Below are 576,716 nucleotides of genomic sequence, written 5' to 3'. Positions count from 1 at the left end.
CGTGTGGCAGATTGCGTGGCAGATGGTACTGTTCTGTGTTGATGGCTGCTTGTAGCGCCTTTGTGGACACTTGTCTTTCATTAAGTTATTTTTCTGTTTCGAATTTCTGTGTTTGGATGTTAGGCAGTATAGATGCGATGGTTGTTCTTTTTGCCTACCTGTGCGGGATGTGCCAGGTTATCAGTACAGTGTTGCTTTTGGTTGTGTCGTCTGTATGGACTATTTTTCGCTTCAGTTTTGGGCTCTCGGTTGGATGTGTTCATGGGCCTCATTCGTATGTATGCGGCTTATGCACATATCTTTAGGGGTTTCCTTCTATGTATTGATTTTCTTTATTTTAATTTTGGCAGCCCGCTTTGATTCCTTTTAGGTGGCGGTTTTTTCTTGTTCTCCTTTCGTTTGTATAGTTGTCTGTTAGGTCCTGGGGTATGCCCCTTGTAGTTGTGTAGTTCTCTGTCTTTTTTATTTTATGTCTTATTCACCCAAAAAAAAAAAAAAAAATTCTTAGGTCCAAATTGATGAATTTGAATTCTATTTGATTTTCTTCCTGTTTCACTTTCTTCAGTCTCTCCAAGCCTTTCTTTGTCCTTCTTTATTTTGTTCTAGGAACTAATAATTGTTTCATTTGCTTCTGTGGCTAAGTTTAACCCAAACTAACATTGCTTAGCCTCTAGGAAAGAGTATTTTCTACGTAATTGTAGCTTCACGATAATAGTTTTAACTTCTGCCCCTCGTTTAAGGTTTCCTAAAGCTCCCGAGTGTTCAATTCTCAAGTCCAAAAGGGTGAATTTGAATTCCCTTTGATTTTCTTGCTGTTTCGCATTCTTTTCTCTAGCTTTCTCTTCTACCTCCCAAGAAGAAAGTTTCTCTCTAACTTTCTCCGTCCTTCTCTATTTTGTTCTAGGAACTAATTAGCTTAGGCCACAAATTGCTTTTATTAGTTCAAGCGGCCAAGTTCGACACAAACTAACCTTGCTTTGCCTCTAAGAAAGAGAATTTTCTGAGTAAATGTAGCTTAATGATTTTCGTTTAGCTTAAGCACCTCATTTAAGGTTTTATAAATCACCTAGGTGTTCAATTCTCAACTCCAAAAGGACGAATTTGAATTCCTTTTGATTTTCTTGCTGTTTCGCTTTCTTTTCTCTAACTTTCTCTTCTACCTCCCAAGAAGAAAGTTTCTCTCTAACTTTCTCCGTCCTTCTCTATTTTGTTCTAGGAACTAATTAGCTTAGGCCACAAATTGCTTTTATTAGTTCAAGCGGCCAAGTTCGACACAAACTAACCTTGCTTTGCCTCTAAGAAAGAGAATTTTCTGAGTAAATGTAGCTTAATGATTTTCGTTTAGCTTAAGCACCTCATTTAAGGTTTTATAAATCACCTAGGTGTTCAATTCTCAACTCCAAAAGGACGAATTTGAATTCCTTTTGATTTTCTTCCTATTTCTTTTTCTCTTCCCTAACTTTCTCTTCTAGCTCTCAAGAAGAAAGTTTCTCTCTAAGTTTCTCCTTCCTTCTCCGTCCTTCTCTATTTTGTTGTTCTTGGAACTACTTAGCTTACGCAACTAATTGTTTCATTCTCTTAAGTGGCCAAGTTTTACTCAAACAAACCATGCTTAGCCTCTAATAAAACGAATTTTCTGTGTAATTATAGTAGCTTAACGATTTTCGTTTAACTTAAGCACCTCATTTACAGTTCTGTAAATCGGCTAAGTGTTCAACTCTCATGTTCAAAAGGATGAATGTGAATTTCCTTTCATTTTCTTCCTATTTCCCTTTCTTTCACTAACTTTCTATTTTAGCTCTCAAGAAAAAAGTTTATCTCTAACTATCTCCGTCCTTCTCCATCCTCTCTACTTTGTTCACGGAACTAATTAGCTTACGCCACTAATTATTTCATTAACTTAAGTGGCCAAGTTTAGCCCAACCTAACCTTGCTTCGCCTCTAAGAAAGAGAATTTTCTGAGTAATTGTAGCTTAACGAAATCCGTTTAACCTAAGCACCTCATTTATGGTTTTCTAAATCACCTATGTGTTCAATTCTCATGCATGAATTTGAATTCCATTTGATTGTCTCCCTATTTCACTTTCTTTTCTCTAACTTTCTCTTCTAACCCTCAAGAAGAATGTTTGTCTCTATCTTTCTCCATCCTTCTCTATTTCGTTCTAGGAACCAATTAGCTTAGGCCACAAATTGTTTCATTTGCTTCAACGGCCAAGTTTAACTCAAACTAACCTTGCTTAGCCTCTAAGAAATAGAATTTTTTGAATAATTGTAGCTTAACGATAATAGTTTTACTTAAGCACCTCATTTAAGGCTTTCTAAATTACCTACGTGTTCAATTCTCAAGTCCAAAAGGACGAATTAGAATTCCCTTTGATTTTCTTGCTATTTCTCTTTCTTTTCTCTGACTTTCTCTTCTACCTCTCAAGAAGAAAGTTTCTCTCTAACTTTCTCCGTCCTTCTCCGTATCCTTCTCTATTTTGTTCTACGAACTAATTAGCTTAGGCCACTTTTTGTTTCATTAGCTCAAGTGGCCAAGTTTAACTCAAAACTAACCTTGCTTAGCCTCTAGGAAAACAGAATTTTCTCAGTAGTTGTAGCTCAACGATATTAGTTTATATTAAGCACCTCATTTAAGGTTTTCTAAATCACCTAAGTGTTCAATTCTCCAGTCCAAAAGGATGAATCTGAATTACCTTTAATTTTCTTCCTATTTCACTTTCTTTCCCGAACTTTCTATTTTAGCTCTCAACATGAAAGTTTAACTCTAACTTCCTTCGTCCTTCTCCATCTCTCTGTACTTTGTTCTAGGAACTAATTAGCTTAGGCCACTAATTGTTTCATTAGCTCAAGTGGCCAAGTTTAGCTCGCACTAACCTTGCTTAGCCTCTTAGAAAGTGAATTTTCTTAGTAATTGTAGCTTAACGATATTAGTTTAACTTAAGCACCTCATTTATGGTTTTCTAAATCACCTAAGTCGTCAATTCTCCAGTCCAAAAGATGGAAATTGAATTTCCTTTGATTGTCTTCCTATTTCTCTAACTTTCTCTTCCCGCTCTCAAGAATGAAGTTTCTTTCTAACTTTCTCCGTCCTTTGCCATCCTTCTCGATTTTGCTACAGGAACTAATTAGCTGAGGCCACTAATTGTTGCATTAGCTTATGCGGCCCAGTTTATCTCAAAATAACCCGGCCTAGCGTCAAAGAGAGAGAATTTTCTGAGACTTGTAGCTTAACGATATTAAGCACCTTATTTATGGTTTTCTAAATCACCTATGTGTTTAATTCTCAAATCCAAAAGGATGAATTTTACTTCCCTTTGATTTTCTTCCTAAATCTCTTTCTTTTGCTAACTTTCTCTTCTAGCTCTGTAGAAGAAAGTTTTTCCCTAACATTGACCGTCCTTCTCCATCCTTCCCTAATTATTATTTCTTACGCCACTAATTATTTCGTTAGCTTAAGAGGCCAAGTTTAACTCAAACAAGCCTTGCATAGCCTCTAAGAAAGAGTATTTTCTAAGTAACCGTGGCTTGATGATTTTAGTTTAACTTAAGCTTGTCATTTAAGGTTTTCTAAATCACCTACGTATTCAATTCTCAAGTCCAAATGGATGAATATGAATTCCCCTTGATTTTCTTCCTATTTATCTTTGTTTTCTTTGACTTTCTCTGCTAGCTCTCTAGAAGAAAGTTTTTATCTAACTTTGTCTGTCCGTCTCCATCCTTCTCTATTTTGTTCTAGGAACAAATTAGCTTAGGTCACTAATTGTTTCATTAGCTTAAGTGGCCAAGTTTAACTCAAACGAACCTTGCTTAGCCTCCTAGAAAGAGAATGTTCAGAGTAATTGTGGCTCAATGACATTAGTTTAACTTAAACACCTCATTTATGGTTTTCTAAATCACCTATGTGTTCAATTCTCTCAAGTTCAAATGGATGAATTTGAATTCGGTTTGATTTTCTTCCAATTTCTTTTTGTTTTCTCTAACTTTCTCTTCTAGCTCTCTAGATTAAAGTTTTTCTCTAACTTTGTCCGTCCTTCTCCATCCTTCTCCCTATTGTTCTAGGAACTAATCAGCTTAGGCCGCTAATTGTTTCATTAGCTCAGGTGGCCAAGTTTAACTCAAACTAACCTTGCTTTTTTTTTTTTGGGGGTGAATGAACTAACCTTGCTTAGCCTCCTAGAAAGAGAATTTTCATCGTAATTGTAGCTTAATGACATTAGTTTAAATTGAACACCTCATTTATGGTTTTCTAAATCACCTTTGTGTTCAATTCTTAAGTCCAAATAGATGAATTTGAATTCCGTTTGATTTTCTTCCTATTTTCCTTTGTTTTCTCTAACTTTCTCTTCTAGCTCTCTAGAATAAAGTTTGTCTCCAACTTTATCCGTCCTTCTCCATTTTGTTCGAGGAACTAATTAGCTTAGGACACTAATTGTTTCATTAGCCTAGGTGGCCAAGTTAAACACAAACTAACCTTGCTTGGCCTCTAAGAAGGAGAATTTTCTGCGTACTTGTAGCTGAACAATATTAGTTTAACTTAAACATTTCATTAATGGTTTTCTAAATCACCTATGTGGTCAATTCTCAAGTCCAAATGGGTGAATTTGAATTACCTTTGATTTTCTTCCCATTTCTCTTTGTTTTCTCTAACTTTCTCTTTTAGCTCTCTAGAATAAAGTTTTTCCCTAACTTTGTCCGTCCTTCTCGATTTTTTTCTAGAAACTAATTAGCTTAGGCCACTAATTGTTTCATTAGCTCAAGCGGCCAAGTTTAACTCAAACTAACCACGCTTAGCCTATAAGAAAGAGAATTTTCTGTGTAAAGCCACTAATTGTTTCATTAGCTCAAGCGGCCAAGTTTAACTCAGACTAACCATGCTTAGCCTATAAGAAAGAGAATTTTCTGCGTAATTGTAGCCCAATGATTTCCGTTTAACTTAAGCACCTCATTTAAGTTTTTCGAAATCACATAAGTGTTCAGTTCTCATGTCCAAAAGGATGAATTTTAATTCCCTTTGATTTTCTTGCTATTTCTCCCTCCTTTCTCTAACTTTCTCTTAACCTCCCAAGAAGAAAGTTTCTCTCTAACTTTCTCCGTCGTTCTCCATCCTTCTCTATTTGGTTCTAGAAACTAATTAGCTTATGCCACTAGTTGTTTCATTAGCTTAGCTATCCAAGTTTAGCTCAAACTAACCTTGCTTTGCATCGAAGAAAGAGAATTTCCTTAGTAATTGTCGCTTAACGATATTAGTTTTACTTAAGCCCCTCGTTATGGTTTTCAGAATCACCTTTGTGTTTAATTCATTGTCTGGGTTGCTATCCATAACAGGTTATACACTGGTGATAGGCTAATGCTGTTTGGTTTATCTCCTCATTCTCAGTGCCCTTTTTGCCTTGACCCTGGAGAAAGTCATTCTCATCTCTTCTTCAAGTGTAGTTTTACCAATAGAGTTTGGGGTGCTATTGAAGGCAAATGCAACATGAAGTGGCCTGTTTTGGATTGGCCTGATATTGTTACATATGCTACAAAAGAGACCAAGGGTAACTCTCTTAGGGCTAATATTCTTAGCAATGCTTTCTTGTGCTCTATTTACCACATCTGGATTGAGAGAAATAATCGTGTTTTTAACAAAGAATGCAAGCCTGAAGAGGTGGTTATTAAATCTGTAATCCAGATGGTGAGAAGTAGAATGCTGTCCATTAAGAATCTGCCTAGCTCTGCTAGTGACGGCTGGTTTCTTGCCCAATGGAACCTGCCAACAACGATATTGAAGCCCCATATTATCAGATATGGGAGGGCTGCTGAGTGATGTGAGTTCCATATATGTGGGTTGAGTGTAGGTGAGCAACACTGTGTGTTTTGCGTAATGGTTTGGTTTTGTGCAGGTCTGTTCAGAGTTCACTGTGGATGCATGCATATCTTTGAGGGTTGAGTGATGAGAGCAGTTAATTTTTCACTTCACATGAGGGTCGAGTGTATTTAGCCACCACATTTGTTTATGTTAATATATATTATATTTCTTTATTTGCAGGGTAAGGAAGCTCAAGTCGAGTGGTGTGAGCCCATAAAGTGTGGGTCGAGTGGTGTGAGATCCTATATTGAGGGCACTGTTACTGACTTAATTCATAGTAGATTGTATCTTATCTGCTGGAGGTACTTACTTATGGCTGTTCTTACAGGGTCTACTACAATGTATGAGCAGGTCCTGGATTGTATGGGTTGGCAGCGGTGTCCAGATTTTGGGGACTGCAGACCTGTTGTTTCAAAAGATCTTGGCTTTTCAGATTTTGGGTTCGCTACAATGATGAAGTTCTGTTGGAGTTGCTGGTTTGTTGACAATCAGACGTGTGGCAGATTGCGTGGCAGATGGTACTGTTCTGTGTTGATGGCTGCTTGTAGCGCCTTTGTGGACACTTGTCTTTCATTAAGTTATTTTTCTGTTTCGAATTTCTGTGTTTGGATGTTAGGCGGTATAGATGCGATGGTTGTTCTTTTTGCCTACCTGTGCGGGATGTGCCAGGTTATCAGTACAGTGTTGCTTTTGGTTGTGTCGTCTGTATGGACTATTTTTCGCTTCAGTTTTGGGCTCTCGGTTGGACGTGTTCATGGGCCTCATTCGTATGTATGCGGCTTATGCACATATCTTTAGGGGTTTCCTTCTATGTATTGATTTTCTTTATTTTAATTTTGGCAGCCCGCTTTGATTCCTTTTAGGTGGCGGTTTTTTCTTGTTCTCCTTTCGTTTGTATAGTTGTCTGTTAGGTCCTGGGGTATGCCCCTTGTAGCTGTGTAGTTCTCTGTCTTTTTTATTTTATGTCTTATTCACCCAAAAAAAAAAAAAAAATTCTTAGGTCCAAATTGATGAATTTGAATTCTATTTGATTTTCTTCCTGTTTCACTTTCTTCAGTCTCTCCAAGCCTTTCTTTGTCCTTCTTTATTTTGTTCTAGGAACTAATTTGCTTAGGCCAATAATTGTTTCATTTGCTTCTGTGGCTAAGTTTAACCCAAACTAACATTGCTTAGCCTCTAGGAAAGAGTATTTTCTACGTAATTGTAGCTTCACGATAATAGTTTTAACTTCTGCCCCTCGTTTAAGGTTTCCTAAAGCTCCCGAGTGTTCAATTCTCAAGTCCAAAAGGGTGAATTTGAATTCCCTTTGATTTTCTTGCTGTTTCGCATTCTTTTCTCTAACTTTCTCTTCTACCTCCCAAGAAGAAAGTTTCTCTCTAACTTTCTCCGTCCTTCTCTATTTTGTTCTAGGAACTAATTAGCTTAGGCCACAAATTGCTTTTATTAGTTCAAGCGGCCAAGTTCGACACAAACTAACCTTGCTTTGCCTCTAAGAAAGAGAATTTTCTGAGTAAATGTAGCTTAATGATTTTCGTTTAGCTTAAGCACCTCATTTAAGGTTTTATAAATCACCTAGGTGTTCAATTCTCAACTCCAAAAGGACGAATTTGAATTCCTTTTGATTTTCTTGCTGTTTCGCTTTCTTTTCTCTAACTTTCTCTTCTACCTCCCAAGAAGAAAGTTTCTCTCTAACTTTCTCCGTCCTTCTCTATTTTGTTCTAGGAACTAATTAGCTTAGGCCACAAATTGCTTTTATTAGTTCAAGCGGCCAAGTTCGACACAAACTAACCTTGCTTTGCCTCTAAGAAAGAGAATTTTCTGAGTAAATGTAGCTTAATGATTTTCGTTTAGCTTAAGCACCTCATTTAAGGTTTTATAAATCACCTAGGTGTTCAATTCTCAACTCCAAAAGGACGAATTTGAATTCCTTTTGATTTTCTTCCTATTTCTTTTTCTCTTCCCTAACTTTCTCTTCTAGCTCTCAAGAAGAAAGTTTCTCTCTAAGTTTCTCCTTCCTTCTCCGTCCTTCTCTATTTTGTTGTTCTTGGAACTACTTAGCTTACGCAACTAATTGTTTCATTCTCTTAAGTGGCCAAGTTTTACTCAAACAAACCATGCTTAGCCTCTAATAAAACGAATTTTCTGTGTAATTATAGTAGCTTAACGATTTTCGTTTAACTTAAGCACCTCATTTACAGTTCTGTAAATCGGCTAAGTGTTCAACTCTCATGTTCAAAAGGATGAATGTGAATTTCCTTTCATTTTCTTCCTATTTCCCTTTCTTTCACTAACTTTCTATTTTAGCTCTCAAGAAGAAAGTTTATCTCTAACTATCTCCGTCCTTCTCCATCCTCTCTACTTTGTTCACGGAACTAATTAGCTTACGCCACTAATTATTTCATTAGCTTAAGTGGCCAAGTTTAGCTCAACCTAACCTTGCTTCGCCTCTAAGAAAGAGAATTTTCTGAGTAATTGTAGCTTAACGAAATCCGTTTAACCTAAGCACCTCATTTATGGTTTTCTAAATCACCTATATGTTCAATTCTCATGCATGAATTTGAATTCCATTTGATTGTCTCCCTATTTCACTTTCTTTTCTCTAACTTTCTCTTCTAACCCTCAAGAAGAATGTTTGTCTCTATCTTTCTCCATCCTTCTCTATTTCGTTCTAGGAACCAATTAGCTTAGGCCACAAATTGTTTCATTTGCTTCAACGGCCAAGTTTAACTCAAACTAACCTTGCTTAGCCTCTAAGAAATAGAATTTTTTGAATAATTGTAGCTTAACGATAATAGTTTTACTTAAGCACCTCATTTAAGGCTTTCTAAATTACCTACGTGTTCAATTCTCAAGTCCAAAAGGACGAATTAGAATTCCCTTTGATTTTCTTGCTATTTCTCTTTCTTTTCTCTGACTTTCTCTTCTACCTCTCAAGAAGAAAGTTTCTCTCTAACTTTCTCCGTCCTTCTCCGTATCCTTCTCTATTTTGTTCTACGAACTAATTAGCTTAGGCCACTTTTTGTTTCATTAGCTCAAGTGGCCAAGTTTAACTCAAAACTAACCTTGCTTAGCCTCTAGGAAAACAGAATTTTCTCAGTAGTTGTAGCTCAACGATATTAGTTTATATTAAGCACCTCATTTAAGGTTTTCTAAATCACCTAAGTGTTCAATTCTCCAGTCCAAAAGGATGAATCTGAATTACCTTTAATTTTCTTCCTATTTCACTTTCTTTCCCGAACTTTCTATTTTAGCTCTCAACATGAAAGTTTAACTCTAACTTCCTTCGTCCTTCTCCATCTCTCTGTACTTTGTTCTAGGAACTAATTAGCTTAGGCCACTAATTGTTTCGTTAGCTCAAGTGGCCAAGTTTAGCTCGCACTAACCTTGCTTATCCTCTTAGAAAGTGAATTTTCTTAGTAATTGTAGCTTAACGATATTAGTTTAACTTAAGCACCTCATTTATGGTTTTCTAAATCACCTAAGTCGTCAATTCTCCAGTCCAAAAGATGGAAATTGAATTTCCTTTGATTGTCTTCCTATTTCTCTAACTTTCTCTTCCCGCTCTCAAGAAGGAAGTTTCTTTCTAACTTTCTCCGTCCTTTGCCATCCTTCTCGATTTTGCTACAGGAACTAATTAGCTGAGGCCACTAATTGTTGCATTAGCTTATGCGGCCCAGTTTATCTCAAAATAACCCGGCCTAGCGTCAAAGAGAGAGAATTTTCTGAGACTTGTAGCTTAACGATATTAAGCACCTTATTTATGGTTTTCTAAATCACCTATGTGTTTAATTCTCAAATCCAAAAGGATGAATTTTACTTCCCTTTGATTTTCTTCCTAAATCTCTTTCTTTTGCTAACTTTCTCTTCTAGCTCTGTAGAAGAAAGTTTTTCCCTAACATTGACCGTCCTTCTCCATCCTTCCCTAATTATTATTTCTTACGCCACTAATTATTTCGTTAGCTTAAGAGGCCAAGTTTAACTCAAACAAGCCTTGCATAGCCTCTAAGAAAGAGTATTTTCTAAGTAACCGTGGCTTGATGATTTTAGTTTAACTTAAGCTTGTCATTTAAGGTTTTCTAAATCACCTACGTATTCAATTCTCAAGTCCAAATGGATGAATATGAATTCCCCTTGATTTTCTTCCTATTTATCTTTGTTTTCTTTGACTTTCTCTGCTAGCTCTCTAGAAGAAAGTTTTTATCTAACTTTGTCTGTCCGTCTCCATCCTTCTCTATTTTGTTCTAGGAACAAATTAGCTTAGGTCACTAATTGTTTCATTAGCTTAAGTGGCCAAGTTTAACTCAAACGAACCTTGCTTAGCCTCCTAGAAAGAGAATGTTCAGAGTAATTGTGGCTCAATGACATTAGTTTAACTTAAACACCTCATTTATGGTTTTCTAAATCACCTATGTGTTCAATTCTCTCAAGTTCAAATGGATGAATTTGAATTATGTTTGATTTTCTTCCAATTTCTTTTTGTTTTCTCTAACTTTCTCTTCTAGCTCTCTAGATTAAAGTTTTTCTCTAACTTTGTCCGTCCTTCTCCATCCTTCTCCCTATTGTTCTAGGAACTAATCAGCTTAGGCCGCTAATTGTTTCATTAGCTCAGGTGGCCAAGTTTAACTCAAACTAACCTTGCTTTTTTTTTTTTGGGGGTGAATGAACTAACCTTGCTTAGCCTCCTAGAAAGAGAATCTTCATCGTAATTGTAGCTTAATGACATTAGTTTAAATTGAACACCTCATTTATGGTTTTCTAAATCACCTTTGTGTTCAATTCTTAAGTCCAAATAGATGAATTTGAATTCCGTTTGATTTTCTTCCTATTTTCCTTTGTTTTCTCTAACTTTCTCTTCTAGCTCTCTAGAATAAAGTTTGTCTCCAACTTTATCCGTCCTTCTCCATTTTGTTCGAGGAACTAATTAGCTTAGGACACTAATTGTTTCATTAGCCTAGGTGGCCAAGTTAAACACAAACTAACCTTGCTTGGCCTCTAAGAAGGAGAATTTTCTGCGTACTTGTAGCTGAACAATATTAGTTTAACTTAAACATTTCATTAATGGTTTTCTAAATCACCTATGTGGTCAATTCTCAAGTCCAAATGGGTGAATTTGAATTACCTTTGATTTTCTTCCCATTTCTCTTTGTTTTCTCTAACTTTCTCTTTTAGCTCTCTAGAATAAAGTTTTTCCCTAACTTTGTCCGTCCTTCTCGATTTTTTTCTAGAAACTAATTAGCTTAGGCCACTAATTGTTTCATTAGCTCAAGCGGCCAAGTTTAACTCAAACTAACCACGCTTAGCCTATAAGAAAGAGAATTTTCTGTGTAAAGCCACTAATTGTTTCATTAGCTCAAGCGGCCAAGTTTAACTCAGACTAACCATGCTTAGCCTATAAGAAAGAGAATTTTCTGCGTAATTGTAGCCCAATGATTTCCGTTTAACTTAAGCACCTCATTTAAGTTTTTCGAAATCACATAAGTGTTCAGTTCTCATGTCCAAAAGGATGAATTTTAATTCCCTTTGATTTTCTTGCTATTTCTCCCTCCTTTCTCTAACTTTCTCTTAACCTCCCAAGAAGAAAGTTTCTCTCTAACTTTCTCCGTCGTTCTCCATCCTTCTCTATTTGGTTCTAGAAACTAATTAGCTTATGCCACTAGTTGTTTCATTAGCTTAGCTATCCAAGTTTAGCTCAAACTAACCTTGCTTTGCATCGAAGAAAGAGAATTTCCTTAGTAATTGTCGCTTAACGATATTAGTTTTACTTAAGCCCCTCGTTATGGTTTTCAGAATCACCTTTGTGTTTAATTCATTGTCTGGGTTGCTATCCATAACAGGTTATACACTGGTGATAGGCTAATGCTGTTTGGTTTATCTCCTCATTCTCAGTGCCCTTTTTGCCTTGACCCTGGAGAAAGTCATTCTCATCTCTTCTTCAAGTGTAGTTTTACCAATAGAGTTTGGGGTGCTATTGAAGGCAAATGCAACATGAAGTGGCCTGTTTTGGATTGGCCTGATATTGTTACATATGCTACAAAAGAGACCAAGGGTAACTCTCTTAGGGCTAATATTCTTAGCAATGCTTTCTTGTGCTCTATTTACCACATCTGGATTGAGAGAAATAATCGTGTTTTTAACAAAGAATGCAAGCCTGAAGAGGTGGTTATTAAATCTGTAATCCAGATGGTGAGAAGTAGAATGCTGTCCATTAAGAATCTGCCTAGCTCTGCTAGTGACGGCTGGTTTCTTGCCCAATGGAACCTGCCAACAACGATATTGAAGCCCCATATTATCAGATATGGGAGGGCTGCTGAGTGATGTGAGTTCCATATATGTGGGTTGAGTGTAGGTGAGCAACACTGTGTGTTTTGCGTAATGGTTTGGTTTTGTGCAGGTCTGTTCAGAGTTCACTGTGGATGCATGCATATCTTTGAGGGTTGAGTGATGAGAGCAGTTAATTTTTCACTTCACATGAGGGTCGAGTGTATTCAGCCACCACATTTGTTTATGTTAATATATATTATATTTCTTTATTTGCAGGGTAAGGAAGCTCAAGTCGAGTGGTGTGAGCCCATAAAGTGTGGGTCGAGTGGTGTGAGATCCTATATTGAGGGCACTGTTACTGACTTAATTCATAGTAGATTGTATCTTATCTGCTGGAGGTACTTACTTATGGTTGTTCTTACAGGGTCTACTACAATGTATGAGCAGGTCCTGGATTGTATGGGTTGGCAGCGGTGTCCATATTTTGGGGACTGCAGACCTGTTGTTTCAAAAGATCTTGGCTTTTCAGATTTTGGGTTCGCTACAATGATGAAGTTCTGTTGGAGTTGCTGGTTTGTTAACAATCAGACGTGTGGCAGATTGCGTGGCAGATGGTACTGTTCTGTGTTGATGGCTGCTTGTAGCGCCTTTGTGGACACTTGTCTTTCATTAAGTTATTTTTCTGTTTCGAATTTCTGTGTTTGGATGTTAGGCAGTATAGATGCGATGGTTGTTCTTTTTGCCTACCTGTGCGGGATGTGCCAGGTTATCAGTACAGTGTTGCTTTTGGTTGTGTCGTCTGTATGGACTATTTTTCGCTTCAGTTTTGGGCTCTCGGTTGGATGTGTTCATGGGCCTCATTCGTATGTATGCGGCTTATGCACATATCTTTAGGGGTTTCCTTCTATGTATTGATTTTCTTTATTTTAATTTTGGCAGCCCGCTTTGATTCCTTTTAGGTGGCGGTTTTTTCTTGTTCTCCTTTCGTTTGTATAGTTGTCTGTTAGGTCCTGGGGTATGCCCCTTGTAGTTGTGTAGTTCTCTGTCTTTTTTATTTTATGTCTTATTCACCCAAAAAAAAAAAAAAAATTCTTAGGTCCAAATTGATGAATTTGAATTCTATTTGATTTTCTTCCTGTTTCACTTTCTTCAGTCTCTCCAAGCCTTTCTTTGTCCTTCTTTATTTTGTTCTAGGAACTAATTTGCTTAGGCCAATAATTGTTTCATTTGCTTCTGTGGCTAAGTTTAACCCAAACTAACATTGCTTAGCCTCTAGGAAAGAGTATTTTCTACGTAATTGTAGCTTCACGATAATAGTTTTAACTTCTGCCCCTCGTTTAAGGTTTCCTAAAGCTCCCGAGTGTTCAATTCTCAAGTCCAAAAGGGTGAATTTGAATTCCCTTTGATTTTCTTGCTGTTTCGCATTCTTTTCTCTAGCTTTCTCTTCTACCTCCCAAGAAGAAAGTTTCTCTCTAACTTTCTCCGTCCTTCTCTATTTTGTTCTAGGAACTAATTAGCTTAGGCCACAAATTGCTTTTATTAGTTCAAGCGGCCAAGTTCGACACAAACTAACCTTGCTTTGCCTCTAAGAAAGAGAATTTTCTGAGTAAATGTAGCTTAATGATTTTCGTTTAGCTTAAGCACCTCATTTAAGGTTTTATAAATCACCTAGGTGTTCAATTCTCAACTCCAAAAGGACGAATTTGAATTCCTTTTGATTTTCTTGCTGTTTCGCTTTCTTTTCTCTAACTTTCTCTTCTACCTCCCAAGAAGAAAGTTTCTCTCTAACTTTCTCCGTCCTTCTCTATTTTGTTCTAGGAACTAATTAGCTTAGGCCACAAATTGCTTTTATTAGTTCAAGCGGCCAAGTTCGACACAAACTAACCTTGCTTTGCCTCTAAGAAAGAGAATTTTCTGAGTAAATGTAGCTTAATGATTTTCGTTTAGCTTAAGCACCTCATTTAAGGTTTTATAAATCACCTAGGTGTTCAATTCTCAACTCCAAAAGGACGAATTTGAATTCCTTTTGATTTTCTTCCTATTTCTTTTTCTCTTCCCTAACTTTCTCTTCTAGCTCTCAAGAAGAAAGTTTCTCTCTAAGTTTCTCCTTCCTTCTCCGTCCTTCTCTATTTTGTTGTTCTTGGAACTACTTAGCTTACGCAACTAATTGTTTCATTCTCTTAAGTGGCCAAGTTTTACTCAAACAAACCATGCTTAGCCTCTAATAAAACGAATTTTCTGTGTAATTATAGTAGCTTAACGATTTTCGTTTAACTTAAGCACCTCATTTACAGTTCTGTAAATCGGCTAAGTGTTCAACTCTCATGTTCAAAAGGATGAATGTGAATTTCCTTTCATTTTCTTCCTATTTCCCTTTCTTTCACTAACTTTCTATTTTAGCTCTCAAGAAGAAAGTTTATCTCTAACTATCTCCGTCCTTCTCCATCCTCTCTACTTTGTTCACGGAACTAATTAGCTTACGCCACTAATTATTTCATTAGCTTAAGTGGCCAAGTTTAGCCCAACCTAACCTTGCTTCGCCTCTAAGAAAGAGAATTTTCTGAGTAATTGTAGCTTAACGAAATCCGTTTAACCTAAGCACCTCATTTATGGTTTTCTAAATCACCTATGTGTTCAATTCTCATGCATGAATTTGAATTCCATTTGATTGTCTCCCTATTTCACTTTCTTTTCTCTAACTTTCTCTTCTAACCCTCAAGAAGAATGTTTGTCTCTATCTTTCTCCATCCTTCTCTATTTCGTTCTAGGAACCAATTAGCTTAGGCCACAAATTGTTTCATTTGCTTCAACGGCCAAGTTTAACTCAAACTAACCTTGCTTAGCCTCTAAGAAATAGAATTTTTTGAATAATTGTAGCTTAACGATAATAGTTTTACTTAAGCACCTCATTTAAGGCTTTCTAAATTACCTACGTGTTCAATTCTCAAGTCCAAAAGGACGAATTAGAATTCCCTTTGATTTTCTTGCTATTTCTCTTTCTTTTCTCTGACTTTCTCTTCTACCTCTCAAGAAGAAAGTTTCTCTCTAACTTTCTCCGTCCTTCTCCGTATCCTTCTCTATTTTGTTCTACGAACTAATTAGCTTAGGCCACTTTTTGTTTCATTAGCTCAAGTGGCCAAGTTTAACTCAAAACTAACCTTGCTTAAGAATTTTTGGAGAATTTACCGATAGTTAACTGAGTAATTTACAGAGAATTTATTGGGAATTTACCGGGTAATTTACTGGGAATTTACTTAGTAATTTACAGATAAATTTGGTGAGTAATTCACCGAATAATTTACTAGGAATTTACTTAGTAATTTATTGAGAATTTGCTCAGTAAATTACTAAGAGTTTATTGAGAATTTACCGAGAATCTGTTGAGTACTTTTCTAGGAACTTACCAATCATTTACGGAGCAATTTACTGAGAATTTACCGAGTTATTTACCACGAATGTACTATGATTTTACTGATAATTTGCTGAGCAATTTTGTCGTGTAATTTATTGAGAATTTACTGTTAATTTAATGAGTCATTTACTCAAAATTTATTGAGAATTTTCTGAGAATTTACAGACTAATTTACTCATAATTTACTGGGTAATTCACAAAAAAAATTTCTAATGATTTTCTAAGAATTTACACATAATTTTCTAATAATTTACTGAATAATTTTCTGTGAATTTTGCATGTAAATTATTGAGAATTTTACTGAGTAATTTAGTGAGAATTTACTGATAATTTACTAAGAATCTAACAGAGTAATTTACAGAGAATTTACTGAGTAATTTATTGAGAATTTACTGCGAATTGACTAACAAATCTTCTGATAAATTACTAAGCTCTTCACGAGGCAATTTAGTTGGAAATTGCTAACTCATTTATTGAGAATTTACTAAGTTACTAACAATCTATTGGTAATTTACTTAGACTTTACGAATTAATTTATTGAGAATTTACTAAGTATTTTACTCAGAATTTAGTGAATAATTTACTAAGAATTTACAGATAATTTACTGGGAATTTAGGAAGTAATTTACTGAGAATTTATACGAAATTTACTAATTAATGTTCGAATAATTTATTCAGTAATTTATTGAAAATTTACAAAGCAATTTACGAATTTTGTTTTTTTTTGATAATTTTATGAGTAATTTACCAAGAATTTATACAGAATTTACTGAGTTATTTACTCAGAACTTACTGAGTAATTTACTCATAATTTATTGAAAATTTTCTGGGTAATTTATTTAGAATTTATTAAATAATTTACTGAGAATTTACAGATAATTTACAAAGTAATTTATGGAGAATTTACTGAAAATTTAACGAGTAATTTATTGAGAATTTACTACGAATTTATTGAAAATTTATGGAGTAATTTGCTGAATAATTTACTAAGAAATTACTTTGAATTTACCAAGAATTTATATAGAATTTTCTGAGAATTTATTGAGTAATTTACTCATAATTTATTGATTAATTCACAAAAAAATTTCTTGTAATTTTTTGAGAATTTACTCAGAACTTTCTGATAAATTACTAAGAATTTGCTGAATAATTTACAGAGAATTTTACGTGTAATTTACTGAGAAATTTCCTGAGTAATTTAGTGAGAATTTACTAAGTAATTTACTGAGAATTTATTGAGTAATTTACAGAGAATTTACCAGTAATTTACTGAGTAATTTACAGAGAATTTATCGAGTAATTTACAGACATTTTACTGAGAATTTACTAAGTAATTTACTGATAAATCACCGAGTAATTCACTCGTTAATCTACTTGTAATTTACTGAGAATTTGTCGAGTAATTTGCTTAGAATTTATTAAATAATTTACTAAGAATTTGCAGATAATTTACTGTGTTATTTTCTTGGAATTTACAGAGAATTTTTCTAATAATTTACTGAGAATTGACCAAGAATTTTTGGAGAATTTACCGATAGTTAACTGAGTAATTTACAGAGAATTTATTGGGAATTTACCGGGTAATTTACTGGGAATTTACTTAGTAATTTACAGATAAATTTGGTGAGTAATTCACCGAATAATTTACTAGGAATTTACTTAGTAATTTATTGAGAATTTGCTCAGTAAATTACTAAGAGTTTATTGAGAATTTACCGAGAATCTGTTGAGTACTTTTCTAGGAACTTACCAATCATTTACGGAGCAATTTACTGAGAATTTACCGAGTTATTTACCACGAATGTACTATGATTTTACTGATAATTTGCTGAGCAATTTTGTCGTGTAATTTATTGAGAATTTACTGTTAATTTAATGAGTCATTTACTCAAAATTTATTGAGAATTTTCTGAGAATTTACAGACTAATTTACTCATAATTTACTGGGTAATTCACAAAAAAAATTTCTAATGATTTTCTAAGAATTTACACATAATTTTCTAATAATTTACTGAATAATTTTCTGTGAATTTTGCATGTAAATTATTGAGAATTTTACTGAGTAATTTAGTGAGAATTTACTGATAATTTACTAAGAATCTAACAGAGTAATTTACAGAGAATTTACTGAGTAATTTATTGAGAATTTACTGCGAATTGACTAACAAATCTTCTGATAAATTACTAAGCTCTTCACGAGGCAATTTAGTTGGAAATTGCTAACTCATTTATTGAGAATTTACTAAGTTACTAACAATCTATTGGTAATTTACTTAGACTTTACGAATTAATTTATTGAGAATTTACTAAGTATTTTACTCAGAATTTAGTGAATAATTTACTAAGAATTTACAGATAATTTACTGGGAATTTAGGAAGTAATTTACTGAGAATTTATACGAAATTTACTAATTAATGTTCGAATAATTTATTCAGTAATTTATTGAAAATTTACAAAGCAATTTACGAATTTTGTTTTTTTTTGATAATTTTATGAGTAATTTACCAAGAATTTATACAGAATTTACTGAGTTATTTACTCAGAACTTACTGAGTAATTTACTCATAATTTATTGAAAATTTTCTGGGTAATTTATTTAGAATTTATTAAATAATTTACTGAGAATTTACAGATAATTTACAAAGTAATTTATGGAGAATTTACTGAAAATTTAACGAGTAATTTATTGAGAATTTACTACGAATTTATTGAAAATTTATGGAGTAATTTGCTGAATAATTTACTAAGAAATTACTTTGAATTTACCAAGAATTTATATAGAATTTTCTGAGAATTTATTGAGTAATTTACTCATAATTTATTGATTAATTCACAAAAAAATTTCTTGTAATTTTTTGAGAATTTACTCAGAACTTTCTGATAAATTACTAAGAATTTGCTGAATAATTTACAGAGAATTTTACGTGTAATTTACTGAGAAATTTCCTGAGTAATTTAGTGAGAATTTACTAAGTAATTTACTGAGAATTTATTGAGTAATTTACAGAGAATTTACCAGTAATTTACTGAGTAATTTACAGAGAATTTATCGAGTAATTTACAGACATTTTACTGAGAATTTACTAAGTAATTTACTGATAAATCACCGAGTAATTCACTCGTTAATCTACTTGTAATTTACTGAGAATTTGTCGAGTAATTTGCTTAGAATTTATTAAATAATTTACTAAGAATTTGCAGATAATTTACTGTGTTATTTTCTTGGAATTTACAGAGAATTTTTCTAATAATTTACTGAGAATTGACCAAGAATTTTTGGAGAATTTACCGATAGTTAACTGAGTAATTTACAGAGAATTTATTGGGAATTTACCGGGTAATTTACTGGGAATTTACTTAGTAATTTACAGATAAATTTGGTGAGTAATTCACCGAATAATTTACTAGGAATTTACTTAGTAATTTATTGAGAATTTGCTCAGTAAATTACTAAGAGTTTATTGAGAATTTACCGAGAATCTGTTGAGTACTTTTCTAGGAACTTACCAATCATTTACGGAGCAATTTACTGAGAATTTACCGAGTTATTTACCACGAATGTACTATGATTTTACTGATAATTTGCTGAGCAATTTTGTCGTGTAATTTATTGAGAATTTACTGTTAATTTAATGAGTCATTTACTCAAAATTTATTGAGAATTTTCTGAGAATTTACAGACTAATTTACTCATAATTTATTGGGTAATTCACAAAAAAAATTTCTAATGATTTTCTAAGAATTTACACATAATTTTCTAATAATTTACTGAATAATTTTCTGTGAATTTTGCGTGTAAATTATTGAGAATTTTACTGAGTAATTTAGTGAGAATTTACTGATAATTTACTAAGAATCTAACAGAGTAATTTACAGAGAATTTACTGAGTAATTTATTGAGAATTTACTGCGAATTGACTAACAAATCTTCTGATAAATTACTAAGCTCTTCACGAGGCAATTTAGTTGGAAATTGCTAACTCATTTATTGAGAATTTACTAAGTTACTAACAATCTATTGGTAATTTACTTAGACTTTACGAATTAATTTATTGAGAATTTACTAAGTATTTTACTCAGAATTTAGTGAATAATTTACTAAGAATTTACAGATAATTTACTGGGAATTTAGGAAGTAATTTACTGAGAATTTATACGAAATTTACTAATTAATGTTCGAATAATTTATTCAGTAATTTATTGAAAATTTACAAAGCAATTTACGAATTTTGTTTTTTTTTGATAATTTTATGAGTAATTTACCAAGAATTTATACAGAATTTACTGAGTTATTTACTCAGAACTTACTGAGTAATTTACTCATAATTTATTGAAAATTTTCTGGGTAATTTATTTAGAATTTATTAAATAATTTACTGAGAATTTACAGATAATTTACAAAGTAATTTATGGAGAATTTACTGAAAATTTAACGAGTAATTTATTGAGAATTTACTACGAATTTATTGAAAATTTATGGAGTAATTTGCTGAATAATTTACTAAGAAATTACTTTGAATTTACCAAGAATTTATATAGAATTTTCTGAGAATTTATTGAGTAATTTACTCATAATTTATTGATTAATTCACAAAAAAATTTCTTGTAATTTTTTGAGAATTTACTCAGAACTTTCTGATAAATTACTAAGAATTTGCTGAATAATTTACAGAGAATTTTACGTGTAATTTACTGAGAAATTTCCTGAGTAATTTAGTGAGAATTTACTAAGTAATTTACTGAGAATTTATTGAGTAATTTACAGAGAATTTACCAGTAATTTACTGAGTAATTTACAGAGAATTTATCGAGTAATTTACAGACATTTTACTGAGAATTTACTAAGTAATTTACTGATAAATCACCGAGTAATTCACTCGTTAATCTACTTGTAATTTACTGAGAATTTGTCGAGTAATTTGCTTAGAATTTATTAAATAATTTACTAAGAATTTGCAGATAATTTACTGTGTTATTTTCTTGGAATTTACAGAGAATTTTTCTAATAATTTACTGAGAATTGACCAAGAATTTTTGGAGAATTTACCGATAGTTAACTGAGTAATTTACAGAGAATTTATTGGGAATTTACCGGGTAATTTACTGGGAATTTACTTAGTAATTTACAGATAAATTTGGTGAGTAATTCACCGAATAATTTACTAGGAATTTACTTAGTAATTTATTGAGAATTTGCTCAGTAAATTACTAAGAGTTTATTGAGAATTTACCGAGAATCTGTTGAGTACTTTTCTAGGAACTTACCAATCATTTACGGAGCAATTTACTGAGAATTTACCGAGTTATTTACCACGAATGTACTATGATTTTACTGATAATTTGCTGAGCAATTTTGTCGTGTAATTTATTGAGAATTTACTGTTAATTTAATGAGTCATTTACTCAAAATTTATTGAGAATTTTCTGAGAATTTACAGACTAATTTACTCATAATTTACTGGGTAATTCACAAAAAAAATTTCTAATGATTTTCTAAGAATTTACACATAATTTTCTAATAATTTAGTGAATAATTTTCTGTGAATTTTGCGTGTAAATTATTGAGAATTTTACTGAGTAATTTAGTGAGAATTTACTGATAATTTACTAAGAATCTAACAGAGTAATTTACAGAGAATTTACTGAGTAATTTATTGAGAATTTACTGCGAATTGACTAACAAATCTTCTGATAAATTACTAAGCTCTTCACGAGGCAATTTAGTTGGAAATTGCTAACTCATTTATTGAGAATTTACTAAGTTACTAACAATCTATTGGTAATTTACTTAGACTTTACGAATTAATTTATTGAGAATTTACTAAGTATTTTACTCAGAATTTAGTGAATAATTTACTAAGAATTTACAGATAATTTACTGGGAATTTAGGAAGTAATTTACTGAGAATTTATACGAAATTTACTAATTAATGTTCGAATAATTTATTCAGTAATTTATTGAAAATTTACAAAGCAATTTACGAATTTTGTTTTTTTTTGATAATTTTATGAGTAATTTACCAAGAATTTATACAGAATTTACTGAGTTATTTACTCAGAACTTACTGAGTAATTTACTCATAATTTATTGAAAATTTTCTGGGTAATTTATTTAGAATTTATTAAATAATTTACTGAGAATTTACAGATAATTTACAAAGTAATTTATGGAGAATTTACTGAAAATTTAACGAGTAATTTATTGAGAATTTACTACGAATTTATTGAAAATTTATGGAGTAATTTGCTGAATAATTTACTAAGAAATTACTTTGAATTTACCAAGAATTTATATAGAATTTTCTGAGAATTTATTGAGTAATTTACTCATAATTTATTGATTAATTCACAAAAAAATTTCTTGTAATTTTTTGAGAATTTACTCAGAACTTTCTGATAAATTACTAAGAATTTGCTGAATAATTTACAGAGAATTTTACGTGTAATTTACTGAGAAATTTCCTGAGTAATTTAGTGAGAATTTACTAAGTAATTTACTGAGAATTTATTGAGTAATTTACAGAGAATTTACCAGTAATTTACTGAGTAATTTACAGAGAATTTATCGAGTAATTTACAGACATTTTACTGAGAATTTACTAAGTAATTTACTGATAAATCACCGAGTAATTCACTCGTTAATCTACTTGTAATTTACTGAGAATTTGTCGAGTAATTTGCTTAGAATTTATTAAATAATTTACTAAGAATTTGCAGATAATTTACTGTGTTATTTTCTTGGAATTTACAGAGAATTTTTCTAATAATTTACTGAGAATTGACCAAGAATTTTTGGAGAATTTACCGATAGTTAACTGAGTAATTTACAGAGAATTTATTGGGAATTTACCGGGTAATTTACTGGGAATTTACTTAGTAATTTACAGATAAATTTGGTGAGTAATTCACCGAATAATTTACTAGGAATTTACTTAGTAATTTATTGAGAATTTGCTCAGTAAATTACTAAGAGTTTATTGAGAATTTACCGAGAATCTGTTGAGTACTTTTCTAGGAACTTACCAATCATTTACGGAGCAATTTACTGAGAATTTACCGAGTTATTTACCACGAATGTACTATGATTTTACTGATAATTTGCTGAGCAATTTTGTCGTGTAATTTATTGAGAATTTACTGTTAATTTAATGAGTCATTTACTCAAAATTTATTGAGAATTTTCTGAGAATTTACAGACTAATTTACTCATAATTTACTGGGTAATTCACAAAAAAAATTTCTAATGATTTTCTAAGAATTTACACATAATTTTCTAATAATTTAGTGAATAATTTTCTGTGAATTTTGCGTGTAAATTATTGAGAATTTTACTGAGTAATTTAGTGAGAATTTACTGATAATTTACTAAGAATCTAACAGAGTAATTTACAGAGAATTTACTGAGTAATTTATTGAGAATTTACTGCGAATTGACTAACAAATCTTCTGATAAATTACTAAGCTCTTCACGAGGCAATTTAGTTGGAAATTGCTAACTCATTTATTGAGAATTTACTAAGTTACTAACAATCTATTGGTAATTTACTTAGACTTTACGAATTAATTTATTGAGAATTTACTAAGTATTTTACTCAGAATTTAGTGAATAATTTACTAAGAATTTACAGATAATTTACTGGGAATTTAGGAAGTAATTTACTGAGAATTTATACGAAATTTACTAATTAATGTTCGAATAATTTATTCAGTAATTTATTGAAAATTTACAAAGCAATTTACGAATTTTGTTTTTTTTTGATAATTTTATGAGTAATTTACCAAGAATTTATACAGAATTTACTGAGTTATTTACTCAGAACTTACTGAGTAATTTACTCATAATTTATTGAAAATTTTCTGGGTAATTTATTTAGAATTTATTAAATAATTTACTGAGAATTTACAGATAATTTACAAAGTAATTTATGGAGAATTTACTGAAAATTTAACGAGTAATTTATTGAGAATTTACTACGAATTTATTGAAAATTTATGGAGTAATTTGCTGAATAATTTACTAAGAAATTACTTTGAATTTACCAAGAATTTATATAGAATTTTCTGAGAATTTATTGAGTAATTTACTCATAATTTATTGATTAATTCACAAAAAAATTTCTTGTAATTTTTTGAGAATTTACTCAGAACTTTCTGATAAATTACTAAGAATTTGCTGAATAATTTACAGAGAATTTTACGTGTAATTTACTGAGAAATTTCCTGAGTAATTTAGTGAGAATTTACTAAGTAATTTACTGAGAATTTATTGAGTAATTTACAGAGAATTTACCAGTAATTTACTGAGTAATTTACAGAGAATTTATCGAGTAATTTACAGACATTTTACTGAGAATTTACTAAGTAATTTACTGATAAATCACCGAGTAATTCACTCGTTAATCTACTTGTAATTTACTGAGAATTTGTCGAGTAATTTGCTTAGAATTTATTAAATAATTTACTAAGAATTTGCAGATAATTTACTGTGTTATTTTCTTGGAATTTACAGAGAATTTTTCTAATAATTTACTGAGAATTGACCAAGAATTTTTGGAGAATTTACCGATAGTTAACTGAGTAATTTACAGAGAATTTATTGGGAATTTACCGGGTAATTTACTGGGAATTTACTTAGTAATTTACAGATAAATTTGGTGAGTAATTCACCGAATAATTTACTAGGAATTTACTTAGTAATTTATTGAGAATTTGCTCAGTAAATTACTAAGAGTTTATTGAGAATTTACCGAGAATCTGTTGAGTACTTTTCTAGGAACTTACCAATCATTTACGGAGCAATTTACTGAGAATTTACCGAGTTATTTACCACGAATGTACTATGATTTTACTGATAATTTGCTGAGCAATTTTGTCGTGTAATTTATTGAGAATTTACTGTTAATTTAATGAGTCATTTACTCAAAATTTATTGAGAATTTTCTGAGAATTTACAGACTAATTTACTCATAATTTACTGGGTAATTCACAAAAAAAATTTCTAATGATTTTCTAAGAATTTACACATAATTTTCTAATAATTTAGTGAATAATTTTCTGTGAATTTTGCGTGTAAATTATTGAGAATTTTACTGAGTAATTTAGTGAGAATTTACTGATAATTTACTAAGAATCTAACAGAGTAATTTACAGAGAATTTACTGAGTAATTTATTGAGAATTTACTGCGAATTGACTAACAAATCTTCTGATAAATTACTAAGCTCTTCACGAGGCAATTTAGTTGGAAATTGCTAACTCATTTATTGAGAATTTACTAAGTTACTAACAATCTATTGGTAATTTACTTAGACTTTACGAATTAATTTATTGAGAATTTACTAAGTATTTTACTCAGAATTTAGTGAATAATTTACTAAGAATTTACAGATAATTTACTGGGAATTTAGGAAGTAATTTACTGAGAATTTATACGAAATTTACTAATTAATGTTCGAATAATTTATTCAGTAATTTATTGAAAATTTACAAAGCAATTTACGAATTTTGTTTTTTTTTGATAATTTTATGAGTAATTTACCAAGAATTTATACAGAATTTACTGAGTTATTTACTCAGAACTTACTGAGTAATTTACTCATAATTTATTGAAAATTTTCTGGGTAATTTATTTAGAATTTATTAAATAATTTACTGAGAATTTACAGATAATTTACAAAGTAATTTATGGAGAATTTACTGAAAATTTAACGAGTAATTTATTGAGAATTTATTACGAATTTATTGAAAATTTATGGAGTAATTTGCTGAATAATTTACTAAGAAATTACTTTGAATTTACCAAGAATTTATATAGAATTTTCTGAGAATTTATTGAGTAATTTACTCATAATTTATTGATTAATTCACAAAAAAATTTCTTGTAATTTTTTGAGAATTTACTCAGAACTTTCTGATAAATTACTAAGAATTTGCTGAATAATTTACAGAGAATTTTACGTGTAATTTACTGAGAAATTTCCTGAGTAATTTAGTGAGAATTTACTAAGTAATTTACTGAGAATTTATTGAGTAATTTACAGAGAATTTACCAGTAATTTACTGAGTAATTTACAGAGAATTTATCGAGTAATTTACAGACATTTTACTGAGAATTTACTAAGTAATTTACTGATAAATCACCGAGTAATTCACTCGTTAATCTACTTGTAATTTACTGAGAATTTGTCGAGTAATTTGCTTAGAATTTATTAAATAATTTACTAAGAATTTGCAGATAATTTACTGTGTTATTTTCTTGGAATTTACAGAGAATTTTTCTAATAATTTACTGAGAATTGACCAAGAATTTTTGGAGAATTTACCGATAGTTAACTGAGTAATTTACAGAGAATTTATTGGGAATTTACCGGGTAATTTACTGGGAATTTACTTAGTAATTTACAGATAAATTTGGTGAGTAATTCACCGAATAATTTACTAGGAATTTACTTAGTAATTTATTGAGAATTTGCTCAGTAAATTACTAAGAGTTTATTGAGAATTTACCGAGAATCTGTTGAGTACTTTTCTAGGAACTTACCAATCATTTACGGAGCAATTTACTGAGAATTTACCGAGTTATTTACCACGAATGCACTATGATTTTACTGATAATTTGCTGAGCAATTTTGTCGTGTAATTTATTGAGAATTTACTGTTAATTTAATGAGTCATTTACTCAAAATTTATTGAGAATTTTCTGAGAATTTACAGACTAATTTACTCATAATTTACTGGGTAATTCACAAAAAAAATTTCTAATGATTTTCTAAGAATTTACACATAATTTTCTAATAATTTAGTGAATAATTTTCTGTGAATTTTGCGTGTAAATTATTGAGAATTTTACTGAGTAATTTAGTGAGAATTTACTGATAATTTACTAAGAATCTAACAGAGTAATTTACAGAGAATTTACTGAGTAATTTATTGAGAATTTACTGCGAATTGACTAACAAATCTTCTGATAAATTACTAAGCTCTTCACGAGGCAATTTAGTTGGAAATTGCTAACTCATTTATTGAGAATTTACTAAGTTACTAACAATCTATTGGTAATTTACTTAGACTTTACGAATTAATTTATTGAGAATTTACTAAGTATTTTACTCAGAATTTAGTGAATAATTTACTAAGAATTTACAGATAATTTACTGGGAATTTAGGAAGTAATTTACTGAGAATTTATACGAAATTTACTAATTAATGTTCGAATAATTTATTCAGTAATTTATTGAAAATTTACAAAGCAATTTACGAATTTTGTTTTTTTTTGATAATTTTATGAGTAATTTACCAAGAATTTATACAGAATTTACTGAGTTATTTACTCAGAACTTACTGAGTAATTTACTCATAATTTATTGAAAATTTTCTGGGTAATTTATTTAGAATTTATTAAATAATTTACTGAGAATTTACAGATAATTTACAAAGTAATTTATGGAGAATTTACTGAAAATTTAACGAGTAATTTATTGAGAATTTACTACGAATTTATTGAAAATTTATGGAGTAATTTGCTGAATAATTTACTAAGAAATTACTTTGAATTTACCAAGAATTTATATAGAATTTTCTGAGAATTTATTGAGTAATTTACTCATAATTTATTGATTAATTCACAAAAAAATTTCTTGTAATTTTTTGAGAATTTACTCAGAACTTTCTGATAAATTACTAAGAATTTGCTGAATAATTTACAGAGAATTTTACGTGTAATTTACTGAGAAATTTCCTGAGTAATTTAGTGAGAATTTACTAAGTAATTTACTGAGAATTTATTGAGTAATTTACAGAGAATTTACCAGTAATTTACTGAGTAATTTACAGAGAATTTATCGAGTAATTTACAGACATTTTACTGAGAATTTACTAAGTAATTTACTGATAAATCACCGAGTAATTCACTCGTTAATCTACTTGTAATTTACTGAGAATTTGTCGAGTAATTTGCTTAGAATTTATTAAATAATTTACTAAGAATTTGCAGATAATTTACTGTGTTATTTTCTTGGAATTTACAGAGAATTTTTCTAATAATTTACTGAGAATTGACCAAGAATTTTTGGAGAATTTACCGATAGTTAACTGAGTAATTTACAGAGAATTTATTGGGAATTTACCGGGTAATTTACTGGGAATTTACTTAGTAATTTACAGATAAATTTGGTGAGTAATTCACCGAATAATTTACTAGGAATTTACTTAGTAATTTATTGAGAATTTGCTCAGTAAATTACTAAGAGTTTATTGAGAATTTACCGAGAATCTGTTGAGTACTTTTCTAGGAACTTACCAATCATTTACGGAGCAATTTACTGAGAATTTACCGAGTTATTTACCACGAATGTACTATGATTTTACTGATAATTTGCTGAGCAATTTTGTCGTGTAATTTATTGAGAATTTACTGTTAATTTAATGAGTCATTTACTCAAAATTTATTGAGAATTTTCTGAGAATTTACAGACTAATTTACTCATAATTTACTGGGTAATTCACAAAAAAAATTTCTAATGATTTTCTAAGAATTTACACATAATTTTCTAATAATTTACTGAATAATTTTCTGTGAATTTTGCGTGTAAATTATTGAGAATTTTACTGAGTAATTTAGTGAGAATTTACTGATAATTTACTAAGAATCTAACAGAGTAATTTACAGAGAATTTACTGAGTAATTTATTGAGAATTTACTGCGAATTGACTAACAAATCTTCTGATAAATTACTAAGCTCTTCACGAGGCAATTTAGTTGGAAATTGCTAACTCATTTATTGAGAATTTACTAAGTTACTAACAATCTATTGGTAATTTACTTAGACTTTACGAATTAATTTATTGAGAATTTACTAAGTATTTTACTCAGAATTTAGTGAATAATTTACTAAGAATTTACAGATAATTTACTGGGAATTTAGGAAGTAATTTACTGAGAATTTATACGAAATTTACTAATTAATGTTCGAATAATTTATTCAGTAATTTATTGAAAATTTACAAAGCAATTTACGAATTTTGTTTTTTTTTGATAATTTTATGAGTAATTTACCAAGAATTTATACAGAATTTACTGAGTTATTTACTCAGAACTTACTGAGTAATTTACTCATAATTTATTGAAAATTTTCTGGGTAATTTATTTAGAATTTATTAAATAATTTACTGAGAATTTACAGATAATTTACAAAGTAATTTATGGAGAATTTACTGAAAATTTAACGAGTAATTTATTGAGAATTTACTACGAATTTATTGAAAATTTATGGAGTAATTTGCTGAATAATTTACTAAGAAATTACTTTGAATTTACCAAGAATTTATATAGAATTTTCTGAGAATTTATTGAGTAATTTACTCATAATTTATTGATTAATTCACAAAAAAATTTCTTGTAATTTTTTGAGAATTTACTCAGAACTTTCTAATAAATTACTAAGAATTTGCTGAATAATTTACAGAGAATTTTACGTGTAATTTACTGAGAAATTTCCTGAGTAATTTAGTGAGAATTTACTAAGTAATTTACTGAGAATTTATTGAGTAATTTACAGAGAATTTACCAGTAATTTACTGAGTAATTTACAGAGAATTTATCGAGTAATTTACAGACATTTTACTGAGAATTTACTAAGTAATTTACTGATAAATCACCGAGTAATTCACTCGTTAATCTACTTGTAATTTACTGAGAATTTGTCGAGTAATTTGCTTAGAATTTATTAAATAATTTACTAAGAATTTGCAGATAATTTACTGTGTTATTTTCTTGGAATTTACAGAGAATTTTTCTAATAATTTACTGAGAATTGACCAAGAATTTTTGGAGAATTTACCGATAGTTAACTGAGTAATTTACAGAGAATTTATTGGGAATTTACCGGGTAATTTACTGGGAATTTACTTAGTAATTTACAGATAAATTTGGTGAGTAATTCACCGAATAATTTACTAGGAATTTACTTAGTAATTTATTGAGAATTTGCTCAGTAAATTACTAAGAGTTTATTGAGAATTTACCGAGAATCTGTTGAGTACTTTTCTAGGAACTTACCAATCATTTACGGAGCAATTTACTGAGAATTTACCGAGTTATTTACCACGAATGTACTATGATTTTACTGATAATTTGCTGAGCAATTTTGTCGTGTAATTTATTGAGAATTTACTGTTAATTTAATGAGTCATTTACTCAAAATTTATTGAGAATTTTCTGAGAATTTACAGACTAATTTACTCATAATTTACTGGGTAATTCACAAAAAAAATTTCTAATGATTTTCTAAGAATTTACACATAATTTTCTAATAATTTAGTGAATAATTTTCTGTGAATTTTGCGTGTAAATTATTGAGAATTTTACTGAGTAATTTAGTGAGAATTTACTGATAATTTACTAAGAATCTAACAGAGTAATTTACAGAGAATTTACTGAGTAATTTATTGAGAATTTACTGCGAATTGACTAACAAATCTTCTGATAAATTACTAAGCTCTTCACGAGGCAATTTAGTTGGAAATTGCTAACTCATTTATTGAGAATTTACTAAGTTACTAACAATCTATTGGTAATTTACTTAGACTTTACGAATTAATTTATTGAGAATTTACTAAGTATTTTACTCAGAATTTAGTGAATAATTTACTAAGAATTTACAGATAATTTACTGGGAATTTAGGAAGTAATTTACTGAGAATTTATACGAAATTTACTAATTAATGTTCGAATAATTTATTCAGTAATTTATTGAAAATTTACAAAGCAATTTACGAATTTTGTTTTTTTTTGATAATTTTATGAGTAATTTACCAAGAATTTATACAGAATTTACTGAGTTATTTACTCAGAACTTACTGAGTAATTTACTCATAATTTATTGAAAATTTTCTGGGTAATTTATTTAGAATTTATTAAATAATTTACTGAGAATTTACAGATAATTTACAAAGTAATTTATGGAGAATTTACTGAAAATTTAACGAGTAATTTATTGAGAATTTACTACGAATTTATTGAAAATTTATGGAGTAATTTGCTGAATAATTTACTAAGAAATTACTTTGAATTTACCAAGAATTTATATAGAATTTTCTGAGAATTTATTGAGTAATTTACTCATAATTTATTGATTAATTCACAAAAAAATTTCTTGTAATTTTTTGAGAATTTACTCAGAACTTTCTAATAAATTACTAAGAATTTGCTGAATAATTTACAGAGAATTTTACGTGTAATTTACTGAGAAATTTCCTGAGTAATTTAGTGAGAATTTACTAAGTAATTTACTGAGAATTTATTGAGTAATTTACAGAGAATTTACCAGTAATTTACTGAGTAATTTACAGAGAATTTATCGAGTAATTTACAGACATTTTACTGAGAATTTACTAAGTAATTTACTGATAAATCACCGAGTAATTCACTCGTTAATCTACTTGTAATTTACTGAGAATTTGTCGAGTAATTTGCTTAGAATTTATTAAATAATTTACTAAGAATTTGCAGATAATTTACTGTGTTATTTTCTTGGAATTTACAGAGAATTTTTCTAATAATTTACTGAGAATTGACCAAGAATTTTTGGAGAATTTACCGATAGTTAACTGAGTAATTTACAGAGAATTTATTGGGAATTTACCGGGTAATTTACTGGGAATTTACTTAGTAATTTACAGATAAATTTGGTGAGTAATTCACCGAATAATTTACTAGGAATTTACTTAGTAATTTATTGAGAATTTGCTCAGTAAATTACTAAGAGTTTATTGAGAATTTACCGAGAATCTGTTGAGTACTTTTCTAGGAACTTACCAATCATTTACGGAGCAATTTACTGAGAATTTACCGAGTTATTTACCACGAATGTACTATGATTTTACTGATAATTTGCTGAGCAATTTTGTCGTGTAATTTATTGAGAATTTACTGTTAATTTAATGAGTCATTTACTCAAAATTTATTGAGAATTTTCTGAGAATTTACAGACTAATTTACTCATAATTTACTGGGTAATTCACAAAAAAAATTTCTAATGATTTTCTAAGAATTTACACATAATTTTCTAATAATTTACTGAATAATTTTCTGTGAATTTTGCGTGTAAATTATTGAGAATTTTACTGAGTAATTTAGTGAGAATTTACTGATAATTTACTAAGAATCTAACAGAGTAATTTACAGAGAATTTACTGAGTAATTTATTGAGAATTTACTGCGAATTGACTAACAAATCTTCTGATAAATTACTAAGCTCTTCACGAGGCAATTTAGTTGGAAATTGCTAACTCATTTATTGAGAATTTACTAAGTTACTAACAATCTATTGGTAATTTACTTAGACTTTACGAATTAATTTATTGAGAATTTACTAAGTATTTTACTCAGAATTTAGTGAATAATTTACTAAGAATTTACAGATAATTTACTGGGAATTTAGGAAGTAATTTACTGAGAATTTATACGAAATTTACTAATTAATGTTCGAATAATTTATTCAGTAATTTATTGAAAATTTACAAAGCAATTTACGAATTTTGTTTTTTTTTGATAATTTTATGAGTAATTTACCAAGAATTTATACAGAATTTACTGAGTTATTTACTCAGAACTTACTGAGTAATTTACTCATAATTTATTGAAAATTTTCTGGGTAATTTATTTAGAATTTATTAAATAATTTACTGAGAATTTACAGATAATTTACAAAGTAATTTATGGAGAATTTACTGAAAATTTAACGAGTAATTTATTGAGAATTTACTACGAATTTATTGAAAATTTATGGAGTAATTTGCTGAATAATTTACTAAGAAATTACTTTGAATTTACCAAGAATTTATATAGAATTTTCTGAGAATTTATTGAGTAATTTACTCATAATTTATTGATTAATTCACAAAAAAATTTCTTGTAATTTTTTGAGAATTTACTCAGAACTTTCTAATAAATTACTAAGAATTTGCTGAATAATTTACAGAGAATTTTACGTGTAATTTACTGAGAAATTTCCTGAGTAATTTAGTGAGAATTTACTAAGTAATTTACTGAGAATTTATTGAGTAATTTACAGAGAATTTACCAGTAATTTACTGAGTAATTTACAGAGAATTTATCGAGTAATTTACAGACATTTTACTGAGAATTTACTAAGTAATTTACTGATAAATCACCGAGTAATTCACTCGTTAATCTACTTGTAATTTACTGAGAATTTGTCGAGTAATTTGCTTAGAATTTATTAAATAATTTACTAAGAATTTGCAGATAATTTACTGTGTTATTTTCTTGGAATTTACAGAGAATTTTTCTAATAATTTACTGAGAATTGACCAAGAATTTTTGGAGAATTTACCGATAGTTAACTGAGTAATTTACAGAGAATTTATTGGGAATTTACCGGGTAATTTACTGGGAATTTACTTAGTAATTTACAGATAAATTTGGTGAGTAATTCACCGAATAATTTACTAGGAATTTACTTAGTAATTTATTGAGAATTTGCTCAGTAAATTACTAAGAGTTTATTGAGAATTTACCGAGAATCTGTTGAGTACTTTTCTAGGAACTTACCAATCATTTACGGAGCAATTTACTGAGAATTTACCGAGTTATTTACCACGAATGTACTATGATTTTACTGATAATTTGCTGAGCAATTTTGTCGTGTAATTTATTGAGAATTTACTGTTAATTTAATGAGTCATTTACTCAAAATTTATTGAGAATTTTCTGAGAATTTACAGACTAATTTACTCATAATTTACTGGGTAATTCACAAAAAAAATTTCTAATGATTTTCTAAGAATTTACACATAATTTTCTAATAATTTACTGAATAATTTTCTGTGAATTTTGCGTGTAAATTATTGAGAATTTTACTGAGTAATTTAGTGAGAATTTACTGATAATTTACTAAGAATCTAACAGAGTAATTTACAGAGAATTTACTGAGTAATTTATTGAGAATTTACTGCGAATTGACTAACAAATCTTCTGATAAATTACTAAGCTCTTCACGAGGCAATTTAGTTGGAAATTGCTAACTCATTTATTGAGAATTTACTAAGTTACTAACAATCTATTGGTAATTTACTTAGACTTTACGAATTAATTTATTGAGAATTTACTAAGTATTTTACTCAGAATTTAGTGAATAATTTACTAAGAATTTACAGATAATTTACTGGGAATTTAGGAAGTAATTTACTGAGAATTTATACGAAATTTACTAATTAATGTTCGAATAATTTATTCAGTAATTTATTGAAAATTTACAAAGCAATTTACGAATTTTGTTTTTTTTTGATAATTTTATGAGTAATTTACCAAGAATTTATACAGAATTTACTGAGTTATTTACTCAGAACTTACTGAGTAATTTACTCATAATTTATTGAAAATTTTCTGGGTAATTTATTTAGAATTTATTAAATAATTTACTGAGAATTTACAGATAATTTACAAAGTAATTTATGGAGAATTTACTGAAAATTTAACGAGTAATTTATTGAGAATTTACTACGAATTTATTGAAAATTTATGGAGTAATTTGCTGAATAATTTACTAAGAAATTACTTTGAATTTACCAAGAATTTATATAGAATTTTCTGAGAATTTATTGAGTAATTTACTCATAATTTATTGATTAATTCACAAAAAAATTTCTTGTAATTTTTTGAGAATTTACTCAGAACTTTCTGATAAATTACTAAGAATTTGCTGAATAATTTACAGAGAATTTTACGTGTAATTTACTGAGAAATTTCCTGAGTAATTTAGTGAGAATTTACTAAGTAATTTACTGAGAATTTATTGAGTAATTTACAGAGAATTTACCAGTAATTTACTGAGTAATTTACAGAGAATTTATCGAGTAATTTACAGACATTTTACTGAGAATTTACTAAGTAATTTACTGATAAATCACCGAGTAATTCACTCGTTAATCTACTTGTAATTTACTGAGAATTTGTCGAGTAATTTGCTTAGAATTTATTAAATAATTTACTAAGAATTTGCAGATAATTTACTGTGTTATTTTCTTGGAATTTACAGAGAATTTTTCTAATAATTTACTGAGAATTGACCAAGAATTTTTGGAGAATTTACCGATAGTTAACTGAGTAATTTACAGAGAATTTATTGGGAATTTACCGGGTAATTTACTGGGAATTTACTTAGTAATTTACAGATAAATTTGGTGAGTAATTCACCGAATAATTTACTAGGAATTTACTTAGTAATTTATTGAGAATTTGCTCAGTAAATTACTAAGAGTTTATTGAGAATTTACCGAGAATCTGTTGAGTACTTTTCTAGGAACTTACCAATCATTTACGGAGCAATTTACTGAGAATTTACCGAGTTATTTACCACGAATGTACTATGATTTTACTGATAATTTGCTGAGCAATTTTGTCGTGTAATTTATTGAGAATTTACTGTTAATTTAATGAGTCATTTACTCAAAATTTATTGAGAATTTTCTGAGAATTTACAGACTAATTTACTCATAATTTACTGGGTAATTCACAAAAAAAATTTCTAATGATTTTCTAAGAATTTACACATAATTTTCTAATAATTTACTGAATAATTTTCTGTGAATTTTGCGTGTAAATTATTGAGAATTTTACTGAGTAATTTAGTGAGAATTTACTGATAATTTACTAAGAATCTAACAGAGTAATTTACAGAGAATTTACTGAGTAATTTATTGAGAATTTACTGCGAATTGACTAACAAATCTTCTGATAAATTACTAAGCTCTTCACGAGGCAATTTAGTTGGAAATTGCTAACTCATTTATTGAGAATTTACTAAGTTACTAACAATCTATTGGTAATTTACTTAGACTTTACGAATTAATTTATTGAGAATTTACTAAGTATTTTACTCAGAATTTAGTGAATAATTTACTAAGAATTTACAGATAATTTACTGGGAATTTAGGAAGTAATTTACTGAGAATTTATACGAAATTTACTAATTAATGTTCGAATAATTTATTCAGTAATTTATTGAAAATTTACAAAGCAATTTACGAATTTTGTTTTTTTTTGATAATTTTATGAGTAATTTACCAAGAATTTATACAGAATTTACTGAGTTATTTACTCAGAACTTACTGAGTAATTTACTCATAATTTATTGAAAATTTTCTGGGTAATTTATTTAGAATTTATTAAATAATTTACTGAGAATTTACAGATAATTTACAAAGTAATTTATGGAGAATTTACTGAAAATTTAACGAGTAATTTATTGAGAATTTACTACGAATTTATTGAAAATTTATGGAGTAATTTGCTGAATAATTTACTAAGAAATTACTTTGAATTTACCAAGAATTTATATAGAATTTTCTGAGAATTTATTGAGTAATTTACTCATAATTTATTGATTAATTCACAAAAAAATTTCTTGTAATTTTTTGAGAATTTACTCAGAACTTTCTGATAAATTACTAAGAATTTGCTGAATAATTTACAGAGAATTTTACGTGTAATTTACTGAGAAATTTCCTGAGTAATTTAGTGAGAATTTACTAAGTAATTTACTGAGAATTTATTGAGTAATTTACAGAGAATTTACCAGTAATTTACTGAGTAATTTACAGAGAATTTATCGAGTAATTTACAGACATTTTACTGAGAATTTACTAAGTAATTTACTGATAAATCACCGAGTAATTCACTCGTTAATCTACTTGTAATTTACTGAGAATTTGTCGAGTAATTTGCTTAGAATTTATTAAATAATTTACTAAGAATTTGCAGATAATTTACTGTGTTATTTTCTTGGAATTTACAGAGAATTTTTCTAATAATTTACTGAGAATTGACCAAGAATTTTTGGAGAATTTACCGATAGTTAACTGAGTAATTTACAGAGAATTTATTGGGAATTTACCGGGTAATTTACTGGGAATTTACTTAGTAATTTACAGATAAATTTGGTGAGTAATTCACCGAATAATTTACTAGGAATTTACTTAGTAATTTATTGAGAATTTGCTCAGTAAATTACTAAGAGTTTATTGAGAATTTACCGAGAATCTGTTGAGTACTTTTCTAGGAACTTACCAATCATTTACGGAGCAATTTACTGAGAATTTACCGAGTTATTTACCACGAATGTACTATGATTTTACTGATAATTTGCTGAGCAATTTTGTCGTGTAATTTATTGAGAATTTACTGTTAATTTAATGAGTCATTTACTCAAAATTTATTGAGAATTTTCTGAGAATTTACAGACTAATTTACTCATAATTTACTGGGTAATTCACAAAAAAAATTTCTAATGATTTTCTAAGAATTTACACATAATTTTCTAATAATTTACTGAATAATTTTCTGTGAATTTTGCGTGTAAATTATTGAGAATTTTACTGAGTAATTTAGTGAGAATTTACTGATAATTTACTAAGAATCTAACAGAGTAATTTACAGAGAATTTACTGAGTAATTTATTGAGAATTTACTGCGAATTGACTAACAAATCTTCTGATAAATTACTAAGCTCTTCACGAGGCAATTTAGTTGGAAATTGCTAACTCATTTATTGAGAATTTACTAAGTTACTAACAATCTATTGGTAATTTACTTAGACTTTACGAATTAATTTATTGAGAATTTACTAAGTATTTTACTCAGAATTTAGTGAATAATTTACTAAGAATTTACAGATAATTTACTGGGAATTTAGGAAGTAATTTACTGAGAATTTATACGAAATTTACTAATTAATGTTCGAATAATTTATTCAGTAATTTATTGAAAATTTACAAAGCAATTTACGAATTTTGTTTTTTTTTGATAATTTTATGAGTAATTTACCAAGAATTTATACAGAATTTACTGAGTTATTTACTCAGAACTTACTGAGTAATTTACTCATAATTTATTGAAAATTTTCTGGGTAATTTATTTAGAATTTATTAAATAATTTACTGAGAATTTACAGATAATTTACAAAGTAATTTATGGAGAATTTACTGAAAATTTAACGAGTAATTTATTGAGAATTTACTACGAATTTATTGAAAATTTATGGAGTAATTTGCTGAATAATTTACTAAGAAATTACTTTGAATTTACCAAGAATTTATATAGAATTTTCTGAGAATTTATTGAGTAATTTACTCATAATTTATTGATTAATTCACAAAAAAATTTCTTGTAATTTTTTGAGAATTTACTCAGAACTTTCTGATAAATTACTAAGAATTTGCTGAATAATTTACAGAGGATTTTACGTGTAATTTACTGAGAAATTTCCTGAGTAATTTAGTGAGAATTTACTAAGTAATTTACTGAGAATTTATTGAGTAATTTACAGAGAATTTACCAGTAATTTACTGAGTAATTTACAGAGAATTTATCGAGTAATTTACAGACATTTTACTGAGAATTTACTAAGTAATTTACTGATAAATCACCGAGTAATTCACTCGTTAATCTACTTGTAATTTACTGAGAATTTGTCGAGTAATTTGCTTAGAATTTATTAAATAATTTACTAAGAATTTGCAGATAATTTACTGTGTTATTTTCTTGGAATTTACAGAGAATTTTTCTAATAATTTACTGAGAATTGACCAAGAATTTTTGGAGAATTTACCGATAGTTAACTGAGTAATTTACAGAGAATTTATTGGGAATTTACCGGGTAATTTACTGGGAATTTACTTAGTAATTTACAGATAAATTTGGTGAGTAATTCACCGAATAATTTACTAGGAATTTACTTAGTAATTTATTGAGAATTTGCTCAGTAAATTACTAAGAGTTTATTGAGAATTTACCGAGAATCTGTTGAGTACTTTTCTAGGAACTTACCAATCATTTACGGAGCAATTTACTGAGAATTTACCGAGTTATTTACCACGAATGTACTATGATTTTACTGATAATTTGCTGAGCAATTTTGTCGTGTAATTTATTGAGAATTTACTGTTAATTTAATGAGTCATTTACTCAAAATTTATTGAGAATTTTCTGAGAATTTACAGACTAATTTACTCATAATTTACTGGGTAATTCACAAAAAAAATTTCTAATGATTTTCTAAGAATTTACACATAATTTTCTAATAATTTACTGAATAATTTTCTGTGAATTTTGCGTGTAAATTATTGAGAATTTTACTGAGTAATTTAGTGAGAATTTACTGATAATTTACTAAGAATCTAACAGAGTAATTTACAGAGAATTTACTGAGTAATTTATTGAGAATTTACTGCGAATTGACTAACAAATCTTCTGATAAATTACTAAGCTCTTCACGAGGCAATTTAGTTGGAAATTGCTAACTCATTTATTGAGAATTTACTAAGTTACTAACAATCTATTGGTAATTTACTTAGACTTTACGAATTAATTTATTGAGAATTTACTAAGTATTTTACTCAGAATTTAGTGAATAATTTACTAAGAATTTACAGATAATTTACTGGGAATTTAGGAAGTAATTTACTGAGAATTTATACGAAATTTACTAATTAATGTTCGAATAATTTATTCAGTAATTTATTGAAAATTTACAAAGCAATTTACGAATTTTGTTTTTTTTTGATAATTTTATGAGTAATTTACCAAGAATTTATACAGAATTTACTGAGTTATTTACTCAGAACTTACTGAGTAATTTACTCATAATTTATTGAAAATTTTCTGGGTAATTTATTTAGAATTTATTAAATAATTTACTGAGAATTTACAGATAATTTACAAAGTAATTTATGGAGAATTTACTGAAAATTTAACGAGTAATTTATTGAGAATTTACTACGAATTTATTGAAAATTTATGGAGTAATTTGCTGAATAATTTACTAAGAAATTACTTTGAATTTACCAAGAATTTATATAGAATTTTCTGAGAATTTATTGAGTAATTTACTCATAATTTATTGATTAATTCACAAAAAAATTTCTTGTAATTTTTTGAGAATTTACTCAGAACTTTCTGATAAATTACTAAGAATTTGCTGAATAATTTACAGAGAATTTTACGTGTAATTTACTGAGAAATTTCCTGAGTAATTTAGTGAGAATTTACTAAGTAATTTACTGAGAATTTATTGAGTAATTTACAGAGAATTTACCAGTAATTTACTGAGTAATTTACAGAGAATTTATCGAGTAATTTACAGACATTTTACTGAGAATTTACTAAGTAATTTACTGATAAATCACCGAGTAATTCACTCGTTAATCTACTTGTAATTTACTGAGAATTTGTCGAGTAATTTGCTTAGAATTTATTAAATAATTTACTAAGAATTTGCAGATAATTTACTGTGTTATTTTCTTGGAATTTACAGAGAATTTTTCTAATAATTTACTGAGAATTGACCAAGAATTTTTGGAGAATTTACCGATAGTTAACTGAGTAATTTACAGAGAATTTATTGGGAATTTACCGGGTAATTTACTGGGAATTTACTTAGTAATTTACAGATAAATTTGGTGAGTAATTCACCGAATAATTTACTAGGAATTTACTTAGTAATTTATTGAGAATTTGCTCAGTAAATTACTAAGAGTTTATTGAGAATTTACCGAGAATCTGTTGAGTACTTTTCTAGGAACTTACCAATCATTTACGGAGCAATTTACTGAGAATTTACCGAGTTATTTACCACGAATGTACTATGATTTTACTGATAATTTGCTGAGCAATTTTGTCGTGTAATTTATTGAGAATTTACTGTTAATTTAATGAGTCATTTACTCAAAATTTATTGAGAATTTTCTGAGAATTTACAGACTAATTTACTCATAATTTACTGGGTAATTCACAAAAAAAATTTCTAATGATTTTCTAAGAATTTACACATAATTTTCTAATAATTTACTGAATAATTTTCTGTGAATTTTGCGTGTAAATTATTGAGAATTTTACTGAGTAATTTAGTGAGAATTTACTGATAATTTACTAAGAATCTAACAGAGTAATTTACAGAGAATTTACTGAGTAATTTATTGAGAATTTACTGCGAATTGACTAACAAATCTTCTGATAAATTACTAAGCTCTTCACGAGGCAATTTAGTTGGAAATTGCTAACTCATTTATTGAGAATTTACTAAGTTACTAACAATCTATTAGTAATTTACTTAGACTTTACGAATTAATTTATTGAGAATTTACTAAGTATTTTACTCAGAATTTAGTGAATAATTTACTAAGAATTTACAGATAATTTACTGGGAATTTAGGAAGTAATTTACTGAGAATTTATACGAAATTTACTAATTAATGTTCGAATAATTTATTCAGTAATTTATTGAAAATTTACAAAGCAATTTACGAATTTTGTTTTTTTTTGATAATTTTATGAGTAATTTACCAAGAATTTATACAGAATTTACTGAGTTATTTACTCAGAACTTACTGAGTAATTTACTCATAATTTATTGAAAATTTTCTGGGTAATTTATTTAGAATTTATTAAATAATTTACTGAGAATTTACAGATAATTTACAAAGTAATTTATGGAGAATTTACTGAAAATTTAACGAGTAATTTATTGAGAATTTACTACGAATTTATTGAAAATTTATGGAGTAATTTGCTGAATAATTTACTAAGAAATTACTTTGAATTTACCAAGAATTTATATAGAATTTTCTGAGAATTTATTGAGTAATTTACTCATAATTTATTGATTAATTCACAAAAAAATTTCTTGTAATTTTTTGAGAATTTACTCAGAACTTTCTGATAAATTACTAAGAATTTGCTGAATAATTTACAGAGAATTTTACGTGTAATTTACTGAGAAATTTCCTGAGTAATTTAGTGAGAATTTACTAAGTAATTTACTGAGAATTTATTGAGTAATTTACAGAGAATTTACCAGTAATTTACTGAGTAATTTACAGAGAATTTATCGAGTAATTTACAGACATTTTACTGAGAATTTACTAAGTAATTTACTGATAAATCACCGAGTAATTCACTCGTTAATCTACTTGTAATTTACTGAGAATTTGTCGAGTAATTTGCTTAGAATTTATTAAATAATTTACTAAGAATTTGCAGATAATTTACTGTGTTATTTTCTTGGAATTTACAGAGAATTTTTCTAATAATTTACTGAGAATTGACCAAGAATTTTTGGAGAATTTACCGATAGTTAACTGAGTAATTTACAGAGAATTTATTGGGAATTTACCGGGTAATTTACTGGGAATTTACTTAGTAATTTACAGATAAATTTGGTGAGTAATTCACCGAATAATTTACTAGGAATTTACTTAGTAATTTATTGAGAATTTGCTCAGTAAATTACTAAGAGTTTATTGAGAATTTACCGAGAATCTGTTGAGTACTTTTCTAGGAACTTACCAATCATTTACGGAGCAATTTACTGAGAATTTACCGAGTTATTTACCACGAATGTACTATGATTTTACTGATAATTTGCTGAGCAATTTTGTCGTGTAATTTATTGAGAATTTACTGTTAATTTAATGAGTCATTTACTCAAAATTTATTGAGAATTTTCTGAGAATTTACAGACTAATTTACTCATAATTTACTGGGTAATTCACAAAAAAAATTTCTAATGATTTTCTAAGAATTTACACATAATTTTCTAATAATTTACTGAATAATTTTCTGTGAATTTTGCGTGTAAATTATTGAGAATTTTACTGAGTAATTTAGTGAGAATTTACTGATAATTTACTAAGAATCTAACAGAGTAATTTACAGAGAATTTACTGAGTAATTTATTGAGAATTTACTGCGAATTGACTAACAAATCTTCTGATAAATTACTAAGCTCTTCACGAGGCAATTTAGTTGGAAATTGCTAACTCATTTATTGAGAATTTACTAAGTTACTAACAATCTATTGGTAATTTACTTAGACTTTACGAATTAATTTATTGAGAATTTACTAAGTATTTTACTCAGAATTTAGTGAATAATTTACTAAGAATTTACAGATAATTTACTGGGAATTTAGGAAGTAATTTACTGAGAATTTATACGAAATTTACTAATTAATGTTCGAATAATTTATTCAGTAATTTATTGAAAATTTACAAAGCAATTTACGAATTTTGTTTTTTTTTGATAATTTTATGAGTAATTTACCAAGAATTTATACAGAATTTACTGAGTTATTTACTCAGAACTTACTGAGTAATTTACTCATAATTTATTGAAAATTTTCTGGGTAATTTATTTAGAATTTATTAAATAATTTACTGAGAATTTACAGATAATTTACAAAGTAATTTATGGAGAATTTACTGAAAATTTAACGAGTAATTTATTGAGAATTTACTACGAATTTATTGAAAATTTATGGAGTAATTTGCTGAATAATTTACTAAGAAATTACTTTGAATTTACCAAGAATTTATATAGAATTTTCTGAGAATTTATTGAGTAATTTACTCATAATTTATTGATTAATTCACAAAAAAATTTCTTGTAATTTTTTGAGAATTTACTCAGAACTTTCTGATAAATTACTAAGAATTTGCTGAATAATTTACAGAGGATTTTACGTGTAATTTACTGAGAAATTTCCTGAGTAATTTAGTGAGAATTTACTAAGTAATTTACTGAGAATTTATTGAGTAATTTACAGAGAATTTACCAGTAATTTACTGAGTAATTTACAGAGAATTTATCGAGTAATTTACAGACATTTTACTGAGAATTTACTAAGTAATTTACTGATAAATCACCGAGTAATTCACTCGTTAATCTACTTGTAATTTACTGAGAATTTGTCGAGTAATTTGCTTAGAATTTATTAAATAATTTACTAAGAATTTGCAGATAATTTACTGTGTTATTTTCTTGGAATTTACAGAGAATTTTTCTAATAATTTACTGAGAATTGACCAAGAATTTTTGGAGAATTTACCGATAGTTAACTGAGTAATTTACAGAGAATTTATTGGGAATTTACCGGGTAATTTACTGGGAATTTACTTAGTAATTTACAGATAAATTTGGTGAGTAATTCACCGAATAATTTACTAGGAATTTACTTAGTAATTTATTGAGAATTTGCTCAGTAAATTACTAAGAGTTTATTGAGAATTTACCGAGAATCTGTTGAGTACTTTTCTAGGAACTTACCAATCATTTACGGAGCAATTTACTGAGAATTTACCGAGTTATTTACCACGAATGTACTATGATTTTACTGATAATTTGCTGAGCAATTTTGTCGTGTAATTTATTGAGAATTTACTGTTAATTTAATGAGTCATTTACTCAAAATTTATTGAGAATTTTCTGAGAATTTACAGACTAATTTACTCATAATTTACTGGGTAATTCACAAAAAAAATTTCTAATGATTTTCTAAGAATTTACACATAATTTTCTAATAATTTACTGAATAATTTTCTGTGAATTTTGCGTGTAAATTATTGAGAATTTTACTGAGTAATTTAGTGAGAATTTACTGATAATTTACTAAGAATCTAACAGAGTAATTTACAGAGAATTTACTGAGTAATTTATTGAGAATTTACTGCGAATTGACTAACAAATCTTCTGATAAATTACTAAGCTCTTCACGAGGCAATTTAGTTGGAAATTGCTAACTCATTTATTGAGAATTTACTAAGTTACTAACAATCTATTGGTAATTTACTTAGACTTTACGAATTAATTTATTGAGAATTTACTAAGTATTTTACTCAGAATTTAGTGAATAATTTACTAAGAATTTACAGATAATTTACTGGGAATTTAGGAAGTAATTTACTGAGAATTTATACGAAATTTACTAATTAATGTTCGAATAATTTATTCAGTAATTTATTGAAAATTTACAAAGCAATTTACGAATTTTGTTTTTTTTTGATAATTTTATGAGTAATTTACCAAGAATTTATACAGAATTTACTGAGTTATTTACTCAGAACTTACTGAGTAATTTACTCATAATTTATTGAAAATTTTCTGGGTAATTTATTTAGAATTTATTAAATAATTTACTGAGAATTTACAGATAATTTACAAAGTAATTTATGGAGAATTTACTGAAAATTTAACGAGTAATTTATTGAGAATTTACTACGAATTTATTGAAAATTTATGGAGTAATTTGCTGAATAATTTACTAAGAAATTACTTTGAATTTACCAAGAATTTATATAGAATTTTCTGAGAATTTATTGAGTAATTTACTCATAATTTATTGATTAATTCACAAAAAAATTTCTTGTAATTTTTTGAGAATTTACTCAGAACTTTCTGATAAATTACTAAGAATTTGCTGAATAATTTACAGAGGATTTTACGTGTAATTTACTGAGAAATTTCCTGAGTAATTTAGTGAGAATTTACCAAGTAATTTACTGAGAATTTATTGAGTAATTTACAGAGAATTTACCAGTAATTTACTGAGTAATTTACAGAGAATTTATCGAGTAATTTACAGACATTTTACTGAGAATTTACTAAGTAATTTACTGATAAATCACCGAGTAATTCACTCGTTAATCTACTTGTAATTTACTGAGAATTTGTCGAGTAATTTGCTTAGAATTTATTAAATAATTTACTAAGAATTTGCAGATAATTTACTGTGTTATTTTCTTGGAATTTACAGAGAATTTTTCTAATAATTTACTGAGAATTGACCAAGAATTTTTGGAGAATTTACCGATAGTTAACTGAGTAATTTACAGAGAATTTATTGGGAATTTACCGGGTAATTTACTGGGAATTTACTTAGTAATTTACAGATAAATTTGGTGAGTAATTCACCGAATAATTTACTAGGAATTTACTTAGTAATTTATTGAGAATTTGCTCAGTAAATTACTAAGAGTTTATTGAGAATTTACCGAGAATCTGTTGAGTACTTTTCTAGGAACTTACCAATCATTTACGGAGCAATTTACTGAGAATTTACCGAGTTATTTACCACGAATGTACTATGATTTTACTGATAATTTGCTGAGCAATTTTGTCGTGTAATTTATTGAGAATTTACTGTTAATTTAATGAGTCATTTACTCAAAATTTATTGAGAATTTTCTGAGAATTTACAGACTAATTTACTCATAATTTACTGGGTAATTCACAAAAAAAATTTCTAATGATTTTCTAAGAATTTACACATAATTTTCTAATAATTTACTGAATAATTTTCTGTGAATTTTGCGTGTAAATTATTGAGAATTTTACTGAGTAATTTAGTGAGAATTTACTGATAATTTACTAAGAATCTAACAGAGTAATTTACAGAGAATTTACTGAGTAATTTATTGAGAATTTACTGCGAATTGACTAACAAATCTTCTGATAAATTACTAAGCTCTTCACGAGGCAATTTAGTTGGAAATTGCTAACTCATTTATTGAGAATTTACTAAGTTACTAACAATCTATTGGTAATTTACTTAGACTTTACGAATTAATTTATTGAGAATTTACTAAGTATTTTACTCAGAATTTAGTGAATAATTTACTAAGAATTTACAGATAATTTACTGGGAATTTAGGAAGTAATTTACTGAGAATTTATACGAAATTTACTAATTAATGTTCGAATAATTTATTCAGTAATTTATTGAAAATTTACAAAGCAATTTACGAATTTTGTTTTTTTTTGATAATTTTATGAGTAATTTACCAAGAATTTATACAGAATTTACTGAGTTATTTACTCAGAACTTACTGAGTAATTTACTCATAATTTATTGAAAATTTTCTGGGTAATTTATTTAGAATTTATTAAATAATTTACTGAGAATTTACAGATAATTTACAAAGTAATTTATGGAGAATTTACTGAAAATTTAACGAGTAATTTATTGAGAATTTACTACGAATTTATTGAAAATTTATGGAGTAATTTGCTGAATAATTTACTAAGAAATTACTTTGAATTTACCAAGAATTTATATAGAATTTTCTGAGAATTTATTGAGTAATTTACTCATAATTTATTGATTAATTCACAAAAAAATTTCTTGTAATTTTTTGAGAATTTACTCAGAACTTTCTGATAAATTACTAAGAATTTGCTGAATAATTTACAGAGGATTTTACGTGTAATTTACTGAGAAATTTCCTGAGTAATTTAGTGAGAATTTACCAAGTAATTTACTGAGAATTTATTGAGTAATTTACAGAGAATTTACCAGTAATTTACTGAGTAATTTACAGAGAATTTATCGAGTAATTTACAGACATTTTACTGAGAATTTACTAAGTAATTTACTGATAAATCACCGAGTAATTCACTCGTTAATCTACTTGTAATTTACTGAGAATTTGTCGAGTAATTTGCTTAGAATTTATTAAATAATTTACTAAGAATTTGCAGATAATTTACTGTGTTATTTTCTTGGAATTTACAGAGAATTTTTCTAATAATTTACTGAGAATTGACCAAGAATTTTTGGAGAATTTACCGATAGTTAACTGAGTAATTTACAGAGAATTTATTGGGAATTTACCGGGTAATTTACTGGGAATTTACTTAGTAATTTACAGATAAATTTGGTGAGTAATTCACCGAATAATTTACTAGGAATTTACTTAGTAATTTATTGAGAATTTGCTCAGTAAATTACTAAGAGTTTATTGAGAATTTACCGAGAATCTGTTGAGTACTTTTCTAGGAACTTACCAATCATTTACGGAGCAATTTACTGAGAATTTACCGAGTTATTTACCACGAATGTACTATGATTTTACTAATAATTTGCTGAGCAATTTTGTCGTGTAATTTATTGAGAATTTACTGTTAATTTAATGAGTCATTTACTCAAAATTTATTGAGAATTTTCTGAGAATTTACAGACTAATTTACTCATAATTTACTGGGTAATTCACAAAAAAAATTTCTAATGATTTTCTAAGAATTTACACATAATTTTCTAATAATTTACTGAATAATTTTCTGTGAATTTTGCGTGTAAATTATTGAGAATTTTACTGAGTAATTTAGTGACAATTTACTGATAATTTACTAAGAATCTAACAGAGTAATTTACAGAGAATTTACTGAGTAATTTATTGAGAATTTACTGCGAATTGACTAACAAATCTTCTGATAAATTACTAAGCTCTTCACGAGGCAATTTAGTTGGAAATTGCTAACTCATTTATTGAGAATTTACTAAGTTACTAACAATCTATTGGTAATTTACTTAGACTTTACGAATTAATTTATTGAGAATTTACAAAGTATTTTACTCAGAATTTAGTGAATAATTTACTAAGAATTTACAGATAATTTACTGGGAATTTAGGAAGTAATTTACTGAGAATTTATACGAAATTTACTAATTAATGTTCGAATAATTTATTCAGTAATTTATTGAAAATTTACAAAGCAATTTACGAATTTTGTTTTTTTTTGATAATTTTATGAGTAATTTACCAAGAATTTATACAAAATTTACTGAGTTATTTACTCAGAACTTACTGAGTAATTTACTCATAATTTATTGAAAATTTTCTGGGTAATTTATTTAGAATTTATTAAATAATTTACTGAGAATTTACAGATAATTTACAAAGTAATTTATGGAGAATTTTCTGAAAATTTAACGAGTAATTTATTGAGAATTTACTACGAATTTATTGAAAATTTATGGAGTAATTTGCTGAATAATTTACTAAGAAATTACTTTGAATTTACCAAGAATTTATATAGAATTTTCTGAGAATTTATTGAGTAATTTACTCATAATTTATTGATTAATTCACAAAAAAATTTCTTGTAATTTTTTGAGAATTTACTCAGAACTTTCTGATAAATTACTAAGAATTTGCTGAATAATTTACAGAGAATTTTACGTGTAATTTACTGAGAAATTTCCTGAGTAATTTAGTGAGAATTTACTAAGTAATTTACTGAGAATTTATTGAGTAATTTACAGAGAATTTACCAGTAATTTACTGAGTAATTTACAGAGAATTTATCGAGTAATTTACTGACATTTTACTGAGAATTTACTAAGTAATTTACTGATAAATCACCGAGTAATTCACTCGTTAATCTACTTGTAATTTACTGAGAATTTGTCGAGTAATTTGCTTAGAATTTATTAAATAATTTACTAAGAATTTGCAGATAATTTACTGTGTTATTTTCTTGGAATTTACAGAGAATTTTTCTAATAATTTACTGAGAATTGACCAAGAATTTTTGGAGAATTTACCGATAGTTAACTGAGTATTTTACAGAGAATTTATTGGGAATTTACCGGGTAATTTGCTGGGAATTTACTTAGTAATTTACAGATAAATTTGGTGAGTAATTCACCGAATAATTTACTAGGAATTTACTTAGTAATTTATTGAGAATTTACTCAGTAAATTACTAAGAGTTTATTGAGAATTTACCGAGAATCTGTTGAGTACTTTTCTAGGAACTTACCAATCATTTACGGAGCAATTTATTGAGAATTTACCGAGTTATTTACCACGAATGTACTATGATTTTACTGATAATTTGCTGAGCAATTTGTCGTGTAATTTATTGAGAATTTACTGTTAATTTAATGAGTCATTTACTCAAAATTTATTGAGAATTTTCTGAGAATTTACAGACTAATTTACTCATAATTTACTGGGTAATTCACAAAAAAAATTTCTAATGATTTTCTAAGAATTTACACATAATTTTCTAATAATTTACTGAATAATTTTCTGTGAATTTTGCGTGTAAATTATTGAGAATTTTACTGAGTAATTTAGTGAGAATTTACTGATAATTTACTAAGAATCTAACAGAGTAATTTACAGAGAATTTACTGAGTAATTTATTGAGAATTTACTGCGAATTGACTAACAAATCTTCTGATAAATTACTAAGCTCTTCACGAGGCAATTTAGTTGGAAATTGCTAACTCATTTATTGAGAATTTACTAAGTTACTAACAATCTATTGGTAATTTACTTAGACTTTACGAATTAATTTATTGAGAATTTACTAAGTATTTTACTCAGAATTTAGTGAATAATTTACTAAGAATTTACAGATAATTTACTGGGAATTTAGGAAGTAATTTACTGAGAATTTATACGAAATTTACTAATTAATGTTCGAATAATTTATTCAGTAATTTATTGAAAATTTACAAAGCAATTTACGAATTTTGTTTTTTTTTGATAATTTTATGAGTAATTTACCAAGAATTTATACAGAATTTACTGAGTTATTTACTCAGAACTTACTGAGTAATTTACTCATAATTTATTGAAAATTTTCTGGGTAATTTATTTAGAATTTATTAAATAATTTACTGAGAATTTACAGATAATTTACAAAGTAATTTATGGAGAATTTACTGAAAATTTAACGAGTAATTTATTGAGAATTTACTACGAATTTATTGAAAATTTATGGAGTAATTTGCTGAATAATTTACTAAGAAATTACTTTGAATTTACCAAGAATTTATATAGAATTTTCTGAGAATTTATTGAGTAATTTACTCATAATTTATTGATTAATTCACAAAAGAATTTCTTGTAATTTTTTGAGAATTTACTCAGAACTTTCTGATAAATTACTAAGAATTTGATGAATAATTTATAGAGAATTTTACGTGTAATTTACTGAGAAATTTCCTGAGTAATTTAGTGAGAATTTACTAAGTAATTTACTGAGAATTTATTGAGTAATTTACAGAGAATTTACCAATAATTTACTGAGTAATTTACAGAGAATTTATCGAGTAATTTACAGACGTTTTACTGAGAATTTACTAAGTAATTTATTGATAAATCACCGAGTAATTCACTCATTAATCTACTTGTAATTTACTGAGAATTTGTCGAGTAATTTGCTTAGAATTTATTAAATAATTTACTAAGAATTTGCAGATAATTTACTGTGTTATTTTCTTGGAATTTACAGAGAATTTTTCTAATAATTTACTGAGAATTGACCAAGAATTTTTGGAGAATTTACCGATAATTAACTGAGTAATTTACAGAGAATTTATTGGGAATTTACCGGGTAATTTACTGGGAATTTACTTAGTAATTTACAGATAAATTTGGTGAGTAATTCACCGAATAATTTACTAGGAATTTACTTAGTAATTTATTGAGAATTTACTCAGTAAATTACTAAGAGTTTATTGAGAATTTACCGAGAATCTGTTGAGTACTTTTCTAGGAACTTACCAATCATTTACGGAGCAATTTACTGAGAATTTACCGAGTTATTTACCACGAATGTACTATGATTTTACTGATAATTTGCTGAGCAATTTGTCGTGTAATTTATTGAGAATTTACTGTTAATTTAATGAGTCATTTACTCATAATTTATTGAGAATTTTCTGAGAATTTACAGACTAATTTACTCATAATTTACTGGGTAATTCACAAAAAAAATTTCTAATGATTTTCTAAGAATTTACACATAATTTTCTAATAATTTACTGACTAATTTTCTATGAATTTTGCGTGTAAATTATTGAGAATTTTTCTGAGTAATTTAGTTCGAATTTACTGATAATTTACTGAGTAATTTACTAAGAATCTAACAAAGTAATTTACAGAGAATTTACTGATTAATTTATTGAGAATTTACTGCGAATGGACTAACAAATTTTCTGATAAATTACTAAGTTCTTCACTGGGCAATTTAGTTGGAAATTGCTAAGTCATTTATTGAGAATTTACTAAGTTACTAAGAATTTATTGGTAATTTACTTAGACTTTACGGATTAATTTATTGAGTATTTACTAAGTATTTTACTCAGAATTTAGTGAATAATTTACTAAGAATTTACAGATAATTTACTGGGAATTAATGAAGAAATTTACTGAGAATTTATACGAAATTTACTAATTAATGTTCGAATAATTTATTCAGTAATTTATTGAAAATTTACAAAGCAATTTACGAATTTTGTTTTTTTTTGATAATTTTATGAGTAATTTACCAAGAATTTATACAGAATTTACTGAGTTATTTACTCAGAACTTACTGAGTAATTTACTCATAATTTATTGAAAATTTTCTGGGTAATTTATTTAGAATTTATTAAATAATTTACTGAGAATTTACAGATAATTTACAAAGTAATTTATGGAGAATTTACTGAAAATTTAACGAGTAATTTATTGAGAATTTACTACGAATTTATTGAAAATTTATGGAGTAATTTGCTGAATAATTTACTAAGAAATTACTTTGAATTTACCAAGAATTTATATAGAATTTTCTGAGAATTTATTGAGTAATTTACTCATAATTTATTGATTAATTCACAAAAAAATTTCTTGTAATTTTTTGGGAATTTACTCAGAACTTTCTGATAAATTACTAAGAATTTGCTGAATAATTTACAGAGAATTTTACGTGTAATTTACTGAGAAATTTCTTGAGTAATTTAGTGAGAATTTACTAAGTAATTTACTGAGAATTTATTGAGTAATTTACAGAGAATTTACCAGTAATTTACTGAGTAATTTACAGAGAATTTATCGAGTAATTTACAGACATTTTACTGAGAATTTACTAAGTAATTTACTGATAAATCACCGAGTAATTCACTCGTTAATCTACTTGTAATTTACTGAGAATTTGTCGAGTAATTTGCTTAGAATTTATTAAATAATTTACTAAGAATTTGCAGATAATTTACTGTGTTATTTTCTTGGAATTTACAGAGAATTTTTCTAATAATTTACTGAGAATTGACCAAGAATTTTTGGAGAATTTACCGATAGTTAACTGAGTAATTTACAGAGAATTTATTGGGAATTTACCGGGTAATTTACTGGGAATTTACTTAGTAATTTACAGATAAATTTGGTGAGTAATTCACCGAATAATTTACTAGGAATTTACTTAGTAATTTATTGAGAATTTACTCAGTAAATTACTAAGAGTTTATTGAGAATTTACCGAGAATCTGTTGAGTACTTTTCTAGGAACTTACCAATCATTTACGGAGCAATTTACTGAGAATTTACCGAGTTATTTACCACGAATGTACTATGATTTTACTGATAATTTGCTGAGCAATTTTGTCGTGTAATTTATTGAGAATTTACTGTTAATTTAATGAGTCATTTACTCAAAATTTTATGAGAATTTTCTGAGAATTTACAGACTAATTTACTCATAATTTACTGGGTAATTCACAAAAAAAATTTCTAATGATTTTCTAAGAATTTACAGATAATTTACTGGGAATTAATGAGTTATTAAGAATTTACTAAGTTACTAAGAACTCTTAGTAATTTATTGGAAATTGCTAAGTCATTTATTGAGAATTTACTAAGTTACTAAGAATTTATTGGTAATTTACTTAGACTTTACGGATTAATTTATTGAGTATTTACTAAGTATTTTACTCAGAATTTAGTGAATAATTTACTAAGAATTTACAGATAATTTACTGGGAATTAATGAAGAAATTTACTGAGAATTTATACGAAATTTACTAATTAATGTTCGAATAATTTATTCAGTAATTTACTGAAAATTTACAAAGCAATTTACGAATTTTTTTTTGATAATTTTATGAGTAATTTACCTAGAATTTATACAGAATTTACTGAGTAATTTACTCAGAATTTATTGAAAATTTTCTGGATAATTTATTTAGAATTTATTAAATAATTTACTGAGAATTTACAGATAATTTACAAAGTAATTTATGGAGAATTTACTGAAAATTTAACGAGTAATTTATTGAGAATTTACTACGAATTTATTGAGAATTTATGGAGTAATTTGCTGAATAATTTACTAAGAAATTACTTTGAATTTACCAAGAATTTGTATAGAATTTTCTGAGAATTTATTAAGTAATTTACTCATAATTTATTGATTAATTCACAAAAAAATTTCTTGTAATTTTTTGGGAATTTACTCAGAACTTTTTGATAAATTACTAAGAATTTGCTGAATAATTTACTGAGAATTTTACATGTAATTTACTAAGAAATTTCCTGAGTAATTTAGTGAGAATTTACTAAGTAATTCACTGAGAATTTATTGAGTAATTAACTAAGAATTTACCAATAATTTACTGAGTAATTTACAGAGAATTTATCGAGTAATTTACTGACATTTTACTGAGAATTTACTAAGTAATTTACTGATAAATCACCGAATAATTCGCTCATTAATCTACTTGTAATTTACTGAGAATTTAACTAGTAATTTGCTTAGAATTTATTAAATAATTTTCTAAGAATTTGCAGATAATTTACTGTGTTATTTTCTTGGAATTTACAGAGTAATTTTCTAATAATTAACTGAGAATTGACCAAGAATTTTTTGAGAATTTACCAATAATTAACTGAGTAATTTACAGTGAATTTATTGGGAATTTACCGGGTAATTTATTAGGATTTTACTTAATAATTTACAGATAAATTTTGTGAGTAATTCACCGAATAATTCACTAGGAATTTACTTAGTAATTTATTGAGAATTTACTCAGTAAATTACTAAGTGTTTATTGAGAATTTACCGAGAATCTGTTGAGTACTTTTCTAGGAACTTACCAATCATTTACGGAGCAATTTACTGAGAATTTACCGAGTTATTTACCACGAATGTACTATGATTTTACTGATAATTTACTGAGCAATTTGTCATGTAATTTATTGAGAATTTACTGTTAATTTAATGAGTCATTTACTCATAATTTATGAAGAATTTTTTGAGAATTTACAAACTAATTTACTCATAATTTACTGGGTAATTCACAAAAAAAATTTCTAATGATTTTCTAAGAATTTACACATAATTTTCTAATAATTTACTAAATAATTTTCTGCGAATTTTGCATGTAAATTATTGAGAATTTTATTGAGTAATTTAGTGAGAATTTACTGATAATTTATTGAGTAATTTCTTAAGAATCTAACAGAGTAATTTACAGAGAATTTATTGAGTAATTTATTGAGAATTTATTGCGAATTGACTAACAAATTTTCTGATAAATTACTAAGTTCTTCACTAGGCAATTTAGTTGGAAATTGCTAAGTCATTTATTGAGAATTTACTAAGTTACTAAAAATTTATTGGTAATTTACTTAGACTTTACGGATTAATTTGTGGACAATTTACTAAGTAATTTACTCAGAATTTAGTGAATAATTTACTAAGAATTTACAGATAATTTACTTGGAATTTATGAAGTAATTTACTGAGAATCTATACGAAATTTACTAATTAATGTTCGAATAATTTATTGAGTAATTTACTGAAAATTTACAAAGCAATTTACGAAATTTTTTTTATAATTTTACGAGTAATTTACCTAGAATTTATATAGAATTTACTGAGTAATCTACTCAGAATTTATTGAAAATTTTCTGGGTAATTTATTTAGAATTTATTAAATAATTTACTGAGAATTTACAGATAATTTACAAAGTAATTTATGGAGAATTTACTGAAAATTTAACGAGTAATTTATTGAGAATTTACTACGAATTTATTGAAAATTTATGGAGTAATTTGCTGAATAATTTACTAAGAAATTACTTTGAATTTACCAAGAATTTATATAGAATTTTCTGAGAATTTATTGAGTAATTTACTCATAATTTATTGATTAATTCACAAAAAAATTTCTTGTAATTTTTTGAGAATTTACTCAGAACTTTCTGATAAATTACTAAGAATTTGCTGAATAATTTACAGAGGATTTTACGTGTAATTTACTGAGAAATTTCCTGAGTAATTTAGTGAGAATTTACTAAGTAATTTACTGAGAATTTATTGAGTAATTAACTAAGAATTTACCAATAATTTACTGAGTAATTTACAAAGAATTTATCGAGTAATTTACTGACATTTTACTGAGAATTTACTAAGTAATTTACTGATAAATCACCGAATAATTCACTCATTAATCTACTTGTAATTTAATAAGAATTTAACGAGTAATTTGCTTAGAATTTATTAAATAATTTACTAAGAATTTGCAGATAAGTTACTGTGTTATTTTCTTGGAATTTACAGAGTAATTTTCTAATAATTTACTGAGAATTTACCGATAATTAACTGAGTAATTTACAGAGAATTTATTGGGAATTTACCGGGTAATTTACAGATAAATTTAGTGAGTAATTCACCGAATAATTTACTAGGAATTTACTTAGTAATTTATTGAGAATTTACTCAGTAAATTACTAAGAGTTTATTGAGAATTTACCGAGAATCTGTTGAGTACTTTTCTAGGAACTTACCAATCATTTACGGAGCAATTTACTGAGAATTTACTGAGTTATTTACCACGAATGTACTATGATTTTACTGATAATTTATTGAGCAATTTGTCGTGAAATTTATTGAGAATTTACTGTTAATTTAATGAGTCATTTACTCATAATTTATTAGAATTTTCTTAGAATTTATTGAAAGTTTTCAGAGTAATTTACTTTGAATTTATTGGGTGATTTACCGAGAATTTGCCGGTAATTAACTGAGTAATTTACAGAGAATTTATTGAAAATTTAACGAATAATTTATTGAGAATTTGCAACCAATTTGCTCAGAATTTACGGAGTAACTTGCTGAGTAATTTATTAAAAATTTTCTGTGAATTTACGGAGTAATTTACCTAGAATTTATACAAAATTTTTTGAGAATTTACAAACTAATTTACTCATAATTTACTGGGTAATTCACAAAAAAAATTTCTAATGATTTTCTAAGAATTTACACAGAATTTTCTAATAATTTACTGAATAATTTTATGCGAATTTTGCGTGTAAATTATTGATAATTTTACTGAGTAATTTACTAAGAATCTAACAGAGTAATTTACAGAGAATTTGCTGAGTAATTTATTGAGAATTTACTGCGAATTGACTAACAAATTTTCTTATAAATTACTAAGTTCTTCACTGGGCAATTTAGTTGGAAATTGCTAAGTCATTTATTGAGAATTTACTAAGTTATTAAGAATTTATTGGTAATTTACTTAGACTTTACGAATTAATTTATTGAGAATTTACTAAGTAATTTACTTAGAATTTAGTGAATAATTTACTAAGAATTTAGAGATAATTTACTGGGAATTTATGAAGTAATTTACTGAGAATTTATACGAAATTTACTAATTAATGTTCGAATAATTTATTGAGTAATTTACTGAAAATTTACAAAGCAATTTACGAATTTTTTTTTGATAATTTTATGAGTAATTTACCTAGAATTTATATGGAATTTACTGAGTAATTTACTCAGAATTTATTGAAAATTTTCTGGGTAATTTATTTAGAATTTATTAAATAATTTATTGAGAATTTACAGATAATTTACAAAGTAATTTATAGAGAATTTACTGAAAATTTAACGAGTAATTTATTGAGAATTTACTACAAATTTAGTGAGAATTTATGGAGTAATTTGCTGAATAATTTACTAAGAAATTACTTTGAATTTACCAAGAATTTATATAGAATTTTTTGAGAATTTATTGAGTAATTTACTCATAATTTATTGATTAATTCACAAAAAAATTTCTTGTAATTTTTTGAGAATTTACTCAGAACTTTCTGATAAATTACTAAGAATTTGCTGAATAATTTACAGAGAATTTTATGTGTAATTTACTGAGAAATTTTCTGAGTAATTTAGTGAGAATTTACTAAGTAATTCATTGAGAATTTATTGAGTAATTAACTAAGAATTTACCAATAATTTACAGAGAATTTATCGAGTAATTTACTGACATTTTACTGAGAATTTACTAAGTAATTTACTGATAAATCACCGAATAATTCACTCATTAATCTACTTGTAATTTACTGAGAATTTGTCGAGTAATTTGCTTAGAATTTATTAAATAATTTACTAAGAATTTGTAGATAATTTACTGTGTTATTTTCTTGGAATTTACAGAGTAATTTTCTAATAATTTACTGAGAATTGACCAAGAATTTTTTGAAAATTTATCGATAATTAACTGAGTAATTTACAGAGAATTTATTGGGAATTTACCGGGTAATTTATAGATAAATTTAGTGAGTAATTCACTGAATAATTTACTAGGAATTTACTTAGTAATTTATTGAGAATTTACTCAGTAAATTACTAAGAGTTTATTGAGAATTTACCGAGAATCTGTTGAGTACTTTTCTAGGAACTTACCAATCATTTACGGAGCAATTTACTGAGAATTTACCGAGTTATTTACCACGAATGTACTATGATTTTTCTGATAATTTACTGAGCAATTTGTCGTGTAATTTATTGAGAATTTACTGTTAATTTAATGAGTCATTTACTCATAATTTATTGAGAATTTTCTTAGAATTTATTGAAAGTTTTCAGAGTAATTTACTTTGAATTTATTGGGTGATTCACCGAGAATTTGCCAATAATTAACTGAGTAATTTACATAGAATTTATTGAAAATTTAACGAATAATTTATTGAGAATTTGCAACCAATTTACTGAGAATTTATGGAGTAACTTGCTGAGTAATTTATTAAAAATTTTCTGTGAATTTACTGAGTAATTTACCCAGAATTTATATAAAATTTTCTAAGAATTTACAGACTAATTTACTCATAATTTACTGGGTAATTCACAAAAAAAATTTCTAATGATTTTCTAAGAATTTACACAGAATTTTCTAATAATTTACTGAATAATTTTATGCGAATTTTGCGTGTAAATTATTGAGAATTTTACTTAGTAATTTAGTGAGAATTTTCTGATAATTTACTGAGTAATTTACTAAGAATCTAACAGAGTAATTTACAGAGAATTTACTGAGTAATTTATTGAGAATTTACTGCGAATTGGCTAACAAATTTTCTGATAAATTACTAAGTTCTTCACTGGGCAATTTAGTTGGAAATTGCTAAGTTATTTATTGAGAATTTACTAAGTTACTAAGAATTTATTGGTAATTTACTTAGACTTTATGGATTAATTTATTGAGAATTTACTAAGTATTTTACTCAGAATTTAGTGAATAATTTACTAAGAATTTATGGATGACTTGCCGGGACTTTATGAAGTAATTTACTGAGAATTTATCGAAAATTTACTAATTAATGTTCGAATAATTTACTGAGTAATTTTCTGAAAATTTACAAAGTAATTTATGAAATTTTTTTTGATAATTTTATGAGTAATTTACAAAGAATTTATACAGAATTTACTGAGTCATTTACTGAGTTATTTACTCAGAATTTACTGAGTAATTTACTCGGAATTTATTAAATAATTTATAGAGAATTTACTGAAAATTTAACGAGTAATTTATTGAGAATTTACTACGAATTTATTGAGAATTTGTGGAGTAATTTGCTGAATAATTTACTAAGAAATTACTTTGAATTTACCAAGAATTTATATAGAATTTTCTGAGAATTTATTGAGTAATTTACTCATAATTTACTGATTAATTCTCAAAAAAATTTCTATGACCTTACCCCCTTGCATTAAATCATGGGTGGGATAGTTCTTTTCATGTGGCTTCAATTGACGAGAGGCATATTCTATGACCTTACCCCCTTGCATTAATACACAACCCAAACCCTTATGCGAAGCATCACTATAAACATGAAACTCGTCATTACCTGACGGCAGTACAAGAACCAGTGCTGCGACTAACCTCGTCTTCAACTCCTGGAAGGCTGCTTCCCTATCTTCAGTCCATTCGTAAGCCGCTCCCTTCTTGGTCAGTTGTGTCAACGGAATTGCAATCTTTGAAAAATCCTTCACGAACTTCCTGTAATAACCCGCCAATCCCAGAAAGCTACGAACCTCGGACACATTAGTCGGCCTCTGCCAATTCACAACGGCCTCGATTTTACTAGGATCGACTGAAATACCATCTTCATTAATCACATGACCCAAAAATGAAATAGTAGAAAGCCAAAACTCGCACTTGTTAAACTTAGCATACAATTTCTGATCCCTCAACGTCCGTAAGGTAAGTCGCAAATGATCCTCGTGCTCAGTTTTACTCTTAGAGTAGATCAATACATCATCGATGAAAACAACCACAAACTCATCTAGATATGGCTTAAAGACTCTATTCATCAAATCCATAAATGCCGCAGGGGCGTTGGTCACTCCAAAAGGCATTACTAAAACTTGTAGTGGCCATACCTCGTCCGAAAAGCGGTCTTCTCAACATCCTCGGCTTTAACCTTAAGCTGATGATAACCCGACCTAAGGTTAATTTTGGAAAAGACTCGTGCTCCTTGCAACTGATCAAACAAATCATCTATCCTCGGTAACGAGTACTTATTCTTGATGGTTACCTTATTCAGTTCCCGATAATCAATACAAAGACGAAGTGTACCATCCTTCTTCTTAACAAACAAGACTGGTGCTCCCCAAGGTGAAGTGCTCGGCCTAATAAAACCCTTATCTAGCAACTCTTGTAGTTGAAGTTTCAATTCCTTAAGCTCGGCGGGGGCCATCCTATAGGGTGTTTTAGAGATGGGCTGGGTTCCTGATATAATGTCAACAGTAAACTCTACCTCTCTATCAACTAAGTGACTGTCACGCCCCACTTTTTATTACTCGAAGTATTACCAATTTCATTTACTTAATTCCATTTCAGAGATAACATGCAGAAATAAACTCATATATTCAACTTGTAGAAGTGAATAACATTGCTCTCATTCGTATGCAAGTAAATACAACATGAGAACACTAAATAAATTGCCCTTGGGCTTACATCATTAAAAGTCAAGAAGAAGGGTATAACCCTTTTATATAAATGGCATTCCGCCAACACAAAAGAGGCCCCGTGGCCAACAAATAAGAAGATCCAAAACCTTGTAGCACATCCTGGCTATCACCTGAAAAAGATTCAACAACGTGGGATGAACATATACTCCAGTAGAGATCTCAACATGATCCTCAACAATAACAACTTACAGATAGCTATGATCATGAATGTTCAATCTCATACTAGAATAGTAATGTGGTAGTTTATACAAAATATACATAAGTATGAACTTTTCTCGAAAACAGCCATTTCATTCAACGCTATAAGCGGTTCACCTTCTTTCCTTTTAATTACCCATTTTTCCAAACTTTCATGACTATAACAGTTTTTTTTTAAAAAAAACAATTTCACCAAGCCCATTACTCTTCCCCCATTTTCTGTACTTACAACAAAATGACCTTTTTGAAAACATGTTCACAAATACCCCACTTTCCTTCACACTTTCCAAAATCTCAAAATGGCATTTTGGTTTGTTCCTAATACATTCATATCAATACATGCATGCCTTAAATAAAAGGGAAATAACAAATCATCAACATGTATATAATCCACAAATGAGGCAGCTCAGCCTTTCAAAACTGTAACCATCGCAACCCATAACATACTCAGATACACTGACGATAACAATTAAAACTCTGCTCTACCGGCTATATGCACAGTAGCTAAGGATATGCCAAAGCGATAAGCGAGATAATAACTCATTTTAAACATTTTATACCTCATAATAGATACACATTTTAGTCCTATATCAATCTCAGACAAAAACACTTCCATACTTCACAAATGATACACATTTTGGTGTTGTATCAATATCAAACAAAAACACTTCTATACTTCACAAATGATACACATTGTAGTGCTGTATCAATGTCAAACAGTTTCCGGTTTAGAGGTCCATCCCCTATCTTCCCCTAAGCCGTGGAGTACATCCCCTATCTCCTCCCACACAACACAATGTATATAAACAATTATCATATACAAATTCCTCAATACAACAAAGCATCAATAACAAGTGTAATACATACACATAAACTATTCAATAATGTTTAACCAACACAAGTGTAACGCATACATCACAATTCAACACACCAATGTCATACTCCACCGATGACCAAGGACAAAACCTCTAGATGCATGTATTCAGTACACCTAATAAAAGAGACTCAACTCTCAAGCAAACCTTAAACCCAACAACGACACTAGTACGATAGGTAAGGATAAAACCCCCAAATATGTGTATTCGACACTCATGATACAATAGTTTAATTCTCAAATTTATTTTCCGAGACTCACATAGAGTTAACATTTCATTTACCATTTTCAAGATCAACTTCATAATTTTCTTAAGTCAACATGTTCCATCACTTATTCCAAAAACACTTTTCCCTTTTCACAAAACCAATTACATTCTCTTCATTTTACAAAATCAATTCCATGGATAATAAGCCATAACCCAACTTGATTCAATACATTCATTTCAAAATAACCCCAATACCATAATTAATCCCTTAACTGTTAACACCTTCTACACAACTCATATTAACAATAGAAATTTACCAACATTGTTCAACCGTAAATCCTTTTTATTTTACCAAATCAAAATATAATTTAGGGCTTTCTCTTCTTTCAACAATAACATGCTAATTTTACTCTCTAATTAGTCCAAACCACAGTCAGTGATAACAAAACCATTCTCAAACAACCAACCCTAGGTTCCCCTCATGATTTTCAAACAAATCCAACACGGATATGATTTTCATGCAATACACAACTACCACATGTCTATCTATAGACGGAGTATTGAAAAGGAACAAAGAAATCCCTACCTCAAATGGAGAGACCAAATGGAGAAGATGAAGGCCAAAAACCAAAGTGCTCCAAATCGCCAAACTTTCAGATTAAAAATGAAGCCCTCAACCCACTCTACCTTTCTTACAAAGGACTTAGTATAGATTTACACTAGAGGGAGATGAAAACCTAGAGAGAAGGTGTGTAGGGAGAGAGAGAAGATGGTTCTAGGGTTTTGAAATCAAAAGGGAGATGAACAAGTGATATTGAAAGGTTGTTATTAAAGCCCATTAATTGGAAAATGAAAGGACAAGTTAGAATTAAATGAACACTAACTAGCATTAAATGAACACTAACTAGAATTAAATGAACACTAGTTAGAAATATGAATGGACAAGTTTGTCATAAAATCCCACTAATGGAATATGAATGGATCACTAATTCGAATTGAATGAACCATTATGAAAATTTAATAGACACTAGTTGGAATTAAATGGACATCAACCCTTGGTTTCCAAACACAACTAACCTGTTTTAAACCTACCCAACACGACCAAAGACTCATATACAAAGAGTAAAGGATGGAAACAGGAAAAAGACAACAATATATCCACGGAACCGAGTCTGAAATACAATTAAACAATGAAAGGAAAACCGGGATCGCTATAGTGACCAGGCAAATCATTTGGAAAGACGTCGGGGAATTCATTAACAACTGGGACGTCAGCTAACTCAACACTTCCATTCAAATTACTTAGTACACTACACAAATAACCTTGACACCCTTTTTGGATCAACCTACAGGCTTTCATGGATGAAATTAAGTAAGGTGGGGATACTACTTCTTTACCCTGAAACGTGACCTCGGCTAGGTTTGGGGGTTTCAATGTGACACTTTTAGAAACACAATTTATGAATGCGTGATTTGCCACTAACCAATCCATCCCCAATATAACATCAAAATGAGTTATGTCCAATGGCATTAAATCAGCTAACAATTCAACTTTCCCAATCACAACAACACATGCTCGATAGATGGATGCAACATTCATAGATCTCCCAGATGGAATAGATATAGATAACACATAATCAAGGGGTTCTAGTGTCCTATTAATCTTGTAACGCCCTCAAAAAACAACATTAAACCCATCAAATAAGACATGCATTGATATGTAAAAGTTCCATATTCTTCCATATAACAGAGTTTTATTACAAAAAGTATTACATGTTAACAACAAAAGCAAATGCCCTATGGGCTTACAGCTTTCCAAGTTAACACTTGGTTACAACAAAAGAGTACTAACTCATACACGTTAAGCCCTTGGCTTGAATTTACATGTAATACATCAAAAGTAAAGCGACAACAGTATGTCCGCCTCTAGCCTCCCAAGCTATGTCCTTGGAGGTGGCATGCTACCTGTACCTGAAAATGATATTCCCATATAGGGTGAGCCACAGCCCAGTAGAAATACACTAAACCAACCATGAACAATGACTAAAAGATTAGCAATTGATAGATGGCTAACACTGATACATTCACATAAATCACATATTTATGCCATACGACTCATGAGTCCAGGTTAACTTTCATTTTCCCTCTTTCAACAGATAAGTATAAAAACTATATCCCACATTCTCAGATAAGCATAAAAAAGCTATATCCACATTCTCAACAGATATGTATAACAACAATATCCACATTCACAGATAAGCATATAAGCTATATCCACAGTTCACAAAGATAAGCATATAAGCTCTATCTTCACTTTTCTAGACAAGCATATGAGCTGTATCTACGGAGTTCATCCCCTATCTTCTCCCAACACTATCCGGTTTAGAGGTACATCCCCTATCTTCCCCTAAACCGCGGAGTACATCCCCCATCTCCTCCTCTACACATAACGTATACAAACACATTGGTTCTATATACAATCACTCAATACATACAGTTAATGTATTCTATCAACCGTCAAATTCCATGACATATTCCATTGATTAGTTTCCGTTTGCCTAATCATCATGCATTGTCTACAACAATCACGACTATCCTCCACCGATAGCCCAAAGCAGTTATTTCTAAACAGAAAATAAATGCACAAATGGATATTCAATCAACATTTCATTCCTGTGAGTGATAACTAATTCAACTACACCCTTTAACCTTTTGCATTCCCAATCTCAACAATCTCATTTCCTTTCCTCATTTCTCACAATTAATTATCCCAATTAATTAAACAATGTAATTAGGTCATTTTCCATAATTAACATTTCAACCCTTAGGTCCCATTTTCATCAATGATTCAACATTTATTTCATTTCTCTATGCCAAACATGCATCTAGGTTTATTATGAATAAAACCCCAACTTTTGTAAAATTACACAAAAGCCCCAAACTTTCACCAAATTACCAAACCAACCCCAACATCTCAAAATACCAAAATTTAAAGACAAAATCCATAGAGAGGAGTAGGATATCCCTACCTCGAAGTTTGAGCCAAAAAGGAGATGAAGACTCGAAGATCAACATGCTCCAAATCCAAACTTTTTCAGATTAAAACGAAGCTCTCAACGCCCTCTATCTTTTTAACAAAGGCCCTAGGCTAGATTCACACTCTAGGGAGATCAAATCTTAGAGAGAATGTAAGTGTAGAGAGAGAGAGAGTCTCGGATCAAGGGTTTTAAAGAAAAAGGAAGTGAAAAAGTGATGTTCAAAAACGCTACTGTCCGCTGATATAAAACACGCTCACTCGAGCGAAGCCTTTGTCGCTCGAGTGACCAGACACAGAAAACTCTCGCTCGAGCCAAGAAGTTCTCGCTCGAGCCAAAAACTCAAAAGTGCGCTCGAGCGAAAGAATGCTCGCTTGAGACAACAACTCAAACCCTCAGGTCTGCAACCCGAAGCACGCTCGAGCGACAGACTGCTCGCTCGAGCGAAGAACAAACCAGACCGCTCGAGCGAAGAAAATCTCGCTCGAGCCAAGAAATGCAACTCTCAGGTCCAGAACCAGACGCAATCATTCGCTCGAGCGAAGCCACTCTGGCTCGATCCAACAGGCACGAACTCAACTCTCGCTCGAGCGACCAACTCCTCGCTCGAGCGAAGGTCCAAAAATCTGGGCAGCAACACTAGGTTCCCAAACACAACCAGCCTGCCAACACATCCTATAACTCAATATACAAAGTAGAAAGGATGTAAACAAGATAATAAACAACTACCAACATCCACGGACACATGTCCGGATCACTGTTCAACAAGGGTAAACCTGGGATCGCTATAACCTCCCCCCCTTAAAGAATTTCGTTCTCGAAATTAAGCACAAGTTTTCAAAAATAAGTTTTCCTCCATTTTAAACAATGTTACACTTGAACATTCAACAATTCGACCCATTACCGGTCACTCCCTCCCTTTAACAAGAGGCATTTCACAATATGTATACAACATACGTACTTTCAACATGCATCAACATTACGCATTTCTTTCCAATTTCAACAATATATTCAACATATATAATGTTATATTCAACTTCCATATGAGGCAAGTTCCAAAACAGACTTCCAATAAACCAAAACATTTTCAATGTTTCACAACTTAAGACATATATAAAAGCTCTTAAGTTCCACAATAGTTCAAAATTTAAATACAAGATTACATATCAACAAACAAGTCCGGATATTTCTCGCGGACTTCCAACTCACGTTCCCAAGTGGCTTCCTCCACTCCGTGATGTTTCCACAAGACTTTCACCAAAGGAATGGTCTTGCCACGCAGGACCTGATCCCGCCTATCCAAGACCCGAACCGGTCTCTCCTCATACGAGGCATCCTCATCTACCTCTAAATCGGTCCAATCCAACACATGTGATGGATCTGGCTCATACTTCCGAAGCATACTCACATGAAACACGTCATACACTCCGGACAACTGCGGCGGTAAGGCTAACCGATAAGCAACCTCGCCAATCCTCTCAAGGATCTCAAAAGGACCAATAAACCGAGGGGATAACTTCCCACTCTTCCCAAACCTCATCAAACCTCGCCTAGGTGATATCTTCAGAAAGACATGATCACCTACCTCAAACGCCAAAGGTCTCCTCCTACGGTCGGCATAACTCTTTTGTCGACTCTGGGCTGTAACAAGCCTCCTACGGATAAGCTCAACTTTCTCCGTCGTCTCCCTAACCAACTCTGGACCCAACAAAGGTGTATCACCCACCTCGGCCCAACAAGCTGGAGACCTACACGGTCGGCCATACAAGGCCTCAAACGGTGCCATACCGATGCTAGACTGAAAACTGTTGTTGTAGGCAAACTCTACCAAGGGTAAGTGCCTCTCCCAGGTCCCGCTAAAATCAAGGACACAACCCCGAAGCATATCCTCGAGGATCTGAATAGTACGCTCGGACTGCCCGTCAGTCTGAGGATGATAAGCCGTACTAAAGGTCAACTTAGTGCCCAAGGCACTCTGCAAACTCTGCCACAACCTAGCAGTAAAACGAGGATCTCTATCTGAGACGATCGTCACTGGGACCCCGTGCAACCTCACTATGTCCCGAATATACAAGTCGGCAAGATGATCTACCGAATATCTCACGCGCATAGGAATGAAATGCGCCGACTTAGTCAACCGGTCTACAACCACCCAAATAGCATCACTACCCCGTTGAGTCCTCGGAAGACCTACAACGAAGTCCATAGTGACATGCTCCCACTTCCACTCGGCAATAGGCAAGGGTTGCAACAAACCCGCTGGCCTCTAATGCTCGGCCTTCACTTGCTGGCAAGTAAGGCACTTCGATACGAAAACAGCCACATCTCTCTTCATACCCCGCCACCAAAACTGGCGACCCAAATCCTGATACATCTTAGTACCTCCCGGATGCACCGCAAGGCGCGAATGGTGAAACTCTCGGAGTACCTCCTCTCGGCAAGACTCCGGTACAAGCAAACGGTCTCGGTATCTCACACTCTGGTCGGGATACACCGTCAAACCCTTCTCAACTTTCCCACTGGAGATCTTCTCTCGGAGGGATTCTACCTCAAGGTCACCTCTCTGTACCTCTAACACTCTCGTCACAAGTGTAGGCTGCGCAACAACAGAAAACAAGGCCGCAGCCTCAACAGATTCGCCCAGTAGCAAATCAAACTCGCCAAGTGCCCCCAACATCCCATTCCCGGATGGCTATACTAGCTACATCACTAATGGATTTCCTACTAAGGGCATCGGCCACAACATTGGCCTTTCCCGGGTGATAATGCAACTCAAAGTCATAATCCTCGATGAACTCCATCCATCTCCTCTGCCTCAAATTCAAGTCTCGCTATGTAAACAGATACTTCAAACTCTTGTGGTCCGAGAACACCTCAAACTTCTCACCATAAAGGTAGTGCCTCCAGATTTTCAAGGCAAAGATCACAGCCGCTAACTCTAGGTCGTGTGTGGGGTAATTCTTCTCGTGTATTTTCAACTGACGTGAGCCATAAGCTACCACTTTTCCCTCTTGCATCAACACACAACCCAAACCCTCTCGTGAGGCATCACAATAAACCGCATAACCCAACCCTCTCTCCGGAATAATCAACACCGGAGCGGTGGTCAATCTAACTTTCAGCTCTTGGAACGATTTTTCACAAGTCTCACTCCACACAAACTTGACTCCCTTCCGAGTCAGTCTAGTCAACGGTGACGCTAACCTGGAGAAATCTCTCACAAACCGACGGTAATACCCAGCCAATCCCAGAAAACTGCGGATCTCAAACACACTCTTAGGCTGTGCCCAATCTTGCACTGCCTCAACCTTGGATGTATCAACAGACACCCCTTCCCCAGATACCACGTGGCCTAAGAATTTGACTTCCCTCAGCCAGAACTCACACTTCCCAAACTTGGCATATAGCCTATGGGCTCTAAGTAACTCAAGCACCACTCTCAAGTGTGCCTCGTGCTCCTCTTCAGAAGGCGAATAGATAAGGATGTCGTCCACAAAAACGACTACAAACCGATCCAAGAATTCCGGGAAGATCCGGTTCATCAAGTCCATAAAGACTGCCGGTGCATTGGTAAGCCCGAATGGCATCACCAAAAACTCGTAATGGCCATACCGCGTACGGAATGCCGTCTTAGGAACATCCTCCTCCCTGACCCTCAACTGGTGGTAACCCGATCTCAAGTCTATCTTAGAGAAACAACGGGAACCCTTCAACTGGTCAAACAAATCATCTATACGGGGCATAGGGTACTTATTCTTAACCGTAGCCCGATTCAACTTCCTGTAGTTAATACACAATCTCAAGGCACCATCTTTCTTTTTAACAAAGAGGGCCGGCGCTCCCCACGGTGAAACACTAAGGCGAACAAAACCCTTATCTAGCAATTCCTGGAGCTGAACTTTCAACTCAACTAACTCTGCTGGAGCAAAACGGTAAGGTGCCATAGAAATCGGCGCCGTGCCGGGTACCAAATCAATAGAGAACTCTATCTCTCGGTGAGGTGGCAAACTAACAAGATCTTCGGGAAAGACATCCGAATACTCACAAACCACCCTTGGCAATACTAGCTGGGTCTCACCACTCTCACCACTCTCAAAGCTGGCAAGTAGACTACTAAGCTCACTTCGCCCTCGCGAATCATACCCCGGTGGCAAAACACTACCAACCCGGTCTCCCAAGAAATGGAACCACTCCCCGCTCAAGGTACATAGCGTGACCCTCTGGCGGTAGCAATCGATAACAGCCCGGTATGACGATAACCAGTCCATACCCAAAATAACATCAAAACCCTTCATGGGCATGACAACAAACGGAAAAGGAAGCCTATAGTCGGCAACCTCTATATCACATCCTCTAACACCCTGTTTCAGGATCAACTCACCACCCAAAGGCGATACCACACAAATAAGAGATGCTAACTGTGCTAACTCCAATTCCAAAATAGATGTAAATGCAGCAGATACAAAAGAATGAGATGCACCCGTGTCAATCAACACGCTAGCAACCGAGTTGCAAAACAGAAAAGTACCTCTCACTACTGATGGAGCCGGTACTAAATCCTGCGCGGTAACAGCATACACGCGCCCCGTAGGCCCCTGGCCTGCCTGCTCACCCCTCGGAGCAAAAGACTGCTGCACAGACTGGGATGACGAAGCTCCCGGATTGGCCCTCGAGGCCTGCACAGACTGAGCTGGCTGAAAACCATGCGTCTGCCTAGAACCAGACGCTCCCGAAGTGGCACTCAACTGCGGGCAAAACCTCTTCAGGTGCCCAGGCTGTCCACACTGATAACAAGACAAGGGCTGCCCCCTGCCCAAACTCTGACTCTGCGGTCTAGCTGAAGAAGAAGCAGCTCTCTGACCCCCACCCTTTTGCGGGCAAACTGAAACCTTATGACCCGGCTGGCCACACTTGTAACAAGCAAACTCCCCCTGATTGCCTCTCCCCGAGCCTGCACTCGGCACTGGAAAGGTCGATCTAGAAACTGCTCCCTGAGACTGCTGAGGGTTATAACCCCTCTGCCTCCTGCCATCATTCTGACCATCTTGGCTCCTCTTGGAGCCCTTCTGTTCTTCCTCCTCTTCCTGCATCATAATTTCCATATGAGCAGTAGCATCTACCAGGTGCCTATACTCTCGGATATAAGACCCACCAACTCTCAACTTGAGGCCCCACCTCAACTTCCGCTCAAACTCATGGCAACGACGTTCCTCAGACGCCACTAGTTCCGGTGCAAACCTGGACAGACTAGTAAAAGTAGCCTCAAACTCGGCCACAGACAAGCCCTGCTGTTTAAGCCGGCTAAACTGGTCCCTCAGCTTCTCCCTAGCTGCTGCAGACAAAAACCTCTCCTGAAAAGCATTCACAAACGCCTCCCAAGTACCACCAACACGAGCCTTCTCGTACTTCCACCATTGACCCGCATCTCCCTTCAGTTGGAAGGATGCCAAGGTCACTTTCAGTGCTCCGTCCTCAATGCCAAGCATCTCGAACGTCTTACTCATTTGCTCTAGCCACTCATCAGCCTTCAGTGGCTCCTTCGGATCCCCGATAAACTCATCCGGATTAGACCGGAAAAACTCCCTCTTCAAGAAAGAAGGCCCTGCCTTAGCTGCCTGATTCCCAGCTCTAAGAATACCCAAAGCTCCTGCTATCTCTCTGGCCAAGGCACCCATGGCCTGCTGACCCACTGGCTCGGCCACATTGGCCTGACCAACTCCCTCCTGCACTGCCGGAACCTCCTCCGGTAACGGTACCTCCTGCCTTGCAGGTCTACCACGCCTAGCACCTCTTCCTCGTCCTGACATCCTAATAAAGGTAACACAGAACATTAGCACATTCATAAATGTGCCGAAACTAAACACTCACGTCCTAATGCATGGACAACTGTAATTCACTCCACGTAAGCACATAAACACATAAGCACTTACGAATTTCATTTCCGGATAATGATAGTCCCGAGGCGTTACTGGAGTTCCGGTTAGAAACAGCATTGATCAAGTGCCTTTCCAACAAGACTCCCAGAAACCCAAGGATCCAATCAACATCCTAGAAATTAAATCCCATACCCAAATAGTCACATAAGCATGTTATCAATTAAGCATATAGCATATAACACTACATCTAAGTCTCTATCAAGCGAGACAAACCCATTGTGATACTAATCACTTCCCACGTACCCAAAGTATTCGAACCCGGTACGCTCTGATACCAAGTTGTAACGCCCTCAAAAAACAACATTAAACCCATCAAATAAGACATGCATTGATATGTAAAAGTTCCATATTCTTCCATATAACAGAGTTTTATTACAAAAAGTGTTACATGTTAACAACAAAAGCAAATGCCCTATGGGCTTACAGCTTTCCAAGTTAACACTTGGTTACAACAAAAGAGTACTAACTCATACACGTTAAGCCCTTGGCTTGAATTTACATGTAATACATCAAAAGTAAAGCGACAAAAGTATGTCCGCCTCTAGCCTCCCAAGCTATGTCCTTGGAGGTGGCATGCTACCTGTACCTGAAAATGATATTCCCATATAGGGTGAGCCACAGCCCAGTAGAAATACACTAAACCAACCATGAACAATGACTAAAAGATTAGCAATTGATAGATGGCTAACACTGATACATTCACATAAATCACATATTTATGCCATACGACTCATGAGTCCAGGTTAACTTTCATTTTCCCTCTTTCAACAGATAAGTATAAAAACTATATCCCACATTCTCAGATAAGCATAAAAAAGCTATATCCACATTCTCAACAGATATGTATAACAACAATATCCACATTCACAGATAAGCATATAAGCTCTATCTTCACTTTTCTAGACAAGCATATGAGCTGTATCTACGGAGTTCATCCCCTATCTTCTCCCAACACTATCCGGTTTAGAGGTACATCCCCTATCTTCCCCTAAACCGCGGAGTACATCCCCCATCTCCTCCTCTACACATAACGTATACAAACACATTGGTTCTATATACAATCACTCAATACATACAGTTAATGTATTCTATCAACCGTCAAATTCCATGACACATTCCATTGATTAGTTTCCGTTTGCCTAATCATCATGCATTGTGTCACGACCCGAACCCGCCCCCATGGGTTAAGGACGTAACCGGCCAGTAATCCTAAGATTACCTACGGCCTCAAACCAAAACAGACTTAACACATCAGAGTAAAGGGGCCAAAAGGGAAGCAAAATTTAAAACTTTGTCCATAGAGCTGTGCTTACATGGCACATCAAAACAAACCATACATATGTACGTTAATAACTCACAACAGAAACATAGCGACATAGGTTTTGTACAGACAGGATCATCCAAAACTAAGTCAACCCATAAAAACTATAAGCAGACGTATACAAAACTTCGCCAACCTGACAAAATGTAAATACATAACGAAAGGGCGAAGACGGGTCTCGTGCGTGAGACACAAGGGCTGACTCTCTCAAAACCTTAGTTGTTCCATACAGACTTCACTGAGACTGGGTCTGGACTTCTCTTGGCTCACCTACAAACACATGAATGAGCGTGAGCGATAGCCCAGTGAATAATATCAGATATGACAGTTACATAACAATATGTAGAACAACATGCTCCAAACGGCCTTGGGCCCAATTCATACTTCTATATAACAAATATATATATAACTATACGAAATGCAATCAAGTAACTGTAGTTCCAAACATTCTGGCCTTTGGCCTATTCGGGTTTCCATTCATGGCAAAACGGCCTTCGGCCCATTCACTTATGTTGAAACGGCCTTTGGCCCATTCATTTATGTCAAAACGGCCTTCGGCCCATTCATTTCTGTCAAAATGGCCTTCGGCCCATTCTTTCATGTCAAAACGGCCTTCGGCCCACTCATTCATGTCAAAACGGCCTTCGGCCCACTCTTTCATGTCAAAACGGCCTTCGGCCCACTCATTCATGTCAAAACGGCCTTCGGCCCACTCATTCATGTCAAAACGGCCTTCGGCCCACTCATTCATTTATTCCTGTCAGACTTTTGTCCACAATCCCAATTAACAACTCATAAAGTTTATAAGGGAATAACAATTGGACATTGACAAGCTTTCAAATATTGATATTACTCACAGTGAACGGCTTGTGGATTTGCCCTGGAACTTGACCCTACACATTTCATGAGCACAAAAGGATCACTAATAGTTCAATCCGTTCTTTAATTCACATATTCCTCTTTAGGCTTTATTATTATCTCATTAACTCATTTACAATGCTTAACATATGCCTAAGAGTGCTTGCAAGTGAAAGAGAACGGAAAACAGAACACAAAATGCAAAAACAGGATTTCAGAAAATAGGGTCCCCGCTCGAGCGTGGACTTCCCCGCTCGAGCGGACCCTTGAGGCCTGCAAAAGTACTGGTTGCCTTCAATTCCAGCTCGAGCGTGAACTCGGCCGCTCGAGCGGACTGCATGTCTACATAGCTCCCCGCTCGAGCGTAAACTTCCCCGCTCGAGCGGGAACCATGTCTGCAGAAAGTGCTGGAAGCTCGATTTCTCCGCTCGAGCGGCACTTCACCTGCTCGAGCGTACATCGAAAATCTGGGTTTTCCAGATTGAGTTCTTGAGCTTCATCTCGACATTCAAAGGCTCTAAATGCATGATTTCGGCCCAAACTTCACATAATCATATACTAACATGGTACAAACATAGAATTACAACATATTGAAGCTCAATTTCATAATTTATTTACATGCATGGCTCATTTTCCACCAACTCATTACCAATGTAACCATTTCATGCATTCAAAGCTCATATCTTCTCAATTTGTACATGCATGTGATGGATTAGCCACATTCTCAACTTAGATAACACAAATGGTGATCAAGACATGAGTTTCCTTTAATATTTCACATGGGTTATACACATTTGTGCTCAAACATGCAAATTTCAAAGTATTTCTTACATGCATGCACATATTAAGCTTCAATTCAACAAACACAACTCAACTTCATTACAATCTTGTTCTTGATCACCAAGATAGCTTGGACATGCACAAAATTACAATTATAATCCAAGAATCACTCACCTAGGAGCTTGATCCTCACAATCTATGATCAAATCTTTGAATTAGACTTCCAATCTCCAAGTTTCAAGACCAAAGTTGCATAATCCCTCTTTCTCCCTCCCTATAGTCGGCTCTCCCTCTCAAATTGAGTTCAAGAATCAGCCAAAATAAGCTAAGGGAGAGAAATAAGGTGTAGTGCTCAAATATATTAAGTCCCACTAAGTCAATATAATAATATAAAATAATGGGGTACTTAATTTATCATTTCAATCAGTTTAAATTGACCAGAATCAATTTTCAATTAAATTTCACCGTAGGCTCTAAAAATTATGCCAACTACAATGGCGTAATCGATTTCGGGTTCTGTGGCCGATAAGGCCCTCAATTAAATTTCCAAAGCTGATTATTCAAACAGATATTCCTACGGTGAACAGATAGAACTTCAAACCACATATTTTCACATAGTGGAACACAAAATCATATCAAAATACATAATCACATCATGTTAAGGACCAATTAACATATTACGGAACAGGGGTATTACATTATGAGTAAATTACTCAGTAAGTTCTGAGTAAATAACTGAGTAAATTCTCATTAATGGCAAACATCTTCACATGGGTTACAACTTAGTACAAATGAAATAAAGTACTCATTACATCTTGATCAAAAGGCTTCTCAAGCCGACGTGTGCAAAATACAAATATTACAAGTCGAGAAGCATGATTTTCAAGACTGCCAACATAAATACAAGTCAAGCCGACATGACAAAAATCCAAAACAAGCTCGCGAATCACATCTAGGCGTCACCGCCTTCTTGCTCATCACCTATATATATATAAAAAGGGTGAGCTTGGATACTCAGTGAATGATATAAATAATAAAGGGTTTGCATGAATAATAGCCGAAGTCTTTTTAAAACAATACATGTCAAACTTATATAACAAGGGATGGACCTCATCCATCTAGCAAATCTTTAAAGCTTCAAGGGATGCTTACTAGCATCAACATACTACAAATGATGACATTCTGAACAACCCATACGGTAAATCGTCAGTGGCAAAACAAAACAAAGCAAGGGAGATATCTCAACAAGGGTGCTACAAAAGTTTAGAGTCCTCTAGCACAAAGAACCTATGTTACAAAGGCCAGTAGCCCCCTAACACGAGAGTACTGCGAAAGTTTAGAGTTCTCTAGCACAAGGGACTTTCAAAACAAGATGTGCAGTTGCATTATAGTCCCCTGACACTAAGGACTTTCCGAGAAGGTCATCAAAACAAGATAATGCTTGATATACAAAATAGGGACAATCATTCATGCTTAACAAATACTTTTCAAAACAAAGCAAAGCAAAACTCATCAAAACGTTGATAACATAACTTTATTAAAAATACCACTCACATAGTTCTTCAAACGTCGGGGTCGAGGCAAGTCCAAGTCCTACAAACACATGGCAAAATCTATTGAATGCACTTCTCAAAACAAGTCTGGCATGCATGCGAATGACCTCGGCATTCTTCAAAAACTAAGTCAAATCAAAACAAAACATAGTTTCTTATCTCTGGAAAACATGCTGGGCAACTACCAGGTCTAGGCCGAGGTCCCACACCTCCTTGCCGAGGTGTGGCCTCGATGGCCACATTCAAGGAAGTGAAGTCAGGAAAATCTGGGTTTCCCTCTCTTGAAGAACATGACGATCATGAAGAACATGAACATGAGGAAGATGAATGCAAAGGTTATGACTTGCTATTACAAAAATCTGAGATTTTATGCTAAGAATTCTAAAACGTGGACCTGGGTATCCATACTCAAAGATCTTATGAAAACAAACACATAAACATAAACCTTAATGCAACTTTCGGATCAATCAAGGCTTTTCTTCAAGAACACATGAAAACCATTTTCTCTTTCTAAAACCAACTTTAAATCAATGCATGACGTGCAGAACGGGTTTGATCGTGCAATACAGCTAGATGATCAATAAGAACAACAAGAGTAGGTTAAGATTCTAACCTCAAAACTCGAATCTAACGGTTCAAACTCCAACGATCAAGCTTGGAAGTTCTCTCTCTCTCTCTCTCTCTCTCTCTCTCTCTCACTCAAACTTCTCCTTCTCATTCCTAGAGCCTCTCTCTCTAAAACACAAGATTTGATACAAAATGATTTGTTTTTCTCTCGACAGCCACTGACTTAACCCTCTGCTGGGACACGTGGCATCGGCTGATTGGCTCTACTTAAAAAGGTGACTGACTGACAAGACAAGACCATGACAAAGTGTGTTCAACAAGCTAGACGGCAAGAGCACTCCGACAGGTGATGATCTCGGCTAAGGACAAAGCTTCAGCAAGTAGGGTAACAATGACATCGGCTTGGAAGGACAACACTTGACTAAGCTGTGCCACACCTTGGCCTAGATGTGCCACACCTCGGTCTAGGTCATGCCAACCCAGGAACAAAATCACTTAGGTGCAAGGACAACATCTCGGCCTAGATAATACACATCTTGGCCTTGGTGCTGTACACCTCGGCCTAGATAGTGACATCTCGGCCAATATGCCAGGGCGAAGATGGAGGTCAATCGAAGTGATTCCAAGATAATTCTAAGTGTGGAAAGGTTCCAAGGTGTCTAGGCTTAAGATGACCTCGTCATAAGATGACCTCGGCAACACACCAGGCAAGAACAAGCATGCAAACAACACTTAATCAAAACAAGACAAGATTTGCAAATGCACATAACAAAACAAGATCATACATAAATGTATGCAAGTATGACTAAGTTGAAGTGAGGGTTGTTACAGATAATTTATAGAGAATTTACTGAGTAATTTATTGAGAATTTACAGACTAATTTACTCATAATTTACTGAGTAATTCACAAAAAAAATTTCAAATGATTTTCTAAGAACTTACACAGAATTTTCTAATAATTTACTAAGAATTTACTGAATAATTTTCTTCGAATTTTGCATGTAATTTATTGAGAATTTTACTGAGTAATTTAGTGAGAATTTATTGATAATTTACTGAGTAATTTACTAAGAGTCTAATGATAATTTACAGAGTAATTTACAGAGAATTTATTGAAAATTTAACGAATAATTTATTGAGAATTTGCAACCAATTTGCTGAGAATTTACGGAGTAACTTGCTGAGTAATTTATTAAAAAATTTCTGTGAATTTACTGAGTAATTTACCCAGAATTTGTGCAAAATTTTCTGAGAATTTACAAACTAATTTACTCATAATTTACTGAGTAATTCACAAAAAAAAAAATTCAAATGATTTTCTAAGAACTTACACAAAATTTTCTAATAATTTGCTAAGAATTTACTGAATAATTTTTTTCAAATTTTGCGTGTAATTTATTGAGAATTTTACTGAGTAATTTAGTGAGAATTTACTGATAATTTACTGAGTAATTTACTAAGAATCTAATGATAATTTACAGAGTAATTTACAGAGAATTTACTGAGTAATTTATTGAGAATTCACAGACTAATTTACTCATAATTTACTGAGTAATTCACAAAAAAAAAATTCAAATGATTTTCTAAGAACTTACACAGAATTTTCTAATAATTTACTAAGAATTTACTGAATAATTTTCTTCGAATTTTGCTTGTAATTTATTGAGAATTTTACTGAGTAATTTAGTGAGAATCTACTGATAATTTACTGAGTAATTTACTAAGAATATAATGATAATTTACAGAGTAATTTACAGAGAATTTACCGAGTAATTTATTGAGAATTTACTGCGAATTGACTAACAAATTTACTGATAAATTACTAAGTTCTTCACTGGGCAATTTAGTTGGAAATTGCTAAGCCATTTATTGAGAATTTACTAAGTTACTAAGAATTTATTGGTAATTTACTTAGACTTTACGGATTAATTTATTGAGAATTTACTAAGTAATTTACTCAGAATTTAGTGAATAATTTACTAAGAATTTACGGATGACTTGCCGGGACTTTATGAAGTAATTTACTGAGAATTTATAGAAAATTTACTAATTAATGTTCGAATAATTTACTGAGTAATTTTCTGAAAATTTACAAAGTAATTTATGAAATTTTTTTTGATAATTTTATGAGTAATTTACAAAGAATTTATACAGAATTTACTGAGTCTTTACTGAGTTATTTACTCAGAATTTACTAAGTAATTTACTCGGAATTTATTAAATAATTTATAGAGAATTTACTGAAAATTTAACGAGTAATTTATTGAGAATTTACTACGAATTTATTGAGAATTTGTGGAGTAATTTGCTGAATAATTTACTAAGAAATTACTTTGAATTTACCAAGAATTTATATAGAATTTTCTGAGAATTTATTGAGTAATTTACTCATAATTTACTGATTAATTCTCAAAAAAATTTCTTATAATTTTTGAGAATTTACTCAGAATTTTCTGATAAATTACTAAGAATTTGCTGAATAATTTACAGAGAATTTTACGTGTAATTCACTGAGAAATTTCCTGAGTAATTTTGTGAGAATTTATTGGGTAATTAACTAAGAATTTACCAATAATTTACTGCGTAATTTATAGAGAATTTATCGAGTAATTTACTGACATTTTACTGAGAATTTACTAAGTAATTTACTGATGAATCACCGAATAATTCACTCATTAATCTACTTGTAATTTACTGAGAATTTAAGGAGTAATTTGTTGAGAATTTACTCAGTAATTTGCTTAGAATTTATTAAATAATTTACTATGTTATTTTTTTAGAATTTACAGAGTAATTTTCTAATAATTTACTGAGAATTGACTAAGAATTTTTTGAGAATTTACCGATAAATAGCTGAGTAATTTACAGAGAATTTATTGAGAATTTACCGAGTAATTTATTGGGAATTTACTTAGTAATTTACAGATAAATTTAGTGAGTAATTCACCGAATAATTTACTTGAAATTTACTTAGTAATTTATTGAGAATTTACTCAGTAAATTACTAAGAGTTTATTGAGAATTTACTGAGAATCTGTTGAGTACTTTTCTAGGAACATACCAATCATTTACGGAGTAATTTACTGAGAATTTACTGAGTTATTTACCACGAATGTACTATGATTTTACTGATAATTTACTGAGCAATTTGTTGAGTAATTTATTGAGAATTTAATGAGTAATTTACTCATAATTTATTGAGAATTTTCTTAGAATTTATTGAAAGTTTTCAGAGTAATTTACTTTGAATTTATTGAGTGATTCATCGAGAATTTGCCGATAATTAACTGAGTAATTTACAGAGAATTTATTGAAAATTTAACGAATAATTTATTGAGAATTTGCAACCAATTTACTGAGAATTTACGGAGTAACTTGCTGAGTAATTTATTAAAATTTTTTTGTGAATTTACTGAGTAATTTACCCAGAATTTCTACAAAATTTTCTGAGAATTTACAAACTAATTTACTGAGTAATTCACAAAAAAAAATTTCTAATGATTTTCTAAGAACTTACACAGAATTTTCTAATAATTTACTAAGAATTTACAGAATAATTTTATTCGAATTTTCCGTGTAATTTATTGAGAATTTTACTGAGTAATTTAGTGAGAATTTACTGATAATTTACTGAGTAATTTACTAAGAATCTAACGATAATTTACAGAGTAATTTACAGAGAATTTACTGAGTAATTTATTGAGAATTTACTGCAAATTGACTAACAAATTTACTGATAAATTACTAAGTTCTTCACTGGGCAATTTAGTTGGAAATTGCTAAGTCATTTATTGAGAATTTACTAAGTTACTAAGAATTTATTAGTAATTTACTTAGACTTTACGGATTAATTTATTGAGAATTTACTAAGTAATTTACTCAGAATTTAGTGAATAATTTACTAAGAATTTACAGATAATTTACCCGAAATTTATGAAGTAATTTACTGAGAATTTATAGAAAATTTACGAATTAATGTTCGAATAATTTATTGAGTAATTTACTGAAAATTTACAAAGTAATTTACGAATTTTTTTTTTGATAATTTTATGAGTAATTTACAAAGAATTTATACAAAATTTACTGAGTTATTTACTCAGAGTTTACTGAGTAATTTACTCAGAATTTATTGAAAATTTTCTGAGTAATTTATTTAGAATTTATTAAATAATTTACAAAGTAATTTATAGAGAATTTACTAAAAATTTAACGAGTAATTTATTGAGAATTTATGGAGCAATTTGCTGAATAATTTACTAAGAAATTACTTTGAATTTACCAAGAATTTATATAGAACTTTGGCAGAAATTATTGAGTAATTTGCTCATAATTTACTGATTAATTCACAAAAAAAATTTCTTGTAATTTTTTGAGAATTTACTCAGAACTTTCTGATAAATTACTAAGAATTTGTTGAATAATTTACAGAGAATTCTACGTGTAATTTACTGAGAAATTTCTTGAGTTATTTAGTGAGAATTTACTAAGTAATTTAGTGAGAATTTATTGGGTAATTAACTAAGAATTTACCAATAATTTACAGAGTAATTTACAGAGAATTTATCGAGTAATTTACTGATAAATCACCGAATAATTCACTCATTAATCTACTTGTAATTTACTGAGAATTTAAGAAGTAATTTGTTGAGAATTTACTCAGTAATTTGCTTGGAATTTATTAAATAATTTACTGTGTTATTTTCTTAGAATTTACAGAGTAATTTTCTAATAATTTACTGAGAATTGACCAAGAATTTTTTGAGAATTTACCGATAATTAACTGAATAATTTACAGAGAATTTATTGAGAATTTATCGAGTAATTTACTGGGAATTTACTTAGTAATTTACAGATAAATTTAGTGAGTAATTCACCGAATAATTTACTAGGAATTTATTTAGTAATTCATTGAGAATTTACTCTGTAAATTACTAAGAGTTTAGTGAGAATTTACAGAAAATCTATTGAGTACTTTTCTAGGAACTTACCAATTATTTACGGAGCAATTTACTGAGAATTTACCGTGTTATTTACCACGAATGTACTATGATTTTACTGATAATTTACTGAGCAATTTGTTGAGTAATTTATTGAGAATTTACTGTGAATTTTCTTAGAATTTATTAAAAGTTTTCAGAGTAATTTACTTTGAATTTATTGAGTGATTCACCAAGAATTTGTCGATAATTAACTGAGTAATTTACAGAGAATTCATTGAAAATTAACGAATAATTTATTGAGAATTTGCAACCAATTTACTGAGAATTTACGGAGTAACTTGCTTAGTAATTTATTAAAAATTTTATGTGAATTTACTGAGTAATTTACCTAGAATTTATACAAAATTTTTTGAGAATTTACAGACTAATTTACTCATAATTTACTGAGTAATTCCCCAAAAAAATTTCTAATGATTTTCTAAAAATTTACACTGAATTTTTGAATAATTTACTAAGAATTTACTGAATAATTTTCTGTGAATTTTGCGTGTAATTTATTGAGAATTTTACTGAGTAATTTAGTGAGAATTTACTGATAATTTACTGAGTAATTTACTAAGAATCTAATGATAATTTACAGAGAATTTACTGAGTAATTTATTGAGAATTTATTGCGAATTGACTAACAAATTTATTGATAAATTACTAAGTTCTTCACTGGGCAACTTAGTTGGAAATTGGTAAGTCATTTATTGAGAATTTACTAAGTTACTAAGAATTTAATGGTAATTTACTTAGACTTTACGGATTAGTTTATTGAGAATTTACTAGATAATTTACTCAGAATTTAGTGAATAATTTACTAAGAATTTACAGATAATTTACTAGGAATTTATGAATTTTTTACTGCGAATTTATACGAAATTTACTAATTAATGTTCGCATAATATACTGAGTAATTTACTGAAAATTTACGATTTTTTTTTTTTCATAATTTTATGAGTAATTCACCAAAAATTTATACAAAATTTACTGAGTTGTTTACTGAGTTATTTACTCAGAATTTACTGAGTAATTTACTCAGAATTTATTAAAAAAATTTTGAGTAATTTATTTAGAATTTATTAAATAATTTTCTGAGAATTTACAATGTAATTCATAGGGAATTTACTGAAAATTTAACGAGTAATTTATTGAGAATTTATTACGAATTTATTGAGAATTTATGGAGTAATTTGCTGAATAATTTACTAAGAAATTACTTTGAATTTACCTAGAATTTATATAGAATTTTCTAAGAATTTATTGAGTAATTTACTCATAATTTACTGATTAATTCACAAAAAAAATTCTTGTAATTTTTTGAGAATTTGCTCAAAACTTTCTGTTAAATTACTAAGAATTTGCTGAATAATTCACAGAGAATTTTACATGTAATTTACTGAGAAATTTCCTGAGTAATTTAGTGAGAATTTACTATGTAATTTAGTGAGAATTTATTGAGTAATTAACTAAGAATTTACAATAATTTATTGAGTAATTTACAGAGAATTTACTAAGTAATATACTGATAAATTATCGAATAATTCACTCATTAATCTACTTGTAATTTACTGAGAATTTAAGGAGTAATTCGTTGAGAATTTACTCAGTAATTTGCTTAGAATTTATTAAATAATTTACTAAGAATTTGCAGATAATTTACTGTGTTATTTTCTTGGAATTTACAGAGAAATTTTCTAATAATTTACTTAGAATTGACCAAGAATTTTTTGAGAATTTATCGATAATTAACTGAGTAATTTAGAGAGAATTTATTGAGAATTTACCGAGTAATTTATTGGGAATTTACTTAGTAATTTACAGATAAATTTAGTGAGTAATTCACCGAATAATTTACTAGGAATTTACTTAGTAATTTATTGAGAATTTACTCAGTAAATTACTAAGAGTTTATTGAGAATTTACTGAGAATCTGTTGAGTACTTTTCTAGGAACTTACCGATCATTTACGGAGCAATTTAATGAGAATTTACCTAGTCATTTACCACGAATGTACTATGATTTTACTGAGCAATTTGTTGAGTAATTTATTGAGAATTTACTGTGACTTTAATGAGTAATATACTCATAATTTATTGAGAATTTTCTTAGAATTTATTGAAAGTTTTCAGAGTAATTTACTTTGAATTTATTGAGTGATTCACCGAGAATTTGTCGATAATTAACTGAGTAATTTACAGAGAATTCATTGAAAATTTAACGAATAATTTTATTGAGAATTTGCAACCAATTTACTGAGAATTTACGGAGTAACTTGCTGAGTAATTTATTAAAAATTTTCTGTGAATTTACTGAGCAATTTACGCAGAATTTATACAAAATTTTTTGAGAATTTACAGACTAATTTACTCATAATTTACTGAGTAATTCCCCAAATTTTTTTTTAATGATTTTCTAAAAATTTACACTGAATTTTTGAATAATTTACTAAGAATTTACTGAATAATTTTCTGCGAATTTTGCGTGTAATTTATTTAGAATTTTTCTGAGTAATTTAGTGAGAATTTACTGATAGTTTACTAAGTAATTTACTAAGAATCTAACGATAATTCACAGAGTAATTTACAGAGAATTTATTGAGTAATTTATTGAGAATTTACTGCGAATTAACTAACAAATTTACTGATAAATTACTAAGTTCTTCACTAGGCAATTTTGTTGGAAATTGCTAAGTCATTTATTGAGAATTTACTAAGTTACTAGCAATTTATTGGTAATTTACTTAGACTTTACGGATTAATTTATTGAGAATTTACAAAGTAATTTACTCAGAACTTAGTGAATAATTTACTAAGAATTTACCGATAATTTACTGAGAATTTATAGGAAATTTACTAATTAATGTTCGAATAATTTACTGAATATTTTACTAAAAATTTACAAAGTAATTTTCGAATTTTTTTTGATAATTTTATGAGTAATTTACCAAGAATTTATATAGAATTTACTGAGTTATTTACTTAGAATTTACCGAGTAATTTACTCAGAATTTATTGAAAATTTTATGAGTAATTTATTTAAAATTTATTAAATAATTTACTTAGAATTTACAGATAATTTGGAAAGTAATTTATAGAGAATTTACCGAAAATTTAACGAGTAATTTATTGAGAATTTACTACGAATTTATTGAGAATTTATGAAGTAATTTGCTGAATAATTTACTAAGAAATTACTTTGAATTTACCAAGAATTTATATAGAATTTTCTGAGAATTTACATAGTAATTTACTCATAATTTACTGATTAAAAAAATTTCTTGTAATTTTTTGAGAATTTACTCAGAACTTTCTGATAAATTACTAAGAATTTGTTGAATAATTTACAGAGAATTTTACGTGTAATTTACTGAGAAATTTCCAGAGTAATTTAGTGAGAATTTACTATGTAATTTACTGAGAATTTATTGAGTAATTAACTAAGAATTTACCAATAATTTACTGAGTAATTTACAGAGAATTTATCGAGTAATTTACTGATATTTTACTCAGAATTTACTGAGAATTTAAGGAGTAATTTGTTGAGAATTTACTCAGTAATTTGATTAGAATTTATTAAAATTTACTCATAATTTACTGATTAATTCATAAAAAAATTTCTTGTAATGTTTTGAGAATTTACTCAGAACTTTCTGATAAATTAGTAAGAATTTACTGAATAATTTACAGAGACACTACAACAAGTTGGGTCTTGGATGACGAATTTTTTTTGTCTCCAAGTAGCTAATTTCGTCACTATAGATATTTTGTGAGGAAATATTTTCGTCACCGGGTTCGTCATTGAATGTTTGTCACTAAAAAGCATCGTGACGAAAAATAATTTTGTCACCAATGAAATTACTTCAGTGACGAAACTTCTTGTCACCAATAAAACAACATTTTGTCACTAAAAATCCTCATTTTTGTCACCAAATAGTTATTCAGTACCACATTTATAACTTTAGTTGACGAATAAATTTGTCACGCATGTTGATCATTGATGAGGAAATAATTTCGTCACAGTAAGATGTAAAGTTGACGAAATTTTTCGTCTTCAAAAGTCAAACATGGGTGACGAAATGTTTAGTCACCAAACAACAAAATCAATGAAAATTTTCATATATAAGCTGCAATAAATTGTCATAAAAAATATTTATTAGCGATGAATAACCACTTTGTCATAATAACAAATACAAATGACAAAAAAATTCATCACTAAACTTGTCCTATATATTATATTTCAATTTAAATTATTATTTCACAAATATCCCTGCTCATATCCTAGTAAATGTACTAAGAAATCCACTAGTTGTTATACACCAATCCACACAAAAAATTCAATAAAATGAACAAGGAAGACATTAATATATTAGCAATTACATCTAAACTCATATTTAAATAATTTATTTTATAAACCAATTTAGTAGAAATGCATATAACAATCCGAAACTTCAAAGAGTTGAAGTGATCCTTGATGATATGCAACATGGATAACAAATTTGATAACAAAAGATTGCAAGAATAAAAACAAACTTCATGTTAGGAACAAGGGACAAGAAAGCAATTACTAACAATTAACAATAGACAACTTAAATTAGTACTGAAAAAATCACTGTAAATAAATTAATCCTTCAGGGCAAGAGCTGTGTAGGTGTTATATGAGAGGAGGGAGAGGAATGATATAGGACAGGCCATGGGACAAGAAAGGGAAGAAGAAAGGGAAAAAAAACGAAAAGAAAAAGAAAAAGAAAAAGAAAAAAAAAACTAGAGAGACAAAGTTGGTAGTGATGTAATAGACAAGGAAGTTTGACAAAAAATTAAGGGTAATATTGATTTGGTGGTTTGATTATGTGACTTTGATTTCCCTTGACATGCACTCAATTAATTTCCCATGGTTGTTTGTGTAAGTTACTATATGTCAACTATTGCTTCTCTTTTCTCAGGTTACATATATTCCAACAGTAGCAGATTGGCACAAAGGCTCATATTTGGCAATATGAAAGAAAATACTTGTGTGGATTTAATGAGTAATTTATTCATAATTTGTTGAGAATTTTCTTAGAATTTATTGATAGTTTTCAGAGTAATTTACATTGAATTTATTGGGTGATTCACTGAGAATTTGCCGATAATTAACTGAGTAATTTACAGAGAATTTATTGAAAATTTAACAAATAATTTATTGAGAATTTGCAACCAATTTATTGAGAATTTACGGAGTAACTTGCTGAGTAATTTATTAAAAAATTTCTGTGAATTTAATGAGTAATTTACCCAGAATTTATACAAATTTTTCTGAGAATTTCCAGACTAATTTACTCATAATTTTCTGAGTAATTCACAAAAAAAATTTCTAATGATTTTCTAAGAATTTACACAGAATTTTCTATTAATTTACTAAGAATTTACTGAATAATTTTCGGTGAATTGTGCGTGTAATTTATTGAGAATTTTACTGAGTAATTTAGTGAGAATTTACTGCGAATTAACTAACAAATTTACTGATAAATTACTAAGTTCTTGTCACGCCCCCAAACCGCCCCTAGTAGTTTGGTGCCGTGATGGCCAGTAACCCGAGGTTACCGAAGGCCGTCTTACAAAAATCACACACAATCAGAGTATGAAATATGGGGCTTACAAGAGCGGAAGCAAAATATACATATAAACCGAGTTGTCCATGAGAGCCGTGCATAAGTCCAATGGAATGCCATACATCAAACATCTTTACAAGTCTTACAATTTTAGATACAACAAAATGGAACACAAAATACATCCTGACCAAAAGGCTTCTCAAGCCGACATATGCCAAAACAAACAAAGAAAACATAAGCCGAGAAGCATAATCTTCAAGACGATGCAAAACGCAAATCCAAAACATGTCGGCAAAGCACCCAAAACACATCGGCAATCACGTCTAGGCCTCAATGCCTTCTTGTTCATCACCTACATATATATGGAGAGGGTGAGCTTGGATACTCAGTGAATGATACTAGAAATAAAGGTTTTGCATGATTGATATCCAAGATTTCTTTCAAAACTATACATAGCGTACTTTTCGATCAAGAGGGAAATCAAGTTCATTTGCCGGCTTTCATGTTCCTTGGATGTTAATAACATCTACTTATTTCAAGGGGTGATGACATATCAAGACAAGAGTTTCAAGACAAGCTGTGCTGCGAAAGTTTAGAGTCCTCTAGCACTAAGGACTGTCAAGACAAGCTGTGCTGCGAAAGTTTAGAGTCCTCTAGCACTAAGGACTGTCAAGACAAGCTGTGCTGCGAAAGTTTAGAGTCCTCTAGCACTAAGGACTGTCAAGACAAGCTGTGCTGCGAAAGTTTAGAGTCCTCTAGCACTAAGGACTGTCAAGACAAGCTGTGCTGCGAAAGTTTAGAGTCCTCTAGCACTAAGGACTGTCAAGACAAGTCATCAAAACAAGATAGCATTTGATATACAAAATAGGGATAGTCATTCATGCTAGATCAAGTACTTTTCAAAACAAGGCAAGACGAGATTTATGAAAGCAAGTGTAACATAGCTTTATTAAAAATACCACTCACATCGTTTCTTCACACGTCGGGGTCGAGACAAGCCCAAGTCCTACAACACATGGCAAAGCCTATTGAATGCGCTTTCAAACGAGTCTCTCATATACACAAATGTTTTCGGAAAACATGCTGGGCACCAACCAGGTCTAGGCCGAGGTTCCACACCTCCTTGCCGAGGTGTGTTCCCGAGGGCCACATGCAAGGAAAGAGGTCGGGAAACTCTGGGTTTCCCTCTGTTGATGAACATGAAGAACATGAGTGTGAAAACATGGAAAATACGAATGCTGATCATAATCTGCCATCACAAATCTGGGATTTTCGTGCTATGAGTTTGAAAACATGGACCTGGGTACCCGTGCTTGAAATCCTTGCGGAACAAACACAAAATCATGATTCTTTATGCAAGCTTTCGGATCAAACAAGACTTTTCTTGAAGAACACATGAATGTCATTTTCTCTTTCTAAAATCGAGCTTCAAAACGATGCATGGCTTACAAATCATTTTCAATCATGCAATGCAATAACATAAACATAAAGAACATTACGAGTAGATCAAGAATCTAACCTTAGAATGCGGATCTAACGGTTGGATCTCTAGAAATCAAGCTTGAAGATCTACTTCTCTCTCAAGAACTCTTCTCCCTCTTCTAGAGCTTCTCTCTCTCTACAAGGCAAGTTTATGATACTAAATGATAGTTTTCTATACCCGGTTCTGGGGTCAACCCTCTGCTGAGACACGTGACGGCGATTGGTTGGGTTCATCCTGAAAAGGTGGCTGACAGGCCAGACAAAGCATGGTGGAAGGGTGTTCAACAAGCAAAACGGTATGGGCTCTCTGACAGGCCATGACATCGGCTAACAACGAGGCATACTAAGATGACAATGACCTCGGCTAGGAGGGACAACACTTGACTAAGCTGTGCCACATCTTGGCCTAGATGCGCCACACCTCGGCCTAGGTCATACCGCTCCAGGACGAGATCACTTGGGTGCAAGGTATCATCTCGGCTAATGTGGTCAAGGCAAGGACTGAGGTCAACAAGGGGTTTCAAGATACTAATACTAGACTAAGGATGACCTCGGCATTGGAATAACATCGGCTAGTATAACTCAAGCAAGGCGTAACCTAGGTTTCGCATTAAGGGAGAAACAAGACAAGCACACTACACTTAGACAAATCACAAGGCTTCAAATCAAGACATGGATCGCATTAGCTCAAGCGAAACAAATCACAACATACACATGCAAGCTAAACAAGTCATAATCTTACCGATGCTCATGAACATGATGAGGACATAAAGTGTGGGTTCCTACAGTTCTTCACTGGGCAACTTAGTTAGAAATTACTAAGTCATTTATTGAGAATTTACTAAGTTACTAAGAATTTATTGGTAATTTACTTAGACTTTACGGATTAATTTATCGAGAATTTACTAAGTAATTTACTCAAAATGTAGTGAATAATTTACTAAGAATTTACAGATAATTTACTAGGAATTTATGAAATAATTTACTGAGAATTTATGCAAAATTTACTAATTAATGTTCGAATAATTTACTGAGTAATTTACTGAAAATTTACAAAGTAATTTACAAATTTTTTTTGATAATTTTATGAGTAATTTTCCAAGAATTTATACCAAATTTACTGACTTATTTACTCAGAATTAACTGAGTAATTTACTCAGAATTTATTGAAAATTTTCTAAGTAATTTATTTAGAATTTATTAAATAATTTATAGATAATTTACAAAGTAATTTATAGAGAATTTACTACGAATTTATAGAGAATTTATGGTGTAATTTGCTGAATAATTTACTAAGAAATTACTTTGAATTTACCAAGAATTTATATAGAATTTTCTGAGAATTTATTGAGTAATTTACTTAGTAATTTACACATAATTTACTGATTAATTCACAAAAAAATTTCTTATAATTTTTTGAGAATTTACTCAGAACTTTTTGATAAATTACAAAGAATTTGACGAATAATTTACAGAGAAATTTACATGTAATTTACTGAGAAATTTCCTGAGTAATTTAGTGAGAATTTACTTTACTAGCAATTTATTGAGTAATTAACTAAGAATTTATCAATAATTTACTGAGTAATTTATAGAGAATTTATCGAGTAATTTGATGAGATTTTACTGAGAATTTACTATGTAATTTACTGATAAATCACTGAATAATTCACTCATTAATCTACTTGTAATTTACTGAGAATTTAAGGAGTAATTTGTTGAGAATTTACTCAGTAATTTACTTAGAATTTATTAAATAATTTACTAAGAAGTTGCAGATAATTTACTGTGTTATTTTCTTGGAATTTACAAAGTAATTTTCTAATAATTTACTGAGAATTGACCAAGAATTTTTTGATAATTTATCGATAATTAACTGAGTAATTTACAGAGAATTTATTGAGAATTTACCGAGTAATTTACTGGGAATTTACTTAGTAATTTACAGATAAATTTAGTGAGTAATTCACTGAATAATTTACTAGGAATTTACTTAGTAATTTATTGAGAATTTACTCAGTAAATTACTAAGAGTTTATTGAGAATTTACTGAGAATCTGTTGAGTACTTTTCTAGGAACTTACCAATCATTTACGGAGCAATTTACTGAGAATTTGCCGAGTTATTTACCAGGAATGTACTATGATTTTACTGATAATTCACAGAGCAATTTGTTGAGTAATTTATATAGAATTTAATGAGTAATTTACTCATAATTTATTGAGAATTTTCTTAGAATTTATTGAAAGTTTTCAGAGTAATTTACTTTGATTTTATTGGGTGATTCACCGAGAATTTGCCGATAATTAACTGAATAATTTACAGAGAATTTATTGAAAATTTAACGAATAATTTATTGAGAATTTGCAACCAATTTACTGAGAATTTACGGAGTAACTTGCTGAGTAATTTATTAAAACATTTATGTGAATTTACTGAGTAATTTACCCAGAATTTATACAAATTTTTCTGAGAATTTACAGACTAATTTACTCATAATTGTAGACGTCCCCGAACGCCCCGGGAGGGTTAAGTCCCGTTCTGTTCATTTGGGGTCACTACAGCTCGGACTCTTAAATGTCACGGTTCCTAATCTGAACCAAAGAGTCCAAATTCGGCAAATCGTTTTGAGAAAAAAACTGATTTTTGAAAGAAGTGCCAAACATGGACTGCTTTGCCAGATACAGAGTCGCCACCTAAATATTTTATTTTGGGAAATTTAGGAAACCCTGACTCGGTGCCAAAAGGCCACGTGTCCGTCATCACCAAAGTTGCCTCGGCTCGGGAACTTGGGTACGATTGGGGAAGGTCACTTCGTGAGCACCCCCGCTCGCCCGGTCATAGACCGGCCTCTACTAACCATGATATCAATTTTTGAAAACATTGTGAGTTCTTATTCCGGTTTATTAGCCTAGGTTACTATGTGATGCGCATAGCATACAAGTATAGATCGGGTCGCCTGAATTGGAACGAAAACATTTCATGTTTGTTTTTGAAAATGGTTTGCTACCCGCAGGTAGGCTCGAAACATTTGATGATTTATTCCAATTTAAGTAACCCAACCTTCACCCACAGGCATTCAGGCAGTTATATCACATAAGCACATAGCCTCATGGTAAGCATGCTATTCATGGCATTCACTCACACGCATGCAAGGATGCTAAAGCATAAAACTCACCGAGTACTCCAAGCCAAAACAGAAACTCATTAGAAATCATGCATGAATCCTAAGTATACAGAAATGCCTGATGCAACACATACAAAATGCAACTATAGCAGGCTCGGCTATTCTAAGATGGCATATGAAATGCTACAGCTAACATGTATTCAATTTGGAATTGAAAGTACAATGCAGTTAGTATGATGCGCCGAGCCCGGTGCATGCAATACAGATGAATGATGCAAACATGCTGTCATACTGTATGCTAATTTAAACATGCCCTAATCTAACCATCAAAAGCGGATAAATAAAAGGGAGAAAGATGTGGGGTTGGAAGACATACATCACACTCACCCACACTTATTACAGTTGTGCCCTCATTCAGAGGGTCCAAATAAATATACAGTCCGAATATTACAGTCCCGAATGAAAGAATATTACAGTCCAAAATATTACAAAATCCTAATTAATTAATGAATTAACTAAGAAAACAAGTAAAACTGGCGTGCAAGCCAGGGACTGCCTTGCTTCTGATGGATGATGCATGCCCGGGTTGTCTTGCGCGGAAATCCACCGGAATGCCCCAATTAGCCTCTGTTTACACCTGTTCTTGAAATGCGTGCCAAGCCCCAAAAGGTTGCTGATTCTTCGTTTTGCTGCAACAGAGAGCAGGAAAGGGGCATAGCAATGTATTTGCACAGATATATGCATGTCTCGATCCTCGTGCCACCAATCACGCATACCGAGGCATGATGGCCGAGGAGTCGAAATGCACAGCTCAATATAAAATGAATGCACATGAAACTACAGCTAAAACCTAACTCCATCATGGATAATCCGGAGTGTCGGTGACTGGGGAATTGAGACACATTCCGTCACTCGGAGTACGAAATGTACCTCGTTTCCCGTGCCCGGGCTAACTCCTATCCCGAACATGATGTAATATGCATGATATGCATGAAATGCAACTAAGATACAGCCTAGCATGCACAATGTTATGAAAATGAGATGCCTCGAAGTGCGTGCACACGGGCACGCAAACCGAGAAAATGTACAAATGCGATCTAAGATACAACCTAGTATGCACAATGCTGTAAAAATGAGATGCCTCGAAGTGCGTGCACACGGGCACGCAAATCGAGGCGATGGCAGAATGCAATGCAATATGGCTAAAATGGCATGGAAAATGTAACATGGACTTATACCAACATGAGTGAGCCTCAGCCACACTCACATAAGAAGCCGGTTGATGAAAATGAAACGCCTCGAAATGTGTGCACACGGGCACGCAAACCGAGGCAATGGCAGAATGCAATGTAATGACATGAAAATGTGATATGGGCTTATACCAACATGAGTGAGCCTCAGCCACACTCACATGGGATGCCGGCGGATAAAAATGGAGTGCCTCGAAGTGCGTGCACACGGGCACGCAAACCGAGGCAATGGCATACGCAATGCAATGGCATGAAAACATGATATGGACTTATACCAACATGAGTGAGCCTCAGCCACACTCACACGGGATGCTGGCGGATAAAAAAGATGTGCCTCAAAATGCGTGCACGCGGGCACGCAAACCGAGGCGATGACAGAATGTAATGTAATAACATGGAAATGTGATATGGGCTTATACCAACATGAGTGAGCCTCAGCCACACTCACATCGGATGCTGGCGGATAAAAAAAGAGTGCCTCGAAATGCGTGCACGCGGGCACGCAAACCGAGGCGATGATAAAATGTGATGAAATGACATGGAAATGACAAATGGGCTTATACCAACATGAGTGAGCCTCAGCCACACTCACATCGGATGCCGGCGGATAAAAATAGAGTGCCTCGAAGTGCGTGCACATGGGCACGCAAACCGAGGCGATGACAGAATGTAATGTAATGACATGAAAATGTGATATGGGCTTATACCAACATGAGTGAGCCTCAGCCACACTCACACGGGATGCCGGTGGATGAAAAATGAGGTGCCTCGAAGTGCGTGCACACGGGCACGCAAACCGAGGCGATGACAGAATGTAATGTAATGACATGGAAATGTGATATGGGCTTATACCAACATGAGTGAGCCTCAGCCACACTCACACGGGATGTCGGTGGATGAAAAATGAGGTGCCTCGAAGTGCGTGCACACGGGCACGCAAACCGAGGCAATGGCATACGCAATGCAAATGACATGAAAATGATATGCAATCATTCTAATGGAATTTCAGCACTAAAATATGGGGGAAAACAGTCCCGAAATGAGGCGAAATGCAAGGAATTGTCCCGAAATGCGAATTTAGGCACCCGAAATGGCCTATAGCTATGCTAAACATGCACAAAATGGACATGCAATGCAAAGACAGAAGCTAGACAGTCCCAAAAAAGGCACTTTCACAGTTATAAACAAGGCCAAACAGCAAGCATAGGTAAGGGAAAAATAGCATGCAAGAATAAGGGCCAAGAGATGGATAATGAAGCAAGTGATATAAGCAAAATCCAAACTGAAAAATTTCCTTCTACAACATTGAAGAGGAACCAAAAATATGAATATTTGCAGAACTGTAAAATGGCCAAAACAGTATACAAGCATGGTAGAAATGTGATGCAAAATAGGGCTCAAAAGTGGCTATAACATGAGGTATGCAAAATAATCACCAAACAGCCAAAGACCCTTAATAAAACATGAAGTATAGGCCAAAATAAGACTATCTCTAGGCCTGTAAAATGACCAAAAACAAAATCATGGTAGGCTAACAAAACATGCAAGAATGGGGAATAAAGGAGAGATATAACATGAAGTGACATATGGAGGTCCCAAACCATGAAGGGACCTAAATGAAATATGAATAATGGACCAAAATAAGCACTTTTTCAGAACTGTAAAATGGCCGAAAACAAAAGTATGGTAGGCTGCCATTGCATGCAAGAATGGGGAAGAAAAGAGGAGTATAAAGGTAGGTATAACATGGAAATCCCAAATGGTGTTGAGCCCTGCTTCAATGTTGAAGAGGGGCTCAAAATGAGCCTAATATCAGTTTACAACATGCTCAAAAACAGATTACTCATGGGCTAAAAATAGCATGCAAAATCATGACACATAAGAGGATCAATGAAGCAAGTGTATCATGGAGGGCTCAAACAGGGTTGAGCCCTTAATGAAAAGTGAAAATGAGCTCAAAAGAGGGCCCTTTTCAGTTAGGGCCGGAGCTTGAAACAAAAAGCAAGTGAGGCTTACAAATAGATCAAGAAAAGGGGTCAAAGGAGAGAAAGGTTACTCACCCTTGAAGACCTAGACTTTTGTTGCTTCTTGGATCAATTTGCAGCTTCTTTGGCCTTTGAGAAACCTTCCTTGTTGCTGGAAATGAGGTGGTGGTGGTAGAGCTTGGTGTTGTAGTGTAAATGGTGATGTAGGACTTGGAGCTTTTTAGGAAAATGAGAGAGATGGAGATGGAGCTGTATATGGAAGCTTGAAGATGAAGTTTTCTAATCCCAACAAAGGACAAATCTTGCTTGCTATATAGGCCAAAGAAGGGGTGTAAAGGTGGGGGAAAAGGAGAGAAACTTTCCCCCACAAAATATCCCCCGGATAAATATCTTTTCTGGGGGATATTGCCCCACAGCTGTAAAGTGGACAGTGCAAGGAACACGGCCGGCCTATTACTTTTGCTGTAGGTGGCCGGCCGGCCACACCCCCTAGCCGGCCGGCTAGGGGTCAAAAGGTTCAATAAGATTTTCTGGCCGACCACCAACTGGTGGTGTTCTCCTATGTGTGTACAACACAACCATGTGGTTAAAAGTCCAAGAAAGTGGGTCCAAGGGGTTCAACATTAGCTCGGAAAGAGGGGGTCAAAAGGGTCAAGTTGAATTAATGGCCGGCCATGAACTTTTAGGGTCCTCTCATGTGTGTACATCACAAATATGTGGTTCAAAGTTCAAGAAGAAGGGTCTAAGGGGTTCAACATTAGCCCGGAAGGAGGGGGTCAAAAGGGTCAAGTTGAATTAATGGCCGGCCATGAACTTTTAGGGTCCTCTCATGTGTGTACATCACAAATATGTGGTTCAAAGTTCAAGAATGTGGGCCCAAGGTGTTCAACATTAGCCCGGAAGTGCGAAAAAACGGGCGCCGGAGGGCGTCGGAGGATGTATAACTGGTTGCTGCGACAATTGCTGGCCTCCCACCCTTCAGTGACCTCCCCGGTGATAAAACAAAGGTACCTGCCAAAAATGAATGAAAACCGTTGCAAAACGAATGCTCGGGGACCAAAACACGCAGTTCGGGGTCCCGAAAATGGGCTGTTAAGCACCGAAAGTGGCGTTCGGCCACGAAGTGGGTTTCTCAGCCCCCAATGTCCCTCAAAAGGGAGTAAATAGGAAGTATGCCAAAAACCGGAGCAATAGGAGATGGTTAAGCGGTCCCGAACAGAGGCACACGGCCTGACGGCTCCGAAAACCGGAAACCGGACTCCGAAATGGGAAAAATGGCCTACGGCCACCAACTGTAGCCTACGGACATTGAGAGATGGTCTACGGGACCTCTCCCTCCCTTCAGGAAAAGAAACAGAGAAAACCGAGTCTGGTTCGCAAACCGAGACAAGGCACAGAAGAGGGTTCGGAAGTCCGGAGGCAGGGCTCACGGCCGTGACTCTGAAGCTTCTGAACAAGCACATTATGCAACATCACCAAGCGCTCAATCGGTGACGTCTGAGTCTTAAGGTCGGTCAAAAATGGGGTGTCTACAATAATTTACTGAGTAATTCACAAAAAAAATTTCTAATGATTTTCTAAGAATTTACACAGAATTTTCTAATAATTTACTAAGAATTTACTGAATAATTTTCTGCGAATTTTGCGTGTAATTTATTGAGGATTTTACTGAGTAATTTAGTGAGAATTTTATGATAATTTACTGAGTAATTTACTAAGAATCTAACGATAATTTACAGAGTAATTTACAAAGAATTTACTGAGTAATTTATTGAGAATTTACTGCGAATTGACTAACAAATTTACTGATAAATTACTAAGTTATTCACTGGGCAATTTAGTTGGAAATTGCTAAGTCATTTATTGAGAATTTACTAAGTTACTAAGAATTTATTGGTAATTTACTTAGACTTTACGGATTAATTTATTGAGAATTTACTAAGTAATTTACTTAGAATTTAGTGAATAATTTACTAAGAATTTACAGATAATTTACTGGGAATTTATGAAGTAATTTACTGAGAATTTATACGAAATTTACTAATTAATGTTCGAATAATTTACTGAGTAATTTACTGAAAATTTACAAAGTAATTTATGATTTTTTTTTTGATAATTTTATGAGTAATTTACCAAGAATTTATATAGGATTTACTGAGTTATTTACTGACTTATTTACTCAGAATTAACTGAGTAATTTACTCAGAATTTATTGAAAATTTTCTGAGTAATTTATTTAGAATTTATTAAATAATTTACAGATAATTTGCAAAGTAATTTATAGAGAATTTACAGAAAATTTAAGTCGTAATTTATTGAGAATTTCCTACGAATTTATTGAGAATTTATGGAGTAATTTGCTGAATAATTTACTAAGAAATTACTTTGAATTTACCTAGAATTTTCTAAGAATTTATTGAGTAATTTACTTAGTAATTTACTCATAATTTACTGATTAATTCAAAAAAAAATTTCTTGTAATTTTTTGAGAATTTACACAAAACTTTCTGATAAATTACTAAGAATTTGCTGAATAATTTATAGAGAATTTTACGTGTAATTTACTGAGAAATTTCCTGAGTAATTTAGTGAGAATTTACTAAGTAATTTACTGAGAATTTATTGGGTAATTAACTAAGAATTTACCAATAATTTACTGAGTAATTTACAGAGAATTTATCGACTAATTTACTGACATTTTACTGAGAATTTACTAAGTAATTTACTGATAAATCACTGAATAATTCACTCATTAATCTACTTGTATTTTATTGAGAATTTAAGGAGTAATTTGCTTAGAATTTATTAAATAATTTACTAAGAATTTGCAGATAATTTACTGTGTTATTTTCTTGGAATTTACAGAGTAATTTTCTATTAATTTACTGAGAATTGACCAAGAATTTTTTGAGAATTTACCGATAATTAACTGAGTAATTTATTGAGAATTTACCGAGTAATTTACTGGGAATTTACTTAGTAATTTACTGACTAATTTAGTGGGTAATTCACCGAATAATTTTCTTGGAATTTACTTAGTAATTTATTGAGAATTTACTCAGTAAATTACTAAGAGTTTATTGAGGATTTACCGAGAATCTGTTGAGTACTTTTCTAGGAACTTACCAATCATTTACGGAGCAATTTACTGAGAATTTACCGAGTTATTTATCACGAATACAATGATTTTACTGATAATTTACTGAGCAATTTGTTGAGTAATTTATTGAGAACTTAATGAGTAATTTACTCATAATTTATGGAGAATTTTCTTAGAATTTATTGAAAGTTTTCAGAGTAATTTATTTTGAATTTATTGAGTGATTCACCGAGAATTTGTCTATAATTAACTGAGTAATTTACAGAGAATTTATTGAAAATGTAACAAATAATTTATTGAGAATTTGCAACCAATTTACTGAGAATTTACGGAGTCACTTGCTGAGTAATTTATTAAAAATTTTATGTGAATTTACTGAGTAATTTACCCAAAATTTATACAAAATTTTATGAGAATTTACAGACTAATTTACTCATAATTTACTGAGTAATTCACAAAAAAAAATTCTAATGATTTTCTAAAAATTTACTGAATAATTTTCTGTGAATTTTGCGTGCAATTTATTGAAAATTTTACTGATAATTTAATGAGAATTTACTAAGAATCTAACGATAATTTATAGAGTAATTTACAGAGAATTTACTGTGTAATTTATTTAGAATTTACTGCGAATTGACTAACAAATTTACTGATAAATTACTAAGTTCTTCATTGGGCAATTTAGTTGGAAATTGCTAAGTCATTTATTGAGAATTTACTAAGTTACTAAGAATTTATTGGTTATTTACTTAGATTTTACGGATTAATTTATTGAGAATTTACTAAGTAATTTTACTCAGAATTTAGTGAATAATTTAATAAGAATTTACAGATAATTTACTGGGAATTTATGAAGTAATTTACTTAGAATTTATACGAAATTTACTAATTAATGTTCGAATAATTTACTGAAAATTTACAAAGTAAATTACGATTTTTTTTTGGATAATTTTATGAATAATTTACCAAGAATTTATACAGAATTTACTGAGTTATTTACTGACTTATTTACTCAGAATTAACTGAGTAATTTACTCATAATTTATTGAAAATTTTCGGAGTAATTTATTTAATAATTTACAAAGTAATTTGTAAAGAATTTACTGAAAATTTAACGAGTAATTTATTGAAAATTTACTACGAATTTGTTGAGAATTTATGGAGTAATTTGGTGAATAATTTACTAAGAAATTACTTTGAATTTACCAAGAATTTTCTAAGAATTTATTGAGTAATTTACTTAGTAATTTACTCATAATTTACTGATTAATTCACAAAAAAATTTCGTGTAATTTTTTGAGAATTTACTCAGAACTTTCTGATAAATTACTAAGAATTTGCTGAATAATTTATAGAGAATTTTAGGTGTAATTTACTGAGAAATTTACTAAGTAATTTACTGAAAATTTATTGGGTAATTAACTAAGAATTTACCAATAATTTACTAAGTAATTTACAGAGAATTTATCGAGTAATTTACTGACATTTTACTGAGAATTTACTAAGTAATTTACTGATAAATCACTGAATAATTCACTTATTAATCTAAATGTAATTTACTGAGAATTTAAGGAGTAATTTGTTGAGAATTTACTCAGTAATTTGCTTAGAATTTATTAAATAATTTACGAAGAATTTGCAGATAATTTACTGTGTTATTTTCATGGAATTTATAGAGTAATTTTCTAATAATTTACTGAGAATTGACCAAGAATTTTTTAAGAATTTACCGATAATTAACTGAGTAATTTACAGAGAATTTATTGAGAATTTACCGAGTAATTTACTTGGAATTTACTTAGTAATTTACAGAAAAATTTAGTGAGTAATTCACCAAATAATTTACTAGGAATTTACATAGTAATTTATTGAGAATTTACTCAGTAAATTACTAAGAGTTTATTGGGATTTTACTGAGAATCAGTTGAGTACTTTTCTAGGAACTTACCAATCATTTACGGAGCAATTTACTGAGAATTTACCGAATTATTTACCAGGAATGTACTATGATTTTATTGATAATTTACTGAGCAATTTGTTGAGTGATTTATTGAGAATTTAATGAGTAATTTACTCATAACTTGTTGAGAATTTTCTTAGAATTTATTGATAGTTTTCAGAGTAATTTACTTTGAATTTATTAGGTGATTCACCGAGAATTTGCCGATAATTAACTGAGTAATTTACAGAGAATTTATTGAAAATTTAACGAATAATTTATTGAGAATTTATGGAGTAACTTGCTGAGTAATTTATTAAAAAATTTCTATGAATTTAATGAGTAATTTACCCAGAATTTATACAAATTTTTTCTGAGAATTTACAGACTAATTTACTCATAATTTTCTGAGTAATTCACAAAAAAAATTTCTAATGATTTTCTAAGAATTTACACAGAATTTTCTATTAATTTACTAAGAATTTACTGAATAATTTTCGGCGAATTGTGCATGTAATTTATTGAGAATTTTACTGAGTAATTTAGTGAGAATTTACTGATAATTTACTGAGTAATTTACTAAGAATCTAACGATAATTTACAAAGTAATTTACAGAGAATTTATTGAGTAATTTATTGAGAATTTACTGCGAATTGACTAACAAATTTACTAATAAATTACTAAGTTCTTCATTGGGCAATTTAGATGGAAATTGCTAAGTCATTTATTGAGAATTTACTACGTTACTAAGAATTTATTGGTAATTTACTTAGACTTTACGGATTAATTTATTGAGAATTTACTACATAATTTACTCAAAATGTAGTGAGTAATTCACTAAGAATTTACAGATAATTTACTGGGAATTTATGAAGTAATTTACTGAGAATTTATACAAAATTTACTAGTTAATGTTCGAATAATTTACTGAGTAATTTACTGAAAATTTACAAAGTAATTTACAATTTTTTTTGATAATTTTATGAGTCATTTTCCAAGAATTTATACCGAATTTACTACCTTATTTACTCAGAATTTATTGAAAATTTTCTGAGTAATTTATTTAGAATTTATTAAATAATTTATAGATAATTTACAAAGTAATTTATAGAGAATTTACTACGAATTTATTGAGAGTTTATGGTGTAATTTGCGGAATAATTTACCAAGAAATTACTTTGAATTTACCAAGAATTTATATAGAATTTTCTGAGAATTTATTGAGCAATTTACTTGGTAATTTACACATAATTTACTGATTAATTCACAAAAAAATTTCTCGTAATTTTTTGAGAATTTACTCAGAACTTTCTGATAAATTTCTAAGAATTTGCTGAATAATTTACAGGGAATTTTACGTGTAATTTACTGAGAAATTTCCTGAGTAATTTAGTGAGAATTTAGTTTACTGACAATTTATTGAATAATTAACTAAGAATTTACCAATAATTTACTGAGTAATTTATAGAGAATTTATCGAGTAATTTACTGGCATTTTACTGAGAATTTATTATGTAATTTACTGATAAATCACTGAATAATTCACTCAATAATCTACTTGTAATTTACTGAGAATTTAAGGAGTAATTTGTTGAGAATTTACTTAGTAATTTGCTTAGAATTTATTAAATAATTTACTTAGAATTTGCAGATAATTTACTGTGTTATTTTCTTGGAATTTACAGAGTAATTTTCTAATAATTTACTGAGAATTGACCAAGAATTTTTTGAGAATTTACAGATAATTAACTGAGTAATTTACAGAGAATTTATTGAGAATTTACCGAGTAATTTACTGGGAATTTACTTAGTAATTTATTGAGAATTTACCGAGAATCTGTTGAGTACTTTTCTAGGAACTTACCAATCATTTACAGAGCAATTGACTGAGAATTTACCGAGTTATTTACCACGAATGTACATGATTTTACTGATAATTTACTGAGTAAATTGTTGAGTAATTTACTGTGAATTTAATGAGTAATTTACTCATAATTTATTGAGAATTTTCTTAGAATTTATTGAAATTTTTCAGAGTAATTTACTTTGAATTTATTGAGTGATTCACCGAGAATTTGCCGATAATTAATTGAGTACTTTACAGAGAATTTATTAAAAATTTAAAGAATAATTTATTGGGAATTTGCAACCAATTTACTGAGAATTTACGGAGTAACTTGCTGAGTAATTTATTAAAAATTTTCTGTGAATTTACTGAGTAATTTACCCAAAATTTATACAAATTTTTCTGAGAATTTACAGACTAATCTACTCATAATTTACTGAATAATTCACAAATAAAATTTCTAATGATTTTCTAAGAATTTAAACAGAATTTTTTAATAATTTACTAAGAATTTACTGAATAATTTTTTGTGAATTTTGCATGTAATTTATTGAGAATTTTACTAAGTAATTTAGTGTGAATTTACTGATAATTTACTGAGTAATTTACTTAGAATCGAACGATAATTTACAAAGAATTTACTGAGTAATTTATTGAGAATTTACTGCGAATTGACTAACAAATTTACTGATAAATTACTAAGTTCTTCACTGGGCAATTTAGTTGGAAATTGCTAAGTCATTTATTGAGAATTTACTAAGTTACTAAGAATTTATTGGTAATTTACGTAGACTTTACGGATTAATTTATTGAGAATTTACTAAGTAATTTGCTCAGAATTTAGTGAATAATTTACTAAGAATTTACAGATAATTTACTGAGAATTTATACGAAATTTACTAATTAATGTTCGAATAATTTGCTGAGTAATTTACTGAAAATTTACAAAGTAATTTATGAATTATTTTTTTGATAATTTTATGAGTAATTTACTAAGAATTTATACAGAATTTACTGAGATATTTACTAACATATTTTCTCAGAATTTACTGAGTAATTTACTCAGAATTCTCTGAAAATTTTCTGAGTAATTTATTTAGAATTTATTAAATAATTTACTGAGAATTTACAGATAATTTAAAAAGTAATTTATAGAGAATTTACTGAAAATTTAACAAGCAATTTATTGAGAATTTACTACAAATTTATTGAGAATTTATGGAGTAATTTGCTGAATAATTTACTAAGAAATTACTGTGAATTTTCCAAGAATTTATATAGAATTTTCTGAGAACTTATTGAGTAATTTACTTAGTAATTTGCTCATAATTTACTGATTAATTCACAAAAAAAATTTCTTGTAATTTGTTGTGTAATTTACTGTGAATTTAATGAGTAATTTACTCGTAATTTATTGAGAATTTTCTTAGAATTTATTGAAAGTTTTCAGAGTAATTTGCTTTGAATTTATTGAGTGATTCACCGAGAATTTGCCGATAATTAACCGAGTAATTTACAGAGAATTTATTGAAAATTTAACGAATAATTTATTGAGAATTTGCAACCAATTTACTGAGAATTTACGGAGTAACTTGCAGAGTAATTTACTAAAAATTTTCTGTGAATTTATTGAGTAATTTGCCCAGAATTTATACGAAATTTTCTTAGAATTTACAGACTAATTGCTCATAATGTACTGAGTAATTCACAAAAAAAAATTCTAATGATTTTCTAAGAATTTACACAGAATTTTCTAATAATTTACTGAATAATTTTCTACGAATTTTGCGTGTAATTTATTGTGAATTTTACTGAGTAATTTAGTGAGAATTTACTGATAATTTACTGAGTAATTTGCTAAGAATCTAACGATAATTTACAAAGTAATTTACTGAGTAATTCATTGAGAATTTACTGCCAATTGACTAACAAATTTACTGATAAATTACTAAGTTCTTCAGTAGGCAATTTAGTTGGAAATTGCTAAGTCATTTATTGAGAATTTACAAAGTTACTAAGAATTTATCGGTAATTTACTTAGACTTGATGGATTAATTTATTGAGAATTTACTAAGTAATTTACTCAGAATTTAGTGAATAATTTACTAATAATTTACAGATAATTTACTGGGAATTTATGAAGTAATTTACTTAGAATTTATACGAAATTTACTAATTAATGTTCGAAAAATTTGTTGAGTAATTTACTGAAAATTTACAAAGTAATTTACGAATTTTTTTTTGATAATTTTATGAGTAATTTACCAAGAATTTATACAGAATTTACTGAGTTATTTACTGACTTATTTACTCAGAATTTACTGAGTAATTTACTCAGAATTTATTTTTGAGTAATTTATTTAGAATTTATTAAATAATTTACAGATGATTTACAAAGTAATAGATAGAGAATTTACTAAAAATTTAACGAGTAATTTATTGAGAATTTACTACGAATTTATTTAGAATTTATGGAGTAATTTGCTGAATAATTTAGTAAGAAATTACTTTGAATTTACCACGAATTTATATAGAATTTTCTGAGAATTTATTGGGTAATTTACTTAGTAATTTACTCATAATTTACTAATTAATTCACAAAAAAATTTCTTGTAATTTTTTGAGAATTTACTCAGAACTTACTGATAAATTACTAAGAATTTGCTGAATAATTTACTGAGAAATTTCTTGAGTAATTTAGTGAGAATTTACTAAGTAACTTATTGAGAATTTATTGAGTAATTAACTATGAATTTTTCAATAATTTACTGGGTAATTTACAGAGAATTTATTAAGTAATTTACTGACATTTTACTGAGAATTTACTAAGTAATTTACTGATAAATCACTGAATAATTCTTTCATTAATCTACTTGTAATTTACTGAGAATTTAAGGAGTAATTTACTGAGAATTTAAGGAGTAATTTGTTGAGAATTTACTCAGTAATTTGCTTAGAATTTATTAAAATATATACTAAAAATTTGCCGATAATTTACAGTGTTATTTTCTTGGAATTTACAGAGTAATTTTCTAATAATTTACTGAGAATTGACCAAGAATTTTTTCAGAATTTACCGTTAATTAACTGAGTCATTTATAGAGAATTTACCGAGTAATTTACTAGGAATTTACTTAGTAATTTACAGATAAATTTAGTGAGTAATTCACCGAGTTATTCACCACGAATGTACTATGATTTTACTGATAATTTATTGAGAATTTACTAAGTAATTTATTGAGAATTTACTGTGAATTTCATGAGTAATTTACTCATAATTTATTGAGAATTTTCTTAGAATTTATTGAAAGTTTTCAGAGTAATTTACTTTGAATTTATTGAGTAATTCACCGAGAATTTGCCGATAATTAATTGAGTAATTTACAGAGAATTTATTGAAAATTCAACGAATAATTTATTGAGAATTTGCAACCAATTTACTGAGAATTTACGGAGTAACTTGCTGAGTAATTTATTAAAAACTTTTCGTGAATTTACTGAGTAATTTACCCGGAATTTATACAAAATTTTCTTAGAATTTATAGACTAATTTACTCATAATTTACTGAGTAATTTAGGAAAAAAAATTTCTAATGATTTTCTAAGAATTTACACAGAATTTTCTAATAAATTACTAAGAATTTACTGAATAATTTTTTGCAAATTTTACGTGTAATTTATTAAGAATTTTACTGAGTAATTTAGTGTGAATTTATTGATAATTTACTGAGTAATTTACTAAGAATCAAACGATAATTTACAGAGAATTTATTGAGTAATTTATTGAGAATTTACTGCGAATTGACTAACAAATTTACTGATAAATTACTAAGTTCTTCATTGGGCAATTTAGTTGGAAATTGCTAAGTCATTTATTGAGAATTTACTAAGTTACTAAGAATTTATTGGTAATTTACTTAGATTAGGGATTAATTTATTGAGAATTAGTAAGTAATTTACTAAGAATTTAGTGAATAATTTACCAAGAATTTACAAATAATTTACTGGGAATTTATAAAGTAATTTACTGAGAATTTATACGAAATTTACTAATTAATGTTCGAATAATTTACTGAGTAATTTACTGAAAATTTGCAAAGTAATTTACGAATTTTTTTTGATAATTTTATGAGTCATTTACCAAGAATTTATAGAGAATTTACGGAGTTATTTACTTACTTATTTACTCCGAATTTACTGAGTAATCTACTCAGAATTTATTGAAAATTTTCTGAGTAATTTATTTAGAATTTATTAAATAATTTACTGAGAATTTACAGATAATTTACAAAGTAATTTATAGGGAATTTACTGAAAATTTAACGAGTAATTTACTAAAAATTTACTACGAATTTATTGAGAATTTATCGAGAAATATGCTGAATAATTTTCTAGGAAATTACTTTTAATTTACCACAAATTTATATAGAATTTTCTGAGAATTTATTGAGTAATTTACTCATAATTTACTGATTAATTCACAAAAAAAAAAAATTCTTGTAATCTTTTGAGAATTTACTCAGAACTTTCTGATAAATTACTAAGAATTTGCTGATTAATTTACAGAGAATTTTACGTGTAATTTTCTATAGCGATCCCGGGTTTACCCTTGTTGTACAGTGATCCGGACATGTGTCCGTAGATGTTGGTAGTTGTTTATTATCTTGTTTACATCCTTTCTACTTTGTATATTGAGTTATAGGATGTGTTGGCAGGTTGGTTGTGTTTGGGAGCCTAGTGTTGCTGCCCAGATTTTTGGACCTTCGCTCGAGCGAGGAGTTGGTCGCTCGAGCGAGAGTTGAGTTCGTGTCTAGTGGATCGAGCCAGGGTGGCTTCGCTCGAGCGAGCGATTGCGTCTGGTTCTGGACCTGAGAGTTGCATTTCTTGGCTCAAGCGAGTTTTTCTTCGCTCGAGCGGTCTGGTTTGTTCTTCGCTCGAGCGAGAAGTCTGTCGCTCGAGCGTGCTTCGGGTTACAGACCTGAGGGTTTGAGTTGTTGGCTCGAGCGAGCATTCTTTCGCTCGAGCGCACTTTTGAGTTTTTGGCTCGAGCGAGAACTTCTTGGCTCAAGCGAGAGTTTTCTGTGTCTGGTCGCTCGAGCGACAAAGGCTTCGCTCGAGCGAGCGTGTTTTATATCAGCGGACAGTAGCGTTTTTGAACATCACTTTTTCACTTTCTTTTTCTTTCAAACCCTAGATCCGAGACTCTCTCTCTCTAAACTTACATTCTCTCTAAGATTTGATCTCCCTAGAGTGTGAATCTAGCCTAGGGCCTTTGTTAAAAAGATAGAGGGCGTTGAGAGCTTCGTTTTAATCTGAAAAAGTTTGGATTTGGAACACGTTGATCTTCGAGTCTTCATCTCCTTTTTGGCTCAAACTTCGAGGTAGGGATATCCTACTCCTCTCTATGGATTTTGTCTTTAAATTTTGGTATTTTGAGATGTTGGGGTTGGTTTGGTAATTTGGTGAAAGTTTGGGGCTTTTGTGTTATTTTACAAAAGTTGGGGTTTTATTCATAATAAACCTAGATGCATGTTTGGCATAGAGAAATGGAATAAATGTTGAATCATTGATGAAAATGGGACCTAAGGGTTGAAATGTTAATTATGGAAAATGACCTAATTACATTGTTTAATTAATTGGGATAATTAATTGTGAGAAATGAGGAAATGAAATGAGATTGTTGAGATTGGGAATGCAAAGGGTTAAAGGGTGTAGTTGAATTAGTTATCACTCACCGGAATGAAATGTTGATTGAATATCCATTTGTGCATTTATTTTCTGTTTAGAAATAATTGTTTTGGGCTATCGGTGGAGGATAGTCGTGATTGTTGTAGACAATGCATGATGATTAGGCAAACGGAAACTAATCAATGGAATGTGTCATGGAATTTGACGGTTGATTGAATACATTAACTGTATGTATTGAGTGATTGTATATAGAACCAATGTGTTTGTATACGTTATGTGTAGAGGAGGAGATGGGGGATGTACTCCGCGGTTTAGGGGAAGATAGGGGATGTACCTCTAAACCGGATAGTGTTGGGAGAAGAAAGGGGATGAACTCCGTAGATACAGCTCATATGCTTGTCTAGAAAAGTGAAGATAGAGCTTATAGGCTTATCTTTGTGAAGTGTGGATATAGCTTATATGCTTATCTGTGAATGTGGGATATTGTTGTTATACACATCTGTTGGGAATGTGGATATAGCTCATATGCATATCTGTGAATGTGGGATATAGTTTTTATACATATCTGTTGAAATAATGATAGAGCTAACATGCTTATCTGTTGAAAACAGGAAAATGAAAGGTAACTTGGACTCATAAGTCGTATGACATAAATATGTGATTTATGTGAATGTATCAGTGTTGGCCATCTATCAATTGCTAATATTTTAGTCATTGTTCATGGTTGGTTTAGTGTATCTCTACTGGGCTGTGGCTCACCCTATATGGGAATATCATTTTCAGGTACAGGTAGCATGCCACCTCCAAGGACATAGCTTGGGAGGCTAGAGGCGGACATACTTTTGTCGCTTTACTTTTTGATGTATTACATGTAAATTCAAGCCAAGGGCTTAATGTGTAAACGAGTTAGTACTCTTTTGTGTAACCAAGTGTTAACTTGGAAAGCTGTAAGCCTGTAAGGCATTTTGCTTTTGTTGTTAACATGTAATACTTTTTGTAATGAAACTCTGATAAATGGAAGGATGTGGAACTTTTACGTATCAATGCATGTTTTATTTGATGGGTTTTATGTTATTTTGTTGAGGGCGTTACAACTTGGTATCAGAGCGTACTGGGTTCGAATACTTTGGGTACGTGGGAAGTGATTAGTATCACAATGGGTTTGTCTCGCTTGATAGAGACTTAGATGTAGTGTTATATGCTACGTGCTTAATTGATAACATGCTTATGTGACTATGTGGGTATGGGATTTAGTTTCTAGGATGTTGATTGGATCCTTGGGTTTCTGGGAGTCTTGTTGGAAAAGCACTTGATCAATGCTATTTCTAACCGGAACTCTAGTAACGCCTCGGGACTATCATTATCCGGAAATGAAATTCGTAAGTGCTTATGTGTTTATGTGCTTACGTGGAGTGAATTACAGTTGTCCATGCATTAGGACGTGAGTGTTTAGTTTCGGCACATTTATGAATGTGCTAATGTTCTGTGTTACCTTTATTAGGATGTCAGGACGAGGAAGAGGTGCTAGGCGTGGTAGACCTGCGAGGCAGGAGGTACCGTTACCGGAGGAGGTTCTGGCAGTGCAGGAGGGAGTTGGCCAGGCCAATGTGGCCGAGCCAACAGGTCAGCAGGCCATGGGTGCCTTGGCCAGAGAGATAGCAGGAGCTTTGGGTATTCTTAGAGTTGGGAATTAGGCAGCTGAGGCAGGGCCTTCTTTCTTGAAGAGGGAGTTTTTCCGGTCTAATCCGGATGAGTTTGTCGGGGATCCGAAGGAGCCACTGAAGGCTGATGAGTGGCTAGAGCAAATGAGTAAGACGTTCAAGATGCTTGGCATCGAGGACGGAGCACTGAAAGTGACCTTGGCATCCTTCCAGCTGAAGGGAGATGCGGGTCAATGGTGGAAGTACGAGAAGGCTCGTGTTGGTGGTACTTGGGAGGTGTTTGTGAATGCTTTTCAGGAGAGGTTTTTGTCTGTAGCAGCTAGGGAGAAGCTGAGGGATCAGTTTAGCCGGCTTAAACAGCAGGGCTTGTCTGTGGCCGAGTTTGAGGCTACTTTTACTAGTCTGTCCAGGTTTGCACCGGAACTAGTGGCGTCTGAGGAACGCCGTTGCTATGAGTTTGAGCGGAAGTTGAGGCGGGGCCTCAAGTTGAGAGTTGGTGGGTCTTATATCCGAGAGTATAGGCACCTGGTAGATGCTACTGCTCATATGGAAATTATGATGTAGGAAGAGGAGAAAGAACAAAAGGGCTCCAAGAGGAGCCAGGATGGTCAGGGTGATAGCAGGAAGCAGAGGGGTTATAACCCTCAGCAGTCTTAGGGAGCAGTTTCTAGATCGACCTTTCCAGTGCCGAGTGCAGGCTCGGGGAGAGGCAATCAGGGGGAGTTTGCTTGTTACAAGTGTGGCCAGCTGGGTCACAAGGTTTCTGTTTGCCCGCAGAAGGGTGGGGGTCAGAGAGCTGCTTCTTCTTCAGCTAGACCGCAGAGTCAGAGTTTGGGCAGGGGGCAGCCCTTGTCTTGTTATCAGTATGGACAGCCTGGGCACCTGAAGAGGTTTTGCCCGCAGTTGAGTGCTACTTCGGGAGCGTCTGGTTCTAAGCAGACGCAGGGTTTTCAGCCAGCTCAGTCTGTGCAGGCCTCGAGGGCCAATCCGGGAGCTTTGTCATCCCAGTCTGTGCAGCAGTCTTTTGCTCCTAGAGGTGAGCAGGTAGGCCAGGGGCCTACGGGGCGCGTGTATGCTGTTATCGCGCAGGATTTAGTACCAGCTCCATCGGTAGTGAGAGGTACTTTTCTGTTTTGCAACTCGGTTGCTAATGTGTTGATAGACACGAGTGCATCTCATTCTTTTGTATCTGCTGCATTTGCATCTGTTTTGGAATTGGAGTTAGCACAGTTAGCATCTCCTATTTGTGTGGTATCGCCTTTGGGTGGTGAGTTGATCCTGAAATAGGGTGTTAGAGGCTGTGATATAGAGGTCGCCGACTATAGGCTTCCTTTTCCGTTTGTTGTCATGCCCATGAAGGGTTTTGATGTTATTTTGGGTATGGACTGGCTATCGTCATACCGGGCTGTTATCGATTGCTACCGCCAGAGGGTCACGCTATGTACCTTGAGCGGGGAGTGGTTTCATTTCTTGGGAGACCGGGTTGGTAGTGTTTTGCCACCGGGGTATGATTCGCGAGGGCGAAGTGAGCTTAGTAGTCTACTTGCTAGCTTTGAGAGTGGTGAGAGTGGTGAGACCCAGCTTGTGTTGCCGAGGGTGGTTTGTGAGTATTCGGATGTCTTTCCCGAAGATCTTGTTAGTTTGCCACCTCACCGAGAGATAGAGTTCTCTATTGATTTAGTGCCCGGCACGGTGCCGATTTCTATGGCACCTTACCGTTTTGCTCTAGCAGAGTTGGTTGAGTTGAAAGTTCAGCTCCAGGAATTGCTAGATAAGGGTTTTGTTCGCCCTAGTGTTTCACCGTGAGGAGCGCCGGCCCTCTTTGTTAAAAAGAAAGATGGTGCCTTGAGATTGTGTATTGACTACCGGAAGTTAAATCGGGCTACGGTTAAGAATAAGTATCCTAGGCCCCGTATAGATGATTTGTTTGACCAGTTGAAGGGTTTCCGTTGTTTCTCTAAGATAGACTTGAGATCGGGTTACCACCAGTTGAGGGTCAGGGAGGAGGATGTTCCTAAGACGGCATTCCGTACGCGGTATGGCCATTACGAGTTTCTGGTGATGCCATTCGGGCTTACCAATGCACCGGCAGTCTTTATGGACTTGATGAACCGGATTTTCCGGGAGTTCTTAGATCGATTTGTGGTTGTCTTCATGGACGACATTCTTATTTATTCGCCTTCTGAGGAGGAGCACGAGGAACACTTGAGAGTGGTGCTTGAGTTGCTTAGAGCCCATAGGCTGTATGCCAAGTTTGGGAAGTGTGAGTTCTGGTTGAGGGAAGTCAAATTCTTAGGCCACGTAGTATCCGGGGAAGGGGTGTCTGTTGATACATCCAAGGTTGAGGCAGTGCAAGATTGGGCACAGCCTAAGAGTGTGTTTGAGACCCGCAGTTTTCTGGGATTGGCTGGGTATTATCGTCGGTTTGTGAGAGATTTCTCCAGGTTAGCGTCACCGTTGACAAGACTGACTCGGAAGGGAGTCAAGTTTGTGTGGAGTGAGACTTGTGAAAAGTCGTTCCAAGAGCTGAAAGTTAGATTGACCACCGCTCCGGTGCTGATTATTCCGGAGAGAGGGTTGGGTTATGCGGTTTATTGTGATGCTTCACGAGAGGGTTTGGGTTGTGTGTTGATGCAAGAGAGAAAAGTGGTAGCTTATGGCTCACGTCAGTTGAAAATACACGAGAAGAATTACCCCACACACGACCTAGAGTTAGCAGCAGTGATCTTTGCCTTGAAAATTTGGAGGCACTACCTTTATGGTGAGAAGTTCGAGGTGTTCTCGGACCACAAGAGTTTGAAGTATCTGTTTACACAGAGAGACTTGAATCTGAGGCAGAGGAGATGGATGGAGTTCATCGAGGATTATGACTTTGAGTTGCATTATCACCCGGGAAAGGCCAATGTTGTGGCCGATGCCCTTAGTAGGAAATCCATTAGTGATGTAGCTAGTATAGCCATCCGGGAATGGGAGATGTTGGGAGCACTTGGCGAGTTTGATTTGCTACTGGGCGAATCTGTTGAGGCTGCGGCCTTGTTTTCTGTTGTTGCGCAGCCTACACTTGTGACTAGAGTGTTAGAGGTACAGAGAGGTGACCTTGAGGTAGAATCCCTCCGAGAGAAGATCTCCAGTGGGAAAGTGGAGAAGGGTTTGACGGTGTATCCCGACCTGAGTGTGAGATACCGAGACCGTTTGTTTGTGCCGGAGTCTTGCCGAGAGGAAGTACTCCGAGAGTTTCACCATTCGCGCCTTGCGGTGCATCCGGGAGGTACTAAGATGTATCAGGATTTAGGTCGCCAGTTTTGGTGGCGGGGTATGAAGAGAGATGTGGCTGTTTTCGTATCGAAGTGCCTTACTTGCCAGCAAGTGAAGGCCGAACATCAGAGGCCAGCGGGTTTGTTACAACCCTTGCCTATTGCCGAGTGGAAGTTGGAGCATATCACTATGGACTTCGTTGTAGGTCTTCCGAGGACTCAGCGGGGTAGTGATGCTATTTGGGTGGTTGTAGACCGGTTGACTAAGTCGGCGCACTTTATTCCTATGCGCGTGAGAGATTCGGTAGATCATCTTGCCGACTTGTATATTCGGGACATAGTGAGGTTGCACGGGGTCCCAGTGACGATCGTCTCAGATAGAGATCCTCGTTTTACTGCTAGATTGTGGCAGAGTTTGCAGAGTGCCTTGGGCACTAAGTTGACCTTTAGTACGACTTATCATCCTCAGACTGATGGGCAGTCTGAGCGTACTATTCAGATCCTCGAGGATATGCTTCGGGGTTGTGTCCTGGACTTCAGTGGGACGTGGAAGAGGCACTTGCCCTTGGTAGAGTTTGCCTACAACAACAGTTTTCAGTCTAGCATCGGTATGGCACCGTTTGAGGCCTTGTATGGCCGACCGTGTAGGTCTCCAGTTTGTTGGGCCGAGGTGGGTGATGCACCTTTGTTGGGTCCGGAGTTGGTTAGGGAGACGACAGAGAAAGTTGAGCTTATCCGTAGGAGGCTTGTTACAGCCCAGAGTCGACAAAAGAGTTATGCCGACCGTAGGAGGAGGCCTTTGGCATTTGAGGTAGGTGATCATGTCTTTCTGAAGATATCACCTAGGCGAGGTTTGATGAGGTTTGGGAAGAGTGGGAAGTTATCCCCTCTGTTTATTGGTCCTTTTGAGATCCTTGAGAGGATTGGCGAAGTTGCTTATCGGCTAGCCTTACCGCCGCAGTTGTCCGGAGTGCATGACGTGTTTCATGTGAGTATGCTTCGGAAGTACGAGCCAGATCCATCACATGTGTTGGATTGGACCGATTTAGAGGTAGATGGGGATGCCTCGTATGAGGAGAGACCGGTTCGGGTCTTGGATAGGTGGGATCAGGTCCTGCGTGGCAAGACCATTCCTTTGGTGAAAGTCTTGTGGAAACATCACGGAGTGGAGGAAGCCACTTGGGAACGTGAGTTGGAAGTCCGCGAGAAATATCCGGACTTGTTTGTTGATATGTAATCTTGTATTTAGATTTTGAACTATTATTGAACTTAAGAGTTTTTATATATGTCTTAAGTTGTGAAACATTGAAAATGTTTTGGTTTATTGGAAGTATGTTTTGGAACTTGCCTCATATGGAAGTTGAATATAACATTATATATGTTGAATATATTGTTGAAATTGGAAAGATAATGCGTAATGTTGATGCATGTTGAAAGTACATATGTTGTTTACATATTGTGAAATGCCCCTTGTTAAAGGGATGGGATGACCGGTAATGGGTTGAATTGTTGAATGTTAAAATGTAATATTGTTTAAAATGGAGGAAAACCTGTTTTTTGAAAACTTGTGCTTAATTTCGGGGACGAAATTCTTTAAGGGGGAGAGGTTATAGCGATCCCGGGTTTACCCTTGTTGTACAGTGATCCGGACATGTGTCCGTAGATGTTGGTAGTTGTTTATTATCTTGTTTACATCCTTTTTACTTTGTATATTGAGTTATAGGATGTGTTGGCAGGTTGGTTGTGTTTGGGAGCCTAGTGTTGCTGCCCAGATTTTTGGACCTTCGCTCGAGCGAGGAGTTGGTCGCTCGAGCGAGAGTTGAGTTCGTGTCTGGTGGATCGAGCCAGGGTGGCTTCGCTCGAGCGAGCGATTGCGTCTGGTTCTGGACCTGAGAGTTGCATTTCTTGGCTCGAGCGAGTTTTTCTTCGCTCGAGCGGTCTGGTTTGTTCTTCGCTTGAGCGAGAAGTATGTCGCTCGAGCGTGCTTCGGGTTGCAGACCTGAGGGTTTGAGTTGTTGGCTCGAGCGAGCATTCTTTCGCTCGAGCGCACTTTTGAGTTTTTGGCTCGAGCGAGAACTTCTTGGCTCGAGCGAGAGTTTTCTGTGTCTGGTCGCTCGAGCGACAAAGGCTTCGCTCGAGCGAGCGTGTTTTATATCAGCGGACAGTAGCGTTTTTGAACATCACTTTTTCACTTTCTTTTTCTTTCAAACCCTAGATCCGAGACTCTCTCTCTCTAAACTTACATTCTCTCTACGATTTGATCTCCCTAGAGTGTGAATCTAGCCTAGGGCCTTTGTTAAAAAGATAGAGGGCGTTGAGAGCTTCGTTTTAATCTGAAAAAGTTTGGATTTGGAACACGTTGATCTTCGAGTCTTCATCTCCTTTTTGGCTCAAACTTCGAGGTAGGGATATCCTACTCCTCTCTATGGATTTTGTCTTTAAATTTTGGTATTTTGAGATGTTGGGGTTGGTTTGGTAATTTGGTGAAAGTTTGGGGCTTTTGTGTTATTTTACAAAAGTTGGGGTTTTATTCATAATAAACCTAGATGCATGTTTGGCATAGAGAAATGGAATAAATGTTGAATCATTGATGAAAGTGGGACCTAAGGGTTGAAATGTTAATTATGGAAAATGACCTAATTACATTGTTTAATTAATTGGGATAATTAATTGTGAGAAATGAGGAAATGAAATGAGATTGTTGAGATTGGGAATGCAAAAGGTTAAAGGGTGTAGTTGAATTAGTTATCACTCACCGGAATGAAATGTTGATTGAATATCCATTTGTGCATTTATTTTCTGTTTAGAAATAATTGTTTTGGGCTATCGGTGGAGGATAGTCGTGATTGTTGTAGACAATGCATGATGATTAGGCAAACGGAAACTAATCAATGGAATGTGTCATGGAATTTGACGGTTGATTGAATACATTAACTGTATGTATTGAGTGATTGTATATAGAACCAATGTGTTTGTATACGTTATGTGTAGAGGAGGAGATGGGGGATGTACTCCGCGGTTTAGGGGAAGATAGGGGATGTACCTCTAAACCGGATAGTGTTGGGAGAAGAAAGGGGATGAACTCCGTAGATACAGCTCATATGCTTGTCTAGAAAGTGAAGATAGAGCTTATAGGCTTATCTTTGTGAAGTGTGGATATAGCTTATATGCTTATCTGTGAATGTGGGATATTGTTGTTATACATATCTGTTGGGAATGTGGATATAGCTCATATGCATATCTGTGAATGTGGGATATAGTTTTTATACATATCTGTTGAAATAATGATAGAGCTAACATGCTTATCTGTTGAAAACGGGAAAATGAAAGGTAACTTGGACTCGTAAGTCGTATGACATAAATATGTGATTTATGTGAATGTATCAGTGTTGGCCATCTATCAATTGCTAATATTTTAGTCATTGTTCATGGTTGGTTTAGTGTATCTCTACTGGGCTGTGGCTCACCCTATATGGGAATATCATTTTCAGGTACAGGTAGCATGCCACCTCCAAGGACATAGCTTGGGAGGCTAGAGGCGGACATACTTTTGTCGCTTTACTTTTTGATGTATTACATGTAAATTCAAGCCAAGGGCTTAATGTGTAAACGAGTTAGTACTCTTTTGTGTAACCAAGTGTTAACTTGGAAAGCTGTAAGCCTGTAAGGCATTTTGCTTTTGTTGTTAACATGTAATACTTTTTGTAATGAAACTCTGATAAATGGAAGGATGTGGAACTTTTACGTATCAATGCATGTTTTATTTGATGGGTTTTATGTTATTTTGTTGAGGGCGTTACATTTTCTGAGAAATTTCCTGAGAAATTTAGTGAGAATTTACCAAGTAATTTACAGAGAATTTATTGAGTAATTAACTAAGAATTTACCAATAATTTACGATGTAATGTACAGAGAATTTATCGAGTAATTTACTGACATTTTACTGAGAATTTACTAAGTAATTTACTGATAAATCACTGAATAATTCACTCATTAATCTACTTGTATTTTATTGAGAATTTAAGGAGTAATTTGTTGAGAATTTACTCAGCAATTTGCTTAGAATTTATTAAATAATTTACTAAGAATTTGAAGATAATTTACTGCGCTATTTTCTTGGAATTTACAGAGTAATTTTCTATTAATTTACTGAGAATTGACCAAGAATTTTTTGAGAATTGACCGATAATTAACTGAGTAATTTACAGAGAATTTATTGAGAATTTATCGAGTAATTTACTGGGAATTTACTTAGTAATTTACAGATAAATTTAGTGGGTAATTCACCGAATAATTTTCTAGTAATTTACTTAGTAATTTATTGAGAATTTACTCAGTAAATTAGTAGGAGTTTATTGAGAATTTACTGAGAATCTGTTGAGTACTTTTCTAGGAACTTACCAATCATTTATGGAGCAATTTACTGAGAATTTACCGAGTTATTTACCACGAATGTACTATGATTTTACTGATAATTTACTGAGCAATTTGTTGTGTAATTTACTGTGAATTTAATGAGTAATTTACTCATAATTTATTGAGAATTTTCTTAGAATTTATTGAAAGTTTTCAGAGTAATTTACTTTGAATTTATTGAGTGATTCACCGAGAATTTGCCGATAATTAACTGAGTAATTTACAGAGAATTTATTGAAAATTTAACGAATAATTTATTGAGAATTTGCAACCAATTTACTAAGAATTTACGAAGTAACTTGCTGAGTAATTTATAAAAAAATTTTTGAGTAATTTACCCAGAATTTATACAAAATTTTCTGAGAATTTACAAACTAATTACTCATAATTTACTGAGTAATTCACAAAAAAAATTTCTAATGATTTTCTAAGAATTTACACAGAATTTTCTAATAATTTACTAAGAATTTACTGAATAATTTTTTGCGAATTTTGCGTGTAATTTGTTAAGAATTTTACTGAGTAATTTAGTGAGAATTTACTGATAATTTACTAAGAATCTAACGATAATTTACTAAGCAATTTACAGAGAATTTACTGAGTAATTTATTTAGAATTTACTGCGAATTGACTGACAAATTTCCTGATAAATTACTAAGTTCTTCACTGGGCAATTTAGTTGGAAATTGCTAAGTCATTTATTGGGAATTTACTAAGTTACTAAGAATTTAATGGTAATTTACTTAGACTTTACGGATTAATTTATTGAGAATTTACTAAATAATTTACTCAGAATTTAGTGAATAATTTACTAAGAATTTACAAATAATTTACTGGGAATTTATAAAGTAATTTACTGAGAATTTATATGAAATTTACTAATTAATGTTCGAATAATTTACTGAAAATTTTCAAAGTAATTTACGATTTTTTTTTTTGATAATTTTATGAGTAATTTACCAAGAATTTATACAGAATTTACTGAGTTATTTACTTACTTATTTACTCCGAATTTACTGAGTAATCTACTCAGAATTTATTGAAAATTTTCTGAGTAATTTATTTAGAATTTATTAAATAATTTACTGAGAATTTACAGCTAATTTACAAAGTAATTTATAGGGAATTTACTGAAAATTTAACGAGTAATTTACTGAAAATTTACTACTAATTTATTGAGAATTTATCGAGTAATATGCTGAATAATTTTCTAGGAAATTACTTTTAATTTACCACGAATTTATATAGAATTTTCTGAGAATTTATTGAGTAATTTACTCATAATTTACTGATTAATTCACAAAAAATCTTGCAATTTTTTGAGAATTTACTCAGAACTTTCTGATAAATTACTAAGAATTTGCTGATTAATTTACAGAGAATTTTACGTGTAATTTTCTGAGAAATTTCCTGAGTAATTTAGTGAGAATTTACTAAGTAATTTACAGAGAATTTATTGAGTAATTAACTAAGAATTTACCAATAATTTACGGTGTAATGTACAGAGAATTTATCGAGTAATTTACTGACATTTTGCTGAGAATTTACTAAGTAATTTACGGATAAATCACTGAATAATTCACTCATTAATCTACTTGTAATTTACTGAGAATTTAAGGAGTAATTTGTTGAGAATTTACTCAGTAATTTGCTTAGAATTTATTAAATAATTTGCTAAGAATTTGCAGATAATTTACTGTGTTATTTTCTTGGAATTTACAGAGTAATTTTCTAATAATTTAATGGGAATTGACCAAGAATTTTTTGAGAATTTACCGATAATTAACTGAGTAATTTACAGAGAATTTATTGAGAATTTACCGAGTAATTTACTTGGAATTTACTTAGTAATTTACAGATAAATTTAGTGGGTAATTCACCGAATAATTTTCTAGTAATTTACTTAGTAATTTATTGAGAATTTACTCAGTAAATTAGTAGGAGTTTATTGAGAATTTACTGAGAATCTGTTGAGTACTTTTCTAGGAACTTACCAATCATTTATGGAGCAATTTACTGAGAATTTACCGAGTTATTTACCACAAATGTACTATGACTTTACTAATAATTTACTGAGTAATTTGTTGAGTAATTTACTGTGAATTTAATGAGTAATTTACTCATAATTTATTGAGAATTTTCTTAGAATTTATTGAAAGTTTTCAGAGTAATTTACTTTGAATTTATTGAGTGATTCACCGAGAATTTGCCGATAATTAACTGAGTAATTTACAGAGAATTTATTGAAAATTTAATAAATAATTTATTGAGAATTTGCAACCAATTTACTGAGAATTTACGGAGTAACTTGCTGAGTAATTTATACAAAATTTTTTGAGTAATTTACCCAGAATTTATACAAAATTTTCTGAGAATTTACAAACTAATTACTCATAATTTACTGAGTAATTCACAAAAAACATTTCTAATGATTTTCTAAGAATTTACACAGAATTTTCTAATAATTTACAAAGAATTTACTGAATAATTTTCTGCGAATTTTGCGTGCAATTTATTGAGAATTTTACTGAGTAATTTAGTGAGAATTTACTGATAATTTACTATGAATCTAACGATAATTTACAAAGTAATTTACAGAGAATTTACTGAGTAATTTATTTAGAATCTACTGCGAATTGACTGACAAATTTACTGATAAATTACTAAGTTCTTCCCTAGGCAATTTAGTTGGAAATTGCTAAGTCATTTATTGAGAATTTACTAAGTTACTAAGAATTTAATGGTAATTTACTTAGACTTTACGGATTAATTTATTGAGAATTTACTAAATAATTTACTCAGAATTTAGTGAATAATTTACTAAGAATTTAAAGATAATTTACTGGGAATTTATGAAATAATTTACTGAGAATTTATACGAAATTTACTAATTAATGTTCGAATAGTTTGCTGAAAATTTACAAAGTAATTTATGATTTTTTTTTGATAATTTTATGAGTAATTTACCAAAAATTTATACAGAATTTATTGAGTTATTTACTGACTTATTTACTCAGAATTTACTGAGTAATTTACTCAGAATTTATTGAAATTTCTGAGTAATTTATTTAGAATTTATTAAATAATTTACTGAGAATTTAAAGATAATTTACAAAGTAATTTATAGAGAATTAACTGAAAATTTAATAGTAATTTACTGAAAATTTATTACTAATTTATTGAGAATTTATGGAGTAATATGCTAAATAATTTTCTAGGAAATTACTTTAAATTTACCTAGAATTTATATAGAATTTTCAGAGAATTTATTGAGTAATTTACTTAGTAATTTACTCATAATTTACTAATTAATTCACAAAAAAATTTCTTGTAATTTTTTGAGAATTTACTCAAAACTTTCTGATAAATTACTAAGAATTTGCTGAATAATTTACTGAGAAATTTCCTGGGTAATTTAGTGAGAATTTACTAAGTAATTTACTGAGAATTTATTGAGTAATTAACTAAGAATTTACCAATAATATACTGAGTAATTTACAGAGAATTTATCGAGTAATTTACTGACATTTTACTGAGAATTTACTAAGTAATTTACTGATAAATCACTGAATAATTCACTCATTAATCTACTTGTAATTTACTGAGAATTTAAGAAGTAATTTGTTGAGAATTTACTCAGTAATTTGCAGATAATTTACTGTGTTATTTTCTCGAAATTTACAGAGTAATTTTCTAATAACTTACTGAGAATTGACCAAGAATTTTTTGAGAATTTACCGATAATTAACTGAGTAATTTACAGAGAATTTATTGAGAATTTACCGAGTAATTTACTAGGAATTTAGTTAGTAATTTACAGATAAATTTAGTGGGCAATTCACCGAATAATTTTCTAGTAATTTACTTTGTAATTTATTGAGAATTTACTCAGTAAATTACTAAGAGTTTATTGAGAATTTACTGAGAATCTGTTGAGTACTTTTCTAGGAACTTACCAATCATTTACGGTGCAATTTACTGAGAATTTACCGAGTTATTTACCACGAATGTACTATGATTTTACTGATAATTTACTGAGCAATTTGTTGAGTAATTTATTGTGAATTTAATGAGTAATTTACTCATAATTTATTGAGAATTTTCTTAGAATTTATTGAAAATTTTCAGAGTAATTTACTTTGTATTTATTAAGTGATTCACTGAGAATTTGCCAATAATTAACTGAGTAATTTGCAGAGAATTTATTGAAAATTTAACGAATAATTTATTGAGAATTTGCAAACAATTTACTGAGAATTTAAGGAGTAACTTGCTGAGTAATTTATCCAGAATTTATACAAATTTTTATGAGAATTTACAGACTAATTACTCATAATTTACTGAGTAATTCACAAAAAAAAATTTCTAATGATTTTCTATGAATTTAAACAGAATTTTCTAATAATTTACTAAGAATTTCCTGAATAATTTTCTACGAATTTTGTGTGTAATTTATTGAGAATTTTACTGAGTAATTTAGTGAGAATTTACTGATAATTTACTAAGAATCTAACGATAATTTACAAAGTAATTTACAGGGAATTTACTGAGTAATTTATTTAGAATTTACTACGAATTGACTAACATATTTACTGATTAATTACTAAGTTCTTCACTGGGCAATTTAGTTGGAAATTGCTAAGTCATTTATTGAGAATTTACTAAGTTACTAAGAATTTATTGGTAATTTACTTAGACTTTACGGATTAATTTATTGAGAATTTACTAAGTAATTTACTCAGAATCTAGTGAATAATTTACTAAGAATTTACAGATAATTTACTGGGAATTTATGAAGTAATTTACTGAGAATTTATATGAAATTTACAAAGTAATTTATGATTTTTTTTTGATAATTTTACAAGTAATTTACCAAAAATTTATACAGAATTTACTGAGAATTTACAGATAATTTACAATGTAATTTATAGAGAATTTACTGAAAATTTAACGAGTAATTTATTGAGAATTTACTACGAATTTATTTAGAATTTATGGAGTAATTTGCTGAATAATTTACTAAGAAATTACTTTGAATTTACCAAGAATTTATAATTTACTTAGTAATTTAGTCATAAATTACTGATTAATTCACAAAAAAATTTCTTGTAATTTTTTCAGAATTTACTCAAAACTTTCTGATAAATTACTAAGAATTTACTGAATAATTTATTGAGAAATTTCCTGAGTAATTTAGTGAGAATTTACTAAGTAATTTACTGAGAATTTATTGAGTAATTAACTAAGAATTTACCAATAATTTACTGAGTAATTTACAGAGAATTTATCGAGTAATTTACTGACATTTTACTGAGAATTTACTAAGTAATTTACTGATAAATCACTGAATAATTCACTCATTAATCTACTTGTAATTTACTGAGAATTTAAGAAGTAATTTGTTGATAATTTACTCTGTAATTTGCTTAGAATTGATTAAATAATTTGCTAAGAATTTGCAGATAATTTACTGTGTTATTTTCTTGGAATTTACAGAGTAATTTTCTAATAATTTACTAAGAATTGACCAAGAATTTTTTGAGAATTTACCGATAATTAACTGAGTAATTTACAGAGAATTTACCGAGTAATTTACTGGGAATTTACTTAGTAATTCACCGAATAATTTTCTAGGAATTTACTTAGTAATTTATTGAGAATTTACTTAGTAAATTACTAAGAGTTTATTGAGAATTTACTGAGAATCTGTTGAGTACTTTTCTAGGAACTTATCAATCATTTACGGAGCAATTTACTGAGAATTTACCGAGTTATTTACCACGAATGTACAATGATTTTACTGATAATTTTCTGAGCAATTTGTTGAGTAATTTATTGAGAATTTAATGAGTAATTTACTCATAATTTATTGAGAATTTTCTTAGAATTTATTGAAAGTTTTCAGAGTAATTTACTTTGAATTCATTGAGTGATTCACCGAGAATTTGCCGATAATTAACTGAGTAATTTACAGAGGATTTATTGAAAATTTAACGAATAATTTATTGAGAATTTGCAACCAATTTAGTGAAAATCTACGAAGTAACTTGCTGAGTAATTTATTAAAAATTTTATGTGAATTTACTGAGTAATTTACCCAGAATTTATACAAAATTTTATGGGAATTTACAAACTAATTTACTCATAATTTACTGAGTAATTCACAAAAAAAATTTCCAATGATTTTCTAAGAATTTACACAGAATTTTCTATTAATTTACTAAGAATTTACTGAATAATTTTCTGTAAATTTTGCGTGTAATTTATTGAGAATTTTACTGATAATTTAAAGAGAATTTACTAAGAATCTAACGATAATTTACAGAGTAATTTACAGAAAATTTACTGAGTAATTTATTGAGAATTTATTGCGAATTGACTAACAAATTTACTGATAAATTACTAAGTTCTTCACTGGGCAATTTAGTTGGAAATTGCTAAGTCATTTATTGAGAATTTACTAAGTTACTAAGAATTTATTGGTAATTTACTTAGACTTTACGGATTAATTTATTGAGAATTTACTAAGTAATTTACTCAGAATTTAGTGAATAATTTACTAAGAATTTACAGATAATTTACTAGGAATTTATGAAGTAATTTGCTGAGAATTTATACGAAATTTACTAATTAATGTTCGAATAATTTACTGAAATTTTACAAAGTAATTTATGATTTTTTTTTTTGGATAATTTTATGAATAATTTACCAAGAATTTATACAGAATTTGCTGAGTTATTTACTGACTTATTTACTCAGAATTAACTGAGTAATTTACTCAGAATTTATTGAAAATTTTCTGAGTAATTTATTTAGAATTTATTAAATAATTTATAGATAATTTACAAAGTAATTTGTAAAGAATTTACTGAAAATTTAACGAGTAATTTATTTAAAATTTACTACGAATTTATTGAGAATTTATGGAGTAATTTGCTAAATAATTAACTAAGAAATTACTTTGAATTTACCAAGAATTTTCTAAGAATTTATTGAGTAATTTACTTAGTAATTTACTCATAATTTACTGATTAATTCACAAAAAAATTTCGTGTAATTTTTTGAGAATTTACTCAGAACTTTCTGATAAATTACTAAGAATTTGCTGAATAATTTACAGAGAATTTTACGTGTAATTTACTGAGAAATTTCCTGAGTAATTTACTGAGAATTTACTAGGTAATTTACTAAGAATTTGTTGAGTAATTAACTAAGAATTTACCAATAATCTACTAAGTAATTTACAGAGAATTTATCGAGTAATTTACTGACATTTTACTGAGAATTTACTAAGTAATTTACTGATAAATCACTGAATAATTCACTCATTAATTTACTTGTAATTTACTGAGAATTTAAGGAGTAATTTGTTGAGAATTTACTCAGTAATTTGCTTAGAATTTATTAAATAATTTACTACGAATTTGTAGATAATTTACTGTGTTATTTTCTTGGAATTTACAGAGTAATTTTCTAGTAATTTACTGAGAATTTACCATTAATTTTTTGAGAATTTACCGATAATTAACCGAGTAATTTACAGAGAATTTATTGAGAATTTACCGAGTAATTTACTGGGAATTTACTTAGTAATTTACAGATAAATTTAATGAGTAATTCACCGAATAATTTACTAGGAATTTACTTAGTAATTTATTGAGAATTTACTGAGAATCTGTTGAGTATTTTTCTAGGAACTTACCAATCATTTACGTAGCAATTTACTGAGAATTTACCGAGTTATTTACCATGAATGTACTATGATTTTGCTGATAATTTACTGAGCAATTTGTTGAGTAATTTATTGAGAATTTACTTTGAATTTAATGAGTAATTTACTCATAATTTATTGAGAATTTTCTTTGAATTTATTGAAAGTTTTCAGAGTAATTTATTTTGAATTTATTGAGTGATTCACTGAGAATTTGTCGATAATTAACTGAGTAATTTACAGAGAATTTATTAAAAAATTAATGAATAATTTTTTGAGAATTTGCAACCAATTTACTAAGAATTTACAGAGTAACATGCTGAGTAATTTACCCAGAACTTATACAAAATTTTCTGAGAATTTACAGACTAATTTACTCATAATTTACTGAGTAATTCACAAAAAAATTTCTAATAATTTTCTAAGAATTTACACAAAATTTTCTAATAATTTACTAAGAATTTACTGAATAATTTTTTGCGAATTTTGCGTGTAATTTATTGAGAATTATACTCAGTAATTTAGTGAGAATTTACTGATAATTTACAGAGTAATTTACTAAGAATCTAACGATAATTTACAGAGTGATTTACAGAGAATTTACTGAATAATTTATTGGGAATTTACTGCGAATTGGCTTACAAATTTACTGATAAATTACGAAGTTCTTCGCGGGGCAATTTAGTTGGAAATTGCTAAGCCATTTATTGAGAATTTTGCTAAGTTACTAAGAATTTATTGGTAATTTACTTAGACTTTAAAGATTAATTTATTGAGAATTTACTATGCAATTTACTCAAAATTTAGTCAATAATTTACAAAGAATTTACAGATAATTTACGGGGAATTTATGAAGTAATTTACTGAGAATTTATACGAAATTTACTAATTAATATTCGAATAATTTACTGAGTAATTTACTAAAAATTTACAAAGTAATTTACGATTTTTTTTTGATAATTTTATGAGTAATTTACCAAGAATTTATATAGAATTTACTGAGTTATTTACTGAGTTACTCAGAATTTATGGAAAATTTTTTGAGTAATTTATTTAGAATTTATCAAATAATTTACTGAGAATTTACAGATAATTTACAAAGTAATTTATAGAGAATTTACTGAAAATTTAACGTGTACTTTATTGAGAATTTACTACGAATTTGTTTAGAATTTATGGAGTACTTTGCTGAATAATTTACTAAGAAATTACATTGAATTTTTCAAGAATTTATATAGAATTTATTGAGTAATTTACTCATAATTTACTAATTAATTCACAAATTTTTTTTTTGTAATTTTTTGAGAATTTAGTCAAAACTTTTTGATAAATTACTAAGAATTTGCTGAATAATTTACAGAGAATTTTGCGTGTAATTTATTGAGAAATTTCCAGAGTAATTTAGTGAGAATTTACTAAGTAATTTACTGAGAGTTTATTGAGTAATTAACTAAGAATTTACCAGTAATTTACTGACATTTTACTGAGAATTTACTAAGTAATTTACTGATGAATCACTGAATAATTCACTCATTAATCTACTTGTAATTTACTGAGAATTTAAGGAGTAATTTGTTGAGAATTTATTAAATAATTTACTAAGAATTTGCAGATAATTTACTGTGTTATTTTCTTGGAATTTACAGTGTAATTTTCTAATAATTTACTGAGAATTGACCAAGAATTTTTTGAGAATTTACCGATAATTAACTGAGTAATTTACATAGAATTTACCGGGAATTTACTTAGTAATTTACAGAAAAATTTAGTGAGTAATTTACCGAATAATTTACTAGGAATTTACTTAATAATTTATTGAGAATTTACTCAGTAAATTACCAAGAGTTTATTGAGAATTTCTTGAGAATCTGTTGAGTACTTTTCTAGGAACTTATCAATCATTTACGGAGCAATTTACCGAATTATTTACCACGAATGTACTATAATTTCACTGATAATTTACTGAACAATTTGTTATGTAATTTATTGAGAATTTACTATGAATTTAATGAGTAATTTACTCATAATTTATTGAGAATTTTCTTAGAATTTATTGAAAGTTTTCAGAGTAATTTACTTTGAATTTATTGAGTGATTCACCGAGAATTTGCCGATAATTAACTGAGTAATTTAAAGAGAATTTATTGAAAATTTAACGAATAATTTATTGAGAATTTGCAATCAATTTACTAAGAATTTACGGAGTAACTTGCTGAGTAATTTATTAAAAATTTTCTGTGAATTTACTGAGTAATTTACCCTGAATTTATACAAAATTTTCTGACAATTTATAGACTAATTTACTCATAATTTACTGAGTAATTCGCAAAAAAAATTTCTAATGATTTTCTAAGAATTTACACAGAATTTTCTAATAATTTACAAAGAATTTACTGAATAATTTTCTGTGAATTTTGCGTGTAATTTATTGATAATTTTACTGAGTAATTGGTGAGAATTTCCTGATAATTTACAGAGAATTTTATTGAGAATTTACTGTGAATTAACTAACAAATTTACTGATAAATAACTTAGTTCTTCACTGGGCAATTTAGTTGGAAATTGCTTAGTCATTTATTGAGAATTTACTAAGTTACTAATAATTTATTAGTAATTTACTTAGACTTTACGGATTAATTTATTGATAATTTACTTAGTAATTTACTCAAAATTTAGTGAATAATTTACTAAGAATTTACAGATAATTTACTGGGAGTTTATGAAGTAATTTACTGAGAAGTTATAGGAAATTTACTAATTAATGTTCACATAATTTACTGAGTAATTTACTGAAAATTTACAAAGTAATTTACGAATTTTTTTGTGATAATTTTATGAGTAATTTACCAAGAATTTATACAGAATTTACTGAGTAATTCACTAAAAATTTACAAAGTAATTTATGATTTTTTTTTTTTGATAATTTTGTGAGTAATTTACTATGAATTTACTGAGTAATTTAACAAAAATTTATACAAAATTTACTGAGTTATTTACTAAGAATTTATTGAAATTTTTTAAAGTAATTTATTTAGAATTTATTAAATAATTTACTGAGAATTTACAAAGTAATATATAGTGAATTTACTGAATATTTAACGAGTAATTTGCTGAGAATTTACTACTAATTTATTGAGAATTTATGGAGTAATATGCTGAATAATTTTCTAAGAAATTACTTTAAATTTACCAAGAATTTATACAAAATTTTCTGAGATTTTATTGAGTAATTTACTTAGTAATTTACTCATATTTTACTGATTAATTCACAAAAAAAATTTCTTGTAATTTTTTGAGAATTTACTCAGAACTTTCTGATAAATTACTAAGAATTTGCTGAATAATTTACAGAGAATTTTACGTGTAATTTACTGAGAAATTTCCTGAGTAATTTAGTTAGAATTTACTAAGTAATTTACTGGGAATTTATTGGGCAATTAACTAAGAATTTACCAATAATATACTGAGTAATTTACAGAGAATTTATCGAGTAATTTACTGACATTTTACTGAGAATTTACTAAGTAATTTACTGATAAAACACTGACTAATTCACTCATTAGTCGACTTGTAATTTACTGAGAATTTAAGGAGTAATTTGTTGAGAATTTACTCAGTAATTTGCTTAGAATTTATTAAATAATTTACTAAGAATTTGCAGATAATTTACTGTGTTATTTTCTTGGAATTTACAGAGTAATTTTCTAATAATTTATTGAGAATTGACAAAGAATTTTTTGAGAATTTACCGATAATTAACTGAGTAATTTACAAAGAATTTATTGAGAATTTACCGAGTAATTTACTGGAAATTTACTTAGTAATTTATAGATAAATTTAGTGAGTAATTCACTGAATAATTTACTAGGAATTTACTCAGTAAATTATTAAGAGTTTATTGAGAATTTACTGAGAATCTGTTGAGTACTTTTCTAGGAACTTACCAATCATTTATGGAGCAATTTACTGAGAATTTACCGAGTTATTTACCACGAATGTACTATGATTTTACTGATAATTTTCTGAGCTATTTGTTGAGCAATTTATTGAGAATTTACTGTGAATTTAATGAGTAATTTACTCATAATTTATTGAGAATTTTCTTAGAATTTATAGAAAGTTTTCAGAGTAATTTACTTTGAATTTATTGAGTGATTCACCGAGACTTTGCCGATAATTAACTGAGTAATTTACAGAGAATTTATTGAAAATTTAATGAATAATTTATTAAGAATTTGCAGTCAATTTACTGAGAATTTACGGAGTAACTTGCTGAGTAATTTATTAAAAATTTTATGTGAATTTACAGAGTAATTTACCCAGAATTTTTACAAAATTTTCTGAGAATTTACAGACTAATTTACTCATAATTTACTGATCAATTCACAAAAAAAAAAAATTCTAATGATTTTCTAAGAATTTACACAGAATTTTCAAATAATTTACTGAGAATTTACTGAATAATTTTCTGCGACTTTTGCATCTAATTTATTGAGAATTTTACTGAGTAATTTAGTGAGAATTTACTGAGTAATTTACTAAAAATCTAACCATAATTTACAAAGAATTTACTGAGTAATTTATTGAGAATTTACTGCGAATTGACTAACAAATTTACTTATAAATTACTAAGTTCTTCACTGGGCAATTTAGTTAGAAATTGCTAAGTCATTTATTGAGAATTTACTAAGTTACTACGAATTTATTGGTAATTTACCTAGACGTTACGGATTAATTTATTGCGAATTTACTAAGTAATTTACTCAGAATTTAGTGAATAATTTACTAAGAATTTACAGATAATTTACGGGAAATTTATAGGAAATTTACTAATTAATGTTTGAATAATTTACTGAGTAATTTACTGAAAATTTACAAAGTAATTTACGAAATTTTTTTCCATAATTTTATGAGTAATTTACTATGAATTTACTGAGTAATTTACCAAGAATTTATACAGAATTTACTGTGTTATTTACTCAGAATTTATTGAAAATTTTCTGAGTAATTTATTTAGAATTTATTAAATAATTTACTAAGAATTTACAGAAAATTTAACGGGTAATTTATTGAGAAATTACTACGAATTGATTGAGAATTTATGGAGTAATTTGCTAAATAATTTACTACGAAATTACTTTGAATTTACCAAGAATTCATATAGAATTTTCTGAGAATTTATTGAGTAATTTAATCATAATTTACTGATTAATTCACAAAAAAATTTCTTGTAATTTTTTGAGAATTTACTCAGAACTTTCTGATAAATTGCTAAGAATTTGCTGAATAATTTATTATGAAATTTCCTGAGTAATTTAGTAAGAATTTATTAAGTAATTAACTAAGAATTTTTTAATAATTTACTGAGTTATTTACAGAGAATTTATCGAGTAATTTACTGACATTTTACTGAGAATTTACTAAGTAATTTACTGATAAATCACTGAATAATTCACTCATTAATCTACTTGTAATTTACTGAGAATTTAAGGAGTAATTTGTTAAGAATTTACTCAGCAATTTGCTTAGAATTTATTAAACAATTTACTGAAAATTTGCAGATAATTTACTGTGTTATTTTCTTGGAATTTACAATGTAATTTTCTAATAATTTACTGAGAAATGACCAAGAACTTTTTGAGAATTTACCGATAATTAACTGAGTAATTTACAGAGAATTTATTGAGAATTTACCGAGTAATTTATTGGGAATTTACTTAGTAATTTACAGATAAATTTAGTGAGTAATTCACCGAATAATTTACTAGGAATTTACTTAGTAATTTATTGAGAATTTACTCAGTAAATTACTAAGAGTTTATTGAGAATTTACTGAGAATCTGTTGAGTACTTTTCTAGGAACTTACCAATCATTTACGGAGCAATTTACTGAGAATTTACCGAGTAATTTACTGGGAATTTACTTAGTAATTTACAGATAAATTTAGCGAGTGATTCACTGAATAATTTACCAGGAATTTACTCAGTAATTTATTGAGAATTTACTCAGTAAATTACTAAGAGTTTATTGAGAATTTACTGAGAATCTGTTGAGTACTTTTCTATGAACTTTCCAATCATTTACGGAGCAATTTACTGAGAATTTACAGAGTTATTTACCACGAATGTACTATGATTTTACTGATAATTTACTGAGCAATTTGTTGTGTAATTTATTGAGAATTTACTGTGAATTTAATGAGTAATTTACTCATAATTTATTGAGAATTTACTGAGAATCTGTTGAGTACATTTCTAGGAACTTACCAATCATTTACGGAGCAATTTACTGAGAATTTACAGAGTTATTTACCACGAATGTACTATGAATTTACTGATAATTTTCTGAGCAATTTGTTGAGTAATTTATTGAGAATTTACTGTGAATTTAACGAGTAATTTACTCATAATTTATTGAGAATTTTCTTAGAATTTATTGAAAGTTTTCAGAGAAATTTCCTTTGAATTTATTGGGTAATTCACCGAGAATTTGCCGATAATTAACTGACTAATTTACAGAGAATTTATTGAAAATTTAACGAATAATTTATTGGGAATTTACAAGCAATTTACTGAGAATTTACAGAGTAATTTGCTGAGTAATTTATAAAAAATTTTCTGTGAATTTACTGTGTAATTTACCCAGAATTTATAAAAAAAATTCTGAGAATTTATAGACTAATTTACTCATAATTTACTGAGTAATTCACAAAAAAAAATTTCTAATGATTTTCTAAGAATTTACACAGAATTTTCTAATAATTTACTAAGAATTTACTGAATAATTTTCTGCGAAGTTTGCATCTAATTTGTTGAGAATTTTACTGAGTAATTTAGTGAGAATTTACTGATAATTTACTGACTAATTTACTAAGAATCTAACGATAATTTACAGAGAATTTACTGAATAATTTGTTGAGAATTTACTGTGAATTGACTAACAAATTTACTGATAAATTACTAAGTTCTTCACTGGGCAATTTAGTTGGAAATTGCTAAGTCATTTACTGAGAATTTGCGAAGTTACTAAGAATTTATTGGTAATTTACTTAGACTTTAGAGATTAATTTATTGCGAATTTACTAAGTAATATACTCAAAATTTAGTGAATAATTTACTAAGAATTTACAGATAATTTACGAGAAATTTATGAAGTAATTCACTGAGAATTTATAAGAAATTTACTAATTAATGTTCGAATAATTTACTGAAAATTTACAAAGTAATTTACAATTTTTTTTTTGTGATAATTTTACGAGTAATTTAATATGAATTTACTGAGTAATTAACCAAGAATTTATACAGAATTTACTGAGTTATTTACTCAGAATTTATTGAAATTTTTTTAAGTAATTTATTAAAGAATTTACATATAATTTACAAAGTAATTTATAGAGAATTTACAGAAAATTTAACGAGTAATTTATTGAGAATTTAATATGAATTGATTGGGAATTTATGGAGTAATTTGCTGAAAAATTTACTAAGAAATTACTTTGAATTTACCAAGAATTTATATATAATTTTCTGAGAATTTATTGAGTAATTTACGTAGTAATTTACTAATTAATTCACAAAAAAATTTGTTGTAATTTTTTGAGAATTTACTCAGAACTTTCTAATAAATTACAAAGAATATGCTCAATAATTTACAGAGAATTTTACACGTAATTTACTGAGAAATTTCCTAAGTAATTTACTGAGAATTTATTGAGTAATTTATAGCGATCCCGGATTTACCCTTGTTGTACAGTGATCCGGACATGTGTCCGTGGATGTTGGTAGTTGATTATTATCTTGTTTACATCCTTTTTACTTCGTATTTGAGTTGTAGGATGTGTTGGGCAGGTTTGTTACAGGTTGGTTGAGTTTAGAAACCAAAACTAGTTGCCCAGATTTTGACCTGTCCGCTCGAGCGGGGATTTTGGCGCTCGAGCGGGAATTGCACCCATCCAGTATTTCCTGTGCAGTGTTGGACGCTCGAGCGTGGAGTTGGCTGCTCGAGCGGGGTTGTGTGAGTGTCGCTCGAGCGGGGAGTTGGAAGCTCGAGCGGAGACCTGGTTCTGTAAAAGTTCTGGGAGTGTGTATCCACCGCTCGAACGGGATTGTTGATGCTCGAGCGGGAGTCTGTGACTGACGCTCGAGCGGGGTGTTTGACGCTCGAGCGAGTCGACTGGGTTTAAGTTCCGTGTTTTGACTTTTCAAATCACTTTTTCACTTTCTCTTCTCTCTCCTACTTTTCCAAAAACACCATTGTTGAGCCTCTCACTCTAGAACTCTACCTTCTCTCTAGGTTTTGATCTAGTATGAGTGATTTGCTCATCTTTGGCCTTTACAAAAAAGTTGTTGATCGTCGAGGGCTACATTTTAATCTGAAAATTCGGGATTTGGAGCACGTTGGGTTTTGTCATCTTCTCCCTTGGAGCTCCGAATTTGAGGTTGGGATATCCTACTCCTCTCTATGGATTTTGTCTTTAAATTTTGGTATTTTGAGATGTTGGGGTTGGTTTGGTAATTTTGTGAAAGTTTGGGGCTTTTGTGTTATTTTACAAAAGTTGGGGTTTTATTTATAATAAACCTAGATGCATGTTTGGTATAGAGAAATGGAATTAATGTTGAATCATTGATGAAAATGGGACCTAAGGGTTGAGATGGTAACTATGGAAAATGACCTAATTACATTATTTGATTAATTGGGATAATTAATTGTGAGAAATGAGGAAATGAAATGGAATTGTCGAGATTGGGAATGTATGGGGTTAAAGGGTGTAGTTGAATTATTTATCACTCACCGAATTGAAATGTTGATTGAATATCCATTTGTGCATTTATTTTCTGTTTAGAAATAACTTCTTTGGGCTATCGGTGGAGGATAGTCGTGATTGTTGTAGACAATGCATGATGATTAGGCAAACGAAAACTAATAAATGGAATGTGTCATGGAATTTGACGGTTGATAGAATACATTAATTGTATGTATTGAGTGATTGTATATAGAACCAATGTGTTTGTATACGTTACGTGTAGAGGAGGAGATGGGGGATGTACTCCGCGGTTTAGGGGAAGATGGGGGATGTACCTCTAAACCGGATAGTGTTGGGAGAAGATAGGGGATGAACTCCGTAGATACAGCTCATATTCTTGTCTAGAGAAGTGAAGATAGAGCTCATATGCTTATCTTTGTGAAGTGAGGATACAGCTTATATGCTTATCTGTGAATGTGGGATATTGTTATTATACATATCTGTTGGAAATGTGGATATAGCTTATATGCTTATCTGTGAATGTGGGATATAATTTTTATACATATCTGTTGAGATGATGATAGAGCTAACATGCTTATCTGTTGAAAAAGGGAAAATGAAAAGTAACTTGGACTCATGAGTCGTATGACATAAATATGTGATTTATGTGAATGTATCAGTGTTGGCCATCTATCAATTGCTAATCTTTTAGTCATTGTTCATAGTTGGTTTAGTATATTTCTACTGGGCTGTGGCTCACCCTATATGGGAATATCATTTTCAGGTGCAGGTAGCATGCCACCTCCAAGGACATAGCTTGGGAGGCTAGAGGCGGACATACTTTTGTCATTTTGTTTTTGATGTATTACATGTAAATTCAAGCCAAGGGCTTAATGTGTAAATGAGTTAGTACTCTTTTGTTGTAACCAAGTGTTAACTTGGAAAGCTGTAAGCCCGTAGGGCATTTTGCTTTTGTTGTTAACATGTAATACTTATGTAATGAAACTCTGATGAATAGAAGAATGTGGTTATTTCATATGTCAATGAATGCCTTACTTGATGGGTTTAATGTTATTATTTTGAGGGCGTTACAACTTGGTATCAGAGCGTACCAGGTTCGAATACTTTGGGTACGTGGGAAGTGATTAGGATCACAATGGGTTTGTCTCGCTTGATAGAGACTTAGACGTAGTGTCATATGCTATGTGCTTAATTGATAACATGCTTATGTGACTATGTGGGTATGGGATTTAATTTCTAGGATGTTGATTGGATCCTTGGGTTTCTGGGAGTCTTGTTGGAAAGGCACCTGATCAATGCTGTTTCTAACCGGAACTCTAGTAATGCCTCGGGACTGTCATTATCCGGAAATGAAATTCGTAAGTGCTTATGTGTTTATGTGCTTACGTGGAGTGAATTATAGTTGTCCATGCATTAGGACGTGAGTGTTTAGTTTCGGCACATTTATGAATGTGCTAATGTTCTGTATCACCTTTATTAGGATGTCAGGACGAGGAAGAGGTGCTAGACGTGGTAGACCTGCGAGGCAGGAAATACCGTTACCGGAGGAGGTTCCGGCAGTACAGGAGGGAGTTGGTCAGGCCAATGTGGCCGAGCCAGTGGGTCAACAGGCCATGGGTGCCTTGGCCAGAGAGATAGCAGGAGCTTTGGGTATTCTTAGAGCTGGGAATCAGGCAGCTGAGGCAGGGCCTTCTTTCTTGAAGAGGGAGTTTTTTTGGTCTAATCCGGATGAATTTATCGGGGATCCGAAGGAGCCACTGAAGGCTGATGAGTGGCTAGAGCAAATGAGTAAGACGTTCGAGATGCTTGGCATCGAAGACGGAGCACTGAAAGTGACCTTGGCATCCTTCCAGCTGAAGGGAGATGCGGGTCAATGGTGGAAATACGAGAAGGCTCGTGTTGGTGGTACATGGGAGGCGTTTGTGAATGCTTTTCAGGAGAGGTTTTTGTCTGCAGCAGCTAGGAAGAAGCTGAGGGATCAGTTTAGCCGGCTTAAACAGCAGGGCTTGTCAGTGGCCGAGTTTGAGGCTACTTTTACCAGTCTGTCCAGGTTTGCACCTGAAGTGGTGGCGTCTGAGGAACGCCGTTGCTATGAGTTTGAGCGGAAGTTGAGGCGGGGCCTCAAGTTGAGAGTTGGTGGGTCTTACATCCGAGAGTATAGACACCTGGTAGATGCTGCTGCTCATATGGAAATTATGATACAGGAAGAGGAGGAAGAGCAGAGGGGCTCCAAGAGGGGCCAAGATGGCCAAGGTGATGGCAGGAGGCAGAGGGGTTATAACCCTCAGCAGTCTCAGGGAGTAGTTTCTAGATCGACCTTTCCAGTGCCGAGTGCAGGCTCAGGGAGAGGCAATCAGGGGGAGTTTGCTTGTTACAAGTGTGGCCAGCTGGGTCACAAGGTTTCAGTTTGCCCGCAGAAGGGTGGGGGTCAGAGAGCTGCTTCTTTTTCAGCTAGACCGCAGAGTCAGAGTTTGGGCAGGGGGCAGCCCTTGTCTTGTTATCAGTGTGGACAGCCTGGGCACCTGAAGAGGTTTTGCCCGCAGTTGAGTGCCGCGTCGGGAGCGTCTGGTTCCAGGCAGACGTAGAGTTTTCAGCCAACTCAGTCTGTGCAGGCCTCGAGGGCCAATCCGGGGGCTTCGTCGTCCCAGTCCGTGCAACAGTCGTATGCTCCTAGAGGTGAGCAGGTAGACCAGGGGCCTACGGGGCGCGTGTATGCTGTTACCGCGCAGGATTTAGTACCAGCTCCATCGGTAGTGAGAGGTACTTTTCTGTTTTGCAACTCGGTTGCTAATGTGTTGATAGACATGGGTGCATCTCATTCTTTTGTATCTGCTGCATTTGCATCTGTTTTGGAATTGGAGTTAGCACAGTTAGCATCTCCTATTTGTGTAGTGTCACCTCTTGGTGGTGAGTTGATCTTGAAACAGGGTGTTAGAGGTTGTGATATAGAGGTCGCCGACCATAGGCTTCCTTTTCCGTTTGTTGTCATGCTCATGAAGGGTTTTGATGTTATTTTGGGTATGGACTGGCTATCGTCATACCGGGCTGTTATCGATTGCTACCGCCAGAGGGTCACGTTATGTACCTTGAGCGGGGAGTGGTTCCATTTCTTGGGAGACCGGGTTGGTAGTGTTTTGCCACCGGGGTATGATTCGCGAGGGCGAAATGAGCTTAGTGGTCTACTTGCTAGCTTTGAGAGTGGTGAGTGTGATGAGACCCAGATTGTATTGCCGAGGGTGGTTTGTGAGTATTCGGATGTCTTTCCCGAAGATCTTGTTAGTTTGCCACCTCACCGAGAGATAGAGTTCTCTATTGATCTAGTGCCCGGCACGGCGCCGATATCTATGGCACCCTACCATTTTGCTCCAGCAGAGTTGGTTGAGTTGAAAGTTCAGCTCCAGGAATTGCTAGATAAGGGTTTTGTTCGCCCTAGTGTCTCACCGTGGGGAGCACCGGCCCTCTTTGCTAAAAAAAAAGATGGTGCCTTGAGATTGTGTATAGACTACCGGAAGTTGAATCGGGCTACGGTCAAGAATAAGTACCCTATGCCCCGTATAGATGATTTTTTTGACCAGTTGAAGGGTTCCTGTTGTTTCTCTAAGATAGACTTGAGATCGGGTTACCACCAGTTGAGGGTCAGGGAGGAAGATGTTCCTAAGACGGCATTCCGTACGCGGTATGGACATTATGAGTTTCTGGTGATGCCATTTGGGCTTACCAATGCACCGGCAGTCTTTATGGACTTGATGAACCGGATCTTCCGGGAATTCTTGGATCGATTTGTAGTCGTTTTCGTGGACGACATTCTTGTTTATTCGCCTTCTGAGGAGGAGCACGAGGAACACTTGAGAGTGGTGCTTGAGTTGCTTAGAGCCCATAGGCTGTATGCCAAGTTTGAAAAGTGTGAGTTCTGGCTGAGGGAAGTCAAATTCTTAGGCCACGTAGTATCCGGGGAAGGGGTGTCTGTTGATGCATCCAAGGCAGAGGCAGTGCAAGATTGGGCACAGCCTAAGAGTGTGTTTGAGATCCGCAGTTTTCTGGGATTAGCTGGGTATTACCGCCGGTTTGTGAAAGATTTCTCCAGGTTAGCGTCACCGTTGACTAGACTGACTCGGAAGGGAGTCAAGTTTGTGTGGAGTGAGACTTGTGAAAAGTCGTTCCAAGAGTTGAAAGTTAGATTGACCACCGCTCTGGTGTTGATTATTCCGGAGAGAGGGTTGGGTTATGCGGTTTATTGTGATGCCTCACGAGAAGGTTTGGGTTGTGTGTTGATGCAAGAGGGGAAAGTGGTAGCTTATGGCTCACGTCAGTTGAAAATACACGAGAAGAATTACCCTACACACGACCTAGAGTTAGCGGCTGTGATCTTTGCCTTGAAAATCTGGAGGCACTACCTTTATGGTGAGAAGTTCGAGGTGTTTTCGGACCACAAGAGTTTGAAGTATCTGTTTACACAGAGAGACTTGAATCTGAGGCAGAGGAGATGGATGAAGTTCATCGAGGATTATGATTTTGAGTTGCATTATCACCCGGGAAAGGCCAATGTTGTGGTCGATGCCCTTAGTAGGAAATCCATTAGTGATGTAGCTAGTATAGCCATCCGAGAATGGGAGATGTTGGGAGCACTTGGCGAGTTTGATTTGCTACTGGGCGAATCCGTTGAGGCTGCAGCCTTGTTTTCTGTTGTTGCGCAGTCTACACTTGTGACACGAGTGTTAGAGGCACAGAGAGGTGACCTTGAAGTAGAATCCCTCCGAGAGAGGATCTCCAGTGGGAAGGTTGAGAAGGGTTTGACGGTGTATCCCGACCAGAGTGTGAGATACCGAGACCGTTTGTTTGTGCCGGAGTCTTGCCGAGAGGAAGTACTCCGAGAGTTTCACCATTCGCGCCTTGCGGTGCATCCGGGAGGTACTAAGATGTATCGAGATTTGGGTCGCCAGTTTTGGTGGCAGGGTATGAAGAGAGATGTGGTTGTTTTCGTATCGAAGTGCCTTACTTGCCAGCAAGTGAAGGCCGAGCATCAGAGGCCGGCGGGTTTGTTGCAACCCTTGCCTATTGCCGAGTGGAAGTGGGAGCATGTCACTATGGACTTCGTTGTAGGTCTTCCGAGGACTCAGCGGGGTAGTGATGCTATTTGGGTGGTTGTAGATCGGTTGACTAAGTCGGCGCACTTCATTCCTATGCGCGTGAGAGATTCGGTAGATCATCTTGCCGACTTGTATATTCGGGACATAGTGAGATTGCACGGGGTCCCAGTGGCGATCGTCTCAGATAGAGATCCTCGTTTACTGCTAGGTTGTGGCAGAGTTTGCAGAGTGCCTTGGGCACTAAGTTGACCTTTAGTACGGCTTACCATCCTCAGACTGACGGGCAGTCCGAGCGTATTATTCAGATCCTCGAGGATATGCTTCGGGGTTGTGTCCTGGACTTCAGTGGGACGTGGGAGAGGCACTTACCCTTGGTAGAGTTTGCCTACAACAACAGTTTTCAGTCTAGCATCGGTATGGCACCGTTTGAGGCGTTGTATGGCCGACCGTGTAGGTCTCCAGGGTGTTGGGCCGAGGTGGGTGATGCACCTTTGTTGGGTCCGGAGTTGGTTAGGGAGACGACGGAGAAAGTTGAGCTTATCCGTAGGAGGCTTGTTACAGCCCAGAGTCGTCAGAAATCTTATGCTGACCGTAGGAGGAGGCCTTTGGCGTTTGAGGTAGATGATCATGTCTTTCTGAAGACATCACCTAGGCGAGGCTTGATGAGGTTTGGGAAGAGTGGGAAGTTATCCCCTCGGTTTATTGGTCCTTTTGAGATTCTTGAGAGGATTGGCGAGGTTGCTTATCGGTTAGCCTTACCGCCGCAGTTGTCCAGAGTGCATGACGTGTTTCATGTGAGTATGCTTCGGAAGTATGAGCCGGATCTATCGCATGTGTTGGATTGGACCGATTTAGAGGTAGATGAGGATGCCTCGTATGAGGAGGGACCGGTTCGGGTCTTGGATAGGCGGGATCAGGTCCTGCGTGGCAAGACCATTCCTTTGGTGAAAGTCTTGTGGAAACATCACGGAGTGGAGGAAGCCACTTGGGAACGTGAGTTGGAAGTCCGCGAGAAATATCCGGACTTGTTTGTTGATATGTAATCTTGTATTTAGATTTTGAACTATTGTTGAACTTAAGGGCTTTTATATATGTCTTAAGTTGTGAAACATTGAAAATGTTTGGTTTATTGGAAGTATGTTTTGGAACTTGCCTCATATGGAAGTTGAATGTAACATTATATGTAACGCCCTCAAAATAATAACATTAAACCCATCAGATAAGATATTCGTTGACATATGAAATAACCACATTCTTTTATACATCAGTGTTTCATTACAAAAGGTATTACATGTTATCAACAAAAGCGAATGCCCTACAGGCTTACAGCTTTCCAAGTTAACACTTGGTTACAACAAAAGAGTACTAACTCGTTTACACATTAAGCCCTTGGCTTGAAATTACATGTAATACATCAAAAAGTAAAGCGACAAAAGTATGTCCGCCTCTAGCCTCCCAAGCTATGTCCTTGGAGGTGGCATGCTACCTGTACCTGAAAATGATATTCCCATATAGGGTGAGCCACAGCCCAGTAGAAATATACTAAACCAACCATGAACAATGACTAAAAGATTAGCAATTGATAGATGGCTAACACTGATACATTCACATAAATCACACATTTATGTCATACGACTTAAGAGTCCAAGTTACTTTCCATTTTCCCTTTTTCAACAGATAAGCATATTAGCTCTATCATTATTTCAACAGATATGTATAGAAACTATATCCCACATTCACAGATAAGCATATGAGCTATATCCACATTCCCAACAGATATGTATAACAACAATATCCCACATTCACCGATAAGCATATAAGCTATATCCACACTTCACAACAGATATGTATAACAACAATATCCCACATTCACAGATAAGCATATGAGCTCTATCTTCACTTCTCTAGACAAGCATATGAGCTGTATCTACGGAGTTCATCCCCTATCTTCTCCCAACACTATCCGGTTTAGAGATACATCCCCTATCTCCCCCTAAACCGCGGAGTACATCCCCCATCTCCTCCTCTACACATAACGTATACAAACACATTGGTTCTATATACAATCACTCAATACATACAGTTAATGTATGCTATCAACCGTCAAATTCCATGACACATTCCATTGATTAGTTTCCGTTTGCCTAATCATCATGCATTGTCTACAACAATCACGACTATCCTCCACCGATAGCCCAAAGCAGTTATTTCTAAACAGAAAATAAATGCACAATAGATATTCAATCAACATTTCATTTCGGTGAGTGATAAATAGTTTAACTACACCCTTTAACCCTTCGCATTCCCAATCTCAACAATCTCATTTCATTTCTTCATTTCTCACAATTAATTATCCCAATTAATCAAATAATGTAATTAGGTCATTTTCCATAATTACCATTTCAACCCTTAGGTCCCATTTTCAGCAATGATTCAACATTAATTCCATTTCTCTATACCAAACATGCATCTAGGTTTATTATGAATAAAACCCCAACTTTTGTAAAATAACACAAAAGCCCCAAACTTTCACAAAATTACCAAACCAACCCCAACATCTCAAAATACTAAAATTTAAAGACAAAATCCATAGAGAGGAGTAGGATATCCCTACCTCAAATTCGAAGCTCCAAGGGAGAAGAAGACAAAACCCAACGTGCTCCAAATCTCGAAATTTTCAGATTAAAAAGTAGCCCTCGACGATCAACAACCTTTTTGTAAAGGCCAAAGATGAGCAAATCACTCCTACTAGATCAAAACCTAGAGAGAAGGTAGAGTTCTAGAGTGAGAGGCTCAACAATGGTGTTTTTGGAAAAGTAGGAGAGAGAAGAGAAAGTGAAAAAGTGATTTGAAAAGTCAAAACACGGAACTTAAACCCAGTCTCCCCGCTCGAGCGTCAAACACCCCGCTCGAGCGTCACTCACAGACTCCCACTTGAGCGTCAACAAACCCGCTCGAGCGGCGAATACACACTCCCAGAACTGTTACAGAACCAGGCCATCGCTCGAGCTTCCAACTTCCCGCTCGAGCGGCACTTACACAACCCCGCTCGAGCGGCCAATACCACGCTCGAGCGTCCAACATTGCACAGAAAATACTGGATGGGTACAATTCCCGCTCGAGCGCCAAAACCCCCGCTCGAGCGGACAGGTCAAAATCTGGGCAACTAGTTTTGGTTTCTAAACTCAACCAACCTGTAACAAACCTGCCCAACACATCCTACAACTCAAATACGAAGTAAAAAGGATGTAACCAAGATAATAATCAACTACCAACAATCCACGGACACATGTCCGGATCACTGTACAACAAGGGTAAACCCGGGATCACTATAACCTCCCCTCCTTAAAGAATTTCGTCCCCGAAATTAAGCATAAGTTTTCAAAAACAAGTTTTCCTCCATTTTAAACAATGTTACATTTTAACATTCAACAATTCGACCCATTACCGGTCATCCCATCCTTTTAACAAGAGACATTTCACAATATGTAAACAACATATGTACTTTCAACATGCATCAACATTATGCATTATCTTTCCAATTTCAGCAATATATTCAACATATATAATGTTACATTCAACTTCCATATGAGGCAAGTTCCAAAACATACTTCTAACAACCAAAACATTTTCAATGTTTCACAACTTAAGACATATATAAAAGCTCTTAAGTTCAACAATAGTTCAAAATCTAAATACAAGATTACATATCAACAAACAAGTCCGGATATTTCTCGCGGACTTCCAACTCACGTTCCCAAGTGGCTTCCTCCACTCCGTGATGTTTCCACAAGACTTTCACCAAAGGAATGGTCTTGCCACGCAGGACCTGATCCCACCTATCCAAGACCCGAACCGGTCTCTCCTCATACGAGGCATCCTCATCTACCTCTAAATCGGTCCAATCCAACACATGTGATGGATCTGGCTCATACTTCCGAAGCATACTCACATGAAACACGTCATGCACTCCGGACAACTGCGGCGGTAAAGCTAACCGATAAGCCACCTCGCCAATCCTCTCAAGGATCTCAAAAGGACCAATAAACCGAGGGGATAACTTCCCACTCTTCCCAAACCTCATCAAACCTCGCCTAGGTGATATCTTCAGAAAGACATGATCACCTACCTCAAACGCCAAAGGCCTCCTCCTACGGTCGGCATAACTCTTTTGTCGACTCTGGGCTGTAACAAGCCTCCTACGGATAAGCTCGACTTTCTCCGTCGTCTCCCTAACCAACTCCGGACCCAACAAAGGTGCGTCACCCACCTCGGCCCAACAAACTGGAGACCTACACGGTCGGCCATGCAAGGCCTCAAATGGTGCCATACCAATACTAGACTGAAAACTGTTGTTGTAGGCAAACTCTACCAATGGCAAGTGCCTCTCCCACGTCCCGCTAAAGTCAAGGACACAACCCCGAAGCATATCCTCAAGGATCTGAATAGTACGCTCGGACTGCCCGTCAGTCTGAGGATGATAAGCCGTACTAAAGGTCAACTTAGTGCCCAAGGCACTCTGCAAACTCTGCCACAACCTAGCAGTAAAACGAGGATCTCTATCTGAGACAATCGTCACTGGGACCCCGTGCAACCTCACTATGTCCCGAATATACAAGTCGGCAAGATGATCTACCGAATCTCTCACGCGCATAGGAATAAAGTGCGCCGACTTAGTCAACCGGTCTACAACCACCCAAATAGCATCACTACCCCGCTGAGTCCTCGGAAGACCTACAATGAAGTCCATAGTGACATGCTCCCACTTCCACTCGGCAATAGGCAAGGGTTGCAACAAACCCGCTGGCCTCTGATGTTCGGCCTTCACTTGCTGGCAAGTAAGGCACTTCGATACGAAAACAGCCACATCTCTCTTCATACCCCGCCACCAAAACTGGCGACCTAAATCCTGATACATCTTGGTACCCCCCAGATGCACCGCAAGGCGCGAATGGTGAAACTCTCGGAGTACTTCCTCTCGGCAAGACTCCGGCACAAACAAACGGTCTCGGTATCTCACACTCAGGTCGGGATACACCGTCAAACCCTTCTCAACTTTCCCACTGGAGATCTTCTCTCGGAGGGATTCTACCTTAAGGTCACCTCTCTGTGCCTCTAACACTCTGGTCACAAGTATAGGCTGTGCAACAACAGAAAACAAGGCCGCAGCCTCAACAGATTCGCCCAGTAGCAAATCAAACTCACCAAGTGCTCCTAACATCTCCCATTCCCGGATGGCTATACTAGCTACATCACTAATGGATTTCCTACTAAGGGCATCGGCTATAACATTGGCCTTTCCCGGGTGATAATGCAACTCAAAGTCATAATCCTCGATGAACTCCATCCATCTCCTCTACCTCAGATTCAAGTCTCTCTGTGTAAACAGATACTTCAAATTCTTGTGGTCCGAGAACACCTCGAACTTCTCACCATAAAGGTAGTGCCTCCAGATTTTCAAGGTAAAGATCACAGCCGCTAACTCTAGGTCGTGTGTGGGGTAATTCTTCTCATGTATTTTCAACTGACGTGAGCCATAAGCTACCACTTTCCCCCTTTGCATCAACACACAACCCAAACCCTCTCGTGAGGCATCACAGTAAACCGCGTAACCCAACCCTCTCTCCGGAATAATCAACACCGGAGCGGTGGTCAATCTAACTTTCAGCTCTTGGAACGACTTTTCACAAGTCTCACTCCACACAAACTTGACTCCCTTCTGAGTCAGTCTAGTCAACGGTGACGCTAACCTGGAGAAATCTCTCACAAACCGACGGTAATACCCAGCCAATCCCAGAAAACTGCGGATCTCAAACACACTCTTAGGCTGTGCCCAATCTTGCACTGCCTCTACCTTGGATGTATCAACAGACACCCCTTCCTCGGATACCACGTGGCCTAAGAATTTGACTTCCCTCAGCCAGAACTCACACTTCCCAAACTTGGCATACAGCCCATGGGCTCTAAGTAACTCAAGCACTACTCTCAAGTGTTCCTCGTGCTCCTCCTCAGAAGGCGAATAGATAAGAATGTCGTCCACAAAGACAACCACAAATCGATCTAAGAACTCCCGAAAAATCCGGTTCATCAAGTCCATAAAGACTGCCGGTGCATTGGTAAGCCCGAATGGCATCACCAAAAACTCGTAATGGCCATACCGCGTACGGAATGCCGTCTTAGGAACATCCTCCTCCCTGACCCTCAACTGGTGGTAACCCGATCTCAAGTCTATTTTAGAGAAACAACGGGAACCCTTCAACTGGTCAAACAAATCATCTATACGGGGCATAGGATACTTATTCTTAACCGTAGCCCGATTCAACTTCCGGTAGTCAATACACAATCTCAAGGCACCATCTTTCTTTTTAACAAAGAGGGCTGGCGCTCCCCACGGTGAAACACTAGGGCGAACAAAACCCTTATCTAGCAATTCCTGGAGCTGAACTTTCAACTCAACCAACTCTGCTGGAGCAAAACGGTAAGGTGCCATAGAAATCGACGCCGTGCCGGGCACCAAATCAATAGAGAACTTTATCTCTCGATGAGGTGGCAAGCTAACAAGATCTTCGGGAAAGACATCCGAATACTCACAAACCACCCTCGGCAATACAAGCTGGGTCTCACCACACTCACCACTCTTAAAGCTAGCAAGTAGACTACTAAGCTCACTTCGCCTTCGCGAATCATACCCTGGTGGCAAAACACTACCAACCCGGTCTCCCAAGAAATGGAACCACTCCCCGCTCAAGGTACATAGCGTGACCCTCTGGCGGTAGCAATCGATAACAGCCCGGTATGACGATAGCCAGTCCATACCCAAAATAACATCAAAACCCTTCATGGACATGACAACAAACGGAAAAGGAAGCCTATAATCGGCGACCTCTATATCACATCCTCTAACACCCTGTTTCAGGATCAACTCACCACCCAAAGGCGATACCACACAAATAGGAGATGCTAACTGTGCTAACTCCAATTCCAAAACAGATGCAAATGCAGCAGATACAAAAGAATGAGATGCACCCGTGTCTATCAACACATTAGCAACCGAGTTGCAAAACAGAAAAGTACCTCTCACTACCGATGGAGCCGGTACCAAATCCTGCGCGGTAACAGCATACACGCGCCCCGTAGGCCCCTGGCCTACCTGCTCACCTCTAGGAGCAAAAGACTGCTGCACAGACTGGGATGATGAAGCTCCCGGATTGGCCCTCGAGGCCTGCACAGACTGAGCTGGCTGAAAACCCTGGGTCTGCCTAGAACCAGACGCTCCCGACGTGGCACTCAACTGCGGGCAAAACCTCTTCAGGTGCCCAGGCTGTCCACACTGATAACAAGACAAGGGCTGCCCCCTGCCCAAACTCTGACTCTGCGGTCTAGCTGAAGAAGAAGCAGCTCTCTGACCCCCACCCTTCTGCGGGCAAACAGAAACCTTGTGACCCAGCTGGCCACACTTGTAACAAGCAAACTCCCCCTGATTGCCTCTCCCCGAGCCTGCACTCGGCACTGGAAAGGTCGATCTAGAAACTGCTCCCTGAAACTGCTGAGGGTTATAACCCCTCTGCTTCCTGCCATCACCCTGACCATCTTGGCTCCTCTTGGAGCCCTTCTGTTCTTCCTCCTCTTCCTGCATCATAATTTCCATATGAGCAGTAGCATCTACCAAGTGCCTATACTCTCGGATATAAGACCCACCAACTCTCAACTTGAGGCCTCGCCTCAACTTCCGCTCAAACTCATAGCAACGGTGTTCCTCAGACGCCACTAGTTCCGGTGCAAACCTAGACAGACTAGTAAAAGTAGCCTCAAACTCGGCCACTGACAAGCCCTGCTGTTTAAGCCGGCTAAACTGGTCCCTCAGCTTCTCCCTAGCTGCTGCAGACAAAAACCTCTCCTGAAAAGCATTCACAAACGCCTCCCAAGTACCACCAACACGAGCCTTCTCGTACTTCCACCATTGACCCGCATCTCCCTTCAGTTGGAAGGATGCCAAGGTCACTTTCAGTGCTCCATCTTCGATGCCAAGCATCTCGAACGTCTTACTCATTTGCTCTAGCCATTCATCAGCCTTCAGTGGCTCCTTCGGATCCCCGACAAACTCATCCGGATTAGACCGGAAAAACTCCCTCTTCAAGAAAGAAGGCCCTGCCTCAGCTGCCTGATTCCCAACTCTAAGAATACCTAAAGCTCCTGCTATCTCTCTGGCCAAGGCACCCATGGCCTGCTGACCCACTGGCTCGGCCACATTGGCCTGACTAACTCCCTCCTGCACTGCTGGAACCTCCTCCGGTAACGGTACTTCCTGCCTCGCAGGTCTACCACGCCTAGCACCTCTTCCTCGTCCTGACATCCTAATAAAGGTAACACAGAACGTTAGCACATTCACAAATGTGCCAAAACTAAACACTCACGTCCTAATGCATGGACAACTGTAATTCACTCCACGTAAGCACATAAACACATAAGCACTTACGAATTTCATTTCCGGATAATGATAGTCCCGAGGCGTTACTAGAGTTCCGGTTAGAAATAGCATTGATCAAGTGCTTTTCCAACAAGACTCCCAGAAACCCAAGGATCCAATCAACATCCTAGAAACTAAATCCCATACCCACATAGTCACACAAGCATGTTATCAATTAAGCACGTAGCATATAACACTACATCTAAGTCTCTTATCAAGCGAGACAAACCCATTGTGATACTAATCACTTCCCACGTACCCAAAGTATTCGAACCCGGTACGCTCTGATACCAAGTTGTAACACCCTCAAAATAATAACATTAAACCCATCAAATAAGACATTCGTTGACATATGAAATAACCACATTCTTTTATACATCAGTGTTTCATTACAAAAGGTATTACATGTTATCAACAAAAGCGAATGCCCTACAGGCTTACAGCTTTCCAAGTTAACACTTGGTTACAACAAAAGAGTACTAACTCGTTTACACATTAAGCCCTTGGCTTGAAATTACATGTAATACATCAAAAAGTAAAGCGACAAAAGTATGTCCGCCTCTAGCCTCCCAAGCTATGTCCTTGGAGGTGGCATGCTACCTGTACCTGAAAATGATATTCCCATATAGGGTGAGCCACAGCCCAGTAGAAATATACTAAACCAACCATGAACAATGACTAAAAGATTAGCAATTGATAGATGGCTAACACTGATACATTCACATAAATCACACATTTATGTCATACGACTTAAGAGTCCAAGTTACTTTCCATTTTTCCTTTTTCAACAGATAAGCATATTAGCTCTATTATTATTTCAACAGATATGTATAGAAACTATATCCCACATTCACAGATAAGCATATGAGCTATATCCACATTCCCAACAGATATGTATAACAACAATATCCCACATTCACCGATAAGCATATAAGCTATATCCACACTTCACAACAGATATGTATAACAACAATATCCCACATTCACAGATAAGCATATGAGCTCTATCTTCACTTCTCTAGACAAGCATATGAGCTGTATCTACAGAGTTCATCCCCTATCTTCTCCCAACACTATCCGGTTTAGAGATACATCCCCTATCTCCCCCTAAACCGCGGAGTACATCCCCCATCTCCTCCTCTACACATAACGTATACAAACACATTGGTTCTATATACAATCACTCAATACATACAGTTAATGTATGCTATCAACCGTCAAATTCCATGACACATTCCATTGATTAGTTTCCGTTTGCCTAATCATCATGCATTGTCTACAACAATCACGACTATCCTCCACCGATAGCCCAAAGCAGTTATTTCTAAACAGAAAATAAATGCACAATGGATATTCAATCAACATTTCATTTCGGTGAGTGATAAATAGTTCAACTACACCCTTTAACCCTTTGCATTCCCAATCTCAACAATCTCATTTCATTTCCTCATTTCTCACAATTAATTATCCCAATTAATCAAATAATGTAATTAGGTCATTTTCCATAATTACCATTTCAACCCTTAGGTCCCATTTTCAGCAATGATTCAACATTAATTCCATTTCTCTATACCAAACATGTATCTAGGTTTATTATGAATAAAACCTCAACTTTTGTAAAATAACACAAAAGCCCCAAACTTTCACAAAATTACCAAATCAACCCCAACATCTCAAAATACTAAAATTTAAAGACAAAATCCATAGAGAGGAGTAGGATATCCCTACCTCAAATTCGGAGCTCCAAGGGAGAAGAAGACAAAACCCAACGTGCTCCAAATCTCAAAATTTTCAGATTAAAAAGTAGCCCTCGACGATCAACAACCTTTTTGTAAAGGCCAAAGATGAGCAAATCACTCCTACTAGATCAAAACCTAGAGAGAAGGTAGAGTTCTAGAGTGAGAGGCTCAACAATGGTGTTTTTGGAAAAGTAGGAGAAAGAAGAGAAAGTGAAAAAGTGATTTGAAAAGTCAAAACACGGAACTTAAACCCAGTCTCCCCGCTCGAGCGTCAAACACCCCGCTCGAGCGTCACTCACAGACTCCCGCTCGAGCGTCAACAAACCCGCTCGAGCGGCGAATACACACTCCCAGAACTTTTACAGAACCAGGCCATCGCTCGAGCTTCCAACTTCCCGCTCGAGCGGCACTTACATAACCCCGCTCGAGCGGCCAATACCACGCTCGAGCGTCCAACACTGTACAGAAAATACTGCATGGGTACAATTCCCGCTCGAGCGCCAAAACCCCCGCTCGAGCGGACAGGTCAAAATCTGGGCAACTAGTTTTGGTTTCTAAACTCAACCAACCTGTAACAAACCTGCCCAACACATCCTACAACTCAAATACGAAGTAAAAAGGATGTAACCAAGATAATAATCAACTACCAACAATCCACGGACACATGTCCGGATCACTGTACAACAAGGGTAAACCCGGGATCACTATAACCTCCCCCCCTTAAAGAATTTCGTCCCCGAAATTAAGCATAAGTTTTCAAAAACAAGTCTAATTTATTGAGAATTTTACTGAGTAATTTAGTGAGAATTTACTGATAATTTACTGAGTAATTTAGTAAGAATCTAACGTTAATTTACAAAGAATTTACTGAGTAATTTATTGAGAATTTACTGCGAATTGACTAAGAAATTTACTAATAAATTACTAAGTTTTTCACTGGCAATTTAGTTGGAAATTGCTAAGTCATTTATTGAGAATTTATAAGTTACTAAGAATTTATTGGTAATTTACTTAGACTTTACGGATTAATTTATTGCGAATTTACTAAGTAATTTACTCAGAATTTAGTGAATAATTTACTAAGAATTTACAAATAATTTATGGGGAATTTATGAAGTAATTTACTACTAATTAATGTTCAAATAATTTACTGAGTAATTTACTGAAAATTTACAAAGTAATTTACAAATTTTTTTTGATAATTTTATGAGTAATTTAGTATGAATTTACTGAGTAATTTACCAAGAATTTATACAGAATTTACTGAGTTATTTACTCAGAATTTATCGAAAGTTTTCTGAGTAATTTATTTAGAATTTATTAAATAATTTACTAAAAATTTACAGATAATTTACAAAGTAATTTATAGAGAATTTACTGAAATTTAACCAGTAATTTATTGAGAATTTACTACGAATTGATTGAGAATTTATGGAGTAATTTGCTGAATAATTTACTAAGAAATTACTTTGAATTTACCAAGAATTTATATAGAATTTTCTGAGAATTTATTGAGTAATTTACTTAGTAATTTACTCATAATTTACTGATTAATTCACAAAAAAATTTCTTGTAATTTTTTGAGAATTTACTCAGAACTTTCTGATATATTACTAAGAATTTGCTGAATAATTTACAGAGAATTTTACGTGTAATTTAGTGAGAATTTACTAAGTAATTTACTGAGAATTTATTGAGTAATTAACTAAGAATTTACCAATAATTTACTGAGTCATTTACAGAGAATTTATCGAGTAATTTACTGACATTTTACTAAGAATTTACTAAGTAATTTACTGATAAATCACTGAATAATTCACTCATTAATCTACTTGTAATTTACTGAGAATTTAAGGAGTAATTTGTTGAGAATTTACTCAGTAATTTGCTTAGAATTTATTAAATAATTTACTAAGAATTGGCAGATAATTTACTGTGTTATTTTCTTGGAATTTACAGAGTAATTTTCTAATAATTTACTGAGAATTGACCAAGAATTTTTTGAGAATTTACTCAAAATTTAACAAATAATTTATTGAGAATTTGCAACCAATTTACTAAGAATTTAAAGATAATTTACAAAGTAATTTATAGAGAATTTACTGAAAATTTAACAAGTAATTTATTGAGAATTTATGGAGTAATTTGCTGAATAATTTACTAAGAAATTACTTTGAATTTACAAAGAATTTATATAGAATTTTCTTAGAATTTATTGAGTAATTTACTTAGTAATTTACTCATAATTTACTGATTAATTCACAAAAAAAGTTCTTGTAATTTTTTGAGAATTTACTCAGAACTTTCTAATAAATTACTAAGAATTTGCTGAATAATTTACAGAGAATTTTACGTGTAATTTACTGAGAAATTTCCTGAGTAATTTAGTGAGAATTTACTAAGTAATTTACTAAGAATTCGTTGAGTAATTAGCTAAGAATTTACCAATAATTTACTGAGTAATTTATAGAGAATTTATCGAGTAATTTACTGACATTTTACTGAGAATTTACTAAGTAATTTACTGATAAATCACTAAATAATTCACTCATTAATCTACTTGTAATTTACTTAGAATTTAAGGAGTAATTTGTTGAGAATTTACTCAGTAATTTGCTTAGAATTTATTATATAATTTACTAAGAATTTGCAGATAATTTACTGTGTTATTTTCTTGGAATTTACAGAGTAGTTTTCTAATAATTTACTGAGAATTGACTAAGAATTTTTTGAGAATTTACCGATAATTAACTGAGTAATTTACAGAGAATTTATTGAGAATTTATTGGAAATTTACTTAGTAATTTACAGATAAATTTAGTTAGTAATTCATCGAATAATTTACTAGGAATTTACTTAGTAATTTATTGAGAATTTACTCAGTAAATTACCAAGAGTTTATTGAGAATTTACTAAGAATCTGTTGAGTACTTTTCTCGGAACTTACCAATCATTTACGGGGCAATTTACTGAGAATTTACCGAGTTATTTACCATGAATGTACCATGATTTTATTGATAATTTACTGAGCAATTTGTTGAGTAATTTATTGAGAATTTACTGTGAATTTAATGAGTAATTTACTCATAATTTATTTAGAATTTTCTTAGAATTTATTGAAAGTTTTCAGAGTAATTTACTTTGAATTTATTAAGTAATTTATCGAGAATTTGCCGATAATTAACTGAGTAATTTACAAAGAATTTTTTGAAAATTTAACGAATAATTTGTTGTGAATTTACAGCCAATTTACTGAGAATTTACGGAATAATTTGCTGAGTAATTTATTAAAATTTTTTTATGAATTTACTGTGTAATTTACTCAGAATTTATGCAAAAATTTTTGAGAATTTACAGACTAATTTACTCATAATTTACTGAGTAATCCACACAAAAAAATTCTAATGATTTTCTAAGAATTTACAAAGAATTTTCTAATAATTTACTAAGAATTTACTGAATAATTTTCTGCGAATTTTGCGTGTAATTTATTGAGAATTTGACTGAGTAATTTACTGATAATTTACTGAGTAATTTACTAAGAATCTAACGATAATTTACAGAGTAATTGTAATACCCCTGTTCTGTATTATGTTAATTGGTCCTTTATATGAGTAGGATTATGTGTTTAATATGATTTTGTGTGCCATTATGTGAAAATACGTGGTTTTGAATTTCTATCTGTTCACCGCAGGAATATCTGTTCGATTATCTGCTTTGGAAATTAAATTAAAGGCCTTATCGGCCACAGAACCTGAAATTGACTACGCCATTGTGATTAGCGCAATTTTTAGAGCTTACGGTGAAGCTTAATTGAAAATTGATTCAGATCAGATTAAATTGATTTAATTAGTAGTGTTATGCTCAATTTATTTAATATTAAAAATTGAGACTGGTGGAGACTTATGTAGAAAGGGCACTATGCACTTAATCCTTATGCTTGAGTCCAAAAATCTGATATTGTGCTCTAAAGAGAGGGGGGAGCCAAACCTAGAGAGGGAAGGAGCTCAAATTAGAGATTTTGCTAGGAAACTTGGTGATCTTGGAGCTACACTCAAGAATCAACCATAATTTGTGAGAAGTAAGGCTCCTAGGTGAGTAACTGTCATGACCCGAACCCGCTCCTATGGGTTCAGGCCATAACCAGCCAGTAATCACGAGATTACCTGCGGTCTCAAACCAAATAAGACAAAACTTATCAGAGTAAAGGGACAAAACGGAAGCAAATTTAAGACTTTGTCCATAGAGCCGTGCTTATATGCACATCATAACATTCCATACGTACATATGTTAATAACTCACAACAGAAGGTATAGTAACATAAAGTTCTATACAGACAGGATCATTCAAATGTAAGTCAGCCAAAACAAAGCTATATATAGACGTACACCACAGTCCTCGCCAACATGACAAAATAACATAGAATGGCAGAAGGGCGAAGACGTGTCTCGTGCGTGAGACGCAAGGGCTAACTCTTCAAAACCTTAGTTGTTCTGTCACGACTCCAACCCGCTCCTAGTAGGATGGTGCTGTGATGGCCAGTAATCCGAGATTACCGAAGGCCAACTTTCAAAGTTCGCACACAATCAGAGTATTACATATGGGGCTAACAAGTGCGGAAGCAATAATTTACAATACAAGTAGTCCATAAGAGTAGTGCATAAGTCGAATGGAATAGCATACATCTTTACATAGCTTTACAACTTGAATACAATTAAAGTAAGGTACAAAAATACATATTACATTTTAACAAAAGGGCTTCACAAGCCGACATAACCAAAATGCATGAACTACAGGTCAAGGAACATAGTCTTCCAGATTGCCGACATCCTTACTGCCGACATAACATACATACAAAACACACATCTCGGCGTGGCCGACTTCTTGCTTATCACCTACATATATACATAGGGAGGGTGAGCTTGGATACTCAGTGAATGGTATAAGTAATAAAGGTTTTTAAATGAATAATACCTAAGATCTTTTCAAACAATACGTAGTATATCCTTGTCAAAACCATACATAACATAGCTTAGCTTGGCTTGAAATAAAACATCAATCGAACCTTGGTCTTTCAAAACTTACTTACTTACTTAACATACGTCAACAAAAGCATAACCTCGGCATCGAGCACACCCGTTCATAGTCCGTCGCTGGCCGATATCTTAACAATGGTGCTACTTAGGCTTAACGTCCCCTAGCACGAAAGGACGGTGCTACATAGGCTTAAAGTCCCCTAGCATGGAAGGACTATGTTACATAGGCTTAACGTCCCCTAACACGAAAGGACGGTGTTACTTAGGCTTAACGTCCCCTAACACGAAAGGACGGTTCCAAGAACGTCATCCAAAACAAGGGAGATATCTCAACAAGGGTACTACAAAAGTTTAGAGTCCTCTAGCACAAAAGACCTATGTTACGAAGGCTCGTAGCCCCCTAACACGAGAGTACTGCGAAAGTTTAGAGTCCTCCAGCACAAGGGACCTATGTTACGACGGCCCGTAGCCCCCAAACACGAGAGTACTGCGAAAGTTTAGAGTCCTCCAGCACAAGGGACTTTCAAAACAAGATGTGTAGTTACATTATAGTCCCCTGACACTAAGGACTTTCCGAGACTGTCATCAAAACAAAACTTACTTGATACATAAAAATAGGGGTAATCATTCATACTTAACAAATACTTTCAAAACAAAGCAAAGCAAAGCCTTTATCAAAACGTATAACATAGCTTTATTAAAAATACCACTCACATAGTTCTTGGGACGTCGGGATCAAGGCAAAGGCCCAAGTCCTACAAACACATGGCAAAGTATACTGACCGTACTTCTCAAAACAAGTCTTACATGCATGCAAGTGATCTCGGGAAAACATGCTGGAAGTCAAAACACTGTTTTACATGTCAAGAAGACATGCTGGGTACCAGCCAGGTCTTTGCCGAGGTGTGGCTACCTAGGCTTCGGTGTGCGGCTGCATGCCGAGGTGCGCACAAGACAACAAAAGGTGTAAGTGATCATGCAAGGTAAGCCAAGGTGAGATACGATGCTTGGCCTAAGTGTGTGATCAAGGCAAGAGTGATCTCGGCGACTACACTTAGGGAAGTGAGGTCTGGAGATCTGGGTTTCCACCCGTGAAGAACATGAACATGAGGACCATGAAGAATATGAATGCTAAAATCATAACTTCTTTATTACAAAAATCGGGAGTTTCATGCTATGAGTTCGAAAACATGGACCTGGGTACCCATACTTGAAGATCATAAGAAAACAAACACAAAAACATAGATCTTGGCATGAACTTTCGGATCAAAACATGACTTTTCTTGAAGAACACATGAATGCTATTTTCTCTTTCTAAAACCGAACTTCAAAGCAATGCATGGCTTACAAATCATATTCAATCATGCAATGCAATAACATGAACATAAAGAACAACATGAGCAGATCAAGAATCTAACCTTAAAACACGGATCTAACGATTCGATCTCTAGGGATCAAGCTTGGAAATCTACCTCCTCTCAAGAACTCCTCTCCCTCTTCTAGAGCTTCTCTCTCCTCTTCAAACAAAGATATAGAAATGATAGGTTTCTCCCTCTGCCGGCTGACTTAACACTCAGCACGGACACGTGGCAACGACTGGTTGGTTCTCCTCAAAAAGGTGATAGATTAACAAGACAAGACTATGACAAAGTGTATCTAACAAGCTACCCGGTAAGGCACTTTGGCAAGTGATGACATCGGCTAAGGACAAAGCTTCGGCAACTAAGGTGACAATGACCTCGGCTAGGAAGGACAACACTTGACTAAGCTGTGCCACACCTTGGCCTAGATGTGCCACACCTCGGTCTAGGTCATACCACTCCAGGACAAGGTCACTTAGGTGCAAAGGTAACATCTCGGCCTAGATAGTACACATCTCGGCCTTGGTGATGAACACCTCGGCCTAGATAATGACATCTCGGCCAATAAGTCAAGGTGAAGGTGGAGGTCAAACAAAGTGGTTCCAAGATAAATCAAGACTGAAGATGACCTCGGCTTGGAATGATCTAGGCATAACATGACCTAGGCTTGACATAACTTAGGCTTGAGACACCAAGGAAGGAACAAAGCATGTACACAACACTTAGGTAAATCACGTAAACACAAAACAAGGCATAGACCTTACTTAGGCAAAACAAGTCATAAACATACAAATGCAAGCTCAACGAGTCATAATCATACAAATGCTCATGAACATGACTAAGACATAAATACGAGTTGTTACAACAACTTAACATGGCAAAACATATAAATGCATGCAAACATGACTAGGACACGAATGTGGGTTGTTACATCCTTCCCCCCTTAAAGAAGTTTGGTCCCCAAACTTCGCTTACCTTGTTCCCAAAACGACTCCGGATGTCGAGTTCTCATCTCTTCTTACCATGCTTAGCTTTTACCTTGGGACAATTCATAATACAATGACCTCTCTCACCGCATCCGAAACATGTTCCAGTTGCCCGAAGACAAACTCCAAAATGTAACTTCCCGCAACTTGCTCATGTCGGCCAAGTGCCACCTTCCAGATTCGCGTTGTCGGGACTGTCCACCTCTGTCTCCTCCTCGGCGTCACTCGGGTCTGCCTCTTCTTCTGATTCTTTCCCGAACTTTGACTTCTGTTCAGGTTGGCTTCTGCAAGGATGGCTTTATCTAACACTCCAGCATACGTCGGCATGTTGAGCAAATTAACCTGATCTTGTATTGGCTCTCGAAGTCCACTCTCAAACTTCCTAGCTTTTCTGTATTCGTTGTCGACCATGTGAGGTGCATACCTTGCCAACTCGGTGAAAGCACGATCATACTCTGCCACTGTTTTGCTACCCTGTGCCAACATCTGAAATTCTGTGGTCTTGCAATCTCGGACACTGAGGGGAAAGTGTTTGTCATAGAACAGCTCCAAAAATCTGGCCCAAGTCAAATCTGGGTTACCTTCTCGAATCATCATCCACCATCTGCGAGCGTCATCATCCAGTGTAAACGTTGCCAGTGACACCTTCTGGGCGTCGGTGCTAGGAAAAACCTCGAACAACTTCTCCATCTCAAGAACCCATGCTTCTACCTTCATCGGTTCTATACCTCCATGGAACTTCGGCGGTTTCATCTTCTTGAATTCTCTGATTAGGGTCAATGTGTCGTCTCCATACAAAGCTGGTTGCGGAGGCACTTGTGGTATTGGCGGTGGTGGAACTGCGTGTCGGCCATCTGTCTACTCGACCTGGGTGGAGGTGGTACCGGTGTTCTGCTGCCTTGCTTGCCTTAACTCATCGGCCAAACTTTCAACAATCCTTTCTAATTTGTACAACTTGTCTTCGGACTGATCTCGGCCAACTGGGGGTCTACCTCTTCTCATGATGCTAGGAGTATGTAGGGTGTGACTCTTAGAACAAAATGAACAAATGAACATGTATGCAAGTGAACATGATCATGCGGATGTAACAAATGCTCATGCCGAGATGATGCACACCTTGTCAAGCAGCAAGCAATATGATGCAATCCTAAGATCATTCTAAGGGACATCCTATGCTCTTTAGGACTCAAAGTGTGTGAATAACGTACTATAAGGAACTTGTGCTTTGATACCATTCTGTTACGACCCCAACCCGCCCCTCGTAGGATGCTGCCGTGATGGCCAGTAATCCGAGATTATCGAAGGCCAACTTTCAAAGTTCACACACAATCAGAGTATTACATATGGGGCTAACAAGTGCGGAAGCAATAATTTACAATACAAGTAGTCCATAAAAGCAGTGCATAAGTCGAATGGAATGGCATACATCTTTACATAGCTTTACAACTTGAATACAATTAAAGTAAGGTACAAAAATACATATTACATTTTAACAAAAGGGCTTCATAAGCTGACATAACCAAAATGCATGAACTACAGATCAAGGAACATAGTCTTCCAGATTGCCGACATCCTCACTGCCGACATAACATACATACAAAACACACATCTCAGCGTGGCCGACTTCTTGCTTATCACCTATGTAACGCCCTCAAATTAAACCCATAATATACATAATATTAACATGCATTAATAAAAGAAAACGAATCATTTGAATTATTCATCAGAGTACTTTTATTGAAAGACATCACATGTAACATCAAAATAAATGCCCTAAGGGCTTACATCTTTCCAAGCTAACACTTGGTCACAAAAAAATGAGTACTAACTCATTTACAAGTTAAGCCCTTGGCTTGAATGTTTACATGTAATCTCAAATAAAAACAAATAACTAAAGACAAGTCTTCAAAATCCAAAAAAAAAAAAGATCGAATTCTTCCAAGCTAAGTCCTTAGAGGTAGCTTATCACCTGAACCTGAAAATGATGTTCCCATAAAGGGTGAGCCACAGCCCAGTAGAAAAGTACTAAACCAAATATAAGCATTGAATAAAGCTATAGCATTCAATAGATGGTTAACCAAGATAATCAATTATAACTTGTTACTATTTCATAACACTAATGTCTATGACAAGTTTCAATTCCCATGATTATCAATATGGCTCATAACCTGGCCAAACTTACAACAATGAACTATATAGCACACTCACATTACTTCCAATATCAACAACACAGATGAGACTCAGGCTCATATCAAAACACTTCATACTTCTCATTTGATACACATTTTAGTGCTGTATCAATAACATGTAAAACACTTCAATCTAATAAGCACACATAAAAGTGATGCTAATGGAGTCCATCCCCTATCTCCTCCCAAACAATAAATCCGGTTTAGAGGTCCATCCCCTATCTTCCCCTAAACCGTGGAGTACATCCCCTATCTCCTCCCACACAATATGCAAATGCAATGCTCAATCAATACACGTATTTTCTGTATTAATTTAATAGTCAAAAGTAATGGCTTAACCAATGTGATTAGTTTCAGTTATCCCTAATCCACATGCAATGTCTACAACAATCACGACTATCCTTCACGGATAGTGTGATACCCCTGTTCTGTATTATGATAAATCGGTCCCTAATTTGTTTATGGTTATGTGTTGAGAATGATTTTGTGTGCCATTATGTGATTTTGAAGTTTTATCTGTTCACCGTAGGAATATCTGTTCGAATAATTAGCTTTGGAAATTTAATTGAGGGCCTTATCGGCCACAGAACCTGAAATTGATTACGCCATAGTGATTGGCATAATTTTTAGAACCTACGGTGAAATTTAATTGAAAAATTGATTTGGACCAGATTAAGTTGATTAAGTTGGTAAAATGAGTACCCAATTACTCTATATCATTATATTGACTTAGTGAGGCTCTATACACTCAAATACCCTCTTTATTATTCTCCTTGGCTGAATTAAACGTGAGAAAGAGAGAGGGGAGTCGGCTAGAGAGAGGGAAAAGAGGAGAGTTGGGTGTTTGGCTCAAAATTGTGAAGAATTGGAAGATTAAACTCAAGAAATTGCTATAGTTTGGAAGATTGAGCCCCTAGGTAAGCTTTTGGTCTTGAATTCATAAGTTTGAAACTGTGATCTTGTAAGTTCAAGGGTTGTTTGTGATCAAGAGCATGTAATAAGTTGATTTTTGTTGAGTTTGAAGTCTTGGAACTCATGCATGTAAGAAATTACTTTGAAATTGCATGTTTGAGCTTGAAACACATGATTCATGTAGAGTTTTGGTTAAAGCTCATGTTGTAATCACCATTTGTACCATCTAAGTTGAGAATGATGAGCATCTCCCACATGCATGTACAAATCATGGGAGTATAAGTCTTGAATGTTTGAATTTGAGCATGTTGATGATGGGTTTGAGATATTTTGGGACATGCATGTAGATAAATCATGAAATTGAGCTTCCTAATGTTGTAATCTAGTATTAGTAGCATGTTAGCATGTGTAAATGTGTAATTTGAGCCATTGCATGCAAGAAATGTAGATGGAAAACTGGTTTGGAGCTCAAGAACACGATCTGGGAAACCCAGATTTTTGAGGTCCGCTCGAGCGAGGTAATGGCCGCTCGAGCGGGAAAATCGTGCTCCCAGCATTTTTGCAGAATTGGATGTTCGCTCGAGCGGTACACCTCACGCTCGAGCGTGGAGTTTTGTAGACAGGCCTTCAGCTCGAGCGCTCTATCCCATGCTCGAGCGCATCTTTCGTGCAACCAGTACTTTTGCAGGCCTTAAGGGTCCGCTCGAGCGGATAAGTTTACGCTCGAGCGGGGACCCTGTTTCCTGGAATTTTGTTCATGCGTTCTGTGTTTCGTTTTCCGTTCTCTTTCACTCGTAAGCACTCTTAGGCATATGTTAGACATTGTAAACGAGTTAATGAAATAGAAATAAAGCCTAAAGAGGAATATGTGAATTAAAGAACGGATTGAACTGTTAATGACCCTTTTGTATTCATGAAATGTGTAGGGTCAAGCTCCAGGGCGCATCCACAAACCGATCACTGTGAGTAATATCAATATTTGAAAGCTTGTCAATGTCCAATTTTTATTCCCTTACAAACTTTATGAGTTGTTAATTGGGATTGTGGACAAAAGTCTGACAGGAATAAATGAATGGACCAAAGGCCGTTTTGACATGAATGAGTGGGCCGAAGGCCGTTTTGACATGAATGAGTGGGCCGAAGGCCGTTTTGACATGAAAGAGTGGGCCGAAGGCCGTTTCGACATAAGTGAATGGGCCGAAGGCCGTTTTGCCATGAATGGAAACCCGAATGGGCCAAAGGCCAGAATGTTTAGAACTGCTTGATTTGAATTTTGTGTAGTTATATATATATTCGTTAAATAGAAGTACGAATTGGGCCCAAGGCCGTTTGGTGCATGCTGTTCTACATATTGTTATGCAACTGTCATATTTGATATTATTCACTGGGCTATTGCTCACGCTCATTCATGTTTTTGTAGGTGAGCCAAGGGAAGCCCAAACCCAGCCCCAGTGAAGTCTGCTAGGAAATTCGAGTTTTTGAGGAAGTTAGCCTTGCGTCTCACTCTTGAGACCTATCCTCGCCTTTGCTATGTAATTACATTTTGTCTTGCCGGCGGGGACTTTATGTATCTATGTAAATAGTTGTCATAGGTTGACTTGTTTTGGATGATCCTGTCTGTAATGTGAAAACTGTGCTCCTAACCTGTGGGTTATTAACGTAACTGAATATGGTTTGTTGATGTGCATATAAGCACGGCTCTATGGACAAAGTTTTTATTTGTTGCTTCCGTTTGGCCCCTTTACTCTGACAATTATGTCTGTTCCGGTCTGAGGCCGTAGGTAATCTCAGGATTACTGGCCGGTTATGTCCTTAACCCATAGGGGCGGGTTCGGGTCATGACAGATAGCCCAAAACAGTTACTTCTAGACTGGCAAATAAATATATCAATTATTCAATAGGCGAGTGGTTTAAATTATCCAACTACACCAATTAATTAATGAATTCCTCAATTTCATAAATTTAACCAAATTCCCCAATTTCCTTAAATTAATTATACAAATTAATTTATCAATACAACTAGGGTTTTTCCCAAAATTACCAAAGTGCTCCCAACATATCAAAATACCAAACTTAGAACAAAACTTATAAGATGGAGTAGGAAATCCCTACCTCGAAGCGAAGAACTCGAATGGAGAAGATGACGAAAAACCAAAGTGCTCCAAACCCAAGATTGTTCAGATTAAACGGAAGCCCTCGACCCACTCTATCTTTTTAACAAAGAACTTAGGGTAGAAATACACTCTAAGTAGATCAAACCTAAGAGAGAAGGCGTGTAGGGAGAGGGAGAAGACGGTTCTAGGGTTTTAAAATCAAAAAGGAGATGAAAAATGATCCAGAAAGTCGGATCTCGGATTTTTATACCAGTCGCCCCGCTCGAGCGTGGAAACCCCCGCTCGAGCGCCACTCACAGACTCCCGCTCGAGCGGCGAATGCACACTCCCAGAAGTTTTTGCAGACAGGTCCTCGCTTGAGCTCCCAACTCCCCGCTCGAGCGTCACTCACGACTTCCCGCTCGAGCGTCCAATCCCCCGCTCGAGCGGCCAACACTACACAGGACATACTGGATGGGTGTATTCCCCGCTCGAGCGTCCAAACCCCCGCTCGAGCGGACAAGCCAAAATCTGGGCAACTAGACTTGGTTCCTAAGCTCAACCAACCTGCTCCAAATCTTCCCAACACAACCCAAGACTCAAAATAAGGATTAAAGGGTGCAAACAACATACTCTCAACAACCAGCTCCACGGAACCTAAGTCTGTATATAACAAGTAAAGAAAAGGGAAACCGGGATCGCTATAACCTCCCCCCCTTAAAGAATTTCGTCCCCGAAATTAGCATAAGTTTTCAAACAAAACAGGTTTTCCTTAATCTCCAACAATATGACATTACGATGTTTAAACAATCTGACCCAATACCGGTCATTCCATCTCTTATCAAAAGGCATCACGCAATATATAAAACCACATATATTTCAATTTGTATTATCAATATGCATTCCCTTTCAATTCAACAATATTTTCTACATACACGACATTCCATTAAACTTCCATTATAAGGCAAGTTTCAAAATGCTTCCAGCAATCAAAAACATAAACCATGTTTCACAACCTAAGTTATATTCAATACACTTAAGGTCTAATATTACAAATAAACAACATATGCTCAAGCATCTATAAACAGATCCTGATATTTCTCGCGGACTTCCAACTCACGTTCCCAAGTGGCTTCCTCCACTCCGTGATGCTTCCACAAAACTTTGACCAAAGGGATGGTTTTGCCTCGCAAAACTTGATCCCGCCTATCCAAGACTCGAATCGGTCTCTCCTCATACGAGACATCCTCATCAACCATTAAATCGGTCCAATCCAACACATGTGATGGATCCGGCTCATACTTCCGAAGCATACTCACATGAAACACGTCATGTACTCCGGACAACTGCGGTGGCAAGGCTAAACGATAGGCAGCCTCGCCAATCCTCTCAAGGATCTCAAAAGGACCAATGAACCGAGGGGACAATTTCCCGCTCTTCCCAAACCTCATCAATCCCCGTCTAGGTGATATCTTCAGAAAGACATGATCACCCATGTCAAACACCAAAGGTCTCCTCCTACGGTCGGCATAAGATTTCTGACGATTCTGTGCTGTAACAAGCCTCTTACGGATAAGCTCAACTTTTTCCGTTGTTTCCCTCACCAACTCAGGGCCCAACAGAGGTGCATCACCCACCTCGGCCCAACAAACAGGAGATCTACACGGTCGGCCATACAAGGCCTCAAACGGTGCCATTCCGATGCTAGACTGAAAACTATTGTTGTAGGCAAACTCTACCAAGGGTAAGTGCCTCTCCCACGTCCCACTGAAGTCCAGGACACAACCCCGAAGCATATCCTCGAGGATCTGAATAGTACGCTCGGACTGCCCGTCAGTCTGAGGATGATAAGCCGAACTAAAGGTCAACTTAGTGCCCAAGGCACTCTGCAAACTCTGCCACAACCTGGCGGTAAAACGAGGATCTCTATCTGAGACGATCGTCACTGGGACCCCGTGCAATCTCACTATGTCCCGAATATACAAGTCGGCAAGATGATCTACCGAATCTCTCACGCGCATAGGAATAAAGTGCGCCGACTTAGTCAACCGGTCTACAACCACCCAAATAGCATCACTACCCCGCTGAGTCCTCGGAAGACCTACAACGAAGTCCATAGTGACATGCTCCCACTTCCACTCGGCAATAGGCAAGGGTTGCAACAAACCCGCTGGCCTTTGATGCTCGGCCTTCACTTGCTGGCAAGTAAGGCACTTAGATACGAAAGCTGCCACATCTCTCTTCATACCCCGCCACCAAAACTGGCGACCCACATCCCGCCTCCCGGATGCACCGCAAGGCGTGAATGATGAAACTCTCGGAGTACCTCCTCTCGGCAAGACTCCGGCACAAACAGACGGTGTCGGTATCTCACACTCAGGTCGGAATACACCGTCAAACCCTTCTCAACCTTCCCACCGAAAATCTTCTCACGGAGAGATTCTACCTCAAGGTCACCTCTCTGAGCCTCTAACACTCGAGTCACAAGTGTAGGCTGTGCAACAACAGAAAACAAGGCCGCAGCCTCAACGGATTCACCCAGAAGTAAATCAAACTCCCCAAGTGCACCCAACATCTCCCATTCTCGGATGGCTATACTAGCTATGTCACCAACAGGTTTCCTGCTAAGGGCATCGGCCACCACATTGGCCTTTCCCGGATGATAATGCAACTCAAAGTCATAATCCTCTATAAATTCCATCCACCTCCTCTACCTCAAGTTCAAGTCTTTCTGTGTAAACAAATATTTCAAACTCTTATGATCCGAGAATACCTCAAATTTCTCACCATAAAGATAATGCCTCCAAATCTTCAAGGCAAATATCACAGCTGCTAACTCTAGATCATGTGTAGGGTAATTTTGCTCGTGAATTTTCAACTGACGTGAGCCATAGGCAACTACTTTCCCTTCTTGCATTAACACATAACCCAGACCCTCTCGTGAGGCATCACAATAAACCGCGTAACCCAACCCTCTCTCCAGAATAATCAACACCGGAGCGGTGGTCAATCTAACTTTCAGCTCTTGGAACGACTTTTCACAAGTCTCACTCCACACAAACTTGACTCCTTTCCGAGTCAGTCTAGTCAACGGTGATGCTAACCTGGAGAAATCTTTCACAAACCGACGGTAATACCCAGCTAATCCCAGAAAACTGCGGATCTCAAATACACTCTTAGGCTGTGCCCAATCCTGCACTGCCTCTACCTTGGATGTATCAACAGACACTCCTTCCCCGGATACCACGTGGCCTAAGAATTTGACTTCCCTCAGCCAGAACTCACACTTCCCAAACTTGGCATACAGCCTATGGGCTCTAAGTAACTCAAGCACCACCCTCAAATGTGCCTCGTGCTCCTCCTCAGAAGGCGAATAGATAAGAATGTCGTCCACAAAAACGACTACAAACCGATCCAAGAATTCCCGGAATATCCGGTTCATCAAGTCCATAAAGACTGCCGGTGCATTGGTGAGCCCGAATGGCATCACCAGAAACTCATAATGGCCATACCGCGTACGGAATGCCGTCTTCGGAATATCCTCTTCCCTGACCCTCAACTGGTGGTAACCCGATCTCAAGTCTATCTTAGAGAAACAACGGGAACCCTTCAACTGGTCAAACAGGTCATCTATACGGGGCATAGGGTACTTATTCTTGACCGTAGCCCGATTCAACTTCCGGTAATCTATACAAAGTCTCCAAGCACCACCTTTCTTTTTAACAAAGAGGGCCGGTGCTCCCCACGACGAAACACTAGGACGTATAAAACCCTTGTCTAGTAACTCCTGGAGCTGAATCTTCAACTCAACTAATTCGGCTGGGGCAAAACGATAAGGTGCCATGGAAATCGGTGCCGTGCCGGGCACTAGGTCAATAGAGAACTCAATCTCCCGATGCGGTGGCAAACCAACAAGATCCTTAGGAAAGACGTCCGAGTACTCACAAACCACCCTTGGCAACACAATCTGTGTCTCCTCATCCTCATTAATCGAAAGGTTAGCAAGTAGACCACTAAGCTCACTCCGTCCTCGTGGAACATACCCCGGTGGCAACACATCACCAACCCGGTCCCCCAGAAAATGAAAATACTCTCCGCTCACGGTACAACAAGTGACCCTCTGACGGTAGCAATCAATAACTGCCCGATATGACGATAACCAGTCCATACCCAAAATAACATCGAAACCCCTCATAGGCATAACTACAAAGGAAAATGGGATTCTATGATAATCAACCTCTATATCACAACCCCTAACGCCTTGTTTCAAAATCAATTCACCCCCAAAAGGTGACACTACACAAATAGGAGATGCTAACTGTGCTAACCGCAACTCCAAACAGATGCAAATGCAGCAGACACAAAGGAATGAGATGCACCCGTATCAATCAAAACATTAGCAACAGAGTTGCAAAACAAGAAGGTACCTCTCACAACTGATGGTGCCGGTACAAGATCCTGCGCGGTAACAGCATACACGCGCCCAGACGACCTCTGATCAACCTGCTCACCCCTAGGAGCATAAGATTGCTGCACTGACTGGGACGATGAAGCCCCCTGATTGGCCCTCGAGGCCTGACCCGACTGAGCTGGCTGCTGACCCTGAATCTGCCTCAAACCAGATGCTCCAGGTGTGCCACCCAACTGCGGGCAATACCTCTTCATATGCCCTGGCTGACCACACTGATAACACGAGAGTGGCTGACCTCTACCTTGACTCTGGCTCTGAGATCGAGCCGAAGATGATGCTGCTCTCTGCACTCCTCCCCTCTGAGGACAAACTAGAGACTTGTGACCCAGCTGGCCACACTTGAAACAGGTAATGTCTCCCTGACTGCCTTTTCCCGAACTAGCACTCGGTACAGGAAAAGTCGATCTAGAAAAGCTACCCTGAGACTGCTGGGGATTAAAACCCTTCTGTCTCCTACCATCACTCTGACCATCCTGACTCCTCTTGGAGCCCTTCTGTCCTTCCTCCTCCTCCTGCATCATGATTTCCATATGGGCTGCAGCATCAACCATACGCCCATAATCCCGAATCATAGTTCCCCCAACTCGCAGCTTGAGGCCACGCCTCAACTTCTTCTCAAACTCGATACAACGGCGTTCCTCAGACGCCACCAACTCAGGTGCAAACCTGGACAAGCTAGTAAATGCAGCCTCAAACTCGGCCACTGAAGAACTCGACTGCTTAAGCTGGCAGAACTGGTCTCTCAGCTTCTCCCTGACTGCTGGAGATAAGAACTTCTCCTGGAAAGCATTCACAAAAGCCTCCCATGTACCTCCTATACGACCCTTAGTAAACTTCCACCACTGACCCGCATCCCCCTTCAACTGAAAGATGCCAAGGTCACTTTCAACCCTTCGTCTTCGATGCCAAGCATCTCAAATGTCTTCGTTGTCTGTTCGAGCCATTCATCTGCCTTAAGCGGCTCTTTAGGATCACCCACAAATTCCTCCGGATTAGACCGGAAGAACTCCCTCTTCAGAAAGGAAGGTCCTGCATCCGCAACAACAACTTGAGCTTGATTCTCAGCTCTGAGAATGCCTACTGACTCCCTGAATGCCCCTGCTATCTCTCGGGCTAAAGCACCCATAGCCTGCTGGCCTACTGGCTCGGCCACATTGGCCTGGCCAATTCCCTCCTGAACTGCCGGAATTTCCTCTGGCACTGGCACCTCCTGCCTACCCGGCCTACCACGCCTACCGCGTCCTCGTCCTCGTCCTGACATCCTAATAAAGGAAACAAAGACGTTAGCACATTAATAAATGTGCCGAAGCTAAACACTCGCGTCCTAATGCATTGGACAGTAATAATTCATTCCACGTAAGCACATAATCACATAAGCACCTACAAATTTCATTCCTAAATGGTGATAGTCCCGAAGCGTTACTATAGTTCCGGTTCGAAGCAGCATTGATCAAGTGCCTTTCCAACAAGACTACTAGAAACTCAAGGGTCCAATCAACATCCAAGGAACTACATTCCATACCCACATAATCACATAAACATGTTATCATATAAGCATATAACATTACACTAAGTCTCTATCAAACGAGACGAACCCATTGTGATACTAATCACTTCCCACGTACCCAAAGTATTCAAACCCGGTACGCTCTGATACCAAGTTGTAACGCCCTCAAATTAAACCCATAATATACATAATATTAACATGCATTAATAAAAGAAAACGAATCATTTGAATTATTCATCAGAGTACTTTTATTGAAAGACATCACATGTAACATCAAAATAAATGCCCTAAGGGCTTACATCTTTCCAAGCTAACACTTGGTCACAAAAAAATGAGTACTAACTCATTTACAAGTTAAGCCCTTGGCTTGAATGTTTACATGTAATCTCAAATAAAAACAAATAACTAAAGACAAGTCTTCAAAATCCAAAAAAAAAAAAGATCGAATTCTTCCAAGCTAAGTCCTTGGAGGTAGCTTATCACCTGAACCTGAAAATGATGTTCCCATAAAGGGTGAGCCACAGCCCAGTAGAAAAGTACTAAACCAAATATAAGTATTGAATAAAGCTATAGCATTCAATAGATGGTTAACCAAGATAATCAATTATAACTTGTTACTATTTCATAACACTAATGTCTATGACAAGTTTCAATTCCCATGATTATCAATATGGCTCAGAACCTGGCCAAACTTACAACAGTGAACTATATATCACACTCACATTACTTCCAATATCAACAACACAGATGAGACTCAGGCTCATATCGAAACACTTCATACTTCTCATTTGATACACATTTTAGTGCTGTATCAATAACATGTAAAACACTTCAATATAATAAGCACACATAAAAGTGATGCTAATGGAGTCCATCCCCTATCTCCTCCCAAACAATAAATCCGGTTTAGAGGTCCATCCCCTATCTTCCCCTAAACCGTGGAGTACATCCCCTATCTCCTCCCACACAATATGCAAATGCAATGCTCAATCAATACACGTATTTTCTGTATTAATTTAATAGTCAAAATTAATGGCTTAACCAATGTGATTAGTTTCAGTTATCCCTAATCCACATGCAATGTCTACAACAATCACGACTATCCTTCACCGATAGCCCAAAACAGTTATTTCTAGACTGGCAAATAAATATATCAATTATTCAATAGGCGAGTGGTTTAAATTATCCAACTACACCAATTAATCAATGAATTCCTCAATTTCATAAATTTAACCAAATTCCCCAATTTCCTTAAATTAATTATGCAAATTAATTTATCAATACAACTAGGGTTTTTCCCAAAATTACCAAAGTGCTCCCAACATATCAAAATACCAAACTTAGAACAAAACTTATAAGATGGAGTAGGAAATCCCTACCTCGAAGCGAAGAACTTGAATGGAGAAGATGACGAGAAACCAAAGTGCTCCAAACCCAAGATTGTTCAGATTAAACGGAAGCCCTCGACCCACTCTATCTTTTTAACAAAGAACTTAGGGTAGAAATACACTGTAAGTAGATCAAACCTAAGAGAGAAGGTGTGTAGGGAGAGGGAGAAGACGGTTCTAGGGTTTTAAAATAAAAAAGGAGATGAAAAATGATCCAGAAAGTCGGATCTCGGATTTTTATACCAGTCGCCCCGCTCAAGCGTGGAAACCCCCGCTCGAGCGCCACTCACAGACTCCCGCTCGAGCGGCCAAACTCCCGCTCGAGCGGCGAATGCACACTCCCAGAAGTTTTTGCAGACAGGTCCCCGCTCGAGCTCCCAACTCCCCGCTTGAGCGTCACTCACGACTTCCCGCTTGAGCGTCCAATCCCCCGCTCGAGCGGCCAACACTACACAGGACATACTGGATGGGTGTATTCCCCGCTCGAGCGTCCAAACCCCCGCTCGAGCGGACAAGCCAAAATCTGGGCAACTAGACTTGGTTCCTAAGCTCAACCAACCTGCTCCAAATCTTCCCAACATAACCCAAGACTCAAAATAAGGATTAAAAGGTGCAAACAACATACTCTCAACAACCAGCTCCACGGAACCTAAGTCTGTATATAACAAGTAAAGAAAAGGGAAACCGGGATCGCTATAACCTACATATATACATAGGGAGGGTGAGCTTGGATACTCAGTGAATGGTATAAGTAATAAAGGTTTTTAAATGAATGATACCCGAGATCTTTTCAAACAATACATAGTATATCCTTGTCAAAACCATACATAACATAGCTTAGCTTGGCTTGAAATAAAACATCAATCGAACCTTGGTCTTTCAAAACTTACTTACTTACTTAACATACGTCAACAAAAGCATAACCTCGGCATCAAGCACACCCGTTCATAGTCCGTCGGTGGCCAATATCTTAACAAGGGTGCTACTTAGGCTTAACATCCCCTAGCACGAAAGGACGGTGCTACATAGGCTTAAAGTCCCCCAGCACGGAAGGACTATGTTACATAGGCTTAACGTCCCCTAACACGAAAGGACGGTGTTACTTAGGCTTAACGTCCCCTAACACGAAAGGACGGTTCCAAGAACGTCATCCAAAACAAGGGAGATATCTCAACAAGGGTGCTACAAAAGTTTAGAGTCCTCTAGCACAAAGGACCTATGTTAGGAAGGCCCGTAGCCCCCTAACACGAGATTACTGCGAAAGTTTAGAGTCCTCCAGCACAAGGGACCTATGTTACGACGGCCCGTAGCCCCCTAACACGAGAGTACTGCGAAAGTTTAGAGTCCTCCAGCACAAGGGACTTTCAAAACAAGATGTGTAGTTGCATTATAGTCCCCTGACACTAAGGACTTTCCGAGACTGTCATCAAAACAAAACTTACTTGATACATAAAAATAGGGGTAATCATTCATGCTTAACAAATACTTTCAAAACAAAGCAAAGCAAAGCCTTTATCAAAACGTATAACATAGCTTTATTAAAAATACCACTCACATAGTTCTTGGGACGTCGGGATCAAGGTAAAGGTCCAAGTCCTACAAACACATGGCAAAGTATACTGACCGTACTTCTCAAAACAAGTCTTACATGCATGCAAGTGATCTCGGAAAAATATGTTGGAAGTCAAAACACTGTTTTACATGTCAAGAAGACATGCTGGGTACCAACCAGGTCTTTGCCGAGGTCCCACACCTCCTGGCCGAGGTGTGGCTACCTAGGCTTCGGCGTGCGACTACATGCCGAGGTGCGCACAAGACAACTAAAGGTGTAAGCGATCATGCAAGGTAGGCCAAGGTGAGATACGATGCTTGGCCTAAGTGTGTGATCAAGGCAAGAGTGATCTCGGCGACTACACTTAAGGAAGTGAGGTCCGGAGATCTGGGTTTCCACCCGTGAAGAACATGAACATGAGGACCATGAAGAATATGAATGCTAAAATCATAACTTCTTTATTATAAAAATCTAGAGTTTCATGCTATGAGTTTGAAAACATGGACCTGGGTACCCATACTTGAAGATCATAAGAAAACAAACACAAAAACATGGATCTTGGCATGAACTTTCGGATCAAAACATGACTTTTCTTGAAGAACACATGAATGCTATTTTCTCTTTCTAAAATCGAACTTCAAAGCAATGCATGGCTTACAAATCATATTCAATCATGCAATGCAATAACATGAACATAAAGAACAACATGAGCAGATCAAGAATCTAACCTTAAAACACGGATCTAACGGTTCGATCTCTAGGGATCAAGCTTGGAAATCTACCTCCTCTCAAGAACTCCTCTCCCTCTTCTAGAGCTTCTCTCTCCTCTTCAAAACAAAGATATAGAAATGATAGGTTTCTCCCTCTGTCGGCTGACTTAACACTCAGCTCGGACACGTGGCAACGGCTGGTTGGTTCTCCTCAAAAAGGTGATAGATTGACAAGACAAGACTATGACAAAGTGTATCTAACAAGCTACCCGGTAAGGCACTTCGGCAAGTGATGACATCGGCTAAGGACAAAGCTTCGGCAACTAAGGTGACAATGACCTCGGCTAGGAAGGACAACACTTGACTAAGCTGTGCCACACCTTGGCCTAGATGTGCCACACCTTGGCCTAGATGTGCCACACCTCGGTCTAGGTCATACCACTCCAGGACAAGGTCACTTAGGTGCAAAGGTAACATCTCGGCCTAGATAGTACACATCTCGGCCTTGGTGATGAACACCTCGGCCTAGATAATGACATCTCGGCCAATATGTCAGGGCGAAGGTGGAGGTCAAACAAAGTGGTTCCAAGATAAATCAAGACTGAAGATGACCTCGGCTTGGAATGATCTAGGCGTAACATGACCTAGGCTTGACATAACTTAGGCTTGAGACACCAATGAAGGAACAAAGCATGTACACAACACTTAGGTAAATCACGTAAACACAAAACAAGGCATAGACCTTACTTAGGCAAAACAAGTCATAAACATACAAATGCAAGCTCAACGAGTCATAATCATACAAATGCTCATGAACATGACTAAGACATAAATACGAGTTGTTACAGCAACTTAACATGGCAAAACATATAAATGCATGCAAACATGACTAGGACACGAATGTGGGTTGTTACATGTTCCATACAGACTTCATTGGGGCTGGGTTTGGACTTCTCTTGGCTCACCTACAAACACATGAATGAGCATGAGCGAAAGCCCAGTGAATAATATCAAAAAAGAATATACTTTGGAACAATATGCATCAAACGGCCTTGGGCCCAATTTATATTTCTACTAATACATACATACATTGACATATGTAAGTTAAGTAACTGCAGTTCCAAACACATCATACGGCCTCGGGCCCAATTCATTAGTATCATTCAGGTCAAACTGGTCTTTGGCCCATTTGTACTTTTGTTCTTGTCGAACTGGCCTTTGGCCCATTCAAATGACAAACTGGCCTTCGGCCCATCCTTTCTTTCATATCAAACTGGCCTCTGGCCCATTCAAATGACAAACTATTATTCGTGTCAAACTGGCCTTTGGCCCATTCATTTTTGTCAAAACGGCCTCTGGCCCATTCATTCATTCTTGTCAGAACGGCCTCTGGCCCATTCGTTCATTCTTGTCAAAACGGCCTCTGGCCCATTCATTTATGTCAAAACGGCCTCTGGCCCATTCATCCATGTCAAAACGGCCTTTGGCCCATTCATTCATGTCAAAACTACCTCTGGCCCATTCATCCATGTCAAAACTACCTGCGGCCCATTCATTCATGTCAAAATGGCCTTCGGCCCATCCATTCACGTCAATCGGTGGTCCATAATTCAAACTAGCAAACTTGTAAAGAAATAAGCAATTGGACAATTGACAAACTTCAAAATGTCGATATTACTCACAGTGATCGGCTAGTGGATTTGCCCTGGAGCTTGACCCTACACATCATATAACACATATGGGTCACAAACGATTCAATCTGTTCTTTAATTCACATATTCCTCTTTAGGCTTCATTCTTATCTCTTTAACTCAATTACAATGCTTAATGCATGCCTAAGAGTACTTGCAAGTGAAAGAGAACGGAAAACGAAACACAGAACGATCACACAAAATTTTCAAAAACAGGGTCCCCGCTCGAGCGTGGACTTCCCCGCTCGAGCGGACCCATGAGGTCTGCAAAAGTATTGGTTATGTCATTTTTACGCTCGAGCGTGGAACTTGGACGCTCGAGCGGAAGTCCATCCCACATAGCTCCCCACTCGAGCGTGGACTTCCCCGCTCGAGCGAACATCATGGTCTGCAGAAAATACTGGGAGCACGAAATTCACGCTCGAGCGGCGGTTTCCCCGCTCGAGCGGACATCAAATTTCTGGGTTTTCCAGAATGTGTTCTTGAGCTCAAATTCGACATTTCAACCACATTTATTGCATATGATGGCTCAAATCTCACATATGCTTGTACTAACATGGTACCAACACCAAATTACAACACAATAGAGTTCAATTTCACGAATTGATCACATGCATGCCCCAAATTAACTCAAACTCATGCATTCAAGGTTCCCATTTTTAATAAACAACATGCATGCCGATTTTGACTTTCATTTTCACTTCAAATGATACAATTAGTGCTCATTCCCATGAAACTCAACAAAAACATGCTTGCATGGGGGATTACACTTCCAATCTTTCATAATTTACAATTTACATGCTAGATTTTGTGATTCCATAGGTATTCTTTACATGTATGCACATATCAAGCTTTCATTCCAACAAAACCAACTCAACTCATGCTCTTGGTTACAAACAAACCTTGAACACACAAGATTACACATTAAACTCATGAATTCAAGAATCAATTGCTTACCTAGAAGCCCAATCTATGGTTAATTCTTGAACTTGACTTCAAATATCCAAGCTTGAGTCAAGATTGCACAAGTCTCTCCCTTCTATCTCTATGGCCGGTGTAAGAACCCACATTTTTCATCTTAATCATGTTCATGAGCATTTGTATGATTATGACTTGTTAAGCTTGCATGTGTATGTTGTGACTTGATTTGAAGCCTTGTGATTTGTCTAAGTATAGTGTACCTGTCTTGTTCCTTCCTTGATGTAAAAACTTAGGTCACGCCTTGCCTCTAGCCGATGTTATTCCAAGCCGAGGTCACCCTTAGTCTAGTAGTAGTATCTTGGAACCCCTTGTTGATCTCCGTCCTTGCCTCGACCACGTTAGCCGAGATGTTACCTTGCACCCCAGTGATCTCGTCCTGGAGCGGTATGACCTAGGCCGAGGTGTGGCGCATCTAGGCCAAGATGTGGCACAGCTTAGTCAAGTGTTGTCCTTCCTAGCCGAGGTCATTGTCACCTTAGTTGCCGAAGTCTTTGTTAGCCGATGTCACCCCTTGCCGGAGTGTCATTCTGTGTAGCGTGTTAGATACGCCTTGTTGTTAGCCGATGTCATTGCCCCGTCAGAAAGCCCATACCGTTTTGCTTGTTGAACACCCTTCCACCATGCTTTGTCTGGCCTGTCAGCCACCTTTTCAGGATGAACCCAACCAGTCGCCGCCACGTGTCTCAGCAGAGGGTTAACCCCAGAACCGGGTATAGAAAACTATCATTTGGTGTCATAACCTTGTCTTGTAGAGAGAGAAGCTCTAGGAGGAAGAAAGAGTTTTAGAGTGAGGAAGTAGATCTTCAAGCTTGATTTCTAGAGATCCAACCGTTAGATCCGTGTTCTAAGGTTAGATTCTTGATCTGCTCATGATGTTCTTTATGTTTATGTTATTGCATTGCATGATTGAAAATGATTTGTAAGCCATGCATCGTTTTGAAGCTCGATTTTAGAAAGAGAAAATGACATTCATGTGTTCTTCAAGAAAGTCTTGTTTTGATCCGAAAGCTTTTCGCCTAGACTCATGTTTTGTGTTTGTTCTTGCATGATTTTCAACTACGGGTACCCAGGTCCATGTTTTCAAACTCATAGCACGAAAATCCCAGATTTGTGATGGCGGATTATGATCAAGCATTCGTATTTTCATGTTTTCGCACTCATGTTCTTCATGTTCATCAACAGAGGGAAACCCAGAGTTTCCCGACCTCTTTCCTTGCATGTGGCCCTCGGGAACACACCTCGGCAAGGAGGTGTGGAACCTCGGCCTAGACCTGGTTGGTGCCCAGCATGTTTTCCGAAAACATTTGTGTATATGAGAGACTTGTTTGAAAGCGCATTCAATAGGCTTTGCCATGTGTTGTAGGACTTGGGCTTGTCTCGACCCCGACGTGTGAAGAAACGATGTGAGTGGTATTTTTAATAAAGCTATGTTACACTTGCTTTCATAAATCTCGTCTTGCCTTGTTTTGAAAAGTACTTGATCTAGCATGAATGACTATCCCTATTTTGTATATCAAATGCTACCTTGTTTTGATGACTTGTCTTGACAGTCCTTAGTGCTAGAGGACTATAAACTTTCGCAGCACAGCTTGTCTTGACAGTCCTTAGTGCTAGAGGACTATAAACTTTCGCAGCACAGCTTGTCTTGACAGTCCTTAGTGCTAGAGGACTATAAACTTTCGCAGCACAGCTTGTCTTGACAGTCCTTAGTGCTAGAGGACTATAAACTTTCGCAGCACAGCTTGTCTTGACAGTCCTTAGTGCTAGAGGACTCTAAACTTTCGCAGCACAGCTTGTCTTGAAACTCTTGTCTTGATATGTCATCACCCCTTGAAATAAGTAGATGTTATTAACATCCAAGGAACATGAAAGCCGGCAAATGAACTTGATTTCCCTCTTGATCGAAAAGTATGCTATGTATAGTTTTGAAAGAAATCTTGGATATCAATCATGCAAAACCTTTATTTCTAGTATCATTCACTGAGTATCCAAGCTCACCCTCTCTATATATATGTAGGTGATGAACAAGAAGGCATTGAGGCCTAGACGTGATTGCCGATGTGTTTTGGGTGCTTGCCGACATGTTTTGGATTTGCGTTTTGCATCGTCTTGAAGATTATGCTTCTCGGCTTATGTTTTCTTTGTTTGTTTTGGCATATGTCGGCTTGAGAAGCCTTTTGGTCAGGATGTATTTTGTGTTCCATTTTGTTGTATCTAAAATTGTAAGACTTGTAAAGATGTTTGATGTATGGCATTCCATTGGACTTATGCACGGCTCTCATGGACAACTCGGTTTATATGTATATTTTGCTTCCGCTCTTGTAAGCCCCATATTCCATACTCTGATTGTGTGTGATTTTTTTTTGTAAGACGGCCTTCGGTAACCTCGGGTTACTGGCCATCACGGCACCAAACTACTAGGGGCGGTTTGGGGGCGTGACAGAATGGTATCAGAGCACAAGATCCTTATAGTACGTTATTCACACACCTTGGGTCCTAGAGAGCCTAGGATTTCCCTTAGAAGAATGTTAAGATTGCATCATATTGCTTGCTACTTGACTATGTGTGCATCGTTTTAGCCTAGACGCTCGTTACTTGCATATGTGTTATCTGTTTAGTTGTTTTAAAGTCTCATCTTGCATTCCCCCTAGCATCATGAGGAGAGGTAGACCCCCGGTTGGCCGAGATCGATCAGAAGACAGGTTGGAAAGATTGGAAAGGTTAGTCGAAGGCTTGGTTCGGGAGCAGAGACAACCTAGGCCGCAGGATACTGGTACCACTTCCATGCATGCCGAACAGACGAATGGCCGATATGCAGCTCCACCCCCTCCAGTGCCACAAGTGCCTCCGCAGCAAGCTTTGTATGGGAACGACACGATAACTCTAATCAGAGAGTTCAAGAAGATGAAACCGCCGAGATTTCAGGGAGGCATAGAACCAATGAAAGCCGAGGCATGGGTTTTAGAGATGGAGAAGTTGTTTGAAGTTTTCCCCAGTACAGACGCTCAGAAGGTATCTCTGGCAGCATTCACGTTAGACGACGATGCTCGTAGGTGGTGGATGATGGTCCGAGAAAGCAATCCGGGTTTGACTTGGGCAAAATTTTTGGAGTTGTTCTACAACAAGCATTTCCCCCTCAGCGTCCGAGACCGAAAGACCACGGAATTTCAGAATCTGGTCCAAGGGAACAAGACGGTCGCAGAATACGATCGTGCTTTTACTGAACTGGCGAGATATGCGCCTCATATGGTTGATGACGAGTATCGAAAGGCGAGGAAGTTCGAAAGTGGGTTGCGTGGGCCGATACAAGATCGGGTCAATATGCTCAATATGCCGACGTACGCCGGAGTACTGGACAAGGCCATCCTGGCTGAAGCTAATTTAAACCGATACCAGAGTTCAAGTGAGGGTCAGAGGAAGAGACAGAATTATGATAGTCGCCGAGTTCCGTTCAATGCCAAGAAGAGAATGAGCACAGACAGTTCCAGCAACTCAAATCAGGAAGGTAACGCCAAGCCGATGTGCGCGAGTTGTGGAAAGCAACATTTCGGGGTTTGTCGCTGGGCAACGGGAGCTTGTTATGAGTGTGGCGAGATAGGCCATCGCGTGAAGGACTGCCCGAAAGCAAGGACCGCTGATGGGAAGAGGAATGGAAGCACCTCGGGCTCTACACAGAAGAATAACATCGGGGGAATACAGGCGAGGCAGGGCAGAGTTTTTGCATTAGTACCAGGAGACGCCCAGAATGCCGAGGCGGTAGTGTCAGGTACCCTCTCAATTTGTTCTCAAGATGCATACGTACTGATTGATTCGGGTTCTACGCATTCATTTGTGTCCACTATATTCGCCGAGAAGTTGGATAGAGAATTAGAACCCCTTGATTATGTATTATCTGTGTCTACCCCCTCTGGGAGAAATATGATTGTTACATCCATTTATAGGGCGTGTATTGCTATGATTGAAAGTGTAGAATTGTTAGTTGATTTGATGCCATTAAACATGACTCACTTCGATGTTATATTGGGAATGGACTGGTTAGCGGCGAATCATGCATCCATTAATTGTGTTACTAAGAACGTCACATTGAAGACCCCAAGTCAAGCCGAGGTCATTTTCCAGGGTAAAGGAGTTGTACCCCCACCTTACTTAATCTCATCCATGAAGGCCTACAAGTTGATCCAAAAAGGATGTAAGGGTTACTTATGCAGTATACTAAGTGATCTGAATGGAAATGTTGAGTTAGCCGACATACCCGTTGTGGAGGAATTCTCCGACGTCTTTCCGACTGAGTTGCCTGGCCACCTTGTCGATAGAGAAATAGAGTTTGCTGTGGACGTCTTGCCAGGAACACAACCTATCTCCAAAACACCCTACAGAATGGCTCCAGCTGAACTTAGAGAACTGAAATCGCAATTACAAGAATTGTTGGATAAGGGATTCGTCAGGCCGAGCACTTCACCGTGGGGAGCACCCGTTTTATTTGTTAAGAAAAAGGACGGCACCCTTCGTCTTTGCATTGACTACAGAGAACTTAATAAGGTGACCATTAAGAACAAATACCCATTGCCAAGAATCGATGATTTGCTTGATCAGCTACGAGGAGCACGAGTCTTTTCCAAGATTGACCTTAGGTCGGGCTACCACCAGTTGAAGGTTAAAGCCGAGGATATCGAGAAGACTGCTTTTCGGACAAGATATGGCCACTACGAATTTTTGGTGATGCCCTTCGGAGTAACCAATGCCCCAGCAGCATTCATGGACCTGATGAACAGAGTCTTTAAGCCGTACCTAGATGAATTTGTCATTATTTTTATCGACGACATATTGATCTATTCTGGGAGTGCGAGCGAGCACGAGAATCATCTGAGACTTGCCCTGCAGACCTTGAGAGATGAGAAGTTGTACGCCAAGTTAAGTAAATGCGAGTTTTGGCTTTCCAGCATTTCGTTTCTAGGGCATGTGATTAATGAAGACGGTATATCAGTTGACCCCAGTAAGATTGAAGCCATTGTGAATTGGCCGACGCCGACCAACGTGTCCGAGATTCGTAGTTTTCTGGGTTTGGCAGGTTATTACAGAAAGTTTGTGAAGGATTTCTCGAGGATTGCAGTGCCACTGACACAACTAACTAAGAAGGGAGTAGCTTATGAATGGACCCATGAAAGAGAATCAGCCTTCCAGGAGCTGAAGACGAGGCTAGTTACAGCACCAGTTCTTATACTACCATCGGCTAATGAGGAATTTCAGATTTTCAGTGATGCTTCACATAAGGGTTTGGGTTGCGTATTAATGCAAGAAGGTAAAGTCATAGCGTACGCGTCTCGTCAGTTGAAGCCCAATGAAAAGAATTATCCTACCCATGACCTGGAGTTAGCTGCCGTGGTTTTTGCTCTGAAGATCTGGCGTCATTACCTGTACGGAACATCTTGCCAAGTTTTCACCGACCACAAGAGTCTGAAATACTTGTTCACCCAGAAAGAGTTAAATATGAGGCAGAGAAGATGGCTCGAGCTGTTGAAGGATTACGACATGCAGATTCAGTATCACCCAGGTAAGGCAAACTCCGTAGCCGACGCATTAAGCAGGAAGCTAGTCGGAAGTTTGGCATGTCTGGCAACAGTCTCAGCGGAACCGACCATCGTTGAGGAAGTAAAGACCAGGCAGGTGGAAGATAAGTTCCTAAAAAGGGTAATCGATGAATTTGTCTCCAAGCCGAGGCCAGGGTACACAGTGGAAAATCAGGTGCTTAGGTTCGAAGGAAGATTGTGTGTAGCCGACGTACCAGAGTTGAAAAGGAAGATTTTGCAAGAGGCCCATAACTCCAAGTTTGCCATTCATCCAGGGAGCACCAAGATGTATCAGGACGTAAAGCGGACCTTTTGGTGGCCAAACATGAAGAGAGAAATAGCTGAGTTTGTGTTTCAGTGTCTGAGTTGTCAGCAAGTGAAGGCAGAACACCAGAGACCGGCAGGACTTCTCCAACCCTTGTCGATTCCTGAGTGGAAATGGGAGCACATCTCCATGGATTTCGTAGTGGGTTTGCCGAGGACGCAAAGAGGTATGGATTCCATTTGGGTTATAGTTGACAGGTTTACTAAGTCAGCTCACTTTTTGCCTGTCAAGACTACATTCAATGCCGACCGGCTTGCCGAATTGTACGTAAACGAGATCGTTAGGCTTCATGGTGTGCCGATGTCCATTGTGTCAGACCGAGACCCGAAGTTCATTTCTAGATTTTGGCAGAGTCTACAAGGAGCCTTGGGAACAGAGTTGAGATTTGGCACAGCCTTTCACCCCCAGACCGACGGGCAGACAGAAAGAATGATTCAGACGCTCGAAGACATGCTCAGGTTGTGCGTGCTGGATTTTCAGGGGAGTTGGGAATCGCATTTGCCATTGATAGAGTTCGCGTACAACAACAGTTATCAAGCCAGCATAGGCATGGCGCCGTATGAAGCTCTGTATGGAAGAGAGTGCAGATCGCCGATATGTTGGACTGAAGTAGGAGACAAAGCTCTAATTGGCCCCGAGTTGGTTCAGATGACAACTGAGAAGATCAAACTCATTCAGCAGAGGATTAAAACCGCACAGAGTCGACAGAAGAGTTATGCCGACCAAAGAAGGAGGGAGTTAGAATTTGAAATTGGGGATCACGTGTTTTTGAAAGTTTCGCCGATGACAGGAGTTTCGAGATTTGGGAAGAAGGGTAAACTTGCACCCCGATATATTGGGCCATTTGAAGTTCTTGAGAGGATCAACACCGTTGCTTACAGACTTGCTTTGCCACCAGATTTGAGTCGAGTCCACAATGTGTTCCATGTTTCGATGTTGAGGAAATATATCCGAGACCCACTGCATGTAATAGATTATTCCGGAGTTGTGGTTAATGAAGACTTGGGCTACGAAGAGAAGCCGATGAGAATTATCGACAGACAAGTGAGACAGTTGAGAAACAAGTCGATATCAATGGTGAAAATCGAATGGGAGAAGCATTATGGCGGGGAGGCCACATGGGAAAAGGAAGAGGAGATGAAAATCTGTCACCCGGAATTATTCATAGGTCAAGGTAACTTAAGTTTGGGGACCAAACTTCCTTAAGGAGGGTAGACTGTAAGAACCCACATTTTTCATCTTAATCATGTTCATGAGCATTTGTATGATTATGACTTGTTAAGCTTGCATGTGTATGTTGTGACTTGATTTGAAGCCTTGTGATTTGTCTAAGTATAGTGTACCTGTCTTGTTCCTTCCTTGATGTAAAAACTTAGGTCACGCCTTGCCTCTAGCCGATGTTATTCCAAGCCGAGGTCACCCTTAGTCTAGTAGTAGTATCTTGGAACCCCTTGTTGATCTCCGTCCTTGCCTCGACCACGTTAGCCGAGATGTTACCTTGCACCCCAGTGATCTCGTCCTGGAGCGGTATGACCTAGGCCGAGGTGTGGCGCATCTAGGCCAAGATGTGGCACAGCTTAGTCAAGTGTTGTCCTTCCTAGCCGAGGTCATTGTCACCTTAGTTGCCGAAGTCTTTGTTAGCCGATGTCACCCCTTGCCGGAGTGTCATTCTGTGTAGCGTGTTAGATACGCCTTGTTGTTAGCCGATGTCATTGCCCCGTCAGAAAGCCCATACCGTTTTGCTTGTTGAACACCCTTCCACCATGCTTTGTCTGGCCTGTCAGCCACCTTTTCAGGATGAACCCAACCAGTCGCCGCCACGTGTCTCAGCAGAGGGTTAACCCCAGAACCGGGTATAGAAAACTATCATTTGGTGTCATAACCTTGTCTTGTAGAGAGAGAAGCTCTAGGAGGAAGAAAGAGTTTTAGAGTGAGGAAGTAGATCTTCAAGCTTGATTTCTAGAGATCCAACCGTTAGATCCGTGTTCTAAGGTTAGATTCTTGATCTGCTCATGATGTTCTTTATGTTTATGTTATTGCATTGCATGATTGAAAATGATTTGTAAGCCATGCATCGTTTTGAAGCTCGATTTTAGAAAGAGAAAATGACATTCATGTGTTCTTCAAGAAAGTCTTGTTTTGATCCGAAAGCTTTTCGCCTAGACTCATGTTTTGTGTTTGTTCTTGCATGATTTTCAACTACGGGTACCCAGGTCCATGTTTTCAAACTCATAGCACGAAAATCCCAGATTTGTGATGGCGGATTATGATCAAGCATTCGTATTTTCATGTTTTCGCACTCATGTTCTTCATGTTCATCAACAGAGGGAAACCCAGAGTTTCCCGACCTCTTTCCTTGCATGTGGCCCTCGGGAACACACCTCGGCAAGGAGGTGTGGAACCTCGGCCTAGACCTGGTTGGTGCCCAGCATGTTTTCCGAAAACATTTGTGTATATGAGAGACTTGTTTGAAAGCGCATTCAATAGGCTTTGCCATGTGTTGTAGGACTTGGGCTTGTCTCGACCCCGACGTGTGAAGAAACGATGTGAGTGGTATTTTTAATAAAGCTATGTTACACTTGCTTTCATAAATCTCGTCTTGCCTTGTTTTGAAAAGTACTTGATCTAGCATGAATGACTATCCCTATTTTGTATATCAAATGCTACCTTGTTTTGATGACTTGTCTTGACAGTCCTTAGTGCTAGAGGACTATAAACTTTCGCAGCACAGCTTGTCTTGACAGTCCTTAGTGCTAGAGGACTATAAACTTTCGCAGCACAGCTTGTCTTGACAGTCCTTAGTGCTAGAGGACTATAAACTTTCGCAGCACAGCTTGTCTTGACAGTCCTTAGTGCTAGAGGACTATAAACTTTCGCAGCACAGCTTGTCTTGACAGTCCTTAGTGCTAGAGGACTCTAAACTTTCGCAGCACAGCTTGTCTTGAAACTCTTGTCTTGATATGTCATCACCCCTTGAAATAAGTAGATGTTATTAACATCCAAGGAACATGAAAGCCGGCAAATGAACTTGATTTCCCTCTTGATCGAAAAGTATGCTATGTATAGTTTTGAAAGAAATCTTGGATATCAATCATGCAAAACCTTTATTTCTAGTATCATTCACTGAGTATCCAAGCTCACCCTCTCTATATATATGTAGGTGATGAACAAGAAGGCATTGAGGCCTAGACGTGATTGCCGATGTGTTTTGGGTGCTTGCCGACATGTTTTGGATTTGCGTTTTGCATCGTCTTGAAGATTATGCTTCTCGGCTTATGTTTTCTTTGTTTGTTTTGGCATATGTCGGCTTGAGAAGCCTTTTGGTCAGGATGTATTTTGTGTTCCATTTTGTTGTATCTAAAATTGTAAGACTTGTAAAGATGTTTGATGTATGGCATTCCATTGGACTTATGCACGGCTCTCATGGACAACTCGGTTTATATGTATATTTTGCTTCCGCTCTTGTAAGCCCCATATTCCATACTCTGATTGTGTGTGATTTTTTTTTGTAAGACGGCCTTCGGTAACCTCGGGTTACTGGCCATCACGGCACCAAACTACTAGGGGCGGTTTGGGGGCGTGACAGCCGGCTCCCTCTCACTCTCAAGGCACCAAAATTAGATTTTTTTGAGTTCAAAAGAGGCAAAGGAGAGTGTATTAAGGCCCTCACTCAACACAATATAATAATAATAAATAATTGAGCACTAATTCACCAATTAAATCAGTTTAATCTGATCCGAATCAATTTTCAATTAAATTTCACCGTAGGCTCTAAAAATTATGCCTATCACAATGGCGTAATCAATTTTGAGTTTTGTGGCCGATAAGACCTTCAATTTAATTTCCAAAGTAGATAATCAAACAGATATTCCTACGGTGGACAGATAAAAATTCAAAACCACATATTTTCACATAATGGCACACAAAACCATACTAGACACATAATCAAACTCATAATAAGGACCAATTAGCTAATTACGAAATAGGATTATCACAGTCTTCCCCCTTTTAGGAGGTTTGGTCCTCCAAACTTATTTCACCTTTAGTCGAAAACAATTCGGAACATTTTTCATTCAACGGTTCCAATCCTTTTTTATAGTCATTTACTGCTTAGTCTCAAAATCAATCAACACTCTGTTCTTCATCAGTCAGAGACTTACCTTTCCCGCCATACAAGGCTTGTATGGTGCCATGCCGAAACTAGAGTGTGAGCCATTGTCGTAAGCAAAGTCTGCCAACGATGGATAGATTTTTCCAATTCCCCGAAAATCTAAAGTACACATTTGGAGCATTCCTCCAAGAATTTAGATAGTTCTTTCTAATTATACATCAATTAGCGGATGGAAGGTAGCGCTGACTCACAATCTAGTTTTCCATACCAAAAAACTTCTAATGATTTTCTAAGAATTTACACAGAATTTTCTAATAATTTACTAAGAATTTACTGAATAATTTTTTGCAAATTTTGCGTCTAATTTATTGAGAATTTTACTGAGTATTTAGTGAGAATTTACTGATAATTTACTGAGTAATTTAGTAAGAATCTAACGTTAATTTACAAAGAATTTACTGACTAATTTATTGAGAATTTACTGCGAATTGACTAAGAAATTTACAGATAAATTACTAAATTCTTCACTGGCAATTTAGTTGGAAATTGCTAAGTCATTTATTGAGAATTTACTAAGTTACTAAGAATTTATTGGTAATTTACTTAGACTTTACGGATTAATTTATTGCGAATTTACTAAGTAATTTACTCAGAATGTAGTGAAAAATTTACTAAGAATTTACAGATAATTTACGGGGAATTTATGAAGTAATTTACTGAGAATTTATAGGAAATTTACTAATTAATGTTCGAATAATTTACTGAGTAATTTACTGAAAATTTACAAAGTAATTTAGGAAATTTTTTTTGATAATTTTATGAGTAATTTACAATGAATTTACTGAGTAATTTACCAAGAATTTATATAGAATTTACTGAGTTATTTATTCAGAATTTACTGAAAATTTTCTGAGTAATTTATTTAGAATTTATAAAATAATTTACTGAGAATTTAAAGATAGTTTACAAAGTAATATATAGAGAATTTACTGAAAATTTAACGAGTAATTTATTGAGAATTTATGGAGTAATTTGCTGAATAATTTACTAAGAAATTACTTTGAATTTACTAAGAATTTATATAGAATTTTCTGAGAATTTATTGAGTAATTTACTTAGTAATTTACTCATAATTTATTGATTAATTCACAAAAAAATTTCATGTAATTTTTTGAGAATTTACTCAGAACTTTCTGATAAATTACTAAGAATCTGCTGAATAATTTTACAGAGAATTTTACGTGTAATTTACTGAGAAATTTCTTGAGTAATTTAGTGAGAATTTACTAAGTAATTTACTGAGAATTTATTGAGTAATTAACTAAGAATTTACCAATAATTTACTGAGTAATTTACAGAGAATTTATCGAGTAATTTACTGACATTTTACTGAGAATTTACTAAGTAATTTACTGATAAATCACTGAATAATTCACTCATTAATCTACTTGTAATTTACGTAGAATTTAAGGAGTAATTTGTTAAGAATTTACCGAGTAATTTACTGGGAATTTACTTAGTAATTTACAGATAAATTTAGCGAGTAATTCACCAAATAATTTATCAGGAATTTACTCAGTAATTTATTGAGAATTTACTCAGTAAATTACTAAGAGTTTATTGAGAATTTACTGAGAATCTATTGAGTACTTTTCTAGGAACTTACCAATCATTTACGGAGCAATTTACTGAGAGGTTACCGAGTTGTTTACCATGAATGTACTATGATTTTACTGATAATTTACTGAGCAATTTGTTGAGTAATTTATTGAGAATTTCCTGTGAATTTAATGAGTAATTTACTCATAATTTATTGAGAATTTTCTTAGAATTTATTGAAAGTTTTCAGAGTAATTTACTTTGAATTTATTGAGTAATTCATCGAGAATTTGTCGATAATTAACTGAGTAATTTACAGAGAATTTATTGAAAATTTAACGAATAATTTATTAAGAATTTACAACCAATTTACTTAGAATTTACGGAGTAATTTGCTGAGTAATTTATTAAAAAATTTCTGTGAATTTACTGAGTAATTTACCCAGAATTTATACAAAATTTTCTTAGAATTTACAAACTAATTTACTCATAATTTACTGAGTAATTCACAAAAAAAATTTCTAATGATTTCCTAATAATTTACTGAATAATTTTGCGTGTAATTTATTGAGAATTCTACTGAGTAATTTAGTGAGAATTTAATGATAATTTACTAAGAATCTAACGATAATTTACAGAGAATTTATTGAGAATTTACTACAAATTGACTAAGAAATTTACTGATAAATTACTAAGTTCTTCACTGGGCAATTTAGTTGGAAATTGCTAAGTCATTTATTGAGAATTTACTAAGTTACTAAGAATTTATTGGTAATTTACTTAGACTTTACGGATTAATTTATTGTGAATTTACTAAGTAATTTACTCAAAATTTAGTGAATAATTTACTAAGAATTTATAGATAATTTGCTGGGAATTTATGAAGTAATTTACTGAGAATTTATAGGTAATTTACTAAAAATTTACAAAGTAATTTAGGAAATTTTTTTTGATAATTTTATGAGTAATTTACAATGAATTTACTGAGTAATTTACCAAGAATTTATACAGAATTTACTAAGTTATTTACTCAGAATTTACTGAAAATTTTCTGAGTAATTTATTTAGAATTTATAAAATAATTTACTGAGAATTTAAAGATAGTTTACAAAGTAATATATAAAGAATTTACTGAAAATTTAACGAGTAATTTATTGAAAATTTACTACTAATTTATTGAGAATTTATGGAGTAATTTGCTGAATAATTTGCTAAGAAATTGATTTGAATTTACCAAGAATTTATATAGAATTTTCTGAGAATTTATTGAGTAATTTACTTAGTAATTTACTCATAATTTATTGATTAATTCACAAAAAAATTTCTTGTAATTTTTTGAGAATTTACTCAGAACTTTCTGATAAATTACTAAGAATCTGCTGAATAATTTACAGAGAATTTTATGTGTAATTTACTGAGAAATTTCCTGAGTAATTTAGTGAGAATTTACTAAGTAATTTACTAAGAATTTATTGGATAATTAACTAAGAATTTACCAATAATTTACTGAAGAATTTACAGAGAATTTATCGAGTAATTTACTGACATTTTACTGAGAATTTACTAAGTAATTTACTGATAAATCACTGAATAATTCACTCATTAATCTACTTGTAATTTACGTAGAATTTAAGGAGTAATTTGTTGAGAATTTACCAAGTAATTTACTGGGAATTTACTTAGTAATTTAAAGATAAATTTAGTGAGTAATTCACTGAATAATTTACCAGGAATTTACTCAGTAATTTATTGAGAATTTACTCAGTAAATTTCTAAGAGTTTATTGAGAATTTACTGAGAATCTGTTGAGTACTTTTCTAGGAACTTACCAATCATTTACGGAGCAATTTACTGAGAATTTACCAAATTGTTTACCATGAATGTACTATGATTTTACTGATAATTTACTGACCAATTTGTTGAGTAATTTATTGAGAATTTTCTGTGAATTTAATGAGTAATTTACTCATAATTTATTGAGAATTTTCGTAGAATTTATTGAAAGTTTTCAGAGTAATTTATTTTGAATTTATTGAGTAATTCATCGAGAATTTGCCGATAATTAACTGAGTAATTTACAGAGAATTTATTGAAAATTTAACGAATAATTTATTGAGAATTTACAACCAATTCACTTAGAATTTACGGAGTAATTTGCTGAGTAATTCATTAAAAATTTTCTGTGAATTTACTGAGTAATTTACCCAGAATTTATACAAAATTTTCTTAGAATTTACAGACTAATTTACTCATAATTTACTGAGTAATTCACAAAAAAAAATTCTAATGATTTTCTAAGAATTTACACAGAATTTTCTAATAATTTACTGAATAATTTTGCGTGTAATTTATTGAGAATTCTACTGAGTAATTTAGTGAGAATTTAATGATAATTTACTAAGAATCTAATGATAATTTACAGAGACTTTACTGACTAATTTATTGAGAATTTACTGCGAATTGACTAAGAAATTTACTGATAAATTACTAAGTTCTTCACTGGGCAATTTAGTTGGAAATTTCTAAGTCATTTATTGAGAATTTACTAAGTAACTAAGAATTTATTGTTTTACGGATTAATTTATGCAAATTTACTAAGTAATTTGCTCAAAATTTAGTGAATAATTTACAAACAATTTATAGATAATTTACTGGGAATTTATGAAGTAATTTACTGAGAATTTATAGGAAATTTACTAATTAATGTTCGAATAATTTACTGAGTAATTTACTGAAAATTTACAAAGTAATTTAGGAATTTTTTTTTTGATAATTTTATGAGTAATTTCTAATGAATTTATTGAGTAATTTACCAAGAATTTATACAGAATTTACTGAGTTATTTACTGAGTTATTTACTCAGAATTTACTGAAAATTTTTTGAGTAATTTATTTAGAATTTATTAAATAATTTACTGAGAATTTAAAGATAGTTTACAAAGTAATATATAGAGAATTTACTAAAAATTTAACGAGTAATTTATTGAGAATTTACTACTAATTTATTGAGAATTTATGAAGTAATTTGCTGAATTATTTCCTAAGAAATTGTTTTGAATTTACCAAGAATTTATATAGAATTTTCTGAGATTTTATTGAGTAATTTACTTAGTAATTTACACATAATTTATTGATTAATTCACAAAAAATTTTTTTGTAATTTTTTGAGAATTTACTCAGAACTTTCTGATAAATTACTAAGAATCTGCTGAATAATTTACAAAGAATTTTACGTGTAATTTACTGAGAAATTTTCTGAGTAATTTAGTGAGAATTTACTAAGTAATTTACTAAGAATTTATTAAGTAATTACCTAAGAATTTACCAATAATTTACAGAAAATTTATCGAGTAATTTACTGACATTTTACTGAGAATTTACTAAGTAATTTACTGATAAATCACTGAATAATTCACTCATTAATCTACTTGTAATTTACGTAGAATTTAAGGAGTAATTTGTTGAGAATTTACCGAGTAATTTACTGGGAATTTACTTAGTAATTTACAGATAAATTTAGCGAGTAATTCACCGAATAATTTACCAGGAATTTACTCAGTAATTTGTTGAGAATTTACTCAGTAAATTACTAAGAGTTTATTGAGAATTTACTGAGAATCTGTTAAGTACTTTTCTAGGAACTTACCAATCATTTACGGAGCAATTTACTGAGAATTTATCGAGTTGTTTACCATGAATGTACTATGATTTTACTGATAATTTACTGAGCAATTTGTTTAGTAATTTATTGAGAATTTACTGTGAATTTAATGAGTAATTTACTCATAATTTATTGAAAGTTTTCAGAGTAATTTACTTTGTATTTATTGAGTAATTCATCGAGAATTTGCCGATAATTAACTGAGTAATTTACAGAGAATTTATTGAAAATTTAACGAATAATTTATTGAGAATTTACAACCAATTTACTTAGAATTTACGGAGTAATTTGCTGAGTAATTTATTAAAAATTTTCCGTGAATTTACTGAGTAATTTACCCAGAATTTATACAAAATTTTCTTAGAATTTACAGACTAATTTACTCATAATTTACTGAGTAATTGACAAAAAAAATTTCCAATGATTTTCTAAGAATTTACACAGAATTTTCTAATAATTTACTGAATAATTTTGCGTGTAATTTATTGAGAATTCTATTGAGTAATTTAGTGAGAATTTACTGATAATTTACTAAGAATCTAACGATACTTTACAGAGAATTTACTGACTAATTTATTGAGAATTTACTGCGAATTGACTAAGAAATTTACTGATAAATTACTAAGTTCTTCACTGGACAATTTAGTTGCAAATTGCTAAGTCATTTATTGAGAATTTACTAAGTTACTAAGAATTTATTGGTAATTTACTTAGACTTTACGGATTAATCTATTGTGAATTTACTAAGTAATTTACTCAAAATTTAGTGAATAATTTACTAAGAACTTACAGATAAATTACTGGGAATTTATGAAGTAATTTACTGAGAATTTATAGGAAATTTACTAATTAATGTTTGAATAATTTACTGAGTAATTTACTGAAAATTTACAAAGTAATTTAGGAATTTTTTTTTGATAATTTTATGAGTAATTTACAATGAATTTGCTGAGTTATTTACCAGGAATTTATAAAGAATTTACTGAGTTATTTACTCAGAATTTACTAAAAATTTTCTGAGTAATCTATTTAGAATTTATTAACTAATTTACTGAGAATTTAAAGATAGTTTACAAAGTAATATATAGAGAATTTACTGAAAATTTAACGAGTAATTTATTGGGAATTTATTACTAATTTATTGAGAATTTATGGAGTAATTTGCTGAATACTTTGCTAAGAAATTGCTTTGAATTTACCAAGAATTTATATAGAATTTATTGAGTAATTTACTTAGTAATTTACTCATAATTTATTGATTAATTCCCAAAAAAATTTCTTGTTATTTTTTGAGAATTTACTCAGAACTTTCTGATAAATTACTAAGAATCTGCTGAATAATTTTACAGAGAATTTTACGTGTAATTTACTGAGAAATTTCCTGAGTAATTTAGTGAGAATTTACTAAGTAATTTACTAAGAATTTATTGAGTAATTAACTAAGAATTTACCAATAATTTACTGAGTAATTTACAGAGAATTTATCGAGTAATTTACTGACATTTTACTGAGAATTTACTAAGTAATTTACTGATAAATCACTGAATAATTCACTCATTAATCTACTTGTAATTTACGTAGAATTTAAGGAGTAATTTGTTGAGAATTTACCGAGTAATTTACTGGGAATTTACTTAGTACTTTAAAGATAAATTTAGCGAGTAATTCACCGAATAATTTACCAGGAATTTACTCAGTAATTTATTGAGAATTTACTCAGTAAATTACTAAGCGTTTATTGAGAATTTACTGAGAATCTGTTAAGTACTTTTCTAGGAACTTATCAATCATTTACGGAGCAATTTACTGAGAATTTACCGAGTTGTTTACCATGAATGTACTATGATTTTACTGATAATTTACTGAGCAATTTGTTGAGTAATTTATTGAGAATTTACTGTGAATTTAATGAGTAATTTACTCATAATTTATTGAGAATTTTCTTAGAATTTATTGAAAGTTTTCAAAGTAATTCACTTTGAATTTATTGAGTAATTCATCAAGAATTTGCCGATAATTAACTGAGTAATTTACAGAGAATTTATTGAAAATTTAACGAATAATTTATTAAGAATTTACAACCAATTTACTTAGAATTTACGGAGTAATTTGCTGAGTAATTTATTAAAAAATTTCTGTGAATTTACTGAGTAATTTACCTAGAATTTATACAAAATTTTCTTAGAATTTAAAGACTAATTTACTCATAATTTATTGAGTAATTCACAAAAAAAAATTCTAATGATTTTCTAAGAATTTACACAGAATTTTCTAATAACTTACTGAATAATTTTGCGTGTAATTTATTGAGAATTCTACTGAGTAATTTAGTGAGAATTTACTGATAATTTACTAAGAATCTAACGATAATTTACAGAGAATTTATTGACTAATTTATTGAGAATTTATTACGAATTGACTAAGAAATTTACTGATAAATTACTAAGTTCTTCACTGGGAAATGTAATTGGAAATTGCTAAGTCATTTATTGAGAATTTACTAAGTTACTAAGAATTTATTGGTAATTTACTTAGACTTTACGGATTAATTTATTGCGAATTTACTAAGTAATTTACTCAGAATTTAGTGAATAATTTACTAAGAATTTACAGATAATTTGCTGGGAATTTATGATGTGACGCCCTCAAATTAAACCCATAATATACATAACATTAACATGCATTATTAAAAGAAAACGAATCTTTTGAATTATTCATCAGAGTACTTTTATTAAAAGTCATTACATGGAACATCAAAATAAATGCCCTAAGGGCTTACATCTTTCCAAGCTAACACTTGGACACAAAAGAATGAGTATTAACCCATTTACAAGTTAAGCCCTTGGCTTGAATGTTTACATGTAATCTTATTTAAAATAAATATCTAAAGACAAGTCTTCAAAATCCGCATCCTTCCAAGCTAAGTCCTGGGAGGTAGCTTATCACCTGGACCTGAAAATGATGTTCCCATAAAGGGTGAGCCACAGCCCAGTAGAAATATACTAAACCACATATAAGCAATGAATAAAGCAATGGCATTCAACAGATGGTTAACCAAGATAGTCCATTACTTCATTTTACAGTCTCATGACACTATTGTCTACGACTCGTTTTACTTTCCAATCTTATCAACATGGCTCAGAACCTGGCCAAACTTACAACAGTGAATTACATATATCATATTCACATCCTTCCAATATCAACAAACAAATGAGACTCAAGCTCAAATCAAAACACTTCATACTTCCAGATTGATACACATTTTAGTGCTGTATCAATAAAACACTTCTATATAGATAAGCACACATAAAAGTGATGCTAATGGAGTCCATCCCCTATCTCCTCCCAAACAAAATCCGGTTTAGAGGTCCATCCCCTATCTTCCCCTAAACCGTGGAGTACATCCCCTATCTCCTCCCACACAAAAACAATGTATGCAAATGCAATGCTCAATCAATACACGTATTTTCTGAATCAATGCAACAGTCAAATTCAATGACTTAACCAATGTGATTAGTTTCAGTTATTCCTAATCCACATGCAATGTCTACAACAATCACGACTATCCTCCACCGATAGCCCAAAACAGTTATTTCTAAACTGAAAATAACCATGCCAACAATTCAATAGACAAATGATTCAAATTATCCAACTATGCCATTTAATCAATGAATTCCTCAATTCCATGAATTTAACCATCCTTTCCCAATTCCATGTATTAATTATACAAATTAATTTAATAATACAACTAGGGTTTTTTTCCAAAATTTACCAAAGTATCCCCAACATATTAAAATACCAAAACCTAGAACAAAACCTATACAATGGAGTAGGAAATCCCTACCTCAGAGAAAACAACCCAAATGGTGAAGACAAAGATGAGTGCCCAAATACCAAAATGCTCCAAATCGCCCAATGTCCAGATTAAATGAAAGCCTTCGACTCCCTCTATCCTTTTAATAAAGCAACTAGGGTTGGAATACACTCTAAACAGATCAAACCTAAGAGAGAAGGTGAGTAGGGAGAGAGAAAAGTCGAACCTAGGGTTTGAAATCAAAAGAATATGAAAAAGACTGATCAAATCCCGCTGCTGTGTATATAAACTGGACAGGCTCGCTCGAGCGAAGACTTGGTCGCTCGAGCGACCAGACACAAAGAAACTACGCTCGAGCCAAGGAAGCCTTGCTCGAGCCAACAACCCAAAAGCTCGCTCGAGCGAAAGAAAACTCGATCGAGCGAAGAACTCAAACCCTCAGGCCTGAAACCAGACTCACGCTCGAGCGAAGGAACTATTGCTCGAGCGAAGAACGAACTAACTCGCTCGAGCGAAGAAAAGCTCGCTCGAGCCAATAATGCAAAGCTACAGGTCCAACCCAGACGCAAACTCTCGCTCGAGCTACCAAACCCCGGCTCGAGCGAAGAACCAAAACAACATCTCGCTCGAGCGACAAACTCCTCGCTCGAGCGAAGATCCAAAATTCTGGACAGCAACACTTGGTTTCTAAACCCAACCAACCTGAAACAAACCTGCCCAACACTTCCTATAATTCCAAAAGAGAAAATAAAGGACCACAACAACAACAATTATACGATGACAAAATCTACGGAACATTCCAGATACAATAATCAAATGGGAAAAGACCGGGGTCGCTATAACCTCCCCCCCTTAAAAGAATTTCGTCCCCGAAATTAGGCACAAATTTTGAAAACAGGTTTTTCTTAATTCCCAAAGATAGTATATAACAATAATAAACAACTTGACCCAATACTGGTCACTTCATCTCTTTATCAAGAGGCATCTCACATTATATAAATAAAACAACATATATTCAACCTGTATCATTATTATACATTATTCCTTTCAATGTTAACAATTCCTATATCATATTCAATCGCATGATATATACAACCCATTCAGCAATGTACTCAACAAATGCAATGTTACACTAAACTTCTATAATGAAGCAAGTTTCAAGATACATCCCTTTACCAGTACAAACTTAATGTTTTACAACTTAAGATATATGTTAAGCTCTTAAGTTCAACAATGAAACAAAATCTAATTACAAGATTACAAATCGATAAACATGTCCGGGTATTTTTCGCGGACTTCTAATTCACGTTCCCAAGTGGCTTCCTCCACTCCGTGATGTTTCCACAAAACTTTTACCAAAGGGATGGTCTTGCCTCGCAAAACCTGATCCCGCCTATCCAATACCCGAATCGGTCTCTCCTCATATGAGACATCATCATCAACCACTAAATCGGTCCAATCCAACACATGTGATGGATCCGGCTCATACTTCCGAAGCATACTCACATGAAACACGTCATGTACTCCGGACAACTGCGGCGGCAAGGCTAAACGATAAGCAGCCTCGCCAATCCTCTCAAGGATCTCAAACGGACCACTAAACCGAGGGGACAACTTCCCACTCTTCCCAAACCTCATTAAACCCCGTCTAGGTGATATCTTTAGAAAGACATGATCACCCACCTCAAACACCAAAGCTCTCCTCCTATGGTCGGCATACGATTTCTGACGACTCTGTGCTGTAACAAGCCTCTTACGGATAAGCTCAACTTTTTCCGTCGTTTCCCTCACCAACTCTGGACCCAACAGAGGTGCATCACCCACCTCGGCCCAACACACAGGAGATCTACACGGTCGGCCATACAAGGCCTCAAATGGTGCCATACCGATACTAGACTGGAAACTGTTGTTGTAGGCAAACTCCACCAACGGCAAGTGCCTCCCACGACCCACTAAAGTCTAGAACACAACCCCGAAGCATATCCTCAAGGATCTGAATAGTACGCTCGGACTGTCCGTCAGTCTGAGGATGATAAGCCGTGCTAAAGGTCAACTTAGTGCCTAAGGCACTCTGCAAACTCTGCCACAACCTGGCAGTAAAACGAGGATCTCTATCTGAGACGATCGTCACTGGAACCCCGTGTAACCTCACTATGTCCCGAATGTACAAGTCGGCAAGATGATCTACCGAATCTCTCACGCGCATAGGAATGAAGTGCGCCGACTTAGTCAACCGGTCTACAACCACCCAAATAGCATCACTACCCCGCTGAGTCCTCGGAAGACCCACAACAAAGTCCATAGTGACGTGTTCCCACTTCCACTCGGCAATAGGCAAGGGTTGCAACAAACCCGCTGGCCTCTGATGCTCGGCCTTCACTTGCTGGCAAGTAAGGCACTTAGATACAAAAGCTGCCACATCTCTCTTCATACCCCGCCACCAAAACTGGCGACCCAAATCCCGATACATCTTAGTGCCTCCCGGATGCACCGCAAGGCGTGAATGATGAAACTCCCGGAGTACCTCCTCTCGGCAAGACTCCGGCACAAACAGACGGTCTCGGTATCTCACACTCAGGTCGGAATACACCGTCAAACCCTTCTCAACCTTCCCACCGGAAATCTTCTCACGGAGAGATTCTACCTCAAGGTCATCTCTCTGAGCCTCTAATACTCGAGTCACAAGTGTAGGCTGTGCAACAACAGAAAACAAGGCCGTAGTCTCAACGGACTCGCCCAGAAGTAAATTAAACTCCCCAAGTGCACCCAACATCTCCCATTCTCGGATGGCTATACTAGCTATGTCACCAATAGGTTTCCTGCTAAGGGCATCGGCCACCACATTGGCCTTTCCCGGGTGATAATGCAACTCAAAGTCATAATCCTCTATAAATTCCATCCACCTCCTCTGCCTCAAGTTCAAGTCTTTCTGTGTAAACACATATTTCAGACTCTTATGATCCGAAAATACCTCAAATTTCTCACCATAAAGATAATGCCTCCAAATCTTCAAGGCAAAAATCACAGCTGCTAACTCTAGATCATGCGTAGGGTAATTCTGCTCGTGAATTTTCAACTGACGTGAGCCATAGGCAACTACTTTCCCCTCTTGCATCAACACACAACCCAGACCCTCTCGTGAGGCATCACAATAGACTGCATAACCCAACCCTCTCTCTGGAATAATCAATACTGGAGCGGTGGTCAGTCTAACTTTTAACTCCTGAAACGACTTTTCACAAGTCTCACTCCATACCAATTTGACTCCCTTCCGAGTCAGTCTAGTCAACGGTAACGCTAACCTGGAGAAATCTTTCACAAACCGACGGTAATACCCAGCCAATCCCAGAAAACTGCGGATCTCAAACACACTCTTAGGCTCAACCTTGGATGTATCAACAGACACACCTTCCCCGGATACCACATGTCCTAAAAATTTGACTTCCCTCAGCCAGAACTCACACTTCCCAAACTTGGCATACAGCCTATGGGCTCTAAGTAACTCAAGCACCACCCTCAAGTGTGCCTCGTGCTCCTCCTCTGAAGGCGAATAGATAAGGATGTCGTCCACAAAAACGACTAAAAACCGATCCAAAAATTCCCGGAAGATCCGGTTCATCAAGTCCATAAAGACTGCCGGTGCATTGGTGAGCCCAAATGGCATCACCAGAAACTCATAGTGGCCATACCGTGTACGGAATGCCGTCTTCGGAATATCCTCCTCCCTGACCCTCAACTGGTGGTAACCCGATCTCAAGTCTATCTTAGAGAAACAACGGGAACCCTTCAACTGGTCAAACAAATCATCTATACGAGGCATAGGGTACTTATTCTTAACCGTAGCCCGATTCAATTTTCGGTAATCTATACAAAGTCTCAAAGCACCACCTTTCTTTTTAACAAAGAGGGCCGGTGCTCCCCACGGCGAAACACTAGGACGTATAAAGCCCTTATCTAGCAACTCCTGGAGCTGAATCTTCAACTCAACTAACTCGGCTGGGGCAAAACGATAAGGTGCCATAGAGATCGGCGCCGTGCCGGGCACTAGATCAATAGAGAATTCAATCTCCCGATGTGGTGGCAAACCAACCAGATCCTCGGGAAAGACGTCCGAGTACTCACAAACCACCCTTGGCAACACAATCTGAGTCTCATCATCCTCACTAATCAAAAGGTTAGCAAGTAGACTACTAAGCTCACTCCGTCCTCGCAGAACGTACCCCGGTGGCAACACATCACCAACCCGGTCCCCCAGAAAATGAAAATACTCTCCACTCACAGTACAACAAGTGACCCTCTGGCGGTAGCAATCAATAACTGCCCGGTATGACGATAACCAGTCCATACCCAAAATAACATCGAAACCCCTCATAGGCATAACTACAAAGGAAAATGGGATTCTATGATAATCAACCTCTATATCACAACCCCTAACACCTTGTTTCAAAATCAATTCACCCCCAAGGGGTGACACTACACAAATAGGAGATGCTAACTGTGCTAACTCCAACTCCAAAACAAATGCAAATGCAGCAGACACAAAGGAATGAGATGCACCCGTATCAATCAAAATATTAGCAACCGAGTTGCAAAACAAGAAGGTACCTCTCACAACTGATGGTGCTGGCACAAGATCCTGCGCGGTAACAGCATACACTCGCCCAGACGACCTCTGATCAACCTGCTCAACCCTAGGAGCATAAGATTGCTGCACTGACTGGGACGATGAAGCCCCCTGATTGGCCCTCGAGGCCTGACCTGACTGAGCTGGCTGCTGACCCTGAATCGGCCTCAAACCAGATGCACCAGGTGTGCCACCCAACTGCGGGCAATACCTCTTCATATGCCCTGGCTGACCACACTGATAACACGAGAGTGGCTGGCCTCTACCCTGACCCTGGCTCTGAGATCGAGCCGAAGAAGATGTTGCTCTCTGAACTCCTCCCCTCTGAGGACAAACTGGAGACTTGTGGCCCAGCTGGCCACACTTGAAGCAGGTAATGTCTCCCTGACTGCCTTTTCCCGAACTAGCACTCGGCACAGGAAAAGTCGATCTAGAAAAGCTACCCTGAGACTGCTGAGGATTAAAACCCTTCTGTCTCCTGCCATCACTCTAACCATCCTGACTCCTCTTGGAGCCCTTCTGTCCTTCCTCCTCCTCCTGCATCATGATCTCCATATGGGTTGCAGCATCAACCAGACGCCCATAATCCCGAATCATAGTTCCCCCAACTCTCAGCTTGAGGCCACGCCTCAACTTCTTCTCAAACTCAATACAACGGCGTTCCTCAGACGCCACCAACTCAGGTGCAAACCTGGACAAGCTAGTGAATGCAGCCTCAAACTCGGCCACTGAAGAACCCGCCTGCTTAAGCTGGCAGAACTGATCTCTCAACTTCTCCCTAACTGCTGGAGATAAAAACTTTTCCTGGAAAGCATTCACAAAAGCCTCCCATGTACCTCCTATACGACCCTTAGTAAATTTCCACCACTGACCCGCATCCCCCTTCAACTGGAAAGATGCCAAGGTCACCTTCAACCCTTCGTCTTCGATGCCAAGCATCTCAAACGTCTTCGTTGTCTGTTCGAGCCATTCATCTGCCTTAAGTGGCTCTTTAGGATCACCCACAAATTCATCCGGATTAGACCGGAAGAACTCCCTCTTAAGAAAGGAAGGTCCTGCATCTGCAGCAATAACCTGAGCTTGATTCTCAGCTCTGAGAATGCCTACTGACTCCCTAAATGCCCCTGCTATCTCTCGGGCTAGAGCGCCCATAGCCTGCTGGCCTACTGGCTCGGCCACATTGGCCTGGCCAACTCCCTCCTGAACTGCCGAAATCTCCTCTGGCACAGGCACCTCCTGCCTACCCGGCCTACCACGCCTACCGCGTCCTCGTCCTCGTCCTGACATCCTAATAAAGGAAACAAAGACATTAGCACATTAATAAATGTGCCGAAACTAAACACTCGCGTCCTAATGCATTGGACAACAATAATTCATTCCACGTAAGCACATAATCACATAAGCACCTACGAATTTCATTCCTGGGATAATGACAGTCCCAATGCGTTACTATAGTTCCGGTTGGAAGCAGCAGTGATCAAGTGCCTTTCCAACAAGACTACTAGAAACTCAAAAGTCCAATCAGCATCCAAGAAACTACATTCCATACCCACATAATCACATAAACATGTTATCACATAAGCATATAACATTACACTAAGTCTCTATCAAACGAGACGAACCCAATGTGATACTAATCACTTCCCACGTACCCAAAGTATTCAAACCCGGTACGCTCTGATACCAAGTTGTGACGCCCTCAAATTAAACCCATAATATACATAACATTAACATGCATTATTAAAAGAAAACGAATCTTTTGAATTATTCATCAGAGTACTTTTATTAAAAGTCATTACATGGAACATCAAAATAAATGCCCTAAGGGCTTACATCTTTCCAAGCTAACACTTGGACACAAAAGAATGAGTATTAACCCATTTACAAGTTAAGCCCTTGGCTTGAATGTTTACATGTAATCTTATTTAAAATAAATATCTAAAGACAAGTCTTCAAAATCCGCATCCTTCCAAGCTAAGTCCTGGGAGGTAGCTTATCACCTGGACCTGAAAATGATGTTCCCATAAAGGGTGAGCCACAGCCCAGTAGAAATATACTAAACCACATATAAGCAATGAATAAAGCAATGGCATTCAACAGATGGTTAACCAAGATAGTCCATTACTTCATTTTACAGTCTCATGACACTATTGTCTACGACTCGTTTTACTTTCCAATCTTATCAACATGGCTCAGAACCTGGCCAAACTTACAACAGTGAATTACATATATCATATTCACATCCTTCCAATATCAACAAACAAATGAGACTCAAGCTCAAATCAAAACACTTCATACTTCCAGATTGATACACATTTTAGTGCTGTATCAATAAAACACTTCTATATAGATAAGCACACATAAAAGTGATGCTAATGGAGTCCATCCCCTATCTCCTCCCAAACAAAATCCGGTTTAGAGGTCCATCCCCTATCTTCCCCTAAACCGTGGAGTACATCCCCTATCTCCTCCCACACAAAAACAATGTATGCAAATGCAATGCTCAATCAATACACGTATTTTCTGAATCAATGCAACAGTCAAATTCAATGACTTAACCAATGTGATTAGTTTCAGTTATTCCTAATCCACATGCAATGTCTACAACAATCACGACTACCCTCCACCGATAGCCCAAAACAGTTATTTCTAAACTGAAAATAACCATGCCAACAATTCAATAGACAAATGATTCAAATTATCCAACTATGCCATTTAATCAATGAATTCCTCAATTCCATGAATTTAACCATCCTTTCCCAATTCCATGTATTAATTATACAAATTAATTTAATAATACAACTAGGGTTTTTTTCCAAAATTTACCAAAGTATCCCCAACATATTAAAATACCAAAACCTAGAACAAAACCTATACAATGGAGTAGGAAATCCCTACCTCAGAGAAAACAACCCAAATGGTGAAGACAAAGATGAGTGCCCAAATACCAAAATGCTCTAAATCGCCCAATGTCCAGATTAAATGAAAGCCTTCGACTCCCTCTATCCTTTTAATAAAGCAACTAGGGTTGGAATACACTCTAAACAGATCAAACCTAAGAGAGAAGGTGAGTAGGGAGAGAGAAAAGTCGAACCTAGGGTTTGAAATCAAAAGAATATGAAAAAGACTGATCAAATCCCGCTGCTGTGTATATAAACTGGACAGGCTCGCTCGAGCGAAGACTTGGTCGCTCGAGCGACCAGACACAAAGAAACTACGCTCGAGCCAAGGAAGCCTTGCTCGAGCCAACAACCCAAAAGCTCGCTCGAGCGAAAGAAAACTCGATCGAGCGAAGAACTCAAACCCTCAGGCCTGAAACCAGACTCACGCTCGAGCGAAGGAACTATTGCTCGAGCGAAGAACGAACTAACTCGCTCGAGCGAAGAAAAGCTCGCTCGAGCCAATAATGCAAAGCTACAGGTCCAACCCAGACGCAAACTCTCGCTCGAGCTACCAAACCCCGGCTCGAGCGAAGAACCAAAACAACATCTCGCTCGAGCGACAAACTCCTCGCTCGAGCGAAGATCCAAAATTCTGGACAGCAACACTTGGTTTCTAAACCCAACCAACCTGAAACAAACCTGCCCAACACTTCCTATAATTCCAAAAGAGAAAATAAAGGACCACAACAACAACAATTATACGATGACAAAATCTACGGAACATTCCAGATACAATAATCAAATGGGAAAAGACCGGGGTCGCTATATATGAAGTAATTTATTGAGAATTTATAGGAAATTTAGTAATTAATGTTCGAATAATTTACTGAGTAATTTACTGAAAATTTACAAAGTAATTTAGGAAATTTTTTTTGATAATTTTATGAGTAATTTACTATGAATTTTACTAAGTTACTAAGAATTTATTGGTAATTTACTTAGACTTTACGGATTAATTTATTGCGAATTTACTAAGTAATTTACTCAAAATTTAGTGAATAATTTACTAAGAATTTACTGATAATTTACTGGGAATTTATGAAGTAATTTACTGAGAATTTATAAGAAATTTAGTAATTAATGTTTGAATAATTTACTGAGTAATTTACTGAAAATTTACAAAGTAATTTAGGAAATTTTTTTTGATAATTTTATGAGTAATTTACTATGAATTTACTGAGTAATTTACCAAGAATTTATACAGAATTTACTTAGTTATTTACTGAGTTATTTGCTCAGAATTTACTGAAAATTTTCTGAGTAATCTATTTAGAATTTATAAAATAATTTACTGAGAATTTAAAGATAATTTACAAAGTAATTTATAGAGAATTTACTGAAAATTTAACGAGTAATTTATTGAGAGTTTACTACTAATTTATTGAGAATTTATGGAGTAATTTGCTGAATAATTACTAAGAAATTGCTCTGAATTAACAAGAATTTATATAGAATTTTCTGAGAATTTATTGAGTAATTTACTTAGTGATTTACACATAATTTTTTGATTAATTCACAAAAAAATTTCTTGTAATTTTTTGAGAATTTACTCAAAACTTTTTGATAAATTACTAAGAATCTGCTGAATAATTTACAGAGAATTTTACGTGTAATTTAGTGAGAAATTTCCTGAGTAATTTAGTGAGAATTTACTAAGTAATTAACTAAGAATTTATCGAGTAATTAACTAAGAATTTACTAATAATTTACTGAGTAATTTATAGAAAATTTATCGAGTAATTTACTGACACTTTACTGAGAATTTACTAAGTAATTTGCTGATAAATCACTGAATAATTCACTCATTAATCTACTTGTAATTTACGTAGAATTTAAGGAGTAATTTGTTGAGAATTTACCGACTAATTTACTGGGAATTTACTTAGTAATTTACAGATAAATTTAGCGAGTAATTCACCAAATAATTTACCAAGAATTTACTCAGTAATTTATTGAGAATTTACTTAGTAAATTACTAAGAGTTTATTGAGAATTTACTGAGAATCTGTTGAGTACTTTTCTAGGAACTTACCAATCATTTACGGAGCAATTTACTGAGAATTTACCAAGCTGTTTACCATGAATGTACTATGATTTTACTGATAATTTACTGAGCAATTTGTTAGGTAATTTATTGAGAATTTTCTGTGAATTTAATGAGTAATTTACTCATAATTTATTGAGAATTTTCTTAGAATTTATTGAAAGTTTTCAGAGTAATTTACTTTGAATTTATTGAGTAATTCATCGAGAATTTGCCGATAATTAACTGAGTAATTTACAGAGAATTTATTAAAAATTTAACGAATAATTTATTGAGAATTTACAACCAATTTACTTAGAATTTACGGAGTAATTTTCTGAGTAATTTGTTAAAAATTTTCTGTGAATTTACTGAGTAATTTACCCAGAATTTATACAAAATTTTCTTAGAATTTACAGACTAATTTACTCATACTTTACTGAGTAATTCACAAAAAAAAATTCTAATGATTTTCTAAGAATTTACACAGAATTTTCTAATAATTTACTGAATAATTTTGCGTGTAATTTATTGAGAATTCTACTGAGTAATTTAGTGAGAATTTAATGATAATTTACTAAGAATCTAACAATAATTTACAGAGAATTTACTGAGTAATTTATTGAGAATTTACTGCAAATTGACTAAGAAATTTACTGATAAATTACTAAGTTCTTCACTGGGCAATTTAGTTCGAAATTGCTAAGTCATTTATTGAGAATTTACTAAGTTACTAAGAATTTATTGGTAATTTACTTAGACTTTACGGATTAATTTATTGCGAATTTACTAAGTAATTTACTCAGAATTTAGTGAATAATTTACTAAGAATTTACAGATAATTTACTGGGAATTTATAGGAAATTTAGTAATTAATGTTCGAATAATTTACAGAGTAATTTACTGAAAATTTACAAAGTAATTTAGGAAATTTTTTTTGATAATTTTATGAGTAATTTACTATGAATTTACTGAGTAATTTACCAAGAATTTATATAGAATTTACTGAGTTATTTACTGAGTTATTTTGCTTAGAATTTACTGAAAATTTTCTGAGTAATTTACTTAGAATTTATAAAATAATTTACTGAGTAATTTACTATGAATTTACTGAGTAATTTACCAAGAATTTATACAGAATTTACTGAAATTTTTTTGAGTAATTCATTTAGAATTTATTAAATAATTTACTGAGAATTTAAAGATAGTTTACAAAGTAATATATAGAGAATTTACTGAAAATTTAACGAGTAATTTATTGAGAATTTACTACTAATTTATTGAGAATTTATGGAGTAATTTGCTGAATAATTTACTAAGAAATTACTTTGAATTTACCAAGAATTTATATAGAATTTTCTGCGAATTTTTTGAGTAATTTACTCATAATTTATTGATTCATTCGCAAAAAAATTTCTTGTAATTTTTTGAGAATTTACTCAGAACTTTCTGATAAATTACTAAGAATCTGCTGAATAATTTACAGAGAATTTTACGTGTAATTTACTAAGAAATTTCCTCAGTAATTTAGTGAGAATTTACTATGTAATTAACTAAGAATTTATCGAATAATTAACTAAGAATTTACCAATAATTTACTGAGTAATTTACAGAGAATTTATCGAGTAATTTACTGACATTTTACTGAGAATTTACTAAGTAATTTACTGATAAATCACTGAATAATTCACTCATTAATCTACTTGTAATTTTCTTAGAATTTAAGGAGCAATTTGTTGAGAATTTACCGAGTAATTTTCTGGGAATTTACTTAGTAATTTACAGATAAATTTAGCGAGTAATTCACCGAATAATTTACCAGGAATTTACTCAGTAATTTATTGAGAATTTACTCAGTAAATTACTAAGAGTTTATTGAGAATTTATTGAGAATCTGTTGAGTACTTTTCTAGGAACTTACCAATCATTTACGGAGCAATTTACTGAGAATTTACCGAGTTGTTTACCATGAATGTACTATGATTTTACTGATAATTTACTGAGCAATTTGTTGAGTAATTTATTGTGAATTTAATGAGTAATTTACACATAATTTATTGAGAATTTTCTTAGAATTTATTGAAAGTTTTCAGAGTAATTTACTTTGAATTTATTGAGTAATTCATCAAGAATTTTCCGATAATTAACTGAGTAATTTACAGAGAATTTATTGTAAATTTAACGAATAATTTATTGAGAATTTACAACCAATTTACTTAGAATTTACGGAGTAATTTGCTGAGTAATTTATTAAAAATTTTCTGTGAATTTACTGAGTAACTTACCCAGAATTTATAAAAAAATTTCTTGCAATTTACAGACTAATTTACTCATAATTTACTGAGTAATTCACAAAAAAAATTTCTAATGATTTTCTAAGAATTTACACAGAATTTTCTAATAATTTACTGAATAATTTTCCGCGAATTTTGCGTGTAATTTATTGAGAATTCTACTGAGTAATTTAGTGAGAATTTACTGATAATTTACTGAGTAATTTACTAAGAATCTAACGATAATTTACAGAGAATTTACTGACTAATTTGTTGAGAATTTACTGCGAATTGACTAAGAAATTTACTGATAAATTACTAAGTTCTTCACTGGGCAATTTAGTTGGAAATTTCTAAGTCATTTATTGAGAATTTACTAAGTTACTAAGAATTTATTAGTAATTTACTTAGACTTTACGGATTAATTTATTGCGAATTTACTAAGTAATTTACTCATAATTTAGTGAATAATTTACTAAGAATTTACAGATAATTTACTGGGAATTTATGAAGTAATTTACTGAGAATTTATAGGAAATTTAGTAATTAATGTTCGAATAATTTACTGAGTAATTTACTGAAAATTTACAAAGTAATTTAGGAAATTTTTTTTTGATAATTTTATGAGTAATTTACTATGAATTTACTGAGTAATTTACCAAGAATTTATACAGAATTTACTGAGTTATTTACTGAGTTGTTTGCTCAGAATTTACTGAAAATTTTTTGAGTAATTTATTTAGAATTTATAAAATAATTTACTGGGAATTTAACGATAATTTACAAAGTAATTTATAGAGAATTTACTGAAAATTTAACGAGTAATTTATTGAGAATTTATGGAGTAATTTGCTGAATAGTTTACTAAGAAATTGCTTTAAATTTACCAAGAATTTATATAGAATTTTCTAAGAATTTATTGAGTAATTTACTTAGTAATTTACTCATAATTTATTGATTAATGCACAAAAAAATTTCTTGTAATTTTTTGAGAATTTACTCAGAACTTTCTGATAAATTACTAAGAATCTGCTGAATAATTTACCGAGAATTGTATGTGTAATTTACTGAGAAATTTTCTGAGTAATTTACTTAGAATTTATTGAGTAATTAACTCAGAATTTATTGAGTAATTTACTTACATTTTACTGAGAATTTACTAAGTAATTTACTGATAAATCACTGAATAATTCACTCATTAATCTACTTGTATTTTACATAGAATTTAAGGAGTAATTTGTTGAGAATTTACTCAGTAATTTGCTTAGAATTTATTAAATAATTTACTGAGAATTTACAGATAATTTACTGTGTTATTTTCTTGGAATTTACAGAGTAATTTTCTAATAATTTACTGGGAATTGACCAAGAATTTTTTGAGAATTTACCGATAATTAACTGAACAATTTGCAGAAAATTTATTGAGAATTTACCGGGTAATTTACTGGGAATTTACTTAGTAATTTACAGATAAATTTAGTGAGTAATTCACTGAATAATTTACTAGGAATTTACTTAGTAATTTATTGAGAATTTACTGAGAATCTATTGAGTACTTTTCTAGGAACTTACCATTCATTTACGTAGCAATTTACTGAGAATTTACCAAGTTATTTACCATGAATGTACTGTGATTTTACTGATAATTTGCTGAGCAGTTTGTTGAGTAATTTATTGGGAATTTACTGTGAATTTAATGAGTAATTTACTCATAAGTTATTGTGAATTTTCTTAGAATTTATTGAAAGTTTTAAGAGTAATTTACTTTGAATTTATTGAGTAATTTACAGAGAATTTATTGAAAATTTAACAAATAATTTATTGAGAATTTACAACCAATTTACTGAGAATTTAAAGATAATTTACAAAGTAATTTATAGAGAATTTACTGAAAATTTAACGAGTAATTTATTGAGAATTTACTACTGATTTATTGAGAATTTATGGAGTAATTTGCTGAATAATTTACTAAGAAATTACTTTTAATTTACCAAGAATTTATTTAGAATTTATTGAGTAATTTATTCATAATTTACTGATTAATTCAAAAAAAAATTTCTTGTAATTTTTTGAGAATTTACTCAGAACTTTCTGATAAATTACTAAGAATTTGCTAAATAATTTACAGAGAATTTTGCGTGTAATTTACTAGGAAATTTCCTGAGTAATTTAGTGAGAATTTACTAAGTAATTTACTAAGAATTTATTGAGTAATTAACTAAGAATTTACCAATAATTTACTAAGTAATTTGAGAATTTATCGAGTAATTTACTGACATTTTACTGAGAATTTACTAAGAAATTTACTGATAAATCACTGAATAATTCACTCATTAATCTACTTGTAATTTACTTAGAATTTAAGGAGTAATTTGTTGAGAATTTACTCAGTAATTTGCTTAGGATTTATGAAATAATTTACTAAGAATTTGCTGATAATTTATTGTGTTATTTTCTTGGAATTTACAGAGTAATTTTCTAATAATTTACTGAGAATTGACCAAGAATTTTTTGAGAATTTACCGATAATTAACTATGTAATTTAAAGAGAATTTATTGAGAATTTACCGAGTAATTTACTGGGAATTTACTTAGTAATTTACAGATAAATTTAGTGAGTAATTCACCAAATAATTTACTTGGAATTTACTCAGTAATTTATTGAGAATTTACTCAGTAAATTAGTAGGAATTTATTGAGAATTTACTGAGAATCTGTTGAGTACTTTTCTAGGAACTTGCCAATCATTTACAGAGGAATTTATTGAGAATTTACCGAGTTATTTACCATGAATGTACTATGATTTCACTGATAATTTACTGAGCAATTTGTTGAGTAATTTATTGAGAATTTACTGTGAATTTAATGAGTAATTTACTCATAATTTATTGAAAATTTTCTTAGAATTTATTGAAAGTTTTAAGAGTAATTTACTTTGAATTTATTGAGTAATTCACCGAGAATTTACCGATAATTAACTGAGTAATTTACTGAGAATTTATTGAAAATTTAACGAATAATTTATTGAGAATTTACAACCAATTTACTCAGAATTTAAAGATAATCTACAAAGTAACTTATAGAGAATTTACTAAAAATTTAACGAGTAATTTATTGAGAATTTACTACTAATTTATTGAGAATTTATGTAGTAATTTGCTAAATAATTTACTAAGAAATTACTTTTAATTTGCCAAGAATTTATTTAGAATTTATTGAGTAATTTACTTAGTAATTTACTTGTAATTTACTGATTAATTCAAAAAAAAATTTCTTGTAATTTTTTGAGAATTTACTCAGAACTTTCTGTTAAATTACTAAGAATTTGTTGAATAATTTACAGAGAATTTTGCGTGTAATTTACTGAGAAATTACCTGAGTAATTTAGTGAGAATTTACTAAGTAATTTACTAAGAATTTATTGAGTAATTAACTAAGAATTTGCCAATAATTTACTGAGTAATTTACAGAGAATTTATCGAGTAATTTACTGACATTTTACTGAGAATTTACTAAGTAATTTACTGATAAATCACTGAATAATTCACTCATTAATCTACTTGTAATTTACTTAGAATTTAAGGAGTAATTTGTTGAGAATTTACTCAGTAATTTGCTTAGGATTTATGAAATAATTTACTAAGAATTTGCTGATAATTTATTGTGTTATTTTCTTGGAATTTACAGAGTAATTTTCTAATAATTTACGGAGAATTGACCAAGAATTTTTTGAGAATTTACCGATAATTAACTATGTAATTTAAAGAGAATTTATTGAGAATTTACCGAGTAATTTACTGAAAATTTACTTAGTAATTTACAGATAAATTTAGTGAGTAATTCACCGAATAATTTACTTGGAATTTACTCAGTAATTTATTGAGAATTTACTCAGTAAATTAGTAAGAATTTATTGAGAATTTACTGAGAATCTGTTGAGTACTTTTCTAGGAACTTGCCAATCATTTACAGAGGAATTTATTGGGAATTTACCGAGTTATTTACCATGAATGAACTATGATTTCACTGATAATTTACTGAGCAATTTGTTGAGTAATTTATTGAGAATTTACTGTGAATTTAATGAGTAATTTACTCATAATTTATTGAGAATTTTCTTAGAATTTATTGAAAGTTTTAAGAGTAATTTACTTTGAATTTATTGAGTAATTCACCGAGAATTTGCCGATAATTAACTGAGTAATTTACTGAGAATTTATTGAAAATTTAACGAATAATTTATTGAGAATTTACAACCAATTTACTCAGAATTTAAAGATAATTTACAAAGTAACTTATAGAGAATTTACTGAAAATTTAACGAGTAATTTATTGAGAATTTACTACTAATTTATTGAGAATTTATGTAGTAATTTGCTGAATAATTTACTAAGAAATTACTTTTAATTTGCCAAGAATTTATTTAGAATTTATTGAGTAATTTACTGATTAATTCAAAAAAAAAAATTCTTGTAATTTTTTGAGAATTTACTCTGAACTTTCTGTTAAATTACTAAGAATTTGCTGAATAATTTACAGAGAATTTTGCGTGTAATTTACTGACAAATTACCTGAGTAATTTAGTGAGAATTTACTAAGTAATTTACTAAGAATTTATTGAGTAATTAACTAAGAATTTGCCAATAATTTACTTAGTAATTTACAGAGAATTTATCGAGTAATTTACTGACATTTTACTGAGAATTTACTAAGTAATTTACTGATAAATCATTGAATAATTCACTCATTAATCTACTTGTAATTTACTTAGAATTTAAGGAGTAATTTGTTGAGAATTTACTCAGTAATTTGCTTAGAATTTATGAAATAATTTACTAAGAATTTACAGATAATTTATTGAGAATTGACCAAGAATTTTTTGAGAATTTACCAATAATTAATTAAGTAGTTTGCAGAGAATTTATTGAAAATTTACCGAGTAATTTACTGGGAATTTTCTTAGTAATTTACAGATAAATTTAGTGAGTAATTCACCGAATAATTTACTAGGAATTTACTTAGTAATTTATTGAGAATTTACTCAATAAATTACTAAGAGTTTATTGAGAATTTACTGAGAATCTGTTGAGTACTTTTCTAGGAACTTACCAACCATTTACGGAGCAATTTACTGAGAATTTATCTAGTTATTTACCATAAATGTACTATGATTTCACTGATAATTTACTGAGCGGGTTGTTTAGTAATTTACTGAGAATTTACTGTGAATTTAATGAGTAATTTACTTATAATTTTTTGAGAATTTTCTTAGAATTTATTGAAAGTTTTAAGAGTAATTTACTTTGAATTTATTGAGTAATTCACCGAGAATTGTCCGATAATTAACTGAGTAATTTACAAAGAATTTGTTGAAAATTTAACGAATAATTTATTGAGAATTTACAACCAATTTACTGAGAATTTAAAGATAATTTACAAAGTAATTTACAGAGAATTTACTGAAAATTTAACGATTAATTTATTGAGAATTTACTACTAATTTATTGAGAATTTATGGAGTAATTTGCTGAATAATTTACTAAGAAATTACTTTTAATTTACCAAGAATTTATTTAGAATTTATTGAGTAATTTACTTAGTAATTTACTGATTAATTCAAAAAAAAATTTCTTGTAATTTTTTGAGAATTTACTCAGAACTTTATGTTAAATTACTAAGAATTTGTTGAATAATTTACAGAGAATTTTGCGTGTAATTTACTGAGAAATTACATGAGTAATTTAGTGAGAATTTACTAAGTAATTTACTGAGAATTTATTGAGTAATTAACTAAGAATTTGCCAATAATTTACTGAGTAATTTACAGAGAATTTATCGAGTAATTTACTGACATTTTACTGAGAATTTACTAAGTAATTTACTGGTAAATCACTGAATAATTCACTCATTAATCTACTTGTAATTTACTTAGAATTTAAAGAGTAATTTGTTGAGAATTTACTTAGTAATTTGCTTAGAATTTATGAAATAATTTACTAAGAATTTGCAGATAATTTACTGTGTTATTTTCTTGGAATTTACAAAGTAATTTTCTAATAATTTACTGAGAATTGACCAAGAATTTTTTGAGAATTTACCGATAATTAATTGAGTAGTTTATAGAGAATTTATTGAAAATTTACCGAGTAATTTATTGGGAATTTTCTTAGTAATTTAGAGATAAATTTAGTGAGTAATTCACCGAATAATTTACTAGGAATTTACTTAGTAATTTATTGAGAATTTACTCAGTAAATTACTAAGAGTTTATTGAGAATTTACTGAGAATCTGTTGAGTACTTTTCTAGGAACTTACCAATCATTTACGGAGCAATTTACTGAGAATTTATCGAGTTATTTACCATGAATGTACTATGATTTCACTGATAATTTACTGAGCGGTTTGTTTAGTAATTTATTGAGAATTTACTGTGAATTTAATGAGTAATTTACTTATAATTTTTTGAGAATTTTCTTAGAATTTATTGAAAGTTTTAAGAGTAATTTACTTTGAATTTATTGAGTAATTCATCGAGAATTGTCCGATAATTAACTGAGTAATTTACAAAGAATTTGTTGAAAATTTAACGAATAATTTATTGAGAATTTACAACCAATTTACTGAGAATTTAAAGATAATTTACAAAGTAATTTACAGAGAATTTACTAAAAATTTAACGAGTAATTTATTGAGAATTTACTACTAATTTATTGAGAATTTATGGAGTAATTTGCTGAATAATTTACTAAGAAATTAATTTTAATTTACCAAGAATTTATTTAGAATTTATTGAGTAATTTACTTAGTAATTTACTGATTAAATCACACAAAAATTTCTTGTAATTTTTCGAGAATTTACTTAGAACTTTCTGATAAATTACTACGAATTTGCTGAATAATTTACAGAGAATTTTGCATGTAATTTACTGAGAAATTTCCTGAGTAATTTAGTGAGAATTTACTAAGTAATTTACTGAGAATTTATTGAGTAATTAACTAAGAATTTACCAATAATTTACTGAGTAATTTACAGAGAATTTATCGAGTAATTTACTGACATTTTACTGAGAATTTACTAAGTACTTTACAGATAAATCACTGAATAATTCACTCATTAATCTACTTGTAATTTACTTAGAATTTAAGGAATAATTTGTTTAGAATTTACTCAGTAATTTGCTTTGAATTTATTAAATAATTTACTAAGAATTTGCTGATATTTTACTGTGTTATTTTCTTGGAATTTACCGAGTAATTTTCTAATAATTTATTGAGAATTGACCAAGAATTTTTTGAGAATTTACCGATAATTAACTAAGTAATTTACAGAGAATTTATTGAGAATTTACCGAGTAATTTACTGGGAACTTTCTTAGTAATTTACAGATAAATTTAGTGAGTAATTCAGCGAATAATTTACTAGGAATTTACTTAGTAATTTATTGAGAATTTACTCAGTAAATTACTAAGAGTTTATTAAGAATTTACAGAGAATCTGTTGAGTACTTTTCTAGGAACTTACCAATCATTTACGGAGCAATTTACTGAGAATTTACTGTGTAATTTGCCATGAATGTACTATGATTTTACTGATAATTTAATGAGCAATTTGTTGAGTAATTTATTGAGAATTTATTGTGAATTTATTGAGTAATTTACTCATAATTTTTTGAGAATTTTCTTAGAATTTATTGAAAGTTTTAAGAGTAATTTACTTTGAATTTATTGAGTAATTCACCGAGAATTTGCCGATAATTAACTGAGTAATTTACAGAGATTTTGTTGAGAATTTAACGAATAATTTATTGAGAATTTACAACCAATTTACTGAGAATTTAAAGATAATTTAGAAAGTGATTTATAGAGGATTTACTGAAAATTTAGCGAGTAATTTATTGAGAATTTACTAGTAATTTATTGAGAATTTATGGACTAATTTGCTGAATAATTTACTAAGAAATTACTTTGAATTTACCAAGAATTTACTTAGTAATTTACTCATAATTTACTATTAATTCACAAAAAAATTTCTTGTAATTTTTTGAGAATTTACTCAGAACTTTCTGATAAATTACTAAGAATTTGCTGAATAGTTTACAGAGAATTTGGCGTGTAATTTACTGAGAAATTTCCTGAGTAATTTAGTGAGAATTTACTAAGTAATTTACTAAAAATTTATTGAGTAATTAACTAAGAATTTTCCAATAATTTACTGAGTAATTTATAGAGAATTTATCGAGTAATTTATTGACATTTTACTCAGAATTTACTAAGTAATTTACAGATAAATCACTGAATAATTCACTCATTAATCTACTTGTAATTTACTTAGAATTCAAGGAGTAATTTGTTGAGAATTTACTCAGTAATTTGCTTAGAATTTATTAAATAATTTACAAAGAATTTGCAGATAATTTACTGCGTTATTTTCTTGGAATTTACAGAGTAATTTTCTAATAATTTACTAAGTAATTTAGCAAGAATTTACTAAGTAATTAACCAAGAATTGTTTGAGAATTTACTAATTAATGCTCGAATAATTTACTGAGTAATTTACAGAGAATTTACAAAGTAATTTACGAAATTTTTTTTGATAATTTTATGAGTAATTTACTATGAATTTACTGAGTAATTTACCAAGAATTTATACAGAATTTATTGAGTTATTTACTCAGAATTTACTGAGTAATTTACTCAGAATTTATTGAAAATTTTAGGAGTAATTTATTTAGAATTTATTAAATAATTTACAGAGAATTTACCGATAATTTACAAAGTAATTTATAAAGAATTTACTGAAAATTTAACGAGTAATTTATTGAGAATTTATGGAGTAATTTCCTGAATAATTTACTAAGAAATTACTTTGAATTTAGCAAGAATTTATATAGAATTTTTTGAGAATTTATTGCATAATTTACTCATAATTTACTGATTAATTCACAAAAAAATTTTGTGTAATTTTTTGAAAATTTACTCAGAATTTTTAGATAAATTACTAAGAATTTGTTGAATAATTTTTTGAGAATTTTTGTGTAATTTACTGAAAAATTTCCTGAGTAATTTAGTGAGAATTTACTAAGTAATTTACTGATAATTTATTGAGTAATTAACTAAGAATTTACCAATAATTTACTGAGTAATTTACAGAGAATTTATCGAGTAATTTACTGACATTTTACTGAGAATTTACTAAGTCATTTACTGATAAATCACTGAATAATTCACTCATGAATCTACTTGTAATTTACTGAGAATTTAAGGAGTAATTTGTTGAGAATTTACTCAGTAATTTCCTTAGAATTTATTAAATAATTTACTGCGTTATTTTCTTGGAATTTACAGAGTAATTTTCTAATAATTTACTGAGTGATTTACCAAGAATTTACTAAGTAATTGACCAAGAATCGTTTGAGAATTTACCGATAATTAACTGAGTAATTTACAGAGAATTTTACTGAGAATTTACCGAATAATTTACTAGGAATTTGCTTAGTAATTTATTGAGAATTTGCTCAGTAAATTACTAAGAGTTTATTGAGAATTTACTGAGAATCTGTTGAGTACTTTTCTAGGAACTTACCAATCATTTACAAAGCAATTTACTGAGAATTTACCGAGTTATTTACCATGAACGTAATATGATTTTACTGATAATTTACTGAGCAATTTGTTGAGTAATTTACTCATAATTTATTGAGAATTTTCTTAGAATTTATTGAAAGTTTTCAGAGCATTTTACTTTGAATTTATTGAGTAATTCACCAAGATTTTGCCGATAATTAACTGAGTAATTTACAGAGTAATTTATTAAAAAATTTCTGTGAATTTACTGAGTAATTTACCCAGAATTTATACAAATTTTTTTGTGAATTAACAAACTAATTTACTCATAATTTACTAAGTAATTCACAAAAAAAAAAATTCTAACAATTTTCTAAGAATTTATACAAAAGTTTCTAATAATTTACTAAGAATTTACTGAATAATTTTCTGTGAATTTTGTGTGTAATTTATTGAGAATTTTACTGAGTAATTTAGTGAGAATTTATTGAGTAATTTACTAAGAATCTAACGATAATTTACAGAGTAATTTACAAATAATTTACTCAGTAATTTATTGAGAATTTACTGCGAATTGACTAAGAAATTTACTGATAAATTACAAAGTTCTTCACTTCACAATTTAGTTGGAAATTACTAAGTCATTTATCGAGAATTTACTGAGTAAATTACTAAGAATTTATTGATAATTTACTAAGTAATTTACTCAGAATTTAGAGCATAATTTACTAAGAATTTACAGATAATTTACTGAGAATTTATAAAGTAATTTACTGAGAATTTATAGGAAATTTACTAATTAATGTTCGAATAATTTACTGAGTAATTTACAGAGAATTTACAAAGTAATTTACGAAATTTTTTTTGATAATTTTATGAGTAATTTACTATGAATTTACTGAGTAATTTACCAAGAATTTATACAGAATTATTGAGTTATTTACTCAGAATTTACTGAGTAATTTACTCAGAATTTATTGAAAATTTTAGGAGTAATTTATTTAGAATTTATTAAATAATTTACTGAGAATTTGCCGATAATTTACAAAGTAATTTATAAAGAATTTACTGAAAATTTAACGAGTAATTTATTGAGAATTTATGGAGTAATTTGCTGAATAATTTACTAAGAAATTACTTTGAATTTAGCAAGAATTTATATAGAATTTTCTGAGAATTTATTGCGTAATTTACCCATAATTTACTGATTAATTCACAAAAAAATTTCGTGTAATTTTTTGAAAATTTACTCAGAATTTTCAGATAAATTACTAAGAATTGGCTGAATAATTTTTTGAGAATTTTTTTGTAATTTACTGAAAAATTTCCTGAGTAATTTAGTGAGAATTTACTAAGTAATTTACTGATAATTTATTGAGTAATTAACTAAGAATTTACCAATAATTTACGGAGTAATTTATAGAGAATTTATCGAGTAATTTACTGACATTTTACTGAGAATTTACTAAGTAATTTACTGATAAATCACTGAATAATTCACTCATGAATCTACTTGTAATTTACTGAGAATTTAAGGAGTAATTTGTTGAGAATTTACTCAGTAATTTGCTTAGAATTTATTAAATAATTTACAAAGAATTTACAGATAATTTACTGCGTTATTTTCTTGGAATTTACAGAGTAATTTTCTAATAATTTACTGAGTAATTTACAAAGAATTTACTAAGTAATTGACCAAGAATTGTTTGAGAATTTACCGATAACTAACTGAGTAATTTACAGAGAATTTTATTGAGCATTTACCGACTAGTTTACTGAGAATTTACTCAGTAATTTACAGATAAATTTAGTGAGTAATTCACCGAATAATTTTCTAGGAATTTACTTAGTAATTTATTGAGAATTTACTCAGTAAATTACTAAGAGTTTATTGAGAATTTACTGAGAATCTGTTGAGTACTTTTCTAGGAACTTACCAATCATTTACGGAGCAATTTACTGAGAATTTACCGAGTTATTTACCATGAACGTACTATGATTTTATTGATAATATACTGAGCAATTTGTTGAGTAATTTACATATAATTTATTGAGAATTTTCTTAGAATTTATTGAAAGTTTTCAGAGCAATTTACTTTGAATTTATTGAGTAATTCACCGAGAATTTGCCGATAATTAACTGAGTAATTTACAGAGTAATTTATTAAAAATTTTCTGTGAATTTACTGAGTAATTTACCCAGAATTTATACAAAATTTTCTGAGAATTAACTGACTAATTTACTGATAATTTACTGAGTAATTGACAAAAAAAAAAAAATTCTAACGATTTTCTAAGAATTTACACAAAAGTTTCTAATAATTTACTAAGAATTTACTGAATAATTTTCTGCGAATTTTGCGTGTAATTTATTGAGAATTTTACTGAGTAATTTAGTGAGAATTTACTGAGTAATTTACTAAGAATCTAACGATAATTTACAGAGTAATTTACAAATAATTTACTCAGTAATTTATTGAGAATGTACTGCGAATTGACTAAGAAATTTACTGATAAATTACAAAGTTCTTCACTTCGCAATTTAGTTGGAAATTACTAAGGCATTTATCGAGAATTTACTGAGTAAGTTACTAAGAATTTATTGATAATTGACTAGGTAATTTACTTAGAATTTAGTGCATAATTTACTAAGAATTTATAGATAATTTACTGAGAATTTATAAAGTAATTTACTGAGAATTTATAGGAAATTTACTAATTAATGTTCGAATAATTTACTGAGTAATTTACAGAGAATTTACAAAGTAATTTACGAAATTTTTTTTGATAATTTTATGAGTAATTTACTATGAATTTACTGAGTAATTTACCAAGAATTTATACAGAATTATTGAGTTATTTACTCAGAATTTACTGAGTAATTTACTCAGAATTTATTGAAAATTTTAGGAGTAATTTATTTAGAATTTATTAAATAATTTACTGAGAATTTGCCGATAATTTACAAAGTAATTTATAAAGAATTTACTGAAAATTTAACGAGTAATTTATTGAGAATTTATGGAGTAATTTGCTGAATAATTTACTAAGAAATTACTTTGAATTTAGCAAGAATTTATATAGAATTTTCTGAGAATTTATTGCGTAATTTACCCATAATTTACTGATTAATTCACAAAAAAATTTCGTGTAATTTTTTGAAAATTTACTCAGAATTTTCAGATAAATTACTAAGAATTGGCTGAATAATTTTTTGAGAATTTTTTTGTAATTTACTGAAAAATTTCCTGAGTAATTTAGTGAGAATTTACTAAGTAATTTACTGATAATTTATTGAGTAATTAACTAAGAATTTACCAATAATTTACGGAGTAATTTATAGAGAATTTATCGAGTAATTTACTGACATTTTACTGAGAATTTACTAAGTAATTTACTGATAAATCACTGAATAATTCACTCATGAATCTACTTGTAATTTACTGAGAATTTAAGGAGTAATTTGTTGAGAATTTACTCAGTAATTTGCTTAGAATTTATTAAATAATTTACAAAGAATTTACAGATAATTTACTGCGTTATTTTCTTGGAATTTACAGAGTAATTTTCTAATAATTTACTGAGTAATTTACAAAGAATTTACTAAGTAATTGACCAAGAATTGTTTGAGAATTTACCGATAACTAACTGAGTAATTTACAGAGAATTTTATTGAGCATTTACCGACTAGTTTACTGAGAATTTACTCAGTAATTTACAGATAAATTTAGTGAGTAATTCACCGAATAATTTTCTAGGAATTTACTTAGTAATTTATTGAGAATTTACTCAGTAAATTACTAAGAGTTTATTGAGAATTTACTGAGAATCTGTTGAGTACTTTTCTAGGAACTTACCAATCATTTACGGAGCAATTTACTGAGAATTTACCGAGTTATTTACCATGAACGTACTATGATTTTATTGATAATTTACTAAGCAATTTGTTGAGTAATTTACTCATAATTTATTGAGAATTGTCTTAGAATTTATTGAAAGTTTTCAAAGAAATTTACTTTGAATTTATTGAGTAATTCACCGAGAATTTGCCGATAATTAACTGAGTAATTTACAGAGTAATTTATTAAAAAATTTCTGTGAATTTACTGAGTAATTTACCGAGAATTTATACAACATTTTCTGAGAATTAACTAACTAATTTACTTATAATTTACTGAGTAATTCACAAAAAAAAATTTCTAACGATTTTCTAAGAATTTACACAAAATTTTCTAATAATTTACTAAGAATTTACTGAATAATTTTCTGCGAATTTTGCGTGTAATTTATTGAGAATTTTACTGAGTAATTTAGTGAGAATTTACTGAGTAATTTACTAAGAATCTAACGATAATTTACAGAGTAATTTACAAAGAATTTACTCAATAATTTATTGAGAATTTACTGCGAATTGACTAAGAAATTTACTGATAAATTACAAAGTTCTTGTCATGACCCGAACCCGCCCCTATGGGTTAAGGACATAACCGGCCAGCAATCTTGAGATTACCTACGGCCTCATATTCTAGAGACATAACTTGTCAGAGTAAAGGGGCCAAACGGAAGCAAAAATTTAAAACTTTGTCCATAGAGCCGTGCTTATATGCACATCAAACAGACCATATTCAGTTACGTTAATAACCCACCTCAAACATTACAGTTTCACAAAATTCATTACAGACAGGATCATTCAAAACGAGTCAACCTGTGACAGGCTATTTACAGATATACACCAGGCCCTTGCCAACAAGACAAAACATAAGTACATAGCAAAAAGGCAAGGTAGGTCTCAAGAGTGAGACGCAAGGCTGACTTCCCCAAAACTCGGATTTCTCCTAGCAGACTTCACTGGGGCTGGGTTTGGACTTCCCTTGGCTCACCTACAAACACATGAATGAGCGTGAGCGATAGCCCAGTGAATAATATCAAACATGACAGTTACATGACAATATGTAAAACAACATGTTCCAAACGGCCTTGGGCCCAATTCACATTTCTACTTAACATATACATATACACACTTATACCAAATTTAGATTAAGTGACTGTAGTTCCAACATACTGGCCTTCGGCCCATTCAGGTTTCCATTCTTGCTAGAACGGCCTTCGGCCCATTCATTTCTGTCAAAACGGCCTTCGGCCCATCCATGTATGTCAAAACGGCCTTTAGCCCATTCATTTCTGTCAAAGTGGCCTTTAGCCCATTCATTTCTGTCAAAACGGCCTTCGGCCTACTCATTCATGTCAAAACGGCCTTCGGCCCACTCACATGTGTCAAAACGACCTTTGGTCCATTCATTTACATCAGGACGACCTTTGGTCCATTCATTTATATCAGGACGACCTTTGGTCCATTCATTCACATCGAAACGACCTTCGGTCCATTCATTTATATCGAAACGACCTTTGGTCCATTCATTCACATCAAAACGACCTTCGGTCCATTTATTCCTGTTAGACTTTTGTCCACAATCCCAATTAACAACTCATAAAGTTTATAAGGGAATAACAATTGGACATTGACAAGCTTTCGAATATTGATATTACTCACAGTGATCGGCTTGTTGATTTGCCCTGGAGCTTGACCCTACACGTTTCATGAACACAAAAGGGTCATTAACAGTTCAATCCGTTCTTTAATTCACATATTCCTCTTTAGACTTTATTATCATCTCATTAACTCGTTTACAATGCTCAATGCATGCCTAAGAGTGCTTACAAGTGAGAGAGAACGGAAAACGAAACACAGAATGCGTGAACAAAATTCCAGAAAACAGGGTCCCCGCTCGAGCGTCAACTTACCCGCTCGAGCGGACCCTTAAGGCCTGCCAAAGTACTGGTTGCATGAAAAATGCGCTCGAGCGTGGAATAGAGCGCTCGAGCTGAAGGCCCGTCCACAAAACTCCACGCTCGAGCGTGAGGTATCCCGCTCAAGCGGACATCCAACTCTGCAAAAGTGCTGGGGGCACGATTTTCCCGCTCGAGCGTCAATTACTCCGCTCGAGCGGACATCAAAATTCTGGGTTCCCCAGATTTTGTTCTTGAGCTTCAAATCGACTTTTCCAGCTACATTACTTGCATGCAATGGCTCAAATCACACATTTACACATGCTAACATGCTACTAATACAAAATTACAACATCAGGAAGCTCAATTTCATGATTTATCTACATGCATGCCCCAAAATATCTCAAACCCATCATCAATATGCTCAAATTCAACATTCAAGATTTATACTCCCATGATTTGTGCATGCATGTGGGAGATGCTCATCATTCTCAACTTAGAAGATACAAATGGTGATCAAAACATGAGTTTCAACCAAAACTCTACATGAATCATGTGTTTCAAGCTCAAACATGCAAATTCAAAGAAATTTCTTATATGCATGAGTTCTAAGACTTCAAACTCAACAAAAATCAGCTTATTACATGCTCTTGATCACAACAACCCTTGAACTTACAAGATCACAATTTCAAACTTATGAATTCAAGACCAAATGCTTACCTAGAGGCTCAATCTTCCAAACTGTAGTAATTTCTTGAGTTTAATCCTCCAATTCTTCACAAATTTGAGCCAAACACCAAACTCTCCTCTTTTCCCTCCCTCTAGCCGACTCCCCTCTCCATTTCTTGCGTTTAAGTCAGCCAAGAGGAATAACAAAGAGGGATTTGAGTGTATAGAGCCTCACTAAGTCACAATATAATAATATAGAGTAATTGGGCACTCATTTTACCAACTTAATCAACTTAATTTGGTCCAAATCAATTTTTCAATTAAACTTCATCGTAGGCTCTAAAAATTATGCCAATCACAATGGCGTAATCAATTTCGGGTTCTGTGGCCGATAAGGCCCTCAATTTAATTTCCAAAGCAGGTTATTCAAACAGATATTCCTACGATGAACAGATACGAATTCAAAATCACATAATGGCACACAAAATCATGCTAAACACATAACCATAAACAGATTTATGACCAATTTAGCATACTACAGAACAGGGGTATCACAGTTCTTCACTTCGCAATTTAGTTGGAAATTACTAAGTCATTTATCGAGAATTTACTAAGTAAGTTACTACGAATTTATTGATAATTTACTAAGTAATTTACTCAGAATTTAGTGCATAATTTACTAAGAATTTACAGATAATTTACTGAGAATTTATAAAGTAATTTACTGAGAATTTATAGGAAATTTACTAATTAATGTTCGAATAATTTACTGAGTAATTTACAGAGAATTTACAAAGTAATTTACGAATTTTTTTTTGATAATTTTATGAGTAATTTACTATGAATTTACTGAGTAATTTACTAAGAATTTATACAGAATTTATTGAGTTATTTACTCAGAATTTATTGAGTTATTTACTCAGAATTTACTGAGTAATTTACTCAGAATTTATTGAAAATTTTAGGAGTAATTTATTTAGAATTTATTAAATAATTTACTAAGAATTTACCGATAATTTACAAAGTAATTTATAAAGAATTTACTGAAAATTTAACGAGTAATTTATTGAGAATTTATGGAGTAATTTGCTGAATAATTTACTAAGAAATTACTTTGAATTTACCAAGAATTTATATAGAATTTTTTGAGGATTTATTGCGTAATTTATTGATTAATTCACAATAAAAAATTCTTGTAATTTTTTGAGAATTTACTCAGAATTTTCTGATAGATTACTAAGAATTTGCTGAATAATTTTCTGAGAATTTTACATGTAATTTACTGAAAAATTTCCTGAGTAATTTTGTGTGAATTTACTAAGTAATTTACTGATAATTTATTGAGTAATTAACTAAGAATTTACCAATAATTTACTGAGTAATTTACAGAGAATTTATCGAGTAATTTACTAACATTTTACTGAGAATTTACGAAGTAATTTACGGATAAATCACTGAATAATTCACTCATGAATCTACTTGTAATTTATTGAGAATTTAAGGAGTAATTTGTTGAGAATTTACTTAGTAATTTGCTTAGAATTTATTAAATAATTTACTAGGAATTTGCAGATAATTTACTGCGTTATTTTCTTGGAATTTACAGAGTAATTTTCTAATAATTTACTGAGTAATTTTCCAAGAATTTACTAAGTAATTGACCAAGAATTGTTTGAGAATTTACCGATAATTAGCTGAGTAATTTACAGAGAATTTTATTGAGAATTTACCGACTAAGTTACTTAGAATTTACTCAGTAATTTACAGATAAATTTAGTGAGTAATTCACCGAATAATTTACTAGGAATTTACTTAGTAATTTATTGAGAATTTACTCAGTAAATTACTAAGAGTTTATTGAGAATTTACTGAGAATCTGTTGAGTACTTTTTTAGGAACTTACCAATCATGTACGGAGGAATTTACTGAGAATTTAGGGAGTTATTTACCATGAATGTACTATGATTTTACTGATAATTTACTGAGCAATTTGTTGTGTAATTTATTGAGAATTTACTGTGAATTTAATGAGTAATTTACTCATAATTTATTGAGAATTTTCTTAGAATTTATTGAAAGTTTTCAGAGTAATTTACTTTGAATTTATTGAGTAATTCACCGAGAATTTGCGGATAATTAACTGAGTAATTTACAGAGAATTTATTGAAAAATTAACGAATAATTTGTTGAGAATTTACAACCAATTTACTGAGAATTTACGGAGTAATTTGCTGAGTAATTTATTAAAAATTTTCTGTGAATTTACTGAGTAATTTACCCAGAATTTATACAAAATTTTCTGAGAATTTACAGACTAATTTACTCATAATTTACTGAGTAATTCAGAAAAAAAATTTCTAATGATTTTCTAAGAATTTACACAGAATTTTCTAATAATTTACTAAGAATTTACTGAATAATTTTCTGTGAATTTTGCGTGTAGTTTATGTAAAATTTTACCGAGTAATTTAGTGATAATTTGTTGAGTAATTTACTAAGAATCTAACGATAATTTACAGAGAATTTACTAAGTAATTTATTGAGAATTTACTACGAATTGACTAAGAAATTTAATGATAAATTACTAAGTTATTCTCTTGGCAATTTAGTTGGAAATTACTAAGTCATTTATTAAGAATTTACTGAGTAAGTTACTAAGAATTTATTGATAATTTACTAAGTATGTCACAACCCCATTCCGCCCCTAGTAGAATGGTGCCGTGATGGCCAGTAATCCGATATTACCGAAGGCCAACTTTCAAAATTCACACACAATCAGAGTATTACATATGGGGCTAACATGTGCGGAAACAGTATATACAAGTCTAATTAGTCCATGAGAGCTGTGCATAAGTCAAATAAAATGGCATACATCTTTACATAGCTTTGCAACTTGGGTGCAATAAAATGAAGTACAAAAATACATCTTGACCAAAAGGCTTCTCAAACCACCATATACAAAATACAAAGAAATGCAAGCTAAGAAGCATGATCTTCAAGATGCTACAAAATGCGAATCCAAAACAAGTTACAAGGCACATCTAGACGTCGCCGCCGTCCGGCTCATCACCTACATATATATAGAGAGGGTGAGCTTGGGTACTCAGTGAATGGTACAAGTAATAAAAAGGGTTTGCATGAATAATACCAGAGATCTTTATCAAAGCGACACACATTATATCTTGCACAAAATCAAAGGCAAAACAAGTTCATCTAACAAGTCTTTCAAGCTTCATCAATCAAAGTCTTTCAAGGCTTTCAAGTTTCAAGGGGGTGACACTTTCGAAGGTTGTGCTACAAATGCTTATAGTTCCCTAGCACGTACGGACTTTCAAAGGTTGTGCTACAAACGCTTATAGTCCCCTAGTACGTACGGACTTTCAAAGGTTGTGCTACAAATGCTTATAGTCCCCTAGCACGTACGGACTTTCAAAGGTTGTGCTACAAATGCTTATAGTCCCCTAGCACGTACAGACTTTCAAAGGTTGTTATCCAAACGAGACTAACACTTGATACACAAAATAGGGATAATCATTCATGCTTAATAAATATTTTTCAAAACAAAGCAAAGCTTTATCAAAACTTTATAACATAGCTTTATTAAAAATACCACTCACATAGTTCTTCAGTGTCGGGGTCAAGCGAGAGTCCAAGTCCTACAAACACACGGCAAAGTCTATTGAATGCACTTTCAAACAAGCTTTACACGAATGCAAATGATTTCGGCATTCCTTCAAAACTAAGTCGAACCAAAACAAAACACTGTTCCTCATCTCGGAAAAACATAATGAGCACCAACCAGATCTTGGCCGAGGTCCCACACCTCCTTGCCGAGGTGTGGTCCCGATGGCCATATTCAAGGAAATGAAGTCGGAAAAATCTGAATTTCCCTTTCTTGAAGAACATGAACATGAAGAACATGGATGCAAAGAGCATAACTTATCATTACAAAATCTGAGATTTCATGCTATGAATTCAAAAACATGGACCTGGGTACCCATACTTGAAGATCTTACGAGAACAAACACAAAAACATGGTTCTTGATATAAACTTCCGGATCAAAACAAGACTTTTCTTCAAGAACATATGAACACTATTTTCTCTTTCTAAAACCAACTTTAAATCAATGCATGGCGTGCAGAACAGGTTCGATCGTGCAATGCAGCTAGATGATCAATAAGAACAACAAGAGTAGTTTAAGATTCTAACCTTAAAACTCGAATCTAACGGTTCAAACTCCAAAGATCAAGCTTGGAAGTCTACTCCCTCCCTTAAGAACTCCTTCTCCCTCTTCTAGAGCTTCTCTCTCCTCAAGAACAAAGACATATAGCAAATGATACATTTCTAGGTCTGCTGGCTGACTTAACACTCGGCTGGGACACGTGGCAACGGCTGGTTGGCTTTACTGAAAAAGGTGACTGAGTGAAAAGACAAGACCATGACAAGGTGTGTTCTACAAGCAAGATGGCATAGGCACTCTGGCAGGTAATGATCTCGGCTAAGAACAGGCATCGGCGGGTAGGGGAACAATGATCTCAGTTAGGAAGGGCAACACTTGACTAAGCTGTGCCACACCTTGGCCTAGATGTGCCACACCTCGGTCTAGGTCATACCACTCCAGGACAAGATCACTTAGGTGCAAAGGTAACATCCCGGCCTAGATAATACACATCTCGGCCTTGGTGATGAACACCTCGGCCTAGATAATGACATCTCAGCCAATATGTCAGGGCGAAGGTGGAGGTCAAACAAAGGGATTCTAAGATAATTCTAGACTGAGGATAACCTCGGCTAGGCTCACACCAAACAAGGTACAAAACATGCGAGAAACACCTAAGCAAACGAATCAAGGTTTTGCAAAAATGCAACATATCAAGACAAGATCGTGTAATATATGCAAACATGACTAAAGTAGAGTGAGGGTTGTTACATCCTACCCTCCTTAAAGAAGTTTGGTCCCCAAACTTAAATTACTTTGCTCTCCAAATAACCCCAGATGACGGATTTTCATTTCTTCTTCCATTTCCCATGTAGCATCCTTGCCGTAATGCTCTTTCCATTCAATTTTCACCATTGGTATAGATTTGTTCCTCAACTGTTTCACTTGTCTGACAATAATTTTCATCGGCTTCTCCTCGTAGCCTAAATCGTCATTAACCACAATCCCAGAATAATCAATTACTTGTAGTGGATCCCGAATATACTTCCTCAACATCGAAATATGGAACACATTGTGAACTTGACTTAGTTCTGGTGGTAAAGCCAGTCTATAGGCAGCTGGGTTAACCTTCTTAAGTATTTCAAACGGCCCGATGTAACGAGGTGATAACTTTCATTTCTTCCCAAATCTGGAAGTTCCTTTTATTGGTGAAACCTTCAGGAATACATGATCCCTAACTTCAAATTCCAACTCTCTTCTTCTCTAGTCGGCATAGCTCTTCTGTCGACTTTGAGCAGTTTTGATCCTTTGTCTAATGAACTTAATCTTCTCGGTTGTAACTTGAACTAGCTCGGGGCCAATTAAAGCTTTATCTCCCACTTCAGTCCAACATATTGGTGATCTCCACTTCCTTCCATACAAAGCCTCGTACGGCGCCATGCCAATGCTAGCTTGATAACTGTTGTTGTAAGAAAATTCCACTAACGGTAGATGCACTTCCCAACTTCCCTTGAAATCTAACGCGCATAGTCTGAGCATATCTTCGAGCGTCTGAATCGTTCTCTCTGTTTGTCCATCAGTCTGGGGATGAAAAGTTGTGCTAAACTTCAACTCGGTTCCCAAAGCTCTTTGTAAACTCTGCCAAAGTCTAGAAACAAACTTCGGATCTCGGTCTGACACAACGAACATCGACACTCCATGAAGTCTCACAATCTCATTCATATACAGTACAGCAAGTCGGTCAGCATTGAATGTAGTCTAAAGAGGCAAGAAGTGTGCTGACTTGGTCAATGATGACCCAAATTGAATCCGTGCCTTTTTGTGTCCTCGATAAACCAACCACAAAGTCCATGGAGATGTGTTCCCATTTTCACTCAGGAATCAGCAAAGGTCGAAGTAGCCCTGCTGGCCTCTGGTGTTCTGCTTTCACTTGTTGACAATGTAAGCACTGAGATACGAACTCGGCTATTTCTCTTTTCATATTCGGCCACCAAAAAGTTTGTTTCACATCTTGATACATCTTAGTGTTCCCTGGATGAACAGCAAATCTGGAACCGTGAGATTCCTGCAGAATCTTCCTTTTCAACTTTGGAATGTCGGCCACGCACAGTCTTCCTTCAACTTAAGTACCTAATTTTCAATAGTGTACCCTGACCTCGGCTTAGTGACAATCTCATCGACAACTTTCTTGAAGAATCCGTCTTCCATTTGTCTGGCCTTCACTTCCTCTATAACGGTCGGCTCCACTGAAATCATGGTTAAGCATGCCAGACTTCCAACTGATTTTTTGCTCAATGCATCGGCTACTAAGTTTGCTTTACCTGGGTGATACTGAATTCGCATGTCGTAGTCTTTCAATAACTCAAGCCATCTTCTCTGCCTCAAATTTAATTCCTTTTGAGTGAATAAGTACTTTAAACTCTGATGGTCTGTGAAAACTTGACAAGAAGCCCCATACAAGTGATGTCGCCAAATCTTCAAAGCAAACACCACGGCTGTTAGCTCTAAATCATGGGTAGGATAATTCTTTTCATGAGGTTTCAATTGACGGGATGCATACGCTATAACCTTACCTCCTTCCATTAACACGCAACCCAATCCCTTATGTGAAGCATCACTATAAATCTGAAATTCTTCTTTGTCTGACGATAGTATAAGTATCGGTGCTGTAACCAATCTCGTCTTTAACTCCCGAAAAGTTGATTCCCTATCCTCGGTCCATTCATACGCCACTCCTTTCTGAGTTAGTTGTGTCAGTGGTACTGCAATCCTTGAGAAATCCTTCACAAACTTCTTGTAATAGCCAACCAAACCCAGAAAACTACGAACCTCGGACACGTTGGTCGGCGTCGGCCAATTCACGACGGCTTCAATCTTACTTGTATCAACAGAGATTCCTTCTTCATTAATCACATGGACCAAAAATGAAATGCTGGAAAGCCAAAATTCACACTTGCTAAGCTTGGCGTATAATTTCTTGTCTCTTAGGATCTATAAGGCTAGTCTCAAATGCTGCTCATGCTCATCACCACTCTTGGAATAGATCAGTATGTCGTCGATGAAAACAACCACGAACTCGTCTAGGTACGGCTTAAAAACTCTGTTCATAAAATCCATGAATGCTGCAGGAGCGTTGGTCACTCCGAAAGGCATCACCAAAAATTCGTAGTGGCCATACCTTGTCCGAAAAGCAGTCTTCTCGACATCCTCGGCCTTAACTTTCAACTGATGGTAGCCCGACCTCAGATCAATCTTAGAAAAGACCCGTGCCCCTTGTAGTTGATCAAGTAAATCATCAATCCTCAGCAATGGATATTTATTCTTAATGGTCACCTTATTTAGTTCTCGGTAGTCGATACAAAGACGAAGTGTACCATCCTTTTTCTTGACAAATAGAATTGGTGCTCCCCAAGGTGAAGTGCTCGGCCTAATAAATCCCTTGTCCAACAATTCTTGTAATTTTAGTTTCAGTTCCTTGAGTTCGGCTGGGGCCATTCTATAGGGTGTTTTGGAGATAGGTTGGGTTCCTGACATAACATCCACCGTAAATTCTATTTCCCTATCCACTGACTGGCCAGGCAATTCATTTGGAAAGACATCGGGGAATTTTCTAACCACTGGGATGTCGGCTAACTCAACATTTCCATTTAGTTCACTTAGTATACTACACAGATAACCTTGACACCCCTTTTTGGATCAACTTATAGGCTTTCATGGATGAGATTAAGTAAGGTGGGGGTACTACTCCTTTGCCTTGGAAAATAACCTCGGCTTGGTTTGGGGGCTTCAGTGTGACACTCTTTGAAACACAGTTTATAGATGCATGATTCGTTACTAACCAGTCCATTCCCAATATGACATCAAAGTGAGTCATGCTTAACGGCATTAAATCAACTAATAATTCTACGCCCTCAATCACAATGACACACGCCCTATAAATGGATGCAACAATCATAGTTCTCCCAGTTGGAGTAGACACATATAACACATAATCAAGGGGTTCTTGTTCTCTATTTAACTTCTCGGCAAATTTAACAGATACGAATGAATGTGTAGAGCCCGAATCAATCAATATGTATGCATCATGAGAGCAGATTGGGAGTATACCTGACACGACTGTTTCAGCATTCTGAGTGTCTCCTGGTACCAATGCAAAAACTCTGCCCTATCTCGCCTGGGGCCTCCCGATGTTATTTCTCTGTGCAGAGCCCGAGGTACTCCCATTCCCCTTACCATCATCAGCCCTTGCCTTCGGACAGTCTTTCACGCGATGACCCATTTCGCCACATTCAAAACAGGCTCCTGATGCCCAACGGCAAACTCCGGAATGCGGTTTCCCACAACTCGCACACGTCGGCTTAGCATTACCTTCCTGGTTCGAGTTGCTGGAGCCGCCCACATTCGATTTCTTCTTGGTGTTAAACGGAACTCGGCGATTATCATAGTTTTGTCTCTTTCTCTGGCTCTCTCCTGAATTCTGATATCGGTTCAAGCTAGCTTCTGCAAGGATGGCCTTGTCCAATACTCCGACGTAAGTCGGCATGTTGAGCATGTTAACTCGATCTTGTATCGGCCCACGAAGCCCACTTTCAAACTTCCTGGCTTTTCTATATTCATCATCAACCATGTGAGGCGCATATCTTGCCAACTCGGTAAAAGCACGGTCATATTCTGCCACTATCCTGCTACCTTGTGTTAGAGTCTGAAACTCTGTAGTCTTGCGATCTCGAACGCTAAGGGAAAAGTGTTTATTGTAGAACAACTCCAAAATCTGGCCCAAGTTAGACCTGCGTTGCTTTCTCGAGTCATCATCCACCATCTTCGTGCGTCGTCGTCTAACGTGAACGCGGCCAATGACACCTTCTGGGCATCGGTGCTGGGAAAAATCTCAAACAGTTTCTCCATTTCCAAGACCCATGCTTTGGCTTTCATCGGTTCAATACCCCAGAGAATCTCGGCGGTTTCATCTTCTTAAACTCTCAGATCAGGGCTATGGTGCCGTTCCCATATAAAGCTTGCTGTGGAGGCACTTGCGGCGCTGGAGGAGGTGGAGGTGGAACTGCATATCGGCCGTTTGTCTGCTCGGCCTGGGTAGAAGTGGTACTAGTGTCTTGTGGCCTAGGTTGTCTTAACTCACGGACCAAACCTTTGACCAATCTCTCTAATCTGTCCAATCTGTCTTCGGGATGATCTCGGCCAACTGGTGGTCTACCCCTTTTCATGATGCTAAGAGTATGCAAAATGTGACTTTAAAACAAAACGATCAAATAATATGCATGCAAATAACAAATAGTCACGCCGAGATGATGCACACATTGTCAAGTAGCAAACAATATGATGCAATTCTAATATCTTTCTAAGGGAAATCCTATGCTCTTTAGGACTCAAAGTGTGTAAATAACGTACTATAAGGAACTTGTGCTCTGATACTAATCTGTCACGACCCCATTCCGTCCCTAGTAGAATGGTGCCGTGATGGCCAGTAATCCGAGATTACCGAAGGCCAACTTTCAAAATTCACACACAATTAGAGTATTACATATGGGGCTAACATGTGCGAAAACAGTATATACAAGTCTAATTAGTCCATGAGAGGTGTGCATAAGTCAAATGAAATGGCATACATCTTTACATAGCTTTACAACTTGGGTATAATAAAATGAAGTACAAAAATACATCTTGACCAAAAGGCTTCTCGAACCATCATATACAAAATACAAAGAAATGCAAGCTAAGAAGCATGATCTTCAAGATGCTACAAAATGCGAATCTAAAACAAGTTGAAAGGCACATCTAGGCGTCGCCGCCGTCCAGCTCATCACCTAGATATATATAGAGAGGGTGAGCTTGGATACTCAGTGAATGGTACAAGTAATAAAGGGTTTGCATGAATAATACCCGAGATCTTTATCAAAGCGACACACATTATATCTTGCACAAAATCAAAGGCAAAACAAGTTCATCTAACAAGTCTTTCAAGCTTCATCAATCAAAGTCTTTCAAGGCTTTCAAGTTTCAAGGGGGTGACACTTTCGAAGGTTGTGCTACAAATGCTTATAGTCCCCTAGCACGTATGGACTTTCAAAGGTTGTGTTACAAATGCTTATAGTCCCCTAGCACGTACGGACTTTCAAAGGTTGTGCTACAAACGCTTATAGTCCCCTAGCACGTACGGACTTTCAAAGGTTGTGCTACAAATGCTTATAGTCCCCTTGCACGTATGGACTTTCAAAGGTTGTGCTACAAATGCTTATAGTCCCCTAGCACGTACGGACTTTCAAAGGTTGTTATCCAAACGAGACTAACACTTGATACACAAAATAGGGATAATCATTCATGCTTAACAAATACTTTTCAAAACAAAGCAAAGCTTTATCAAAACTTTATAACATAGCTTTATTAAAAATACCACTCACGTAGTTCTTCAGTGTCGGGGTTAAGCGAGAGTCCAAGTCCTACAAATACATGGCAAAGTCTATTGAATGCACTTTCAAACAAGCTTTACACGAATGCAAATGATTTCGGCATTCCTTCAAAACTAAGTCGAACCAAAACAAAACACTGTTCCTCATCTCGGAAAAACATAATGGGCACCAACCAGATCTTGGCTGAGGTCCCATACCTCCTTGCCGAGGTGTGGTCCCGATGGCCACATTCAAGGAAATGAAGTCGGGAAAATCTGGGTTTCCCTTTCTTGAAGAACATGAACATGAAGAACATGGATGCAAAGATCATAACTTATCATTACAAAATCTGAGATTTCATGCTATGAATTCAAAAACATGGACCTGGGTACCCATACTTGAAGATCTTACGAGAACAAACACAAAAACATGGTTCTTGATATAAACTTCCAGATCAAAACAAGACTTTTCTTCAGGAACATATGAACATTATTTTCTCTTTCTAAAACTAACTTTAAATCAATGCATGGCGTGCAGAACAGGTTCGATCGTGCAATGCAGCTAGATGATCAATAAGAACAACAAGAGTAGTTTAAGATTCTAACCTTAAAACTCGAATCTAACGGTTCAAACTCCAAAGATCAAGCTTGGAAGTCTACTCCCTCCTTCAAGAACTCCTTCTCCCTCTTCTAGAGCTTCTCTCTCCTCAAGAACAAAGACATATAGCAAATGATACATTTCTAGGTCTACTGGCTGACTTAACGCTCGGCTGGGACACGTGGCAACGGCTGGTTGGCTTTACTGAAAAGGTGACTAAGTGAAAAGACAAGACCATGACAAGGTGTGTTCTACAAGCAAGATGGCATAGGCACTCCGGCAGGTAATGATCTCGGCTAAGAACAGGAATCGACGGGTAGGGGAACAATGATCTCGGCTAGGAAGGGCAACACTTGACTAAGCTGTGCCACACCTCGGTCTAGGTCATACCACTCTAGGACAAGATCACTTAGGTGCAAAGGTAACATTCCAGCCTAGATAATACACATCTCGGCCTTGGTGATGAACACCTCGGCCTAGATAATGACATCTCGGCCAATATGTTAGGGCGATGGTGGAGGTCAAACAAAGGGATTCCAAGATAATTTTAGACTGAGGATGACCTCGGCTAGGCTCACACCAAACAAGGTACAAAGCATGCGAGAAACACCTAAGCAAGCGAATCAAGGTTTTGCAAAAATGCAATATATCAAGACAAGATCGTGTAATATATGCAAGCATGACTAAAGTAGAGTGAGGGTTGTTACAAAGTAATTTACTCAGAATTTAGTGCATAATTTACTAAGAATTTACAGATAATTTACAGAGAATTTATAGGAAATTTACTAATTAATGTTCGAATAATTTACTGAGAATTTACAAAGTAATTTACGAAATTTTTTAAAATAATTTTATGAGTAATTTACTATGAATTTACTGAGTAATTTACCAAGAATTTATACAAAATTTACTGAGTTATTTACTCAGCATTTACTAAGCAATTTACTCAGAATTTATAGAAAATTTTATGAGTAATTTATTTAGAATTTATTAAATAATTTACTGAGAATTTACAGATAATTTACAAAGTAATTTGTAGAGAATTTACTAAAAATTTAACAAGTAATTTATTGAGAATTTATGGAGTAATTTGCTGAATAATTTACTAAGAAATTACTTTGAATTTACCAAGAATTTATATAGAATTTTTTGAGAATTTATTGCGTAATTTATTGATTAATTCACAATAAAAAATTCTTGTAATTTTTTGAGAATTTACTCAGAATTTTCTGATAAATTACTAAGAATTTGCTGAATAATTTTTTGAGAATTTTACGTGTAATTTACTGAAAAATTTCCTGAGTAATTTAGTGAGAATTTACTAAGTAATTTACTGATAATTTATTGAGTAATTAACTAAGAATTTACCAATAATTTACTGAGTAATTTACAGAGAATTTATCGAGTAATTTACATACATTTTGCTGAAAATTTACTAAGTAATTTATCGATAAATCACTGAATAATTCACTCATGAATTTACTTGTAATTTACTGAGAATTTGAGGAGTAATTTGTTGAGAATTTACTGAGTAATTTGCTTAGAATTTACTAAATAATTTACTAAGAATTTGCAGATAATTTACTGCGTTATTTTCTTGGAATTTACAGCGTAATTTTCTAATAATTTACTGAGTGATTTACCGAGAATTTACTAAGTAATTGACCAAGAATTGTTTGAGAATTTACCGACTAATTTACTGGGAATTTACTCAGTAATTTACAGATAAATTTAGTGAGTAATTCACCGAATAATTTACTAGGAATTTACTTAGTAATTTATTGAGAATTTACTTAGTAAATTACTAAGAGTTTATTGAGAATTTACTGAGAATCTGTTGAGTACTTTTCTAGGAACTTACCAATCATTTACGGAGCAATTTACTGAGAATTTACCGAGTTATTTACCATGAATGCACTTTGATTTTACTGATAATTTACTGAGCAATTTGTTGAGTAATTTATTGAGAATTTACTGTGAATTTAATGAGTAATTTACTCATAATTTATTGAGAATTTTCTTAGAATTTATTGAAAATTTTTAGAGTAATTTACTTTGAATTTATTGAGTAATTCACCGAGATTTTGCCGATAATTAACTGAGTAATTTACAGAGAATTTATTGAAAAATTAACGAATAATTTGTTGAGAATTTACAACCAATTTACTGAAAATTTACGTAGTAATTTGTAGAGTAATTTATTAAAAATTTTCTGTGAATTTACTGAGTAATTTACCCGAAATTTATACAAAATTTTATGAGAATTTACAGACTAATTTACTCATCATTTACTGAGTAGTTCACAAAAAAAAAAATTCTAATGATTTTCTAAGAATTTACGCAGAATTTTCTAATAATTTACGAAGAATTTACTGAATAATTTTCTCCAAATTTTGTGTGTAATTATTGAGAATTTTACTGAGTAATTTAGTGATAATGTTCTGAGTAATTTTCTAGGAATTTACAAATAATTTACTGAGAATTTATTAAGTAATTTACTGAGAATTTAAAGGAAATTTACTAATTAATGTTCGAATAATTTACTGAGTAATTTATAGAGAATTTACAAAGTAGTTTACGAAATTTTTTTTGATAATTTTATGAGTAATTTACTATGAATTTACTGAGTAATTTACCAAGAATTATACAAAATTTACTGAGTTATTTACTCAGAATTTACTGCGTAATTTACTCAGAATTTATTAAAAATTTTATGAGTAATTTATTTAGAATTTATTACATAATTTACTGAGAATTTACAAAGTAATTTGTAGAGAATTTACTGAAAATTTAACAAGTAATTTATTGAGAATTTATGCAGTAATTTGTTGAATAATTTACTAAGAAATTACTTTGAATTTACCAAGAATTTATATAGAATTTTCTGAGAATTTATTGCGTAATTTATTCATAATTTACTGATTAATTCACAAAAAAATTTCCTGTAATTTTTTGAGAATTTACACAAAATTTTCTGATAAATTGCTAAGAATTTGCTAAATAATTTTCTGAGAATTTTACGTGTAATTTACTGAAAAATTTCCTGAGTAATTTAGTGAGAATTTACTAAGTAATTTACTGATAATTTATTAAGTAATTAACTAAGAATTTACCAATAATTTTCTGAGTAATTTATAGAGAATTTATCGAGTAATTTACTGACATCTTGCTGAGAATTTACTAAGTAATTTACTGATAAATCACTGAATAATTCACTCATGAATCTACTTGTAATTTATTGAGAATTTGAGGAGTAATTTGTTGAGAATTTACTCAGTAATTTGCTTAGAATTTATTAAATAATTTACTAAGAATTTGCAGATAATTTACTGCGTTATTTTCTTGGAATTTACAGAGTAATTTTCTAATAATTTATTGAGTAGTTTATCGAGAATTTACTAAGTAATTGACCAAGAATTGTTTGAGAATTTACCGATAATTAACTGAGTAATTTATAGAGAATTTATTGAGAATTTACCAACTAATTTACTGATAATTTATTGAGTTATTAACTAAGAATTTACGAATAATTTACTGAGTAATTTACAGAGAATTTATCGAGTAATTTACTGACATTTTGCTGAGAATTTACTAAGTAATTTACTGATAACTCACTGAATAATTCACTTATGAATCTACTTGTAATTTACTGAGAATTTAAGGAGTAATTTGTTGAGAATTTACTCAGTAATTTGTTTAGAATTTACTAAGAATTTGCAGATAATTTACTGCGTTATTTTCTTGGAATTTACAGAGTAATTTTCTAATAATTTACTAAGTGATTTACCGAGAATTTACTAAGTAATTGACCAAGAATTGTTTGAGAATTTACCGATAATCAACTGAGTAATTTACAGAGAATTTATTGAGAATTTACCGACTAATTTACTGGGAATTTGCTCAGTAATTTACAGATAAATTTAGTGAGTAATTCACCGAATAAACCGAGTTATTTACCATGAATGTACTTTGATTTTACTGACAATTTACTGAGCAATTTGTTGAGTAATTTATTGAGAATTTACTGTGAATTTAATGAGTTATTTACTCATAATTTATTGAGAATTTTCTTAGAATTTATTGAAAGTTTTCAGAGTAATTTACTTTGAATTTATTGAGTAATTCACCGAGAATTTGCCGATAATTAACTGAGTAATTTACAGAGAATTTATTAAATATTAACGAATAATTTGTTGAGAATTTATAACCAATTTACTGAAAATTTACGGAGAATTTACAACCAATTTTCTAATAATTTACTAAGAATTTACTGAATAATTTTCTACGGATTTTGCGTGTAATTTATTGAGAATTTTACTGAGTAATTTAGTGAGAATTTACTGAGTAATTTACTAAGAATCTAACGATAATTTACAGAGTAATTTACAGAGAATTTACTGAGTAATTTATTGAGAATTTACTGCGAATTGACTAAGAAATTTACTGATAAATTACTAAGTTCTTCACTTGGCAATTTAGTTAGAAATTACTAAGTCATTTATTGAGAATCTACCGACTAAGTTACAAAGAATTTATTGATAATTTACATAGACTTTACAGATTAATTTTTTGAGACTTTACTAAGCAATTTACTCGGAATTTAGTGAATAATTTACTAAGAATTTACAGACAATTTACTGAGAATTTATTGGAAATTTACTAATTAATGTTCGAATAATTTACTAAGTAATTTACAGAGAATTTACAAAGTAATTTACGAATTTTTTTTTGATAATTTTATGAGTAATTTAGTATGAATTTACTGAGTAATTTACCAAGAATTTATACAGAATTTACTGACTTATTTACTCAGAATTTACTGAGTAATTTACTCAGAATTTATTGAAAATTTTATGAGTAATTTATTAAATAATTTACTGAGAATTTACAGATAATTTACAAAGTAATTTATAGAGAATTTACTGAAAATTTAACTACGAATTTATTAACTAATTTGCTAAATAACTTACTAAGAAATTACTTTGAATTTAACAAGAATTTATATAGAATTTTTTGAGAATTTAGTGCGCAATTTACTCATAATTTAATGATTAATTCACAAAAAAAATTTCTTGTAATTTTCCGAGAATTTACTCATAATTTTCTGATAAATTACTAAGAATTTGCTGAATAATTTCCTGAGAATTTTACGTGTAATTTATTGAAAAATTTCCTGAGTAACTTAGTGAGAATTTACTAAGTAATTTACTGATAATTTATTGAGTAATTAACTATGAATTTACCAATAATTTACTGAGTAATTTACAGAGAATTTATCGAGTAATTTACTGACATTTTCCTGAGAATTTACCAAATAATTTACTGATAAATCACTGAATAATTCACTCATGAATCTACTTGTAATTTACTGAGAATTTAAGGAGTAATTTGTTGAGAATTTACTGAGTAATTTGCTTAGAATTTACAAAATAATTTACTAAGATTTTGCAGATAATTTACTGCGTTATTTTCTTGGAATTTACAGAGTAATTTTCTAATAATTTGCTGAGTGATTTACCGAGAATTTACTAAGTAATTGACCAAGAATTGTTTGAGAATTTACCGATAATTAACTGAGTAATTTACAGAGAATTTATTGAGAATTTACCGACTAATTTACTGGGAATTTACTCAGTAATTTACATATAAATTTAGTGAGTAATTCACCGAATAATTTACTAGGAATTTACTTAATAATTTATTGAGAATTTACTCAGTAAATTACTAAGAGTTTATTGAGAATTTACTGAGAATCTGTTGAGTACTTTTCTAGGAACTTACCAATCATTTACGGAGCAATTTACTGAGAATTTACCGAGTTATTTACCATGAATGTACTTTGATTTTACTGATAATTTACTGAGCAATATGTTGAGTAATTTATTGAGAATTTACTGTGAATTTAATGAGTAATTTACTCATAATTTATTAAGAATTTTCTTAGAATTTATTGAAAGTTTTCAGAGTAATTTACTTTGAGTTTATTGAGTAATTCACCGAGAATTTGCCGATAATTAACTGAGTAATTTATAGAGAATTTATTAAATATTAACGAATAATTTGTTGAGAATTTACAACCAATTTACTGAAAATTTAGGGAGTAATTTGCAGAGTAATTTATTAAAAAATTTCTGTGGATTTACTGAGTAATTTACCCAGAATTCATACAAAATTTTTTGAGAATTTACAGACTAATTTACTCATAATTTACTGAGTAATTTACAAAAAAAAAAAAATCTAATGACTTTTTAAGAATTTACGCAGAATTTTCTAATAATTTACTATGAATTTACTGAATAATTTTCTGTGGATTTTGCGTGTAATTTATTGAGAATTTTACTGAGTAATTTCGTGAGAATTTACTGTGTAATTTACTAAGAATCAAACGACAATTTACAGAATAATTTACAGAGAATTTACTGAGTAATTTATTGAGAATTTACTGCGAATTGACTAAGAAATTTACTGATAAATTCCTAAGTTCTTCACTTGGCAATTTAGTTGGAAATTACTTAGTCATTTATTGAGAATCTACCGAGTAAGTAACAAAGAATTTATTGATAATTTACTTAGACTTTACGGATTAATTTATTGAGACTTTACTAAGCAATTTACTCAGAATTTAGTGAATACTTTACTAAGAATTTACAGACAATTTACTGAGAATTTATTGGAAATTTACTAATTAATGTTCGAATAATTTACTGAGTAATTTACCGAGAATTTACAAAGTAATTTACGAAATTTTTTTTGATAATTTTATGAGTAATTTACTATGAATTTAATGAGTAATTTACCAAGAATTTATACAGAATTTACTGACTTATTTAATCATAATTTACTGAGTAATTTATTCAGAATTTATTGAAAATTTTATGAGGAATTTATTTAGAATTTATTAAATAATTTACTGAGAATTTACAGATAATTTACAAAGTAATTTATAGAGAATTTACTGAAAATTTAACTACGAATTTATGGACTAATTTGCTGAATAATTTACTAAGAAATTACTTTGAATTTACAAAGAATTTATATAGAATTTCTTGCGTAATTTACTCATAATTTCATGATTAATTCAAAAAAAAATATTTCTCGTAATTTTTCGAGAATTTACTCATAATTTTCTGATAAATTACTAAGAATTTGCTGAATAATTTGCTGAGAATTTTACGTGTAATTTACTGAAAAATTTCCTGAGTAACTTAGTGAGAATTTACTAAGTAATTTACTGATAATTTATTGAGTAATTAACTAAGAATTTACCAATAATTTACTGAGTAATTTACAGAGAATTTATCGAGTAATTTACTGACATTTTACTGAGAATTTACCAAGTAATTTACTGATAAATCACTGAATAATTCACTCATGAATCTACTTGTAATTTACTGAGAATTTCAAGAGTAATTTTTTGAGAATTTACTGAGTAATTTTCTTAGAATTTACTAAATAATTTACAAAGAATTTGCAAATAATTTACTGCGTTATTTTCTTGGAATTTACAGACTAATTTTCTAATAATTTACTGAGTGATTTATCGAGAATTTACTAAGTAATTGACCAAGAATTGTTTGAGAATTTACCGATAATTAACTGAGTAATTTAAAGAGAATTTATTGAGAATTTACCGACTAATTTACTGGAAATTTACTAAGTAATTTACAGATAAATTTAGTGAGTAATTCACCGAATAATTTACTAGGAATTTACTTAGTAATTTATTGAGAGTTTACTCAGTAAATTACTAAGATTTTATTGAGAATTTACTGAGAATCTGTTGAGTACTTTTCTAGGAACTTACCAATCATTTACGGAGCAATTTACTAAGAATTTACCGAGTTATTTACCATGAATGTACTTTGATTTTACTGATAATTTACCGAGCAATATGTTGAGTAATTTATTGAGAATTTATTGTGAATTTAATGAGTAATTTACTCATAATTTATTGAGAATTTTCTTAGAATTTATTGAAAGTTTTCAGAGTAATTTACTTTGAATTTATTGAGTAATTCACCGAGAATTTACCGATAATTAACTGAGTAATTTACAGAGAATTTATTAAATATTAACGAATAATTTGTTGAGAATTTACAACCAATTTACTGAAAATTTAGGGAGTAATTTGCGGAGTAATTTATTAAAAAATTTCTGTGAATTTACTGAGTAATTTACCCAGAATTTGTACAAAATTTTATGAGAATTTACAGACTAATTTACTCATAATTTACTGAGTAATTCACACAAAAAAAAATTATAATGACTTTCTAAGAATTTACATAGAATTTTCTAATAATTTACTAAGAATTTACTGAATAATTTTCTGCGTATTTTGCGTGTAATTTATTGAGAATTTTATTGAGTAATTTAGTGAGAATTTACTGAGTAATTTACTAAGAATCTAACGATAATTTACAGAGAATTTACTGAGTAATTTGTTGAGAATTTACTGCGAATTGACTAAGAAATTTACTGATAAATTACTGAGTTCTTCACTTGGCAATTTAGTTGGAAATTACTTAGTCATTTATTGAGAATCTACCGAGCAAGTTACAAAGAATTTATTGATAATTTACTTGGACTTTACGGATTAATTTATTGAGACTTTACTAAGCAATTTACTCAGAATTTAGTGAATAATTTACTAAGAATTTACAGACAATTTACTGAGAATTTATTGGAAATTTACAAATTAATGTTCGAATAATTTATTCAGTAATTTACCGAGAATTTACAAAGTAATTTACGAATTTTTTTTTGATAATTTTATGAGTAATTTACTATGAATTTAATGACTAATTTACCAAGAATTTATACAGAATTTACTGACTTATTTACTCAGAATTTATTGAGTAATTTACTCATAATTTATTGAAAATTTTATGAGTAATTTATTTAGAATTTATTAAATAATTTACTGAGAATTTACCGATAATTTACAAAGTAATTTATATAGAATTTACTGAAAATTTGACTACGAATTTATGGACTAATTTGCTGAATAATTTACTAAGAAATTACTTTGAATTTACCAAGAATTTTTTGAGAATTTATTGCGTAATTTACTCATAATTTAATGATTAATTCACAAAAAAAATTTCTTGTAATTTTTCGAGAATTTACTGATAATTTTCTGATAAATTACTAAGAATTTGCTGAATAATTTGTTGAGAATTTTACGTGTAATTTACTGAAAAATTTCCTGATTAACTTAGTGAGAATTTACTAAGTAATTTACTTATAATTTATTGAGTAATTGACTAAGAATTTACCAATCATTTACTGAGGAATTTACAGAGAATTTATCGAGTAATTTACTGACATTTTACTGAGAATTTACCAAGTAATTTACTGATAAATCACTGAATAATTCACTCATGAATCTACATGTAATTTACTGAGAATTTAAGGAGTAATTTGTCGAGAATTTACTCTGTAATTTGCTTAGAATTTACTAAATAATTTACTAAGAATTTGCAGATAATTTACTACGTTATTTTCTTGGAATTTACAGAGTAATTTTCTAATAATTTACTGAGTGATTTACCGAGAATTTACTAAGTAATTGACCAAGAATTGTTTGAGAATTTACCGATAATTAACTGAGTAATTTACAGAGAATTTATTGAGAATTTACAACTAATTTACTGGGAATTTACTGAGTAATTTACAGATAAATTTAGTGAGTAATTCACCGAATAATTTACTAGGAATTTACTTAGTAATTTATTGAGAATTGACTCAGTAAATTACTAAGAGTTTATTGAGAATTTACTGAGAATCTGTTGAGTACTTTTCTAGGAACTTACCAATCATTTACGGAGCAATTTACTGAGAATTTACCGAGTTATTTACCATGAATGTACTTTGATTTTACTGATAATTTACTGAGCAATATGTTGAGTAATTTATTGAGAATTTACTGTGAATTTAATGAGTAATTTACTCATAATTTATTGAGAATTTTCTTAGAATTTATTGAGTAATTCACCGAGAATTTGCCGATAATTAACTGAGTAATTTACAGAGAATTTATTAAATATTAACGAATAATTTGTTGAGAATTTACAACCAATTTACTGAAAATTTAGGGAGTAATTTGCAGGGCAATTTATTAAAAAATTTCTGTGAATTTACTGAGTAATTTACCCAGAATTTATACAAAATTTTCTGAGAATTTACAAACTAATTTACTCATAACTTATTGAGTAATTCACACAAAAAAGAAATTATAATGACTTTCTAAGAATTTACACCAAATTTTCTAATAATTTACTAAGAATTTACTGAATAATTTTCTTTGGATTTTGCGTGTAATTTATTGAGAATTTTACTGAGTAATTTAGTGAGAATTTACTGAGTAATTTACTAAGAATCTAACGATAATTTATAGAGTAATTTACAGAGAATTTACTGAGTAATTTATTTAGAATTTACTGCGAATTGACTAAGAAATTTACTGATAAATTACTGAGTTCTTCACTTGGCAATTTAGTTGGAAATTACTTAGTCATTTATTGAGAATCTACCAAGCAAGTTACAAAGAATTTATTGATAATTTACTTAGACTTTACGGATTAATTTATTGAGACTTTACTAAGCAATTTACTCAGAATTTAGTGAATAATTTACTAAGAATTTACAGACAATTTACTGAGAATTTATTGGAAATTTACTAATTAATGTTCGAATAATTTACTCAGTAATTTACCGAGAATTTACAAAGTAATTTACGAATTTTTTTTTGATAATTTTATGAGTAATTTAGTATGAATTTACTGAGTAATTTACCAAGAATTTATACAGAATTTACTGACTTATTTACTCAGAATTTACTGAGTAATTTACTCAGAATTTATTGAAAATTTTATGAGTAATTTATTTAGAATTTATTAAATAATTTAGTAAGAATTTACCGATAATTTACAAAGTAATTTATAGAGAATTTACTGAAAATTTGACTACGAATTTATGGACTAATTTGCTGAATAATTTACTAAGAAATTACTTTGAATTTACCAAGAATTTATATAGAATTTTTTAAGAATTTATTGCGTAATTTACTCATAATTTATTGATTAATTCAAAAAAAAAATTTCTTGTAATTTTTCGAGAATTTACTCATAATTTTCTGATAAATTACTAAGAATTTGCTGAATAATTTGTTGAGAATTTTACGTGTATTTACTGAAAAATTTCCTGATTAACTTAGAGAGAATTTACTAAGTAATTTACTGATAATTTATTGAGTAATTAACTAAGAATTTACCAATAATTTATTGAGTAATTTACAGAGAATTTATCGAGTAATTTACTGACATTTTACTGAGAATTTACCAAGTAATTTACTGATAAATCATTGAATAATTCACTCATGAATCTACATGTAATTTACTGAGAATTTAAGGAGTAATTTGTCGAGAATTTACTCAGTAATTTGCTTAGAATTTACAAAATAATTTACTAAGAATATGCAGATAATTTACTGCGTTATTTTCTTGGAATTTACAGAGTAATTTTCTAATAATTTACTGAGTGATTTACCGAGAATTTACTGAGTAATTGACCAAGAATTGTTTGAGAATTTACCGATAATTAACTGAGTAATTCACAGAGAATTTATTGAGAATTTACCGACTAATTTACTGCGAATTTACTCAGTAATTTACCGATAAATTTAGTGAGTAATTCATCGAATAATTTACTAGGAATTTACTTAGTAATTTATTGAGAATTGACTCAGTAAATTACTAAGAGTTTATTGAGAATTTATTGAGAATCTGTTGAGTACTTTTCTAGGAACTTACCAATCATTTACGGAGCAATTTACTGAGAATTTACCGAGTTATTTACCATGAATGTACTTTGATTTTACTGATAATTTACTGAGCAATATGTTGAGTAATTTACTGAGAATTTACTGTGAATTTAATGAGTAATTTACTCATAATTTATTGAGAATTTTCTTAGAATTTATTGAAAGTTTTCAGAGTAATTTACTTTGAATTTATTGAGTAATTCACCGAGAATTTGCCGATAATTAACTGAGTAATTTACAGAGAATTTATTAAATATTAACGAATAATTTGTTGAGAATTTACAACCAATTTACTGAAAATTGAGGGAGTAATTTGCAGAGCAATTTATTAAAAAATTTCTGTGAATTTACTGAGTAATTTACCCAGAATTTATACAAAATTTTCTGAGAATTTACAGACTAGTTTACTCATAACTTACTGAGTAATTCACACAAAAAAAAAATTATAATGACTTTCTAAGAATTTACACAGAATTTTCTAATAATTTACTATGAATTTACTGAATAATTTTCTGCGGATTTTGCGTGTAATTTATTGAGAATTTTATTGAGTAATTTAGTGAGAATTTACTGAGTAATTTACTAAGAATCTAACGATAATTTACAGAGTAATTTACAGAGAATTTACTGAGTAATTTATTGAGAATTTACTGCGAATTGACTAAGAAATTTACTGATAAATTACTGAGTTCTTCACTTGGCAATTTAGTTGGAAATTACTTAGTCATTTATTGAGAATCTACCGAGCAAGTTACAAAGAATTTATTGATAATTTACTTAGACTTTACGGATTAATTTATTGAGACTTTACTAAGCAATTTACTCAGAATTTAGTGAATAATTTACTAAGAATTTACAGACAATTTTCTGAGAATTTATTAGAAATTTACTAATTAATGTTCGAATAATTTACTGAGTAATTTATCGAGAATTTACAAAGTAATTTACGAATTTTTTTTTGATAATTTTATGAGTAATTTAGTATGAATTTACTGTGTAATTTACCAAGAATTTATACAGAATTTACTGACTTATTTACTCAGAATTTACTGAGTAATTTACTCAGAGTTTATTGAAAATTTTATGAGTAATTTATTTAGAATTTATTAAATAATTTACTGAGAATTTACAGATAATTTACAAAGTAATTTATAGAGAATTTACTGAAAATTTAACTACGAATTTATGGACTAATTTGCTAAATAATTTACTAAGAAATTACTTTGAATTTATCAAGAATTTATATAGAATTTTTTGAGAATTTATTGCGTAATTTACTCATAGTTTAATGATTAATTCACAAAAAAAATTTCTTGTAATTTTTCGAGAATTTACTCATAATTTTCTGATAAATTACTAAGAATTTGCTGAATAATTTGCTGAGAATTTTACGTGTAATTTATTGAAAAATTTCCTGATTAACTTAGTGAGAATTTACTAAGTAATTTACTGTTAATTTATTGAGTAATTAACTAAGAATTTACCAATAATTTACTGAGTAATTTACAGAGAATTTATCGAGTAATTTACTGACATTTTACTGAGAATTTACCAAGTAATTTACTGATAAATCACTGAATAATTCACTCATGAATCTAGTAATTTACTGAGAATTTAAGGAGTAATTTGTTAAGAATTTACTCAGTAATTTGCTTAGAATTTACAAAATAATTTACTAAGATTATGCAGATAATTTACTGCGTTATTTTCTTGGAATTTACAGAGTAATTTTCTAATAATTTACTGAGTGATTTACCGAGAATTTACTGAGTAATTGACCAAGAATTGTTTGAGAATTTACCGATAATTAACTGAGTAATTCACAGAGAATTTATTGAGAATTTATCGACTAATTTACTGGGAATTTACTTAGTAATTTACAGATAAATTTAGTGAGTAATTCACCGAATAATTTACTAGGAATTTACTTAGTAATTTATTGAGAATTGACTCAGTAAATTACTAAGAGTTTATTGAGAATTTATTGAGAATCTGTTAAGTACTTTTCTAGGAACTTACCAATCATTTACGGAGCAATTTACTGAGAATTTACCGAGTTATTTACCATGAATGTACTTTGATTTTACTAATAATTTACTGAGCAATATGTTGAGTATTTTATTGAGAATTTACTGTGAATTTAATGAGTAATTTACTCGTAATTTATTGAGAATTTTCTTAGAATTTATTGGAAGTTTTCAGAGTAATTTACTTTGAATTTATTGAGTAATTCACCGAGAATTTGCCGATAATTAACTGAGTAATTTACAGAGAATTTATTAAATATTAACGAATAATTTGTTGAGAATTTACAACCAATTTACTGAAAATTTAGGGAGTAATTTGCAGAGTAATTTATTAAAAAATTTCTGTGAATTTACTGAGTAATTTACCCAGAATTTATACAAAATTTTCTGAGAATTTACAGACTAATTTACTCATAATTTACTGAGTAATTCGCACAAAAAAAAATTATAATGACTTTCTAAGAATTTACACAGAATTTTCTAATAATTTACACAGAATTTACTGAATAATTTTCTGCGGATTTTGCGTGTAATTTATTGAGAATTTTACTGACTAATTTAGTGATAATTTACTGAGTAATTTACTAAGAATCTAACGATAATTTATAGAGTAATTTACAGAGAATTTACTGAGTAATTTATTGAGAATTTACTGCGAATTGACTAAGAAATTTACTGATAAATTACTAAGTTCTTCACTTGGCAATTTAGTTGGAAATTACTTAGTCATTTATTGAGAATCTACCGAGTAAGTTACAAAGAATTTATTGATAATTTACTAAGACTTTACGAATTAATTTATTGAGACTTTACTAAGCAATTTACTCAAAATTTAGTGAATAATTTACTAAGAATTTACAGACAATTTACTGAGAATTTATTAGAAATTTACTAATTAATGTTCGAATAATTTACTGAGTAATTTACCGAGAATTTACAAAGTAATTTACGAATTTTTTTTGGATAATTTTATGAGCAATTTAGTTTGAATTTACTGTGTAATTTACCAGGAATTTATACAGAATTTACTGAGTAATTTACTCAGAATTTACTGAGTAATTTACTCAGAATTTATTGAAAATTTTATGAGTAATTTATTTAGAATTTATTAAATAATTTACTGAGAATTTACAGATAATTTACAAAGTAATTTATAGAGAATTTACTGAAAATTTAACTACGAATTTATGGACTAATTTGCTGAATAATTTACTAAGAAATTACTTTGAATTTATCAAGAATTTATATAGAATTTTTTGAGAATTTATTGCGTAATTTACTCATAGTTTAATGATTAATTCATAAAAAAAATTTCTTGTAATTTTTCGAGAATTTACTCATAATTTTCTGATAAATTACTAAGAATTTGCTGAATAATTTGCTGAGAATTTTACGTGTAATTTATTGAAAAATTTCCTGATTAACTTAGTGAGAATTTACTAAGTAATTTACTGATAATTTATTGAGTAATTAACTAAGAATTTACCAATAATTTACTGAGTAATTTACAGAGAATTTATCGAGTAATTTACTGACATTTTACTGAGAATTTACCAAGTAATTTACTGATAAATCACTGAAAAATTCACTCATGAATCTACTTGTAATTTACTGAGAATTTAAGGAGTAATTTGTTAAGAATTTACTCAGTAATTTGCTTAGAATTTACAAAATAATTTACTAAGAATATGCAGATAATTTACTGCGTTATTTTCTTGGAATTTACAGAGTAATTTTCTAATAATTTACTGAGTGATTTACCGAGAATTTACTGAGTAATTGACCAAGAATTGTTTGAGAATTTACCGATAATTAACTGAGTAATTCACAGAGAATTTATTGAGAATTTACCGACTAATTTACTGGGAATTTACTGAGTAATTTACAGATAAATTTAGTGAGTAATTCACCGAATAATTTACTAGGAATTTACTTAGTAATTTATTGAGAATTGCTCAGTAAATTACTAAGAGTTTATTGAGAATTTATTGAGAATCTATTGAGTACTTTTCTAGGAACTTACCAATCATTTACGGAGCAATTTACTGAGAATTTACCGAGTTATTTACCATGAACGTACTTTGATTTTACTGATAATTTACTGTGAATTTAATGAGTAATTTACTCATAATTTATTGAGAATTTTCTTAGAATTTATTGGAAGTTTTCAGAGTAATTTACTTTGAATTTATTGAGTAATTCACCGAGAATTTGCCGATAATTAACTGAGTAATTTACAGAGAATTTATTAAATATTAACGAATAATTTGTTGAGAATTTACAACCAATTTACTGAAAATTTTGGGAGTAATTTGCAGAGTAATTTATTAAAAAATTTCTGTGAATTTACTGAGTAATTTACCCAGAATTTATACAAAATTTTCTGAGAATTTACAGACTAATTTACTCATAATTTACTGAGTAATTCGCACAAAAAAAAAATTATAATGACTTTCTAAGAATTTACACAGAATTTTCAAATAATTTACACAGAATTTAATGAATAATTTTCTGCGGATTTTGCGTGTAATTTATTGAGAATTTTACTGACTAATTTAGTGATAATTTACTGAGTAATTTACTAAGAATCTAACGATAATTTATAGAGTAATTTACAGAGAATTTACTGAGTAATTTATTGAGAATTTACTGCGAATTGACTAAGAAATTTACTGATAAATTACTAAGTTCTTCACTTGGCAATTTAGTTGGAAATTACTTAGTCATTTATTGAGAATCTACCGAGTAAGTTACAAAGAATTTATTGATAATTTACTTAGACTTTACGGATTAATTTATTGAGACTTTACTAAGCAATTTACTCAGAATTTAGTGAATAATTTACTAAGAATTTACAGACAATTTACTGAGAATTTATTAGAAATTTACTAATTAATGTTCGAATAATTTACTGAGTAATTTACCGAGAATTTACAAAGTAATTTATGAATTTTTTTTGGATAATTTTATGAGTAATTTAGTATGAATTTACTGTGTAATTTACCAAGAATTTATACAGAATTTACTGGGTAATTTACTCAGAATTTACTGAGTAATTTACTCAGAATTTATTGAAAATTTTATGAGTAATTTATTTAGAATTTATTAAATAATTTACTGAGAATTTACAGATAATTTACAAAGTAATTTATAGAGAATTTACTGAAAATTTAACTACGAATTTATGGACTAATTTGCTGAATAATTTACTAAGAAATTACTTTGAATTTATCAAGAATTTATATAGAATTTTTTGAGAATTTATTGCGTAATTTACTCATAGTTTAATGATTAATTCACAAAAAAAAATTTCTTGTAATTTTTCGAGAATTTACTCATAATTTTCTGATAAATTACAAAGAATTTGCTGAATAATTTGCTGAGAATTTTACGTGTAATTTATTGAAAAATTTCCTGATTAACTTAGTGAGAATTTACTAAGTAATTTACTGTTAATTTATTGAGTAATTAACTAAGAATTTACCAATAATTTACTGAGTAATTTACAGAGAATTTATCGAGTAATTTACTGACATTTTACTGAGAATTTACCAAGTAATTTACTGATAAATCACTGAAAAATTCACTCATGAATCTACTTGTAATTTACTGAGAATTTAAGGAGTAATTTGTTAAGAATTTACTCAGTAATTTGCTTAGAATTTACAAAATAATTTACTAAGAATATGCAGATAATTTACTGCGTTATTTTCTTGGAATTTACAGAGTAATTTTCTAATAATTTACTGAGTGATTTACCGAGAATTTACTGAGTAATTGACCAAGAATTGTTTGAGAATTTACCGATAATTAACTGAGTAATTCACAGAGAATTTATTGAGAATTTACCGACTAATTTACTAGGAATTTACTGAGTAATTTACAGATAAATTTAGTGAGTAATTCACCGAATAATTTACTAGGAATTTACTTAGTAATTTATTGAGAATTGACTCAGTAAATTACTAAGAGTTTATTGAGAATTTATTGAGAATCTGTTGAGTACTTTTCTAGGAACTTACCAATCATTTACGGAGCAATTTACTGAGAATTTACCGAGTTATTTACCATGAACGCACTTTGATTTTACTGATAATTTACTGTGAATTTAATGAGTAATTTACTCATAATTTATTGAGAATTTTCTCAGAATTTATTGAAAGTTTTCAGAGTAATTTACTTTGAATTTATTGAGTAATTCACCGAGAATTTGCCGATAATTAACTGAGTAATTTACAGAGAATTTATTAAATATTAACGAATAATTTGTTGAGAATTTACAACCAATTTACTGAAAATTTAGGGAGTAATTTGCAAAGTAATTTATTAAAAAATTTCTGTGAATTTACTGAGTAATTTATCCAGAATTTATACAAAATTTTCTGAGAATTTACAGACTAATTTACTCATAATTTATTGAGTAATTCGCACAAAAAAAAAATTATAATGACTTTCTAATAATTTACACAGAATTTGATGAATAATTTTCTGCGGATTTTACGTGTAATTTATTGAGAATTTTACTGACTAATTTAGTGATAATTTACTGAGTAATTTACTAAGAATCTAACGATAATTTATAGAGTAATTTACAGAGAATTTACTGAGTAATTTATTGAGAATTTACTGCGAATTGACTAAGAAATTTACTGATAAATTACTAAGTTCTTCACTTGGCAATTTAGTTGGAAATTACTTAGTCATTTATTGAGAATCTACCGAGTAAGTTACAAAGAATTTATTGATAATTTACTTAGACTTTACGGATTAATTTATTGAGACTTTACTAAGCAATTTACTCAGAATTTAGTGAATAATTTACTAAGAATTTACAGACAATTTACTGAGAATTTATTAGAAATTTACTAATTAATGTTCGAATAATTTACTGAGTAATTTACCGAGAATTTACAAAGTAATTTACGAATTTTTTTTGGATAATTTTATGAGTAATTTAGTATGAATTTACTGTGTAATTTACCAAGAATTTATACAGAATTTACTGGGTAATTTACTCAGAATTTACTGAGTAATTTACTCAGAATTTATTGAAAATTTTATGAGTAATTTATTTAGAATTTATTAAATAATTTACTGAGAATTTACAGATAATTTACAAAGTAATTTATAGAGAATTTACTGAAAATTTAACTACGAATTTATGGACTAATTTGCTGAATAATTTACTAAGAAATTACTTTGAATTTATCAAGAATTTATATAGAATTTTTTGAGAATTTATTGCGTAATTTACTCATAGTTTAATGATTAATTCACAAAAAAAATTTCTTGTAATTTTTCGAGAATTTACTCATAATTTTCTGATAAATTACAAAGAATTTGCTGAATAATTTGCTGAGAATTTTACGTGTAATTTATTGAAAAATTTCCTGATTAACTTAGTGAGAATTTACTAAGTAATTTACTGTTAATTTATTGAGTAATTAACTAAGAATTTACCAATAATTTACTGAGTAATTTACAGAGAATTTATCGAGTAATTTACTGACATTTTACTGAGAATTTACCAAGTAATTTACTGATAAATCACTGAAAAATTCACTCATGAATCTACTTGTAATTTACTGAGAATTTAAGGAGTAATTTGTTAAGAATTTACTCAGTAATTTGCTTAGAATTTACAAAATAATTTACTAAGAATATGCAGATAATTTACTGCGTTATTTTCTTGGAATTTACAGAGTAATTTTCTAATAATTTACTGAGTGATTTACCGAGAATTTACTGAGTAATTGACCAAGAATTGTTTGAGAATTTACCGATAATTAACTGAGTAATTCACAGAGAATTTATTGAGAATTTACCGACTAATTTACTGGGAATTTACTGAGTAATTTACAGATAAATTTAGTGAGTAATTCACCGAATAATTTACTAGGAATTTACTTAGTAATTTATTGAGAATTGACTCAGTAAATTACTAAGAGTTTATTGAGAATTTATTGAGAATCTGTTGAGTACTTTTCTAGGAACTTACCAATCATTTACGGAGCAATTTACTGAGAATTTACCGAGTTATTTACCATGAACGCACTTTGATTTTACTGATAATTTACTGTGAATTTAATGAGTAATTTACTCATAATTTATTGAGAATTTTCTCAGAATTTATTGAAAGTTTTCAGAGTAATTTACTTTGAATTTATTGAGTAATTCACCGAGAATTTGCCGATAATTAACTGAGTAATTTACAGAGAATTTATTAAATATTAACGAATAATTTGTTGAGAATTTACAACCAATTTACTGAAAATTTAGGGAGTAATTTGCAAAGTAATTTATTAAAAAATTTCTGTGAATTTACTGAGTAATTTATCCAGAATTTATACAAAATTTTCTGAGAATTTACAGACTAATTTACTCATAATTTATTGAGTAATTCGCACAAAAAAAAAATTATAATGACTTTCTAATAATTTACACAGAATTTGATGAATAATTTTCTGCGGATTTTACGTGTAATTTATTGAGAATTTTACTGACTAATTTAGTGATAATTTACTGAGTAATTTACTAAGAATCTAACGATAATTTATAGAGTAATTTACAGAGAATTTACTGAGTAATTTATTGAGAATTTACTGCGAATTGACTAAGAAATTTACTGATAAATTACTAAGTTCTTCACTTGGCAATTTAGTTGGAAATTACTTAGTCATTTATTGAGAATCTACCGAGTAAGTTACAAAGAATTTATTGATAATTTACTTAGACTTTACGGATTAATTTATTGAGACTTTACTAAGCAATTTACTCAGAATTTAGTGAATAATTTACTAAGAATTTACAGACAATTTACTGAGAATTTATTAGAAATTTACTAATTAATGTTCGAATAATTTACTGAGTAATTTACCGAGAATTTACAAAGTAATTTACGAATTTTTTTTGGATAATTTTATGAGTAATTTAGTATGAATTTACTGTGTAATTTACCAAGAATTTATACAGAATTTACTGGGTAATTTACTCAGAATTTACTGAGTAATTTACTCAGAATTTATTGAAAATTTTATGAGTAATTTATTTAGAATTTATTAAATAATTTACTGAGAATTTACAGATAATTTACAAAGTAATTTATAGAGAATTTACTGAAAATTTAACTACGAATTTATGGACTAATTTGCTGAATAATTTACTAAGAAATTACTTTGAATTTATCAAGAATTTATATAGAATTTTTTGAGAATTTATTGCGTAATTTACTCATAGTTTAATGATTAATTCACAAAAAAAAATTTCTTGTAATTTTTCGAGAATTTACTCATAATTTTCTGATAAATTACAAAGAATTTGCTGAATAATTTGCTGAGAATTTTACGTGTAATTTATTGAAAAATTTCCTGATTAACTTAGTGAGAATTTACTAAGTAATTTACTGTTAATTTATTGAGTAATTAACTAAGAATTTACCAATAATTTACTGAGTAATTTACAGAGAATTTATCGAGTAATTTACTGACATTTTACTGAGAATTTACCAAGTAATTTACTGATAAATCACTGAAAAATTCACTCATGAATCTACTTGTAATTTACTGAGAATTTAAGGAGTAATTTGTTAAGAATTTACTCAGTAATTTGCTTAGAATTTACAAAATAATTTACTAAGAATATGCAGATAATTTACTGCGTTATTTTCTTGGAATTTACAGAGTAATTTTCTAATAATTTACTGAGTGATTTACCGAGAATTTACTGAGTAATTGACCAAGAATTGTTTGAGAATTTACCGATAATTAACTGAGTAATTCACAGAGAATTTATTGAGAATTTACCAACTAATTTACTGGGAATTTACTGAGTAATTTACAGATAAATTTAGTGAGTAATTCACCGAATAATTTACTAGGAATTTACTTAGTAATTTATTGAGAATTGACTCAGTAAATTACTAAGAGTTTATTGAGAATTTATTGAGAATCTGTTGAGTACTTTTCTAGGAACTTACCAATCATTTACGGAGCAATTTACTGAGAATTTACCGAGTTATTTACCATGAACGTACTTTGATTTTACTGATAATTTACTGTGAATTTAATGAGTAATTTACTCATAATTTATTGAGAATTTTCTTAGAATTTATTGAAAGTTTTCAGAGTAATTTACTTTGAATTTATTGAGTAATTCACCGAGAATTTGCCGATAATTAACTGAGTAATTTACAGAGAATTTATTAAATATTAACGAATAATTTGTTGAGAATTTACAACCAATTTACTGAAAATTTAGGGAGTAATTTGCAAAGTAATTTATTAAAAAATTTCTGTGAATTTACTGAGTAATTTACCCAGAATTTATACAAAATTTTCTGAGAATTTACAGACTAATTTACTCATAATTTACTGAGTAATTCGCACAAAAAAAAAAAATTATAATGACTTTCTAAGAATTTACACAGAATTTTCTAATAATTTACACATAATTTAATGAATAATTTTCTGCGGATTTTGCGTGTAATTTATTGAGAATTTTACTGACTAATTTAGTGATAATTTACTGAGTAATTTACTAAGAATCTAACGATAATTTATAGAGTAATTTACAGAGAATTTACTGAGTAATTTATTGAGAATTTACTGCGAATTGACTAAGAAATTTACTGATAAATTACTGAGTTCTTCACTTGGCAATTTAGTTGGAAATTACTTAGTCATTTATTGAGAATCTACCGAGTAAGTTACAAAGAATTTATTGATAATTTACTTAGACTTTACGGATTAATTTATTGAGACTTTACTAAGCAATTTACTCAGAATTTAGTGAATAATTTACTAAGAATTTACAGACAATTTACTGAGAATTTATTAGAAATTTACTAATTAATGTTCGAATAATTTACTGAGTAATTTACCGAGAATTTACAAAGTAATTTACGAATTTTTTTTGGATAATTTTATGAGTAATTTAGTATGAATTTACTGTGTAATTTACCAAGAATTTATACAGAATTTACTGAGTAATTTACTCAGAATTTACTGAGTAATTTACTCAGAATTTATTGAAAATTTTATGAGTAATTTATTTAGAATTTATTAAATAATTTACTGAGAATTTACAGATAATTTACAAAGTAATTTATAGAGAATTTACTGAAAATTTAACTACGAATTTATGGACTAATTTGCTGAATAATTTACTAAGAAATTACTTTGAATTTACCAAGAATTTATATAGAATTTTTTGGGAATTTATTGCGTAATTTACTCATAATTTAATGATTAATTCACAAAAAAATTTCTTGTAATTTTTCGAGAATTTACTCATAATTTTCTGATAAATTACTAAGAATTTGCTGAATAATTTGCTGAGAATTTTACGTGTAATTTACTGAAAAATTTCCTGAGTAACTTAGTGAGAATTTACTAAGTAATTTACTGATAATTTATTGAGTAATTAACTAAGAATTTACCAATAATTTACTGAGTAATTTACAAAGTATTTATCGAGTAATTTACTGACATTTTACTGAGAATTTACCAAGTAATTTACTGATATATAGCGATCCCGGTTGTCCCTTTACTGTTCTGTTGTATTCCAGACTCGGTTCCGTGAAGTTGGTAGTGGTATCTATCTTGTTGTCGTCCTTTAATTCTACTTGATTGAGTTTTAGGATGTTTTGGGCAGGTTTGTTACAGGTTGGTTAGGCCTTGGTTTCAATTCCTTGTTGTTCAGTTTTTAGGCTATCCGCTCGAGCGGGTCTTCCTGCGCTCGAGCGGGGATTACACACCTCCAGTATTTCGTGATCCTGCAAAACTTCTGCAGATGTGATTTTTACGCTCGAGCGGGTTTGTTTACGCTCGAGCGGTAGAGCTCGAGCGGGTTTGGTGGCGCTCGAGCGGGTAGTACCTTCTGGGTATAAGTTCTGGGAGGAGGAAATCCACGCTCGAGCGGACTAGTTTTCGCGCTCGAGCGGAAGTGCTTTATCCTTGTGTCTTGGCGCTCGAGCGGGTCTTTTTGCGCTCGAGCGTGTTCAGATTTTTGTTCTTGACGATCGAGCGTTGTGTTCTCCGCTCGAGCGGGTCATACGCATATGAGTTATCCGCTGGGTGATTTTAAATCACTTTTTGCTTTTCTTTCTCTCTCCTACTTTTTCTAAAACCCATTTTGAGAGCTCCTCTCTCTAAAGCCTTGACTTCTCTCTAGGTATTGATCTAGTAGGAGTGAGTTCCTCACCTTCGGCCTTTGTAAAAGTTGTGTTGATCGTCGAGGGCGTCGTTTTGATCCGAGAATCTTGGTCTTTGGAGCACTTTGGTTTTGGTCTCTTCTCCATCCAAGCTCTAACTTCAAGGTAGGGATAACCTACTCCTTACTATGGGCTTTGTCTTTAAATTTTAGTATTTTGAGATGTTGGGGTTGGTTTGGTAATTTTGTGAAAGTTTGGGGGCTTTAGTGTAAATTTACAAAAGTTGGGGTTTTAGCTATATAAAACCTAGATGCATGTTTGGCACGGAAAAGTGAAATTAATGTTAAAACATTAATGAAAATGGAACCTAAGGGTTGTAATGTTAATTATGGAATATGCCCTAATTACATTGGTTAATTAATTTGCATAATTAATGATGAGGAGTGAGAATTGGATTTGGAAATGTGTGGGATTAAAGGGTGTAGTTGGATTATTTATCGCTCACCTAGTTGAAATGTTGATTATATATCCATTGTTGCATTTATTTTCTGTATAGAAATAACTGCTTTGGGCTATCGGTGGAGGATAGTCTTGATTGTTGTAGACAATGCATGATGATTAGGCAAACTAAAACTAATCACTGGAATGTGTCATTGAGTATGACGGTTGAAAGAATACATTAAATCTATGTGTTGTGTGATGATGTGTATAATTATTGTTTATATGCATTGTGTTGTGTTGGAGGAGATAGAGGATGTACTCCACGGTTTAGGGGAAGATAGGGGATGGACCTCTAAGCCGGATGTTGTTGGGAGGAGATAGGGGATGGACTCCATAGATAGAGCTCATATGCTTATCTATTAATGTGTTGACAGAGCTCATATGCTTGTCATTGGAAGTGTGATAGTGCTCTTATACATATCTATGGAAGTGATGATATAGCTTGTATGCTTATCTGTTGGTGTGTGATATAGCTAGTATGCTTATTTGTTATGAAATGGGAAAGTGCTTAACATGGGTTACTGTCTCATATAAGTTGTTTGGCCAGGTTCTGAGCCATGGTTATAAATTGAGAATTTAAAAGAAATTGGAAAATGGGTTGTAACATGGACTTGTATATCATGGAACTGTAAAGTGTGATAAGGAAAAGTATCAGTGTCGGCCATCTATCAACTGCTAATCTTTTAGTCATTGTTCATTTTTGGTTTAGTATATTTCTACTGGGCTGTGGCTCACCCTATATGGGAACATCATTTTCAGGTACAAGTAGCATGCCACCTCCAAGGACATAGCTTGGGAGGCTAGAGGCGGACACACTTTTGTTGTCTTATTTCTTTTGATGTAGTACATGTAAATTCAAGCCAAGGGCTTAATATGTAATTGAGTTAGTACTCTTTTCTTTGTAACCAAGTATTAACTTGGAAAGCTGTAAGCCCGTAGGGTATTTGCTTTTGTCGTTAACATGTCATACTTTTTGGTGATGGAACTCTGATGAATAGAAGAATGTGGAGCTTTTGTATATCAATGCATGTCTATATTGATGGGTTTAATGTTATAATTTTGAAGGCGTTACAGATAAATCACTGAATAATTCACTCATGAATCTACTTGTAATTTACTGAGAATTTAAGGAGTAATTTGTTGAGAATTTACTCAGTAATTTTCTTAGAATTTACTAAATAATTTACTAAGAATTTTCAGATAATTTACTGCGTTATTTTCTTGGAATTTACAGAGTAATTTTCTAATAATTTACTGAGTGATTTACCGAGAATTTACTAAGTAATTGACCAAGAATTGTTTGAGAATTTACCGATAATTTACTGAGTAATTTACAGAGAATTTATTGAGAATTTACCGATTAATTTACTGGGAATTTACTTAGTAATTTACAGATAAATTTAGTGAGTAATTCACCGAATAATTTACTAGGAATTTACTTAGTAATTTATTGAGAATTGACTCAGTAAATTACTAAGAGTTTATTGAGAATTTACTGAGAATCTGTTGAGTACTTTTCTAGGAACTTACCAATCATTTACGGAGCAATTTACTGAGAATTTACCGAGTTATTTACCATGAATGTACTTTGATTTTACTGATAATTTACTGAGCAATTTGTTGAGTAATTTATTGAGAATTTACTATGAATTTAATGAGTAATTTACTCATAATTTGTTGAGAATTTTCTTAGAATTTATTGAAAGTTTTCAGAGTAATTTACTTTGAATTTATTGAGTAATTCACCGAGAATTTGCCGATAATTAACTGAGTAATTTACAGAGAATTTATTAAATATTACCGAATAATTTGTTGAGAATTTACAACCAATTTACTGAAAATTTAGGGAGTAATTTGCAGAGTAATTTATTAAAAAATTTCTGTGAATTTACTGAGTAATTTACCCATAATTTATACAAAATTTTCTGAGAATTTACAGACTAATTTACTCATAATTTACTGAGTAATTTAGAAACAAAAAAAAAATTCTAATGACTTTCTAAGAATTTACACAGAATTTTCTAATAATTTACTAAGAATTTACTGAATAATTTTCTACGGATTTTGCGTGTAATTTATTGAGAATTTTACTAAGTAATTTAGTGAGAATTTACTGAGTAATTTACTAAGAATCTAACGATAATTTACAGAGAATTTACTGAGTAATTTATTGAGAATTTACTGCGAATTGACTAAGAAATTTACTGATAAATTACTGAGTTCTTCACTTGGCAATTTAGTTGGAAATTACTTAGTCATTTATTGAGAATCTACCGAGTAAGTTACAAAGAATTTATTGATAATTTACTTAGACTTTACGGATTAATTTATTGAGACTTTACTAAGCAATTTATTCAGAATTTAGTGAATAATTTACTAAGAATTTACAGATAATTTACTGAGAATTTATTGGAAATTTACTAATTAATGTTCGAATAATTTACTGAGTAATTTACCGAGAATTTACAAAGTAATTTACGAATTTTTTTTGGATAATTTTATGAGTAATTTACTATGAATTTACTGAGTAATTTACCAAAAATTTATACAGAATTTACTGGCTTATTTACTCAGAATTTACTGAGTAATTTACTCAGAATTTATTGAAAATTTTATGAGTAATTTATTTAGAATTTATTAAATAATTTACTTAGAATTTACAGATAATTTACAAAGTAATTTATAGAGAATTTACTTAAAATTTAACTACGAATTTATGGACTAATTTGCTGAATAATTTACTAAGAAATTACTTTGAATTTACCAAGAATTTATATAGAATTTTTTGAGAATTTATTGCGTAATTTACTCATAATTTAATGATTAATTCACAAAAAAAATTTCTTGTAATTTTTTGAGAATTTACTCATAATTTTCTGATAAATTACTAAGAATTTGCTGAGAATTTTACGTGTAATTTACTGAAAAATTTCCTGAGTGACTTAGTGAGAATTTACTAAGTAATTTACTGATAATTTATTGAGTAATTAACTAAGAATTTACCAATAATTTACTGAGTAATTTACAGAGAATTTATCGAGTAATTTACTGACATTTACTGAGAATTTACCAAGTAATTTACTGATAAATCACTGAATAATTCACTCATGAATCTACATGTAATTTACTGAGAATTTAAGGAGTAATTTGTTGAGAATTTACTCAGTAATTTTCTTAGAATTTACTAAATAATTTACTAAGAATTTGCAGATAATTTACTGCGTTATTTTCTTGGAATTTACAGAGTAATTTTTTAATAATTTACTGAGTGATTTATCGAGAATTTACTAAGTAATTGACCAAGAATTGTTTGAGAATTTACCGATAATTAACTGAGTAATTTACAGAGAATTTATTGAGAATTTACCGACTAATTTACTGGGAATTTACTCAGTAATTTACAGATAAATTTAGTGAGTAATTCACCGAATAATTTACTAGGAATTTACTTAGTAATTTATTGAGAATTTACTTAGTAAATTACTAAGAGTTTATTGAGAATTTACTGAGAATCTGTTGAGTACTTTTCTAGGAACTTACCAATCATTTACGGAGCAATTTACTGAGAATTTACCGTGTTATTTACCATGAATGTACTTTGATTTTACTGATAATTTACTGAGCAATTTGTTGAGTAATTTACTCATAATTTATTGAGAATTTTCTTAGAATTTATTGAAAGTTTTCAGAGTAATTTACTTTGAATTTATTGAGTAATTCACCGGGAATTTGCCGATAATTAACGGAGTAATTTACAGAGAATTTATTAAATATTAACGAATAATTTGTTGAGAATTTACAACCAATTTACTGAAAATTTACAGAGTAATTTATTAAAAAATTTCTGTGAATTTACTAAGAATTTACTGAATAATTTTCTGTGGATTTTGCGTGTAATTTATTGAGAATTTTACTGAGTAATTTGGTGAGAATTTATTAAGAATCTAACGATAATTTACAGAGTAATTTACAGAGAATTTACTGAGTAATTTATTGAGAATTTACTGCGAATTGACTAAGAAATTTACTGATAAATTACTAAGTTCTTCACTTGGCAATTTAGTTGGAAATTACTTAGTCATTTATTGAGAATCTACCGAGTAAGTTACAAAGAATTTATTGATAATTTACTTAGACTTTACGGATTAATTTATTGAGACTTTACTAAGCAATTTACTCAGAATTTAGTGAATAATTTACTAAGAATTTACAGATAATTTACTGAGAATTTATTAGAAATTTACTAATTAATGTTCGAATAATTTACTGAGTAATTTACTGCGAATTTACAAAGTAATTTACGAATTTTTTTTGATAATTTTATGAGTAATTTACTATGAATTTACTGAGTAATTTAACAAGAATTTATACAGAATTTACTGACTTATTTACTCAGAATTTACTGAGTAATTTACTCATAATTTATTGAAAATTTTATGAGTAATATATTTAGAATTTATTAAATAATTTACTGAGAATTTACAGATAATTTACAAAGTAATTTATAGAAAATTTATTAAAAATTTAACTACGAATTTGTCACGACCCCAAACCGCCCCTAGTAGTTTGGTGACGTGATGGCCAGTAATCCGAGATTACCGAAGGCTAACTTAGAAAATTAACACACAATCAGAGTATAATTACATGGGGCTCACAAGTGCGGAAGCAATAATTTAAAATGCAAGTGGTCCATAAGAGCAGTGCATAAGTCAAATGAAATAGCAACCATCTTCATATGAGTTACAACTTAATTACAACGAAGCAGAGTACAAAATTACATCTTACATATTAACAAAGGGATTCACAAGCCGACATAACAATCATACAAGACACACATCTTGATCAAAAGGCTTCTCAAGCCGACGTATGCAACATACAAGTATTACAAATCGAGAAGCATGATTTTCAAGACTGTCGACGTAAATACAGGTCAAGCCGACATAATCAAAATCCAAAATAAGCTCCAGAATCACATCTAGGCGTCACTGCCTTCTTGTTCACCACCTACATATATATAGAGAGGGTGAGTTTGGATACTCGGTGAATGGTACAAATAATAAAGGGGTTCGCATGAATAATAGTCGAAGTCCTTTAAAACAATACAAGTCAAAACTCTAGATAACAAGGGATGGACCTCGTCCATCTAACAAATCTTCAAGGAATACTGCCTAGCATCACATATTACAAATGGTAACATTCCGGCAAACATATCCACGAGGTAAACCGTCAGTGGCAAAACAAGACAAAGCAAGAGAGGCATCTCAAACAAAGGTCCTACAAAAGTTTAGAGTCCTCTAGCACAAGGGACCTATGTTACAAAGGCCCGTAGCCTTTTAACACGAGAGTGCTGCGAAAGTTTAGAGTCCTCCAGCACAAGGGACTTTCAAGACAAGATGTGCTGCGAAAGTTTAGAGTCCTCCTGCACGAGGGACTTCAAAAACGAGATGTGCTGCGAAAGTTTAGAGTCCTCCTGCACGAGGGACTTCAAAAACGAGATGTGCTGCGAAAGTTTAGAGTCCTCCAGCACAAGGGACTTTCAAACGAGATGTGCTGCGAAAGTTTAGAGTCCTCCAGCACAAGGGACTTTCCGAGAAGGTCATCAAGACAAGATCATACTTGATATACAAAACAGGGACAATTATTCATGCTTAACAAACACTTTCAGAACAAAGCAAAGCAAAGTCTTTATCAAAACGTATAACATAGCTTTATTAAAAATACCACTCACTTAGTTCGTCAAACGTCGGGGTCGAGGTAAGTCCCAGTCCTACAAACACATGGCAAAGTCTATTGAATGCACTTCTCAAAACAAGTCTAGCACGCATGCAAATGACCTCGGCATTCTTCAAAAACTAAGTCAAACCAAGTCAAAACACAGTTTCTTATCTTTGGAAAAACAAACTGGGCAACCTCTAGGTCTAGGCCGAAGTCCCACACCTCCTTGCCGAGGTGTGGCCTCGATGGCCACATTCAAAAGCGAAGTCGAGAAAATCTGGGTTTCCCTCTTGATAAACATGAAGAACATGAACATGAGGAAGATGAATGCAAAGATCAAAACTTGCTATTACAAAAGCTGAGATTTCAGGCTATAATTTCAAAAACATAGACCTGGGTACCCATACTCAAAGATCTTATCAAAACAAACACAAAGACATGAGCCTTAATGCAAACTTTCGGATCAAACGAGGCTTTTCTTCAAAAACACATGAAAACCATTTTCTCTTTCTAAAACCAACTTTAAATCGATGTATGGTGTGCGGAACAGGTTTGATCGTGCAATGCAGCTAGATGATCAATAAGAACAACAAGAATAGGTTACGATTCTAACCTCAAAACTCGAATCTAATGGTTCAAGCTCCAACAATCAAGCTTGGAAGTTCACTCTCTCTAGCTTAAACTTCCCCTCCTTCTTCCTAGAGTTTCTCTCTCTAAAAGGCAAGATTTGATACAAATGATATGTTTCTCACGATAATCACTAACTCAATCCCTCTGCCAGGACACGTGGCATCGACTGATTGGCTCTACTCGAAAAGGTGACTGACTTGACAAGACAAGACCAAGACAAAGTGTATTCAGCAAGCTAAACAGCAAGAGTACTCCGGCAAGTGATGATCTCGGCTAAGGGCAAAGCTTCGACAAGCAGGGTGACAATGACATCGGCTTGGAAGGACAACACTTGACTAAGCTATGCCGCACCTTGGCCTAGATGTGCCACACCTCGGTCTAGGTCATACCGTTCCAGGAACGAAATCACTCATGCGAGGATCAAGGATCTAGAACGCCTAGATATTAACATCTCGGCCCAAATGATGCACATCTCGGCCTAGGCAACGCGCACCTCAGCCTAGATGGTGACATCTCGGCCAATATGCCAGGGTGAAGATGGAGGTCAACCAAAGGGGTTTCAAGATAGTTCTAAGTGATAAAGGTCTCGAAGGTGTCTAGGCTTAAGATGACCTCGGCAACACACCAGACAAGAACAAAGCATACAAGCAATCATTCAAGCAAAACAAGACAAGATTTGTAAATGCACATATTAAAACAAGATCATCCATAAATGTATGCAAGTATGACTAAGTTAAAATGAGGGCTGTTACATCTTACCCCCCTTAAAAAAGTTTGGTCCCCAAACTTGAGTTACCTGTTCCAAAAACAATTCTGGATGTCGGACTTTCATTTCCTCTTCCATTTCCCATGTAGCATCCTCTCTGTAATGCTCCTTCCATTCAACTTTCATCATTGGTATCGACTTGCTTCTCAACTGTTTCACCTGCCTATCGACAATCCGTATCGGCTTCTCTTCGTAGCCTAAATCTTCATTAATTACAATTCCGAAATAGTCGATCACATGTAGCGGATCTCGAATATACTTCCTCAACATCGAAACATGAAATACATTTTGGACTTGGCTCAATCCTGGCGGCAAAGCAAGTCTGTAGGCAGCGAGGTTAATCTTCTCAAGAATTTCAAAAGGCCCGATGTAACGGGGTGCTAACTTACCCTTCTTCCCAAATCTTGTAACTCCTTTCATCGGCAAAATCTTTAGGAACACGTGGTCCCCGACTTCAAATTCCAACTCTCTTCTTCTCTGGTCGGCATAACTCTTCTGTCGACTCTGTGCGGTTTTGATTCTTTGCTGGACGAGCTTAATCTTCTCGGTTGTTACTTGAATTAAGTCGGGACCAAGAAGAGCTTTGTCTCCTACCTCGGTCCAACATATCGGCGACCTGCACTTCCTTCCATACAGTGCCTCATACGGCGCCATGCCAATGCTAGCTTGATAGCTGTTGTTGTAGGTAAATTCTACCAAAGGCAAATGTACTCCCCAACTTCCTTGGAGGTCCAATACACATAGTCTAAGCATATCTTCAAGTGTCTGAATCGCCCTCTCTGTTTGCCCATCAGTTTGGGGATGAAAAGCTGTGCTAAACCTCAACTCGGCTCCGAAAGCTCTTTGTAGGCTCTGCCGGAATCTGGAAACCAACTTCGGATCTCGGTCTGACACAATTGACATCGGCACTCCATGAAGTCTAACAATCTCATTCACATACAACAAAGCAAGTTTATCGGCGTTGAAGGTGGTCCTAACAGGCAAGAAGTGTGCTGACTTAGTTAGTCTATCCACAACAACCCAAATTGAATCCATACCCTTTTGTGTCTTCGGCAAACCAACCACAAAGTCCATGGAGATGTGCTCCCATTTCCACTCAGGAATCGGTAAAGGTTGAAGAAGTCCTGCTGGCCTTTGATGTTCTGCTTTCACTTGTTGACAGTACAGACACTGCGACACGAACTCGGCTATCTTTCCTTTCATGTTCGGCCACCAAAACGTCTGCTTCATATCCTGATACATCTTGGTGTTCCCGGGGTGAACAGCAAACTTGGAACCATGAGCTTCCTGTAGAATTTTTCTTTTCAACTCTGGGATGTTGGCTACACACAACCTCCCTTCAAACTTGAGCACTTGATTCTTAATGGTGTACCCTAATCTCGGCTTTGCGATAATCTCATCGGCTACTTTCTTGAAGAATTCATCCTCCATTTGTCTCGTCTTTACTTCCTCAACAATAGTCGGCTCCACTGAGATCGCGGTTAGGCATGCCAAATTTCCAACCACCTTTCTGCTCAAAGCATCGGCTACGGTGTTAGCTTTTCCTGGGTGATATTGAATCCGCACATCGTAATCTTTCAACAACTCAAGCCATTTTCTCTGCCTCAAATTCAATTCCTTCTGAGTGAACAAGTACTTTAAGCTTTTATGATCTATAAAAACCTGACAAGAAGATCCATACAAGTAGTGGCGCCAAATCTTCAAAGCAAATACCACGGCTGCTAATTCTAAATCATGGGTGGGATAGTTCTTTTCATGTGGCTTCAACTGACGAGAGGCATATGCTATAACCCTACCTTTTTGCATTAATAGACAACCCAGACCCTTATGCGAAGCATCACTGTAGACATGAAACTCTTCATTACCTGATGGTAGTACAAGAATTGGTGCTGCAACCAATCTCGTCTTCAACTCCTGGAAAGCTGCTTCTCTATCCTTAGTCCATTCATAAGCCACTCCCTTCTTAGTCAGTTGTGTCAACGGAATTGCAATCCTTGAGAAATCCTTTACGAATTTTCTGTAATAACCAGCCAATCCCCGAAAGCTACGAACCTCGGACACATTAACCGGCCTCGGCCAATTCACAATGGTTTCAATTTTACTAGGATCGACCGAAATACCCTTTTCATCAATTACATGACCCAAAAATGAAATAGTGGAAAGCCAAAACTCACACTTGTTAAATTTAGCATACAATTTCCGATCCCTCAAAGTCTGTAAGGTAAGTCTCAAATGCTCCTCGTGTTCGGCTTTACTTCTAGAGTAAATCAATATATCATCGATGAAGACAGCTAAAAACTCGTCTAGACATGGCTTAAAGACTCTGTTCATCAAATCCATAAATGCTGCAGGGGCATTGGTCACTCCAAAAGGCATTACTAAAAACTCGTAGTGGCCATACCTCGTCCGAAAAGCGGTCTTCTCAACATCCTCGGCTTTAACCTTAAGCTGATCATAACCCGACCTAAGGTCAATTTTGGAAAAGACTATTGCTCTTTGCAACTGGTCAAACAAATCGTCTATCCTCGGCAACGGGTACTTATTCCTGATGGTTACCTTATTCAGTTCCCGGTAATCAATACATAGACGAAGCGTACTATCCTTCTTCTTAACAAACAAGACGGGTGCTCCCCAGGGTGAAGTGCTCGGCCTAATAAAACCCTTATCTAGCAACTCTTGTAGTTGAAGTTTCAATTCCTTAAGCTCGGCGGGGGCCATCCTATAGGGTGTTTTAGAGATGGGCTGGGTTCCTGACATAATGTCAACAGTAAACTCTATCTCTCTATCAACTAAGTGACTAGACAAATCATTTGGGAAGACGTCGGGGAATTCATTAACAACTGGGACATCGGCTAACTCAACACTTCTATTCAAATTACTTAATATGCTACACAGGTAACCCTGACACCCTTTTTGGATTAACCTATAGGCCTTCATGGATGAAATTAAGTAAGGTGGGGATACCACACCTTTTCCCTAAAACGTGACCTCGGCTAGGTTTGGGGGTTTTAACGTGACACTCTTAGAAACACAATTTATGGACGCGTGATTTGCCACTAACCAATCCATCCCCAATATAACATCAAAATGAGTTATGTCCAATGGCATTAAACCAGCTAACAGTTCAACATTCCCAATCACAACAACACATGCTTGATAGATGGATGCAACATTCATAGATCTCCCAGATGGAGTAGATACAGATAATACATAATCAAGGGGTTCTAGTTTCCTATTAATCTTCTCGGCAAACTTAGCAGAAATGAATGAATGCGTAGAACCCGAATCAATCAATACATATGCACTTTGAGAGCAAATTGAAAGTATACCTGACACCACTGTCTCAGCATTTTGAGTGTCCCCTGGTACTAGTGCAAAAACTCTGCCTTGTCTCATCGGTCCTTTCCCAGCGTTACCTTTCTGCACGGAGCCCGAAGTATTCTCATCTTTCTTACCTTCACCAACCTTCGTTTTTGGACAGTCCCTCACAAAATGGCCTACTTCGCCACATTCGTAACAAGCTCCAGACGCCCGACGACAGACCCTGAAATGTGGCTTCCCACAACTGGAACATGTCGGCTTAGTACCACTCTCTTGTCTTGGGTTGCTTGAACTGCCGACGTTCGATTTCTTCTTGGTACCAAACGGTGCTCGGCGATTGTCATAACTCTACCTCTTCCTCTGGCTCTCTCCCGAACCCTGGTATCTGTTCAAGTTAGCTTCGGCCGGAATAGCTTTGTCCAACACTTCGGCATAAGTCGGCATGTTGAGCATGTTAACCCGGTCTTGTATCGGTCCACGGAGTCCACTTTCGAACTTCCTAGCCTTCATATATTCATCATTGACCATGTGGGGTGCGTACCTTGCCAACTCGGTAAAGGCACGGTCATATTCAGCTATTGTTCTATTGCCTTGCGTCAAAGTCTGAAACTCGGTAGCCTTGCGATTCCGAACACTTAAGGGAAAATACTTGGTGTAGAACAATTCTAAAAATCGGGTCTAGGTCAAGTCTGGATTGCTTTCTTGAACCATCATCCACCATCTGCGGGTGTCGTCATCTAGTGTAAAAGCTGCTAATGCCACCTCCTGGGTGTCAGTGCTGGGAAAGATCTCAAACAACTTTTCCATTTCTAAAACCCAAGCTTCGACCTTCATTGGTTCTATACCCCCTTGGAATCTGGGTGGCTTCATTTTCTTGAACTCCCTGATCAGGGCTATCGTGCCGTCCATATATAAAGCTGGCTGTGGGGGCACTTGTGGTACTGGAGAAGGTGGAGGTGGAACTGCATTTCGGCCGTTTGTCTGCTCGGCCTGAGTCGATGTAGCACTAGCATACTGCTGTCTTGTCAGCCTTAACTCACGGGCCAAACCTTCAACTAACCTCTCCAGTCTGTCCAATCTGTCCTCGGACTGATCTCGGCCAACTGGAGGTCTACCTCTCCTCATGATGCTATGAGTATGCAAAATGTGACTTTTAAACAAGACGAACAAGTAATCACGTAGGCAAGTAACAATTAAGCATGCCGAGATGATGCACACCTTGACCACATAGCAAGCAATATGATGCAATCCTAACATCCTTTTAAGGGGAAATACTATGCTCTTTAGGACTCAAAGTGTGTGAATAAGTATACCAAGGAACTTGTGCTCTGATACCATTCTGTCACGACCCCAAACCCGCCCCTAGTAGTTTGGTGCCGTGATGGCCAGTAATCCGAGATTACCGAAGGCCAACTTAGAAAATTAACACACAATCAGAGTATAATTACATGGGGCTCACAAGTGCGGAAGCAATAATTTAAAATGCAAGTGGTCCATAAGAGCAGTGCATAAGTCAAATGAAATAGCAACCATCTTCATATGGGTTACAACTTAATTACAACGAAGCAGAGTACAAAATTACATCTTACATATTAACAAAGGGATTCACAAGCCGACATAACAATCATACAAGACACACATCTTGATCAAAAGGCTTCTCAAGCCGACGTATGCAACATACAAGTATTACAAATCGAGAAGCATGATTTTCAAGACTGCCGACGTAAATACATGTCAAGCCGACATAATCAAAATCCAAAATAAGCTCCAGAATCACATCTAGGTGTCACCGCCTTCTTGTTCATCACCTACATATATATAGAGAGGGTGAGCTTGGATACTCAGTGAATGGTACAAATAATAAAGGGGTTCACATGAATAATAGTCGAAGTCCTTTAAAACAATACAAGTCAAAACTCTAGATAACAAGGGATGGACCTCGTCCATCTAACAAATCTTCAAGGAATACTGCCTAGCATCACATATTACAAATGGTAACATTCCGGCAAACATATCCACGAGGTAAACCGTCAGTGGCAAAACAAGACAAAGCAAGAGAGGCATCTCAAACAAGGGTCTTACAAAAGTTTAGAGTCCTCTAGCACAAGGGACCTATGTTACAAAGGCCCGTAGCCTTTTAACACGAGAGTGCTGCGAAAGTTTAGAGTCCTCCAGGATAAGGGACTTTCAAGACAAGATGTGCTGCGAAAGTTTAGAGTCCTCCAGCACGAGGGACTTCAAAAACGAGATGTGCTGCGAAAGTTTAGAGTCCTCCAGCACAAGGGACTTTCAAACGAGATGTGCTGCGAAAGTTTAGAGTCCTCCAGCACAAGGGACTTTCCGAGAAGGTCATCAAGACAAGATCATACTTGATATACAAAACAGGGACAATTATTCATGCTTAACAAACACTTTCAGAACAAAGCAAAGCAAAGTCTTTATCAAAACGTATAACATAGCTTTATTAAAAATACCACTCACTTAGTTCGTCAAACGTCGGGGTCGAGGCAAGTCCCAGTCCTACAAACACATGGCAAAGTCTATTGAATGCACTTCTCAAAACAAGTCTAGCACGCATGCAAATAACCTCGGCATTCTTCAAAAACTAAGTCAAACCAAGTAAAACACAGTTTCTTATCTTTGGAAAAACAAGCTGGGCAACCTCCAGGTCTAGGCCGAAGTCCCACACCTCCTTGCCGAGGTGCGGCCTCGATGGCCACATTCAAAAGCGAAGTCGGGAAAATCTGGGTTTCCCTCTTGATAAACATGAAGAACATGAACATGAGGAAGATGAATGCAAAGATCAAAACTTGCTATTACAAAAGCTGAGATTTCAGGCTATAATTTCAAAAACATAGACCTGGGTACCCATACTCAAAGATCTTATCAAAACAAATACAAAGACATGAGCCTTAATGCAAACTTTCGGATCAAACGAGGCTTTTCTTCAAAAACACATGAAAACCATTTTCTCTTTCTAAAACCAACTTTAAATCGATGTATGGTGTGCGGAACAGGTTTGATCGTGCAATGCAGCTAGATGATCAATAAGAACAACAAGAATAGGTTACGATTCTAACCTCAAAACTCGAATCTAACGGTTCAAGCTCCAACGATCAAGCTTGGAAGTTCACTCTCTCTAGCTTAAACTTCCCCTCCTTCTTTCTAGAGTTTCTCTCTCTAAAAGGCAAGATTTGATACAAATGATATGTTTCTCACGACAATCACTGACTTAATCCCTCTGCCGGGACACGTGGCATCGGCTGATTGGCTTTACTCGAAAAGGTGACTGACTTGACAAGACAAGACCAAGACAAAGTGTATTCAGCAAGCTAAACAGCAAGAGGACTCCGGCAAGTGATGATCTCGGCTAAGGGCAAAGCTTCGGCAAGCAGGGTAACAATGACATCGGCTTGGAAGGACAACACTTGACTAAGCTGTGCCGCACTTTGGCCTAGATGTGCCACACCTCGGTCTAGGTCATACCGTTCCAGGAACGAAATCACTCATGCGAGGATCAAGAATCTAGAACGCCTAGATATTAACATCTCGGCCCAGATGATGCACATCTCGGCCTAGGTGACGCGCACCTCGGCCTAGATGGTGACATCTCGGCCAATATGTCAGGGTGAAGATGGAGGTCAACCAAAAGGGTTTCAAGATAGTTCTAAGTGATAAAGGTCTCGAAGGTGTCTAGGCTTAAGATGACCTCGGCAACACACCAGACAAGAACAAAGCATGCAAGCAATCATTCAGGCAAAACAAGACAAGATTTGTAAATGCACGTATTAAAACAAGATCATCCATAAATGTATGCAAGTATGACTAAGTTAAAATGAGGGTTGTTACATCCTACCCCCTTAAAGAAGTTTGGTCCCCAAACTTGAGTTACCTTGTTCTAAAAACAATTCTGGATGTCGGACTTTCATTTCCTCTTCCATTTCCCATGTAGCATCCTCTCCGTAATGCTCCTTCCATTCAACTTTCATCATTGGTATCGACTTGCTTCTCAACTGTTTCACCTGCCTATCGACAATCCGTATCAGCTTCTCTTCGTAGCCTAAATCTTCATTAATTACAATTCCGAAATAGTCGATCACATGTAGCGGATCTCGAATATACTTCCTCAACATCGAAACATGAAATACATTTTGGACTTGGCTCAATCCTGGCGGCAAAGCAAGTCTGTAGGCAGCAAGGTTAATCTTCTCAAGAATTTCAAAAGGCCCGATGTAACGGGGTGCTAACTTACCCTTCTTCCCAAATCTTGTAACTCCTTTCATCGGCGAAATCTTTAGGAACACGTGGTCCCCGACTTCAAATTCCAACTCTCTTCTTCTCTGGTCGGCATAACTCTTCTGTCGACTCTGTGCGGTTTTGATTCTTTGCTGGACGAGCTTAATCTTCTCGGTTGTTACTTGAATTAAGTTGGGACCAAGAAGAGCTTTGTCTCCTACCTCGGTCCAACATATCGGCGACCTGCACTTCCTTCCATACAGTGCCTCATACGGTGCCATGCTAATGCTAGCTTGATAGCTGTTGTTGTAGGTAAATTCTACCAAAGGCAAATGTACTCCCCAACTTCCTTGGAGGTCCAATACACATAGTCTAAGCATATCTTCAAGTGTCTGAATCGCCCTCTCTGTTTGCCCATCAGTTTGGGGATGAAAAGCTGTGCTAAACCTCAACTCGGCTCCGAAAGCTCTTTGTAGGCTCTGCCGGAATCTGGAAACCAACTTCGGATCTCGGTCTGACACAATTGACATCGGCACTCCATGAAGTCTAACAATCTCATTCACATACAACAAAGCAAGTTTATCGGCGTTGAAGGTGGTCCTAACAGGCAAGAAGTGTGCTGACTTAGTTAGTCTATCCACAACAACCCAAATCGAATCCATACCCAAACCAACCACAAAGTCCATGGAGATGTGCTCCCATTTCCACTCAGGAATCGGTAAAGGTTGAAGAAGTCCTGCTGGCCTTTGATGTTCTGCTTTCACTTGTTGACAGTACAGACACTGCAACACGAACTCGGCTATCTTTCCTTTCATGTTCGGCCACCAAAACGTCTGCTTCACATCCTGATACATCTTGGTGTTCCCGGGGTGAACAGCAAACTTGGAACCATGAGCTTCCTGTAGAATTTTTCTTTTCAACTCTGGGATGTTGGCTACACACAACCTCCCTTCAAACTTGAGCACTTGATTCTTAATGGTGTACCCTAATCTCGGCTTTGCGATAATCTCATCGGCTACTTTCTTGAAGAATTCATCCTCCATTTGTCTCGTCTTTACTTCCTCAACAATAGTCGGCTCCACTGAGATCGCGGTTAGGCATGCCAAATTTCCAACCACCTTTCTGCTCAAAGCATCGGCTATGGTGTTAGCTTTTCCTGGGTGATATTGAATCCGCACATCGTAATCTTTCAACAACTCAAGCCATTTTCTCTGCCTCAAATTCAATTCCTTCTGAGTGAACAAGTACTTTAAGCTTTTATGATCTGTATAAACCTGACAAGAAGCTCCATACAAGTAGTGGCGCCAAATCTTCAAAGCAAATACCACAGCTGCTAATTCTAAATCATGGGTGGGATAGTTCTTTTCATGTGGCTTCAACTGACGAGAGGCATATGCTATAACCCTACCTTTTTGCATTAATACATAACCCATACCCTTATGCGAAGCATCATTGTAGACATGAAACTCTTCATTACCTGATGGTAGTACAAGAATTGGTGCTGCGACCAATCTCATCTTCAACTCCTGGAAAGCTACTTCTCTATCCTTAGTCCATTCATAAGCCACTCCCTTCTTAGTTAGTTGTGTCAACGGAATTGCAATCCTTGAGAAATCCTTTATGAATTTTCTATAATAACCAGCCAATCCCAGAAAGCTACGAACCTCGGACACATTAACCGGCCTCGGCCAATTCACAATGGTTTCAATTTTACTAGGATCGACCGAAATACCCTTTTCATCAATTACATGACCCAAAAATGAAATAGTGGAAAGCCAAAACTCACAATTGTTAAATTTAGCATACAATTTCCGATCCCTCAAAGTCTGTAAGGTAAGTCTCAAATGCTCCTCGTGTTCGGCTTTACTTCTAGAGTAAATCAATATATCATCGATGAAGACAACTACAAACTCATCTAGACATGGCTTAAAGACTGTTCATCAAATCCATAAATGCTGCAGGGGCATTGGTCACTCCAAAAGGCATTACTAAAAACTCGTAGTGGCCATACCTCATTCGAAAAGTGGTCTTCTCAACATCCTCGGCTTTAACCTTAAGCTGATCATAACCCGACCTAAGGTCAATTTTGGAAAAGATTATTGCTCCTTGCAACTGCTCAAACAAATTGTCTATCCTCGGTAACGGGTACTTATTCCTGATGGTTACCTTATTCAGTTCCCGGTAATCAATACATAGACGAAGCGTACCATCCTTCTTCTTAACAAATAAGACGGGTGCTCCCCAAGGTGAAGTGCTCGGCCTAATAAAACCCTTATCTAGCAACTCTTGTAGTTGAAGTTTCAATTCCTTAAGCTCGGCGGGGGCCATCCTATAGGGTGTTTTAGAGATGGGCTGGGTTCCCGACATGATGTCAACAGTAAACTCTACCTCTCTATCAACTAAGTGACCAGGCAAATCATTTGGGAAGACGTCGGGGAATTCATTAACAACTGGGACGTCGGCTAACTCAACACTTCCATTCAAATTACTTAATATACTACACAGGTAACCCTAACACCCTTTTTGGATTAACCTATAGGCCTTCATGGATGAAATTAAGTAAGGTGGGGATACCACACCTTTTCCCTGAAACGTGACCTCGGCTAGGTTTGGGGGTTTTAACGTGACACTCTTAGAAACACAATTTATGGACGCGTGATTTGCCACTAACCAATCCATCCCCAATATAACATCAAAATGAGTTATGTCCAATGGCATTAAACCAGCTAACAGTTCAACATTCCCAATCACAACAACACATGCTCGATAGATGGATGCAACATTCATAGTTCTCCCAGATGGAGTAGATACAGAAAATATATAATCAAGGGATTCTAGTTTCCTATTAATCTTCTCGGCAAACTTAGCAGAAATGAATGAATGCGTAGAACCCGAATCAATCAATACATATGCACTTTGAGAGCAAATTGAAAGTATACCTGACACCACTGTCTCAGCATTTTGGGTGTCCCCTGGTACTAGTGCAAAAACTCTACCTTGTCTCATCGGTCCTTTCCCAGCGTTACCTTTCTGCACGGAGCCCGAAGTATTCTCATCTTTCTTATCTTCACCAACCTTCGTTTTTGGACAGTCCCTCACAAAATGGCCTACTTCGCCACATTCGTAACAAGCTCCAGACACCCGACGACAGACCCTGAAATGTGGCTTTCCACAACTGGAACATGTCGGCTTAGTACCACTCTCTTGTCTTGGGTTGCTTAAACTGCCGACGTTCGATTTCTTCTTGGTACCAAACGGTGCTCGGCGATTGTCATAACTCTGCATCTTCCTCTGGCTCTCTCCCAAACCCTGGTATCTGTTCAAGTTAGCTTCGGCCAGAATAGCTTTGTCCAACACTCCGGCATAAGTCGGCATGTTGAGCATGTTAACCCGGTCTTGTATCGGTCCACGGAGTCCACTTTCGAACTTCCTAGCCTTCATATATTCATCATTGACCGTGTGGGGTGCGTACTTTGCCAACTCGGTAAAGGCACGGTCATATTCAGCTACTGTTCTACTGCCTTGCGTCAAAGTTTGAAACTCGGTAGCCTTGCGATTCCGAACACTTAAGGGAAAATGCTTGGTGTAGAACAATTCTAAAAATCGGGTCCAGGTCAAGTCTGGATTGCTTTCTCGAACCATCATCCACCATCTGCGGGTGTCGTCATCTAGTGTAAAAGCTGCTAATGTCACCTTCTGGGTGTCAGTGCTGGGAAAGATCTCAAACAGCTTTTCCATTTCCAAAACCCAAGCTTCGGCCTTCATTGGTTCTATACCCCCTTGGAATCTGGGTGACTTCATTTTCTTGAACTCCCTGATCAGAGCTATCGTGCCGTCCCCATATAAAGCTGGCTGTGGAGGCACTTGTGGTACTGGAGGAGGTGGAGGTGGAACTGCATTTCGGCCGTTTGTCTGCCCGGCCTAAGTCAATGTAGCACTAGCATACTGTTGTCTTGTCTGCCTTAACTCACGGGCCAAACCTTCAACTAACCTCTCCAGTCTGTCCAATCTGTCCTCGGACTGATCTCGGCCAACTGGAGGTCTACCTCTCCTCATGATGCTATGAGTATGCAAAATGTGACTTTTAAACAAGCCGAACAAGTAATCACGTAGGCAAGAAACAATTAAGCATGCCGAGATGATGCACACCTTGACCACATAGCAAGCAATATGATGCAATCCTAACATCCTTCTAAGGGGAAATCATATGCTCTTTAGGACTCAAAGTGTGTGAATAAGTATACCAAGGAACTTGTGCTCTGATACCATTCTGTCACGACCCCAAACCCACCCCTAGTAGTTTGGTGCCGTGATGGCCAGTAATCCGAGATTACCGAAGGCCAACTTACAAAATTAACACACAATCAGAGTATAATTACATGGGGCTCACAAGTGCGGAAGCAATTATTTAAAATGCAAGTGGTCCATAAGAGCAGTGCATAAGTCAAATGAAATAGCAACCATCTTCATATGGGTTACAACTTAATTACAACGAAGCAGAGTACAAAATTACATCTTACATATTAACAAAGGGATTCACAAGCCGACATAACAATCATACAAGACACACATCTTGATCAAAAGGCTTCTCAAGCCGACGTGTGCAACATACAAATATTACAAATCGAGAAGCATGATTTTCAAGACTGCTGACGTAAATACAGGTCAAGCCGACATAATCAAAATCCAAAATAAGCTCCAGAATCACATCTAGGCGTCATCGCCTTCTTGTTCATCACCTACATATATATAGAGAGGGTGAGCTTGGATACTCAGTGAATGGTACAAATAATAAAGGGGTTCGCATGAATAATAGTCGAAGTCCTTTAAAACAATACAAGTCAAAACTCTAGATAACAAGGGATGGACCTCGTCCATCTAACAAATCTTCAAGGAATACTACCTAGCATCACATATTACAAATGGTAACATTCCGGCAAACATATCCACGAGGTAAACCGTCAGTGGCAAAACAAGACAAAGCAAGAGAGGCATCTCAAACAAGGGTCCTACAAAAGTTTAGAGTCCTCTAGCACAAGGGACCTATGTTACAAAGGCCCGTAGCCTTTTAACACGAGAGTGCTGCGAAAGTTTAGAGTCCTCCAGCACAAGGGACTTTCAAGACAAGATGTGCTGCGAAAGTTTAGAGTCCTCCAGCACGAGGGACTTCAAAAATGAGATGTGCTGCGAAAGTTTAGAGTCCTCCAGCACAAGGGACTTTCAAACGAGATGTGCTGCGAAAGTTTAGAGTCCTCCAGCACAAGGGACTTTCCGAGAAGGTCATCAAGACAAGATCATACTTGATATACAAAACAGGGACAATTATTCATGCTTAACAAACACTTTCAGAACAAAGCAAAGCAAAGTCTTTATCAAAACGTATAACAAAGCTTTATTAAAAATACCACTCACTTAGTTCGTCAAACGTCAGGGTCGAGACAAGTCCCAGTCCTACAAACACATGGAAAAGTCTATTGAATGCACTTCTCAAAACAAGTCTAGCACGCATGCAAATGACCTCGGCATTCTTCAAAAACTAAGTCAAACCAAGTCAAAACACAGCTTCTTATCTTTGGAAAAACAAAGCTGGGCAACCTCCAGGTCTAGGCCGAAGTCCCACACCTCCTTGCCGAGGTGTGGCCTCGATGGCCACATTCAAAAGCGAAGTCGGGAAAATCTGGGTTTCCCTCTTGATAAACATGAAGAACATGAACATGAGGAAGATGAATGCAAAGATCAAAACTTGCTATTACAAAAGCTGAGATTTCAGGCTATAATTTCAAAAACATAGACCTGGGTACCCATACTCAAAGATCTTATCAAAATAAACACAAAGACATGAGCCTTAATGCAAACTTTCGGATCAAACGAGGCTTTTCTTCAAAAACACATGAAAACCATTTTCTCTTTCTAAAACCAACTTTAAATCGATGTATGGTGTGCGGAACAGGTTTGGTCGTGCAATGCAGCTAGATGATCAATAAGAACAACAAGAATAGGTTACGATTCTAACCTCAAAACTCGAATCTAACGGTTCAAGCTCCAACGATCAAGCTTGGAAGTTCACTCTCTCTAGCTTAAACTTCCCCTCCTTCTTCCTAGAGTTTCTCTCTCTAAAAGGCAAGATTTGATACAAATGATATGTTTCTCACGACAATCACTGACTTAATCCCTCTGCCGGGACACGTGGCATCGGCTGATTGGCTCTACTCGAAAAAGTGACTGACTTGACAAGACAAGACCAAGACAAAGTGTATTCAGCAAGCTAAACAGCAAGAGTACTCCGGCAAGTGATGATCTCGGCTAAGGGCAAAGCTTCGGCAAGCAGGGTAACAATGACATCGGCTTGGAAGGACAACACTTGACTAAGCTGTGCCGCACCTTGGCCTAGATGTGCCGCACCTCGGTCTAGGTCATACCGTTCCGGGAACAAAATCACTCATGCGAGGATCAAGGATCTAGAACGCCTAGATATTAACATCTCGGCCCAGATGATGCACATCTCGGCCTAGGCGACGCGCACCTCGGCCTAGATAGTGACATCTCGGCCAATATGCCAGGGTGAAGATGGAGGTCAACCAAAGGGGTTTCAGGATAGTTCTAAGTGATAAAGGTCTCGAAGGTGTCTAGGCTTAAGATGACCTCGGCAACACACCAGACAAGAACAAAGCATGCAAGCAATCATTCAAGCAAAACAAGACAAGATTTGTAAATGCACGTATTAAAACAAGATCATCCATAAATGTATACAAGTATGACTAAGTTAAAATGAGGGTAGTTACAGAATTTATGGACTAATTTGCTGAATAATTTCCTAAGAAATTACTTTGAATTTACCAAGAATTTATATAGAATTTTTTGAGAATTTATTGCGTAATTTACTCATAATTTAATGATTAATTCACAAAAAAAATTTCTTGTAATTTTTCGAGAATTTACTCATAATTTTCTGATAAATTACTAAGAATTTGCTGAGAATTTTACGTGTAATTTACTGAAAAATTTCCTGAGTAACTTAGTGAGAATTTACTAAGTAATTTACTGATAATTTATTGAGTAATTAATTAAGAATTTACCAATAATTTACTGAGTAATTTACAGAGAATTTATCGAGTAATTTACTGATATTTTACTGAGAATTTACCAAGTAATTTACTGATAAATCATTGAATAATTCACTCATGAATCTACTTGTAATTTACTGAAAATTTACGGAGTAATTTGTTGAGAATTTACTCAGTAATTTGCTTAGAATTTACTAAATAATTTACTAAGAATTTGCAGATAATTTACTGCGTTATTTTTTTGGAATTTACAGAGTAATTTTCTAATAATTTACTGAGTGATTTACTGAGAATTTACTAAGTAATTGACCAAGAATTGTTTGAGAATTTACCGATAATTAACTGAGTAATTTACAGAGAATTTATTGAGAATTTACCGACTAATTTACTAGGAATTTACTCAGTAATTTACAGATAAATTTAGTGAGTAATTCACCAAATAATTTACTAGGAATTTACTTAGTAATTTATTGAGAATTTACCCAGTAAATTACTAAGAGTTTATTGAGAATTTACTGAGAATCTGTTGAGTACTTTTCTAGGAACTTATCAATCATTTACGGAGCAATTTACTGAGAATTTACCGAGTTATTTACCATGAATGTACTTTGATTTTACTGATAATTTACTGAGCAATTTGTTGAGTAATTTATTGAGAATTTACTGTGAATTTAATGAGTAATTTATTCATAATTTATTGAGAATTTTCTTAGAATTTATTGACAGTTTTCAGAGTAATTTACTTTGAATTTATTGAGTAATTCACCAAGAATTTGCCGATAATTAACTGAGTAATTTACAGAGAATTTATTAAATATTAACGAATAATTTGTTGAGAATTTACAACCAATTTACTGAAAATTTACGGAGTAATTTGCAGAGTAATTTATTAAAAAATTTCTGTGAATTTACTGAGTAATTTACCCAGAATTTATACAAACTTTTCTGAGAATTTACAGACTAATTTACTCATAATTTACTAAGTAATTCACAAAAAAAAAAAAATTCTAATGATTTTCTAAGAATTTACACAGAATTTTCTAATAATTTACTAAGAATTTACTGAATAATTTTCTACGGATTTTGCGTGTAATTTATTGAGAATTTTACTGAGTAATTTAGTGAGAATTTACTGAGTAATTTACTAAGAATCTAACGATAATTTACAGAGTAATTTACAGAGAATTTACTAAGTAATTTATTGAGAATTTACTGTGAATTGACTAAGAAATTTACTGATAAATTACTAAGTTCTTCACTTGGCAATTTAGTTGGAAATTACTAAGTCATTTATTGAGAATGTACCGAGTAAGTTACAAAGAATTTATTGATAATTTACTTAGACTTTATGGATTAATTTATTGAGACTTTACTAAGCAATTTACTCAGAATTTAGTGAATAATTTACTAAGAATTTACAGATAATTTACTGAGAATTTATTGGGAATTTACTAATTAATGTTTGAATAATTTACTGAGTAATTTACCGAGAATTTACAAAGTAATTTACGAATTTTTTTTTGATAATTTTATGAGTAATTTACTATGAATTTACTGAGTAATTTACCAAGAATTTATACATAATTTACTGACTTATTTACTCAGAATTTACTGAGTAATTTACTCAGAATTTACTGAAAATTTTATGAGTAATTTATTTAGAATTTATTAAATAATTTACTGAGAATTTACAGATAATTTACAAAGTAATTTATAGAGAATTCACTGAAAATTTAACTACGAATTTATGGACTAATTTGCTAAATAATTTACTAAGAAATTACTTTGAATTTACCAAGAATTTATATAGAATTTTCTGAGAATTTATTGCGTAATTTACTCATAATTTACTGATTAATTCACAAAAAAAATTTCTTGTAATTTTTCGAGAATTTACTCAGAATTTTCTGATAAATTACTAAGTATTTGCTGAATAATTTGCTGAGAATTTTATGTGTAATTTACTGAAAAATTTCCTGAGTATCTTAGTGAGAATTTACTAAGTAATTTACTGATAATTTATTGAGTAATTAACTAAGAATTTACCAATAATTTACTGAGTAATTTATAGAGAATTTATCGAGTAATTTACTGACATTTTATTGAGAATTTACCAAGTAATTTACTGATAAATCACTGAATAATTCACTCATGAATCTACTTGTAATTTACTGAGAATTTAAGGAGTAATTTGTTGAGAATTTACTCAGTAATTTGCTTAGAATTTACTAAATAATTCACTAAGAATTTGCAGATATTTTACTGCGTTATTTTCTTGGAATTTACAGAGTAATTTTCTAATAATTTACTGAGTGATTTACCGAGAATTTACTAAGTAATTGACCAAGAATTGTTTGAGAATTTACCGATAATTAACTGAGTAATTTACAGAGAATTTATTGAGAATTTACCGACTAATTTATTGGGAATTTACTCAGTAATTTACAGATAAATTTAGTGAGTAATTCACCGAATAATTTACTAGGAACTTAGTAATTTATTGAGAATTTACTCAGTAAATTACTAAGAGTTTATTGAGAATTTACTGAGAATCTGTTGAGTACTTTTCTAGGAACTTACCAATCATTTACGGAGTCATTTACTGAGAATTTACCGAGTTATTTACCATGAATGTACTTTGATTTTACTGATAATTTACTAAGCAATTTGTTGAGTAATTTATTGAGAATTTACTGTGAATTTAATGAGTAATTTACTCATAATTTGTTGAGAATTTTCTTAGAATTTATTGAAAGTTTTCAGAGTAATTTACTTTGAATTTATTGAGTAATTCACCGAGAATTTGCCGATAATTAACTGAGTAATTTTGTAACAACCCTCATTTTGACTTAGTCATACTTGCATACATTTATGGGCGATCTTGTGTTAACATTTACATTTGCAAATCTTGTCTTGTTTTGCTTGAATGATTGCTTGCATACTTTGTTCTTGCCTGGTGTGTTGCCGAGGTCGTCTTAAGCCTAGGCACCTTCGAAACCTTTGTCACTTAGAACTACCTTAGAACCCCGTTGGTTGACCCCCATCTTCGCCCTGGCATATTGGCCGAGATGTCACCATTAGGCCGAGGCGCGCGTTGCCTAGGCCGAGATGTGCATCATCTGGGCCGAGATGTTAATATCTAGGCGCTCTAGATCCTTGATCCTTGCATGAGTGATTTTGTTCCTGGAATGGTATGACCTAGACCGAGGTGTGGCACACCTAGGCCAGGGTGTGGCACAGTTTAGTCAAGTGTTGTCCTTCCAAGCCGTTGTCCTTGCCCCTTGATTGCCGGAGTCTTGTTGTTAGCCGATGTCGTTACTTGCCGGTGTGTTTGTGCCGCCTAGCTTGCTGAGTACGCTTTGTCTTGGTCTTGTCTTGTCAAGTCAGTCACCTTTTTGAGTTGAGCGAATCAGCCGATGCCACGTGTCCCGACAGAGGGATTAAGTCAGTGTTTGTCGTGTGAGGCATTTCATTTTTGTATCAATGTTGCCTTTTTAGAGAGAGAAGCTCTAGTTGGAAGGAGGAGAAGTTTGAACTAGAGAAGGTGGCTTCCAAGCTTGATCGTTAGAGCTTGAGCCGTTAGATTCGAGTTTTGAGGACTTGGACTTGCCCTGACCCCGACGTTTGAAGAACAAGGTGAGTGGTATTTCTGATAAAGTTATGTTATCAATGTTTTGAAGAACTTTGCTTTGCTTGTCTTGAAAGATATTTGTTAAGCATGAATGATTGTCCTTAGTTTCGTATCTCGTATCATATTTGTTTGAATGACCTTCTCGGAAAGTCCCTTGTGTTGGGGGACTCTAAACTTTCGTAGCACATCTCGTTTGAAAGTCCCTTGTGCTGGAGGACTCTAAACTTTCGCAGCACATCTTGTTTTGAAAGTCCCTTGTGCTGGAGGACTCTAAACTTTCGCAGCACCCTTGATTTGTACTCTAGTGTTAAAGGGCTACGGGCCTTTGTAACATAGGTCCCTCGTGCTGGAGGACTCTAAACTTTCGCAGCACATCTTGTCTTTAAAGTCCCTTGTGCTAGAGGACTCTAAACTTTCGTAGCACCCTTGTTTGAGATGACTATCTTGCTTTGTCTTGTTTTGCCACGGACGGTTACTGCGTGGATATGTTTGCCGAAATGTTATTATTTGTAATATGTGATGCTAGTAAGTATCCCTTGAAACTTTGAAGATCTGTTAGATGGGCGAGGTCCATTCCTTGTATATATATAGAGTTTTGTCTTGTAATGTTTTGAAAGGACTTCGGCTATTATTCATGCAAACCCTTTTATTATTTATACCATTCACTGAGTATCCAAGCTCACCCTCTCTATATATATGTAGGTGATGAACAAGAAGGCGGCGACACCTAGATGTGAATCTGGAGCTTATTTTGGATTTTGATTATGCCGGCCTAACCTGTAATTACGTCGGCAGTCTTGAAAATTATGCTTCTCGATTTGTAATACTTGTATGTTGCATACGCCGGCTTGAGAAGCCTTTTGATCAAGATGCGTGTTTTGTATACTTGTTTATGTCGACAATTTTTGAAGCTTATGTATTTTGAACATGTCGGCTCGAGAAGCCTTTTTTCAAGATGTAAGATGTATTTTTGTACTTCATTTCTATTTGTATCCAAGTTGTAAAGCTAAGTAAAGATGTATGCCATTTCATTTGACTTTTGCACTGCTCTTATGGACCACTTATATTTTAGATTATTGCTTCCGCACTTGTGAGCCCCCTATATCTATACTCTGATTGTGTGTGAATTTTGGCAATTGGCCTTCGATAATCACAGATTACTGGCTATCACGGCACCAAACTACTAGGGGCAGTTTGGGGTCGTGACAAATTTACAGAGAATTTATTGAAAAATTAACGAATGATTTGTTCAGAATTTACAACCAATTTGCTGAAAATTTACGGAGTAATTTGCAGAGTAATTTATTAAAAATTTTCTGTGAATTTACTGAGTAATTTACCCAAAATTTATACAAAATTTTCTGAGAATTTACAGACTAATCTGCTCATAATTTGCTGAGTAATTCACACAAAAAAAAATTTCTAATGATTTTCTAAGAATTTACACATAATTTTCTAATAATTTACTAAGATTTTACTGAATAATTTTCTGCGGATTTTGCGTGTAATTTATTGAGAATTTTACTGAGTAATTTAGTGAGAATTTACTGAGTAATTTACTAAGAATCTAACGATACTTTACAGAGTAATTTACAGAGAATTTACTGAGTAATTTATTGAGAATTTATTGCGAATTGACTAAGAAATTTGCTGATAAATTACTAAGTTCTTCACTTGGCAATTTAGTTGAAAATTACTAAGTCATTTATTGAGAATGTACCGAGTAAGTTACAAAGAATTTATTGATAATTTACTTAGACTTTACGGATTAATTTATTAAGACTTTACTAAGCAATTTACTCAGAATTTAGTGAATAATTTACTAAGAATTTACAGATAATTTACTGATAATTTATTGGAAATTTACTAATTAATGTTCGAATAATTTACTGAGTAATTTACCGAGAATTTACAAAGTAATTTTCGAATTTTTTTTGATAATTTTATAGCTAATTTACTATGAATTTACTGAGTAATTTACCAAGAATTTATACAAAATTTACTGACTTATTTACTCAGAATTTACTGAGTAATTTACTCAGAATTTATTGAAAATTTACTCAGAATTTATTGAAAATTTTATGAGTAATTTATTTAGAATTTATTAAATAATTTACTGAGAATTTACAAATAATTTACAAAGTAATTTATAGAGAATTTACTGAAAATTTAACTACGAATTTATGGACTAATTTGCCGAATAATTTACTAAGAAATTACTTTGAATTTATCAAGAATTTATATAGAATTTTCTGAGAATTTATTGCATAATTTACTCATAATTTACTGATTAATTCACACAAAAAAATTCTTGTAATTTTTCGAGAATTTACTCAGAATTTTCTGATAAATTACTAAGAATTTGCTGAATAATTTTCTGAGAATTCACGTGTAATTTACTGGAAAATTTCCTGTGTAACTGTAACAACCCTCATTTTGACTTAGTCATACTTGCATACATTTGTGGATGATCTTGTGTTAATATGTGCATTTGCAAATCTTGTCTTGTTTTTTTTGTTTGAATGATTGCTTGCACGCTTTGTTCTTGTCTGGTGTGTTGCCGAGGTCATCTTAAGCCTAGACACCTTCGAAACCTTCGTCACTTAAAACTATCTAGGAACCCCGTTGGTTGACATCCATCTTCACCCTGGCATGTTGGCCGAGATGTCACCATCTAGGCCGAGGTGCATGTCACCTAGGCCGAGAAGTGCATCATCTGGGCCGAGATGTTAATATTTAGGCGTCCTAGATCCTTGATCCGTGCATGAGTGACTTTGTTCCTGGAACGGTATGACCTAGACCGAGGTGTGGCACATCTAGGCCAAGGTGTGGCACAGTTTAGTCAAGTGTTGTCCTTCCAAGCCGATGTCCTTGCCCCTTGATCGCCGGATTCTTGTTGTTAGCCGATGTCGTTACTTGCCTGTGTATTCTTGCCGCCTAGCTTGTTGAGTACGCTTTGTCTTGGTCTTGTCTTGTCAAGTCAGTCACCTTTTCGAGTAGAGCCTATCAGCCGATGCCACGTGTCCCGACAGGGGGATTAAGTCAGTGAATGTCGTGAGGAGCATACCTTTTTGTATCAATCTTGCCTTTTAGAGAGAGAAGCTTTAGGAAGAAGAAGGGGAAGTTTGAACTAGAGAGAGTGAACTTCCAAGCTTGATCGTTGGAGCTTGAACCGTTAGATTCGAGATTTGAGGTTAGAATCTTAACCTATTCTTGTTGTTCTTATTGGTCATCTAGCTGCATTGCACGATCAAACCTATTCGGCACGTCATGCATTGATTTAAAGTTGGTTTTAGAAAGAGAAAATGGTTTTCATGTGTTCTTGAAGAAAAGCCTCGTTTGATCCGAAAGTTTGCATTAAGACTCATGTCTTTGTGTTTGTTTTGATAAGATCCTTGAGTATGGGTACCCAGGTCTATGTTTTTGAATCCATAGCATGAAATCTCAGCTTTTGTAATAGCAAGTTTTGATCTTTGCATTCATTTTCCTCATGTTCATGTTCTTCATGCTCTTCGTGCTCATGTTCTTCATGTTGTCAAGAGGGAAACCCAGATTTTCCCGACTTCACTTTTGAATGTGACCCTCGAGGCCACACCTCGGCAATGAGGTGTGGGACCTCGGCCTGGACCTGGTAGTTACCCAGCTTGTCTTTCCAAAGATAAGAAACTGTGTTTTGATTTGATTTGACTTAGTTTTTGAAGAATGCCGAGGTCATTTGCATGTGTGCTAGACTTGTTTTGAGTAGTACATTCAATAGACTTTGCCATGTGTTTGTAGGACTTGGACTTGCCTTGACCCCGACGTTTGAAGAACTATGTGAGTGGTATTTTTAATAAAGCTATGTTATACGTTTTGATAAAGACTTTGCTTTGCTTTGTTTTGAAAGTGTTTGTTAAGCATGAATAATTGTCCCTGTTTGTATATCAAGTATGAACTTGTCTTGATGACCTTCTCGGAAAGTCCCTTGTGCTGGAGGACTCTAAACTTTCGCAGCACATCTCGTTTGAAAGTCCCTCGTGCTGGAGGACTCTAAACTTTCGCAGCACATCTCGTTTGAAAGTCCCTTGTGCTGGAGGACTCTAAACTTTCGCAGCACATCTTGTTTTGAAAGTCCCTTGTGCTGGAGGACTCCAAACTTTCGCAATACCCTTGATTTGTACTCTAGTGTTAAAGGGCTACGGGCCTTTGTAACATAGGTCCCTCGTGCTGGAGGACTCTAAACTTTCGCAACACATCTTGCCTTGAAAGTCCCTTGTGCTAGAGGACTCTAAACTTTTGTAGCACCCTTGTTTGAGATGCCTCTCTTGCTTCGTCTTGTTTTGCCACGGACGGTTTACCGCGTGGATACGTTTACCAGAATGTTATTATTTGTAATATGCGATGCTAGTAAGTGTCCCTTGAAGCTTTGAAGACCTGTTAGATGGACGAGGTCCATTCCTTGTTTTATATAAAGTTTTGTCTTGTATTGTTGAAAGGACTTCGGCTATTATTCATGCAAACCCCTTTATTAGTTATACCATTCACTGAGTATCCAAGCTCACCCTCTTTATATATATGTAGGTGATGAACAAGAAGGCGGTGACGCCTAGATGTGATTTCTGGAGCTTGTTTTGGGTTTTGATTATGTCGGCTTAACCTGCATTTATGTCGGCGGTCTTGAAAATCATGCTTCTCGACTTGTAATATTTGTACTTCGAACAAGTCGGCTGAGAAGCCTTTTGATCAAGATGTATGTTTTTGTATGATTGTTATGTCGGCAAAGAAGATGTCGGCAACCTGGCAGACTGTGTTCTTAGACCTGTAATTCGTACAATTCGTTTATGTCGGCCTATGGAGCCCTTTGCTAATACGAAAAATGTAACTTGCACTTTGCTTTGTTTGTAATTAAGTTATAACCCATATGTAAATGGTTGCTGTCTCGTTTGACTTAAGCACAGCTTTTATGGACCACTTGTATTTTAAATTTTTGCTTCCGCACTTGTGAGCCCCATATATTTATACTCTGTATGTGTGTGAATCTTATAAGTTGGCCTTCGGTAATCTCGGATTACTGGCCATCACGGCACCAAACTACTAGGGGCGGTTTGGGGTCGTGACAACAACTTAGTGAGAATTTACTAAGTAATTTACTGATAATTTATTGAGTGTAATTAACTAAGAATTTACCAATAATTTACTGAGTAATTTACAAAGAATTTATCGAGTAATTTACTGACATTTTACTGAGAATTTACCAAGTAATTTACTGATAAATCACTGAATAATTCACTCATGAATCTACTTGTAATTTACTGAGAATTTAAGGAGTAATTTGTTGAGAATTTACTCAGTAATTTGCTTAGAATTTACTAAATAATTCACTAAGAATTTGTAGATAATTTACTGCGTTATTTTCTTGGAATTTACAGAGTAATTTTCTTACAATTTACTGATTGATTTACCGAGAATTTACTAAGTAATTAACCAAAAATTGTTTGAGAATTTACCGATAATTAACTGAGTAATTTACAGAGAATTTATTGAGAATTTACCGACTAATTTATTGGGAATTTACTCAGTAATTTACAGATATATTTAGTGAGTAATTCAACGAATAATTTACTAGGAACTTACTATTAATTTATTGAGAATTTACTCAGTAAATTACTAAGAGTTTATTAAGAATTTACTGAGAATCTGTTGAGTACTTTTCAAGGAACTTACCAATCATTTATGGAGCAATTTACTGAGAATTTACCGAGTTATTTACCATGAATGTACTTTGATTTTACTGAGCAATTTGTTGAGTAATTTATTGAGAATTTACTGTGAATTTAATGAGTAATTTACTCATAATTTATTGAGAATTTTCTTAGAATTTATTGACAGTTTTCAGAGTAATTTACTTTGAATTTATTGAGTAATTCACCGAGAATTTGCCGATAATTAACTGAGTAATTTTATAGAGAATTTATTAAATATTAACGAATAATTTGTTGAGAATTTACAACCAATTTACTGAAAATTTACGGAGTAATTTACAGAGTAATTTATTAAAATTTTTTTGTGAATTTACTGAGTAATTTACCCAGAATTTATACAAAATTTTCTGAGAATTTACAGACTAATCTGCTCATAATTTACTGAGTAATTCACAAAAAAAAATTCTAATGATTTTCTAAGAATTTACACAGAATTTTCTAAGAATTTACTAAGAATTTACTGAATAATTTTCTGCGGATTTTGCGTGTAATTTATTGAGAATTTTACTGAGTAATTTAGTGAGAATTTACTAAGTAATTTACTAAGAATCTAACGATAATTTACAGAGTAATTTACAGAGAATTTACTGAGTAATTTATTGAGAATTTACTGCGAATTGACTAAGAAATTTACTGATAAATTACTAAGTTCTTTACTTGGCAATTTAGTTGGAAATTACTAAGTCATTTATTGAGAATGTACCGAGTAAGTTACAAAGATTTTATTGATAATTTACTTAGACTTTACGGATTAATTTATTGAGACTTTACTAAGCAATTTACTCAGAATTTAGTAATAATTTACTAAGAATTTACAGATAATTTACTGAGAATTTATTGGAAATTTACTAATTAATGTTCGAATAATTTACTGAGTAATTTACCGAGAATTTACAAAGTAATTTACGAATTTTTTTTGATAATTATATGAGTAATTTACTATGAATTCACTGAGTAATTTACCAAGAATTTATACAGAATTTACTGACTTATTTACTCAGAATTTACTGAGTAATTTACTCAGAATTTATTGAAAATTTTATGAGTAATTTATTTAGAATTTATTAAATAATTTACTGAGAATTTACAGATAATTTACAAAGTAATTTATAGAGAATTTACTTAAAATTTAACTATGAATTTATGGACTAATTTGCTGAATAATTTACTAAGAAATTACTTTGAATTTACCAAGAATTTATATAGAATTTTCTGAGAATTTATTGCGTAATTTACTCATAATTTACTGATTAATTCACAAAAAAAAAATTCTTGTAATTTTTCGGGAATTTACTCAGAATTTCCTGATAAATTACTAAGAATTTGCTGAATAATTTTCTGAAAATTTTACGTGTAATTTACTGAAAAATTTCTTGAGTAACTTAGTGAGAATTTACTAAGTAATTTACTGATAATTTATTAAGTAATTAACTAAGAATTTACCAATAATTTACTGAGTAATTTATAGAGAATTTATCGAGTAATTTACTGACATTTTACTGAGAATTTACCAAGTAATTTACTGATAAATCACTGAATAATTCACTCATGAATCTACTTGTAATTTACTGAGAATTTAAGGAGTAATTTGCTTAGAATTTACTAATTAATTTACTAAGAATTTGCAGATAATTTACTGCGTTATTTTCTTGGAATTTACAGAGTAATTTTCTAATAATTTACTGAGTGATTTACCGAGAATTTACTATGTAATTGACCAAGAATTTTTTGAGAATTTACTGATAATTAACTGAGTAATTTACAGAGAATTTATTGAGAATTTACCGACTAATTTACTGGGAATTTACTCATTAATTTAAAGATAAATTTAGTGAGTAATTCACCGAATAATTTACTAGGAATTTACTTAGTAATTTATTGAGAATTTACTCAGTAAATTACTAAGAGTTTATTGAGAATTTACTGAGAATCTGTTGAGTACTTTTCTAGGAACTTACCAATCATATACGGAGCAATTTACTGAGAATTTACCGAGTTATTTACCATGAATGTACTTTGATTTTACTGATAATTTACTGAGCAATTTGTTGAGTAATTTATTGAGAATTTACTGTGAATTTAATGAGTAATTTACTCATAATTTATTGAGAATTTTCTTAGAATTTATTGAGTAATTCAACGAGAATTTGCCGATAATTAACTGAGTAATTTACAGAGAATTTATTAAATATTAACGAATGATTTTTTGAGAATTTACAACCAATTTACTGAAAATTTACGGAGTAATTTCAGAGTAATTTATTAAAAATTTTCTGTGAATTTACTAAGTAATTTACCCCGAATTTATACAAAATTTTCTGAGAATTTACAGACTAATTTACTCATAATTTACTGAGTAATTCACCAAAAAAAAAAATTCTAATGATTTTCTAACAATTTACACAGAATTTTCTAATAATTTACTAAGAATTCACTGAATAATTTTCTGCGAATTTTGCGTGTAATTTATTGAGAATTTTACTGAGTAATTTAGTGAGAATTTACTGAGTAATTTACTACGAATCTAACGATAATTTAGAGAAAATTTACTGAGTAATTTATTGAGAATTTACTGCGAATTGACTAAGAAATTTACTGATAAATTACTAAGTTCTTTACTTGGCAATTTAGTTGGAAATTACTAAGTCATTTATTGAGAATCTACCGAGTAAGTTACAAAGAATTTATTGATAATTTACTTAGACATTACGGATTAATTTATTGAGACTTTACTAAGCAATTTACTCAGAATTTAGTGAATAATTTACTAGGAATTTATAGATAATTTATTTGAAATTTACTGAGTAATTTACCGAGAATTGACAAAGTAATTTACAAACTTTTTTTGATAATTTTATGAGTAATTTACTATGAATTTACTGAGTAATTTACCAAGAATTTATACAGAATTTACTGAGTTATTTACTCCGAATTTACTCAGTAATTTACTCAGAATTTATTGAAAATTTTATGAGTAATTTATTTAGAATTTATTAAATAATTTACTGAGAATTTACAGATAATTTACAAAGTAATTTATATAGAATTTACTGAAAATTTAACTACGAATTTATGGACTAATTTGCTGAATAATTTTCTAAGAAATTACTTTGGATTTACCAAGAATTTATATAGAATTTTCTGAGAATTTATTGCGTAATTTACTCATAATTTACTGATTAATTCACAAAAAAAAATTTCTTGTAATTTTTCGAGAATTTACTCATAATTTTCTGATAAATTACTAAGAATTTGCTGAATAATTTTCTGAGAATTTTACGTGTAATTTATTGAAAAATTTCTTGAGTAACTTAGTGAGAATTTACTAAGTAATTTACTGATAATTTATTGAGTAATTAACTAAGAATTTACCAATAATTTACTGAGTAATTTACAAAGAATTTATCGAGTAATTTACTGACATTTTACTGAGAATTTACCAAGTAATTTACTGATGAATCACTGAATAATTCACTCATGAATCTACTTGTAATTTACTGAGAATTTAAGGAGTAATTTGTTGAGAATTTACTAAGTAATTGACCGAGAATTGTTTGAGAATTTACCGATAATTAACTGAGTAATTTACAGAGAATTTATCGTGAATTTACCGACTAATTTACTGGGAATTTACTCAGTAATTTACAGATATATTTAGTGAGTAATTCAACGAATAATTTACTAGGAATTTACTTAGTAATTTATTGAGAATTTACTCAGTAAATTACTAAGAGTTTATTAAGAATTTTCTCAGAATCTGTCGAGTACTTTTCTAGGAACTTACCAATCATTTACGGAGCAATTTACTGAGAATTTACCTAGTTATTTACCATGAATGTACTATGATTTTACTGATAATTTACTGAGCAATTTGTTGAGTAATTTATTGAGAATTTACTGTGAATTTAATGAGTAATTCACTCATAATTTATTGAGAATTTTCTTAGAATTTATTGAAAGTTTTTAGAGTAATTTACTTTGAATTTATTGAGTAATTCACCGAGAATTTGCCGATAATTAGCTGAGTAATTTACAGAGAATTTATTGAAAAATTAACGATTGATTTGTTGAGAATTTACAACCAATTTACTGAATATTTACGGAGTAATTTGCAGAGTGATTTATTAAAAATTTTCTGTGAATTTACTGAGTAATTTACCCAAAATTTATACAAAATTTTTTGAGAATTTACAGACTAATCTACTGATTATTTACTGAGTAATTCACAAAAAAAAAATTTCTAATGATTTTCTAATAATTTACTAAGATTTTACTAAATAATTTTCTGCGAATTTTGCGTGTAATTTATTGAGAATTTTACTGAGTAATTTAGTGAGAATTTACTGAGTAATTTACTAAGAATCTAACGATAATTTACAGAGCAATTTACAGAGATTTTACTGAGTAATTTATTGAGAATTTACTGCGAATTGACTAAGAAATTTGCTGATAAATTACTAAGTTCTTCACTTGGCAATTTAGTTGGAAATTACTAAGTCATTTATTGAGAATCTACCGAGTAAGTTAAAAAGAATTTATTGATAATTTACTTAGACTTTACGGATTAATTTATTGAGACTTTACAAAGCAATTTACTCAGAATTTAGTGAATAATTTACTAGGAATTTACAGATAATTTACTGAGAATTTATTTGAAATTTACTAATTAATGTTCGAATAATTTACTGAGTAATTTACCGAGAATTTACAAAGTAATTTACGAACTTTTTTTGATAAATTTATGAGTAGTTTACTATGAATTTACTAAGTAATTTACCAAGAATTTATACAGAATTTACTGTGTTTTTTACTCCGAATTTACTGAGTAATTTACTCAGAATTTATTGAAAATTTTATGAGTAATTACTAAGTAATTTACTGATAATTTATTGAGTAATTAACTAAGAATTTACCAATAATTTACTAAGCAATTTACAGAGAATTTATCGAGTAATTTACTGACATTTCACTCATAATTTACCAAGTAATTTACTGATATATCACTGAATAATTCACTCATGAATCTACTTGTAATTTACTGAAAATTTAAGGAGTAGTTTGTTGAGAATTTACTCAGTAATTTGCTTAGAATTTACTAAATAATTCACTAAGAATTTGCAGATAATTTACGGCGTTATTTTCTTGGAATTTACAAAGTAATTTTCTAACAATTTTCTGATTGATTTACCTAGAATTTACTAAGTAATTGACCAAGAATTGTTTGAGAATTTACCGATAATTAACTGAGTAATTTACAGAGAATTTATTGTGAATTTACCGACTAATTTACTGGGAATTTACTCAGTAATTTACAAATATATTTAGTGAGTAATTCACCGAATAATTTACTAGGAACTTACTTAGTAATTTATTGAGAATTTACTCAGTAAATTACTAAGAGTTTATTGAGAATTTACTGAGAATCTGTCGAGTACTTTTCTAGGAACTTACCAATCATTTACGGAGCAATTTACTGAGAATTTACCGAGTTATTTACCATGAATGTACTTTGATTTTACTGATAATTTACTGAGCAATTTGTTGAGTAATTTATTGAGAATTTACTGTGAATTTAATGAGTAATTTACTCATAATTTATTGAGAATTTTCTTAGAATTTATTGAAAGTTTTCAGAGTAATTTACTTTGAATTTATTGAGTAATTCACCGAGAATTTGCAGATAATTAACTGAGTAATTTACAGAGAATTTATTGAAAAATTAACGAATAATTTGTTGAGAATTTACAACCAGTTTAGTGAAAATTTACGGAGTAATTTGCAGAGTAATTTATTAAAAATTTACTAAGTAATTTACCCAGAATTCATACAAAATTTTCTGAGAATTTACAGACTAATCTGTTCATAATTTACTGAGTAATTCACAAAAAAAAAAATTTCTAATGATTTTCTAAGAATTTACACAGAATTTCTTAATAATTTACTAAGAATTTACTGAATAATTTTTTGCGAATTTTGCGTGTAATTTATTGAGAATTTTACTGAGTAATTTAGTGAGAATTTACTGAGTAATTTACTAAGAATGTAACAATAATTTACAGAGTAATTTACGGAGAATTTACTGAGTAATTTATTGAGAATTTACTGCAAATTGACTAAGAAATTTGCTGATAAATTACTAAGTTCTTCACTTGGCAATTTAGTTGGAAATTACTACGTCATTTATTGAGAATCTACAGAGTAAGCTACAAAGAATTTATTGATAATTTACTTAGACTTTACGGATTAATTTATTGAGACTTTACTAAGCAATTTACTCAGAATTTAGTGAATAATTTACTAAGAATTTACAGATAATTTATTGAGAATTTATTGGAAATTTACTAATTAATGTTCGAATAATTTACTGAGTAATTTACCGAGAATTTACAAAGTAATTTACGAATTTTTTTTTTTGATAATTTTATGAGTAATTTACTATGAATTTACTGAGTAATTTACCAAGAATTTATACGGAATTTGCTGACTTATTTACTCAGAATTTACTGAGTAATTTACTCAGAATTTATTGAAAATTTTATGAGTAATTTATTTAGAATTGATTAAATAATTTACTGAGAATTTACAGATAATTTACAAAGTAATTTATAGAGAATTTACTGAAAATTTTAGTACGAATTTATGGACTAATTTGCCGAATAATTTACTAAGAAATTACTTTGAATTTACCAAGAATTTATATAGAATTTTCTGAGAATTTATTGCGTAATTTACTCATAATTTACTGATTATTTCACAAAAAAAAATTTCTTGTAATTTTTTGAGAATTTACTCAGAATTTTCTGATAAATTACTAAGAATTTGCTGAATAATTTTTTGAGAATTTTACTGAAAAATTTCCTGAGTAACATAGTGAGAATTTACTAAGTAATTTACTGATAATTTGTTGAGTAATTAACTAAGAATTTACAATTAATTTACAGAGAATTTATCGAGTAATTTACTGAAATTTTACTGATAATTTACCAAGTAATTTACTGATAAATCACTGAATAATTCACTCACGAATCTACTTGTAATTTACTGAGAATTTAAGGAGTAATTTGTTGAGAATCTACTCAGTAATTTGCTTAGAATTTACTAAATAATTTACTAAGAATTTGCAGATAATTTACTGCGTTATTTTCTTGGAATTTACAGAGTAATTTTCTAATAATTTACTGAGTGATTTACCGAGAATTTACTAAGTAATTGACCAAGAATTGTTTGAGAATTTACCGATAATTACCTGAGTAATTTACAGCGAATTTATTGAGAATTTACCGACTAATTTACTGGGAATTTACTCAGTAATTTACAGATATACTTAGTGAGTAATTCACCAAATAATTTACTAGGAACTTACTTAGTAATTTATTGAGAATTTACTCAGTAAATTACTAAGAGTTTATTGAGAATTTTCTGAGAATCTGTCGAGTACTTGTCTAGGAACTTACCAATCATCTACGGAGCAATTTACTGAAATTTACCGAGTTATTTACCATGAATGTACTATGATTTTACTGATAATTTACTGAGCAATTTGTTGAGTAATTTATTGAGAATTTACTGTGAATTTAATGAGTAATTTATTCATAATTTATTGAGAATTTTCTTAGAATTTATTGAAAGTTTTCAGAGTAATTTACTTTTAATTTATTGGGTAATTCACCGGGAATTTGCCGATAATTAGCTGAGTAATTTACAGAGAATTTATTGAAAAATTAATGAATAATTTGTTGAGAATTTACAACCAGTTTACTGAAAATTTACGGAGTAATTTGCAAAGTAATTTATTAAAAAATTTCTGTGAATTTACTGAGTAATTTACCCAGAATTTATACAAAATTTTCTGAGAATTTAAAGACTAATCTGCTCATAATTTACTGAGTAATTCACCAAAAAAAAAAATTCTAATGATTTTCTAAGAATTTACACAGAATTTCCTAATAATTTACTAAGAATTTACTGAATAATTTTCTGCGAATTTTGCGTGTAATTTATTGAGAATTTTACTGAGTAATTTAGTGAGAATTTACTGAGTAATTAACTAAAAATCTAACGATAATTTACAGAGTAATTTACAAAGAATTTACTGAGTAATTTATTGAGAATTTACTGCGAATTGACTAAGAAATTTGCTGATAAATTACTAAATTCTTCATTTGGCAATTTAGTTGGAAATTACTAAGTCATTTATTGAGAATCTACCGAGTAAGTTACAAAGAATTTATTGATAATTTACTTAGACTTTACGGATTAATTTATTGAGACTTTACTAAGCAATTTACTCAGAATTTAGTGAATAATTTACTAAGAATTTACAGATAATTTACTGAGAATTTATTGAAAATTTACTAATTAATGTTCGAATAATTTACTGAGTAATTTACTGAGAATTTACAAAGTAATTTACGATTTTTTTTTTTGATAATTTTATGAGTAATTTACTATGAATTTACTGAGTAATTTACCAAGAATTTATACGGAATTTGCTGACTTATTTACTCAAAATTTACTGAGTAATTTACTCAGAATTTATTGAAAATTTTATGAGTAATTTATTTAGAATTTATTAAATAATTTACTGAGAATTTACAGATAATTTACAAAGTAATTTATAGAGAATTTACTGAAAATTTAACTACGAATTTATGGACAAATTTGCTGAATAATTTACTAAGAAATTACTTTGGATTTACCAAGAATTTATATAGAATTTTCTGAGAATTTATTGCGTAATTTACTCATAATTTACTGATTAATTCACACAAAAAAATTTCTTGTAATTTTTCGAGAATTTACACAAAATTTTCTGATAAATTACTAAGAATTTGCTGAATAATTTTTTGAGAATTTTATGTGTAATTTACTGAAAAATTTCCTAAGTAACTTAGTGAGAATTTACTAAGTAATTTACAGATATTTTATTGAGTAATTAACTAAGAATTTACCAATAATTTACTGAGTAATTTACAGAGAATTTATCGAGTAATTTACTGACATTTTACTGAGAATTTACCGAGTAATTTACTGATAAATCACTGAATAATTCACTCACGAATCTACTTGTAATTTACTGAGAATTTAAGGAGTAATTTGTTGAGAATTTACTCAGTAATTTGCTTAGAGTTTACTAAATAATTTACTAAGAATTTGCAGATAATTTACTGCGTTATTTTCTTGAAATTTACAGAGTAATTTTCTAATAATTTACTGAGTGATTTACCGAGAATTTACTAAGTAATTGACCAAGAATTGTTTGAGAATTTACCGATAATTAACTGAGTAATTTACAGAGAATTTATTGAGAATTTACTCAGTAATTTATAGATATACTTAGTGAGTAATTCACCGAATAATTTACTAGGAATTTACTTTGTAATTTATTTAGAATTTACTCAGTAAATTACTAAGAGTTTATTGAGAATTTTCTGAGAATCTATCGAGTACTTTTCTAGGAACTTACCAATCATTTACGGAGCAATTTACTGAGAATTTACCTAGTTATTTACCATGAATGTACTATGATTTTATTGATAATTTACTGAGCAATTTGTTGAGTAATTTATTGAGAATTTACTGTGAATTTAATGAGTAATTTACTCATAATTTATTGAGAATTTTCTTAGAATTTATTGAAAGTTTTTAGAGTAATTAACTTTGAATTTATTGAGTAATTCACCGGGAATTTGCCGATAATTAGCTGAGTAATTTACAGAGAATTTATTGAAAAATTAACGAATAATTTGTTGAGAATTTACAACCAGTTTAGTGAAAATTTACGGAGTAATTTGCAGAGTAATTTATTAAAAATTTATTGAGTAATTTATCCAGAATTTATACAAAATTTTCTGAGAATTTACAGACTAATCTGCTCATAATTTATTGAGTAATTCACAAAAAAAAAAAATTTCTAATGATTTTCTAAGAATTTTCACAGAATTTCCTAATAATTTACTAAGAATTTACTGAATAATTTTCTAAGAATTTTGCGTGTAATTTATTGAGAATTTTACTGAGTAATTTAGTGAGAATTTACTGAGTAATTTACTAAGAATCTAACGATAATTTACAGAGTAATTTACGGAGAATTTACTGAGTAATTTATTGAGAATTTACTGCAAATTGACTAAGAAATTTGCTGATAAATTACTAAGTTCTTCACTTGGCAATTTAGTTTGGAAATTACTAAGTCATTTATTGAGAATCTACCGAGTAAGTTACAAAGAATTTATTGATAATTTACTTAGACTTTACGCAGTAATTTATTGAGACTTTACTAAGCAATTTACTCAGAATTTAGTGAATAATTTACTAAGAATTTACAGATAATTTACTGAGAATTTATTGAAAATTTACTAATTAATGTTCGAATAATTTGCTGAGTAATTTACCGAGAATTTACAAAGTAATTTACGATTTTTTTTGGATAATTTTATGAGTAATTTACTATGAATTTACTGAGTAATTTACCAAGAATTTATACGAAATTTGCTGACTTATTTACTCAGAATTTACTGAGTAATTTACTCAGAATTTATTGAAAATTTTATGAGTAATTTATTTAGAATTTATTAAATAATTTACTGAGAATTTACAGATAATTTACAAAGTAATTTATAGAGAATTTACTGAAAATTTAACTACGAATTTGTGGATTAATTTGCTGAATAATTTACTAAGAAATTACTTTGAATTTACCAAGAATTTATATAGAATTTTCTGAGAATTTATTGCGTAATTTACTCATAATTTACTGATTAATTCATAAAAAAAAAATTCTTGTAATTTTTCGAGAATTTACTCAGAATTTTTTGATAAATTACTTAGAATGTGCTGAATAATTTTCTGAGAATGTTATGTGTAATTTACTGAAAATTTTCCTGAGTATCTTAGTGAGAATTTACTAAGTAATTTACTGATAATTTATTGAGTAATTAACTAAGAATTTACCAATAATTTACTGAGTAATTTACAGAGAATTTATCGAGTAATTTACTGACATTTTACTGAGAATTTACCAAGTAATTTACTGATAAATCACTGAATAATTCACTCACGAATCTACTTGTAATTTACTGAGAATTTAAGGAGTAATTTTTTGAGAATTTACTCAATAATTTGCTTAGAGTTTACTAAATAATTTACTAAGAATTTGCAGATAATTTACTGCGTTATTTTCTTGGAATTTACAGAGTAATTTTCTAATAATTTACTGAGTGATTTACCGAGAATTTACTAAGTAATTGACCAAGAATTGTTTGAGAATTTACCGATAATTAACTGAGTAATTTACAGAGAATTTATTGAGAATTTACCGACTAATTTACTAGGAATTTACTCAGTCATATACAGATATACTAAGTGAGTAATTCACCGAATAATTTACTAGGAATTTACTTAGTAATTTATTGAGAATTTACTCAGTAAATTACTAAGAGTTTATTGAGAATTTTCTGAGAATCTGTGGAGTACTTTTCTAGGAACTTACCAATCATTTACGGAGCAATTTACTGAGAATTTACCTAGTTATTTACCACGACTGTACTATGATTTTACAGATAATGTCACGCCCCACTTTTTATTACTCGGAGTCATTACCAAATTCTTTAACTTAATCCAATTTCAGAGATAACATGCGGAAATAAACTCATACATTCAATCCGTAGAAATGATTAACAATACTCTCATTCGTATGCAAAGTAAACATTACATGAACTAACTTAATAAATTGCCCTTGGGCTTACATCATTAAAAGTACAAGAAGAAGGGTGTAACCCTTTACAACAATGGCATTCCGCCAACATAACTAAGGCCCCGTGGCCAACAAATAAGAAGATCTAAATCTTGTAGCACACCCTGCTCAACACCTGAAAAAGATTCAACAACGTGGGATGAACATATAGTCCAGTAGGGAACTCAACATGCTCCTTAACAATAACAACATTACAGATAGCTATGATCATGAACACCCATTCTTATACTAGAATAATAATGTGACAGTTTATACAAAATATATATATATAAATATATATATGAACTTTTCTTGAAAACAATCATTTAATTCACCGCTATAAGCGATTTGTCCTCCCTTTTTCCTTTCATTAACCCCCGTTCCCAATCTTTTATAACATTAACAACTACTTAGACACATAGATTCACTAAGCCCATTACTCTTCCATTTGCCACTCATACAACAGATGTGCCTTTTCAAAACATATTTGGCAATTCAATGCAATTCCAATTATATCATAATTATCCATGCACACCTCTATAAAAAAAAAATAACAACTCAACTACATACATAAAATCAATCAATGAGTCAACTCGTCCCTCCAACACGGTAACAAATACAATCCACAATGTTTCCAGATACACTGAAACAATAACAAAACAACACTGCGCTACTAGCTATATGCGTAGTAAGCCAAAGATACACTTCTCACCACAATCTACCAGTTTACCAGGCGCTAGCTGGAAGGGTATGGTACCTTAGATTATCAGCGCGTCAGTTCTCCAGGCGCTAGCTGGAAGGGTATGATACCTTTGATTATAAGCGCTGAACACATAAGTGTGTGGAGTCCATCCCCTATCTTCTCACACACACTGGAGTACAACCCCTCTCTTCTCCCAAACCAGTATACAAATACAATGTAATTCAGCATTTCATTACATATAATGTTCAATCAACAATGGTGTATTACATACACAGCAATTCAACACAACCACGTCATCCTCCACCGATGACCAAGGATAAAACCTCTAGATGCAAATATTTAGTACACCTATTAAAGACTCAATTACTATGAGACCACAAACCCGACAACAACATTAACATGGTAGTTCAAGATACAATTCCACACATGTGTGTGTTCAACACTCATGAAACAATAATCCAATTTTCATACGTATTTCAAAACACTTTTCCCATTTCACAAAACAAGTTCCACTTCCCTCTTTGTTTTAACAAAACCAACTCCGTCTCTTTAGTTGTCACAAAACCAAACTCATCCCTTTTATTTTACAAAAACCGATTTCTACCAATAAGGAAGCCATAACTCACATTAGTACACTACATACATTTCAAACCCATTTCAAAACCAAAGTTAACCCCTTAGACATTAACACCTTCACCCACTCACTTCAACAATAGAGAGTTACAATTTAGGTTCATTATTCTCCATTTTAATTTATCAATCAAAATATGATTTAGGCCTTTTTCCTTTATCAACTACAACATGCTAATTTACACTCCAATTAGCCCAAAACAACTCTCAATGATAACATAACCATTTTCAAATACCCAACCCTAGGTTCCTTCCCATGATTTCAAACAAATCCAACATGGATATAATTTTTATGCAATACAAAATTACCACATGTCTATCTATAGACGAAGTATTGAAAAAGAACAAGGAGAATCCCTACCTCGAATAGAGAAGACGGAGATGAAGACCAAAGACCCACGTGCTCCAAATCCCAAGTTTCTCAGATTAAAACAAAGCTCTCGCGAAGCTCTACCTTTCTTCCAAAGGAACTGGGGTAGAAGACCACCGGGAATAGATCAAAACTTAGAGAGAAGGTAAGAGTAGAGAGAGAAACTCTCAAGGGGCGGTTTTTAAAAGTTAAGAGAGGAAAAGTAGGTCAAAAAGTGATCCAAAAAGTGAAATCACGGACTGATGTAGTCGACTCTCCGCTCGAGCGTAGAAAACCCCGCTCGAGCGTAAGACACAGACTCACGCTCGAGCGTGAAAAGAGCCGCTCGAGTGCTGATTGCACACTTCCAGAAGTTTTGCAGTCTACTATCCGCTCGAGCGTAAAACTACCCGCTCGAGCGTATGGACAAAAATCAAAGGATCACGCTCGACCGTAAAAACTACCGCTCGAGCGGACTAACTGCAGAGTAAAGTACTGGGAGATGGAAAATCACGCTCGAGCGTCCAAACTGCCGCTCGAGCGGAAAGGCAGCAACAAAAGCCCGCTCGAGCGTAAAACCGCCGCTCGAGCGGAGAGACCAAAACCTGGGCAAAATTTTCAAAGCTTTAAAACACAACCAACTAATTCCCAACTTGCCCAACACAACCCAAAACTCTAAAACAAAGAGTAAGGGATAGAAATGAGGATAAGACAACAACGAATCTACGGAACTGAGTCCAGATTATAGATATACAATAACAGGGAATACCGGGATCGCTATAGATAATTAACTGAGCAATTTGTTGAGTAATGTATTGAGAATTTACTGTGAATTTAATGAGTAATTTACTCATAATTTATTGAGAATTTTCTTAGAATTGATTGAAAGTTTTCAGAGTAATTTACTTTGAATTTATTGAGTAATTCACCGAGAATTTGCCGATAATTAACTGAGTAATTTACGGAGAATTTGTTGAATAATTAACGAATGATTTGTTGAGAATTTACAACCAATTTACTGAATATTTACGGAGTAATTTGCAAAGTAATTTATTAAAAATTTTCTGTGAATTTACTGAGTAATTTACCCAGTATTTATACAAAATTTTTTGAGAATTTACAGACTAATCTACTGATTATTTACTGAGTAATTAACAAAAAAAAAATTTCTAATGATTTTCAATGAATTTACACAGAATTTTCTAATAATTTACTAAGATTTTACTGAATAATCTTCTGCGAATTTTACTGAGTAATTTAGTGAGAATTTACTGAGTAATTTACTAAGAACCTAACGATAATTTACAGAGTAATTTACAGAGAATTTACTGAGTAATTTATTGAGAATTTACTGCGAATTGACTAAGAAATTTACTGATCAATTACTAAGTTCTTCACTTGGCAATTTAGTTGGAAATTACTTAGTCATTTATTGAGAATCTACCGAGTAAGTTACAAAGAATTTATTGATAATTTACTTGGACTTTACGGATTAATTTATTGAGACTTTACTAAGAAATTTACTCAAAATTTAGTGAATAATTTACTAAGAATTTGCAGACAATTTACTAAGAATTTATTGGAAATTTACTAATTAATGTTCGAATAATTTACTGAATAATTTACCGAGAATTTACAAAGTAATTTACGATTTTTTTTTTGATAATTTTATGAGTAATTTAGTATGAATTTACTGAGTAATTTACCAAGAATTTATACAGAATTTACTGACTTATTTACTCATAATTTACTGAGTAATTTACTCATAATTTATTGAAAATTTTATGAGTAATTTATTTAGAATTTATTAAATAATTCACTGAGAATTTACAGATAATTTACAAAGTAATTTATAGAGAATTTACTGAAAATTTAACTACGAATTTATGGATTAATTTGTTGAATAATTTACTAAGAAATTACTTTGAATTTACCAAGAATTTATATTGAATTTGCTGAGAATTAATTACGTAATTTACTCATAATTTACTGATTAATTCACAAAAAAAAAATTCTTGTAATTTTTCGAGAATTTACTCAGAATTTTCTGATAAATTACTTAGAATTTGCTGATTAATTTTCTAAGAATTTTATGTGTAATTTACTGAAAAATTTCCTGAGTAACTTAGTGAGAATTTACTAAGTAATTTACTGATAATTTATTGAGTAATTAACTAAGAATTTACCAATAATTTACTGAGTAATTTACAGAGAATTTATCGAGTAATTTACTGACATTTTACTGATAATTTACCAAGTAATTTACTGATAAATCACTGAATAATTCACTCACGATTCTACTTGTAATTTACTGAGAATTTAAGGAGTAATTTGTTGAGAATTTACTCAGTAATTTGCTTAGAATTTACTAAATAATTTACTAAGAATTTGCAGATAATTTACTGCGTTATTTTCTTAGAATTTACAGAGTAATTTTCTAATAATTTACTGAGCGATTTACCGAGAATTTACTAAGTAATTGACCAAGAATTGTTTGAGAATTTATCGATAATTAACTGAGTAATTTACAGAGAATTTATTGAGAATTTACCGACTAATTTGCTGAGAATTTACTCAGTAATTTACAGATATACTTAGTGAGTAATTCACCAAATAATTTACTAGGAATTTACTTAGTAATTTATTGAGAATTTACTCAGTAAATTACTAAGAGTTTATTGAGAATTTTCTGAGAATCTGTCGAGTACTTTTCTAGGAACTTACCTGTCATGACCCGAACCCGCCCCTATGGGTTAAGGACATAACCGGCCAGTAATCCTGGGATTACCTACGGCCTCAGACCAAAACAGACATATCTTGTCAGAGAAAAGGGGCCAAACGGAAGCAATAAATAAAAACTTTGTCCATAGAGCCGTGCTTATATGCACATTAACAGACCACATTTAGTTACGTTAATAACCCACAGTTCAAAAGTACAGTTTCATAGAATTCATTACAAACAGGATCATCCAAAACGAGTCAACCTATGACAGACCATTTACATGATTACATAAAGTCCCTGCCGGCAAGACGAAACATAAATACATAGCTAAAGGCAAGGGTAGGTCTCAAGAGTGAGACGCAAGGCTGACTTCCTCAAAACTCGGATTTATCCTAGCAGACTTCACTGGGGCTGGGTTTGGACTTCCCTTGGCTCACCTACAAACACATGAATGAGCGTGAGCGATAGCCCAGTGAATAATATCAAATATAGCAGTTACATAACAATATGTAGAACAACATGCTCTAAACGGCCTTGGGCCCAATTCTTACTTCTATTTAACGAATATATATAACTATACGAAATTCAAAACAAGTAACTGTAGTTCTAAACATTCTGGCCTTCGGCCCATTCGGATTTCCATTCATGGCGAAACGGCCTTCGGCCCATTCACTTATGTCGAAACGGCCTTTGGCCCACTCTTTTATGTCAAAACGGCCTTTGGCCCACTCTTTCATACCAAAACGGCCTTCGGCCCACTCATTCATGTCAAAACGACCTTTGGTCCATTCATTTCCATCAAAACGACCTTTGGTCCATTCATTCTTACCGAAATGACCCTTGGTCCATTCATTTACATCAAAACGACCTTCGGTCCATTCGTTCTTATCAAACGACCTTCGGTCCATTTATACCAAAACGACCTTCGGTCCATTCCTATCAAAACGACCTTCGGTCCATTCATTTACTCCTGTCGGACTTTTGTCCACAATCCCAATTAACAACTTATAGAGTTTATAGGGGAATAACAATTGGACATTTGACAAGCTTTCAAATATTGATATTACTCACAGTGATCGGTTTGTGGATGCGCCCTTGAGCTTGATCCTACACATTTCATGAGTACAAAAGGGTCACTAACAGTTCAATCCGTTCTTTAATTCACATATTCCTCTTTAGGCTTTATTTCTATCTCAATAACTCATTTACAAGGTTTAACATATGCCTAAGAGTACTTACAAGTGAAAGAGAACGGAAAACGAAACACAGAACGCATAAACAAAATTTCAGAAAATAGGGTCCCCGCTCGAGCGTCGACTTATCCGCTCGAGCGGACCCTTAAGGCCTGCAAAAGTACTGGTTGCATGAAAATTACGCTCGAGCGTTAAATAGGGCGCTCGAGCGGAAGGCCTGTCTACAAAATTCCACGCTCGAGCGTGATATGCCCCGCTCGAGCGGACATCCAACTCTGCAAAAATGCTGGGAGCACGATTTTCCCGCTCGAGCGGCCATTACCCCGCTCGAGCGGACATCGAAATTCTGGAAAACCCAGAACTGTGTTCTTGAGTTCCAACATCGAATTCAAGGGCCCCAAATGCATGATTTCGGCTCAAACTTCATATATATGTGTACTAACATGATATAGACACTAAATTACCACATATTGAAACTCAATTCCCATGAATCAATCACATGCAAACCCAACTTATACCAAACTTACTTCCAATACATTAAATTCATGCATTTAAGTTTCATATCTTCATCAATCATGCATGCATGTCAATTCTTGACTCCATTTCTATTCCAATCAATGCAAATGGTGTTCATTCTCATGGAACACAACAAAAACATGCTTGCATGTAGGATTTAACACTCATATACATGCTTGATTATGCAAAACCATGGTGATTCTATACATGCATGTGCATTTTAACTTCAATCCCATCAACTAGAGTACAACTCTTGTTCTTGATCACTAATTAACCTTTAATTCACAAAATCGCAAGTTCAAACTCAAGAATTCATAAACAATCACTTACCTAGAAGCTCAATCTATGGTCAGTTCTTGAGTTGGACTTCAAATTCGTAGCCTTGGGCCAAAAATTACACAACTTTCTCCCTCACTCTCTCTAACAGCCGACCTCCCCCCTTTCTTAGAGTTTGATCAGCCAAAAATGAAGGTATATGAGAGAATGAGGAGTGTAGTGCTCAAATACAAGAAGCCCCACTAGCCACATTTAAGATATTAAACAATTTGAGCACAATGCCATTAAATAATTCAATTTAATCTAGCCCGAATCAATTTTTCGATTAAATTTCACCGTAGGCTCTAAAAATTATGCCAATCACAATGGCGTAATCAATTTCGGGTTCTATGGCCGATAAGGCCCTCAATTAAATTTCCAAAGCTGATTATTCAACCAGATATTCCTACGGTGAACAGATAAAACTTCAAAATCACATATATTCACATAATGGCACATAAAATCATGGTAAACACATAATCATACTCAGTTTAAGGACCAATTGGCAAATTACGGAACAGGGGTATTACAGTCTTCCCCCCTTTAGGAAGTTTGGTCCTCCAAACTTAATTTACCTTCGTCGGAAAACAAGTGTGGATAGCGTAGACGCATTTCCTCCTCTTTTTCCCATGTAGCATCTGTCCCGTAGTGTTCCTTCCATTCCACTTTCACCATTGGAATGGATTTGTTTCTCAATTCTTTCACTTGTCGGTCAACAACTCTTTCCGGCCATTCAGCATATTCCATATTTTCATCAATAGCGACCCGGTGAAAGTCAATCACATGCAACGGGTCTCGGAGGTAACCCCTCAACATTGACACATGAAACACATTGTGGATTTGCTCAAATCCCGGTGGCAAAGCAACCCTGTAGGCAACTGGACCAAGTCTTTCCAAAATCTGGAACGGTCCAATGTATCGGGGCGACAACTTGCCCTTTTTCCCAAACCTGACTTGACCTTTCATTGGAGAAACACGAACGAACACATGGTCGCCGACCTCATACTCAAGAGGTCTTCTCCGAACGTCTGCGTAACTCTTTTGTCGGTCTTGAGCTGTTTTGAGCCTTCGTCGAATAGTTTTGATCTTTTCAGAGGTGTCTTGTACAATTTCAGGCCCAAGTAAAGCTCTGTCCCCGACCTATGTCCAGCAAATAGGTGATCTATACCTCCTACCATACAAAGCCTCGTATGGTGCCATACCGATGCTGGAGTGGAAGCTGTTATTATAAGCAAACTCTGCAAGCGGCAAATAGTCTTCCCAACTCCCCTGAAAATCCAAAGCACACATGCGAAGCATATCTTCCAAAGTCCGTATCGTTCGTTCTGACTGCCCATCTGTCTGCGGGTGGAATGCAGTACTGAACCTTAGTTCTGTTCCCATAGCTTCCTGCAAACTCTTCCACAATCTAGATACAAATTTCGGGTCCCTATCTGACACAATGGACACCGGAACTCCGTGTAACCGGACAATTTCATCAACATAAATAGTAGCCAATCTATAAGCAGTAAACGTAGTTTTGACAGGCAGAAAATGCGCAGATTTGGTCAGTCTGTCAACCACAACCCAAACAGAGTCCATACCTCGGGAAGTCCGAGGTAGGCCAACAACGAAATCCATAGTCACATGTTCCCACTTCCATTCAGGAATAGGGAGAGGTTGAAGTAGACCGCCTGGTTTCTGATGTTCAGCCTTAACTTGCTGACACTGGAGGCACTTGGACACATATTCTGCAATCTCTTTCTTCATTTTAGGCCACCAGTAGGTTTGTTTCAAATCCCGATACATTTTATTATTACCCGGATGCATAGCAAATACAGATCTGTGGGCTTCATCTAAAACCCTTTTCCTTAGCTCCGGGATATCTGGGACACATATTCGGTTCCGAAATTTTAACATTCCATTCTCGACACTGAACTCTGCCTTTGGGCTTACTTCAAATTCATCAATCACCTTTCTGAGGAACTCATCTTCTTTCTGTTTCTGCTTGATCTCATCAACAATTGCCGGTTCGGCTGTAATAGCGGCTATCAATCCGCCCTGTTCACATACCACCACTTCAATTTCAGACTTTTCAAAGTCTTGCAAAATCTCCCTTTGTTCAGTAAGCAAACAAGCCATACTCCCTGTTGATTTTCTGCTCAAGGCATCCGCCACTGTATTAGCTTTCCCGGGATGATACTGAATCTCCAGATCATAGTCTTTTATCAGCTCTAGCCATCTTCTCTGACGCATATTCAACTCTTTCTGCGTGAAGAAGTATTTCAGGCTCTTATGATCCGTGTAGACTTCACACTTTGCCCCATACAAGTAATGCCGCCAGATTTTCAAAGCAAAAACAACCGCGGCCAATTCTAGGTCATGTGTTGGATAATTCTTCTCATGTGGCTTCAACTGTCGGGAGGCGTAAGCAATAACCTTTCCGTTCTGCATTAACACACAACCCAAGCCCTTATAAGATGCGTCACTGAAAATCACAAAATTTTCCGTACCTGAAGGTAGTGTCAAAATTGGTGCAGTGGTCAATCTTGTCTTCAATTCATGAAAGGCTGATTCTCTTTCACTATTCCACTCAAATGGTTGTCCTTTACGTGTCAATTGGGTAAGAGGCACGGCTAATTTCGAAAAGTCCTTTACAAACCTCCTGTAGTACCCTGCCAAACCCATGAAACTGCGAACTTCTGTCACATTAGTTGGTGTAGGCCAATTCACAATTGCTTCTATTTTCTGCGGGTCCACTGAAATTCCTTCCTTGTTGATCACATGCCCTAAGAAAACAACCTCATCCAACCAAAACTCACATTTCTTTAATTTAGCAAATAATTTCCTTTCCCGAAGTATTTGTAAAACAGTCCTCAAATGATGTTCATGTTCAAGTCTATCTTTAGAGTATATCAAAATATCATCGATGAAGACTACAACAAACTCGTCAAGGTAGGTTTTAAAAGTTCTATTCATTAGGTCCATAAATGCTGCCGGAGCATTAGTCACTCCAAATGGCATAACAAGAAACTCAAAATGACCATACCTCGTTCTGAATGCGGTTTTCTCAACATCCTCTGCTTTAACCTTCAGCTGATGATACCCGGATCTCAAATCAATCTTAGAAAACACCTGTGATCCCTGCAACTGGTCAAATAAGTCATCAATACGGGGTAAGGGATATTTGTTCTTTACCGTTACCTTGTTCAATTCCCGGTAATCAATACACAGGCGCAGAGTACCATCCTTCTTCTTTACAAATAACACTGGTGCACCCCAAGGCGAAGCGCTAGGCCGGATAAACCCTTTATCAAGAAGGTCTTGCAACTGTTCCTTTAATTCTTTCATTTCGGCAGTAGCCATTCTGTAGGGAGTTTTAGAAATAGGCTGGATGCTTGGTACAGTCTCAATAGTAAACTCTATTTCTCTGTCTACCACTTCCCCTGGTAGTTCATTCGGAAACACGTCTGGAAACTCTCTAACGATAGGAATTTTATTCAATTCAACATTCACGGATTGTTCAGTCAATACATAACACAAATAACCCTGGCACCCCTTCCTGATCAATTTGCATGCTTTCATTGCAGATATCAAATATGGTGGAGGCACTACCCCATTTCCTACAAACACTATCTCTTTCTGTTCTGGGGGTCTAAACACAACCCTCTTTGTCACACAATCTATAGTGGCACAATATTTGGTCAACCAATCCATGCCCAAAATTACATCGAAGTGTCTAAAGTTTAAGGGCAACAAATCTACATATAGGGTAGCATCCTCAATATGCATGTCACAAAACCGATATATATAGTCACATAACACAGATTCCCCCGATGGAGCAGACACACATAACAAATATGGCAACAATTCTAGGGGTCTTTTCAGTCTAGATGCAAATGCATATGTCACAAATGAGTGCGTCGATCCAGAATCAATTAATACAAAGGCATCCTGATTACATATTGAAATAGTACCTGAGACAACGGTATTGGCATTCCGCGTATCGCCCGGAACGAGTGCAAAAACTCTCCCTTGTCTCACTGTATCCCCAGTAGTAGCAGATCTCAAAGTGTTTCCCGGCTTTGGGATCGATGCAGTGGAGCTAGCAGCTACCTTCCCACTATTCTGATTACAATCTCGAGCTATATGCCCTTGTTTCCCACACTTAAAACAGGCTCCCGATGCACGGTAACAGACTCCACGGTGCCTTTTGCTACAAGTGTTGCACATGGGAGCCGTGTCTCGGGAAGAACTTGAGGTAGTTGAGGAGCCCGTGTTTTGCTTTTTCAGAAATTTCTTCTTCGAAAAGAAGCCTTGTCTTTTGTTGCCTCTCCATTCGGTTGTTGGCTTAGCTTGTCTAGCTATATTAGCCTCTGATATGATGGCCCGGTCAAGCACCCCGATGTAGGTTTCCAACTTCAGGACATTCACTCGCTCTAGGATGTCACTTCGGAGCCCACCTTCAAAATGCCTTGCCTTCTTATAATCAGTGTCAATTACGTGTGGTGCAAACCTGGCCAACTCAGTAAATTTGGCCTCATACTCAGCTACAGTCATACTGTCTTGTTTGAGTTCCATGAACTCTGCCACTTTCCTATCCCGGACACATTGCGGGAAGTACTTGTCATAGAAGATTTCCAAAAATTTCGCCCAATCAATATCTCTGTGGTTTTCCCTCATCAACATCCACCATCTTCTCGCTTCATCTTCTAGCATAAAGGTGGCTGGAAGCACTTTCTGTGTATCCGAGCACGGAAACACCTCAAACAGCTTTTCAATCCCAAGTACCCAAGCTTCGGCTTTTAAGGGATCTAGTCCACCATGGAACTGTGGTGGTTTCATTTTCTTGAATTCCTTGGTGAGAGCGATTATCCGATCATCATTTTGATTATCCGGCACAGGTGGTGCCGGAGGTGGAGGTGGCGGGTGTGGTTGCTGCCACTGTTGTTGCCACCCCTGTTGCTGTCTCAAAGCTTCTGCCATTTCCTGGATCAGTCTTTCCATTCTGTCCAGTCTGGCAGTAGAGGATTCCTCTAACTCATCACCTCTGGTCCTCACCATCTGATTAAACTTGCATTATATTTCATACAAAAGGTACACAAGTACGCATACACTAAGGAGCACATATTTCCAGATGATTTGCAATGCAAGTAGTTCACAACTTACGCATATAATTATTCATAACAAAACATTTAAGCATATAATCAATGCTTCCAAACTCGTACTTATCACATGAATGCATCCTAGATCTTATCTAGACGCTTATTGCTCTTTTTGGACAAGTGTGTGAGTTATTAACTCGTGCTCTGATACCACTCTGTCATGACCCGAACCCGCCCCTATGGGTTAAGGACATAACCGGCCAGTAATCCTGGGATTACCTACGGCCTCAGACCAAAACAGACATATCTTGTCAGAGAAAAGGGGCCAAACGGAAGCAATAAATAAAAACTTTGTCCATAGAGCCGTGCTTATATGCACATTAACAGACCACATTTAGTTACGTTAATAACCCACAGTTCAAAAGTACAGTTTCATAGAATTCATTACAAACAGGATCATCCAAAACGAGTCAACCTATGACAGACCATTTACATGATTACATAAAGTCCCTGCCGGCAAGACGAAACATAAATACATAGCTAAAGGCAAGGGTAGGTCTTAAGAGTGAGACGCAAGGCTGACTTCCTCAAAACTCGGATTTATCCTAGCAGACTTCACTGGGGCTGGGTTTGGACTTCCCTTGGCTCACCTACAAACACATGAATGAGCGTGAGCGATAGCCCAGTGAATAATATCAAATATAGCAGTTACATAACAATATGTAGAACAACATGCTCTAAACGGCCTTGGGCCCAATTCTTACTTCTATTTAACGAATATATATAACTATACGAAATTCAAAACAAGTAACTGTAGTTCTAAACATTCTGGCCTTCGGCCCATTCGGATTTCCATTCATGGCGAAACGGCCTTCGGCCCATTCACTTATGTCGAAACGGCCTTTGGCCCACTCTTTTATGTCAAAACGGCCTTTGGCCCACTCTTTCATACCAAAACGGCCTTCGGCCCACTCATTCATGTCAAAACGACCTTTGGTCCATTCATTTCCATCAAAACGACCTTTGGTCCATTCATTCTTACCGAAATGACCCTTGGTCCATTCATTTACATCAAAACGACCTTCGGTCCATTCGTTCTTATCAAACGACCTTCGGTCCATTTATACCAAAACGACCTTCGGTCCATTCCTATCAAAACGACCTTCGGTCCATTCATTTACTCCTGTCGGACTTTTGTCCACAATCCCAATTAACAACTTATAGAGTTTATAGGGGAATAACAATTGGACATTTGACAAGCTTTCAAATATTGATATTACTCACAGTGATCGGTTTGTGGATGCGCCCTTGAGCTTGATCCTACACATTTCATGAGTACAAAAGGGTCACTAACAGTTCAATCCGTTCTTTAATTCACATATTCCTCTTTAGGCTTTATTTCTATCTCAATAACTCATTTACAAGGTTTAACATATGCCTAAGAGTACTTACAAGTGAAAGAGAACGGAAAACGAAACACAGAACGCATAAACAAAATTTCAGAAAATAGGGTCCCCGCTCGAGCGTCGACTTATCCGCTCGAGCGGACCCTTAAGGCCTGCAAAAGTACTGGTTGCATGAAAATTACGCTCGAGCGTTAAATAGGGCGCTCGAGCGGAAGGCCTGTCTACAAAATTCCACGCTCGAGCGTGATATGCCCCGCTCGAGCGGACATCCAACTCTGCAAAAATGCTGGGAGCACGATTTTCCCGCTCGAGCGGCCATTACCCCGCTCGAGCGGACATCGAAATTCTGGAAAACCCAGAACTGTGTTCTTGAGTTCCAACATCGAATTCAAGGGCCCCAAATGCATGATTTCGGCTCAAACTTCATATATATGTGTACTAACATGATATAGACACTAAATTACCACATATTGAAACTCAATTCCCATGAATCAATCACATGCAAACCCAACTTATACCAAACTTACTTCCAATACATTAAATTCATGCATTTAAGTTTCATATCTTCATCAATCATGCATGCATGTCAATTCTTGACTCCATTTCTATTCCAATCAATGCAAATGGTGTTCATTCTCATGGAACACAACAAAAACATGCTTGCATGTAGGATTTAACACTCATATACATGCTTGATTATGCAAAACCATGGTGATTCTATACATGCATGTGCATTTTAACTTCAATCCCATCAACTAGAGTACAACTCTTGTTCTTGATCACTAATTAACCTTTAATTCACAAAATCGCAAGTTCAAACTCAAGAATTCATAAACAATCACTTACCTAGAAGCTCAATCTATGGTCAGTTCTTGAGTTGGACTTCAAATTCGTAGCCTTGGGCCAAAAATTACACAACTTTCTCCCTCACTCTCTCTAACAGCCGACCTCCCCCCTTTCTTAAAGTTTGATCAGCCAAAAATGAAGGTATATGAGAGAATGAGGAGTGTAGTGCTCAAATACAAGAAGCCCCACTAGCCACATTTAAGATATTAAACAATTTGAGCACAATGCCATTAAATAATTCAATTTAATCTGGCCCGAATCAATTTTTCGATTAAATTTCACCGTAGGCTCTAAAAATTATGCCAATCACAATGGCGTAATCAATTTCGGGTTCTATGGCCGATAAGGCCCTCAATTAAATTTCCAAAGCTGATTATTCAACTAGATATTCCTACGGTGAACAGATAAAACTTCAAAATCACATATATTCACATAATGGCACATAAAATCATGGTAAACACATAATCATACTCAGTTTAAGGACCAATTGGCAAATTACGGAACAGGGGTATTACATTACCAATCATTTACGGAGCAATTTACTGAGAATTTACCGAGTTATTTACCATGAATGTACTATGATTTTACTGATAATTTACTGAGCAATTTGTTGAGTAATTTATTGAGAATTTACTGTGAATTTAATGAGTAATTTACTCATAATTTATTGAGAATTTTCATAGAATTGATTGAAAGTTTTCAGAGTAATTTACTTTGAATTTATTGAGTAATTCACCAGGAATTCGCCGATAATTAGCTGAGTAATTTACAGAGAATTTATTTAAAAATTAACGAAAAAATTGTTGAGAATTTACAACCAGTTTACTGAAAATTTAGGAAGTAATTTGCAGAGTAATTTATTAAAAATTTACTGAATAATTTGCCCAGAATTTATACAAAATTTTCTGAGAATTTACAAACTAATCTGCTCATAATTTATTGAGTAATTCACAAAAAAAAAAAAAAATTCTAATGATTTTCTAAGAATTTTCACAGAATTTCCTAATAATTTACTAAGAATTTACTGAATAATCTTCTACGAATTTTGCGTGCAATTTATTGATAATTTTACTGAGTAATTTAGTGAGAATTTACTGAGTAATTTACTAAGAATCTAACGATAATTTACAGAGTAATTTACAGAGAATTTACTGAGTAATTTACTGCGAATTGACTAAGAAATTTGCTGATAAATTACTAAGTTCTTCACTTGGCAATTTAGTTGGAAATTACTAAGTCATTTATTGAGAATCTACCGAGTAAGTTACAAAGAATTTATTGATAATTTACTTAGACTTTACAGATTAATTTATTGAGACTTTACTAAGCAATTTACTCAGAATTTAGTGAATAATTTTCTAAGAATTTATAGATAATTTACGGAGAATTTTTTGGAAATTTACTAATTAATGTTCGAATAATTTTGTAACGCCCTCAAAATTAACCCATTATATATCATTGACATGCATTATTTAAAGAAGACAATTTATTAATTCATTCATCAGAGTATTACTAAATAAAGCATTACATGTAACATCGAATAAAATGCCCTACAGGCTTACATCTTTCCAAGCCAACACTACAAAAATATGAGTTCTAACTCAATACAAGAAAAGCCCTAGGCTTGAATGTTTACATGTACTAATAAATAAAGACAATTAACTAAAGGTAGTCTTCCTCAATCCAGAAGCCAAACCCTCCCAAGCTAAGTCCTTGGAGGTAGTTTATCACCTGAACCTGAAAATGATGTTCCCATAAAGGGTGAGCCACAGCCCAGTAGAAATATACTAAACCACATATAAGCAATGAATAAAGCAATAGCATTCAACAGATGGTTAACCAAGATAATCAATTACTTCATTTACAGTCTCATGACACTATTGCCTAAGATACGTTTTACTTTCCAATTTTATCAACATGGCTCAGAACCTGGCCAAACTTACAACAGTGAATTACATATATCATATTCACATCCTTCCAATATCAACAAACAAATGAGTCTCAAGCTCAAATCAAAACACTTCATACTTCCAGATTGATACACATTTTAGTGCTGTATCAATAAAACACTTCTATATAAATAAGCACACATAAAAGTGATGCTAATGGAGTCCATCCCCTATCTCCTCCCAAACAAAATCCGGTTTAGAGGTCCATCCCCTATCTTCCCCTAAACCGTGGAGTACATCCCCTATCTCCTCCCACACACAAAACAATGTATGCAAATGCAATGCTCAATCAATACACGTATTTTCTGTATCAATGCAATAGTCAAAATTTATGACTTAATCAATGTGATTAGTTTTAGTTATTCCTAATCCACATGCAATGTCTACAACGATCACAACTATCCTCCACCGATAGCCCAAAACAGTTATTTCTAAACTGAAAATAACTATGTCTACAATCCAATAGACAAATTATTCAAACTATCCAATTATGCCATTTAATCAATGAATTCCCCAATTCCATGAATTTAACCATCTTTTCCCAATTCCATGAATTACTTTTACAAATCAATTCAATAATTCAACTAGGGTTTTTCCCAAAATTTACCAAAGTATTCCCAACATATTAAAATACCAAAACTTAGAACATAACCTATAAAATGGAGTAGGAAATCCCTACCTCAGAGAAAACAACCCAAATGGTAAAGACAGAGATGAGTGCCCAAAGACCAAAATGCTCCAAATTGCCAAATGTCCAGATTAAATGAAAGCTCTCGACTCCCTCTATCTTTTTAATAAAGCAACTAGGGTTGAAACACTCTCTAAACAGATCAAACCTAAGAGAGAAGGTGAGTAGGGAGAGAGAGAGGTCGAACCTTAGGGTTTGGAATCAAAAGAATACGAAAAAGACTGATCAAATCCCGTTGCTGTGTATTTAAACTGGACAGGCTCGCTCGAGCGAATACTTGGTCGCTCGAGCGACCAGACACAGAGAATATACGCTCGAGCCAAGGAAGCCTTGCTCGAGTGAACAACCCAGAAGCTCGCTCGAGCGAAAGAAAGCTCGATCGAGCGAAGAACTCAAACCCTCAGGTCTGAAACCAGACTCACGCTCGAGCGAAGGAACTATTGCTCGAGCGAAGAACAAACTAACTCGCTCGAGCGAAGAAAAGCTCGCTCGAGCCAAGAATGCAAAGCTACAGGTCCATACTGGACGCCACCTCTCGCTCGAGCGACCAACTCCTCGCTCGAGCGAAGAACCAAAAACCTGGACAGCAACATTTGGTTTCTAAACCCAACCAACCTGAAACAAACCTGCCCAACACATCCTATAATTCCAAATGAGAAAATAAGGGACAACAACAACAATTATACAATGACAGAATCTACGGAACCTAAGTCCGGATACAATAATCAAAATGGAAAAAGACCGGGGTCGCTATAAATTTACTGAGTAATTTACCGAGAATTTACAAAGTAATTTACGATTTTTTTTTTTTTGATAATTTTATGAGTAATTTACTATGAATTTACTGAGTAATTTACCAAGAATTTATACGGAATTTGCTGACTTATTTACTCAGAATTTACTGAGTAATTTACTCAGAATTTATTGAAAATTTAATGAGTAATTTATTTAGAATTTATTAAATAATTTACTGAGAATTTACAGATAATTTACAAAGTAATTTATAGAGAATTTACTGAAAATTTAACTACGAATTTATGGATTAATTTGTTGAATAATTTACTAAGAAATTACTTTGAATTTACCAAGAATTTATATTGAATTTGCCGAGAATTAATTGCGTAATTTACTCATAATTTACTGATTAATTCACAAAAAAAAATTCTTGTAATTTTTCGAGAATTTACTCAGAATTTTCTGATAAATTACTTAGAATTTGCTGATTAATTTTCTGTGAATTTTATGTGTAATTTACTGAAAAATTTTCTGAGTAACATAGTGAGAATTTACTAAGTAATTTACTGATAATTTATTGAGTAATTAACTAAGAATTTACCAATAATTTACTGAGTAATTTACAGATAATTTATCGAGTAATTTACTGACATTTTACTGAGAATTTACCAAGTAATTTACTGATAAATCACTGAATAATTCACTCACGAATCTAATTGTAATTTACTGAGAATTTAAGGAGTAATTTGTTGAGAATTTACTCAGTAATTTGCTTAGAGTTTACTAAATAATTTACTAAGAATTTGCAGATAATTTACTGCGTTATTTTCTTGGAATTTACAGAGTAATTTTCTAATAATTTACTGAGTGATTTACCGACAATTTACTAAGTAATTGACCAAGAATTGTTTGAGAATTTACCGATAATTAACTGAGTAATTTACAGAGAATTTATTGAGAATTTACCGACTAATTTACTGGAAATTTACTCAGTAATTTACAGAAATACTTAGTGAGTAATTCACCGAATAATTTACTACGAACTTACTTAGTAATTTATTGAGAATTTACTCAGTAAATTACTAAGAGTTTATTGAGAATTTTCTGAGAATCTGTCAAGTACTTTTCTCGGAACTTACCAATCATTTACGGAACAATTTACTGAGAATTTACCGAGTTATTTACCATGAATGTACTATGATTTTACTGATAATTTACTGAGCAATTTGTTGAGTAATTTATTGAGAATTTATTGTGAAATTAATCAGTAATTCACTCATAATTTATTGAGAATTTTCTTAGAATTTATTAAAAGTTTTCAGAGTAATTTACTTTGAATTTATTGAGTAATTCACCGGGAATTTGTCGATAATTAGCTGAGTAATTTACAGAGAATTTATTGAAAAATTAACGAATAATTTGTTGAGAATTTATAAACAGTTTACTGAAAATTTACGGAGTAATTTGCAGAATAATTTATTAAAAATTTACTGAGTAATTTACCCAGAATTTATACAAAATTTTCTGAGAATTTACAGACTAATCTGCTCATAATTTACTGAATAATTCACCAAAAAAAAAATTCCTAATGATTTTCTAAGAATTTACACAGAATTTCCTAATAATTTACTGAATAATTTTCTGCGAATTTTGCGTGTAATTTATTGAGAATTTTACTGAGTAATTTAGTGAGAATTTACTGAGTAATTTACTAAGAATCTAACGATAATTTACAGAGTAATTTACAGAGAATTTACTGAGTAATTTATTGAGAATTTACTGCGAATTGACTAAGAAATTTGCTGATAAATTACTAAGTTCTACACTTGGCCATTTAGTTGGAAATTACTAAGTCATTTATTGAGAATCTACCGAGTAAGTTAGAAAAAATTTATTGATAATTTACTTAGACTTTACGGATTAATTTATTGAGACTTTACTAAGCAATTTACTCAGAATTTAGTGAATAATTTACTAAGAATTTACAGATAATTTACTGAGAATTTATTGGAAATTTACTGATTAATGTTCGAATAATTTACTGAGTAATTTACCGAGAATTTACAAAGTAATTTACGATTTTTTTTTTGATAATTTTATGAGTAATTTACTATGAATTTATTGCGTAATTTACCAAGAATTTATACGGAATTTGCTGACTTATTTACTCAGAACTGACCGAGTAATTTACTCAGAATTTATTGAAAATTTTATGAGTAATTTATTTAGAATTTATTAAATGATTTACTGAGAATTTACAGGTATTTTACAAAGTAATTTATTGAGAATTTACTGAAAATTTAACTACAAATTTATGGACTAATTTGCCGAATAATTTCCTAAGAAATTACTTTGAATTTACCAAAAATTTATATAGAATTTTCTGAGAATTTATTGCGTAATTTACTCATAATTTAGTGATTAATTCACAAAAAAAAAAAAATTCTTGTAATTTTTCTAGAATTTACTCAGAATTTTCTGATAAATTACTAAGAATTTGCTGAATAATTTTCTGAGAATTTTACGTGTAATTAACTGAAAAATTTCCTGAGTAACTTAGTGAGAATTTACTAAGTAATTTACTGATAATTTATTGAGTAATAAACTAAGAATTTACCAATAATTTACTGAGTAATTTTCCGAGAATTTATCGAGTAATTTACTGCGAATTTACCAAGTAATTTACTGATAAATCACTGAATAATTCACTCACGAATCAACTTGTAATTTACTGAGAATTTAAGGAGTAATTTTTTGAGAATTTACTCAGTAATTTGTTTAGAATTTACTAAATAATTTATTAAGAATTTGCAGATAATTTACTGCGTTATTTTCTTGGAATTTACAGAGTAATTTTCTAATAATTTTCTGATTGATTTACCTAGAATTTACTAAGTAATTGACTAAGAATTGTTTGAGAATTTACCGATAATTAACTGAGTAATTTACAGAGAATTTATTGAGAATTTACCGACTAATTTACTGGGAATTTACTCAGTAATTTACAGATATACTTAGTGAGTAATTCACCGAATAATTTACTAAGAATTTACTTAGTAATTTACTGAGAATTTACTCAGTAAATTACTAAGAGTTTACTGAGAATTTTCTGAGAATCTGTCGAGTACTTTTCTATTTACGGAGCAATTTACAGAGAATTTACCGAGTTATTTACCATGAATGTACTATGATTTTACTGATAATTTATTGAGCAATTTGTTGAGTAATTTATTGAGAATTTACTGTGAATTTAATGAGTAATTTATTCATAATTTATTGAGAATTTTCTTAGAATTCATTCAAAGTTTTTAGAGTAATTTACTTTGAATTTATTGAGTAATTCGCCGGGAATTTGCCGATAATTAGCTTAGTAATTTACAGAGAATTTATTGAAAAATTAACGAATAATTTGTTGAGAATTTACAACCAGTTTATTGAAAATTTACGGAGTAATTTGCAGAGTAATTTATTAAAAATTTACTGAGTAATTTACCCAGAATTTATACAAAATTTTATGAGAATTTATAGACTAATCTGCTCATAATTTACTGAGTAATTCACAAAAAAAAAAATTTCTAATGATTTTCTAAGAATTTACTGAATAATTTTCTGCGAATTTTGCGTGTAATTTATTGAGAATTTTACTGAGTAATTTAGTGAGAATTTACTGAGTAATTTACCAAGAATCTAACGATAATTTACAGAGAATTTACTGAGTAATTTATTGAGAATTTACTGCGAATTGACTAAGAAATTTGCTGATAAATTACTAAGTTCTTCACTTGGCAATTTAGTTGGAAATTACTAAGTCATTTATTGAGAATCTACCGAGTAAGTTACAAAGAATTTATTGATAATTTACTTAGACTTTACGGATTAATTTATTGAGACTTTACTAAGCAATTTACTCAGAATTTAGTGAATAATTTACTAAGAATTTACAGATAATTTACTGAGAATTTTTTGGAAATTTACTAATTAATGTTCGAATAATTTACTGAGTAATTTACCGAGAATTTACAAAGTAATTTACGATTTTTTTTTTTTGATAATTTTATGAGTAATTTACTATGAATTTACTAAGTAATTTGCCAAGAATTTATGCGGAATTTGCTGACTTATTTACTCAGAATTTACTGAGTAATTTTCTCAGAATTTATTGAAAATTTTATGAGTAATTTATTTAGAATTTATTAAATAATTTACAGATAATTTACAAAGTAATTTATAGGGAATTTACTGAAAATTTAACTACGAATTTATGGACTAATTTGCTGAATAATTTACTAAGAAATTACATTGAATTTACCAAGAATTTATATAGAATTTTCTGAGAATTTATTGCGTAATTTACTCATAATTTAGTGATTAATTCACAAAAAAAAATTTCTTGTAATTTTTCGAGAATTTACTCAGAATTTTCTGATAAATTACTAAGAATTTGTTGAATAATTTTCTGAGAATTTTACGTGTAATTTACTGAAACATTTCCTGAGTAACTTAGTGAGAATTTATTAAGTAATTTACTGATAATTTATTGAGTAATTAACTAAGAATTTACCAATAATTTACTGAGTAATTTACAGAGAATTTATCGAGTAATTTACTAAGAATTTACCAAGTAATTTACTGATAAATCACTGAATAATTCACTCACGAATCTACTTGTAATTTACTGAGAATTTAAGGAGTAATTTGTTGAGAATTTACTCAGTAATTTGCTTAGAATTTACTAAATAATTTACTAAGAATTTGCAGATAATTTACTGCGTTATTTTCTTGAAATTTACAGAGTAATTTTCTAATAATTTACTGAGTGATTTACAAAGAATTTACTAAGTAATTGACCAAGAATTGTTTGAGAATTTACCGATAATTAACTGAGTAATTTACAGAGAATTTATTGAGAATTTACCGACTAATTTACTGGAAATTTACTCAGTAATTTACAGATATACTTAGTGAGTAATTCACCGAATAATTTACTAGGAATTTACTTAGTAATTTATTGATAATTTACTCAGTAAATTACAAAGAGTTTATTGAGAATTTTCTGAGAATCTGTCGAGTACTTTTCTAGGAACTTACCAATCATTTACGGAGGAATTTACTGAGAATTTACCGAGTTATTTACCATGAATGTACTATGATTTTACTGATAATTTACTGAGCAATTTGTTGAGTAATTAATTGAGAATTTACAGTGAATTTAATGAGTAATTTACTCATAATTTATTGAGAATTTTCTTAGAATTTATTGAAAGTTTACTAAGAATCTAACGATAATTTACAGAGTAATTTACAGAGAATTTACTGAGTAATTTATTGAGAATTTACTGCGAATTGACTAAGAAATTTGCTGATAAATTACTAAGTTCTTCACTTGGCAATTTAGTTGGAAATTACTAAGTCATTTATTGAGAATCTACCGAGTAAGTTACAAAGAATTTATTGATAATTTACTTAGACTTTACGGATTAATTTATTGAGACTTTACTAAGCAATTTACTCAGAATTTAGTGAATAATTTACTAAGAATTTACAGATAATTTACTGAGAATTTTTTGGAAATTTACTAATTAATGTTCGAATAATTTACTGAGTAATTTACCGAGAATTTACAAAGTAATTTACGATTTTTTTTTTTGATAATTTTATGAGTAATTTACTATGAATTTACTAAGTAATTTGCCAAGAATTTATGCGGAATTTGCTGACTTATTTACTCAGAATTTACTGAGTAATTTTCTCAGAATTTATTGAAAATTTTATGAGTAATTTATTTAGAATTTATTAAATAATTTACAGATAATTTACAAAGTAATTTATAGGGAATTTACTGAAAATTTAACTACGAATTTATGGACTAATTTGCTGAATAATTTACTAAGAAATTACATTGAATTTACCAAGAATTTATATAGAATTTTCTGAGAATTTATTGCGTAATTTACTCATAATTTAGTGATTAATTCACAAAAAAAAATTTCTTGTAATTTTTCGAGAATTTACTCAGAATTTTCTGATAAATTACTAAGAATTTGTTGAATAATTTTCTGAGAATTTTACGTGTAATTTACTGAAAAATTTCCTGAGTAACTTAGTGAGAATTTATTAAGTAATTTACTGATAATTTATTGAGTAATTAACTAAGAATTTACCAATAATTTACTGAGTAATTTACAGAGAATTTATCGAGTAATTTACTAAGAATTTACCAAGTAATTTACTGATAAATCACTGAATAATTCACTCACGAATCTACTTGTAATTTACTGAGAATTTAAGGAGTAATTTGTTGAGAATTTACTCAGTAATTTGCTTAGAATTTACTAAATAATTTACTAAGAATTTGCAGATAATTTACTGCGTTATTTTCTTGAAATTTACAGAGTAATTTTCTAATAATTTACTGAGTGATTTACAAAGAATTTACTAAGTAATTGACCAAGAATTGTTTGAGAATTTACCGATAATTAACTGAGTAATTTACAGAGAATTTATTGAGAATTTACCGACTAATTTACTGGAAATTTACTCAGTAATTTACAGATATACTTAGTGAGTAATTCACCGAATAATTTACTAGGAATTTACTTAGTAATTTATTGATAATTTACTCAGTAAATTACAAAGAGTTTATTGAGAATTTTCTGAGAATCTGTCGAGTACTTTTCTAGGAACTTACCAATCATTTACGGAGGAATTTACTGAGAATTTACCGAGTTATTTACCATGAATGTACTATGATTTTACTGATAATTTACTGAGCAATTTGTTGAGTAATTAATTGAGAATTTACAGTGAATTTAATGAGTAATTTACTCATAATTTATTGAGAATTTTCTTAGAATTTATTGAAAGTTTACTAAGAATCTAACGATAATTTACAGAGTAATTTACAGAGAATTTACTGAGTAATTTATTGAGAATTTACTGCGAATTGACTAAGAAATTTGCTGATAAATTACTAAGTTCTTCACTTGGCAATTTAGTTGGAAATTACTAAGTCATTTATTGAGAATCTACCGAGTAAGTTACAAAGAATTTATTGATAATTTACTTAGACTTTACGGATTAATTTATTGTGACTTTACTAAGCAATTTACGCAGAATTTAGTGAATAATTTACTAAGAATTTACAGAAAATTTACTGAGAATTTATTGGAAATTTACTAATTAATGTTCGAATAATTTACTGAGTAATTTACCGAGAATTTGTAAAGTAATTTATGATTTTTTTTTTTTGATAATTTTATGAGTAATTTACTATGAATTTACTGAGTAATTTACCAAGAATTTATACGAAATTTGCTGACTTATTTACTCAAAATTTACTGAGTAATTTACTCAGAATTTATTGAAAATTTTATGAGTAATTTATTTAGAATTTATTAAATTATTTACTGAGAATTTACAGATAATTTACAAAGTAATTTATAGAGAATTTACTGAAATTTTAACTACTAATTTATGGACTAATTTACCGAATAATTTACTAAGAAATTACTTTGAATTTACCAAGAATTTATATAGAATTTTCTGAGAATTTATTGCGTAATTTACTCATAATTTACTAATTAATTCACAAAAAAAAATTTCTTGTAATTTTTCGAGAATTTACTCAGAATTTTCTGATAAATTACTAAGAATTTGCTGAATAATTTTCTGAGAATTTTACGTGTAATTTACTGAAAAATTTCCGAGTAACTTAGTGAGAATGTACTAAGTAATTTACTGATAATTTATTGAGTAATTAACTAAGAATTTACCAATAATTTACTGAGTAATTTACAGAGAATTTATCGAGTAATTTACTAAGAATTTACCAAGTAATTTACTGATAAATCACTGAATAATTCACTCACGAATCTACTTGTAATTTACTGAGAATTTAAGGAGTAATTTGTTGAGAATTTACTCAGTAATTTGCTTAGACTTTACTAAATAGTTTAGTAAGAATTTGCAGATAATTTACTGCGTTATTTTCTTGGAATTTGCAGAGTAATTTTCTAATAATTTACTTAGTGATTTACCGAGAATTTACTAAGTAATTGACCAGGAATTGTTTGAGAATTTACCGATAATTAACTGAGTAATTTACAGCGAATTTATTGAGAATTTACCGACTAATTTACTAGGAATTTACTATGTAATTTACAGATATACTTAGTGAGTAATTCACCGAATAATTTACTAGGAACTTATTTAGTAATTTATTGAGAATTTACTCAGTAAATTACTAAGAGTTTATTGAGAATTTTCTGAGAATCTGTCGAGTACTTTTCTAGGAACTTACCAATCATTTACGGAGCAATTTACTGAGAATTTACCGAGTTATTTACCATGAATGTACTATGATTTTACTGATAATTTACTGAGGAATTTGTTGAGTAATTTATTGAGAATTTACTGTGAATTTAATGAGTAATTTACTCATAATTTATTGAGAATTTTCTTAGAATTTATTGAAAGTTTTCAGAGTAATTTACTTTGAATTTATTGAGTAATTCACCGGGAATCTGCCGATAATTAGCTGAGTAATTTACAGAGAATTTATTGAAAAATTAACGAATAATTTGTTGAGAATTTACAACCAGTTTACTGAAAATTTACGGAGTAACTTGCAGAGTAATTTATTAAAAATTTTCTGTGAATATACTGAGTAATTTACCCATAATTTATACAAAATTTTCTGAGAATTTACATGCTAATCTACTCATAATTTACTGAGTAATTCACCACAAAAAAAAAAATTCTAATGATTTTCTAAGAATTTACTGAATAATTTTCTGCGAATTTTGCGTGTAATTTATTGAGAATTTTACTGAGTAATTTAGTGAGAATTTACTGAGTAATTTACTAAGAATCTAACGATAATTTACAGAGTAATTTACAGAGAATTTACTGAGTAATTTATTGAGAATTTACTGCTAATTGACTAAGAAATTTGCTGATAAATTACTAAGTTCTTCACTTGGCAATATAGTTGGAAATTACTAAGTCATATATTGAGAATCTACCGAGTAAGTTACAAAGAATTTATTGATAATTTACTTAGACTTTACGGATTAATTTATTGAGACTTTACTAAGCAATTTACTCAGAATTTAGTGAATAATTTACTAAGAATTTACAGATAATTTATTGGAAATTTACTAATTAATGTTCGAATAATTTACTGAGTAATTTACTGAGAATTTACAAAGTAATTTACGATTTTTTTTTTTGATAATTTTGTGAGTAATTTACTCTGAATTTACTGAGTAATTTACCAAGAATTTATACGGAATTTGCTGACTTATTTACTCAGAATTTACTGAGTAATTTACTCAGAATTTATTGAATATTTTATGAGTAATTTATTTAGAATTTATTAAATAATTTACTGATAATTTACAAAGTAATTTATAGAGAATTTACTGAAAATTTAACAACGAATTTATGGACTAATTTGCTGAATAATTTACTAAGAAATTACTTTGAATTTGCCAAGAATTTATATAGAATTTTCTGAGAATTTATTGCGTAATTTACTCATAATTTACTGATTAATTCACACAAAAAAAATTCTTGTAATTTTTTGAGAATTTACTCAGAATTTTCTGATAAATTACTAAGAATTTGCTGAATAATTTTCTGAGAATTTTACGTGTAATTTACTGGAAAATTTCCGAGTAACTTAGTGAGAATTTACTAAGTAATTTACTGATAATTTATTGAGTAATTAACTAAGAATTTACCAATAATTTACTGAGTAATTTATAGAGAATTTATCGAGTAATTTACTGAGAATTTATCAAGTAATTTACTGAAAAATCACTGAATAATTCACTCACGAATCTACTTGTAATTTACTGAGAATTTAAGGAGTAATTTGTTGAGAATTCACTCAATAATTTGCTTAGAATTTACTAAATAATTTACTAAGAATTTGCAGATAATTTACTGCGTTATTTTCTTGGAATTTACACAGTAATTTTCTAATAATTTACTGAGTGATTTACCAAGAATTTACTAAGTAATTGACCAAGAATTGTTTGAGAATTTACCGATAATTAACTGAGTAATTTACAACGAATTTATTGAGAATTTACCGACTAATTTACTGGGAATTTACTCAGTAATTTACAGATATACTTAGTGAGTAATTCACCGAATAATTTACTAGGAACTTACTTAATAATTTATTGAGAATTTACTCATTAAATTACTAAGAGTTTATTGAGAATTTTCTGAGAATCTGTCGAGTACTTTTCTTGGAACTTACCAATCATTTACGGAGCAATTTACTGAAATTTACCGAGTTATTTACCATGAATGTACTATGATTTTACTGATAATTTACTGAGCAATTTGTTGAGTAATTTATTGAGAATTTACTGTGAATTTAATGAGTAATTTACTCATAATTTATTGGGAATTTTTTTAGAATTTATTGAAAGTTTTCAGAGTAATTTACTTTGAATTTATTGAGTAATTTACCGGGAATCTGCCGATAATTAGCTGAGTAATTTACAGAGAATTTATTAAAAAATTAACGAATAATTTGTTGAGAATTTACAACCAATTTACTGAAAATTTACGGAGTAATTTGCAGAGTAATTTATTAAAAATTTTCTGTGAATTTACTGAGTAATTTACCCAGAATCTATACAAATTTTTCTGAGAATTTACAGACTAATCTACTCATAATTTACTGAGTAATTCACCAAAAAAAAAATTTCTAATGATTTTCTAAGAATTTACACAGAATTTCCTAATAATTTACTAAGAATTTACTGAATAATTTTCTGTGAATTTTACGTGTAATTTATTGAGAATTTTACTGAGTAATTTAGTGAGAATTTACTGAGTGATTTACTAAGAATCTAACGATAATTTACAGAGTAATTTACAGAGAATTTACTGAGTAATTTATTGGGAATTTACTGCGAATTGACTAAGAAATTTGCTGATAAATTACTAAGTTCTTCACTTGGCAATATAGTTGGAAATTACTAAGTCATATATTGAGAATCTACCGAGTAAGTTACAAAGAATTTATTGATAATTTACTTAGACTTTACGGATTAATTTATTAAGACTTTACTAAGCAATTTACTCAGAATTTAGTGAATAATTTACTAAGAATTTACAGATAATTTATTGGAAATTTACTAATTAATGTTCGAATAATTTACTGAGTAATTTACCGAGAATTTACAAAGTAATTTACGAATTTTTTTTTTGATAATTTTGTGAGTAATTTACTATGAATTTACTGAGTAATTTACCAAGAATTTATACGGAATTTGCTGACTTATTTACTCAGAATTTACTGAGTAATTTACTCAGAATTTATTGAATATTTTATGAGTAATTTATTTAGAATTTATTAAATAATTTACTGATAATTTACAAAGTAATTTATAGAGAATTTACTGAAAATTTAACAACGAATTTATGGACTAATTTGCTGAATAATTTACTAAGAAATTACTTTGAATTTGCCAAGAATTTATATAGAATTTTCTGAGAATTTATTGCGTAATTTACTCATAATTTACTGATTAATTCACACAAAAAAAATTCTTGTAATTTTTTGAGAATTTACTCAGAATTTTCTGATAAATTACTAAGAATTTGCTGAATAATTTTCTGAGAATTTTACGTGTAATTTACTGGAAAATTTCCGAGTAACTTAGTGAGAATTTACTAAGTAATTTACTGATAATTTATTGAGTAATTAACTAAGAATTTACCAATAATTTACTGAGTAATTTATAGAGAATTTATCGAGTAATTTACTGAGAATTTATCAAGTAATTTACTGAAAAATCACTGAATAATTCACTCACGAATCTACTTGTAATTTACTGAGAATTTAAGGAGTAATTTGTTGAGAATTCACTCAGTAATTTGCTTAGAATTTACTAAATAATTTACTAAGAATTTGCAGATAATTTACTGCGTTATTTTCTTGGAATTTACACAGTAATTTTCTAATAATTTACTGAGTGATTTACCAAGAATTTACTAAGTAATTGACCAAGAATTGTTTGAGAATTTACCGATAATTAACTGAGTAATTTACAACGAATTTATTGAGAATTTACCGACTAATTTACTGGGAATTTACTCAGTAATTTACAGATATACTTAGTGAGTAATTCACCGAATAATTTACTAGGAACTTACTTAATAATTTATTGAGAATTTACTCATTAAATTACTAAGAGTTTATTGAGAATTTTCTGAGAATCTGTCGAGTACTTTTCTTGGAACTTACCAATCATTTACGGAGCAATTTACTGAAATTTACCGAGTTATTTACCATGAATGTACTATGATTTTACTGATAATTTACTGAGCAATTTGTTGAGTAATTTATTGAGAATTTACTGTGAATTTAATGAGTAATTTACTCATAATTTATTGGGAATTTTTTTAGAATTTATTGAAAGTTTTCAGAGTAATTTACTTTGAATTTATTGAGTAATTTACCGGGAATCTGCCGATAATTAGCTGAGTAATTTACAGAGAATTTATTAAAAAATTAACGAATAATTTGTTGAGAATTTACAACCAATTTACTGAAAATTTACGGAGTAACTTGCAGAGTAATTTATTAAAAATTTTCTGTGAATTTACTGAGTAATTTACCCAGAATCTATACAAATTTTTCTGAGAATTTACAGACTAATCTACTCATAATTTACTGAGTAATTCACCAAAAAAAAAATTTCTAATGATTTTCTAAGAATTTACACAGAATTTCCTAATAATTTACTAAGAATTTACTGAATAATTTTCTGTGAATTTTACGTGTAATTTATTGAGAATTTTACTGAGTAATTTAGTGAGAATTTACTGAGTGATTTACTAAGAATCTAACGATAATTTACAGAGTAATTTACAGAGAATTTACTGAGTAATTTATTGGGAATTTACTGCGAATTGACTAAGAAATTTGCTGATAAATTACTAAGTTCTTCACTTGGCAATATAGTTGGAAATTACTAAGTCATATATTGAGAATCTACCGAGTAAGTTACAAAGAATTTATTGATAATTTAGTTAGACTTTACGGATTAATTTATTAAGACTTTACTAAGCAATTTACTCAGAATTTAGTGAATAATTTACTAAGAATTTACAGATAATTTATTGGAAATTTACTAATTAATGTTCGAATAATTTACTGAGTAATTTACCGAGAATTTACAAAGTAATTTACGAATTTTTTTTTTGATAATTTTGTGAGTAATTTACTATGAATTTACTGAGTAATTTACCAAGAATTTATACGGAATTTGCTGACTTATTTACTCAGAATTTACTGAGTAATTTACTCAGAATTTATTGAATATTTTATGAGTAATTTATTTAGAATTTATTAAATAATTTACTGATAATTTACAAAGTAATTTATAGAGAATTTACTGAAAATTTAACAACGAATTTATGGACTAATTTGCTGAATAATTTACTAAGAAATTACTTTGAATTTGCCAAGAATTTATATAGAATTTTCTGAGAATTTATTGCGTAATTTACTCATAATTTACTGATTAATTCACACAAAAAAAATTCTTGTAATTTTTTGAGAATTTACTCAGAATTTTCTGATAAATTACTAAGAATTTGCTGAATAATTTTCTGAGAATTTTACGTGTAATTTACTGGAAAATTTCCGAGTAACTTAGTGAGAATTTACTAAGTAATTTACTGATAATTTATTGAGTAATTAACTAAGAATTTACCAATAATTTACTGAGTAATTTATAGAGAATTTATCGAGTAATTTACTGAGAATTTATCAAGTAATTTACTGAAAAATCACTGAATAATTCACTCACGAATCTACTTGTAATTTACTGAGAATTTAAGGAGTAATTTGTTGAGAATTTACTCAGTAATTTGCTTAGAGTTTACTAAATAATTTACTAAGAATTTGCAGATAATTTACTGCGTTATTTTCTTGGAATTTACACAGTAATTTTCTAATAATTTACTGAGTGATTTACCAAGAATTTACTAAGTAATTGACCAAGAATTGTTTGAGAATTTACCGATAATTAACTGAGTAATTTACAACGAATTTATTGAGAATTTACCGACTAATTTACTGGGAATTTACTCAGTAATTTACAGATATACTTAGTGAGTAATTCACCGAATAATTTACTAGGAACTTACTTAATAATTTATTGAGAATTTACTCATTAAATTACTAAGAGTTTATTGAGAATTTTCTGAGAATCTGTCGAGTACTTTTCTTGGAACTTACCAATCATTTACGGAGCAATTTACTGAAATTTACCGAGTTATTTACCATGAATGTACTATGATTTTACTGATAATTTACTGAGCAATTTGTTGAGTAATTTATTGAGAATTTACTGTGAATTTAATGAGTAATTTACTCATAATTTATTGGGAATTTTTTTAGAATTTATTGAAAGTTTTCAGAGTAATTTACTTTGAATTTATTGAGTAATTTACCGGGAATCTGCCGATAATTAGCTGAGTAATTTACAGAGAATTTATTAAAAAATTAACGAATAATTTGTTGAGAATTTACAACCAATTTACTGAAAATTTACGGAGTAACTTGCAGAGTAATTTATTAAAAATTTTCTGTGAATTTACTGAGTAATTTACCCAGAATCTATACAAATTTTTCTGAGAATTTACAGACTAATCTACTCATAATTTACTGAGTAATTCACCAAAAAAAAATTTCTAATGATTTTCTAAGAATTTACACAGAATTTCCTAATAATTTACTAAGAATTTACTGAATAATTTTCTGTGAATTTTACGTGTAATTTATTGAGAATTTTACTGAGTAATTTAGTGAGAATTTACTGAGTGATTTACTAAGAATCTAACGATAATTTACAGAGTAATTTACAGAGAATTTACTGAGTAATTTATTGGGAATTTACTGCGAATTGACTAAGAAATTTGCTGATAAATTACTAAGTTCTTCACTTGGCAATATAGTTGGAAATTACTAAGTCATATATTGAGAATCTACCGAGTAAGTTACAAAGAATTTATTGATAATTTACTTAGACTTTACGGATTAATTTATTAAGACTTTACTAAGCAATTTACTCAGAATTTAGTGAATAATTTACTAAGAATTTACAGATAATTTATTGGAAATTTACTAATTAATGTTCGAATAATTTACTGAGTAATTTACCGAGAATTTACAAAGTAATTTACGAATTTTTTTTTTGATAATTTTGTGAGTAATTTACTATGAATTTACTGAGTAATTTACCAAGAATTTATACGGAATTTGCTGACTTATTTACTCAGAATTTACTGAGTAATTTACTCAGAATTTATTGAATATTTTATGAGTAATTTATTTAGAATTTATTAAATAATTTACTGATAATTTACAAAGTAATTTATAGAGAATTTACTGAAAATTTAACAACGAATTTATGGACTAATTTGCTGAATAATTTACTAAGAAATTACTTTGAATTTGCCAAGAATTTATATAGAATTTTCTGAGAATTTATTGCGTAATTTACTCATAATTTACTGATTAATTCACACAAAAAAAATTCTTGTAATTTTTTGAGAATTTACTCAGAATTTTCTGATAAATTACTAAGAATTTGCTGAATAATTTTCTGAGAATTTTACGTGTAATTTACTGGAAAATTTCCGAGTAACTTAGTGAGAATTTACTAAGTAATTTACTGATAATTTATTGAGTAATTAACTAAGAATTTACCAATAATTTACTGAGTAATTTATAGAGAATTTATCGAGTAATTTACTGAGAATTTATCAAGTAATTTACTGAAAAATCACTGAATAATTCACTCACGAATCTACTTGTAATTTACTGAGAATTTAAGGAGTAATTTGTTGAGAATTTACTCAGTAATTTGCTTAGAGTTTACTAAATAATTTACTAAGAATTTGCAGATAATTTACTGCGTTATTTTCTTGGAATTTACACAGTAATTTTCTAATAATTTACTGAGTGATTTACCAAGAATTTACTAAGTAATTGACCAAGAATTGTTTGAGAATTTACCGATAATTAACTGAGTAATTTACAACGAATTTATTGAGAATTTACCGACTAATTTACTGGGAATTTACTCAGTAATTTACAGATATACTTAGTGAGTAATTCACCGAATAATTTACTAGGAACTTACTTAATAATTTATTGAGAATTTACTCATTAAATTACTAAGAGTTTATTGAGAATTTTCTGAGAATCTGTCGAGTACTTTTCTTGGAACTTACCAATCATTTACGGAGCAATTTACTGAAATTTACCGAGTTATTTACCATGAATGTACTATGATTTTACTGATAATTTACTGAGCAATTTGTTGAGTAATTTATTGAGAATTTACTGTGAATTTAATGAGTAATTTACTCATAATTTATTGGGAATTTTTTTAGAATTTATTGAAAGTTTTCAGAGTAATTTACTTTGAATTTATTGAGTAATTTACCGGGAATCTGCCGATAATTAGCTGAGTAATTTACAGAGAATTTATTAAAAAATTAACGAATAATTTGTTGAGAATTTACAACCAATTTACTGAAAATTTACGGAGTAATTTGCAGAGTAATTTATTAAAAATTTTCTGTGAATTTACTGAGTAATTTACCCAGAATCTATACAAATTTTTCTGAGAATTTACAGACTAATCTACTCATAATTTACTGAGTAATTCACCAAAAAAAAAATTTCTAATGATTTTCTAAGAATTTACACAAAATTTCCTAATAATTTACTAAGAATTTACTGAATAATTTTCTGTGAATTTTACGTGTAATTTATTGAGAATTTTACTGAGTAATTTAGTGAGAATTTACTGAGTGATTTACTAAGAATCTAACGATAATTTACAGAGTAATTTACAGAGAATTTACTGAGTAATTTATTGGGAATTTACTGCGAATTGACTAAGAAATTTGCTGATAAATTACTAAGTTCTTCACTTGGCAATATAGTTGGAAATTACTAAGTCATATATTGAGAATCTACCGAGTAAGTTACAAAGAATTTATTGATAATTTACTTAGACTTTACGGATTAATTTATTAAGACTTTACTAAGCAATTTACTCAGAATTTAGTGAATAATTTACTAAGAATTTACAGATAATTTATTGGAAATTTACTAATTAATGTTCGAATAATTTACTGAGTAATTTACCGAGAATTTACAAAGTAATTTACGAATTTTTTTTTTGATAATTTTGTGAGTAATTTACTATGAATTTACTGAGTAATTTACCAAGAATTTATACGGAATTTGCTGACTTATTTACTCAGAATTTACTGAGTAATTTACTCAGAATTTATTGAATATTTTATGAGTAATTTATTTAGAATTTATTAAATAATTTACTGATAATTTACAAAGTAATTTATAGAGAATTTACTGAAAATTTAACAACGAATTTATGGACTAATTTGCTGAATAATTTACTAAGAAATTACTTTGAATTTGCCAAGAATTTATATAGAATTTTCTGAGAATTTATTGCGTAATTTACTCATAATTTACTGATTAATTCACACAAAAAAAATTCTTGTAATTTTTTGAGAATTTACTCAGAATTTTCTGATAAATTACTAAGAATTTGCTGAATAATTTTCTGAGAATTTTACGTGTAATTTACTGGAAAATTTCCGAGTAACTTAGTGAGAATTTGCTAAGTAATTTACTGATAATTTATTGAGTAATTAACTAAGAATTTACCAATAATTTACTGAGTAATTTATAGAGAATTTATCGAGTAATTTACTGAGAATTTATCAAGTAATTTACTGAAAAATCACTGAATAATTCACTCACGAATCTACTTGTAATTTACTGAGAATTTAAGGAGTAATTTGTTGAGAATTTACTCAGTAATTTGCTTAGAGTTTACTAAATAATTTACTAAGAATTTGCAGATAATTTACTGCGTTATTTTCTTGGAATTTACACAGTAATTTTCTAATAATTTACTGAGTGATTTACCAAGAATTTACTAAGTAATTGACCAAGAATTGTTTGAGAATTTACCGATAATTAACTGAGTAATTTACAACGAATTTATTGAGAATTTACCGACTAATTTACTGGGAATTTACTCAGTAATTTACAGATATACTTAGTGAGTAATTCACCGAATAATTTACTAGGAACTTACTTAATAATTTATTGAGAATTTACTCATTAAATTACTAAGAGTTTATTGAGAATTTTCTGAGAATCTGTCGAGTACTTTTCTTGGAACTTACCAATCATTTACGGAGCAATTTACTGAAATTTACCGAGTTATTTACCATGAATGTACTATGATTTTACTGATAATTTACTGAGCAATTTGTTGAGTAATTTATTGAGAATTTACTGTGAATTTAATGAGTAATTTACTCATAATTTATTGGGAATTTTTTTAGAATTTATTGAAAGTTTTCAGAGTAATTTACTTTGAATTTATTGAGTAATTTACCGGGAATCTGCCGATAATTAGCTGAGTAATTTACAGAGAATTTATTAAAAAATTAACGAATAATTTGTTGAGAATTTACAACCAATTTACTGAAAATTTACGGAGTAATTTGCAGAGTAATTTATTAAAAATTTTCTGTGAATTTACTGAGTAATTTACCCAGAATCTATACAAAATTTTCTGAGAATTTACAGACTAATCTACTCATAATTTACTGAGTAATTCACCAAAAAAAAAATTTCTAATGATTTTCTAAGAATTTACACAAAATTTCCTAATAATTTACTGAATAATTTTCTGTGAATTTTACGTGTAATTTATTGAGAATTTTACTGAGTAATTTAGTGAGAATTTACTGAGTGATTTACTAAGAATCTAACGATAATTTACAGAGTAATTTACAGAGAATTTACTGAGTAATTTATTGGGAATTTACTGCGAATTGACTAAGAAATTTGCTGATAAATTACTAAGTTCTTCACTTGGCAATATAGTTGGAAATTACTAAGTCATATATTGAGAATCTACCGAGTAAGTTACAAAGAATTTATTGATAATTTACTTAGACTTTACGGATTAATTTATTGAGACTTTACTAAGCAATTTACTCAGAATTTAGTGAATAATTTACTAAGAATTTACAGATAATTTATTGGAAATTTACTAATTAATGTTCGAATAATTTACTGAGTAATTTACCGAGAATTTACAAAGTAATTTACGAATTTTTTTTTTGATAATTTTGTGAGTAATTTACTATGAATTTACTGAGTAATTTACCAAGAATTTATACGGAATTTGCTGACTTATTTACTCAGAATTTACTGAGTAATTTACTCAGAATTTATTGAATATTTTATGAGTAATTTATTTAGAATTTATTAAATAATTTACTGATAATTTACAAAGTAATTTATAGAGAATTTACTGAAAATTTAACAACGAATTTATGGACTAATTTGCTGAATAATTTACTAAGAAATTACTTTGAATTTGCCAAGAATTTATATAGAATTTTCTGAGAATTTATTGCGTAATTTACTCATAATTTACTGATTAATTCACACAAAAAAAATTCTTGTAATTTTTTGAGAATTTACTCAGAATTTTCTGATAAATTACTAAGAATTTGCTGAATAATTTTCTGAGAATTTTACGTGTAATTTACTGGAAAATTTCCGAGTAACTTAGTGAGAATTTACTAAGTAATTTACTGATAATTTATTGAGTAATTAACTAAGAATTTACCAATAATTTACTGAGTAATTTATAGAGAATTTATCGAGTAATTTACTGAGAATTTATCAAGTAATTTACTGAAAAATCACTGAATAATTCACTCACGAATCTACTTGTAATTTACTGAGAATTTAAGGAGTAATTTGTTGAGAATTTACTCAGTAATTTGCTTAGAGTTTACTAAATAATTTACTAAGAATTTGCAGATAATTTACTGCGTTATTTTCTTGGAATTTACACAGTAATTTTCTAATAATTTACTGAGTGATTTACCAAGAATTTACTAAGTAATTGACCAAGAATTGTTTGAGAATTTACCGATAATTAACTGAGTAATTTACAACGAATTTATTGAGAATTTACCGACTAATTTACTGGGAATTTACTCAGTAATTTACAGATATACTTAGTGAGTAATTCACCGAATAATTTACTAGGAACTTACTTAATAATTTATTGAGAATTTACTCATTAAATTACTAAGAGTTTATTGAGAATTTTCTGAGAATCTGTCGAGTACTTTTCTTGGAACTTACCAATCATTTACGGAGCAATTTACTGAAATTTACCGAGTTATTTACCATGAATGTACTATGATTTTACTGATAATTTACTGAGCAATTTGTTGAGTAATTTATTGAGAATTTACTGTGAATTTAATGAGTAATTTACTCATAATTTATTGGGAATTTTTTTAGAATTTATTGAAAGTTTTCAGAGTAATTTACTTTGAATTTATTGAGTAATTTACCGGGAATCTGCCGATAATTAGCTGAGTAATTTACAGAGAATTTATTAAAAAATTAACGAATAATTTGTTGAGAATTTACAACCAATTTACTGAAAATTTACGGAGTAATTTGCAGAGTAATTTATTAAAAATTTTCTGTGAATTTACTGAGTAATTTACCCAGAATCTATACAAAATTTTCTGAGAATTTACAGACTAATCTACTCATAATTTACTGAGTAATTCACCAAAAAAAAAATTTCTAATGATTTTCTAAGAATTTACACAGAATTTCCTAATAATTTACTAAGAATTTACTGAATAATTTTCTGTGAATTTTACGTGTAATTTATTGAGAATTTTACTGAGTAATTTAGTGAGAATTTACTGAGTGATTTACTAAGAATCTAACGATAATTTACAGAGTAATTTACAGAGAATTTACTGAGTAATTTATTGGGAATTTACTGCGAATTGACTAAGAAATTTGCTGATAAATTACTAAGTTCTTCACTTGGCAATTTAGTTGGAAATTACTAAGTCATATATTGAGAATCTACCGAGTAAGTTACAAAGAATTTATTGATAATTTACTTAGACTTTACGGATTAATTTATTGAGACTTTACTAAGCAATTTACTCAGAATTTAGTGAATAATTTACTAAGAATTTACAGATAATTTATTGGAAATTTACTAATTAATGTTCGAATAATTTACTGAGTAATTTACCGAGAATTTACAAAGTAATTTACGAATTTTTTTTGGGATAATTTTGTGAGTAATTTACTATGAATTTACTGAGTAATTTACCAAGAATTTATACGGAATTTGTTGACTTATTTACTCAGAATTTACTGAGTAATTTACTCAGAATTTATTGAATATTTTATGAGTAATTTATTTAGAATTTATTAAATAATTTACTGATAATTTACAAAGTAATTTATAGAGAATTTACTGAAAATTTCACTACGAATTTATGGACTAATTTGCTGAATAATTTACTAAGAAATTACTTTGAATTTACCAAGAATTTATATAAAATTTTCTGAGAATTTATTGCATAATTTACTGATTAATTCACAAAAAAAAAAATTTCCTGTAATTTTTCGAGAATTTACTCAGAATTTTCTGATAAATTACTAAGAATTTGCTGAATAATTTTCTGAGAATTTTACGTGTAATTTACTGAAAAATTTCTTGAGTAACTTAGTGAGAATTTACTGATAATTTATTGAGTAATTAACTAAGAATTTACCAATAATTTACTGAGTAATTTACAGAGAATTTATCGAGTAATTTACTGAGAATTTACCAAGTAATTTACTGATAAATCACTGAATAATTCACTCACGAATCTACTTGTAATTTACTGAGAATTTAAGGAGTAATTTGTTGAGAATTTACTCAGTAATTTGCTTAGAGTTTACTAAATAATTTACTAAGAATTTGCAGATAATTTACTACGTTATTTTCTTGGAATTTACAGAGTAATTTTCTAATAATTTACTGAGTGATTTACCGAGAATTTACTAAGTAATTGACCAAGAATTGTTTGAGAATTTACCGATAATTACCTGAGTAATTTACAGCGAATTTATTGAGAATTTACCGACTAATTTACTGGGAATTTACTCAGTAATTTACAGATATACTTAGTGAGTAATTCACCGAATAATTTACTAGGAACTTACTTAGTAATTTATTGAGAATTTACTCAGTAAATTACTAAGAGTTTATTGAGAATTTTCTGAGAATCTGTCGAGTACTTTTCTAGGAACTTACCAATCATCTACGGAGCAATTTACTGAAATTTACCGAGTTATTTACCATGAATGTACTATGATTTTACTGATAATTTACTGAACAATTTGTTGAGTAATTTATTGAGAATTTACTATGAATTTAATGAGTAATTTACTCATAATTTATTGAGAATTTTCTTAGAATTGATTGAAAGTTTTCAGAGTAATTTACTTTGAATTTATTGAGTAATTCACCGGGAATCTGCCGATAATTAGCTGAGTAATTTACAGAGAATTTATTGAAAAATTAACGAATAATTTGTTGAGAATTAACAACCAGTTTACTGAAAATTTACGGAGTAATTTGCAGAGTAATTTATTAAAAATTTTCTGTGAATTTACTGAGTAATTTGCCCAGAATTTATACAAAAATTTTTGAGAATTTACAGACTAATCTGCTCATAATTTACTGAGTAATTCACCAAAAAAAAAATTCTAATAATTTTCTAAGAATTTACACAGAATTTCCTAATAATTTACAAAGAATTTACTGAATAATTTTCTGTGAATTTTGCGTGTAATTTATTGAGAATTTTACTGAGTAATTTAGTGAGAATTTACTGAGTAATTTACTAAGAATCTAACGATAATTTATAGAGTAATTTACAGAGAATTTACTGAGTAATTTATTGAGAATTTACTGCGAATTGACTAAGAAATTTGCTGATAAATTACTAAGTTCTTCACTTGGCAATTTAGTTGGAAATTACTAAGTCATATATTGAGAATCTACCGAGTAAGTTACAAAGAATTTATTGATAATTTACTTAGACTTTACGGATTAATTTATTGAGACTTTACTAAGCAATTTACTAAGAATTTACAGAAAATTTACTGAGAATTTATTGGAAATTTACTAATTAATGTTCGAATAATTTACTGAGTAATTTACCGAGAATTTACAAAGTAATTTACGAATTTTTTTTGTGATAATTTTATGAGTAATTTACTATGAATTTACTGAGTAATTTACCAAGAATTTATATGGAATTTGCTGACTTATTTACTCAGAATTTACTGAGTAATTTACTCAGATTTATTGAAAATTTTATGAGTAATTTATTTAGAATTTATTAAATAATTTACTGAGAATTTACAGATAATTTACAAAGTGATTTATAGAGAATTTACTGAAAATTTAACTACGAATTTATGGACTAATTTGCTAAATAATTTACTAAGAAATTACTTTGAATTTACCAAGAATTTATATAGAATTTTCTGAGAATTTATTGCGTAATTTACTCATAATTTACTGATTAATTCACAAAAAAAAATTTCTTGTAATTTTTCGAGAATTTACTCAGAATTTTCTGATAAATTGCTAAGAATTTGCTGAATAATTTTCTGAGAATTTTACGTGTAATTTACTGAAAAATTTCCTGAGTAACTTAGTGAGAATTTACTAAGTAATTTACTGATAATTTATTGAGTAATTAACTAAGAATTTACCAATAATTTACTTAGTAATTTACAGAGAATTTATCGAGTAATTTACTAAGAATTTACCAAGTAATTTACTGATAAATCACTGAATAATTCACTCACGAATCAACTTGTAATTTACTGAGAATTTAAGGAGTAATTTGTTGAGAATTTACTCAGTAATTTGCTTAGAATTTACTAAATAATTTACTAAGAATTTGCAGATAATTTACTGCGTTATTTTCTTGGAATTTACAGAGTAATTTTCTAATAATTTACTGAGTGATTTACCGAGAATTTACTAAGTAATTGACCAAGAATTGTTTGAGAATTTACCGATAATTACCTGAGTAATTTACAGCAAATTTATTGAGAATTTATCGACTAATTTACTGGGAATTTACTCAGTAATTTACAGATATACTTAGTGAGTAATTCACCGAATAATTTACTAGGAACTTACTTAGTAATTTATTGAAAATTTACTCAGTAAATTACTAAGAGTTTATTGAGAATTTTCTGAGAATCTGTCGAGTACTTGTCTAGGAACTTACCAATCATCTACGGAGCAATTTACTGAAATTTACCGAGTTATTTACCATGAATGTACTATGATTTTACTGATAATTTACTGAGCAATTTGTTGAGTAATTTATTGAGAATTTACTGTGAATTTAATGAGTAATTTACTCATAATTTATTGAGAATTTTCTTAGAATTTATTGAAAGTTTTCAGAGTAATTTACTTTGAATTTATTGACTAATTCACCGGGAGTCTGCCGATAACTAGCTGAGTAATTTACAGAGAATTTATTGAAAAATTAACGAATAATTTGTTGAGAATTTACAACCAGTTTACTGAAAATTTACGGAGTAATTTGCAGAGTAATTTATTAAAAATTTTCTCTGAATTTACTGAGTAATTTACCCAGAATTTATACAAAATTCTCTGAGAATTTACAGACTAATCTGCTCATAATTTACTGAGTAATTCACAAAAAAAAAATTCAAATGATTTTCTATGAATTTACACAGAATTTCCTAATAATTTACTAAGAATTTACTGAATAATTTTCTGCAAATTTTGCGTGTAATTTATTGAGAATTTTACTGAGTAATTTAGTGAAAATTTATTGAGTAATTTACTAAGAATCTAACGATAATTTACAGAGTAATTTACAGAGAATTTACTGAGTAATTTATTGAGAATTTACTGCGAATTGACTAAGAAATTTGCTGATAAATTACTAAGTTCTTCACTTGGCAATTTAGTTGGAAATTACTAAGTCATATATTGAGAATCTACTGAGTAAGTTACAAAGAATTTATTGATAATTTACTTAGACTTTACGGATTAATTTATTGAGACTTTACTAAGCAATTTACTCATAATTTAGTGAATAATTTATAAGAATTTACAGATAATTTACTGAGAATTTATTGGAAATTTACTAATTAATGTTCGAATAATTTACTGAGTAATTTACCGAGAATTTACAAAGTAATTTACGAATTTTTTTTTTTGATAATTTTATGAGTAATTTACTATGAATTTACTGAGTAATTTACCAAGAATTTATACGGAATTTGCTGACTTATTTACTCAGAATCTACTGAGTAATTTACTCAGAATTTATTGAAAATTTTATGAGTAATTTATTTAGAATTTATTAAATAATTTACTGAGAATTTACAGATAATTTACAAAGTAATTTATAGAGAATTTACTGAAAATTTAACTACGAATTTATGGACTAATTTGCTGAATAATTTACTAAGAAATTACTTTGAATTTACCAAGAATTTATATAGAATTTTCTGAGAATTTATTGCATAATTTACTCATAATTTACTGATTAATTCACAAAAAAAAAAAATTCTTGTAATTTTTCGAGAATATACTCAGAATTTTCTGATAAATTACTAAGAATTTGCTAAATAATTTTCTGAGAATTTTACGTGTACTGAAAAATTTCCTGAGTAATTTAGTGAGAATTTACTAAGTAATTTACTGATAATTTATTGAGTAATTAACTAAGAATTTACCAATAATTTACTGAGTAATTTACAGAGAATTTATCGAGTAATTTACTGAGAATTTACCAAGTAATTTACTGGTAAATCACTGAATAATTCACTCACGAATCTACTTATAATTTACTGAGAATTTAAGGAGTAATTTATGAGAATTTACTCAGTAATTTGCTTAGAATTTACTAAATAATTTACTAAGAATTTGCAGATAATTTAATGCGTTATTTTCTTGGAATTTACAGAGTAATTTTCTAATAATTTACTGAGTGATTTACCGAGAATTTACTAAGTAATTGACCAAGAATTGTTTGAGAATTTACCGATAATTAACTGAGTAATTTACAGAGAATTTATTGAGAATTTACCGACTAATTTACTGGGAATTTACTTAGTAATTTACAGATAAATTTAGTGAGTAATTCACCGAATAATTTACAAGGAATTTAATTAGTAATTTATTGAGAATTTACTCAGTAAATTACTAAGAGTTTATTGAGAATTTACTGAGAATCTGTTGAGTAATTTTCTAGGAACTTACCAATCATCTACGGAGCAATTTACTGATAATTTACTGAGCAATTTATTGAGTAATTTATTGAGAATTTTCTTAGAATTTATTGAAAGTTTTCAGAGTAATTTACTTTGAATTTATTGAGTAATTCACCGAGAATTTGCCGATAATTAATTGAGTAATTTACAGAGAATTTATTGAAAAATTAACAAATAATTTACTGAGAATTTACGGAGTAATTTGCTGAGTAATTTGTTAAAAAATTTCTGTGAATTTACTGAGTAATTTACCCAGAATTTATACAAAATTTTCTGAGAATTTACAGACTAATTTACTCAAAAATGTACTGAGTAATTCACAAAAAAAAATTCTAATGATTTTCTAAGAATTTACACAAAATTTTCTAAGAATTTACTCAATAATTTTCTGCCAATTTTGCGTGTAATTTATTGAGAATTTTACTGTGTAATTTAGTTAAAATTTAGCGAGTAATTTACTGAGAACCTAACGATATTTTACAGAGTTATTTACAGAGAACTTACTGAGTAATTTACTGAGAATTTACTGCGAATTGACTAAGAAATTTACTGATAAATTACTAAGTTCTTCACTTGGCAATTTAGTTGGAAATTACTAAGTCATTTATTGAGAATTTACTTAGGAAGTTACTAAGAATTTATTTATAATTTACTTGGACTTTACGGATTAATTTATTGAGAATTTTACTAAGTAATTTACTCTGAATTTAGTGCATACTTTACTAAGAATTTACAGATAATTTACTGAGAATTTATAAAGTAATTTACTAAGAATTTATAGAAAATTTACTAATTAATGTTCGAATAATTTACTGAGTAATTTACCAGGAAGTCATAGAGAATTTACTGAGTAATTTACTCAGAATTTATTGAAAATTTTTTGAGTAATTTATTTAGAATTTATTAAATAATTTACTGAGAATTTATAGATAATTTACAAAGTAATTTATAGAGAATTTACTGAAAATTTACCGAGTAATTTATGGAGTAATTTGCTGAATAATTTACTATGAAATTACTTTGAATTTATATATAATTTTTTGAGAATTTATTGCGTAATTTACTCATAATTTACTAATTAATTCACAAAAAAATTTCTTGTAATTTTTTGAGAAGTCACTCAGAATTTTTTGATAAATTACTAAGAATTTGCTGAACAATTTTCTGAGAATTTTACGTGTAGTTTACTGAAAAATTTCCTGAGTAATTTAGTGAGAATTTACTAAGTAATTTACTGATAATTTATTGAGTAATTAACTAAGAATTTCCCAATAATTTACTGAGTAATTTACAGAGAATTTATCGAGTAATTTACTGATATTTTACCGAGAATTTTCGAAGTAATTTACTGAGAAATCACTTAATAATTCACTCATTAATCTACTTGTAATTTACGGAGAATTTAAGGAGTAATTTGTTGAGAATTTACTCAGTAATTTGCTTAGAATTTATTAAATAATTTACCAAGAATTTGCAGATAATTTATTGCGTTATTTTCTTGGAATTTACAGAGTAATTTTCTAATAATTTATCGAGAATTTACTAAGTAATTGGCCAAGAATTGTTTGAGAATTTACCGATAATTAACTGAGTAATTTACAGAGAATTTACTGAGAATTTACCAACTAATTTACTAGGAATTTACTTAGTAATTTCCAGGTAAATTTAGTGAGTAATTCACCGAATAATTTACTAGAAATATACTTAGTAATTTATTGAGAATTTACTGAGAATCTGTTGAGTACTTTTCTAGGAATTTACCAATCATTTACGGAGCAATTTACTGAGAATTTACCGATTTATTTACCATGAATGTACTATGATTTTACTGATAATTTGCTGAGCAATTTGTTGAGTAATTTATTGAGAATTTTCTTAGAATTTATTGAAAGTTTTCAGAGTAATTTACTTTGAATTTATTAAGTAATTTACCGAGAATTTGTCGATAATTAACCGAGTAATTTACAGAGAATTTATTGAAAAATTAACGAATAATTTATTGCGAATTTACAACCAATTTACTGAGAATTTACGGAGTAATTTGCTGAGTAATTTATTAAAAATTTTCTTTGAATTTACTGAGTAATTTACCCAAAATTTATACAAAATTTTCTAAGAATTTACAGACTAATTTACTCATAATTTACTGAGTAATTCACAAAAAAAAATTTCTAATGATTTTCGGAGAATTTCCACAAAATTTTCTAAGAATTTACTGAATAATTTTCCGTGAATTTTGCGTGTAATTTGTTGAGAATTTTACTGAGTAATTTAGTGAGAATTTAGTGAGTAATTTACTGTGAATCTGACGATATTTTACAGAGTAATTTACAGAGAATTTACTGAGTAATTTGTTGAGAATTTACTGTGAATTGACTAAGAAATTTACTGATAAATCACTGAGTTCTTCACTTTGCAATTTAGTTGGAAATTACTAAGTCATTTATTGAGAATTTACTAAGTAAGTTACTAAGGATTTATTGATAATTTACTTAGACTTTACGGATTAATTTATTGAAAATTTTACTAAGTAATTTACTCAGAATTTAGTGCATAATTTACTAAGAATTTATAGAAAATTTACTGAGAATTTATAGAAAATTTACTCATTAATGTTCGAATAATTTACTGAATAATTTACTTTGAATTTACCGAGTAATTTACCAAGAAGTTATACAGAATTTACTGAGTTATTTACTCAGAATTTACTGAGTAATTTACTCAGAATTTATTGAAAATTTTCTGAGTAATTTATTTAGAATTTATTAAATAATTTACTGAGAATTTATAGATAATTTAGAAAGTAATTTATAGAGAATTTACTGAAAATTTAACGAGTAATTTGTCATGACCCGAACCCGCCCCTATGGGTTAAGGACATAACCGGCCAGTAATCCTGGGATTACCTACGGCCTCAGACCAAAACAGACATATCTTGTCAGAGAAAAGGGGCCAAACGGAAGCAATAAATAAAAACTTTGTCCATAGAGCCGTGCTTATATGCACATTAACAGACCACATTTAGTTACGTTAATAACCCACAGTTCAAAAGTACAGTTTCATAGAATTCATTACAAACAGGATCATCCAAAACGAGTCAACCTATGACAGACCATTTACATGATTACATAAAGTCCCTGCCGGCAAGACGAAACATAAATACATAGCTAAAGGCAAGGGTAGGTCTCAAGAGTGAGACGCAAGGCTGACTTCCTCAAAACTCGGATTTATCCTAGCAGACTTCACTGGGGCTGGGTTTGGACTTCCCTTGGCTCACCTACAAACACATGAATGAGCGTGAGCGATAGCCCAGTGAATAATATCAAATATAGCAGTTACATAACAATATGTAGAACAACATGCTCTAAACGGCCTTGGGCCCAATTCTTACTTCTATTTAACGAATATATATAACTATACGAAATTCAAAACAAGTAACTGTAGTTCTAAACATTCTGGCCTTCGGCCCATTCGGATTTCCATTCATGGCGAAACGGCCTTCGGCCCATTCACTTATGTCGAAACGGCCTTTGGCCCACTCTTTTATGTCAAAACGGCCTTTGGCCCACTCTTTCATACCAAAACGGCCTTCGGCCCACTCATTCATGTCAAAACGACCTTTGGTCCATTCATTTCCATCAAAACGACCTTTGGTCCATTCATTCTTACCGAAATGACCCTTGGTCCATTCATTTACATCAAAACGACCTTCGGTCCATTCGTTCTTATCAAACGACCTTCGGTCCATTTATACCAAAACGACCTTCGGTCCATTCCTATCAAAACGACCTTCGGTCCATTCATTTACTCCTGTCGGACTTTTGTCCACAATCCCAATTAACAACTTATAGAGTTTATAGGGGAATAACAATTGGACATTTGACAAGCTTTCAAATATTGATATTACTCACAGTGATCGGTTTGTGGATGCGCCCTTGAGCTTGATCCTACACATTTCATGAGTACAAAAGGGTCACTAACAGTTCAATCCGTTCTTTAATTCACATATTCCTCTTTAGGCTTTATTTCTATCTCAATAACTCATTTACAAGGTTTAACATATGCCTAAGAGTACTTACAAGTGAAAGAGAACGGAAAACGAAACACAGAACGCATAAACAAAATTTCAGAAAATAGGGTCCCCGCTCGAGCGTCGACTTATCCGCTCGAGCGGACCCTTAAGGCCTGCAAAAGTACTGGTTGCATGAAAATTACGCTCGAGCGTTAAATAGGGCTCTCGAGCGGAAGGCCTGTCTACAAAATTCCACGCTCGAGCGTGATATGCCCCGCTCGAGCGGACATCCAACTCTGCAAAAATGCTGGGAGCACGATTTTCCCGCTCGAGCGGCCATTACCCCGCTCGAGCGGACATCGAAATTCTGGAAAACCCAGAACTGTGTTCTTGAGTTCCAACATCGAATTCAAGGGCCCCAAATGCATGATTTCGGCTCAAACTTCATATATATGTGTACTAACATGATATAGACACTAAATTACCACATATTGAAACTCAATTCCCATGAATCAATCACATGCAAACCCAACTTATACCAAACTTACTTCCAATACATTAAATTCATGCATTTAAGTTTCATATCTTCATCAATCATGCATGCATGTCAATTCTTGACTCCATTTCTATTCCAATCAATGCAAATGGTGTTCATTCTCATGGAACACAACAAAAACATGCTTGCATGTAGGATTTAACACTCATATACATGCTTGATTATGCAAAACCATGGTGATTCTATACATGCATGTGCATTTTAACTTCAATCCCATCAACTAGAGTACAACTCTTGTTCTTGATCACTAATTAACCTTTAATTCACAAAATCACAAGTTCAAACTCAAGAATTCATAAACAATCACTTACCTAGAAGCTCAATCTATGGTCAGTTCTTGAGTTGGACTTCAAATTCGTAGCCTTGGGCCAAAAATTACACAACTTTCTCCCTCACTCTCTCTAACAGCCGACCTCCCCCCTTTCTTAGAGTTTGATCAGCCAAAAATGAAGGTATATGAGAGAATGAGGAGTGTAGTGCTCAAATACAAGAAGCCCCACTAGCCACATTTAAGATATTAAACAATTTGAGCACAATGCCATTAAATAATTCAATTTAATCTGGCCCGAATCAATTTTTCGATTAAATTTCACCGTAGGCTCTAAAAATTATGCCAATCACAATGGCGTAATCAATTTCGGGTTCTATGGCCGATAAGGCCCTCAATTAAATTTCCAAAGCTGATTATTCAACTAGATATTCCTACGGTGAACAGATAAAACTTCAAAATCACATATATTCACATAATGGCACATAAAATCATGGTAAACACATAATCATACTCAGTTTAAGGACCAATTGGCAAATTACGGAACAGGGGTATTACATAATTTATGGAGTAATTTGTTGAATAATTTACTAAGAAATTACTTTGAATTTACCAAGAATTTATATAGAATTTTCTGAGAATTTATTGCGTAATTTACTCATCATTTACTGATTAATTCACAAAAAAATTTCTTATAACCTTTTGAGAATTTACTCAAAATTTTCCGATAAATTACTAAGAATTTTCTGAATAATTTTCTGAGAATTTTACGTGTAATTTATTGAAAAATTTCCAGAGTAATTTAGTGAGAATTTACTAAGTAATTTACTGATAATTTATTGAGTAATTAACTAAGAATTTACCAATAATTTACTGAGTAATTTACTGGGAATTTACTAAGTAATTTACTGATAAATCACTAAATAATTCACTCATTAATCTACTTGTAATTTATTGAGAATTTTAGGAGTAATTTGTTAAGAATTTACTTAGTAATTTGCATAGAATTTATTAAATAATTTACTAAGAATTTGCAGATAATTTACTGCGTTATTTTCTTGGAATTTACAGAGTAATTTTCTAATAATTTACTGAGTAATTATCTGAGTAATTTACCGATAATTAACTGATAATTAACTGAGTAATTAACTAAGAGTTTACCAATAATTTACTAAGTAATTTACAGAGAATTTATCGAGTAATTTACTAACATTTTACTGAGAATTTACTAAGTAATTTACTAATAAATCACTGAATAATACACTCATTAATCTACTTGTAATTTACGAAGAATTTAAGGAGTAATTTGTTGAGAATTTACTCAGTAATTTGCTTAGAATTTATTAAATAATTTACTAAGAATTTGCAGATAATTTACTGCGTTATTTTCTTGGAATTTGCAGAGTAATTTTCTAATAATTTACCGAGAATTTACTAAGTAATTGACCAAGAATTGTTTGAGAATTTACCGATAATTAACTGAATAATTTACAGAGAATTTATTGAGAATTTACCGACTAATTTACTGGGAATTTACTTAGTAATTTACAGATAAATTTAGTGAGTAATTCACCTAATAATTTACTAGGAATTTACTTAGTAATTTATTGAGAATTTACTCAGTAAATTACTAAGAGTTTATTGAGATTTTACTGAGAATCTGTTGAGTACTTTTCTAGGAATTTACCAATCATTTACGGAGCAATTTACTGAGAATTTACCGAGTTATTTACCATTAATGTACTATGATTTTACTGATAATTTACTGAGCAATTTGTTAAGTAATTTATTGAGAATATTTTAGAATTTATTGAAAGTTTTCAGAGTAATTTACTTTGAATTTATTGAGTAATTCACCGAGAATTTGCCGATAATTAACTGAGTAATTTACGGAAAATTTATTGAAAAATTAATGAATAATTTATTGAGAATTTAGGGAGTAATTTGCTGAGTAATTTATTAAAAAATTTCTGTGAATTTACTGAGTAATTTATCCAAAATTTATACAAAATTTTCTGAGAATTTACAGACTAATTTACTCATAATTTACTGAGTAATTCACAAAAAAAATTTCAAATGATTTTCTAAGAATTTACACAAAATTTTCTAAGAATTTACACAATAATTTTCTATGAATTTTGCGTGTAATTTATTGAGAATTTTACTCAGGAATTTACTGAGTAATTTACTGAGAATCTGACGATAATTTACAGAGTAATTTATAGAGAATTACCTGAGTAATTTATTGAGAATTTACTGTGAATTGACTAAGAAATTTACTAATAAATTACTAAGTTCTTCACTTGGCATTTTAGTTGGAAATTACTAAGTCATTTATTGAGAATTTACTGAGTAATTTACTAAGAATTTATTGATAATTTACTTAGACTTTACGGATTAATTTATTGAGAATTTTACTAAGTAATTTACTCAGAATTTAGTGCATAATTTACTACGAATTTACAGATAATTTACTGAGAATTTATAGAAAATTTACTAATTAATGTTCGAATAATTTACTGTGTAATTTAATATGAATTTACTGAGTAATTTGCCAAGAAGTTGTACAGAATTTACTGAGTAATTTACTCAGAATTTATTGAAAATTTTCTGAGTAATTTATTTAGAATTTATTAAATAATTTACTGAGAATTTATCGATAATTTACAAAGTAATTTATAGAGAATTTACTGAAAATTTAACGAGTAATTTATGGAGTAATTTGCTGAATAATTTACTAAGAAATTACTTTGAATTTATATAGAATTTTCTGAGAATTTGTTGCGTAATTTACTCATAATTTACTGATTAATTTGAAGAAAAAAAAATTTCTTGTAATTTTTTGAGAATTTACTCAGAATTTTTTGATAAATTACTAAGAATTTGCTGAATAATTTTTTGAGAATTTTACGTGTTATTTATTGAAAAATTTCCTGAGTAATTTTGTGAGAATTTACTAAGTAATTTACTGATAATTTATTGAGTAATTAACTAAGAGTTCACCAATAATTTACTGAGTAATTTACAGGGAATTTATCGAGTAATTTACTAACATTTTACTGAGAATTTACTAAGTAATTTACTAATAAATCACTGAATAATTCACTCATTAATCTACTTGTAATTTACGAAGAATTTAAGGAGTAATTTGTTGAGAATTTACTCAGTAATTTGCTTAGAATTTATTAAATAATTTACTAAGAATTTGCAGATAATTTACTGCGTTATTTTCTTGGAATTTACAGAGTAATTTTCTAATAATTTATCGAGAATTTACTAAGTAATTGGCCAAGAATTGTTTGAGAATTTACCGATAATTAACCGAATAATTTATAGAGAATTTATTGAGAATTTTCCAACTAATTTACTAGGAATTTACTTAGTAATTTACAGGTAAATTTAGTGAGTAATTCACCGAATAATTTACTAGAAATTTACTTAGTAATTTATTGAGAATTTACTCAGTAAATTACTAAGAGTTTGTTTAGAATTTACTGAGAATCTGTTGAGTACTTTTCTAGGAATTTGCCAATCATTTACGGAGCAATTTACTGAGAATTTACCGAGTTATTTACCATGAATGTACTATGATTTTACTGATAATTTGCTGAACAATTTGTTGAGTAATTTATTAAGAATTTTCTTAGAATTTATTGAAAGTTTTCAGAGTAATTTACTTTGAATTTTTTAAGTAATTTACAGAGAATTTATTGAAAAATTAACGAATAATTTATTGAGAATTTACAACCAATTTACTGAGAATTTACGGAGTAATTTGCTGAGTAATTTATTAAAAATTTTCTTTGAATTTACTGAGTAATTTACCCAAAATTTATACAAAATTTTCTGAGAATTTACAGACTAATTTACTCATAATTTACTGAGTAATACACAAAAAATTTTTTTAATGGTTTTCGGAGAATTTACACAAAATTTTCTAAGAATTTACTGAATAATTTTCCGCAAATTTTGCGTGTAATTTGTTGAGAATTTTACTGAGTAATTTAGTGAGAATTTAGTGAGTAATTTACTGTGAATCTGACGATATTTTACAGAGTAATTTACAGAGAATTTACTGAGTAATTTGTTGAGAATTTACTGTGAATTGACTAAAAAATTTACTGATAAATTACTGAGTTCTTCACTTTGCAATTTAGTTGGAAATTACTAAGTCATTTATTGAGAATTTACTAAGTAAGTTAGTAAGAATTTATTGATAATTTACTTAGACTTTACGGATTAATTTATTTAAAATTTTACTAAGTAATTTACTCAGAATTTAGTGCATAATTTACTAAGAATTTACAGATAATTTACTGAGAATTTATAGAAAATTTACTAATTAATGTTCGAATAATTTACTGAATAATTTACTTTGAATTTACCAAGTAATTTACCAAGAAGTTATACAGAATTTACTGAGTTATTTACTCAGAATTTATTGAAAATTTTCTGAGTAATTTATTTAGAATTTATTAAATAATTTACTGATAATTTATAGATAATTTAGAAAGTAATTTATAGAGAATTTACTGAAAATTTAACGAGTAATTTATGGAGTAATTTGTTGAATAATTTACTAAGAAATTACTTTGAATTTACCAAGAATTTATATAGAATTTTCTGAGAATTTATTGCGTAATTTACTCATAATTTACTGATTAATTCACAAAAAAAATTCTTATAACTTTTTGAGAATTTACTCAAAATTTTTCGATAAATTACTAAGAATTTGCTGAATAATTTTCTGAGAATTTTACGTGTAATTTATTGAAAAATTTCCAGAGTAATTTAGTGAGAATTTATTAAGTAATTAACTAAGAATTTACCAATAATTTACTGAGTAATTTACTGAGAATTTACTAAGTAATTTACTGATAAATCACTAAATAATTCACTCATTAATCTACTTGCAATTTACTGAGAATTTTAGGAGTAATTTGTTAAGAATTTACTTAGTAATTTGCATAGAATTTACTACGTCATTTTCTTGGAATTTACAGAGTAATTTTCTAATAATTTATCGAGAATTTACTAAGTAATTGACCAAGAAATGTTTGAGAATTTACCGATAATTAACTGAGTAATTTACAGAGAATTTATTGAGAATTTACCGACTAATTTACTAGGAATTTACTTAGTATTTACAGATAAATTTAGTGAGTAATTCACCGAAAAATTTACTAGGAATTTAATTAGTAATTTATTGAGAATTTACCTAGTAAATTACTAAGAGTTTATTGAGAATTTACTGACAATCTGTTGAGTACTTTTCTAGGAACTTACCAATCATTTACGGGGCAATTTACTGAGAATTTACCAAGTTATTTACCATGAATGTACAATGATTTTACTGATAATTTACTGAGCAATTTATTGAGTAATTTATTGAGAATTTTCTTAGAATTTATTGAAAGTTTTCAGAGTAATTTACTTTGAATTTATCGAGTAATTCCCCGAAAATTTGCCGATAATTAACTGAGTAATTTACAAAGAATTTATTGAAAAATTAAGGAATAATTTATTGCAAATTAACGGAGTAATTTGCTGAGTAATTTATTAAAAATTTTCTATGAATTTACTGAGTAATTTACCCAGAATTTATACAAAATTTTCTAAGAATTTACAGACTAATTTACTCATAATTTACTGAGTAATTCACAATAAAAATTTCTAATAATTTTCTAAGAATTTACACCGAATTTTCTAAGAATTTACTCAATAATTTTCTGCGAATTTTGTGTGTAATTTATTGAGAATTTTAGTGAGAATTTAGTGAGTAATTTACTGAGAACCTAACGATAATTTACAGAGTAATTTACAGAGAATTTACTGAGTAATTTATTGAGAATTTACTGCAAATTGACTAAGAAATTTACTGATAAATTACTAAGTTCTTCACTTGGCAATTTAGTTGGAAATTACTAAGTCATTTATTGAGAATTTACTGAGTAAGTTACTAGGAATTTAATTATAATTTACTTAGACTTTACGGAATAATTTATTGAGAATTTTACTAAGTAATTTACTTAGAATTTAGTGCATAATTTACTAAGAATTTACAGATAATTTACTGAGAATTTATAAAGTAATTTACTGAGAATTTATTGAAAATTTACAAATTAATGTTCAAAAAATTTACTATGAATTTACCGAGTAATTTACCAAGAAGTTATACATAATTTACTGGGTTATTTACTCAGAATTTTTAGAAAATTTTCTGAGTACTTTATTTAGAATTTATTAAATAATTTACTGAGAATTTATAGATAATGTACAAAGTAATTTAACGAGTAATTTATGGAGTAATTTGCTGAATAATTTACTAAGAAATTACTTTGAATTTACCAAGAATTTTTTGAGAATTTATTGCGTAATTTACTCATAATTTACTAATTAATTGACAAAAAAATTTCTTGTAATTTTTTGAGAATTTACTCAGAATTTTTTGATAAATTACTAAGAATTTGCTGAATAATTTTTTGAGAATTTTACGTGTAATTTATTGAAAAATTTCCTGAGTAATTTAGTGAGAATTTACTAAGTAATTTACTGATAATTTATTGAGTATATAACTAAGAATTTACCAATAATTTACTGAGTAATTTACAGAGAATTTATCGAGTAATTTACTGACATTTTACTGAGAATTTACTAAGTAATTTACTGATAAATCACTGAATAATTCACTCATTAATCTACTTGTAATTTACGGAGAATTTAAGGAGTAATTTGTTGAGAAATTACTCAGTAATTTGCATAGAATTTATTAAATAATTTACTAAGAATTTGCAGATAATTCACTGCGTTATTTTCTTGGAATCTACAGAGTAATTTTCTAATAATTTATCGAGAATTTACTAAGTAATTGACCAAGAATTGTTTGAAAATTTACCGATAATTAACTGAGTAATTTACAGAGAATTTATTGAGAATTTACCGACTAATTTACTGGGAATTTACTTAGTAATTTACAGATAAATTTAGTGAGTAATTCACCAAATAATTTACTAGGAATTTAATTAGTAATTTATTGAGAATTTACCCAGTAAATTACTAAGAGTTTATTGAGAATTTACTGAGAATCTGTTGAGTACTTTTCTAGGAACTTACCAATCACTTACAGAGCAATTTACTGATAATTTACTGAGCAATTTGTTGAGTAATTTATTGAGAATTTTCTTAGAATTTATTGAAAGTTTTCAGAGTAATTTACTTTGAATTTATTGAGTAATTCACCGAGAATTTGCCGATAATTAACTGAGTAATTTACAGAGAATTTATTGAAAAATTAACAAATAATTTACTTAGAATTTACGGAGTAATTTGTTAAAAAATTTCTGTGAATTTACTGAGTAATTTACCCAGAATTTATACAAAATTTTCTGAGAATTTACAGACCAATTTACTAATAATTTACTGAGTAATTCACAAAAAAAATTTCTAATGATTTTCTAAGAATTTACACAGAATTTTCTAAGAATTTACTCAATAATTTTCTGCCAATTTTGCGTGTAATTTATTGAGAATTTTACTGAGTAATTTAGTGAGAATTTAGCGAGTAATTTACTGAGAACCTAACGATAATTTACAGAGTAATTTACAGAGAACTTACTGAGTAATTTATTGACAATTTACTACGAATTGACTAAGAAATTTACTGATAAATTACTACGTTCTTCACTTGGCAATTTTGTTGGAAATTACTAAGTCATTTATTTAGAATTTACTTAGTAAGTTACTAAGAATTTATTTATAATTTACTTAGACTTTACGGATTAATTTATTGAGAATTTTACTAAGTAATTTACTCAGAATTTAGTGCATAATTTACTAAGAATTTACAGATAATTTACTGAGAATTTATAGAAAATTTACTAATTAATGTTCGAATAATTTACTGAGTAATTTACTATGAATTTACCGAGTAATTTACCAAGAAGTTATACAGAATTAACTGAGTTATTTACTCAGAATTTACTGAGTAATTTACTCAGAATTTGTTGAAAATTTTCTGAGTAATTTATTTAGAATTTATTAAATAATTTACTGAGAATTTATAGATAATTTAGAAAGTAATTTATAGAGAATTTACTGAAAATTTAACGAGTAATTTATGGAGTAATTTGTTGAATAATTTACTAAGAAATTACTTTGAATTTATATAGAATTTTCTGAGAATTTATTGCGTAATTTACTCATAATTTACTGATTAATTCACAAAAAAATTTCTTGTAATTTTTTGAGAATTTACTCAGAATTTTTTGATAAATTACTAAGAATTTGCTGAACAATTTTCTGAGAATTTTACATGTAATTTGCTGAAAAATTTCCTGAGTAATTTAGTGAGAATTTACTAAGTAATTTACTGATAATTTATTGAGTAATTAACTAAGAATTTCCCAATAATTTACTGAGTAATTTACAGAGAATTTATCGAGTAATTTACTGATATTTTACCGAGAATTTTCTAAGCAATTTACTGAGAAATCACTGAATAATTGACTCATTAATCTACTTGTAATTTACGGAGAATTTAAGGAGTAATTTGTTGAGAATTTACTCAGTAATTTGCTTAGAATTTATTAAATAATTTACCAAGAATTTGCAGATAATTTACTGTGTTATTTTCTTGGAATTTACAGAGTAATTTTCTAATAATTTATCGAGAATTTACTAAGTAATTGGCCAAGAATTGTTTGAGAATTTATCGATAATTAACTGAGTAATTTACAGAGAATTTATTGAGAATTTACCAACTAATTTACTAGGAATTTACTTAGTAATTTACAGGTAAATTTAGTGAGTAATTCACCGAATAATTTACTAGGAATTTACTTAGTAATTTATTGAGAATTTACTCAGTAAATTACTAAGAGTTTATTGAGAATTTTCTGAGAATCTGTTGAGTACTTTTCTAGGAATTTACCAATCATTTACGGAGCAATTTACTGAGAATTTACCGAGTTATTTACCATGAATGTACTATGATTTTACTGATAATTTGCTGAGCAATTTGTTGGGTAATTTATTGAGAATTTTCTTAGAATTTATTGAAAGTTTTCAGAGTAATTTACTTTGAATTTATTAAGTAATTCACCGAGAATTTGTCGATAATTAACCCAGTAATTTACAGAGAATTTATTGAAAAATTAACGAATAATTTATTGAGAATTTACAACCAATTTACTGAGAATTTACGGAGTAATTTGCTGAGTAATTTATTAAAAATTTTCTTTGAATTTACCCAAAATTTATACAAAATTTTCTGAGAATTTACAGACTAATTTACTCATAATTTACTGAGTAATTCACAAAAAAAATTTCTAATGATTTTCGGAGAATTTACACAAAATTTTCTAAGAATTTGCTGAATAATTTTCCGCGAATTTTGCGTGTAATTTGTTGAGAATTTTACTGAGTAATTTAGTGAGAATTTAGTGAGTAATTTACTGTGAATCTGACGATATTTTACAGAGTAATTTACAGAGAATTTACTGAGTAATTTGTTGAGAATTTACTGTGAATTAACTAAGAAATTTACTGATAAATTACTAAGTTCTTCTGTCACGCCCCCAAACCGCCCCTAGTAGTTTGGTGCCGTGATGGCCAGTAACCCGAGGTTACCGAAGGCCGTCTTACAAAAATCACACACAATCAGAGTATGAAATATGGGGCTTACAAGAGCGGAAGCAAAATATACATATAAACCGAGTTGTCCATGAGAGCCGTGCATAAGTCCAATGGAATGCCATACATCAAACATCTTTACAAGTCTTACAATTTTAGATACAACAAAATGGAACACAAAATACATCCTGACCAAAAGGCTTCTCAAGCCGACATATGCCAAAACAAACAAAGAAAACATAAGCCGAGAAGCATAATCTTCAAGACGATGCAAAACGCAAATCCAAAACATGTCGGCAAAGCACCCAAAACACATCGGCAATCACGTCTAGGCCTCAATGCCTTCTTGTTCATCACCTACATATATATAGAGAGGGTGAGCTTGGATACTCAGTGAATGATACTAGAAATAAAGGTTTTGCATGATTGATATCCAAGATTTCTTTCAAAACTATACATAGCGTACTTTTCGATCAAGAGGGAAATCAAGTTCATTTGCCGGCTTTCATGTTCCTTGGATGTTAATAACATCTACTTATTTCAAGGGGTGATGACATATCAAGACAAGAGTTTCAAGACAAGCTGTGCTGCGAAAGTTTAGAGTCCTCTAGCACTAAGGACTGTCAAGACAAGCTGTGCTGCGAAAGTTTAGAGTCCTCTAGCACTAAGGACTGTCAAGACAAGCTGTGCTGCGAAAGTTTAGAGTCCTCTAGCACTAAGGACTGTCAAGACAAGCTGTGCTGCGAAAGTTTAGAGTCCTCTAGCACTAAGGACTGTCAAGACAAGCTGTGCTGCGAAAGTTTAGAGTCCTCTAGCACTAAGGACTGTCAAGACAAGCTGTGCTGCGAAAGTTTAGAGTCCTCTAGCACTAAGGACTGTCAAGACAAGTCATCAAAACAAGATAGCATTTGACATACAAAATAGGGATAGTCATTCATGCTAGATCAAGTACTTTTCAAAACAAGGCAAGACGAGATTTATGAAAGCAAGTGTAACATAGCTTTATTAAAAATACCACTCACATCGTTTCTTCACACGTCGGGGTCGAGACAAGCCCAAGTCCTACAACACATGGCAAAGCCTATTGAATGCGCTTTCAAACGAGTCTCTCATATACACAAATGTTTTCGGAAAACATGCTGGGCACCAACCAGGTCTAGGCCGAGGTTCCACACCTCCTTGCCGAGGTGTGTTCCCGAGGGCCACATGCAAGGAAAGAGGTCGGGAAACTCTGGGTTTCCCTCTGTTGATGAACATGAAGAACATGAGTGTGAAAACATGGAAAATACGAATGCTGATCATAATCTGCCATCACAAATCTGGGATTTTCGTGCTATGAGTTTGAAAACATGGACCTGGGTACCCGTGCTTGAAATCCTTGCGGAACAAACACAAAATCATGATTCTTTATGCAAGCTTTCGGATCAAACAAGACTTTTCTTGAAGAACACATGAATGTCATTTTCTCTTTCTAAAATCGAGCTTCAAAACGATGCATGGCTTACAAATCATTTTCAATCATGCAATGCAATAACATAAACATAAAGAACATTACGAGTAGATCAAGAATCTAACCTTAGAATGCGGATCTAACGGTTGGATCTCTAGAAATCAAGCTTGAAGATCTACTTCTCTCTCAAGAACTCTTCTCCCTCTTCTAGAGCTTCTCTCTCTCTACAAGGCAAGTTTATGATACTAAATGATAGTTTTCTATACCCGGTTCTGGGGTCAACCCTCTGCTGAGACACGTGGCGGCGATTGGTTGGGTTCATCCTGAAAAGGTGGCTGACAGGCCAGACAAAGCATGGTGGAAGGGTGTTCAACAAGCAAAACGGTATGGGCTCTCTGACAGGCCATGACATCGGCTAACAACGAGGCATACTAAGATGACAATGACCTCGGCTAGGAGGGACAACACTTGACTAAGCTGTGCCACATCTTGGCCTAGATGCGCCACACCTCGGCCTAGGTCATACCGCTCCAGGACGAGATCACTTGGGTGCAAGGTATCATCTCGGCTAATGTGGTCAAGGCAAGGACTGAGGTCAACAAGGGGTTTCAAGATACTAATACTAGACTAAGGATGACCTCGGCATTGGAATAACATCGGCTAGTATAACTCAAGCAAGGCGTAACCTAGGTTTCGCATTAAGGGAGAAACAAGACAAGCACACTACACTTAGACAAATCACAAGGCTTCAAATCAAGACATGGATCGCATTAGCTCAAGCGAAACAAATCACAACATACACATGCAAGCTAAACAAGTCATAATCTTACCGATGCTCATGAACATGATGAGGACATAAAGTGTGGGTTCCTACAGTCTACCCTCCTTAAAGAAGTTTGGTCCCCAAACTTAAGTTACCTGGTCCTACGAATAACTCCGGGTAACGGATTTTCATCTCTTCTTCTTTTTCCCATGTGGCCTCCTCGCCATAATGCTTCTCCCATTCGACTTTCACCATTGATATCGACTTGTTTCTCAACTGCCTCACTTGTCTGTCGATAATTCTCATCGGCTTCTCTTCGTAGCCCAAGTCTTCATTAACTACAACCCCGGAGTAATCTATTACATGCAGTGGGTCTCGGATATATTTTCTCAGCATTGAAACATGGAACACACTGTGGACTTGGCTCAAATCTGGCGGCAAAGCGAGTCTGTAAGCAACGGTGTTAACTTTCTCAAGAATCTCAAACGGCCCAATATATCGGGGTGCAAGTTTACCCTTCTTCCCAAATCTCGAAACTCCTGTCATCGGCGAGACCTTCAAAAATACATGATCCCCAATTTCAAATTCTAACTCCCTCCTTCTTTGGTCGGCATAACACTTCTGTCGACTCTGTGCAGTTTTAATCCTCTGCTGAATGAGTTTGATCTTTTCAGTTGTCATATGAACCAACTCGGGGCCAATTAGGGCTTTATCTCCTACTTCAGTCCAACATATCGGCGATCTACACTCCCTTCCATACAAAGCTTCATACGGCGCCATGCCTATGCTGGCTTGATAACTGTTGTTGTATGCGAATTCTACTAATGGCAAATGCGATTCCCAACTTCCCTGGAAGTCCAACACGCACAGTCTGAGCATGTCTTCGAGTGTCTGAATCGTCCTTTCTGTCTGTCCGTCGGTCTGGGGGTGAAAGGCTGTGCTAAATCTCAATTCTGTTCCCAAGGCTCCTTGTAGACTCTGCCAAAATCTAGAAACGAACTTCGGGTCTCGGTCTGACACGATGGACATCGGCACACCATGAAGCCTAACGATCTCATTCATGTACAATTCGGCAAGTCGGTTGGCATTGAATGTAGTCTTGACCGGCAAAAAGTGAGCTGACTTAGTAAACCTGTCGACTATAGCCCAAATGGAATCCATACCTCTTTGTGTCCTCGGCAATCCCACTACGAAATCCATGGAGATGTGCTCCCATTTCCACTCAGGAATTGACAAGGGTTGAAGAAGTCCTGCTGGTCTCTGGTGTTCTGCCTTCACTCGCTGACAACACAGACACTGAGATACAAATTCGGCTATCTCTCTTTTCATGTTTGGCCACCAAAAGGTCCGCTTTACGTCCTGATACATCTTGGTGCTCCCTGGATGGATGGCAAACTTGGAACTATGGGCCGCTTGTAAAATCTTCCTTTTTAACTCTGGTACGTCGGCCACGCACAATCTTTCTTCGAACCTAAGCACCTGATTCTCCACTGTGTAACCTGGCCTCGGCTTCGAGACGAATTCATCAATTACCTTCTTGAGGAATTCATCCTCCCTCTGTCTGGTCTTCACTTCCTCAATAATGGTTGGTTCCACCGAAACCGCTGTCAGGCACGCCAAACTTCCAACTAACTTCCTGCTCAATGCGTCGGCTACGGAATTTGCCTTACCTGGGTGGTACTGAATCTGCATGTCATAATCCTTCAGTAGCTCGAGCCATCTTCTCTGCCTCATATTTAACTCTTTCTGGGTGAACAAGTATTTCAGACTCTTGTGATCGGTGAAAACTTGGCAAGATGTTCCGTACAGGTAATGACGCCATATCTTCAAGGCAAAAACCACGGCAGCTAGCTCCAAATCATGGGTAGGATAATTCTTTTCATTGGGCTTCAACTGACGAGACGCGTACGCTATGACTTTACCTTCTTGCATTAACACGCAACCCAAACCTTTACGTGAAGCATCACTGTAAATCTGAAATTCCTCATTAGTTGATGGTAGTACCAGAACTGGTGCTGTAACCAACCTCGCCTTCAGCTCCTGGAAAGCTGATTCTCTTTCGTCGGTCCATTCATAAGCTGTTCCCTTCTTCGTTAGTTGTGTCAATGGCACTGCAATCCTCGAGAAATCCTTTACAAACTTTCTGTAATAACCTGCCAAACCCAGAAAACTACGAATCTCGGACACGTTGGTCGGCGTCGGCCAATTCACAATGGCTTCAATCTTACTGGGGTCAACTGATATACCGTCTTCATTAATCACATGCCCTAGAAACGAAATGCTGGAAAGCCAAAACTCGCATTTACTTAACTTGGCGTACAACTTCTTATCTCTCAAGGTCTGCAGGGCAAGTCTCAGATGATTCTCGTGCTCGCTCGCACTCCCAGAATAGATCAATATGTCGTCGATAAAAATAATGACAAATTCATCTAGGTACGGCTTAAAGACTCTGTTCATCAGGTCCATGAATGCTGCTGGGGCATTGGTTACTCCGAAGGGCATCACCAAAAATTCGTAGTGGCCATATCTTGTCCGAAAAGCAGTCTTCTCGATATCCTCGGCTTTAACCTTCAACTGGTGGTAGCCCGACCTAAGGTCAATCTTGGAAAAGACTCGTGCTCCTCGTAGCTGATCAAGCAAATCATCGATTCTTGGCAATGGGTATTTGTTCTTAATGGTCGCCTTATTAAGTTCTCTGTAGTCAATGCAAAGACGAAGGGTGCCGTCCTTTTTCTTAACAAATAAAACGGGTGCTCCCCACGGTGAAGTGCTCGGCCTGACGAATCCCTTATCCAACAATTCTTGTAATTGCGATTTCAGTTCTCTAAGTTCAGCTGGAGCCATTCTGTAGGGTGTTTTGGAGATAGGTTGTGTTCCTGGCAAGACGTCCACAGTAAACTCTATTTCTCTATCGACAAGGTGGCCAGGCAACTCAGTCGGAAAGACGTCGGAGAATTCCTCCACAACGGGTATGTCGGCTAACTCAACATTTCCATTCAGATCACTTAGTATACTGCATAAGTAACCCTTACATCCTTTTTGGATCAACTTGTAGGCCTTCATGGATGAGATTAAGTAAGGTGGGGGTACAACTCCTTTACCCTGGAAAATGACCTCGGCTTGACTTGGGGTCTTCAATGTGACGTTCTTAGTAACACAATTAATGGATGCATGATTCGCCGCTAACCAGTCCATTCCCAATATAACATCGAAGTGAGTCATGTTTAATGGCATCAAATCAACTAACAATTCTACACTCTCAATCATAGCAATACACGCCCTATAAATGGATGTAACAATCATATTTCTCCCAGATGGGGTAGACACAGATAATACATAATCAAGGGGTTCTAATTCTCTATCCAACTTCTCGGCGAATATAGTGGACACAAATGAATGCGTAGAACCCGAATCAATCAGTACGTATGCATCTTGAGAACAAATTGAGAGGGTACCTGACACTACCGCCTCGGCATTCTGGGCGTCTCCTGGTACTAATGCAAAAACTCTGCCCTGCCTCGCCTGTATTACCCCGATGTTATTCTTCTGTGTAGAGCCCGAGGTGCTTCCATTCCTCTTCCCATCAGCGGTCCTTGCTTTCGGGCAGTCCTTCACGCGATGGCCTATCTCGCCACACTCATAACAAGCTCCCGTTGCCCAGCGACAAACCCCGAAATGTTGTTTTCCACAACTCGCGCACATCGGCTTGGCGTTACCTTCCTGATTTGAGTTGCTGGAACTGTCTGTGCTCATTCTCTTCTTGGCATTGAACGGAACTCGGCGACTATCATAATTCTGTCTCTTCCTCTGACCCTCACTTGAACTCTGGTATCGGTTTAAATTAGCTTCAGCCAGGATGGCCTTGTCCAGTACTCCGGCGTACGTCGGCATATTGAGCATATTGACCCGATCTTGTATCGGCCCACGCAACCCACTTTCGAACTTCCTCGCCTTTCGATACTCGTCATCAACCATATGAGGCGCATATCTCGCCAGTTCAGTAAAGGCACGATCGTATTCTGCGACCGTCTTGTTCCCTTGGATCAGATTCTGAAACTCCGTGGTCTTTCGGTCTCGGACGCTGAGGGGGAAATGCTTGTTGTAGAACAACTCCAAAAATTTTGCCCAAGTCAAACCCGGATTGCTTTCTCGGACCATCATCCACCACCTACGAGCATCGTCGTCTAACGTGAATGCTGCCAGAGATACCTTCTGAGCGTCTGTACTGGGGAAAACTTCAAACAACTTCTCCATCTCTAAAATCCATGCCTCGGCTTTCATTGGTTCTATGCCTCCCTGAAATCTCGGCGGTTTCATCTTCTTGAACTCTCTGATTAGAGTTATCGTGTCGTTCCCATACAAAGCTTGCTGCGGAGGCACTTGTGGCACCGGAGGGGGTGGAGCTGCATATCGGCCATTCGTCTGTTCGGCATGCATAGAAGTGGTACCAGTATCCTGCGGCCTAGGTTGTCTCTGCTCACGAACCAAGCCTTCGACTAACCTTTCCAATCTCTCCAACCTGTCTTCCGATCGATCTCGACCAACCGGGGGTCTACCTCTCCTCATGATGCTAGGGGGGGGAGATGCAAGATGAGACTTTAAAACAACTAAACAGATAACACATATGCAAGTAACGAGCGTCTAAGCCAAAACGAGGCACACATAGTCAAGTAGCAAGCAATATGATGCAATCTTAACTTTCTTCTAAGGGAAATCCTAGGCTCTCTAGAACTCAAGGTGTGTGATTAACGTACTACAAGGATCTTGTGCTCTGATACCAATCTGTCACGCCCCCAAACCGCCCCTAGTAGTTTGGTGCCGTGATGGCCAGTAACCCGAGGTTACCGAAGGCCGTCTTACAAAAATCACACACAATCAGAGTATGAAATATGGGGCTTACAAGAGCGGAAGCAAAATATACATATAAACCGAGTTGTCCATGAGAGCCGTGCATAAGTCCAATGGAATGCCATACATCAAACATCTTTACAAGTCTTACAATTTTAGATACAACAAAATGGAACACAAAATACATCCTGACCAAAAGGCTTCTCAAGCCGACATATGCCAAAACAAACAAAGAAAACATAAGCCGAGAAGCATAATCTTCAAGACGATGCAAAACGCAAATCCAAAACATGTCGGCAAAGCACCCAAAACACATCGGCAATCACGTCTAGGCCTCAATGCCTTCTTGTTCATCACCTACATATATATAGAGAGGGTGAGCTTGGATACTCAGTGAATGATACTAGAAATAAAGGTTTTGCATGATTGATATCCAAGATTTCTTTCAAAACTATACATAGCGTACTTTTCGATCAAGAGGGAAATCAAGTTCATTTGCCGGCTTTCATGTTCCTTGGATGTTAATAACATCTACTTATTTCAAGGGGTGATGACATATCAAGACAAGAGTTTCAAGACAAGCTGTGCTGCGAAAGTTTAGAGTCCTCTAGCACTAAGGACTGTCAAGACAAGCTGTGCTGCGAAAGTTTAGAGTCCTCTAGCACTAAGGACTGTCAAGACAAGCTGTGCTGCGAAAGTTTAGAGTCCTCTAGCACTAAGGACTGTCAAGACAAGCTGTGCTGCGAAAGTTTAGAGTCCTCTAGCACTAAGGACTGTCAAGACAAGCTGTGCTGCGAAAGTTTAGAGTCCTCTAGCACTAAGGACTGTCAAGACAAGCTGTGCTGCGAAAGTTTAGAGTCCTCTAGCACTAAGGACTGTCAAGACAAGTCATCAAAACAAGATAGCATTTGACATACAAAATAGGGATAGTCATTCATGCTAGATCAAGTACTTTTCAAAACAAGGCAAGACGAGATTTATGAAAGCAAGTGTAACATAGCTTTATTAAAAATACCACTCACATCGTTTCTTCACACGTCGGGGTCGAGACAAGCCCAAGTCCTACAACACATGGCAAAGCCTATTGAATGCGCTTTCAAACGAGTCTCTCATATACACAAATGTTTTCGGAAAACATGCTGGGCACCAACCAGGTCTAGGCCGAGGTTCCACACCTCCTTGCCGAGGTGTGTTCCCGAGGGCCACATGCAAGGAAAGAGGTCGGGAAACTCTGGGTTTCCCTCTGTTGATGAACATGAAGAACATGAGTGTGAAAACATGGAAAATACGAATGCTGATCATAATCTGCCATCACAAATCTGGGATTTTCGTGCTATGAGTTTGAAAACATGGACCTGGGTACCCGTGCTTGAAATCCTTGCGGAACAAACACAAAATCATGATTCTTTATGCAAGCTTTCGGATCAAACAAGACTTTTCTTGAAGAACACATGAATGTCATTTTCTCTTTCTAAAATCGAGCTTCAAAACGATGCATGGCTTACAAATCATTTTCAATCATGCAATGCAATAACATAAACATAAAGAACATTACGAGTAGATCAAGAATCTAACCTTAGAATGCGGATCTAACGGTTGGATCTCTAGAAATCAAGCTTGAAGATCTACTTCTCTCTCAAGAACTCTTCTCCCTCTTCTAGAGCTTCTCTCTCTCTACAAGGCAAGTTTATGATACTAAATGATAGTTTTCTATACCCGGTTCTAGGGTCAACCCTCTGCTGAGACACGTGGCGGCGATTGGTTGGGTTCATCCTGAAAAGGTGGCTGACAGGCCAGATAAAGCATGGTGGAAGGGTGTTCAACAAGCAAAACGGTATGGGCTCTCTGACAGGCCATGACATCGGCTAACAACGAGGCATACTAAGATGACAATGACCTCGGCTAGGAGGGACAACACTTGACTAAGCTGTGCCACATCTTGGCCTAGATGCGCCACACCTCGGCATAGGTCATACCGCTCCAGGACGAGATCACTTGGGTGCAAGGTATCATCTCGGCTAATGTGGTCAAGGCAAGGACTGAGGTCAACAAGGGGTTTCAAGATACTAATACTAGACTAAGGATGACCTCGGCATTGGAATAACATCGGCTAGTATAACTCAAGCAAGGCGTAACCTAGGTTTCGCATTAAGGGAGAAACAAGACAAGCACACTACACTTAGACAAATCACAAGGCTTCAAATCAAGACATGGATCGCATTAGCTCAAGCGAAACAAATCACAACATACACATGCAAGCTAAACAAGTCATAATCTTACCGATGCTCATGAACATGATGAGGACATAAAGTGTGGGTTCCTACATCTTCACTTTGCAATTTGGTTGGAAATTACTAAGTCATTTATTGAGAATTTACTAAGTAAGTTACTAAGAATTTATTGATAATTTACGTAGACTTTACGGATTAATTTATTGAAAATTTTACTAAGTAATTTACTCAGAATTTAGTGCATAATTTACTAAGAATTTACAGATAATTTACTGAGAATTTATAGAAAATTTACTAATTAATGTTCGAATAATTTACTAAATAATTTACTTTGAATTTACCGAGTAATTTACCAAGAAGTTATACAGAATTTACTGAGTTATTTACTCAGAATTTACTGAGTAATTTATTCAGAATTTATTGAAAATTTTCTGAGTAATTTATTTAGAATTTATTAAATAATTTACTGAGAATTTATAGATAATTTACAAAGTAATTTATAGAGAATTTACTGAAAATTTAACGAGTAATTTATGGAGTAATTTGTTGAATAATTTACTAAGAAATTACTTTGAATTTACCAAGAATTTATATAGAATTTTCTGAGAATTTATTGCGTAATTTACTCATAATTTACTGATTAATTCACAAAAAAAATTCTTATAACTTTTTGAGAATTTACTCAAAATTTTCCGATAAATTACTAAGAATTTGCTGAATAATTTTCTGAGAATTTTACGTGTAATTTATTGAAAAATTTCCAGAGTAATTTAGTGAGAATTTACTAAGTAATTAACTAAGAATTTACCAATAATTTACTGAGTAATTTACTGAGAATTTACTAAGTAATTTACTGATAAATCACTAAATAATTCACTCATTAATCTACTTGTAATTTACTGAGAATTTTAGGAGTAATTTGTTAAGAATTTACTTAGTAATTTGCATAGAATTTATTAAGTAATTTACTAAGAATTTGCAGATAATTTACTGCGTTATTTTCTTGGAATTTATAGAGTAATTTTCTAATAATTTACTGAGTAATTTACCGAGAATTTACTAAGTAACTGACCAAGAATTGTTGGAGAATTTACCGATAATTAACTGAATAATTTGCAGAGAATTTATTGAGAATTTACCGACTAATTTACTGGGAATTTACTTAGTAATTTACAGATAAATTTAGTGAGTAATTCACCGAATAATTTACTAGGAATTTAATTAGTAATTTATTGAGAATTTACCCAGTAAATTACTAAGAGTTTATTGAGAATTTACTGAGAATCTGTTGAGTACTTTTCTAGGAACTTGCCAATCATTTACGGAGCAATTTACTGAGAATTTACCGAGTTATTTACCATGAATGTACTTTGATTTTACTGATAATTTACTAAACAATTTGTTGAGTAATTTATTGAGAATTTTCTTAGAATTTAATGGGTAATTTACTCATAATTTATTGAGAATTTTCTCAGAATTTATTGAAAGTTTTCAGAGTAATTTACTTTGAATTTATTGAGTAATTCACCGAGAATTTGCCGATAATTAACTGAGTAATTTACAGAGAATTTATTGAAAAATTAATGAATAATTTATTGAGAATTTACAACCAATTTACTGAGAATTTACGGAGTAATTTATTAAAAAATTTCTATGAATTTACTAAGTAATTTACCCAGAATTTATAGAAAATATTCTGAGAATTTGCAGACTAATTTACTCATAATTTACTGAGTAATTCACAAAAAAAAAAATTCTAATGATTTTCTAAGAATTTACTCAATAATTTTATACCAATTTTGCGTATAATTTGTTAAGAATTTTTCTGAGTAATTTAGTGAGAATTTTCTGAGTAATTTACTGAGACTCTAACGATAATTTACAGAGTAATTTACAGAGAATTTACTGAGTAATTTATTGACAATTTACTGCAAATTGACTAAGAAATTTACTCCTAAAATTACTCCTAAAATTCTCAATAAATTACTCCTAAAATTACTAATTTCCCTGTAAATTGCTCGGTAAATTATTGGTAAATTCTTAGTTAATTACACAATAAATTCTCAGTAAATTAATTAGTAAATTCTTACTAAATTACTCAGGAAATTTCTCAGTAAATTACACGTGAAATTCTCTGTAAATTATTCAGCAAATTCTTACTAATTTATCAGAAAATTCCGAATAAATTCTCAAAAAATTACAAGAAATTTTTTTGTGAATTAATCAGTAAATTATGAGCAAATTACTAAGTAAATTACTCAATAAATTCTCAGAAAATTCTGTATAAATTCTTGGTAAATTCAAAGTAGTTTCTTAGTAAATTATTCAGCAAATTACTCCATATGTTCTCAATAAATTCTCAATAAATTACCCGTTAAATATTCAGTAAATTCTCTATAAATTTGTTTGTAAATTATCTGTAAATTCTCGGTAAATTATTTAATAAATTCTAAATAAATTACTCGGGAAATTTTCAATAAATCCTGAGTAAATTATTCAGTAAATTCTGTATAAATTCTTGGTAAATTACTCAGTAAATTCATAGTAAATTACTCATAAAATTATCAAAAAAAATTTCGTAAATTACTTTGTAAATTCTCAGTAAATTACTCAGTAAATTATTTGAACATTAATCAGTAAATTTCCTACAAATTCTAAGTAAATTACTTTATAAATTCTCAGTAAATTACTTCATAAATTCTTAGTAAATTATTCACTAAATTCTGAGTAAATTCTCAATAAATTAATCCGTAAAGTCTAAGTAAATTATCCACAAATTATTAGTAACTTAGTAAATTCTCGATAAATGACGTAGCAATTTCCAACTAAATTGCCCAGTGAAGAACTTAGTAATTTATCAGTAAATTTCTTAGTCAATTCACAGTAAATTCTCAATAAATTACTCAGTAAATTCTCTGTAAATTATCGTTAGATTCTCTGTAAATTACTCAATAAATTCTCAGTAAATTCTCAATAAATTACTCAGTAAAATTCTCAATAAATTACACGCAAAATTCTGGGAAAATTATTCAGTAAATTCCTAGTAAATTATTAGAAAATTATGTGTAAATTCTTAGAAAATCATTAGAAAGTTTTTTTTGTGAATTACTCAGTAAATTATGAGTAAATTACTATGTAAATTCTCAGAAAATTTTGTATAAATTCTTGGTAAATTACTCAGCACATTACTCTGTAAATTCTCAGTAAATTGGTTGTAAATTCTCAATAAATTATTCGTTAAATTTTCAATAAATTCTCTATAAATTACTCAGTTAATTATCTGCAAATTCTTGGTGAATCACTCAATAAATTCAAAGTAAATTACTCTGAAAATTTTCAATAAATTCTAAGAAAATTCACAATAAATTCTCAATAAATTACTCAACAAATTACTCTGTAAATTATCAGTAAAATCATGGTAAATTCATGGTAAATAACTCGGTAAATTCTGAGTAAATTGCTCCGTAAATGATTGGTAAGTTCCTAGAAAAGTACTCTACAGATTCTTAGTAAATACTCAATAAACTCTCAATAATTTACTGAGTAAATTCTCAATAAATTACTAAGTAAATTCCTGGCAAATTATTCGGTGAATTACTCACTAGATTTATCTGTAAATTACTAAGTAAATTCCCCGTAAATTACTCAGTAAATTCTCAATAAATTCTCTGTAAATTACTCGGTTAATTATCGGTAAATTCTCAAAAAATTCTTTGTCAATTACGTAGTAAATTACTCAGTAAATTATTAGAAAATTACTCTGTAAATTCCAAGAAAATAACACAGTAAACTATCTGCAAATTCTTAGTAAATTATTTGATAAATTCTAAGCAAATTACCGAGTAAATTCTCAACAAATTACTCCTTAAATTCTCAGTAAATTACAAGTAGATTAATGAGTGAATTATTCAGTGATTTATCAGTATATTACTTGGTAAATTCTTAGTTAATTACACAATAAATTCTCAGTAAATTAATTAGTAAATTCTTACTAAATTACTCAGGAAATTTCTCAGTAAATTACACGTGAAATTCTCTGTAAATTATTCAGCAAATTCTTACTAATTTATCAGAAAATTCCGAATAAATTCTCAAAAAATTACAAGAAATTTTTTTGCGAATTAATCAGTAAATTATGACCAAATTACTAAGTAAATTACTCAATAAATTCTAAGAAAATTCTGTATAAATTCTTGGTAAATTCAAAGTAGTTTCTTAGTAAATTATTCAGCAAATTACTCCATATGTTCTCAATAAATTCTCAATAAATTACCCGTTAAATATTCAGTAAATTCTCTACAAATTTGTTTGTAAATTATCTGTAAATTCTCGGTAAATTATTTAATAAATTCTAAATAAATTACTCGGGAAATTTTCAATAAATCCTGAGTAAATTATTCAGTAAATTCTGTATAAATTCTTGGTAAATTACTCAGTAAATTCATAGTAAATTACTCATAAAATTATCAAAAAAAATTTCGTAAATTACTTTGTAAATTCTCAGTAAATTACTCAGTAAATTATTTGAACATTAATCAGTAAATTTCCTACAAATTCTAAGTAAATTACTTTATAAATTCTCAGTAAATTACTTCATAAATTCTTAGTAAATTATTCACTAAATTCTGAGTAAATTCTCAATAAATTAATCCGTAAAGTCTAAGTAAATTATCCACAAATTATTAGTAACTTAGTAAATTCTCGATAAATGACGTAGCAATTTCCAACTAAATTGCCCAGTGAAGAACTTAGTAATTTATCAGTAAATTTCTTAGTCAATTCACAGTAAATTCTCAATAAATTACTCAGTAAATTCTCTGTAAATTATCGTTAGATTCTCTGTAAATTACTCAATAAATTCTCAGTAAATTCTCAATAAATTACTCAGTAAAATTCTCAATAAATTACACGCAAAATTCTGGGAAAATTATTCAGTAAATTCCTAGTAAATTATTAGAAAATTATGTGTAAATTCTTAGAAAATCATTAGAAAGTTTTTTTTGTGAATTACTCAGTAAATTATGAGTAAATTACTATGTAAATTCTCAGAAAATTTTGTATAAATTCTTGGTAAATTACTCAGCACATTACTCTGTAAATTCTCAGTAAATTGGTTGTAAATTCTCAATAAATTATTCGTTAAATTTTCAATAAATTCTCTATAAATTACTCAGTTAATTATCTGCAAATTCTTGGTGAATCACTCAATAAATTCAAAGTAAATTACTCTGAAAATTTTCAATAAATTCTAAGAAAATTCACAATAAATTCTCAATAAATTACTCAACAAATTACTCTGTAAATTATCAGTAAAATCATGGTAAATTCATGGTAAATAACTCGGTAAATTCTGAGTAAATTGCTCCGTAAATGATTGGTAAGTTCCTAGAAAAGTACTCTACAGATTCTTAGTAAATACTCAATAAACTCTCAATAATTTACTGAGTAAATTCTCAATAAATTACTAAGTAAATTCCTGGCAAATTATTCGGTGAATTACTCACTAGATTTATCTGTAAATTACTAAGTAAATTCCCCGTAAATTACTCAGTAAATTCTCAATAAATTCTCTGTAAATTACTCGGTTAATTATCGGTAAATTCTCAAAAAATTCTTTGTCAATTACGTAGTAAATTACTCAGTAAATTATTAGAAAATTACTCTGTAAATTCCAAGAAAATAACACAGTAAACTATCTGCAAATTCTTAGTAAATTATTTGATAAATTCTAAGCAAATTACCGAGTAAATTCTCAACAAATTACTCCTTAAATTCTCAGTAAATTACAAGTAGATTAATGAGTGAATTATTCAGTGATTTATCAGTATATTACTTGGTAAATTCTTAGTTAATTACACAATAAATTCTCAGTAAATTAATTAGTAAATTCTTACTAAATTACTCAGGAAATTTCTCAGTAAATTACACGTGAAATTCTCTGTAAATTATTCAGCAAATTCTTACTAATTTATCAGAAAATTCCGAATAAATTCTCAAAAAATTACAAGAAATTTTTTTGTGAATTAATCAGAAAATTATGACCAAATTACTAAGTAAATTACTCAATAAATTCTCAGAAAATTCTGTATAAATTCTTGGTAAATTCAAAGTAGTTTCTTAGTAAATTATTCAGCAAATTACTCCATATGTTCTCAATAAATTCTCAATAAATTACCCGTTAAATATTCAGTAAATTCTCTACAAATTTGTTTGTAAATTATCTGTAAATTCTCGGTAAATTATTTAATAAATTCTAAATAAATTACTCGGGAAATTTTCAATAAATCCTGAGTAAATTATTCAGTAAATTCTGTATAAATTCTTGGTAAATTACTCAGTAAATTCATAGTAAATTACTCATAAAATTATCAAAAAAAATTTCGTAAATTACTTTGTAAATTCTCAGTAAATTACTCAGTAAATTATTTGAACATTAATCAGTAAATTTCCTACAAATTCTAAGTAAATTACTTTATAAATTCTCAGTAAATTACTTCATAAATTCTTAGTAAATTATTCACTAAATTCTGAGTAAATTCTCAATAAATTAATCCGTAAAGTCTAAGTAAATTATCCACAAATTATTAGTAACTTAGTAAATTCTCGATAAATGACGTAGCAATTTCCAACTAAATTGCCCAGTGAAGAACTTAGTAATTTATCAGTAAATTTCTTAGTCAATTCACAGTAAATTCTCAATAAATTACTCAGTAAATTCTCTGCAAATTATCGTTAGATTCTCTGTAAATTACTCAATAAATTCTCAGTAAATTCGCAATAAATTACTCAGTAAAATTCTCAATAAATTACACGCAAAATTCTGGGAAAATTATTCAGTAAATTCCTAGTAAATTATTAGAAAATTCTGTGTAAATTCTTAGAAAATCATTAGAAATTTTTTTTTGTGAATTACTCAGTAAATTACTATGTAAATTCTCAGAAAATTTTGTATAAATTCTTGGTAAATTACTCAGTAAATTGGTTGTAAATTCTCAATAAATTATTCGTTAAATTTTCAATAAATTCTCTATCACTCAATAAATTCAAAGTAAATTACTCTGAAAATTTTCAATAAATTCTAAGAAAATTCACAATAAATTCTCAATAAATTACTCAACAAATTACTCTGTAAATTATCAGTAAAATCATGGTAAATTCTTGGTAAATAACTCGGTAAATTCTGAGTAAATTGCTCCGTAAATGATTGGTAAGTTCCTAGAAAAGTACTCTACAGATTCTTAGTAAATACTCAATAAACTCTTAATAATTTACTGAGTAAATTCTCAATAAATTACTAAGTAAATTCCTGGCAAATTATTCGGTGAATTACTCACTAGATTTATCTGTAAATTACTAAGTAAATTCCCCGTAAATTACTCAGTAAATTCTCAATAAATTCTCTATAAATTACTCGGTTAATTATCGGTAAATTCTCAAAAAATTCTTTGTTAATTACGTAGTAAATTACTCAGTAAATTATTAGAAAATTACTCTGTAAATTCCAAGAAAATAACACAGTAAACTATCTGCAAATTCTTAGTAAATTATTTGATAAATACTAAGCAAATTACCGAGTAAATTCTCAACAAATTACTCCTTAAATTCTCAGTAAATTACAAGTAGATTAATGAGTGAATTATTCAGTGATTTATCAGTGTATTACTTGGTAAATTTTCAGTAAAGTGTCAACGAATTACTCGATGAATTCCCTGTAAATTGCTCAGTAAATTATTGGTAAATTCTTAGTTAATTACACAATAAATTCTCAGTAAATTAATTAGTAAATTCTTACTAAATTACTCAGGAAATTTCTCAGTAAATTACACGTGAAATTCTCTGTAAATTATTCAGCAAATTCTTACTAATTTATCAGAAAATTCCAAATAAATTCTCAAAAAATTACAAGAAATTTTTTTGTGAATTAATCATTAAATTATGAGTAAATTACTAAGTAAATTACTCAATAAATTCTCAGAAAATTCTGTATAAATTCTTGGTAAATTCAAAGTAGTTTCTTAGTAAATTATTCAGCAAATTACTCCATATTTTCTCAATAAATTCTCAATAAATTACCCGTTAAATATTCAGTAAATTCTCTATAAATTTGTTTGTAAATTATCTGTAAATTCTCAGAAAATTATTTAATAAATTCTAAATAAATTGCTCGGCAAATTTTCAATAAATCCTGAGTAAATTACTCAGTAAATTCTGTATAAATTCTTGGTAAATTACTCAGTAAATTCATAGTAAATTACTCATAAAATTATCAAAAAAAAATTCATAAATTACTTTGTAAATTCTCAGTAAATTATTTGAACATTAATTAGTAAATTTCCTACAAATTCTAAGTAAATTACTTTATATATTCTCAATAAATTACTTCATAAATTCTTAGTAAATTATTCACTAAATTCTGAGTAAATTCTCAATAAATTAATCCGTAAAGTCTAAGTAAATTATCCACAAATTATTAGTAACTTAGTAAATTCTCGATAAATGACTTAGCAATTTCCAACTAAATTGCCCAGTGAAGAACTTAGTAATTTATCAGTAAATTTCTTAATCAATTCACAGTAAATTCTCAATAAATTACTCAGTAAATTCTCTATAAATTATCGTTAGATTCTCTGTAAATTACTCAATAAATTCTCAGTAAATTCTCAATAAATTACTCAGTAAAATTCTCAATAAATTACACGCAAAATTCTGGGAAAATTATTCAGTAAATTCCTAGTAAATTATTAGAAAATTCTGTGTAAATTCTTAGAAAATCATTAGAAATTTTTTTTTGTGAATTACTCAGTAAATTATGAGTAAATTACTATGCAAATTCTCAGAAAATTTTGTATAAATTCTTCGTAAATTACTCAGCACATTACTCTGTAAATTCTCAGTAAATTGGTTGTAAATTCTCAATAAATTATTCGTTAAATTTTCAATAAATTCTCTGTAAATTACTCAGTTAATTATCTGCAAATTCTTGGTGAATTACTCAATAAATTCAAACTAAATTACTCTGAAAATTTTCAATAAATTCTAAGAAAATTCACAATAAATTCTCAATAAATTACTCAACAAATTACTCTGTAAATTATCAGTAAAATCATGGTAAATTCATGGTAAATAACTCAGTAAATTCTCATTAAATTGCTCCGTAAATGATTGGTAAGTTCCTAGAAAAGTACTCAACAGATTCTTAGTAAATACTCAATAAACTCTTAATAATTTACTGAGTAAATTCTCAATAAATTACTAAGTAAATTCCTGGCAAATTATTCGGTGAATTACTCACTAGATTTATCTGTAAATTACTAAGTAAATTCCCCGTAAATTACTCAGTAAATTCTCAACAAATTCTCTGTAAATTACTCGGTTAATTATCGGTAAATTCTCAAAAAATTCTTTGTCAATTACGTAGTAAATTACTCAGTAAATTATTAGAAAATTACTCTGTAAATTCCAAGAAAATAACACAGTAAACTATCTGCAAATTCTTAGTAAATTATTTGATAAATTCTAAGCAAATTACCGAGTAAATTCTCAACAAATTACTCCTTAAATTCTCAGTAAATTACAAGTAGATTAATGAGTGAATTATTCAGTGATTTATCAGTATATTACTTGGTAAATTTTCAGTTAAGTGTCAACGAATTACTCGATAAATTCCCTGTAAATTGCTCCGTAAATTATTGGTAAATTCTTAGTTAATTACACAATAAATTCTCAGTAAATTAATTAGTAAATTCTTACTAAATTACTCAGGAAATTTCTCAGTAAATTACACGTGAAATTCTCTGTAAATTATTCAGCAAATTCTTACTAATTTATCAGAAAATTCCAAATAAATTCTCAAAAAATTACAAGAAATTTTTTTGTGAGTTAATCATTAAAGTATGAGTAAATTACTAAGTAAATTACTCAATAAATTCTCAGAAAATTCTGTATAAATTCTTGGTAAATTCAAAGTAGTTTCTTAGTAAATTATTCAGCAAATTACTCCATATTTTCTCAATAAATTCTCAATAAATTACCCGTTAAATATTCAGTAAATTCTCTATAAATTTGTTTGTAAATTATCTGTAAATTCTCAGAAAATTATTTAATAAATTCTAAATAAATTGCTCGGCAAATTTTCAATAAATCCTGAGTAAATTACTCAGTAAATTCTGTATAAATTCTTGGTAAATTACTCAGTAAATTCATAGTAAATTACTCATAAAATTATCAAAAAAAATTTCATAAATTACTTTGTAAATTCTCAGTAAATTACTCTATAAATTATTTGAACATTAATTAGTAAATTTCCTACAAATTCTAAGTAAATTACTTTATAAATTCTCAGTAAATTACTTCATAAATTCTTAGTAAATTATTCACTAAATTTTGAGCACATTCTCGATAAATTAATCCGTAAAGTCTAAGTAAATTATCCAAAAATTATTAGTAACTTAGTAAATTCTCGATAAATGACTTAGCAATTTCCAACTAAATTGCCCAGTGAAGAACTTAGTAATTTATCAGTAAATTTCTTAGTCAATTCACAGTAAATTCTCAATATATTACTCAGTAAATTCTCTGTAAATTATCGTTAGATTCTCTGTAAATTACTCAATAAATTCTCAGTAAATTCTCAATAAATTACTCAGTAAAATTCTCAATAAATTACACGCAAAATTCTCGGAAAATTATTCAGTAAATTCCTAGTAAATTATTAGAAAATTCTGTGTAAATTCTTAGAAAATCATTAGAATTTTTTTTTTGTGAATTACTCAGTAAATTATGAGTAAATTACTATGTAAATTCTCAGAAAATTTTGTATAAATTCTTAGTAAATTACTCAGCACATTACTCTGTAAATTCTCAGTAAATTGGTTGTAAATTCTCAATAAATTATTCGTTATATTTTCAATAAATTCCCTGTAAATTACTCAGTTAATTATCTGCAAATTCTTGGTGAATTACTCAATAAATTCAAAGTAAATTACTCTGAAAATTTTCAATTAACTCTAAGAAAATTCTCAATAAATTACTCAACAAATTGCTCCGTAAATGATTGGTAAGTTCCTAGAAAAGTACTCAACAGATTCTTAGTAAATACTCAATAAACTCTTAATAATTTACTGAGTAAATTCTCAATAAATTACTAAGTAAATTCCTAGCAAATTATTCGGTGAATTACTCTCTAGATTTATCTGTAAATTACTAAGTAAATTCCCCGTAAATTACTCGGTAAATTCTCAATAAATTCTCTGTAAATTACTCGGTTAATTATCGGTAAATTCTCAAAAAATTCTTTGTCAATTACGTAGTAAATTACTCGGTAAATTATTAGAAAATTACTCTGTAAATTCCAAGAAAATAACACAGTAAACTATCTGCAAATTCTTAGTAAATTATTTGATAAATTCTAAGCAAATTACCGAGTAAATTCTCAACAAATTACTCCTTAAATTCTTAGCAAATTACAAGTAGATTAATGAGTGAATTATTCAGTGATTTATCAGTATATTACTTGGTAAATTTTCAGTAAAGTGTCAACGAATTACTCGATAAATTCCCTGTAAATTGCTCAGTAAATTATTGGAAAATTCTTAGTTAATTACACAATAAATTCTCAGTAAATTAATTAGTAAATTCTTACTAAATTACTCAGGAAATTTCGCAGTAAATTACACGTGAAATTCTCTGTAAATTATTCAGCAAATTCTTACTAATTTATCAAAAAATTCCGAATAAATTCTCAAAAAATTACAAGAAATTTTTTTGTGAATTAATCAGTGAATTATAAGTAAATTACTAAGTAAATTACTCAATAAATTCTCAAAAAATTCTGTATAAATTCTTGGTAAATTCAAAGTGGTTTCTTAGTAAATTATTCAGCAAATTACTCCATATGTTCTCAATAAATTTTCAATAAATTACCCGTTAAATATTCAGTAAATTCTCTATAAATTTGTTTGTAAATTATCTGTAAATTCTCGGTAAATTATTTAATAAATTCTAAATAAATTACTCGGGAAATTTTCAATAAATCCTGAGTAAATTACTCAGTAAATTCATAGTAAATTACTCATAAAATTATCAAAAAAAATTTCGTAAATTACTTTGTAAATTCTCAGTAAATTACTCAGTAAATTATTTGAACATTAATTAGTAAATTTCCTACAAATTCTAAGTAAATTACTTTATAAATTCTCAGTAAATTACTTCATAAATTCTTAGTAAATTATTCACTAAATTCTGAGTACATTCTCAATAAATTAATCCGTAAAGTCTAAGTAAATTATCCACAAATTATTAGTAACTTAGTAAATTCTCGATAAATGACTTAGCAATTTCCAACTAAATTGCCCAGTGAAGAACTTAGTAATTTATCAGTAAATTTCTTAGTCAATTCACAGTAAATTCTCAATAAATTACTCAGTAAATTCCCTATAAATTATCGTTAGATTCTCTGTAAATTACTCAATAAATTCTCAGTAAATTCTCAATAAATTACACGCAAAATTCTCAGAAAATTATTCAGTAAATTCCTAGTAAATTATTAGAAAATTCTGTGTAAATTCTTAGAAAATCATTAGAAATTTTTTTTTGTGAATTACTCAGTAAATTATGAGTAAATAACTATGTAAATTCTTAGAAAATTTTGTATAAATTCTTTGTAAATTACTCAGCACATTACTCTGTAAATTCTCAGTAAATTGGTTGTAAATTCTCAATAAATTATTCGTTAAATTTTCAATAAATTCTCTGTAAATTACTCAGTTAATCATCTGCAAATTTTTGGTGAATTACTCAATAAATTCAAAGTAAATTACTCTGAAAATTTTCAATAAATTCTAAGAAAATTCACAATAAATTCTCAATAAATTACTCAACAAATTACTCTGTAAATTATCAGTAAAATCATGGTAAATTCATGGTAAATAACTCGGTAAATTCTCAGTAAATTGCTCCGTAAATGATTGGTAAGTTCCTAGAAAAGTACTCAACAGATTCTTAGTAAATACTCAATAAACTCTTAATAATTTACTGAGTAAATTCTCAATAAATTACTAAGTAAATTCCTAGTAAATTATTCGGTGAATTACTCACTAGATTTATCTGTAAATTACTAAGTAAATTCCCCGTAAATTACTCGGTAAATTCTCAATAAATTCTCTGTAAATTACTCGGTTAATTATCGGTAAATTCTCAAAAAATTCTTTGTCAATTACGTAGTAAATTACTCAGTAAATTATTAGAAAATTACTCTGTAAATTCCAAGAAAATAACACAGTAAACTATCTGCAAATTCTTAGTAAATTATTTGATAAATTCTAAGCAAATTACCGAGTAAATTCTCAACAAATTACTCCTTAAATTCTCAGTAAATTACAAGTAGATTAATGAGTGAATTATTCAGTGATTTATCAGTAAATTACTTGGTAAATTTTCAGTAAAGTGTCAACGAATTACTCAATAAATTCCCTGTAAATTGCTCAGTAAATTATTGGTAAATTCTTGCTTAATTACACAATAAATTCTCAGTAAATTAATTAGTAAATTCTTACTAAATTACTCAGGAAATTTCTCAGTAAATTACACGTGAAATTCTCTATAAATTATTCAGCAAATTCTTACTAATTTATCAGAAAATTCCGAATAAATTCTCAAAAAATTACAAGAAATTTTTTTGTGAATTAATCAGTAAATTACTAAGTAAATTACTCAATAAATTCTCAGAAAATTCTGTATAAATTCTTGGTAAATTCAAAGTAGTTTCTTAGTAAATTATTCAGCAAATTACTCCATATGTTCTCAATAAATTCTCAATAAATTACCCGTTAAATATTCAGTAAATTCTCTATAAATTTGTTTGTAAATTATCTGTAAATTCTCGGTAAATTATTTAATAAATTCTAAATAAATTACTCGGGAAATTTTCAATAAATCCTGAGTAAATTACTCAGTAAATTCTGAGTAAATAACTCAGCAAATTCTGTACAAATTCTTGGTAAATTACTCAGTAAATTCATAGTAAATTACTCATAAAATTATCAAAAAAATTTTTTATAAATTACTTTGTAAATTCTAAGTAAATTACTCAGTAAATTATTCGAACATTAATTAGTAAATTTCCTATAAATTCACAGTAAAGTATCTGTAAATTCTTAGTAAATTATTCACTACATTCTGAGTAAATTAATTAGTAAATTCTCAATAAATTAATCCGTAAAGTCTAAGTAAATTATCAATAAATTCTTAGTAACTTAGTAAATTCTCAATAAATGACTTAGCAATTTCCAATTAAATTGCCCAATGAAGAACTTAGTAATTTATCAGTAAATTTCTTAGTCAAGTTGCAGTAAATTCTTAATAAATTACTCAGTACATTCTCCGTAAATTACTCTGTAAATTATCATTTCATTCTTGGTAAATTACTCAATAAATTCTCAGTAAATTACTCAGTAAAATTCTCAATAAATTAGATGCAAAATTCTCAGAAAAATATTCAGTAAATTCTTAGTGAATTATTAGAAAATTCTGTGTAAATTCTTAGAAAATCATCATAATTTTTTTTTTTTTTGTGAATTACTCAGTAAATTAACAAAACAATTTTAATAAATTACTCAGCAAATTACTCCGTAAATTCTCAGTAAATTGGTTGCAAATTATTCATTAAATTTTCTATAAATTCTCTGTAAATTACTCAGTTAATTATCAGCAAATTCTCGATGAATTACTCAATAAATTCAAAGTAAATTACTCTAAAAATTTTCAATAAATTCTAAGAAAATTCTCAATAAATTATGAGTAAATTACTCATTAAATTCACAGTAAATTCACAATAAATTACTCAACAAATTACTCAGTTAAATTATCAGTAAATTCATGGTAAAGAAGTCGGTAAATTCTCAGTAAATTGCTCCGTAAATTATTGGTATGCTCCTAGAAAAATACTCAATAGATTCTCAGTAAATTCTCAATAAACTCTTTGTAATTTACTGAGTAAATTCTCAATAAATTACTAAGTAAATTCCTAGTAAATTATTCGCTGAATTACTCACTAAATTTATCTGTAAATTACTAAGTAAATTCCCAGTAAATTACTCGGTAAATTCTCAATAAGTTCTCTGTAAATTACTCAGTTAATTATCGGTAAATTCTCAAAAAATTCTTTGTCAATTACGTAGTAAATTACTCAGTAAATTATTAGAAAATTACTCTGTAAATTCCAAGAAAATAACACAGTAAACTATCTGCAAATTCTTAGTAAATTATTTAATAAATTCTCAGCAAATTACTGAGTAAATTCTCAACAAATTACTCCTTAAATTCTCAGTAAATTACAAGTAGATTAATGAGTGAATTATTCAGTGATTTATCAGAAAATTACTTGGTAAATTTTCAGTAAAATGTCAACGAATTACTCGATAAATTCCCTGTAAATGACTAAGTAAATTATTGGTAAATTCTTAGTTAATTACTCAGTAAATTACTTAGTAAATTCTCAGTAAATTACTCAAGAACTTTCTAAATAAATTATACGTAAAATTCTCTGTAAATTATTCAGCAAATTCTTTGTAATTTAACAGAAAATTCTGAGTAAATTTTCAAAAAATTACAAGAAATTTTTTTGTGAATTATTCAGTAAATTATGAGTAAATTACTTAATAAATTCTCAGAAAATTCTATATAAATTCTTGGTAACTTCAAAGTAAGTTCTTAGTAAATTATTCAGCAAATTACTCCATAAATTCGTAGTAAATTCTCAACAAATTACTCGTTAAATTTTCTGTAAATTCTCTATAAATTACTTTGTAAATTATTAGTAAATTCTCAGTAAATTATTTAATAAATTCTAAATAAATTACTCAGAAAATTTTCAAAAAATTCTATACTCCTTAAATTCTCAGTAAATTGGTTGTAAATTCTCAATAAATTATTCGTTAAATTTTCAATAAATTCTCTATAAATTACTCAGTTAATTATCGGCAAATTCTCGGTGAATTACTCAATAAATTCCAAGTAAATTACTCTGAAAATTTTCAATAAATTCTAAGAAAATTCTCAATAAATTATGAGTAAATTACTCATTAAATTCGCAATAAATTCTCAATAAATTACTCAACAAATTACTCAATAAATTATCAATAAAATCATAGTAAATTCATGTTAAATAACTCGGTAAATTCTCAGTAAATTGCTCCGTAAATGATTGGTAAGTTCCTAGAAAAGTACTCAACAAATTCTCAGTAAATTCTCAATAAACTCTTAGTAATTTACTGAGTAAATTCTCAATAAATTACTAAGTAAATTCCTGGTAAATTATTCGGTGAATTACTCACTAAATTTATCTGTAAATTACTAAGTTAATTCCCAGTAAATTACTCGGTAAATTCTCAATAAATTCTTTGTAAATTACTCAGTTAATTATCGGTAAATTCTCAAAAAAAATCTCGGTCAATTACTTAGTAAATTCTCAGTAAATTATTATAAAATTACTCTGTAAATTCCAAGAAAATAACACAGTAAATTATCTGCAAATTCTTAGTAAATTATTTAATAAATTCTAAGCAAATTACTGAGCAAATTCTCAACAAATTACTCCTTAAATTCTCAGTAAATTACAAGTAGATTAATGAGTGAGTTATTCTGTGATTTATTAGTAAATTCTTAGTAAAATGTCAGAAAATTACTTGATAAATTCTCTGTAAATTACTCAGTACATTATTGGTAAATTCGTAGTAAATTACTCTGTAAATTCTCACTAAATTACTCAGGAAATTTCTAAGTAAATTACACGGAAAATTCCCTATAAATTATTTAGCAAATTCTTAGTAATTTATCAGAAAGTTCTGAGTAAATTCTCATAAAATTACAAGAAATTTTTTGTGAATTAATCAATAAATTATGAGTAAATTACTCAATAAATTCTCAGAAAATTCTATATAAATTCTTGGTAAATTCAAAGTAATTTCATTGTAAATTATTCAGCAAATTACTCCATAAATTCTCAATAAATTCGTAGTAAATTCTCAATAAAGTACTCGTTAAATTTTCTGTAAATTATCTATAAATTACTTTGTAAATTCTCTGTAAATTCTCAGTAAATTAGTTAATAAATTCTAAATAAATTACTCAAAAAAATTTCATTAAATTTTTAGTAAATAACTCAGTAAATTCTTGGTAAATTACTCAGTAAATTCAAAGTAAATTACTCATAAAATTATCAAAAAAAAATTCATAAATTACTTTGTAAATTCTCAGTAAATTACTCAGTAAATTATTCGAACATTGATTAGTAAATTTCCTTTAAATTCTCAGTAAATTACTTTATAAATTCTCAGTAAATTATTCAATAAATTCTAAGTAAATTACTTAGTAAATTCTCAATAAATTAATCCATAAAGTCTAAGTAAATTATCAATAAATTCTTGGTAACTTACTCAGTAAATTTTCAATAAATTACTTAGTAATTTCCAACTAAATTAACTAGTGAAGAACTTAGTAATTTATAAGTAAATTTCATAGTCAATTCGCAGTAAATTACTCAGTAAATTACTCTGTAAATTATTGGTAGATTCTTAGTAAATTACTAAATAAATTCTCTGTAAATTATCATTAAATTACTCAATAAAATTCTCAATAAATTACACGAAAAATTCTCAAAACATTATTCAGTAAATTCTTAGTAAATTATTAGAAAATTCTGCGTAAATTCTTAGAAAATCATTAGAATTTTTTTTTGTGAATTACTCAGTAAATTATGAGTAAACTACTCTATAAATTCTTAGAAACTTTTGAATAAATTCTTGGTAAATTACTCAGTAAATTCACAAAAAAATTTTAAAAAATTACTCAGCAAATTACTTAGTAAATTCTCAGTAAATTGATTGTAAATTCTCTATAAATTACTCAGTTAATTATCGATAAATTCTCGGTGAATTACTCAATAAATTCTAAGAAAATTCTCAATAAATTATGAGTAAATTACTCATTAAATTCACAGTAAATTCTCAATAAATTGCTCAGCAAATTATCATTAAAGTTATAGTAAGTTCGTGGTAAATAACTGGGTAAATTTTCAGTAAATTGCTTCGTAAATGATTGGTAAGTTCCTAAAAAATTACTAAAACAAATTCTCAGTAAATACTCAGTAAATTCTCAATATACTCTTAGTAATTTACTGAGTAAATTCTAAATAAATTACTAAGTAAATTTCCAGTAAATCACTCGGTAAATTCTCTACAAATTACTCAGTTAATTATCGGTAAATTCTCAAAAAATTCTTGGTCAATTACTTAGTAAATTAGTTAGTAAATTATTAGAAAATTACTTTGTAAATTCCAAGAAAATAGCGCAGTAAATTCTTAATAAATTATTTAATAAATTCTAAGCAAATTACTGAGTAAATTCTCAACAAATTACTCCTTAAATTCTCAGTAAATTATAAGTAAATTAATGAGTGAATTATTCAGTAATTTATCAGTAAATTACTTAGTAAATTCTCAGTAAAATGTCAACAAATTACTCGATAAATTCTCTGTAAATTATGCAGTAAATTATTGATAAATTCTTCGTTAATTACTTAGTAAATTATCAAAAAATTACTTAGTAAATTCTAACTAAATTACTCAGGAAATTTCTCAGTAAATTAGACATAAAATTCTCTATAAATTGTTCAGCAAATTCTTAATAATTTATCAAGAAATTCTGAGTAAATTCTCAAAAAATTGCAAGAAATTTTTGTGAATTAATCAGTAAATTATGAGTAAATTACTCAATAAATTCTCAGAAAATTCTATATGAATTCTTGGCAAATTCAAAGTAATTTCTTAGTAAATTATTCAGCAAATTACTCCATAAATTCTCAATAAATTTTTCGTTAAATTCTCAATAAATTCTCTAAAAATTACTTTGTAAATTATCTATAAATTTTCAGTAAATTATTTAATAAATTACTCAGAAAATTTTCAATAAATTCTAAGAAAATTCTCAATAAATTATCTATAAATTCTTGGAAAATTACTCAGTAAATTCATAATAAATTACTCATAAAATTATCAAAAAAAAAAATTCGTAAATTACTTTGTTAATTCTCAGTAAATTATTCGAACCTTAATTAGTAAATTTCCTGTAAATTCTCAGTAAATTACTTTACAAATTCTCAGTAAATTATTCAATAAATTCAAAGTAAATTACTTAGTAAATTCTCCATAAATTAATCCACAATTATAAGTAAATTACCAATAAATTCTTAGTAACTTACTCAGTAAATTCTCAATAAATTACTTAGTAAATTACTCTGTAACTTATTGGTCGATTATTAGTAAATTACTCATTAAATTACTCAGTAAAATTCTCAATAAATTACACGCAAAATTTTTAGAAAATTATTCAGTAAATTATTAGAAAATTCTGTGTCAATTCTTCGAAAATCATTAGAATTTTTTTTTGTGAATTACTTAGAAAATTATGAGTAAATTACTCTGTAAATTCTCAGAAAATTTTGAATAAATTCTTGGTAAATTACTCAGTAAATTCACAGAAAATTTTTAAAAAATTACTCAGCCAATTACTTAGTAAATTCTCAGTAAATTGGCTGTAAATTCTCAATAAATTATTCGTTAAATTTTATATAAATTCTCTATAAATTACTCAGTTAATTATTGGTAAATTCTCGGTGAATTACCCAATAAATTCAACGTAAATTACTCTGAAAATTTTTAATAAATTCTAAGAAAATTCTCAATAAATTATGAGTAAATTACTCATTAAATTCACAGTAAATTCTCAATAAATTACTCAGCAAATTACTCAGTAAATTATCATGAAAGTTATAAGAAATTCGTCATAAATAACTCGGTAAATTCTCAGTAAATTGCTTCGTAAATGATTAGTAAGTTTCTAAAAAATTACTTAACAAATTCTCAGTAAATTCTCAATAAACTCTTAGTAATTTACTGAGTAAATTCTAAATAAATTACTAAGTAAATTCATAGTAAATTATTCGGTGAATTACTCATTAAATTTATCTGTAAATTACTAAGTAAATTCTCAGTAAATTACTCAGTTAATTATCAGTAAATTCTCAAAAAATTCTTAGTAAATTATTCATTGAATTACTCACTAAATTTATTTGTAAATTACTAAGTAAATTCCCAGTAAATTACTCGGTAAATTCTCAATAAATTCTCTGTAAATTACTCAGTTAATTATCGGTAAATTCTCAAAAAATTCTTGGTCAATTACTTAGTAAATTCTCAGTAAATTATTAGAAAATTACTCTGTAAATTCCAAGAAAATAACACAGTAAATTATCTACAAATTCTTAGTAAATTATTTAATAAATTGTAAGCAAATTACTGAGTAAATTTTCAAAAAATTACTCCTTAAATTCTCAGTAAATTACAAGTAGATTAACGAGTGAATTATTCAGTGATTTATCAGTAAATTACTTAGTAAATTCTCAGTAAAATGTCAATAAATTACTCGATAAATTCTATATAAATTACACAGTAAATTATTGGTCAATTCTTAGTTAATTACTCAGTAAATTATTAGTAAATTCTCACTAAATTACCAAGGAAATTTCTCAGTAAATTATATGTAAAATTCTATATAAACTATTCAACAAATTCTTAGTAATTTATCAAAAAATTCTGAGTAAATTCTCAAAAAATTACAAGAAATTTTTTTGTGAATTAATCAATAAATTATGAGAAAATTACAAAGTATATTACTCAATAAATTCTCAGAAAATTGTATATAAATTCTTGGTAAATTCAAAGTAATTTCTTAGTAAATTATTCAGCAAATTACTCCATATATTCTCAATAAATTCTCAATAAATTACCCGTTAAATATTCAGTAAATTCTCTATAAATTGGTTTGTAAATTATCTGTAAATTCTCAGTAAATTATTTAATAAATTATAAATAAATTACTCGAAAAATTTTCAATAAATCCTGAGTAAATTACTCAGTAAATTCTGAGTAAATAACTCAGTAAATTCTATATAAATTCTTGGTAAATTAAAAACAAAATTATCAAAAAAAATTCGTAAATTACTTTGTAAATTCTCAGTAAATTATTCAAACATTAATTAGTAAATTTCCTATAAATTCTCAGTAAATTATCTGTAAATTCTTAGTAAATTATTCACTTATCACTAAATTCTGAGTAAATTACTTAGTAAATTCTAATAATTTATTCTGTAAATTCTAAGTAAATTATCAATAAATTCTTAGTAACTTACTCAGTAAATTTTCAACAAATTCCTTAGTAATTTCCAACTAAATTGCCCAGTGAAAAACTTAATAATTTATTAGTAAATTTCTTAGTCAATTCGCAGTAAATTCTCAATAAATTACTCAGAAAATTCTTTGTAAATTATCGTTAGATTCTTAGTAAATTTTCACTAAATTACTTAGTAACATTCTCAATAAATTACCCGCCAAATTCTCAGGAAATTATTCAGTAAATTCTTAGTAAATTATTAGAAAATTCTGTGTAAATTCTTAGAAAATCATTAGAAATTTTTTTTTTGTGAATTACTCAGTAAATTATGAGTAAATTACTCTGTAAATTCTCCGAAAATTTTGTATAAATTCTTGGTAAATTAATCAGTAAATTCACAAAAAATTTTTAAAAAATTACTCAGCAAATTATTCAGTAAATTCTCAGTAAATTGGTTGTAAATTCTCAATAAATTATTCGTTAAATTTTCAATAAATTCAAAATAAATTACTCTGAAAATTTTCAATAAATTCTAAGAAAATTCTCAATAAATTATGAGTAAATCACTCATTAAATTCACAGTAAATTCTCAACAAATTGCTCAGTAAATTATCAGTAAAATCATAGTAAATTCATGGTAAATAACTCAGTAAATTCTCAGTAAATTGCTCCGTAAATGATTGGTAAGTTCCTAGAAAAGTACTCAACAGATTCTTAGTAAATTCTCAATAAACTCTTTGTAATTTATTGAGTAAATTCTCAATAAATTAGTAAGTAAATTCCTAGTAAATTATTCTGTGAATTACTCACTAAATTTATCTGTAAATTACTAAGTAAATTCCCAGTAAATTAGTCGGTAAATTCTATATAAATCACTCAATTAATTATCGGTAAATTATTAAAAAAAATTTGGTCAATTGCTTAGTAAATTCTTAGTAAATTATTAGAAAATTACTCTGTAAATTCCAAGAAAATAACACAATAAATTATCTGCAAATTCTTAGTAAATTATTTAACAAATTGTAAGCAAATTACTGAGTAAATTCTCAACAAATGACTCCTTAAATTCTTAGTAAATTACAAGTAGATTAATGAGTGAATTATTCAGTGATTTATCAGTAAATTACTTAGTAAATTCTTAGTAAAATGTCAGTAAATTACCCGATAAATTCTCTGTAAATTATTCAGTAAATTATTGGTAAATTCTCAGTAAATTATCAGAAAATTACTTAGTAAATTCTTACTAAATTACTCAGGAAATTTCTCAGTAAATTACACGTAAAATTCTTTACAAATTATTCAGAAAAGTCTTAGTAATTTATTAGAAAATTCTGAGTAAATTCTCAAAAAATTACAAGAAATTTGTTTTTGAATTAATCAGTAAATTATGAGTAAATTACAAAGTAAATTACTTAATAAATTCTCAAAAAATTCTATATAAATTCTTGGTAAATTCATAGTAATTTCTTACTAAATTATTCTGCAAATTATATATATAAATTGTCAATAAATTCGTAGTAAATTCTCAATAAATTACTTTGTAAATTATCTATAAATTTTCAGTAAATTATTTACAAAATTCTAAATAAATAACTCAGAAAATTTTCAGTAAATTTTGACTAAATTACTTAGTAAATTCGGAGTAAATAACTCAGTAAATTATGTATAAATTCTTGGTAAATTACTCAGAAAATTCATAGTAAATTACTCATAAAATTATCAAAAAAAAAATTCGTAAATTACTTTGTAAATTCTCAGTAAATTATTCAAACATTAATTAGTAAATTTCCTATAAATTCTTAGTAAATTATTCACTAAATTCTGAGTAAATTACTTAGTAAATTCTCAATAAATTATTCCGTAAATTCTAAGTAAATTATCAATAAATTCTTAGTAACTTGCTCAGTAAATTTTCAACAAATTCCTTAGTAATTTCCAACTAAATTGCCCAGTGAAAAACTTAATAATTTATTAGTAAATTTCTTAGTCAATTCGTAGTAAATTCTCAATAAATTACTCAGAAAATTCTTTGTAAATTATCGTTAGATTCTTAGTAAATTTTCACTAAATTACTCAGTAACATTCTCAATAAATTACCGCAAAATTCTCAGGAAATTATTCAGTAAATTCTTAGTAAATTATTAGAAAATTCTGTGTAAATTATTAGAAAATCATTAGATTTTTTTTTTGGTGAATTACTCAGTAAATTATGAGTAAATTACTCTGTAAATTCTCAAAAAATTTTGTATAAATTCTTGGTAAATTACTCAGTAAATTGACAGAAAATTTTTAAAAAATTACTCAACAAATTACTCAGTAAATTCTAGTAAATTGGTTGTAAATTCTCAACAAATTATTCGTTAAATTTTCAATAAATTCTCTGTAAATTACTCAGTGAATTATCGGCAAATTCTCGGTGAATTACTCAATAAATTCAAAGTAAATTACTCTGAAAATTTTCAATAAATTCTAAGAAAATTCTCAATAAATTATGAGTAAATTGCTCATTAAATTCACAGTAAATTCTCAACAAATTGCTCAGTAAATTATCAGTAAAATCATAGCAAATTCATGGTAAATAACTCGGTAAATTCTCAGTAAATTGCTCCGTAAATGATTGGTAAGTTCCTAGAAAAGTACTCAACAGATTCTCAGTAAATTCTCAATAAACTCTTTGTAATTTACTGAGTAAATTCTCAATAAATTACTAAGTAAATTCCTAGTAAATTATTCAGTCAATTACTCACTAAATTTATCTGTAAATTACTAAGTAAATTCCCAGTAAATTACACGTAAATTCTCTATGAATTACTCAGTTAATTATCGGTAAATTCTGAAAAAATTCTTGGTCAATTACTTAGTAAATTCTCAGTAAATTATTAGAAAATTACTCTGCAAATTCCAAGAAAATAACACAGTAAATTATCTGCAAATTCTTGGTAAATTATTTAACAAATTGCAAGCAAATTACTGAGTAAATTCTAAACAAATGACTCCTTAAATTCTCAGTAAATTACAAGTAGATTAATGAGTGAATTATTCAGTGATTTATCAGTAAATTACTTAGTAAATTCTTAGTAAAATGTTAGTAAATTACTCGAGAAATTCTCTGTAAATTACTCAGTAAATTATTGGTAAATTATCTGTAAATTACTTAGTAAATTCTCACTAAATTTCTCAGTAAATTACACGTAAAATTCTCTACAAATTATTCAGAAAATTCTTAGTAATTTATTAGAAAATTCTGAGTAAATTCTCAAAAAATTACAAGAAATTTTTTTTGTGAATTAATCAGTAAATTATGAGTAAATTACAAAGTAAATTACTTAATAAATTCTCAGAAAATTCTATATAAATTCTTGGTAAATTCAAAGTAATTTCTTAGTAAAATAATCCGCAGATTACTACATAAATTGTCAATAAATTCGTAGTAAATTCTCAATAAATTACTCATTAAATTTTGAGTAAATTATTTACTAAATTCAAAATAAATTACACAGAAATTTTCAGTAAATTCTGAGTAAATTACTTAGTAAATTTTGAGTAAATGACTCAGTAAATTCTATATAAATTATTGGTAAATTAATCAGTAAATTCATAGTAAATTACTCATAAAATTGTCAAAAAAAATTTCGCAAATTACTTTGTAAATTCTCAACAAATTATTGAAACATTAATTAGTAAATTTCCTATAAATTCTTAGTAAATTATTCACTAAATTCTGAGTAAATTACTTAGTAAATTCTCAATAAATTAATCCGTAAAGTCTAAGTAAATTATCAATAAATTCTTAGTAACTTACTTAGTAAATTCTCAACAAATTACTTAGTAATTTCCAACTAAATTGCCCAGTGAAGAACTTAGTAATTTATCAGTAAATTTCTTAGTCAATTCGCAGTAAATTCTCAATAAACTCTTTGTAAATTATCGTTAGATTCTTAGTAAATTCTCCCTAAATTACTCAGAAAAATTCTCAATAAATTACCCGCAAAATTCTCAGGAAATTCTTACTAAATTATTAGAAAATTCTGTGTAAATTCTTAGAAAATCATTAGAAATTTTTTTTTGTGAATTACTCAGTAAATTATGAGTAAATTACTCTGTAAATTCTCCGAAAATTTTGTATAAATTCTTGGTAAATTACTCAATAAATTCACAGAAAATTTTTAAAAAATTACTCAGCAAATTACTCAGTAAATTCTCAGTAAATTCTCAATAAATTATTCGTTAAATTTTTAATAAATTCTCTGTAAATTACTCAATGAATTATCGACAAATTCTCGGTGAATTACTCAATAAATTCAAAGTAAATTACTCTGAAAATTTTCAATAAATTCTAAGAAAATTCTCAATAAATTATGAGTAAATTACACATTAAATTCATAGTAAATTCTCAACAAATTGCTCAGTAAATTATCAGTAAAATCATAGTAAATTCATGGTAAATAACTCGGTAAATTCTCAGTAAATTGCTCCGTAAATGATTGGTAAGTTTCTAGAAAAGTACTCAACAGATTCTCAGTAAATTCTCAATAAATTACTAAGTAAATTCCTAGAAAATTATTCAGTGAATTACTCACTAAATTTATCTGTAAATTACTATGTAAATTTCCAGTAAATTACTCGGTAAATTCTCTATAAATCACTCAGTTAATGATCGATAAATTCTCAAAAAATTCTTGGTCAATTGCTTAGTAAATTCTCAGTAAATTATTAGAAAATTACTCTGTAAATTCCAAGAAAATAACACAGTAAATTATCTGCAAATTCTTAGTAAATTATTTAACAAATTGTAGGCAAATTACTGAGTAAATTCTCAACAAATGACTCCTTAAATTCTCAGTAAATTACAAGTAGATTAATGAGTCAATTATTCAGTGATTTATCAGTAAATTACTTAGTAAATTCTCAGTAAAATGTCAGTAAATTACTCGAAAAATTCTCTACAAATTACTCAATAAATTATTGGTAAATTCTCAGTAAATTACTTAGTAAATTCTCAGTAAATTACTCAGGAAATTTCTCAGTAAATTACACGTAAAATTCTCTACAAATTAGTCAGAAAATTCTTAGTAATTTATTAGAAAATTCTGAGTAAATTCTCAAAAAATTACAAGAAATTTTTTTGTGAGTTAAATTGTCAATAAATTCGTAGTAAATTCTCAGTAAATTACTCGTTAAATTTTCAGTAAATTCTCTATAACTTAGTTTGTAAGTTATCTATAAATTTTTAGTAAATTATTTACTAAATTCTAATAAAGTACTCAAAACATTTTCAGTAAATTCTGAGTAAATTACTTAGTAAATTCTGAGTAAACAACTCAGTAAATTCTGTATAAATTCTTGGGAAATTACTCAGTAAATTCATAGAAAATTACTCATAAAATTATCAAAAAAAAATTCATAAATTACTTTGTAAATTCTCGGTAAATTATTCAAACATTAAATAGTAAATTTCCTATAAATTCTTAGTAAATTATTTACTAAATTCTGAGTAAATTACTTAGTAAATTCTCAATAAATTAATCCGTAAAGTCTAAGTAAATTATCAATAAATTCTTAGTAACTTAGTCAGTAAATTCTCAACAAATTACTTAGTAATTTCCAACTAAATTGCCCAGTGAAGAACTTAGTAATTTATTAGTAAATTTCTTAGTCAATTCGCAATAAATTCTCAATAAATTACTCAGAAAATTCTTTGTAAATTATCGTTAGATTCTTAGTAAATTCTCACTAAATTACTCAGTAAAATTCTCAATAAATTACCCTGTAGACGTCCCCGAACGCTCCCGGGAGGGTTGAGCTCCCGTTCTGTTCATTTGGGGTCACTACAGCTCGGACTCTTAAAATGTCACGGTTCCTAATCTGAACCAAAGAGTCCAAATCCGGCAAATCGTTTTGAGAAACAGAGTTTTGAAAAAGTAGTGCCAAACATGGACTGCTTTGCCAGATACAGAGTCGCCACCTAAATATTTTATTTTGGGAAATTTAGGAAACCCTGACTCGGTGCCGAAAGGCCACGTGTCCGTCATCACCAAAGTTGCCTCGGCTCGGGAACTTGGGTACGATTGGGGAAGGTCACTTCGTGAGCACCCCCGCTCACCCGGTCATAGACCGGCCTCTACTAACCATGATATCAATTTTTGAAAACACTGTGTGCTCTTAAACCGGTTATTAGCCTAGGTTACTATGTGATGCGCACAGCATACAAGTATAGACCAAGTCGTCCGAATTGGAACAAAACATTTCATGTTCGCTTTTTGAAAATGGTTTGTTACCCGCAGGTAGGCTTAAAACATTTGATGATTTATTCCAATTCAGATAACCCAACCTTCACCCACAGGCATTCAGGCAGTTATATCAGATAAGCACATAGCCTCATGGTAAACATGCTATTCATGGCAGCACTCACACGCATGCAAGGATGCTAAAGCATAAAAACTTACCGAGTACTCCAAGCCAAAATAGAAACTACATTAGAAATCATGCATGATCCTAAGTATACAGAAATGCCTAATGCAACACATGCAAAATGCAACTATAGCGGGCTCGGCTATTCTAAGATGGCATAGGAAATGTTACAACTATCACGTATTCAATTTAGAATTGAAAGTACAATGCAGTTAGTATGATGCGCCGAGCCCGGTGCATGCAAAACAGATGAATGAATGCAAACATGCTGTCATACTGTATGCTAATTTAAACATGCCCTAATCTAACCATCATAAGCGGATAAATAAAAGGGAGAAAGACGTGGGGTTGGAAGACATACATCACACTCACGCACACTTATTACAGTTGTGCCCTCGCACAGAGGGTCCGAATAAATAATACAGTCCAAATATTACAGTCCCGAATGAAAGAATATTACAGTCCGAAATATTACAAAATTCTAATTAATTAATGAATTAACTAGGAAAGCAAATAAAACTGGCATGCAAGCCAGGGACTGCTTTGCTTCTGATGGATGATGCATGTCCGGGTTGTCTTGCGCGGAAATCCACCGGAATGCCCCAATTAGCCTCTGTTTACACCTGTTCTTGAAATGCGTGCCAATTCCCAAAAAGTTGCTGATTCCTGATTTTGCTACAACAGAGAGCAGGAAAGGGGCATAGCAATGTATTTGCACGGATATATGCATGTCTCGATCCTCATGCCACCAATCACGCATACCGAGGCATGATGGCCGAGGAGTCGAAATGCACAACTCAATATAGGATGAATGCACATGAAACTACAACTAAAACCTAACTCCATCATGGATAATCTGGAGTGTTGGTGACTGGGGGAATTGAGACACATTCCGTCACTCGGAGTACGAAATGTACCTCGTTTCCCGTGCCCGGGCTAACTCCTATCCCGAACACGATGCAATACGCATGATATGCATGAAATGCGACTAAGATACAATCCTAACATACAGAATGCTATGAAAATGAAATGCCTCGAAGTGCGTGCACGCGGGCACGCAAACTGAGAAAATGATATGTGTCTCGAAATGCGTGCACGCGGGCACGCAAACCGAGGCGATGATAAATGCAATGCGAATGAGGTGCCTCGAAGTGCGTGCACACGGGCACGCAAACCGAGGCGATGATAAAATGTAATGAAGAAAATGAGGTGCCTCGAAGTACGTGCCCGCGGGCACGCAAACTGAGGCGATGACGAAATGCAATGAAGAAAATGAGGTGCCTCGAAGTACGTGCCCGCGGGCACGCAAACCGAGGCAATGGTATGTGTCTCGAAATGCGTGCCCACGGGCACGCGAATCGAGGCGATGATATGTGTCTCGAAATGCATGCACACGGTCACGCAAACCGAGGCGATGATATGTGTCTCGAAATGCGTGCACACGGGCACACAAACCGAGGCGATGATATGTGTCTCGAAATGCGTGCACACGGGCACTCAAACCGAGGCGATGATAGAAACAATGAAAATGAGGTGCCTCGAAATGCGTGCACACGGGCACGCAAACCGAGGCGATGATAAAATGCAATGAAATGACATGGAAATGACAAATGGACTTATACCAACATGAGTGAGCCTCAGCCACACTCACATAGGATGCCGGCGGATAAAAAAGAGGTGCCTCGAAATGCGTGCACCCAGGCACGCAAACCGAGGCAATCATGAAATGCAATGAAATGACATGGAAATGACAAATGGACTTATACCAACATGAGTGAGCCTCAGCCACACTCACATAGGATGCCGGCGGATAAAAATGAAGTGCCTCGAAATGCGTGCACACGGGCACGCAAACCGAGGCAATGATGAAATACAATGAAATGACATGGAAATGACAAATGGACTTATACCAACATGAGTGAGCCTCAGCCACACTCACATAGGATGCCGGCGGATAAAAATGAGGTGCCTCGAAATGCGTGCACACGGGCACGCAAACCGAGGCAATGATAAAATGGAATGGAATGACATGAAAATGACAAATGGACTTATACCAACATGAGTGAGCCTCAGCCACACTCACATAGGATGCCGGCGGATAAAAAAAGAGGTGCCTCGAAATGCGTGCACACGGGCACGCAAACCGAGGCAATGATGAAATGCAATGAAACATGGCAAAAATGATATGCAAGCATGCCAATGGAATTTCAGCAACAAAATATGGGGGAAAACAGTCCCGAAATGAAGCGAAATGACATGAAATGCAAGGAAATGTCCCGAAATGCAACATTAAGCACCCGAAATGGCCTATAGCCATGCCAAACATGCACAATATGGACATGCAATGCAAAGACAGAAGCTAGACAGTCCCAAAAGATGCACTTTCACAGTTATAAACATGGCCAAACAGCAAGCATAGGTAAGGGAAACATAGCATACAAGAATAGGGGCCAAAAGAGGGGTAATGAAGCAAGTGGTATAAGCAAAACCCAAAATGAAAAATTTCCTTCTACAACACTGAAGATGGACCAAAAATATGAACATTTACAGTATATGGCAGTCTCAAAATCAGTATACAAATATGCTAAAAATGTGATGTAAAATGAAGCTCAAAAGGTGCTAAAACATGAAGTATACAAAATAATCACCAAACAGAAAAAAAGTGTGAATGAAACATTAAGTATAGGCCAAAACAAGGCCACTTTAAGTTCGGACCAAGGTCCAAAAACAGAAGCAAAGAGGGCTATCAACTCATGCAAAAATGAGGCCAAATAAGGGATTGAACTACAAGTGACACATGGAGACACCAAACAATGTTGAGCCCTTCTCCAATGTTGAAGAGGGGCTCAAAATAAGCCTTATATCAGTTTACAACATGCTCGAAAATAAATTGCTCATGGGTCAAAAATAGCATGCAAAACTATGACATACAAGATGGTCAATGAAGCAAGTGTATTATGGAGGGCTCAAACAGGGTTGAGCCCTTAATGAGAAGTGAAGATGAGCTCAAAATATGGCCCTTTTCAGTTAGGGCCGGAGCTTGAAACAAAAAGGAAGTGAGGCTTAGAAATAGATCAAGAAAAAGGGTCAAAAGGGTAAAAGTGTAACTTACCCTTGAAGATTCGAACTTTTGTTGCTTCTTGGATGGATTTGCAGCTTCTTTAGCCTTCAAGAACCCTTCCTTGTTGCTGGAAATGAGATGGTGGTGGTAGAGCTTGGTGTTATAGTGTAAATGGAGGTTAGGGACTTAGGGTTTTTTGAAGAATTGAAGAAGAAGAAGATGGAGATGGCTATGGAGCTTTGAAGAAGAGTTTTTCTAACCCAAATGAAGAAGGCCACCAGCTGGTTATATGGATCAAAAAAAGGGGTGTAAAGGTGGGGGAGAAGGAGGGTAAAACTCCCCCACAAAATATCCCCCGGATACAGAAAATATCTGGGGGATATTGCCCCACAGCTGTAAAGGGTACAGTGAGAAGAACACGGCCGGCCTCTCACTTTTACTGGAGGTGGCCGGCCGGCCACACCCCCTAGCCGGCCGGCTAGGGGTCAAAAGGGTCAATGATATTTTCTGGCCGGCCAGCTACTGGGGGGGTACTCCTATGTGTGTACAACACAACCATGTGGTTAAAAGTCTGAGAAAGTGGGTCCAAGGGGTTCAACATTGGCTCGGAAAGAGGGGTTCAAAAGGGTCAAGTGACCTTAATGGCCGGCCACCAACTTTTAGTGGCCTCCCAGATGTGTAGATCACAGATATGTGGTTGAAAGTTCGAGAAAAAAGGTCCAAGGGGTTCAACATTAGCCCGGAAGAAAGGGGTCAAAAGGGTCAGGTGACCTTAATGGCCGGCCACCAACTTTTAGTGGCCTCCCAGATGTGTAGATCACAGATATGTGGTTGAAAGTTGACAACATTAGCTCCAAGGTATTCAACATTAGCCCGGAAGTTGGAAAAACGGGCGCCGGGAGGCTCCGGAGGAGAGATAACTGGCTGCTGCAACAATTGCTGGCCTCCCACCCTTCAGTGATCTTCCCGGTGATAAAACAGAGGTGCCTTCCAAAAATGAACAAAAACCGGTGCAAAACGAATGTTCCGGGGCCAAAACACGCAGTTCGGGGTCCCGAAAATGGGCTGTTAAGCACCGAAAGTCGCATTCGACCTCGGAGTGGGTTTCTGAGACCCCAGTGTCCCTCAAAAGGGATGAAATAAGAGGTATGCCAAAAATCAGAGCAATAGGAGATGGTTAAGCGGTCCCGAACCGAGACACACGGCCTGACGGCTCCGAAAACCGGGAACCGGGCTCCGAAATGGGCAAAATGGCCTACGACCACGGAATGTAGCCCACGGCCACTGAGAGATGGTCTACGGGATCTCTCCCTCCCCTCAGGAAAAGAAACAGAGAAAACCGAGTCTGGTTCGCAAACCGAGACAAGGCACAGAAGAAGGTTCGGAAGTCCGGAGGCAGGGCTCACGGCCGCAACTCTGAAACTTCTGAACGAGCACAATATGCAACATCACCAAGCGCTCAATCGGTGACGTCTGAGTCTTAAGGTCGGTCAAAAATGGGGTGTCTACATACCCGCAAAATTCTCAGGAAATTATTCAGTAAATTCTTAGTAAATTATTAGAAAATTCTCTGTAAATTCTTAGAAAATCATTAGAATTTTTTTTTGTGAATTACTCAGTAAATTATGAGTAAATTACTCTGTAAATTCTCTGAAAATTTTGTATAAATTCTTGGTAAATTACTCAGTAAATTCACAGAAAATTTTTAAAAAATTACTCAGTAAATTCTCAGTAAATGGGTTGTAAATTCTCAATAAATTATTCGTTAAATTTTCAATAAATTCTCTGTAAATTACTTAGTGAATTATCGGCAAATTCTCGGTGAATTACTCAATAAATTCAAAGTAAAGTACTCTGAAAATTTTCAATAAATTCTAAGAAAATTTTCAATAAATTATGAGTAAATTCCTCATTAAATTCACAGTAAATTCTCAACAAATTGCTCAGTAAATTATCAGTAAAATCATAGTAAATTCATGGTAAATAACTCGGTAAATTCTCAGTAAATTGCTCCGTAAATGATTAGTAAGTTCCCAGAAAAGTACTCAACAGATTCTCAGTAAATTTTCAATAAACTCTTTGTAATTTACTGAGTAAATTCTCAATAAATTACTAAGTAAATTCCTAGTAAATTATTCAGTGAATTACTCACTAAATTTATCTGTAAATTACTAAGTAAATTCCCAGTAAATTACTCAGTAAATTCTCTATAAATCACTCAGTTAATGATCGGTAAATTCTCAAAAAATTCTTGGTCAATTGCTTAGTAAATTCTCAGTAAATTATTAGAAAATTACTCTGTAAATTCCAAGAAAATAACACAGTAAATTATCTGCAAATTCTTAGTAAATTATTTAACAAATTGTAAGCAAATTACTGAGTAAATTCTCAACAAATGACTCCTTAAATTCTCAGTAAATTACAAGTAGATTAATGAGTGAATTATTCAGTGATTTATCAGTAAATTACTTAGTAAATTCTCAGTAAATTACTCAGTAAATTATTGGTAAATTCTCAGTAAATTACTTAGTAAATTCTCAGGAAATTTCTCAGTAAATTACACGTAAAATTCTCTACAAATTATTCAGAAAATTCTTAGTAATTTATTAGAAAATTCTGAGTAAATTCTCAAAAAATTACAAGAAATTTTTTTGTGAATTAATCAGTAAATTATGAGTAAATTACAAAGTAAATTACTTAATAAATTCTCGGAAAATTCTATATAAATTCTTGGTAAATTCAAAGTAATTTCTTAGTAAATTATTCCGCAAATTACTCCATAAATTGTCAATAAATTCGTAGTAATTTCTTAGTAAATTACTCGTTAAATTATCATTAAATTCTCTATAACTTACTTTGTAAATTATCTATTAATTTTCAGTAAATTATTTACTAAATTCTAATAAATTACTCAAAAAAATTTCAGTAAATTCTGAGTAAATTACTTAGTAAATTCTGAGTAAATAACTCAGTAAATTCTGTATAAATTCTTGGTAAATAACTCAGTAAATTCATAGAAAATTACTCATAAAATTATGAAAAAAAATTTCGTAAATTACTTTGTAAATTCTCGGTAAATTATTCAAACATCAATTAGTAAATTTCCTATAAATTCTTAGTAAATTATTCACTAAATTCTGAGTAAATTACTTAGTAAATTCTCAATAAATTAATCCGTAATGTCTAAGTAAATTATCAATAAATTCTTAGTACCTTTGTCATGACCCCAAACTGCCCCTAGTGGGATGGTGCCGTGATGGCCAGTAATCCGAGATTACCGAAGGTCAGTTTTCCAAAATCCACACACAACAGAGTATAATATATGGGGCTCACAAGTACGGAAGCGATACATACAAATTAGATTAGTCCATAAGAGCTGTGCGTAAGTCAAGTGAAATGGCAAACATCTTCACATGGGTTACAACTCAGTACAAATGAAATAAAGTACTCATTACATCTTGATCAAAAGGCTTCTCAAGCCGGCGTGTGCAAAATACAAATATTACAAGTCGAGAAGCATGATTTTCAAGACTGCCGACATAAATACAAGTCAAGCTGTCATGACAAAAATCCAAAACAAGCTCGCGAATCACATCTAGGGGTCACCGCCTTCTTGCTCATCACCTACATATATATAGAGAGGGTAAGCTTGGATACTCAGTGAATGATATAGATAATAAAGGGTTTGCATGAATAATAGCCAAAGTCCTTTCAAACAATACATATCAAAACTTCATATAACAAGGGATGGACCTCGTCCATCTAGCAAATCTTCAAAGCTTCAAGGGATGCTTACTAGCATCAACATATTACAAATGATGACATTCCGGACAAACAAACCCACGTGGTAAACCGTAAGTGGCAAAACAAAACAAAGCAAGGGAGATATCTCAACAAGGGTGCTACAAAAGTTTAGAGTCCTCTAGCACAAAGGACCTATGTTACGAAGGCCCGTAGACCCCTAACACAAGAGTACTGCGAAAGTTTAGAGTCCTCCAGCACAAAGGACTTTCAAAACAAGATGTGCAGTTGCATTATAGTCCCCTGACACTAAGGACTATCAAAACAAGATGTGCAGTTGCATTATAGTCCCTTGGCACTAAGGACTTTCTGATAAGGTCATCAAAACAAGATAATGCTTGATATTCAAAATAGGGACAATCATTCATGCTTAACAAATACTTTTCAAAACAAAGCAAAGCAAAACTCATCAAAACATTGATAACATAACTTTATTAAAAATACCACTCACATAGTTCTTCAAACGTCGGGGTCAAGGCAAGTCCAAGTCCTACAAACACATGGCAAAATCTATTGAATGCACTTCTCAAAACAAGTCTTGCATGCATGCAAATGACCTCGGCATTCTTCAAAAACTAAGTCAAATCAAAACAAAACACAGTTTCTTATCTCTGGAAAACATGCTGGGCAACTACCAGGTCTAGGCCGAGGTCCCACACCTCCTTGCCGAGGTGTGGCCTCGATGGCCACATTCAAGGAAATGAAGTCGGTAAAATCTGGGTTTCCCTCTCTTAAAGAACATGACGATCATGAAGAACATGAACATGAGGAAGATGAATGCAAAGGTTATGACTTGCTATTACAAAATTGAGATTTCATGCTAAGAATTCAAAAACGTGGACCTGGGTATCCATACTCGAAGATCTTATGAAAACAAACACAAAAACATAAACCTTAATGCAAACTTTCGGATCAAACAAGGCTTTTCTTCAAGAACACATGAAAACCATTTTCTCTTTCTAAAACCAACTTTAAATCAATGCATGACGTGCAGAACGGGTTTGATCGTGCAATGCAGCTAGATGATTAATAAGAACAACAAGAGTGGGTTAAGATTCTAACCTCAAAACTCGAATCTAACGGTTCAAACTCCAACGATCAAGCTTGGAAGTTCTCTCTCTCTCACTCAAACTTCTCCTTCTCCTTCCTAGAGCCTCTCTCTCTAAAACACAAGATTTGATACAAAATGATATGTTTTTCTCTCGACAGCCACTGACTTAACCCTCTACTGGGACACGTGGCATCGGCTGATTGGCTCTACTTAAAAAGGTGACTGACTGACAAGACAAGACCATGACAAAGTGTGTTCAACAAGCTAGACGGCAAGAGCACTCCGGCAGGTGATGATCTCGGCTAAGGACAAAGCTTCGGCAAGTAGGGTAACAATGACATCGGCTTGGAAGGACAACACTTGACTAAGCTGTGCCACACCTCGGTCTAGGTCATGCCAACCCAGGAACAAAATCACTTCGGTAAATTCTCTATAAATTACTCAGTTAATTATCGGTAAATTCTCAAAAAATTCTTGGTAAATTGCTCAGTAAATTATTAGAAAATTACTCTGTAAATTCCAAGAAAATAACACAGTAAATTATTTGCAAATTCTTAGTAAATTATTTAACAAATTGTAAGCAAATTACTGAGTAAATTCTCAACAAATGACTCCTTAAATTCTCAATAAATTACAAGTAGATTAGTGAGTGAATTACTCAGTGATTTATCAGTAAATTACTTAGTAAATTCTCGGTAAAATGTCAGTAAATTACTCGATAAATTCTCTGTAAATTACTCAGTAAATTATTGGTAAATTCTCAGTAAATTACTTAGTAAATTTTCACTAAATTACTCAAGAAATTTCTCAGTAAATTACACGTAAAATTCTCTACAAATTATTCAGAAAATTCTTAGTAATTTATTAGAAAATTCTGAGTAAATTCTCAAAAAATTACAAGAATTTTTTTTGTGTATTAATTAGTAAATTATGAGTAAATTACAAAGTAAATTACTTAATAAATTCTCAGAAAATTCTATATAAATTCTTGGTAAATTCAAAGTAATTTCTAAGTAAATTATTCCGCAAATTACTCCATAAATTGTCAATAAATTCGTAGTAAATTCTCAGTAAATTACTCGTTAAATTTTCAGTAAATTCTCTATAACTTACTTTGTAAATTATCTATAAATTTTCAATAAATTATTTACTAAATTCTAATAAATTACTCAAAACATTTTCAGTAAATTCTGAGTAAATAACTCAGTAAATTCTGTATAAATTCTTGGTAAATTACTCAGTAAATTCATAGAAAATTACTCATAAAATTATCAAAAAAAATTTCGTAAATTACTTTGTAAATTCTCGGTAAATTATTCAAACATTAATTAGTAAATTTCCTATAAATTCGTAGTAAATTATTCACTAAATTCTGAGTAAATTACTTAGTAAATTCTCAATAAATTAATCCGTAAAGTCTAAGTAAAGTATCAATAAATTCTTAGTAACTTACTCAGTAAATTCTCAACAAATTACTTAGTAATTTCCAACTAAATTGTCCAGTGAAGAACTTAGTAATTTATCAGTAAATTTCTCAGCCAATTCGCAGTAAATTCTTTGTAAATTATTATTAGATTCTTAGTAAATTCTCACTAAATTACTCAGTAAAATTCTCAATAAATTACCCGCAAAATTCTCAGGAAATTATTCAGTAAAATATTAGAAAATTCTGTGTAAATTCTTAGAAAATCATTAGAATTTTTTTTTTCTGAATTACTCAGTAAATTATGAGTAAATTACTCTGTAAATTCTCTGAAAATTTTGTATAAATTCTTGGTAAATTACTCAGTAAATTCTCAGTAAATTGGCTGTAAATTCTCAATAAATTATTCGTTAAATTTTCAATAAATTCTCTATAAATTACTCAGTGAATTATCGGCAAATTCTCGGTGAATTACTTAATACATTCAAAGTAAATTACTCTGAAAATTTTCAATAAATTCTAAGAAAATTCTCAATAAATTATGAGTAAATTACTCATTAAATTCACAGTAAATTCTCAACAAATTGCTCAGTAAATTATCAGTAAAATCATAGTAAATTCATGGTAAATAACTCGGTAAATTCTCAGTAAATTGCTCCGTAAATGATTGGTAAGTTCCTAGAAAAGTACTCAACAGATTCTCAGTAAATTCTCAATAAACTCTTTGTAATTTACTGAGTAAATTCTCAATAAATTACTAAGTAAATTCCTAGTAAATTATTTAGTGAATTACTCACTAAATTTATCTGTAAATTACTAAGTAAATTCCCAGTAAATTACTCAGTAAATTCTCTATAAATTACTCAGTTAATTATCGGTAAATTCTCAAAAAATTCTTGGTAAATTGCTCAGTAAATTATTAGAAAATTACTCTGTAAATTCCAAGAAAATAACACAGTAAATTATTTGCAAATTCTTAGTAAATTATTTAACAAATTGTAAGCAAATTACTGAGTAAATTCTCAACAAATGACTCCTTAAATTCTCAGTAAATTACAAGTAGATTAGTGAGTGAATTATTCAGTGATTTATCAGTAAATTACTTAGTAAATTCTCGGTAAAATGTCAGTAAATTACTCGATAAATTCTCTGTAAATTACTCAGTAAATTATTGGTAAATTCTCAGTAAATTACTTAGTAAATTCCCACTAAATTACTCAGGAAATTTCTCAGTAAATTACACGTAAAATTATCTACAAATTATTCAGAAAATTCTTAGTAATTTATTAGAAAATTCTGAGTAAATTCTCAAAAAATTACAAGAAATTTTTTTGTGAATTAATTAGTAAATTATGAGTAAATTACTTAATAAATTCTCAGAAAATTCTATATAAATTCTTGGTAAATTCAAAGTAATTTCTAAGTAAATTATTCCGCAAATTACTCCATAAATTGTCAATAAATTCGTAGTAAATTCTCAGTAAATTACTCGTTAAATTTTCAGTAAATTCTCTATAACTTACTTTGTAAATTATCTATAAATTTTCAATAAATTATTTACTAAATTCTAATAAATTACTCAAAACATTTTCAGTAAATTCTGAGTAAATAACTCAGTAAATTCTGTATAAATTCTTGGTAAATTACTCAGTAAATTCATAGAAAATTACTCATAAAATTATCAAAAAAAATTTCGTAAATTACTTTGTAAATTCTCGATAAATTATTCAAACATTAATTAGTAAATTTCCTATAAATTCGTAGTAAATTATTCACTAAATTCTGAGTAAATTACTTAGTAAATTCTCAATAAATTAATCCGTAAAGTCTAAGTAAAGTATCAATAAATTCTTAGTAACTTACTCAGTAAATTCTCAACAAATTACTTAGTAATTTCCAACTAAATTGTCCAGTGAAGAACTTAGTAATTTATCAGTAAATTTCTTAGTCAATTCGCAGTAAATTCTTTGTAAATTATTGTTAGATTCTTAGTAAATTCTCACTAAATTACTCAGTAAAATGCTCAATAAATTACCCGCAAAATTCTCAGGAAATTATTCAGTAAAATATTAGAAAATTCTGTGTAAATTCTTAGAAAATCATTAGAATTTTTTTTTTCTGAATTACTCAGTAAATTATGAGTAAATTAAATTATTTGCAAATTCTTAGTAAATTATTTAACAAATTGTAAGCAAATTACTGAGTAAATTCTCAACAAATGACTCCTTAAATTCTCAGTAAATTACAAGTAGATTAATGAGTGAATTATTCAGTGATTTATCAGCAAATTACTTAGTAAATTCTCAGTAAAATGTCAGTAAATTACTCGATAAATTCTCTGTAAATTACTCAGTAAATTATTGGTAAATTCTCAGTAAATTACTTAGTAAATTCTCACTAAATTACTCAAGAAATTTCTCAGTAAATTACACGTAAAATTCTCTACAAATTATTCAGAAAATTCTTAGTAATTTATTAGAAAATTCTGAGTAAATTCTCAAAAAATTGCAAGAAATTTTTTTGTGAATTAATTAGTAAGTTATGAGTAAATTACAATGTAAATTACTTAATAAATTCTCAGAAAATTCTATATAAATTCTTGGTAAATTCAAAGTAATTTCTTAGTAAATTATTCCGCAAATTACTCCATAAATTGTCAACAAATTCGTAATAAATTCTCAGTAAATTACTCGTTAAATTTTCAGTAAATTCTCTATAACTTACTTTGTAAATTATCTATAAATTTTCAATAAATTATTTACTAAATTCTAATAAATTACTCAAAACATTTTCAGTAAATTCTGAGTAAATAACTCAGTAAATTCTGTATAAATTCTTGGTAAATTACTCAGTAAATTCATAGAAAATTACTCATAAAATTATCAAAAAAAATTTCGTAAATTACTTTGTAAATTCTCGGTAAATTATTCAAACATTAATTAGTAAATTTCCTATAAATTCGTAGTAAATTATTCACTAAATTCTGAGTAAATTACTTAGTAAATTCTCAATAAATTAATCCGTAAAGTCTAATTAAAGTATCAATAAATTCTTAGTAACTTACTCAGTAAATTCTCAACAAATTACTTAGTAATTTCCAACTAAATTGTCCAGTGAAGAACTTAGTAATTTATCAGTAAATTTCTTAGTCAATTCGCAGTAAATTCTTTGTAAATTATTGTTAGATTCTTAGTAAATTCTCACTAAATTACTCAGTAAAATTCTCAATAAATTACCCGCAAAATTCTCAGGAAATTATTCAGTAAAATATTAGAAAATTCTGTGTAAATTCTTAGAAAATCATTGGAATTTTTTTTTTCTGAATTACTCAGTAAATTATGAGTAAATTACTCTGTAAATTCTCTGAAAATTTTGTATAAATTCTTGGTAAATTACTCAGTAAATTGGTTGTAAATTCTCAATAAATTATTCGTTAAATTTTCAATAAATTCTCTATAAATTACTCAGTGAATTATCGGCAAATTCTCGGTGAATTACTTAATACATTCAAAGTAAATTACTCTGAAAATTTTCAATAAATTCTAAGAAAATTCTCAATAAATTATGAGTAAATTACTCATTAAATTCACAGTAAATTCTCAACAAATTGCTCAGTAAATTATCAGTAAAATCATAGTAAATTCATGGTAAATAACTCGGTAAATTCTCAGTAAATTGCTCCGTAAATGATTGGTAAGTTCCTAGAAAAGTACTCAACAGATTCTCAGTAAATTCTCAATAAACTCTTTGTAATTTACTGAGTAAATTCTCAATAAATTACTAAGTAAATTCCTAGTAAATTATTTAGTGAATTACTCACTAAATTTATCTGTAAATTACTAAGTAAATTCCCAGTAAATTACTCGGTAAATTCTCTATAAATTACTCAGTTAATTATCGGTAAATTCTCAAAAAATTCTTGGTAAATTGCTCATTAAATTATTAGAAAATTACTCTGTAAATTCCAAGAAAATAACACAGTAAATTATTTGCAAATTCTTAGTAAATTATTTAACAAATTGTAAGCAAATTACTGAGTAAATTCTCAACAAATGACTCCTTAAATTCTCAGTAAATTACAAGTAGATTAGTGAGTGAATTATTCAGTGATTTATCAGCAAATTACTTAGTAAATTCTCAGTAAAATGTCAGTAAATTACTCGATAAATTCTCTGTAAATTACTCAGTAAATTATTGGTAAATTCTCAGTAAATTACTTAGTAAATTCTCACTAAATTACTTAGGAAATTTCTCAGTAAATTACACGTAAAATTCTCTACAAATTATTCAGAAAATTCTTAGTAATTTATTAGAAAATTCTGAGTAAATTCTCAAAAAATTACAAGAAATTTTTTTGTGAATTAATTAGTAAGTTATGAGTAAATTACAAAGTAAATTACTTAATAAATTCTCAGAAAATTCTATATAAATTCTTGGTAAATTCAAAGTAATTTCTTAGTAAATTATTCCGCAAATTACTCCATAAATTGTCAATAAATTCGTAGTAAATTCTCAGTAAATTACTCGTTAAATTTTCAGTAAATTCTCTATAACTTACTTTGTAAATTATCTATAAATTTTCAATAAATTATTTACTAAATTCTAATAAATTACTCAAAACATTTTCAGTAAATTCTGAGTAAATAACTCAGTAAATTCTGTATAAATTCTTAGTAAATTACTCAGTGAATTCATAGAAAATTACTCATAAAATTATCAAAAAAAATTTCGTAAATTACTTTGTAAATTCTCGGTAAATTATTCAAACATTAATTAGTAAATTTCCTATAAATTCGTAGTAAATTATTCACTAAATTCTGAGTAAATTACTTAGTAAATTCTCAATAAATTAATCCGTAAAGTCTAAGTAAAGTATCAATAAATTCTTAGTAACTTACTCAGTAAATTCTCAACAAATTACTTGGTAATTTCCAACTAAATTGTCCAGTGAAGAACTTAGTAATTTATCAGTAAATTTCTTAGTCAATTCGCAGTAAATTCTTTGTAAATTATTGTTAGATTCTTAGTAAATTCTCACTAAATTACTCAGTAAAATTCTCAATAAATTACCCGCAAAATTCTCAGGAAATTATTCAGTAAAATATTAGAAAATTCTGTGTAAATTCTTAGAAAATCATTGGAATTTTTTTTTTCTGAATTACTCAGTAAATTATGAGTAAATTACTCTGTAAATTCTCTGAAAATTTTGTATAAATTCTTGGTAAATTACTCAGTAAATTGGTTGTAAATTCTCAATAAATTATTCGTTAAATTTTCAATAAATTCTCTATAAATTACTCAGTGAATTATCGGCAAATTCTCGGTGAATTACTTAATACATTCAAAGTAAATTACTCTGAAAATTTTCAATAAATTCTAAGAAAATTCTCAATAAATTATGAGTAAATTACTCATTAAATTCACAGTAAATTCTCAACAAATTGCTCAGTAAATTATCAGTAAAATCATAGTAAATTCATGGTAAATAACTCGGTAAATTCTCAGTAAATTGCTCCGTAAATGATTGGTAAGTTCCTAGAAAAGTACTCAACAGATTCTCAGTAAATTCTCAATAAACTCTTTGTAATTTACTGAGTAAATTCTCAATAAATTACTAAGTAAATTCCTAGTAAATTATTTAGTGAATTACTCACTAAATTTATCTGTAAATTACTAAGTAAATTCCCAGTAAATTACTCGGTAAATTCTCTATAAATTACTCAGTTAATTATCGGTAAATTCTCAAAAAATTCTTGGTCAATTGCTTAGTAAATTCTCAGTAAATTATTAGAAAATTACTCTGTATGGACTTTCAAGATTGTGCTACAAATGCTTATAGTTCCCTAGCACGTACGGGCTTTCAAGATTGTCATCAAAACAAAGCTTACTTGATACATTGCCATCCAAAACAGAGTTTATACTTGGTACATAAAATAGGGATATCATTCATGCTTAACAAATACTTTTATCAAAACAAGGCAAGCTTTATCAAAACATTATAACATAACTTTATTAAAAATACCACTCACATAGCTCTTCAGACGTCGGGGTCAAGGCAAGTCCAAGTCCTACAAATACATGGCAAAGTCTGTTGAATGCACTTGCAACCAAATTCACATGCATACATATGATCTCGGCATCTTCCAAAACCAAGCTCAGTCAAAACAAGGCACTGTTTCTCATCTCGGGAAAACATGCTGGGCGACTACCAGGTCTAGGCCGAGGTCCCACACCTCCTCACCGAGGTGTTGCCTCGATGGCCACATTCAAGGAAATGAAGTCGGGAAAATCTGGGTTTCCCTCTCTTTAAGAACATGACGAACATGAAGAACATGAACATGAGGAAGATGAATGCTAAGATCATAATTTGCTATGAATTCAAAAACATGGACCTGGGTACCCATATTCAAGGATCTGGTGAGAACAAACACAAAAACATGAATCTTAATGCAAACTTTCGGATCAAACAAGACTTTTTCTTCAAGAACACATGAACACTATTTTCTCTTTCTAAAACCAACTTTAAATAAATGCATGGCGTGCAGAGCAGGTTCGATCGTGCAATGCAGCTAGATGATCAATAAGAACAACAAGAGTAGTTCAAGAATCTAACCTTAATACACGAATCTAACGGTTAGATCTCTAAGAATCAAGCTCGAAGATCCACTCCTTCACTCTAAAACTCCTTCTAGAGCTTCTCTCTCTCAAGGCAAAGATATGATACAAAATGATAGGTTCTACTCACTGCCGGTTGATTTAACACTCAGCTCGGACACGTGGCAACGGCTGGTTGGTTCTCCCCGAAAAGGTGGCTGACAGGCCAGACAGAGTATGGCGAAAGGGTGTTTAACAAGTAAAGTGGCATGGTATTCTGACAAGGTACTGACATCGGGTGAAAACATCGGCTCCGATAGGTGAGGTATCAATGATCCCGGCTAGGACGGACGACACTCGGCCTAGCTGTGCCACTCCTCGACCTAGATGTGCCACACCTCGGTCTAGGTCGCACGAATCTGGAACAAGATCACTTGGGTTCAAGGATAACATCTCGACCCAGATGGTACACCTATCGGCCTTGATGATACACCTCAGCCTAGAAAATGACATCTCGGCCAATATGCCAGGACGAAGGTAGAGGTCAACCAAAGTGGTTTCAAGGTGGTTCTGGCTTTAAGGTGACCTCGGCTAGACTCACCAGAAAGAACAAGACTCAACAAGTAAATTTCACATAAGTACAAACCAAGATAAAAATCTCATTCTAGTTAAGACAAATCAAGAAAATTCACTATTGCAACTTAGCAAAACAAGATTATACAAATGCTCATGCCGGAGGCTAAGGTGATGAATGAGGGTCACTACAAAATTACACGTAAAATTCTCCACAAATTATTCAGAAAATTCTTAGTAATTTATTAAAAAATTCTGAGTAAATTCTCAAAAAATTACAAGAAATTTTTTTGTGAATTAATTAGTAAATTATGAGTAAATTACAAAGTAAATTACTTAATAAATTCTCAGAAAATTCTATATAAATTCTTGGTAAATTCAAAGTAATTTCTTAGTAAATTATTCCGCAAATTACTCCATAAATTGTTAATAAATTCGTAGTAAATTCTCATTAAATTACTCGTTAAATTTTCAGTAAATTCACTATAACTTACTTTGTAAATTATCTATAAATTTTCAATAAATTATTTACTAAATTCTAAATAAATTACTCAGAAAATTCTGAGTAAATAATTCAGTAAATTCTGTATAAATTCTTGGTAAATTACTCAGTAAATTCATAGTAAATTACTCATAAAATTATCAAAAAAAATTTCGTAAATTACTTTGTAAATTCTCGGTAAATTATTCAAACATTAATTAGTAAATTTCCTATACATTCTTCGTAAATTATTCACTAAATTCTGAGTAAATTACTTAGTAAATTCTCAATAAATTAATCCGTAAAGTCTAAGTAAATTATCAATAAATTCTTAGTAACTTACTCAGTAAATTCTCAACAAATTACTTTGTAATTTCCAACTAAATTGCCCAGTGAAGAACTTAGTAATTTATCAGTAAATTCTTTGTAAATTATCGTTAGATTCTTAGTAAATTATCACTAAATTACTCAGTAAAATTCTCAATAAATTACCCGCAAAATTCTAAGGAAATTATTCAGTAGATTCTTAGTAAATTATTAGAAAATTCTGTGTAAATTCTTAGAAAATCATTAGAAATTTTTTTTGTGTATTACTCAGTAAATTATGAGTAAATTCCTCTGTAAATTCTCCGAAAATTTTGTATAAATTCTTGGTAAATTACTCAGTAAATTAACAGAAATTTTTTAAAAAGTTACTCAGCAAATTACTCAATAAATTGCTTGTAAATTCTCAATAAATTATTCATTAAATTTTTAATAAATTCTCTATAAATTACTCAGTGAATTATTGGCAAATTCTCGGTGAATTACTCAATAAATTCAAAGTAAATTACTCTCAAAATTTTCAATAAATTCTAAGAAAATTATCAATAAATTATTAGTAAATTACTCATTAAATTCACAGTAAATTCTCAACAAATTGCTCAGTAAATTATCAGTAAAATCATAGTAAATTCATGGTAAATAACTCGGTAAATTCTCAGTAAATTGCTCCGTAAATGATTGGTAAGTTCCTAGAAAAGTACTCAACAGATTCTCAGTAAATTCTCAATAAACTCTTTGTAATTTACTGAGTAAATTCTCAATAAATTACTAAGTAAATTCCTAATAAATTATTTAGTGAATTACTCACTAAATTTATCTGTAAATTACTAAGTAAATTCCCAGTAAATTACTCGGTAAATTCTCTATAAATTACTCAGTTAATTATCGGTAAATTCTCAAAAAATTCTTGGTAAATTGCTCAGTAAATTATTAGAAAATTACTCTGTAAATTCCAAGAAAATAACACAGTAAATTATTTGCAAATTCTTAGTAAATTATTTAACAAATTGTAAGCAAATTACTGAGTAAATTCTCAACAAATGACTCCTTAAATTCTCAGTAAATTACAAGTAGATTAGTGAGTGAATTATTCAGTGATTTATCAGTAAATTACTTAGTAAATTCTCAGTAAAATGTCAGTAAATTACTCGATAAATTCTCTGTAAATTACTCAGTAAATTATTGGTAAATTCTCAGTAAATTACTTAGTAAATTCTCACTAAATTACTCAGGAAATTTCTCAGTAAATTACACGTAAAATTCTCTACAAATTATTCAGAAAATTCTTAGTAATTTATTAGAAAATTCTGAGTAAATTCTCAAAAAATTACAAGAAATTTTTTTGTGAATTAATTAGTAAATTATGAGTAAATTACAAAGTAAATTACTTAATAAATTCTCAGAAAATTCTATATAAATTCTTGGTAAATTCAAAGTAATTTCTAAGTAAATTATTCCGCAAATTACACCATAAATTGTCAATAAATTCGTAGTAAATTCTCAGTAAATTACTCGTTAAATTTTCAGTAAATTCTCTATAACTTACTTTGTAAATTATCTATAAATTTTCAATAAATTATTTACTAAATTCTAATAAATTACTCAAAACATTTTCAGTAAATTCTGAGTAAATAACTCAGTAAATTCTGTATAAATTCTTAGTAAATTACTCAGTAAATTCATAGAAAATTACTCATAAAATTATCAAAAAAAATTTCGTAAATTACTTTGTAAATTCTCGGTAAATTATTCAAACATTAATTAGTAAATTTCCTATAAATTCGTAGTAAATTATTCACTAAATTCTGAGTAAATTACTTAGTAAATTCTCAATAAATTAATCCGTAAAGTCTAAGTAAAGTATCAATAAATTCTTAGTAACTTACTCAGTAAATTCTCAACAAATTACTTAGTAATTTCCAACTAAATTGTCCAGTGAAGAACTTAGTAATTTATCAGTAAATTTCTTAGTCAATTCGCAGTAAATTCTTTGTAAATTATTGTTAGATTCTTAGTAAATTCTCACTAAATTACTCAGTAAAATTCTCAATAAATTACCCGCAAAATTCTCAGGAAATTATTTAGTAAAATATTAGAAAATTCTGTGTAAATTCTTAGAAAATCATTAGAATTTTTTTTTTCTGAATTACTCAGTAAATTATGAGTAAATTACTCTGTAAATTCTCTGAAAATTTTGTATAAATTCTTGGTAAATTACTCAGTAAATTCTCAATAAATTATTCGTTAAATTTTCGATAAATTCTCTATAAATTACTCAGTGAATTATCGGCTTATTCTCGGTGAATTACTTAATACATTCAAAGTAAATTACTCTGAAAATTTTCAATAAATTTTAAGAAAATTCTCAATAAATTATGAGTAAATTACTCATTAAATTCACAGTAAATTCTCAACAAATTGCTCAGTAAATTATCAGTAAAATCATAGTAAATTCATGGTAAATAACTCGGTAAATTCTCAGTAAATTGCTCCGTAAATGATTGGTAAGTTCCTAGAAAAGTACTCAACAGATTCTCAGTAAATTCTCAATAAACTCTTTGTAATTTACTGAGTAAATTCTCAATAAATTACTAAGTAAATTCCTAGTAAATTATTTAGTGAATTACTCACTAAATTTATCTGTAAATTACTAAGTAAATTCCCAGTAAATTACTCGGTAAATTCTCTATAAATTACTCAGTTAATTATCGGTAAATTCTCAAAAAATTCTTGGTAAATTGCTCAGTAAATTATTAGAAAATTACTCTGTAAATTCCAAGAAAATAACACAGTAAATTATTTGCAAATTCTTAGTAAATTATTTAACAAATTGTAAGCAAATTACTGAGTAAATTCTCAACAAATGACTCCTTAAATTCTCAGTAAATTACAAGTAGATTAGTGAGTGAATTATTCTGTGATTTATCAGTAAATTACTTAGTAAGTTCTCAGTAAAATGTCAGTAAATTACTCGATAAATTCTCTGTAAATTACTCTGTAAATTATTGGTAAATTCTCAGTAAATTACTTAGTAAATTCTCACTAAATTACTCAGGAAATTTCTCAGTAAATTACACGTAAAATTCACTACAAATTATTCAGAAAATTCTTAGTAATTTATTAGAAAATTCTGAGTAAATTCTCAAAAAATTACAAGAAATTTTTTTGTGAATTAATTAGTAAATTATGAGTAAATTACAAAGTAAATTACTTAATAAATTCTCAGAAAATTCTATATAAATTCTTGGTAAATTCAAAGTAATTTCTAAGTAAATTATTCCGCAAATTACTCCCTAAATTGTCAATAAATTCGTAGTAAATTCTCAGTAAATTACTCGTTAAATTTTCAGTAAATTCTCTATAGCTTACTTTGTAAATTATCTATAAATTTTCAATAAATTATTTACTAAATTCTAATAAATTACTCAAAACATTTTCAGTAAATTCTGAGTAAATAACTCAGTAAATTCTATATAAATTCTTGGTAAATTACTCAGTAAATTCATAGAAAATTACTCATAAAATTATCAAAAAAAATTTCGTAAATTACTTTGTAAATTCTCGGTAAATTATTCAAACATTAATTAGTAAATTTCCTATAAATTCGTAGTAAATTATTCACTAAATTCTGAGTAAATTACTTAGTAAATTCTCAATAAATTAATCCGTAAAGTCTAAGTAAAGTATCAATAAATTCTTAGTAACTTACTCAGTAAATTCTCAACAAATTACTTAGTAATTTCCAACTAAATTGTCCAGTGAAGAACTTAGTAATTTATCAGTAAATTTCTGTCATGACCCGAACCCGCCCCTATGGGTTAAGGACATAACCGGCCAGTGATCCTGAGATTACCTACGGCCTCAGACCAGAACAGACATAAATTGTCAGAGAAAAGGGGCCAAAAGGAAGCAACAAATAAAAACTTTGTCCATAGAGCCGTGCTTATATGCACATCAACGAACCATATTCAGTTACGTTAATAACCCACAGTTCAAAAGCACAGTTTTCACATTACAGACAGGATCATTCAAAACAAGTCAACCTATGACAACTATTTACATAGATACATAAAGTCCCCGCCGGCAAGACAAAATGTAATTACGTAGCAAAGGCGAGGATAGGTCTCGAGAGTGAGACGCAAGGCTGACTTCCTCAAAAACTCGGATTTCCTAGCAGACTTCACTGGGGCTGGGTTTGGGCTTCCCTTGGCTCACCTACAAATACATGAATGAGCGTGAGCGATAGCCCAGTGAATAATATCAAAACGGCCTTCGGCCCACTCTTTCATGTCAAAACGGCCTTCAGCCCACTCATTCATGTCAAAACGGCCTTCGGCCCACTCTTTCATATCAAAACGGCCTTCGGCCCACTCTTTCATATCAAAACGGCCTTTGGTCCATTCATTTATTCCTGTCAGACTTTTGTCCACAATCCCAATTAACAACTCATAAAGTTTATAAGGGAATAACAATTGGACATTGACAAGCTTTCAAATATTGATATTACTCACAGTGATCGGTTTGTGGATGCGCCCTGGAGCTTGACCCTACACATTTCATGAATACAAAAGGGTCATTAACAGTTCAATCCGTTCTTTAATTCACATATTCCCCTTTAGGCTTTATTTCTATTTCATTAACTCGTTTACAATGTTTAACATATTCCTAGGAGTGCTTACGAGTGAAAGAGAACGAAAAACGAAACACAGAACGCATGAACAAAATTCCAGGAAACAGGGTCCCCGCTCGAGCGTAAACTTATCCGCTCGAGCGGACCCTTAAGGCCTGCAAAAGTACTGGTTGCACGAAAGATGCGCTCGAGCGTGGGATAGAGCGCTCGAGCTGAAGGTCTGTCTACAAAACTCCACGCTCGAGCGTGAGGTGTACCGCTCGAGCGGACATCCAATTCTGCAAAAATGCTGGGAGCACGATTTTCCCGCTCGAGCGGCCATTACCCCGCTCGAGCGGACCTCAAAAATCTGGGTTTCCCAGATCGTGTTCTTGAGCTCCAAACCAGTTTTCCATCTACATTTCTTGCATGCAATGGCTCAAATTACACATTTACACATGCTAACATGCTACTAATACTAGATTACAACATTAGGAAGCTCAATTTCATGATTTATCTACATGCATGTCCCAAAATATCTCAAACCCATCATCAACATGCTCAAATTCAAACATTCAAGACTTATACTCCCATGATTTGTACATGCATGTGGGAGATGCTCATCACTCTCAACTTAGATGGTACAAATGGTGATTACAACATGAGCTTTAACCAAAACTCTACATGAATCATGTGTTTCAAGCTCAAACATGCAATTTCAAAGTAATTTCTTACATGCATGAGTTCCAAGACTTCAAACTCAACAAAAATCAACTTATTACATGCTCTTGATCACAAACAACCCTTGAACTTACAAGATCACAGTTTCAAACTTATGAATTCAAGACCAAAAGCTTACCTAGAGGCTCAATCTTCCAAACTATAGCAATTTCTTGAGTTTAATCTTCCAATTCTTCACAATTTTGAGCCAAACACCCAACTCTCCTCTTTTCCCTCTCTCTAGCCGACTCCCCTCTCTCTCTCTCACGTTTAATTCAGCCAAAGAGAATAATAAAGAGGGTATTTGAGTGTATAGAGCCTCACTAAGTCATAATATAATAATTTAGAGTAATTGGGTACTCATTTTACCAACTTAATCAACTTAATCTGGTCCAAATCAATTTTTCAATTAAATTTCACCGTAGGCTCTAAAAATTATGCCAGTCACTATGGCGTAATCAATTTCAGGTTCTGTGGCCGATAAGGCCCTCAATTAAATTTCCAAAGCTAATTATTCGAACAGATATTCCTACGGTGAACAGATAAAACTTCAAAATCACATATATTCACATAATGGCACACAAAATCATTCTCAACACATAACCATAAACAAATTAGGGACCAATTTATCATAATACAGAACAGGGGTATCACAATTTCTTAGTCAATTCGCAGTAAATTCTTTGTAAATTATTGTTAGATTCTTAGTAAATTCTCACTAAATTACTCAGTAAAATTCTCAATAAATTACCCGCAAAATTCTCAGGAAATTATTCAGTAAAATATTAGAAAATTCTGTGTAAATTCTTAGAAAATCATTAGAATTTTTTTTTTCTGAATTACTCAGTAAATTATGAGTAAATTACTCTGTAAATTCTCTGAAAATTTCATATAAATTCTTGGTAAATTACTCAGTAAATTCTCAGTAAATTGGCTGTAAATTCTCAATAAATTATTCGTTAAATTTTCGATAAATTCTCTATAAATTACTCAGTGAATTATCGGCAAATTCTCGGTGAATTACTTAATACATTCAAAGTAAATTACTCTGAAAATTTTCAATAAATTCTAAGAAAATTCTCAATAAATTATGAGTAAATTACTCATTAAATTCACAATAAATTCTCAACAAATTGCTCAGTAAATTATCAGTAAAATCATAGTAAATTCATGGAAAATAACTCGGTAAATTCTCAGTAAATTGCTCCGTAAATGATTGGTAAGTTCCTAGAAAAGTACTCAACAGATTCTCAGTAAATTCTCAATAAACTCTTTGTAATTTACTGAGTAAATTCTCAATAAATTACTAAGTAAATTCCTAGTAAATTATTTAGTGAATTACTCACTAAATTTATCTGTAAATTACTAAGTAAATTCCCAGTAAATTACTCGGTAAATTCTCTATAAATTACTCAGTTAATTATCGGTAAATTCTCAAAAAATTCTTGGTCAATTGCTTAGTAAATTCTCAGTAAATTATTAGAAAATTACTCTGTAAATTCCAAGAAAATAACACAGTAAATTATTTGCAAATTCTTAGTAAATTATTTAACAAATTGTAAGCAAATTACTGAGTAAATTCTCAACAAATGACTCCTTAAATTCTCAATAAATTACAATTAGATTAGTGAGTGAATTATTCAGTGATTTATCAGTAAATTACTTAGTAAATTCTCAGTAAAATGTCAGTAAATTACTCGATAAATTCTCTGTAAATTACTCAGTAAATTATTGGTAAATTCTCAGTAAATTACTTAGTAAATTCTCACTAAATTACTCAAGAAATTTCTCAATAAATTACACGTAAAATTCTCTACAAATTATTCAGAAAATTCTTAGTAATTTATTAGAAAATTCTGAGTAAATTCTCAAAAAATTACAAGAAATTTTTTTGTGAATTAATTAGTAAATTATGAGTAAATTACAAAGTAAATTACTTAATAAATTCTCAGAAAATTCTATATAAATTCTTGGTAAATTCAAAGTAATTTCTAAGTAAATTATTCCGCAAATTACTCCATAAATTGTCAATAAATTCGTAGTAAATTCTCAGTAAATTACTCGTTAAATTTTCAGTAAATTCTCTATAACTTACTTTGTAAATTATCTATAAATTTTCAATAAATTATTTACTAAATTCTAATAAATTACTCAAAACATTTTCAGTAAATTCTGAGTAAATAACTCAGTAAATTCTGTATAAATTCTTGGTAAATTACTCAGTAAATTCATAGAAAATTACTCATAAAATTATCAAAAAAAATTTCGTAAATTGCTTTGTAAATTCTCGGTAAATTATTCAAACATTAATTAGTAAATTTCCTATAAATTCGTAGTAAATTATTCACTAAATTCTGAGTAAATTACTTAGTAAATTCTCAATAAATTAATCCGTAAAGTCTAAGTAAAGTATCAATAAATTCTTAGTAACTTACTCAGTAAATTCTCAACAAATTACTTAGTAATTTCCAACTAAATTGTCCAGCGAAGAACTTAGTAATTTATCAGTAAATTTCTCAGCCAATTCGCAGTAAATTCTTTGTAAATTATTGTTAGATTCTTAGTAAATTCTCACTAAATTACTCAGTAAAATTCTCAATAAATTACCCGCAAAATTCTCAGGAAATTATTCAGTAAAATATTAGAAAATTCTGTGTAAATTCTTAGAAAATCATTAGAATTTTTTTTTCTGAATTACTCAGTAAATTATGAGTAAATTACTCTGTAAATTCTCTGAAAATTTCGTATAAATTCTTGGTAAATTACTCAGTAAATTCTCAGTAAATTGGCTGTAAATTCTCAATAAATTATTCGTTAAATTTTCAATAAATTCTCTATAAATTACTCAGTGAATTATCGGCAAATTCTCGGTGAATTACTTAATACATTCAAAGTAAATTACTCTGAAAATTTTCAATAAATTCTAAGAAAATTCTCAATAAATTATGAGTAAATTACTCATTAAATTCACAGTAAATTCTCAACAAATTGCTCAGTAAATTATCAGTAAAATCATAGTAAATTCATGGAAAATAACTCGGTAAATTCTCAGTAAATTGCTCCGTAAATGATTGGTAAGTTCCTTGAAAAGTACTCAACAGATTCTCAGTAAATTCTCAATAAACTCTTTGTAATTTACTGAGTAAATTCTCAATAAATTACTAAGTAAATTCCTAGTAAATTATTTAGTGAATTACTCACTAAATTTATCTGTAAATTACTAAGTAAATTCCCAGTAAATTACTCGGTAAATTCTCTATAAATTACTCAGTTAATTATCGGTAAATTCTCAAAAAATTCTTGGTCAATTGCTCAGTAAATTATTAGAAAATTACTCTGTAAATTCCAAGAAAATAACACAGTAAATTATTTGCAAATTCTTAGTAAATTATTTAACAAATTGTAAGCAAATTACTGAGTAAATTCTCAACAAATGACTCCTTAAATTCTCAGTAAATTACAAGTAGATTTGTAACAACCCTCACCTTACTCTTGCCATATTTGTGTACATTCTTGCATGGTCTTGCTTGTTATGTTAATTTGAAGGTTTTACCTTGCCTTGGTTCGCTATAGTTGGTTGCATGATTTTGTTCCTTGCTTAGTGTGTGTGCGTAGCCGAGATCATCTTGAGCTTAGTTCGCCTTTGACCCTTTGTACTTAGAACTATCTTGAGGTCTTGTTTAACCCCATCTTCACCTCTGGCATTCCTTGCCGAGATGTTTCGCACTTGAACCTTGTCCGCAGGCAGGTATGGCCTAGGCCGAGATGTGGCGCACCCCGGCCAAGGTGTGGCACAGCTTAGTCAAGTGTCGTCCTCCCTAGCCGATGCTTTTCTATCCCGTTGCTGGATCCTTGTTTTGAGCCGATGTCATCTCCTTGCCGATGTGTCTTACCCGAGCTTGCTGCATAAGCTTTGTCAGAGACTTGTCTTGTCCATCAATCACCTTTTTGGAGCAGAACCAATCCGATAATGCCACGTGTCCGAGCTGTTTGTTAAGGCATCCGGCAGACCTTGGAACAAATCATTTCTTGTCTCAATCTTTATTTTAGAGAGAGAAGCTCTAGAAAGGAGGAAGAAGAGTTCTTGAGTGAGAGTTGTCTTCCAAGCTTGATCTTTGTGGCTTGAGCCGTTAGATCCGAGTTTTGGAGGTTAGAATCTTGATCCCCTTTGATTGTTTTGCTGAATATCTAGCTGCATTGCATGATCGGATTTGTTTTGCATGTCTTGCATCGTTTTGAAGTTGGTTTTAAAAAGAGAAAATGGTTTTTCATGTATTCTTGAACAAAGTCTCATTTTGATCGAAAAGTTGGAACGAAAATCATGTTTTGTGTTTGTTCTTGCATGCCTTTCTTTGATAGGTACCCAGGTCCATATATTTTGAACTCTTGGCATGAAAACTCAGATTTTTGTAAGAAGTTGTGAACTTGCATCCATCTTTCAAATGATCATGTTCTTCATATTCTTCAAAGGAAAACCCAGATTTTTCCTGACCTTGTTTAGCGGGACCTCGGCTTAGCCGGGACTGTACCCAGTGTGTTTTCGAAAAATAGGAGCAGTGTGTAAGCTCCCAGCTTGTTTTGTTTTGTCCTTGACTTAGATCTGGCATGAATGCCGAGATCATTTGCATGTATACATAGAGCTTGCTTTGAGAATGTGACTTGCCATGTGATTGTAGGTCCTTGATATTGCTTTGAGTCTGCACCTGAAGAACTAGGTGAGTGGTATTATTGATAAAGCTATGTTATACTTGTTTTGATAAATCTTGTTTACCTTGTTTGACAAAAGTATTTTGTTAGCATGAATAAATAGCTCTTGTTTTGATGTGCCAAGTATACTCCTCGTTTTGATGCCATCTTTGGAAAGGATACGGTCCTTGTTAAATCGGGCTACGGGCCTAAGTAACACAAGTCCCTTGTGCTGGAGGACTCTAAACTTTCGCAGTACTAAGTGTAAAAGGATACGGTCCTTGTTGAATCGGGCTACGGGCCTAAGTAACACAAGTCCCTTGTATCGGAGGACTTTAAACTTTCGCAATACTTTTGACCAAACGATTACGGATCGTACAGCTTATGATATTTGAATGATGAATACGGTTCATCCCTTGCTTCGCCGATGTTATGATATTTGAATGATGAATACGGTTCATCCCTTGCTTCGCCGATGTTATGATATTTGAATGATGAATACGGTTCATCCCTTGCTTCGCCGATGTTATGATATTTGAATGATGAATACGGTTCATCCCTTGCCTCGCCGATGTTATGATATTTGAATGATGAATACGGTTCATCCCTTGCTTCGCCGATGTTATGATATTTGAATGATGAATACGGTTCATCCCTTGCTTCGCCGACGTATGATATTTGAATGATGAATACGGTTCATCCCTTGCTTCGCCGACGTATGATATTTGAATGATGAATACGGTTCATCCCTTGCTTCACCGATGTTATGATACTTGTATGATGAATACGGTTCATCCCTTGTTTTGTCTATGTCAGTAAACACCTTTGGATACTTGTAATATTTGATTGATGAATACGGTTCATCCCTTGCCTTGCTAAGTTTGATGTGTTTCGTTTGAAAGGACTCCGGCTTGATTCATGCAAACCTTTATTTTAGTACCATTCACTGAGTTTTGTACTCACCCCTCTATATATATGTAGGTGATGAGCAGGACGGCGGCGACGCCTAGATCGTTTGGATGCTTGTTTTGGATTCATGCTTATGTCGGCTTTACTTTTGTATTTACGTCGGCGATGCTTACCTTGCATGTCGGCAAATCTTGAAAATCATGCTTCTTGACTTGTACTAGTTGTATTTTGTATATGTCGGCTCGAGAAGCCTTTTGATCAAGATGTAACATGTAATTTTACCTTGTTGTATTTAAGTTGTGAAGTTAATTGGAATGTTTGACATTGCTTTGATCTACGCACAGCTCTTATGGACCACTGGTATATTGATTTATTGCTTCCGCATTTGTGAGCCCCCTATATTCATACTCTGATCGTGTTAAGTTTTGAAAAGTTGGCCTTCGGTAATTACGGATTACTGGCCATCACGGCACCAAACTACTAGGGGCGGTTTGGGGTCGTGACAGATTGGTATCAGAGCACAAGTTCCTCGGTATACGTTATTCACACACTTTGAGTCCTGAAGAGCATAGGATTTCCCTTAGAAAGATGTTAGGGTTGCATCATGGTGTTTGTTGTTTGAGTGAAGTGTGCATTGTCTTGATATGCTTATTTGCTATTCGCCTATGTGGTTATTTGCTTAATTGTCTTAAAGTCATACTTTGCACGCTCATAGCATCATGAGGAGAGGTAGACCACCGCTTGGCCGAGATCAGCCCGAAGACAGAATGGACAGATTGGAAAGATTAGTTGAGGGTTTGGCCCGCGAGTTGAGGCAAACCAGGCAACAGTTCGCTAGTGCTACGACGACTCAGGCCGAGCAGACCAACGGCCGAAATGTAGCTCCACCTCCACCTCCTCCCGTGCCGCAGGTTCCCCCGCAACCAGCCTTATATGGGGATGGCACAATAGCTTTGATCAGGGAGTTCAAGAAAATGAGACCGCCAAGGTTCTCTGGGGGTATAGAGCCGATGAAGGCTGAAGCATGGGTGTTGGAAATGGAAAAGTTATTCGAGATCTTCCCTAGCACCGACGCACAGAAAGTGACGTTGGCAGCATTCACATTAGATGATGACGCCCGTAGGTGGTGGATGACGGTTAGAGGGAGCAATCCGGATTTGACCTGGACCCGATTCTTAGAGTTGTTCTACAAGAAACATTTTCCCCTAAGCGTTCGAAACCGCAAGGCTACCGAGTTTCATACTCTGACGCAAGGCAACAAAACAGTGGCGGAATATGACCGCGCTTTCACTGAATTGGTAAGATTTGTACCTCACATGACCAACGATGAATATATGAAGGCCAGGAAGTTCGAGTGTGGGCTTCGTGGACCGATTCAAGACCGGGTCAACTTGCTGGATATGCCGACTTATGCCGAAGTGTTGGACAAAGCCATTCAGGCCGAAGCTAATCTGAACCGATACCAGAGCTCGGGAGAAAACCAGCGAAAGAGGCAGAATTATGATAATCGCCGAGGACAGCTGAACACCAAGAAGAGAACGAACATGGACAGTACTGGTAACCTAAGGCAAGAAGGCAGTGTTAAACCGACGTGTTCGGATTGTGGGAAACAACATTTTGGGATCTGCCGACGAACGTCTGGAGCCTGTTATGAATGTGGCGAGATGGGCCATTATGTGAGGGATTGCCCCAAAGCAAAAGCTGATGACAACAAGAAAGGAGAAAATACCTCGGGTTCCGTTCAGAAGGGAAATACTGGGAGAGGACAGATGAGACAGGGCAGAGTGTTTGCATTAGTACCAGGAGACACTCAGAATGCTGAGGCAGTGGTGTCAGGTATTTTACTAATTTGCTCCCAAGATGCCTATGTATTGATTGATTCGGGTTCTACCCATTCGTTTATGTCTACTAAGTTTGCTGAGAAAATTAATAGAGAACTAGAGCCCCTTGACTATGTGTTGTTTGTATCTACTCCATCTGGGAAATCTATGATTGTTGCATCCATTTACAGAGCATGTGTTGTTGTGATTGAGAATGTTGAATTGCTAGTAGATCTAATGCCTCTAGACATAGCTCATTTTGATATTATACTGGGAATGGATTGGTTAGTCGCGAACAATGCATCTATTAATTGTGTTTCGAAAAGTGTCACCTTGAGACCCCCAAACCTAGCCGAGGTTATTTTCCAGGGAAAAGGGGTAGTACCCCCGCCATACTTGATTTCGTCCATTAAGGCCTGTAAGTTAATTCAGAAAGGGTGTCGAGGTTACTTGTGCAGTATACTGAGTGATCAAAATGGAAATGTTAACTTAGCCGACATCCCGATTGTTAGGGATTTTCCCGACGTCTTTCCGGATGAATTGCCTGGCCACTTGACCGATAGAGAAATAGAATTTACTGTCGATATTATATCGGGAACACAGCCGATCTCCAAACCACCTTATAGGATGGCCCCCGCTGAACTTAGAGAATTGAAACTGCAATTGCAAGAGTTGTTAGATAAGGGATTTATTAGGCCGAGCACTTCACCATGGGGAGCACCTGTTTTATTTGTTAAGAAGAAGGATGGCACACTCCGTCTTTGCATTGACTATAGAGAACTCAATAAAGTCACCATTAAGAACAAGTACCCGTTACCTAGAATTGATGATTTGCTTGATCAGTTACAAGGAGCACGAGTCTTTTCTAAGATCGACCTCCGGTCTGGTTACCATCAGCTTAAAGTTAAAGCCGAAGATGTTGAGAAGACTGCTTTTCGAACAAGATATGGCCACTACGAGTTTTTAGTAATGCCTTTTGGAGTGACTAATGCCCCTGCTGCATTTATGGATTTAATGAACAGAATCTTCAAGCCGTATTTAGATGAATTTGTAGTTGTTTTCCTTGATGATATATTGATCTATTCCAAGAGTAATGATGAACATGAAAACCATTTGAGACTTGCCTTACAGATTTTGAGAGAACGGAAATTATATGCGAAGTTTAACAAGTGTGAGTTTTGGCTTTCTACCATCTCATTTTTGGGTCATGTGATTAATGAGGAGGGTATCTCAGTAGATCCTAGCAAAGTTGAAGCCGTAGTAAATTGGCCGAGGCCGACTAATGTGTCCGAGATTCGTAGTTTTCTGGGTTTGGCAGGTTACTACAGAAAGTTTGTGAAAGATTTCTCAAGGATTGCAATTCCGTTAACACAACTGACTAAGAAGGGAACACTGTATGAATGGACTAAAGATCGGGAGTCAGCCTTCCAAGAACTGAAGACGAGGTTAATTACAGCACCAGTACTTGTACTACCATCAGGTAACGAAGAATTTCATGTCTATAGTGATGCATCGCATAAGGGTTTGGGTTGTGTATTAATGCAAAAGGGTAAGGTTATAGCTTATGCATCTCGTCAGTTGAAACCTCATGAGAAAAACTACCCTACCCATGACTTAGAATTGGCGGCCGTAGTATTTGCTTTAAAGATTTGGCGTCACTACTTGTATGGAGCTATTTGTCAGGTTTTTACAGATCATAAGAGCTTAAAGTACCTATTCACTCAGAAGGAATTGAATTTGAGACAGAGACGGTGGCTTGAATTGTTGAAGGACTATGACATGCAAATCCAATATCACCCCGGGAAAGCTAACAGTGTAGCCGACGCTTTGAGCAGGAAGTCAGATGGGAATTTGGCGTGTTTAACCGTGATGTCAGTGGAGCCGACTATCGTTAATGAAGTAAAGACAAGACAGATGGAGGATAACTTCCTCAAGAAAATAGCCGAGGAAATTGGCACAAGGCCGAGACCAGGGTATACCATCGAAAACCAAGTACTCAAGCTTGAAGGAAGGTTATGTGTGGCCGACATCCCAGAGCTGAAGAAAAGGATTTTGCAGGAAGCTCATGGCACTAAGTTTGCTGTCCATCCAGGGAACACCAAGATGTACCAAGATATGAAGCAGACCTTCTGGTGGCCAAATATGAAGAGAGAAATAGCCGAATTCGTGTCCCAGTGTTTACATTGTCAGCAAGTCAAAGCAGAACATCAAAGACCAGCAGGACTTCTTCAACCTTTGCCGATTCCTGAGTGGAAATGGGAGCACATCTCCATGGATTTTGTGATTGGGTTGCCGAAGACACCAAAGGGTATGGATTCAGTTTGGGTTGTTGTGGATAGGTTAACTAAGTCAGCACACTTTCTACCCGTTAAGACTACCTTCAACGCCAATCAACTTGCCTTGCTATATGTGAACGAGATTGTCAGACTTCATGGAGTGCCGATGTCAATTGTTTCAGACCGAGATCCTAAATTTGTTTCTAGATTTTGGCAGAGTCTACAGAGGGCCTTCGGAGCCGAGCTGAGATTTAGTACAGCCTTTCATCCCCAGACAGATGGGCAGACTGAGAGGACAATTCAGACGCTTGAAGATATGCTTAGACTTTGTGTGTTGGACTTCCAAGGAAGTTGGGGAACACATCTACCCTTAGTGGAATTCGCTTACAATAACAGTTATCAAGCTAGCATTGGCATGGCGCCGTATGAAGCCTTGTACGGAAGAAAATGTAGATCGCCGATATGTTGGACCGAAGTCGGAGACAGAGCTCTGCTTGGTCCCGAATTGATTCAAGTGACAACGGAAAAGATTAAACTTATCCAACAGAGGATTAGAACTGCCCAGAGCCGACAAAAGAGCTACGCCGATCAGAGGAGAAATGAGTTAGAGTTCGAAGTTGGGAATCATGTATTCCTGAAGATTTCACCAATGAAAGGAGTTTCCAGATTTGGAAGGAAAGGTAAGTTAGCACCTCGCTATATTGGGCCATTTGAAATTCTTGAGAGAATTAACCCCGTTGCCTACAGACTTGCTTTGCCGCCAGATTTGAGCCAAGTCCACAATGTATTTCATGTTTCGATGTTGAGGAAGTACATCCGAGATCCACTACACGTAATTGATCCTTCCGAGATTACAGTTAATGAAGATTTGGGCTACGAGGAGAAACCAATGAGGATTGTTGATCGACAAGTGAGACAATTGAGGAACAGGTCGATACCGATGGTAAAGGTCGAATGGAAGGAGCATTATGGCACAGAAGCCACGTGGGAAAAGGAAGAGGACATGAGGGTCCGTTATCCGGAGTTGTTCTGGGAACAAGGTAATCTAAGTTTGGGGACCAAACTTCTTTAAGGAGGGTAGGATGTAACAACCCTCACCTTACTCTTGCCATATTTGTGTACATTCTTGCATGGTCTTGCTTGTTATGTTAATTTGAAGGTTTTACCTTGCCTTGGTTCGCTATAGTTGGTTGCATGATTTTGTTCCTTGCTTAGTGTGTGTGCGTAGCCGAGATCATCTTGAGCTTAGTTCGCCTTTGACCCTTTGTACTTAGAACTATCTTGAGGTCTTGTTTAACCCCATCTTCACCTCGGGCATTCCTTGCCGAGATGTTTCGCACTTGAACCTTGTCCGCAGGCAGGTATGGCCTAGGCCGAGATGTGGCGCACCCCGGCCAAGGTGTGGCACAGCTTAGTCAAGTGTCGTCCTCCCTAGCCGATGCTTTTCTATCCCGTTGCTGGATCCTTGTTTTGAGCCGATGTCATCTCCTTGCCGATGTGTCTTACCCGAGCTTGCTGCATAAGCTTTGTCAGAGACTTGTCTTGTCCATCAATCACCTTTTTGGAGCAGAACCAATCCGATAATGCCACGTGTCCGAGCTGTTTGTTAAGGCATCCGGCAGACCTTGGAACAAATCATTTCTTGTCTCAATCTTTATTTTAGAGAGAGAAGCTCTAGAAAGGAGGAAGAAGAGTTCTTGAGTGAGAGTTGTCTTCCAAGCTTGATCTTTGTGGCTTGAGCCGTTAGATCCGAGTTTTGGAGGTTAGAATCTTGATCCCCTTTGATTGTTTTGCTGAATATCTAGCTGCATTGCATGATCGGATTTGTTTTGCATGTCTTGCATCGTTTTGAAGTTGGTTTTAAAAAGAGAAAATGGTTTTTCATGTATTCTTGAACAAAGTCTCATTTTGATCGAAAAGTTGGAACGAAAATCATGTTTTGTGTTTGTTCTTGCATGCCTTTCTTTGATAGGTACCCAGGTCCATATATTTTGAACTCTTGGCATGAAAACTCAGATTTTTGTAAGAAGTTGTGAACTTGCATCCATCTTTCAAATGATCATGTTCTTCATATTCTTCAAAGGAAAACCCAGATTTTTCCTGACCTTGTTTAGCGGGACCTCGGCTTAGCCGGGACTGTACCCAGTGTGTTTTCGAAAAATAGGAGCAGTGTGTAAGCTCCCAGCTTGTTTTGTTTTGTCCTTGACTTAGATCTGGCATGAATGCCGAGATCATTTGCATGTATACATAGAGCTTGCTTTGAGAATGTGACTTGCCATGTGATTGTAGGTCCTTGATATTGCTTTGAGTCTGCACCTGAAGAACTAGGTGAGTGGTATTATTGATAAAGCTATGTTATACTTGTTTTGATAAATCTTGTTTACCTTGTTTGACAAAAGTATTTTGTTAGCATGAATAAATAGCTCTTGTTTTGATGTGCCAAGTATACTCCTCGTTTTGATGCCATCTTTGGAAAGGATACGGTCCTTGTTAAATCGGGCTACGGGCCTAAGTAACACAAGTCCCTTGTGCTGGAGGACTCTAAACTTTCGCAGTACTAAGTGTAAAAGGATACGGTCCTTGTTGAATCGGGCTACGGGCCTAAGTAACACAAGTCCCTTGTATCGGAGGACTTTAAACTTTCGCAATACTTTTGACCAAACGATTACGGATCGTACAGCTTATGATATTTGAATGATGAATACGGTTCATCCCTTGCTTCGCCGATGTTATGATATTTGAATGATGAATACGGTTCATCCCTTGCTTCGCCGATGTTATGATATTTGAATGATGAATACGGTTCATCCCTTGCTTCGCCGATGTTATGATATTTGAATGATGAATACGGTTCATCCCTTGCCTCGCCGATGTTATGATATTTGAATGATGAATACGGTTCATCCCTTGCTTCGCCGATGTTATGATATTTGAATGATGAATACGGTTCATCCCTTGCTTCGCCGACGTATGATATTTGAATGATGAATACGGTTCATCCCTTGCTTCGCCGACGTATGATATTTGAATGATGAATACGGTTCATCCCTTGCTTCACCGATGTTATGATACTTGTATGATGAATACGGTTCATCCCTTGTTTTGTCTATGCCAGTAAACACCTTTGGATACTTGTAATATTTGATTGATGAATACGGTTCATCCCTTGCCTTGCTAAGTTTGATGTGTTTCGTTTGAAAGGACTCCGGCTTGATTCATGCAAACCTTTATTTTAGTACCATTCACTGAGTTTTGTACTCACCCCTCTATATATATGTAGGTGATGAGCAGGACGGCGGCGACGCCTAGATCGTTTGGATGCTTGTTTTGGATTCATGCTTATGTCGGCTTTACTTTTGTATTTACGTCGGCGATGCTTACCTTGCATGTCGGCAAATCTTGAAAATCATGCTTCTTGACTTGTACTAGTTGTATTTTGTATATGTCGGCTCGAGAAGCCTTTTGATCAAGATGTAACATGTAATTTTACCTTGTTGTATTTAAGTTGTGAAGTTAATTGGAATGTTTGACATTGCTTTGATCTACGCACAGCTCTTATGGACCACTGGTATATTGATTTATTGCTTCCGCATTTGTGAGCCCCCTATATTCATACTCTGATCGTGTTAAGTTTTGAAAAGTTGGCCTTCGGTAATTACGGATTACTGGCCATCACGGCACCAAACTACTAGGGGCGGTTTGGGGTCGTGACAAGATTAGTGAGTGAATTATTCAGTGATTTATCAGCAAATTACTTAGTAAATTCTCGGTAAAATGTCAGTAAATTACTCGATAAATTCTCTGTAAATTACTCAGTAAATTATTGGTAAATTCTCAGTAAATTACTTAGTAAATTCTCACTAAATTACTCAGGAAATTTCTCAGTAAATTACACGTAAAATTCTCTACAAATTATTCAGAAAATTCTTAGTAATTTATTAGAAAATTCTGAGTAAATTCTCAAAAAATTACAAGAAATTTTTTTGTGAATTAATTAGTAAATTATGAGTAAATTACAAAGTAAATTACTTAATAAATTCTCAGAAAATTCTATATAAATTCTTGGTAAATTCAAAGTAATTTCTAAGTAAATTATTCCGCAAATTACTCCATAAATTGTCAATAAATTCGTAGTAAATTCTCAGTAAATTACTCGTTAAATTTTCAGTAAATTCTCTATAACTTACTTTGTAAATTATCTATAAATTTTCAATAAATTATTTACTAAATTCTAATAAATTACTCAAAACATTTTCAGTAAATTCTGAGTAAATAACTCAGTAAATTCTGTATAAATTCTTGGTAAATTACTCAGTAAATTCATAGAAAATTACTCATAAAATTATCAAAAAAAATTTCGTAAATTACTTTGTAAATTCTCGATAAATTATTCAAACATTAATTAGTAAATTTCCTATAAATTCGTAGTAAATTATTCACTAAATTCTGAGTAAATTACTTAGTAAATTCTCAATAAATTAATCCGTAAAGTCTAAGTAAAGTATCAATAAATTCTTAGTAACTTACTCAGTAAATTCTCAACAAATTACTTAGTAATTTCCAACTAAATTGTCCAGTGAAGAACTTAGTAATTTATCAGTAAATTTCTTAGTCAATTCGCAGTAAATTCTTTGTAAATTATTGTTAGATTCTTAGTAAATTCTCACTAAATTACTCAGTAAAATGCTCAATAAATTACCTGCAAAATTCTCAGGAAATTATTCAGTAAAATATTAGAAAATTCTGTGTAAATTCTTAGAAAATCATTAGAATTTTTTTTTTCTGAATTACTCAGTAAATTATGAGTAAATTACTCTGTAAATTCTCTGAAAATTTTGTATAAATTCTTGGTAAATTACTCAGTAAATTCTCAGTAAATTGGCTGTAAATTCTCAATAAATTATTCATTAAATTTTCAATAAATTCTCTATAAATTACTCAGTGAATTACTTAATACATTCAAAGTAAATTACTCTGAAAATTTTCAATAAATTCTAAGAAAATTCTCAATAAATTATGAGTAAATTACTCATTAAATTCACAGTAAATTCTCAACAAATTGCTCAGTAAATTATCAGTAAAATCATAGTAAATTCATGGTAAATAACTCGGTAAATTCTCAGTAAATTGCTCCGTAAATGATTGGTAAGTTCCTTGAAAAGTACTCAACAGATTCTCAGTAAATTCTCAATAAACTCTTTGTAATTTACTGAGTAAATTCTCAATAAATTACTAAGTAAATTCCTAGTAAATTATTTAGTGAATTACTCACTAAATTTATCTGTAAATTACTAAGTAAATTCCCAGTAAATTACTCGGTAAATTCTCTATAAATTACTCAGTTAATTATCGGTAAATTCTCAAAAAATTATTGGTCAATTGCTCAGTAAATTATTAGAAAATTACTCTGTAAATTCCAAGAAAATAACACAGTAAATTATTTGCAAATTCTTAGTAAATTATTTAACAAATTGTAAGCAAATTACTGAGTAAATTCTCAACAAATGACTCCTTAAATTCTCAGTAAATTACAAGTAGATTAGTCAGTGAATTATTCAGTGATTTATCAGCAAATTACTTAGTAAATTCTCAGTAAAATGTCAGTAAATTACTCGATAAATTCTCTGTAAATTACTCAGTAAATTATTGGTAAATTCTCAGTAAATTACTTAGTAAATTCTCACTAAATTACTCAGGAAATTTCTCAGTAAATTACACGTAAAATTCTCTACAAATTATTCAGAAAATTCTTAGTAATTTATTAGAAAATTCTGAGTAAATTCTCAAAAAATTGCAAGAAATTTTTTTGTGAATTAATTAGTAAGTTATGAGTAAATTACAATGTAAATTACTTAATAAATTCTCAGAAAATTCTATATAAATTCTTGGTAAATTCAAAGTAATTTCTTAGTAAATTATTTCGCAAATTACTCCATAAATTGTCAATAAATTCGTAATAAATTCTCAGTAAATTACTCGTTAAATTTTCAGTAAATTCTCTATAACTTACTTTGTAAATTATCTATAAATTTTCAATAAATTATTTACTAAATTCTAATAAATTACTCAAAACATTTTCAGTAAATTCTGAGTAAATAACTCAGTAAATTCTGTATAAATTCTTGGTAAATTACTCAGTAAATTCATAGAAAATTACTCATAAAATTATCAAAAAAAATTTCGTAAATTACTTTGTAAATTCTCGGTAAATTATTCAAACATTAATTAGTAAATTTCCTATAAATTCGTAGTAAATTATTCACTAAATTCTGAGTAAATTACTTAGTAAATTCTCAATAAATTAATCCGTAAAGTCTAATTAAAGTATCAATAAATTCTTAGTAACTTACTCAGTAAATTCTCAACAAATTACTTAGTAATTTCCAACTAAATTGTCCAGTGAAGAACTTAGTAATTTATCAGTAAATTTCTTAGTCAATTCGCAGTAAATTCTTTGTAAATTATTGTTAGATTCTTAGTAAATTCTCACTAAATTACTCAGTAAAATTCTCAATAAATTACCCGCAAAATTCTCAGGAAATTATTCAGTAAAATATTAGAAAATTCTGTGTAAATTCTTAGAAAATCATTAGAATTTTTTTTTTCTGAATTACTCAGTAAATTATGAGTAAATTACTCTGTAAATTCTCTGAAAATTTTGTATAAATTCTTGGTAAATTACTCAGTAAATTCTCAGTAAATTGGCTGTAAATTCTCAATAAATTATTCGTTAAATTTTCAATAAATTCTCTATAAATTACTCAGTGAATTATCGGCAAATTCTCGGTGAATTACTTAATACATTCAAAGTAAATTACTCTGAAAATTTTCAATAAATTCTAAGAAAATTCTCAATAAATTATGAGTAAATTACTCATTAAATTCACAGTAAATTCTCAACAAATTGCTCAGTAAATTATCAGTAAAATCATAGTAAATTCATGGTAAATAACTCGGTAAATTCTCAGTAAATTGCTCCGTAAATGATTGGTAAGTTCCTTGAAAAGTACTCAACAGATTCTCAGTAAATTCTCAATAAACTCTTTGTAATTTACTGAGTAAATTCTCAATAAATTACTAAGTAAATTCCTAGTAAATTATTTAGTGAATTACTCACTAAATTTATCTGTAAATTACTAAGTAAATTCCCAGTAAATTACTCGGTAAATTCTCTATAAATTACTCAGTTAATTATCGGTAAATTCTCAAAAAATTCTTGGTCAATTGCTCAGTAAATTATTAGAAAATTACTCTGTAAATTCCAAGAAAATAACACAGTAAATTATTTGCAAATTCTTAGTAAATTATTTAACAAATTGTAAGCAAATTACTGAGTAAATTCTCAACAAATGACTCCTTAAATTCTCAGTAAATTACAAGTAGATTAGTGAGTGAATTATTCAGTGATTTATCAGCAAATTACTTAGTAAATTCTCAGTAAAATGTCAGTAAATTACTCGATAAATTCTCTGTAAATTACTCAGTAAATTATTGGTAAATTCTCAGTAAATTACTTAGTAAATTCTCACTAAATTACTCAGGAAATTTCTCAGTAAATTACACGTAAAATTCTCTACAAATTATTCAGAAAATTCTTAGTAATTTATTAGAAAATTCTGAGTAAATTCTCAAAAAATTGCAAGAAATTTTTTTGTGAATTAATTAGTAAGTTATGAGTAAATTACAAAGTAAATTACTTAATAAATTCTCAGAAAATTCTATATAAATTCTTGGTAAATTCAAAGTAATTTCTTAGTAAATTATTCCGCAAATTACTCCATAAATTGTCAATAAATTCGTAGTAAATTCTCAGTAAATTACTCGTTAAATTTTCAGTAAATTCTCTATAACTTACTTTGTAAATTATCTATAAATTTTCAATAAATTATTTACTAAATTCTAATAAATTACTCAAAACATTTTCAGTAAATTCTGAGTAAATAACTCAGTAAATTCTGTATAAATTCTTGGTAAATTACTCAGTAAATTCATAGAAAATTACTCATAAAATTATCAAAAAAAATTTCGTAAATTACTTTGTAAATTCTCGGTAAATTATTCAAACATTAATTAGTAAATTTCCTATAAATTCGTAGTAAATTATTCACTAAATTCTGAGTAAATTACTTAGTAAATTCTCAATAAATTAATCCGTAAAGTCTAAGTAAAGTATCAATAAATTCTTAGTAACTTACTCAGTAAATTCTCAACAAATTACTTAGTAATTTCCAACTAAATTGTCCAGTGAAGAACTTAGTAATTTATCAGTAAATTTCTTAGTCAATTCGCAGTAAATTCTTTGTAAATTATTGTTAGATTCTTAGTAAATTCTCACTAAATTACTCAGTAAAATTCTCAATAAATTACCCGCAAAATTCTCAGGAAATTATTCAGTAAAATATTAGAAAATTCTGTGTAAATTCTTAGAAAATCATTAGAATTTTTTTTTTCTGAATTACTCAGTAAATTATGAGTAAATTACTCTGTAAATTCTCTGAAAATTTTGTATAAATTCTTGGTAAATTACTCAGTAAATTCTCAGTAAATTGGCTGTAAATTCTCAATAAATTATTCGTTAAATTTTCAATAAATTCTCTATAAATTACTCAGTGAATTATCGGCAAATTCTCGGTGAATTACTTAATACATTCAAAGTAAATTACTCTGAAAATTTTCAATAAATTCTAAGAAAATTCTCAATAAATTATGAGTAAATTACTCATTAAATTCACAGTAAATTCTCAACAAATTGCTCAGTAAATTATCAGTAAAATCATAGTAAATTCATGGTAAATAACTCGGTAAATTCTCAGTAAATTGCTCCGTAAATGATTGGTAAGTTCCTAGAAAAGTACTCAACAGATTCTCAGTAAATTCTCAATAAACTCTTTGTAATTTACTGAGTAAATTCTCAATAAATTACTAAGTAAATTCCTAGTAAATTATTTAGTGAATTACTCACTAAATTTATCTGTAAATTACTAAGTAAATTCCCAGTAAATTACTCGGTAAATTCTCTATAAATTACTCAGTTAATTATCGGTAAATTCTCAAAAAATTCTTGGTCAATTGCTTAGTAAATTCTCAGTAAATTATTAGAAAATTACTCTGTATGGACTTTCAAGATTGTGCTACAAATGCTTATAGTCCCCCAGCACGTACGGGCTTTCAAGATTGTCATCAAAACAAAGCTTACTTGATACATTGCCATCCAAAACAGAGTTTATACTTGGTACATAAAATAGGGATATCATTCATGCTTAACAAATACTTTTATCAAAACAAGGCAAGCTTTATCAAAACATTATAACATAACTTTATTAAAAATACCACTCACATAGCTCTTCAGACGTCGGGGTCAAGGCAAGTCCAAGTCCTACAAATACATGGCAAAGTCTGTTGAATGCACTTGCAACCAAATTCACATGCATACATATGATCTCGGCATCTTTCAAAACCAAGCTCAGTCAAAACAAGACACTGTTTCTCATCTCGGGAAAACATGCTGGGCGACTACCAGGTCTAGGCTGAGGTCCCACACCTCCTCACCGAGGTGTTGCCTCGATGGCCACATTCAAGGAAATGAAGTCGGGAAAATCTGGGTTTCCCTCTCTTTAAGAACATGACGAACATGAAGAACATGAACATGAGGAAGATGAATGCTAAGATCATAATTTGCTATGAATTCAAAAACATGGACCTGGGTACCCATATTCAAGGATCTGGTGAGAACAAACACAAAAACATGAATCTTAATGCAAACTTTCGGATCAAACAAGACTTTTTCTTCAAGAACACATGAACACTATTTTCTCTTTCTAAAACCAACTTTAAATAAATGCATGGCGTGCAGAGCAGGTTCGATCGTGCAATGCAGCTAGATGATCAATAAGAACAACAAGAGTAGTTCAAGAATCTAACCTTAATACACGAATCTAACGGTTAGATCTCTAAGAATCAAGCTCGAAGATCCACTCCTTCACTCTAAAACTCCTTCTAGAGCTTCTCTCTCTCAAGGCAAAGATATGATACAAAATGATAGGTTCTACTCACTGCCGGTTGATTTAACACTCAGCTCGGACACGTGGCAACGGCTGGTTGGTTCTCCCCGAAAAGGTGGCTGACAGGCCAGACAGAGTATGGCGAAAGGGTGTTTAACAAGTAAAGTGGCATGGTATTCTGACAAGGTACTGACATCGGGTGAAAACATCGGCTCCGATAGGTGAGGTATCAATGATCCCGGCTAGGACGGACGACACTCGGCCTAGCTGTGCCACTCCTCGGCCTAGATGTGCCACACCTCGGTCTAGGTCGCACGAATCTGGAACAAGATCACTTGGGTTCAAGGATAACATCTCGACCCAGATGGTACACCTGTCGGCCTTGATGATACACCTCAGCCTAGAAAATGACATCTCGGCCAATATGCCAGGACGAAGGTAGAGGTCAACCAAAGTGGTTTCAAGGTGGTTCTGGCTTTAAGGTGACCTTGGCTAGACTCACCAGAAAGAACAAGACTCAACAAGTAAATTTCACATAAGTACAAACCAAGATAAAAATCTCATTCTAGTTAAGACAAATCAAGAAAATTCACTATTGCAACTTAGCAAAACAAGATTATACAAATGCTCATGCCGGAGGCTAAGGTGATGAATGAGGGTCACTACAAAATTACACGTAAAATTCTCCACAAATTATTCAGAAAATTCTTAGTAATTTATTAAAAAATTCTGAGTAAATTCTCAAAAAATTACAAGAAATTTTTTTGTGAATTAATTAGTAAATTATGAGTAAATTACAAAGTAAATTACTTAATAAATTCTCAGAAAATTCTATATAAATTCTTGGTAAATTCAAAGTAATTTCTTAGTAAATTATTCCGCAAATTACTCCATAAATTGTTAATAAATTCGTAGTAAATTCTCATTAAATTACTCGTTAAATTTTCAGTAAATTCACTATAACTTACTTTGTAAATTATCTATAAATTTTCAGTAAATTATTTACTAAATTCTAAATAAATTACTCAGAAAATTCTGAGTAAATAATTCAGTAAATTCTGTATAAATTCTTGGTAAATTACTCAGTAAATTCATAGTAAATTACTCATAAAATTATCAAAAAAAAATTCGTAAATTACTTTGTAAATTCTCGGTAAATTATTCAAACATTAATTAGTAAATTTCCTATACATTCTTAGTAAATTATTCACTAAATTCTGAGTAAATTACTTAGTAAATTCTCAATAAATTAATCCGTAAAGTCTAAGTAAATTATCAATAAATTCTTAGTAACTTACTCAGTAAATTCTCAACAAATTACTTTGTAATTTCCAACTAAATTGCCCAGTGAAGAACTTAGTAATTTATCAGTAAATTTCTTAGTCAATTCGCAGTAAATTCTCAATAAATTACTCAGTAAATTCTTTGTAAATTATCGTTAGATTCTTAGTAAATTCTCACTAAATTACTCAGTAAAATTCTCAATAAATTACCCGCAAAATTCTCAGGAAATTATTCAGTAGATTCTTAGTAAATTATTAGAAAATTCTGTGTAAATTCTTAGAAAATCATTAGAAATTTTTTTTGTGTATTACTCCGTAAATTATGAGTAAATTACTCTGTAAATTCTCCGAAAATTTTGTATAAATTCTTGGTAAATTACTCAGTAAATTCACAGAAAATTTTTAAAAAGTTACTCAGCAAATTACTCAGTAAATTGCTTGTAAATTCTCAATAAATTATTCGTTAAATTTTTAATAAATTCTCTATAAATTACTCAGTGAATTATCGGCAAATTCTCGGTGAATTACTCAATAAATTCAAAGTAAATTACTCTCAAAATTTTCAATAAATTCTAAGAAAATTATCAATAAATTATTAGTAAATTACTCATTAAATTCACAGTAAATTCTCAACAAATTGCTCAGTAAATTATCAGTAAAATCATAGTAAATTCATGGTAAATAACTCGGTAAATTCTCAGTAAATTGCTCCGTAAATGATTGGTAAGTTCCTAGAAAAGTACTCAACAGATTCTCAGTAAATTCTCAATAAACTCTTAGTAATTTACTGAGTAAATTCTCAATAAATTACTAAGTAAATTCCTAGTAAATTATTTGGCGAATTACTCACTATATTTATCTGTAAGTTACTATGTAAATTCCCAGTAAATTACTCGGTAAATTCTCTGTAAATTACTCAGTTAATTATCGGTAAATTCTCAAAAAATTCTTGGTCAATTACTTAGTAAATTCTCAGTAAATTACTCAGTAAATTATTAGAAAATTACTCTGTAAATTCTAAGAAAATAACACAGTACATTATCTGCAAATTCTTAGTAAATTATTTAATAAATTGTAAGCAAATTACTGAGTAAATTCTCATTAAATTACTCAATAAATTACAAGTAGATTAATGAGTGAATTATTCAGTGATTTTGTAACGCCCTCAAAATAAACCCATAATATCATACATTCAAGATACTGGAAAGAGATATTATATTACAAACATCAGAGTATTCTTACAAAATGTATTACATGTTGACATCAAAAGTAAATGCCCTATGGGCTTACAACTTTCCAAGCCAACACTTGGTTACAACAAGAGAGTACTAACTCTACACAAAAATAAGCCCTTGGCTTGATATACATGTAATACAACCAAAAACACAAAATAGTCCAACAGTCTCAAGCCTCCCAAGCTACGTCCTTGGAGGTGGCATGCTACCTGTACCTGAAAATGATGTCCCATATAGGGTGAGCCACAGCCCAGTAGAAATATACTAAACCAAGCATAAACAATGACTAAAATAATAGCATTCGATAGATGGTCCACACCTATATTCCAACTTATATCATATTACGGTTTCATGACAATCATGTCCATGTTACATTTCAGTTTCCATTTCTTATTCAACTTTAGGTTTGAAAACAAGGCTCAGAACCTAGCCAAATAATTTAATGAGATTATAGCTCATTACCAAAATACTTTCGAAATTCATAATGGATACACATTTTGGTGTTGTATCAATAATACATAAAATCACTTCCATACTTCACAAATGATACACATTTTGGTGCTGCATCAATGTCAAACAATTTCTGGTTTAGAGGTTCATCCCCTATCTTCCCCTAAACCGTAGAGTGCATCCCCTATCTCCTCCTACACAACACAATGTATATAAACACAGATCATATACATAATCATTCAATACATAAGGTTAATGTATTATTCCACAGTCATATTCGATGACACATTCAATTGATTAGTTTTAGTTTGCCTAATCATCATGCATTGTCTACAACAATCAAGACTATCCTCCACCGATAGCCCAAAGCAGTTATTTCTAAACGGAAAATAAATGCACCAAATGGATAAAATATCAACATTTTGCCTAGGTGAGCAATAAATTAATCCAACTACACCCTTTAATCCCATACCTTTCCAATTTGAATATTTCCTATTCAATTTCTCATTTCCCAAAATTAATTATACAAATTAATTTGTCATAACAATTAGGGCTTTTTCCCATATTTACAATACCAAGCCTAAGGTTCCATTTTTCCATCAATAATCCAACACCAAGCCCATCTTCCAATTTATTACATACATAAAGGTTTATATGTTTGAAACCCCATCTTTTGAAAATTACACAAAGACCCCAAAACCTTCTCAAAATTACCCAACAACCCCCAACATATCAAAATGCCAAAATTTAAAGACAAAGCTCATAAGATGGAGTAGGATATCCTTACCTAGAAGTTAGAGCTCAAACGGAGAAGATAAAGAAATCGAAAATGCTCCAAACTCCAAACTTTTTGGATCAAAACGAAGCCCTCGACGATCAACACACTTTTTACAAAGGCACTAAGAGAGTAGGTCACTCTAGCTAGATCAATGCTTAGAGAGAAGGTATTTTCTAGAGAGGAGCTCTCAAAATCAATTTTTGGGAAAGTAAGAGAGAGAATGAAAAGTGAAAAGTGATTCAAAAATGCCCAGCTGCCAACTGATATACGCATGACCCGCTCGAGCGAAAAATAGGACGCTCGACCATCAAGCACAAAAACTAGACCTGCTCGAGCGCAATAAGGCCCGCTCGAGCGCCAAGACACAAAAATAAAATACATCCGCTCGAGCGCGAAAACTAGTCCGCTCGAGCATGGATTCTCCCCTCCCAGTATTTTCTCAGACAGTAAACACCCACTCGAGCGCCAAAAGGCCCACTCGAGCGTAGGTAAACCCGCTCGAGTGTGAAAAACAAGCCTGCAGTACTTTTACAGAGGCAGGAAATGCTGGAAGTATGGAATCTCTGCTCGAGCGCACTAGGACCCGCTCGAGCGGACCACTCAAAACTGGGCAACAAGAATTTGAACTAAGGCTCAACTCACCTGTTCGAAACACGCCCAACACATCCTAAAACTCAAACATAGGGAATTAAAGAATGACAACAAGACATACAACCATCAACTCCACGGATCCTAAGTCCAGAATACAATAAATAAAGAAAGGGAAAACCAGGTTCCTTATAGATTTATCAGTAAATTACTTAGTAAATTCTCAGTAAAATGTCAGTAAATTACTCGATAAATTCTCTGTAAATTACTCAGTAAATTATTGGAAAATTCTTAGTTAATTACTCTATAAATTCTCAGTAAATTCTCACTAAATTACTCAGAAAATTTCTCAGTAAATTACATGTAAAATTCTCTACAAATTATTCAGAAAATTCTTAGTAATTTATTAGAAATTCTAAGTAAATTCTCAAAAAATTACAAGAATTTTTTTTGTGAATTAATCAGTAAATTATGAGTAAATTACTAAGTAAATTACTCAATAAATTCTAAGAAAATTCTATATAAATTCTTGGTAAATTCAAAGTAATTTCTTAGTAAATTATTCAGCAAATTACTCCATAAATTCTCAATAAATTCTCAACAAATTACTCGTTAAATTTTCAAAAAATTCTCTATAAATTACTTTGTAAATTATCTGTAAATTCTTAGTAAATTATTTAATAAATTCTAAATAAATTACTCAGAAAACTTTCAATGAATTCTGAGTAAATAACTCACTAAATTCTATATAAATTCTTGATAAATTACTCAGTAAATTCATAGTAAATTACTCATAAAATTATCAAAAAAAAATTCGTAAATTACTTTGTAAATTCTCAGTAAATTATTCAAACATTAATTAGTAAATTTCCTATAAATTCTCAGTAAATTATCTGTAAATTCTTAGTAAATTATTCACTGAATTTTAAGTAAATTACTTAGTAAATTCTCAATAAATTACTTCGTAAAGTCTAAGTAAATTATCAATAAATTCTTAGTAACTTACTCAGTAAATTCTCAATAAATTACTTAGTAATTTCCAACTAAATTGCCCAATGAAGAACTTAGTAATTTATCAATAAATTTCTTAGTCAATTCACAGTAAATTCTCAATAAATTACTCAGTAAATCTCTGTAAATTACTCTATAAATTATTGCTAGATTCTTAGTAAATTACTCAATAAATTCTCAGTAAATTATCACTAAATTACTCAGTAAAATTCTCAAGAAATTACACGCAAAATTCTAAGAAAATTTTTCAGGAAATTCTTAGTAAATTATTAGAAAATTCTGTGTAAATTCTTAGAAAATCATTAGAAATTTTTTTGTGAATTGCTCAGTAAATTACTCTTTAAATTCTCAGAAATTTTTGTATAAATTCTTGGTGAAGTACTCAGTAAATTCACAGAAATTTTTTAAGAAATTACTCAGCAAATTACTCCATAAATTCTCAATAAATTGGTTGTAAATTCTCAATAAATTATTCGTTAAATTTTCAATAAATTCTCTGTAAATTACTCAGTGAATTATCGGCAAATTCTCGGTGAATTACTCAATAAATTCAAAGTAAATTACTCTGAAAATTTTCAATAAATTCTAAGAAAATTCTCAATAAATTATGAGTAAATTACTCATTAAATTCACAGTAAATTCTCAACAAATTGCTCAGTAAATTATCAGTAAAATCATAGTAAATTCATGGTAAATAACTCAGTAAATTCTTAGTAAATTGTTCCGTAAATGATTTGTAAGTTCCTAGAAAAGTATTCAACAAATTCTCAGTAAATTCTCAATACACTCTTAGTAATTTACTGAGTAAATTCTCAATAAATTCCTAAGTAAATTCCTAGTAAATTATTCGTTGAATTACTCACTAAATTTATCTGTAAATTACTAAGTAAATTCCCAGTAAATTAATAGCGATCCCAGTTTTCCCTCAATTGTTTATTGTATTCCAGACTTGGGTTCCGTCATGGTTGTTGTTGTCTTTATCTTGTTTCCGTCCTTTAAATTCTTTGTATTTGAGTTTTGGGATGTGTTGGGCAGGTTTGAAACAGGTTGGATGTGATTTGAAATAAATAGTTGCTGCCCAGATTTTGGTTTCTTCGATCGAGCGAGCTTTGGGTTTTAGTTCCTTCGCTCGAGCCAGGGTTCCTTTGTTCGAGCGAGCTTTGAGTGGTGTGTCTCTTGGCTCGAGCGAGCACTCTTGCGCTCGAGCGGGCGTCTGCATCTCTTTTTGACCTAAAGGTTGTGTTTCTTCGCTCAAGCGAGCTTTTCTTCGCTCGAGTGAGCGAGGACTATGTTTTGAGTTTTTTCGTTCGAGCGTGCTTCTGGGTTACAGACCTGAAGCTTCGCTTTGTTCGCTTGAGCGAGGTTCTTTTGTGTCTGGTCGCTCGAGTGACCACTCCTTCGCTCAAGCGAGCCTCGAGTATATCAATTCGCAACAACGTGTTTTTGCACACTTTTTTCACTCTCTTCTTCCTTCAAATCCTAGATCCGGCACAGTCTCTCTCTACATACGCCTTCTCTCTACAAATACACTTGGTTCTTGGATGTCTCTACCCTAGTCTCTTTGAAGAAAGGGTAGAGCTTGGTGTGTGCTTCGTTTTGATCCGAAAAAGTAAAGCTTTGGAGCACTTTGAGTTTCTTCCTCCTTCTTCTTTGAGCTCCTAAATTTGAGGTAGGGATGATCTACTCCTTCTTATGAGTTTTGACATAAACATTGCTTATTTTGTATAAATGGTAGAATATGGGAGTTTTGGGAAGTTAGGGTTGAAACTTGAATTATCGAAAAGAGGGGTTTTCCATGTTTGGACTTATATGTATGTAAGACTTGAAATTGGGGTTATTTATGTAATATGAGTGAAATTGGCCTTGGGGGCAATGTTTGAGAATAGGGGGATTAAAGCCCTAATTGAAATTGAATAATTAATTTGTATAATTAATTTGGGAAGGTTATGGAAATATGAAATTGAGTTGAAAGTTATGAAATTGGGAAGTTATGAGAATAAATGGTGTAGTTGGATTGATTAATCACTCACCTATGAAAATATTGATATATTTATTTATCTGTCTAGAAATAACTGCTTTGGGCTATCGGTGGAGGATAGTCTTGACTGTTGTAGACACTGCATGATGATTAGGTGAATTAAAACTAATCAACTGAGTTATGTCATTGAATATGACTGTTGAATTAACACATCGAATATGTGCCTGGATTGATCATTGTATATGATAAAGCGTTTAAATACATTGTATATGTATCTTGTTTGGGAGGAGATAGGGGATGTACTCTCAAACCTATTCGGGAGGAGACAAGGGATGGACTCCGTTGATAACTAAGTTGGCCGGAGTGTCTAGGGTGAATGTCCCGAAACCTTAATTACGTTTGCATAACGTAGATGATTGAAGTATTGAAGTGTTAATAATATGAGTTGTAGTCTCATTTGAATTGATTATGATTGAAGTATTGATAATATGAGTTGTAGTCTCACTTTGAACTGTTCGAATAAACAATGAACCATATCTATGAATTGGTGTGGATAATGAAACAGAAAGGGATTAAAATGTGGTTGTGAATATGAATTGGTTATGGAAGAGATGTACGTTGGTTTATATGAGTTAAACATTTATCAAATGTTAATGTTTTAGTTAATTCTCATATTATGTTTAGCCTATCTTTACTGGGCTTTGGCTCACCCTATATGGGACATCATTTTCAGGTACAGGTGATATGCCGCCTCCAAGGATGTAGCTTGGGAGGTTTAGAAGCTTAAGGCTTATTTTTGTAGTTACCTTTTTGTATGACATGTACTTCAAGCCAAGGGCTTAATATGTTAAGAGTTAGAACTCTCTTTTGTTATAACCAAGTGTTGACTTGGAAAGTTGTAAGCCCGTGGGGCATTTAATTTTGTTGTCAACATGTGATATTTTGTACTAAATACTCTGACAAATGAAAAGATATTTTATTCTTTTATGTCTATGGATGTCATAAATGATTGGTTTATATGTATCATTTTGAGGGCGTTACAAAATTACCCGGTAAATTCTCAATAAATTCTCTGTAAATTACTCAGTTAATTATCGGTAAATTCTCAAAAAATTCTTGGCCAATTACTTAGTAAATTCTCAGTAAATTATCAGAAAATTACTTTGTAAATTCCAAGAAAATAACACAATAAATTATCTGCAAATTCTTAGTAAATTATTTAATAAATTCTAAGCAAATTACTGAGTAAATTCTCAATAAATTACTCCTTAAATTCTCAGTAAATTACAAGTAAATTAATGAGTGAATTATTCAGTAATTTATCAACAAATTACTTAGTAAATTCTCAGTAAAATGTCAGTAAATTATTCGATAAATTCTCTGTAAATTACTCAGAAAATTATTGGTAAATTCTTAGTTAATTACTCAATAAATTCTCAGTAAATTATCAGTAAATTACTTAGTAAATTCTCACTAAATTACTCAGGAAATTTCTCAGTAAATTATACGTAAAATTCTCTGTAAATTATTTGGCAAATTCTTAGTAATTTATCAAAAAATTCTGAGTAAATTCTCAAAAAATTACAAGAAATTTTTTTTTTGAATTAATCAGTAAATTATGAGTAAATTACTAAGTAAATTACTCAATAAATTCTATATAAATTCTTGGTAAATTCAAATTAATTTCTTAGTAAATTATTCAGCAAATTACTCCATAAATTCTCAATAAATTCGTAGTAAATTCTAAATAAATTACTCGTTAAATTTTCAATAAATTCTCTATAAATTACTTTGTAAATTATCTGTAAATTCTCAGTAAATTATTTAATAAATTCTAAATAAATTACTTAGAAAATTTTCAATAAATTCTGAGTAAATAACTCAGTGAATTCTGTATAAATTCTTGTTAAATTACTCAGTAAATTCATAGTAAATTACTTATAAATTTATCAAAAAAAATTTCGTAAATTGCTTTGTAAATTCTCAGTAAATTACTCAGTAAATTATTCGAGCATTAATTAGTAAATTTCCTATAAATTCTGTGTAACAACCCTCACTTTACTCTAGTCATGCTTGCATATATTGCATGATCTTGTCTTGATATGTTGCATTTTGCAAAACCTTGATTTGTCTTGCATAAGTGTTACTTGCATGCTTTGTTCCTTGTTTGGTGTGTGTGTTTAGCCTAGGTTAATCCAAGCCGAGGTCACCTTAGGCTTGGAACCATTTTGGTTGACCTCCACCATCACCTAGGCATGTTGGCCGAGATGTGTATTATCTAGGCCGAGATGTTACCTTTTTGCGCCTAAGTGATCTTGTTCCTAGATTGGTGCGACCTAGACCGAGGTGTGGCACATCTAGGCCGAGGTGTGGCACAGCTAGGCCAAGTGTTGTCTTTCCTAGCCGAGATCATTGTTTCCTTACTTGCCGATGCCTTGTTCTTAGCCGAGATCGTTACCTGCCGGAGTGCCTATGCCATCTTGCTTGTTGAACACACTTTGTCATAGTCTTGTATTTTCGCTCAGTCACCTTTTTGAAAAGAGCCAACCAGCCGATGCCACTTGTCCCAACAGAGGGTTAAGTCAGTAAGCTGTTGAGAGACACATCATTTTGTATCATATTCTTGTCTTTAGAGAGAGAGGCTCTAGGAAGAAGACGAAGGAGTTCTTAGAGAGGGAATAGATTTTCCAAGCTTGTTCTTCACACATTGAGCCGTTAGATTCGTGTCTTGAGGTTAGAATCTTGATCTATTCTTGTTGTTCTTATTGCTCATCCAGCTGCATTGCATGATCGAGCACGATTTGTAAGCCATGCATTGATTTAAAGTTTGGTTTTAGAAAGAGAAAGTCATATTCATGTGTTCTTGAATAAAAGCCTTGTTTGATCCAAAAGCTTGCATCAAGATTCATGTTTTTGCGTTTGTTTTCATAAGATCTTCAAGTAGGGGTACCCAGGTCCATGTTTTTGAATTCATAGCATGAAATCTCAGATTTTGTAATGATAAGCTATGATCTTTGCATTCATGTTCTTCATGATCATGTTCTTCATGTTCTTCAAAGAAAGGGAAACCCAGATTTTCAAGACTTCGTTTCCTTGAATGTGGCCATCGGGGCCACACCTCGGCAAGGAGGTGTGGGACCTCGGCCAGGACCTAGTTGGTGCCCATTATGTTTTCCCGAGATGAGGAACAGTGTTTTGTTTTGGTTCGACTTAGTTTTGAAGGAATGCCGAGATCATTTGCATTCATGTAAATTTTGTTTGAAAGTGCATTCAATAGACCTTGCCATGTGTTTGTAGGACTTGGACTCTCGCTTGACCCCGACGTTTGAAGAACTATGTGAGTGGTATCTTTAATAAAGCTATGTTATAATGTTTTGATAAGCCTTGCTTTGCTTTGTTTTGAAAAGTATTTAATCAAGCATGAATGATTATCCCTGCTTCGTGTGCCTAGTATAAGTTTTGTTTTGGATGAAACCCTTGAAAGTCCGTACGTGCTAGAGGACTATAAGCATTTGTAGCGCAACCCTTGAAAGTCCGTACATGCTAGGGGATTATAAGCATTTGTAGCACAACCCTTGAAAGTCCGTACGTGCTAAGGGACTATAAGCATTTGTAGCACAACCTTTGAAAGTCCGTACGTGCTAGGGGACTATAAGCATTTGTAGCACAACCCTTGAAAGTCCGTACGTGCTAGGGGACTATAAGCATTTGTAGCACAACCCTTGAAAGTCCGTACGTGCTAGGGGACTATAAGCATTTGTAGCACAACCTTTGAAAGTCCGTACGTGCTAGGGGACTATAAGCATTTATAGCACAACCCTTGAAAGTCCATACGTACTAGGGGACTATATGTCACGACCCCAAACCGCCCCTAGTAGTTTGGTGCCGTGATGGCCAGTAATCCGTAATTACCGAAGGCCAACTTTCTAATCTTAACACAATCAGAGTAATAATGAACGGGGCTCACAAATGCGGAAGAAGTAAATCAAAATACAAGTCGTCCATAAGAGCTGTGCATAGATCAAATGCAATGTCATTCATTTTTACAACTTGACTACAGCCAAACAAAATACATGTTACATCTTGATCAAGAGGCTTCTCGAGCCGACATATACAAAATACAATAAAATACAAGTCAAGAAGCATGATTTTCAAGATTTGCCGACATGTAATGAAGGGCATCGCCGACGTAAATACATAAGCAAAGCCGACATAAGCACGAATCCAAAACAAGCTTCCAAAACAATCTAGGCGTCGCCGCCGTCCTGCTCATCACCTACATATATATAGAGGGGTGAGTACAAATACTCAGTGAATGGTACTAATAATAAAGGTTTGCATGAATAAAGCCGGAGTCCTTTCAAACAAAGCACATCAAAACTTTATCGAACAGGGGATGAACCGTATTCATCAATCGAGTATCATAACATCGGCGTAGCAAGGGATGAACCGTATTCATCAATCAAGTATCATAACATCGGCGAAGCAAGGGATGAACCGTATTCATCAATCAAGTATCATAACATCGGCGAGGCAAGGGATGAACTGTATTCATCAATCAAGTACCATAACATCGGGGAGGCAAGGGATGAACCGTATTCATCAGTCAAGTATTACAAGTCTCAAGGGTTACTTAGGCCCGTAGCCCGATTTAACAAGGACCGTATCCTTTTATACTTGGTACTGCGAAAGTTTAGAGTCCTCCAGCACAAGGGACTTGTGTTACTTAGGCCCGTAGCCCGGTTTAACAAGGACCGTATCCTTTTATACTTGGTACTGCGAAAGTTTAGAGTCCTCCAGCACAAGGGACTTGTGTTACTTAGGCCCGTAGCCCGGTTTAACAAGGACCGTATCCTTTTATACTTGGTACTGCGAAAGTTTAGAGTCCTCCAGCACAAGGGACTTTCCAAGAACAACATCAAAACAAGGCTATTCATTCATGCTTAGCAAATACTCACGTCAAAACAAAACAAAACGAGATTTATCAAAAGCAAGTGTAACATAGCTTTATTAGAAATACCACTCACCTAGTTCTTCAGGTGTAGACTCAAAGCAAGGATCAAGGCCCTACAATCACATGGCAATAGCATTCTCAAAGCAAGCTCTATATACATGCAAATGATCTCGACACTCTTGCCAGATCCAAGTCAAAGACAAAGCAAAACAAGCTGGAAGCTTAATCACTGCTCCCGTTTCGTGAAAACACACAGGGTACCGTCCAGGACTATGCCGAGGTCCCGTCAAACAAGGTCAGGAAAAACCTGGGTTTCCCTTTGAAGAACATGAAGAATATGATCATTTGAAAGATGGATGTAAGTTCACAACTCGTTACAAAAATCTGAGTTTTCATGCCAAGAGTTCAAAACATGGACTTGGGTACCTATTCAAGAAAGTCATGCAAGAACAAACACAAAAACATGGTTCCTGTTTCAAACTTTTGGATCAAAACGAGGCTCTCTTCAAGAACTCATGAAAACCATTTTCTCTTTTCAAAACCAACTTCAAAACGATGCATGACATGCAAAACAGATCCGATCATGCAATGCAGCTAGATAATCCATAACAACATTCAAAGTAGATCAAGAATCTTACCCCAAAGCTCGAATCTAACAGTTCAAACCACGAAGATCAAGTTTGGAAGACTATTCTCACTCAAGAACTCTTCTTCCTCCTCTTTAGAGCTTCTCTCTCTAAAACAAGGATTTGAGACCAAAAAAATGATTTGTTTTCTAAGTCTGCCGGCTGTCTTAACAACAAGCTCGGACACGTGGCGCTACCGGGTTGGCTCAACTCAAAAGGTGATTGATTGATAAGACAAGTCTCTGACAAAGCGTATGTAACAAGCTGGGTAAGACACATCGGCAAGAAATGACATCGGCTCAAATCAAGGATCCCGCAACAGGATAACAAAACGTCGGCTGGGGAGGACGACGCTTGACTAAGCTGTGCCACACCTTGGCCGGGGTGTGCCACATCTCGGCCTAGGCCATACCTGCCTGTGGACAAGGTTCATTGAGTGCAAAACATCTCGGCAATAAATGCTCGAGGCGAAGGTGGGGGTTAACCAAGGTCTCAAAACAGTTCTAAGCACAAAGGTTCAAAGGCGAACTAAGCTCAAGATGACCTCGGCCACACACACACCGAACAAGGAACAAAATCACGAAAGCAATACTTAGATAAAACAAGGCAAACAAATCTTACAAAACGACATAACAAGGCACAATCATGCATGAATGTATGCAAGTATGACAAGAGTAAGGTGAGGGTTGTTACACTATAAGCATTTGTAGCACAACCCTTGAAAGTCCGTACGTGCTAGGGGACTATAAGCATTTGTAGCACAACCTTTGAAAGTCCGTACGTGCTAGGGGACTATAAGCATTTGTAACACAACCTTTGAAAGTCCGTACGTGCTAGGGGACTATAAGCATTTGTAGCACAACCTTTGTTAATGTCATCCCTTGAAACTTGAAAGCCTTGAAAGACCTAGATTGATGAAGCTTGAAAGACTTGTTAGATGAACTTGTTTTGTCTTTGATTTTGTGCAAGATATAATGTGTATCGCTTTGATAAAGATCTCGGATATTGTTCATGCAAACCCTTTATTACTTGTACCATTTACTAAGTATCCAAGCTCACCCTCTCTATATATATGTAGGTGATGAGCAGGACGGTGGTGACGCCTAGATGTGCTTTGCAACTTGTTTTGGACTCGCATTTTGTAGCATCTTGAAGATCATGCTTCTTAGCTTGTAATTCATTGTGTTTTGTATATGATGGCTTGAGAAACCTTTTGGTCAAGATGTATTTTGTATTTCATTTTATTGTATCCAAGTTGTAAGACCTTGATAAGATGTATGACATTTCATTCGATCTATGCACAGCTCTTATGGACTAGGAGATTTAAATTTGTTGCTTCCGCACATGTTAGCCCATATGTATACTCTGATTGTGTGTGAATTCTCGCAAGTTGGCCTTTGGTAATCTTGGATTACTGGCCATCATGGCACCATTCTACTAGGGGCGGAATGGGGTCGTGACATTCTGAGTAAATTACTTTATAAATTCTCAGTAAATTATCTGTAAATTCTTAGTAAATTATTCACTAAATTCTGAGTAAATTACTTAGTAAATTCTCAATAAATTAATCTGTAAAGTCTAAGTAAATTATCAATAAATTTTTAGTAACTTACTCAGTAAATTCTCAATAAATTACTTAGTAATTTCCAACTAAATTACCCAGTGAAGAACTTAGTAATTTATAAGTAAATTTCTTAGTCAATTCGCAGTAAATTCTCAATAAATTACTCTGTAAATTATTGATAGATTCTCAGTAAATTACTAAATAAATTCTCTGTAAATTCACGTTAAATTACTCAATAAAATTGTCAATAAATTACACGAAAAATTCTCAAAAAATTATTCAGTAAATTCTTAGTAAATTATTAGAAAATTCTGTGTAAATTCTTAGAAAATCAATAGAAATTTTTTTGTGAATTACTCAGTAAATTATGAGTAAATTACTCTGTAAATTCTCAGAAAATTTTATATAAATTCTTGGTAAATTACTCAGTAAATTCACAGAAAATTTTTAAAAAATTACTCAGCAAATTACTCAGTAAATTGGTTATAAATTCTCAATAAATTATTCGTTAAATTTTAAATAAATTCTCTATAAATTACTCAGTTAATTATCGGTAAATTCTCGGTGAATTACTCAATAAATTCAAAGTAAATTACTCTGAAAATTTTCAATAAATTCTAAGAAAATTCTTAATAAATTATGAGTAAATTCTAAATAAATTACTCAGCAAATTACTCAGTAAATTATCATAAAAGTTATAGTAAATTCGTAGTAAATTCTCAGTAAATTGCTTCGTAAATGATTGGTAAGTTCCTAGAAAATTACTCAACAAATTCTCAGCAAATACTTAGTAAATTCTCAATAAACTCTTAGTAATTTATTGAGTAAATTCTAAATAAATTACTAAATAAATTCATAGTAAATTATTCGGTGAATTACTTACTAAAGTTATCAATAAATTACTAAGTAAATTCCCAGTAAATTCTTTGTAAATTACTCAGTTAATTATCGGTAAATTCTCAAAAAATTCTTGGTCAATTACTTAGTAAATTACTCAGTAAATTATTAGAAAATTACTCTGTAAATTCCAAGAAAATAGCATAGTAAATTCTTAGTAAATTATTTAATAAATTCTAAGCAAATTACTGAGTAAATTCTCAATAAATTACTCCTTAAATTCTTAGTAAATTACAAGTAAATTAATGAGTGAATTGTTCAGTAATTTATCAGTAAATTACTTAGTAAATTCTCAGTAAAATGTCAATAAATTGCTCGATATATTCTCTGTAAATTACTCGGTAAATTATTGGTAAATTCTTAGTTAATTACTCAGTAAATTATCAGTAAATTACTTAGTAAATTCTCACTAAATTACTCAGGAAATTTCTCAGAAAATTATTCAGAAAATTCTTAGTAATTTATCAGAAAATTCTGAGTAAATTCTCAAAAAATTGCAAGAAATTTTTTTGTGAATTAATCAGTAAATTATGAGTAAATTACTCAAAAAATTCTCGAAAAATTCTATATAAATTCTTGGTAAATTCAAAGTAATTTTTTAGTAAATTATTCCGCAAATTACTCCATAAATTCTAAATAAATTTGTAGAAAATTCTCAATAAATAACTCGTTAAATTCTCAATAAATTCTCTATAAGTTACTTTGTAAATTTTCAGTAAATTATTTAATAAATTCTAAATAAATTACTCAAAAAATTTTCAATAAATTCTAAGAAAATTCACAATAAATTATGTATAAATTCTTGGTAAATTACTCAGTAAATTCATAGTAAATTACTCATAAAATTATCAAAAAAAATCCATAAATTACTTTGTTAATTCTCAGTAAATTACTCAGTAAATTTTCGAACATTAATTAGAAAATTTCTTGTAAATTATCAGTAAATTACTTTATAAATTCTAAGTAAATTATTCAATAAACTCTAAGTAAATTACTTAGTAAATTCTCAATAAATTAATCCATAAAGTCTAACAAAATTATCAATAAATTCTTAGTAACTTACTCAGTAAATTCTCAATAAATTACTTAGTAATTTCCGACTAAATTACCCAGTGAAAAACTTAGTAATTTATTAGTAAATTTCTTAGTCAATTCGTAGTAAATTCTCAATAAATTACACAGTAAATTCTCTGTAAATTATCGGTAGATTCTTAGTAAATTACTCAGTAAATTCTCATTAAATTACTGAGTAAAATTCTCAGAAAATTATTCAGTATATTCTTAGTAAATTATTAGAAAATTCTGTTTCAATTCTTAGAAAAACATTAGAATTTTTTTTGTGAATTACTCAATAAATTATGAGTAAATTACTTTGTAAATTCTCAGAAAATTTTGTATAAGTTCTTGGTAAATTACTCAGTAAATTCACAGAAATTTTTAAAAAAATTACTCAGCAAATTACTCTGTAAATTCTTAGTAAATTGGTTGTAAATTCTCAATAAATTATTCGTTAAATTTTCAATAAATTCTCTATAAATTACTCAGTTAATTATCGGTAAATTCTCAGTGAATTACTCAATAAATTCAACGTAAATTACTCTGAAAATTTTCAATAAATTCTAAGAAAATTCTCAATAAATTATGAGTAAATTACTCATTAAACTCACAGTAAATTCTCAATAAATTACTCAGTAAATTCTCATTAAAGTTATAGTAAATTCGTGGTAAATAACTTAGTAAATTTTCAATAAATTGCTTCGTAAATGATTGGTAAGTTCCTAGAAAATTACTCAACAAATTCTCAATAAACTCTTAGTAATTTACTGAGTAAATTCTAGATAAATTACTAAGTAAATTCATAGTAAATTATTCGGTGAATTACTCACTAAATTTATTTGTAAATTACTAAGTAAATTCCTAGTAAATTACTCGGTAAATTCTCTGTAAATTACCCAGTTAATTATCGGTAAATTCTCAAAAAATTCTTGGTCACTAACTTAGTAAATTACTCATTAAATTATTAGAAAATTGCTCTGTAAATTCCAAGAAAATAGCATAGTAAATTTTAGTAAATTATTTGATAAATTCTAAGCAAATTACTGACTAAATTCTCAATAAATTACTCCTTAAATTCTCAGTAAATTACAAGTAAATAAATAAGTGAATTATTCAGTAATTTATCAGTAAATTACTAGATATATTCTCTGTAAATTACTCAGTAAATTATTGGTAAATTCCTAGTTAATTACTCAGTAAACTATCAGTAAATTACTTAGTAAATTCTCACTAAATTACTCAGGAAATGTCTCAGTAAATTAAACGTAAAATTCTCTATAAATTATTCAGCAAATTCTTAGTAATTTATCAGAAAATTCTGAGTAAATTCTCAAAAAATTGCAACAATTTTTTTTTGTGAATTAATCAGTAAATTATTTGTAAATTACTCAATAAATTCTCAGAAAATTCTATATAAATTCTTGGTAAATTCAAAGTAATTTCTTAGTATATTATTCAGCAAATTACTCCATAAATTCTCAATAAATTACTTGTTAAATTCTCAATAAATTCTTTATAAATTACTTTGTAAATTATCTCTTATGAGTAAATTACTTTGTAAATTCTCAGAAAATTTTGTATAAGTTCTTGGTAAATTACTCAGTAAATTCACAGAAATTTTTAAAAAAATTACTCAGCAAATTACTCTGTAAATTCTTAGTAAATTGGTTGTAAATTCTCAATAAATTATTCGTTAAATTTTCAATAAATTCTCTATAAATTACTCAGTTAATTATCGGTAAATTCTCAGTGAATTACTCAATAAATTCAACGTAAATTACTCTGAAAATTTTCAATAAATTCTAAGAAAATTCTCAATAAATTATGAGTAAATTACTCATTAAACTCACAGTAAATTCTCAATAAATTACTCAGTAAATTCTCATTAAAGTTATAGTAAATTCGTGGTAAATAACTTAGTAAATTTTCAATAAATTGCTTCGTAAATGATTGGTAAGTTCCTAGAAAATTACTCAACAAATTCTCAATAAACTCTTAGTAATTTACTGAGTAAATTCTAGATAAATTACTAAGTAAATTCATAGTAAATTATTCGGTGAATTACTCACTAAATTTATTTGTAAATTACTAAGTAAATTCCTAGTAAATTACTCGGTAAATTCTCTGTAAATTACCCAGTTAATTATCGGTAAATTCTCAAAAAATTCTTGGTCACTAACTTAGTAAATTACTCATTAAATTATTAGAAAATTGCTCTGTAAATTCCAAGAAAATAGCATAGTAAATTTTAGTAAATTATTTGATAAATTCTAAGCAAATTACTGACTAAATTCTCAATAAATTACTCCTTAAATTCTCAGTAAATTACAAGTAAATAAATAAGTGAATTATTCAGTAATTTATCAGTAAATTACTAGATATATTCTCTGTAAATTACTCAGTAAATTATTGGTAAATTCCTAGTTAATTACTCAGTAAACTATCAGTAAATTACTTAGTAAATTCTCACTAAATTACTCAGGAAATGTCTCAGTAAATTAAACGTAAAATTCTCTATAAATTATTCAGCAAATTCTTAGTAATTTATCAGAAAATTCTGAGTAAATTCTCAAAAAATTGCAACAATTTTTTTTTGTGAATTAATCAGTAAATTATTTGTAAATTACTCAATAAATTCTCAGAAAATTCTATATAAATTCTTGGTAAATTCAAAGTAATTTCTTAGTATATTATTCAGCAAATTACTCCATAAATTCTCAATAAATTACTTGTTAAATTCTCAATAAATTCTTTATAAATTACTTTGTAAATTATCTCTAAATTTTCAGTAAATTATTTAATAAATTCTAAATAAATTACTCAGAAAATTCTCAATAAATTATGTATAAATTCTTGGTAAATTACTCTGTAAATTCATAGTAAATTACTTATAAAATTATCAAAAAAAAATTTATAAATTATTTTGTTAATTCTTAGTAAATTACTCAGTAAATTATTCGAACAATAATTAGTAAATATGCTGTAAATTCTCAGTAAATTATTCTATAAATTCTAAGTAAATTACTTAGTAAATTCTCAATAAATTAATCCATAAAATCTAAGTAAATTATCAATAAATTCTTAGTAACTTACCCAGTAAATTCTCAATGAATTACTTAGTAATTTCTAACTAAAGTACCCAGTGAAGAACTTAGTAATTTATTAGTAAATTTCTCAATAAATTTCTTGGTCAATTACTCAGTAAATTCTCTGCAAATTACTCTGTAAATTATCGGTAGATTGTTAGTAAATTACTCAATAAATTCTTAGTAAATTCTCATTAAATTACTAAGTAAAATTCTCAGAAAATTCTGTGTAAATTCTTAGAAAATCATTAGAAATTTTTTTGTGAATTACTCAGTAAATTATGAGTAAATTACTTTGTAAATTCCCAGAAAATTTTATATAAATTCGTGGTAAATTACTCAGTAAATTCACAAAAAAAGTTTAAAAAATTACTCAGCAAATTACTCTGTAAATTCTCAGTAAATTGGTTGTAAATTCTCAATAAATTATTCGTTAAATTTTAAATAAATTCTCTATAAATTACTCAGTTAATTATCGGTAAATTCTCGGTGAATTACTTAATAAATTCAACGTAAATTACTCTGAAAATTTTCAATAAATTCTAAGAAAATTCTCAATAAATTATGAGTAAATTCTAAATAAATTACCCAGCAAATTACTCAGTAAATTATCATTAAAGTTATAGTAAATTCATGGAAAATTCTCAGTAAATTGCTTCGTAAATGATTGGTAAGTTCCTAGAAAATTACTCAACAAATTCTCGGTAAATACTCAATAAATTCTCAATAAACTCTTACTAATTTACTGAGTAAATTCTAAATAAATTACTAAGTAAATTCGTAGTAAATTATTCGGTGAATTACTCACTAAATTTATCTGTAAATTACTAAGTAAATTCCCAGTAAATTACTCAATTAATTATCGACAAATTTTCAAAAAATTCTCGGTCAATTACTTAGTAAATTACTCAGTAAATTATTAGAAAATTGCTCTGTAAATTCCAAGAAAATAGCACAGTAAATTTTTGTGAATTATTTAACAAATTCTAAGCAAATTACTGAGTAAATTCTCAATAAATTACTCCTTAAATTCTCAGTAAATTACAAGTAAATTAATAAGTGAATTATTCAGTAATTTATCAGTAAATTACTTAGTAAATTCTCGGTAAAATGTCTATAAATTACTAGATAAATTCTCTGTAAATTACTCAGTAAATTATTGGTAAATTCTTAGTTAATTACTTTGTAAACTATCAGTAAATTACTTAGTAAATTCTCACTAAATTACTTAGGAAATTTCTCAGTAAATTAGACGTAAAATTCTCTATAAATTATTCAGCAAATTCTCAGTAATTTATCAGAAAATTTTGAGTAAATTCTGAAAAAATTGCAACAAATTTTTTTGTGAATTAACCAGTAAATTATTTGTAAATTACTCAATAAATTCTCAGAAAATTCTATATAACTTTTTGTTAAATTCAAAGTAATTTCTTAGTATATTATTCAGCAAATTACTCCATAAATTCTCAATAAATTACTCGTTAAATTCTCAAAAAATTCTTTATAAATTACTTTGTAAATTATCTGTAAATTTTCAGTAAATTATTTAATAAATTCTAAATAAATTACTCAAAAAATTCTCAATAAATTATGTATAAATTCTTGGTAAATTACTCTGTAAATTCATAGTAAATTACTCATAAAATTATCAAAAAAAATTCGTAAATTACTTTGTTAATTCTTGGTAAATTATTCAAACATTAATTAGTAAATTTCCTGTAAATTCTCAGTAAATTACTTTATAAATTATCAGTAAATTATTCAATAAATTCAATGTAAATTACTTAGTAAATTCTCAATAAATTACTTAATAATTTCCAACTAAATTACCTAGTGAAGAACTTAGTAATTTATCAGTAAATTTCTTAGTCAATTCGCAGAAATTCTCAATAAATTGCTCAGTAAATTACTCTGTAAATTATTGGTAGATTCTTAGTAAATTACTCAATAAATTCTCAGTAAAATTCTTAATAAATTACACGCAAAATTCTCATAAAATTGTTCAGTAAATTCTTAATAAATTATTAGAAAATTCTGTGTAAATTCTTAGAAAATTATTAGAAAATTTTTTGTGAATTACTCGATAAATAGGAGTAAATTACTCTGTAAATTCTAAGAAAATTCACAGAATTTTTTTAAAAAATTGCTCAGTAAATTCTTAGTAAATTGGTTGTAAATTCTTAATAAATTATTCATTAAATTTTCAATAAATTCTATATAAATTACTCTGTTAATTATCGGTAAATTCTCGGTGAATTACTCAATAAATTCAACGTAAATTACTCTGAAAATTTTCAATAAATTCTAAGAAAATTCTCAATAAATTATGAGTAAATTCTCAATAAATTACTTAGCAAATTACTCAGTAAATTATCATTAAAGTTATAGTAAATTCGTGGTAAATAACATGGTAAATTCTCAATAAATTGCTTTGTAAATGATTGGTAAGTTCCTAGAAAATTACTCAGCAAATTCTCAGCAAATACTAAGTAAGTTCTCAATAAACTCTTAGTAATTTATTGAGTAAATTCTAAATAAATTAGTAAGTAAATTCAGAGTAAATTATTAGGTGAATTACTCACTAAATTTATCTGTAAATTACTAAGTAAATTCCCAGTAAATTACTCGCTAAATTCTCTGTAAATTACTCAGTTAATTATCGGTAAATTCTCAGAAAATTCTTGGTCAATTACTTAGTAAATTACTCAGTAAATTATTAGAAAATTACTTTGTAAATTCCAAGAAAATGGCACAGTAAGTTCTTAGTAAATTATTTAATAAATTCTAAGCAAATTACTGAGTAAATTCTTAATAAATTACTCCTTAAATTCTCAGTAAATTACAAGTAAATTAACGAGTCAATTATTCAGTAATTTCTCAGAAAAATGTCAATAAATTACTCGATAAATTTCTGTAAATTACTCAGTAAATTATTTGTAAATTCTTAGTTAATTACTCAGTAAATTACTTAGAAAATTCTCACTAAATTACTCAGGAAATTTCTCAGTAAATTAGACGTAAAATTCTCTACAAATTATTCAGCAAATTCTTAGTAATTTATCAGAAAATTCTGAGTAAATTTTCAAAAAATTGCAAGAAATTTTTTTGTGAATTAATCAGTAAATTATGAGTAAATTACTCAATAAATTCTCAAAAAATTCTATATAAATTCTTGGTAAATTCAAAGTAATTTCTTAGTAAATTATTCAGCAAATTACTCCATAAATTCTCAATAAATTACTCGTTAAATTCTAATTAAATTCTCTATAAATTACTTTGTAAATTATCTGTAAATTTTTAGTAAATTATTTAATAAATTCTAAATAACTTACTCAGAAAATTTTGAATAAATTCTAAGAAAATTCTCAATAAATTATGTATAAATTCTTGGTAAATTACTCATAAAATTATAAAAAAAAAATCATAAATTACTTTGTTAATTCTCAGTAAATTATTCGAACGTTAACAAATTTATTTGTAAATTCCTAAGTAAATTCCCAGTAAATTACTCGGTAAATTCTCTGTAAATTGCTCAGTTAATTATCGGTAAATTCTCAAAAAATTCTTGCTCAATTACTTAGTAAATTATTAGAAAATTACTCTATAAATTCCAAGAAAATAGCACAGTAAATTATTTGTAAATTCTTAGTAAATTATTTAATAAATTTTAAACAAATTACTGAGTAAATTCTCAATAAATTACTTCTTAAATTCTCAGTAAATTACAAGTAAATTAATGAGTGAATTATTCAGAAATTTATCAGTAAATTACATAGTAAATTCTCAGTAAAATGTCAGTCAATTACTCAATAAATTCTCTGTAAATTATTGGTAAATTCCTAGTTAACTACTCAGTAAATTATCAGTAATTTTCGCAGTAAATTATACGTAACATTCTCTATAAATTATTCAGCAAATTCTTAGTAATTTATAAGAAAATTCTGAGTAAATTCTCAAAAAATTGCAAGAAATTTTTTTTGTGAATTAATCAGTCAATTACGAGTAAATTACTCAATAAATTCTCGAAAAATTCTATACAAATTCTTGGTAAATTCCAAGTAATTTCTTAGTAAATTATTCAGCAAATTACTCCATAAATTCTCAATAAATTCGTAGAAAATTCTCAACAAATTACTCGTTAAATTCTCTATAAATTACTTTGTAAATTATCTGTAAATTATTTAATAAATTCTAACTAAATTACTCAGAAAATTTTCAACAAATTCTAAGAAAATTCTCAATAAATTAAGTATAAATTCTTGGTAAATTACTCATAAAATTATCAAAAAAAATATTCGTAAATTACTTTGTTAATTCACAGTAACTTATTCGAACATTAATTAGTAAATTTCCTGTAAATTCTCAGTAAATTATTCCATAAATTCTAAGTGAATTACTTAGTAAATTCTCAATAAATTAATCCATAAAGTCTAAGTAAATGATCAATAAATTCTTAATAACTTACTCAATAAATTCTCAATAAATTACTTAGTAATTTCCAACTAAATTACCCAGTGAAGAACTTAGTAATTTATCAGTAAATTTCTTAGTCAATTAGCAGTAAATTCTCAATAAATTACTCAGTAAATTCTCTGTAAATTACTCTGTAAATTATCGGTAGATTCTTAGTAAATTACTCAGTAAATTCTCATTAAATCACTGAGTAAAATTCTCAACAAATTACACGCAAAATTCTCAGAAAATTATTCAGTAAATTCTTAGTAAATTATTAGAAAATTCTGTGTAAATTCTTAAAAAATCATTAGAATTTTTTTTGTGAATTACTCAGTAAATTATGAGTAAATTACTTTGTAAATTCTCAGAAAATTCTGTATAAATTCTTGGTAAATTACTCAGTAAATTCACAGAAATTTTTTTAAAAATTTCTCAGCAAATTACTCTGTAAATTCTCAGTAAATTGGTTGTAAATTCTCAATAAATTATTCGTTAAATTTTCAACAAATTCTCTACAAATTACTCAGTTAATTATCGGTAAATTCTCGGTGAATTACTCAATAAATTCTACGTAAATTACTCTGAAAATTTTCAATAAATTATGAGTAAATTACTCATTAAACTCATAGTAAATTCTCAATAAATTACTCGGCAAATTACTCAGTAAATTCTCATTAAAGTTATAATAAATTCATGATAAATAACTCGGTAAATTCTCCGTAAATTGTTTCGTAAACGATTGGTACGTACTTAGAAAATTACTTAACAAATTCTTAGTAAATACTCAGTAAATTCTCAATAAAGTCTTAGTAATTTACTGAGTAAATTCAAAATAAATTGCTAAGTAAATTCATAGTAAATTATTCAGTGAATGACTCACTAAATTTATCTGTAAATTACTAAGTAAATTACCAGTAAATTACTCGGTAAATTCTCCGTAAATTACTCAGTTAATTATTGGTAAATTGTCAAAAAATTCTTGGTCAATTACTTAGTAAATTACTCAGTAAATTATTAGAAAATTACCCTGTAAATTTCAAGAAAATAGCGCAGTAAATTGCCTGTAAATTCTTAGTAAATTATGTAATAAATTCTAAGCAAATTAATCAGTTAATTCTCAATAAATTACTCCTTAAATTCTCAGTAAATTGCAAGTAAATTAATGAGTGAATTATTTAGTAATTTATCAGTAAATTACTTAGTAAATTCTCAGTAAAATGCCAATAAATTACTCGATAAATTCTCTGTAAATTACTCAATAAATTATTGGTAAATTCTTAGTTAATTACTCAGAAAATTACTTAGTAAATTCTCACTAAATTACTAAGGAAATTTCTCAGTAAATTAGACGTAAAATTCTCTATAAATTATTCAGCAAATTCTTAGTAATTTATAAGAAAATTCTGAGTAAATTCTCAAAAAATTGCAAGAAATTTTTTCGTGAATTTAATCAGTAAATTGTGAGTAAATTACTCAATAAATTCTCAGAAAATTCTATATAAATTCTTGGTAAATTCAAAGTAATTTCTTAGTAAATTATTCAACAAATTACTCCATAAATTCTCAATAAATTCGTAGAAAATTCTCAACAAATTACTCGTTAAATTCTCAATAAATTCTCTATAAATTACTTTGTAAATTATCTGTAAATTTTCAATAAATTATTTAATAAATTCTAACTAAATTACTCAGAAAATTTTCAATAAATTCTAGGAAAATTCTCAACAAATTATGTATAACTTCTTGATAAATTACTCAGTAAATTCATAGTAAATTACTCATAAAATTATCAAAAAAAAATTTGTAAATTACTTTGTTAATTCTCAGTAAATTATTCGAACATTAATTAGTAAATTTCCTATAAATTCTCAGTAAATTATTCCACAAATTCTAAGTAAATTACTTAGTAAATTCTCAATAAATTAATCCATAAAGTCTAAGTAAATCATCAATAAATTCTTAGTAACTTACTCAGTAAATTCTCAATAAATTACGTAATTTCCAACTAAATTACCCAGTGAAGAACTTAGTAATTTATCAGTAAATTTCATAGTCAATTTGCAGTAAATTCTCTGTAAATTACTCTGTAAATTATCAGTAGATTATTAGAAAATTCTGTGTAAATTCTTAGAAAATCATTAGAAATTTTTTTGTGAATTACTCATTAAATTATGAATAAATTACTCTGTAAATTCTCAGTAAATTGGTTGCAAATTCTCTATAAATCATTCGTTAAAATTTCAATAAATTCTCTATAAATTAATCAGTTAATTATCGGTAAATTCTCGGTGAATTACTCAATAAATTCAAAAGTAAATTACTCTGAAAATTTTCAATAAATTCTAAGAAAATTCTCAATAAATTATGAGTAAGTTACGCATTAAACTCATAGTAAATTCTCAATAAATTACTCAACAAATTACTCCGTAAATTCTCATTAAAGTTATAGTAAATTCGTGGTAAATAACTCGGTAAATTATTAGTAAATTGCTTCGTAAATGATTGGTAAGTCCCTAGAAAATTACTCAACAAATTCTCAGTAAATTCGCAATAAACTCTTAGTAATTTATTGAGTAAATTCTAAATAAATTAGTAAGTAAATTCATAGTAAATTATTCGCTGAATTACTCACTAAATTTATCTGTAAATTACTAAGTAAATTAACAGTAAATTACTCGGTAAATTCCCTGTAAATTACTCAGTTAATTATCGGTAAATTCTCAAAAAAAATTTGGTCAATTACAAAGTAATTACTCTGTACATTCCAAGAAAATAACGCAGTAAATTATCTGTAAATTCTTAGAAAATTGTTTAATAAATTCAAAGCAAATTACTAAGTAAATTCTAAATAAATTCCTCCTTAAATTCTCAGTAAATTACAAGTAAATTAATGAGTGAATTATTCAGTAAATTACATAGTAAATTCTCAGTAAAATGTCAACAAATTACTTGATAAATTCTCTATAAATTACTCAGAAAATTATTGGTAAATTCTTAGCTAGTTACTCAGTAAATTACTTAGTAAATTCTCACTAAATTACTCAGGAAATTTCTCAGTAAATTAGACGTAAAATTCTCTATAAATTATTCAGCAAATTGTTAGTAATTTATAAGAAAATTCCCAAAAAATTGAAAGAAATTTTTTTGTGAATTAATTAGTAAATTATGAGTAAATTACTCAATAAATTCTCGAAAAATTCTATATAAATTCTTGGTAAATTCAAAGTAATCTCTTAGTAAATTATTCAGTAAATTACTCCATAAATTCACAATAAATTCATAGAAAATTCTCAACAAATTACTCGTTAAATTCTCAATAAATTCTCTATAAATTACTTTGTAAACTATCTGTAATTTTTCGGTAAATTATTTAATAAATTCTGAATAAATTACTCAGAAAATTTTCAATAAATTCTAAGAAAATTCTCAATAAATTATGTATAAATTTTTGATAAATTACTCATAAAATTATCAAAAAAAAATTGTAAATTACTTTGTTAATTCTCAGTAAATTATTCAAACATTAATTAGTAAATTTCTTGTAAATTCTCAGTAAATTATTCCATAAATTCTAAGTAAATTACTTAGTAAATTCTCAATAAATTAATCCATAAAGTCTAAGTAAATTATCAATAAATTCTCCGTAACTTACTCAGTAAATTCTCAATAAATTACTTAGTAATTTCCAACTAAATTACCCAGTGAAGAACTTAGTAATTTATCAGTAAATTTCTTAGTCAATTTGTAGTAAATTCTCAATAAATTACTCAATAAATTCTCTGTAAATTACTCTGTAAGTTATCGGTAGATTCTTAGTAAATTACTCAGTAAATTCTCATTAAATCACTGAGTAAAATTCTCAATAAATTAGACGCAAAATTCTCAGAAAATTATTCAGTAAATTCTTAGTAAATTATTAAAAAATTCTATGTAAATTCTTAGAAAATCGTTAGAATTTTTTTTGTGAATTACTCAGTAAATTATGAGTAAATTACTCTGTAAATTCTCAGAAAATTTTGTATAAATTCTTGGTAAATTACTCAGTAAATTCACAGAAATTTTTTTAAAAATTTCTCAGCAAATTACTCTGTATATTCTCAGTAAATTGGTTATAAATTCTCAATAAATTATTCGTTAAATTTTCAACAAATTCTCTACAAATTACTCAGTTAATTATCGGTAAATTTTCGGTGAATTACTCAATAAATTCAACGTAAATTACTCTGAAAATTTTCAATAAATTCTAAGAAAATTCTCAATAAATTATGTGTAAATTACTCATTAAACTCACAGTAAATTCTCAATAAATTACTTAGCAAATTACTAAGTAAATTCTCATTAAAGTTATAGTAAATTCGTGGCAAATAACTCGGTAAATTCTCAGTAAATTGCTTCGTAAATGATTGGTAAGTTCCTAGAAAATTACTCAACAAATTCTCAGTAAATACTCAGTAAATTCTCAATAAACTCTTAGTAATTTACTGAGTAAATTCTAAATAAATTACTAAGTAAATTCATAGTAAATTATTCGGTGAATTACTCACTAAATTTATCAGTAAATTACTAAGTAAATTACCAGTAAATTACTCGATAAATTCTCTGTAAATTACTCAGTTAATTATCGGTAAATTCTCAAAAAATTCTTGGTCAATTACTTAGTAAATTCTCAGTAAAATATCAATAAATTAGTTGATAAATTCTCTATAAATTACTCAGTAAATTATTGGTAAATTCTTAGCTAGTTACTGAGTAAATTACTTAGTAAATTCTCACTACATTACTCAGGAAATTTCTCAGTAAATTAGACGTAAAATTCTCTATAAATTATTCAGCAAATTCTTAGTAATTTATAAGAAAATTCTCAAAAAATTGAAAGAAATTTTTGTGTGAATTAATTAGTAAATTATGAGTAAATTACTCAATAAATTCTCGAAAAATTCTATATAAATTTTTGGTAAATTCAAAGTAATTTCTTAGTAAATTATTCAGCAAATTACTCCATAAATTCACAGTAAATTCGTAGAAAATTCTCAACAAATTACTCGTTAAATTCTCAATAAATTCTCTATAAATTACTTTGTAAACTATCTGTAATTTTTTGGTAAATTATTTAATAAATTCTGAATAAATTACTCAGAAAATTTTCAATAAATTCTAAGAAAATTCTTAATAAATTATGTATAAATTTTTGATAAATTACTCAGTAAATTCATAGAAAATTACTCATAAAATTATCAAAAAAAATTCGTAAATTACTTTGTTAATTCTCAGTAAATTATTCAAACATTAATTTGTAAATTTGCTGTAAATTCTCAGTAAATTATTCCATAAATTCTAAGTAAATTACTTAGTAAATTCTCGATAAATTAATCCATAAAGTCTAAGTAAATTATCAATAAATTCTTCGTAACTTACTAAGTAAATTCTCAATAAATTACTTAGTAATTTCCAACTAAATTACCCAGTGAAGAACTTAGTAATTTATCAGTAAATTTCTTAGTCAATTCGCAGTAAATTCTCAATAAATTACTCAATAAATTCTCTGTAAATTACTCTGTAAATTATCGGTAAATTCTTAGTAAATTACTCAGTAAAATTCTCAATAAATTACACGCAAAATTCTCAGAAAATTATTCAGTAAATTCTTAGGTGCTGTTTGGTAACACTTGCGTTTTCAGTTTTCTGTTTATATTTGCAAAAATTTTAAAAACTCAAATAAAAACTTGTTTGGTAAAATTTTTGGTTTATAAATCAGTGGTCTCAGTTTATAAATTTGGCCAAAAAATGAAAATACAAAAAATGTGTTTTCATTTTGAGTTTTCTGTTTTTTTTTTACTACCCAACACTAGCCACCACCCGTCACCATTTTCCACCACCACCGCCCACCCCCCACCACCATCACTCACCACCCACCTGACACCACCACCCACCTACCACCCACCCGCCACCACCACCCACCCCTCACCACCACCGCCACTACCACCCACCTGCCATCCACACGCCACCACCCACCACTATCCACCGCCTGCCACCACTACCCGCCACCTACTTGCCGCCACCACTCACCACCACCCGCCACCACCGCTCACCACCCATCTACCACCACCATCCACCACCTGCTACCACCAGCCACCCACCACCACCACCACCCACCACCCACCACCACCACCACCACCACCACCCGCCACCCACTTGTCACCACCACCCATCACCCACTCGCTCCCACCTACCAACCGCCACCGTCACCCACCCACCCACCACTACCATCCACCTGCCATCCGCCACCCACCTGCCACCACCACCCGACGCCGCCACCACCACTACCACCCACTCGCTACCACCCGCCACCGTCACCCACCCACCCATCACCACCACCCGCCCGCTACCACCCGCCACCACCAGCTACCCACCACCCACCGTCACCACTTTCCACCACCGTCTTCCGTCGCCACTTGCCATCACTTGCCATTTTTCAATCTTTTTTATATTTTAAAAATTTTTGAAACATTTTGTCAATTACCAAACACGTTTGTAGTTTATGTTTTTCTAAAAATAAACAAAAACCAGTTTATAAAATTTTTGTAAATATAAACTGAAAACGTAAACGTTACCAAACACACCAGTAAATTATTAAAAAATTCTGTGTAAATTCTTAGAAAATTATAAGAAATTTTTTTGTGAATTACTCAGTAAATTATGAGTAAATTACTCTGTAAATTCTCAAAAAAATTTGTATAAATTCTTGGTAAATTACTCAGTAAATTCACAGAATATTTTTTAAAAATTACTCAGCAAATTACTCTATAAATTCTTAGTAAATTGGTTGTAAATTATCAATAAATTATTCTTTAAATTTTCATTAAATTCTCTATAAATTACTCAGTTAATTATCGATAAATTCTCAGTGAATTACTTAATAAATTCAACATAAATTACTCTGAAAATTTTCAATAAATTCTAAGAAAATTATCAATAAATTATGAGTAAATTACTCATTAAACTCACAGTAAATTCTCAATAAATTACTTGGCAAATTACTCAGTAAATTCTCATTAAAGTTATCGTAAATTCGTGGTAAATAACTCGGTAAATTCTCAGTAAATTGCTTCGTAAATGATTGGTAAGTTCCTAGAAAATTACTCAACAAATTCTCAGTAAATACTCAGTAAATTCTCAATAAACTCTTAGTAATTTACTGAGTAAATTCTAAATAAATTACTAAGTAAATTCATAGTAAATTATTCAGTGAATTACTCACTAAATTTATCTGTAAATTACTAAGTAAACTACCAGTAAATCACTCTGTAAATTCTCTGTAAATGACTCAGTTAATTATCGGTAAATTCTCAAAAAATTCTTGGTCAATTACTTAGTAAATTACTTAGTAAATTCTCAGTAAAATGTCAATAAATTACTTGATAAATTCTACATAAATTACTCAGTAAATTATTGGTAAATTCTTAGCTAGTTACTGAGTAAATTACTTAGTAAATTCTCACTAAATTACTCAGGAAATTTCTCAGTAAATTAGACGTAAAATTCTCTATAAATTATTCAGCAAATTCTTAGTAATTTATAAGAAAATTCTCAAAAAATTGAAAGAAATTTTTGTGTGAATTAATTAGTAAATTATGAGTAAATTACTCAATAAATTCTCGAAAAATTCTATATAAATTTTTGGTAAATTCAAAGTAATTTCTTAGTAAATTATTCAGCAAATTGCTCCATAAATTCACAATAAATTCGTAGAAAGTTCTCAACAAATTACTCGTTAAATTCTCAATAAATTCTCCATAAATTACTTTGTAAACTATCTGTAATTTTTTTGTAAATTATTTAATAAATTCTGAATAAATTACTCAGAAAATTTTCAATAAATTCTAAGAAAATTCTCAATAAATTATGTATAAATTTTTGATCAATTACTCAGTAAATTCATAGTAAATTACTTATAAAATTATGAAAAAAAATTCATAAATTACTTTGTTAATTCTCAGTAAATTATTCAAACATTAATTTGTAAATTTCCTGTAAATTCTCAGTAAATTATTCCATAAATTCTAAGTAAATTACTTAGTAAATTCTCAATAAATTAATCTATAAAGTCTAAGTAAATTATCAATAAATTCTTCGTAACTTACTCAGTAAATTCTCAATAAATTACTTAGTAATTTCCAACTAAATTACCCAGTGAAGAACTTAGTAATTTATCAGTAAATTTCTTAGTCAATTCGCAGTAAATTCTCAATAAATTACTCAATAAATTCTCTGGAAATTACTTTGTAAATTATCAATAGATTCTTAGTAAATTACTCAGTAAATTCTCATTAAATTACTGCGTAAAATTTTCAATAAATTACATGCAAAATTCTCAGAAAATTATTCAGTAAATTCTTAGTAAATCATTAAAAAATTCTGTGTAAATTCTTAGAAAATCATTAGAAATTTTTTTGTGAATTACTCAGTAAATTATGAGTAAACTACTCTGTAAAATCTCAGAAAAATTTGTATAAATTCTTGGTAAATTACTCAGTAAATTCACAGAATTTTTTTAAAAAATTACTCTACAAATTACTCTATAAATTCTTAGTAAATTGGTTGTAAATTATCAATAAATTATTCGTTAAATTTTCAATAAATTCTCTATAAATTACTCAGTTAATTATCGATAAATTCTTGATGAATTACTCAATAAATTCAACGTAAATTACTCTGAAAATTTTCAATAAATTCTAAGAAAATTATCAATAAATTATGAGTAAATTACTCATTAAACTCACAGTAAATTCCCAATAAATTACTTAGCAAATTACTCAATAAATTCTGATTAAAGTTATAGGTAATTTGTGGTAAATAACTCGGTAAATTCTCAGTAAATTGCTTCGTAAATGATTGGTAAGTTCCTAGAAAATTACTCAACAAATTCTCAGTAAATACTCAGTAAATTCTCAATAAACTCTTAGTAATTTACTGAGAAAATTCTAAATAAATTACTAAATAAATTCATAGTAAATTATTTGGTGCATTACTCACTAAATTTATCTCTAAATTACTAAGTAAATTACCTGTAAATTACTCGGTAAATTCTCTGTAAATTACTCAGTTAATTATCGGTAAATTCTCAAACAATTCTTGGTCAATCACTTAGTAAATTCTCAGTGAAATGTCAATAAATTACTTGACAAATTCTCCATAAATTACTCAGTAAATTATTGGTAAATTCTTAGCAAGTTACTGAGTAAATTACTTAGTAAATTCTCACTAAATTACTCAGGAAATTTCTCAGTAAATTAGACGTAAAATTCTCTATAAATTATTTAGCAAATTCTTAGTAATTTATAAGAAAATTGTCAAAAAATTGAAAGAAATTTTTATGTGAATTAATTAGTAAATTATGAGTAAATTACTCAATAAATTCTTGAAAAATTCTATATAAATTCTTGGTAAATTCAAAGTAATTTCTTAGTAAATTATTCAGCAAATTACTCCATAAATTCACAATAAATTCGTAGAAAATTCTTAACAAATTACTCGTTAAATTCTCTATAAATTACTTTGTAAACTATCTGTAATTTTTCGGTAAATTATTTAATAAATTTTGAATAAATTAGTCAGAAAATTTTCAATAAATTCTAAGAAAATTCTCAGTAAATTATGTATAAATTTTTGATAAATTACTCAGTAAATTCATAGTAAATTACTCATAAAATTATCAAAAAAAATTCATAAATTACTTTGTTAATTCTCAGCAAATTATTCAAACATTAATTAGTAAATTTCCTGTAAATTCTCAGCAAATTATTCCATAAATTCTAAGTAAATTACTTAGTAAATTCTCAATAAATTACTTAGTAATTTCAAACTAAATTACCTAGTGAAGAACTTAGTAAATTATCAGTAAATGTTTTAGTCAATTCGCAGTAAATTCTCAATAAATTACTCAATAAATTCTCTGTAAATTATTCTGTAAATTATCGGTAGATTCTTAGTAAATTACTCAGTAATTCTCATTAAATCACTGAGTAAAATTCTCAATAAATTACACGCAAAATTCTTAGAAAATTATTCAGTAAATTCTTAGTAAATTATTAAAAAATTATGTGTAAATTCTTAGAAGATCATTAGAAATTTTTTTGTGAATTACTCAGTAAATTATGAGTAAATTACTCCGTAAATTCTCAGAAAAAATTGTATAAATTCTCGGTAAATTAGTCAGTAAATTCACAGAAATTTTTTTAAAAATTACTCAGCAAATGACTCTATAAATTCTTAGTAAATTGGTTGTAAATTATCAATAAATTATTCGTTAAATTTTCAATAAATTCTCTATAAATTACTCAATTAATTATCGATAAATTCTCGGTGAATTACTCAATAAATTCAACGTAAATTACTCTGAAAATTTTCAATAAATTCTAAGAAAATTATCAATAAATTATGAGTAAATTACTCATTAAACTCACAGTAAATTCTCAATAAATTACTTATCAAATTACTCAGTAAATTCTCATTAAAGTTATAGTAAATTCGTGGTAAATAACTCGGTAAATTCTCAGTAAATTGCTTCGTAAATGATTGGTAAGTTCTTAGAAAATTACTCAACAAATTCTCAGTAAATACTCAGTAAATTCTCCATAAACTCTTAGTAATTTGCTGAGTAAATTCTAAATAAATTACTAAATAAATTCATAGTAAATTATTCGGTGAATTACTCACTAAATTTATCTGTAAATTACTAAGTAAATTACCAGTAAATTACTCGGTAAATTCTCTGTAAATTACTCAGTTAATTATCGGTAAATTCTCAAAAAATTCTTGGTCAATTACTTAGTAAATTCTCAGTAAAATGTCAATAAATTACTTGATAAATTCTCCATAAATTACTCAGTAAATTATTGGTAAATTCTTAGCTAGTTATTTAGTAAATTACTTAGTAAATTCTCGCTAAATTACTCAGGAAATTTCTCAGTAAATTAGACGTAAAATTCTCTATAAATTATTCAGCAAATTCTTAGTAATTTATAAGAAAATTCTCAAAAAATTGAAAGAAATTTTTATGTGAATTAATTAGTAAATTATGAGTAAATTACTCAATAAATTCTCGAAAAATTCTATATAAATTCTTGGTAAATGCAAAGCAATTTCTTAGTAAATTATTCAGCAAATTACTCCATAAATTCACAATAAATTCGTAGAAAATTCTCAACAAATTACTCGTTAAATTCTCAATAAATTCTCTATAAATTACTTTGTAAACTATCTGTAATTTTTCGGTAAATTGTATAATAAATTCTGAATAAATTACTCAAAAAATTTTCAATAAATTCTAAGAAAATTCTCAATAAATTATGTATAAATTTTTGATAAATTACTCAGTAAAGTCACAGTAAATTACTCATAAAATTATCAAAAAAAATTCGTAAATTACTTTGTTAATTCTCAGTAAATTATTCAAACATTAATTAGTAAATTTCCTGTAAATTCTCAGTAAATTATTCCATAAATTCTAAGTAAATTACTTAGTAAATTCTCAATAAATTAATCCATAAAGTCTAAGTGAATTATCAATAAATTCTTCGTAACTTACTAAGTAAATTCTCAATAAATTACTTAGTAATTTCCAACTAAATTACCCAATGAAGAACTTAGTAATTTATTAGTAAATTTCTTAGTCAATTCGCAGTAAATTCTCAATAAATTACTCAATAAATATAGCGATCCCGGGTTTGTCCCCTTTATGTACCCTTTATGTACAGTGTTCCGGTCTTAGGTTCCGTGGAGTTGGTAGTTGTATGTCCTGTTATCATCCTTTAAATTCCGTATGTCTGAGTTCTAGGATATGTTGGGCGTGTTTCGAACAGGTTGGTTGAGCCTTAGTCCCTTTCCTTGTTGCCCAGAGTTTTGGTGGTACGCTCGAGTGGGTCATTATGCGCTCGAGCGAAGTTTGTTTTTTTGGTTGTCCCCTCGAGTGGGTCTTTTTGCGCTCGAGCGGGGTTTACACACTTCCAGTATTTCGTGGCCCTGCAAAACTTCTGCAGGTGTGTTTTCTACGCTCGAGCGGGTAGTTCTTTTCCTGAAAGGTTCTGGGAGATAAAAATCTGCGCTCGAGCAGACTGATTTTCGCGCTCGAGCGGATGTACTTTATTCTTGTGTCTTGGCGCTCGAGCGGGCATTCTTGCGCTCGAGCGTACCTAGTTTTTTTGTTCTTAACGCTCGAGCGTTGTGTTCTCCGCTCGAGCGGGAATGTCGTATATCAGTTGGCAGCTGGGCTTTTTAAAATCACTTTTTGCATTTTCTCTCTCTCTCTCTTACTTTCTAAAAAGCCATTTGAGAGCTCCTCTCTCTAAAACCATAACTTCTCTCTAAGTATTGATCTTGCTAGGGTGTTTTCCTCACCTTTGGTCTTTACAAAAGTTGGGTTGATCGTCAAGGGCTTTCCTTTGATTCGAAAATTTCGAGTTTTGGAGCACGTTGAGTTCCATCATCCTCTCTCTTTGAGCTCCGAATTTGAGGTAGGGATTCCTACTCACTATTATGGTCTTCGACATAGAATATTGGTAGTTTTGATAAAGTGTTGGAATTGGTTGGTTTTGGGACTTAGGGTTTCAAAATGGTATAAACGAGGGTTTGTTATTTTGATTCTTAAACATGTATTTTGGGTCTCAAAATGATGATTTGGGTGCTGGTTGTTGATATTTGAACCTATGGTTAATATTGAGACTTGGGGGAGGAAGTCCTAATTTGTGTATTAATTAATTGATATACTTACATTTGGGAAAGTTATGAATTTGTGAAATTGAAGTGAATATAATGAAATTGGCTCATTATTAGATGGACTAGTGGAGTTGGATTTATTTATCGCTCACTATTGAAAATGTTGATAATTTTATCTGTTAGAGCTTTTATTATTTGTTTAGAAATAATTGCTTGGGCTACCAGTGGAGGGTGGTTTCGATTGTTGTAGACAATGCATGAGAATTAGGCAAACTAAAACTAATCGAATGGACGTGTCATAGAGTATGACCGTTGAATGAATACATTAACTTTATGTATTGACTGATTATGTATACTACCAATGTGTATATATATGTGTTGTTTTGTGTGGACGGTTTATTGGAAGAAAGGGTCTGGACCTCTAAACCAAACGGTTTATTGGAAGAAAGAGGCTGGACCTCTAAACCGAACAGCTTATTGGAAGAAAGGGGCTGGACCTCTAAACCGGAAATTGATACAGCTCATATGCTTATCTATTGAAGTATTGATATAGCTCATATGCTTATCTATTGAAGTGTTGATACAGCTCATATGCTTATCTGTTGAATTATTGATATAGCTCATATGCTTATCTATTGAAGTATTGATATAGCTCATATGCTTATCTGTTGATTTGTTGGTATAGTTCTTATGCATATCTAATGGGAAATGGAAAATGTTTAACATGAGTTACTGTCTCATCTAGGTTGTTGGCAAGGTTCTGAGCCGTAGTTGAATTGTGAATTGGATAAGAAATGGAAAATGAAATGAAACATGAATGCAGTGGTCATGTAACGAAAGTAGTGTATGAATTGGTTGATCTGAGTTAAATATTTATCAATTGCTAAAGTCTTAGTTGTTGCTCATATTGTGTTTAGCATATCTCTATTGGGCGTTGGCTCACCCTATATGGGACACCATTTTCAGGTACAGGAAGCATGCCACTTCCAAGGGCGTAGTTTGGGAAGCAAGAGGCAGACAGACTGCTTTTGTTGTTTTGCTTTCTTTGATGTATTATATGTAAATTCAAGCCAAGGGCTTAAGATGTATTGAGTTAGTACTCTTCTTTTTTTGTAACCAAGTGTTAACTTGGAAAGCTATAAGCCGGTAGGGCATTTGTTTGTTAGTAGCTTGCAATATTTCTGTAAGAGCTACTCCGATTAATAGAAAGATATTTATTTCTCGTACATCATGGCATGTCTAAAATGATGGGCTTTTCGTATTATTTTGAGGGCGTGACAATAAATTCTCTGTAAATTACTCTGCAAATTATCGGTAGATTCTTAGTAAATTATCGTTAGATTCTTAGTAAATTACTCAGTAAATTCTCATTAAATCACTGAGTAAAATTCTCAATAAATTACATGCAAAATTCTCAGAAAATTATTCAGTAAATTCTTAGTAAATTATTAAAAAATTCTGTGTAAATTTTTAGGAAATCATTAGACTTTTTTTTGTGAATTATTCAGTAAATTATGAGTAAATTACTTTGTAAATTCTCAGAAAAATTTGTATAAATTCTTGGTAAATTACTCAGTAAATTCATAGAAATTTTTTTAAAAATTACTCAGCAAATTACTCTATAAATTCTTAGTAAATTGGTTGTAAATTATCAATAAATTATTCGTTAAATTTTCAATAAATTCTCTATAAATTACTCAGTTGATTATCGATAAATTCTCGGTGAATTACTCAATAAATTCAACGTAAATTACTCTGAAAATTTTCAATAAATTCTAAGAAAATTATCAATAAATTATGAGTAAATTACTCATTAAACTCACAGTAAATTCTCAATAAATTACTCAGCAAATTACTTAGTAAATTCTCATTAAAGTTATAGTAAATTTGTGGTAAATAACTCGGTAAATTCTCAGTAAATTGCTTCGTAAATGATTGGAAAGTTCCTAGAAAATTACTCAACAAATTCTCAGTAAATACTCAGTAAATTCTCCATAAACTCTTACTAATTTACTGAGTAAATTCTAAATAAACTACTAAGTAAATTCATAGTAAATTATTCTGTGAATTACTCACTAAATTTATCTGTAAATTACTAAGTAAGTTACCAGTAAATTACTCGATAAATTCTCTGTAAATTACTCAGTTAATTATCGGTAAATTCTCAAAAAATTCTTGGTCAATTACTTAGTAAATTCTCAGTAAAATGTTAGTAAATTACTGGATAAATTCTCCATAAATTACTCAGTAAATTATTGGTAAATTCTTAGCTAGTTACTCAGTAAATTACTTAGTAAATTCTCACTAAATTACTCAGGAAATTTCTCAGTAAATTAGACGTAAAATTCTCTATAAATGATTTAGCAAATTCTTAGTAATTTATAAGAAAATTCTCAAAAAATTGAAAGAAATTTTTTTGTGAATTAATTAGTAAATTACGAGTAAATTACTCAATAAATTCTCGAAAAATTCTATATAAATTCTTGGTAAATTCAAAGTAATTTCTTAGTAAATTATTCAGCAAATTACTCCATAAATTCATAATTATTCGTAGAAAATTCTCAACAAATTACTTGTTAAATTCTCAACAAATTCTCTATAAATTACTTTGTAAACTATCTGTAATTTTTCGGTAAATTATTTAATAAATTCTGAATAAATTACTTAGAAAATTTTCAATAAATTCTAAGAAAATTCTCAATAAATTATGTATAAATTTTTGGTAAATTACTCAGTAAATTCATAGTAATTACTCATAAAATTTTCAAAAAAAATTCGTAAATTACTTTGTTAATTCTCAGTAAATTATTCCATAAATTCTAAGTAAATTATTTAGTTAATTCTCAATAAATTAATCCATAAAGTCTAAGTAAATTATCAATAAATTCTTCGTAACTTACTTAGTAAATTCTCAATAAATTACTTATTAATTTCCAACTAAACTACCCAGTGAAGAACTTAGTAATTTATCAATAAATTTCTTAGTCAATTCGCAGTAAATTCTCAATAAATTACTCAATAAATTCTCTGTAAATTACTCTGTAAATTATCAGGAGACTCTTAGTAAATTACTCAGTAAATTCTCATTAAATCACTGAATTAAATTCTCAATAAATTACACCCAAAATTCTCAGAAAATTCTTCAGTAAATTCTTAGTAAATTATTAAAAAATTCTATGTAAATTCTTAGAAAATCATTAGAATTTTTTTTGTCAATTACTCAGTAAATTATGAGTAAATTACTCTGTAAATTCTAAGAAAAATTTGTATAAATTCTTGGTAAATTGCTCAGTAAATTCATAGAAATTTTTTAAAAAATTACTCAGCAAATTACTCTATAAATTCTTAGTAAATTGGTTGTAAATTATCAATAAATTATTCATTAAATTTTCAATAAATTCTCTATAAATTACTCAGTTAATGATCGATAAATTCTTGGTGAATTACTCAATAAATTCAACGTAAATTACTCTGAAAATTTTCAATAAATTCTAAGAAAATTATCAATAAATTATGAGTAAATTACTCATTAAACTCAAAATAAATTCTCAATAAATTACTCAGCAAATTACTCAGTAAATTCCCATTAAAGTTATAGTAAATTCGTGGTAAATAACTCGGTAAATTCTCAATAAATTGCTTCGTAAATGACTGGTAAGTTCCTAGAAAATTACTCAACAAATTCTCAGTAAATACTCAGTAAATTCTCCATAAACTCTTAGTAATTTACTGAGTAAATTCTAAATAAACTACTAAGTAAATTCATAGTAAATTATTCGGTGAATTACTCACTAAATTTATCTGTAAATTACTAAGTAAGTTACCAGTAAATTACTCGGTAAATTCTCTGTAAATTACTCAGTTAATTATCAGTAAATTCTCAAAAAATTCTTGGTCAATTACTTAGTAAATTCTCAGTTAAATGTCAGTAAATTACTGGATAAATTCTCCATAAATTACTCAGTAAATTATTGGTAAATTCTTAGATAGTTACTCAGTAAATTACTTAGTAAATTCTCACTAAACTACTCAGGAAATTTCTCAGTAAATTAGACGTAAAATTCTCTATAAATGATTCAGCAAATTCTTCGTAATTTATAAGAAAATTCTCAAAAAATTGAAAGAAATTTTTTTTGTGAATTAATTAGTAAATTACGAGTAAATTACTCAATAAATTCTCGAAAAATTCTATATAAATTCTTGGAAAATTCAAAGTAATTTCTTAGTAAATTATTCAGCAAATTACTCCATAAATTCATAATAAATTCGTAGAAAATTCTCAACAAATTACTCGTTAAATTCTCAATAAATTCTCTATAAATTACTTTGTAAACTATCTGTAATTTTTCGGTAAATTAGTTAATAAATTCTGAATAAATTACATAGAAAATTTTCAAAAAATTCTAGGAAAATTCTCAATAAATTATGTATAAATTTTTGATAAATTACTCAGTAAATTCATAGTAATTACTCATAAAATTATCAAAAAAAATTCGTAAATTACTTTGTTAATTGTCAGTAAATTATTCCATAAATTCTAAGTAAATTACTTGGTAAATTCTCAATAAATTAATCCATAAAGTCTAAGTAAATTATCAATAAATTCTTCGTAACTTACTCAGTAAATTCTCAATAAATTACTTAGTAATTTCCAACTAAATTACCCAGTGAAGAACTTAGTAATTTATCAGTAAATTTCTTAATCAATCTGCAGTAAATTCTCAATAAATTACTCAATAAATTCTCTGTAAATTACTCTGTAATTTATCGGTAGATTCTTAGTAAATTACTCAGTAAATTCTCATTAAATCACTGAGTAAAATTCTCAATAAATTACACTCAAAATTCTAAGAAAATTATTCAGTAAAATCTTAGTAAATTATTAAAAAATTCTGTGGAAATTCTTAGAAAATCATTAGAAATTTTTTTGTGAATTACTCAGTAAATTATGAGTAAATTACTCTATAAATTCTCAGAAAAATTTATATAAATTCTTGGTAAATTACTCAGTAAATTCATAGAAATTTTTTTAAAAATTACTCAGCAAATTACCCTATAAATTCTTAGTAAATTGCATGTATATTATCAATAAATTATTCGTTAAATTTTCAATAAATTCTCTATAAATTACTCAGTTAATTATCGATAAATTCTCGGTGAATTACTCAATAAATTCAACGTAAATTACTCTGAAAATTTTCAATAAATTCTAAGAAAATTATCAATAAATTATGAGTAAATTACTCATTAAACTCACAGTAAATTCTCAGCAAATTACTCAGTAAATTCTCATTAAAGTTATAGTAAATTCGTGGTACATAACTCGGTAAATTCTCAGTAAATTGCTTCGTAAATGATTGGTAAGTTCCTAGAAAATTACTCAATAAATTCCCAGTAAATACTCAGTAAATTCTCCATAAACTCTTAGTAATTTACTGAGTAAATTCTAAATAAACTACTATGTAAATTCATAGTAAATTATTCGGTGAATTACTCACTAAATTTATCTGTAAATTACTAAGTAAGTTACCAGTAAATTACTCTGTAAATTCTCTGTAAATTACTCAGTTAATTATCGGTAAATTCTCAAAAAATTGTTGGTCAATTACTTAGTAAATTCTCAGTAAAATGTCAATAAATTACTTGATAAATTCTCCATAAATTACTCAGTAAATTATTGGTAAATTCTTAGCAAGTTACTGAGTAAATTACTTAGTAAATTCTCACTAAATTACTCAGGAAATTTCTCAGTAAATTAGACGTAAAATTCTCTATGAATGATTCAGCAAATTCTTAGTAATTTATAAAAAAATTCTCAAAAAATTGAAAGAAATTTTTTTGTGAATTAATTAGTAAATTATGAGTAAATTACTCAATAAATTCTCGAAAAATTCTATATAAATTCTTGGTAAATTAAACGCAATTTCTTAGGAAATTATTCAGCAAATTACTCCATAAATTCCCAATAAATTCGTAGAAAATTCTCAACAAATTACTCGTTAAATTCTCAATAAATTCTCTATAAATTACTTTGTAAATTATCTATAATTTTTCGGTAAATTATTTAATAAATTCTGAATAAATTACTTAGAAAATTTTCAATAAATTCTAAGAAAATTCTCAATAAATTATGTATAAATTTTTGATAAATTACTCAGTAAATTCATAGTAAATTACTCAAAAAAATTCATAAATTACTTTGTTAATTCTCAGTAAATTATTCAAACATTTATTAGTAAATTTCCTGTAAATTGTCAGTAAATTATTCCATAAATTCTAAGTAAATTACTTGGTAAATTCTCAATAAATTAATCCATAAAGTCTAAGTAAATTATCAAGAAATTCTTCGTAACTTACTCAGTAAATTCTCAATAAATTACTTAGTAATTTCCAACTAAATTACCCAGTGAAGAACTTAGTAATTTATCAGTAAATTTCTTAATCAATCTGCAGTAAATTCTCAATAAATTACTCAATAAATTCTCTGTAAATTACTCTGTAATTTATCGGTAGATTCTTAGTAAATTACTCAGTAAATTCTCATTAAATCACTGAGTAAAATTCTCAATAAATTACACTCAAAATTCTAAGAAAATTATTCAGTAAATTCTTAGTAAATTATTAAAAAATTCTGTGTAAATTCCTAGAAAATCATTAGAAATTTTTTTGTGAATTACTCAGTAAATTATGAGTAAATTACTCTATAAATTCTCAGAAAAATTTATATAAATTCTTGGTAAATTACTCAGTAAATTCATAGAAATTTTTTTAAAAATTACTCAGCAAATTACCCCATAAATTCTTAGTAAATTGCAGGTATATTATCAATAAATTATTCGTTAAATTTTCAATAAATTCTCTATAAATTACTCAGTTAATTATCGATAAATTCTCGGTGAATTACTCAATAAATTCAACGTAAATTACTCTGAAAATTTTCAATAAATTCTAAGAAAATTATCAATAAATTATGAGTAAATTACTCATTAAACTCACAGTAAATTCTCAACAAATTACTCAGCAAATTACTCAGTAAATTCTCATTAAAGCTATAGTAAATTCGTGGTAAATAACTCGGTAAATTCTCAGTAAATTGCTTCGTAAATGATTGGTAAGTTCCTAGAAAATTACTCAACAAATTCTCAGTAAATACTCAGTAAATTCTCCATAAACTCTTAGTAATTTACTGAGTAAATTCTAAATAAACTACTAAGTAAATTCATAGTGAATTATTCGGTGAATTACTCACTAAATTTATCTGTAAATTACTAAGTAAGTTACCAGTAAATTACTCTGTAAATTCTCTGTAAATTACTCAGTTAATTATCGGTAGATTCTCAAAAAATTCTTGGTCAATTACTTAGTAAATTCTCAGTAAAATGTCAATAAATTACTTGATAAATTCTCCATAAATTACTCAGTAAATTATTGGTAAATTCTTAGCAAGTTACTGAGTAAATTACTTAGTAAATTCTCACTAAATTACTCAGGAAATTTCTCAGTAAATTAGACGTAAAATTCTCTATGAATGATTCAGCAAATTCTTAGTGATTTATAAGAAAATTCTCAAAAAATTGAAAGAAATTTTTTTGTGAATTAATTAGTAAATTATGAGTAAATTACTCAATAAATTCTCGAAAAATTCTATATAAATTCTTGGTAAATTAAACGCAATTTCTTAGGAAATTATTCAGCAAATTACTCCATAAATTCCCAATAAATTCGTAGAAAATTCTCAACAAATTACTCGTTAAATTCTCAATAAATTCTCTATAAATTACTTTGTAAATTATCTATAATTTTTCGGTAAATTATTTAATAAATTCTGAATAAATTACTTAGAAAATTTTCAATAAATTCTAAGAAAATTCTCAATAAATTATGTATAAATTTTTGATAAATTACTCAGTAAATTCATAGTAAATTACTCAAAAAAAATTCATAAATTACTTTGTTAATTCTCAGTAAATTATTCAAACATTTATTAGTAAATTTCCTGTAAATTGTCAGTAAATTATTCCATAAATTCTAAGTAAATTACTTGGTAAATTCTCAATAAATTAATCCATAAAGTCTAAGTAAATTATCAATAAATTCTTCGTAACTTACTCAGTAAATTCTCAATAAATTACTTAGTAATTTCCAACTAAATTACCCAGTGAAGAACTTAGTAATTTATCAGTAAATTTCTTAATCAATCTGCAGTAAATTCTCAATAAATTACTCAATAAATTCTCTGTAAATTACTCTGTAATTTATCGGTAGATTCTTAGTAAATTACTCAGTAAATTCTCATTAAATCACTGAGTAAAATTCTCAATAAATTACACTCAAAATTCTAAGAAAATTATTCAGTAAATTCTTAGTAAATTATTAAAAAATTCTGTGTAAATTCCTAGAAAATCATTAGAAATTTTTTTGTGAATTACTCAGTAAATTATGAGTAAATTACTCTATAAATTCTCAGAAAAATTTATATAAATTCTTGGTAAATTACTCAGTAAATTCATAGAAATTTTTTTAAAAATTACTCAGCAAATTACCCCATAAATTCTTAGTAAATTGCAGGTATATTATCAATAAATTATTCGTTAAATTTTCAATAAATTCTCTATAAATTACTCAGTTAATTATCGATAAATTCTCGGTGAATTACTCAATAAATTCAACGTAAATTACTCTGAAAATTTTCAATAAATTCTAAGAAAATTATCAATAAATTATGAGTAAATTACTCATTAAACTCACAGTAAATTCTCAACAAATTACTCAGCAAATTACTCAGTAAATTCTCATTAAAGCTATAGTAAATTCGTGGTAAATAACTCGGTAAATTCTCAGTAAATTGCTTCGTAAATGATTGGTAAGTTCCTAGAAAATTACTCAACAAATTCTCAGTAAATACTCAGTAAATTCTCCATAAACTCTTAGTAATTTACTGAGTAAATTCTAAATAAACTACTAAGTAAATTCATAGTGAATTATTCGGTGAATTACTCACTAAATTTATCTGTAAATTACTAAGTAAGTTACCAGTAAATTACTCTGTAAATTCTCTGTAAATTACTCAGTTAATTATCGGTAGATTCTCAAAAAATTCTTGGTCAATTACTTAGTAAATTCTCAGTAAAATGTCAATAAATTACTTGATAAATTCTCCATAAATTACTCAGTAAATTATTGGTAAATTCTTAGCAAGTTACTGAGTAAATTACTTAGTAAATTCTCACAAAATTACTCAGGAAATTTCTCAGTAAATTAGACGTAAAATTCTCTATGAATGATTCAGCAAATTCTTAGTGATTTATAAGAAAATTCTCAAAAAATTGAAAGAAATTTTTTTGTGAATTAATTAGTAAATTATGAGTAAATTACTCAATAAATTCTCGAAAAATTCTATATAAATTCTTGGTAAATTAAACGCAATTTCTTAGGAAATTATTCAGCAAATTACTCCATAAATTCCCAATAAATTCGTAGAAAATTCTCAACAAATTACTCGTTAAATTCTCAATAAATTCTCTATAAATTACTTTGTAAATTATCTATAATTTTTCGGTAAATTATTTAATAAATTCTGAATAAATTACTTAGAAAATTTTCAATAAATTCTAAGAAAATTCTCAATAAATTATGTATAAATTTTTGATAAATTACTCAGTAAATTCATAGTAAATTACTCAAAAAAAATTCATAAATTACTTTGTTAATTCTCAGTAAATTATTCAAACATTTATTAGTAAATTTCCTGTAAATTGTCAGTAAATTATTCCATAAATTCTAAGTAAATTACTTGGTAAATTCTCAATAAATTAATCCATAAAGTCTAAGTAAATTATCAAGAAATTCTTCGTAACTTACTCAGTAAATTCTCAATAAATTACTTAGTAATTTCCAACTAAATTACCCAGTGAAGAACTTAGTAATTTATCAGTAAATTTCTTAATCAATCTGCAGTAAATTCTCAATAAATTACTCAATAAATTCTCTGTAAATTACTCTGTAATTTATCGGTAGATTCTTAGTAAATTACTCAGTAAATTCTCATTAAATCACTGAGTAAAATTCTCAATAAATTACACTTAAAATTCTAAGAAAATTATTCAGTAAATTCTTAGTAAATTATTAAAAAATTCTGTGTAAATTCCTAGAAAATCATTAGAAATTTTTTTGTGAATTACTCAGTAAATTATGAGTAAATTACTCTATAAATTCTCAGAAAAATTTATATAAATTCTTGGTAAATTACTCAGTAAATTCATAGAAATTTTTTTAAAAATTACTCAGCAAATTACCCCATAAATTCTTAGTAAATTGCATGTATATTATCAATAAATTATTCGTTAAATTTTCAATAAATTCTCTATAAATTACTCAGTTAATTATCGATAAATTCTCGGTGAATTACTCAATAAATTCAACGTAAATTACTCTGAAAATTTTCAATAAATTCTAAGAAAATTATCAATAAATTATGAGTAAATTACTCATTAAACTCACAGTAAATTCTCAACAAATTACTCAGCAAATTACTCAGTAAATTCTCATTAAAGCTATAGTAAATTCGTGGTAAATAACTCGGTAAATTCTCAGTAAATTGCTTCGTAAATGATTGGTAAGTTCCTAGAAAATTACTCAACAAATTCTCAGTAAATACTCAGTAAATTCTCCATAAACTCTTAGTAATTTACTGCGTAAATTCTAAATAAACTACTAAGTAAATTCATAGTAAATTATTCTGTGAATTACTCACTAAATTTATCTGTAAATTACTAAGTAAGTTACCAGTAAATTACTCTGTAAATTCTCTGTAAATTACTCAGTTAATTATCGGTAAATTCTCAAAAAATTCTTGGTCAATTACTTAGTAAATTCTCAGTAAAATGTCAATAAATTACTTGATAAATTCTCCATAAATTACTCAGTAAATTATTGGTAAATTCTTAGCAAGTTACTGAGTAAATTATTTAGTAAATTCTCACTAAATTACTCAGGAAATTTCTCAGTAAAGTAGACGTAAAATTCTCTATGAATGATTCAGCAAATTCTTAGTAATTTATAAGAAAATTCTCAAAAAATTGAAAGAAATTTTTTTGTGAATTAATTAGTAAATTATGAGTAAATTACTCAATAAATTCTCGAAAAATTCTATATAAATTCTTGGTAAATTAAACGCAATTTCTTAGTAAATTATTCAGCAAATTACTCCATAAATTCTCAATAAATTCGTGGAAAATTCTCAACAAATTACTCGTTAAATTCTCAATAAATTCTCTATAAATTACTTTGTAAATTATCTATAATTTTTCGGTAAATTATTTAATAAATTCTGAATAAATTACTTAGAAAATTTTCAGTAAATTCTAAGAAAATTCTCAATAAATTATGTATAAATTTTTGATAAATTACTCAGTAAATTCATAGTAAATTACTCAAAAAAAATTCATAAATTACTTTGTTAATTCTCAGTAAATTATTCAAACATTTATTAGTAAATTTCCTGTAAATTGTCAGTAAATTATTCCATAAATTCTAAGTAAATTACTTGGTAAATTCTCAATAAATTAATCGATAAAGTCTAAGTAAACTATCAATAAATTCTTCGTAACTTACTCAGTAAATTCTCAATAAATTACTTAGTAATTTCCAACTAAATTACCCAGTGAAGAACTTAGTAATTTATCAGTAAATTTCTTAATCAATCTGCAGTAAATTCTCAATAAATTACTCAATAAATTCTCTGTAAATTACTCTGTAATTTATCGGTAGATTCTTAGTAAATTACTCAGTAAATTCTCATTAAATCACTGAGTAAAATTCTCAATAAATTACACTCAAAATTCTAAGAAAATTATTCAGTAAATTCTTAGTAAATTATTAAAAAATTCTGTGTAAATTCCTAGAAAATCATTAGAAATTTTTTTGTGAATTACTCAGTAAATTATGAGTAAATTACTCTATAAATTCTCAGAAAAATTTATATAAATTCTTGGTAAATTACTCAGTAAATTCATAGAAATTTTTTTAAAAATTACTCAGCAAATTACCCCATAAATTCTTAGTAAATTGCATGTATATTATCAATAAATTATTCGTTAAATTTTCAATAAATTCTCTATAAATTACTCAGTTAATTATCGATAAATTCTCGGTGAATTACTCAATAAATTCAACGTAAATTACTCTAAAAATTTTCAATAAATTCTAAGAAAATTATCAATAAATTATGAGTAAATTACTCATTAAACTCACAGTAAATTCTCAACAAATTACTCAGCAAATTACTCAGTAAATTCTCATTAAAGTTATAGTAAATTCGTGGTAAATAACTCGGTAAATTCTCAGTAAATTGCTTCGTAAATGATTGGTAAGTTCCTAGAAAATTACTCAACAAATTCTCAGTAAATACTCAGTAAATTCTCCATAAACTCTTAGTAGTTTACTGCGTAAATTCTAAATAAACTACTAAGTAAATTCATAGTAAATTATTCTGTGAATTACTCACTAAATTTATCTGTAAATTACTAAGTAAGTTACCAGTAAATTACTCTGTAAATTCTCTGTAAATTACTCAGTTAATTATCGGTAAATTCTCAAAAAATTCTTGGTCAATTACTTAGTAAATTCTCAGTAAAATGTCAATAAATTACTTGATAAATTCTCCATAAATTACTCAGTAAATTATTGGTAAATTCTTAGCAAGTTACTGAGTAAATTACTTAGTAAATTCTCACAAAATTACTCAGGAAATTTCTCAGTAAATTAGACGTAAAATTCTCTATGAATGATTCAGCAAATTCTTATTAATTTATAAGAAAATTCTCAAAAAATTGAAAATTTTTTTTTTTGTGAATTAATTAGTAAATTATGAGTAAACTACTCAATAAATTCTCGAAAAATTCTATATAAATTCTTGGTAAATTAAAAGCAATTTCTTAGTAAATTATTCAGCAAATTACTCCATAAATTCTCAATAAATTCGTAGAAAATTCTCAACAAATTACTCGTTAAATTCTCAATAAATTCTCTATAAATTACTTTGTAAATTATCTATAATTTTTCGGTAAATTATTTAATAAATTCTGAATAAATTACTTAGAAAATTTTCAATAAATTCTAAGAAAATTCTCAATAAATTATGTATAAATTTTTGATAAATTACTCAGTAAATTCATAGTAAATTACTCAAAAAATTATCAAAAAAAATTCATAAATTACTTTGTTAATTCTCAGTAAATTATTCAAACATTTATTAGTAAATTTCCTGTAAATTCTCAGTAAATTATTCCATAAATTCTAAGTAAATTACTTAGTAAATTCTCAATAAATTAATCCATAAAGTCTAAGTAAATTATCAATAAATTCTTCGTAACTTACTCAGTAAATTCTCAACAAATTACCTAGTAATTTCCAACTAAATTACCCAGTGAAGAACTTAGTAATTTATCAGTAAATTTCTTAATCAATTCGCAGTAAATTCTCAATAAATTACTCAATAAATTCTCTGTAAATTACTCTGTAAATTATCGGTAGATTCTTAGTAAATTACTCAGTAAATTCTCATTAAATCACTGAGTAAAATTCTCAATAAATTACACTCAAAATTCTAAGAAAATTATTCAGTAAATTCTTAGTAAATTATTAAAAAATTCTGTGTAAATTCTTAGAAAATCATTAGAAATTTTTTTGTGAATTACTCAATAAATTATGAGTAAATTACTCTGTAAATTCTCAGAAAAATTTATATAAATTCTTGGTAAATTACTCAGTAAATTCACAGAAATTTTTTTAAAAATTACTCAGCAAATTACTCTATAAATTCTTAGTAAATTGGATGTAAATTATCAAAAAATTATTCGTTAAATTTTCAATAAATTCTCTATAAATTACTCAGTTAATTATCGATAAATTCTCGGTGAATTACTCAATAAATTCAACGTAAATTACTCTGAAAATTTTCAATAAATTCTAAGAAAATTATCAATAAATTATGAGTAAATTACTCATTAAACTCACAGTAAATTCTCAACAAATTACTCAGCAAATTACTCAGTAAATTCTCATTAAAGTTATAGTAAATTCGTGGTAAATAACTCGGTAAATTCTCAGTAAATTGCTTCGTAAATGATTGGTAAGTTCCTAGAAAATTACTCAACAAATTCTCAGTAAATACTCAGTAAATTCTCAATAAACTCTTTGTAATTTACTGCGTAAATTCTAAATAAATTACTAAGTAAATTCATAGTAAATTATTCGGTGAATTACTCACTAAATTTATCTGTAAATCACCAGTAAATTACTCGGTAAATTCTCTGTAAATTACTCAGTTAATTATCGGTAAATTCTCAAAAAATTCTTGGTCAATTACTTAGTAAATTCTCAGTAAAATGTCAATAAATTACTTGATAAATTCTCCATAAATTACTCAGCAAATTATTGGTAAATTCTTAGCAAGTTACTGAGTAAATTACTCGGTAAATTCTCTGTAAATTACTCAGGAAATTTCTCAGTAAATTAGACGTAAAATTCTCTATGAATGATTCAGCAAATTCTTAGTAATTTGTAAGAAAATTCTCAAAAAATTGAAAGAAATTGTTTTGTGAATTAATTAGTAAATTATGAGTAAACTACTCAATAAATTCTCGAAAAATTCTATATAAATTCTTGGTAAATTAAAAGCAATTTCTTAGTAAATTATTCAGCAAATTACTCCATAAATTCTCAATAAATTCGTAGAAAATTCTCAACAAATTACTCGTTAAATTCTCAATAAATTCTCTATAAATTACTTTGTAAATTATCTATAATTTTTCGGTAAATTATTTAATAAATTCTGAATAAATTACTTAGAAAATTTTCAATAAATTTTAAGAAAATTCTCAATAAATTATGTATAAATTTTTGATAAATTACTCAGTAAATTCATAGTAAATTACTCAAAAAATTATCAAAAAAAATTCATAAATTACTTTGTTAATTCTCAGTAAATTATTCAAACATTTATTAGTAAATTTCCTGTAAATTCTCAGTAAATTATTCCATAAATTCTAAGTAAATTACTTAGTAAATTCTCAATAAATTAATCCATAAAGTCTAAGTAAATTATCAATAAATTCTTCGTAACTTACTCAGTAAATTCTCAATAAATTACCTAGTAATTTCCAACTAAATTACCCAGTGAAGAACTTAGTAATTTATCAGTAAATTTCTTAATCAATTCGCAGTAAATTCTCAATAAATTACTCAATAAATTCTCTGTAAATTACTCTGTAATTTATCGGTAGATTCTTAGTAAATTACTCAGTAAATTCTCATTAAATCACTGAGTAAAATTCTCAATAAATTACACTCAAAATTCTAAGAAAATTATTCAGTAAATTCTTAGTAAAATATTAAAAAATTCTGTGTAAATTCTTAGAAAATCATTAGAATTTTTTTTGTGAATTACTCCGTAAATTATAAGTAAATTAGTCTGTAGATTCACAGAAAAATTTGTATAAATTCTTGGTAAATTACTCAGTAAATTCACAGTTTTTTTTTTAAAAAAATTACTCAACAAATTACTCTGTAAATTCTCAGTAAATTGGTTGTAAATTGTCAATAAATTATTCGTTAAATTTCCAATAAATTCTCTATAAATTACTCAGTTAATTATCGGTAAATTCTCGGTGAATTACTCAATAAATTCAACGTAAATTACTCTGAAAATTTTCAATCAATTCTATGAAAATTCTCAATAAATTATGAGTAAATTATTCATTAAACTCGCAGTAAATTCTCAATAAATTACTCAGCAAATTACTCAGTAAATTCTCATTAAGGTTATAGTAAATTCGTGGTAGATAACTCAGTACATTCTCAGTAAATTGCTTCGTAACTAATTGGTAAGTTCCTAGACAATTACTCAACAAATTCTCCGTAAATACTCAATAAATTCTTAATAAAGTATTAGTAATTTACTGACTAAATTCTAAATAAATTACTAAGTAAATTCATAGTACATTATTCGGTGAATTACTCACTAAATTTATCTGTAAATTACTAAGTAAATTACTCGATAAATTCTCTGTAAATTACTCAGTTAATTATCGGTAAATTCTCAAAAAATTCTTGGTCAATTACTTAGTAAATTACTCAGTAAATTATTAGAAAATTACTCTATAAATTCCAAGAAAATAGCGCAGTAAATTATTTGTAAATTTTTAGTAAATTGTTTAGTAAATTCTAAGCAAATTACTGAGTAAATTCTCAATAAATTACTCCTTAAATTCTTAGTAAATTACTAGTAAATTAATGAGTGAATTATTCAGTAATTTATCAGTAAATTGCTTAGTAAATTCTTAGTAAAATGTCAATAAATTACTCGATAAATTCTTAGTAAATTATTGGTAAATTCTTACTTAATTACTTAGTAAATTACTTAGTAAATTCTCACTAAATTACTCAGGAAATTTCTCAGTAAATTAGACCTAAAATTCTCTATAAATTTTTCAGCAAATTCTTAGTAATTTATAAGAAAATTCTGAGTAAATTCTCAAAAAATTGGAAGAAATTTTTTTGTGAATTAATCAGTAAATTATGAGTAAATTACTCAATAAATTCTCGGAAAATTATATTAAATTCTTGGTAAATTCAAAGTAATTTCTTAGTAAATTATTCAGCAAATCACTCCATAAATTTTCAATAAATTCGTAGAAAATTCTCAACGAAGTACTCGTTAAATTCTCAATAAATTCTCTATAAATTACTCTGTAAATTTTTAGTAAATTATTTAATAAATTCTAAATAAATTACTTAGAAAATTTTCAATAAATTCTAAGAAAATTCTCAATAAATTATGTATAAATTCTTGATAAATTACTCAGTAAATTCATAGTAAATTACTCATAAAATTATCAAAAAAAATTCGTAAATTACTTTGTTAATTCTCAGTAAATTATTCGAACATTAATTAGTAAATTTCCTGTAAATTCTCAGTAAATTATTCCCTAAATTATAAGTAAATTACTTAGTAAATTCTCAATAAATTAATCCATGAAGTCAAAGTAAATTATCAAAAAATTCTTAGTAAATTACTCAGTAAATTCTCAATAAATTACTTAGTGAAGAACTTAGTACTTTATCGGTAAATTTCTTAGTCAATTCGCAGTAAATTCTCAATAAATTACTTAGTAAATCCTCTGTAAATTACTCTGTAAATAATCGGTAGATTCCTAGTAAATTACTTAGTAAATTCTCATTAAATCACAGAGTAAAATTCTCAATAAATTACACTCAAAATTCTCAGAAAATTATTCAGTAAATTCTTAGTAAATTATTAAAAAATTATGTGTAAATCCTTAGAAAATCATTAGAAATTTTTTTGTGAATTACTCAGTAAATTATGAGTAAATTACACAGTAAATTCTCAGAAAAATTTGTATAAATTCTTGGTAAATTACTCAGTAAATTCACAGAATTTTTTTAAAAAATTACTCAGCAAATTACTCTGTAAATTCTCAGTAAATTGGTTGTAAATTCTCAATAAATTATTCGTTAAATTTCCAATAAATTCTCTATAAATTACCCAGTTAATTATCGGTAAATTCTCGATGAATTACTCAATAAATTCAACGTAAATTACTCTGAAAATTTTCAATAAATTATGAGTAAATTACTCATTAAACTCACAGTTAATTCTCAATAAATTACTCAGCAAATTACTCAGTAAATTCTCGTTAAAGTTATAGTAAATTCGTGGTAAATAACTCGGTAAATTCTCAGTAAATTGCTTCGTAAATGATTGGTAAGTTCCTAGAAAATTACTCAACAAATTCTCAGTAAATTCTCAATAAACTCTTAGTAATTTACTGAGTAAATTCTAAATAAATTACTAAGTAAATTCATAATAAATTATTCGGTGAATTACTCACTAAATTTATCTGTAAATTACTAAGTAAATTTTCAGTAAATTACTCGGTAAATTCTCTGTAAATTACTCAGTTAATTATCGGTGAATTGTCAAAAAATTCTTGGTCAATTACTTAGTAAATTCTCAATAAATTACTTAGTAAATTCTCTGTAAATTACTCTGTAAATTATTGGAAGATTCTTAGTAAATTACTCAGTAAATTCTCATTAAATCACTGAGTAAAATTCTCAATAAATTACACGCAAAATTCTCAGAAAATTATTCAGTAAATTCTTAGAAAATCATTAGAATTTTTTTTGTGAATTACTCAGTAAATTATGAGTAAATTAGTCTGTAAATTCACAGAAAAATTTGTATAAATTCTTGGTAAATTACTCAGTAAATTCACAGAATTTTTTTTTAAAATTATTCAGCAAATTACTCTATAAATTCTCAATAAATTTTTCGTTAAATTTCCAATAAATTCTCTATAAATTACTCAGTTAATTATCGGTAAATTCTTGGTGAATTCCTCAATAAATTTAACGTAAATTACTTTGAAATTTTTCAATAAATTCTATGAAAATTCTCAATAAATTATGAGTAAATTACTCATTAAACTCACAGTAAATTCTCAATAAATAACTCAGTAAATTACTCAGTAAATTCTCATTAAAGTTATAGTAAATTCGTGGTAGATAACTCGGTAAATTCTCAGTAAATTGCTTCGTAACTGATTGGTAAGTTCCTAGACAATTACTCAACAAATTCTCCGTAAATACTCAGTAAATTCTCAATAAAGTGTTAGTAATTTACTGAGTAAATTCTAAATAAATTACTAAGTAAATTCATAGTACATTATTCGGTGAATTACTCACTAAATTTATCCGTAAATTGCTAAGTAAATTACTCGTAAATTACTCGGTAAATTCTCCATAAATTACTCAGTTAATTATCGGTAAATTCTCAAAAAATCCTTGGTCAATTACTTAGTAAATTACTCAGTAAATTATTAGAAAATTACTCTGTAAATTCCAAGAAAATAGCGCAGTAAATTATTTGTAAATTTTTAGTAAATTGTTTAATAAATTCTAAGTAAATTACTGAGTAAATTCTCAATAAATTACTCCTTAAATTCTTAGTAAATTACTAGTAAATTAATGAGTGAATTATTCAGTAATTTATCAGTAAATTACTTAGTAAATTCTCAGTAAAATGTCAATAAATTACTCGATAAATTCTCAGTAAATTATTGGTAAATTCTTACTTAATTACTCAGTAAATTACTTACTAAATTCTCACTAAATTACTCAAGAAATTTCTCAGTAAATTAGACGTAAAATTCTCTATAAATTATTTAGCAAATTCTTAGTAATTTATAAGAAAATTCTGAGTAAATTCTCAAAAAATTGCAAGAAATTTTTTTGTGAATTTAATCAGTAAATTATGAGTAAATTACTCAATAAATTCTCGAAAAATTCTATATAAATTCTTGGTAAATTCAAAGTAATTTCTTAGTAAATTATTCAGCAAATTACTCCATAAATTCTCAATAAATTCGTAGAAAATTCTCAACAAATTACTCATTAAATTCTTAATAAATTCTCTATAAATTACTTTGTAAATTATCTGTAAATTTTCAGTTAATCATTTGATAAATTCTAAATAAATTACTCAGAAAATTTTCAATAAATTCTAAGAAAATTCTCAATAAATTATGTATAAATTATGTATAAATTACTCAGTAAATTCATAGTAAATTACTCATAAAATTATCAAAAAAAAAATCGTAAATTACTTTGTTAATTCTCAATAAATTATTCGAACATTAATTTGTAAATTTCCTGTAAATTCTCAGTAAATTATTCCATAAATTGTAAGTAAATTACTTAGTAAATTCTCAATAAATTAATCCATGAAGTCTAAGTAAATTATCAATAAATTCTTAGTAACTTACTCAGTAAATTCTCAATAAATTATTTTGTAATTTCCAACTAAATTACCCAGTGAAGAACTTAGTAATTTATCAGTAAATTTCTTACGCAGTAAATTCTAAATAAATTACTCAGTAAATTTTCTGTAAATTACTCTGTAAATTATCGGTAGATTCTTAGTAAATTACTCAGTAAATTTACAGATTTTTTTTTAAAAATTACTCAGCAAATTACTTAGTAAATTCTCAGTAAATTGGTTGTAAATTATCAATAAATTATTCGTTAAATTTTCAATAAATTCTTTATAAATTACTCAGTTAATTATCAGTAAATTCTCGGTGAATTAGTCAATAAATTCAACGTAAATTACTCTAAAATTTTTTCATAAATTCTAAGAAAATTCTCAATAAATTATGAGTAAATTACTAATGGAACTCAAAGTAAATTCTCAATAAATTGCTCAGCAAATTACTCAATAAATTCTCATTAAAGTTATAGTAAGTACGTGGTAAATAACTTGGTAAATTCTCAGTAAATTGCTTCGTAAATGATTGGTAAGTTCCTAGAAAATTACTCAACAAATTCTCAATAAATACTCAGTAAATTCTCAATAAACTTGTAACAACCCTCACTTCAACTTAGTCATACTAACATACATTTATGTATGATCTTGTTTTGTTGTGTGCATTTGCAAACATTGTCTTGTTTTTCTTGAGTGTTGCTGCATGCTTTGTTCTTGCTTGGTGTGTTGCCGAGGTCATCTTAAGCCTAGACACCTTGGAACCTTTCCGCACTTAGAACTATCTTGGAACCACTTCTGTTGGCCTCCATCTTCACCCTGGCATATTGGCCCAGATGTCATCATCTAGGCCGAGGTGTGCGTCACCTAGGCTGAGATGTGCATCATCTAGGCGTTCTAGATCCTTGATCCTTGCACTTAGTGATTTTGTTCCTAGAATGGTATGACCTAGACCGAGGTGTGGCACAACTTAGTCAAGTGTTGTCCTTCCAAGCCGATGTCGTTGTCACCCTACTTGCCGAAGCTTTGCCCTTAGCCGAGATAATCACTTGCCGGAGTGCTCTTGCCGTCTAGCTTGTTGAATACACTTTGTCATGGTCTTGTCTTGTCAGCCAGTCACCTTTTTGCGTAGAACCAACCAGCCGTTCCCACGTGTCCGAGTTAAGGGTTAAGTCAACCGGCAGAGCTAGAAACATGTCATTTTTGTATCGCATCCTTGTCTTTTAGAGAGAGAGACTCTAGGAAGAAGAAGTAGTTTTTGAGGGAAGGAGTAGACTTTCAAGCTTGATCTTTGGAGTTTGAACCGATAGATTCGAGTTTTAAGGTTAGAATCTTAAACTACTCTTGTTGTTCTTATTGATCATCTAGCTGCATTGCACGGTCGAACCTGTTCTGCACGTCATGCATTGATTTAAAGTCGGTTTTAGTAAGAGAAAATAGTGTTCTTGTGTTCTTGGAGAAAAGTCTTGTTTTGATTCGAAAGTTTGCATCAAGAACCATGTTTTTGTGTTTGTTCTCACAAGATCTTTGAGTATGGGTACCCAGGTCCATGTTTTCGAACTCATAGCACGAAATCTCAGACCTTGTAGTAACAAGTTATGATTTTAGCATGCATGTTCTTCATTGCCTCCACCTTCATGTTCTTCATGTTCTTTAAAGGGAAACCCAGATTTTCCCGACTTCGCTTTTGAATGTGGCCGTCAGGGCCACACCTCGGCGAGAAGGTGTGGGACCTCGGCCAAGACCTGGTTGATGCCCAGCATATTTTTCCCGAGATGAAAAACAGTGTTTTGTTTTGATTTAACTTGGTTTTGGTGAACGCCGAGATCATTCGGTTGCATGTGAATCTTGTTTGGAAGTACGTTCAATAGACTTTGCCATGTGTTTGTAGGACTCGGACTTGTGCCTTGACCCCGACGTTTGAAGAACTATATGAGTGGTATTTTTAATAAAGCTATGTTATCAATGTTTTGATGAACTTTGCTTTGCTTTGTTTTGAAAAGTATTTGTTAAGCATGAATGATTGTCCCTACTTTGTATATCAAGTATTATCTTGTTTTGATGACATTCTCGAAAAGTCCTTAGTGCCAAGGGACTATAATGCAACTGCACATCTTGTTTTGAGAGTCCTTAGTGCCAGGGGACTATAATGCAACTGCACATCTTGTTTTGAGAGTCCTTAGTGCCAGGGGACTATAATGCAACTGCACCAATGTTTGAGATATCTCCCTTGCTTTGTCTTGTTTTGCCACTGACGTTTTACCGCGTGGGTTTGTTTGTTCGGAATGTCATCATTTGGAATATATTGATACTGGTAAACACCCCTCGAAACTTTTGCTAGATGGACGAGGTCCATCCCTTGTTATATAAAGTTTTGATATGTATTGTTTGAAAAGACTTCGGCTATTATTCATGAAACCCTTTATTATTTATATCATTCACTGAGTATCCAAGCTCACCTTCTCTATATAAATGTAGGTGATTAGCAAGAAGGCGGTGACGCCTAGATGTGATTCGCTGTAACGCCCTAAAAATTAACCCATTTTATATACCAATGGCATGCATTATTTAAAGAAAACACTTCAATAATTCATTATAATATTCATCAGAGTCTTACTAACAAAAGCATTACATGTAACATCAAATTAAATGCCCTAACGGCTTACATCTTTCCAAGCCAACACTTGGACACAAAAGTATGAGTTCTAACTCAAATATAAATAAAGCCCTAGGCTTGAGTGTTTACATGTACTAACAATGAAAAACAAATAACTAGAAATAGTCTTCAAAATCCAAGTCCTTCCAAGCTAAGTCCTTGGAGGTAGCTTATCACCTGAACCTGAAAATGATGTTCCCATAAAGGGTGAGCCACAGCCCAGTAGAAATATACTAAACCACATATAAGCAATGAATAAAGCAATAGCATTCAACAGATGGTTAACCAAGATAATCAATTACTTCATTTTACAGTCTCATGACACTATTGCCTAAGGCACGTTTTACTTTCCAACTTTATCAATATGGCTCAGAACCTGGCTAAACTTACAACAGTGAATTATATATATCGTATTCACGTTCTTCCAATGTCAACAAACAAATGAGACTCAAGCTCAAATCAAAACACTTCATACTTCCAGATTGATACACATTTTAGTGCTGTATCAATAAAAACACTTCTATATAAATAAGCACACATAAAAGTGATGCTAATGGAGTCCATCCCCTATCTCCTCCCAAACAAAATCCGGTTTAGAGGTCCATCCCCTATCTTCCCCTAAACCGTGGAGTACATCCCCTATCTCCTCCCACACAAAACAATGTATGTAAACACATAACATATGCAACACACAATCAATACACATAAAGTCTGTATTAATTCAACAGTCAAAATTGATGATTTAATCAATGATTAGTTTCAGTTATCCCTAATCCACATGCAGTGTCTACAACAATCACAGCTATCCTCCACCGATAGCCCAAAACAGTTATTTCTAGACTGAAAATGAATATATCAAAAATTCAATGGGTGAGTGATTTAAATTATCCAACTACACCTCTTAATCAATGAATTCCTCAATTCCATGAATTTAACCATATTTCCCCAATTTCCTTTAATTAATTATACAAATTAATTTATTAATACCACTAGGGTTTTTCCCAAAATTACCAAAGTATCCCCAACATATCAAAATACCAAAACTTAGAACAAAACTTATAGAATGGAGTAGGAAATCCCTACCTCGAAGAAATAGCCCCAAAAGAGAAGATGGAGATGAAGACCCAAACTCCAAAATGCTCCAAACTACCAACAATTCAGATTAAATAGAAGCGCTCGACCCACTCTATCTTTTTAATAAAGGATCTAAGGTAGAAACTCACTCTAAGTAGATCAATCCTAAGAGAGAAGGTGTGTAGAGGGAGAGAGAACTCGTACCTAGGGTTTTGGAATCTGAAAGTGGATGAAAAACTGATCTGAAACACGCTGTTGCCTATTTAACCCTGACAGGCTCGCTCGAGCGAAGACTTGGTCGCTCAAGCGACCAGACACAGAAAATCTACGCTCGAGCCAAGGAGGCCTTGCTCGAGCCAACATATCAAAAGCTCGCTCGAGCGAAAGAAATCTCGCTCGAGCGAAGAACTCAAACCCTCAGGTCTGTAACCAGACACACGCTCGAGCGAAGTAACTCCCGCTCGAGCGAAGAACGAACTAACTCGCTCGAGCGAAGAAAAGCTCGCTCGAGCCAAAAACCTCTGCTCTCAGGTCTTACTACAAAATGCAATCCTCGCTCGATCGAAGAAACCCTGGCTCGAGCGACGGACCAAACAAAGAGCTCGCTCGAGCGAAGAACTTCTCGCTCGAGCGAAGGGTCAAAATTCTGGGCAGCAACCCTTTGCTCCCAAGCCCAACCAACCTGCTACAAACTTGCCCATTGCATCCCCCAACTCAGAAATAGGAAAATAAAGGACGGTAACAATCATAATACAACGGCAAGAGCTACGGAACCTAAGTCCGGATACAATAAACAAATGGGAAAAGACCGGGGTCGCTATATTCGCGAGCTTGTTTTGGATTTTTGTTATGTCGGCTTGACTTGTATTCACGTCGGCAGTCTTGAAAATTATGCTTCTCGACTTGTAATACTTGTATTTTGCATACGTCGGCTTGAGAAGCCTTTTGATCAAGATGTAATAAGTACTTTACTTCACTTGTACTAAGTTGTAACCCATGTGAAGATGTTTGCCATTTCATTTGACTTACGCACAGCTCTTATGGACTAATCTGATTTGTATGTATTGCTTCCGTACTTGTGAGCCCCCTATATTTATACTCTGTTGTGTGTGGATTTTGAAAATTGGCCTTCGGTAATCTCAGATTACTGGCCATCATGGCACCATCCTACTAGGGGCGGTTTGGGGTCGTGACAGAATGGTATCAGAGCCAAGTTCCTTAGTATACGTTATTCACACACTTTGAGTCCTAAAGAGCATAGGATTTCCCCTTAGAAGGATGTTAGGGTTGCATCATATTGCTTGCTATTTGAACAAGGTGTGCATCGTCTCGGCATGCTTAGTTGTTACTTGCCTACGTGTTTGTTTGTTCATTTTGTTTTAAAGTCACATTTTGCATACTCATAGCATCATGAGGAGAGGTAGAGCTCCAGTTGGCCGAGATCAGTCCGAAGACAGATTAGACAGACTGGAAAGGTTAGTTGAAGGTTTGACCCGCGAGTTAAGGCAGACAAGACAGCAGTACGCTAGCGCTACTTCAACTCAGGCCGGGCAGACAAACGGCCGAAATGCAGTTCCGCCTCCACCTCCACCTCCACCTCCACCTCCACCTCCTCCAGTACCACAAGTGCTCTCACAGCCAGCCTTATATGGGGACGACACGATAGCCTTGATCAGAGAGTTCAAGAAAATGAAGCCACCGAGATTCCAAGGGGGTATAGAGCTGATGAAAGCTGAAGTGTGGGTTTTGGAAATGGAGAAGCTGTTCGAGATCTTTCCCAGCACCGACACCTAGAAGGTGACATTAGCAGCCTTTACCCTAGATGACGACGCTCGCAGATGGTGGATGATGGTTCGAGAAGGCAATCCAGACTTGACCTGGACCCGATTTTTGGAGTTGTTTTACACCAAGCATTTTTCCCTAAGTGTTCGAGATCGCAAGACTATCGAATTTCAGACTTTGACGCAAGGCAGTAGAACAGTGGTCGAATACGACTGTGCCTTTACCGAGTTGGTGAGGTATGCACCCCACATGGTCAACGATGAATATGTAAAGGCTAGGAAGTTTGAAAGTGGGCTGCGTGGACCGATACAAGACCGAGTTAACATGCTCAACATGCCGACTTACGCCGGAGTATTGGACAAAGCCATTCTGGCCGAAGCTAACTTGAACAGATACCAGAGTTCGGGAGAGAGCCAGAAGAAGAGACAGAATTATGACAATCGCCGAGCACAATTTGGTACCAAGAAGAAAGTGAATGTTGGCAGTTCGAGCAACCCAATGCAGGAAAGTGGTACTAAGCCGACATGTTCTAGTTGTGGGAAGCCACATTTCTGGGTCTGTCGTCGGGCGTCTGGAGCTTGTTATGAGTGCGGTGAAATAGGTCATTATGTGAGGGACTGTCCTAAAACAAAGGCTGACGATTGTAAGAAGGATGAGAATAACTCGGGTTCCGTACAGAAAGGTAACGTTGGGAAAGGACAGATGAGGCAAGGCAGAGTTTTTGCACTAGTACCAAGAAACACTCAGAATGCTGAGACAGTGGTGTCAGGTATACTCCCAATTTGCTCTCAAAATGCATATATATTGATTGATTCGGGTTCTAAGCACTCATTCGTTTCTGCTAAGTTTGCCGAGAAGATTAATAGGAAACTAGAACCCCTTGATTATGTGTTATCCGTATCTACTCCATCCGGGAGATTTATGAATGTTGCATCCATCTATCGAGCATGTGTTGTTGTGATTGGGAATGTTGAATTGTTAGCTGATTTAATGCCATTGGACATAACTCATTTTGATGTTATATTGGGGATGGATTGGTTAGTGGCAAATCACGCATCCATAAATTGTGTTTCTAAAAGTGTCACGTTAAAAACCCCAAACCTAGCCGAGGTCACGTTTCAGGGTAAGGGAGTAGTATCCCCACCTTACTTAATCTCGTCCATGAAAGCCTATAGGTTGATCCAAAAAGGGTGTCAAGGTTATTTGTGTAGTGTACTAAGTACTCTGAATGGAAGTGTTGAGTTAGCCGACGTCCCGGTTGTTAATGAATTCCCCGACGTCTTTCCAAATGATTTGCCTGGCCACTTAGTCGATAGAGAGGTAGAATTTACTATTGACGCCATGCCGGGAACCCAGCCCATCTCTAAAACACCCTATAGGATGGCCCCCGCTGAGCTTAAAGAATTGAAACTTCAACTACAAGAGTTGCTAGATAAGGGTTTTATCAGGCCGAGCACTTCACCTTGGGGAGCACCCGTCTTGTTTGTTAAGAAGAAGGACGGTACACTTCGTCTTTGTATTGATTATCGGGAACTGAATAAGGTAACCATTAAGAATAAGTACTCGTTACCGAGAATAGATGATTTGTTTGATCAGTTGCAAGGAGCACGAGTCTTTTCCAAAATTGACCTTAGGTCGGGTTATCATCAGCTTAAGGTTAAAGCTGAGGATGTTGAGAAAACCGCTTTTTGGACGAGGTATGACCACCACGAGTTTTTAGTAATGCTTTTGGAGTGACCAATGCCCCTGCGGCATTTATGGATTTGATGAACAGAGTCTTTAAGCCATATCTAGATGAGTTTGTGGTTGTCTTCATCGATGATATATTGATCTACTCTAAGAGTAAAGCTGAACACGAGGTGAGACTTACCTTACGGACGTTGAGGGATCAGAAATTGTATGTTAAGTTTAACAAGTGTGAGTTTTGGCTTTCCACTATTTCATTTTTGGGCCATGTAATTGATAACGATGGTATTTCAGTCGATCCTAGTAAAATTGAAGCCGTTGTGAATTGGCTGAGGCCGACTAATGTGTCCGAGGTTCGTAGTTTTCTGGGATTGGCAAGTTATTACAGAAAGTTCGTGAAGGATTTCTCAAGGATTGCAATCCCGTTGACACAACTGACTAAGAAGGGAGCGGCTTACGAATGGACTGAGGATAGGGAAACAGCTTTCCAAGAGTTGAAGACGAGGTTAGTCACAGCACCAATTCTTGTACTGCCATCAGGTAATGAGGAGTTTCAAGTTTATAGTGATGCTTCGCATAAGGGTTTGGGTTGTGTATTAATGCAAAAAGGTAAGGTCATAGCATATGCATCTCGTCAGTTGAAGCCACACGAAAAGAATTATCCTACCCATGATTTAGAACTAGCGACCGTGGTATTTGCTTTAAAGATTTGGCGTCACTACTTGTATAGAGCTTCTTGTCAGATTTTTACAGATCATAAGAGTTTAAAGTACTTGTTCACTCAGAAAGAATTGAATATGAGGCAGAGAAGATGGCTTGAGTTGTTGAAAGACTACGACATGCAAATTCAATATCACCCAGGTAAAGCTAACACCGTAGCCGACGCTTTAAGCAGAAAGATGGTTGGAAATTTGGCATGTCTAACCACGATCTCAGTGGAGCCGACTATCGTTAAGGAAGTAAAGACAAGACAGATGGAGGATGAATTCTTCAAGAAGGTAGCTGATGAGATTATCACAAAGTCGAGATCAGGGTACACCATAGAAAATCAAGTGCTCAAGTTTGAAGGAAGATTGTGTGTGGCCGACATCCCAGAGTTGAAAAGAAAAATTTTGCAGGAAGCTCATGGGTCCAAGTTTGCTATTCACCCAGGGAACACCAAGATGTATCAGGATGTGAAGCAGACGTTTTGGTGGCCGAATATGAAAGGAGAAATAGCCGAGTTGAGGTTTAGCACAGCTTTTCGTCCCCAGACTGATGGGCAAACAAAGAGGACGATTCAGACACTTGAAGATATGCTTAGGCTATGTGTATTGGACCTCCAAGGAAGTTGGGGAGTGCATTTGCCATTGGTGGAATTTACTTACAACAACAGTTATCAAGCTAGCATTGGCATGGCGCCGTATGAAGCATTGTATGGAAGGAAGTGCAGGTCGCCGATATGTTGGACCGAGGTAGGAGACAAAGCTCTGCTTGGTCCTGAGTTAATTCAAGTAACAATCGAGAAGATTAAGCTCGTTCAGCAAAGAATCATAACTGCACAGAGTCGACAGAAGAGTTATGCCGATCAGAGAAGAAGAGAGTTGGAATTTGAAGTCGGGGACCATGTGTTCCTGAAGATTTCACCGATGAAAGGGGTTATAAGATTTGGGAAGAAGGGTAAATTAGCACCCCGTTACATCGGGCCTTTTGAAGTTCTTGAGAAGGTTAACCTCGCTGCCTACAGACTTGCCTTGCCGCCAGAATTGAGCCAAGTCCATAATGTGTTTCATATTTCGATGTTGAGGAAGTATATTCGAGATCCACTGCATGTGATCGACTATTTCGGGATTGTAGCTAATGAGGATTTAGGCTACAAAGAGAAGCCGATACAGATTATCAATAGGCAGGTGAAACAGTTGAGAAGTAAGTCGATACCAATGGTGAAAGTTGACTGGAAGGAGCATTACGGTGAGGATGCTACATGGGAAATAGAAGAGGAAATGAAAGTCCGACATCCAGAATTGTTTTTGGAACAAGGTAACTCAAGTTTGGGGACCAAACTTCTTTAAGGGGGGTAGGATGTAACAACCCTCACTTCAACTTAGTCATACTTACATACATTTATGTATGATCTTGTTTTGTTGTGTGCATTTGCAAACCTTGTCTTCTTTTGTTTGAGTGTTGCTGTATGCTTTGTTCTTGCCTGGTGTGTTGCCGAGGTCATCTTCAGCCTAGACACCTTGGAACCTTTCCGCACGTAGAACTATCTTGGAACCACTTCTGTTGGCCTCCATCTTCACCCTGGCATATTGGCCCAGATGTCATCATCTAGGCCGAGGTGTGCGTCACCTAGGCTGAGATGTGCATCATCTAGGCGTTCTAGATCCTTGATCCTTGCACTTAGTGATTTTGTTCCTGGAATGGTATGACCTAGACCGAGGTGTGGCACATCTAGGCCAAGGTGTGGCACAGCTTAGTCAAGTGTTGTCCTTCCAAGCCGATGTCGTTGTCACCCTACTTGCCGAAGCTTTGCCCTTAGCCGAGATCATCACTTGCCGGAGTGCTCTTGTCGTCTAGCTTGTTGAATACACTTTGTCATGGTCTTGTCTTGTCAGCCAGTCACCTTTTTGAGTAGAACCAACCAGCCGTTGCCACATGTCCGAGTTGAGGGTTAAGTCAGCCGGCAGAGCTAGAAACATGTCATTTTTGTATCACATCCTTGTCTTTTAGAGAGAGAGACTCTAGGAAGAAGAAGGAGTTTTTAAGGGAAGGAGTAGACTTTCAAGCTTGATCTTTGGAGTTTGAACCGGTAGATTCGAGTTTTAAGGTTAGAACCTTAAACTACTCTTGTTGTTCTTATTGATCATCTAGGTGCATTGCACGATCGAACTTGTTCTGCACGTCATGCATTGATTTAAAGTCGGTTTTAATAAGAGAAAATAGTGTTCTTGTGTTCTTGGAGAAAAGCCTTGTTTTGATCCGAAAGTTTGCATCAAGAACCATGTTTTTGTGTTTGTTCTCACAAGATCTTTGAGTATGGGTACCCAGGTCCATGTTTCCGAACTCATAGCACGAAATCTCAGACTTTGTAGTAACAAGTTATGATTTTAGCATGCATGTTCTTCATCGCCTCCACTTTCATGTTCTTCATGTTCTTTAAAGGGAAACCCAGATTTTCCCGACTTCGCTTTTGAATGTGGCCGTCAGGGCCACACCTCGGCGAGAAGGTGTGGGACCTCAGCCAAGACCTGGTTGATGCCCAGCATATTTTCCCCGAGATGAAAAACAGTGTTTTGTTTTGATTTAACTTGGTTTTGGTGAACGCCGAGATCATTCGGTTGCATGTGAACCTTGTTTGGAAGTACGTTCAATAGACTTTGCCATGTGTTTGTAGGACTCGGACTTGTGCCTTGACCCCGACGTTTGAAGAACTATATGAGTGGTATTTTTAATAATGCTATGTTATCAATATTTTGATGAACTTTGCTTTGCTTTGTTTTGAAAAGTATTTGTTAAGCATGAATGATTGTCCCTACTTTGTATATCAAGTATTATCTTGTTTTGATGACATTCTAGGAAAGTTCTTAGTGCCAGGGGACTATAATGCAACTGCACATCTTGTTTTGAGAGTCCTTAGTGCCAGGGGACTATAATGCAACTGCACCAATGTTTGAGATATCTCCCTTGCTTTGTCTTGTTTTGCCACTGACGTTTTACCGCGTGGGTTTGTTTGTCCGGAATGTCATCATTTGGAATATATTGATGCTAGTAAGCACCCCTCGAAACTTTTGCTAGATGGACGAGGTCCATCCCTTGTTATATAAAGTTTTGATATGTATTGTTTGAAAAGTCTTCGGCTATTATTCATGCAAACCCTTTATTATTTATATCATTCACTGAGTATCCAAGCTCACCCTCTCTATATAAATGTAGGTGATTAGCAAGAAGGCGGTGACGCCTAGATGTGATTCGCGAGCTTGTTTCGGATTTTTGTTATGTCAGCTTGACTTGTATTCACGTCGGCAGTCTTGAAAATTATGCTTCTCGACTTGTAATACTTGTATTTTGCACACGTCGGCTTGAGAAGCCTTTTGATCAAGAAGTAATAAGTACTTTACTTCACTTGTACTAAGTTGTAACCCATGTGAAGATGTTTGCCATTTCATTTGACTTACGCACAGCTCTTATGGACTAATCTGATTTGTATGCATTGCTTCCGTACTTGTGAGCCCCCTATATTTATACTCTGTTGTGTGTGGATTTTGAAAATTGGCCTTCGGTAATCTCGGTTTACTGGCCATCACGGCACCATCCTACTAGGGGCGGTTTGGGGTCGTGACAAAACTCTTAGTAATTTACAGAGCAAATTCTAAATAAACTACTAAGCAAATTCATAGTAAATTATTTGGTGAATTACTCACTAAATTTATTTGTAAATTACTAAGTTAATTCCCAGTAAATTACTCGAAAAATTCTCTGTAAATTACTCAGTTAATTATCGGTAAATTCTCAAAAAATTCATGGTCAATTACTTAGTAAATTACATAGTAAATTCTCAATAAATTACTCAGTAAATTCTCTGTAAATTACTTTGTAAATTATCGGAAGACTCTTAGTAAATTACTTAGTAAATTCTCATTAAATTACTGAGTAAAATTCTCAATAAATTACACGCAAAACTCTAAGAAAATTATTCAGTAAATTCTTAGAAAATCATTAGAATTTTTTTTGTGAATTACTCAGTAAATTATGAGTAAATTACTTTATAAATTCTCAGAAAAATTTGTATAAATTATTTGTAAATTGCTCAGTAAATTCACCGAATTTTTTTTTAAAATTACCCAGCAAATTAATTTGTAAATTCTCAGTAAATCGGTTGTAAATTCTCAATAAATTATTCATTAAATTTTCAATAAATTCTCTATAAATTACTCAGTTAATTATCGGTAAATTCTCGATGAATTACTCAATAAATTCAAGGTAAATTACTCTGAAAATTTTCAATAAATTCTACGAAAATTCTCAATAAATTATGAGTAAATTACTCATTAAACTCACAGTAAATTCTCAATAAATTACTCAGCAAATTCTCATTAAAGTTATAGTAAATTCGTGGTAGATAACTCGGTAAATTCTCAGTAAATTGCTTCGTAACTGATTGGTAAGCTCCTAGACAATTACTCAACAAATTCTCCGTAAATACTCAATAAATTCTCAATAAAGTATTAGTAATTTACTGAGTAAATTCTAAATAAATTACTAAGTAACTTCATAGTACATTATTCGGTGAATTACTCACTAAATTTATCTGTAAATTACTAAGCAAATTCCCAGTAAATTACTCGGTAAATTCTCTGTAAATTACTCAGTTAATTATCGGTAAATTCTCAAAAAATTCTTGGTCAATTACTTAGTAAATTACTCAGTAAATTATTAGAAAATTAGTCTGTAAATTCCAAGAAAATAGCGCAGTAAATTATCTGTAAATTCTTAGTAAATTGTTTAATAAATTCTAAGCAAATTACTGAGTAAATTCTCAATAAATTACTCCTTAAATTACTAGTAAATTAATGAGTGAATTATTCAGTAATTTATCAGTAAATTACTTAGTAAATTCTCAGTAAAATGTCAATAAATTACTCGATAAATTCTCAGTAAATTATTGGTAAATTCTTACTTAATTACTCAGTAAATTACTTAGTAAATTGTCACTAAATTACTCAGGAAATTTCTCAGTAAATTAGACGTAAAATTCTCTATAAATTATTCAGCAAATTCTTAGTAATTTATAAGAAAATTCTGAGTAAATTCTCAAAAAATTGCAAGAAATTTTTTTGTGAATTTAATCAGTAAATTACTCAATAAATTCTCGGAAAATTTTATATAAATTCTTGGTAAATTCAAAGTAATTTCTTAGTAAATTATTCAGCAAATTACTCCATAAATTCTCAATAAATTCGTAGAAAATTCTAAACAAATTACTCGTTAAATTCTCAATAAATTCTCTATAAATTACTTTGTAAATCATCTATAAATTTTCAGTTAATCATTTAATAAATTCTAAATAAATTACTCAGAAAATTTTCAATAAATTCTAAGAAAATCCTCAATAAATTATGTATAAATTCTTGATAAATTACTCAGTAAATTCAGAGTAAATTAATCCTAAAATTATCAAAGAAAAAAATTCGTAAATTACTTTGTTAATTCTCAATAAATTATTCGAACATTAATTAGTAAATTTCCTGTAAATTCTCAGTAAATTATTCCATAAATTGTAAGTAAATTACTTAGTAAATTCTCAATAAATTAATCCATGAAGTCTAAGTAAATTATCAATAAATTCTTAGTAACTTACTCAGTAAATTCTCAATAACTTACTTAGTAATTTCCAACTAAATTACCTAGTGAAGAGCTTAGTAATTTATCAGTAAATTTCTTAGTCAATTCGCAGTAAATTCTAAATAAATTACTCAGTAAATTATCGGTAGATTCTTAGTAAATTACTCAGTAAATTCTCATTAAATCACTGAGTAAAATTCTCAATAAATTACACGCAAAATTCTCAAAAAATTATTCAGTAAATTCTTAGTAAATTATTAGAAAATTCTGTGTAAATTCTTAGAAAATCATTAGAATTTTTTTTGTGAATTACTCAGTAAATTATGAGTAAATTACTTTATAAATTCTCAGAAAAATTTGTATAAATTCTTTGTAAATTACTCAGTAAATTCACCGAAATTTTTTTAAAAATTACCCAGCAAATTAATTTGTAAATTCTCAATAAATTATTCGTTAAATTTTCAATAAATTCTCTATAAATTACTCAGTTAATTATCAGTAAATTCTCGGTGAATTACTCAATAAATTCAACGTAAATTACTCTGAAAATTTTCAATAAATTCTACGAAAATTCTCAATAAATTATGAGTAAATTACTCATTAAACTCACAGAAAATTTTCAATAAATAACTCAGCAAATTACTCAGTAAATTCTCATTAAAGTTATAGTAAATTCGTGGTAGATAACTCGGTAAATTCTCAGTAAATTGCTTCGTAACTGATTGGTAAGCTCCTAGACAATTACTCAACAAATTCTCCGTAAATACTCAATAAATTCTCAATAAAGTATTAGTAATTTACTGAGTCAATTCTAAATAAATTACTAAGTAACTTCATAGTACATTATTCGGTGAATTACTCACTAAATTTATCTGTAAATTACTAAGCAAATTCCCAGTAAATTACTCGGTAAATTCTCTGTAAATTACTCAGTTAATTATCGGTAAATTCTCAAAAAATTCTTGGTCAATTACTTAGTAAATTACTCAGTAAATTATTAAAAAATTAGTCTGTAAATTCTTAGTAAATTGTCTAATAAATTCTAAGCAAATTACTGAGTAAATTCTCAATAAATTACTCCTTAAATTACTAGTAAATTAATGAGTGAATTATTCAGTAATTTATCAGTAAATTACTTAGTAAATTCTCAGTAAAATGTCAATAAATTACTCGATAAATTCTCAGTAAATTATTGGTAAATTCTTACTTAATTACTCAGTAAATTACTCAGTAAATTGTCACTAAATTACTCAGGAAATTTCTCAGGAAATTAGACGTAAAATTCTCTATAAATTATTCAGCAAATTCTTAGTAATTTATAAGAAAATTCTGAGTAAATTCTCAAAAAATTGCAAGAAAGTTTTTTGTGAATTTAATCAGTAAATTACTCAATAAATTCTCGGAAAATTCTATATAAATTCTTGGTAAATTCAAAGTAATTTCTTAGTAAATTATTCAGCAAATTACTCCATAAATTCTCAACAAATTACTCGTTAAATTCTCTATAAATTACTTTGTAAATTATCTGTAAATTTTCAGTTAATCATTTAATAAATTCTAAATAAATTACTCAGAAAATTTTCAATAAATTCTAAGAAAATCCTCAATAAATTATGTATAAATTCTTGATAAATTACTCAGTAAATTCAGAGCAAATTACTCCTAAAATTATCAAAAAAAAAGAAATTCGTAAATTACTTTGTTAATTCTCAATAAATTATTCGAACATTAATTAGTAAATTTCCTGTAAATTCTCAGTAAATTATTCAATAAATTGTAAGTAAATTACTCAGTAAATTCTCAATAAATTCATCCATGAAGTCTAAGTAAATTATCAATAAATTCTTAGTAACTTACTCAGTAAATTCTCAATAAATTACTTAGTAATTTCCAACTAAATTACCCAGTGAAGAGCTTAGTAATTTATCAGTAAATTCTAAAGAAATTACTCAGTAAATTACTCTGTAAATTATCGATAGATTCTTAGTAAATTACTCAGTAAATTCTCATTAAATCACTGAGTAAAATTTTCAATAAATTACACGCAAAATTCTCAAAAAATTATTCAGTAAATTCTTAGTAAATTATTAGAAAATTCTGTGCAAATCCTTAGAAAATCATTCGAATTTTTTTTGTGAATTACTCAGTAAATTATGAGTAAATTACTTTGTACATTCTCAGAAAAATTTGTATAAATTCTTTGTAAATTACTCAGGAAATTCACCGAAAGTTTTTTAAAAATTACCCAGCAAATTAATTTGTAAATTCTCAGTAAATTGGTTGTAAATTCTCAATAAATTGTTCGTTAAATTTTCAATAAATTCTCTATAAATTACTCAGTTAATTATCGGTAAATTCTCGGTGAATTACTCAATAAATTCAAGGTAAATTACTCTGAAAATTTTCAATAAATTCTACGAAAATTCTCAATAAATTATGAGTAAATTACTCATTAAACTCACAGTAAATTCTCAATAAATTACTTAGCAAATTCTCATTAAAGTTATAGTAAATTCGTGGTAGATAACTCGGTAAATTCTCAGTAAATTGCTTCGTAACTGATTGGTAAGCTCCTAGACAATTACTCAACAAATTCTCCGTAAATACTCAATAAATTCTCAATAAAGTATTAGTAATTTACTGAGTAAATTCTAAATAAATTACTAAGTAACTTCATAGTACATTATTCGGTGAATTACTCACTAAATTTATCTGTAAATTACTAAGCAAATTCCCAGTAAATTACTCGGTAAATTCTCTGTAAATTACTCAGTTAATTATCGGTAAATTCTCAAAAAATTCTTGGTCAATTACTTAGTAAATTACTCAGTAAATTATTAGAAAATTAGTCTGTAAATTCCAAGAAAATAGCGCAGTAAATTATCTGTAAATTCTTAGTAAATTGTCTAATAAATTCTAAGCAAATTACTGAGTAAATTCTCAATAAATTACTCCTTAAATTACTAGTAAATTAATGAGTGAATTATTCAGTAATTTATCAGTAAATTACTTAGTAAATTCTCAGTAAAATGTCAATAAATTACTCGATAAATTCTCAGTAAATTATTGGTAAATTCTTACTTAATTACTCAGTAAATTACTTAGTAAATTGTCACTAAATTACTCAGGAAATTTCTCAGTAAATTAGACGTAAAATTCTCTATAAATTATTCAGCAAATTCTTAGTAATTTATAAGAAAATTCTGAGTAAATTCTCAAAAAATTGCAAGAAATTTTTTTGTGAATTTAATCAGTAAATTACTCAATAAATTCTCAGAAAATTCTATATAAATTCTTGGTAAATTCAAAGTAATTTCTTAGTAAATTATTCAGCAAATTACTCCATAAATTCTCAATAAATTCGTAGAAAATTCTCAACAAATTACTCGTTAAATTCTCTATAAATTACTTTGTAAATTATCTGTAAATTTTCAGTTAATCATTTAATAAATTCTAAATAAATTACTCAGAAAATTTTCAATAAATTCTAAGAAAATCCTCAATAAATTATGTATAAATTCTTGATAAATTACTCAGTAAATTCAGAGCAAATTACTCCTAAAATTATCAAAAAAAAAGAAATTCGTAAATTACTTTGTTAATTCTCAATAAATTATACGAACATTAATTAGTAAATTTCCTGTAAATTCTCAGTAAATTATTCAATAAATTGTAAGTAAATTACTCAGTAAATTCTCAATAAATTCATCCATGAAGTCTAAGTAAATTATCAATAAATTCTTAGTAACTTACTCAGTAAATTCTCAATAAATTACTTAGTAATTTCCAACTAAATTACCCAGTTAAGAGCTTAGTAATTTATCAGTAAATTCTAAAGAAATTACTCAGTAAATTACTCTGTAAATTATCGGTAGATTCTTAGTAAATTACTCAGTAAATTCTCATTAAATCACTGAGTAAAATTTTCAATAAATTACACGCAAAATTCTCAAAAAATTATTCAGTAAATTCTTAGTAAATTATTAGAAAATTCTGTGCAAATCCTTAGAAAATCATTCGAATTTTTTTTGTGAATTACTCAGTAAATTATGAGTAAATTACTTTGTACATTCTCAGAAAAATTTGTATAAATTCTTTGTAAATTACTCAGTAAATTCACCGAAATTTTTTTAAAAATTACCCAACAAATTAATTTGTAAATTCTCAGTAAATTGGTTGTAAATTCTCAATAAATTGTTCGTTAAATTTTCAATAAATTTTCTATAAATTACTCAGTTAATTATCGGTAAATTCTCGGTGAATTACTCAATAAATTCAAGGTAAATTACTCTGAAAATTTTCAATAAATTCTACGAAAATTCTCAATAAATTATGAGTAAATTACTCATTAAACTCACAGTAAATTCTCAATAAATTACTCAGCAAATTCTCATTAAAGATATAGTAAATTCGTGGTAGATAACTCGGTAAATTCTCAGTAAATTGCTTCGTAACTGATTGGTAAGCTCCTAGACAATTACTCAACAAATTCTCCGTAAATACTCAATAAATTCTCAATAAAGTATTAGTAATTTACTGAGTAAATTCTAAATAAATTACTAAGTAACTTCATAGTACATTATTCGGTGAATTACTCACTAAATTTATCTGTAAATTACTAAGCAAATTCCCCGTAAATTAGTCGGTAAATTCTCTATAAATTACTCAGTTAATTATCGGTAAATTCTCAAAAAATTCTTGGTCAATTACTTAGTAAATTACTCAGTAAATTATTAGAAAATTAGTCTGTAAATTCCAAGAAAATAGCGCAGTAAATTATCTGTAAATTCTTAGTAAATTGTTTAATAAATTCTAAGCAAATTACTAAGTAAATTCTCAATAAATTACTCCTTAAATTACTAGTAAATTAATGAGTGAATTATTCAGTAATTTATCAGTAAATTACTTAGTAAATTCTCAGTAAAATGTCAATAAATTACTCGATAAATTCTCAGTAAATTATTGGTAAATTCTTACTTAATTACTCAGTAAATTACTTAGTAAATTGTCACTAAATTACTCAGGAAATTTCTCAGTAAATTAGACGTAAAATTCTCTATAAATTATTCAGCAAATTCTTAGTAATTTATAAGAAAATTCTGAGTAAATTCTCAAAAAATTGCAAGAAATTTTTTTGTGAATTTAATCAGTAAATTACTCAATAAATTCTCGGAAAATTCTATATAAATTCTTGGTAAATTCAAAGTAATTTCTTAGTAAATTATTCAGCAAATTACTCCATAAATTCTCAATAAATTCGTACAAAATTCTCAACAAATTACTCGTCAAATTCTCTATAAATTACTCTGTTAATTATCTGTAAATTTTCAGTTAATCATTTAATAAATTCTAAATAAATTACTCAGAAAATTTTTAATAAATTCTAAGAAAATCCTCAATAAATTATGTATAAATTCTTGATAAATTACTCAGTAAATTCAGAGTAAATTACTCCTAAAATTATCCAAAAAAAAAAATCGTAAATTACTTTGTTTATTCTCAATAAATTATTCGAACATTAATTAGTAAATTTCCTGTAAATTCTCAGTAAATTATTCAATAAATTGTAAGTAAATTACTCAATAAATTCTCAATAAATTCATCCATGAAGTCTAAGTAAATTATCAATAAATTCTTAGTAACTTACTCAGTAAATTCTCAATAAATTACTTAGTAATTTCCAACTAAATTACCCAGTGAAGAGCTTAGTAATTTATCAGTAAATTTCTTAGTCAATTCGCAGTAAATTCTAAAGAAATTACTCAGTAAATTACTCTGTAAATTATCGGTAGATTCTTAGTAAATTACTCAGTAAATTCTCATTAAATCACTGAGTAAAATTTTCAATAAATTACACGCAAAATTCTCAAAAAATTATTCAGTAAATTCTTAGTAAATTATTAGAAAATTCCGTGCAAATCCTTAGAAAATCATTCGAATTTTTTTTGTGAATTACTCAGTAAATTATGAGTTAATTACTTTGTACATTCTTAGAAAAATTTGCATAAATTCTTTGTAAATTACTCAGTAAATTGACCGAAATTTTTTTAAAAATTACCCAGCAAATTAATTTGTAAATTCTCAGTAAATTGGTTGTAAATTCTCAATAAATTGTTCGTTAAATTCTCAATAAATTCTCTATAAATTACTCAGTTAATTATCGGTAAATTCTCGGTGAATTACTCAATAAATTCAAGGTAAATTACTCTGAAAATTTTCAATAAATTCTACGAAAATTCGCAATAAATTATGAGTAAATTACTCATTAAACTCACAGTAAATTCTCAATAAATTACTCAGCAAATTCTCATTAAAGTTATAGTAAATTCGTGGTAGATAACTCGGTAAATTCTCAGTAAATTGCTTCGTAACTGATTGGTAAGCACCCAGACAATTACTCAACAAATTCTCCGTAAATACTCAATAAATTCTCAATAAAGTATTAGTAATTTACTGAGTAAATTCTAAATAAATTACTAAGTAACTTCATAGTACATTATTCGGTGAATTACTCACTAAATTTATCTTTAAATTACTAAGCAAATTCCCAGTAAATTACTCGGTAAATTCTCTGTAAATTACTCAGTTAATTATCGGTAAATTCTCAAAAAATTCTTGGTCAATTACTTAGTAAATTACTCAGTAAATTATTAGAAAATTAGTCTGTAAATTCCAAGAAAATAGCGCAGTAAATTATCTGTAAATTCTTAGTAAATTGTTTAATAAATTCTAAGCAAATTACTGAGTAAATTCTCAATAAATTACTCCTTAAATTACTAGTAAATTAATGAGTGAATTATTCAGTAATTTATCAGTAAATTACTTAGTAAATTCTCAGTAAAATGTCAATAAATTATTCGATAAATTCTCAGTAAATTATTGGTAAATTCTTACTTAATTACTCAGTAAATTACTTAGTAAATTGTCACTAAATTACTCAGGAAATTTCTCAGTAAATTAGACGTAAAATTCTCTATAAATTATTCAGCAAAGTCTTAGTAATTTATAAGAAAATTCTGAGTAAATTCTCAAAAAATTGCAAGAAATTTTTTTGTGAATTTAATCAGTAAATTACTCAATAAATTCTCGGAAAATTCTATATAAATTCTTGGTAAATTCAAAGTAATTTCTTAGTAAATTATTCAGCAAATTACTCCATAAATTCTCAATAAATTCGTAGAAAATTCTCAACAAATTACTCGTTAAATTCTCTATAAATTACTTTGTAAATTATCTGTAAATTTTCAGTTAATCATTTAATAAATTCTAAATAAATTACTCAGAAAATTTTCAATAAATTCTAAGAAAATTCTCAATAAATTATGTATAAATTCTTGATAAATTACTCAGTAAATTCAGAGTAAATTACTCCTAAAATTATCAAAAAAAAAGAAATTCGTGAATTACTTTGTTAATTCTCAATAAATTATTCGAACATTAATTAGTAAATTTCCTGTAAATTCTCAGTAAATTATTCAATAAATTGTAAGTAAATTACTCAGTAAATTCTCAATAAATTCATCCATGAAGTCTAAGTAAATTACCAATAAATTCTTAGTAACTTACTCAGTAAATTCTCAATAAATTACGTAGTAATTTCCAACTAAATTACCCAGTGAAGAGCTTAGTAATTTATCATTAAATTTTTAGTCAATTCGCAGTAAATTCTAAAGAAATTACTCAGTAAATTACTCTGTAAATTATCGGTAGATTCTTAGTAAATTACTCAGTAAATTCTCATTAAATCACTGAGTAAAATTTTCAATAAATTACACGCAAAATTCTCAAAAAATTATTCAGTAAATTCTTAGTAAATTATTAGAAAATTCTGTGCAAATCCTTAGAAAATCATTCGAATTTTTTTTGTGAATTACTCAGTAAATTATGAGTAAATTACTTTGTACATTCTCAGAAAAATTTGTATAAATTCTTTGTAAATTACTCAGTAAATTCACCGAAATTTTTCTAAAAATTACCCAGCAAATTAATTTGTAAATTCTCAGTAAATTGGTTGTAAATTCTCAATAAATTGTTCGTTAAATTTTCAATAAATTCTCTATAGATTACTCAGTTAATTATCGGCAAATTCTCAGTGAATCACTCAATAAATTCAAGGTAAATTACTCTGAAAATTTTCAATAAATTCTACGAAAATTCTCAATAAATTATGAGTAAATTACTCATTAAACTCACAGTAAATTCTCAATAAATTACTCAGCAAATTCTCATTAAAGTTATAGTAAATTCGTGGTAGATAACTCGGTAAATTCTCAGTAAATTGCTTCGTAACTGATTGGTAAGCTCCTAGACAATTACTCAACAAATTCTCCGTAAATACTCAATAAATTCTCAATAAAGTATTAGTAATTTACTGAGTAAATTCTAAATAATTTACTAAGTAACTTCATAGTACATTATTCGGTGAATTACTCACTAAATTTATCTGTAAATTACTAAGCAAATTCCCCGTAAATTACTCGGTAAATTCTCTGTAAATTACTCAGTTAATTATCGGTAAATTCTCAAAAAATTCTTGGTCAATTACTTAGTAAATTACTCAGTAAATTATTAGAAAATTAGTCTGTAAATTCCAAGAAAATAGCGCAGTAAATTATCTGTAAATTCTTAGTAAATTGTTTAATAAATTCTAAGCAAATTACTGAGTAAATTCTCAATAAATTACTCCTTAAATTACTAGTAAATTAATGAGTGAATTATTCAGTAATTTATCAGTAAATTACTTAGTAAATTCTCAGTAAAATGTCAATAAATTACCCGATAAATTCTCGGTAAATTATTGGTAAATTCTTACTTAATTACTCAGTAAATTATTTAGTAAATTGTCACTAAATTACTCAGGAAATTTCTCAGTAAATTAGACGTAAAATTCTCTATAAATTATTCAGCAAATTCTTAGTAATTTATAAGAAAATTCTGAGTAAATTCTCAAAAAATTGCAAGAAATTTTTTTGTGAATTTAATCAGTAAATTACTCAATAAATTCTCGAAAAATTCTATATAAATTCTTGGTAAATTCAAAGTAATTTCTTAGTAAATTATTCAGCAAATTACTCCATAAATTCTCAATAAATTCGTACAAAATTCTCAACAAATTACTCGTTAAATTCTCTATAAATTACTTTGTAAATTATCTGTAAATTTTCAGTTAATCATTTAATAAATTCTAAATAAATTACTCAGAAAATTTTCAATAAATTCTAAGAAAATCCTCAATAAATTATGTATAAATTCTTGATAAATTACTCAGTAAATTCAGAGTAAATTACTCCTAAAATTATCAACAAAAAAAAAAATTCGTAAATTACTTTGTTAATTCTCAATAAATTATTCGAACATTAATTAGTAAATTTCCTGTAAATTCTCAGTAAATTATTCAATAAATTGTAAGTAAATTACTCAGTAAATTCTCAATAAATTCATCCATGAAGTCTAAGTAAATTATCAATAAATTCTTAGTAACTTACTCAGTAAATTCTCAATAAATTACTTAGTAATTTCCAACTAAATTACCCAGTGAAGAGCTTAGTAATTTATCAGTAAATTCTAAAAAAATTACTCAGTAAATTACTCTGTAAATTATCGGTAGATTCTTAGTAAATTACTCAGTAAATTCTCATTAAATCACTGAGTAAAATTTTCAATAAATTACACGCAAAATTCTCAAAAAATTATTCAGTAAATTCTTATTAAATTATTAGAAAATTCTGTGCAAATCTTTAGAAAATCATTTGAATTTTTTTTGTGAATTACTCAGTAAATTATGAGTAAATTACTTTGAACATTCTCAGAAAAATTTGTATAAATTCTTTGTAAATTACTCAGTAAATTCACCGAAATTTTTTTAAAAATTACCCAGCAAATTAATTTGTAAATTCTCAGTAAATTGGTTGTAAATTCTCAATAAATTGTTCGTTAAATTTTCAATAAATTCTCTATAGATTACTCAGTTAATTATCGGTAAATTCTCGGTGAATTACTCAATAAATTCAAGGTAAATTACTCTGAAAATTTTCAATAAATTCTACGAAAATTCTCAATAAATTATGAGTAAATTACTCATTAAACTCACAGTAAATTCTCAATAAATTACTCAGCAAATTCTCATTAAAGTTATAGTAAATTCGTGGTAGATAACTCGGTAAATTCTCAGTAAATTGCTTCGTAACTGATTGGTAAGCTCCTAGACAATTACTCAACAAATTCTCCGTAAATACTCAATAAATTCTCAATAAAGTATTAGTAATTTACTGAGTAAATTCTAAATAAATTACTAAGTAACTTCATAGTACATTATTCGGTGAATTACTCACTAAATTTATCTGTAAATTACTTAGCAAATTCCCCGTAAATTACTCGGTAAATTCTCTGTAAATTACTCAGTTAATTATCGGTAAATTCTCAAAAAATTCTTGGTCAATTACTTAGTAAATTACTCAGTAAATTATTAGAAAATTAGTCTGTAAATTCCAAGAAAATAGCGCAGTAAATTATCTGTAAATTCTTAGTAAATTGTTTAATAAATTCTAAGCAAATTACTGAGTAAATTCTCAATAAATTACTCCTTAAATTACTAGTAAATTAATGAGTGAATTATTCAGTAATTTATCAGTAAATTACTTAGTAAATTCTCAGTAAAATGTCAATAAATTACTCGATAAATTCTCGGTAAATTATTGGTAAATTCTTACTTAATTACTCAGTAAATTACTTAGTAAATTGTCACTAAATTACTCAGGAAATTTCTCAGTAAATTAGACGTAAAATTCTCTATAAATTATTCAGCAAATTCTTAGTAATTTATAAGAAAATTCTGAGTAAATTCTCAAAAAATTGCAAGAAATTTTTTTGTGAATTTAATCAGTAAATTACTCAATAAATTCTCGAAAAATTCTATATAAATTCTTGGTAAATTCAAAGTAATTTCTTAGTAAATTATTCAGCAAATTACTCCATAAATTCTCAATAAATTCGTACAAAATTCTCAACAAATTACTCGTTAAATTCTCTATAAATTACTTTGTAAATTACCTGTAAATTTTCAATTAATCATTTAATAAATTCTAAATAAATTACTCAGAAAATTTTCAATAAATTCTAAGAAAATCCTCAATAAATTATGTATAAATTCTTGATAAATTACTCAGTAAATTCAGAGTAAATTACTCCTAAAATTATCGACAAAAAAAAAAATTCGTAAATTACTTTGTTAATTCTCAATAAATTATTCGAACATTAATTAGTAAATTTCCTGTAAATTCTCAGTAAATTATTCAATAAATTGTAAGTAAATTACTCAGTAAATTCTCAATAAATTCATCCATGAAGTCTAAGTAAATTATCAATAAATTCTTAGTAACTTACTCAGTAAATTCTCAATAAATTACTTAGTAATTTCCAACTAAATTACCCAGTGAAGAGCTTAGTAATTTATCAGTAAATTTCTTAGTCAATTCGCAGTAAATTCTAAAGAAATTACTCAGTAAATTACTCTGTAAATTATCGGTAGATTCTTAGTAAATTACTCAGTAAATTCTCATTAAATCACTGAGTAAAATTTTCAATAAATTACACGCAAAATTCTCAAAAAATTATTCAGTCAATTCTTAGTAAATTATTAGAAAATTCTGTGCAAATCCTTAGAAAATCATTCGAATTTTTTTTGTGAATTACTCAGTAAATTATGAGTAAATTACTTTGTACATTCTCAGAAAAATTTGTATAAATTCTTTGTAAATTACTCAGTAAATTGACCGAAATTTTTTTAAAAATTACCCAGCAAATTAATTTGTAAATTCTCAGTAAATTGATTGTAAATTCTCAATAAATTGTTCGTTAAATTTTCAATAAATTCTCTATAAATTACTCAGATAATTATCGATAAATTCTCGGTGAATTACTCAATAAATTCAAGGTAAATTACTCTGAAAATTTTCAATAAATTCTACGAAAATTCTCAATAAATTATGAGTAAATTACTCATTAAACTCACAGTAAATTCTCAATAAATTACTCAGCAAATTCTCATTAAAGTTATAGTAAATTCGTGGTAGATAACTCGGTAAATTCTCAGTAAATTGCTTCGTAACTGATTGGTAAGCTCCTAGACAATTACTCAACAAATTCTCCGTAAATACTCAATAAATTCTCAATAAAGTATTAGTAATTTACTGAGTAAATTCTAAATAAATTACTAAGTAACTTCATAGTACATTATTCGGTGAATTACACACTAAATTTATCTGTAAATTACTAAGCAAATTCCCAGTAAATTACTCGGTAAATTCTCTGTAAATTACTCAGTTAATTATCGGTAAATTCTCAAAAAATTCTTGGTCAGTTACTTAGTAAATTGCTCAGTAAATTATTAGAAAATTAGTCTGTAAATTCCAAGAAAATAGCGCAGTAAATTATCTGTAAATTCTTAGTAAATTGTTTAATAAATTCTAAGCAAATTACTGAGTAAATTCTCAATAAATTACTCCTTAAATTACTAGTAAATTAATGAGTGAATTATTCAGAAATTTATCAGCAAATTACTTAGTAAATTCTCAGTAAAATGTCAATAAATTACTCGATAAATTCTCAGTAAATTATTGGTAAATTCTTACTTAATTACTCAGTAAATTACTTAGTAAATTGTCACTAAATTACTCAGGAAATTTCTCAGTAAATTAGACGTAAAATTCTCTATAAATTATTCAGCAAATTCTTAGTAATTTATAAGAAAATTCTGAGTAAATTCTCAAAAAATTGCAAGAAATTTTTTTGTGAATTTAATCAGTAAATTACTTAATAAATTGTCGGAAAATTCTATATAAATTCTTGGTAAATTCAAAGTAATTTCTTAGTAAATTATTCAGCAAATTACTCCATAAATTCTCAATAAATTCGTAGAAAATTCTCAACAAATTACTCGTTAAATTCTCTATAAATTACTTTGTAAATTATCTGTAAATTTTCAGTTAATCATTTAATAAATTCTAAATAAATTACTCAGAAAATTTTCAATAAATTCTAAGAAAATCCTCAATAAATTATGTATAAATTCTTGATAAATTACTCAGTAAATTCAGAGTAAATTACTCCTAAAATTATCCCCAAAAAAAAAATCGTAAATTACTTTGTTAATTCTCAATAAATTATTCGAACATTAATTAGTAAATTTCCTGTAAATTCCCAGTAAATTATTCAATAAATTGTAAGTAAATTACTCAGTAAATTCTCAATAAATTCATCCATGAAGTCTAAGTAAATTATCAATAAATTCTTAGTAACTTACTCAGTAAATTCTCAATAAATTACTTAGTAATTTCCAACTAAATTACCCAGTGAAGAGCTTAGTAATTTATCAGTAAATTTCTTAGTCAATTCGCAGTAAATTCTAAAGAAATTACTCAGTAAATTACTCTGTAAATTATCGGTAGATTCTTAGTAAATTACTCAGTAAATTCTCATTAAATCACTAAGTAAAATTTTCAATAAATTACACGCAAAATTCTCAAAAAATTATTCAGTAAATTCTTAGTAAATTATTAGAAAATTCCGTGCAAATCCTTAGAAAATCATTCGAATTTTTTTTGTGAATTACTCAGTAAATTATGAGTAAATTACTTTGTACATTCTTAGAAAAATTTGCATAAATTCTTTGTAAATTACTCAGTAAATTGACCGAAATTCTTTTAAAAATTACCCAGCAAATTAATTCGTAAATTCTCAATAAATTGTTCGTTAAATTCTCAATAAATTCTCTATAAATTACTCAGTTAATTATCGGTAAATTCTCGGTGAATTACTCAATAAATTCAAGGTAAATTACTCTGAAAATTTTCAATAAATTCTACGAAAATTCGCAATAAATTATGAGTAAATTACTCATTAAACTCACAGTAAATTCTCAATAAATTACTCAGCAAATTCTCATTAAAGTTATAGTAAATTCGTGGTAGATAACTCGGTAAATTCTCAGTAAATTGCTTCGTAACTGATTGGTAAGCTCCCAGACAATTACTCAACAAATTCCCCGTAAATACTCAATAAATTCTCAATAAAGTATTAGTAATTTACTGAGTAAATTCTAAATAAATTACTAAGTAACTTCATAGTACATTATTCGGTGAATTACTCACTAAATTTATCTTTAAATTACTAAGCAAATTCCCAGTAAATTACTCGGTAAATTCTCTGTAAATTACTCAGTTAATTATCGGTAAATTCTCAAAAAATTCTTGGTCAATTACTTAGTAAATTACTCAGTAAATTATTAGAAAATTAGTCTGTAAATTCCAAGAAAATAGCGCAGTAAATTATCTGTAAATTCTTAGTAAATTGTTTAATAAATTCTAAGCAAATTACTGAGTAAATTCTCAATAAATTACTCCTTAAATTAATAGTAAATTAATGAGTGAATTATTCAGTAATTTATCAGTAAATTACTTAGTAAATTCTTAGTAAAATGTCAATAAATTACTCGATAAATTCTCAGTAAATTATTGGTAAATTCTTACTTAATTACTCAGTAAATTACTTAGTAAATTGTCACTAAATTACTCAGGAAATTTCTCAGTAAATTAGACGTAAAATTCTCTATAAATTATTCAGCAAATTCTTAGTAATTTATAAGAAAATTCTGAGTAAATTCTCAAAAAATTGCAAGAAATTTTTTTGTGAATTTAATCAGTAAATTACTCAATAAATTGTCGGAAAATTCTATATAAATTCTTGGTAAATTCAAAGTAATTTCTTAGTAAATTATTCAGCAAATTTCTCCATAAATTCTCAATAAATTCGTAGAAAATTCTCAACAAATTACTCGTTAAATTCTCTATAAATTATTTGTAAATTATCTGTAAATTTTCAGTTAATCGTTTAATAAATTCTAAATAAATTACTCAGAAAATTTTCAATAAATTCTAAGAAAATCCTCAATAAATTATGTATAAATTCTTGATAAATTACTCAGTAAATTCAGAGTAAATTACCCCTAAAATTATCAAAAAAAAAAATTCGTAAATTACTTTGTTAATTCTCAATAAATTATTCGAACATTAATTAGTAAATTTCCTGTAAATTCTCAGTAAATTATTCAATAAATTGTAAGTAAATTACTCAGTAAATTCTCAATAAATTCATCCATGAAGTCTAAGTAAATTACCAATAAATTCATAGTAACTTACTCAGTAAATTCTCAATAAATTACTAAGTAATTTCCATCTAAATTACCCAGTGAAGAGCTTAGTAATTTATCATTAAATTTTTAGTCAATTCGCAGTAAATTCTAAAGAAATTACTCAGTAAATTACTCTGTAAATTATCGGTAGATTCTTAGTAAATTACTCAGTAAATTCTCATTAAATCACTGAGTAAAATTTTCAATAAATTACACGCAAAATTCTCAAAAAATTATTCAGTAAATTCTTAGTAAATTATTAGAAAATTCTGTGCAAATCCTTAGAAAATCATTCGAATTTTTTTTGTGAATTACTCAGTAAATTATGTGTAAATTACTTTGTACATTCTCAGAAAAATTTGTATAAATTCTTTGTAAATTACTCAGTAAATTCACCGAAATTTTTCTAAAAATTACCCAGCAAATTAATTTGTAAATTCTCAGTAAATTGGTTGTAAATTCTCAATAAATTGTTCGTTAAATTTTCAATAAATTCTCTATAGATTACTCAGTTAATTATCGGTAAATTCTCGGTGAATTACTCAATAAATTCAAGGTAAATTACTCTGAAAATTTTCAATAAATTCTACGAAAATTCTCAATAAATTATGAGTAAATTACTCATTAAACTCACAGTAAATTCTCAATAAATTACTCAGCAAATTCTCATTAAAGTTATAGTAAATTCGTGGTAGATAACTCGGTAAATTCTCAGTAAATTGCTTCGTAACTGATTGGTAAGCTCCTAGACAATTACTCAACAAATTCTCCGTAAATACTCAATAAATTCTCAATAAAGTATTAGTAATTTACTGAGTAAATTCTAAATAAATTACTAAGTAACTTCATAGTACATTATTCGGTGAATTACACACTAAATTTATCTGTAAATTACTAAGCAAATTCCCAGTAAATTACTCGGTAAATTCTCTGTAAATTACTCAGTTAATTATCGGTAAATTCTCAAAAAATTCTTGGTCAATTACTTAGTAAATTACTCAGTAAATTATTAGAAAATTAGTCTGTAAATTCCAAGAAAATAGCGCAGTAAATTATCTGTAAATTCTTAGTAAATTGTTTAATAAATTCTAAGCAAATTACTGAGTAAATTCTCAATAAATTACTCCTTAAATTACTAGTAAATTAATGAGTGAATTATTCAGTAATTTATCAGTAAATTACTTAGTAAATTCTCAGTAAAATGTCAATAAATTACTCGATAAATTCTCGGTAAATTATTGGTAAATTCTTACTTAATTACTCAGTAAATTACTTAGTAAATTGTCACTAAATTACTCAGGAAATTTCTCAGTAAATTAGACGTAAAATTCTCTATAAATTATTCAGCAAATTCTTAGTAATTTATAAGAAAATTCTGAGTAAATTCTCAAAAAATTGCAAGAAATTTTTTTGTGAATTTAATCAGTAAATTACTCAATAAATTCTCGAAAAATTCTATATAAATTCTTGGTAAATTCAAAGTAATTTCTTAGTAAATTATTCAGCAAATTACTCCATAAATTCTCAATAAATTCGTAGAAAATTCTCAACAAATTACTCGTTAAATTCTCTATAAATTACTTTGTAAATTATCTGTAAATTTTCAGTTAATCATTGAATAAATTCTAAATAAATTACTCAGAAAATTTTCAATAAATTCTAAGAAAATCCTCAATAAATTATGTATAAATTCTTGATAAATTACTCAGTAAATTCAGAGTAAATTCCTCCTAAAATTATCAAAAAAAAAAAAAATTCGTAAATTACTTTGTTAATTCTCAATAAATTATTCGAACATTAATTAGTAAATTTCCTGTAAATTCTCAGTAAATTATTCAATAAATTGTAAGTAAATTACTCAGTAAATTCTCAATAAATTCATCCATGAAGTCTAAGTAAATTATCAATAAATTCTTAGTAACTTACTCACTAATTCTCAATAAATTACTTAGTAATTTCCAACTAAATTACCCAGTGAAGAGCTTAGTAATTTATCAGTAAATTCTAAAAAAATTACTCAGTAAATTACTCTGTAAATTATCGGTAGATTCTTAGTAAATTACTCAGTAAATTCTCATTAAATCACTGAGTAAAATTTTCAATAAATTACACGCAAAATTCTCAAAAAATTATTCAGTAAATTCTTATTAAATTATTAGAAAATTCTGTGCAAATCTTTAGAAAATCATTTGAATTTTTTTTGTGAATTACTCAGTAAATTATGAGTAAATTACTTTGAACATTCTCAGAAAAATTTGTATAAATTCTTTGTAAATTACTCAGTAAATTCACCGAAATTTTTTTAAAAATTACCCAGCAAATTAATTTGTAAATTCTCAGTAAATTGGTTGTAAATTCTCAATAAATTGTTCGTTAAATTTTCAATAAATTCTCTATAGATTACTCAGTTAATTATCGGTAAATTCTCGGTGAATTACTCAATAAATTCAAGGTAAATTACTCTGAAAATTTTCAATAAATTCTACGAAAATTCTCAATAAATTATGAGTAAATTACTCATTAAACTCACAGTAAATTCTCAATAAATTACTCAGCAAATTCTCATTAAAGTTATAGTAAATTCGTGGTAGATAACTCGGTAAATTCTCAGTAAATTGCTTCGTAACTGATTGGTAAGCTCCTAGACAATTACTCAACAAATTCTCCGTAAATACTCAATAAATTCTCAATAAAGTATTAGTAATTTACTGAGTAAATTCTAAATAAATTACTAAGTAACTTCATAGTACATTATTCGGTGAATTACTCACTAAATTTATCTGTAAATTACTAAGCAAATTCCCAGTAAATTACTCGATAAATTCTCTGTAAATTACTCAGTTAATTATCGGTAAATTCTCAAAAAATTCTTGGTCAATTTTCTAATAATTTACTCAGTAAATTATTAGAAAATTAGTCTGTAAATTCCAAGAAAATAGCGCAGTAAATTATCTGTAAATTCTTAGTAAATTGTTTAATAAATTCTAAGCAAATTACTGAGTAAATTCTCAATAAATTACTCCTTAAATTACTAGTAAATTAATGAGTGAATTATTCAGTAATTTATCAGTAAATTACTTAGTAAATTCTCAGTAAAATGTCAATAAATTACTCGATAAATTCTCGGTAAATTATTGGTAAATTCTTACTTAATTACTCAGTAAATTACTTAGTAAATTGTCACTAAATTACTCAGGAAATTTCTCAGTAAATTAGACGTAAAATTCTCTATAAATTATTCAGCAAATTCTTAGTAATTTATAAGAAAATTCTGAGTAAATTCTCAAAAAATTGCAAGAAATTTTTTTGTGAATTTAATCAGTAAATTACTCAATAAATTCTCGGAAAATTCTATATAAATTCAAAGTGATTTCTTAGTAAATTATTCAGCAAATTACTCCATAAATTCTCAATAAATTCGTAGAAAATTCTCAAAAAATTACTCGTTAAATTCTCTATAAATTACTTTGTAAATTATCTGTAAATTTTCAGGTAATCATTTAATAAATTCTAAATAAATTACTCAGAAAATTTTCAATAAATTCTAAGAAAATCCTCAATAAATTATGTATAAATTCTTGATAAATTACTCAGTAAATTCATAGTAAATTACTCCTAAAATTATCAAAAAAAAAAAAATTCGTAAATTACTTTGTTAATTCTCAATAAATTATTCGAACATTAATTAATAAATTTCCTGTAAATTCTCAGTAAATTATTCAATAAATTGTAAGTAAATTACTCAGTAAATTCTCAATAAATTCATCCATGAAGTCTAAGTAAATTATCAATAAATTCTTAGTAACTTACTCAGTAAATTCTCAATAAATTACTTAGTAATTTCCAACTAAATTACCCAGCGAAGAGCTTAGTAATTTATCAGTAAATTTCTTAGTCAATTCGCAGTAAATTCTAAAGAAATTACTCAGTAAATTACTCTGTAAATTATCGGTAGATTCTTAGTAAATTACTCAGTAAATTCTTATTAAATCACTGAGTAAAATTTTCAGTAAATTACACGCAAAATTCTCAAAAAATTATTCAGTAAATTCTTAGTAAATTATTAGAAAATTCTGTGCAAATCCTTAGAAAATCATTCGAATTTTTTTTGTGAATTACTCAGTAAATTATGAGTAAATTACTTTGTACATTCTCAGAAAAATTTGTATAAATTCTTTGTAAATTACTCAGTAAATTCACCGAAATTTTTCTAAAAATTACCCAGCAAATTAATTTGTAAATTCTCAGTAAATTGGTTGTAAATTCTCAATAAATTGTTCGTTAAATTTTCAATAAATTCTCTATAAATTACTCAGTTAATTATCGGTAAATTCTCGGTGAATTACTCAATAAATTCAAGGTAAATTACTCTGAAAATTTTCAATAAATTCTACGAAAATTCTCAATAAATTATGAGTAAATTACTCATTAAACTCACAGTAAATTCTCAATAAATTACTCAGCAAATTCTCATTAAAGTTATAGTAAATTCGTGGTAGATAACTCGGTAAATTCTCAGTAAATTGCTTCGTAACTGATTGGTAAGCTCCTAGACAATTACTCAACAAATTCTCCGTAAATACTCAATAAATTCTCAATAAAGTATTAGTAATTTACTGAGTAAATTCTAAATAAATTACTAAGTAACTTCATAGTACATTATTCGGTGAATTACTCACTAAATTTATCTATAAATTACTAAGCAAATTCCCAGTAAATTACTCGGTAAATTCTCTGTAAATTACTCAGTTAATTATCGGTAAATTCTCAAAAAATTCTTGGTCAGTTACTTAGTAAATTGCTCAGTAAATTATTAGAAAATTAGTCTGTAAATTCCAAGAAAATAGCGCAGTAAATTATCTGTAAATTCTTAGTAAATTGTTTAATAAATTCTAAGCAAATTACTGAGTAAATTCTCAATAAATTACTCCTTAAATTACTAGTAAATTAATGAGTGAATTATTCAGTAATTTATCAGTAAATTACTTAGTAAATTCTCAGTAAAATGTCAATAAATTACTCGATAAATTCTCAGTAAATTATTGGTAAATTCTTACTTAATTACTCAGTAAATTACTTAGTAAATTGTCACTAAATTACTCAGGAAATTTCTCAGTAAATTAGACGTAAAATTCTCTATAAATTATTCAGCAAATTCTTAGTAATTTATAAGAAAATTCTGAGTAAATTCTCAAAAAATTGCAAGAAATTTTTTTGTGAATTTAATCAGTAAATTACTCAATAAATTCTCGATAAATTCTTGGTAAATTCAAAGTAATTTCTTAGTAAATTATTCAGCAAATTACTCCATAAATTCTCAATAAATTCGTAGAAAATTCTCAAAAAATTACTCGTTAAATTCTCTATAAATTACTTTGTAAATTATCTGTAAATTTTCAGTTAATCATTTAATAAATTCTAAATAAATTACTCAGAAAATTTTCAATAAATTCTAAGAAAATCCTCAATAAATTATGTATAAATTCTTGATAAATTACTCAGTAAATTCAGAGTAAATTACTCCTAAAATTATCCCAAAAAAAAAAATTCGTAAATTACTTTGTTAATTCTCAATAAATTATTTGAACATTAATTAATAAATTTCCTGTAAATTCTCAGTAAATTATTCAATAAATTGTAAGTAAATTACTCAGTAAATTCTCAATAAATTCATCCATGAAGTCTAAGTAAATTATCAATAAATTCTTAGTAACTTACTCAGTAAATTCTCAATAAATTACTTAGTAATTTCCAACTAAATTACCCAGCGAAGAGCTTAGTAATTTATCAGTAAATTTCTTAGTCAATTCGCAGTAAATTCTAAAGAAATTACTCAGTAAATTACTCTGTAAATTATCGGTAGATTCTTAGTAAATTACTCAGTAAATTCTCATTAAATCACTGAGTAAAATTTTCAATAAATTACACGCAAAATTCTCAAAAAATTATTCAGTAAATTCTTAAAAATTATTAGAAAATTCTGTGCAAATCCTTAGAAAATCATTCGAATTTTTTTTGTGAATTACTCAGTAAATTATGAGTAAATTACTTTGTACATTCTCAGAAAAATTTGTATAAATTCTTTGTAAATTACTCAGTAAATTCACCGAAATTTTTTTAAAAATTACCCAGCAAATTAATTTGTAAATTCTCAGTAAATTGGTTGTAAATTCTCAATAAATTGTTCGTTAAATTTTCAATAAATTCTCTATAAATTACTCAGTTAATTATCGTAAATTCTCGGTGAATTACTCAATAAATTCAAGGTAAATTACTCTGAAAATTTTCAATAAATTCTACGAAAATTCTCAATAAATTATGAGTAAATTACTCATTAAACTCACAGTAGAGTCTCAATAAATTACTCAGCAAATTCTCATTAAAGTTATAGTAAATTCGTGGTAGATAACTCGGTAAATTCTCAGTAAATTGCTTCGTAACTGATTGGTAAGCTCCTAGACAATTACTCAACAAATTCTCCATAAATACTCAATAAATTCTCAATAAAGTATTAGTAATTTACTGAGTAAATTCTAAATAAATTACTAAGTAACTTCATAGTACATTATTCGGTGAATTACTCACTAAATTTATCTGTAAATTACTAAGCAAATTCCCAGTAAATTACTCGGTACATTCTCTGTAAATTACTCAGTTAATTATCGGTAAATTCTCAAAAAATTCTTGGTCAATTACTTAGTAAATTGCTCAGTAAATTATTAGAAAATTAGTCTGTAAATTCCAAGAAAATAGCGCAATAAATTATCTGTAAATTCTTAGTAAATTGTTTAATAAATTCTAAGCAAATTACTGAGTAAATTCTCAATAAATTACTCCTTAAATTACTAGTAAATTAATGAGTGAATTATTCAGTAATTTATCAGTAAATTACTTAGTAAATTCTCAGTAAAATGTCAATAAATTACTCGATAAATTCTCAGTAAATTATTGGTAAATTCTTACTTAATTACTCAGTAAATTACTTAGTAAATTGTCACTAAATTACTCAGGAAATTTCTCAGTAAATTAGACGTAAAATTCTCTATAAATTATTCAGCAAATTCTTAGTAATTTATAAGAAAATTCTGAGTAAATTCTCAAAAAATTGCAAGAAATTTTTTTGTGAATTTAATCAGTAAATTACTCAATAAATTGTCGGAAAATTCTATATAAATTCTTGGTAAATTCAAAGTAATTTCTTAGTAAATTATTCAGCAAATTACTCCATAAATTCTCAATAAATTCGTAGAAAATTCTCAACAAATTACTCGTTAAATTCTCTATAAATTACTTTGTAAATTATCTGTAATTTTTCAGTTAATCATTTAATAAATTCTAAATAAATTACTCAGAAAATTTTCAATAAATTCTAAGAAAATTCTCAATAAATTATGTATAAATTCTTGATAAATTACTCAGTAAATTCATAGTAAATTACTCCTAAAATTATCAAAAAAAAAAAAATTCGTAAATTACTTTGTTAATTCTCAATAAATTATTCGAACATTAATTAGTAAATTTCCTGTAAATTCTCAGTAAATTATTCAATAAATTGTAAGTAAATTACTCAGTAAATTCTCAATAAATTCATCCGTGAAGTCTAAGTAAATTATCAATAAATTCATAGTAACTTACTCAGTAAATTCTCAATAAATTACTTAGTAATTTCCAACTAAATTACCCAGTGAAGAGCTTAGTAATTTATCAGTAAATTTCTTAGTCAATTCGCAGTAAATTCTAAAGAAATTACTCAGTAAATTACTCTGTAAATTATCGGTAGATTCTTAGTAAATTACTCAATAAATTCTCATTAAATCACTGAGTAAAATTTTCAATAAATTACATGCAAAATTCTCAAAAAATTATTCAGTAAATTCTTAGTAAATTATTAGAAAATTCTGTGCAAATCCTTAGAAAATCATTAGAATTTTTTTTGTGAATTACTCAGTAAATTATGAGTAAATTACTTTGTACATTCTCAGAAAAATTTGTATAAATTCTTTGTAAATTACTCAGTAAATTCACCGAAATTTTTTTAAAAATTACCCAGCAAATTAATTTGTAAATTCTCAGTAAATTGGTTGTAAATTCTCAATAAATTGTTCGTTAAATTTTCAATAAATTCTCTATAAATTACTCAGTTAATTATCGGTAAATTCTCGGTGAATTACTCAATAAATTCAAGGTAAATTACTCTGAAAATTTCAATAAATTCTACGAAAATTCTCAATAAATTATGAGTAAATTACTCATTAAACTCACAGTAAATTCTCAATAAATTACTCAGCAAATTCTCATTAAAGTTATAGTAAATTCGTGGTAGATAACTCGGTAAATTCTCAGTAAATTGCTTCGTAACTGATTGGTAAGCTCCTAGACAATTACTCAACAAATTCTCCGTAAATACTCAATAAATTCTCAATAAAGTATTAGTAATTTACTGAGTAAATTCTAAATAAATTACTAAGTAACTTCATAGTACATTATTCGGTGAATTACTCACTAAATTTATCTGTAAATTACTAAGCAAACTCCCAGTAAATTACTCGGTAAATTCTCTGTAAATTACTCAGTTAATTATCGGTAAATTCTCAAAAAATTCTTGGTCAATTACTTACTAAATTACTCAGTAAATTATTAGAAAATTAGTCTGTAAATTCCAAGAAAATAGCGCAGTAAATTATCTGTAAATTCTTAGTAAATTGTTTAATAAATTCTAAGCAAATTACTGAGTAATTTCTCAATAAATTACTCCTTAAGTTCTCAGTAAATTAATGAGTGAATTATTCAGTAATTTATCAGTAAATTACTTAGTAAATTCTCAGTAAAATGTCAATAAATTACTCGATAAATTCTCAGTAAATTATTGGTAAATTCTTACTTGATTACTCAGTAAATTACTTAGTAAATTGTCACTAAATTACTCAGGAAATTTCTCAGTAAATTAGACGTAAAATTCTCTATAAATTATTCAGCAAATTCTTATTAATTTATAAGAAAATTCTGAGTAAATTCTCAAAAAATTGCAAGAAATTTTTTTGTGAATTTAATCAGTAAATTACTCAATAAATTCTCGGAAAATTCTATATAAATTCAAAGTGATTTCTTAGTAAATTATTCAGCAAATTACTCCATAAATTCTCAATAAATTCGTAGAAAATTCTCAAAAAATTACTCGTTAAATTCTCTATAAATTACTTTGTAAATTATCTGTAAATTTTCAGGTAATCATTTAATAAATTCTAAATAAATTACTCAGAAAATTTTCAATAAATTCTAAGAAAATCCTCAATAAATTATGTATAAATTCTTGATAAATTACTCAGTAAATTCATAGTAAATTACTCCTAAAATTATCAACAAAAAAAAAATTCGTAAATTACTTTGTTAATTCTCAATAAATTATTCGAACATTAATTAGTAAATTTCCTGTAAATTCTCAGTAAATTATTCAATAAATTGTAAGTAAATTACTCAGTAAATTCTCAATAAATTCATCCATGAAGTCTAAGTAAATTATCAATAAATTCTTAGTAACTTACTCAGTAAATTCTCAATAAATTACTTAGTAATTTCCAACTAAATTACCCAGTGAAGAGCTTAGTAATTTATCAGTAAATTTCTTAGTCAATTCGCAGTAAATTCTAAAGAAATTACTCAGTAAATTACTCTGTAAATTATCGATAGATTCTTAGTAAATTACTCAGTAAATTCTCATTAAATCACTGAGTAAAATTTTCAATAAATTACACGCAAAATTCTCAAAAAATTATTCAGTAAATTCTTAGTAAATTATTAGAAAATTCTGTGCAAATCCTTAGAAAATCATTCGAATTTTTTTTGTGAATTACTCAGTAAATTATGAGTAAATTACTTTGTACATTCTCAGAAAAATTTGTATAAATTCTTTGTAAATTACTCAGTAAATTCACCGAAATTTTTTTAAAAATTACCCAGCAAATTAATTTGTAAATTCTCAGTAAATTGGTTGTAAATTCTCAATAAATTGTTCGTTAAATTTTCAATAAATTCTCTATAAATTACTCAGTTAATTATCGGTAAATTCTCGGTGAATTACTCAATAAATTCAAGGTAAATTACTCTGAAAATTTTCAATAAATTCTACGAAAATTCTCAATAAATTATGAGTAAATTACTCATTAAACTCACAGTAAATTCTCAATAAATTACTCAGCAAATTCTCATTAAAGTTATAGTAAATTCGTGGTAGATAACTCGGTAAATTCTCAGTAAATTGCTTCGTAACTGATTGGTAAGCTCCTAGACAATTACTCAACAAATTCTCCGTAAATACTCAATAAATTCTCAATAAAGTATTAGTAATTTACTGAGTAAATTCTAAATAAATTACTAAGTAACTTCATAGTACATTATTCGGTGAATTACTCACTAAATTTATCTGTAAATTACTAAGCAAACTCCCAGTAAATTACTCGGTAAATTCTCTGTAAATTACTCAGTTAATTATCGGTAAATTCTCAAAAAATTCTTGGTCAATTACTGACTAAATTACTCAGTAAATTATTAGAAAATTAGTCTGTAAATTCCAAGAAAATAGCGCAGTAAATTATCTGTAAATTCTTAGTAAATTGTTTAATAAATTCTAAGCAAATTACTGAGTAATTTCTCAATAAATTACTCCTTAAGTTCTCAGTAAATTAATGAGTGAATTATTCAGTAATTTATCAGTAAATTACTTAGTAAATTCTCAGTAAAATGTCAATAAATTACTCGATAAATTCTCAGTAAATTATTGGTAAATTCTTACTTGATTACTCAGTAAATTACTTAGTAAATTGTCACTAAATTACTCAGGAAATTTCTCAGTAAATTAGACGTAAAATTCTCTATAAATTATTCAGCAAATTCTTATTAATTTATAAGAAAATTCTGAGTAAATTCTCAAAAAATTGCAAGAAATTTTTTTGTGAATTTAATCAGTAAATTACTCAATAAATTCTCGGAAAATTCTATATAAATTCAAAGTGATTTCTTAGTAAATTATTCAGCAAATTACTCCATAAATTCTCAATAAATTCGTAGAAAATTCTCAAAAAATTACTCGTTAAATTCTCTATAAATTACTTTGTAAATTATCTGTAAATTTTCAGGTAATCATTTAATAAATTCTAAATAAATTACTCAGAAAATTTTCAATAAATTCTAAGAAAATCCTCAATAAATTATGTATAAATTCTTGATAAATTACTCAGTAAATTCATAGTAAATTACTCCTAAAATTATCAAAAAAAAAAAATTCGTAAATTACTTTGTTAATTCTCAATAAATTATTCGAACATTAATTAGTAAATTTCCTGTAAATTCTCAGTAAATTATTCAATAAATTGTAAGTAAATTACTCAGTAAATTCTCAATAAATTCATCCATGAAGTCTAAGTAAATTATCAATAAATTCTTAGTAACTTACTCAGTAAATTCTCAATAAATTACTTAGTAATTTCCAACTAAATTACCCAGTGAAGAGCTTAGTAATTTATCAGTAAATTTCTTAGTCAATTCGCAGTAAATTCTAAAGAAATTACTCAGTAAATTACTCTGTAAATTATCGATAGATTCTTAGTAAATTACTCAGTAAATTCTCATTAAATCACTGAATAAAATTTTCAATAAATTACACGCAAAATTCTCAAAAAATTATTCAGTAAATTCTTAGTAAATTATTAGAAAATTCTGTGCAAATCCTTAGAAAATCATTCGAATTTTTTTTGTGAATTACTCAGTAAATTATGAGTAAATTACTTTGTACATTCTCAGAAAAATTTGTATAAATTCTTTGTAAATTACTCAGTAAATTCACCGAAATTTTTTTAAAAATTACCCAGCAAATTAATTTGTAAATTCTCAGTAAATTGGTTGTAAATTCTCAATAAATTGTTCGTTAAATTTTCAATAAATTCTCTATAAATTACTCAGTTAATTATCGGTAAATTCTCGGTGAATTACTCAATAAATTCAAGGTAAATTACTCTGAAAATTTTCAATAAATTCTACGAAAATTCTCAATAAATTATGAGTAAATTACTCATTAAACTCACAGTAAATTCTCAATAAATTACTCAGCAAATTCTCATTAAAGTTATAGTAAATTCGTGGTAGATAACTCGGTAAATTCTCAGTAAATTGCTTCGTAACTGATTGGTAAGCTCCTAGACAATTACTCAACAAATTCTCCGTAAATACTCAATAAATTCTCAATAAAGTATTAGTAATTTACTGAGTAAATTCTAAATAAATTACTAAGTAACTTCATAGTACATTATTCGGTGAATTACTCACTAAATTTATCTGTAAATTACTAAGCAAACTCCCAGTAAATTACTCGGTAAATTCTCTGTAAATTACTCAGTTAATTATCGGTAAATTCTCAAAAAATTCTTGGTCAATTACTGACTAAATTACTCAGTAAATTATTAGAAAATTAGTCTGTAAATTCCAAGAAAATAGCGCAGTAAATTATCTGTAAATTCTTAGTAAATTGTTTAATAAATTCTAAGCAAATTACTGAGTAATTTCTCAATAAATTACTCCTTAAGTTCTCAGTAAATTAATGAGTGAATTATTCAGTAATTTATCAGTAAATTACTTAGTAAATTCTCAGTAAAATGTCAATAAATTACTCGATAAATTCTCAGTAAATTATTGGTAAATTCTTACTTAATTACTCAGTAAATTACTTAGTAAATTGTCACTAAATTACTCAGGAAATTTCTCAGTAAATTAGACGTAAAATTCTCTATAAATTATTCAGCAAATTCTTAGTAATTTATAAGAAAATTCTGAGTAAATTCTCAAAAAATTGCAAGAAATTTTTTTGTGAATTTAATCAGTAAATTACTCAATAAATTCTCGGAAAATTCTATATAAATTCAAAGTGATTTCTTAGTAAATTATTCAGCAAATTACTCCATAAATTCTGAATAAATTCGTAGAAAATTCTAAAAAAATTACTCGTTAAATTCTCTATAAATTACTTTGTAAATTATCTGTAAATTTTCAGGTAATCATTTAATAAATTCTAAATAAATTACTCAGAAAATTTTCAATAAATTCTAAGAAAATCCTCAATAAATTATGTATAAATTCTTGATAAATTACTCAGTAAATTCATAGTAAATTACTCCTAAAATTATCAAAAAAAAAAATTCGTAAATTACTTTGTTAATTCTCAATAAATTATTCGAACATTAATTAGTAAATTTCCTGTAAATTCTCAGTAAATTATTCAATAAATTGTAAGTAAATTACTCAGTAAATTCTCAATAAATTCATCCATGAAGTCTAAGTAAATTATCAATAAATTCTTAGTAACTTACTCAGTAAATTCTCAATAAATTACTTAGTAATTTCCAACTAAATTACCCAGTGAAGAGCTTAGTAATTTATCAGTAAATTTCTTAGTCAATTCGCAGTAAATTCTAAAGAAATTACTCAGTAAATTACTCTGTAAATTATCGATAGATTCTTAGTAAATTACTCAGTAAATTCTCATTAAATCACTGAGTAAAATTTTCAATAAATTACACGCAAAATTCTCAAAAAATTATTCAGTAAATTCTTAGTAAATTATTAGAAAATTCTGTGCAAATCCTTAGAAAATCATTCGAATTTTTTTTGTGAATTACTCAGTAAATTATGAGTAAATTACTTTGTACATTCTCAGAAAAATTTGTATAAATTCTTTGTAAATTACTCAGTAAATTCACCGAAATTTTTTTAAAAATTACCCAGCAAATTAATTTGTAAATTCTCAGTAAATTGGTTGTAAATTCTCAATAAATTGTTCGTTAAATTTTCAATAAATTCTCTATAAATTACTCAGTTAATTATCGGTAAATTCTCGGTGAATTACTCAATAAATTCAAGGTAAATTACTCTGAAAATTTTCAATAAATTCTACGAAAATTCTCAATAAATTATGAGTAAATTACTCATTAAACTCACAGTAAATTCTCAATAAATTACTCAGCAAATTCTCATTAAAGTTATAGTAAATTCGTGGTAGATAACTCGGTAAATTCTCAGTAAATTGCTTTGTAACTGATTGGTAAGCTCCTAGACAATTACTCAACAAATTCTCCGTAAATACTCAATAAATTCTCAATAAAGTATTAGTAATTTACTGAGTAAATTCTAAATAAATTACTAAGTAACTTCATAGTACATTATTCGGTGAATTACTCACTAAATTTATCTGTAAATTACTAAGCAAATTCCCAGTAAATTACTCGGTAAATTCTCTGTAAATTACTCAGTTAATTATCGGTAAATTCTCAAAAAATTCTTGGTCAATTTTCTAATAATTTACTCAGTAAATTATTAGAAAATTAGTCTGTAAATTCCAAGAAAATAGCGCAGTAAATTATCTGTAAATTCTTAGTAAATTGTTTAATAAATTCTAAGCAAATTACTGAGTAAATTCTCAATAAATTACTCCTTAAATTACTAGTAAATTAATGAGTGAATTATTCAGTAATTTATCAGTAAATTACTTAGTAAATTCACAGTAAAATGTCAATAAATTACTCGATAAATTCTCGGTAAATTATTGGTAAATTCTTACTTAATTACTCAGTAAATTACTTAGTAAATTGTCACTCAATTACTCAGGAAATTTCTCAGTAAATTAGACGTAAAATTCTCTATAAATTATTCAGCAAATTCTTAGTAATTTATAAGAAAATTCTGAGTAAATTCTCAAAAAATTGCAAGAAATTTTTTTGTGAATTTAATCAGTAAATTACTCAATAAATTGTCGGAAAATTCTATATAAATTCTTGGTAAATTCAAAGTAATTTCTTAGTAAATTATTCAGCAAATTACTCCATAAATTCTCAATAAATTCGTAGAAAATTCTCAACAAATTACTCGTTAAATTCTCTATAAATTACTTTGTAAATTATCTGTAAATTTTCAATTAATCATTTAATAAATTCTAAATAAATTACTCAGAAAATTTTCAATAAATTCTAAGAAAATTCTTAATAAATTATGTATAAATTCTTGATAAATTACTCAGTAAATTCAGAGTAAATTACTCCTAAAATTATCAACAAAAAAAAAATTCGTAAATTACTTTGTTAATTCTCAAAAAATTATTCGAACATTAATTAGTAAATTTCCTGTAAATTCTCAGTAAATTATTCAATAAATTGTAAGTAAATTACTCAGTAAATTCTCAATAAATTCATCTATGAAGTCTAAGTAAATTATCAATAAATTCATAGTAACTTACTCAGTAAATTCTCAATAAATTACTTAGTAATTTCCAACTAAATTACCCAGTGAAGAGCTTAGTAATTTATCAGTAAATTTCTTAGTCAATTCGCAGTAAATTCTAAAGAAATTACTCAGTAAATTACTCTGTAAATTATCGGTAGATTCTTAGTAAATTACTCAGTAAATTCTCATTAAATCACTGAGTAAAATTTTCAATAAATTACACGCAAAATTCTCAAAAAATTATTCAGTAAATTCTTAGTAAATTATTAGAAAATTCTGTGCAAATCCTTAGAAAATCATTCGAATTTTTTTTGTGAATTACTCAGTAAATTATGAGTAAATTACTTTGTACATTTTCAGAAAAATTTGTATAAATTCTTTGTAAATTACTCAGTAAATTCACCGAAATTTTTTTAAAAATTACCCAGCAAATTAATTTGTAAATTCTCAGTAAATTGGTTGTAAATTCTCAATAAATTGTTCGTTAAATTTTCAATAAATTCTCTATAAATTACTCAGTTAATTATCGGTAAATTCTCGGTGAATTACTCAATAAATTCAAGGTAAATTACTCTGAAAATTTTCAATAAATTCTACAAAAATTCTCAATAAATTATGAGTAAATTACTCATTAAACTCACAGTAAATTCTCAATAAATTACTCAGCAAATTCTCATTAAAGTTATAGTAAATTCGTGGTAGATAACTCGGTAAATTCTCAGTAAATTGCTTCGTAACTGATTGGTAAGCTCCTAGACAATTACTCAACAAATTCTCCGTAAATACTCAATAAATTCTCAATAAAGTATTAGTAATTTACTGAGTAAATTCTAAATAAATTACTAAGTAACTTCATAGTACATTATTCGGTGAATTACTCACTAAATTTATTTATAAATTACTAAGCAAATTCCCAGTAAATTACTCGGTAAATTCTCTGTAAATTACTCAGTTAATTATCGGTAAATTCTCAAAAAATTCTTGGTCAGTTACTTAGTAAGTTGCTCAGTAAATTATTAGAAAATTAGTCTGTAAATTCCAAGAAAATAGCGCAATAAATTATCTGTAAATTCTTAGTAAATTGTTTAATAAATTCTAAGCAAATTACTGAGTAAATTCTCAATAAATTACTCCTTAAATTACTAGTAAATTAATGAGTGAATTATTCAGTAATTTATCAGTAAATTACTTAGTAAATTCTCAGTAAAATGTCAATAAATTACTCGATAAATTCTCAGTAAATTATTGGTAAATTCTTACTTAATTACTCAGTAAATTACTTAGTAAATTGTCACTAAATTACTCAGGAAATTTCTCAGTAAATTAGACGTAAAATTCTCTATAAATTATTCAGCAAATTCTTAGTAATTTATAAGAAAATTCTGAGTAAATTCTCAAAAAATTGCAAGAAATTTTTTTGTGAATTTAATCAGTAAATTACTCAATAAATTCTCGGAAAATTCTATATAAATTCAAAGTGATTTCTTAGTAAATTATTCAGCAAATTACTCCATAAATTCTCAATAAATTCGTAGAAAATTCCCAAAAAATTACTCGTTAAATTCTCTATAAATTACTTTGTAAATTATCTGTAAATTTTCAGGTAATCATTTAATAAATTCTAAATAAATTACTCAGAAAATTTTCAATAAATTCTAAGAAAATCCTCAATAAATTATGTATAAATTCTTGATAAATTACTCAGTAAATTCATAGTAAATTACTCCTAAAATTATCAAAAAAAAAAAATTCGTAAATTACTTTGTTAATTCTCAATAAATTATTCGAACATTAATTAATAAATTTCCTGTAAATTCTCAGTAAATTATTCAATAAATTGTAAGTAAATTACTCAGTAAATTCTCAATAAATTCATCCATGAAGTCTAAGTAAATTATCAATAAATTCTTAGTAACTTACTCAGTAAATTCTCAATAAATTACTTAGTAATTTCCAACTAAATTACCCAGCGAAGAGCTTAGTAATTTATCAGTAAATTTCTTAGTCAATTCGCAGTAAATTCTAAAGAAATTACTCAGTAAATTACTCTGTAAATTATCGGTAGATTCTTAGTAAATTACTCAGTAAATTCTTATTAAATCACTGAGTAAAATTTTCAGTAAATTACACGCAAAATTCTCAAAAAATTATTCAGTAAATTCTTAGTAAATTATTAGAAAATTCTGTGCAAATCCTTAGAAAATCATTCGAATTTTTTTTGTGAATTACTCAGTAAATTATGAGTAAATTACTTTGTACATTCTCAGAAAAATTTGTATAAATTCTTTGTAAATTACTCAGTAAATTCACCGAAATTTTTTTAAAAATTACCCAGCAAATTAATTTGTAAATTCTCAGTAAATTGGTTGTAAATTCTCAATAAATTGTTCGTTAAATTTTCAATAAATTCTCTATAAATTACTCAGTTAATTATCGGTAAATTCTCGGTGAATTACTCAATAAATTCAAGGTAAATTACTCTGAAAATTTTCAATAAATTCTACGAAAATTCTCAATAAATTATGAGTAAATTACTCATTAAACTCACAGTAAATTCTCAATAAATTACTCAGCAAATTCTCATTAAAGTTATAGTAAATTCGTGGTAGATAACTCGGTAAATTCTCAGTAAATTGCTTCGTAACTGATTGGTAAGCTCCTAGACAATTACTCAACAAATTCTCCGTAAATACTCAATAAATTCTCAATAAAGTATTAGTAATTTACTGAGTAAATTCTAAATAAATTACTAAGTAACTTCATAGTACATTATTCGGTGAATTACTCACTAAATTTATCTATAAATTACTAAGCAAATTCCCAGTAAATTACTCGGTAAATTCTCTGTAAATTACTCAGTTAATTATCGGTAAATTCTCAAAAAATTCTTGGTCAGTTACTTAGTAAATTGCTCAGTAAATTATTAGAAAATTAGTCTGTAAATTCCAAGAAAATAGCGCAGTAAATTATCTGTAAATTCTTAGTAAATTGTTTAATAAATTCTAAGCAAATTACTGAGTAAATTCTCAATAAATTACTCCTTAAATTACTAGTAAATTAATGAGTGAATTATTCAGTAATTTATCAGTAAATTACTTAGTAAATTCTCAGTAAAATGTCAATAAATTACTCGATAAATTCTCAGTAAATTATTGGTAAATTCTTACTTAATTACTCAGTAAATTACTTAGTAAATTGTCACTAAATTACTCAGGAAATTTCTCAGTAAATTAGACGTAAAATTCTCTATAAATTATTCAGCAAATTCTTAGTAATTTATAAGAAAATTCTGAGTAAATTCTCAAAAAATTGCAAGAAATTTTTTTGTGAATTTAATCAGTAAATTACTCAATAAATTCTCGATAAATTCTTGGTAAATTCAAAGTAATTTCTTAGTAAATTATTCAGCAAATTACTCCATAAATTCTCAATAAATTCGTAGAAAATTCTCAACAAATTACTCGTTAAATTCTCTATAAATTACTTTGTAAATTATCTGTAAATTTTCAGTTAATCATTTAATAAATTCTAAATAAATTACTCAGAAAATTTTCAATAAATTCTAAGAAAATCCTCAATAAATTATGTATAAATTCTTGATAAATTACTCAGTAAATTCAGAGTAAATTACTCCTAAAATTATCCCAAAAAAAAAAATTCGTAAATTACTTTGTTAATTCTCAATAAATTATTTGAACATTAATTAATAAATTTCCTGTAAATTCTCAGTAAATTATTCAATAAATTGTAAGTAAATTACTCAGTAAATTCTCAATAAATTCATCCATGAAGTCTAAGTAAATTATCAATAAATTCTTAGTAACTTACTCAGTAAATTCTCAATAAATTACTTAGTAATTTCCAACTAAATTACCCAGCGAAGAGCTTAGTAATTTATCAGTAAATTTCTTAGTCAATTCGCAGTAAATTCTAAAGAAATTACTCAGTAAATTACTCTGTAAATTATCGGTAGATTCTTAGTAAATTACTCAGTAAATTCTTATTAAATCACTGAGTAAAATTTTCAGTAAATTACACGCAAAATTCTCAAAAAATTATTCAGTAAATTCTTAGTAAATTATTAGAAAATTCTGTGCAAATCCTTAGAAAATCATTCGAATTTTTTTTGTGAATTACTCAGTAAATTATGAGTAAATTACTTTGTACATTCTCAGAAAAATTTGTATAAATTCTTTGTAAATTACTCAGTAAATTCACCGAAATTTTTTTAAAAATTACCCAGCAAATTAATTTGTAAATTCTCAGTAAATTGGTTGTAAATTCTCAATAAATTGTTCGTTAAATTTTCAATAAATTCTCTATAAATTACTCAGTTAATTATCGGTAAATTCTCGGTGAATTACTCAATAAATTCAAGGTAAATTACTCTGAAAATTTTCAATAAATTCTACGAAAATTCTCAATAAATTATGAGTAAATTACTCATTAAACTCACAGTAAATTCTCAATAAATTACTCAGCAAATTCTCATTAAAGTTATAGTAAATTCGTGGTAGATAACTCGGTAAATTCTCAGTAAATTGCTTCGTAACTGATTGGTAAGCTCCTAGACAATTACTCAACAAATTCTCCGTAAATACTCAATAAATTCTCAATAAAGTATTAGTAATTTACTGAGTAAATTCTAAATAAATTACTAAGTAACTTCATAGTACATTATTCGGTGAATTACTCACTAAATTTATCTATAAATTACTAAGCAAATTCCCAGTAAATTACTCGGTAAATTCTCTGTAAATTACTCAGTTAATTATCGGTAAATTCTCAAAAAATTCTTGGTCAGTTACTTAGTAAATTGCTCAGTAAATTATTAGAAAATTAGTCTGTAAATTCCAAGAAAATAGCGCAGTAAATTATCTGTAAATTCTTAGTAAATTGTTTAATAAATTCTAAGCAAATTACTGAGTAAATTCTCAATAAATTACTCCTTAAATTACTAGTAAATTAATGAGTGAATTATTCAGTAATTTATCAGTAAATTACTTAGTAAATTCTCAGTAAAATGTCAATAAATTACTCGATAAATTCTCAGTAAATTATTGGTAAATTCTTACTTAATTACTCAGTAAATTACTTAGTAAATTGTCACTAAATTACTCAGGAAATTTCTCAGTAAATTAGACGTAAAATTCTCTATAAATTATTCAGCAAATTCTTAGTAATTTATAAGAAAATTCTGAGTAAATTCTCAAAAAATTGCAAGAAATTTTTTTGTGAATTTAATCAGTAAATTACTCAATAAATTCTCGATAAATTCTTGGTAAATTCAAAGTAATTTCTTAGTAAATTATTCAGCAAATTACTCCATAAATTCTCAATAAATTCGTAGAAAATTCTCAACAAATTACTCGTTAAATTCTCTATAAATTACTTTGTAAATTATCTGTAAATTTTCAGTTAATCATTTAATAAATTCTAAATAAATTACTCAGAAAATTTTCAATAAATTCTAAGAAAATCCTCAATAAATTATGTATAAATTCTTGATAAATTACTCAGTAAATTCAGAGTAAATTACTCCTAAAATTATCCCAAAAAAAAAAATTCGTAAATTACTTTGTTAATTCTCAATAAATTATTTGAACATTAATTAATAAATTTCCTGTAAATTCTCAGTAAATTATTCAATAAATTGTAAGTAAATTACTCAGTAAATTCTCAATAAATTCATCCATGAAGTCTAAGTAAATTATCAATAAATTCTTAGTAACTTACTCAGTAAATTCTCAATAAATTACTTAGTAATTTCCAACTAAATTACCCAGCGAAGAGCTTAGTAATTTATCAGTAAATTTCTTAGTCAATTCGCAGTAAATTCTAAAGAAATTACTCAGTAAATTACTCTGTAAATTATCGGTAGATTCTTAGTAAATTACTCAGTAAATTCTCATTAAATCACTGAGTAAAATTTTCAATAAATTACACGCAAAATTCTCAAAAAATTATTCAGTAAATTCTTAGAAATTATTAGAAAATTCTGTGCAAATCCTTAGAAAATCATTCGAATTTTTTTTGTGAATTACTCAGTAAATTATGAGTAAATTACTTTGTACATTCTCAGAAAAATTTGTATAAATTCTTTGTAAATTACTCAGTAAATTCACCGAAATTTTTTTAAAAATTACCAAGCAAATTAATTTGTAAATTCTCAGTAAATTGGTTGTAAATTCTCAATAAATTGTTCGTTAAATTTTCAATAAATTCTCTATAAATTACTCAGTTAATTATCGTAAATTCTCGGTGAATTACTCAATAAATTCAAGGTAAATTACTCTGAAAATTTTCAATAAATTCTACGAAAATTCTCAATAAATTATGAGTAAATTACTCATTAAACTCACAGTAGAGTCTCAATAAATTACTCAGCAAATTCTCATTAAAGTTATAGTAAATTCGTGGTAGATAACTCGGTAAATTCTCAGTAAATTGCTTCGTAACTGATTGGTAAGCTCCTAGACAATTACTCAAAAAATTCTCCATAAATACTCAATAAATTCTCAATAAAGTATTAGTAATTTACTGAGTAAATTCTAAATAAATTACTAAGTAACTTCATAGTACATTATTCGGTGAATTACTCACTAAATTTATCTGTAAATTACTAAGCAAATTCCCAGTAAATTACTCGGTACATTCTCTGTAAATTACTCAGTTAATTATCGGTAAATTCTCAAAAAATTCTTGGTCAATTACTTAGTAAATTGCTCAGTAAATTATTAGAAAATTAGTCTGTAAATTCCAAGAAAATAGCGCAATAAATTATCTGTAAATTCTTAGTAAATTGTTTAATAAATTCTAAGCAAATTACTGAGTAAATTCTCAATAAATTACTCCTTAAATTACTAGTAAATTAATGAGTGAATTATTCAGTAATTTATCAGTAAATTACTTAGTAAATTCTCAGTAAAATGTCAATAAATTACTCGATAAATTCTCAGTAAATTATTGGTAAATTCTTACTTAATTACTCAGTAAATTACTTAGTAAATTGTCACTAAATTACTCAGGAAATTTCTCAGTAAATTAGACGTAAAATTCTCTATAAATTATTCAGCAAATTCTTAGTAATTTATAAGAAAATTCTGAGTAAATTCTCAAAAAATTGCAAGAAATTTTTTTGTGAATTTAATCAGTAAATTACTCAATAAATTGTCGGAAAATTCTATATAAATTCTTGGTAAATTCAAAGTAATTTCTTAGTAAATTATTCAGCAAATTACTCCATAAATTCTCAATAAATTCGTAGAAAATTCTCAACAAATTACTCGTTAAATTCTCTATAAATTACTTTGTAAATTATCTGTAATTTTTCAGTTAATCATTTAATAAATTCTAAATAAATTACTCAGAAAATTTTCAATAAATTCTAAGAAAATTCTCAATAAATTATGTATAAATTCTTGATAAATTACTCAGTAAATTCATAGTAAATTACTCCTAAAATTATCAAAAAAAAAAAAATTCGTAAATTACTTTGTTAATTCTCAATAAATTATTCGAACATTAATTAGTAAATTTCCTGTAAATTCTCAGTAAATTATTCAATAAATTGTAAGTAAATTACTCAGTAAATTCTCAATAAATTCATCCATGAAGTCTAAGTAAATTATCAATAAATTCATAGTAACTTACTCAGTAAATTCTCAATAAATTACTTAGTAATTTCCAACTAAATTACCCAGTGAAGAGCTTAGTAATTTATCAGTAAATTTCTTAGTCAATTCGCAGTAAATTCTAAAGAAATTACTCAGTAAATTACTCTGTAAATTATCGGTAGATTCTTAGTAAATTACTCAGTAAATTCTCATTAAATCACTGAGTAAAATTTTCAATAAATTACATGCAAAATTCTCAAAAAATTATTCAGTAAATTCTTAGTAAATTATTAGAAAATTCTGTGCAAATCCTTAGAAAATCATTCGAATTTTTTTTGTGAATTACTCAGTAAATTATGAGTAAATTACTTTGTACATTCTCAGAAAAATTTGTATAAATTCTTTGTAAATTACTCAGTAAATTCACCGAAATTTTTTTAAAAATTACCCAGCAAATTAATTTGTAAATTCTCAGTAAATTGGTTGTAAATTCTCAATAAATTGTTCGTTAAATTTTCAATAAATTCTCTATAAATTACTCAGTTAATTATCGGTAAATTCTCGGTGAATTACTCAATAAATTCAAGGTAAATTACTCTGAAAATTTTCAATAAATTCTACGAAAATTCTCAATAAATTATGAGTAAATTACTCATTAAACTCACAGTAAATTCTCAATAAATTACTCAGCAAATTCTCATTAAAGTTATAGTAAATTCGTGGTAGATAACTCGGTAAATTCTCAGTAAATTGCTTCGTAACTGATTGGTAAGCTCCTAGACAATTACTCAACAAATTCTCCGTAAATACTCAATAAATTCTCAATAAAGTATTAGTAATTTACTGAGTAAATTCTAAATAAATTACTAAGTAACTTCATAGTACATTATTCGGTGAATTACTCACTAAATTTATCTGTAAATTACTAAGCAAACTCCCAGTAAATTACTCGGTAAATTCTCTGTAAATTACTCAGTTAATTATGGGTAAATTCTCAAAAAATTCTTGGTCAATTACTTACTAAATTACTCAGTAAATTATTAGAAAATTAGTCTGTAAATTCCAAGAAAATAGCGCAGTAAATTATCTGTAAATTCTTAGTAAATTGTTTAATAAATTCTAAGCAAATTACTGAGTAATTTCTCAATAAATTACTCCTTAAGTTCTCAGTAAATTAATGAGTGAATTATTCAGTAATTTATCAGTAAATTACTTAGTAAATTCTCAGTAAAATGTCAATAAATTACTCGATAAATTCTCAGTAAATTATTGGTAAATTCTTACTTAATTACTCAGTAAATTACTTAGTAAATTGTCACTAAATTACTCAGGAAATTTCTCAGTAAATTAGACGTAAAATTCTCTATAAATTATTCAGCAAATTCTTAGTAATTTATAAGAAAATTCTGAGTAAATTCTCAAAAAATTGCAAGAAATTTTTTTGTGAATTTAATCAGTAAATTACTCAATAAATTCTCGGAAAATTCTATATAAATTCAAAGTGATTTCTTAGTAAATTATTCAGCAAATTACTCCATAAATTCTCAATAAATTCGTAGAAAATTCTCAAAAAATTACTCGTTAAATTCTCTATAAATTACTTTGTAAATTATCTGTAAATTTTCAGGTAATCATTTAATAAATTCTAAATAAATTACTCAGAAAATTTTCAATAAATTCTAAGAAAATCCTCAATAAATTATGTATAAATTCTTGATAAATTACTCAGTAAATTCATAGTAAATTACTCCTAAAATTATCAAAAAAAAAAAATTCGTAAATTACTTTGTTAATTCTCAATAAATTATTCGAACATTAATTAGTAAATTTCCTGTAAATTCTCAGTAAATTATTCAATAAATTGTAAGTAAATTACTCAGTAAATTCTCAATAAATTCATCCATGAAGTCTAAGTAAATTATCAATAAATTCTTAGTAACTTACTCAGTAAATTCTCAATAAATTACTTAGTAATTTCCAACTAAATTACCCAGTGAAGAGCTTAGTAATTTATCAGTAAATTTCTTAGTCAATTCGCAGTAAATTCTAAAGAAATTACTCAGTAAATTACTCTGTAAATTATCGATAGATTCTTAGTAAATTACTCAGTAAATTCTCATTAAATCACTGAGTAAAATTTTCAATAAATTACACGCAAAATTCTCAAAAAATTATTCAGTAAATTCTTAGTAAATTATTAGAAAATTCTGTGCAAATCCTTAGAAAATCATTCGAATTTTTTTTGTGAATTACTCAGTAAATTATGAGTAAATTACTTTGTACATTCTCAGAAAAATTTGTATAAATTCTTTGTAAATTACTCAGTAAATTCACCGAAATTTTTTTAAAAATTACCCAGCAAATTAATTTGTAAATTCTCAGTAAATTGGTTGTAAATTCTCAATAAATTGTTCGTTAAATTTTCAATAAATTCTCTATAAATTACTCAGTTAATTATCGGTAAATTCTCGGTGAATTACTCAATAAATTCAAGGTAAATTACTCTGAAAATTTTCAATAAATTCTACGAAAATTCTCAACAAATTATGAGTAAATTACTCATTAAACTCACAGTAAATTCTCAATAAATTACTCAGCAAATTCTCATTAAAGTTATAGTAAATTCGTGGTAGATAACTCGGTAAATTCTCAGTAAATTGCTTCGTAACTGATTGGTAAGCTCCTAGACAATTACTCAACAAATTCTCCGTAAATACTCAATAAATTCTCAATAAAGTATTAGTAATTTACTGAGTAAATTCTAAATAAATTACTAAGTAACTTCATAGTACATTATTCGGTGAATTACTCACTAAATTTATCTGTAAATTACTAAGCAAACTCCCAGTAAATTACTCGGTAAATTCTCTGTAAATTACTCAGTTAATTATCGGTAAATTCTCAAAAAATTCTTGGTCAATTACTTAGTAAATTACTCAGTAAATTATTAGAAAATTAGTCTGTAAATTCCAAGAAAATAGCGCAGTAAATTATCTGTAAATTCTTAGTAAATTGTTTAATAAATTCTAAGCAAATTACTGAGTAATTTCTCAATAAATTACTCCTTAAATTACTAGTAAATTAATGAGTGAATTATTCAGTAATTTATCAGTAAATTACTTAGTAAATTCTCAGTAAAATGTCAATAAATTACTCGATAAATTCTCAGTAAATTATTGGTAAATTCTTACTTAATTACCTAGTAAATTACTTAGTAAATTGTCACTAAATTACTCAGGAAATTTCTCAGTAAATTAGACGTAAAATTCTCTATAAATTATTCAGCAAATTCTTAGTAATTTATAAGAAAATTCTGAGTAAATTCTCAAAAAATTGCAAGAAATTTTTTTGTGAATTTAATCAGTAAATTACTCAATAAATTCTCGGAAAATTCTATATAAATTCAAAGTGATTTCTTAGTAAATTATTCAGCAAATTACTCCATAAATTCTCAATAAATTCGTAGAAAATTCTCAAAAAATTACTCGTTAAATTCTCTATAAATTACTTTGTAAATTATCTGTAAATTTTCAGGTAATCATTTAATAAATTCTAAATAAATTACTCAGAAAATTTTCAATAAATTCTAAGAAAATCCTCAATAAATTATGTATAAATTCTTGATAAATTACTCAGTAAATTCATAGTAAATTACTCCTAAAATTATCAAAAAAAAAAAATTCGTAAATTACTTTGTTAATTCTCAATAAATTATTCGAACATTAATTAGTAAATTTCCTGTAAATTCTCAGTAAATTATTCAATAAATTGTAAGTAAATTACTCAGTAAATTCTCAATAAATTCATCCATGAAGTCTAAGTAAATTATCAATAAATTCTTAGTAACTTACTCAGTAAATTCTCAATAAATTACTTAGTAATTTCCAACTAAATTACCCAGTGAAGAGCTTAGTAATTTATCAGTAAATTTCTTAGTCAATTCGCAGTAAATTCTAAAGAAATTACTCAGTAAATTACTCTGTAAATTATCGATAGATTCTTAGTAAATTACTCAGTAAATTCTCATTAAATCACTGAGTAAAATTTTCAATAAATTACACGCAAAATTCTCAAAAAATTATTCAGTAAATTCTTAGTAAATTATTAGAAAATTCTGTGCAAATCCTTAGAAAATCATTCGATTTTTTTTTGTGAATTACTCAGTAAATTATGAGTAAATTACTTTGTACATTCTCAGAAAAATTTGTATAAATTCTTTGTAAATTACTCAGTAAATTCACCGAAATTTTTTTAAAAATTACCCAGCAAATTAATTTGTAAATTCTCAGTAAATTGGTTGTAAATTCTCAATAAATTGTTCGTTAAATTTTCAATAAATTCTCTATAAATTACTCAGTTAATTATCGGTAAATTCTCGGTGAATTACTCAATAAATTCAAGGTAAATTACTCTGAAAATTTTCAATAAATTCTACGAAAATTCTCAACAAATTATGAGTAAATTACTCATTAAACTCACAGTAAATTCTCAATAAATTACTCAGCAAATTCTCATTAAAGTTATAGTAAATTCGTGGTAGATAACTCGGTAAATTCTCAGTAAATTGCTTCGTAACTGATTGGTAAGCTCCTAGACAATTACTCAACAAATTCTCCATAAATACTCAATAAATTCTCAATAAAGTATTAGTAATTTACTGAGTAAATTCTAAATAAATTACTAAGTAACTTCATAGTACATTATTCGGTGAATTACTCACTAAATTTATCTATAAATTACTAAGCAAACTCCCAGTAAATTACTCGGTAAATTCTCTGTAAATTACTCAGTTAATTATCGGTAAATTCTCAAAAAATTCTTGGTCAGTTACTTAGTAAATTGCTCAGTAAATTATTAGAAAATTAGTCTGTAAATTCCAAGAAAATAGCGCAGTAAATTATCTGTAAATTCTTAGTAAATTGTTTAATAAATTCTAAGCAAATTACTGAGTAAATTCTCAATAAATTACTCCTTAAATTACTAGTAAATTAATGAGTGAATTATTCAGTAATTTATCAGTAAATTACTTAGTAAATTCTCAGTAAAATGTCAATAAATTACTCGATAAATTCTCAGTAAATTATTGGTAAATTCTTACTTAATTACCTAGTAAATTACTTAGTAAATTGTCACTAAATTACTCAGGAAATTTCTCAGTAAATTAGACGTAAAATTCTCTATAAATTATTCAGCAAATTCTTAGTAATTTATAAGAAAATTCTGAGTAAATTCTCAAAAAATTGCAAGAAATTTTTTTGTGAATTTAATCAGTAAATTACTCAATAAATTCTCGGAAAATTCTATATAAATTCAAAGTGATTTCTTAGTAAATTATTCAGCAAATTACTCCATAAATTCTCAATAAATTCGTAGAAAATTCTCAAAAAATTACTCGTTAAATTCTCTATAAATTACTTTGTAAATTATCTGTAAATTTTCAGGTAATCATTTAATAAATTCTAAATAAATTACTCAGAAAATTTTCAATAAATTCTAAGAAAATCCTCAATAAATTATGTATAAATTCTTGATAAATTACTCAGTAAATTCATAGTAAATTACTCCTAAAATTATCAAAAAAAAAAAATTCGTAAATTACTTTGTTAATTCTCAATAAATTATTCGAACATTAATTAGTAAATTTCCTGTAAATTCTCAGTAAATTATTCAATAAATTGTAAGTAAATTACTCAGTAAATTCTCAATAAATTCATCCATGAAGTCTAAGTAAATTATCAATAAATTCATAGTAACTTACTCAGTAAATTCTCAATAAATTACTTAGTAATTTCCAACTAAATTACCCAGTGAAGAGCTTAGTAATTTATCAGTAAATTTCTTAGTCAATTCGCAGTAAATTCTAAAGAAATTACTCAGTAAATTACTCTGTAAATTATCGATAGATTCTTAGTAAATTACTCAGTAAATTCTCATTAAATCACTGAGTAAAATTTTCAATAAATTACACGCAAAATTCTCAAAAAATTATTCAGTAAATTCTTAGTAAATTATTAGAAAATTCTGTGCAAATCCTTAGAAAATCATTCGAATTTTTTTTGTGAATTACTCAGTAAATTATGAGTAAATTACTTTGTACATTCTCAGAAAAATTTGTATAAATTCTTTGTAAATTACTCAGTAAATTCACCGAAATTTTTTTAAAAATTACCCAGCAAATTAATTTGTAAATTCTCAGTAAATTGGTTGTAAATTCTCAATAAATTGTTCGTTAAATTTTCAATAAATTCTCTATAAATTACTCAGTTAATTATCGGTAAATTCTCGGTGAATTACTCAATAAATTCAAGGTAAATTACTCTGAAAATTTTCAATAAATTCTACGAAAATTCTCAACAAATTATGAGTAAATTACTCATTAAACTCACAGTAAATTCTCAATAAATTACTCAGCAAATTCTCATTAAAGTTATAGTAAATTCGTGGTAGATAACTCGGTAAATTCTCAGTAAATTGCTTCGTAACTGATTGGTAAGCTCCTAGACAATTACTCAACAAATTCTCCATAAATACTCAATAAATTCTCAATAAAGTATTAGTAATTTACTGAGTAAATTCTAAATAAATTACTAAGTAACTTCATAGTACATTATTCGGTGAATTACTCACTAAATTTATCTGTAAATTACTAAGCAAACTCCCAGTAAATTACTCGGTAAATTCTCTGTAAATTACTCAGTTAATTATCGGTAAATTCTCAAAAAATTCTTGGTCAGTTACTTAGTAAATTGCTCAGTAAATTATTAGAAAATTAGTCTGTAAATTCCAAGAAAATAGCGCAGTAAATTATCTGTAAATTCTTAGTAAATTGTTTAATAAATTCTAAGCAAATTACTGAGTAAATTCTCAATAAATTACTCCTTAAATTACTAGTAAATTAATGAGTGAATTATTCAGTAATTTATCAGTAAATTACTTAGTAAATTCTCAGTAAAATGTCAATAAATTACTCGATAAATTCTCAGTAAATTATTGGTAAATTCTTACTTAATTACCTAGTAAATTACTTAGTAAATTGTCACTAAATTACTCAGGAAATTTCTCAGTAAATTAGACGTAAAATTCTCTATAAATTATTCAGCAAATTCTTAGTAATTTATAAGAAAATTCTGAGTAAATTCTCAAAAAATTGCAAGAAATTTTTTTGTGAATTTAATCAGTAAATTACTCAATAAATTCTCGGAAAATTCTATATAAATTCAAAGTGATTTCTTAGTAAATTATTCAGCAAATTACTCCATAAATTCTCAATAAATTCGTAGAAAATTCTCAAAAAATTACTCGTTAAATTCTCTATAAATTACTTTGTAAATTATCTGTAAATTTTCAGGTAATCATTTAATAAATTCTAAATAAATTACTCAGAAAATTTTCAATAAATTCTAAGAAAATCCTCAATAAATTATGTATAAATTCTTGATAAATTACTCAGTAAATTCATAGTAAATTACTCCTAAAATTATCAAAAAAAAAAAATTCGTAAATTACTTTGTTAATTCTCAATAAATTATTCGAACATTAATTAGTAAATTTCCTGTAAATTCTCAGTAAATTATTCAATAAATTGTAAGTAAATTACTCAGTAAATTCTCAATAAATTCATCCATGAAGTCTAAGTAAATTATCAATAAATTCATAGTAACTTACTCAGTAAATTCTCAATAAATTACTTAGTAATTTCCAACTAAATTACCCAGTGAAGAGCTTAGTAATTTATCAGTAAATTTCTTAGTCAATTCGCAGTAAATTCTAAAGAAATTACTCAGTAAATTACTCTGTAAATTATCGATAGATTCTTAGTAAATTACTCAGTAAATTCTCATTAAATCACTGAGTAAAATTTTCAATAAATTACACGCAAAATTCTCAAAAAATTATTCAGTAAATTCTTAGTAAATTATTAGAAAATTCTGTGCAAATCCTTAGAAAATCATTCGATTTTTTTTTGTGAATTACTCAGTAAATTATGAGTAAATTACTTTGTACATTCTCAGAAAAATTTGTATAAATTCTTTGTAAATTACTCAGTAAATTCACCGAAATTTTTTTAAAAATTACCCAGCAAATTAATTTGTAAATTCTCAGTAAATTGGTTGTAAATTCTCAATAAATTGTTCGTTAAATTTTCAATAAATTCTCTATAAATTACTCAGTTAATTATCGGTAAATTCTCGGTGAATTACTCAATAAATTCAAGGTAAATTACTCTGAAAATTTTCAATAAATTCTACGAAAATTCTCAACAAATTATGAGTAAATTACTCATTAAACTCACAGTAAATTCTCAATAAATTACTCAGCAAATTCTCATTAAAGTTATAGTAAATTCGTGGTAGATAACTCGGTAAATTCTCAGTAAATTGCTTCGTAACTGATTGGTAAGCTCCTAGACAATTACTCAACAAATTCTCCATAAATACTCAATAAATTCTCAATAAAGTATTAGTAATTTACTGAGTAAATTCTAAATAAATTACTAAGTAACTTCATAGTACATTATTCGGTGAATTACTCACTAAATTTATCTGTAAATTACTAAGCAAATTCCCAGTAAATTACTCGGTAAATTCTCTGTAAATTACTCAGTTAATTATCGGTAAATTCTCAAAAAATTCTTGGTCAGTTACTTAGTAAATTGCTCAGTAAATTATTAGAAAATTAGTCTGTAAATTCCAAGAAAATAGCGCAGTAAATTATCTGTAAATTCTTAGTAAATTGTTTAATAAATTCTAAGCAAATTACTGAGTAAATTCTCAATAAATTACTCCTTAAATTACTAGTAAATTAATGAGTGAATTATTCAGTAATTTATCAGTAAATTACTTAGTAAATTCTCAGTAAAATGTCAATAAATTACTCGATAAATTCTCAGTAAATTATTGGTAAATTCTTACTTAATTACCTAGTAAATTACTTAGTAAATTGTCACTAAATTACTCAGGAAATTTCTCAGTAAATTAGACGTAAAATTCTCTATAAATTATTCAGCAAATTCTTAGTAATTTATAAGAAAATTCTGAGTAAATTCTCAAAAAATTGCAAGAAATTTTTTTGTGAATTTAATCAGTAAATTACTCAATAAATTCTCGGAAAATTCTATATAAATTCAAAGTGATTTCTTAGTAAATTATTCAGCAAATTACTCCATAAATTCTCAATAAATTCGTAGAAAATTCTCAAAAAATTACTCGTTAAATTCTCTATAAATTACTTTGTAAATTATCTGTAAATTTTCAGGTAATCATTTAATAAATTCTAAATAAATTACTCAGAAAATTTTCAATAAATTCTAAGAAAATCCTCAATAAATTATGTATAAATTCTTGATAAATTACTCAGTAAATTCATAGTAAATTACTCCTAAAATTATCAAAAAAAAAAAAATCGTAAATTACTTTGTTAATTCTCAATAAATTATTCGAACATTAATTAGTAAATTTCCTGTAAATTCTCAGTAAATTATTCAATAAATTGTAAGTAAATTACTCAGTAAATTCTCAATAAATTCATCCATGAAGTCTAAGTAAATTATCAATAAATTCATAGTAACTTACTCAGTAAATTCTCAATAAATTACTTAGTAATTTCCAACTAAATTACCCAGTGAAGAGCTTAGTAATTTATCAGTAAATTTCTTAGTCAATTCGCAGTAAATTCTAAAGAAATTACTCAGTAAATTACTCTGTAAATTATCGATAGATTCTTAGTAAATTACTCAGTAAATTCTCATTAAATCACTGAGTAAAATTTTCAATAAATTACACGCAAAATTCTCAAAAAATTATTCAGTAAATTCTTAGTAAATTATTAGAAAATTCTGTGCAAATCCTTAGAAAATCATTCGATTTTTTTTTGTGAATTACTCAGTAAATTATGAGTAAATTACTTTGTACATTCTCAGAAAAATTTGTATAAATTCTTTGTAAATTACTCAGTAAATTCACCGAAATTTTTTTAAAAATTACCCAGCAAATTAATTTGTAAATTCTCAGTAAATTGGTTGTAAATTCTCAATAAATTGTTCGTTAAATTTTCAATAAATTCTCTATAAATTACTCAGTTAATTATCGGTAAATTCTCGGTGAATTACTCAATAAATTCAAGGTAAATTACTCTGAAAATTTTCAATAAATTCTACGAAAATTCTCAACAAATTATGAGTAAATTACTCATTAAACTCACAGTAAATTCTCAATAAATTACTCAGCAAATTCTCATTAAAGTTATAGTAAATTCGTGGTAGATAACTCGGTAAATTCTCAGTAAATTGCTTCGTAACTGATTGGTAAGCTCCTAGACAATTACTCAACAAATTCTCCATAAATACTCAATAAATTCTCAATAAAGTATTAGTAATTTACTGAGTAAATTCTAAATAAATTACTAAGTAACTTCATAGTACATTATTCGGTGAATTACTCACTAAATTTATCTGTAAATTACTAAGCAAATTCCCAGTAAATTACTCGGTAAATTCTCTGTAAATTACTCAGTTAATTATCGGTAAATTCTCAAAAAATTCTTGGTCAGTTACTTAGTAAATTGCTCAGTAAATTATTAGAAAATTAGTCTGTAAATTCCAAGAAAATAGCGCAGTAAATTATCTGTAAATTCTTAGTAAATTGTTTAATAAATTCTAAGCAAATTACTGAGTAAATTCTCAATAAATTACTCCTTAAATTACTAGTAAATTAATGAGTGAATTATTCAGTAATTTATCAGTAAATTACTTAGTAAATTCTCAGTAAAATGTCAATAAATTACTCGATAAATTCTCAGTAAATTATTGGTAAATTCTTACTTAATTACCTAGTAAATTACTTAGTAAATTGTCACTAAATTACTCAGGAAATTTCTCAGTAAATTAGACGTAAAATTCTCTATAAATTATTCAGCAAATTCTTAGTAATTTATAAGAAAATTCTGAGTAAATTCTCAAAAAATTGCAAGAAATTTTTTTGTGAATTTAATCAGTAAATTACTCAATAAATTCTCGGAAAATTCTATATAAATTCAAAGTGATTTCTTAGTAAATTATTCAGCAAATTACTCCATAAATTCTCAATAAATTCGTAGAAAATTCTCAAAAAATTACTCGTTAAATTCTCTATAAATTACTTTGTAAATTATCTGTAAATTTTCAGGTAATCATTTAATAAATTCTAAATAAATTACTCAGAAAATTTTCAATAAATTCTAAGAAAATCCTCAATAAATTATGTATAAATTCTTGATAAATTACTCAGTAAATTCATAGTAAATTACTCCTAAAATTATCAAAAAAAAAAAATTCGTAAATTACTTTGTTAATTCTCAATAAATTATTCGAACATTAATTAGTAAATTTCCTGTAAATTCTCAGTAAATTATTCAATAAATTGTAAGTAAATTACTCAGTAAATTCTCAATAAATTCATCCATGAAGTCTAAGTAAATTATCAATAAATTCATAGTAACTTACTCAGTAAATTCTCAATAAATTACTTAGTAATTTCCAACTAAATTACCCAGTGAAGAGCTTAGTAATTTATCAGTAAATTTCTTAGTCAATTCGCAGTAAATTCTAAAGAAATTACTCAGTAAATTACTCTGTAAATTATCGATAGATTCTTAGTAAATTACTCAGTAAATTCTCATTAAATCACTGAGTAAAATTTTCAATAAATTACACGCAAAATTCTCAAAAAATTATTCAGTAAATTCTTAGTAAATTATTAGAAAATTCTGTGCAAATCCTTAGAAAATCATTCGATTTTTTTTTGTGAATTACTCAGTAAATTATGAGTAAATTACTTTGTACATTCTCAGAAAAATTTGTATAAATTCTTTGTAAATTACTCAGTAAATTCACCGAAATTTTTTTAAAAATTACCCAGCAAATTAATTTGTAAATTCTCAGTAAATTGGTTGTAAATTCTCAATAAATTGTTCGTTAAATTTTCAATAAATTCTCTATAAATTACTCAGTTAATTATCGGTAAATTCTCGGTGAATTACTCAATAAATTCAAGGTAAATTACTCTGAAAATTTTCAATAAATTCTACGAAAATTCTCAACAAATTATGAGTAAATTACTCATTAAACTCACAGTAAATTCTCAATAAATTACTCAGCAAATTCTCATTAAAGTTATAGTAAATTCGTGGTAGATAACTCGGTAAATTCTCAGTAAATTGCTTCGTAACTGATTGGTAAGCTCCTAGACAATTACTCAACAAATTCTCCGTAAATTCTCAATAAAGTATTAGTAATTTACTGAGTAAATTCTAAATAAATTACTAAGTAACTTCATAGTACATTATTCGGTGAATTACTCACTAAATTTATCTGTAAATTACTAAGCAAATTCCCAGTAAATTACTCGGTAAATTCTCTGTAAATTACTCAGTTAATTATCAGTAAATTCTCAAAAAATTCTTGGTCAGTTACTTAGTAAATTGCTCAGTAAATTATTAGAAAATTAGTCTGTAAATTCCAAGAAAATAGCGCAGTAAATTATCTGTAAATTCTTAGTAAATTGTTTAATAAATTCTAAGCAAATTACTGAGTAAATTCTCAATAAATTACTCCTTAAATTACTAGTAAATTAATGAGTGAATTATTCAGTAATTTATCAGTAAATTACTTAGTAAATTCTCAGTAAAATGTCAATAAATTACTCGATAAATTCTTAGTAAATTATTGGTAAATTCTTACTTAATTACTCAGTAAATTACTTAGTAAATTGTCACTAAATTACTCAGGAAATTTCTCAGTAAATTAGACGTAAAATTCTCTATAAATTATTCAGCAAATTCTTAGTAATTTATAAGAAAATTCTGAGTAAATTCTCAAAAAATTGCAAGAAATTTTTTTGTGAATTTAATCAGTAAATTACTCAATAAATTCTCGGAAAATTCTATATAAATTCAAAGTAATTTCTTAGTAAATTATTCAGCAAATTACTCCATAAATTCTCAATAAATTCGTAGAAAATTCTCAACAAATTACTCGTTAAATTCTCTATAAATTACTTTGTAAATTATCTATAAATTTTCAGTTAATCATTTAATAAATTCTAAATAAATTACTCAGAAAATTTTCAATAAATTCTAAGAAAATCCTCAATAAATTATGTATAAATTCTTGATAAATTACTCAGTAAATTCAGAGTAAATTACTCCTAAAATTATCAAAAAAAAAAAAAATTCGTAAATTACTTTGTTAATTCTCAATAAATTATTCGAACATTAATTAGTAAATTTCCTGTAAATTCTCAGTAAATTATTCAATAAATTGTAAGTAAATTACTCAGTAAATTCTCAATAAATTCATCCATGAAGTCTAAGTAAATTATCAATAAATTCTTAGTAACTTACTCAGTAAATTCTCAATAAATTACTTAGTAATTTCCAACTAAATTACCCAGTGAAGAGCTTAGTAATTTATCAGTAAATTTCTTAGTCAATTCGCAGTAAATTCTAAAGAAATTACTCAGTAAATTACTCTGTAAATTATCGGTAGATTCTTAGTAAATTACTCAGTAAATTCTCATTAAATCACTGAGTAAAATTTTCAATAAATTACACGCAAAATTCTCAAAAAATTATTCAGTAAATTTTTAGTAAATTATTAGAAAATTCTGTGCAAATCCTTAGAAAATCATTCGAATTTTTTTTGTGAATAACTCAGTAAATTATGAGTAAATTACTTTGTACATTCTCAGAAAAATTTGTATAAATTCTTTGTAAATTACTCAGTAAATTCACCGAATTTTTTTTTAAAATTACCCAGCAAATTAATTTGTAAATTCTCAGTAAATTGGTTGTAAATTCTCAATAAATTGTTCGTTAAATTTTCAATAAATTCTCTATAAATTACTCAATTAATTATCGGTAAATTCTCGGTGAATTACTCAATAAATTCAAGGTAAATTACTCTGAAAATTTTCAATAAATTCTAAGAAAATTCTCAATAAATTATGAGTAAATTACTCATTAAACTCACAGTAAATTCTCAATAAATTACTCAGCAAATTCTCATTAAAGTTATAGTAAATTCGTGGTAGATAACTCGGTAAATTCTCAGTAAATTGCTTCGTAACTGATTGGTAAGCTCCTAGACAATTACTCAACAAATTCTCCGTAAATTCTCAATAAAGTATTAGTAATTTACTGAGTAAATTCTAAATAAATTACTAAGTAACTTCATAGTACATTATTCGGTGAATTACTCACTAAATTTATCTGTAAATTACTAAGCAAATTCCCAGTAAATTACTCGGTAAATTCTCTGTAAATTACTCAGTTAATTATCGGTAAATTCTCAAAAAATTCTTGGTCAGTTACTTAGTAAATTGCTCAGTAAATTATTAGAAAATTAGTCTGTAAATTCCAAGAAAATAGCGCAGTAAATTATCTGTAAATTCTTAGTAAATTGTTTAATAAATTCTAAGCAAATTACTGAGTAAATTCTCAATAAATTACTCCTTAAATTACTAGTAAATTAATGAGTGAATTATTCAGTAATTTATCAGTAAATTACTTAGTAAATTCTCAGTAAAATGTCAATAAATTACTCGATAAATTCTCAGTAAATTATTGGTAAATTCTTACTTAATTACTCAGTAAATTACTTAGTAAATTGTCATTAAATTTGTCACGCCCCCAAACCGCCCCTAGTAGTTTGGTGCCGTGATGGCCAGTAATCCGTAATTACCGAAGGCCAACTTTCAAAAACTTAACACAATCAGAGTAATAATAAACGGGGCTCACAAATGCGGAAGCAATAAATCAAGATACAAGTGGTCCATAAGAGCTGTGCATAGATCAAATGCAATGCCATTCATTTGTACAACTCGAATACAGTCAAGCAAAATACATATTACATCTTGATCAAAAGGCTTCTCGAGCCGACATAAACAAAATACAATAAAATACAAGTCAAGAAGCATGATTTTCAAGATGTGCCGACGTAAAGAAAGAGACATTTGCCGACGTGAATATAAAAATAACGCCGACATATTCAAGAGTCCAAAACAAGCTATCAAAACAGTCTAGGCGTCGCCGACGTCCTGCTCATCACCTACATATATATAGAGAGGGGTGAGCACAATTACTCAGTGAATGGTACTAATAATAAAGGTTTGCATGAATAGAGCCGGAGTCCTTTTTAAAACAAACATATCAAACTTTATCGAACAGGGGATGAACCGTATTCATCAATCAAGTGTTACAACATCGGCGAAGCAAGGGATGAACCGTATTCATCAATCAAGTGTTACAACATCGGCGAAGCAAGGGATGAACCGTATTCATCAATCAAGTGTTACAAGTCTCAAGGGTTGCTTAGGCCCGTAGCCCGATTTAACAAGGACCGTATCCTTTTATGCTTGGTACTGCGAAAGTTTAGAGTCCTCCAGCACAAGGGACTTGTGTTACTTAGGCCCGTAGCCCGATTTAACAAGGACCGTATCCTTTTATGCTTGGTACTGCGAAAGTTTAGAGTCCTCCAGCACAAGGGACTTTCCAAGAACAACAATCAAAACAAGGCTATTCATTCATGCTTAGCAAATACTTTTGTCAAACAAAACAAAGCAAGATTTATCAAAACAAGTGTAACATAGCTTTATTAGAAATACCACTCACATAGTTTTCCACGGGTGTAGGCTCAAAGCAAATATCAAGGACCTACAATCACATGGCAAATCACGTCCTCAAAACAAGTTTTATATGTATGCAAATTATAGCGACCCCGATCTTTTTCCATTTTGATTATTGTATCCGGACTTAGGTTCCGTAGATTCTGTCATTGTATAATTGTTGTTGTTGTCCCTTATTTTCTCATTTGGAATTATAGGATGTGTTGGGTAGGTTGTTTCAGGTTGGTTGGGTTTAGAAACCAAATGTTGCTGTCCAGGTTTTTGGTTCTTCGCTCGAGCGAGGAGTTGGTCGCTCGAGCGAGAGGTGGCGTCCAGTATGGACCTGTAGCTTTGCATTCTTGGCTCGAGCGAGCTTTTCTTCGCTCGAGCGAGTTAGTTTGTTCTTCGCTCGAGCAATAGTTCCTTCGCTCGAGTGTGAGTCTGGTTTCAGACTTGAGGGTTTGAGTTCTTCGCTCGATCGAGCTTTCTTTCGCTCGAGCGAGCTTTTGGGTTGTTCGCTCGAGCAAGGCTTCCTTGGCTCGAGCGTATATTCTCTGTGTCTGGTCGCTCGAGCGACCAAGTATTCGCTCGAGCGAGCCTGTCCAGTTTAAATACACAGCAGCGGGATTTGATCAGTCTTTTTCATATTCTTTTGATTCCAAACCCTAAGGTTCGACCTCTCTCTCTCCCTACTCACCTTCTCTCTTAGGTTTGATCTGTTTAGAGAGTGTTTCAACCCTAGTTGCTTTATTAAAAAGATAGAGGGAGTCGAGAGCTTTCATTTAATCTGGACATTTGGCAATTTGGAGCATTTTGGTCTTTGGGCACTCATCTCTGTCTTTACCATTTGGGTTGTTTTCTCTGAGGTAGGGATTTCGTACTCCATTTTATAGGTTATGTTCTAAGTTTTGGTATTTTAATATGTTGGGAATACTTTGGTAAATTTTGGGAAAAACCCTAGTTGAATTATTGAATTGATTTGTAAAAGTAATTCATGGAATTGGGAAAAGATGGTTAAATTCATGGAATTGGGGAATTCATTGATTAAATGGCATAATTGGATAGTTTGAATAATTTGTCTATTGGATTGTAGACATAGTTATTTTCAGTTTAGAAATAACTATTTTGGGCTATCGGTGGAGGATAGTTGTGATTGTTGTAGACATTGCATGTGGATTAGGAATAACTGAAACTAATCACATTGATTAAGTCATAAATTTTGACTATTGCATTGATACAGAAAATACGTGTATTGATTGAGCATTGCATTTGCATACATTGTTTTGTGTGTGGGAGGAGATAGGGGATGTACTCCACGGTTTAGGGGAAGATAGGGGATGGACCTCTAAACCGGATTTTGTTTGGGAGGAGATAGGGGATGGACTCCATTAGCATCACTTTTATGTGTGCTTATTTATATAGAAGTGTTTTATTGATACAACACTAAAATGTGTATCAATCTGGAAGTATGAAGTGTTTTGATTTGAGCTTGAGACTCATTTGTTTGTTGATATTGGAAAGATGTAAGCCTGTAGGGCATTTTATTCGATGTTACATGTAATGCTTTATTTAGTAATACTCTGATGAATGAATTAATAAATTGTCTTCTTTAAATAATGCATGTCAATGATATATAATGGGTTAATTTTGAGGGCGTTACACAAATGATCTCGGCATTCTCACCAGATCCAAGTCAATGACAAAGCAAAATAAGCTGGGAGTTTATCCACCGCTCCCGTTTCATGAAAACACACTGGGTACCGTCCAGGTCTTTGCCGAGGTCCCACACCACCTTGCCGAGGTGTGGTCCGCTGGCCTTAACCAAAAGCAAAGTCGGGGAAACCTGGCTTCCCCTTTGAAGAATATGAAGAACATGATGAACATGATCATGAGGAAGATGAACGCAAGATCAAAACTTGTTACAAAAATCTGAGTTTTCATGCCATGAGTTCAAAACAAGGACCTGGGTACCCATTCAAGAAAGTCATGCAAGAACAAACACAAAACATGGTTCTAGCTTCAAACTTTTGGATCAAAACGAGGCTCTCTTCAAGAACTCATGAAAGCCATTTTCTCTTTTCAAAACCAACCTCAAAACGATGCATGACATGCAAAACAGATCCGATCATGCAATGCAGCCAGATAATCAATAACCACAATCAAAGTAGATCAAGATTCTAACCTTAAAACTCGAATCCAACGGTTCAAACCACAAAGATCAAGCTTGGAAGACTATTCTCACTCAAGAACTCTTCTTCCTCCTCTCTAGAGCTTCTCTCTCTAAAACAAAGATTTGAGACCAAAATGATTTGCTTCTAAGCCTGCCGGCTGTCTTAACAACTAGCTCGGACACGTGGCGCTATCGGGTTGGCTCAACTCAAAAAGGTGATTGATAGATAAGACAAGTCTCTGACAAAGCGTATGTAACAAGCTGGGTGAGACACATCGGCAATAAATGACATCGGCTCAAATCAAGGATCCGGCAACAGGATTAACAAAACGTCGGCTAGGGAGGACGACGCTTGACTAAGCTGTGCCACACCTTGGCCGGGGTGTGCCACATCTCGGCCTAGGCCATACCTGCCTGCGGACAAGGTTTACTGAGTGCAAAACATCTCGGCAATAAATGTCCGAGGTGAAGGTGGGGGTCGACCAAGGTCTCAAAACAGTTCTAAGCACAAAGGTTCAAAGGCGAACTAAGCTCAAGATGACCTCGGCCCCACACACACACCGAACAAGGAACAAAATCACGAAAGAAATTCTCAGATAAAACAAGGCAAGCAAATCCTTCAAAACAACATAACAAGGCACAACCACACATGAATGTATGCAAGTATGACAAGAGTAAGGTGAGGGTTGTTACAAAATTACACAGGAAATTTCTCAGTAAATTAGACGTAAAATTCTCTATAAATTATTCAGCAAATTCTTAGTAATTTATAAGAAAATTCTGAGTAAATTCTCAAAAAATTGCAAGAAATTTTTTTGTGAATTTAATCAGTAAATTACTCAATAAATTCTCGGAAAATTCTATATAAATTCTTGGTAAATTCAAAGTAATTTCTTAGTAAATTATTTAGCAAATTACTCCATAAATTCTCAATAAATTCGTAGAAAATTCTCAACAAATTACTCGTTAAATTCTCTATAAATTACTTTGTAAATTATCTGTAAATTTTCAGTTAATCATTTAATAAATTCTAAATAAATTACTCAGAAAATTTTCAATAAATTCTAAGAAAATCCTCAATAAATTATGTATAAATTCTTGATAAATTACTCAGTAAATTCAGAGTAAATTACTCCTAAAATTATCAAAAAAAAAAATCGTAAATTACTTTGTTAATTCTCAATAAATTATTCGAACATTAATTAGTAAATTTCCTGTAAATTCTCAGTAAATTATTCAATAAATTGTAAGTAAATTACTCAGTAAATTCTCAATAAATTCATCTATGAAGTCTAAGTAAATTATCAATAAATTCATAGTAACTTACTCAGTAAATTCTCAATAAATTACTTAGTAATTTCCAACTAAATTACCCAGTGAAGAGCTTAGTAATTTATCAGTAAATTTCTTAGTCAATTCGCAGTAAATTCTAAAGAAATTACTCAGTAAATTACTCTGTAAATTATCGGTAGATTCTTAGTAAATTACTCAGTAAATTCTCATTAAATCACTGAGTAAAATTTCCAATAAATTACACGCAAAATTCTCAAAAAATTATTCAGTAAATTCTTAGTAAATTATTAGAAAATTCTGTGCAAATCCTTAGAAAATCATTCGAATTTTTTTTGTGAATTACTCAGTAAATTATGAGTAAATTACTTTGTACATTCTCAGAAAAATTTGTATAAATTCTTTGTAAATTACTCAGTAAATTCACCGAAATTTTTTTAAAAATTACCCAGCAAATTAATTTGTAAATTCTCAGTAAATTGGTTGTAAATTCTCAATAAATTGTTCGTTAAATTTTCAATAAATTCTCTATAAATTACTCAGTTAATTATCGGTAAATTCTCGGTGAATTACTCAATAAATTCAAGGTAAATTACTCTGAAAATTTTCAATAAATTCTACGAAAATTCTCAATAAATTATGAGTAAATTACTCATTAAACTCACAGTAGATTCTCAATAAATTACTCAGCAAATTCTCATTAAAGTTATAGTAAATTCGTGGTAGATAACTCGGTAAATTCTCAGTAAATTGCTTCGTAACTGATTGGTAAGCTCCTAGACAATTACTCAACAAATTCTCCGTAAATTCTCAATAAAGTATTAGTAATTTACTGAGTAAATTCTAAATAAATTACTAAGTAACTTCATAGTACATTATTCGGTGAATTACTCACTAAATTTATCTGTAAATTACTAAGCAAATTCCCAGTAAATTACTCGGTAAATTTTCTGTAAATTACTCAGTTAATTATCGGTAAATTCTCAAAAAATTCTTGGTCAGTTACTTAGTAAATTGCTCAGTAAATTATTAGAAAATTAGTCTGTAAATTCCAAGAAAATAGCGCAGTAAATTATCTGTAAATTCTTAGTAAATTGTTTAATAAATTCTAAGCAAATTACTGAGTAAATTCTCAATAAATTACTCCTTAAATTACTAGTAAATTAATGAGTGAATTATTCAGTAATTTATCAGTAAATTACTTAGTAAATTCTCAGTAAAATGTCAATAAATTACTCGATAAATTCTCAGTAAATTATTGGTAAATTCTTACTTAATTACTCAGTAAATTACTTAGTAAATTGTCACTAAATTACTCAGGAAATTTCTCAATAAATTAGACGTAAAATTCTCTATAAATTATTCAGCAAATTCTTAGTAATTTATAAGAAAATTCTGAGTAAATTCTCAAAAAATTGCAAGAAATTTTTTTGTGAATTTAATCAGTAAATTACTCAATAAATTCTCGGAAAATTCTATATAAATTCTTGGTAAATTCAAAGTAATTTCTTAGTAAACTATTCAGCAAATTACTCCATAAATTCTCAATAAATTCGTAGAAAATTCTCAACAAATTACTCGTTAAATTCTCTATAAATTACTTTGTAAATTATCTGTAAATTTTCAGTTAATCATTTAATAAATTCTAAATAAATTACTCAGAAAATTTTCAATAAATTCTAAGAAAATCCTCAATAAATTATGTATAAATTCTTGATAAATTACTCAGTAAATTCAGAGTAAGTTACTCCTAAAATTATCAAAAAAAAAAAAAATTCGTAAATTACTTTGTTAATTCTCAATAAATTATTCGAACATTAATTAGTAAATTTCCTGTAAATTCTCAGTAAATTATTCAATAAATTGTAAGTAAATTACTCAGTAAATTCTCAATAAATTCATCCATGAAGTCTAAGTAAATTATCAATAAATTCTTAGTAACTTACTCAGTAAATTCTCAATAAATTACTTAGTAATTTCCAACTAAATTACCCAGCGAAGAGCTTAGTAATTTATCAGTAAATTTCTTAGTCAATTCGCAGTAAATTCTAAAGAAATTACTCAGTAAATTATCGGTAGATTCTTAGTAAATTACTCAGTAAATTCTCATTAAATCACTGAGTGAAATTTTCAATAAATTACATGCAAAATTCTCAAAAAATTATTCAGTAAATTCTTAGTAAATTATTAGAAAATTCTGTGCAAATCCTTAGAAAATCATTCGAATTTTTTTTGTGAATTACTCAGTAAATTATGAGTAAATTACTTTGTACATTCTCAGAAAAATTTGTATAAATTCTTTGTAAATTACTCAGTAAATTCACCGAAATTTTTTTAAAAATTACCCAGCAAATTAATTTGTAAATTCTCAGTAAATTGGTGGTAAATTCTCAATAAATTGTTCGTTAAATTTTCAATAAATTCTCTATAAATTACTCAGTTAATTATCGGTAAATTCTCGGTGAATTACTCAATAAATTCAAGGTAAATTACTCTGAAAATTTTCAATAAATTCTACGAAAATTCTCAATAAATTATGAGTAAATTACTCATTAAACTCACAGTAAATTCTCAATAAATTACTCAGCAAATTCTCATTAAAGTTATAGTAAATTCGTGGTAGATAACTCGGTAAATTCTCAGTAAATTGCTTCGTAACTGATTGGTAAGCTCCTAGACAATTACTCAACAAATTCTCCGTAAATACTCAATAAAGTATTAGTAATTTACTGAGTAAATTCTAAATAAATTACTAAGTAACTTCATAGTACATTATTCGGTGAATTACTCACTAAATTTATCTGTAAATTACTAAGCAAATTCCCAGTAAATTACTCGGTAAATTCTCTGTAAATTACTCAGTTAATTATCAGTAAATTCTCAAAATATTCTTGGTCAGTTACTTAGTAAATTGCTTAGTAAATTATTAGAAAATTAGTTTGTAAATTCCAAGAAAATAGCGCAATAAATTATCTGTAAATTCTTAGTAAATTGTTTAATAAATTCTAAGCAAATTACTGAGTAAATTCTCAATAAATTACTCCTTAAATTACTAGTAAATTAATGAGTGAATTATTCAGTAATTTATCAGTAAATTACTTAGTAAATTCTCAGTAAAATGTCAATAAATTACTCGATAAATTCTCAGTAAATTACTTAGTAAATTGTCACTAAATTACTCAGGAAATTTCTCAGTAAATTAGACGTAAAATTCTCTATAAATTATTCAGCAAATTCTTAGTAATTTATAAGAAAATTCTGAGTAAATTCTCAAAAAATTGCAAGAAATTTTTTTGTGAATTTAATCAGTAAATTACTCAATAAATTCTCGATAAATTCTTGGTAAATTCAAAGTAATTTCTTAGTAAATTATTCAGCAAATTACTCCATAATTCTCAATAAATTCGTAGAAAATTCTCAACAAATTACTCGTTAAATTCTCTATAAATTACTTTGTAAATTATCTGTAAATTTTCAGTTAATCATTTAATAAATTTTAAATAAATTACTCAGAAAATTTTCAATAAATTCTAAGAAAATCCTCAATAAATTATGTATAAATTCTTGATAAATTACTCAGTAAATTCAGAGTAAATTACTCCTAAAATTATCAACAAAAAAAAAATTCGTAAATTACTTTGTTAATTCTCAATAAATTATTCGAACATTAATTAGTAAATTTCCTGTAAATTCTCAGTAAATTATTCAATAAATTGTAAGTAAATTACTCAGTAAATTCTCAATAAATTCATCCATGAAGTCTAAGTAAATTATCAATAAATTCTTAGTAACTTACTCAGTAAATTCTCAATAAATTACTTAGTAATTTCCAACTAAATTACCCAGTGAAGAGCTTAGTAATTTATCAGTAAATTTCTTAGTCAATTCGCAGTAAATTCTAAAGAAATTACTCAGTAAATTACTCTGTAAATTATCGGTAGATTCTTAGTAAATTACTCAGTAAATTCTCATTAAATCACTGAGTAAAATTTTCAATAAATTACACGCAAAATTCTCAAAAAATTATTCAGTAAATTCTTAGTAAATTATTAGAAAATTCTGTGCAAATCCTTAGAAAATCATTCGAATTTTTTTTGTGAATTACTCAGTAAATTATGAGTAAATTACTTTGTACATTCTCAGAAAAAATTGTATAAATTCTTTGTAAATTACTCAGTAAATTCACCGAAATTTTTTTAAAAATTACCCAGCAAATTAATTTGTAAATTCTCAGTAAATTGGTTGTAAATTCTCAATAAATTGTTCGTTAAATTTTCAATAAATTCTCTATAAATTACTCAGTTAATTATCGGTAAATTCTCGGTGAATTACTCAATAAATTCAAGGTAAATTACTCTGAAAAGTTTCAATAAATTCTAAGAAAATTCTCAATAAATTATGAGTAAATTACTCATTAAACTCACAGTAGAGTCTCAATAAATTACTCAGCAAATTCTCATTAAAGTTATAGTAAATTCGTGGTAGATAACTCGGTAAATTCTCAGTAAATTGCTTCGTAACTGATTGGTAAGCTCCTAGACAATTACTCAACAAATTCTCCATAAATACTCAATAAATTCTCAATAAAGTATTAGTAATTTACTGAGTAAATTCTAAATAAATTACTAAGTAACTTCATAGTACATTATTCGGTGAATTACTCACTAAATTTATCTGTAAATTACTAAGCAAATTCCCAGTAAATTACTCGGTACATTCTCTGTAAATTACTCAGTTAATTATCGGTAAATTCTCAAAAAATTCTTGGTCAATTACTTAGTAAATTGCTCAGTAAATTATTAGAAAATTAGTCTGTAAATTCCAAGAAAATAGCGCAATAAATTATCTGTAAATTCTTAGTAAATTGTTTAATAAATTCTAAGCAAATTACTGAGTAAATTCTCAATAAATTACTCCTTAAATTACTAGTAAATTAATGAGTGAATTATTCAGTAATTTATCAGTAAATTACTTAGTAAATTCTCAGTAAAATGTCAATAAATTACTCGATAAATTCTCAGTAAATTATTGGTAAATTCTTACTTAATTACTCAGTAAATTACTTAGTAAATTGTCACTAAATTACTCAGGAAATTTCTCAGTAAATTAGACGTAAAATTCTCTATAAATTATTCAGCAAATTCTTAGTAATTTATAAGAAAATTCTGAGTAAATTCTCAAAAAATTGCAAGAAATTTTTTGTGAATTTAATCAGTAAATTACTCAATAAATTCTCGGAAAATTCTATATAAATTCTTGGTAAATTCAAAGTAATTTCTTAGTAAATTATTCAGCAAATTACTCCATAAATTCTCAATAAATTCGTAGAAAATTCTCAACAAATTACTCGTTAAATTCTCTATAAATTACTTTGTAAATTATCTGTAAATTTTCAGTTAATCATTTAATAAATTCTAAATAAATTACTCAGAAAATTTTCAATAAATTCTAAGAAAATTCTCAATAAATTATGTATAAATTCTTGATAAATTACTCAGTAAATTCATAGTAAATTACTCCTAAAATTATCAAAAAAAAAAAATTCGTAAATTACTTTGTTAATTCTCAATAAATTATTCGAACATTAATTAGTAAATTTCCTGTAAATTCTTAGTAAATTATTCAATAAATTGTAAGTAAATTACTCAGTAAATTCTCAATAAATTCATCCATGAAGTCTAAGTAAATTATCAATAAATTCTTAGTAACTTACTCAGTAAATTCTCAATAAATTACTTAGTAATTTCCAACTAAATTACCCAGTGAAGAGCTTAGTAATTTATCAGTAAATTTCTTAGTCAATTCGCAGTAAATTCTAAAGAAATTACTCAGTAAATTACTCTGTAAATTATCGGTAGATTCTTAGTAAATTACTCAGTAAATTCTCATTAAATCACTGAGTAAAATTTTCAATAAATTACATGCAAAATTCTCAAAAAATTATTCAGTAAATTCTTAGTAAATTATTAGAAAATTCTGTGCAAATCCTTAGAAAATCATTAGAATTTTTTTTGTGAATTACTCAGTAAATTATGAGTAAATTACTTTGTACATTCTCAGAAAAATTAGTATAAATTCTTTGTAAATTACTCAGTAAATTCACCGAAATTCTTTTAAAAATTACCCACCAAATTAATTTGTAAATTCTCAGTAAATTGGTTGTAAATTCTCAATAAATTGTTCGTTAAATTTTCAATAAATTCTCTATAAATTACTCAGTTAATTATCGGTAAATTCTCGGTGAATTACTCAATAAATTCAAGGTAAATTACTCTGAAAATTTTCAATAAATTCTACGAAAATTCTCAATAAATTATGAGTAAATTACTCATTAAACTCACAGTAAATTCTCAATAAATTACTCAGCAAATTCTCATTAAAGTTATAGTAAATTCGTGGTAGATAACTCGGTAAATTCTCAGTAAATTGCTTCGTAACTGATTGGTAAGCTCCTAGACAATTACTCAACAAATTCTCCGTAAATACTCAATAAATTCTCAATAAAGTATTAGTAATTTACTGAGTAAATTCTAAATAAATTACTAAGTAACTTCATAGTACATTATTCGGTGAATTACTCACTAAATTTATCTGTAAATTACTAAGCAAACTCCCAGTAAATTACTCGGTAAATTCTCTGTAAATTACTCAGTTAATTATCGGTAAATTCTCAAAAAATTCTTGGTCAATTACTTACTAAATTACTCAGTAAATTATTAGAAAATTAGTCTGTAAATTCCAAGAAAATAGCGCAGTAAATTATCTGTAAATTCTTAGTAAATTGTTTAATAAATTCTAAGCAAATTACTGAGTAATTTCTCAATAAATTACTCCTTAAGTTCTCAGTAAATTAATGAGTGAATTATTCAGTAATTTATCAGTAAATTACTTAGTAAATTCTCAGTAAAATGTCAATAAATTACTCGATAAATTCTCAGTAAATTATTGGTAAATTCTTACTTAATTACTCAGTAAATTACTTAGTAAATTGTCACTAAATTACTCAGGAAATTTCTCAGTAAATTAGACGTAAAATTCTCTATAAATTATTCAGCAAATTCTTAGTAATTTATAAGAAAATTCTGAGTAAATTCTCAAAAAATTGCAAGAAATTTTTTTGTGAATTTAATCAGTAAATTACTCAATAAATTCTCGGAAAATTCTATATAAATTCAAAGTGATTTCTTAGTAAATTATTCAGCAAATTACTCCATAAATTCTCAATAAATTCGTAGAAAATTCTCAAAAAATTACTCGTTAAATTCTCTATAAATTACTTTGTAAATTATCTGTAAATTTTCAGGTAATCATTTAATAAATTCTAAATAAATTACTCAGAAAATTTTCAATAAATTCTAAGAAAATCCTCAATAAATTATGTATAAATTCTTGATAAATTACTCAGTAAATTCATAGTAAATTACTCCTAAAATTATCAAAAAAAAAAAATTCGTAAATTACTTTGTTAATTCTCAATAAATTATTTGAACATTAATTAGTAAATTTCCTGTAAATTCTCAGTAAATTATTCAATAAATTGTAAGTAAATTACTTAGTAAATTCTCAATAAATTCATCCATGAAGTCTAAGTAAATTATCAATAAATTCTTAGTAACTTACTCAGTAAATTCTCAATAAATTACTTAGTAATTTCCAACTAAATTACCCAGTGAAGAGCTTAGTAATTTATCAGTAAATTTCTTAGTCAATTCGCAGTAAATTCTAAAGAAATTACTCAGTAAATTACTCTGTAAATTATCGGTAGATTCTTAGTAAATTACTCAGTAAATTCTCATTAAATCACTGAGTAAAATTTTCAATAAATTACACGCAAAATTCTCAAAAAATTATTCAGTAAATTCTTAGTAAATTATTAGAAAATTCTGTGCAAATCCTTAGAAAATCATTCGAATTTTTTTTGTGAATTACTCAGTAAATTATGAGTAAATTACTTTGTACATTCTCAGAAAAAATTGTATAAATTCTTTGTAAATTACTCAGTAAATTCACCGAAATTTTTTTAAAAATTACCCAGCAAATTAATTTGTAAATTCTCAGTAAATTGGTTGTAAATTCTCAATAAATTGTTCGTTAAATTTTCAATAAATTCTCTATAAATTACTCAGTTAATTATCGGTAAATTCTCGGTGAATTACTCAATAAATTCAAGGTAAATTACTCTGAAAAGTTTCAATAAATTCTAAGAAAATTCTCAATAAATTATGAGTAAATTACTCATTAAACTCACAGTAGAGTCTCAATAAATTACTCAGCAAATTCTCATTAAAGTTATAGTAAATTCGTGGTAGATAACTCGGTAAATTCTCAGTAAATTGCTTCGTAACTGATTGGTAAGCTCCTAGACAATTACTCAACAAATTCTCCATAAATACTCAATAAATTCTCAATAAAGTATTAGTAATTTACTGAGTAAATTCTAAATAAATTACTAAGTAACTTCATAGTACATTATTCGGTGAATTACTCACTAAATTTATCTGTAAATTACTAAGCAAATTCCCAGTAAATTACTCGGTACATTCTCTGTAAATTACTCAGTTAATTATCGGTAAATTCTCAAAAAATTCTTGGTCAATTACTTAGTAAATTGCTCAGTAAATTATTAGAAAATTAGTCTGTAAATTCCAAGAAAATAGCGCAATAAATTATCTGTAAATTCTTAGTAAATTGTTTAATAAATTCTAAGCAAATTACTGAGTAAATTCTCAATAAATTACTCCTTAAATTACTAGTAAATTAATGAGTGAATTATTCAGTAATTTATCAGTAAATTACTTAGTAAATTCTCAGTAAAATGTCAATAAATTACTCGATAAATTCTCAGTAAATTATTGGTAAATTCTTACTTAATTACTCAGTAAATTACTTAGTAAATTGTCACTAAATTACTCAGGAAATTTCTCAGTAAATTAGACGTAAAATTCTCTATAAATTATTCAGCAAATTCTTAGTAATTTATAAGAAAATTCTGAGTAAATTCTCAAAAAATTGCAAGAAATTTTTTGTGAATTTAATCAGTAAATTACTCAATAAATTCTCGGAAAATTCTATATAAATTCTTGGTAAATTCAAAGTAATTTCTTAGTAAATTATTCAGCAAATTACTCCATAAATTCTCAATAAATTCGTAGAAAATTCTCAACAAATTACTCGTTAAATTCTCTATAAATTACTTTGTAAATTATCTGTAAATTTTCAGTTAATCATTTAATAAATTCTAAATAAATTACTCAGAAAATTTTCAATAAATTCTAAGAAAATTCTCAATAAATTATGTATAAATTCTTGATAAATTACTCAGTAAATTCATAGTAAATTACTCCTAAAATTATCAAAAAAAAAAAATTCGTAAATTACTTTGTTAATTCTCAATAAATTATTCGAACATTAATTAGTAAATTTCCTGTAAATTCTTAGTAAATTATTCAATAAATTGTAAGTAAATTACTCAGTAAATTCTCAATAAATTCATCCATGAAGTCTAAGTAAATTATCAATAAATTCTTAGTAACTTACTCAGTAAATTCTCAATAAATTACTTAGTAATTTCCAACTAAATTACCCAGTGAAGAGCTTAGTAATTTATCAGTAAATTTCTTAGTCAATTCGCAGTAAATTCTAAAGAAATTACTCAGTAAATTACTCTGTAAATTATCGGTAGATTCTTAGTAAATTACTCAGTAAATTCTCATTAAATCACTGAGTAAAATTTTCAATAAATTACATGCAAAATTCTCAAAAAATTATTCAGTAAATTCTTAGTAAATTATTAGAAAATTCTGTGCAAATCCTTAGAAAATCATTAGAATTTTTTTTGTGAATTACTCAGTAAATTATGAGTAAATTACTTTGTACATTCTCAGAAAAATTAGTATAAATTCTTTGTAAATTACTCAGTAAATTCACCGAAATTCTTTTAAAAATTACCCACCAAATTAATTTGTAAATTCTCAGTAAATTGGTTGTAAATTCTCAATAAATTGTTCGTTAAATTTTCAATAAATTCTCTATAAATTACTCAGTTAATTATCGGTAAATTCTCGGTGAATTACTCAATAAATTCAAGGTAAATTACTCTGAAAATTTTCAATAAATTCTACGAAAATTCTCAATAAATTATGAGTAAATTACTCATTAAACTCACAGTAAATTCTCAATAAATTACTCAGCAAATTCTCATTAAAGTTATAGTAAATTCGTGGTAGATAACTCGGTAAATTCTCAGTAAATTGCTTCGTAACTGATTGGTAAGCTCCTAGACAATTACTCAACAAATTCTCCGTAAATACTCAATAAATTCTCAATAAAGTATTAGTAATTTACTGAGTAAATTCTAAATAAATTACTAAGTAACTTCATAGTACATTATTCGGTGAATTACTCACTAAATTTATCTGTAAATTACTAAGCAAACTCCCAGTAAATTACTCGGTAAATTCTCTGTAAATTACTCAGTTAATTATCGGTAAATTCTCAAAAAATTCTTGGTCAATTACTTACTAAATTACTCAGTAAATTATTAGAAAATTAGTCTGTAAATTCCAAGAAAATAGCGCAGTAAATTATCTGTAAATTCTTAGTAAATTGTTTAATAAATTCTAAGCAAATTACTGAGTAATTTCTCAATAAATTACTCCTTAAGTTCTCAGTAAATTAATGAGTGAATTATTCAGTAATTTATCAGTAAATTACTTAGTAAATTCTCAGTAAAATGTCAATAAATTACTCGATAAATTCTCAGTAAATTATTGGTAAATTCTTACTTAATTACTCAGTAAATTACTTAGTAAATTGTCACTAAATTACTCAGGAAATTTCTCAGTAAATTAGACGTAAAATTCTCTATAAATTATTCAGCAAATTCTTAGTAATTTATAAGAAAATTCTGAGTAAATTCTCAAAAAATTGCAAGAAATTTTTTTGTGAATTTAATCAGTAAATTACTCAATAAATTCTCGGAAAATTCTATATAAATTCAAAGTGATTTCTTAGTAAATTATTCAGCAAATTACTCCATAAATTCTCAATAAATTCGTAGAAAATTCTCAAAAAATTACTCGTTAAATTCTCTATAAATTACTTTGTAAATTATCTGTAAATTTTCAGGTAATCATTTAATAAATTCTAAATAAATTACTCAGAAAATTTTCAATAAATTCTAAGAAAATCCTCAATAAATTATGTATAAATTCTTGATAAATTACTCAGTAAATTCATAGTAAATTACTCCTAAAATTATCAAAAAAAAAAATTCGTAAATTACTTTGTTAATTCTCAATAAATTATTTGAACATTAATTAGTAAATTTCCTGTAAATTCTCAGTAAATTATTCAATAAATTGTAAGTAAATTACTTAGTAAATTCTCAATAAATTCATCCATGAAGTCTAAGTAAATTATCAATAAATTCTTAGTAACTTACTCAGTAAATTCTCAATAAATTACTTAGTAATTTCCAACTAAATTACCCAGTGAAGAGCTTAGTAATTTATCAGTAAATTTCTTAGTCAATTCGCAGTAAATTCTAAAGAAATTACTCAGTAAATTACTCTGTAAATTATCGGTAGATTCTTAGTAAATTACTTAGTAAATTCTCATTAAATCACTGAGTAAAATTTTCAATAAATTACACGCAAAATTCTCAAAAAATTATTCAGTAAATTCTTAGTAAATTATTAGAAAATTCTGTGCAAATCCTTAGAAAATCATTCGAATTTTTTTTGTGAATTACTCAGTAAATTATGAGTAAATTACTTTGTACATTCTCAGAAAAATTTGTATAAATTCTTTGTAAATTACTCAGTAAATTCACCGAAATTTTTTTAAAAATTACCCAGCAAATTAATTTATAAATTCTCAGTAAATTGGTTGTAAATTCTCAATAAATTGTTCGTTAAATTTTCAATAAATTCTCTATAAATTACTCAGTTAATTATCGGTAAATTCTCGGTGAATTACTCAATAAATTCAAGGTAAATTACTCTGAAAATTTTCAATAAATTCTAAGAAAATTCTCAATAAATTATGAGTAAATTACTCATTAAACTCACAGTAGAGTCTCAATAAATTACTCAGCAAATTCTCATTAAAGTTATAGTAAATTCGTGGTAGATAACTCGGTAAATTCTCAGTAAATTGCTTCGTAACTGATTGGTAAGCTCCTAGACAATTACTCAACAAATTCTCCATAAATACTCAATAAATTCTCAATAAAGTATTAGTAATTTACTGAGTAAATTCTAAATAAATTACTAAGTAACTTCATAGTACATTATTCGGTGAATTACTCACTAAATTTATCTGTAAATTACTAAGCAAATTCCCAGTAAATTACTCGGTACATTCTCTGTAAATTACTCAGTTAATTATCGGTAAATTCTCAAAAAATTCTTGGTCAATTACTTAGTAAATTGCTCAGTAAATTATTAGAAAATTAGTCTGTAAATTCCAAGAAAATAGCGCAGTAAATTATCTGTAAATTCTTAGTAAATTGTTTAATAAATTCTAAGCAAATTACTGAGTAAATTCTCAATAAATTACTCCTTAAATTACTAGTAAATTAATGAGTGAATTATTCAGTAATTTATCAGTAAATTACTTAGTAAATTCTCAGTAAAATGTCAATAAATTACTCGATAAATTCTCAGTAAATTATTGGTAAATTCTTACTTAATTACTCAGTAAATTACTTAGTAAATTGTCACTAAATTACTCAGGAAATTTCTCAGTAAATTAGACGTAAAATTCTCTATAAATTATTCAGCAAATTCTTAGTAATTTATAAGAAAATTCTGAGTAAATTCTCAAAAAATTGCAAGAAATTTTTTTGTGAATTTAATCAGTAAATTACTCAATAAATTCTCGAAAAATTCTTGGTAAATTCAAAGTAATTTTTTAGTAAATTATTCAGCAAATTACTCCATAAATTCTCAATAAATTCGTAGAAAATTCTCAACAAATTACTCGTTAAATTCTCTATAAATTACTTTGTAAATTATCTGTAAATTTTCAGTTAATCATTTAATAAATTCTAAATAAATTACTCAGAAAATTTTCAATAAATTCTAAGAAAATCCTCAATAAATTATGTATAAATTCTTGATAAATTACTCAGTAAATTCATAGTAAATTACTCCTAAAATTATCCAAAAAAAAAAAATTCGTAAATTACTTTGTTAATTCTCAATAAATTATTCGAACATTAATTAGTAAATTTCCTGTAAATTCTCAGTAAATTATTCAATAAATTGTGAGTAAATTACTCAGTAAATTCTCAATAAATTCATCCATGAAGTCTAAGTAAATTATCAATAAATTCTTAGTAACTTACTCAGTAAATTCTCAATAAATTACTTAGTAATTTCCAACTAAATTACCCAGTGAAGAGCTTAGTAATTTATCAGTAAATTTCTTAGTCAATTCGCAGTAAATTCTAAAGAAATTACTCAGTAAATTACTCTGTAAATTATCGGTAGATTCTTAGTAAATTACTTAGTAAATTCTCATTAAATCACTGAGTAAAATTTTCAATAAATTACACGCAAAATTCTCAAAAAATTATTCAGTAAATTCTTAGTAAATTATTAGAAAATTCTGTGCAAATCCTTAGAAAATCATTCGAATTTTTTTTGTGAATTACTCAGTAAATTATGAGTAAATTACTTTGTACATTCTCAGAAAAATTTGTATAAATTCTTTGTAAATTACTCAGTAAATTCACCGAAATTTTTTTAAAAATTACCCAGCAAATTAATTTGTAAATTCTCAGTAAATTGGTGGTAAATTCTCAATAAATTGTTCGTTAAATTTTCAATAAATTCTCTATAAATTACTCAGTTAATTATTGGTAAATTCTCGGTGAATTACTCAATAAATTCAAGGTAAATTACTCTGAAAATTTTCAATAAATTCTACGAAAATTCTCAATAAATTATGAGTAAATTACTCATTAAACTCACAGTAAATTCTCAATAAATTACTCAGCAAATTCTCATTAAAGTTATAGTAAATTCGTGGTAGATAACTCGGTAAATTCTCAGTAAATTGCTTCGTAACTGATTGGTAAGCTCCTAGACAATTACTCAACAAATTCTCCGTAAATACTCAATAAAGTATTAGTAATTTACTGAGTAAATTCTAAATAAATTACTAAGTAACTTCATAGTACATTATTCGGTGAATTACTCACTAAATTTATCTGTAAATTACTAAGCAAATTCCCAGTAAATTACTCGGTAAATTCTCTGTAAATTACTCAGTTAATTATCAGTAAATTCTCAAAAAATTCTTGGTCAGTTACTTAGTAAATTGCTCAGTAAATTATTAGAAAATTAGTCTGTAAATTCCAAGAAAATAGCGCAGTAAATTATCTGTAAATTCTTAGTAAATTGTTTAATAAATTCTAAGCAAAT

Source organism: Camellia sinensis, chromosome 10, assembly GCF_055761805.1.
Source record: "Camellia sinensis isolate YWXY chromosome 10, ASM5576180v1, whole genome shotgun sequence".
Taxonomy (NCBI): Eukaryota; Viridiplantae; Streptophyta; class Magnoliopsida; order Ericales; family Theaceae; genus Camellia; species Camellia sinensis.
This window is presented reverse-complemented; position numbering follows the sequence as displayed.